The sequence below is a fragment of the Syngnathus typhle genome, linkage group LG2 (assembly GCF_033458585.1).
Source record: "Syngnathus typhle isolate RoL2023-S1 ecotype Sweden linkage group LG2, RoL_Styp_1.0, whole genome shotgun sequence".
Taxonomy (NCBI): domain Eukaryota; kingdom Metazoa; phylum Chordata; class Actinopteri; order Syngnathiformes; family Syngnathidae; genus Syngnathus; species Syngnathus typhle.
This window is the reverse complement of record NC_083739.1, coordinates 13,757,519-14,321,906: the sequence shown is the minus strand read 5'-3', so window position 1 is coordinate 14,321,906 and position 564,388 is coordinate 13,757,519. Positions and strand designations below refer to the sequence as shown.

The 564,388-nt window shown below is 42.2% G+C and overlaps 39 protein-coding genes, 4 long non-coding RNA genes and 2 other non-coding genes across 99 annotated transcripts; 14 read left to right on the top strand and 31 right to left on the bottom strand.

The window, feature by feature from the left end:
• Positions 1-34,660: 34,660 nt before the first annotated feature.
• Positions 34,661-79,361, bottom strand: skia (v-ski avian sarcoma viral oncogene homolog a). The gene is made up of 7 exons (XM_061304277.1): positions 77,954-79,361; positions 38,979-39,095; positions 38,764-38,879; positions 38,173-38,465; positions 37,749-38,071; positions 36,662-36,892; positions 34,661-35,899 (listed from the first exon to the last, which is right to left on the bottom strand). Exons 1-7 carry the CDS (start codon positions 78,860-78,862, stop codon positions 35,711-35,713), a joined length of 2,178 nt encoding a protein of 725 aa, XP_061160261.1. The 5' UTR covers positions 78,863-79,361; the 3' UTR covers positions 34,661-35,710.
• A 5,367-nt stretch (positions 79,362-84,728) lies between these two features.
• On the bottom strand, positions 84,729-118,940 carry prkcz (protein kinase C, zeta). The gene is made up of 18 exons (XM_061299732.1): positions 118,684-118,940; positions 117,228-117,349; positions 116,701-116,790; positions 116,424-116,474; positions 103,643-103,728; positions 102,749-102,880; positions 101,606-101,696; positions 101,314-101,369; positions 100,396-100,590; positions 97,978-98,075; positions 97,696-97,782; positions 95,543-95,678; positions 95,363-95,450; positions 95,129-95,248; positions 92,325-92,404; positions 91,399-91,488; positions 88,406-88,521; positions 84,729-86,548 (listed from the first exon to the last, which is right to left on the bottom strand). Exons 1-18 carry the CDS (start codon positions 118,758-118,760, stop codon positions 86,461-86,463), a joined length of 1,803 nt encoding a protein of 600 aa, XP_061155716.1. The 5' UTR covers positions 118,761-118,940; the 3' UTR covers positions 84,729-86,460.
• Positions 118,941-119,911: 971 nt separating this feature from the next.
• LOC133168250 (tumor necrosis factor receptor superfamily member 14-like) lies at positions 119,912-137,078 on the bottom strand. 3 transcript variants are annotated; one of them, XM_061299709.1, is made up of 9 exons: positions 135,808-137,078; positions 129,306-129,402; positions 127,413-127,509; positions 125,901-126,026; positions 122,632-122,787; positions 122,306-122,393; positions 122,062-122,225; positions 121,932-121,972; positions 119,912-120,424 (listed from the first exon to the last, which is right to left on the bottom strand). In XM_061299709.1, exons 2-8 carry the CDS (start codon positions 129,342-129,344, stop codon positions 121,935-121,937), a joined length of 708 nt encoding a protein of 235 aa, XP_061155693.1. In that variant the 5' UTR covers positions 129,345-129,402; positions 135,808-137,078; the 3' UTR covers positions 119,912-120,424; positions 121,932-121,934. The 3 variants fall into 3 exon arrangements, with proteins under 3 accessions (XP_061155693.1, XP_061155686.1, XP_061155676.1); XM_061299702.1 differs by having other exon boundaries at positions 119,944-120,822; XM_061299692.1 differs by having other exon boundaries at positions 119,944-121,972.
• A 147-nt stretch (positions 137,079-137,225) lies between these two features.
• On the bottom strand, positions 137,226-140,738 carry dnase1l1 (deoxyribonuclease I-like 1). Its single transcript, XM_061299677.1, has 9 exons — positions 140,583-140,738; positions 139,322-139,476; positions 139,015-139,103; positions 138,850-138,939; positions 138,660-138,772; positions 138,474-138,586; positions 138,155-138,312; positions 137,969-138,065; positions 137,226-137,822 (listed from the first exon to the last, which is right to left on the bottom strand). The coding sequence occupies exons 1-9, from the start codon at positions 140,626-140,628 to the stop codon at positions 137,712-137,714; spliced, it is 972 nt and encodes a 323-aa protein (XP_061155661.1). The 5' UTR covers positions 140,629-140,738; the 3' UTR covers positions 137,226-137,711.
• Positions 140,739-140,870: 132 nt separating this feature from the next.
• LOC133168230 (solute carrier family 46 member 2-like) lies at positions 140,871-145,620 on the bottom strand. Of its 2 annotated transcripts, none has more exons than XM_061299662.1 (6): positions 143,707-145,620; positions 143,307-143,494; positions 142,818-142,989; positions 142,590-142,712; positions 142,233-142,389; positions 140,871-141,491 (listed from the first exon to the last, which is right to left on the bottom strand). In XM_061299662.1, exons 1-6 carry the CDS (start codon positions 144,347-144,349, stop codon positions 141,368-141,370), a joined length of 1,407 nt encoding a protein of 468 aa, XP_061155646.1. In that variant the 5' UTR covers positions 144,350-145,620; the 3' UTR covers positions 140,871-141,367. The 2 variants fall into 2 exon arrangements, with proteins under 2 accessions (XP_061155646.1, XP_061155653.1); XM_061299669.1 differs by having other exon boundaries at positions 142,590-142,673.
• Positions 145,621-145,763: 143 nt separating this feature from the next.
• Positions 145,764-148,422, bottom strand: rpl10 (ribosomal protein L10). The gene is made up of 6 exons (XM_061299720.1): positions 148,294-148,422; positions 147,597-147,655; positions 146,825-146,932; positions 146,507-146,645; positions 146,273-146,435; positions 145,764-145,971 (listed from the first exon to the last, which is right to left on the bottom strand). Exons 1-6 carry the CDS (start codon positions 148,314-148,316, stop codon positions 145,816-145,818), a joined length of 648 nt encoding a protein of 215 aa, XP_061155704.1. The 5' UTR covers positions 148,317-148,422; the 3' UTR covers positions 145,764-145,815.
• On the bottom strand, positions 146,058-146,192 carry LOC133150586 (small nucleolar RNA SNORA70). Its single transcript, XR_009713803.1, has one exon. It is a non-coding gene; the product is annotated as a small nucleolar RNA SNORA70 (small nucleolar RNA).
• LOC133150585 (small nucleolar RNA SNORA70) lies at positions 147,019-147,153 on the bottom strand. Its single transcript, XR_009713802.1, has one exon. It is a non-coding gene; the product is annotated as a small nucleolar RNA SNORA70 (small nucleolar RNA).
• A 2,737-nt stretch (positions 148,423-151,159) lies between the features above and the next one.
• On the bottom strand, positions 151,160-157,641 carry LOC133168282 (uncharacterized). Its single transcript, XR_009718180.1, has 2 exons — positions 157,501-157,641; positions 151,160-151,830 (listed from the first exon to the last, which is right to left on the bottom strand). It is a non-coding gene; the product is annotated as an uncharacterized LOC133168282 (long non-coding RNA).
• A 63-nt stretch (positions 157,642-157,704) lies between these two features.
• Positions 157,705-190,098, top strand: flna (filamin A, alpha (actin binding protein 280)). Of its 3 annotated transcripts, XM_061299631.1 has the most exons (49): positions 157,705-157,847; positions 162,160-162,618; positions 169,741-169,992; positions 170,573-170,670; positions 171,478-171,625; positions 171,735-171,853; positions 171,939-172,016; positions 172,485-172,647; positions 172,722-172,922; positions 174,625-174,762; positions 174,887-175,013; positions 175,119-175,255; positions 175,337-175,533; positions 175,620-175,733; positions 175,948-176,091; positions 176,182-176,305; positions 176,422-176,582; positions 176,692-176,782; positions 177,260-177,429; positions 178,270-178,387; positions 178,574-178,686; positions 178,767-178,916; positions 178,986-179,304; positions 179,593-179,766; positions 179,867-180,029; positions 180,112-180,272; positions 180,404-180,571; positions 180,697-180,820; positions 180,887-181,043; positions 181,112-181,301; positions 182,381-182,404; positions 182,807-183,054; positions 183,294-183,368; positions 184,051-184,150; positions 184,224-184,364; positions 184,446-184,574; positions 184,689-184,862; positions 184,948-185,109; positions 185,183-185,386; positions 185,459-185,611; positions 185,701-185,823; positions 185,969-186,235; positions 186,315-186,452; positions 186,648-186,763; positions 187,902-188,034; positions 188,146-188,322; positions 188,407-188,625; positions 188,716-188,913; positions 189,021-190,098. In XM_061299631.1, the coding sequence occupies exons 2-49, from the start codon at positions 162,249-162,251 to the stop codon at positions 189,203-189,205; spliced, it is 7,635 nt and encodes a 2,544-aa protein (XP_061155615.1). In that variant the 5' UTR covers positions 157,705-157,847; positions 162,160-162,248; the 3' UTR covers positions 189,206-190,098. The 3 variants fall into 3 exon arrangements, with proteins under 3 accessions (XP_061155615.1, XP_061155633.1, XP_061155624.1); XM_061299649.1 differs by lacking the exon at positions 182,381-182,404; XM_061299640.1 differs by lacking the exon at positions 183,294-183,368.
• A 1,779-nt stretch (positions 190,099-191,877) lies between these two features.
• emd (emerin) lies at positions 191,878-194,759 on the top strand. The gene is made up of 7 exons (XM_061273195.1): positions 191,878-192,033; positions 192,164-192,243; positions 192,509-192,604; positions 193,133-193,167; positions 193,264-193,289; positions 193,826-193,891; positions 193,966-194,759. Exons 2-7 carry the CDS (start codon positions 192,165-192,167, stop codon positions 194,144-194,146), a joined length of 483 nt encoding a protein of 160 aa, XP_061129179.1. The 5' UTR covers positions 191,878-192,033; position 192,164; the 3' UTR covers positions 194,147-194,759.
• Positions 194,760-194,885: 126 nt separating this feature from the next.
• On the bottom strand, positions 194,886-196,823 carry LOC133150567 (ninjurin-1-like). The gene is made up of 4 exons (XM_061273196.1): positions 196,551-196,823; positions 195,581-195,823; positions 195,350-195,477; positions 194,886-195,264 (listed from the first exon to the last, which is right to left on the bottom strand). The coding sequence occupies exons 1-2, from the start codon at positions 196,617-196,619 to the stop codon at positions 195,581-195,583; spliced, it is 312 nt and encodes a 103-aa protein (XP_061129180.1). The 5' UTR covers positions 196,620-196,823; the 3' UTR covers positions 194,886-195,264; positions 195,350-195,477.
• A 520-nt stretch (positions 196,824-197,343) lies between these two features.
• Positions 197,344-199,950, bottom strand: LOC133150568 (ninjurin-1-like). Its single transcript, XM_061273198.1, has 4 exons — positions 199,692-199,950; positions 198,966-199,200; positions 198,727-198,862; positions 197,344-198,641 (listed from the first exon to the last, which is right to left on the bottom strand). The coding sequence occupies exons 1-4, from the start codon at positions 199,758-199,760 to the stop codon at positions 198,557-198,559; spliced, it is 525 nt and encodes a 174-aa protein (XP_061129182.1). The 5' UTR covers positions 199,761-199,950; the 3' UTR covers positions 197,344-198,556.
• A 485-nt stretch (positions 199,951-200,435) lies between these two features.
• On the top strand, positions 200,436-201,676 carry mrpl49 (mitochondrial ribosomal protein L49). Its single transcript, XM_061273194.1, has one exon. It carries the CDS (start codon positions 200,481-200,483, stop codon positions 200,988-200,990), a length of 510 nt encoding a protein of 169 aa, XP_061129178.1. The 5' UTR covers positions 200,436-200,480; the 3' UTR covers positions 200,991-201,676.
• Positions 201,379-203,775, bottom strand: haus7 (HAUS augmin-like complex, subunit 7). Of its 2 annotated transcripts, XM_061273192.1 has the most exons (9): positions 203,683-203,775; positions 203,222-203,337; positions 203,070-203,140; positions 202,817-202,878; positions 202,551-202,726; positions 202,355-202,466; positions 202,048-202,263; positions 201,874-201,982; positions 201,379-201,588 (listed from the first exon to the last, which is right to left on the bottom strand). In XM_061273192.1, exons 1-9 carry the CDS (start codon positions 203,737-203,739, stop codon positions 201,515-201,517), a joined length of 993 nt encoding a protein of 330 aa, XP_061129176.1. In that variant the 5' UTR covers positions 203,740-203,775; the 3' UTR covers positions 201,379-201,514. The 2 variants fall into 2 exon arrangements, with proteins under 2 accessions (XP_061129176.1, XP_061129175.1); XM_061273191.1 differs by having other exon boundaries at positions 202,355-202,726.
• An 82-nt stretch (positions 203,776-203,857) lies between these two features.
• Positions 203,858-206,022, top strand: las1l (LAS1 like ribosome biogenesis factor). The gene has a single exon (XM_061272590.1). The coding sequence runs from the start codon at positions 204,061-204,063 to the stop codon at positions 205,756-205,758; it is 1,698 nt and encodes a 565-aa protein (XP_061128574.1). The 5' UTR covers positions 203,858-204,060; the 3' UTR covers positions 205,759-206,022.
• An 840-nt stretch (positions 206,023-206,862) lies between these two features.
• On the top strand, positions 206,863-209,707 carry crebzf (CREB/ATF bZIP transcription factor). 3 transcript variants are annotated; one of them, XR_009713796.1, is made up of 4 exons: positions 206,863-207,209; positions 208,012-208,833; positions 209,009-209,085; positions 209,355-209,707. XR_009713796.1 is itself a non-coding variant. In XM_061273193.1 (3 exons), exons 2-3 carry the CDS (start codon positions 208,064-208,066, stop codon positions 209,016-209,018), a joined length of 780 nt encoding a protein of 259 aa, XP_061129177.1. In that variant the 5' UTR covers positions 206,865-207,052; positions 208,012-208,063; the 3' UTR covers positions 209,019-209,707. The 3 variants fall into 3 exon arrangements, 1 of the variants encoding a protein (XP_061129177.1); XR_009713795.1 differs by having other exon boundaries at positions 206,865-207,052; XM_061273193.1 differs by having other exon boundaries at positions 206,865-207,052; positions 209,009-209,707.
• A 4,727-nt stretch (positions 209,708-214,434) lies between these two features.
• Positions 214,435-245,523, bottom strand: atp2b3b (ATPase plasma membrane Ca2+ transporting 3b). Of its 2 annotated transcripts, none has more exons than XM_061272575.1 (26): positions 245,028-245,523; positions 239,765-240,571; positions 235,166-235,363; positions 234,734-234,991; positions 234,493-234,618; positions 234,289-234,414; positions 233,010-233,051; positions 232,765-232,929; positions 232,575-232,646; positions 232,352-232,494; positions 232,089-232,221; positions 231,769-231,878; positions 231,561-231,695; positions 230,901-231,007; positions 230,743-230,818; positions 229,908-230,066; positions 229,651-229,830; positions 229,333-229,420; positions 229,127-229,233; positions 228,475-228,666; positions 227,927-228,140; positions 226,956-227,167; positions 225,681-225,788; positions 225,369-225,551; positions 224,218-224,304; positions 214,435-219,130 (listed from the first exon to the last, which is right to left on the bottom strand). In XM_061272575.1, the coding sequence occupies exons 2-26, from the start codon at positions 240,015-240,017 to the stop codon at positions 218,621-218,623; spliced, it is 3,984 nt and encodes a 1,327-aa protein (XP_061128559.1). In that variant the 5' UTR covers positions 240,018-240,571; positions 245,028-245,523; the 3' UTR covers positions 214,435-218,620. The 2 variants fall into 2 exon arrangements, with proteins under 2 accessions (XP_061128559.1, XP_061128558.1); XM_061272574.1 differs by having other exon boundaries at positions 218,953-219,130; positions 224,145-224,304.
• A 3,805-nt stretch (positions 245,524-249,328) lies between these two features.
• Positions 249,329-252,029, bottom strand: ccnq (cyclin Q). The gene is made up of 5 exons (XM_061272445.1): positions 251,879-252,029; positions 251,544-251,727; positions 251,322-251,454; positions 250,972-251,190; positions 249,329-249,955 (listed from the first exon to the last, which is right to left on the bottom strand). Exons 1-5 carry the CDS (start codon positions 252,027-252,029, stop codon positions 249,866-249,868), a joined length of 777 nt encoding a protein of 258 aa, XP_061128429.1. The 3' UTR covers positions 249,329-249,865.
• Positions 252,030-252,257: 228 nt separating this feature from the next.
• On the top strand, positions 252,258-255,191 carry cfap126 (cilia and flagella associated protein 126). 4 transcript variants are annotated; one of them, XM_061272448.1, is made up of 5 exons: positions 252,258-252,697; positions 252,772-252,834; positions 253,601-253,675; positions 253,760-253,960; positions 254,641-255,191. In XM_061272448.1, the coding sequence occupies exons 1-5, from the start codon at positions 252,671-252,673 to the stop codon at positions 254,890-254,892; spliced, it is 618 nt and encodes a 205-aa protein (XP_061128432.1). In that variant the 5' UTR covers positions 252,258-252,670; the 3' UTR covers positions 254,893-255,191. The 4 variants fall into 4 exon arrangements, with proteins under 4 accessions (XP_061128432.1, XP_061128433.1, XP_061128431.1 ...); XM_061272449.1 differs by having other exon boundaries at positions 252,772-252,879; positions 254,765-255,191; XM_061272447.1 differs by having other exon boundaries at positions 252,772-252,879; positions 254,683-255,191.
• A 505-nt stretch (positions 255,192-255,696) lies between these two features.
• On the bottom strand, positions 255,697-258,206 carry LOC133145331 (alpha-1,3-mannosyl-glycoprotein 4-beta-N-acetylglucosaminyltransferase C-like). The gene is made up of 5 exons (XM_061268736.1): positions 258,066-258,206; positions 257,492-257,590; positions 257,260-257,404; positions 256,750-257,004; positions 255,697-256,673 (listed from the first exon to the last, which is right to left on the bottom strand). The coding sequence occupies exons 2-5, from the start codon at positions 257,585-257,587 to the stop codon at positions 256,213-256,215; spliced, it is 957 nt and encodes a 318-aa protein (XP_061124720.1). The 5' UTR covers positions 257,588-257,590; positions 258,066-258,206; the 3' UTR covers positions 255,697-256,212.
• LOC133145339 (uncharacterized) lies at positions 256,425-257,402 on the top strand. The gene is made up of 2 exons (XR_009710884.1): positions 256,425-256,563; positions 256,856-257,402. It is a non-coding gene; the product is annotated as an uncharacterized LOC133145339 (long non-coding RNA).
• ap4b1 (adaptor related protein complex 4 subunit beta 1) lies at positions 258,178-266,965 on the bottom strand. 6 transcript variants are annotated; one of them, XR_009710883.1, is made up of 19 exons: positions 266,856-266,965; positions 266,601-266,729; positions 266,091-266,315; positions 265,885-266,015; positions 265,570-265,717; positions 265,211-265,496; positions 265,001-265,099; positions 264,676-264,787; positions 264,413-264,496; positions 264,203-264,306; positions 263,859-264,066; positions 263,486-263,794; positions 262,905-263,021; positions 262,040-262,437; positions 260,758-260,856; positions 260,540-260,684; positions 259,842-260,096; positions 258,734-259,764; positions 258,178-258,317 (listed from the first exon to the last, which is right to left on the bottom strand). XR_009710883.1 is itself a non-coding variant. In XM_061268677.1 (18 exons), exons 2-18 carry the CDS (start codon positions 266,711-266,713, stop codon positions 258,863-258,865), a joined length of 3,735 nt encoding a protein of 1,244 aa, XP_061124661.1. In that variant the 5' UTR covers positions 266,714-266,729; positions 266,856-266,965; the 3' UTR covers positions 258,384-258,862. The 6 variants fall into 6 exon arrangements, 5 of the variants coding, with proteins under 5 accessions (XP_061124661.1, XP_061124682.1, XP_061124672.1 ...); XM_061268677.1 differs by lacking the exon at positions 258,178-258,317 and having other exon boundaries at positions 258,384-259,764; XM_061268698.1 differs by lacking the exon at positions 258,178-258,317 and having other exon boundaries at positions 258,384-259,764; positions 266,872-266,942.
• Positions 266,966-267,291: 326 nt separating this feature from the next.
• On the bottom strand, positions 267,292-270,664 carry sephs3 (selenophosphate synthetase 3). The gene is made up of 8 exons (XM_061298076.1): positions 270,261-270,664; positions 269,627-269,730; positions 269,376-269,483; positions 269,129-269,283; positions 268,954-269,044; positions 268,756-268,855; positions 268,371-268,583; positions 267,292-268,222 (listed from the first exon to the last, which is right to left on the bottom strand). The coding sequence occupies exons 1-8, from the start codon at positions 270,538-270,540 to the stop codon at positions 267,984-267,986; spliced, it is 1,290 nt and encodes a 429-aa protein (XP_061154060.1). The 5' UTR covers positions 270,541-270,664; the 3' UTR covers positions 267,292-267,983.
• Positions 270,665-271,195: 531 nt separating this feature from the next.
• Positions 271,196-279,066, bottom strand: ikbkg (inhibitor of nuclear factor kappa B kinase regulatory subunit gamma). Of its 4 annotated transcripts, none has more exons than XR_009717956.1 (14): positions 278,710-279,064; positions 278,112-278,252; positions 277,077-277,336; positions 276,774-276,848; positions 276,156-276,338; positions 275,791-275,852; positions 274,760-274,957; positions 274,537-274,689; positions 274,104-274,176; positions 273,882-274,016; positions 273,421-273,557; positions 273,203-273,279; positions 272,798-273,051; positions 271,196-272,698 (listed from the first exon to the last, which is right to left on the bottom strand). XR_009717956.1 is itself a non-coding variant. In XM_061298062.1 (13 exons), the coding sequence occupies exons 2-13, from the start codon at positions 278,248-278,250 to the stop codon at positions 272,861-272,863; spliced, it is 1,623 nt and encodes a 540-aa protein (XP_061154046.1). In that variant the 5' UTR covers positions 278,251-278,252; positions 278,710-279,066; the 3' UTR covers positions 271,196-272,860. The 4 variants fall into 4 exon arrangements, 2 of the variants coding, with proteins under 2 accessions (XP_061154046.1, XP_061154031.1); XR_009717955.1 differs by having other exon boundaries at positions 271,196-272,484; positions 272,560-273,051; positions 278,710-279,063; XM_061298062.1 differs by having other exon boundaries at positions 271,196-272,991; positions 278,710-279,066.
• Positions 279,067-279,270: 204 nt separating this feature from the next.
• On the top strand, positions 279,271-282,104 carry tmed4 (transmembrane p24 trafficking protein 4). Its single transcript, XM_061298109.1, has 5 exons — positions 279,271-279,475; positions 280,098-280,198; positions 280,410-280,535; positions 280,672-280,818; positions 280,897-282,104. The coding sequence occupies exons 1-5, from the start codon at positions 279,316-279,318 to the stop codon at positions 281,044-281,046; spliced, it is 684 nt and encodes a 227-aa protein (XP_061154093.1). The 5' UTR covers positions 279,271-279,315; the 3' UTR covers positions 281,047-282,104.
• A 588-nt stretch (positions 282,105-282,692) lies between these two features.
• On the bottom strand, positions 282,693-285,545 carry plpbp (pyridoxal phosphate binding protein). 2 transcript variants are annotated; one of them, XM_061298089.1, is made up of 8 exons: positions 285,384-285,545; positions 284,801-284,908; positions 284,700-284,735; positions 284,563-284,638; positions 284,354-284,494; positions 284,118-284,260; positions 283,887-283,985; positions 282,693-283,218 (listed from the first exon to the last, which is right to left on the bottom strand). In XM_061298089.1, exons 1-8 carry the CDS (start codon positions 285,471-285,473, stop codon positions 283,036-283,038), a joined length of 876 nt encoding a protein of 291 aa, XP_061154073.1. In that variant the 5' UTR covers positions 285,474-285,545; the 3' UTR covers positions 282,693-283,035. The 2 variants fall into 2 exon arrangements, with proteins under 2 accessions (XP_061154073.1, XP_061154081.1); XM_061298097.1 differs by having other exon boundaries at positions 285,368-285,513.
• Positions 285,546-287,048: 1,503 nt separating this feature from the next.
• Positions 287,049-290,438, bottom strand: LOC133170232 (E3 SUMO-protein ligase ZBED1-like). 3 transcript variants are annotated; one of them, XM_061302998.1, is made up of 4 exons: positions 290,185-290,438; positions 288,639-289,377; positions 288,459-288,547; positions 288,351-288,398 (listed from the first exon to the last, which is right to left on the bottom strand). In XM_061302998.1, the coding sequence occupies exons 1-3, from the start codon at positions 290,397-290,399 to the stop codon at positions 288,479-288,481; spliced, it is 1,023 nt and encodes a 340-aa protein (XP_061158982.1). In that variant the 5' UTR covers positions 290,400-290,438; the 3' UTR covers positions 288,351-288,398; positions 288,459-288,478. The 3 variants fall into 3 exon arrangements, with proteins under 3 accessions (XP_061158974.1, XP_061158966.1, XP_061158982.1); XM_061302990.1 differs by having other exon boundaries at positions 287,049-288,398; positions 288,459-289,377; XM_061302982.1 differs by having other exon boundaries at positions 287,049-289,377.
• A 496-nt stretch (positions 290,439-290,934) lies between these two features.
• On the bottom strand, positions 290,935-292,446 carry snrpg (small nuclear ribonucleoprotein polypeptide G). The gene is made up of 4 exons (XM_061303036.1): positions 292,309-292,446; positions 292,103-292,125; positions 291,516-291,640; positions 290,935-291,113 (listed from the first exon to the last, which is right to left on the bottom strand). The coding sequence occupies exons 1-4, from the start codon at positions 292,338-292,340 to the stop codon at positions 291,063-291,065; spliced, it is 231 nt and encodes a 76-aa protein (XP_061159020.1). The 5' UTR covers positions 292,341-292,446; the 3' UTR covers positions 290,935-291,062.
• Positions 292,447-292,521: 75 nt separating this feature from the next.
• On the bottom strand, positions 292,522-294,458 carry si:ch211-148l7.4 (uncharacterized protein LOC563603 homolog). The gene is made up of 2 exons (XM_061303025.1): positions 294,302-294,458; positions 292,522-294,008 (listed from the first exon to the last, which is right to left on the bottom strand). The coding sequence occupies exon 2, from the start codon at positions 293,808-293,810 to the stop codon at positions 293,169-293,171; it is 642 nt and encodes a 213-aa protein (XP_061159009.1). The 5' UTR covers positions 293,811-294,008; positions 294,302-294,458; the 3' UTR covers positions 292,522-293,168.
• Positions 294,459-294,573: 115 nt separating this feature from the next.
• Positions 294,574-301,315, bottom strand: tbc1d22b (TBC1 domain family, member 22B). The gene is made up of 14 exons (XM_061303011.1): positions 301,022-301,315; positions 300,134-300,190; positions 299,857-300,049; positions 299,460-299,580; positions 299,145-299,312; positions 299,014-299,084; positions 298,803-298,931; positions 298,594-298,659; positions 298,208-298,322; positions 297,990-298,096; positions 297,842-297,917; positions 297,568-297,695; positions 297,061-297,156; positions 294,574-296,600 (listed from the first exon to the last, which is right to left on the bottom strand). Exons 1-14 carry the CDS (start codon positions 301,075-301,077, stop codon positions 296,472-296,474), a joined length of 1,512 nt encoding a protein of 503 aa, XP_061158995.1. The 5' UTR covers positions 301,078-301,315; the 3' UTR covers positions 294,574-296,471.
• On the top strand, positions 301,239-368,481 carry LOC133170215 (myelin transcription factor 1-like). Of its 3 annotated transcripts, XM_061302950.1 has the most exons (25): positions 301,239-301,491; positions 302,091-302,181; positions 302,989-303,086; positions 344,149-344,255; positions 347,946-348,000; positions 349,263-349,293; positions 350,159-350,221; positions 350,974-351,335; positions 351,623-352,666; positions 354,065-354,199; positions 355,014-355,104; positions 355,312-355,425; positions 356,993-357,207; positions 357,901-358,088; positions 359,205-359,462; positions 360,076-360,230; positions 360,367-360,429; positions 361,405-361,473; positions 361,699-361,761; positions 362,046-362,126; positions 362,580-362,801; positions 362,934-363,025; positions 363,119-363,222; positions 363,550-363,693; positions 363,862-368,481. In XM_061302950.1, the coding sequence occupies exons 3-25, from the start codon at positions 302,993-302,995 to the stop codon at positions 364,000-364,002; spliced, it is 3,891 nt and encodes a 1,296-aa protein (XP_061158934.1). In that variant the 5' UTR covers positions 301,239-301,491; positions 302,091-302,181; positions 302,989-302,992; the 3' UTR covers positions 364,003-368,481. The 3 variants fall into 3 exon arrangements, with proteins under 3 accessions (XP_061158934.1, XP_061158943.1, XP_061158952.1); XM_061302959.1 differs by lacking the exon at positions 361,405-361,473 and having other exon boundaries at positions 301,241-301,491; XM_061302968.1 differs by lacking the exons at positions 361,405-361,473; positions 362,046-362,126 and having other exon boundaries at positions 301,241-301,491.
• A 1,508-nt stretch (positions 368,482-369,989) lies between these two features.
• On the top strand, positions 369,990-374,253 carry LOC133150121 (protein-L-isoaspartate O-methyltransferase domain-containing protein 2). Its single transcript, XM_061272433.1, has 7 exons — positions 369,990-370,335; positions 371,332-371,492; positions 371,767-371,917; positions 372,192-372,294; positions 372,409-372,580; positions 372,684-372,807; positions 373,136-374,253. The coding sequence occupies exons 2-7, from the start codon at positions 371,337-371,339 to the stop codon at positions 373,675-373,677; spliced, it is 1,248 nt and encodes a 415-aa protein (XP_061128417.1). The 5' UTR covers positions 369,990-370,335; positions 371,332-371,336; the 3' UTR covers positions 373,678-374,253.
• Positions 374,254-375,803: 1,550 nt separating this feature from the next.
• On the bottom strand, positions 375,804-380,830 carry LOC133149971 (kinesin-like protein KIF3B). Its single transcript, XM_061272217.1, has 9 exons — positions 380,674-380,830; positions 378,568-380,069; positions 378,371-378,472; positions 378,073-378,195; positions 377,882-378,000; positions 377,695-377,811; positions 377,466-377,571; positions 377,077-377,282; positions 375,804-376,989 (listed from the first exon to the last, which is right to left on the bottom strand). The coding sequence occupies exons 2-9, from the start codon at positions 379,963-379,965 to the stop codon at positions 376,884-376,886; spliced, it is 2,277 nt and encodes a 758-aa protein (XP_061128201.1). The 5' UTR covers positions 379,966-380,069; positions 380,674-380,830; the 3' UTR covers positions 375,804-376,883.
• A 1,766-nt stretch (positions 380,831-382,596) lies between these two features.
• Positions 382,597-386,738, top strand: LOC133148161 (kinesin-like protein KIF3B). Its single transcript, XM_061271379.1, has 8 exons — positions 382,597-384,135; positions 384,349-384,450; positions 384,583-384,705; positions 384,791-384,909; positions 385,018-385,134; positions 385,208-385,313; positions 385,417-385,622; positions 385,700-386,738. The coding sequence occupies exons 1-8, from the start codon at positions 382,759-382,761 to the stop codon at positions 385,797-385,799; spliced, it is 2,250 nt and encodes a 749-aa protein (XP_061127363.1). The 5' UTR covers positions 382,597-382,758; the 3' UTR covers positions 385,800-386,738.
• A 4,609-nt stretch (positions 386,739-391,347) lies between these two features.
• Positions 391,348-402,622, top strand: cd34 (CD34 molecule). The gene is made up of 8 exons (XM_061297765.1): positions 391,348-391,531; positions 398,029-398,100; positions 398,392-398,624; positions 398,701-398,778; positions 400,554-400,662; positions 400,758-400,807; positions 400,978-401,139; positions 401,347-402,622. Exons 1-8 carry the CDS (start codon positions 391,450-391,452, stop codon positions 401,533-401,535), a joined length of 975 nt encoding a protein of 324 aa, XP_061153749.1. The 5' UTR covers positions 391,348-391,449; the 3' UTR covers positions 401,536-402,622.
• Positions 399,119-406,608, bottom strand: LOC133167177 (uncharacterized). 4 transcript variants are annotated; one of them, XR_009717928.1, is made up of 6 exons: positions 405,366-405,508; positions 405,241-405,288; positions 405,115-405,165; positions 404,953-404,993; positions 401,821-401,904; positions 399,119-400,426 (listed from the first exon to the last, which is right to left on the bottom strand). It is a non-coding gene; the product is annotated as an uncharacterized LOC133167177 (long non-coding RNA). The 4 variants fall into 4 exon arrangements; XR_009717926.1 differs by having other exon boundaries at positions 399,729-400,426; positions 400,844-401,904; XR_009717927.1 differs by lacking the exon at positions 399,119-400,426 and adding an exon at positions 406,474-406,608 and having other exon boundaries at positions 401,242-401,904; positions 405,366-406,213.
• A 147-nt stretch (positions 406,609-406,755) lies between these two features.
• LOC133167188 (uncharacterized) lies at positions 406,756-412,484 on the top strand. Its single transcript, XR_009717929.1, has 2 exons — positions 406,756-407,970; positions 408,927-412,484. It is a non-coding gene; the product is annotated as an uncharacterized LOC133167188 (long non-coding RNA).
• A 293-nt stretch (positions 412,485-412,777) lies between these two features.
• LOC133167123 (C4b-binding protein alpha chain-like) lies at positions 412,778-418,791 on the bottom strand. 9 transcript variants are annotated; one of them, XM_061297752.1, is made up of 13 exons: positions 418,653-418,791; positions 417,759-417,854; positions 417,589-417,676; positions 417,328-417,516; positions 416,795-416,894; positions 416,517-416,593; positions 416,259-416,438; positions 416,008-416,187; positions 415,785-415,847; positions 415,105-415,137; positions 414,946-414,993; positions 414,598-414,682; positions 412,778-413,837 (listed from the first exon to the last, which is right to left on the bottom strand). In XM_061297752.1, the coding sequence occupies exons 3-13, from the start codon at positions 417,644-417,646 to the stop codon at positions 413,765-413,767; spliced, it is 1,086 nt and encodes a 361-aa protein (XP_061153736.1). In that variant the 5' UTR covers positions 417,647-417,676; positions 417,759-417,854; positions 418,653-418,791; the 3' UTR covers positions 412,778-413,764. The 9 variants fall into 9 exon arrangements, with proteins under 9 accessions (XP_061153736.1, XP_061153681.1, XP_061153673.1 ...); XM_061297697.1 differs by lacking the exon at positions 417,759-417,854 and having other exon boundaries at positions 412,778-413,504; positions 413,777-413,837; positions 418,653-418,748; XM_061297689.1 differs by lacking the exon at positions 417,759-417,854 and having other exon boundaries at positions 418,653-418,749.
• A 1,796-nt stretch (positions 418,792-420,587) lies between these two features.
• Positions 420,588-427,124, top strand: ptpn22 (protein tyrosine phosphatase non-receptor type 22). Of its 5 annotated transcripts, none has more exons than XM_061272552.1 (23): positions 420,588-420,798; positions 421,397-421,505; positions 421,675-421,751; positions 421,838-421,933; positions 422,272-422,310; positions 422,685-422,756; positions 422,869-422,928; positions 423,070-423,212; positions 424,216-424,282; positions 424,355-424,432; positions 424,530-424,616; positions 424,702-424,876; positions 425,060-425,155; positions 425,265-425,339; positions 425,441-425,518; positions 425,614-425,685; positions 425,813-425,949; positions 426,022-426,049; positions 426,148-426,201; positions 426,317-426,423; positions 426,489-426,519; positions 426,614-426,682; positions 426,773-427,124. In XM_061272552.1, exons 1-23 carry the CDS (start codon positions 420,697-420,699, stop codon positions 426,859-426,861), a joined length of 1,941 nt encoding a protein of 646 aa, XP_061128536.1. In that variant the 5' UTR covers positions 420,588-420,696; the 3' UTR covers positions 426,862-427,124. The 5 variants fall into 5 exon arrangements, 4 of the variants coding, with proteins under 4 accessions (XP_061128536.1, XP_061128535.1, XP_061128534.1 ...); XM_061272551.1 differs by having other exon boundaries at positions 424,985-425,155; XM_061272550.1 differs by having other exon boundaries at positions 424,702-425,155.
• A 174-nt stretch (positions 427,125-427,298) lies between these two features.
• LOC133150182 (lysine-specific demethylase 9) lies at positions 427,299-431,554 on the bottom strand. Its single transcript, XM_061272554.1, has 7 exons — positions 430,957-431,554; positions 429,686-430,305; positions 429,444-429,581; positions 429,114-429,256; positions 428,453-428,620; positions 428,263-428,371; positions 427,299-428,179 (listed from the first exon to the last, which is right to left on the bottom strand). The coding sequence occupies exons 1-7, from the start codon at positions 431,465-431,467 to the stop codon at positions 427,760-427,762; spliced, it is 2,109 nt and encodes a 702-aa protein (XP_061128538.1). The 5' UTR covers positions 431,468-431,554; the 3' UTR covers positions 427,299-427,759.
• Positions 431,555-431,967: 413 nt separating this feature from the next.
• Positions 431,968-487,614, bottom strand: magi3a (membrane associated guanylate kinase, WW and PDZ domain containing 3a). 2 transcript variants are annotated; one of them, XM_061303288.1, is made up of 21 exons: positions 486,488-487,614; positions 454,287-454,403; positions 452,304-452,423; positions 448,565-448,771; positions 447,399-447,570; positions 446,805-446,884; positions 445,919-445,976; positions 445,181-445,287; positions 443,264-443,461; positions 441,708-442,301; positions 439,905-439,936; positions 439,295-439,541; positions 438,571-438,677; positions 438,301-438,493; positions 437,827-438,039; positions 437,137-437,322; positions 436,953-437,052; positions 436,217-436,259; positions 435,954-436,091; positions 435,728-435,866; positions 431,968-434,733 (listed from the first exon to the last, which is right to left on the bottom strand). In XM_061303288.1, exons 1-21 carry the CDS (start codon positions 486,792-486,794, stop codon positions 433,817-433,819), a joined length of 4,275 nt encoding a protein of 1,424 aa, XP_061159272.1. In that variant the 5' UTR covers positions 486,795-487,614; the 3' UTR covers positions 431,968-433,816. The 2 variants fall into 2 exon arrangements, with proteins under 2 accessions (XP_061159272.1, XP_061159281.1); XM_061303297.1 differs by having other exon boundaries at positions 438,571-438,665; positions 486,488-487,613.
• A 1,544-nt stretch (positions 487,615-489,158) lies between these two features.
• tmem269 (transmembrane protein 269) lies at positions 489,159-495,944 on the bottom strand. Of its 4 annotated transcripts, none has more exons than XM_061303355.1 (7): positions 495,804-495,944; positions 495,310-495,366; positions 493,206-493,353; positions 493,010-493,107; positions 491,690-491,833; positions 491,145-491,348; positions 489,159-490,849 (listed from the first exon to the last, which is right to left on the bottom strand). In XM_061303355.1, the coding sequence occupies exons 2-7, from the start codon at positions 495,332-495,334 to the stop codon at positions 490,740-490,742; spliced, it is 729 nt and encodes a 242-aa protein (XP_061159339.1). In that variant the 5' UTR covers positions 495,335-495,366; positions 495,804-495,944; the 3' UTR covers positions 489,159-490,739. The 4 variants fall into 4 exon arrangements, with proteins under 4 accessions (XP_061159339.1, XP_061159330.1, XP_061159347.1 ...); XM_061303346.1 differs by having other exon boundaries at positions 495,658-495,872; XM_061303363.1 differs by having other exon boundaries at positions 494,759-495,870.
• Positions 493,466-500,373, bottom strand: LOC133170409 (uncharacterized). The gene is made up of 12 exons (XM_061303325.1): positions 499,399-500,373; positions 499,297-499,324; positions 499,180-499,207; positions 499,052-499,084; positions 498,817-498,988; positions 498,554-498,657; positions 498,301-498,472; positions 498,118-498,221; positions 497,724-497,907; positions 497,530-497,636; positions 497,246-497,420; positions 493,466-497,073 (listed from the first exon to the last, which is right to left on the bottom strand). Exons 2-12 carry the CDS (start codon positions 499,309-499,311, stop codon positions 496,965-496,967), a joined length of 1,203 nt encoding a protein of 400 aa, XP_061159309.1. The 5' UTR covers positions 499,312-499,324; positions 499,399-500,373; the 3' UTR covers positions 493,466-496,964.
• A 72-nt stretch (positions 500,374-500,445) lies between these two features.
• On the bottom strand, positions 500,446-561,764 carry hspg2 (heparan sulfate proteoglycan 2). 11 transcript variants are annotated; one of them, XM_061303189.1, is made up of 89 exons: positions 561,367-561,764; positions 545,289-545,418; positions 545,145-545,204; positions 540,392-540,451; positions 537,847-537,956; positions 537,698-537,756; positions 537,334-537,506; positions 537,183-537,221; positions 536,490-536,615; positions 536,206-536,400; positions 536,013-536,132; positions 535,749-535,880; positions 535,326-535,470; positions 534,860-535,017; positions 534,633-534,773; positions 534,349-534,512; positions 534,031-534,210; positions 533,748-533,944; positions 533,270-533,417; positions 533,073-533,200; positions 532,858-532,944; positions 532,701-532,759; positions 532,477-532,535; positions 532,187-532,327; positions 531,590-531,763; positions 531,119-531,298; positions 530,911-531,029; positions 530,722-530,833; positions 530,490-530,603; positions 530,184-530,311; positions 529,862-529,945; positions 525,605-525,675; positions 525,466-525,530; positions 525,233-525,373; positions 524,582-524,773; positions 524,387-524,425; positions 523,233-523,445; positions 523,075-523,128; positions 522,624-522,707; positions 521,969-522,061; positions 521,796-521,888; positions 521,473-521,703; positions 521,289-521,402; positions 521,084-521,211; positions 520,630-520,716; positions 520,405-520,463; positions 520,018-520,182; positions 519,814-519,924; positions 519,636-519,736; positions 519,305-519,485; positions 517,119-517,178; positions 515,253-515,375; positions 515,019-515,171; positions 514,749-514,909; positions 514,446-514,523; positions 513,200-513,335; positions 512,971-513,122; positions 512,695-512,830; positions 512,486-512,629; positions 512,277-512,411; positions 511,729-511,910; positions 511,461-511,656; positions 511,184-511,363; positions 510,789-511,049; positions 510,498-510,660; positions 510,046-510,143; positions 509,702-509,968; positions 509,471-509,583; positions 509,044-509,191; positions 508,843-508,959; positions 508,725-508,742; positions 507,805-507,889; positions 507,572-507,716; positions 507,393-507,495; positions 507,214-507,323; positions 507,037-507,145; positions 506,863-506,961; positions 506,548-506,769; positions 506,082-506,326; positions 505,819-505,990; positions 505,326-505,448; positions 505,034-505,090; positions 504,105-504,180; positions 503,938-504,016; positions 503,700-503,747; positions 503,405-503,475; positions 503,241-503,324; positions 502,996-503,099; positions 500,446-502,467 (listed from the first exon to the last, which is right to left on the bottom strand). In XM_061303189.1, the coding sequence occupies exons 1-89, from the start codon at positions 561,421-561,423 to the stop codon at positions 502,295-502,297; spliced, it is 11,127 nt and encodes a 3,708-aa protein (XP_061159173.1). In that variant the 5' UTR covers positions 561,424-561,764; the 3' UTR covers positions 500,446-502,294. The 11 variants fall into 11 exon arrangements, with proteins under 11 accessions (XP_061159173.1, XP_061159180.1, XP_061159198.1 ...); XM_061303196.1 differs by lacking the exon at positions 508,725-508,742; XM_061303214.1 differs by lacking the exon at positions 503,700-503,747 and having other exon boundaries at positions 561,367-561,763.
• Positions 561,765-564,388: the final 2,624 nt, after the last annotated feature.

Genomic DNA, 564,388 nt, shown 5'->3' with positions numbered 1-564,388 from the left:
CTTTGCGCCAGTAATTCCGTCTTAATGAAAGATGAAACTCTTACAGGATGCCTTTCACATTGTCTTTTTATGTTGGATGCGTCTGACAGCAAGAGAGGTGTTTCTTTTCACTTCAAATAGGATTAGAGATTAAGAGATGAAATTGCAATAGATATCACAGCTTCAATCCTGTCTGCTGGCAGACCTATGATCTCTGATTCATCTCTGAATGCATACTGATGAAAATGCATTTGTAATGCCCACAAAACTAGCTTTTCATGAACTCCATTTATTTGACAAAAAAACCACACTTGTATTGATTTGTGGCATGAAAGAGGAAAAATGATTATTTGTCATGTACACACATTTACACAAAATCTGACGTTTGAGCCATTACAGCCGTGGACACAGCAATCACACACACTTGTGGGGTGTGTGTCACAACAGCCAGGTGTCTGGCTGATGTAGTATGGCCGTGGATGGTCACTTGCCGCGTGGTCGCAAACTCTGCCAAGATGGCAGGCGTCGTGATTGGGGACTTGAACCGGGGGTCATTTTAGCCACTTGGCTGCCCGAGATGGGTGCAATTACAAACGGAAGAGTGGAAACGCTTCCTGACTGCAGCCGTTGAGTCAAGACTACACAAAGAGGGTCACGCAAAGTTCATTCATAGGTAATGGACTAATGGAAGTAGCTCCAAAGGTAAAAAACACACGTTAACAAAACGCCTCCGGGATCTCACAAGAAATACGTAAATACGATCACAGGACTGAGGCGAGGAACAAACGGTTGTACGCACAATCTGCAAGTCAAGGTTATTGGGTCAGAAGTTCTGCCAGGAAAGACAAAGAAAGAAGGCAGAGTGAGAAATGCAAGTGCAGACAAGAATGCCTCGCAGCATATAAACTGTGAAAAACACACACGCACAACCGTCAAGAGTTGCAGACGGGAAGTTCCGATTCAGCTCCGAGCGAGATTTAACAGTAGAATGGATTCATTAACTAGCGTAACGACCCGGTTGGCCAACAAACATGGTCAGGACACGACGTGCCGCAGCATCCCGCCTGAAGAGCTGGTGATTAAAAGACATCAAGAGTCCCGCTCCTCCTTTTTTCTTCTTTACAGGCAACTCAAACTGTTCAGGAGGGTAAGAGCACGAGAGCAGTGCTGTTTCCTTCATAATAGTCATCCCACCACACACACAGAGCATTTCTCGTGCCACTTGGGAGTAAGGTATCGCATCCAACAAAAATTCAGAATGTGTGTGCCAAGTTGAAAGCTGGACCCCTCTCTCCAGCTGAACCTTTCAACAGAACTTGCAGGAATAACAGACTCAACTGTCTAACAACAGTTCAATCTCAGCATCTCCTTCCTGTTCTCTTCAGAACATCTTCATGCCACATACTGTAATGTCCATCTGAAGGCTGACCATGAGGTCTAAGGAACCGGAGTGAGACGGATACCCGCCCACCCAAAGAAGTGTCCTGAATGTTGATATCGTGTGGAATTCCTTCCACACCGACATCTCGAGCTTTCTTGCTGAATATTTCCCCTCTCCCACAGCGCACAAAGACGGAGTATTTGGCAGCGAGTGTTTTCCCTGTAATCCAACAGGCTGCTTCGATGGAAGCGGAGACAAACTATGGTGGGAAAGATAAAATTGACTTCCCTGCTTTTGGCCATGGAAACGTTCCAGTGGTTCCCAGCTGTTTTAATACCAAATGATCTAATACATTGGCAATCAAAACATTGTAAGAGTTTTTAAATGATTCCCATTTGCGTTTATTTTCTTTTGTCTTACAGCAAGTTGGGACAACTTGTGTGGGACTAACACATCAACAGCTGTTGGCAGATGTACGCCATTATGAAGTCCAATATTAAATACACATACAGCTCACTTTTTGTGGAAAACTCCTATTGAAAGTTTATCAATGTTTGTCGGAAGAATTTTTTGGGTTAAACCCCCACACACACCTTACCCAACCCCAATGGATTTTAATGGCCATCAATTATATATGAATTTTTTCTATTCCCAGCCCGGTGCAGTACTTCTCCCCGGCGAGTAGTGGAGAGTAGGGGTCTGCTGTATATAAATAGTGAAAAACATCCCCTTATTATTTTATTAAATCCTCAGTCAATCAAAAATGTCCTGGTGGGGAAGACATTTTGACAAGTCACAATGTCAAACCTGTCAAATCAGTCACAGCCATGAACTCCACGCATGTAATGATGGTCACAGTCTGGTTCCACCGCTACTCAACTAAGGACAAGAAATCCCGGTCGGCTGAATTTGCTTCAACAATTCAAATTCTCACACAACCGCCTTGTTTGAGAGTCCTGTGCTAGCCCAGAGAAAACAGCTGAAGAAGACGATCCGCGTCTGCACCGTTGTTATGCATGAGGATGTGTGTGTCTGGTGTCTTGGGAGATCCAGTATTTTCCAACTTTCAGCTGTGATCATCTTTCTGCATGTCAGGCTCTCTGCAGATGTAGCACGCATGTGAAAATGGCTACGTGCATCCATTATTGAGCTATTTGGACGGTAAAACATATCAAAGTGATCCTAAAATGTCTTGTCTACTGCAAATGGAGTCATTTAAACACAGTGCCTTTAGCGCTTGTTTGAAATAGATTGTGTGTGGGGCACATATAATTGCATTGTGAGTATTTTTATTGTCACTAGTTACTTTTCCATTGATATTTGAAATATTTGTATATGTAAAAAACAGTGCAAGACCTAAAAAACTACACTTCCATCCAGTCTAGGTAGAAAAAAGCGAAACTCTCCTTCGATTTATGAATTAGATGACAAGAGCATCGGGTAGGACGTAGACCTTTGTAATTCCTATTTCTAAGTGGCTCTGTGCTTCATCACACTGTTTTAATCATCGGAAACCTTTCTGTCGTGTACCATTTAGTAAACAAGAGAGAGCAATACTTTGTATAAATGTATTTTGAAATTGGTTATATACAAATACCATATTTTCCGCACTATAAGGCGCACCGGATTATAAAGCGCACCTTCAATGAATGGCCCATTTTAAAACTTTGTCCATATATAAGATATATACATTTGCCCCGCGGGCCGGACTTTGGACACGCCTGTTGTAGTGGCTCAATAGTGGTCCATATATAAGGCGCATCTGATTATAAGGGGCACTGTCGGCTTTTGAGAAAATTGGAGGTTTTTAGGTGCCATATAATCTCTTGTGACCCTTGAAGTTGGGTCAACAGACCCAATTATCAGGTTGGTGCATTTTTGACCTTTTGACTCAAAGGGGTTTAGTTTTGACCCAAGTGTGCTAGCTGTTTCCAAAAATATTTTTTGTGTCCACGACCTATACATACTTATATACTTTGCCCATATAGACTTTCTGACCATGACGTGACAGTTTGGCTGGGAGGAAATCCAGCACTTTAAGACGACGGCTAGAAATCTCAAAGCCAAAAATGCTGCATTTAATTCATAGCTCCAACTTTGTGGTAGTTAGCAGTATTAGCCTCCATAAAGTGTCACACACTTGATTGTTTGGTGAAGTTGGAGAACCACATACACTGATTCACATGCTAATTTAATTGTAACTCAGTGTATTGGTGATCAAGTGGTGAGAATAGTCTCGAGCACACTTGGGATCAGCTCCATCTGAAAATACAGCCCATCGTGTGGCTCATACGTGTCTAGAACTTCCATATGTCTGTGGATATATATAGTCCCTATGATGCGTGGGTATGCTCCTTAATAAGGCTCCTGGGAGAGCTTCTCCCAGACTTGATTAGAGCATCAATTTGGACAGCCTGTGCTGTGAAACGTTGCCAGTGGATACAGTGTAGTTGGGTTCTTGATTGGTTTTGGCCTGGGCAACAACAGACAGGAAGTCAATAGCGTAAGCATTATCTATAACGAGCTGATGAGGTGTTCTCTTTTTGTCCTACACTAAGCCATTCACACATTTGTTCTTTCCTTTACCTCTAACAAGCCAAGAACATTCATGCAAGGTCATTTTGAAGACTGGAAAACATTTGGAGTGATTGTCACTTTGGTTTAAAAAAAAAAAAAAGCCGTAAAATAGTTGAATTATTGCGATTGTGACTGACCAAGGATCCATTCTTTCACACTCACTGGAAAAGAGAAACCGGTGGGGGAATAATTTGCCCCCTGGGCCGACGATGATGTCAATCTGGACCGCAACTAGACTTCATCACTCCATTTGGAGGCTAAAACGACACTCTCAAATGACAAACTCTTCCATCTTGCTGAAAATTGGACAAGTATATACTTGTGACGTCGCTCTTAATTCCATCATGACAATTGGCGAAAAGATACAGGACCAGCTGAGGTTTGATTTTCAATGAGCCCATCACAGCTGCCAAAAGACATTTTTAACATCGCATGCTTGCTATTTTCCATCTACTAAGTCAGCAATGGACCAGATGTACACTTCACAGCTGTCTTAAAATGCTATGCGCAAAGGTTCATCAATGACTGGCAATAAAGTGTGAATATTTCGCCCACTACTTTCAGAGAATGACACATTAACCACCTCAGATGTTTGTTATTGCGATTCACTTGCTTCGCTTGTGAAGCTCGGCAGTACAGGCAGGCCAAATAAAGCTTCACGTGGTGAAAACCTGCAGAAACCAACAGGCGCCGTCACCCAAACTCCCAAAGGATTTGCATACATCAATTCGCAGGCTTCTCATGTCTGCCGTTCAAAGAAAATGCACCCAGCAGTCTTTTCTGTCATCTCAACAATGCAAACTAACAGTGAAAAAAAAAAACATTTAAAAGAATAGTTGGGAGCTTTCGAGTGGGGATTAAAGGAGTTGTCAATAAAGTGTGATAACATTTGAAATAGTATAAGCATTCCCAATTGTAATTCTCAGCAATTACCTATTTACATTTTAAGTGACACGTATTAGATATAAAGATAACATAATTTTACTAATTTTGTTACCAAATACAAAAAACATGACTTTTTAACTGACCATTTCATTGACCTTTGGCCTGGTTTTCAATTTCATGTTTTGATCTGAACCTAATATTAAATTTTAATTATTTTTTGCGTGTGTTAAATTACAAAGTGTTAGTCTAAAAACAAATACAAACAAAATCAACAGTAATTTTTTTTAATGTTCATAAAAACATTTTGAATGCCATTTAAAAACTAAGGAACAAGAAATGAAGACCAGTCCAGGCCTGGCCCACTTTTGCCCCGCAGCATTTTTTTCCTTTTTTTTTTTTTTTTCTTCAGTTGCAGATGCAGCGTATTGTATATAAAATCAGTATTCCTCTTTCAACCAGCATTAGCTTGTGTTTATCTTCATTAAAATCTATTGCTCTCAACATGGGGTGGTGGTGCTCTAAAAAAAAAAATGCATTCATATCTAGAAGGGTACTGGGCATGGTGCCAAAATTTGGACAACCGTCGTTGAAAGCATCGTGGAATTAGTGATGATGTGCTGCTCGCGGGGAAAAATGTTATAGTGTCTGCATCCCCTAATTTAATTATCTGGCAGTGTCTGGAGTAGCTGCTGCATGTGCCGGCTGCTCTCTGCGCATCCCATTAAACATATACACTCGCACGGAACTCGCACTCACGGATCCAACGGGGAAAATTCCTAGGCCGTAGGGGATAACCATACAGAAATGACAAAGGCTCCTAAGAATGTGATCACACGCACAAACGGCGGCAAATCCCTTCTGTGCAGGTGAGACTACAGCTATGCAGATGCTCGTTCTGTCTGTCGGAAAAATAAACCCCTAATTACCATCCAATCTGTCTGTGCTTTGCTACGTTCCCTCCCCCGTCATCCATTTCTTTTTCACACTGCACTGCGGTTGTGGCGTTTGCCTCAAGGCTGGTGATTGCGGCGTTTGGCTCCTCTGAGAGTCTTCCCTTGTTATTATCCTTAAACAAGCAATTACGGCCGAGCAAAATAGAGAAGGCACACCCACAAAAAAAAAAAAAGCTCGACGCTCTATACACTGATGAATACCGAAGGTCTACCGAGCAATTTAGTCTCGGGTACATCGTCCGATTCCACGATGACCGAATGCGAGAACTCAAAAGAGCACACGCAGAGCTGACGGTTAGGAAACACATTTGACTATTTTTGCAATGGAATAGCAGTAATTTTCTTCCTGTGGATTTTGTGGTTGAGCAAATAAGCAAGCAGACAAGACCACAGGAGGGGCAACTCCAACTGTTACACTCTCCTAAATATTTCTAATCAAAACAACATATGTAGAGTATACATTACAAATATATGGCAATGTTTGTCTTACGCCGCAAAAGCTCAACCGTGTGAGGCCCCGTGGCCTCTATCTTTTCCATCAGTTGAATTTAACCTAACCTCTTTCCTTTCCGCAACAGCATGAACTTGGTTTAAAGAAATATGAAAGATAAAAATGAATTGTACACTTGGATGTCAATTGAAGAATTATCCTGTCTCAAAAATAACTCTCTCTTGCTCTCGCTCTCTTTCTCAGTTAATTAACAGAGCAAAAAGCAAAAGAAAGATGACAGATACATTTTTGTGAAGGGATCAGGGTCGAGACCATTTGTGTGTGCATGTCTGTTCAATGTCTGTGACAGACTGACAGTAACGAATAAACATCAGGAAGGAATCTTGGTTTCGCTTGGTGTAGTTGCTTCACGGCCTACGAGCTTTGTTTACTTTGCTTTTTTGGTCAATGAGCTTGAGTTTGATGGAAGGGGAAAAAAAAAGGTGCCAGCAAGTCAGTAGGAGATATGAAAGAGTGACGTCTATTCACACTGAGTTTCGAACGGGGACGTTTGAGTTGCGGCCAGTGGGGAGGAATGATGGTTGCAGGCTCAGCAACATTCTACTGCTGAGGAATTGACTGGTAAACAGATTCTATTCAAACATGGGAACAGTAGGACACAAGGAACGCTAACACGATGTTTTCTCTACGTTCCCATCAGCCACGGCAGCTCCCTCATTTAATGCCTGCTGCGCTCGCCCAAATTTTCAACGGTGGAGACAATCGGCGCTATCAAAGGCGCAAATCACTCTTTGAAATATGGCGGTGTTCTGTGCACGCAATTTGGCGAGCGTGCAATCGGGAGGCCGTTATTTGGCATCCAATTGAATCAGCCGTCCCAGAGAATAGATGACAAATAATGAGATGAATAGCACAATCGCGGACGAAGGTGGGCGCAAGTGACCACAAGCAGACATATGGATGGTTGTTTAAGTCAACATTTCAAAACAGATTAGAGAACCTTTTTTTTTAATGCTCAGTTTTGTTCTTTAGGTCACACTTTCAGGTGACCTTTTCAAAATAAAAACTTTCTCACAGAAATTACATCTGCATTTCAATACTTGAGCTATTTTGTTTTCTTTTTGTCATAGTGATCCAAGTTCATTGGTCGTTCAATTGCTTGATTCCAAATTTCTAGAAAAACTGACCGCCTCTGAGCTGTCAACATTAACGCAACGTTTAAACTTTTGGTGCAGCTGTGTTTTTGGTCGCCCAAATTAGACCCCAGGTGACTATATTTTGTTATTGTAGAACTTTCCAATGATATCGGATTTTTCATTGGCTCCCTATACACGTTAAGGCATTAAACAAATGGTAGATCATCATGTTTAAGCAAACAGAATATAAAATACATTTGGCCTTTTGCTACTCTTGAATCCGACCTGTGTTTGTATGCCCTACTATGACCCACTCTATTCACCAAATCATTGTAAAAATGACTAATTACATGCTTTATCCCCTCGGTATGTTCCAGTTTAATGTACTGTGAGGAAAAAAAGTGAAATGTAAAATGAGTCCCCCCCCACTCCAGAGAATAGCACTTGTACAGTTGAACTTGGAAAACAAATTGTTGGGGCAAATGGGAAATAAAAAATGACGTGGTTGCAAAAGCATAGGTGTACGAAGCCTGCTAAAAGTAGGGAGGGGGGATGTGGATGATTTAATAACCTACTTCATCTTGCCAAAAAAGCACTGAGTAGAGCACAGAGGACCAGAAACTCATACATGTCCACTTTTTATCATGGTGTGCTGATGAAGCTGTTCCACTCCAGTCCTGTAGGTGGCAGTATTGTACATTACAATGCAGGTGCCCACTGACCAGCGGTTGTCCCAAATCCGGTTGAAAAGATTTAACCAGCTAATTATGAGTTTTGGTCAAGTTACTGTCAGTTTTAAATTTCAGACATCTGCAGAGTAATCCTCTCCTCTCTACTTAAGTATGAGTAGCAAAAAAAAACACCCACACAAACAATGGAGTCAACTCTCAAACCTGAAATTTAAAATTGACTAGACGAACGCATTGCGCTGAAATGGCGGCCCTGTTTCTGGCCAATGAAGGGTTACACTTGCAGCGGCTGGTATGCTCACAGCAGGAAGGCAAAGGCCGGGACTGGGCCGCTTTCCAAACAGATGTTGGTTTGTTTCAGGGCTGCGGTTAAATAGTTGGATGGGTTTGCAGCACACAGGGGAAAGAGGAGGGAATAAGAACTGAGAAGATTCCAGCTGCACAGACAGGAAGAGAGCGGGCGGGCGCGCGGAGGAGGGAGCCTGTCAAAGACTCAAGATAGAGACCAACTGAGACCCATTGAGGCGGCACTAAACAAAATGGATGCTAAGCTGCGTGACCTCCAGTGCTTCATCACCATAATGCAAAGTACTACATAGACTCAAATTAATTATACTTTCAGAAAATAAAAATCCCTATACGCTTATTTCCTTTCAGTGCAAGGCAGGAATGTGTTTTTGCTGTTTGAATACGCCGCACTAGCGTATCCAATGAACCTCATGCTTGAATTTGGGTGATGAATTGAAGCAATTATGAAATTGTTTACTTGAGCACCACATTTGACAAGAGTGAGGATTTATTTTTTGCTTTTTCTTACTGTTTCGAGCTGATGTACCGTTTGTTTGTATGTATTTTTGGTGGCTTTTGTGACAGTATCTTGAGAAAGGGCGAAAGCTATTTTGCTCTGCTTGCCTTAATCAGCGCCGAATAGAAAAGAGGAGGCTGATACAGTAAAAGGTACTTCTCTTGTTTCCAATACTTTTTGGTTTTGTAGGATTACAGATGAATATATTCCTAAAAAGAACATACGGCCTCAGGGACGGTAAAAATACCCGTTTTAGATTGAATATCCTTTTGAAGTCAGGAATGGCTAGAAAGTGTGGCAAGAGGGAAAGGAAGGGGAAGCAAAAAAAAAAATTGAAGGGAAAAAAATATAGGAAGACACAGTATGGCTAGGTGAGGAAATCTGAATCCAAACTTTTTCCAAGTGCAGCTCTTGCCGAATGTTTCCTTGGCCCTCAGGGGCCCCCGATGTACTTGCAAGGCCTCTATGCTCATCACAATTCTCACTGATGTCTGGAACTATGGATAGTGGCACATAGTCTACAATCCCTGGTGACAGCAAGTACGAGACTCACCTTATTGTTATTATTTATTGACTGTTTGCATTCTGCAGGACTGCAAAGAGGTCATGATTCAGTTCCACGCTCAACAGCAAATGTAGCTTTCCTTACTGGCTTGGTCTGCTTTTGCGTGGCAGCTGGCAGACATAAGCAAGTGTAGAATCTGTCTAATGAGGGAAGGAGGTGTTTAATAGGGGGGTCTGGAGGAAGGTGTTGAGGATTGGTCTAAGAGCTCCCCTATCCAGCTGTGTTGTGCTGGAGTGCAGCTGAGATCCTGTTGTGGGGCCTGCCCCTACAAACATCCATAAAAGATAAAATGGATGCACGTATGAGATTGAGAGATAAGGAAGAGCAGAGAATTTGACACATCACGCTGATTGATATGCAACAGAGACATGCAGCCGTGAATCTAGCAGAGGTTGACTTATCTTTGAACTGCATCGCTGAGGAACCGCAGCTGAGATGAACTTTTTCACGACAGTCATTTATGAAACAGCACAAAAAAACAGTCTTGAACTCTTCTTGAAATCTTTCCATTCTCATTACTTCATGTCAAAAGCACTTGGGGCTGAAACTGAAGAACGTTTTTCTAGAGAGCAGTCGGGTTCAATACTCGCCATCTGCGCTCCAGTAACAACGGTTGCCGTCAGATCAGGAAATGAAAACAACATGCTGATGTGCGCTCTTAATGACTGTGCTTGTTGCTTACAATTGTGGTCAGAGAAAGAAGAAGCCAGGGATTATGCTCACAATCATATAATGACCAGCCAAATCAGACACATTGAGTCATTCTTCAAAACAATAGAGTTTAATTGCCAAACGTTTCCTCACTGTCTTGTGAAATCAACGTTGTAGATGGATCCTAGTGCCAATAGCAACAAGTCTTGGAAAATGTTGAACATTTGATGCAGCTTTAGGGTTAGGGTTAGGGTTAGGGTTTAATTTCTGAGTCATTCAGAAAACAATACTGCATTGACCTACCGGTCATTAATTGTGTGCACTAATTTTCCATCCATTTTTCATTTAGCAAAGTCTTCTCATGCGTAAATGCTTTTCTGCTTGCTAGGCACAGTTTGGTTTGAGAAAATGATGTTGTTTCTCTTGTGCTAAAAAAAAATAAAATGAAGAAGAAGAGAAAACAGTTTTAGGTTACAGAGTTGAGTCTGACAATATTGACTTAGACGGTCCAAGTTACCAAAAAAGTATATCTCACCGCAAAAAGAAATACGTGTGGTCCATATAAGCTATACTTTTCTCAACATTTTTTTTCTCCACAATTTAAAACAATTCCCAGATGTCTTAATGTCATGGCTGTGATATTTCCTCCATAGTGTTGGACCAATCGCGAGTCTGGCTGCCCTTCGTTAGAATGCGTCTACAAAACTACTCAGACTTTTGTCTACTAAAGCAACGGGCTTTTGTGGCACACAGACATAACACCAGACTTAAACAACCACTGGCAGCTAGGATTTTTTCCTTGGAGGGCCTCGAGGGGGCCAAGGATATCATAGGGGGTCTACAAAACATTTTTGTTTTTTCCACAAACCCCAAAAATTCTTCAGAAAGCAATCACAAGACGTTTCCTCCAAGGGACAGAGGGAAATGTGGAAAAGATTCCCGGAAAAATCGTAAAACACCCATAAGTCAATTATCTGGCCTGACACTTGGGGGGGGTCCATATTTCAGGAGGGGCAGTGCCCTCACATCCCCCTTCTAGGCTGCCACTGCAAACCCGTGTTTTACAGAGCAATCAAGTAAATGTCATCCATTTTAAAGTAAGGCTGTTATTATGCTAATTTAAAGATACCGCTTAAAGGCACTTGTAGAAATGTGCCACAGGACAACGTCAACAGTTGCCAAAAAATAATTTTGACCTTATCATCCAAAACTGTAAAACTGACAAGACTGAAAATCAGGTGGCATTTTGAAATAGTGATTCAGTTCTGGGTTCCAATCTCGTCTCAGGCCCTACTTGGACTGCCAGTCCCAAGAAAGCTGCTGAACCAAAACCAGAATTGACAGTCTACTTGTCATATTCAACTCTCACTGTCCATAACACACCAAATACTGTTTGAATGAGTACATTATGAGTGATCTATCAAAGACTTTTTGAGTTGCCCTCCTGCCTGCTCCCCTTTTCCTTCCCTTCAGATCACTTTCTTACTTCTCGAGGGGCCTTAACGTGAGCCAGTGCGGCAAGAGCTCATTAAGATGGTAAAGCTGGCATGGGCGTCGGCACTGCGCAGAGATGAAAGCTTCTTTAATGAATCACAATACTGTGACTGCACTAATTATTACCTCTACAGGCAATGAGATAAAAAAAATATATATATGATGGAGACTCCAACTCAGCTGACAAATACAAGTAGAGAAATTGCCATCAATGTCATGTGCAAGTACTGCCTGAAATCAAACGTAATTTTAGTCATGGCATTGAATATTTGAATTGGGACATTAATGTCCTAATTCTTAATAAATAATAAATTACAGAAAGAAAATTGTAGCCCGTGGGAAACAATGGTTTTGACTGACTGCTGTTTAAGTTTGCATATATGACTATTCAGCAAAAAAAAAAAAAGAATTACCGCGATACAAAATCGTGCGAACCACTCTCCCACCTGATTCCGTCAAAACTTCCAAAACAAACACGGCTGTGTAACATTTCCTCCTCCAAATTGAATCCATACAGCGCTCTGTAATGTATGTCATAGCGGAGATTATGAAATCAAGCTTGCTTGCTTGCTTAGACATAACATGTGGGTCTGTTTACATTCTTGCTGTGCAGTCAGGATACGCTGGTGTCACAACCCCCACCATGATCTATTCAGGGAGAGGAGACAGGAGAGACTTTGAGCCAGCAAAGGCAGAAGTCAGGATATGCCAAATACAGCAAGCATTCCTTCATTATGATGCTTCCACAAACAAGATAGCCTTCACTTTTTTTTTTTTTCAAGAGGCTATTTTTGGCATTACTCAAGGCTCAGGGATTTCACAAAGGGGTTCCAAGATTTCTTCCACATTAAGGCTATTTTCTGCTAGATAGCTTGGCGTGAGGAGAAAGTGTTGACACAGGTCGGCCTTTATACAATATAATGCATTGCGAAAGAGATACTGTAGCTTTAACTTGTATGCGTGGAAAATTGAGGCCTCAAAACCTTCAGCAGTGCTCGGGAAAAAGACTGGCGTCTTTCCAAGCGCTCTCAGTTTCTACGCTCCCATCGCCGAGGCTCACAGATCATGCTACACATTCCGACGGACTGCATCTGTTGGGGCACATGACCTCGTTGTTTCTGTTCGTTTTACTTTCGGCCGTGTCCTTAAGTTCTGGGTTTTGAAATGTGTCGGCAAATGTAATTAACTGTATGACTAACAATTTTTGTTTGTTATTGTCATCCGTTTTGCCATTCCACTTCCCATTTCCACACGTGTGTGTGTGTGCGTGCGTGCGTGTGTATGGGAGGACAGGTAACAGTCTCAAGATTTCATCATGGCCCCAAAATTGGAATCGACAACTTTTAATAAATATTTTTATTTGAACCGACCTTATTATGAGATAACAACAGTCGTTACCATGATTGTAACTCAAATCATTTTGAATCAATGAATGGAATGCAAAATAAAACTAAATACTACCCAGGCCCTCAAAACACCAATTTTATTTTAGTCATCTGTCATTTTATAAAATAAGAATAGCATTGCAGTTTTCAATAAAACATAATACACACACTCCACAGGGGTGTCAAACTATTTTTTTTTGCAGGCCGCATTGTAGTCATAGCTTCTTTCAGAGGGCCATTATGACTGTCAACCCAAATAAATACATGAGCACTTCATATTATATACAGTCAAAGCTAAAAAACAAACTGACAAATAACTTGTTTTCAAATCAGACAAGTAACACCTGGTCAAATATTAAAAACAAAAAGATATTATTAAAAGTGAAGACAATTTGCAATTCTAGCAATGACACAAATTTGATGATTTGTCTTTGGGGGCCACATAGAATGATGTGGCGGGCCGTATCTGGCCCTGTGATGTAGAACTTTTTCAGGCAAAAGTGGAGAAGTAGCAATACATAAACCACTCCAATGGCAGCTTTCGTCAAATATACCCCTGACTGCTGGACACTCTTCGCTTCCCTCTAAATAGACATACGCTGTGTCATTTTACGGCATTGTGAACCAAATATTGTTGTCTATGTCGCGGTACACCACCAAGTAGAACGTTCTGCAACATTTTCTTCAGATGCCTGCAAGATCGCTGATCTGAAATCAGTGGCTTGTTTCAGCCCGGCACGCCTCCCATACAAATGAGTTCCTTCTGTGAGCATGTATCCAGCCACAAGACACAAATAACTAGATGCAGCTCTCTGTAATGACATGTAGTGGACAAAAAAAGGCTACCATTATAGAGGGAGGGTGAGAAATCACTACTTTTATCTTGCCTTCTGGAGATGTTGTGCTCTTACAAAGCCTCCGGTCAGGAATTTCAAATTGTAGACGCATCTGCCAGTGGGGGAAGGGAACATATGAGAACTGAAAACATAAATACACAATCACAAGTCTTCCAGTGTCTTGTGGACGTCTCACAAGGGGGTTGGTCTTTTTTTAAAAGCTGCAATTTGGAGTGTTTATGGCAGTGTAACTACATGTGCATGAGTAGGAATGCCAGTCGAGATGCTAATTGAGACAGACTGGAAGTTCTTTCTTTTTGTGTGTTGTAGTCGTAATTCATAATATTTGTAACTGGGCCCTTTATGGGTTCTGAAGAGGAAGTGAAGAAAGTATCCTTATGGCAGTTTTGAATTCATCCATCCATTTTTCTATCTCATCCACCATTTTATTAGTCGTCCGAGGATTTTGGAAGGGAAAACATTTTATTCCTCATTGGTATAGAATATTAGAAATCCCAAAGGCTGATTAATTATTGCTACAATTTGTTCCTGTAGATCACGTTGGTGGAACAGTGGACCCTCTCTGGTTCCACATATGGTTTAAGTGAAAATGGAGGCCAGGTGAACCGAGGGCTGCGAGACATGGCAGGTAATGTAGAGTTCAACAGGAAATGGGCCTCGGGGAAATGGAAGGGCTTATTTGCTGTGTCTGCACAAGTGTGTCTGTGTTTGTAAAACGCTTGAGAAAGTGAAGTCATTCATGTTTGTGCATCGTGTTACTTTAGAAGGTGAGAAAGAAACTGCGAGAATGTTAAAGCGTGCTTCCTGCATGTCTTGACGCCTTCACTGATCATGTGTGGGTTAAATGTAGGTAATTTCATTTATTTTGGTTCTGGTGTATTATTTGCAAGTTGCCATAGACATTCGTAACAAATTCCTTCATCCAATCAGGGCTTGGTGTTGCTGCTGAAGTCTCATGAGCACATTGTATGTTGAAGTAATGCCACCTCCCCCAATTATTCATATTAATTGTTCATAAGGCATGAATCTATCTACAGAAAGCCAAGCATGCCTAGTGATACAAGATAGATATATATTTTTCCCTTCACATCTACCTTCCAGAATACATAGTAGAATAGCCTCAGGGCATCTTGTTGCAGCATATATTATAGTCACAAGATAGTAGTAATCAAATGACCTTGGCAACAGAGAGTTTCTAATGAGCCTCTCAAAGGGGTCTCCTATTGTGGGCAGGACATGTAGAAACATCCAGTCTGAGACTTTCGATGTTTGCCAAGCAATATTCCCTCCATAAGTGATATTGTACGTCACAGGTGTCAAACTCAAGGCCCGGGGGCCAGATACGGCCCGTCACATCATTTTATGTGCCCCGCGAAGACAAATTGTGCATCAAATTTGTGTGTCATTACTAGAATTGCAAATAGTCTTCACTTTTAATCATATCTTTTTTTTAATATTTGACCAGTTTTTACTCATCTGATTTGAAAACGAGTAATTTGTCAGTTTGATTTGTAGCTTTGACTGTATATAATATAAGGTGCTCATACATTGATTTGGGTTGACAGTCATAATGGCCCTCCGAAAGAAGCTATGACTACAATGCGGCCCGTGAAAAAAAAGAGTTTGACACCCCTGTTGTATGTGGTCGTAATGTCTTTCCCATCCCAAGCTTGTTGTCATCCTTAAATAAACAGGCTACAGCAAACAGGTTGTGTATTGAATTACTTTTGCTTCCATTTCAGCTTATTACAATCGTTTTTGGGTCAAATGTAACAGCATTTTATATTTTATTAGCTGACTCAGTTTCAGCTTCTCTGTTAAAAAAAAGTGTGTGGGTTTGGGAAGTTCATCCATGTGGCTATAACAAAATGTTTGGATTGGCTTGTGTGTCACAGTATGTGCTAGTTTTGTTATGTTTGACTGAAAGATCTTTGCCAAAAGCCTCTTACCTTTTGGACCACAGTGCACACAGTATTATTCTGAACTTATTGACCAGAGGGATAGTCAACACCCAAAATAATATTGTGTATACACACACACACACACGTACAAAACATCATTGTCACTGGCAAACTTTCCTTGGAATCACCAATAGAAAGAAGGACGTTAATGCAAGAGGAATACAAATACTCAGAGAATGAGAAGTGTTGCTGAGTTGGCTTGACTCCCCGGGGTGCTTAAGCATAAAGCTGTCAGCTGGAGAAAAAAAGGTTTAGCCTTTCTTCTCCTCTCGTCTCACCGCTCGTTTGCTTTAATCTGTCCTCCCGAACAAACTCGGGTCAGAACCCCTTCCTTGGAGAGCAGAAATAATACCTTCCCAGACAACTGGGATTTCTAGTCAGCAATACTCTGACATCACCTTGAGAGGCAAAAAAAATATGAACCAACTCCCTGGCCAATGTGCTCTGAGGAACACGATGAGGTTAATGAGGAAGGTGGACCCCTGCAGCACTCCGACATCTACCGAGAGCTCCATTCCTCCAGAGCTAACATCAAGGCTAAAGTCAGAACTAGTTGAATCTCAACCATAATGACCTTTAAAGTGTCTGTTTCATAGCGAGAACAATATGTCTGTGTTTGAAGTTCCAAAGGCAAAATGTCAAACATCAGCCGAGCACTGTTTTTTCTCGCTGCCTAGATGGTGACGTTAATGTGAACGGGGAGCGCTGTTGTGACACGCCGTATCAGTTGGCAGTTTTAAAAGTGCAATGATTAGGCTTTGTGTGAGTACGATATGCATTTGCGTGTGTGTTTGTGCGTTTGTACGTATGTTCAGGGTGGGGGTAATTTGTGAGTTTGTGGTGGGCTGGTTGAAAGGTTCCCTGTGGAAATAATTATCCCCACTTTAGCTCATGTGATTGGGGGTGAGGCAGGGGTGGATGAGGGCTGGTAGGATGCTGCATCTGAGAACAGCAGGCTAATTAATTACACATCAGCTTGTGGGAATATTCCGCCTAAATGCCAGTCAGGTCCCAGCGAGTCGACACACTTAACAACTCCGAGATGCGAATTCAGCAAAACATTTGCACTCACAACGACTAAAGAAGAAAAAAAGTGCATTTAGTTAGGTACCTATGAATGAAATTAGTCATTAATAATAATAATAAAAATAACAATAATAATAATCATGGACGATGCGGTAGTGACTGTGCGATGTATGCCCACCAACCTCCTGCACGGGTCCAGCAAATCCATTATGCTTCCACGAAGTAGTTCCACCCTCTCCTATGTTGAATTTAAATAAAGTCTGCTGTGTTCACTCCCACAATGGCGCAAACGTCCCTTTTCTAATTGAGCCCATCTTCGAAAATACCGAAAGAAAGCATGAAACTAGGGTCCCATCTCTTTAAGACAATAAAATGGAATGACGATAAAAATGAAAGGACGGCTGAGCTATTGAAAAAAAAAGAGAAACGCGATATCATATCATAATATTTGTATACTGTAGCTAACAAAATGTAATACATTCAATGAATGGAATAAATGTATATATAAATATTACTGTTTATTACTCATTTCATTGTTACTGTTTGGGATCTGGCCAATTCTAAAATTAGCAGTCTGAATTATGGGAGGAGATGACAATCCACTTTATACAGTATATTATGCACAATACGATGGCTGGTTTGTGAATTCCTTAATGCTGCGGATTCAGCAGTCTCATTGTTGATTCTTTTGGGGAGTTCTTTTAAGATTTTTTAATGGGACGAGTGTAATACAAACTAATGATTAAAAAAAAGAAGTGTTAATTGCTGCCTCACACCTTTCAGTCTTCCACCCACAACAAGCTGTCCTATGTTAGCAGAAGTCTCGTGTAGGTGGTCGGCTTTTTCTGTGTATGTTTGCCTCTTTTGCTAAGCAAGCCAAAGTCTGAACGGCCCCCCCTGAATGACCTCTCCTCTATTAAAATGTTGATTTTTTGGGGTAGGTGGGCTTACCCTTTAAATTTCTGCTGAGCCATCAGTGAAGGATGCAGCCATTCCCTATCTGCCACTCGTCTACTCCTCCTCCTTTTTAAAATAAGCATAGCCAGAACTTTCTTTTTCAGCAATGATAGCTACATTGTAGCAAAGTATGGCTGTCTTATCCTATGCTGTCAGCCCAACCAAATATGGGCACATTGGCCGCCAGGGCAGCGTTGTCTTTCTGCCCTGCCGTGCGGACCTTTCACACTGAGCCGAGTGCAGTGCAAAAAAGGGCAGTCTCCGCAAATTGACGAGTGCTCGATCGGCGTGGACGCCGATTGTGCTCTCCTTCATTTGTCCAAAAGGCTTCCTGCTACTCTGAGCCGCAACAGGCAGCCAACAGCAACAGCGAGACTAAAACTGTACTTGAATGCGTCTTGACATGGCAAATTACAAAGTGGCGTTGTGTCTTAGCATGCATGTTCAATCTCAGCCATGCATGTTTCAAATTGCCCAAGGTCTCGGTTATATTTATCAATGTGCGTGTGTGTCTTTGAGGTATTTGCACAGTAACTGCGTCCATAGGCATCTGAGACCACTAATTTGGAGAGGGGAAAAAAAAAATCTAATTTAGCCTTTGAGAAGTGTAAAAGGGAAAACTGGCATGGAAGAAGATGGATTGGGCACAGACGCACACCATATGCTGCTTCAGCCCTTGTTTGGTTTAACTGAGGCAACTGTATGCAGTGCTCGCAGGGCTTATCATTTTTCATCTCAAACATAAAAGATACCTCCAGTGAAGCGTGATGAGTGTGAGAGACTTACTTTTAAACACGTTCAAAGTTTGTGATATTCACTCATTATTGAGCTACACAGAGTTATGTCAAACATACACAATCCAAACTGTACGCACGCCTTCAGATACCGCTCAGAGAAACTTGTTTACAAGGGATACTGGCAGCTGGTCAGAGTCCGCAATTTGATAAAACTCAGAGACATGTTTGAGGGCGTCATCTGTTCACTCATCATTAACAGGCAATCACCACAGTTACTGATGAAAGTCAATAGTCAAGTTACAGGAGCAATTGTATTTTCATCTTACATCTTTTAATTTCCCAATGACTCAGTAATGAGCATTTTGGTGGTTTCAATTTGATAAAAATCCTTTAATAATAAATTTAAAAAGGTTTGTAAATTGTTTTCACCAAAAATTGCATTATTATTATTATTATGACCAAAAAGGCATGATATTTCGTCTTTACAGTGTGAAGAGAAATTCCTAGATTATTTATCTAACAGCAAAAGGCATTTCTGGCAAAAATGTACTGTTCGCGAGTTTCATCATCCAGATAAATACTAAATATTCAAGGAGTAGAGCGAGGTAAACGTTCTTTATTTTCATTTGATCTCTCTCAAGTTGGATGTCTACCATGAAAAGTCTTTTATGCGTCGCAACAAGATGCCTGAGGGGAAAAGCTTTTATGATTCGCCAAGTCATCACTCCCACCGTGAGAGCCATGCAATTGAATTTCACATCTCTTTTGGAGATTTCCTTTTGTCTTGCCAGCTTTTAGCCGACAATTACGCTGTGTTCTCGTTGTATTAAGAAAACCTTTCAAGTTGAAGGGCCATTTACACACAATAATAAAGCAACTCTTGACATTTCCGCAGTGCTTGATGGCATGATGCTTCTTTTTACATTTCTTTAATTGCTGATCTTTTCAACTGATCTCTTTCTCGTCAGATAAAGGAAGATGCAGATAGCTAGTAGCAAACTACGTACGAACACCAGCAATATGGACTCACAGCTCTTGGACCACCTCAGTGGCCTAGTGGTAGAGTGTCCGCCCTCAGACTGGAAGGTTGTGGCAGTGCTGCTGCTCACTGCTCCCCTGTCCCCCAGGGGATGGATCAAAATCACATGGGGATGGGTTAAATGCAGACGACAAATTTCACCACACCCAGATGTGTGTGTGACGATCATTGGGACTTTAACTTAACTTTAACTCTTTATGTGCAAGGAAGTGTTTGTACAAATGGATCATCTCAGGGTAAATGAAAAAGAATCGAGTGAAGAAATAACAAATGGAGGAGCAACTGGCTGTCTTAAGTGCCATTCAACAACCGCAATGTTGTTCGTAGTAAACCTAACTGTCGAGCTTTTTCTGTTTCGTCTTCGGGCATGACTCCAGGACTTTTTCTCTCCCGGGGGTAAAGGGGGGCTTGACCCGAGGGGGGCATCGACGAGGCTGAAAGAATAATTCATAAAAACATTTCAGAATATGAAATAAAATGCTTGAGGGCCTTAACTGGAGCCACACAGATTTCTGATGGGGCTATGCAAGAGGAGACGAAGAAAAGAAAAAGTCATATGCTGGAGTAAAAAGTGGCAATTCTTATTTTGTGTTTTTTTTTTCAAGACTCTGTTTATTCGAGCAAAACAACTGACAATATTTTAAAGAATGCAATATCTTATCTTTAAATAGGTCGACATACTTGTAACCTGTGTTTGCCCAGATAAGATTTTAGAGTGAGATTTTGAAGAGAGGGATGTTTAGTTCAATGGAGCAAAACATTTGGGAAATTGGAGTACAGTCATAGATAGTAAATAGTATGTCGCTGAATACAAAAAGTCAACTTTGCTGATCAAGTGCTACAGGACAAATTTTGCTCCCGATATGTGCCAATGTGCTGGAATACTGAGGTGTTGCAAGTTTACCGAGACTACTGCTACTGAGTGGGTAAAACAAATATGGAGCCGGACATGACCATAATAAGGCCTGTTTGAGATTCCAAAAGGAATTTGAGTAGCAGATAAAATAAAACGTGAGGCTTTCCATTCCTGACGCAGTGTGTCCATCTGCCGCCTGTGAGCATGGCAGGACTGCGACTGTCGGGCCATCTGATGGCACCGGGCCTTGCCCAGCAGGCCTTTATAACAGACGTGGCCCAGTCGTGCATTGTCTGACCCACAATTCACTGATGGTGATATCCCTTGCCAGGGAGCCATGACTGCCAAACCAAGTTTGTATACAGTAGAGAAGTCAAGAGCATAAACAGGAGCTGGATTGCCAAAATACTTTATCTAACACCATGTCTTGCTTGGCATGGGTGACTTTTAAAGGGGAAGTCAACGCCGGCATTTTCCAATTCTATGTTGTATTTGCCCCCGCAGCAAAATTTACCTCATGTAAATTGCTTGCTGACGACTGAAAATAACGTCACAGTTGCCAGGTCACAACAATGATGGCTCAGCTTCAGAAAAACGCTGAGCCATGATTGGTTGTGACCTGAGACCAGGCAACTGTGATGTCATTCTCAGTCGACAGCAAGTGGCAAAATGGCCGCCCCCTGAGAAGGATAAAAACATGTAAATTTTGCCTATTTAATTTGTATTCCACAAATGAAACATAAAACACAACACTGCTTCGACGAGTTGGCCTGCACAAAACGTATCATTACAATTTTGCGGTTGACTTCCTGACATCTTTTGTGTTTTCATAACCTCAATTCTGCTGCACGACAGAGTAACTAACAATGAAGGTTTCTGTTCTATTTTTGTTCATTCTTTTAGGACAGATTTTTATCATAGTTGTGGTATATGCTTTATAAACAAAGTTGAGTTGAGAGTTGAGCTTTACGCTCACTGGATCAGATAGAGATACTTTCACGAGTACTTGAATAACTGCAGCAATTAGAAATGTACATCCTTTACTGTTACGTGACATAATTCCAACAAACAGAAAGTTTATTGCTACCTTGAAGGTCTTTCTTAATCCGAGATAAGTATTCTTTTGTCAGTTATGCCACTTAATTCTAAGAACATTGGACACAGCCCAAGAACACTATCTGCATTTTTTCAACTATAACATACAGTGTAACTGTGTCACTTTTATCCACAAGACGCAGTGTGCAGCCTTGTGTCCTTGGCATGCAAGCCTTATGGGTACAAACTGCAAGTTTCAGTGCAAGAGTTTATACAACCATACTGTACAATGCGGTTTCCAGCCACAAACATTTTCTCTAAAAAAAAAAAAAAAAAGCAAATCTGTCTGGGCAGCCAACATGGGAAATAAGAGGCCCTCGAGTCATTCATATTTTGGAATATCAAATTAAAGTTCTTCTTTTAGCTGGCCCCATATGTTTGACTTAATCTTTTTCGAAGGAAAATGAAAGTGAATATCATCCACTGGAGAGCACACTCATCATGAGGCACGCAGCAATTCCATATGCTGTACAGCTCCAGCTAATTACACCGCTGCACTGAGGAGCACTTAAATTCCGTCAAAGATGAGCACAAAGTCAATGTAGCGAGAAACTGCACATTTTTGGGCTGGCGCAACTTTTACAGAGCACAGTTTTATCTTAGCGTGACGCTAACGGGATGTGCTTTGCTTTTCCAACCAAAAACTGACAAAAGTATTGGGGTGCACCACTTGATCAAATAATTAGTCGCAAATGAACTGGAGCTGACTTTAGGCGAGCCAGCCACATATCGACAAGATAATAACGCTTCACACTCCCATGGACAATTTAGTTTAGGCTGGCTTGCTCGCCACACCCAAAAAGCTTGTTTGAACATTTTCTATTCCAAATTAACTTCCAAATTAATGATGATAATGATGATGTTGAATTTCATATTTAAAAGTTCAAATAAATGGGTTCTTTAGAGCAGTGATGGAATATTGAGCTGACTGATTCTTTTAAGATATGACTCATATCTAATGGATCTTATGTTGACTGGAAGAGCAGGAAGAATTGGCCACTGTTGCAGTTGCTTCCCGACAGTGAGTTGAGGAATTACTATAACAATTATAATTAAATGGACAGTAATTATATTTAAAAGCAAGCAGCTTTCAAGCTCCATTATGTGCACCTCTATAAACAAAGCCCCTGACCTCATGTCATATCTGTCAGTTGTGTGCACTGCTCATCATTTGAAGTGGGCAAATGATCAAAATCACCCCAAAGCCACAGAACCAGAAGAAGCGGTTTCAAATGTCACACTGACGCAGTCAACTTGCTGGATGCCACACTGTTTTGACTTGTGACTGCATGGCTTCTAGTTATTTACCTACAGAGGCAGTTGAACCAGAGGTGACCTTTTTGACAAAGGAAATGAATGAATATGCCGCTCACATAAGCAGCCGGGGCTTAGGAGACAAATGGAAGGAGCGGAGGGATGCCAAGATAGAGAGCCTCAAGTCAAAGATAAAGAGAGTTTGACAGGCGGGGAGGGGAGGAGGAAGACAAGATGAGGGTAACATGGAGGGGAAACTTTGAACTTCACAAGGTCAACGGCTTTTATCTTTACGCCAAGCACGACGGTAGCGCTGCGCAGCTTCCAAAACACCCTCTAGTACTCCGGTCAAGCATGCAGAGATGGGGCCACGTCCCACTTTGGGAAGCGGGTCTGTTGATGCCCTGAGGCGCAGAGTCTCCTTCAGCACTTCCAGCAGACCAGGGCCCTGCATTAATCATGTGCAACGTGATCGTCCCAAGCCTCCCCGGGGATGTTGGCCCCTAAACACGCCATGACAGCGGGGGGGCCCGCCCGGCCCGGCCCGGCCCGGCCCGACGCACCTGCGCTGCTGTGTGCGCTGCCTACAAAAAAAGGGATGAGCGCAAAGCCGCAGCCCAAACATGCTGACATTGTCTAAAAATGTAACTTCGCTGCTTCCTTGTCAGTCTGATGCAAAGCCCTTGCGGTATCTAATGAAGATATTTGTCTGTGAATTTTATTTCAGTGTTCAAAGTACTGCGTAACAGCATCTAGCAAATAGAAGGCGCTCCCCTTTCTTGGCAGAGCACCTGTTTAAACAAACAGAACACATTTTTTCCTTCATTAATAAGTAATTTGCTTTTTTAAAGTTAGTTATTGAGGCATTCTACTGAAGAAGGGAGTTGGATCATTCCGAACATATTTTGATGCTGTAAGCTCCTTGGTGCTCTTTAATGGTAGCAAAATATATTATTCATTAGTATTTGGCTGTTTTTTTTAAATTTATTTATATATAATTCCTGCAAGACTACTTGGCCTTTTATTATGTCAAAGTAGTAAAAAGTTTCAGTCTGGGAATTGTGCTCGGGCTTCGAAAAGAAACCCCTCAGAAAAACTTTGTTAAAAAGACCTCAAAGAGGTGAGTAGCATCAATGAGTAAATTTTTGACTAGCATATACGTATTTACTCTTTTCGTTTAACATCCAAGACAAAAAAAGCAAAAAATTTTAAGCAGTTGGTCTACATTATTCCAATACGTTCATTAATTAAGTAAACATTGTTCATCCCGAATTTGTATTATTCATTATTATGACTGCAGGGCAAGTACTTCCAATGCTCAAATATTTTTGCGTATCCAAATTTTGTTGCGGTCCCATGCTTCCATAAAAAGGAATATATACTACTTCTATATACCTACCAAGGAAATTAAATAGTTCAAATAGTGTTAAACGGCCACTGAACCGGTCCGACAATCTCACAATTAACGTGACAGTTTCGTTCTAGTGGTGTGGGTGTGACTGCATCTCTTCACAGTGTGTCGAACATTTGATTCCAACGCCTTTGACTCAGGCTCGGTTTCTCGGTGTAGGCGGATGAGTGGAATGATCCTCCCGTCCATAACTTTTAGTCATTCCCTCATCAAGAGTCTGTTAAAAGGCACCAGAGGGCCGGCGAGTGGGTGAACCAACACGTGTCCAACTCTTTTTGAGCCGCTCACTTAACGCTCACTAAGCCTACTTACTGACTCGCTCTCTCAACCACTGATACCGCATTACGTCGCCTACGCACGGCCACAAAGAGAATGACACGTAATGCCCCAAACAATGCTACATTGCTAATTGGTCTTTGAAAAATGACAGGGAAAGAAAATGGCGGAACATGACAGTTAAAAACAGCATCCAATCATCTTTGAACTTAAATGTCACCAACCTACTTTCCAGAATGCACCCTTGGTGCATGATGAGTATCATGTTTACTTCAAATATTGAGATACCAGCGAGCAGTTTTTTTCCCCCCCTGGGGACTGAATTGAAATGAAGGCCAATGTTGCTTGATGTTGGCTTGATTTGTGAACATTATCTTAGATAAGCAGCTCCCAGGGCAGGTTTATACTGCAACTTTGTATTCAGATCTTGCTCCCCTTAGTTTCACAGTGCTTGGCAAATGTCAAAAATTAGAGCCCGCTGCCCTAAATTAACTGCATTATTGAGTTATGTACAACATTCTGAATGCTAAAGTGTAAGTGACTATTGTTATCTATATATATTATTTTAATTAATATTTTTTCAAAATATAAACATTTAGATTCAGAATTTTCCCTGACAAAGGTAATGTTAAGCCACCTTTGGGTGTTCCGAAGAGACGGATCGTGACAGTACCGCCCCTCAAGGGACGGCTCACAATGTTCCGCCATTTTTTTATTCTTTATACTTGGATATGTGAACACTGACAACGTTTACATCTCACATTGGAAGAAACAATTATTATTATCATTATTATTATTATTATTTGGGGGTTGAAGGTGTTGTGCTTCACTGATTGTAAATATTGATTGTAAATATATGCTCTTTTCCTTTTTTTTCCTCCATGTGCTTACTGCCAAATATGTTTCTGATATAGATGAACAAACCAGTCCATACATCTACTGTGTACTTTCAGTATTTAAAAATGATACGAGATGGCCTAAAGTGTCAGATGTATATGTATAGCTGTAAATAAATACTGAAATGTCATTCTCATAAATGAAGGAAATGGCTTCATCATTCCAATATTTTTGAAGAGAACGATGTTATCACCTGCGGTTTTACAAATGCTATACCTATCTCTAATCTGGATTCTATTCGTAGAGAAAATTTACCATCAGCATATCACATTGATGATGGCCGGGGGGCATAAGCTAGCCAGATAGTTAAAATCACCGGGCTTGGTTGCACTTTGGGCCGATCATATATGTACGTGTCTTCATCGAAGCACACAGACAGCCGTTTGGGATTTTATATGTAAGCCGCATCTGTACAGCACAGCATTATGAAGTCCGACTTTCCCTTTCAGAGCTGCAGCGACTAATGATCGTGGTTGCCAGAGACATATTGAATTTTCCTTCGACTGACTCGGAGGCTGCTGGTCCCTGTCCTTCAAATCCACTATGATAGGCCAGGCCTGGCCCGCCTCTGTGCTGCCTGAAGAGGTCCACTGTCACAGCCAGTGTTTAGGGAATGCCTGATGAATTCTCCTGTCGCTTTAATTATGCAGCCATTCACTCACTGACTCCTCCCGTGTGTGTGTGTGTGTCCATCCAAAACAAACAGAGGGCAGCAGTGGCAGAGATAAACATGAAGGCAACTACTGTCAAGGTTTCAATTCATTGTCATAAGACCAATGTTGTTGATTTACCAAGATGCACCCTCTTTGCGCACGTCTATTGTTGTTTTAACCTCGCTTACTCTATTATTGGTTAGTCAGGGGAATTTCTTAAACATTTTTGTGACCAGTGCTTCTCAGGTTTAAATTTCCTTAACAGAACATTTTCGAATGGTGGTAGCGGTGATGCAGTAACTCGTGCCAAAAATCGAAATGAACTTGCATGTGGTTTATTTCAAAATGATAAGTGGCACTAAAAATGATGGCTGGTTTGATGAATTTAAAATAATAAGGATATTTTAACACAAATGATTCAGCAACACAGATAGACAGGCCAGTACGCACAGGCATATTTTTCATCCTCTACATAGAAAGAATGGCTGGATGCAAAATTGACTACAATTACAGCAGCTTCCTGAGTCACTTGTCGTAGTTGTGAAACTCTTCTTTGTTTGTGTTTGCATGACTTTGTTATACTGCCCTTCGGTGGCCACCTCACAAACACCAATAGAGCGGCAAGGAATTAGCCTACTGATGATGCACAAAATGTCCAGGTTCTTTACATTCTAATATATTAGAGAGGGCTAGTTCCTTTATCGGTCACCAGAGACCATCTGCGGGTGGATGCTGGGACACATCTTTGATGAGGTTGGAGCCGACAAGATGAGACGGCCTCTCGTGCCGTGCGCAGTGGGCCGCCATCATATATGCGTAGAGTACACATCCTTTAAGTTACCATTTTTTTACTGCGCAGTGGTTTGCATGCAACCATCACGACAGCGTGGAGCTTTGCAGCAGGAGACGGCGCACGACTGGTGTAGGCGTAAGACTGAGAGGAAAAAGCGCAGGGATAAGGGGGGAGGGTGATGAAAAGAGAAGTAGGACGAGAGCGGGACGAGATGAACTGGCTGCCTTCCTCCTCCTCTTCCTCCTCCTCCTCCTCCTCCTCCCGTCTCTGACTGTCTCAGAGGAGATGGAGGAACATGAACGCAGGCCAGAATTTCCAGAAATGAAGCTATTGCTGCATCCCAACTACTCCTGCCATACTCATACTGCTCTCTTGTCATTAACATAGAACGACTCCTGCAGGGGCAGCAAGCTCTGCACAGGAGCAAGAAAAAAATAAAGAAAAAAATCAAGCATCACATATAGCAAAGCAATGCCATTGCGCGTGTTGGTTTAGATGCAGTAACGAGGGAAGGGAAAGGTGTGGTAGATGTATTGACTTTTTCAATGAAGGGAGGCAAAGGAGAGGGGGAAACATAAAAAGGCAGAGGATGGGGCTTGTTCTTCAGGGCTCTATTAAAAAATGAATCAAAGGACTACTGGCATGCCCATTGAAAAACAGAACTCAGCAGCCGGCTGAGAAACGTAGGAGCGAGGGTGACTGTGTCGCATGGATGCTCTTATGCCATGTGGAAGCCCATGAACACATGCTAATTTACCTTTCATTCACTGCCTGGGTGCGCTACACTTTCTGATGTCACTCAGAATTGTTCAATATACTTCAGAAATTGAAGTAAGCACATAAATAATCCAAAAAAGAACGCTTTTCATAGAAGTCACTGCATTTGAGGAAGGTACCATTTTGTTTTGTTTTTAATTTCTCAAGGTCAGTGACACTTAACTTTTATTGAACCAAGGAACATATTTTACATTAGAAAAATGACATAAATATGGCACCAAAAGTAAATAAACCTTCCAGTGGACATGTAGTTGTCTGTCACAATGTATCATTACCATACAAAGATACATTCTTTGTAAATTTGATAAATGATCATTTTCTAACCACAACATTTTCTGGATTAGGCTAGAATTTGCTACTATGTAGTTACGAGACAGGCGAACCTCCCTAGTTAACGGTAGTATTTAGTTATCACCAGTTTTCTGAAGCTGAGCTGTGATTGGTTGTGACCTGAGACCCGGCAACTGAGATGTCATTTTCAGTTGACAGCTAAATGGTGGCCCCCTGAGAGGAATAAAATCAGGTCAATTTTGCCTGTTCGATTCATATTCCACAAACAAAATATTAGTCAGAACCCCACGCTTCGACTAGTTGGGCTGCACAGAAAATATTACAAAGGATTTTGAGGGGTTGACTCATTTAATTTTGTCAAGCGGTTGTAAAAAATAAAATCATCTGAATTCAGATGAATTTTAAAGTAGATGTAGTCTATTTTAAAAAATGTATAAGGATTTATTTCATGAAACCACTTGACAAAATAAAATTGAGTAAATTCAACGTAACAAACTTTTCAGTCCAATACTGCTGGCTCAACAAAAATGATATGGTTCAGAATCCCAAGATCTGTTGGCTGGCTCCCGCACTGTACAGTATACCAACTGCCAAATGGACAAAAGTCTAGCATCAAAACCAATAGTAAATCTTTACAAGAATGATGTGTGTAACAATGTTCATGAGGAGTTCCAGCTTGATGGAAGTTGACAGAATGACAAGTGTAACGGGAGGCGGCACAGTGTTGATGAAGACGGCACTCCATCAAAGCGTCTTCACGCTAAACGTACAAGCTGAACTTTCACACCTTTTGAGCAAGAATTGTCCGAGGGGGCCCGCGGATGCTTCGGCTCTCTCAATCAATATTTCAGCGCGCCGAGGCGTCGCTCAGCCTCCTTCCAACCTGGAGTGCTGCCAACATGGAGTTTGGTTCCTACCAAGCGCCAGCCTACGCACACTTCCACTGGAACATTAGCAATCAGAACGCAGCATTTCGCAAAGCTTTGTTCTGCCGTGCCAGGTGCAATCATAAATAATGTGAAGGCACTGCCTGTGGCTTGATGTAGTTTGAAAAGTGGTTGTAAAATAATAATCGTTTTAAATGACTTTTTCTTCTTGAAATTGACATATGACCCTCTGAAGACAAGACCGTGCAACGACTGACTGACTATGTTGCGCAATAATAATAAATTCCTAAATAAATAAATAAATAAATAAATAAATAAATAAATAAAACATTATAAATAATAAATAAATTGACAGATTCTTTTGATCTTACTCTTCTTTTCTTGGGATAGACCAGGGTTCAGCAACCCAAAATGTTCAAAGAGCCATATTGGCACAAAAAACATACCTGTCTGGAGCCCCAAAAAGCTAAAAGCCTTTTATAATGCAACATAGACTGTCAATACATAAGTTGTATGCCTACTATTAAAATAATTATTTTAAAAAATTAAAAAAGTATCAATTTGATCATTTCTTCTTTCTGTATTTATTGTCTTTGTTTCAACACTGTGATTGACTAGTGACCTGGCCCTGTAGTGTGTACCCAGTTTGTTTTACACGTCACGCTCAGGCAGTTTATCTAGACTCAGAACAGGATTGCTGTATGATTATAAAAATGAAAGAATAAATGAGTTATTCAAGAATATGAATTGATCAGTGTCCTTAAGTATAAGGGTCATTATTTCATCGCCCCCAGCAGAATGTATTGAGTAGTGCAAGTTGTGCTGCAAGAATAAAAAAAAATTAAAAAAAAGAACAATAATAATCACAGTGTGGTATGTATATTTTTGTCATTTGCTGTTTTTTTGGTGAGAAATATTATCAGTAATTTTCTCGTGGTTTACTTATCTGACTTTCCTGCAGGCAGTGGGTTCAATTCCAACTCTGGAAGAGTCGGTGGTTGTCTGTCTTTTTATGTGCCTGGTGGAAATCCTTTTCAAAGATGAAATGTAAGATATTTTCATCAGTGTACATCAAACTCAATCAATTTTGGAAGTATGCCTGCTTCTTTGTTTATTGATCCACATACATGTGAAATTTAAACTGCTTTTCTGACAAGTAACCAGAGACCAGACAGAGTGTGAAAACATCCTGGCACATTTAAAAATGCATTTCACTTTCATACATTCTTCACTAACTGGCTATAGATTGCAGCCAAGTAAATATGTCAAAATCCAACAAGATCTGCAGAATTTGATTTGGGCTAATTAAAAATATGACTACCATGCTAGTAGCTTTGTTACCATAGTTAGTTCTTAATTGTGAATGCAGCTACATGCATACATAAATGGGTTGATCTCATTTGCAGACATAATTTTAGATGATTTAAACTTTTGGACTACTCCTTGCATTATTTTTACATTCAAGCTGCAATTATAAGGAAACTTCCAAAGTGAGGGTGTTTTTAATTTTAGTTTAATTTTGTCACTAAATAGGATCTGTTTTGAATTGTTGGGGGCAGATGTGTCCTTTAAATTAGTTCTATCCTGCACTGATCGTGCGGTTGCTTTGGATGAGCCGTATTTTTTTTTCCGACTTAAGCTTGGTGTCACTTATTAATTTGCCAGTACAGGATCAAAAACTATATCAGTTCATCATTGTATCCAGCTAACATCTTTGGATGGGAAAACCTGCTTGATGGCCAAGAGGCAGACACATCCTGCAGTGCCGACAGTGACAGCTACTGACATAATGATGTACGCAGCGGCCGCTTTGACAGGCAGCACGCTGAGATGCTGATCATTTTTGTCAAGCTGAGATGGCAAAATGCGCCAGCGACCCATAAATATTGAACCTGCCTCGTAGGGGGGCCAATGACCTGCATTGGATAATAGGGGCCTTTACAGCAAGACAAGTGTCAGTGTGCCATTTCTTTTGGGGGGGGGACTTTTTCGATGGGCGTATTAGCCTTCAGAAGTCTAGTATGAAAACCTTTTCATTGCCAATCCTAAAAATAAATAAATAAAGGAGTGCCTTGGCCTACTGCCATGCTTTTTTTTATTTCTTTTTAATCAGCAAAATAGGTACATGTGCAGACTCAAATTGTAGTAAAACATATAGAGTTCCAACACAAAAAGTCAAACAATAATAAAGATTACAAAAGTCCAACAAGCAACATCCAAATAAAATATATGAATAAAATATGTTGAAAATATGTAAACAGTCATTCTGGTACATTTAATGTTGACCCCTTACACATGAGGCTTGCTTGTTTTAATCTGTCACAAATGTGTTACCAATTTAAGAACTTTGACCTTTAACCTCATTGACCTAATAGCTTACAGTAATAAAGAAACTGTAATATTGCACACCCCTTGTTCATGACTGAGATCTGCGCAAAATATGTCACTAAAATGAAATTAATACAGTATAATTCAGTTTGATAGCTTTGTACGTCAATGATATCAATTTTTTGGGTCAAAGTCTATAAATAAAATCAATTTGGCGACCCGCCCAAGGGTGTCACAGTCAAGGCCTTGAAAAATGTGCTGAAAGGTCATAAAGAGGTGAAGGAGAAGTTTTTCTCTTGAATGGTCTAATGAAAGCGCAAATGCCGTTTTCACTTCGTTCAAAGAAGTTTTTATTTATTTTTGTTTTTATAATTGTTATCATTGAAGGGCATCCAGTAAAAAACTGTGACAATCAACTCTTGCAATTGACTTGCTGTATTGATAAGCCGACGTTGCGTTTTCTCGAGGGCGTAGTATTCCTGTAAAGTAGTGCGCTTTTTACTGTCCCAATACTTTTGTGCATGATGTTTTTACATACAACTGCAAGTCTCTTTCATACTGTATATCTGATGAGAGATACATATATAGCAGCAAATTAGAAAACATTCCATTCAGCTGTAATACTACTAATAATAATAATAAAAAAGGTTTTCATAAATTAAACATGATGTTGTAATTGAAACAGCAGGGGACACGGAGACTGAGAGATGCAGAGAGACTCCCGAGACTAATGAGCTCACTGTGGGGTGTTCTTCCTCGTGTGACTGCTGTAATTGGGTCAGTCAATAGACCTGAGCGCTGTGCTGCTGCTGCTTCTGTCTGGCGGCCCGACCCGGCCTGCTTCGCCAATGGCGGCGTACGTTTTGTGAAATGTTGTCGACTCTGTGAAACAACCTATTTGTTTTGCACCAAAAAGTTTATTAATGATCTTAGTCGTGCTCGGATTGAGTAAGTTGGAAAAGCGTGATGAATCTCATTGTCGGTATCCTCTTACCTGTCACGTCTTTTTTGCAATTTCATCAACATTCTTTGCACACATTGATCGACTGCATGGACTCTTCTTTGTGCGTGTACACTAATGAGTGTTTACATGCAGTGCTGTCGGGCTGAGTGAGTGTTAACTTGAGGACTATAGTGTATATGAAGCTCTAGTTAAGTGCTCGCATAGCTTTTTATTTTCCTTGTGTACATTAATTACAGAGTTTTCTCCAGCACAGCACGTGGCCTAAAACCATGTCGTTGGGTGAAATTTTGTTTCATCTTCAAAGCATGCAACTGACATTTGCACATAGGCATTGAGCATGTAGTTAGCTCTTGATCTGGAAGAAACACTGATCGGGCAAATGGATCGTGGATTTTTTTGAAAGGCTGGATTTCCAAGAAAACAGCTGTTGTCAACTGTACCGTGAAAAAGTATTTGTCTTCTTGGAAAAAAAATTGTATTGATCGTTGCTTTACGTTAGCGAGATGATTCTTTTCAAAAGGCTTTGCAAAAGCAAAGAAAGTGGGCCATTCTATCTGGACAAACAACTTTATTTCTGGTAATGCATCTATACACTGTACATTCAGTCACTGCAGTATATAAGCATCGCTATTTTCAAACATAATCTCATCAAGTCCTTTACTTTACAATATTGTCGGTGTCGTGCGAGAGGGGTGCTGTTGGGAAAAACGAGGGGATCACATGAGTGGGCGGAGCTTTTCGTACTGCATATGCGGCGGCATTCAACAATGGTAGAGCTTCCATTTTGCCTCTTACATCAAAAATATTTCTACAAGTTTTATATAGCATTAGCAGCAGCACAGGGCGAAAGAGATACAAGAGGATGTTGGGGGACAATCTTTAACATGACGGGGTGTGTGTGTGAGAATATATAGCTAAAAATATAAGAACTGGTGAAAAGAAATGCAATACAAAGACTACAGTAAAAAAAAATAAACAGCAAAGAATTAGATGAAAGGAATCGTCTCTTACGCACTGCATGAACTGTTTTTGAAACATTTCCAAACACAAATTTAAAAAAACAAAACAATGAAACAAGCCATCTATAGTAAGAAAAAATTTCATTTTGAAAAAAGGAAACACCATGTACATCTATTATACAATATTGTTAATGAAAAAAATATTTACATGTTGCAAATTCATATTCAAATTGTTACACTGGCAAGGATTTGTTTATTAATATGGATTGTTATTGCTCTTCTGGCAAAAAAGATCCTTTTGAAAACAAGTCCCCGTTCTTACTTTGTACGGGGAGACGGAAAGGCCTATGACAGTCGTCTCCCTTGTAGAAAAACATGCATCAAAAAAATTACACACAACTTTTTTAGGGTGTAAAAGCAACTAGAAAATGTATCAATTTGTGGGCGTGGCAGGTGCAGTGTCGTTCTCTGAGCGAGAGTTTCACTTGGACCTGAGCTCGCCTTTTTTCTACACTAATAATTTTTCTTCTCCTCAACATGCACGCACGCCTTAGGACAGCATGTCCACAAAACTCTTTTATGTACAAGCCTTTTGCAACAACTTACCAAAGCAAGTGGCTTTATCCCCCCCCCCCCCCTACCACCCCAAAAAGATCATCTATAAAAGTGTTTTGCTCATGCACATCATGGATTCCAAATGAAGAATAAAGAGCACGCACTCTTTGGGGGTTCATATTGATTGTTAAATTGCTCTCTGACTTAGGAATAAAACATGTAAACTGGTTGTACTTAAAAAAGAGCTGCTGAGAAAGGGAGAGTCTTTTTTTTTTTTAATTCCCCCACCCCTATGAAGTAGTTGTCTCCCCCCTCGCACCTTGAAGCTACTTCTTCAGCTTTCCCCTTCTGGAAACCTTACGCCAGTGTCAGGCACTTGAGGTTGTCCAGCATTGCATTTGATATATTTTTTGAATTATTATTATTTTGTTTGTTTGCTTTCTATGCACAGCTTGTTGCTTTTAGTGACCGATTACGCTTGGTAGAAAAGACAAATTGCTTCAAATTGCATATCACAATAAACTCCTCACATGAACAGTAAGTACACTGTAAATGCCCAATAGTTGACGATATGAATGGCAAGTTTTCACTTTCATGCATAAACAAAAAGTATGAGTTTTCTTTTCTTGTTTCTTGAAAAAGAAGTGAACATAACAGACACGCAATAAAATATCTCATTTCAAACATTAACAATCAAAGCAAATATAAGCATTAACATAATGTACATTCTGATTGCATTGTACCCACTGCAATGGCATCTTCCTGCCAATGTCTTTCTTTTTTCTTTTTTTTTCTTTTTAATAAAAATCCAAATATGATTGTTTTTGCAGTTTTTTTTTCCTTTTCTCTTTCGTTTTTTTTAATAAATCACCCTACTAACATACAGACTGATGACAAATTAATAGGGGGGGGGACAACAACAAAAAGTGTTGCCATGGTGCTGGGCTTGCACTGGATCGAACAAAATAGATTTTTCTCACATCCCTTCCCAGTCCAGCAAAGCAATGTTGCCACTTTCAAGGCCACAAACTATGACATCATCAAGTTCCCCCGGCCCTCCTCTTGATTTGTCAACGGTTTGTACGTTGCGGCGAGCTTGAGCGATTTTCGTCAATCAAGCAGTAACTGGTAGAGCCTTGTTTTTCTTTCGGTTTATTTACAATACTTTGCCTCGCGTAAACAGAACAATACTTAATAGAGAATGAATATAACCAACAAAATTGTATACGGTAGCATTCATGTATAAGATGATGTTTTCAAAATAAGACAAAAATTGGATTACAACGCATACAAACAGTTTGTTGTTAGGACAAAGTGCCATTCATTATTGTTAAGTCCAAAAGTCGATATATATTTACAAACCTTAATTTAATGAACATTTGTGGTTCTTCCAATACAGTTCATAAAGTTGTGATGTACGGATGAATCAAAGTCCGATAGATGCCAGCTTTCTCACTCCTCTGTATCGAGATGAGAAAAATAGGCCACGCCCACCTGTGGAATATTGCATCTGTAGTAGATTCGACACCTCTGGGCGTTGACCCCAAATGCTTCAACGCAAATATGGCTGGCTGGTGACCCACGTGAGCGACATTGGGGACAAAGACCGATGGATAGAGTTGGATCCTTCCAAAACAAGTGCGGTGCCCCTTCCACCCCGTTAAAAAACTGCGATGACATCATTTTGCAAGCGCTTGTGCTCATTGCGTGAAGACATTTGAAATAACACATGACTTGATTATGTCCTCCCTGTCAGTTGGGTTGCTTAAAAGCAAGAATTCAGAAAAAAGAAAAAAAAAAACATGACGGCACGTGCGGATAGTTCATATGTTTGTATTGTTCATCTTGGGATTTATTTGTCATAGTCTATGTAGCTTATCATGTCTTGAAAATCTTCCGTCCTCGAGGGAGCAACGTGGAGGCATTTCCCCTTTGACTAAAATATTCGGATCCATTTCCCGTCACCGACTGTCCAACCTGTCTTGAGACAGACGTAATCACTCTTGTGATCAACTTTTCAGTTCTGCAAGGATGAAGGTGAGAGTCAGAGTTCAAGTGGCGCACTTCCTCGTTGGGGGCGGGCGTGGAATTTCTCCAGATGACCGTTTTCCATTCTTGCGGGAAGTGTCTGGAATCTCTGCACCGGATGTGGGGACGGAGGGGGCGTGAGGGACTTGGCTACTGGATTACTTTTTTGACGGCGTGTCCTTGGCTGTCAAGTTTTTGTCGCTGTTGGATTTGGGCCAAAGTTGGTGCTGTAGCTCTTTGACCACCCTCTCCAAGTGCTCCCTGGCCTCCCGCTCTTGCAATAAGTCGGCTCGGAGCTGCTCGCGGTCAGCTTCGGCGTGCTGCAGCTTCATCTGGAGGTCTTCGATCTGGAAAACATCACGGGACGCAGATGAAATCACACACCAGAGCATTTCTGACAGAGAGAGCAATGATCCAATTACCGCCCCCCGTCCGTCCCCAGCAGACAAACAGACGGACGGCTCGGGCAAAGACGCAGATGAGATGAGACAGGACAGACGGCTCACATGAGACACAACAGACAGTTAAGATTGGGGAGGGATTAAACAGGCATGACAGAAAGACAAAATCAGAATAGATCAAACTCGAAAGGCACAGTGGCTCGTTGTACTACTTAGTCTTTTGCAGCATGGTATGTGCTGTAAAAAGGAAAAATAAGTTGAGTGAATTTAAATTTTTAAGTTGGGTGCTTCAAAACGTTTTGTGATGTGTGCATGTTTACTTGATATTTAATTATTTTCTGTTGCCGTGCCTTTTTCCAATAGGACAAAAGCGGGTACAGGGAGATTGGCACAACCTCCTTCTTGTTTTGTCTAATCTGCATTTCCCATGATGCCTGGGGGAAGTCGACACGTCTTCCTGTTTCCTTTCCGAGGGGGGGATGAACTTCGCTCTCTGCCTTTGAGGCGACGCCCATTTATTTTTGACCAAGGGGGAAGTGGGTTTTTTTTCCTTTTTTGCGGACCTTGAGAGGACTTTAAAACGAAAACCACGACCCACCGCAATTACTGTACAAGTGCATGTTTCATAAGCCTGCAGAGTTCCAGACATGTTTTTTTTTCTTGTGGTTAACAAGTGTTACTTAAAAAAATAAATAAAATCTGACCGACCTGTGCCGAGTATTTTGCACGCAGACGTCCGGCCTCGCAGCCTTTATCGCAAACCCTCAGCTGGCGGGCCTGCTCGAGCTCTCGCTTCAGACGGATCCGCGACTCGTTGGCTTCCTTCATCTTCTTCTCGCTCTCAGCTCTCAGGCGCTCGATTTCCTTCCTCAAATTTCGCTTGGCCTCGGTCGCCTCTCGCAATTTCTCTTTTTTTGCGACGCGCAAGAACTCCAGCTCCTGAAAAAAGACAAGTTGTTGGAGTTGTTGACATACAAAGACAATATGAGATGTGAACAAGATGTCTTGTTTTTTTTTTTTTTTAATAAAAGCGATGCCTGGCGGTTTATCCGGTGTGCTGCAGTCTCAATGTCAGTGTTTACTTTTGAAAAGTCGAGGGTTAGGGCAATGTGTAAGCTAACTGAAGAGAGATTTCCTTCCTCTAAATGACTGCGTGTGTGCGTGTGTGTTCGTAGTAAGCAAAGCCTACTCATGGGAACTTCACAGTTTGGACAAACATGTCTGTCATCAAGTTTTGTTGGTTCCAAGAAAAAGACTATCCCTATCACGCCCTAGAGTCTGCACAGGCTTTACATGGGGGCCCGACTTTCAACACTTCCCATCTCAACATCTCGTGTTGGTTCAGCTCAAGCCAGCAGGAACGCTGCTTGTTTCAAGTAAGAGCGCGCTTCATTCAGCCTGCAGCTTCTTGGCTGCTTTGACTTAGCGTGTACTTTCTCTCGCCGCCTCCTCAGAGCACGGATGGATACAAAGCGAGAGTGGAATGTCGTTGCACTGGGTTGCTCCAGACTTATTTTTGTGCCGCACATATACACACGCACACACAGACTCTTTCAACTGCATTTTCTTGTTCCCGGTCCAAGCCCAAATATAAAAATGGAAGTCTGGCCTTTCCTTCTGTAGCAACATCCGCTCAGAATGTTATCACTTGCCAACTCACGCTTTGCTTTGCAGGCAGTGATTGTCATTGGGAATGCTATTCGGCATCTTATACAAACTTTTTACCGTCGACTGAGTTAAAGTTTGATTTTAGGATTTGAAATGAGTTCTTGATTCATTTCCTGTGGAATGCTACCTGTTGAAGACTGCGTTTGGCCTGCAGGGCGGATCCCAGCTTCTCCTCTTGCTTAACCCTCATCTTAACAATCTCGTGCAGGAACTTCTCCTTTGACTCTTTGGAGTCCAGCCCATGGTCCAGCGCCTGCCGCAGGCTCTCCAACTCGGACTCCAGCCCCAGTTCTGGAGGGGGCATGGGGGCCGAGACGGGAGCAGCCACCGGAGTAACGCCCTCTGTCGTCACGTTGCAGATGGGGCCGACAACGCTGGGTGAACTCAGGTCCTTGGCTGAGCTGGATGAAGTGAACGATGGTGACGACAGGGAGGACAAGGATGATGTGACTGTTGAGAGATAGAGCGAGAGAGAGCGAGAGAGAGAGAGAGGCGAAAGGTTGACGCTTCAGTATTTGTTCTTTAGTGCTGGGACAAAGATCTTAGCTTACACTCGTCACGGCTCTCCACTTCAATCTCCACCTCTGAGTCATCCTGAGCTGGCTTGCTGGCAGTGGAGGTAAGGGAGCAAGCACCTTCAGGTGCTGGAGGCTGGAACTCCCCTGTGACTCTTCTCTTGCGTGGTCTCGAGCTGGCGTTGGCGCCCTCGCCCGGGGGTTCCCCTCCGCTCGGGTGCGACGTGCTGGGGACTGACGGGGACATCGGGCCCACCTTTCCCAGGGGCAGTGGTGTGAGGGCAACGTTGGGGGCCACAGCATTCTCCAGGCTCTTGTAGTTGTAGAAGCTAGAAGGAGCCAGACCCAAATGTTTGTGATTGATGTCAAAAAGCAGAATAAAGCAGGCTCCAAATGCAGCCCGGGCCAGATCTACAGTCATGTTACAAGCAGTATTGGCAGCACCATGCAAAGTGGGTATTAAAATAGCGCTAGTTCGTCAAATGTCTTTTCACGTTCAAGTGTGGGAGGTTGTGGTACAGTCAGAAAGAGTGCGCTCATCATTTTTCGCAAAGGGAAGGGTAGAATTTGGAAAGAAGATCCTTCTTCATGTTGTCTCCCCCCCCCCCCCCCAAATACTGGACTTACTTGTCTCTTAGCAGAGCGAGGGGGTGAATGGAGAGTCCCTTATCACCGGCAGAGATGTGCGGCGACCAGGGTCGAAAAGCTGACGGCCTCTGTCTCGGCTGAATGCAGTTGAAGCCCTGGTGGGAAAAAAAAAAATACATGAAATGTGAATTTTAGACCATTTTATGACCGACGCACAAAAGGAGGTGATTTTTCTCGTGTATAGTAAAACTGACCTTATTGGGGTTGGAGAGGGACTGGAGCCAGTCATGCTGCTTCTCCTTGTCAGCCAAAGGGGATTGTATTGGGATGTCTTCATGTTTGAGCTTTTTGACTGGAATGGGATCCGGCACCTTCAAGAAAAGAACATTGACTGCTTATTTATGATACAACGGGAAATTGGGTTTTGCTTCATTGAATCAAGAAATAGCGTTTTTGCTGCCACTTCGTATAAATGGTGAGAAATTCCATTTCCCAATGACTGTGCAAGTGTTCCCCACTTGGCACCAAATCAAGAACTGTTACATTAGAAGGTCAGTAAACTGCAAATGCACGACATTGTGCCAGAAAAACTATGTTTGTGTGTAAATAGGGATGACTGTAGAGGAGTGCCAGAGGAGGATACTGATAACTGGAAGTGCCAGTGAGGTTAAATTTAGATGTGCTATTGACTTTGGGTGACTTTGATGTTGTGGAAATACTAAAGCAAATGACACATACACTCACACACACACACAGTGGAGACGATGGTAGTGTGTCGCACAGTTATCACCCAAAACCAAACCAATCTAGCAAGGCGTGTTTGCTCATGAGTTGCCAAGAGTGAAGGCAAGAGGTGACTGGGGCACTGTGTGTGTGTGTGTGCGTGTGCGTGTGCGTGTGCGTGTGTGTGTGTGTGTGTGCGCGCGCGCTATCACACTCAGACACACCCATGCAGACAGACAAGTGAGGTTTTGTTTCTCTTTCTTCTGTTCGACTGCCTTTATGGCACTGACCTCAGCCTCTCCAAAGTGGGGCTGTCACTAGCTGCCACAAGCGCACACACTCACACACGCACACGCACACACGCACACACAAACACAGATGCAGTCTGTCTCAAAATCGATTTTTCGATGATCTTTTCAGTCAAGCAGTTTGTTGGTGACATTAAGCAAATGCAACAAAAATGTACAGACTTTTAACTTTTTTGATAGATATTATTGTTTCAGTTCCTGACCTCAGACAGGCAATAGCTTAGGGAAGTCCTGTCTGTGATTCCCAGCATTGTAGGCTAGATGTAGAGATATGGCCTACATATTAGTCGAAGCTGCAGATAAGCCTCGAATGTGGCTGACAGCACACGCCGCGGTGCGCTCTGGGCAAAGTCTGTGCCACGTGCCTGCCGTCTTCTCGTGGATTATGACTTGCCAGTTTGTCAGTGCGGCATCAAAGGTCCAGTAGGAGGAAGAGGAGGTGGAAATGTTGGCAGAATTCATGGCGCTCAATTTACGCTATAATTTACTTCAAGCTGGTCCTCTCCAAACCCAATGACGATTAGCAACATGGATGTTTATATGTGTGTGCTCTTATCAGCCCAACCCTTTTATGATATTTTGTACATTACACAAACGATACAGGATATAAGATAAGATAAGATAAGATAAGATAAGATAATCCTTTATTATTCCCTCAATGGGGAAACTCCTGTGTTTGCAGCAGTACACTTAACATATACACACACACACGCATGCGGGGAAGGGGGTAAAGATCACACTTCTCAGACGATACGTTTCCGATTAGCTACGTGTGAGTCTGCGTGAGACATGACATTTTTGCAACGTCGACTGAGCTTCAACACCTACATAACACCTTACAATGCTTGCAACGGCTTGCAAAACCCTGCCGTCTGCCATGTGGCTCTTTAAGGCAACAAAAGCTAAATGCAATAACTTCATGAAATATGTCCTGCTTGAGGAAGCAAGGCACAGTGATGCAACAGCATACAAGCTGAGAGCGGCAGCCCCTGTGTCAGCTGCCACATGGGGCCCACCGTGCAGGGGCTCCTGTGCGTGCACGTGTCTGGGCAAGTGGATGTCTCGGTGTGTGTGAGACAGGATGGGTGGGGTGATAACAGCATTCTCAGTGAGAAGTCCGTCTGCGCGTTCTGAAACCACCTGAGTTTCCGAGCACTTCCTCTGTCTGCAAAGCACAGACGTTTGCCAAAAGTTTTCATTCACTACTTTTAGTCAGTAAAGCTTTTGAAATCTGAATATTGGCACTAATTGTCCATGTAAACTCTCGCAGAATCCCCAGAAAATGGTTTTGGTTTGTAAAAATAATACATTTCCACAGATTGTGCATAAAAGATCTATATACATAGTATATATAAAACAGCAGCTGCTTAAGTCTAACCGTATAGCACATCAAATATGTAAAGAAGAAGCCACAAGAGAGGCGGGCTGCATACTAAAGGCTAACATGCTAACAACATGAGAACGTGAGTGGATGAGAGGCATTTTATTTGATCGATCACTCAGAAAAGCACCAAATTTGCTGGAACAATGCCAAAAGGCCCCGAGAAGATCTCCCTGTTTCCCCCAAAACTTGATCTGGTGAAACTCGCCTAAGGAAACTTTTCAAGTGATGACTTGGCAGACTGCTCCCGGTGTCACTTTAGAAAAGCGCCATCACAACAAATCCCACAGGCTTTTGCTACTTCTCTTTTGTGACAGACAGCTTTTTTTATGAGGTAACGCAGAAAGTCTTCTTGACACATTCTGTCAGCCAACACTCCACCCTCCCCTTTCTTGCTTCAAATTCTGCCATCGCCTTCCCTCCCACATGTAGTTGTCTGTTTGTCTGAGACTATTTCCTGTGTCATAGATTACAGGATGTCCTTGACAAACATACAAATTTCTGGTTGCCCAGGAAGCCAGCAACACCGCATTTAAAAAAAGGAAAAAAAAAAAGAACATATCTGTTTTTAAGTAGTATAGTATAAAAAGACTACAACACTCTGCCACGATGCTCTTTTAAATTGTAGTCTAACTGTAAATTCAGGGCACGCTTCAAAATTCCACTGACCGCAGTTGCCATTTCCTTAAACAGGAAACTATTCTTGCTTTGACCGCATAATGTGACTTAAGACTGGCTGACTGTAAGTGTCAAACAGTCCTTTCTGGTATGGTGCTAAACTGGTTGCCTTGCTTCACATCCCTTTTGTAGTCCCAAGTTGAAAAGTCCAGAAACCTGTTTTCTTTGCTCTTTCTTGACTCAGGAGGATGAACAGAGCCACTCCCTGCCTGTGACCTAACATTGGCCTCTGCTTGTCTTACTTACTAAAGGGGGGGGGCACGGTGTTGAAAAAAGAGGCGCTCTCTGTGTGGGGGGAATGTTGAGCGGGTCACCTCTTGGAGTCTCGGCCACATGCTGGACACATGAATTTAATATCTTCATCACAGTTATGTGAAGTGCTGTGTGAAGGCATGAATGGTTCCACCCATAAAACAAAAGAAAGAGGGAAATGCCTCAACTGTGCCCTAGCTACAATTTGGCAACTTGGTTCCACTGGCGGGGGATTTACCAAGATGAACAATGACTGTTTTCAATAAAGTCACCATAACACCACTGGCACACTACAACGTTAAGCATGATTATTATTCAAGACTGGGTTGCTTGGGCTTATTCCCGACATCAGTTTGAACTGATTTGCTGACTACGCTCAAAATGACCTCATCTAGAATTCACTTTGATAAAGGATGTACAGTTGCAAAGTTTTCTCTGCTCAGCACATAAGTAAAAAGTAGAAGTTTGTGAAACACGCTTCGTCTGGAAGGTGAACACAGTTTGTGTCAGAGCTGACTTCCAGGAAGTAAGTGCATAAAGTAAAGAGGCCGCCCGCCCGCCTGCCCGCATCCATGGTACCTGTCTCTACCACTCATCCTAACCCAATCCATCATTTATCACCAAATCCAAAGCAAACAAAAATCTTTCATGATGACAGAGCAATGTGGAAAATGACATTCCGATAACTTCACGTCTTTTTTCCTGGGTGGAACCCTAAAACCAAAATGTTCATCTTTTTCATGTTTAAACGTGTATTTCCACATCCTTTGTTCCCACTGCATTTTTATTTTACAGCGTTTTTTTTTTTTTAGCAGCCTTCACTTCCAGGAAGTGTCCGGTGAGGCTAGTCGACAAAACGGAGGAGAAATCAAAGCTGCTGCTGCCGTACGATGGGCTAAAGATTAAACATCACTAATAAAAATAAGCATGAACTGGGAGGACTGATTTTATAATCTACAACGCTGGGTTGGAGTGTTTGCTATCCACTATAACAACAACAACAACTATACAAACATTCAAGGATCCAGTGGAACAAATGAGAGGACAAGAAGCTACATCGGTCCCAAGGTCCCGAAAGGAAGGAAAGTTCAACTCTCCCGGCCACAGCAGTAAAAACAGAGAAGGAAAAAAAGGTCATAAGTGCTGGAAACAAAAAAAAGATGGAGGAAGGCAAGAGATTGTCCAGGAAGTAAGTCACACAGTTTTGCTTAGATAGCAAGACATCCAAGCAAGCAATTGTATCGTTACGTTTCTATTCAGGTCCTACCATCTATGCTTTGTTTTTTTGTTTTTTTGCTTAAGCATCATACGTTCCAATCACAAAGAAGCAGGCCCATATTTCCGCCTCTATTATGAAAGACAACATGGAAATTTTATATTAGTTAGAAGCAATGGAAGGAGAAGGAATCATGTAACGTAATAAAAGCGTGAGCGGGCATAGAAAGCCTCTTGTACCACAATCTTGGAAAGCACAGAAAGGAACACACACATAAGAGAAGAGACGGGAAGAGATTGGAAGCTTTGGAAAGAGAGCAGGGTCTCCATCTCCTCTCGCCAAATTTGCTTTGGCAACTGTTTCCGTGGGAATGGTGAGAGACTGGCTCTCCTCAGTCGAGGAAAGCGGTGGACCCGCCTACCAAGCTCCGAGGCGAAAGATAGACACGGGGAGAAGGGTTAGGGTGTAAGTAAATACAGCTGGACTTTTCCATCCCTGTTCCTTTTCCATCGCTTACCTCCAAGTGAGAAGACATGATTCCATCCACTTTGTGGCTTGAATGTTTATTTGGCAATTACACAATTACCAGTGTGTGAAATGAATACAGAAATGTTATTTGATTACTCTTGACGTCAAAGGTAACATGACACCATTAGTTCCCCGGTAGAAATATTGAATTTATTTTCACGGGACTAGCTAAAAGTTTGTATAGGCGCCATATTGTGTCTATTGTGCACTGATGTTGTTATTTCATCCCATGGGTGGACAGGAAGTGGCATCATCAAACAATTCCCATATGGGCAACACAATATAGAGAATATACCAAATCATTTCAGGTTGAGTGTTTGCAATATGAAATGTTTATGAAACAGGGTAATGTTCTCAATTATTATATTGTAATTCATTCCAGACCCAAAACTAAGTTTTACTTTTTTAAATCTGTGTATAATGCAAAAGGAAATATAGAAATGAGTGATAACACAGTATTCTATATAAAAAATAATTCAATCAATTTTTTTTTAGATGTAAGTGACTCGTTGTTTTTCTAGGAATAATGTATTTCAAAGTATATTCTTGGAAACAGTTGGCTTTTTTACAATATATTGTTGAATCAATGATGGGAATACTCCGACTTTTTATTACATGTGATGATGGTCCGTATTTATTCAAGGTCTTAATAAAAATTTTGTTGCAAGTTTTTAATCAAATCATTGAGTTGGAATTTAGTGTTACTTTTATGGTCATTGCCTATACATGTGAGAGCCATTGAAGCGAAAAGCAATTTTTTTCTTCCACATACATCCTACGTATTCCACTTGCTTTTAAAACGAATCTGTAAATCATTCACCTGATTCACGCAGTTTCGATATGAGTAATTTTTGTTTCACGCTAATTGGGAGGTGTTGATAAACCAGGATGACATTTGGCATAGAAACTGTTGAATGACAGATGGGAGGAAAAAAATTCCTTTGTTTACAGCCCTTGTAAAAGTTGGAGGAGTCTGGGGGGAGGGGGAGGTGGCGGGGGCATGTAGTGCGGAATACGCTGCTGGCTCTTAGCCTTGCATCAGTGCAAATAGCTGGCCTCCTTTTAAAAGAGGCCAGATGTGAATTATGGTTAACAAGAGGAGGAATGTGTCTGTGTATGTGCACGATGGGGGTAAACGCGCAACGCGGGGCGTAATTCTGCTTGACGTTTAACGTGCCCTAAGGTTGAGGTTGCTCGTGAAAGGGTTAAGTCGCATGGCTGAGCAAATACATAAATAGCAGTGGGGAATGTGTGTGGGCATGAACACGTTTGCCAGCTGGCAAGGAGGGAAAGGGCATGCATGCACATGCAAAGCGGCAGTTTGATTTCCAGTTACAACTTAAGTGGCACTGGATGCAACGCCGGCACCTACTCCTTCACCTCCCTCGAGACTGGAGTACATGTCATAACCCGTGAAACCCGAGGAGTATTGAGAACGACGCAAAAAAACAGATGCCATATGAACAGTGTCTGCTTGCTCCATTATACCATTGCGGACATGAACGTTCAACTGTAAAAAAAAAAAAAAAATCTACACACCCATTCAAACACATCTGGAAGAATTGGAAAATAGCCAAAAGCCGATTATCTGGTCTGGTATATTTCAGGGGGCAGTTCCACCACCGGTGTTTGTGGTGACAAATACGAAATTCCAAAACAAATGTTTACCCTTGATGATGTCACGGGAAAATAAAGCCCTGTAGTTGTTATCAGACAACAGTCAGCTTTCTGGCTGTCCATTTGACTAAAATTAGCTTAGTGAAAGGTTTATGTGGTCTAGAATTGTGTTATGTTCCAATTTAAAAACGAGTATGTTTTGTTTTTAATGGCACACTTCATGCCTGGCAATCTTCAAATAGGGCAGAGCAATGGCTGGTAATAACAGTTTGCTATTGTGAGTGCATCGTGTGTCCTTGCACTGGCAACTTGCCCCGCTTGGCTCTTCTTGTCAGAGTGGAGGATGAAGAGGATTTAAATGAGGGCGGGGGCCTGCAGTCAAATCCCTTCTCATCTTACAGGCATCATTACGCCTGCTGAAGCCTTCCTTCTCCATAGAGGGACCCCAGACAGACTGCAATTTACAGTGCACTTACACCTGTACTTTAAGGATTTCTTGTAAGTTGTGCCCTCCATTAATGTCTAGTTTTAGGTTCACAGCGGAAAAGAAAGTCTAGACCCACATGGAAACCACATTGGCTTTTCTCAGTCACACGAAGACCACCTGGTGTCAAACTACACTATGTGGGTACAAATACACTTTTGGAAAATTAGACTTGCTCATCATGCGATTAATATCGTAGCTTACCATCTGAATATTATCGTACGGTTAGGGGTGATGGTATGGGGATTCACGGATGGAATGTTTTGCTCAGACTCGGCAGATGTGAATGAATAAAGAATCAGAGTGGGTCTCGCTTGGGGTGACAAAGGTGAAAGGAAGGAGGTTGCCAGAATGTGTCCTCCACAGAGCAAAGAAGGTCAACAGCTAAGCAATATATACGGAAAAGTAAACTTTGCTGTTTATTGTACTGTATGTTTACTGCAGAGTTCAGCCCTGTATATCCGTTAGAAAGGTTACTTTTCTCGCCCAAAATGTAACACTCAACCCTCTGCATGGGTGCCGCTTATACGTTTCCTAACAACAGCAAGAGTCAACACTCAAGTCAAGGTAGAATTTCACATTCGTCTCCACTTTGCTGCATTCTTGGCGATATCTCAAGTACAAAGCCCGCCGAGCGTGGTCAGGTGTAAGGCGTAGAATCGAGAAGGATCTTGTAGGATTAGGATTGTTTGACACCGGAGGTCACAAGTGATGGTGAAGTCTCCTCCCTGCTGTTCTCAGTTGCTTAAGTGAGCAAACGTGTACTCTATCGGTCTTATGATTTTCAACATCCAAATTCCTCCCAATAGATGTGTGGCAGACGGTCTGCCATGCCTCAAACTTCACGTTCTTATGCGTACTTTGCTCATTCATAAGACGTCTTCATCACCCTCTTCCAAAATACCAAATAAACCAGAAGAAGAATAGCTTAAATAACGGTGCCAGAGTAACAATTCAATGTCCTGATAGTATAACCAACTGGTGGATGTACACAAAGCACAAAGTCTTCCAGAGATCAGATGGCTGGAGGCTGCAGCCTTTTTCCTTCCTGTCTCGGGGGAAGGATTAGTTCTGTCTGTCAGCTGTTTCAGACATCACGGCTAGCCGCGCTTCTGAGCGGGCTTCTCGTATGACAGACGCCGCCACTCAACTCAACCAGCCAGCTCGCTATATGTTGCATAGAAAGGCCCTTGTGTCCACCGATGGCTGTGTTTGTTGTGCACGGGCATTAAATGGGCCGTGCGTATTCTGACATGGCCCGCATTCGAGTTCAAAACAGAGTCAGTAGTGGTGAAGAAGAAATTGGATTCAAATCGATATTGCAATGGAATCAAATCGGTCAACTTTGGGATATAAATAATCTCGATTTATTTTTTAAAAACTTAGCGATATCAGCATACGTCATTTTGTCCATATGGCACAGCACTTAAAAAAAGCAGGCCAAAAACTATCCAGCTTCTTTTACTTTTTAATGAAAGAACTTGATGAAATTAGACTGTCCAGGAAAAATGTCACAAGCATCACATTGGAGAAACTTGTCTGTGCTTTTGATGGACCGGACGAAGGTGACAGAGATTGTCTGTCTGTACTTGTGCAATGTGTGCTGAAGTGCCAACTGGCAGAGCAGAGGCATACTGGTGCGGGTTGTTAGCGAGCACTCCAGTTGCGCCGTGATGAGAATGTTTTCGACAGCTTTTAGACACTTGGTTATAATGATGTTCTGCATGCCCTGTAGCAAGCTGGAACTTTTTTTTCCCTCGACTTCCAATCAGACCGCTGAACTTTTTTTTTTTTTACCAGCAGCCGTGCAAACTTGTAGAAACATGCTGAGCTCAGGCAAATTCAGTTTAAATGGTTTTGCATATAAAAAAAAATAAAAATTACAGCCAGTGCCAGGTTTCAACAGACGTTAATATCAGGATATACGGTACCTATATAAAAAGCTTGTTTTTCCAAATTTTCCAAAGGACGGACCATTGCAGGTCGCTGTTAATGTGCGATAAGCCGAATACGATGTTTGCTTATAATCAATTAACGGAATTACCGCATCATAAAACGGGGCTATCGGAAATCAAGAAAACAATCTCCCAATCTCTGCCGTGCCGCAACGTGATAGGTGGAAACCTTGTTAGAGTGGAGCTTGGATAAATCAATGAGCGCCAGAGGCTCCTTGAGGGCCAACAAAGAGGAGGGGCAGGTTATAGTAAATCAATTGTCGGCCAATTCATTTACATTGATAGCATCGGAATAATGGCATAGTGTAATAAAATGGTAATCACGGACTTTAACTGCAGCCATTGGTTGTTTGGCAGTCTGAGCTGCAGGGGAAATGGCAGTGGCCCACATTCTCTGCGCAACATGTGCGCGCTCATCCCCGTGCGTGGCTGGCACTACGCGCTCGGCAAAATGTGTCATTTATTTTTGTTGTGGCTTGATAAGTGAGTCGTAGTGTGGCTGAGAACAACACACGTGCTCGCATCGCACATCCACTTGATTTAATCCCAGATATGCAACCCGACGGTGAGCAGATTAAAATCTCAGCCGCTAGCCCTGTGTCAAAACAGAAAAACTTTATGGAAGAGGTGCTCAGGCAATTACGGCACAGCCTGATTAATTTCTTATGCACCAGGTTTAATTTGAACTCTGTATCACTAAATGACTCGAGTACGTTAAGCTCGGAACCCTTCTGGGTTTGTATTCCGTGAAGAAGCAATTGAAGAAATCAAGGTGGTCTGTTTTCCTGTTTTTAAATTACCAGGTAGCTCATAGGCCATAATAAGTTTTATAAATAAATACAAGTTACAAATGACATTTTTATCATGGATGTTACTTGTCTACATATAATAAAAATCTCACCATTCATTTCCATATATTGCCAATTAAAGAGCTGGAGAATTTATATTTATATAAATTATATGTATAACTTCTATATTTATATTTCCAAAGTTTCTGTAAAGCTGCATAAAATATCCGACCTCTTTCCAACGTTGAAAGCAAAAAATGGGACAACGGCGACAAGCGCTCTCCTGCTAGGATTAGCGCCCTACCTCTACCAATAAATCACACACAAATGGTGTGCCAGCCTCTCCTGGGCCAATCACCGTCCTCCTGGCAAATCATTCCGAATCGAGCTGCACGGGAAAACCTGATTCAATCGCAAGCGCTTTGTCAATGAACTATTAAGTGTGGCCACCATACGCAATATGGATTCGGAAACAAAATGAGCATAGGGAAACCGTGTCAGGCAAATGAAAGAAGGCATTATTTGGTGAAGCGTCGAAAAAAATATTGCAAGTTATAAATTTAGAGAATTGCGCGATGGTGCGAGACTGCAGTTTGAAGTCAAGCAAAGGGCAGGTTGGGAAAGGGTGAAGTTGGGGTCGTGTTGTTCTTTGCTCCTTCATGAGGGGACAACGGTGTCTGTCGCGGGAGTTCACGCCGAGGTGACGAAGCAGACCCGCATCGTAAACAAGTCTGAAGTTTATAGCCACAATTGGGATTTGTTTTTCTGTTTTCCATTCTGTCGACTAATGGCTCGTCAAGGGTGCGGCTGTGCGTGTGTGTTGCGGAAGGGGGTAGCAAAAGGGACACCGTAAAACACAAAGGGAAGGTTGTCTCACGGGGAGGTCAACTGACCACTAAAATTTCGGGTCAACCAGGGTGCAGCTTTTTAGATGGTAGCGTTTTAGGCACTATTGCTGCCATCTTCCTTTAGCTGTCAATCACATGTATATACTGCTTTGCACTGTGTCATTACTGTAAGCCCGGAAAAACAGAGCACACTTGAGGGAATAAGTCATAAAAAAGGAAAGTGGCAATGAGAAAGGGAAAATTTAACACAAACAAATGATAGGGTGCAGTGGATGTGCCTGTGTGTATGTTTGGAAGTGGCGAAGGTTACAGCTTCCACCCAGGAATAGGTCTTCATTAAAACGCTTTGGCCAAGATGAGCTCGTTGTACTGCAACCATACCCGGAAAAAGATGGATGCTTTCAAATGCCTTCCTCAGAAGCGACATGCCCCATACAGACAAACTTTGTCACTGACAGACGGCTCAGAAGTCACAATAGATTAGCTTTTAAAAAGCCCCTGGAGTGTCTGGAGCCTGCAAATATCACCATTGTCCATCTGACTGACAGTGTCCAATTAAAGGACCGTCGCGGCATTTAGTCTTTAATATGTCAGACAGGCACACAAAGTTGAGTCTCAAGTAGCAATGAGTGCACGTTAATTGTGCAGGGTATTTCTTAAGTGGTGGGGTTATGCTTGCAGGGGAACTAGAGAGGTCGGGCGAGGGTCAAGGAAGGAAGTCAGCAACGCCCGCAGGCCACTTTTTTCTAGTTGCAATAAAAAAGCAATAGCAAAGCAAGATAAGCCCGGGCCTGCCTTGTGGCTCCGGTCAAGGCAGTCCTCCGAGAAGAGAGTGAGCGGAAGCACAGAATCGGGCTGTAGTCTGGCATCGTCACCAAGGCAACCGTTGAACCTGATGCTTTTGTTAAGTGTAGACTTAACTGCTGCTACAAAGTCAAAACAAGAGGAGGGCGTAATGAACCCTCCAAAACCGATTCACTCGATAGGCTCGCAGACACATTGAAGATAAGCCACCACTGTGACCTGCTAGCTAAGAGATGCACACCGCTGTTGGTCAAAGTGACATCTATTTGTTAATGGCTTTGGCTCACTTTTCAATGTGTGCGCGTGGGCTGACTGAACACACACAAACGGAGAGCTACAGAGGCTGCAAGTGACTCACCTCAGCTGTTTCCAGACAGGCAACACGAGTCACCAAAAGTGTGAATGCGACTGCGCGCGTACGCCATCACTACGCATTGCTGTAGCTTTGTTTGCCGGCGGGCCTCTGACCAGGTCGATAAGCGACCAGTGTGCCAAAACACCTGGCACAGAATCAGCATGCGGCACTTTAAGCGGCCAAGCAGAAGATGGATAGACTGATAACAGACAAGGAAGGGACTCAAAAGACATGCGGAAACAATCTCGACAGATATGGAGTAATAAACTAAAAACTAGAGCACGTTGATTTAGGCCAAACATTCCTTTTCGCACAACTGCAGACACACACTTCCCGTCTGACAAACACATTTGTGGTCACTAATTAAGGAAATGGTAACGCGCAATATCAGACAGACGCTTGCAGCTGACCTTCCACTTAAGTAAAATTCATTCCATCAATCTGAGTGTAGTCACTACTAACATAGTTCCATTTTTCTTTAACACTTACGCAGACACACAGCATCAATCACGTTCGTGAGTACGTTAATGTACCCTATCGTTCATTCATGGACAGTAAAGTGATGAATAAGCGACAGCTCTTTTCGCGCTAAAAAGTGGTTTTCACATAAATGGAAAAGGTACGTTCACAAAGTAACTCAGGTTCAATTGATCTTTTCAAATACGTCACATACTGTACAAGTAAGTCTAGTCGAGCGTGAAATGATGTCAGCGCCGTTGTGTGTCGAGAGCAACTTTAGAATAATCTTCCGCGGCATGATTTGCATGATTGATGTGTGGACAAAGCAGCTTTTTGCAGCTTCGTCTTGACTTCAGTGCTTGAGTCATCCATCCATTTTCTGTACCGCTTAGTCCCCACGGGGGTCGCGGGTGTGCTGGAGCCTATCCCAGCGTCATCGGGCAGTAGGCGGGCAATCGCAGGGCACACAGAGACAAACAACCATTCGCACTCGCACTCACATCTAGGGACAATTTGGAATGCTCAATCAGCCTACCAACCATGTTTTTGGGATGTGGGAGGAAACCGGAGTGCTGGAGAAAACCCACCCCGGGGAGAACATGCAAACTCCACACAGGGAGGGCCGGAGGTGGAATCGAACCCGCACCCTCCTAACTGTGAGGCGGACGTGCTACCCAGTGCGCCACCGAGCCGCTTGTGCTTGAGTCAGCTTTCTGTTATGTCTTGCTGTGTGATTCCACACCCTCTGAATTCTTGGAATTGAGCCCCCCTCCCACCCCACACCCTTCACCATTACCACATTGCCTCCCCGCTCCTCATCCCTGCACACATTTTTTTCATTATTCCTTGTAGTACTCAGAAAGTCTGGCATGTTCCGTGTTTTTCTCCATAGAAACCGACATAACAGACTGACACGGCCAAGTTAAGGCTCGCCAAACAGAGACCAAATAAAATCCATCATTCGGTTGGTGTGTGCGGATGATTTAAAGAAAGAAAAAAAACTCTTGCACTTCTCGTGGGGCTCTCAAGCCATATTTTTGAACAATTCCAAGAGGACAAGCAGGGTGGGGATTTGTACAAAGTTTTGAACATAGACGTCATTCAGCAAGTCTGTTAAATGTATTGGGCGTTTTACATGCATCTGACAATGTAGAAAGAATAACATGTTGGATCATTGTATTGACATAAGGAAGTTGGAGCCAAGACTGGCTGCTTCAACTAACATGGATCTTCGAGAATTCATGGGTGTCAAACTCATTTTTGTCGCGGGCCGCATCGCAGTTTCCTTCGGAGGGCCATTAGGACTCTCAACCAAAATGTATGAACGTATCATTCGGAAACTAGGAAGAACTTCAATTTTTTAATAAGATGGATGGATGGATGGATGGATTATAATTAGGGATGCACCGAAATAAAAATTTGTCTTTGCGGGCCAAATAGAATTACACTGCGTGCCAAATTTGGCCCATGGTCCAGATTTGACACCACTGTTCTAGCTCAACTTCTTGTTCAACCAACTTTTGCATTAACAACTTCTCAACACATGCATGGAACTAATACATCCGAATCTGATCCTGTTTTTGTGACGTATTCCCCGAAAAGTTTGGATATTTGTTTTAGTTATGTAAGCCTTAGCCCCCTCCCCCCAAAAGCCTCCACACACACTGCCAGATGGAGCAAATGACGAATCTCAGACGTTTAGCGTTTCGTGGCCTTTAGATTTGGGAAGGCTGACTTCCAAGCCATTTCCTGAGACGTAAATTGTTCATTGAAGCCCACACATAGAGTATGTCTGAATCCGTGGAAAACAACTGCACGTAAAGGAAGCAACTTTGCATCATGTGATTTAACTATCATTTATTTTCTTTCTGTTGGGAAGATATGGAGTAATACAACAAACTAAGTTGCAAACTCAGTTGGGAACTTTCCAGTGTTTCTGATCTGAATCACATTCTTGGGATACCAATAGTATGTATAACCCACACATCTGGAAGGATTTCAAAATCTGTGATGGCTCAGTTCATTTGCTATAGTTAACTTTGGACAAAAACTCAATTGTACTGTTTGGTGTCAACTTTGGTGCCCTTAGGCACGACTGTTTATGATCTGTAGATGCCAAACACAAACACGCCCTGCAAGTTGACAATAGCCAGGCCAGGACAATAGGCCAGTCCAGTTAGTCGCTCTGGACACTAAAACGCACTGCCCAAGACATCTTGGAAAATCGCGGCTGGGAGAACGACAGTAAAGAATAGGGACATCGATGGTGGCAACGAGAAAAGTCGACGTGACACGCAGAGCCAGAGTGGCTCCAACAGGCAACAGTTGCCGTCCATTTTCTGCACAGAGTGAATGAACATCCTGAAATGCTTGCTTCTGTTTCTAACAACATTGACACAAGAATCAGCCTGCAGGTAATTTGGTCGTGTTTCTTTTTGAATCTCACTCTTGTCCAGATCCAGCCCCCACTCTCCATCCCTGCCTTTCCCTGCATCATGACACAGTTACATAATTGTATTTTGTTATCGATGTGACATTCCCCCACATCCTCCGCCTCCCCTGACTCTCTTCAATCTCACATTGCAGTCATCTGTTATGTCTGTGGCTGAGAAGACGAGATTCCCAGACAGACTTATCACAGTCTGTTTTGCTACCACACTGTGGAACACGCAAGTTACTTTCGTCTGTTCCTTTCCACACACACCATCAAATGGCCAATGTACAGACTGGTGTCTCCTGCTGAGAAAGTCCAGATAATATTGCACTGTTATAATCTCAGCAAAACTCTTAGTCGTCATTTCGATACACAACAAGGGACAACAAACACAAGATATCGCCTGCTTGTCTTTTTGGTTCAGTTAGATTTCCACAAGAATGCCAGGAAAGCTTCCTTGAAGAGAACACATAAAATAACACTTTGCACCAGAGAGAATTGATAGCCTATCTATATTTTGTTACGATACAAATATTTACCGTAAAAAAAACAAAAGCTAGCTTGAGCCATTGAAATATATGAAAGCTTTTTAACTTCTGACTGAATAATTGATAACCATATGCTCTTATTGATCTTGAAAATAAAGAAATGACGGGAGTCTTAGACGCTAAAGCACGCAAGTTTTGTAATTCTTGCATTTTGCTCCTTTTCTCTTCCCTGTATAACAAAAGTCACACCATTTTATCTTCCTCGTGTGAAGATGCGGCCTTTTTCACAAACACAAAGAAACTAACCAGAGGATGAAGAAGACTGGTGCTATTCTGATGTTATTGCTAAAAGGGAAGCCGTCATTTCCTTCACTTAGTCATTCTCTTTATTACTGCTCAATTCCAAGAAGTAGGAAATACATAAAAACATAAGGACAAAAAAAGGCATCGTGGGGCAAAACAGAAGAACAAAAGAAAAAGAGGAAGGCAAAGAGAGGCACAAGAAAAATAAAAAATGCATCGAGAGGTAAGGCCGGCATAAAACCGCCCCGGGGCCTAAGTGGATAGAAATGAACATCAAACTCTTCTGAGCTCAAACGCCGGCCACAAACAAGGGGCCACACATCAGGCAAAAGTTTCGATAACCTATAAAAAATACATTTAAAGAAAAAGAAAATTCACACGTCTTTGCTGCTGCTGGTGGTGCCATCACTGTTTTAAACTTCATAGAGAATAATGCAAATGGCAATGTTACTATGTGGGAAATAGATGAGTGAGCTGCAATAGCGGTGATAGTAAGAGCCCTTGGTCAATTAGTAATACAATTATCTCTTAACTTCATGCTTCATGCCGAGTTCATTAAAAATGTGTTGAGGCAATTAAGAGTTGCAATGTTTCAATCCTACAATCTACACATTCTCTTATTTTTATTCTCACCTACAATATGAATGAACAGTCAATTTGTGTCATTCGTGTCCACGTCAAGACTCTTGGGTGTTATTCGATTTTCTCAATTTGGCATTTGCTAACAGAGCTAAATAGTATCAAAGTGTGCACCCGACTTAAGCTCGGATATCGTACAGAAGACGCAGAAGACTCGTGTTGTCGAAATCTGATTTAGAATCTGCCAGACCCAACGTAGACACGCACAGACACGCGCACACACGCACACACAGCTAGTGAAAGTCAATATCATGCCTGGCTAGGGGGTACACTTGGGCAGCTGTTAGCATTTCAAAAAAGATTAGCACCAGGTTGGACTGTAAACAATGAGCTCATTCTCTGCTTGGGCGACGCACAAACACACCACATCTGTTTTGGAACAAGTCGTCTCTTATTCAAGGCCCACACCGAGGTAATCCGCGCCTCCCTTGTAAAAATCAAACTGTGAAGAAGAAGACTGCAAATTCATGTAATATATCCTGCAACACGGAATCCCATGCATGAAAGCACCGATGCTTCACTTGCAAACTAGAGGTAGGAAGACTTTTAGTCAGAGTAGATAATTGCTTCTCAGGAAATCCAAATCACTCTAATGGCAAAATTCGACTTAAACGAGTTGAGTGTGTCGAAGGCTAATATTGTGTTACACGCATTACAACGTAAAGACGCCCGCCCATCATTCCCTGTAGGACTGAGTCTGAATGACAAAGCCTTGGGGGAGTCAGTGTGGGTGAGTTGGAGACAACAAACACGTCTATAGCTAGCTACCGTATGTACGTAGGTCAGCCTTGAAGTCTCCTATAGAAGTTTGTGCAGAGTATCAGACTCAGCCAGCAATCGCATCCAGTGGACAAAGCTAAAAACTAATATGGATCTTCAACACCCCGAGAAGTGGACAATTATATTTTTGGTGTGTCTTACACAGAAGAACGGACTAAAAAAAGCATTGGCACGAGGATATCGGTGGAGTCTCCATTATGTCCATGTGGTCCGTTGGTGTGTTGGCATGAGGGTCAAAGAGGCAAGAGGAGCAGGTGGCAACTAGGTGGGCGCTTGTGCGTTGGCGGCTGGGGATTGGTGGGAGCTGCCCTTTCACAATCTACCAGCCATCTGCTTGGGCCGGTGCTCACAGAATCCCGGTGACAAAACAGGACAGGGAGATTGGTTTGCTCATAGAAAGTGGATGCTTTGAAAATGTTACACTCTGACTTGGCTTGGGCGGCTTTTACGAATCTAAACTTGAATGGTGTGGAATAAGTCAGCGGCACTCGTGTCGGGGAAACCTTTGATTCGAGCCCATCTCTTTAGCTTTAACTTGATGAAAAATACATCTGCTTTTCAGCCGGCAGCCTGGAACCAAAGCGTTGGCCCTGTTTCCATCGAGACTTTATGTCACACGCTGCCAATTAAATTTGGCAAACCAATTTATGGAATGATTACTTGTAACACTGCTCTATTTAACAGTCAAATGAGTTCTGGAATATGTTTTGGGTCTTGTGACCTAAGTGATGTAATATATCTTCGTGTGAGCGTGGAGGAAGCTTCTGTCGTCTCTGGCTTTAGCGAGGAATTTCGATCTTATGTGGAGTTTCGACAGTTTCGTTCGCCTCGGTAGCTTTTCATCTTCACATCAAAACAAGACGAATGAGGGGGTGGGATGTTCGTACGTGGTGCTAGCGACTCAATTATTAGTCTCTGCGACCTGGCTTCCTTGTTATGAAAAGGGAGACTGGCAGTAGTAAAAGAATGACTTGTAACACTGCTAATTACGAATTGGGATGTTGGCTTGCTTCGTCTCAATGAAATGAGGGGTAAAGTCACACAAGCTATTTACGAGGAAGGTCATACAAAGAGGGCATGTCAAGGGGCCAACAGCCAGAGCAGCCCCCCCTCATACACACACACATTTGACTTATATTCATTTCCTGCTGCCTTTCCATGAGTAATTTTACAGTATTGTACTCTTTTTGGCCTGGAAGTTTAATAGAGATGCTTTGGCATTGTTGTTATTATTATTATTAATTATCATTATTATTATTAAGTCTCATGGAGTTCTATAGGCCTGCTGTGTTCGTTTCCTGCGACGAGCGAATGATGGATGCAGTCTGCTCAGGAGCTCAATAATAACTTTTAGCAGTCTAGCCAGTAGGCTGGAATCCCAGACTGCAGCTGTTCCATCCTCACGCCTCTCCTCCCACCCTTTCCCTCCTTCCACTAATACCCCCCCCCCCCCCCCCCCCCTCTCTCTCGCTCACTCTCTGCGGTTGCTCAACAGTAGTGTTCAGTCCTGTTTCTCATAGTGGCAGGCACAGAGCTGCACAGCTCATCCACGCCCTCTCGCAGCTGCCGAGTTGGTGCAAACTTCCAGCTACATGGTGGAAACACACTGCTGTTTACTCTCTTGATTTGCAGTTACATCTGATCAATATTCTGGACGAATGCTATTCCAGTTTTGCACCAATAATCTGAGTGACCACGACCGCAAAGCCATTCGCCTTCATGTAAACCGCAGGCCAAAGAAAAGGGCCACAATGACCGTGGAAATATGTTCTGCCGCTTTAAACAAGCGTGAAGCAATGTGACATTGCTGGCGGTGCACCTTGTTCAGGCCTCTGCTTTTGATGTTTCATGGGGGTGGGGGGCTGCGGTCTGAGCCCTGTGGAAGAGGTCCGCCGAGTGTGCTGAAACTACTGTTTCCCATCAAAGGCTGGCTATGCTTTCCCTTTCATTTATTCACCAACAGCGATAAAGGTGACAATGGGATGCAACACAGAAAAGGATGAGCGAGGTGAGAGAGAGAGGATGGGAGGAAGAGCAACGGGAAACTGGAAAAGTCGGATGGGGTTTGTCAAAAGACTTTGTGGCGGCGGCTCGTGTCCAATCTGGCTTGCGGTAGTAGTTCTCGCCACCGCTTTCTCTTCTTTCCCCTCCTCCATTTGATTTCCCTTAGCACTCATCTCATTCTGTCTTTGCACATCCTAACCCATCCCTCCCGCATTTCCTTCTCTCTCCTTCATCCATGTCTCTCCATATCCACTTCCTTTCTGCTCACGAACCAAAGTAGAGCTAATGTGCGCTGGGCGGAGAAACCAATTAAAAATTAATGGAATCTGAGTGATGGAGAAAACTGCAAGGGCGTGCCGTGCCGTGCCGTGCCGTCCACCACATACACGCAGACATATATTGCAAACGCATGCACACACACACACGCATACACACACTATTTGGAGCGAAAGGCCACCTTAGGGAATAGACACACGTATGTAGTATATACCTGTGTGACATGTACAAGTGTGTCAGATAAGGATTTATGTGTGTGTGCATGTGTGTTTAAGGACCAAAGCTCTCGGTCTTAAAATCTGGAAACGGATTTATACTAGATCTGCCAAATTTCTGTTTTCTTAGCTTTACTTACATGTGCACTCCAAAGGCTGCACAAGGTTTTCTACATAGCTTTGGAAAGGTTTTGTTGCTTTATGTATGAACACTTGCCACTTGATGAGGCTAATAAGCATTTGAATAGCATTAAGCCATTTTTATTTGTCAATATCACGTCTTCTCTGTCAGGGTTTTTGCCTCGGAGCAGATCGTGACCTCGCTGCCCTTTTGTGGAATTGTAGTGACCATACTATAAGTCTCATTTGCATTTTGAAGAGGAGACCCGTGCAATGGCACACATAAAAAAGACCTCCCTTGACCCTTGACCTCATATCTTTCCACTGCCTTCCCCCCTCCTAGTTCTCCTCATCTTGCAAAAGATGTATTATAACCTGAAGGTGAATGACTATGGCTTTGTTGGGAAAAGGGAGCCAGCCACGACTGTTGTGTGACAAACAACCTTCCCTCTTAATTGGGATAGCTTGGCAATTCCAATGTAAATATCCATGTAGGACATGGCTGACAAACAATTTGCAAGGGGAAAATAGCATTCTTATTTATGCAAATCTCTTTACACATCATGGGAAAGTAGAGGATGCTTTGTGTACAAATTGACTCATAAGCAAGAGAGAGAATTTGTTACTGAGATTTTGGCACTTGATTGAAGGAAATGGAGAGTGCAACCGATTTTCACGGCAAGACTACATATTTCTCAATGTGCTAGGAATATTAATATGCAAGTATGATGTAGAAATGTGGCAAAAATGAAGACTAGTGCAAACGATATTTAACCTCGCAAAATTGAAGACACTCAAAGGTAACAAAAGGGCGAACGGAAGTGAAAGTTGCCGTTGACTAAACGTTCACATTGCGAGGAGGAATAAGTCTGAACGAGGCGAAACTTGCACCACTGCTGTGCGGTTACACCCTCTCCGTCGCCTGTGGCCGTCAGCTATTTTGCTTAAAGCCACATTGCTCTGTTACGGTGGTTGAAGTACCTACCGCACCCTTCCTCCCAACGCTCCAAAAACTAGCATGAAAATTTCAACGATTGTCACTTCAAACACACAATTACCAAAAAGTCTACATGTAGTGAGAGTATCTCAGCCGGACTATAAATTGCCGTGCCAGAGTGAAGTAGCATCGTGTGAAAGACAGCAGTGTCTGTGGAAGCGTGCGTAATGTGGTATCAAGGTGAAAATGGACATCTGCTGCTACATCTCACATAGTGCCGAGACTGCAGCAGTGGGAAAATGTGAGAAGACATCCCGGGCTAGCTAGAAAGTAAGGGCGAGAAGGACACTCACCTATCGATCAGCAACACCAGGAACATGCCCGAGGACCATGGAAGAAGAAGAAAAGAAAGAGGCTTGTTTAGTAGAAGCATGGAAATTGTCTGTAAGATTTAAATGTAATTATATAAATGACATTTAGGCATCTATCTATCTATCCATCTGTCTTGTGTTTCTTATCATCATTCTCGTAACCGTAAAATGGATCAGTCTCAATCAATGGTGGCTTTTATTTTTCCATCAGATCTGCCCTAATTTGTTTCTCAAGCACACCAAGTTTTAATAATAATAGACTTAGACTTAGACAGACTTTATTGTCATTTTGTAAACACTTGGTGCACACAAAACAAAATTTTGTTGCGTACAATGTAGTGATATTTCGGCTGAATAAAAAAAGTGACATTTCTATATAAATATGAAATAAGATAAGTATAAAGTGCAGCAGTGATAAAGTATGTAAACAGTGCAGGAAACAAAAACAGTATTTACAAAGTGTGCAGAGGAATGCTAAGTTAAATGTTCAACATAATAATAACGATAATAATAATTGACAACAATTATAACAGCAACAATAATAGTAAAAATAGAAATAATAATCATCATTATCATCATCATAATATTTAGGAATTAAGGGGTAGGTTCAGCAAGAGGTGGATATTTTTTCTGAAACATGATAGCTTTAAATTGCAAAAAATCAGCATCACAAATAAGTTGGGGAACACATAAAGTTATATCTTATTTCAAATTCGTTCTTGACCTATTAGAAGACAGAACTATCTGCTCCAGGTAAGCTTCAACCTGATTAATATGTTCGCCAAACATCCTCACACACTATTTATATATTTTTTTTAAACCTGTATGTACCTTTACATGCGTGAATTTCAGCGATAAATCATGCATACGGGGTGAAGGCAGCTACATGGATTAGCTGCCAACATACAGAGCACATAACGCAACTAAATCAGCCAGGCCTATCTTCTCCATGGACAGGTCACGACCTCCAGTGCAATACAGCCCGCTTCCTCGTTTTTCCAGTTTTCTTCACCGAGCCCCACCGACATCTTTCTATGCACATAGCTGAAGGCAACCAAGAGATGTTCTTTCCCTCCATCACATGACGCACCTACTAGGCAGTAAAGATGTTTTTTGTTTTTCACACTCAAAAATCTATTTTTGCTGTAGCTGTGTTTCATCAAAAGCAGTTTTACTTCCTTTTTGTGAAGGATAAACTCTTGTCCAAATATGAATTTATAAGTCTCGACAAGTAACTACCACAAGGCGCTTTAAAAATGTCAAGTGGAAAAAGTCAAGTCTATTTTTGGGAAACATTGGATGCATAATGCGTACAATTCAGAAACAATAGCAAAATGAGGGTGCTTGATGTTTTGAGGCGGCGAAATCCCTCCGTCGGTCTCACTTTCACATGGTGATTAATCACTTAAGAAGATTGTGCCCACCCCTGTTGCACCCCCCATCGCCCCTCTCTCCCTTATGCTGATGCTCATAACAGGATTGGTCTGGCTAATGTCTCTCCGCTTAACATGTTTCAGAGCCAAGCCGTGAAGTGGTACGTTTTCATTTGAAAGAGTAGATGATTGCAAAGACAAAAGACAGATGATAGTTTCTGACTTTCCCTTCCGAGGAGGGGGAGGGGGGTGGTTTGGGGGAAGCCCCCCTCCTCCATGAGCTTGGCTTTTCCCTCCACATAGCTCCCCCCCTGGGTGAGAGCAGGCTCGCAGGGGGTCTTCACTTTCTCTGCAGCTAAAGGGATTAGCCGTAATTGTGACAAAAGCACTGTCCTTAAGCTTTTTTTTTTCATTCTCTGGTAGACCGCAGACTCCAGTCATCTCCTCTGCAGGAATCTCCTTATGTCTGACTGGTCAAATTTGTTCTGCTTGGAAAGTCTCTGAATTTCTTTTGCGGGACACACGGCAGCTCGGAGGAGCCAGAAGACGGCACGCTTCAAGAAATGATGCCATCGTTATCACTGATGTGTCTTGAGGCTGAGAATGGAAGTTACTATCTGTGACCTATTAGCTGCTGGGTATGTCATATGGAGTGGCACTGAGAATACTCCAAAGTTTCCTTTCTCACTGTCTTATCTGTCATGTCTACTGAGTTTGGCTGGCTGCACGTGGAAGTGATTCCACTAGAAAGCAGCAGAGGAAGTGTCCAAAATGAAAAAGGAGCTCCAAGTTCACAAGTGCAGAGGGATGGGGGGGGTCTCTGTGTCTTATCTAATTGTAGTCTGATAGAGTACTTGCTTGCTGACAACAGTGTTTTTGTTGGTTCTGGATTTTGTTGTGTTCAGGGAGCGCTGTTTAATGTTATTTCCTTCAACTAGAACTGTTTTGTACTTGTATTTGAGGGCCCAAGCAACGCTAATGCTTTTAATCAACTCCTCACTCCACCATATTTAAATGGGCCAATCAGCTTGGCACTGGTGTTTGTTTCTAGTTTTCCATTTGTTGCCTCGTTGCGCAGGCTACCAGCTCATTACTGAATTACGTTTACACTCTCTTGAGAGGAAATAAAATTGCAAATCGTAAATGAGGAATTTGATTAGAGTTGAATGCGGCAGCCGTGTCATCCATCCACTGCAATTCCATCTTTTCTGCTACTTGAACTCAACAATTGCTGAAGGAAGGACGGAAATTATGCGCATAAACAAAACGGGAGGAAAGAAACAAAACACATGACCTCTACAAGAAAGTGTGACGTAAGGGACCAAACTAGTCGTGATCAGACCTACAGGTTCCCATTAAACAGTCTAAAAGTCAGTCTTGGTTGATTTTATGAGTGCCAGATGGCATGAGAGGGGCATGAGCTGCCTGTGAACTAGCCTCCACCCCTGTAAAACGCTGACCGCTTGACCCTGGAGCCATATAAAGCTGCAGTCTAAAACAACAAGGCTTCAAATACAAACTCTCATCAAGTCATTGGAAAAAAAAAAGTTTTGCTGGAGGATATTGTATTTTTTCTGATGTGTCTAAAAGCAGAAAAATGTGTCTGTTGGACTTGGATGTCATTCACTCCTTAATTATGCCATTGGAAAAATAAAAGGCAATTTCAAGGTGTCATAGAAAGCGGTGAACCCTCCTGACCTCACATATAGCTCCAAACCTCTCACAACGTCTTTACTGAACCACCTAGAGACACAGTGGCTCGACTGTGTTGGAAATTTGGACTGACTCAACAAACACTGTCTTGAGAAGTAATCAAGGGAGGAGCATTCAAAGGCTTCATTGCGCCAAATGTCATTTAATGACTAAAGGTCACTGCCCTTCTCGCATGTAACGGCCAAAGCGCCCCGGCCCAAGTGAGGTCATTGAGAGGTCAGGTTGAATAACACGCTGGCAGAATATTTTTTTGGCTTCACTGGCAGCCGTCACTATTTTGCTTGAGACGCTAGTGAGAGGAGTGTTTGTTCTGAAGGAGGCCAAAATATTTAAGCACGAGGAAGGAAGGACTCGTCGTATTTATATAACGGATTCCTCGCAAATGAAGAAACTGGTGTGTCCGGCTTGGCTGTTGGCAACGAAATGAGAAGGTGACAAGGTGCATCCTACACTCATGGCAAAACTAATGGAAAGGACGGGGGCAAGTGTTTTTCCATTACAGTTTGTAGCTCACGCTCGCCTAGGTCCATCCTGCTCTCCATATCCCCACTCCCCCGCCCCTCCCTCTCACATCTGGAAAGCAGGGCTGCTTTCACTGCCATTCACCATGCACTCACACCACACACACGTACACACTGACGTCATGCAGATCACTTTGCCTGATGGGAAGCATATGAGCTGAGAAAGGAACGTTGACGAAGGGGGTGTCGTCTCCACAACACAGCAGAAAGAATATAAGCTCACTTTTTCCTGGATGTTTTTTCTAATTGAGCAGCGGCTTTGAAATGTTTCAAAAACCGCATTGCAACTGTATCAGTTTGACTCGTATATTAAGCGGAATGATGGATTTCTCGTCACATGTGCTTTAAAAGCAATAGCTCTCTGCGTGTGCAATTATTTGGAGATCTCCTGTGTTGCAATTCAAAACAATATGGATGCCTTGGCTCCAGAAGGAAAATGTAATGCCTGCCTGCCTACCCACTATTTGTTGGCTCACTTTCCACCATCCCGTGCGCCAAAACGAACCCCCTGTGCTGCAAGTGTCAACATTTCAAGACGTAGTAAACACATTGTGTTTTTTAATTTATAATTTACGTTCAACTTTTTCTTGAACTTTGTGTACGTCTTGTATTGGAAACGGGTGGCACCACGCAAAAGCGGAAACGTGGCTTGCGCGTACAAAAGCCGTAAGTGCATCGCAATACAAATGGGCAGTAAACAACAGCACCCACTCGCATACCAGCGAGAACAAAACAGAAAAAGCAAGAATCGGATTAAAGCGGCGAGCAGGGAGAGGTGGCGCTGGAAATGAATTGTGTGTACTTTGCAGTTGCTATATAAGCCCCTTCGTGCTGAGGGGCGATTACCTAGTTTGCAGGCCTGGTAATCTGAAAAGCAGCTTGGGGAGAGTTTTTAAAGACGCAGCACTGGTGGCAGCCTGTCCTACCCAACCCCTCCTTTACCGGTATTGGTCGGCCGGCCTCGTAAGGTTGCCCACTTTGACGATGGTGCGAAAAGCTCACCTTTAAAAAAAGCCTCACGTGAATCTGATTTTGTTTGCTAGCGTGCACACCACCAGACCAACATTTGGGCAAAATATTTCCACTTGGTAGCTGTGCCATTATTTTTGGGTGCCGCTGACCTATATATATATAAAGAAATAATAGATATGTATTAAATAAAAAAATAAAAATATATATATTTAGTTTCCACTGTCCTGATTTTAATTCCACATTAACGGGATTTTACTGATTTTGAAGCAGCTACCTGTTGTTACCTGTCAGCTACAGTATGAACCTTAATGACCCTTACATAAGGCTCACAAACAATGCCAAAGCCGCCCTGCTATCTTTTTGTGTCCTAACCACAAGACCGAAAGGGAAGAAAGAGAGAGGGAAAGGGGGATTAGAGAGAAGGATAGAGGCCCACATCTGGGTAATTGGGGAAGACAGGCCTTGGATCATCTCTCCCAACAACAGGATCTCTGAAAGATGAAGGGGGGGGGGGGGGGGTTGGGGTTGGGATTCTTTCCTGAATGCTTGGCTGTTTGTAATGAGGCAGAGCACAGACGCAACCCAAGAACTGGACCGTAGTGCCGCTTCTTTTATTTCAAGTTTGTGTATGTGAAGCACATGGCTGTTCTTGCTTGCTTGCAAAATGAAAGATGTTTACGAATGGAGGACTTTTGCTGAAAAACAATCGCCGTCATTGGTGACTGTGTGTGGGCACGTTTTAGCATGCTGAAAAATCTACTGCCGCCGCAGATTACTGCTCCAAAACACACACACACGCACACACATGATCCTTCCACCTGCCCAGTGAAACATGAATCGTGACAGAGTATTCACGCCCTCCGCTTCATGCTGGCGTCCTTCCAGTGGCAACTTGGCAAGTTTAACTGGAGCCTCAAGACTCATTGAATATGATATTAGGGATGCACAATATACTGCAAAAATAATGGTCATCGTGATAAGGGCTCGTGCAACATGCATATCGCAGACGTGCAAGGGATTTATATTTTCATACGAGATTGCATGTTTTTGTCTGATTGACCAGTTAGAGGCAATCTCAAATGTGCATCAGGATACCGTGAAGTGTAAGCATTGTAATTGCACATCCACTACAGTAGGTGGCAGTAACCCTCTTTTTTTTTATTCTGGTAAATTGATTAACTCGTTTCTGTGGAAGCAAAAAAAAATCTATCAAAGTTATAAAAATAATATTTCTTTCTGTGTACTTATACATTTCTGTGTACTTTCATAGATAAATGGTCCGATTTATAATGGTGGTTGAGAGTTGGAAGGTTTTCTTCCTATGGGGGTGTAACAAGAAACTAATTGATAATCATTTCTCATATAACTCTATCAAGATATGATTCCAAGCATTTGTCCTCGCAGTTGGTATTATGTTGCTTTAATCTTCTGTAAAATCCTCACCATACAAATACGCCAGTCTTCTTGAGCACTAAAACACAGTGACCCTTCTTTTTGTCTCTTGCACAGCTCCTGTGAAATCGTTCATTTAGTTTCGACAAAGGTAGGCCCGGAGAGCCAGTGTTTGTGTATGCGTGTGTGCGTGTGTGGGAGCGTGAGTGGGAGCACGCGTGTGTGTGCAAAAGAGAGTGTGTTCAAGTGAAATGAGCAGCATGGGTGGTGAGTCACACTGTAATGTGGGGAGAAAGAGAGAGGGAGAAGAATGGATGAGTGAGGGGGAGAGTGGGCAAGTGAGAGTGCGTTGGATGGGTGGATGCAAAAGAGAAAGAGAGGACAGGAACAGAGAGACGCTCTGGTCAGGCACGCGATGCTCTGCTGGAATCAGGTCAGGCCCACACGAGGCCTTCGTCACCGCTCATACAGCAGAGCGCACTTCTTCGGGCTTGCTTTGCTTTTTTTTTTTCCACCACAGCTTAAAAGCTAGTCTGGCTGGGGAAAAATTAGCTCGCCAAATCCAGCCACGCTGCTAATCAGTGATCCTGACTTACAGGACGGTAAAACGATTGAAAGTGTTTTTTAATGACAATGTTTGCATGTGTTAGTAAAATCTTCACTCAAGTGTTAAACTGAGCCAACAGTCTGGGCATAAGGTGAGAAAATGTGACACTTAGTGTGAAGCTAAAAGTAGATGATACTTTTGCTCTCAGGGCCGAGACCGAGCCCCATGCTACGGCAAACATGTTGAAAGTGGATCCATGTTGGTACCTCCTGGCTCTACTCACCACAACCTTTTGACTTCAGCACAGGCTAATTGTTGGGCCAAGGCCTCTCAGGTCTTCTAACAAGAACGTGTGCTTGCTGACTGGTAACCTTAGCGCTTGCTGCTCTAATTAAAGCCACGTTCAGGATCCAACCCTTAACCCCGAGCCCTCCCCCGTCTTCGGCCTCTCGGACAGACAGTTGAGCCCGAGCTGCCGTCTCGCTTTACCGGAAATAAGAGCTGGCGGCTGGCGGGCTGTTAGGTAACCAGAGTACAGGCAATGCCTTTGGCTAGACTCATCAACATGTCACTATTTTATATTGATGGGTTCAAATTTGGATATTTTCTGAAGTGTAGAGATATAGAAATATGTTTGGACCCCTCTGGTCCAGGCCAGATAATTGATTTTAGGGGGGGGGGGGGTTTCGAGGATTTGTTTTCCACATTTTTTTTTACTCTCCGTATCGAGCTAATTTATAATGAATGTTTGTTTGCATGTTCACAAAGCTGGCAAAAGTTTGTGCGTGTTTAATGTTGCATCATTAAAATTTGGTATTGGAATTGTTTTCAACCACTAGGCTGACTTTCACCAGGCCATTTTCAAATGTCAACATTTTTGTCTCAAAAAGAATCGCTTTGCTGCAGTTGAATGAATTATACTCGAGTCGGCTCATACATTTAAGTCAGAGGTTTAGCTCGTTTTAACTTTGCAGTAGTGGTTGGCGGGTTCTATTATAAAAGACAACTTTGAATTTATCGAGTAAACACACTAACGTCGCAAATTTCCGTGGTTCATCTAGATGAACCACAGCAATAACTATTGCTGTGCATGTGCGTGTTATGTGTGTGAGTGAGTCATGTTAGCTGAGGCCCAGCCCACCAGCCAGCCAGCCAGGAAGCAGTCTTTCCCATTCTGATTTAGTCCAGGATGACTGCATTTGCTTAGCAACCACATTAGCGCTCCAATCACAGCAGCAGTGGCAGCATTTGGGATAATGCAGGGCCGGGAAGCTAGCTGTGTGCCGCGTGGAGGCAGTGCATTAGGCTCACGAGCACAAACACACTCACACTAGCCACTGGTCTCTCTCACTTAATGCTTCAGCTCTCTCCAAGCATGAAAGGAAGACAGCCAGCCAGCCAGCCAGCCAGCCTTAATGCTCGGGCTAGCCCACTTTGAGGGAGAGAGGGAGAGCGAGAGACTGTCTGGCACCTTGTAACACACTCTAAAGTCAATCCATTATCGCTTTTTCCCTGCCTCTCTCGATGCCACGGTGGCGTCTGACTATCTGCAGCATCAACGCCTAGCCCCCACCCTCCCCAATCAGCCGAATCAGACTGAAATAGAAACATCAGTGGTTTGACTGCTGGCTGCTGCGCATAGCAAAATCACAAAATATATTTTTAAGCTTGTCTCTGAAAGACCTCTTTGCTTTTTCCAAAAGGGAGTCCTGAATGGGACTTTGTTCAACACACCCTGCACGCGGCCGGCAGTCAACAATGAGGTGGCCCGTGCAATTCGCGTGCGAGGCTGTAAAGTCAAGAGTTCAGGGTGGAAACGCGTAGGTTGTTTGGTCAAGGGCAGAAAACAACATCAATGCAACAGGCCGCGCTTCCACTATCGCAGACGGCTGCGAAGGCCTCATAATGAGGCTCAAAGTTCATTAGCACAACTGTACGAAGACACACAAACATATTCCGAGTCAATAAATCCCACTCGGAGCAGTGGTAACATGCCAGATAGTGTCTGGCTGTCTCTTTATGATGGGATTTTTTGTTAATTCTAATTAAAAAAAAACTAATCGGGGAAACTACAATCGTTTATATATAAAACGTGTTGAGGTTATGAAAATACGAAACTATGAGGACTCATTTTTTCCACCCCCATTAGGAATAATTTAGAAATGTAATAAGGTTGCGTTTGGATTTAGTAAGTGAACTTGGATTAGAAATTGTTGTCCAAATGTTGTGATGAGGGAAATGAGGCAAGTCAACCACATGGGACCTTTTTACTTCACACTGAAAACTTTCTTCCTCTTTTTCCTGGTCTTATTCGTTAGGTTTTATTTGTAACCTCCCCGCATTGGACCCAGGATGAATTCAGTCAGTCCCCAGCTGCATTTTTAGAAGTGCTTGTTGTTTGTTTTGTTGTATTTCGGAGTGGTGTATATCTTTGTGAAGGCAGAGCACAAAGAGGCCCATTGGTTCAATGCTGGGAAGCCTCAAAATCAAGTTGGCTGGCCAGCACGCACTGGCCCTTTCCACTTCCAAGCCGGACGTTTTGTTCCACTGTTGAACTCTGGGAGCTGAGTAAGTGCGAAAGAGACACGTAAAGAAGGAGGGAGAGTTTTAACTCAGTAGTCCAATCACATGGTTTTGAAAGAGAAAAGGAAGGGAGAGAGGGCCTTGGAACCAGAAAGAGGTCTGCTGCTTGTCCAACTTTCTCGGATTTCGCAAGCATTTTACATCGCTCAGCTTGGCATTCGATATCATTCTCAGACTTTTACTGACTTCTTTGGGCTGGCTTTAACTCTATATAAAATTGACATCAAGAGGTCTGTGGTTTTGACGGTTCAAATTATTTTAACTTTAAAACAAATAACACCCAGAACTATTTTCATTTTAATGTGAATCATTCAGGTTTCAAAGGAAGTCATTTTATTAGTGTTATTTTTAATTGACGGGTAAAAGCGAAATAGTTATCAGCTAAAGTGTCCTTGAATAAGATTTTGAATAAACAGTACGTAGATCAAATTGAGTTGAGTTAAAGCATCAGTGTGTCAAGGGACCAAAGCGATGCTGTCAAGTTTCTCATCCTCCCTTCTAGCTTTCTCCCACCGCATCTCTTTCTCACAGCTCGCCTGGTTTCTCCTCCGTCGAAGGGAAGGCTAATGGACACATTAGCCGCCGGCTTGTCCCTCTGCGGTGATTAGGTGGCTGTGAGGTCATCCCTTCACTTCTGCCTCCATCAACATCAAAGATCTATCATTTCATTACTGCCGTAGGGAGGAAAGAAGGAAGGAGCAATGGCCGAATCACTGGCTGATCCATAAAGTCATCAATTTACCCGCAACAAATGATGGGAAGATTCATGTGGAATGAGAATTCACAAAGGGGGAGAGCAGTGACATTGTGCGCTAATGATCATTCTTTGACATTGTGTTATTTCTTTGTTGTTCATTGTCCTTACAATGAGGGATGGCGGAAAGCAAATATTTTTGGGGTTGTTTTTGCAAAATTTCTGTCCTTAACACGATGACTTTGGTCTCTGTTACTAACATGCTGGCGCACTAAGTGCTTAACTGACACAATTTTGTCCAGTTGATTGATTAAGGACACTGACAGCAAATCATTAAAACAAATATATGGAAAGTGTCTAATCCAGCTGTTGGTTTCAAAGTCCTTCTAAAAGTGTGAGCAGAGCGACTGACTGCATCGTGTGGGTGCAGTGGAGATGGTATTGATTGCTGCAGGAAGTTGAATCTGATGTTTCACGCTGCTTCCTGAGTGCCACTGACAGTGGAAGCGCTTGAGATGTGAGCAGGCCTCTGGCAGGCTTGGGGAGGCGGCGTGACACAGGGGAAGTCACCGGTTCATGAAAACAAGGAGACAGCGAGACATAACACCTCAAGATTTGTCCTTGGGCCAAGACTAAACAGCACCTCCTGGCTCGGTTTCCTCCCAGAACACCAAAGTCCCTGCGGGGAAAATGAAGCTAAATCACTGCTCTCAGAGTGGTCTCAACTCTGGTTAAAGTGCGTCTGGGCCAGATGTGACCGGATGTTTGCTGACTCGTGATTATAGCACGTGGAAACCCAGCCGCTACTTCACATAACGGGAAGAATTGTCAGCTGTGTGTTGTGATGCCAAAAGCGCTCGATGGCGTCGAGTAAACTACAAAAGTTTTCTTTTTTTCCTCTGCAGAGACATGCAGACAGAGCCTGCCATGACTGGAGCGAAGGAATTGGGGGATGGGGAAGGGAGAGGAGGGGGCTGGAAGACATGGAAGGGAGTGTAGCAGTGGTGTGGCAAGGTTCAGCTGCATCACTGACCTTTGCATGTGTGCACACACATGTGTCTATGTGCATGTGTGTTGGAAGATAATGAAACAGGGCAGACAGATGAGCCCTTTGAGAAGACTCTAGAGGTCACATGGGATAAGTCAGCTTGTCCCACACACACACACACACCAGCAGACATATATAAATGGCAGTCGGCTTTATACAAACAGATGTCCGACTGCTCAAGACGGCCTTGGCAGAGTTTCTTTGAAGGAGGATGCTGAGAATAACTTCTTTGTGCTCGCAGTGGGATGAAGGCAGTTGGTTGGTGGTTACGCAGTGTGCACATTACCTTGTCTTCGACATCTACAATTACATTAATTATACGCTACGGCCATGAAGAAGTCTATTGTTTGGTCTGGAGGAGAACTAAGCTGACTAGAGAAAATGAGGGCATGTATTTTATGGATAGGTAGAATAGAATAGGATTTTAGACAAATAAATTGGCATCTTCTGGAACCCAAGAAGGCAGGTATAGGACGAAACGGGGGAGGGGTGGGGCTGGGGATTTTATTTAACATCTGCTTAGCTGCTTTGTCGTTCAAAGCGTGGCTGAGACGTATTCATTCAAAAGATTTGTGACTAAAAAGAGGAATTCTCAGGCAGGATGATGGAAAGATGTTATCATTACCGATTGTTGTTTCCCGCACCCAAAGTTGAAAAAATGCCATCGTTAGCCCCGACAAGAAGCACCGAAAATGCGCATGCAACTGAACTGTTTGCAAAGCTACAGCTAAAGTGACTTCAGGTTGGAGGTTTTTTCTGTCCAGGCAGATTCAATGAACCGTTTATCATCAACAGACAGAATTTTACTTAAAGTTTCTGGAAGGTACTACAAAATCACTACTTTTATTAGTGTACTCATGACAAAGAAAGGCTATGATGGCTTTGTCAGCGTTCAGGACAATGTTTTAATGGATCATTAAGGCAGCTCCTGATAAATCCTGTTTAAGATTAACCCACTTATCGCAATCAAGACCATCTTGACAGAAACTGTGGGTGTGTAAAATACATGCTCCTGATTGGGGGGTTGGGGTCTTGTGAAAAGACACGACCAGCTGTAGTGTCAACAATGCGGTTGACTGCATCAATTAGATTAAACCACTTTAAAACTGCAAATCACTATTAAAAAAACTTTTGTATAACCTCCAAAATAAAGACGGTCTTTTTGTAAAGTGGTCCGACTCCATTTCATTCATTTCCTGGAAATGTTGAGGAAGTTGAAGCTTTTTTTTTTACTTTGTTTGTCTATGCAGGAAAGCATGATGCTTCCAGGAAAAGAAGCAAATAGTGAGAATGGAGGAGGGGTGAGACAAACAATGGGCAGCGGGCCATGATTGAGGTGCTTTGGGAGCCCTGCTCGCCCAGGGGTAGGGGGGCGGGTCATCACCTCTATCTGTCTAACAATCGTAGAGCCACAGCTGATACCGAACACAAAAGGGAATGAGAATAACCAGTCGGTGAGGAGATACTCGCCCAGCCCCACCAAGTTCTCTCAAAACAATACCTCCCTGAGCTCCTGGGAGTTGCCCACTCCACAGGGCTGAGTCCAAACCAGTGAGACCCACTTACTTTCAAGAAACTGCTAACATGATGGCCTCAATATTTCTTCACTAAATAAAAGCATACGCTAAAGGATAAGTGATGAACAGTATTTAAGGGACTGTCTGCCAAGCAACAACCCATCCACTTGACTTGAGGGGGATTTTGCAAAGCTGTAAGGTTGACTTGGCAGCTTTGTCCTCGAGGAATCGAGTCAGGACGGACTGAAATGAGATTAGCGTATTTTAGCATTAACTTGCTCGTACTGCATCTACCTGCCGGTTCCAAAATTAGACTCGACTGAAGAGATGCCCTTAAAAGAAAACCGCCCATCCGTGGGAGTGTTGGCCACACAGTCTGGCACGGATCACTGGATTGTGACATGACACGATGAGGGGGGATTGTTCCAGGCGGATATTGCGCTACACATTGACTGTAGTGTGTGTGTGTGTGTGTTTACGTATGTGCGCGAGTGTGCGTGGTTTGGGGGCGGGGGGGTAAGACTGCATGACTGTGGGAGACAGGCAGATGGGGATGGAAATGAGTAGGCAGTGAGCTCATGCTAATCTCCCGCTACAGCTCCAACAGCTGATCCAGGCGGCGAACACACGCACACACACACACACACACTAATAATACACTAGACTAGACTGATGCGCAATCACACAGCCAACGAGGCACGTGATGATTTAGACATGTAGATGTTCCCTCGATGTTTTTTGTTCGGTAAATACAAGACAATATTAATCAGACACACATCTACGTGCAACTTCAACATGACGTCACACTGCCAGTGAATGTTAATTTGTTGGGTAATATTTTGTGTGCGTGCATGTGACTGTGTGCCGCCGTTCAGGCAGCCATCTGCCTCGTGGGAGGAACAGCAGCACGCGATTGGTGGGCCGGGCATATAATGGAGGCAAAGGGTGAAGCGGGTCACCTCTTTATTAGGGGAGGGAAAGGTGGCGTGTTGCTGACTGCTCTTCTAAACATATGGGTGGGGGTGGGGGCAATGCTGTCAAAGGGGCTGATGCAGCAAAAAGTACCCACCGCCACACCATTGCATCTCAAAATGTCTGTGGCATTTTATGTCATTTTCACAGCCCTGCTTGAAGACTTGAAGGAATTCATTTTGAAGATGATGTGTATCGTGCCTGTCAAAGTGGCGAGCTTTGGGGGGACAGACGAATGCTGACGCACAAAAACCACCCGAGCAGGAGACAAAAGGATGATTGTTACTCGGCTAAACTAAGCAGATCTGATGCGATGCCTTTCAAGTATCAATGCTGCGCCGTCAGCCACGGTCTGGTGATACAAAAGAATTTGTTCTATGAAAAAGTTGGGGGGATTTTGAAGAGTTTAGTCAACAGACAGTATTTTGTTGCTTTGGGGGGTTTAAAGGCTTGTAAAATGGAAATTTTGGCAAAACCTACTTTTCATAAAGGCATGGCTTGTGCGCCATGTTTTTTGAGTGTTTGCAGTTGTGTCTGCAGAATGTGGCTAGAAGCTTTTTCCCTTTTTCATTATGCCCAAGAATATCCCCAAAATAACAAAAGTTGGTTAATTAATGTTCGCTTTTAGCCCAAATTAATTATATTTTATATTATTTTACACAGGATTTTTATATATCATATTTTTATATTTTATACAGTTTTGGGTTTGTTTACATGATTGATTTATTTTCGCATTACATGATCAGCTTACATTATTTTACCCATTGATACGAGTTTAATCATGTTAAGTATTTGTACGTGATTTGCCTAGATTGCATTTCAGGGTCGAAACGGCTTTACCGTGCTGAATAGTTGAGCAGACGATATGTTGTGTTGGGTAGTTGCCGCTATAGCAAGGCTTATGCGCCATGTGTGTCGATGAATATTTCAAAGAGCAACTCATTAAATAAACAAGCTGGATCTCACCGCCTACGGTAACCTATCATCAATATTGAATGCTCACCAAAAATTGACAGTGTTGTTCACAAGCCAACAGACGGACAGTCCAGTTATCAAATTGCACTATCTGACTGAGCGAGAGCTGCTTCTTCTTCCACGCAACACCTGGAGCAGGTCATGGAGTGCTTCCTTCCGTGCTGCTTTTATAATAATCCCGATGAGACGTGCTTAAGGTCCTTCGAAGATTTAAGAATAGACACGGAGCTGAATACGTTTGTTAGAAGGGGGCTGTGAATATTCTGACGAGTATTTCACCTTGTGGGAGGAAATACGTTATACCCATGCATGCTCTGAGCTTTGCGTGCGGCACATTCCAAGACAGCTCGTATGCATGGTTGCCGATAACGCTGCCTTCATGCATTACTTGGTGGGAAGCCATTTATCCTTCGTGCTGTTTAAGTCCATGGACAAATAGGCAAGTGGTAGCCTAGCTATCCCAAGTGTGCAGCTTGGTTCAAGCTCTATGACTTGTGTGTAAACCAGTCCGGATACGGACTCAAAGAAGCCAGTTTTGGATATACAGCCTGCTTCTCAAAATTCACTTCACATGTAGTGTGTTTTACTACAGTTGCTTACATGCAGCGATGCACTCAGGCAGTATCACCCTTTTGAAATAAATAAATAAATAAATAAATAAATAAATAAATAAATAAATAAATAAATAAATAAATAAAACAGATCTTTTCCTGTTCCTGTCACTTCATTTAAATTGGTCTTGAGACGTGATTGAGTTTTCAATCATCTTGGGGAATACAAAAACAACATATATGCACGGAAAAATAAATGAAGGGAAAGAAAATAAGGCATCAAATCTGCACGACGGCCAATTCAGCATTTGCAGCAGACGTTTGCAACTGTCACATTTGCTGATGGGCAGCAAAAGGAGGATGGAAATATTCCCTCTGCCGCCATTGAAATGCACAGCCACCAGCTGTTATCCTGTCCACTGCGTGGACATGGCTGGCTGTCAGCAGCCTGAGCCGGCGCTCTGCCTTGCATACGAAATAGGACGTGGATTGCTATCCCCTCTGGAAGTTCACTTCCTCTGAGCCCCCTCAGAGGCACCACTGCCCCACCTCGCCCCCGAAACAAGCGGCCTCTTTCGACATTAGCCAAATATCCTGAGGAGCACTAAACGGGTCCAAGTCTTAACATAGAAAATCCCAAATAAATAGACAAGTCAGCATACAGCATTTCAAACCATATAAAGAGTTGTATCATGTCATAAAAATTCAATAGTGCACAAATTATTCATATCATCTGAACCCTGGAAAATTGACGCAACAAAATGGCCTCTTATTTGTCGTTTGCATTCTTCCAACACAGTCGCTTTTAATGTGTTCTTTTTCGAAGCCCAGCCACGGTTGTTGATGGACCTGATGTGTATGCATCTAATCAGACGAGTTTATTCAATTTTTTTATCCAGGGATGTTGATATCTAGTGGGAGATTTGATATGTCACCTAGGTAAGGCTGCCTGTCTGTCACCGCTCAATCGGAATTCAAATACCCGCCCATTGCATTTATTTTCTGTCTATGGAACATGACAAACTATTTTAGAAGGTACAGCATCCACCCACTTAGCCAACAAGCTGGACAATTCCGTCTTGGTTACGGAATGCATTTTATTCCATTTCTATTGTAAACAGGAGCTGAACACATTGAATTACGTGCCGCTAGCTTTTATGGCACAATGTCACACAACTTAGAAATGGCCACATGTGGAACCCGATCTGGTTTTGGCTGACCAGTTCCAAAATCAAGGAAAGTCACTACATGTGTTTTGTTTTTTATTATTGATGGGTTCGCAGAGCCTAGAGAGAACCCACAAAGGAAAACTCCAAGCAGAAAGACCCCAAACCGGGATTCAAACCATAGTCAAGTATTGCTTTCCTAAGAACACGCCATTTCAAGAAATACTAAAAAGTGAACAGGTAAATCAATCATTCCCTGTCTTAAAAGACACTAAAGTAGACAGTTTCAGGGTGGCTTCACTTGTGTCACCGTCATCAGCTGACCTGTTTCCATTTGTCTCTCAAACCCAACTATCAGAAAGTAAAAACACACCCCAAAAGTCATACTTTCTTAGATTCAGACTGCTGCATGTGTGTGTCTCAAAAGGAAGCTCTTAGAGGAGTGTCTGCAAGGGAGGGGTGCGTGTGTGTGTGTGTGTGCGTGTGTGTGTGTGGCAATATCATTTCCTGCGTCTGTCTGCATTGGAGACTGCCGCCGCTGCTGTAACAGACTCATTAATATTCACAGAGGCTGTAGAGTTCCGCTGCTGACAGCACACAGATGACAGCGTTCCTCGGGAGCTAAAAAGGCATACAGCAGCATAGTCTGGCACTTTCTGCTCACACGCTCCAAGAACATTTTCAAAGTGCCTCATCTTTGCTTAAATGTGCTGACAAAGGGGAGCTCTGTTGTCGTAAGTTTAGCAATTTTCCTCAACTCCTACCCAGCATGTATTCCCTCATTAGCGTTTCTTGAAACGAGGTGCTAGGGGGGTAAAGGAGTCAGATTAAAAAGCAAATGGGCCTTTGGCATAACACTCGAGTGCCCTGTGGGCTCTTGTATAAAACTCAAAGAGGCCCTTGAAAGTGGGGTCCTTGAGGTGTGCCCACTCTAGCTTGAATGAACGTGTGTGCCAAGAGTGGCTATTCACCATGCATGGCAGGGACTCTGGCACTCTCCGGGACATGGAGGGTCTCTCGCAGTTCTCTCTCTTTTGCCATGTTACTCTGAGAGAATCTTCTGGACGGGACAAGAGACGAGACGCTCCCAAACACTCTTTGCTGACTCGGTCTGATCAAACCAAGTGTTTTGCCCCACGAGTCCACTTCGGTGGCAATCAGACCAGAGGAAAAGGTAGATAAGGGAGGGGGAAGACCAGTATGTGTGTGTATGTCAGAGGTGGGTTGCTGGCCTGGGGTAGGTGGATGTTTGGGGGAGGGGTGGGCCCGATGTTTGCTGAATGCTCCCCTTTGTTGGGATCATATTATGTTTCCACCACAATACTTCTAAACCCTGCTTCATCAACCCCATTCATGTGTAACAGTTCATGCAAATGACATCACTAGTCTTTTTTTCCTGGGGGTGGGGTGGGGGTGGGATTCCTTTATCAATCTCCCACACAAACTTCTCCCTTTCTCCTCCTACCGGCACATCACTAGTCTGATTAAAATGCATTCATCGAGTTTTACACGTCTGTCATTTTGCTCATATTTGACATTTCTCGTCAACATTGCAGTGTTGTAGTTGGAGATATAAAACAAAAATTGCCACTTATTTCAGTAAAACCAGAAAAGTGTGCTGTCACAAATCGTTTCGCATGAAATGCAACATGCACGCTCTTACACTCTTAACGAACGAAGATTGCACACACAGAAATGATACAAAGCAACGTTAAAACTGAAGTTTTCCACTGGCGTGCAGAGGAAGATGTCATTTCATCAGAAGTGGTTTCTTTCATTTCACCTCAACTAGATCTTGCGTTTACACAGTCCTTGTGAGGCATTTGTTGGTAAATGGGATTGTATTTACAGTAAGGCTCAATAAAACTGAGCCTGAGAGGTGTTTCGCCCTGCAGATAATGACTTTATTGCCACCAAAGGTGTTTTAGGGTCTTCATTGTATAGGGCGTAATTAGTAATAACATGCCAATGATGACCAAACTCATTAAAAACACACATACAAGCAATGCATTAGCTTAGTTTTCCATTTGTTTTCCAATTTGGGGGATTGTTGGGTAAAAAAAAAACACACCCATCCATTTTCTATATCCTTGTTGCTTAAATACATATTTTTGTTGACAGATTGCGCAACCTGCAGCAAGTGTCACTAAGAATGTAGGCAGACACCTTGTTAAAAAAAGATCGCAGCTTGCTTTTTTTTCTGAATGACACTTAAAGAGTAACGCCAAGTTGGCCAACGTACCCTGGACGATAGTTTCCTCTTGTACTTGTTGGCGAAATCAAACTTCTCCTTGATTTCGTCCAGGAGCTGCTCCAGGCGGCTCTTCTCCTCCTTGCCCGTGTAATCCTGGCCCAGGAGTACGTAGGCCCTCCAGTTGGCCGAGTCGAAGCCCCAGTGGCAAGTCCTGTTCTCCTGCGCCTTGTGGCTGTGCACCACGAACTTGTGCGTGGGGTACATGAGTCTGCAGTCCATGCACTGGATGCACGCTGCGTTGGGGCTGGTGTACAACTCGGGAACGAACAAGCCCTTGCACTTGCCGAAGCACTCGTGGTAGATTTTGAAGCTCCTCTCGGTGAGCTCCAGCTCCAGCGCTCCTCCGCTGCTTGCCTCCTTCTTGCAGCGAGGCGGATACGCGCCCCCGTAGATGAGCGCGTTGCACAGCCGCTCGGCGTCCGTCTTGGTGATGAGGCCGCAGGAGGGCGCCGAAAAGGGCAGGATCCCCATGACTTTGAGGATCTCCAGCTGGTCGGCGGTGCACCGGGAGCAGTAGATGTGCAGCTCGTCGCACACAGAGTTGATCTGCTGCAGGCTGAAGTCCCGCAGCACCGTGTTGAGGATCTGGGGAAGACACAGCCGCTTCTCCCCTCCGACCACGAAGCACGAGATGGTCTCTCCTTCCAGGACCGTCTCGCACCTCTCCGTGGAGCGGTCCGACGGGATGAAGAGCGGCCCGGGCATCACTGGCGGCGGCAGATGCTGCAGGACCGGCTCGGGCTCCTTCCCGTCCTTCTTGAAAAGAAGCTCATGTTGCCAGCGGGCAGAAAAGGCGGCCGGCCCCCCTAGAGAGCTCATAGAGCTGAGGTGAAACTGCTTGAGAGTTTGTTGCAGTCCCGGATGAGGCTGGAAGCTCTGCCGACTTACAGTCTCCATGTTTTCCCCGCAACTTTACCAGCGAACACCCCTCTTGTCTTCGACCCGGGACCACGAGCGTCTTGTCGCGCCTGAGACGGATAAATCCACCGCGTCCGATAATTGGCCAAAACTTTGAAGCACTTCATCAAACATTTAATTATAATAAAAGAAAAATTAAGTCCCCGTGAGCAAGTTCACGCCTGCATTCCCGTGAAGAGTGAATGAACACCGGTCAGTCGCTTTCTGAAGCGGCTCTCAGACAGTCCATGTCGGATAGAAGAATGGGTCTGGCTTTCCAAACTCCACAGAAAGTTCCCAGCGTCCAATTCCGCAGGATAAAGGGCGAAAACAAATGAAAAGCAATTGTTGAAAGTCGATATTAGTTAGATTCAAATCCAACTTAAGCGGCTCTTTCCGCTCTCAAGGACCGCTCCGACGGCCCCCGCAGTTCACTGTGACTGTATGGAGATGAGCGCTCGCTCTCTTTCTCTTCCCCCTCCTCTCTCTCTCGCTCGCTTGCTTTCTCTCTCTCTCCCAGTCTGCGTCTCTCGGTCACGCGCACGCGCTCCCCTCCCCTCCGTGTTTGTGTGTCTGGCTCAGTCATTGAATCCTAGCCAGGAATGTGAGTGACTCTGCAGGCACGGCTGTTCCAGGGACAAGCCTCCACTCCCTCGCTTTGGCCCGCAAACAGACAGCAATCTATCTGTCTCTCCGTCCATCCATCTATCCATCCATCCATCAGAATTTGAAGTGTACCTAATATACACAATAGAGAAAAATAAAGTCCATTAACTGACTTGTATCTGACCTAGTACGCTCGAAGCTTCTGTCCTTACTGTAGGCCTTGTCATGGAACGGATGGAGCAGGGCAACCGAATGCAGCTTGGACCAGGGTTAATTGAGCAAACTCAAAAGGCAAACTGACACAACTTAACAAAACAATAACTGGACTGACTGACCTGGACATGAGACAAGAAGACTACAGACGTAAAGACATGACGACGACAATGATCCGACAGGGAGTGAGGGGCAGACAGGACTTACAAACAAAACAGGTAACAAGAGGTAGGTAGGTGACTGTGGTTACATTGATTGAGGTGACACTGGAGGGGAGGGGCGACGCGAACAGAAACCATGGTAACCGGGAACGAATCGTGACAGTCCTATTCAAGTTCTATATCGGCCAGTTGTACATAATCGTGTGTAATAGAAAATGGCTAAAATAAAAATAACCTTGGGGACCATATGTGGACAAAACTGCACAAATTGCTTGATAACAGCTTTGAATTCACGTTTGGTGTCAGATTGAATATCTTACATAGAGTTAAGGAGAATGCATTTCTCTTTGCGTGTGTGCGCGTGTGTCTGCGTGCGTGCGCCTGTGCGTGTCTGCGCGCGTGCGCGTGCGTGCCTATTCTAAAAGCCAAATGCTTTTTTTTTCCCCCTCAATGTAAAAATGAGGCTACCCACTATATTGTGTGACACATCCGCATGACTGGCTGGCCAAGGGTGACTCGCGAACTCAAAGTCCTTACTTCCACTCAGTTTCTCTCCGAATGTTAATACAGGAAGTGTCAGAATGAAAGTTGGTGGCGAATAACCAAAACCAAGTGACTCAACGTGACAAGTTCAACTTCAAGGGGGAGGTACTGTAGTTGGCTGCTCTGGTGGCGCCCCCCAGCCAGGCACTGCCGTCACTGCAACTCCAGGCATGAAATCCCAATGCAAATACTAAGTAGCTAGAGAATCCTTATGAACCTCAACATCAAGGTAAAATATAATTGGTCCTACACTTTAAAAAAAAAAAAAACTGCTGTCACGTCAGCATGCTATAATTATCAGACTTTCCAAGAACTGCCTGCACAGATTACATCGTCACCATAAGCATGTAATGCTAAAGTCATTTGCAGAGACGGCAAGTGCATGTATGTGCGATGTTCTGCGCGGCACCACGGTCACCAAATAGTAAGAAGGCTCCATTGAACAGAATCAGCTTCATACAAAACCAATCGATGGAGCCATTTGTCCACCTTCCACTGCTAGTTTGAGGTCATCTTAAACGGCACGGCAATCTGCCGGTCTTTCTCAAATCATATTGCAACCCAAGGACATTGACTTCCACAACTCCATTCCTTTTATTGAAAAAGAAAACCTGTTAACAAATTCATTCTGCTCTACGCTAAAGTAGCATCGTAGCTGATATTGAAAGTGTGTATGGAATAAATAGTATGAAATAATCATATCAAAGGCAAAGTTTAATAAGACTGGGAAAAAAAGATATGCATCAAATACCTTCACAAGATTGAGTGTGTGCGTGTGTGTACAGTATATACTATATAAAAGGTATACACACAATACTCCATACAGATCTTTGGTTGTTAACATTGTGCAAGTGATCATAAAGGCGCTGGTTGGTGTATAACTATTGCCATGGTCTCCATGGCAGCAGAGCACCAAACAGCATCACGTGGGATGAATGACATCAGGTTTCTTTCCTGGCGCTGGTTGTCTTTTTCTCAGCGTAGCACGATGTACCACAGGAACAGACCACCGGTCCGCTCCACTGTTTCACTGTAAAGCTCGAAAAACAGATCAGCTCACGTCAGCTCTTCTGTAATGGTCCTTCTGGAATACCAATTTCATACAGTTCCTGGCCAAAAAAATGTGGTCACCAAATTTTAAAGTGGTAGGTGGCCCCATAACGCTGTTTTCCTTTTTGGTATTAAGCTCCTCTCTTCTTTGTTTTCTGACTCTTCTCTTTTTCTTTCCATTGCATAAGCTTAGCCAGTCTCCATTGGTCTCCATGCTGGCCAAAAGCTTAGAGGGCTCGGAAATTCCCACCACTATTTTGTCCCATTTCCACTTTATGTGTGCCCTCACAGAGGAAACAAAGTATTATGTTTCAACTGGTGTTCTTGGTGTAACCCATTGAAATGTACACAAAGAGGACATCCAAATGAAAGAGTGGTGTAATATATGCGATCATGTAAAACTCAAACACGCCTGCAATATTATTGAGAAGGACGACCACATGGTATCTATCAATGGTTAGTGTACTGAAGGTCACGGTTCTCAAGTCCCTGTAAAGTTGTTTTTCACTTGCACATTCTGTACGTAACATGAATTCCCTGGTGATAGGGCTTCTTTTTTAGGGTTAGGGTTATTGGTTGTGTCATCAGCTTTTCAAACTAGGGTTAGAGTTCCAAAATAGGGTTTTAAACGAAAGTTTGGGTTTTGTACAAGACTTTTGTTTTAGGAAGCCACATCACCAGCGCCGGATGAACAACGTCGGTGATACTTGAGCACAGAGGTTCCTCCCGTTCCTGAAGCACCTCGAGCATCCTAACAGTGTCCTGATCCCCCGGCAACTTCCGTCCAGCAGATCAAAGCCGGACCGGACATTGCCAACGTGTCGCACGAGCACAAAGAAAAGAAGGACAATGAGACAAAAAGTCAAAAAGCTCAAGAAAATTTGAAGAGTTGCCCCACGTGCCTGCTGGTCTTCTCTGAGGGGTGAGTCATTTGTGCAATACTGCCTCAAACTGCCCCACTGTTTTGTCTTTGGAGATGTCTTGCACATTTGCTTTACCAGGTTTTGAAAAGCAAACGTATTTATTTATTAATCTTAGCACACATTAATCTTGTGCTTCCTGTCCCTCCAGGGCCTCCCAGATGGACCGTGATGGCCACCTGGCTCAGTGTCTGTCAGAGATGAATGTGGACATGAGCCGGTGAGCTCCGAGCAGCCCCCGATGTGCCGAATGCATTCAGCGGGCACAAGTGATGCGTTTGCAGGCAGTCAGGAGACGTTCAAGCTTTCCCCATAATTCGGCTGCACTATGGTCATGAAAGTTTTGATGATTATTTTAGATGTTGTGTCCTATTTAATCCTTCAATGAGAAATTATTATTTTCATGCTGGAAACGGAGCTGCCAGGTATAGAATCTAAAAAAGAAATCATGATGAGCGGAAGACCTGCAGATGGCTGGGTGAATGGGGTTGCAGTTCTTTCATCAAAAGAATGTCAATTTAAAATACGAATCATTTTGTTTTGACAAAGAGCAAAGGGTCACAACGTCATGAATGTTTCAATTAAAGCAAGTTAGTGCTGGCAACCTTGAATGATATTTTGAGCTCGAAATTGGAAATAAAGCAAGGAGTATTGTACAAATTGGATTTTGTCTGTAACAGCTGAGAGAAACCGGAAGAGGAGACTTGCGTCAGTCAGTTTTAAAGCAAACATACACTCAAACGCCAATCTAAACATTCAAATTCTGAGACAACAGCATGTAAAAGAGTCAAAGGTTTACATAAAAGCAATATTATTTTGAAGTCTTACACATGTATACAAAGACGCAGAGAAGAAAAATAACAATCAAATGAGATGGCGGATGAGGAAGATAGTTGAAATATCCAAGTGCTAGCTTGCCTGTGCGTGTTTTTATTCACGGTCTTTCTAACTGCTTCATTATCGCTGCCAGCGCTATCTTTCTCTCTGCATGTCAAGGCCTGCAGCTAAATGAGAACCTTTGACTCTGGATCCACTAATTAATCCTATTATGGAGTGAATAAAATAATCAAGGGTCAGATTTCATCAACTAATTCTCAGCCAATCGAGACATTTTCCTTGTAAGTGTATTTATTTATTTTTTTTTAAAAGGGAAAATGCTAATTTAGATGTATAAATGAACTATTTGATTTGATGGAGATATACCAGAGCTGCACAACTTTGAAATCGCAACATTTTGATAAGGGTGGCGGAAGCCAACATTCCTGATTTGGTTTTTAAAATGGACAGATTCATTCATAGATGAGGTTCGAAAAAATTTACAACAGTTCATTTAATATTAAAATAATTTAATCTTTTTAATGATGAATTACAATGAATCAACTGATTATTTAATGTAAAATCAATTCAAATGCCAGTCAGTTTTAGGAACTTTTGCCCACGCCTAATTTACACATACTTGGAAGGTGCTAATAGAGAGAACTTTAGCCTCCAATGTAAAATACTGCAGCCAGTGGATGTTTTCAGGGCTTGTGAAACCTTATTTTTAATGGAACAAACAATTTGTGAATAATTAATCTGCCAGCCTATATTAATCTAATTGTAACAACAAAAGCAGTTATATAAAACATTCACACCATGTAATAGAAACGAAGAACCTTACAATTTGTCAGCAAGCGTATTAAAACCAATGACCAAAACAACAACGGCCATATCTGGAAAAAACAACTCCGAAGAATGTTTAAAAAAAACAAAAAAGAAAAACCTGCCAAACACGACTCCATCCAGTTTCTATGACATTACTGTTCAGGGTTGGAGGGCAAGCTGGAGGCGCTGCTTCACATCTGGCTCACGTGGAATCGAACAATTCCTGGCACCTGTGAACAACTGTTCCATCCCCGCCGGACCCTTGGGCTGTTCCGTGTTTTCAGTGAATTCACATGTATGTGAATAAAAGTAAGAACACAACTGTAAATAGACAGAGTGCATTTTGACTTTGAAAAAATAGAAAGTCTTGTGAAAAGATCAAATTAGCACTATCCAGAACAACGTCCAGCAAGCCAAGACCTTGTTCCAGCACAACCAGCCAGCACCGAGGTATTTACAATCGGCTGCAGTGACGGAATTGGAAACAAATTGGCACTGAAAAGCAACAAACACAATGGTTAAGAATATTTTTTTTTTTTTTTACTAAATATTGATATTGCAGATGCAAGTCAACTCAATTCTAAGGATGACTTAACAATTTTGAACTTGACACCATGGACCAAATTTTTCCAATATTTGTAAAATTCAAATAAATCAATAAGTGTCCCAGAATGGATTGCGTACATGATTAATCTGTGAAGAACGATATAGAAGAAAACAACACGCGTATATTTAAAAACAGTGACCAACAAAGGATGATTTATTCCATTGAAATAATAGTGCTGATTTCTGACACCACCAACTAAATATGTGCTAATTCTGTACCTAATGAGCACAATGACATAGCGGTGAACATTTGAAACATTATCACTCAACTACAATCTTGTACACACAAATGACCTTCTGCATTCTGTATTTGTGCTGTTGAGTGTTCAATAAACGAAGGTTGCCACAAGCTTATGGAGGGACATCTTAAGCAGGGTACACACATACTCGTTTTTAAACTCCAAAACACACCACGAGATAATCTGGCAGGAGAATTTTTTTCAAGACAACTGAGCCTTTGCTGAGAAATGCTCAAATGAAGACAGATTGTTCGTAGGTGTGTACCAAGCTTTGCAATCTAAACCAGTGATTCTTAACTGGTGGGTTGGGACCCATCATGGTTGGGTTGTGGACAGCAAGTAAAAAAAAACGATTGGGGGGGTCATAATTTGCGATTGTGAACATCACTGCAGCACATAAAAAAACAAATGCGACAAAAACAACCGTCACTAGAGTTTAAACATCGTCGGATGGAGCCCAAGCAAATGCCTTTTGTGTTTTTATAGCACAATCATCAGGACTGATCAAACTTAGCATTTAATAAAAATGCAAAATATTCACGTCGCTAAAAAAAAGTGCTAAGTGACATTTTGACATTTTGTTTAATTTTATTCATTTTTATACATGCAGTTAATCACGTGGTGCGCTTCTTTTTACAAATTAATATAATACAAAAATACAATTTTTTAAAATGATGTCAGTGGCTAGTGAAACACTTTGCAACAATAAGTTAAACGCGGGTCCCAACGATTGAGAACCACTGGTCCAAACGATGCAGCCTCTGCAACATCTCCTTGCTTGTGACACAAACTCAGATTTGCTTGTCAAATTTCCCACTCACTTCACCCTGTAATGAAATGTGCAAAGAAGGAAAATTTCTCACTAATCGATATCGGGTGGCTCAAGTCATTTCCGATGTCGGGTTTGGCAACGCTGCATGTGTGCTTCGGAATTCATTGATGCCAAAACAAAACAATTGCCTCAGTTTGCTGTGCTCTAAAAAGAACCCGGGCAAAGTACACACTACTGTATTCTGAAGTGGGTCATAAGTGCAATCAGACAGGAATTTGTTTGCTCTGTGAGGCACTTCTTAAATAAAAATAAAAAAGCAAAATTCGACTAGTTGTTATGGGCAAAACGGGGGGGCACTTGCATCAATAAAAAGGCATCGTCAAATTTGGATTGACTACCTACGTGATCGTACACAATAACTTAAATTTTCATTCATCATTATACATTCTTATTTTAAATGAGTCGACCGCACCTCCCTCCTATTGAGATTAAAAATAACATCAAATTACCAATAAAGTGTATGTCAAATGTTCAAGTCCTTCACAGAAGCTGTGGTTCATCCAGAAATGTGCGACGGAATAAAAGGATGTCAGGCACGGAACCAGCCAGTTCTTCAAAGAATTGGACACATTCTGGGGCTTGAGAGGAATGAAACGGACAGAAAGGAATAAAGAAGGCTAAGACGACATATCCGAATGGAATGGAGCCAGTTGTTCTTGCAGAACATTAGGAATCCCAGTAGTGCGGGAAGGAACATTTCCCCTTCGTCCTCAGGGTGTCTTTTGGCCGAAACGGCGGCTCGGACGCACTGGAGGAGGAGCCCAGATGGAACACCTTGACTTCTTCATACAGACTCTTCAGTGGAAAGCAGCAGTGGGTTGATGTATTCAAAGCCCTCAAACTCTGATTGGTCTATTCTCTTGATGACACTCCTGGAGAAAAGGAAGAAGAAGAGGCGTTAAAAATGACTTCGGCATTGTGACATGTTATGTTGCTGATGGAAAAATTTCCATCACATGTTAAATCAATAGCGCTCGCACAAAGCTTGACTTGGCAGATACGTGACTAAAAATCTTTGTGACTTGAGGAGCATGGAACCCAAAATCTCAACATGGTCTGTCTCAGACATGATTTGATCCTGAGTGGGCTGAATACGGCTGTGTCTATGGTTGGCTCTTTAAAACTGTTTTGATTTTGGAGGGGGGGGGGGGGGGGGCTGTGGCTACGGTTGCAATGGCAACGTACAACTAAAAACATTTCATCTTGGGGATCTTTCTGTTGGCTTCTCTGGCCAAGTTCAGTTAGGCAGTTTTTAGCTAAACTGGCATGCTGAGACTAGAGGGGGAAAACCCAATAAGTTTGTCTCTGACAACCCCATAAAATGTTTTTTTTTTTTCTTTTTCCTCTCCCAAACATGAACTCAAACACAAGAGAAAGAATGCGGTTGTCCGGACTAATCTGTGCCTTTTGCTTCCCAAGTCTGCTGCATCCATCAGCAAAAACAATCACAGGTTAATGAAGTGAAACCCCGTAACAAGTTGAGTTCAGACTGGCGGAGTAAATAGAAGGTCTCCTAGCAACACTTTCTTTCTTCATCACAAAATGTGTGTGTGCGTGTGTGCAGATGCATGTATTGGCGTTAATACCGACACGAGACACTTTTGTCCACATTGAAGACTGAGAAAAATACTTGAGAATTCCAGGAAAAGCCAGTGACAGAGGCAATTTTTTTTCTTTGCGCTTTTCAAACATCTGATATACGACAAAGTCTATGCACATGCGATGTCTTTTACATGCATGAATAATAAACCTGCCCTCCTCCTCATATTTGACGTTCCAGACTTCACTGCACTAACCCTGGCTCCACACCATCACAGCGGTGTGATGGAATGAACCTGTAACTGGATCCTGGACTTCCTCACACAAATGCAGTTGAGAGTGAGGAAGGGGGCGAGCATCCTTTCGGAGCGCACGTGCTTAGGTTTCATACATCTTGGTCATACATCTAAAACCGCACTGCAAGGTTAGTGAGTCATCACGCTCACTCGTGTCGGTAAAGTTCAACCAGCCTTGTGTTCCTATACAACACCCTGATTCAGTTCGCACAACTTGAACAAAGCGAAACCAGTGGCGCCTAGCACAATGCTACATGAATGAACCCGGGTAAGAAGCAGATTCAATAGAGCTCCTTCTGTATTCGGACTTCCACAAAAGCCAGCAAGTACCGAGGCGGGAGGAAAAAAAAAATGCTTCCCTGGGTTGTGGCTCTGGCTTGTATTTTCAAAGGCATAGAAAGTCTAAATGCCCCCCCTCCTCACCACAGCATCTTGGCAAGAGCCCCCAGCAATCCGGGCTTTTAATGTAGCAATGTAAATCTCGAACATGGAGAGTTTACCCTTCTCTATCCTGACAGTGCTTCACATTTCTTTCTTCTTGTGCCAAGCCCATCAGGATTGGAGGGAGAGAGGGGAGAGACTGGTGAGCTTTTTTGCATCACCCCCTCGTAGCGGGAGTGGGCGACATCAGCCTCTCTCCCTGGTAACAGAGAGAAGAGACGGACGGGGATGGGGAGATAAAGTGCGAGAGGCAGCGAAGAGCCAAGCGCCTTCTTTTGATGTGCCTCTCTTTTTGATGCAAGGTTGATATCTCCACTATTTGAACTGGCACAAGGAGGGATTTTCCCAAATGCATTTTGACAAGCCACAAGGTTTGTGGGAGAATGCATTTTGGACAGACGAGACAAAAGTCTTCATGAAGGTGCTGGTGACATTTGAAGAAGTGCTACTTACTCATCATCTGGTGTTAGTTGTACCGGCTCATTAGTGAATTGCGTGTCAAAATTTTCAAGGCCGTAGTCATCTGAGATTTGAGGTTTGAAGGGCGGCGTCATCTCCTTCTTTTCCAGCTGACGGGAAACAAACAACAACAAACGTACTCAATCAGACTATTCACCAGGTGCCATTGTTTAAAAAAAATGTGTACAACAAAGATATGATACAGTACCATTATACGGAAAAGCAGAATATGTACCGTAATTTTCGGACTATAAGTCGCACCGGAGTATAAGTCGCACCAGCCATAAAATGCCCCAAAAAGTGGAAAGAAAACATGTATATAAGTCGCTCCTGAGTATAAGTCGCCCCCGCCCCCACCCAAACTATGGAAAAAAAACGCGACTTATAGTCCGAAAATTACGGTAGGTGGCGGAGTTATTTGACACCAGTGATTCACCAGTGAGTTTTGTCTAGTTGGTTTACATGGTTTCGTATTATTGTCCCTTTTAATTGTAGAGCGAGGACTTTCTCTGGGAAACCGACTTAGACTGGCCCCGATAGTGGTCCCTTGCTAGCAAGTAGATGGACGGATATGCAATGTCTCCCATTAATTATGAGTTGTACTATTTTATGTATTATTTGATTCAAAATAGCGTGTTTTATATTTGTGTTTAGTTTCTTCAAGGCTATTAATTTCCCTTTCATGGTAGGCCAATTCTATGCTTAATTAGTAATAAACGTTCAAAGTGTTTGGTGAGAAAAGCTTCAAACAAACAGCAACAACAGAGACTTCTAGCCTCTTCTCACATCACCCGATGGTATGCCAAAAAGAAATGTTGACAGCCCAAACCAGAGCTCTGAGTTGAATCAAAAACTGAATATTCATAGTCGGTATTTGCATTGACTTTTAGTTCAAAGCTGTTCACACAGGCCACAGGACCAGGTTGAACGACTCTGAAGGCCAATCCGGGAACGAGGCCCAAAGTAAAGTAGGCTTCTCTTGCTGGCCTCACTTTGCATTGTCAGCACTTTAAACCCCACCCAGGTGCTGGAGCTGAGATCAGTAGAATTTGGAATAATCAATTATCTAGTCTGCCTGTTGCCTCAAGTCGGTTGGGAAAGATTCCAACTGCCTTGTAGATAAGCGGCGTCTAAAATGGATGGACGGACTGAAAATGGAACACCGCAAGGTTACAGTCATTGATTCACTATCCAAAGCAACAGATGGTTTCATTGATCAGGAAGGAGCGCGGTGATTGACGGCAATAATCGGCGCAAGGGATCAATTTCCTCGGCGCTCTTCATTGAGCTCGACACTTGTCTGGCAATAAAAAAAAGCGTGCGTTGGGAAAGGCAATGAAAGAAGGGCAGGCAGGTAAATTATATTCAAATGTGTCATCGCTTCAGAGAGTAAAGCCGCACCCTGGGGAACTGTCTGATGAATATTAATACGTGGTAACAACAGGAGCAGTGTGCCAGGCAGGCTTGTCAGGACTGGAGACAGGCTTCTAGTTTGAGGGCAGAGAGCGTCGCTACTCCACCTCTCAAAGCTTTGTCAACTTGTTTTCCCTCTGCGCTACACAAGGGCTTGCTTGCTGCACTCAGGAATCTCTCCCGCTTTGATATCCTTCCCCAGTTTGCCTTTGGTGTGTACTTCACAGCCACCGCGGCAGAGCTCATTAACACACCGATTGTTTTCTTCCTCAGCACCCGACTCACTTACGCTTAGTCCCACGAGGGACACACATTCTGCCTTGGCGCTAACATTCTAAAAGGCCAAACGAGTGATGCTTTAAATGTGGAATTGAAAATGCAGACGTACGACGCACATCAATGGAGGAAATGACTCAAGATTGTTAACTGACTTTTGCTGCCTTAATCGATTGACTCTATGAAGTCACAGTCTACATGTACTGGGTGCCCGGTTGTCCCAATTACAACATTTTCAATTCCAATGTGATACGTCACAGATGTGTCAAACTCTTTTTTGTCGCGGGCCGCATTATGTCACAGTTTTCTTCGGAGAGCCATTATGACTGTCAACGCCTTATATTATTATATAGGGTAATAAAAATGAAAATTGCTCGCATTTTTTCTATAATTAAAAGTGAAGACAATTTGTAATTTTAGTATTGACACATGTCCATGTGTCCATGTGCAATTTGTCATTGCGGGCCACATAAAATGATGTGGCGGGCCGTGTCTGGCCCCCGGACCTTGAATTTGACACCTATGTGATACCGTATGGCAGCCTTCAGAAATGGCCGACACAGTTCTTGATCAGAAACGATAGTATCGGGTTCAAGTGATAGTCGTCAAACAAAGAACAATTCTTTCGGTTCCTTCGTAGTACAGGCTCCACCCAACTGCACCATGAATACTGTGCATTGCCAAAGCTCCAGATGTATTGAGGAGATAACTACTGTCATGTTTGGCAAAGGCAAATCAGATGAGGTAATGACAGGTCTTTGCTGTTTTCGAAGCTAACTGGCATTAAAAGTGGGTGTGCAGAAGTTATTCTGTTTGTTGTTGTTGTCATATTAGTCGGAAATCATCTGACAGGTTGTACAGTCAAGCCCCAGAACAGCTGTCAGCACCTGACTGTCAGTAGGTAGGAGGAACTACCATCACTTCATCTGCCTGAAATGTATCTGAAGTGCTACAAAAACAATGTCTGATGATGTGATAACATGATAACTATGCACTCGTTTACTGTTTTGAGTGATCTACTGCCGGATGTTGGTTAAGAATCTGTTGGAGTTGAGAAGACCGCAATTCTTGATGAAACATGTTTTGTCAAAGTTTCATTTCTTTAACATTATTATGGTTACACTCACCAGATTGGTTGAATGACAAAATTATTTAAATAGTACTTTGTCAGAAAAAGCGTAGTCTGTTTACTCTGTACTTTTTTCAATGTACATATGTAATATAATGATTCATTATCTATTAAGATACTATATTTGTATTTTAAATCAATTGAAGGCCACAACTTCTGTAACACTTACCTGTTCCCAGTCTATACTGCGGAAAAATGTGTGTGACTTGATATCCGTGAAGCCTGTCTGGACCTGGCAACCCAGCCGCTCCTTCGGATCCTGTTGGAACCAAGACAGCTGTTCAAAAATGTGAACTGGAGCAAGTCCATTCTATGTCATAGCAAAAAATTCCAAACAATGTCACATCTGGATTCCCAATTTTTCCCTAAACCTAAATGGAGCCTCATATGGAAAGTAAATGAGTCTGAATGGGGAGGATAATTCATTGTTACCGACATACAGCAAATAGGTTTTGTGCAAATATTACTCAGGGTGGAAGGTATTTTTGCGGACTGTTCTAGCGATTAAATCATTCGCATCTGTGAGCGAGTACTTCTGTAAGCGGTGCAGAGCGTGTGGGTTGAAGTCCAAATAAACAACCGTCGGGAGTGTAAATGGCAATGAAGATAACCAAGTGCAAAGGTTTTGCTTACGGATCTACGTTAATCGTTTTCTGGAGTTCGGCTGCACTTACAATTAGAAAGACCTTCCACTCAATGGCCTTTTCTACTCTCAAGTAGCTCAGACTTATCCTGTGTGTTAAGATGCATTGCCCAGAGGTGCGCTCCAGTCTACTGAAAATGGATTAAAAAAATAGCTCATTTATGGAACGGTTTATAAGCTCCCGAACAACATGATTTCTTTTGGGCTTTTAACGTGGAAGTTGGCAAGGAAAGTGCAATTTCAATGAATATTATTATTATTATTCACTAGTGAGGCTCCTTATCTCATTCAGTGCCATCCCAGTTAAAATAGTTTCCATGTATATGTACTTTGTTCTTTCCTCTATACGCGAAGTTGATTTCAACCCATAAGCAAGTGCCCATGGCCACGCTCACATAAATGATGACTTGAGCAAGCAGAAGAAGCGCCGCTTTGGCAGCGGGGACTCTCACCTTGTTCAGAAACCCTTTGAGCACGCTGGCAGCTTTCACTGACAAAGACCTTGGGATGCGAATAGGCTTCTCAAGAATAACTATTGTCAAAAGAGGACAGCAATAAAACAATGGTCAGAGAAAGACAATTGTTATTGGGGGGGGATGATTCACAGTCCAAACTGCCTGTTGGTCAACATGTCAACTGCGTGGGAGTCCAAGGTAGGGAGGAGACACAGATTCCTTTCTGATGGTGGTTCTTTCCATGTTGATGGACGCTAACAGATTTAAAAGGTGAATAAGAACAACAATGATCTTGAAAACTGGAAGAGCTTTCACCTCTATATGTTGTTCTTCATTCTAATCCACAGGTGTCAAACTCAAGGCCCCGGGGGCCAGGTACGGCCCGCCACATCATTTTATGTGGCCCCCAAAGACAAATTGTGCATCAAATTTGTGTGTCATTACTAGAATTGCAAATTGTCTTCACTTTTAATCATATATATTTTTTAATATTTAAACAGTTTTTACTCATCTGATTTGAAAACGAGTTATTTGTCAGTTTGTTTTTTTAGCTTTTACTGTATGTAATATGAGGTGCTCATACATTGATTTGGGTTGACAGTCATAATGGCCCTCCGAAAGAAGCTGTGACTACAATGCGGCCGGCGAAAAAAATGTTTGACACCCCTGTTCTAAACTGTCCTTCATTTACTATACCGTACAAATTCTTGTGAATGCTAGATGTCATCAAGAATATACATTAGTTCTGTGATGTTAACTGCTAATTCTCTTCCTAGTTCCTAACATACGACTGGCAAATGATACATGACTCAGCAAATGTCTCAGCAAAAGGAGAGACAAATTCAATCCCCCCCACAATGTTTCTGCCCTTGTTTCAAAGTACAGAAATTGACTTGAAAGTTAAGTGTTTCAAATCCGAATGGATGGACAAGTACTTTGGAAGCCCGCTGATAACGTTGTGTCCCTTATGTTACGAGACGGTGAGAACTGGCAACATGTCTGACAAGTCAACACCGAGCAAATTAATCTTTGATGCGAATAGTGTGACTTTTGGGCCAAGGTAAATGTAACATTTTGGTCATAAATGAATGTGTCAATCATGTACTGCTGAGATGGTCGTTTGTTTGTTTTTTAACTAATGTTCAGATTCACTTCAATGTTATACATGCCTGTGTTGCTTTACTTCTAGTAGTTTCTTGACCTTCATTATTTATTTTTAGTTGCAGGCATCAAAATACAGTTTGAACTCAACTGGCGGCATAAACTGTTCCTCTTACGTGGTTGCTAATGATGCTCATTAGCATATCAGTTTGACTGAGATTCATTTTTCCATTATTCAAGTCTGTGCCGCACAGGCAGTACAGGTCACAGACGAGCGTATAAACAAGAAAATGACTAATATGCCAGAGGCCCATTATGTCCTGCTACAGTTTGTGTTGACGTATTTTCTTATGAGTCAAACATTTGATGGTGTTTGGGCGTCTGTCTGACGCAGGCAGGCAAACACAGCACCGATACGCAAAGCAGGACCTGGCACACGTTTGCGCTCAATGGCATATGGCTGAGCAGCTCCTATAGTGAAAGACGTGATATCCGTTCGAAGGCCTGCATCCAGGAATCTGCTGTTCTACCAGCAATCCCACTCGGAGGCCGCTATACTGGTAGCAGATGCTAGCTCCATGCTACTGACAGTCACAGCATAGACATTCTATTATTGCATCAACAAGGCTTTTGCATTATGGAGGAATTTCTGTTCTGAAAAGCCGGTAGGCGGAGGAGTGTGATGGGGGATGTGCGATATCAGTGTACCATATGGCTCTAGGAAATACAAATAAGAGAATAGAAGAGCTAATTAGATGTTTTAATTGTAGATCGACTTGCATTCATACATCTCCTGTCATTAACGCAAGTAATTGCTTTGTACAGACACGTCAGTTCAATGCTGGCTGTTGTAGTCCAAAGTCCCGACTAGGTTAGTCATGAGTCTCTTTGTCCTGAGTTTTTAATTGGTTTCAGTTAATTGGGTCTCTAGAGTGCCTTCTTCTTGTAAATTCCCAATTCTACAATGAGACCCAAAAAACAAAAAAATTAACACTTGAAAATGTTAATTCAAAAATTAAAGGCAGGACTTAATTTTTTAAGAGTTAGTTTGAGTGGAAAAATTGATCACTTCTATTTTGGGGGAAATTGATTCTATTTCAAACAATCCTGCAAACCAGGTGTCCAAGTATGGCAGGCAAATGAGCAAATGAGAAAACTAAAAGATGTCAAGTGATGTCATACAGGCCAGCTTCGATTTGAGAAACTTCAGTTCTAAAGCTAATTAACATTTGAGAGAAATAAAATTAACCCTGTTAGTGATTCCTGCATGTTAATGAGGCATGCCAGAAGCGTCTAAGCCTGCATTGGCACAGGCATAAACCCTTTGCAGCTCTGAGCTCATTTTTATCCCATTACATGAAATGTGTTTCTTCCACACTCACACTAAATATCAGTTACCCAACAAAGGCATAAATGAACCTAAATGTTTAGTTGTTGTTGTTTTTTTCCTGGCACCAAACAGCCAGAAACATCGCTTTTAGCTTACTTTGCCTCCAAGTATCTCTAACTAACAGCCCCTGAACCTAAGTAAATATTGCTGGAAGCCGGCTTAGTCAGATCTTTGCCAGGAATGAAACCGCAACGGATTACGTCTAAGTGTAAAAATAAATGTTTGAAATTCATTAGCACAATAACGTTTCGCAACACTATATTCATCTATTTCAAACTGCAAGCTAACGGCTGTGTTGCCACCAACTTACCTTGAAAGAGGTACTCCTCAGTGTTCATGTCAGGATTGTCGGTGATGATGTCAAACGGGGACCTCCCGGCCATCATCTCAAACATCAGCACGCCTAGAGCCCACCAGTCTACGCTGAAGCCTTAAGTAAAGACAGAAGTTCAACACCAACTAATAACGGATTGGACATCATCTTAGTTCGGGCTGAGAATAAGAAATAGAAATACGTAACCCGATCGTGAAGTTGCTCACTTACCATAATCTTCTCCCCTTAGGATTTCTGGCGCAATGTAGTTGGGTGTTCCGCAGAAAGTACTGGTTGTGTCACCTGGTCTGATCCCCTCCTGGAAAATAAAATGAAAACATGAGATCAGGCAGTGTGTGTAGTCATTACCGATTGAAGAATTTTATTTGATTGAATGTCGCTGTGTCTTACCTTACACATGCCATAGTCTGTGAGCTTGATGTGGCCGTCTTGGTCTAAAAGAACATTGTCCAGCTTCAGGTCTCGGTAGATGATACCTTTCTCATGCAGGAAGTTTAGAGCGATGCAGATTTCAGCAGCATAAAATCTGTTGTAGGATCATTTGAAATGGCAGAGATTGATTTGTGTTTTTTGTTTAATTGAAAAACAAAACAAAATTAAACCACTCACTAGTTGAACATTTTATGAGTTGTTTTTTTCAGCGCCAGACGTTGCATTGTGCAACTCGCTATGAATAATAATGTCTTTTTTTCCCCCGGGAATACAATCTCTATGTTGTGGTTTAATTTAGCGGACTCTCCAACGGCCTATACAATCTGCCGTGTAATTGCCACCGCTGTTGGCGTCGACAATGTTGCGATAAATCATTTGGTTTCGGCGTTCCTATGCATTTGAAATGTGTTTTTGTCTTACCTGCATAACAAGGGGGAAAAAAAGAATTAATTTGATTTATGGCTTTGGCATGACTGAAGAATTGGTCTACTTTTCTTTCCTGATACAGAATTTGGTTAGAAAACATCTAACCATTCCCTGCTTAGTTACAGTATCAATGTTATTGACACGCAATAAAAGCAGCTATCAATTTTTCCACACAAGGCAACTACCGTAATTTTCGGACTATAAGTCGCGGTTTTTTTCATAGTTTGGGTGGGGGGGCGACTTATACTCAGGAGCGACTTATATACATATATATGTTTTTTTTCACTTTTTTGGGCATTTTATGGCTGGTGCGACTTATATTCCGGTGCAATTTATAGTCCGAAAATTACGGTATGTAGATACAAGACAGGCCATCTGATTTTACGATATGAATGACATTGTGATTAACACGTTGTGCTAGCGACAAACAGCGCAACGTGGGCAGCCCATGACCCGCCACAGCGAGATAAGCTTCCATTAGGATTGGCGCGCCTTCAGTCTGAGTGCCTGTTACAAATCTCTCAATGTCAAACACTGAGCAATAGATGGCTTGACAGCAAATCCCACATTGTTCCCCCACAATTTCACTGTGACAGCCTCGATTGTACACGCGTGTTTCAGTCCCGGCATGCGGACCGATAGAAGTGGTGCGCTCTCAGCGGCACCATCCATCGCCCACAGAGCGCCATCCCCACGGCGCGGGGATACGTCAGGGGCGCCACTCATGAATATGTACAATTGTTATGAGTTATTAGCATGCTGCTTTGCATATGTACAGCCACTCTCTCCAGAATACAGATTGCGGGGTCCGATAGGGGCCCAACAGTGCCTCTCTATATTACCAAGTCTTTGATCCAGCATTTATCAGGGGCACAGTTGGAGTGCCCCACAAGTAGAAAGGCATGAATAATGGGGGGCTCATTATATTTTTTCAGAGGTGTTAAATAAAGACATTAGTTATTTGGGCGGCGCCAGTGTCTGTGAGGAACCGCTCAAGAATGATACCGAGCGGGTGTTTGCGAGAAGCTCTTAAAAGAATTTCACTATTGAGGAATATTCAAATGGAGTCAGGGTGCAAAGGCGGTGCAAATAAATTAAATGGAGGGGCATCCCAAAGGGCTGCGATCGTATGCGCCGGCAGCAACGCCTACACGCCTCTCCGCTGAAGGTTCAGAGAGGCGCTGCGCTCTCATTAGTAACATTTACAACTATATACAACATGTTGAAAATAAAGCCGCAAGAATAAAAATGCCACGAGACACAAAAAGCAATTGTACGGAAGACCTGTTCATGCTTTAGAGAATTTTTAATCAGCCAGAAAGTTTTGTCTGAGTGGATGGAAAATAGATTTTTGTTTTGTTTTACACCAACTTGTGCAGATTGGATGCTGCAGTGGAGACAAAATTGTAATGATCCTAATTATTTTGCGTGTTGTCCTGAACAAAAAAATATATTTTATGAAATTGTCTTGGAAGCTGTAAGGTCTTGGGCATTAGAAGCGGGGGTCTCTGTTCAAATCCAGTTTGTGACAAATGTGGAATGGCAACTTTTGGGAGATGCTTCCAGACTTTTGAGAAGAACACGACTAATTTAAAATGTGCATCAAGAAAGAACATTTCCAACCCTGCTCACAAGGCTGTCAAAGCTTCCTGAGGTAAATGAATGTCTCAAAATCGTGATGTTACCTCGCATGCTCTTCAGGAAGCTTTCTTTGACGTTGCATATGGAACATTAAGTCCCCACCGTTCACGTATTCAATCACAAGAAATAACCTGGAAAATTAAAAGGAGAGTTAAGGCACATGTATTACCGGAAAGAACAGCAGTAATTTTTATTTTATTTTTTTAAAGTACAGCACTTGACACTGCTTGGCTTGTCATCACACTGAACAACCAAGCATGCAACTGATCAACTAATAAATCCATTCAAATGACACATCAACTTGAAATATCGATTGAGGTTCTTACCGACTTTCTGTCTGGAAACAAGAGTGGAGGCCCACCAAGAAAGGATTTGTGGAGGCTTGCTCAAACACGTGCTTCTCGGTCTGCACCCAGTCAATATCCTGGAGAGATTGTGAATGAAAGATCATTCATCACTAAAGGATGACGTTGACATTTTCTCAATATATTTATCGAAATCTAATTGGATTCCTTTATGCAATACTGTGTAACCTTTTAAAACTCATACAAATCAGAATTCAACAAAAATTATAACTACTTAGTGCTTCATTATTTTCTACACTTGCATAACAGTTAATAATGCTACATAAAAATAGTCTCTATAGTTAAGAAAGGTTTTAGGATTTCCTAGGAACAGTTTATTTCTATTTCCGGCCTTGTTATTAATTAATCATGAATTATAGCGTTTCAGTACCGCATTACCGTTAACCATTTCCCTCTATATTGTTCCAACAAAATAGAAATTCTCAAGTGCAATAGAGCATGCCTTGATTTTTGTATTCTATCAAGTTTATTTAGCACTGGCCAATTCATATCTTTAACTGTACATGTGTGTTTTTAGCCTGCGGCATGGTTATTTTATATTTCTTCGTAAATTGTCACCCAATTGTCACCCAACCCATGAGGTTAATATTTTACGAGCGCCAACTACAGTAGGTACGTATCTCTGAAATTGACCAATGCTGGAAGAGCATATATTTCATTTATGGTGCAACAGAGACCCTAACGTTATGCTTATGATTCCAAATTCCTGGTCAGTTCTAAAGTACTTGAGGAATTTATAATTATGCTCATTACATCATACAAACGTATCCCCTATTGGTAATTTCATCGTCTTTACTACTTTGTAGTCGATTTTGTGCAAAGCCGGTTACAAACCTACTTTGATGTGCTGCAAAGATTAATAATTCAACTAATATGCGCGTGTGTGTGTGTGTATAGGGCTATGAATAAATAAAAACAAGATGTCCAATCAAACCCAGAGGCAGACATATACTATGATTCACTTTAATTGGGAAAATGTTGATATTGAAGAGATTGGTCTTGGTTGTCAAATCAAATGAGCATGAAATCATTAAATGTGTGCTCGAAAAAAAGTCCCGTGCACTGAAGAAAATATTGTGTATGAAAATGTTTTCTTTTGTGTCTGTAGTTTAAATGCAAATTCCAATTTGAGTGAATCTATACTCAATCGAATATACTAGAAAGAAACAAATAAGATGACTGTTTTTTTTTTCCAAATAGATTCCCATTTTGAATTTGAAACCCCAAAAAGCTCACATATGCTGCCATCCAACGTCTTACCGTCAACCTATTTCAGCAAGACAATGCCAAGCCACATCCTGCATAAATCAAAACAGTGTGGCTTCATTGGAAAAAAGCATGTCGAGCAACTGAAGTTGTAGATCAAGCAAGAATGAGTTTCAACAATTCGTGTCCTCACTTCCCAAACACTTACTGAATGTTGTTCAGAAGAAACATGATGAGGTTCATATGCCTCTGTTACAGCTTTCCTTAAAACGTGTTGCAGGTATCGAATGTACGTAAACATGTACGTAAATATATGCAAAAACAAACAAAAGAGCTTAGCAATTTATCAGTTTGACCATTCTTGTTTTTGCAGTGTATTTAATTGAATACAGACGGAAAGAGATGTACAAAGCCCCACACAAAGGATTATTTATTTAGGACTTTCTTAGGATTTTTTGATTCAAGTTAAATGTACTAAATGTATTTCTATATTTATCAGTGTTGTCAGAACAAATCATTATTATTGAGTTGAATCGTGTGCCGGAGGAGATAGTCGGGTAACCGTGAAGGGCTCCTTAATTGAGTTGGCCTACACCGCCACCTAGCGGCTTTGCAAAACATGATGCCAATCCACAGGAGTGAATACTTACATTTGTGTTAATATTGTGATATTTGATAGATGGATAGAAGATATAGCATTTAATGGGTGCTAACACTACCTCACATGCAAACAGCATTAATTAAGTTTGTGCTATTTTTGTACTTTGTGAAGTGAAAATTGCTCATAGAATTCAAATCTTGTCGATATGAAGTAATACGTCATTTAAATGCTTGCTCATTCACATATTTGCACAGAAGTTGCTAAAGAACATGGAATTATTGATGCAGTTAGCGGAAATAGCCGTTTATAGATTTCCACATTTTACAACTATCAGTTGAATTGAATTACAACTCAGGGCATTGTTATGTAGTCAGTTCAATGCAGTCAGTACAACAAAAACGGAATGGGGAATTAAAATAAAATAATATAGAATTAAGTAAATAATAAATAAGTAAATAAATAAAAGAATAAAATAAATAAGTAAGTAAATAAATACAATAATAAATAAATAAATACTTTATAGAATGATCCCCTTTTCCAGACAACCAAACATTTATCGATAATGGCCTCACCTCATCGTCATGAACCAGCTCCTTCTTCACCACCTTCATGGCATAAACCTGATCATTCTTCTTTAAGCGGACCAGCAGCACCTTAGCGTAACTGCCGCGCCCAATAACTCGGATCAAGTCGAAGTCTCCTAACCCCAAAACAAGGCCTTGAGACAGCTTGATACCGTCGATTCCGTCCACCACTGATTTAATGTCCTTGGGTGAAGAAGAGAGGACAAGTATGTACAATACACTCTTATTTTCAAGACACAGTACATTAACTGGTTCTTATTTGCTTATTTGTCTTTATGGTGAAATGTTTTTATCGCTTAAACTTCCAGAAAGAATGTTTCTGCAGATTTCCAAGAACCTCCACTGTTTGTAATTGTAAGTTTGGGATGATGAGCACTGGTAGAGCTTTTGTTACCCCCAAACTAAAGCCTTGCCAACCTCCTCGTGTAGGATTTGTTTTAGCGCATGGAGTCTTGTGCAAACAGTGACTTATGATACATTCACTCCTGAATGCTGTTGCTGATGTCACTGACAGTTGTTTGTCAACTTTACAATTCTCATCATGTTTGTTGTCAGCTGTTGTTGTTTTCCTTGATGTGCCCTTTCGGCATTTGTTCCAAGTAAAATGTTCTTTCTTTAGGACATTAGAAATAAATTTGCTAGGGCCAACGTTTGTGCAATGCTCATTGATTTTCTATCTTCTCTCAGCCCTACGTTTGATTTTTATTTGATTTTTTCACCCATAGGACGCTGCCTGCTCATGTTTACATGGTGAACTTCACAAGCTTAACACAGCAGAAGCAGACATTCTGCAGTATTGGCGGTTTGAGTAATCCAGAAAACACAGCAAAAAAAAAAAAAAAAGCAGAAACTGACATCACTGAGACAGTAATTTTAGGGGAAGATACTTTATAGCACGCTGCTTACCTCCACATCTGTCTCTTCAATTTTGTCCACTGTACAATTGTGTGGTAAATACAGTCCTGCAATAACAAATACAAACATGAAAAACATTTTTTGTGGCTACATATGTGATTCGCAAATTGGTTACAGGGAGTCCTTAGCTTACAACTGACAGGGTCCATTTTTTTATTCATGTAAAAACTCTTCTAGGTCAGAAAACAATCAAAGGAAAAGCAGCAAGTGCGACAGTAACCGAGTGTGCCCTTTTGTGCCGCAAGCCACCACTTTCTTTTTTTTTTGTAACCAAACATCTTACTTCCATCTCTGTCCTCTGTGTCATCTAGTGGAAGGTCCACCTCTTCACTCTTTGCATCTGAAGGGGGCTCCTGAGATGGCATAGCTGGATCCTGAACAAAAACAAAACTTTGACTAAATAGAGCCCAACCTTCAAATATGTGTATAAACATTGCCTCATGTGTTCACACTGTCAGTGTATAACTATGGAAAAATATGTTGGAGAGTCAAAAGCAATGCGTTTTGCATTTAAAGAGGTGCTTGGAACAGTCTACAGGAAGTGTAATGAATCATTACATTTAATCAGAGGCACTTAAAAAACTCACTGGCTATATGTGAGAAAGAAGTTAGAACTTGGTAAACAAAATGACATTGATCTCCTTGTCGAGATTTTCTTCAAAAGTTTCATTTGAAATCTGTTTTGGATGTTTTTGTCACAAGTTAGGTCGATTCTACACCTGGGAAATTTCTAAATTCAACTACATATCAACTACATCGCATAAAACAATCAACCTGAGAAAGAGAGTAGCCATTAAAGGAAGTTGCTGACTTCGAAAGGCTGTTAGCTTTTTGTAGATATTGAAACAGTTTAACTTGCTCTTATGTCGTCCATATTGCCTTCTGTCAGGAATTAACGATTATAAGTGAGAAAAAGTTGAATGCATTTTAAATTGTGTTGTATGTCTTTAATCCTGTGTTTTATATAAAATGAAGATGTAGAATGGAATGTGAAAAAAAAAACATTACGTTGGGGGGATTCAGAGAATTAATTTTACTGTACATTAATCAGGATACAGTATATCCACTATATATTTTTAAAAACACTTCTGGTGAGATGAGCCAACAAACAACTATTTCCGTCGAGACTGTAAATCGCTGCTTGATAGTCGTCAACTTGATGTGCCGACATAATTGAATATTACACCACTCGCCCTCGGATTGGATGGTGGCCAGTTCAGGGTGTTACACCGCCTCTCGCGTAAAAACCAGCTGGGAGTCTCCAGCTCACGCACAACCCGAGTGAGGATAAGCTTATTTGTTTTCAATGTCCCCAATACAGGATTAATACAGGAAAAGATCCCACTGCTAGCAGTTATGAAACAGAATCCGAGTGTTGTATCAAATGTACGTAGTTTCCGAGCAGATCGGCTACAAAGTGACTCACCATAAGCCTTTGGCAGGTCTGAGGGATGAGTCTGTGGCAGCGCTTATGGACCAGCAGTTTGCAGTTGATACACTTGTAGCCTTGCCCGCCAAGCCCCCATATCCTTTCGCTGCAGAGGCCACAGTAGGCTTTCTGTTTGTCACGCACAGGGCAAGAAACTGTAGCGGTTAAAAAGGACAACCACACTGTCAAACATGTATGTATTTTATTATATTTATTCATATTCCATTATTATTATCTTAATTATTATTTTAATTTCTTTCTCTCCTATTTTCGGTTGTAAATTAAGTTCATTCGTTCATTTATTTGTATTATTATTGTACATAATTAACAAGTATGAGGCAAAAAATAGATTGATTTACTGTTCCTTTGAGTCTTACAAAGCTTCAAATGCATGGTCGTGGTAGACACACATGCTGTATAATAAAATATACAAAATATAATACATAAAATCGGTTGTCACGGGCAACCGCAGTCTCCTTTTGGTCTGTTAAATAGAAGTGCAACTGTATGTCTTTTCTTTAAGGCAGGGCCAAATATAGAGGCAAAGACGACACGCCTTCCTTCCTTTATGGGATTACAGCAAAACGTCTTGAGTGCCGTCCGAGAACATCTTGGCTCAAATATGATTACATCACAGTGTATATTACGTCATCTAGCAGACAGCAGACTTCAAATAAAATTATGAAGAGAGCCCAGATGTGATTTCAGATACAAATGTGGAGTGTAAAGCTTAGACGAACTAAAACACAAAGGAGGACACTTTGAAACAGCTTGCTAAGGTATGCTGCAAATTCTATCATGGTGACAACATAATATCTAGAATATTCTCAATTTTCATAGTATCAGCATCACCATTGAATGTCAACCCCAAGAACAGTGAGAGCAACTTGCCGTGTTAAAGCGCTTGGCCTGAAAGCGGTGCCCTTTGACCTGGTAGAGTTTCCTCCATCGTCTGGCTCCTCGACGATAGATCGATTCTGGAGGAAGGACGACATGGTTAAACAGGAACGACATGATGCGACGGTGGAGAAACGTGAGGGCTGAGATGCGCCCAACGACAAGAATGAACAAGCAACAACAGTTCAGCGCTTCCTCAAAGTAGATTTTGAAAGAAAGTACAGTGTTTGGAAATTCCATCATCACACAACAGTTGTCACTTGTCTCACTTCAAACACCTCTAAAAGGTGAACTTTATTTGACCTTATCTGTGTTTTAGTACCTATATTTCTTACGTTTTCAAAATTGCTTCCATTGTAAGCGCACGGCCCTGAAAAAGCTGTTTCGGGGAAGAAACAGAAGTCTGCATGCCGTAATTTGATGGATACCAGGTAGATAGATTTTGGTAGTGTTGCATATACAAAACAATGACAAATGATCGCCAGTCCACAAAAATAATACCATGAACCAGTCCCTGACGAAGAAAAAAAGTTATGGTCTGCATAAAAAAAGACGCTGCATCTTTGTTAAGTTCCATTTCTGTATTGATTTAAATACTAAATGGATGATTACAAGTACAGTATATTGTAAATGGACTAAAAGGACATGAGGTGACCCGGTTGGTTAAACAACACACCACAAGGATTTGTCCTAGTCATTCACACGATTTATTTAAAAGCCACTTTCCACATGCCACTCACTACTAATGGATTCCAGTCTGGTTGGCTATTCTGCGGATGTCCTCCTCCACTTAATCTTTTTTTTCACATCTGTTGATAATACATGCCTCCTTAAACTTGTAAAAATGAATGTATAAAAAAAATATTACAATTCTCAGATAGTATACATATACCGTATTTTCCGCACCATAAGACGCACTTAAAAGCCCTTAATTTTCTCAAGAAACGAAGGTGCGCCTTTTAATAAGGTGCGCCTTTTGTGTGGACAAAATTCCAAACTCTGTACAGTTGTTTTGTGTGGCTTCCGTGTTATACAGACGTAATATGAAGACCCGATGAACCAATCAAAGGATATTACGTTTTACGTAGATCGGGGCGATAAACCAATCAGAAGACTGTACGTAACACGTTGAGTACGTATCTCCACCGCTATTGATAAATAAATGCTATTGTTTGTGCAAAGGAAACAGCATTAGGACCCTCTAAAATGGCATAGACAAAGAGACATGTTTACGAGGCACATTTAGAGCTTTCTGGGAAGCCAGGATCATTGCAGAAGAGCAACGTGAGGACGACGAGATGGAACTTAGCATGTTTAAAGGCGAACTTGCCCAACTGTTTAATTTCGATACAGAAGATGAGGACTTGGATGGTATGAATATCGATTAATAATTATGTGAGTACAGTAGAGTACAGTAGAATTAAGTACAACCGGACTCATTGTCTTTCTCCCCTGACGTTTTTTTTTTGTTTAACGTAAGTCTTGGTATGCATGCGCCCTATAACGTGGTGCGCCCTATGTGTGGATTCAATACAAAATAGATCCCGTAATTGAGTCTGCGGCTTTTAACCCGAAGCGCCTTATGGTGCGGAAAATACGGTACATGAAAACACAAAAGCAGAAGTATATACCACATATTTAAGTTTTGGGGGGAATTCCGAATTGCTAGTGAGATCATCCAAAGAAGGAAAAGGCTGAAGTAATGCCTTCTAAGAGCTGACCTATTACAGCATCACCTTCTTGAGCGCAAGGGACACGTTGCCCTATTTTATAGCTCTTGTCCAAACACAGTAAGAATGCCACAGAAAGAAAAAAAGTCTGACAAAATGCAAAGGAAAAAAAATACTACACCTCCAGATGCAAGGGTCAGTGCAAATGGTCCTGCCATTTTCTCTTCACAGACTTTCAAGCAGAAGAAACAGCGGCTGCGATGTCAAAACAGTACACTAGCTTATGGAAGGGGGGGCATAGCATGAGAAGAGGGTGGTACTAAGACTACTACTTTCCACAACAGGACATTTACAAGGGCTTGACCCATTTCCAGAAATTGTTTCTCTCGTTCACAAACACATGAACCCCTCCCTGATAATGATAATTGTATGGGAGGGGTAGAGTGTGTCTGTGTGTGTTGAAGAAAGACAGGAAATACCCAATTTTCTGTTATTGAGAGTAGAAGGCTACTGTGAGGGGACATTCTACGTGATACTATGCAATACCCGTCATAAATTACAGATGAGTTATTTCTGGACTCTCACTGTCCCTGCTAATCGACTCCAAAGTTAATTCTTGGGGAAGGAGCCGGAGATGGCTAGGAAAATGTCCGCCTCACCGAATTTTGGCACCGCCTGTTTGTTCATCATCCTCGGTGAAGCAGCAAATCGCCTGCTAACGAGCAAACAAATGGAGACGTAAAAACAAATAAAGTGCTTCATGCCTTCTTTCTACCAAATGACATGCAATTATACAATTCCAAATGTAATGGCAATACATGATGTACACTAGGGTTTTTTTTAACTGATATATTTTGCTGATTGTAAGTCGTTCCAATGCAAAAAAAGCAAACATCCTGCAATTAGGTAATATCCATTTGACTTGTATTGGCTGCATACTGTATGTACAAATACTTTGTGCGTGTGTGTGTCTATGCGTGCATGGATATCGATCAGTCTAGCTCTGCTAGAGTTGCCACAGGGATGAATCAACTGTTTCCATTTCAGCTCATCATCTAATAGAAAACACGTGTCCACACTCGTTAAAAGCAGTGTCATCAGTGTTTACTTGTACGGAGCCCCTGCTCACTTCCATCACAATATCCATCTGCTATTAAATGGCACCGAACCAAGCATGAAACGAAAACATCCACAGAAACCTTCTCTTAACTGTATAATACCCACGTTATAAAAATGTTAGGAATTTGTTTAGAAATGTATGCCTTTAATTAAAAAAAAATAGGCAGTCATACTCCATCATTCTCAACATACATACAATATAGACTAAATAATCATACATATAAAATATATACTGTAAATATATCCAGATATATATGGATACTTTTTAAAATAGTTTTTTAGAGGGCACTTGGTATCAAACATGGACTATAAAATAGTAAAAACCTCAACACAAGAGCAAAGATGCACTTGCTGAACACTCCCATACTGCAGTTGCACCATATTGCACACAAGATGGCACAACAGGTTCTGACAAAGTGACAATTTCACCCAAATTCAACTTAGAGGACTATTTTTAGATTCACTGCCGCATCCATTGATCAGCACACATCCTCTTAGGCAAATAGGCTCTGTTATGACACAACTCTGGAGTGTACACAAAAATGTGCTCATTGTAATGTTTCCTTTCATTTGCTACACAAAGTACAGTAGGATTGCTTTGCAGAGGAAAGAGGAAAGCAATCCAGGTGAGCCAAAATGTAATTCTATTTGGATTTTGAATGGGAAAAAAAATGCATTTTGTGACAAACAGTCCTGGAACATTTATGGCATGGCCCATAGACTCCAATGATTCATCATGATCCTGAAAAGGAAAGTGCTAAAAAAATAATAATAAATTGAGTCTTTATTGGTACAAACTTGAGGGACAAAAATTTAATCTTGATCAAGTAGTATGTCATTTTTGAGGGCAATAAAGAAACTCCGAACTGACCTTTATACACCCAAACTGAATGGATTTAAAAACAAAAACTGTATAAAGGTTTTGCTTATTTTATAAACAGGCACATGCAGAGCTGTGCTCTCCCAAGCAAACATAAGCTCGGACACATTTGTGTCTTTTTGCTTCGCCAATCTTCCACAGGGGAGGTTGAGCAAGCATTTTCTGCATTCCTTCCTGGTTACGTGGAGGCTGTTTTCTAGGATTGACCAACAGTAGTATCGCTATAACCTCTAACCTTTTTTCTTTATCATCACTAACAGGAACTCACTGTATAACCAAACAGGAGGTATCACTATCTCCTTTTCACTCTTCATGTACACTATGACAAAAAGCTGTATTATACAAAATAGGATTTATTTTTAAAGACTTCTGCAGAAACAATAACTGGGCGTCAATGCACTCCCTGGACATGGTTCACACATTTTGCCAGGCTCCCAGAGAGAAAGCACGTAAGTAAGTAAGGCTTCAAGAAACGGAATGAAATTGGTTGACTATATAACTAAAACATGTTGTATATTGAGCAGAAAAATACTGACTGGAAAATAATTAAAACAGAAATCTAGACTCATATAAAAGGTGAGGTTACCCCTAATTTTTCTATACATTTTGTATGTGTCCTCATTAGTCTAAACATGGCATTCTGGTTGATATTGCATTTGTGTAATATGGGTTCAGCAGCAAAGTTAACGTATTTTTATCCACTTCAGGGGCGGCCATTTTGCCACTTGCTGTTGACTGAAAATGACATCACATTTGGCCGGTCTCAGGTCACAACCAATCACGGCTAAACTGGTGAGCTGTGATAGGCTGTGACCTGCGACCCAGCAACTGTGATGTCATTTTCAATCGACGGCGAGTGGCAAAATGGCCGCTCCCTGAGATGGATAAAAAGAGGTGGATTTATACCATTTCATTCTTATTGCACAAACGAAACATTACAGAACATATTACAACCAAAATGTGGGCGTTTGACTTTAAAACGTCCAAATAAATATTTTAGGTCATGTACAATAAAAACTAAAAATTCTAAATAATATGCTAGAGAATTAAAGTTTCCACTTTTTCTTTGTAATAATGAATTACCCATGCGATAATATCGGTTTGCAAAATCAATTGCTATGCCTTACACTGACGTGAGGGATAGAGCTAGTCACTGGATGAGCTTCAAATAGTGAGCTGATAAACTGGTCCCCGAGAGGCTGCCACATCATGGGCAACCCATTCAGACGTGTCAGAGAGAAAAAGGACGGCCTGTGAGATAAATGAAGTGCAATCCATAAAGCTGCACACAACAAGAATTGCATAAAAGCTCTCTAATTGCCAAACAAAGAGAGTTCTTAACTATTATGTGCATAGTTTCTTTATCAGGTCACACGTACTATGACCCAAATTCAAAGAGTAAACCGCACCAGTCGCTTTAGTTAAAGCTTTACTTCCAACCCAGTTAGTAAAAATAGAAAAAGGGGTGAATGCACTGTTCAACATCTGACTCAGACATGCAAGCTGGCCAACGACAGCTAAATTCCACTCAGAGAAAACTCTGTCTAATGTTTAAATATATATCACACTTAATTAACACAATCTAGATAAAGATGAGCAACACTGTTAATTTCTCTGTATATATTTTAGTCATTTGTGCCAACCACCATCAATTTAGACTCAAACAGAAAAGAAAGATCTTGTGTGTTTGGATTCGGTGGGATTTTAGTGAAACATGTTTAATATATTAATCACAATTAGAAAGAGAGAGTGAGACTATTTTCTGACTTTCTTGTCTGGTTCAATTCATTCATATCTGCTATTTAGATGATTATCACAATTTTATTCAGAATTGATTTCTTGTTTTTTGCAATTTAACACTTGTTTAAAGGTTTATTTGAAGAATTGTTTTCTTGACAGCCATTCTGGAATCTGTGTCATCGGTATTGGATGCCCATCAGAAGGAAAGAGCTGTGATTGAATTAGTTGGTTAGTGAAGGAGAGCCGACCACTAAACATTTTCAACATGTTGCAAAATGCGTATAGGGAACCTGGAATAGGCTACAAGTATTAAAACTATAAACAGTGGAAATATCTGGTGGAGTAAGTTATTAGGTTAAATTAAATTGGACTCATTACTTTTTGGCTGCCCCTCTAATTTGATTTTGCTCCACAAGGCAATTGTGTAAACACAAAATTAACCTCAACATAAATCTAAACACAAAGAGTAATGTAAAATTCCAAGGTGTTTCTAAATATGATTCTTCTAAACACGTCTGACTGCCTCATCGCCAGTTCAGCTGTTCACAGCACAACAGCAGGCCAGCTTGTTGCCAAGCAACAGTAACATCACAAAAATTGCCTCAAAAAGCATAAAAACATGAATTACATCCCATTCGATATTCACGTTTATATTTGAGAATTATTTGTATTTGTCTTCAAGGTAATCAACTTCTAAGCACAATAATGAACATCAGGATTTACTCACTGGTTCTTCAATTCATTCGATTTTCTTCATATGCGTCTTGCATGTTCACTCACTTACACATTTTGTTTCTAGTTCACCTATGAAAACAAAACTTTAATCCAGGATTAAGCGGGAGCAGTGCCACAACAGCACTAAACAAATATAACTTGCTTTCTTTATTTGTCAAAGCAGGCATACATCTCCTGCTGGCTCGTATAACGCCAAAACATATACGCTTCAAATAGGCAGTTATTCAATAATATTAATCCAGTTGCTCTTGAACCTGACAACCGATAGAAATCCATCTTGAAAATGGACGGCATCCTCGCTATACAACAAATAGGAAGTCTTCCTACTGCTAGATACAGAGTTAAAAATTATGCTGCCACTGCTTTGAGCAGTTCAACAAATCATCTGCATGGCAACTGGATCATCCAAGCAATTAGTGGCATAGAGCCCAATCATTTGAGTGGCATTGACATTGCTTGAGCGCTGCGTGGATGTTTGCAGAGCAATGTATGTACGCAAAGCGGTTGAATTTAAAAAAAGAGGCGGAATATATAATGCACCAAAAAAAAAAAAAATCAAATGTCAACTTTTAACATCCCATTTTTACAATCTTAAAGAGTCCTACATTGGAAAGTGATAACTAGTCGTGTCCTACTTAGGAAAAGATGTCCTGGTTGTGTTTCTGTATAGCACAGCTAAAGGCCTGTTTAAAAAAAAAAAAAAAAAAACAGCGAGAGGAGTGCTGTCATAGTGTGCCTCTGTCATTTCCAAATGGTTTATTCTGGTGTATACACAAAGCACAGCGTGTTCGGGGTAGAACAATGGCTCTCTGCTGTGCCACAGTCAAAGCTTCAATAACAAAACCACTATTGACACATTCTGCTCTGTGGTGAAAGCTTTACAGGTGGCAAAATGGTCTAGGGCTCAGTCAGATAGTTGCGTCATCACTGTTCAGAAAATGCCACCACACATTCTAGTTCAGTTGTGGAGAATTCACAAACAAAGAATGTAATGCAGATTACACATCCAGTTCATTGAAATAATAAATAGTAGCAAAAAAGGTAACTTAGTAGAATCCTTTAGGAAAACTAACAGCTCTGAGAACAGATGAATACTTTAAGACCCCTAAGATAATGGTGAAATTATGAATCTTATACGGTATCTTTATCATTTCATGGTAGGGCTTGGCAGTTTACAGCTAACAGAGGCGGAAGCTGCAAAAGATAAACAAAGCAAATTGAATGAAGAGATGCTGCATGTACGCAATTCACACTGAATGCTAAAATTGAAACATATTCATCATGTGAGCCTGGGTGAGTCCAAAATTCATCCTCAAATCTAATTGACTAATGCTCTTGGTGAAACGTGGCCCTAGAATTCAGCTTTGTTGATGTGCTTCTGCTGTGATGAAACACCCAATTGTGATTACAATTGGTTACAATCTTCTATGGATTTATTTACTTTGATATACAACTACCAATTAAATAGTAAAATATATTACCTATGTGGTGCATAATTGAAAACTTTTTCAACTTTAGAGTATTGTAAAATAAAAAAAACTGATGGGGGGGGGGAACATATAACTCTATTGTCTTTCAAATATTGTCTGGCAAAATTGCGAGTTTCGGAATTCTTCAGCAGCAGTGACACAAATACGTGGGTGTGCTGCAGTGCAGCAGGGACGACTGACACCTCACAAAAACACTCTTGCTATTTCTCGAGCTGGAGAGTCTTGTAAGTTGAGTTGGTGAGTGTTATGGGCGTGGAATCTGGCTGCACGTTCATCAAGTCTCATTAGCCGTGACCACAAATGACGACTGACGTACGGCATTTCAATTGCCACCGACTGAGCAGCTCATTTGAAAGTTGAGCAATCCAGCACGGCGAGGGAATTATTCTGGAAAGGATTTTCTGCTGCTAACACCAAAAAAAAGGAATTTTGTAGGAGAACCACTTTCCCAAACCTGGAGCACTTCATTTTATGAAAGGGACCTTTATGGTGTTTTAACTAACATTGTGAGGCATCACACGCTGTAAAAGATGTTGCCCACTCGGCATCCATTGTAGCCTTGTTATTCTAGAAAGGGGATCATCTGGGTGGTCCTTTTTCAAGAGTTGTCACCCACGTCACCGGGAATCCCTTTGACGCTTATTGTGATTATGGGCGACACAAATATCTGATTTGACTTAACATGAGGGTTTTCTGTAGAAATTAAAGGCTGCTGAATTGATAGGATATGATGGAATGATATCAATAAAGCAGTATGTTATGGATGGATTGATATTCAATCTTCTCTTAATTTAAAATAATATTTATCTCAATAGGTTTGGGTATGTTCGGTGACCAGCGATTTTTCCATGCCTGAATTGAACAAAGTAAAATGGGAGGAGGGCACCAAAATGCAGGCATATCAGATTGGTGCATACAGTATTGATTCAGTTTCTCAAAAATGTTTTCAGCACATTCATATTTTCATGTAACTGAACCGAGAGAACAAGCATTGTATTGAATAAGACTAAGGTTACACATCAGAGTAAAAAATAAAAATGCTTATCTTGGGCAATATGAGGCCAAGTTGAAAAAGGTTTCCGTTTCAGAAGCTGTGAAAGGGCTTCATTCAGTCAATTAATAGTCCCTCTACAATCCTCCTCCCTCCTTGTCTGGCTTCTAGGTGTGCCTCGAATCTGCCTGACTAAAATAGGTCATCGCAGGGACACTTTGACACTTAAGCTCTGTGATGCATGAAGGATGGCCCCCCGACTCGAGGTCTGTCCTCCACCCCAATGCCTTTTCAATCACACATAAAGCGTTTGCCATTATCTGTGCGGATGTCGCTCATTGCAGGTTTCCGAACAAACAATCAGACGCTACAATTAAATAAAGTGGCGTGTGGATAAAGCCTCCTCTCTCTAATACTGGGCCATGCTGTGGCATGTCATTAAAAAGCACTTTTGACATTTGTCATTGACATTATGTTAGTTAAATCATTAACTCAACAAAAACATAACACGCCTTGAATTGGTAATAGGAGTTAATATTAGGGAGGGGCAAGTCGCAATATTAAGAACCGGCCTTATTTTAAGGTATCGGGTACTCGTAGAGGCTGACGATACTGGCCAAGGCAAAATATATATAATTAGATTTAGCCCTCCTCAGCAGTAGGTGTCACCATATTGCAGTGCTTCTCAAATAGTGGGGCGGGCCCCCCTGGGGGGGCGTAGTGCGATACCAAGGGGGGCGCGGGAACATGTTTTTCTTTTGGCTGTATTAGATTAAAGGGTAATTACACATCCACTGCAGTAGGTGGGGGTGGCGGTATCACTGGAAGAGTATTTGCTCTACAGCAGCACTTTGAATCTGTTCTGTTACAGACTAAAAAACACTGTTATTAATAAAGTTATTCTTTATTGTAAGTTGATCTTTCTTTTTTATTTATTTTTTGTTTTTCCTTTATTGTTAATAACATGGGGGGGGGCGCAAAATGTTTTCTTCTTCCTAGGGGGGGCGTCACAGGAAATAATTGAGAAGCACTGCCATATTGCAATAGTTTGGTGAATAATTTAGAAGGAAAGGTCTTTGTTCCCATTTTTTGTCATTGTGTTCTTTTTATCAAACGTACGAGAGGTACCTGTACTCTGTACTGGTGGAAAAAAAAGTCCTACCTGTAGACAATATTCTAGCCTAGAAAGTTGTTGTAAAGATGTTTTTTTTATTTCCAGGGGTTTGGTTCCAGTTTCAATCCAGTGATTAATTCCTATTATCACATTACATAATAGTGTTGCTACAGATGGCAGGTTGTGCAGGTTCTTATTATAATACTGCATTCAATAAATAGGATGCATACCTGCTTTTGTATATTTTGTTTGTCACATTTGTAACTTGTGGTTGGGTAGCTATTCCAGAAAGTGTTTTCTGCAGTATAAAATATTACTACAAGGTTAGTGTCCAGTAAGAAAAGCTGTAATGTCCTCAATAATATAATGAATAAATATTAAAGTTCATTTTCAAGCCAAACTGCAAATCAGCACCAAAATGTTTATGTTAGCTTATTTGTTATTAGCTTGTCACTGTTGCCCTTCAAAGTCAAGAGTTGCAATAGGCCAGAACCAAAAAGAGGACATTTATTATTTGGCAGTCTCAGAAACACACATAAATAAATAAATAAATAAATAAATAAATAAATAAATAAATAAATAAATAAATAAATAAATAAATAAATAAATAAATAAATAAATAAATAAATAAATAAATAAATAAATAAATAAATAAAGTACTTATTCTCTGAGCTTTTGTTGTGTCGTAAAAAAAAAAAAAAAAACTGATAACCTCAGGTCAATGAAAAAATGAAAGGTTACAGTGAGGGGAAAAACTCAACATGTTATTTCATCGGATTCATTCCGGCACTGAGAGGATAGATGGAAAAAAATTCTCTTTGTCTGGCTTTATGTGTTTTAGGGTCTCAGCTACCATCACCACTTTTTAGAATATTCAATTTATCAACCTTTTTCATATACTACATTGTTGCAAGCTTTCACTTGGCTTCCAATTCCTGAAACCACAACGTAAAAGAAAGCCACTGTGACCCTGGGAAGCAGGTCTCAAAGACAATAAATTCAAATTTGCTTTGATGCTGTATGCGCTGCACCTCCACCGCATGCATAAACAACCTGCATCTCAGCCACATTGCCGACCGACGCCAAGAATCTAAGAAAGCACATTTGAAAACCATCAAAACATTTGGAAGCATCCCAACACAATCCCAAGGCAAAGCCTCACACTGGAATCAATCTCCAAGTGTTAAGCAAGCCCAGTGATGGAAGTCCAACAAAAACAGGCATCAGCCATGCTAACAGAACTAGCAGGTGGCTGGCACATGATTCCAGCCTGCAATGCGTGACTCGGCCAAGGGTTGGATGTAGCACGCATGCTAACGACGGATGCAGAGAGAGAGGGAGAGAGAGCGATCACCCGTGCGTGCACACAGACGAGCAAGGATGGAGATGACAAACGGCTCGTTCAAATTCTCTGTCTGGTGATGGGTGGAGTGGTGCGATGAAAGAGGAGGGACGGGTTGACGGAACATACAGATGGATTGCTCACCGGTTTGTCTTCTTTCTTCCCCTCCACCTCTTTCAGCACATTCTCCAGGCTAAGGTGTCTGCATACGTGTGCGTATGTCTGCGAGGTGAACCGGTGACGCTACATCCACATCCCCTGCTGTCGCTCTCTCTGGCAAGCCCTCCCCTCTTCCCCTCAGCTTTTTTTAAAATATTTCCCACCTTGCATCCCTCATACTCATCTTTGCTTACTGCCGCTTGCGCTGACCTCAAAGCTGACAGTTCTCAAAGCAGCTTAATTCCCCTCTGATACATTGTGTCCGTTCTTCAGCATGGCCAAAAATAGAATAAAGGCTAGAAAAAGAACAATGCCTGCCTTGTGCATTAAGAGCTGCTTTGTATAAGGTATGCGGGTTCCCTCTATCGCTCAACAGCTTTTCGCTTTCTCTTGTACGCTGTGTCTCTCGCCAGCTCGTCTTGTGCGATGCTGCAGCACTGTTAGCTCCTCCCCAGAGAGACAGTGGTGCCACACAGCTGAGAGAGAGAGAGAGAGAAGGGGGGTAGCCATGGGGAGGGTGGATGGGAGTGGCTTGTGGTAGTGGTGGTAGAGTGGGGGGCTATGCCAAAGCATCTGGTGCAAGGCAGGGAAGCCTCTGGCTTAGGAGAACAAATATTCATCAGTGAGCATTATCTGTGGTAGGAATGAGCGAGTATGGAAATAGCACCAAACTTTGCTCATTATTTTTCAATTAGTATTACATGTTGTTGGGGGTACAGAGATTCTTCAGCAGGCTCCAAAATATTCGGGCCTGAAATACCGTGCACAGTGTTGTGTACAAGGAGTGTGTGTTCAAGACGTAACAACTGCACAGCAGCGTTCGTGCACTCCACTTGAGGGGGATATTTTAAATTGATTAAAGAAAAACACACATGGATTATATGGTTGTGGTCAGTTCCAAAGATACACAGATCATGGGCATGAAGTTTTCGCATCAGGCAAGCATTTTGCCACTTGCTGTCAACTGAAAATGATATCACAGTTGCCAGGTCTAGATCACAACCAACCACACCAGTTGTCTGAAGCTGAGCCGTGATTGGTTGTGGCTTGAGACCTGACAATTGTCATGTCATTTTCAGTGGACAGCAAGAGGGAAAATGGCCGCCCCCTGAGATGGATAAAAACGGTTGGATTTTCTTCTCGATTCATAATCCACAAATGCAATATTGATCAGAATCCTGTCAGGACACAAACAATATATTCATGTCGAGATTTTTTTGTGAGTTGACTTCCCCGCCTTTAAGCAAAAACTGCCGGTCAAATGTTTGGGGACACTTGCGAAAATGTTTTACTGTCCAATGAAACTAATTCAAACAGCCAATTCTTGGTTGTTGTTTTTTTTTAGAAAGAAAAGATTTACAGTGTGTCATGTAATCATAATACTCTGGAAAAAGAAGAGCTCAAATAACAAAAAGCTTCAAATTCATCTGAAATCCATGCCCTTGAGTAAACCACAGCTGTACGAACTGTGTGTTTGTATAGACCGCGTTTCCGTGAAAAAGCTCGGCTATGAAAGAGATAACTGCTTGACTCACTGTCCTCTCCGGGGCACGGCATTCCTGGTTGCTCCGGAATACTCGGGAAAACTGTGTAAAAAAGCAGAGTGAGTGAGAAAAAGTATTTTATACTTTCCTTTTCATCCACCCAACAAATGTGTGTCGAAACAATGCGGGAAATTTGGATGGATTTGATCGAAATAAGTCAAAGAATAAACAAATGACTTACATGACATAAAAACACCAGTTGATACATATTCCTGTTTTTCAAATGCGAGATTAGTCATAAGTGATGCTAAGTTTGTCGTCAATTTACCATGCAACAGCAGTCCAGATCTTTTGCTTCGATTATAAATACGAAATGCTTCCTCAAGCTCCAGCGGAGATGAGATCGTGCAAGGGTCTCCTGCAAACATTCACACGAAAAAAAAAAGGAATCAGAATCTATCTAATCTTGCTGGGTTCCAAGGTTATACTGTTTATTGTTAGCAGTCTAGCATTTGGAACGGTCAATCTACCTTCTAACAAACTATCAGGGAGCATTTTTCTTCTCCCACCCTATCATCATTTGTCTATTCTATTTCTTATTATGAAAAACTGATGATCACATCAAAATGTATACCTTAATATTTTTTGCATTCAAATTTTTTTTTTCCAATATATTTTAGTTGAGAAAAATGAATGAAAAGTGGTGCTGCAAAAATAACAAGAGCAGATCACCCATCTTGTCACACAGTCCTGACATAGTTTGCAGAAATTCACATAAAAATAAAATGCTTCCGTTAATTTGTCCCCCTGTGTGTAATGATTGGTGTGACATTGACGTATAATAGGCAAACCCACCTTCATCATCAATCCACTTGAGTGTGATGGGCTGTTGTTGGGTAAGGCTGCACATGGCTCTCACCTCCTCACAAAGCTCCACAAAAGTTAAAGTGGCAGCCAGGTCTGTGATCAACATGTCTCTGAATGCACGCACACACAAACACACACTTTTCACAAAAGGCTGAATCAATTCTTGGCATTTTAAGTTGAGTCAGACTCATACTTGAAACCGGTTGAAGCTAGCGGTAAATGGTGCACGTCTCTTTGTGTTTTGGGAGTAGCTACGATTCAAAGTAATAGAGCAGTTGCGAGAATGTGACCCTTGCCCCGGCGTTGAGCGCACTGTGTATACTCATTCCAAGGTGTGCAGCGCTCCGAGGGATTTGTCATGCGCAAAAAGAACATAACAGGTAGAGCTATCGAGTAGTTTGATCTGTGATCCCTGTGAGCCAAATATTCTTTTCATTTCCGGCCCATTAACTCTGCTTGACAGCAAGCAAGGTGGAGAATTCTAGGGTTGGCCAACCATTCAGCAACCTGAAGAACTTGAGGAGCTCATTTACAAACTCCAGATTATCAAGGCATGAGGTAACCAAATTATGGAAATATTGTGTCAAGTTTGGTTGAACTCAATCTACAGAAACCTGCTACAGTGGTCATCTTCATTCAGGTGTCAAGAAATTAATCTATAAACATTTGAAGACATTCTCAAATTGAGTCTGGTAATGGTGACATGTATTCGCACTGGGGGGGGAAAAACAATTTAAAATTCACTTAAAAAAGTCAAACCAATATTAAAACTAATTTAGAGAATAAAAATTTGATGAAAAATGACAAAGCTGCTCTAAAGTCTAACAAAAATAAATGTTATTAAAAACTAAAACTACTACCACCCGTGTGTGAACTGCAAACAGATTTAGGTCAAACTGGTTGTCAAATAATAATCTCATCAAAAGATGCACATTTGACGTGTCCTGTACACGTATTGTAATCATTCACACATATTTGCACTCCCTATATTGATCCTAGCACATTAATTGGCTCATTCGTACTTCACGTCTCCTTAGATCCACATGGAATCTCTTAAACAAATGAGGGTGTGTGTCTTTGTCAATCTTGAACTATCCACATGCATTCCTGTCATTCATGTCTTGCAATTTTTTCAGGTAGTGGTGAGCTTGAAAAGACGTTTGATCGGTGGCAAAAAACTACCCACTCCACCTAATATGATCAGTAATGCGTCCCTGAGTTTGCAGGCGACGGCAACACTGCCAATCACAAGTGAACAAGATATGAACCCAAACAAGTAGAAAACTATAAAGGTGGTGCAAAATTAACTTTCCCAATCAACAGACACTTGTTGAAACCTCATAACAGAAACTCGGCTGCAGGTGTCTCCTCATTGTTGCTGGACCGCTACATAATAGTATCAACTTTTCCACATTGCCATTATTAGTTTTGGCTTGTCACTCACCCGCAGTAATGCGCTTTAACTTTCACCGACTCCGACCCCAGGTCCGTTGCGGATCCGTTTGAGGCAATCATATGCATTGTATAGTTCTGTAATGGGCAATCTAATCGCTATCGGTTCTGAAACATCGCCCGGTAGATTGCGACGATTAATATCCGTTCTGTCCGCGACACACTGGAAAGTAAACTTCGTGTACGACTTGTAAGTTTCTTTAGTACAGATAACATTCGGAGGCGTCGAAGTCAAGTTTTCTGAAAAGAAACGCTCAAATTCTGGATTTGCGTTTCAAAATAAAATCATCTCCAAGTGATAACAATGAACACATGTATGGAGAACTTTTAATTTGAAGCGAATTTTCTCTGTTTGGTCATTAAATGGCTGGTTGAAATCGGCTTGACAGTTTCGTGCGATTCGCTATGGTTACGGCAGATAAACTCACCAGCCCTAATTTTTATGCTCCAAATAAATCCTGTTACAGGTTTTCAACAATGATTAACCCGATTCCAATAAAAATGTTGTCTCTTTGTTGAATGCCTTTCTCTGTATTTGTCATACAAATCATCATGTATGTAATACAAACGTGAATAATCTAGCTAAATATTTCTCATATTGTCGTGAAAAGGAGGTATGGTATGATAGATGATTATCAACTGACCTACCACTTTTCGACTATCAGTCCTTCGACTATCGGTCAAAGCGTACTCATGATGTTTACCATTATATTTTAATTTTTCATCAAGTGTTTTTCAATTAAAAAGCTCAAGTAATCAACTATTGATAGAGAAGATTAGCGATGTGCTGTACAGGACCAAGGTCAGTGCCAAGATGAAGTTTTGTGGCCATAGTTGTACAATTGTGAAAGCTAATTTCACCGTTTTCGTTTTTTTAACATTAGGTTGTCCTGGTCTTCCATATTTTCCCGATAAAAGGCTCTGAAAGCACTTTGAAATAAGTAAGCATTCTTATTAAAATGTCAAGACACGATTTTTATTACACAGATAATATAACAGTAATGCCATACACTACTGTGATGTCTGATCACTACTTTATAAAATTTGACATTTTAGTTTTCTGTTAAAGACAAGAGCGCAATCAAAATGACAACCGCCGTAATATTAACTCCGTAACTCACTCACTCAACTTGCATAAAAAAAATAAAAGTATCTTTCAAGTAGGAGGTTTGCGACTAAATAATATACACTCTTCGGGACAATATGTTTTATCATCATCCTCATCGTTTTTTTTTTTTTTAAATTGAGTAAATTGTTGTTTAGCATTGTTTATTGATTCAAGTCAAGTTTATTTGTATAGCCTTAAATCACAAGCAGTCTCAAAGGGCTTCACATAGACAAAAATTGACAATTATTCTCAAAGCATCCCCTTATCTTAAGCTCCCAAAACGGAAAGGAAAAACTCAAAAAAACCCTGCCAGGGGAAAAAGAGAAACCTTGAGAAGGGACCACAGATGGAAGGATCCCCCTTTCAGGATCACCAGGTTGAAATGGATGGAGAGAGGGCACGATAATACATTATATGAAAATCAATGAAAAAAAGTTAATGTCCAAGTCAGAGCGAAGGGCTCTCAATTGTCCTGGCAGTGTCTTCGAGGAGGTTCAACTGCAGTTCCCCCATCCTGAATTGGCCCATGAGAATCCAGATAGCCGCTGTCAGTTTGGGTGCCACCCAACCAGGGGAGGGGGGGGGGGGGGGGGGTAGATTTAACAAACTCCAGCCGAATCGGCCACTACAGGTTAGTTAAAGGCTATATCATAGAAATGTGTCTTTAAACGTGTCTTAAATGTGAAAAAGGCGCCAACCCATGCAGTGATTTATAGGTTCATAGAAGAACCTTGAAGTTGAGCAAATGTAATAACATATATACAATTGAAAAATGTTTAAACAATATGTAAAAAAAACATTGCTATTTTATTTATAAACAATTAGAAGCATTGGTTGATTTAAAAACAAAAAATGCACAAAAAATAATAATGTAAAAGATATAAAGAACTGTTCAATTTCACACTGATTCAACACATACACACAAACACAAAAAACATTGCTTTGGAAAACCTTAATTCAAAATTCAAGATTCAAGAATTTTTATTCACCATGTTTGAGCGGGAATAAAAATCAGCAGGATGACTTGAGGAAGAGTATCAGGAAAAACAAAACACAATGTAGGATGGATTAATTTAAATAAGCACACCATTAAGATAAATCACTGACAATCATTCTCAACATCCCCTGATCTTAACTCCCAGGAGGGCAAGGAAAAACTCAAAAACCCCTACTGGGTAAAAGTGAGAAACCTTGAGAAGAAACCACAGATGGGAGGATCCCCCTTCCAGGATGACCAGGCTGCAATGGATGCAGAGCGGGCACATAACATAATATAATATCATCCATTTTCTGTACCGTGTTGTCCCCACGGGGGTTGTGGGCGTGCTGGAGCCTATCGCAGCGGTCATCGGGCAACCCGCGCCCTCTTAACTGCGAGGCGGACAAGCTAACCAGTATGCCACCTGTCACGCCCGTGCCAGAGTGCGCTCGGCCGGCAACTTCCCTCAGCCATACCCCTTCATTACTGTAATGTCTGTCACCTTTATGTTGTCTCATGTATTTAAACTCTGATCGTGTGCTCCTCCTTGTTGGTGTCTACTGTTGTCACCTGTCTGTGCCTAGTGTTCCTGTCCTGCTCGTCTATTTACGGTCTTGAGGGGGCTCACGGTCAGTTCTGTTCCGTGTCCGAGTGGACTTCTGTTTGCCTGTCTGCTGTCCGTGAGTCTCTGTCCCATCTGTGTCTTTGTTTGCCCACTTCCCTTCCCTTCAATAAACCCTGCTCCATTCCCGATCATGACACCACCGAGCCACCTAACATAACATTAACGTAAAATAATCCAAGAATTAAAACATACAATCAACATGCTTTAACACACTATCTTGAAATGTAACCTAATTCCCAATAATTTTGGCACATATTTAGAATGGTTTCTGCTGGTACTTTTCCTAACTTTTTACAAACTTTGGCCGGCTCGTCAGTTTGCCTCGTCGTCCTGCTCTGCCGCCATTCCAGCCCTCCTTGTCTCCTTTAAACGTTTCCCAACAAACAAATGAATAACAAATGACAAGAAAACGAATCAAAGATGTTGCTGATTCTGCTGACATAAACGAACTGGGTGCGTGGCAGGAGGCTGAGATAGGCGCGGTTAGAGATGCTCTTAGAGCTCTAAGCCAATTAGCAGCAAGGATACAGATCAACATGTTTGTGTGGGCGCCGGCTCTGGTTGCATTTCTGTAAATAAATAAATAAAAATAGCCAAGGACACTTTAAATTGGTAAAACTACAGTGCCATTTTTTTTATCATAATGTTATCTACTTACCCTTTGCAGTCTGTTTCCTCCTAAAGATATAGCAACAGCCAGTAATGACAACAATTAGAGCAACTAAAAACATTACTATGCTGGCCACACGAGAATGTTTTTGCCAACATTCAGCATCTGTTGTTGCAGTTCCTGGTCTTCTGACCAATCTTTGGGAGTCGCATCTGAAACGACAAGTATATTTTTGAAAACCAATTCAAGACACATTGAATGAATCAGGACGTTGATGTGAAGCTTCACTTACTTTCTGTGTGGATGGCAAAACGTAATAGTTCCATTTGAAAACGTTTCCCCGATGCAGTCGTTACATACGGTGTCCGAAAATGGCGTTCCTGGAAATGTCAATCATGTTATAATCAAGTGCATTCTCCGGCATCTCTCCTGGCACGAGGCAAAAGGCAGCTCGCATCCTATGTACGAAATCTGATAGCTTTTGAAAAATCACCCTGCGTCTTAAGAATCATTGAGTATCGAGTGAGTTGTGACAGAAAGGTTTACAAACAAGAACACAGTACGTTCTTTTGTTTCATGAAGCTGTGGACAAGTACAAGCAGCTAGTAGGAAATGAACCTTTTTGGCTTATGTATTGCCCTGGTTGACAGTTTTTGTGTTTTCGTGCTTCAATACACCCATCCGCAACTTGGTCCACACAGTAGAAGCCGTCCAGAGGTTTGCACATTGCGTCTAAGTCCCTGGTACACTCCAATTTTATCTCTAGACCAGATCCTAAAAACACAGGTGAGCAATCCGATGTCAGAAAGGGAGAATAACACATATAACCAACTTACACAAAATGATACAATCATTGAGGTTAAAACTTGTCCAGAGCGCTGAAGTCCAAAGTACTGCATCTTTGAACAGCAGTTTTCTAAATACAATTCATTTGTATTCATTCTGTAACTGAAATACAATCCCATGTAGTATTGAGTATGTATCATTTGCTCTTTTCGCAAATTTGGCCATTTTTCTATAAATGGTACGACATTACTGTATCTTGGTTTCGATATTCTCTCGACAATGCCGTGAGATGTGACCGTATCAAACGCCGCCATTGTAGTGTATTGTATGACCCGATATCCGAGAAGTGTCACCTTAGGCCAGGGTTCGGCAATCTAGGTTCACCCCGGGCCAAATGTTTTCCTAGCATTTCATTCATGACTTGAAAAATTACATGTTTGTCAAAGAAAACCTGCTTTTGCTAATAAAAATATCTATTTAGTGACTTAATGAAGCTCACGGTCCATCTTTTTTATCTCACAGAACAATCGTTTTTGCAATAGAGTGGGAAAACTCCCAGTACTACAAGAGCTATGCTAGTGTATTGCTTTTTCGTTGCACTGCAGATGAACAGAATTGCTGTAAGGAAACAGTTCTCAAATTCTTGGAGGATACGTATTTCGAGATATTACTGTCATTATGAGACAATTGTAGCAGAGTGGTTTCCGTGATCCTACGTAGATGATTTAAAGTGACGACAAACAAGGGAAGGCCGTGGGAACCAGATGAAATCGGACGATGCAAACACAACAGGATAATCGATGTACCTAAAGATGAGTAAAAGATCTGAAGTAAGATTCAAACATAAATAAAGTGATAATAATGTTGTTGATTTTATACCACGCCGGTGAACACAATATTTTGTGCGGGCAAGGATGTTGTTTGTACCTCAGCTGCGCAGGAGAACGTGGGAGACTGGATGACAGAGACAAATACATGTAGAAAGAGAGAAGGTAAGTGAGGGGAAAAAAATGCAAGCAAATAAAAAGCAAACCAGCCTGATTATGGGAATTTTATGAATTTTGAAGTTCTAGAAATTGAAATTATGAAATTGTGAGGACAAAATCTGAAAAGTAACAAGGGAATGTAAGCAGATAAGAAACACTGTTAAATTCAACAATAGCACTTGATGTTATAAACCCTAAAGACCGACACGATTCTTCTCTCCAGAATGGATGAAGATTTCTTTACCGTCGGTATGAGGGTTAGGGTTAGGGTTAGGGTAGGTATGAGGACTCCTCCCGCTCTTCTCCACACTGGGTATGATCCGCTTCTGCCAAAAAAAAAAATGTTGTCCATTTCCACAGTACCTTTCGCGCATCCGGTGGGTTCATGTAGGGATCGGTAATTACAGCGGTAATTAAGGGTCTTTGTCCCTGGATCTTCTTCTTGACAGTGGGTTGAAGTGGACTGAGCTTGCAAACCACTTTTGCGTCTGGTTCTTTCTCCTCCTCCGAAAGAGGGGGACTGATGTTGTGCAGTTTGTGAGCTTGACCCTGCTGCTGATCACCACTCGACTTTACTAGAACAAGTGGTCGATGCGTGTACCCAGCTCCACACCTGCCAAACACTTTCTCTTGCCATGATGGATCCATCCTTAAGAGACTTTACTTCAGCCCAGCCACAGATTCATCTCTGGAGCGTTTGGCTTAGTTGGTGGAGTTCCTATAGCCATTTTTGTTCCTGGGTTTGTTATCGTGCTGTCCGCCAAATGAGTCGTGTTCCACCCTCACTCGAGCTGAATCTGAGGGTAGCTTCTTTTTTATAGTTTTTGTAGCTGTAGCAGCGTGGAACATGTGCACTACATGGTGTCGGCTTCCTCCTGCTACTAGTAGCCAGCCTGTGGCAGGCCAGGCCAATTTGGGGTCATTTCGTCATGCCAGCTGTCCTTCCAGGCTGTCGTTGCGTCTTTCATTGGTTCCCAGTTGCTCAGTTTGCAGTAGCCACTGGATGAGTCCAGAGTTTTATTCAACAGTAGGACAAGCTGTTATAGTCCTTTAAGGCTTCCACGCTGGGGGTGGGGGTCACTCCTTTCCACCAGATTTACTGACGTCAGTAGAGTGGCCTCCAATTAAGGCGGCACAGTGGAGCACTGGTTAGCACATCAACTTCGCAGTTCAAAGGGCACGGGTTCGATTCCACCTCCGGCCCTCCCTGTGTGGAGTTTACATGTTCTTCCCATGCCTGCATGGGTATTCTCCGGGCATTCCAGTTTCATTCAGCATTCCTGGCTGATACAGCATTCCAAATTGTCCCTAGGTGAGTGCGAGTGCGAATGGTTATTCGTCTCTGTGTGCCCTGCGATTGGCTAGCAACCAGTTCAGGGTGTCCCCCGCCTACTGCCCGATGACCGCTGGGCGGGCTCCAGCATGCCCACGACCCCCCGTGGGGTCAAGCGGTACAGAAAATAGATGGTTGGATTCCTTGGTGTTTCAATGACAAGCCTCAACACCTCCAGAGTGTTCATCGGCACCACCTAATATCCCAGGTATGCTCCCCTCCACACTGAATCCCCAAATGCATCTGAGAGCTCCATTCATGCTGTTCTGCATCTGATGCCAGAGTATTTGAGGATCTTTGACTCCTAGGCCTCCCCTACAGCAGCCTCCTACGGGACAGTCAGTTCAACACTGAAGACAGAGCGAAGGTGCCAGCAGGGTGACCATGTCGCCCAGTAGCTTGCATGGGGGCGATGGAGTTCTCTCTATGCCCACAGTATGTTATAATGCACACAGTGTATTATTTCTTCATGAAGAAAAGGCTATTTACTGGTTAAATCTTGGGAAAGTGTCCTTGAATATTACATGGTTGAATTGACTTGCAAACATGTCACAAGCTCTGGGTGTCTAGATTGTTTGATGCTAATGGTCATGTAGCTGCCGTAGCACCTCGTTAGCATTATTTAGCAAAATTTCTTGTGGAGCATAATGGAATAATGGAGGTAGAGCGTTGATGATTGTTTTCCAGCATCAAGAAATTCAGTCGTGCCACTAAAGGCATGACAGGCTTGTCTTCCAATCAGGATATGTTTGAGGTTGTGGAACACGTGTCATGAGGTTTACCTGCATTGCAGTTTTTGCATGGGAAGCAATTTTTGAGCCCAGTCGGGCTATCCATGTAGGTTCCGGTCACGCACGGCCGGCATGATGTGCTGCCGCGTTCGGTGCAGTCGCTCTTAACGTAACTTCCTGTTGCAAAGAACAGATGCATAGATGTCCACAAGGATAGAAAACCAAAATCACATCACAAGCCATTCACTGGAGTACCGTATTTTTCGCACCAAAATGCGCACTGGATTATATAAGGCGCACCCGCATTGAATTTTATATTTTAGAAATTATTTCATATATAGGGCGCACCGGATTAAAAGGCGCATAAAATAGAAGCTATACTGCAACAAACTGAGGTTGACTAGGGTTGCATCCACTAGCCAATAACCAATGAGCCCTCTGTAAACAATCGCGTTTCTCAAACCATCTCCTATAAAATGATCGAAACTGACTAAAGTTCGATTGAACACATTGGTACTGCTTACCTGTGTTTCCCTTCAATGTCGATCTGTAAATTTACTCAAAACATTAACAGAACAGCCTATTTTGACATGAAATAGCCTCGTGGGTATAGCAGCTATCATTATAGCATTAACCACCGGAAAACACCCATGAGCTTCAGCTCGCAGACTCCCATCAGCCTCAGCAAAGTGTCGTGGCAGCCCTCTGTAAACAATTGTGTTTCTCAAACTATCTCCTATAAAGGATGGGAACAGACTAAAGACTGATTTACCACATTGGTGCTCCTTATTTATGATTCCGTTGGATATTGATCCGTAAACGTACTCGAAAACATTAACGGAACACCCTATTTTGAAATGAAATAGCTTCGCGGGTACAACAGCTAATCAGTGACGCCCCCTGACCACGGTTGCCGTAATGCTGGGAAGCGATGCAACCTTGTAATTTACTAGTCGTACTAAACGTTTTGGCAGAGCGCTGTGTACAACCAGTATGGATCAACAAATTCATCAATTGATCCATATATAAGGCGCTCTGCATTGTAAGGCGCACTGTTTTTTTTGAGTAAGTTTTAAGTTTTTAAGTGCGCCTAATAGTGTGGAAAATACGGTATTTATTTTGTGCAGCAAAGATAACTCAAATCTTGGAGCTGCTGAGCATGCAGCTTTGCTTCAAAGGCAACGTTTTTTTTTACTCACAATTTGCAGAAAACTTTCATACATCTCTTTCGGTTACTTCAATCATCTTGGAGCTAACTCGAAATTGATATTTTATTTGATGGAACTTTATTCATCCCACAGTGGGGAAATCCACTTGTCACAGCAGTGCATATGAGTGCAAGAATAATACGAGTGCAAGAATAAAGCAAGTGCCAAAATTTCAAAAAAGGGTAAATACCAGACAAGGACAAACACAAGTGCCGCTAGTAGAGACGAAACACATTAATTGTATCAGGTGCCACGCATGTTGTAAAGTCTGACAGCAGAGTGAATGAAGGACCTGCGGAACCGTTCCTTCCTACACCGAGGGTGCAAAAGGAGCTGCTAAAGGTTGTTGTCTTACCAATTGGACACTTTGGACAACATAATTGGTCATTGAGCGGATAGAGGGTTTGATGACATTTGAGTGCATGACATCTGAAGACAATGACCAGGCTGATCTATGGAGAGACAACAGGATGCGTATTATAGCTGGAATAATAAAGAGAAAGTGCAAAAATTGCCATTTTTACACCCACTCACTATACACAGATCAGACACCCACAATTGTTTTGTTGCTTTTCTTTTCTTTTTTTTTTTATCTTACTGTCTACTGACAGAATGGACTGACCAACCCTAACCCTTCATTTCTGATTAGAATTAAATAAGAAATTATGGAAACAGAAATATTTAGTGATATCAAAAACTTTTAAATGTCATTCATGCAACGGAAACTGTGGGCCTGGAGCCATGTCGAAGCTCAACTCGAGCTTTGCAGACGAGAATTGCTGCACGGCACAATCTAATGAAATATAATAATCTAATGAACTATATAAAATAGGCTGTGTCGATAATTCTGTCTTTCTGAATGTAATAATGCCCAATTTTGAGCAGATGAAGGACATAGATTACTGAAGCCATGTCCTGCGGTCTGATGACATCATCAGCTGGGCAATGCAAAAGTCAACCACTAACAAGAGATTGCATTTGAGGAAAGAAAAAAAAAAATAGCCGCTCGCCTCGTCTCAATGCCCCCACTCGTTTCAAATGTGAAATAGCAGAGCAATCCATTCCATCCCCGTCTCAACAATACCAAGTACCTAGAACCAGTGCGCTGTCCAATCACACAAGTTGTGGCAGTGTCTTGTCTCTTGTGTAATCTGAGAAGAATTGGCCTCATTCGCACACAGCATTTACGTCCGCACAAATTTACCAATTTTTTTTTCAAAAGTCTGCATACAACATTTTATTTGTTCTTACTGTGTGAACAAATTTAACACCTCGTCAGACCATGCGTATGCAAGAATAGCGATCACCACCCCTACAAAAAAAACATCTTTTACCCCAATTGCACAATCTATTGACTTTGTTGTTATTGCTCTACTGCTGTATTTAAATATTAATAATGTATATTAATTTGTGGTTTAATTTACTGTTTTCACAGTCTTTATGGTTGTCCCATTGTTAGATGTAAGGCGCGACATGAAACTACATTTATCAAAAGCCAAAAGCTTATCCATAATGATAATAATCGAAGCTGCTAGTTTTTATTAATATTTAAAAAAAAGGAACAAATACAAAATTATATGTAGGTGACAGATGAATGTCAACAATTTTACCAGCGTTCCATTCACATATGACAGCAATTTGTGGAGTGAGATCAGGTGGTTTTCCTCATTTTTCCAATATTCTTTCATTTGTATCTACCTTCATATCAAGCTACTTTTTCTGCACCTGAGCCACAGTGCAGACATAGGGATGGTCATGAGAAGAAAATTGTCAGGAGTTATTGTGACCTGACCTTTTGTGCAGACGATGAACATAACATGTTTACCAGTCAATGAGGCCCAATGATCCGACAAGATCAGGTTTGAAAATGAAGCCAAAGATACACGAGGGGTGTCCCAAACGTTTGTGCCCTGAACAAGAGGCTGATCTTATGTTTCAATATAATACCCCTGGAGTTCAATGCATCTGTTCCATGCCTCAGCTGCAGAAGTCCGTTCTAGAACCAGGTTTGATTACACATCACGTCAGAGCAATATTTTGACATCAGTAGAAGGGGCTTTAGCATATTTAGAGGTTACCACTGTACTGTATAAACAATGAGATTCAATGAAATGAGGAAAAGTACACTTGCAGTTGTTTTTGTGTAATCTTTCAACTTATCCAATCAAAACAGCCCATGTGTTCAAATCAATCATTGATAAAGGATAGAAAAACTTGATACTAATATGAATTAGTCAATTTATCTTACCAGCACACGGTGTAGGTTCAGTTTATTTGCCAACACCATTCTGCTTCGGATGCTTTCTCCAGGTTGAAAATGTTAACTGATTTCAAATCAGATGGATCTGGAAAATGAGAAAACATTTTAAAAGTTAATAAAAGTCCCTTTTAATACCTCCTAGAAGTGAAATTGCATTAGAATCCACAGAAGACTGGCAAACTGGTGGTAACTGGAATTCAAAAGTATTTCTTTGAAATGCTACATTAGCTCTTATTTAAGCTTCCCATTTGCAGAACTGGAATGGTTGGAGTGATCATGAGGAACTTTTTTCAAACCTGCATTGTGAAATTTCTTAAGGTAGTTACATGTGCAAAGGCATTTTCAAATGCAACATCTGTATATACTTCTTTTTTAAACAAAGACATAGATGTTCAGAGAACAATACCATTATGTATTTGTAGACATTTATTTTGAAACTCGCCTTCTCACTCGCAGGACAACACACCGCCTTTGGGGGGCGCGGTGCTATTCCTGGGGGGGCGCGTGTGACCCTGGGGAACAGGCTTTTTTTTTGGCAGTACTAGAATAAAGTGTAATTGCGAATCTTCACAGCAGGGGGCAGTGGCGCTCTCATTGTTACTTCTGTGACGTTTGCGACAGTGCAACATTTTACGACTTACAAGACAAGTTAGGATAGTCACGGTGGGGAAGGGGGGGGCGCGAATAGTTTTCTTCTTGCTAGGGGGGGGGGGGGGCGTAACAGAAAATAATGACATCACAATGACGTTAAATCTGCTCATCCACTCATTATACTGGCGAATAATGTTCATTACACGCGCTTACGCTTATTTGAACACACGCAGGACAACGGTGAGTGACTCTTCTTTATATACTTACAATGAGTCCTTATCAAAACGACTGGGTATGATTTCATTTTGTGCAACTTTTGTCCGTTTCCCCCCTGTCGTTATGTGCGTCGAAGCAAGCACCATACGTTTAGAGGACAGCAGTTTAATAAACTCACACGAGGATTCAGAGGACAAAATATATCACTTGGTTGCGTTACATCCGGGGAGCGAGAGCAGCTTCTTCGTCTCAGCTACGGTAGCCGTGCGGGACATTCTTTTAGCACAATACACAATCATGCAATTATCTACATCCTCTCCTTTTAGAACATTGCCTATATAAAAAATATTATCAACTAAAAAACTGTAATATCCAAACGTGACGTGACAGTCTACAAATAAACAAGTCTGCGTAAAACTGGCAGCATAAAACTTACTGAATCAACAAATTGTTCTTCTTGGAAATGCACGAAGGTACACTTGGTAATAATAACAAGTATGTAAACAACCTTAGAGCTTAACTTTTTTCTTTCAAAACGCAACTAACAAACATGCAGTTCAATCCTTGTACTTCGGATTCGGCTTAGAAATCCGACCTGAGCGAGTCACATAAGCAGAACAATCGCGTGACACTCGGGTGGGCACGTCAGCTGGAGATGTTGTCGATTGCTCATTGGTGGAGTAGTGAGCAGATGGTTGAGAGAAGTGAGACGGTCGGGCATGTGGACTGGATAGAAGAGGGTCCGGCGGACTCGGAACCGGTGGTTGAGAGTGATGGTCAGAGTCGGCGTGCAAAGGTGGGGTTGGTTCAGCAACAGGAAGGATGTGACGGCGATTCCTCCTGTAGATGCCTCCGTTGGATTCAACGATGTAGGAGCGCGGCTCTTTGCAAGCCTGAACCACTTTCCCGAGGCGGTCATATCCCTCTGCAGTCTGTAACCGGACAATTTGTCCCCTCACAAGTGGCACCAGAGGGCAACTTGTTGCATCATAGTACTGCTTTTGAACAAGTCTTTTCCTTTGAAGCTGAGTAGAAACTTGTCCTGCATCCTTCATTGTAGGCACAAGCAGAGTGTTGTTGACAGGAAAGGTAGAACGTGTCTGGCGAGACATGAGACGCTGTGCAGGTGATCCAAGCGTGTTGTCTCGAGGAATGTTCCTGAGGTTGAGCAGGTTGAGAAAAACATCCGTTCCATCTCGGTGTGACTTTTCCATGAGCTGTTTGGCACTGCGGACGGCACGCTCGGCTAATCCATTCGACTGCGGGTATCCGGGACTGCTGGTAACGTGCGTAATGTCCCACTGTTTGGAAAAGTCGCGGAATCGTTGGCTAGTGTATTGTCTGCCATTATCAGAAATCAGTGTATGGGGTGCTCCATGAACAGAAAAATGTCTCTTAAGCTTTTTTATCACTGTAGCTGAAGACAAATCACGAAGCAGATCAATTTCGAACCATCCCGAGTAAGAGTCTACAAGGACTGAATACTGTTGACCATGCCATTCAAAAATGTCCGTTGCGACCGTAGACCATGGCAGGGTAGGGACAGGATGAGCTTTCAGCGGTTCCTTTTGCTGGTGTGGTCGTGTGCTATTGCATACAGCACAAGACAGTAGTACTTTTGTGATGTCCGTGTTCATGTTGGGCCAAAACACTGTACTTCTGGCTCTACATTTAGTTGATTCAAGGCCTGGGTGACCTCTATGCATAATTTGGATGTACTCTTGTTGCAGTGAGATTGGTATGACAGGTCTGTGTCCTTTAACAACAATACCTTCTTCCACTACCAACTCGTCTCTGTATGGAAAGTATGGGCGGACAGAGAGCGGTGCCTGACGTTCTTTGTTAGGCCATCCATTCTGGATCACATTGCTAAGAGTTTGAAGCACTTGGTCACTGGCAGTGTGTGTTCTCAGCTCTTCAAGCCTGGCTGTCGAGATAAAACTGACTGACATGACTTCAAACGAGCTGTGAGCACTAGATAATTCAGAAACTTTACCGTTTGGGGCTCTTGACAGGGTGTCGGAAAGGTACATTTGCTTGCCCTTTTTATAAACCAAGGTGATGTCAAAAGCTTGTAGACGAAGTAGCATCCTCTGCAGACGAGCTGGAGCTGTGAGGATCGGCTTCTTCAGTATAGTGACCAGAGGTTGGTGGTCTGTTTCAATGACAGTGTGCTTGCCATAGATGTAGTCCTTAAACTTAGTGCATGCAAAAACAACAGCAAGGAGTTCTTTTTCAATTTGCGCATAACGGGTTTCTGTATCTGACAATGTGCGAGATGCATACGCAATTGGCTTTCCATCTTGTAAACATGCTGCACCCAACCCATAACGGGATGCATCACATGTTAGCATCACAGGTTTCCCTACATCAAAATAAGAAAGGACAGGTGAGCTGGATAGACATGACTTCAATTCCTCAAATGCCTGTTGGTGTTGGGGGAGCCAGCACCATGCAGCGTCTTTGTGAGTGAGCTGCCTGAGTGGTGCTGCAATGTCGCTGAGATTTGGGATAAACTTCCCCAAGTAGTTCACCATGCCCAGGAATCGTTGCACAGCTAGGGCATCTTGCGGGACCGGCATCTCCGTGATGGCTTCTGTCTTCGTTGGATCGGCTTTCAGACCTTCTTTTGTGAATATGTGACCAACATAGCAGACTTGGTCGAGCCGAAACTTGCACTTTTGAGAGTTGAGTCTAAGTTTGATCTCTTGTGCACGATCCAATATTTTCTTCAGATTAGCATCATGTTCTGCAGCATCGCGACCTCCCACAATGATGTCATCGACTATGACAGCACATGGGTAACCGGCAAACAGTTGTTCCATTGAGCTTTGGAAAACTTCACTTGCTGAGTTGATGCCAAATGGCATGCGGAGAAATCGGTAGCGCCCAAAAGGTGTGCTGAATGTTGTCAACATGGATGACTTTTGATCTAGCTTTATTTGCCAAAAGGAGTTCTTGGCATCAAGCACCGAAAACAGGGTGGCACCTGACATTTTGCTGGCTACGTCTTCCACACTACGCATCGGATAGTGGGGACTCTTTAAAGCATTGTTCAAGTCTTTTGGGTTGATGCACAGTCGTATCTCTTCTTTGTCTTTCTTGTGTGCTGCTACCATCGATGAAACCCAGTCCGTGGGCTCAGAGACGGGGCAGATGACTCCTTTGCTTGTCATGTTATCAAGTTCAGCTTTAACGCGGGCCTGCATCGCCAAGGGGACACGGTGCGCTGGACGCACGACTGGCCGTACAGCTGGATCTACTACCATGGAGTAGGTGATTGGCAGTTCTCCTAATTCATCGCTGAACACATCTTTGTATTTCTCTTTGATATTTTTGACAAAGTCTGTAATAGTCTCCGTGCCGACCTGGTGGACGTGAGGGCTGAATGTGACAAGTCCGAGACGCATACATGCACGAAATCCCAAAAGTGGAATAACATCACGCTCCACGAGGAAGAAGGGTAGCGTGTGTTGCTGTTCATCCAAGTAGCATGACAGTGAGACAAGACCTGCAGTTTCGATCTTGCTGCCGCCATAAGCCACTAGATTTGTAGACTTGCCACAGGGAATAATGTTCCCCTCAGAGAGTTGTACAAACATGTCCTTAGCCATTACATTACATTTCGCTCCGGTGTCAATCTTCATTTCGATGGGTTTCCCGTGCACATGCAGAGTGACAAAGCCTTCATCTCTATTTTTCATATGTGCACTGATAGTGTCCACAGAAATTCCATCTACATAGTATGTATCATCATCAGCGGTGTATTCTTTCTCTTGCTCGACCTTCACGTGATACACTGGTCTTCTAGTGGAGCTTTTCTTTGTGAAACTCTTTCTTTCTGTGTTGTGATACGCTGGCTTTGACTTGCAGCAATCCTTGAAATGATTCATCTTTCCACATTTGTGACATTTCAAGCCAAACGCTGGACATCTATCCCTTTGCGCTGGGTGGCTGCCTCCACAATGATCACAAGTAGTGATGTTCTTTGAATCATATTGATTTGCTTTCTTATTTCTTGACCTGTACAGTCCTCTATTGGAGCTTTGTTGTAGCGCATCCACAGGGTTTACTTGCAGAGTTAATGCTTTTGTGTTTTCCTCGGTCATTTCATAAATACGGCAGATAGAAATTGCCTTAGCGAGGGTCAAGTCACTATCGCGTAGCAGAGCCTTTCTTATACTGTCGTTGTTGATGCCACACACGATTCTATCACAAATCAATTCGTCCGTGAGCTCTGCAAAGTGGCAACTCTTTGCTTTTATCTTCAAATCACTGATGAAAGATTCAATAGTCTCACCTTGCTTCTGATTTCGAGTGTGAAACTTGTGCCTTTCCATCGTCTTGTTGTGTTGTGGATTGCACATTTCTCGAAATTTTCGCTTGAGACACGTGGGGTCTTCCCGAGACTCGGCCGGGACCATAACGGCTCCATTTTCTCCTGGCGCTCTAACTTCCGCAGCGTATACAAATGAACGCTCCCGTTCAATGGCTTCTGCTCCTGCAAGGTTGAGGAGGATGTACGCTTTTGTCTTGGCAGGTTTATCCGCGTGTGCAGCCTCGATAAAAATGTCATATTCACTTTCAAAAATACGCCAATTCTCGGCAACGTCTCCTTCAAAAACAAGAGGGTCTGGCCTGCGAAATCCTTCCGCCATAGTCAGCCTTCACTTAATTCCCCTCGCACTTCGGAGCACGGCGAAGAAAAAAAACACCACTCAATACACAGAGGGCAGGTCCGAGACGTCTTCTGACACCATGTCGTTATGTGCGTCGAAGCAAGCACCATACGTTTAGAGGACAGCAGTTTAATAAACTCACACGAGGATTCAGAGGACAAAATATATCACTTGGTTGCGTTACATCCGGGGAGCGAGAGCAGCTTCTTCGTCTCAGCTACGGTAGCCGTGCGGGACATTCTTTTAGCACAATACACAATCATGCAATTATCTACACCCCCCAAAAAAAGAAAAGTGAACTCGTGTTTCTTAGCCGTGAAGGGTAACTTGCACGTTGAACTTGCTAAAGCTCATTTCTGCAGCCGTATCAACAGAACAGTGGAGAAATGTATTTAGTATTCGTCAGTAGCTATAGAAAAGCATAGTTTTTTTGAGGGCGTTCGTCAAAAAGGTTTTTGCTGTTGTAAATCAACATTAAGAAGTGTCTCGTCGTTTGATGAGAAATATGCGTGTCTCAAGTCTTGACTTAAATTATCACCAGAAAGCAACGATATAATTACGTGAGCTCTTTAATTATATTGCGCTGTCATTTTAAGGCAAATTGATAAATGCAGCAATATTAATTTGGTTTGAAAATACCCGAGTAATCAAATGGTTGGATAAATGATGATCACACTTAGGTAATATATATTTCTTGTAGCATGTAATGGTACTAAAAAGCACCCCGCTTCAACGGCAGAATGCGAATGAACTTAAAAGACATCAAATGAGAATAATCATTTCTAAAAATTAAAATTGACAAACGCAACTGTGAGTTCTTCATGTTTTTATTGTAAACAACACCGTACGCCATAGTGTCGCTCCAGCGGCAGTGGGAACAAAGTCTCACGAGGGAACCAAATCTAGCACAACAGCTGAAAACACCAGAAGACTGCATACTTCTTCGAGCAAGCTAGTAAATGAAATGCGTCAAATCGAACACACTAGTATAAGGAGTAACTTACTTGTTTTTCATCGAGATATTTCAAGTAGGCCGGAAATATTTAGGTTTCGTTATCACACGTCACAAGCCCCGCCTTAATTAACCCTTTGATTGACCCTGTTGTGGTTTTACGCTCTGATGCACTGTTGTAGTGTTGTCACTAATCGTGGGTTGCTTATTGGTTGTTTCAATAACACACGGAGGCAAGGATGCAATACGAGCCGATCTTTACTGCCTGCTCAGTCATGACGTCACCGACGCCCAATACAGACAGACCAACACAGTCGAGCACCGAATGGTCGATCCAATCTACCACATCCCTCTTTTCCAACTGAGAAGTAGCTTATCTAGTATCAGTTACCTTAACTCTTTGGTATCAACATTGATCATAACTTCGACATGCATATATCAATTACAAACAAATCATGTTTCAATAAACCAAATGGCTTTCAACAATCTTTTTTTTTTTCTTCGAACCTATAACATTTTATAACACTTCACGATAAACACAAAACATCCACACTTTTTCTCCATCTCTTTCTTTCTTAACACTGAGTAACAACATCACTTTGTCATTCAGTGTACCTGAATAAATTGAGGTGAAACCTGATAATAGTTTATTCCCAAAAATTACCAAGGCCAAGCAAAACTGTTTTCAACTCGAAAAAACTTTCAAACAAGTGTTTTTATCTGGAATACATTGTTTTATTTTTAAAGTTTTAAGATTAGCACGTTTATTTTCAGATTCAAGTTTTATATTTTCAAGTACGAGTTTTGTTTTTTCAAGTACAAAACTTTTGACACCAAATCTACCTCGATATTTTTTTTACTTTTTAAAAAAAAAAAAAAAATTACAACCTCCAAATCTCTTTGTCCTATCACGAGTGCCCACACGAATACGTGTTGATAATTCTCGAAAAGTAGAACAGAACACAACTGGTAAATTAAAGTAATCTTGTTTTGCCTCATTAATTTGAATTTAGTTATCGAGCATTGTCTTCTTTTTAATGGAGACATAAATATAAATCATGCTGTATCGAAAATAAACAAGTACATAAATCATTAAATAAAACAAAAAAAAGAATAAACAATGAGTTTTAATCTAGTTTTGGTTATAAGCAAGTATGTATTCAGTGACTCAACACTGTGTTAATATAGTGAAGGCTTGATCTTTATTTTCTATTGTAATATCTCCATATGCACATTGGAGAAATTTTGTAAATGATGCATAATTGTAATCTTGAAACCTTCATCTTGAAACCTTCATGAAAACTTGTATAATTTTTTTTTTAGTTCAGTACAAAACTTCATATGCTTCTGATTTACCTTTGCTTCTTTCCTCGTTTCCCGAGCAGGTTAACCTGATATGTTGGCGATCTGCAAACCTCTGAATCATTTCTGTGTATTTTCATGTACTCTAGCAAAACTGTGCAACCTCTGAACATTTATAAGCAATCTTGTTTATTGATTTCTATGGATATAGTGTATGGATATACAAACACAAAGCAAACATTGCTTTAAAGTGAATCCTTCCAATGTGAAAGACAACCGGTGCATAACGCACATCTTAAGCTTTACATTTAACTACTGGATTAAAAAACATTTTGAATAAAAAAGCAATTAGTGTACATTTCATGAGTAATGTGATTACAATACATCATATAAATTCTATGATTTTACTCCATACATATTTTAAGAAACTTATAAATAACACTGCTCATACCATATTACCATGAGCCTTGTTTTGACTGCTGTAAAAAGACAGTGTCACACTATTAAAGTCTGAAAGTTCCCAATCCTGCTTGGTAAATAAGAAGACAAAAAAAAAAGCTCACACTTCCGGCATTGACGTCATAGCAAGAAATCAAGAATTTCTGTGAGGTCAGACGGTTTACCGTGTTTTACCAGAAACCAACTAGGATTGATTTACCTGCTGATGAATAGAAGAAGTGAGATAATGAAGATGCTAAAGGACACTGTTGATGCGCAATTCTTCAGGAGGACTTCAATGGGGTAATGGTCACTCACCTTGAGTGCCTGAGTTGGAAAGAAAAAACACTGAACAACAAGTACAACATTTGTTGACCAGTGTAATCTTCTAGTTTGACTCAAATTTGTAGATAGTACTGTATTATGAGTGAAAAATTCACATTCAATTTAAAAACGCACAACCGGTTGGTTACCTCTTCTTCTGAGAGACGATATTCCATTTGAAAGTTAAATGGCTTTGCCGAAAAGGGTACAACCGCCTTGGCAAACGCTTCACCGTGCACAACCATTCTGAGGAGGCACAAAGGAAAGGAACGCAATTAATTACCATCATTTCATTAAAACGTGATAATTAGCATATACACTTGTAGTACATTTACCTGTCATAGGCGCAGGATGTGCTCTCTCGAACGGTGGTGTCAGTCTTCTCCGGCATCAACCACGACAGACTCTTGTCTTGGAACAAGCGTAATTTCCCGCGACTCCTCTTGGAAAGGTAGGCACAATCGGCATTGAAGTCCCCAAGAAGCATTATATTCTGTTAAATGCAGAAAATTATGGATGGATGGATGGATGGATGGATGGATGGATGGATGGATGGATGGATGGATGGATGGATGGATGGATGGATGGATGGATGGATGGATGGACGGAGGGACGGACGGACGGATGGATGGATGGATGAAAGTGACCACTTACCTCAGTTTTCCACATCCTCCTCACATGTTGCAGAACATCATAAAGTGCATCAAGCTCCCTTGAGACGTTAGCCGGACTGGTGTGTTGCGGGATGAGGACAAACTCCTTGATCGCTGAAGACACAAGTGGTGTAAGAGAACAGACACATATTTTTCAGATAATTTTTTTTTTTTCCTGGAGGCAGACCTGTCTTGGGAGCTTTGAAGCGGACCACAAACGGCTCTCTGGAGAAGGCATCAACATCTCCTGGCCTACTGTCAGGGTACTGATACTGGCCCGTCACTGACACTGTATCAGCCCTGCACACATGGCACTTGTGTGACATTTGGTACATTACACTCAGCTGTATAAAAATTGTGTTATTTGTGTTGCTCACCTGTAGACAAACACATACTGCTCCTGGTATGTTTCAGATCGGCCCAACCTCTCACTCGCCACGGCTTTATACGTATGACTACGGTCATAGCTGAAAACAGGGTCGAAATGTTGATCCAAACATCTGTGTGTATGCATAGGTGTGTGTGTGTAATGATTCAATCACTTGTTAATATGCTCGAGCAACTGGGGCAAAGCTTTTTCTTTGTTGTCTCTCACTTCCTGAAGCAGACTCACATCGCACCGCGTTATGATCTGCAAGAGGTGGTCAAAGAAATAATTGCCTTGAAGCGACACCCAGATATTACAGATATGGATAATAAGCACTTTAATCAGATGTTAAAAGCGCCTTAGACCATGATAAGGGCACCAAAGGTCAATGTCAATCTAAAATATAATGGAGTGGAGGCACCAGACTGTTCAAAACTATGAACGTCAGTGAAAGTGTAATGTGAAGCCCATGCATGGTTTACCTTAGCATACATCTGCATGACATCCTGTTTCTTGGTTTTGGATTCCCCAAAATGTTGAAGGTTGAAGGCACAGATTCTGAAATCTGAAGCGCCCTGAACGCCACACACCTTAATACAAGGAAGCAGGAGGAGAAAGAAGTGCCGCATTGTCATCGCTGGAAGAGAAACAAAGATGGTTTTGTAAGATTTAAACGTTTGTTGGTTGCATAGAAACAAATGACGATGGCAATATACAATTCCTTGGGTGTGTGCAGTAGTATGTAACTTTGCGTTAATTTTCCTTGAGCTTTACCTTCCAATGTAAAGCACCAGTATGTATTTCATCGCTTTTAAAAGGACGCAAAGTAAATAACGCCATACATGGCATGCAGCCACGCAGCTGGGGAGAACATTTCTTATCTTTGGGCACAGCACGCCTGGAAGTGCTATTTTGTTGTCTAAGTAACAGGAAACTAGATACAACGGGAAAGTTACGCAACAGTCCTAATATTGCATAACCCAATACATCATACACAAAATTAATAAGTTTGATGTCAGGGGTCACTGGAATGGACCACACTGAGAGAAACAAGGAGGGCAAAGGTTTTTCATTCAAGCCATCCATGTATTTTATCAAGACTAATATGCGTTGCGCTAATATAGCATATTTCTGCCCTTATATTGCTGAATTAAAGTAATTTTATCTTTTTTATCACATAAAATAATTTTTTTATGACTTTATTATAGATGATACAATAAATATATTAATGTTAAAAAACAGCATTTTTGTTTCATAAATAAAATGAAAAAAAATATTGGATAAGACCGTTTTTTAGAATGATTGGTAAATTGATTATAATTTATTTGCCAATAAATAATTCATTATTTACTGAAGTATTATTATCCACACTATTTTACATTTAGTCATGTCATGGTCATAGAGATGTATAGGTGTACCTAATAAAAAGGCTGCAGATTTAATACAAAGAGTTGAAGGTCAACCTTGCTAAATGAGAGTAAATTATTCCTGGTGTTTGTGCAGCAATCCAATAACACATTTTGTAAGCTTCACGTCACGTGTTCAAAAATTCTAAATCCGGCGACCTGCATGCCGCTCAGAACATTGGTGAGACAAGTTCATGCTTGAACTCAGGATTGCTGAGACTCTTTATTTGTCCCCAAATCTCTCTCACACGCACACACAATCCTAAAGCAGACATTTTCTGATCTATGTGTAACAGAATTGAGAATTTCTAATAAAAAGATGAAAATAGCAGCATACCAAGTTCGGTTGTGTTCTTCAGACGGCTTCCTCTTTTGTGAAACATGAAGCCTGCACGGCATGACGGGCGCTTTCCTGTGGGTGGGACTTCTTGCGACTTGCTGAATCTACACAACAGACATGCCACAACTTTGCTCCACGGAAAGTGGGTGTCACTTTTCCCTATAATTACATTCAGTGGGGTAATTCCTAATCAAGTGTATTCAATTGTACACTATAAAATGCTTATAGAACATGTTTATTTGAAAGAGACGTAATCATCAACTGAATGTCGCACATTAAAAAAACAATAATGCATACTGGTTAAAAAAAGCAATCAAACCAAATAAGTGAATTAGTTCGATATTGTTTATGTTAAAAATAAAACTAAGGACTTGGGTTTTGAAACCGAGGTTACAGTTCAAGTCCTGCTGTGTACAAAAAAAGAACAATAACTAATAGTCACCCATTGAGCAAGGCACCAAAGCATCTAAGCTGAATTTCCTTTTGAGGTATTGTAACTAGGACAATAAATAAAATACATTATACAGACCCATATCTATATACATACATTTTAAAACACAACCTGTATTAAAACAAGAATATTTGAAGTGCCACAATTTATTAGCTGCCACTTCCCTCATACCACTGTTTCTCTTTTAATGACATTTAAACCCATTTTAGACATCCAAGTCCAATATTAACTGGGTTGGCAGTGAATGATATTTAAACCCGGATTATAAAGTATTTTTCCAAAAGTAAATCCTTGTTCTCATTCTGTTTCCTTGTTGAACACAGGAAAGAGCCTACTTGGAAATAAGTTTGTTGTCACTGAGTTCTTTCATTTCAAATAAAAGGTCACGCTGACCGGCCTCTTCATCTGTAATGACCTGGTAGGTGCGCCCGACAGACAGTCCGCTGTCAAATATTCTGGAAGGAAAGATGTAGAAAAGAGTTATAAGCTACTGCCTTTAAAGAAGACACATGCTTGTTGACTTTAGTCCTTAAAACATTGTTCTGGAAATAGTCAGGTGTGTCTTGTGCAAACATTAGATTGTGATACTGTCATTCGTGCTCACTGCAGATAATTACCAATGTCACTAACACTTGTTTTAGGCCGGGTGGCTACAGTATTTCTGTCATCGACAGCTGCTTTCCTTGATCCACCTGTTTAACGTCAGCTACTTAGTAGGGCGGTGAATTCTTTCTACTTCGGGACATTCCAAACGTTTGTACAATACTGGGCATGGCCAAAGATTGTGCAATGGTCCTTATTAATCATCTCTCAACTCGGCAAATAGACAGCCCACTGTGTGTTTGTTTGTGTACATAAGTGTCAAACTCAAGGCCCGGGGGCCAGACATGACCCACCACATAATTTCATATGGCCCGCAAAGACAAATTGTACATCGACTTCATGTGTCAATACTAAACTAAAAATCAAGTTCAAGTTATTGCTAGCAATTTCTATTTCCATTCGTTTTAAAAATAATTGAACAGTTTTTATGATTCTGATTTTAAAGCTAATTATTCATTAGTTTGTTGTGTTGCCTATACTGTATACAATATAAGGCTTTGACAGTCATAATGGCCCTTCGAAGGAAACTATGACTATGATGCGGCCCGCGACAATAATTAATTTGACACCCCTGGTGTATGCATGCAGGCTACCTTATGGGTATGATGGCCACAATGGAGATCAAGCTGGAAAGTATCAGGACAAAGCCAGGAAACCAAGTCAAAGTCTCTTGGTAAATCTTGGCGTAGAGTAGGTTAGTTCCCGCGCTGGACATTTTTAAAGACAGCTGCAGTGAGATGAGGACTTTACCTGGGAATGAGAGAAGACACGGTGAAAGGAGTACTGTTTTAGAATAAATATTACATTATTATTCAACGATTCACTTGGGGAATCAGATTACGTCGGCGAACTCGCACAGCAATCACACTCCCATTCCCACCTATGGACCATTTTGCGCAAAACAGAGTACCTGAATAAAACCCACTCCAGGTGACAAATAAATAACTCACTGTATGAAGAACTATGCACTTGTTGAGACAGTAGAGAACAGATCAACGGAACTGGCATCAGGGAGAAGAGTGCCAGTGCCCGGGCTAGAGAGAAAGTCCTGGTGTTAATCTTTGGATCACAACCTTTGAAAATACACCAGTTATTGTTGCATAAGATGGAGAAAAAAATATATATCAATAAGATGTGTGGTTTTATTGGTGGAGTAATCATGGTCCATAATAACTTACCAATGAAGAACATGTATGCAGTGGTGGCAAAAGCCATGGGAAGCATGCTGGCGGCATTGGAGAGCAATCCGATAGTGATCAGAGAGCTATCGCTGAGCCACCTTGATAAAATTATGGAACTCAGGAAGCTTGAGAGTGTAATGAGGAAGCCAGAGGCATTCCCGTAGCTCATCTGAAGGAAGCCAGATAGGTACAAGTTTGAGCCGTGTAAACAATACCAATAATCGGGTTCAATCTGACCATTCTTTAGAAAGTTAGCATATTCCTGACTGTCTCAGAAAGATAATCAGGACAACACACCTCAGACAGAAAAATAGAACAATCTAAAAAGCATGTTCTTGAAATGTTTGAGGCAGCACATTCTAGTTTTCAATGTAATTGTGAATTTAACTCCATACATGTGCTTGCTATATGCATTCTAAATGATTTCATTTTAAGCACAAACATAAATGATGCGGCAGCAAGAGAAGTCATTCAAAATGGACTCACCTGGGTTACGTTCCAGTGAAGAGGCTCCATTAATTGAAATACAACCAGAATATTTCTGGTTGAAGAATCTACAGCATTGTAGAGGAGTCCTGACACCCACAGCAGCGCTATGTTTACGACTTTGTGCGAACGGTCACGTGCGGTGTCGTTGCTGGCTTTATTCGAGGTCCTATTATCACACAATGCTCCTACCTGCATGGAATTGTTTCATTTTATTGTCCATCATGCAATGATTGTAATTGTGTACAAAAGATAAAGCAGTAATACAATCTCAATTTATACGAGCAGTTCAAACAAATTTGTGTCGTTAACTGAAACTGAATGCCGTCATGCTGTCCAAAGTGAAATTTCCTTCATGTTGTTTTAAGGCCAATGAATGAAAGTTAAAACCAAAGACCACTTGCCTGAAGGAAGAATATCACATAAAGCATGCTGGACGCATGAAGCAGAAAACACAACAGCAAGGTGACGACACCCGGTCTCAGGGTTGGACTGGAGAAATTATACAAATGTCCTGCCGTCATGCAACCCACGAAACCAGATAGTCCACTGAGAAGTTCTGCTCTCATCAAGAGTTTGGATCGATCCTCCCCCGTGGAGCCAAGAGACAACAGAGTCATGATGCCACTCCAGAAAACAGCGGAGCCCCCACACAATCCAGTGATGATCACCTCCATCCACAAAATTTGGAGCGGCCAGTCCAACATCAGCATGAGTAACACCACAAGCCGGGATAGCATGAGGCCCAGCAGTGGGAATGTAATCAGGCTTTTCCTCCAGCCCATGTCCCCAAGCCATGCCAGAAAAAGGCCTGGAAGGATGGGAACCAGTTGACTCAAGACTCTGTAAGTCATGAAGAAGTTGGACACAGAGACCTGCCAACTTTCTTCCAAACAGGATCGGTTGGTAACCGATTGGCTTGTTGCGTTAACGTATCGTTCCTTCACTACCATCGGTAAAACAGTCAAGAAGAACGCGTTCCCCAACTGAACGGCCGTTGCTACGAGCTGAATGCTCCATACTAATGTGCGATCCCCGTGCATATCTGTGACTGAATGAGATGCGTGGTGTGAAATTCAGCTATGTCAAGCTTTGTGTAAAGTCAAATCCGCCTGTCATGTTCCAACTCTGGTTTCATCAGCGGCATAGCATATCAATCTTTTCTCTGCTTGAACAAACATTCACATACCATTAGTAAGCGCTTAGGGTAAGCACAAATGCTTCGATTTTTTTTTAGGTATCTGTATTTCTTTTATTTTGGTATGTAAATTATCACTACTATTTTGACCTGACTTGGTGAAATGGGAAACAGGTTGAAGCAATTCTACTGTATTACAGTACGGTTCTGTATTTTACTGTACTATTTATTTTTCTGACTTTTTATTCCACTAGCTACATTTGAAAATGGACATCTGTACTCTCTACTCCTTCCTTTGTCAAGTATAGGGTTGTTGTATCAACACGACAACAATGACATTAAGGAACGTGATACAAGAGAAAATAAGAACTGCCAAAGGTTCTTAGAAGCAAGACATTCCTAGTTCATGGCCTTAAGATAACTGCGTGATGTTGTTTGACAAACATGTCCCTTCACAACCATTATAACAATTAAAATCCTTTTTAACATGTGACATGTTATTACAAGATGCCCTTTTATGCATATAGTCACTGCACGGACGATCGATCATACAGATAGCAGTAAAGGCAGACAGACGTATGCTTGAAAAAACATTGCACAAACCAGTTTGCAAGAGGCAATGAAAAAAAATTACACAATCGTTTACATGTAAAACCTATATGATATATTCAATTTATCAAAATCAAGAGGTAATAGCAGCCGGAATACTGTAAGTGGGTCGTTATTGTTAAAATACAAAGGGGGAGGGGATAATTGTACTCCAATGTTGCAGATTACCATTCATTATTTTATTCTCCTATATTCTCCTATAATCAAAATGTAAGGGCAAGACATTATAGTTCATAAAATTGATAACCAATTTAATTTTGTAACAATTCTTTATGAAGGATCACGCTTATGTTTAATTTTCTTTTCAATGGGATTCAGGTTAAACTTGTGCACTGTAACTCACCCCCATAACAAGGTGTACAGCAGTTTTGAGTTATGGAATATTTGGATTAGCGTTTTAGTCAAAACTTCCCAGAAGAGATGTGAAATATATTTGTTACTAACGCCAACCTCATGTCCATGAAAGTCCTGTTTTGCTTAAAACACCAGACAATTAGTCTGCTTTCATGAAGGACTAAGGAGTACTAAACCTTGAGGTGCCTGAAATCAGAATATATTATGTTTTTACAATCCCCCTTAATACATAAAAGCTTCCTATTTTGTTTGCCATAAGTGCCTGACTTATTCCGAAACAATGTCTCAATCATTTTTCCATGTCCATAACACAACCTGTATTTGTGACCCAATAAATGAGTAATCTTGACACGTACTATATTGAAAGCCATTTTTATTGGTTGTAGTCAATGAGAGGCTACAGACACTCTAATTGGTATAGAGGGCCTTCCAGCCGGACAGAGGTCCTTTACTGGGGATGTACTTCACCCCACAGCCATCAGGAATAACACGCTTCTCAGCCATCATGTCGTCAAAGTCGCAGGCATTAAACTTGGTGAAGCCATACTTCTTGGAGATATGGATCTGAAGAGAAAAGGGAAAACATAGTAATGACGAGAAAGGGGAAAACACAGTAATGACCAAAAAGGCCCAATAGCAAAAAAAGATTGGTTTGTCTCAATGATATCTTTACAACCTCAGCACTTCCCAGCTGAGGGTATACACACACACAAAGATTTAATGTCTGCAGCCTTTGCGCACCAGAAATGCACCACAGCAAGACCAGTCGGCTTAATAAACTGCAATAATTTGTGCTAAGCGTATTGGGACGAGTTCAACATGCTCTCACGCTCCAATTGACTTTGATAAAGTGACTTCTGTATACCTTCTGGCGGCCAGGGAACTTGAACTTGGCTCTGCGCAGGGCTTCAACCACATGCTCCTTGTTCTGGGCCTTGGTGCGCACAGACATGATCACCTGACCGATGTGCACACGGGCCACAGTACCCTGGGGCTTACCAAAAGCACCACGCATTCCTGTCTGGAGCCTAAGAGCAGAAAGAGGACCATTCAGATTCGGGATTATGCAAGATCAAGAATACACCCGAACATTACTCACCTATCAGCTCCGGCACAGGACAACATTTTGTTGATGCGGATGACGTGGAAAGGATGCAGACGCATGCGGATGTGGAATCCATCTTTACCGCAGGTCTTCACCATGTACTTGTTAGCACAGATACGGGCAGCCTCCAGAGCTGCACAAATAGACAACCCAGGCGGCCTTAACTTAAGTAGTCTATGTATTTGCATATTGGTGGCTTCACACTTTTGGCCAGTCAAGTGGTGCTGCATTAAGTTTCCACACAACGCAAGAACAAATATACACTTCATAGAGGTGAAGGAAGAAAGCAAAAGCGGTCTGACCATTTCTCACCTTCTGAGGACAGCTGCTCGTACTCATCGGAGACCATATGGCCGCACAGGGGGAACTCATCCACCTTGGCCTTCTTCCTGCCCAAGTCAAAGATCCTGATCTTGGGATCTTGCAAAAAAAAAAAATATATAAAAAATAAATAGTGACTCACTGGCCCCAACGGCAGAAATCTTAACAGTCCGAATTTTCGCATAACATGTCTCAATGATTCCTTAGATACCTCAGCACTTCCCAGCTGAGGGCGTACACACACACAAAGATTTAATGTCTGCAGCCTTTGCACACCGGAAATGCACCTCAGCAAGACCAGTCGGCTTAATAAACTGCAGGGTGGGCTCTCAGATCAAGACCAACATCGATTAGAATCCAAATGTAATTTTATTCTGCATTAAAGGTCGTCCAATTTTTTTAACAAAAGCAATTAATTAATCTGCACTGCAATAAACAATCATTTGACAGTTCATTCATCTACCGCCATTTCAACAGCAGTCGTTAGCGTGCTGTTAACATTTTGACTTGTAGTCTTTAAGCCTTCACTATAACATCACAACATTTTCAAGTATGGCATGAATATCAACTGATACATTACAACAATATTGCAAACAAATCTGTAGATTATCACTTCAAAATGTTTCATGAGGCGGAGTCTAAAACTGAAGCCTATGCGATTTGAAACGTGCATTTCACTACAACGCAAGGCCCATTTTTATTTGAATAATTAATCAGCCCAAGTCGATGACATTCACGTTTAAGGTGAAGGTAACCCACTTACCAGGCACACCCCTACAGAAGCGTGACTTTGGGTAGGGTTTGTTTTTACAGTACCTATAGCTGTGGAGAAGACATTGGACAAATGAGATGGTCAACAATTATTAGTTACAAGACAACCCAAGACATTAAAATATGGGGAAAAAACACACTCGGCAAGCCTTTTAAGTCATCTTACATTATGTCCACGTGATCCCATAACTAATATCCCCAAAGCAAGGACATGAGCTGCGTAAAACGTTCTTTTAAATAGTTATAACAAGTTTGCGATGATCTATACTAAGGCTAATCAACATTAACGGAGAGAAATCAATACAGTGTAATCTAAATTAAAGTACCATAGTGATATCAAATGAAGCGGAAATACGGTTGTACATAGAAGTAAAAACGCTGATGGTAAAGTTTGAAAACTCCAATAAGCTGTAGCGTCTGACAACCGGTATGCTAGCGGAGCGCTAGCTTTGTGCAAGGCGACGCCGCCTAAATAGTTTTCTATCAAGCTAGAGTCCCGAAATGGCAAAAAGAGATGACAACAAAAAGGCTATAACGGAACAGTGCCACAGCAAATGAGGACTTGAGGAGGAAAAGGGGCCAGCAGACTTCCACAAAAAGGCCCGTAGGCAGGCGCAGTCCACATGTCGCGGGGTGGAAGCCGCTGCCATTTTACTGTGGCCTCGACACGTCAAAAATGGACAACTTACCACCGAGCTGGTCGGCGGCCCATGGTTGCAATCTGAAAAATACCAAACGATTAAGTGTTATACGCTTGATTATTGTTGCTGTGCTATGAAAAGTACCGATTTGTATCCAATATGCTCATGAGTCAAAGAAAATGCGAGGCGAACACGCACTCACCGAATGGAGGAAAGGAAGTTGAAACGACTTCCGCTTCGTCATATGCGCGGAAAGATTTGCCGATAAATGTTCTTCATGTTTTTAATAATGTCTGACACAAAAACGTCATTTCGGAACTCAATTTGATTTGAACGTTTGATTTTTTAATTTATTTTTTTTATCTTCAGCGGTAAATAAATAAGCGTCTTTTCTTGCCTCAAAGGAACTCTGGGAAATGTCGTTTTTGAAAGCAAGGGCGGTAGTTGAATTTTTTTGTGTTTTTTATTTAAAAAAAGATAGTTTTTGGTGCATTTTATATTCAAGTTGATGTGATTTCGTTTACGACACTGATCACAATTCTTGATTACAATTCTAGCTCTAGTTGGAAACAGTACCCTGGTTGAAAAGCAGAGCCCATGTTAAAAACCCTGGTTGAAAACCCTAGGCCTAATTGAAACATATTTCTTGGTAAGAATAAGGATTCAAATCCTCCCAGCAAATGGTGGGTTCGCATTTTTCTTTTAGTTTTTGTCACTTTGTTGCACTGAAAACTGACATGGGGGGAGTCAGCACAACAAAAATGAAATCAGCACCCGAAAACATTCCCTATAGTATTCAAGAGTTGGTTCAGGCTGGAGTAAAGTGCTCAGTTCCTTTGACATTATATATATGAAGTTGACCATGAAGGTACTCAAATACTTGAACTTCTGATCCAAAGTCAGACGCCTTATCCATTAGGCCACAGAGCTAAATAATAATAACAGGGCAATGATTTCTGATGATTGGTGCCTTTAGAGGCAAGTGAAGCTCAGTTGAAGGCGGTTGCAGTGTAGATTAATCAATTTTACAGTAAAATTGAATTGTAATTGACAAGTAACTTTAGCGCAGTACACAGCGAATCATATTCTAAAGGTCGTGAGTACGATCCGCACAGTTTACAGGGAGTTTGCATGGCTTTTCCCCGGATACTCGAGGATTAAAGACTTTTTGGGGGGGTTGGTTGGGTGAATGGATGAAAAATGATGGGACTTTTTCTGTAATGTCTTTCAACCTCCTCCATATTCAAATGACCAGCAGGAGGCAGTATTGTACCGTGGTATGTGAATACGTTTTTTTTTTCTTTTTTTTCTTTTGCCCCACGCTGAGGAACACTGATGTCATTTTGGAACCCTTGTTAATACAAAACATCAGAAGGAATGCAAGCAATCACAAATCTGAAATCTGCAATGAAATTACTCTACCAAACACAAATTGCTATTTCATGGAGACATTATGATTGACCATATGAAATTATCCTCAGGAATTATGATTGTCCAGATGTCACTTTGTTTGCTATTGAATTAGTGTGTGGAGCTTCTGCACATACCTGCTAATGCTCTGTAGGTGGCTAGTAAACACAAAGTAAATCAACGTTCCCTGTGGAAGAACTTTAGAACTGGATCAGTGAGTCACAGCACTTCTTTTAATCTCCATCATGGCAGCCATTGAACTTTGACTGGAATTCCTGTGAAGTCTCATGTGAAGGTCATCTATAAACCTTGGCACACAGCCATATCTTGTTTAATCCTGTTTTGTCTGAAACACTTCAGTCTTCACTGTCTGAAGGGAAAGGATGTCCTGAATCATTCAAGGTAGCAAACCCAATTTTTTTTTAACCCCAGTGAACGCTGGTTTCTGGTGACCTGCAGTGATGGGGAAACACACAGACACACACACCAGGGTGTGGCTGATAACACTTCATGTGAAAACGGAAATGTGTGCAGTTCGTGTGATCCTTCCTGGGGTGTGTTTTATTTGCAGGGGAACAATGTGAGCAGAGGGGTCAAGGTCAATTCTAGTTTACAAGAACTGGAAGGAAAATAAATTATGTGTATGTGTTCGTGTGTGTGTGTGTCTGTATGTGTGGTTGTGTGTGTGTAGGGGAGTGGCAACTATGATGTCATTTTTAGTCGACAACAAGTGGCAAAATGGCCGCCCCATGAGATGGCTATTATCGGGTGGATTTTCAGATGGGTCCACAATTTTGTGCTACACCCCAGGAGAATTCTAAAGGGGCTGGCATCCCCCTTTCCTGAACACCATGTTTAGAAAATAAAACAGGCTCAAGATGTCTTCAGGCCTGCAGTCAAAGGGAGATCAGAACAGAACAGTAGAAACAGATTGCTTGTACGACACATTTGGGAATATGTTGGGAAATGTGTTGTTCCCTAATGCCAGTGATAACACCAATATGACCACAAAAAAATATTTTGTATGATTGATGATGGGGATGAGATTGTTCAAAAAAATATTTGTTATTTTGTAATCTTGTATTAAGTTACAGATGGTGTCATGGTGAAGGTTCTTGTTGGGTGGGTTTGCATAGACCTGGACTCTCATTTATGTCCTTTGAGGGAAGTAAGGGACAGGATCTTGGTGTCAAAAGAAGCCCCCACAAGCTGTTAAAAACAAAACAAACAAACAAAGTCGAGAGACTGCAAACTCAGAGGTACGGCCAGGGAGCTGGTTAAATATTGAGGAATGGGTAAAACACAGTCTTCATTGTAAAACAAAGTTAGCATCAAATTCAGGTCAAGCACAGGTTAGGACTGTCAATCTTAAACCTGTGGGGGAGGACAAAAATGGAACATATGGAAGTCATTTGTGTCTTTATTTTTCTGTCACCCATTTGGATGACACTGTTTTTCCCCCTCAATAGAAGAAGCGCAAATGAACAAAACCCAAGCCAGGAGATGATTTTTTTTTGTTGTTTTAATGCTGAGTAAGCTTTTCTGACACAACTGTGGATACGGAAGTGTGTATTGTATTTTGCCATGGCAACCTAATGTCTACGAAAACAGACAAAGTGTCTGACGTATGCGAGTTATATGTCACGACATGTTACCACAGCAAGTGTAGAAATAGTAAAAATACCAGTAAATTGTAAATTCCCCAGAAATTCCATAACTAGGTTGCTATGATGGATTGAGATGTCGAATGTATATTGTACATGCGTATTTGTTATATTGCACAAATGACAGACAATGGAATGTGTAACTAATCCTGAATAATAGCCCGCAGATAACATGCATTTTATCAGTGATGACATCAGAGCTATTTGGACAAGATGCTTCTATGATCTTCTGCCAATTCAATGACGTCAAGTTTGTTATGAGCAGGTGATGATGGTTAAGACAAGAAAGCAAAAAGTGAAAGTCTGGCTCTCAGCAGATTAAAACTAAAACGACGTGTGGCTAAAATGCTAAATGATACTAAATACACTAAATGCAATACCTGACATGTGTTTAGTCCCACCATGTGTGTCCATGTCTCCCACTCTGCAGGTCATGTCTCTGCAGGTCTGTGCTGGGCTCAACTGTTTTAGTCATGAGATCATATGATGTCATCCCTCTTCCTGCTGAACCCTGCATGAGTGCACACAGTGAGACAGAGAGAGAGAACAACTGACAAGATTTATAGCAATATGGGTTATTGTGTGAGGAACATTTGTGACAACAGTCCATTTTCTCTCCATGCCTTCATTTTCTATTGTCTAAGTGAATAGATTGCAAATGTTAACACTAAATTTCTTCCCAATAAATTGTAAGGCTGTCAATTTATGTTTTCTCCAATCATAAATAAACAAGCAAGGTTTTCCGCACTTTAAGGCGCACCGAATTATAAAGCGCACCTTCAATGAATGCCCCATTTTAAAATGTTGTCCACATATAAGACGCACCTTCAATGAATGGCCCATTTTAAAACTTTGTCCATATACAAGTCCATACATTTGGACACGCCTGCTGTAGTGGCTCAATATTGGTCCATATATAAGGCGCACCTGATTATAAGGCGTACTGTCGGCTTTTGAGAAAATTTGAGGTTTTTAGGTGCGCCTTATAGTGCGGAAAATACGGTATTTTATATATTCTTTTACTGCACATGGCCAAAATCAACAACGACAACAACAAGAAACCAAATATTGGAAAAACTTGTTTCAAATAGCTGGAAACAGCACAGCTGATTGTGAACTAATGCACCAGTTCCTTTCAATAACAAGGACAAGCCGGTACACTCCCACTGCTGTCCACCCTGCAGAACACAAATCGAGGCGCCGCTTGGGCACTTGCTGCATTCAAACATCATTTTCAGGTTGAGAAGACAAGAATAGGCTGGACTGGCTTTCCTGCACCAGTATTACACTATTCATCGCTTTCATACAGGCCACAGCTATTTTTTTTTCAGGTGGCATGATTCAGTACATGGTAGCGCATTCTCAAAGAACATTCCAAACAATAAAAGTTATGAGAAGGCTAAACTGTGCAGCACAGTGACAGTCAACCCAGTGTGGAAAAGGTTATGAAGGTGCTGAAGAGAGTTGGCAAAACATAAACCAAAAGCCAAACAGATGATAGAAACTCTTCAAGAAGGTCAGATAGTTCAAACAAAATGATGTTTTTGATGACAATTACGGAAATGTTTAACATTTCGAGTTTGTTACTGGTTTCTTTGCAGATAAACTCACTCACAGTTCATCACATCCAGACATATTCACTTCTATTAATATTGCATGAGGTCATTATGCCTTCCCCTTCATCTGAACTTCCAGTGAATCCAGATGCTAGCCAAGACACTTGGTGTCATTTTATATTTTATCACACACTTATATAGCCTGACGAATACAAAGGTCATCTGGAAACACACACTGTCACATACATCATTGAATCACACAAGTGTGGTAATGTTTGTTTGAGGCACAGGTAGCAATTTGTCATCTTGTGTGACTTGACGCACACAAATGAATAGTCGGCGAGGTCATGATGATGTCATTGTGTCTGAAACATCAGATCTGTCTTTATAGACACGTATGAGCTGTGCCTTAGTGTACACCATTTTGCAACATGTGTGTTTTCATTGCATGGATTGACACAACAAAGGAAGCGGATTCATTGTAGAAGAATTAGAGATCGAGAGGGAGATCAGTCATTCATAGCTGCTGTCTGCATCCCTCCGCCCCCTTAAAAGGGCAAAACTACTGGAGCTCATGTCTCCATCTGCGTCTTCATCTTCAGTATTAGCTCCACAGTGAATTTAATAGTGTATGTTCCTCCCTAAGATCCAAGCTCATAACAAAATAATACCTCGCTGTCACTCTACACAAACCAGGAGCACAAAAACATTTTCCACAGTGCAATCGGTATCTCTCTGTTTGTTGACTTCGGCTTCCTCCTCAATTGGTCTTTCGCAGATCCTCTTCTTTTCTTAGTTCAACAAGACCCGACAGGGGCATGCTGGTCAAGAGGGAATTCAATACTGCTTGCTTGGGGAAAGAGCCAAAGACAAGAAAAATAAGAACACGGGGAGGCGGGGCAGGCTTGGGGGTGGGAGAGGGTGGCTGGGGCTGCTTGAAATGAATGGCGTAAAAGTGGAAGAAAGACAGGCCGAGAGAGGAAGGGAAAGCTTTCCTTAAAAGGCTGTGTTTGTAGATAGCGAAGGGCGTCTCAGTGTTTAAATGTGCTTGTGAGTGAACATTCCCAAGCTCTTCTCTAATCTATTTGTTAACAGGTGGGTGTGGGGCATCGAGATCAACACTTTTCAGAAGCCAGACGATACACAGAGACGATTACTTAAATGGATGTAAGGTGTGCATTTTGTTAAGAGAGAGTCTGCGATTGGAGTCGTCTGTCGTGTTGTCAGGTCTTCTGCTGGAGAAACACTTCAGAGATATACAAATGGATAGAATACACACACTTGTTGCTCGAGACACATTTAGGCTATTCCAAACATCAATTCGTCTTGGAAAAGCTCCAGAATTCCGTCCCTCCCAATTTGTCAACCCTCTCGTCCAATCTGCGTGATTGTCTTAATATGGCCAGGGAGTGGAAAGACACCCATGAGGGAGTCACTAAAGTAAATGTCCCCAAGATACTCGCCTCTTTTTCCAAACAAGAGTCAAGTGTTTATTTAATCTTTGAAAGGAACTTTCATTATGTGGGATTTTGACAGTTACTGGAAGGTGATTCAGTTTGGAATACTCTGCGTTCTAGATTTAGGTGCTGCATGTAAAAAAAAAAAGATTTTTCATTTTGTGTGTGTATATAGTTTAACCAAATGTTTGTTTTGTTGCTAAAATCTTAGCATGGTTTAATGCTATACAGTCAAATATATTTCATGCACTCTTAAGAGTAACTGCTGAATCATAAAGAACACAATTTGGGTTTAAATTTGGATGGTACATTCTTCTTGGTTGTTTTGCACAAAAGAACCAAATTTTTTTTCCTCAATTTTGTTGTTGCAAAACAACACCAGGTTTGGTCATATTGACCGGACTTCCTGGATCGGTCCAATTTTTAACCCAGGGTGTATGCAATACAGAATATCTGTTGCGCAGTTGTACATTTATCAGAATTCTATAGAGCTGTTAAAAAATGTGCCTATATTGTTCAACATGAGTGTTTTTGTGCTGCCGCCACCTCTCCTTGTCCTTTCCTTTGTGGTGTAGCAGAGCTCTCTGACCCAATTAGTAAACAAGAGAATCAACTTTTTTCAGTGATTCACATTGGAGATGTTAATGCAACGTCCATTATCACCCTGTGACTGGCGGATGATTGGTCCATGATGTAGTAGTTCACCATTCACCGCAAGTTAGCTGGAATTTGGCATTTAGCAGTACTGACTTCATGGGCACACATCACATGCTTCAACGATTTTTCCTTGCAACAAATTTGATCCTTAAAAAGTGTGTAAATCAACTAAATCAGGGGTGTCAAAGTCATTTTTGTCACGGGCCGCATCATAGTCACAGTTTCCTTCGGAGGGCCATTATGACTGTCAACCCAAATAAATGTATGAACGCCACATAGTAGATACAGTATGATATAAAACTGACAAATTATTCGTTTTCACATCAAACTAGTAGAAACTTTTCAAATATTTTAAAAAGCTGATTTTTAAAAGTGAAGACAATTTGCAATTTCTGTAATGACATAAATTTGCACAATTTGTCTTTGCGGGCCACAGAAAATGATGTGGCGGGCCATATAGAGTTTGACACCTGTGACTTAAACGATTGGTAACTTTTGGTAATTTTTCTCCCATTGTAAATTAAATTAGTTTCCTATATTGTAAACAGATTGTTTTTGACTGTAAATGACAATAATCGTTCGCAGCTCACTCATGGATAGCGAACCACACTCACAGGGTACTGTTGTGCACACTGACCACAGTCCAAGTTAAGACCCAAAGAGAAGATCGGAAGTTCTAGACTGTTGTGACTCAGCCCGTTGGAGACGTCAGATGCTTCAATGCGGTGAGTCATTGTGGTTACTTGCTCTATCTGTGTCTTGGGACCTTTAGTCGTCCTTGTACATTACAGTAAGCCATGTATTTTGTTGTGTTTTTGGTTTCAGGATCGTTTTCAGGATTTGTGTGATTGTGATTCCGCCATTCACATTGTGATGCCATTATGAGCAATAAAGAGCACGATTGAGGTCGAATGTACTTTTTTTTCCTCCTGTGCTGTTTCTGGGCAACGGATTTGCCTGTTTTAAGTAGCCATAAAGCTCCTTTATTTTTCACAAGTCTAAAAATGGACCGCACTTTAACGAGTAACTTTTTTCCACATTTACTCCGGTTGGTTATATGGGCTCTCGGTTTATATGTGTTGAGTGCCTTTGACTTGGAGGCAAATGGGGGGGACTGTATGAAAAACGAATTTCATGCCTAATTTGGCATGTTTATTGATTCACCCCCGAAAAGTGACATATTTGTAAAAAGCATGCGTGCACAAATGAATGTAAGTGTGTATAAGCTCAGGGAAGAATGTTGCTGCACGTCTGGCACATGTGCAGCTTCATGTATTTGTGCGCAAGACACTGAACACCAGGAAGAAAGCGGCCAAGGACCATTTTAAACAATCACCTTCATCTCTTCCAGTCAAACAACGAACCTCTTTCGTTTCCTTAACTGGCTAACAAAGACGAGTTTTGTTATGAGGCTTTCAGTCGGCGCCATACTAGTCTGTTTTTAACTAGTGACTAAAACAATTAAAAGCAGATCCTGTCTGTGATATTATTGTTGAAATGTGACGCATTGCATCCATGATTTACTCCAGACAAATCTGCACATCTTGATCCCCCATTTAAAATGCCAATAAAGGGAAAGTCATCCCCGAAATATTCTTTACAGTAATATTTTGCATGTGCCCCCAATCGTCTAAATATGGCACTTTGATTAATATTGTGTTTATGGAATATGAGTATAGCAGCAAAATTCACTCCTTTTATCCATCTCAGGGGGCGGCCATTTTGCTACTTGCTGTTGACTGAAAATGACATCCCAATTATCAGGTCTCAAGCCACACCAATCACGCCTCAGCTTCAGACAACTGGTGGCATAGGTCAGTCTTGCTACGACAACATTCTGCAGACTGTTTGCAGCCCTAATCAATCAAATCACAACCCAGCAAGAAAATACAGATTTTCTTTTAAAGCATGACCACAAATTGCATTTGTACATTTGCAACTACGTGTATGTGCAACTGTATTTGTGAGTGTAGGAGATATACTTTGCATTATGAAAGCCTTGATTGTGCATCTCGATAGAGGTCATGCACATAAGATAGATTTTTGTTATCTTTGCCATTATTATTTCCTGGAAAAAGCTACATCAGTCCAAAAAAATCTTATTGTGTGTGAGATCTGCTAATGTAACTTCTACGAACTCCACATGGATGATGTCATTGACCGCCTGGCTCACAAGCCCAACAGCAAACATCTGGCTGTAATTAATACAACACGCGCGTGCACGCGCGCTCGCGCGCTCACGCACACTAAACAGAGGTTCGAGTTTATAAATAGAAATTTTCATGGCGTTTCCAGAGATTTTTTGATGTCTTTAATCTTAATCCTCTTTCTGCTTTTATATCTGCTTTCTTCTCTTTCTTCTCCATCTCTCCTGGTGTCCTCCCTTTATTCTGTCTCCACTCCTCCTCAGCTTATGTCCTCCCACCACTGATAAATTGTATAGCAGAACATTTTTGCCTTTTGAGCGGACACTCAGCTGTGATCGAGGACAACTCGGGCACACATACTCACAAGCCGAATCTTAGCTGTACGTGCGCTGCACGAGACGATGACATCACACCTTTGATATCCTTTAGGCGCGGTCGTGACGTCACTGCTGAAAGAAGAGGCGAGTCGGGGCAGTCAGTGAGACCCCCACAGCACCGCTGATGCTTCTACTCGTCCACCAATTAAAGCACTAGCCCTCAGAAGAGAGTCCGACATCAAAGAGCGGAGAGGGACTACTTTTCCCTCCCTTCTGTCTGCAACCAGCACGAGCGTCTTAACTTTGAAAGTCCATTCCCTCCTGCTGGCAGTTCGCGTGGGGAGGACCCACGCAGGACAGCGCAGACAGACAGGCTCACCCCTGAAGAGAACATGTAAGTTTTTTTGTTTTTTTTTTAAAGACCCTTGTCAAATAAAATGGTCCGATTGCTTTGCTCGAATTCGATGTGTGCGTGTGACGCAATACCATGAAAACATTCATACGACTTTATTTAAACACCCGATTCCCGCACGCGTGCAGGTGACCCTGGATTTCAGAAATTGCGGGTAGGTCGTGCATGATCGCATGTAACTTGCCGCTGGTCCTCTGTTAGCCAGGCTTCATTTATGGCATCTCACCAAATAAGGTAATCCACGGACAGTTGATTTTCTTTCTTTTTCTTTCCTTCCAATAATCATTTTTAACCAAGCGCATTCTATGGCCATCTCCACTGGCTCAAAAATGTTCTGATTTTGAAGGTTAGGATGAAATGCAACTTATTTAAGCACACGTGAGTGAAGTGAATGCACAGTCACCACTTTTTATTGAGTAGAATTAGCCAAATTTAGGGAACTGCTGTGACATAGAGATGTATGCATGTGTTTCAAAGCACATCTTTTAAGTGCTCCCCCATACACACACTCACGCACACATTTTGATCCTGCTCAATTTGCTTGTGTTCATAACTTGAAATCTCAGACACAGGATTTTCTTTAATTTGATTCGATTGTTGGATCTAACAGTCGCAAAAGGAGCAGCAGGGTTCCATTAAGCTGTTTTTAAATGTTTTTCAAAAGTGTTTCAAGAGTATCATGCAAAAGAATGACTTATCGGTCCAGTTTACTTTGTTGTTTTTCTGCTTTTAGTTTGTATATGTTGGAGCTGATGCTGTATATCAACATTGCTTTTATTATACAGTTGATGAGCTATTTGGAGGATATTACCACTGAGATGTTAAAATGTATGCGTTGATGTTAGTAGTGGTTGCCAAGTGTGGCTGCTAATGGAGATCCAAATAAACAAGATAATGATGCATGCAATTTGCAGAGCGTAATACGACAAGTGTTATTTCTAACTGTGCCACTGATGACACCAGTGAGCCTTGATTTAATTCCAAGAGGAGCATGTCAATTAAAATGATTATATTTTGCATGTTTATTTGGCACATTGGTGCTGCGTACTGGTTAGAGAGGATTCTTTTTTTTCCTGCTCGGCCGTGTGGCTGACTGGGTGTGGTGGGCAGTGACGCCAAGCCGTTGGCATGGCCAGCTGGCAGTCAACTGCATCACAGGGGAGAGGAAGCAAGTTGAGACCGAGGTGAGGCATGCATTTCACCAGTGAGGTGTTTAATTCATTAATCACCTCTGTACAAATTCACGCCTTAGCCTTTTGAAAACTACTTGTAATCGCTTCAAAGTCCGCATTTGAAGCCTTGAACTTGACACAATGACTAGATTGTCTTTTTAAAAGGCCTTTATGTAATAATTATTCCCTTGATATCCAACAAGTCATGCCATCATGAACAAACCTGTTCCAAACAAAAGCGATTTGAGTAGCGGCCGATGACTCAAATATTTGGAAGCCTTTTTTTACAACTAGGCCCTGGAATCAGTTGGTGTGTGCTCCATCACAAGACACTTTCAATTTAGATTATGTTGTGATATGATTCATTTTCTTTAGCGGAGGACTGATTCATTATCACCATAATATATTTTTGAGTAGCTGTGGAGTTTTAAGATGCATTTATTCCTTCATTATATGTGATTAGAGAAAAGACAATTCCATTCCATTGAGCGAGTTTACGTCTTAAAGGATCAGTCATATCTAAGATAATGGTAAATGCTAGTGCCTCTGTAGCCAGCATTTATTCTCAGTAAAAGTGTATTAGCTTAAAACGTTAACTTTTGTCTGAAAGACAGTTGGAGTGCAGTACAGCATTTAGTCACTAGAGGGAGGCAAAGGTCAAATGTACCAGCAACATCTGTTCAGACATCGGGGTCGTGTTTGTTCTATTTATTAACTACCATTGGAACGATAGCTTACAATAAAGTAAACAGTTCACCTTCTCTCCGACCTCCCAAGGAGTCCCATCAGAAATTATCTAATGAAATTACGAATTTTGCTCTTATTTGCAGAGAGAGAGCGAGAGAGAGAGAAATAAAATATCCCTTTTTCATATAAAAAAGATCCCTTTTATTTGTGGCGATATTAAAGTATGGGGCTCCGGAGGACTTCCATTGGGGGTTTTATAGGATGTTTGGGGGGCATTCCTCAAATTCTCCCTTGACCAGATACACACAACCACTCACCCACATGCACACAGAGACAAAGGCAAAGCATTCTTAATGGCTGCAGGCCACACTGAGTCTGCTGCCACTGAGCTCCTTATTTAGTCAAAAGAAGCTGCAGTCGCATTGCTGCGTGTCTTTACAGTCACTACTGCCTTGTTTCTTAGTAAGGAATTCAAAGACTTTAAACTTGCGGTGTTTGAGATGTGTTCATAACCCTCTAACAGCATGAAGATTGATAAAACATGCAATTATTCACTGTCAGAGTTGGGAATATTTAAAATCACCCAAATAAATGGTTGAGCCCAAATTTATGTATCTATTAACATAACAATAGATGGATGTAAATAATTCTATTTTGACATCATAAATAAGAAAAACAAATCATGTACTTGAGCATATTCAATGGATTATTTTGTAAAACACGTAATTTGAAAATGAACAGAAAAGTAATTGGATTTTTTTTTAAATACTATAGTATTGAAAATATATAGATAAATTATTTTTGGTAATTACTGATTGCTGTTAAAATGATACCATTTGTTTGGTCTTAACCATGATTATTATTATTATTATTATTATTATTACAAAAAATAATCTGCCATCCATGTCAGTGACCTAGAGTGACACGCAGAACAATTTAATATTCCTCCACTAGGTGGCACAAGTAATATATTTAATACTAAGTGCTAAATCAAGGTTGGGGAACTGTCTTATTTGTTAAATAAGTGTCAACAATATCACATACAGAATATCTTGTGACCCATTTTGGATATCGGCCTTAAGTTTGGGAAAGTGTGCTCTATGTCATGACATCTTTGTATTAAATTACTTTAAGAGGACTCGTACATTTCATTGGTTCAGGCTCGGTATCACAGAGCGCTATGTCAAGTATCTTGTTCAATGCTAACACTGGAAAGTATTCTTATGTCCACATGATAAGATGTGAAGCTTTAACAAATTGCCCACTATGACCTGTACTACGTGTGCAAAAGAGACACCAGATGTGAAATGTATTGTGTTATTCTGACCAGATTATACTGTTGTGCCGACTTGGTGATAGTGAAAGGGGTTGGTTAAAGTTTGTCTAGACATTGTCTGACCCCCTCAGTAACATCTTTAATTGATAAGACTCCGCAGACGATGACGCCACACACATTGACAGTTCTGGCCATGCACCAATAACAGCAGTCGTAGAAAATATGCATGAACTGGGACACCAGAATAAAACCTGAAAATCAAGAAAGGCAAAATTTAAACAAATCTGCAAAATCCTAATGGTTAGGGTTACCCATGTGGTGCCCAAAAGGGCAAGAACTACAGTTGGCCTGTTCTAAAAATGTCAGCAATATGATACAGTTATAAATAGAGACAATGAAGTGTTCAAGCAACCGAACATACTTGTTTACCAATTAAGGATGGATCCAGGATGGATGCAAACTCGAGATGGAAGGAAGGCCGCAGCTGAGAACCTAAATGTGAGGCAGAGTGCATAACCACTGGTACACTGCACAGTCTTGTGATGCATACAGCATATTCATTCTGTGTAAGTGACAGTATTTTCCAATTTGCCCAAGACTATAGTGGAAGATATTGGTTATCTGAGCTAAAAATTGGAATAAAAATCTCATTTTACAAATGTGACCGTTATTCAAACTATTGTGGTTAGATACATTTTAGATTCAGTAAAAATATGATTGCAGTGCAGTTTTGTGTTGGAAAGCAGTGGTATGAGTGCAAAGTTTGTAACTTTGACCCCCTTAAAAAAAACGGATTTTTTTTTAGGAGGCGGGGCTAAACATTCCGAAAGTGCGCTATCATAAATAACAATCCATATTGTAGTGACGACAAGAACGTTTATTTCGCGGAATGTAACGCCATAAAATGAATGTCAAAAATTGGTCTTCATCTCGGTTGTGGGTGAGCTGAGTTTGTGCGAGAGGCGGGGGGCACAAATACAATGAGTTACAAAAAAAAAAGTCCGTAATGGTCGCCTGAGGCAACTTGCTTTTCGTCGGCGCACTTTCGTCCCGAAAAATTAATAGTACTATTTATTTATGTCTAACAATTACTATTATTTTGCGTGTTGTAAAAAGCCTTGTTACCAACTTTCCGTCTTGATTTGTTTCTGTCAAACAGACGAGGCCGATTGGCAGAGTGAAGGAAAAGTTGAATAGACTCCACCCAGAAACAAGGCAGCGAACCGAGAGACAGCCAACGCTATAAAAATGAGTGGTTCCCACCCCCGAATCCACCAGAGCGCCGCGCCCGCTCCCAACGCTCTCTCCACGGACAAGGACGCCGAAATGCCAGCCACGGAGAAAGACCTGGCCGAGGATGCGCCGTGGAAGAAGATCCAGGAGAACACGTTCACCCGTTGGTGTAACGAGCACCTGAAATGCGTCAACAAGCGGCTCGGCTGTTTGCAGACGGACCTCAGCGATGGGCTTCGGCTCATCGGGCTGCTGGAGGTGCTGTCCCAGAAGAAGATGTTCCGAAAGTACAACCAGAGGCCCACCTTCCGCCAGATGCAGCTGGAGAACGTGTCCGTGGCACTGGAGTTCCTGGACAAGGAGAACATCAAGCTGGTGTCCATAGGTGAGTTAAATATGACGTTTTGCGTGAACAAAAAGCATGCTAATCTGTAAAACATGTCGATCGAGGTCTCGAATGTATTCTGGTGTCCAGAAGGTAAGAAGTCGACACAATGTTCTCTGTTTATTCTCATTTCCATCGCTAATCACTTTTGATCAGGTGCTGTGATTACATTGTGTCCCATTTTACCCATGAATTCTCTGCAAAGGACAACACCGAGGTTAATCAACAATTGTGTTATGGAACTAAATGAAACTGTCATCGAGCAAGTTACATAGGCCTACAAGAAAGTGTTAACATGTTGCGTGAAAAAGCAGGCGGTTCCCCGTTTGTGCGCGTGTCTACATGGGCTCGTTCCTTGTCTCCTCCTTTCTCCACTTGCTTTGGGAGGACTGGGAAGAGGGCCCCCTGTCTTTTTGTGCTCGCCCACCTCAAATTCAAACTTTGTTGATCAGGCTATCTCAGCTGATCCCGGAGGAACCGTTTGACCGTAGAGGCCCAGTGTCACGTTGTGGGATGGGGTTCCACGGAATAAGAACTTATCTCTCCTACTGGGTGACATCACATTGAGTCAAATGGACTTTGCTTCCAGTAGCTTATCATATTGATGGCAAAACGGCAGTTTAAATTGTGGGGAAGTCGCTATGAGCTCTCTTTTGTAACATCTCTGTGCGAACACGCAAACCTTGGTGGCGCTGCAATGAATGAAGCTCAAGGAACAAGAGCACTAGTGTTTAGACCTCCATGAAGGCCAAACTACAATAACAGATGGAAGTCCATTCCTACCCAGTTTTGCGGCAGTATATGAGCGCTAGAGCAAGGCAAGACAGCTAAAATGCTGCAATGCTTTAAATGTCCAAGTTAGGCTTGTGGTTCCTTTAAGTACATAATATCCCTGTAAAGATTTCTAATTTTTATGTCACAACTGCATGTACATTGGGGTATCCGGAGATATGTTTTTGACATGAAGGTATAGCTAACTAGCTAACCTAATGCTGTATTGGTAGAAATAGGCCAAACGGTAATTAGTAAAACTCATTAATGAAACCAATGCGAATGGTGTTGCTCAAGTTTTTATATGGTGGTGGTGGGGTGGTCTTTATTCCAGATGGCAAAGTGGGTGCCATTATAGCCACACCCAAAATATCAGGACAACTCAATGAGTACCTTTGCTGTTCTCAATCTTTGCAGATTTTCAGCATTAATCTTTAAACCGGTATATTCTCATATTTAGCTTTATCACGTTAATTTAGTCATTCTCCTAACGTGACTTTCTAATGACCGTGTGAAGGTGTGCCGTTATCCACCTGCGTCAAGTGATCTGGTGGAATGAATGAAATGCTTAGAAGATATGACATTCCTTTTATTTATAGAAATTAAGGAAGTGAATTGGTGCAGAATATATTTTTAAATCAAGAGCTAGAATGAAGTCACCCATCAAATGCCAATCACAGAGAACTTTAAACTGCTCTCAATACAGTTCATTTCTGAAGATGGTAGTAAGGCACATTAGGAATCTTGTGACAGCTGAAGACAAGTTAGACATTTTATATCATGTAATGCACATTTGGATAATTACAATTTCAATCAGACACAAGTGGCGTCTCCATAGAAATGTTTAGCACACTTTCGACTTTCAATGTGCTTGCAGAATTTTTCCAGATTGCAGCAGGTGAGACTGCAATCGGAGTCATAACTTTGGATTGTCTAATTATGCCATCTGCCATGCATATTAATTTTAAAGCACCATCGCAGTATCATATTTCCCTCACCATTAATTGCACACTTTGAATAAACAGGTCATTGGTTGGTCTTTCAGGGCGTGATGCCAGCTGACTCACTCTTATCCAGCTTCTCCTTTTTTTTGACTCTTCTAATCAAAAGATGAGAGAGCAAGCCCACTTTACTCTTTTACTTCCTTCTCTGTCTGCAGAAAATGGACACACCCTTCTAGCCACCCTCACCACAATTGAGCGCAAACTGCCATCAGAACATCGCGTAATGCTTGAGGTCTCTTTCTTTTCACCGCTGTCCTAGTTTTACTCGCAATGCGTCTTTTATAGCTTTTGTTTGCCATCTCCGGCGTGTTGGTCGCGTAACACGCGACAGATGAGTCTCTTGTACCAAACCACATACAAAAAATGTCTCGAGTGAATGCGGCGCCTGTATTTTCAAGGTAGAGCTGAATAAGTGTTTATTGATCAATGAAAGTCCATGTTTGGCTTTTCCGGCTCAATCTGTGATTGTTAGCACGTACTCCGCTGAAGCTCCAACTCACCAGCTACCACCTGCTTGAGACATCCCGAGTGCATATTCCAGCTGCGTCACCACACGCACGTTTGAGTAAGCTTAATCATTCCCACTTGGCATCATCATGCTTGTGTAAGGAAGGTAGTTTATGAAGTAACCCGTAACACCAATAGACTGTCTTGGCAGATTCGGTGGTTTCTTGTCAGCAGCATATTTCAGTTTTTAATTTAAAAAATGATCTTTTTTTATTTATACTTAAGCCCTTGGTTGCCCTGAACGATAATTGACGTGATTGGGTTTGCATGTTGGATGTAAACACAAGTGTGGTGTAACTGGTTGTCCTCTTTTCTATCGCCCCGAGCTGAGAAGGCAGGTTGAGACACAGGCACGTGTGGCAACAGCTGTTTCGTAATTCTGCTGACATGGAAACGAGAAAAAGTCAATGAAATTGAGTAGCTGGGTGCTGTCAGAGGTGGCCAGGGAGGTTGCAGTGAAAATGATCAATTATTTGATCAGATTGGGAAGTTCAAATGTTGCAGCAATGAAACAGCATGTAGATAAAAAGATTACTTTGAAAAGCATACATTGAGTAAAATGTCATTTAAATTTAAAAAAAAAAAAATCTGGTATAAAAGGAAGATTGATATCTTTATTTCGAACATCCAAAACAAAAAAAACATAACACTATTATTTGTGTTATTTAAAGATAAAATGCTAATTCGTATATGGATGCTAAGAGAGCTTCCGTTTGATCCTGTCTGTTTATTTACCGGCTTTTACAGTGTCTTGTATTTTAATGAAGGTAATTGTTGGTGCAATGGACTACTAGTATAGACATTCAATGGCTAGCTAGGCGTAAGACCAGAGAGGAATGCATTTGAGTTTTGCTATTCTCGTCCAAATGGATCACTTCCTGCCAGCTCCTTATCGTTGGCATAGCTTCCTGTTTGAAGGAGGACGGGACTGGTCAAGGGGGTTGTGCACATAAGTCGAATGCGCATTCTCGTTCCATTCACTGGCATGCAGCCTATTGCATTACTTCAGCGTCGGAAACACGCCCACACGCCCCGCTCCTCATCAAACCGATTCACAGAGAAATGTCTGCTCCATAATGGAATCCAATAGATGGAAAACAAGCGGGGTACAATTCTGGAAGTGCTTTTTGAGCTCATCAATGACTTACAAATGCAAACTTGTGTGCTTGCTCAGTGTTCCCAGCTGCCTCCATGAAAAACCACTTGATTGAAGCCACATGGTAGTTATTAAAGCCTCTCGTTCATCATTTTATGCATTGCCTCCTCATCACCTTTAGCTAGTCTGCTCTTGCAGCACCATCTTGCCTTTTGCCAATGTTTTCAACAAACTCGTTTGAGCGACGCACTTCCCTGCTTGTGCAAGATTGAACACCACCCCCCCCCCAAAAAAAAATCCCACACAGCACTTTCTCTACCTTTTCTTCTTGAGGTCTTCCACCCTCTGTCTCACTTCCCCCAATCTTCCCAAAGCCCTCCTCCCTCCTCTGTAACCAGAGCTCGTGGAATGGGAGGGCCGCCAAGATCCAGTTGCTTCTGCCCTTTTAAGGCTAAAAAACCAAGAGGAACTTTTTTTCCCCCCCCCAGTCACAGGGAGTGAAGCAAGGGAGAGAGGAGGCAGGCAGGCAAGCAGGGTGGGTGGGTGAGTGACTGAGTGAGTGGTAATGGCAGAAAGGAAAATGAGGAAGTGTAGTAGATCCACTGTGGCTTGTATAAGGGAGGGAGGCAAGTGGAGGAGGAAGGCAACGGCCTGAGAGCGGGTCAAACCGTCAGCCTGCTAAATGCATTCATGTCAAGTAAAACAAGCTCATGAGACCTTTTTTAAGATTAAATAGTATCATTAAAAAGCCAACATGAAGATGAAACACAAACTTGAGAAATTTGTTTGAGAGATTGCTTCTTTCTGAAAAATTCGACCCTGCCACTTTTTGGGGATATCTGGACGGCAAGATTTGACCTTCCATCCGTTCTCTGTACCGCTTTGTCAGTATAAAGCAAGACGTGAAACTTGCTGTTAATTTTTAGCCTATTGCACTAATGGCTAGGCGGTAATTAGGCAAATCTCAGGTCGATAAGTGTGATGAGCTGTGTGCATATTTACGTTATCAGAGAATGTGGAAATGTGACAACAGCTAAAAAGTTGACCCTTTTCCTGCTCTGTTTTCATTTGTAAGTTTAGGATGTAAGCAAACGATGAGAGATCAACCATGACTTGCCGTTGTCCTCCCAAGATGGGGCTATTTTTGACAATTGTGACAGTATCTCCAAAGCGACAGCTAATGTGCGCATGCGGTAAACGGACGACACACAAAACCCGTGTAATCATTTGAAGCCAAGTTAATGTGGTAAGCTCCTACCAGCGCATGCAGAAGAACTTTAAAAGTGTTTTTTTTTTTTTGGTTGCCCCCCCTACATACCCAGCTGTTTCCGGACTAGCCATTAAGAAAGAGTGGGTGAATTTACAACCAGCCCAAGTTATTGTTTGACTTTGATGCAAGACTGCACATAAGTTGTTTTGTTCCATTGGACACGATAATAATTTCCTTGCATGGAATCAAAATTACAACAAAATGCCAGTCTGGATTTGTATGAGTAACAGTCATAAAAAGCTTTTTAAAGTCCTGCTGATGCTCTCACTGTTCTTTCCCCGGTCTGCCTCCGCCACGCCCTCTTGATCTTTTGTGATGCTTAGAGCGGGGTCTGTAGGGTCAGAGGTTGCGATGATGTCATGGCTATGACACTCAACCGGGGGCTGATGGCTGTGGAAACGCGCCATGTAGTTGAGTCATGGGAGTTTTTTGTGGAGGGCAGTGTGATACGCACATGCATGAAGGGGGTATGAATCAGCAAAGGGTGATTATGTAGCAGTCTGTATCCGTATATGGGCTCCGTCTGAACTGGTGTGGTCTGACGGGAATGCCGGCACATTCCTAGCAAGTTTAGCGGAGAGAAAGGCATGCATCAAACTTAAGGCGGATTAATAAGTTTGAGCTGGAGAATGTTGACTGCTTCTTTATCAAGGAATAAAAAGTTGGATAACACTGGATATTCTATATATATATGAACAGTTTTGGTTTCACTTTGCCACTTATTTAAACACTTAACGATTAAATATACTGTCGCCCAAAACTAAACACTGATATTATCAATATTAGGTTGAATATTTTGTGTAGCTACCGTTCTTTTCTAGCACTAGCAGGTTCACGGGTTGCCGCTTGAAGACAACTCATGATGTCACAGAGCTGGAGAATTTTGGAGACTGAGGTTTGGAGACAAGCTCAGGGCTTTAAAGGGACATTTTACAGCTTGCTTACGTCACAGAAGTCGAGTTAGCTTGTGAAGGTGGGACGCACCCATCTTTTGCCTCATCGGCATTCTCGCTGCTTGTTCTGACGCGTGGTGCACTTGAATACAAAGCATCCGTCTCACATCTCTTACAAGCCGTCGTATCTTGTTTGTTTTAATCAAGTCTTCACCACTTTGTGCTCTTTCTATCCCATCACACTTCTCGGCTTTTCTGTGTCATCACCTCTTTTCTTTCGACTACGGCAGTGAGTTGACTTTGGGTTGCTATGGTGATCCACAAATGCAGAGTTCCCATGGTGAGGGGTTACTAAAGCAGGGACTTTTTTTTTTCTTTTTGTCTGACCTGCTCTAAATCATTGAGTGTATTTTTCCACTGCTATACCTGACCTCCTGTGACACATCATGGCACGGCACATTTAGAGTGGCATTTTAATATAGACAAAGACTTTATCATTTGGACTCATGTCGACAGTCCAGAACTTCCACAAGAGTTTATCAGAGCTTAAACACGCATGCTTATGTAGACTAGCTGTCTGATTGCCATCAGTTAGGAACACAGGCTCCGCCTTTTCCTCAAGCTTGAGAACACGCTCCCGATGGCCCTCATCTTGTGCAACATGTACGTACATGCTTGTGAGTGTTACAAGCTGAATGTGTTTACATGTGGTCGTTTGCCCAAGCTAGCGCATTTTCTCCTTTCTTGACTCGTGTCTGAACACATACTGTGGACGTGCGTCAAATGTTAGGGGCAATGGGGGCCATCGTCAAAAGCTTTGGAAGTGCGTTAGGGGAAATATTGTATTGTAATGCTAGTCATTGTAGATAAGCAATCTTTTATGCATTTTAAACCATGCAACTTGTTTGATATTCTCCAACCATTTGTTAATTTCTTTTCTAATGTAACTGTATATTGGGAATGGATACTTAAATGCTTGATCCCATGGGTTTTAAGCTCCCCATCATAATGATTTGTTTATAAAAGGTATGACTGTTACTAGGAGAGGAATCAGCCATTTAATTGCGGAGATGCTGATTAGTATTCAGTTTTTAGTAGTTTGTATGTGATGTGAGCTATGGGAACTTTGTGCAACACTATAAACACTTTTCATGCAGAACTCCTCCAGGGGTTATTCCACTCACCAAAACCACTGCGAGTTCAGAGCAGTCAGAGCTGGTACCATTCCTTGAAAATATTTAGAATATCACGTTAGCAACGTGATGAGTGGCACGCCATCTTTGGGGAATTTTCTGTGGTGGGGCGTTTGCATGAGAGCATCAAACGCATCAATATCCCCCATAAATAAATTCAGGTAAACCCCCAGTCATCGAAACCATTATCGAATTTATTCCATTTCAATTTATCGATTCTTAGTCTGGTGGACTTGAAGGGGGGGGGGGGGGGGAGTTCCAGCCTAACGGAGAATTTGGACTGTTTCTTTTCATTCAATCTACTAATTACAAGGTTAAATGAATATTTTTTATCGTTACTAGTTAAACACCCATTTTGATTTAAACATGACTCTCCTTTTCCCTCTAGACTCCAAAGCCATTGTTGATGGGAATCTGAAGCTGATCCTGGGTCTGATCTGGACCTTGATCCTGCACTACTCAATCTCCATGCCAATGTGGGATGAAGAGGAGGAGGCAGATGATGGCAGACAAAAGACCCCCAAGCAGAGGTTGTTGGGATGGATTCAGAACAAACTACCCGAGCTTCCCATCATCAACTTCAACCGTGACTGGCAGACTGGCCGGGCTCTGGGGGCCTTGGTTGATAGCTGTGCTCCAGGTGACTGCTGAAGGCCTGTATATTTTACTTTAAAAGTGTTTGACACTTCAGGTTTTTGAAGCAAAGAAGTTCAGAAGAAGATTCTAGGTCGGGTCAAGGAAAGTGAATTAAAGTCTTTAATGAGCTAAAGCGAAGTGGTGGGGGAGGATATTTTGTCATATCAGTAGAGTGAGTGGGAGGTGAATAAGGGGAGGATAATTTGATATAGAGAGATAAAACACATTTTGGATTTTTGGAATTTTTAGCATACCACCACACCCTGGAGTGGCAGAATAGCTTTTTGTTTCCCTGCAAAAAGACACCCAAACAACGACACTGCTAGTTAGGCAAATATTTGACACTGTGGAAAAGAAATGACTTTTGTTTGCCTCAATTGAAGCTATTAATATTTAGCTAATTCCTTGAAACATAAAAACATTTATTCTGTTGCACAAAGTCCTGACCCGAATAATTTTGATCGTCCTAGTTATCCTCGATTAAAATATTGTACGTTACTTTCCACATGTTTGTTTTTTGTTTTTTTCATCAGTACATTAGATGCAGATTTTAAAGACTTAATTCCCTTTGCTGCTCCTTTCAGGTCTGTGTCCTGACTGGGACCAGTGGGATCAGACTAAACCAGTGGACAACGCACGTGAGGCCATGCAGCAAGCTGATGACTGGCTGGGTATACCGCAGGTAAAGTGACAAATTTCCTCTACACTACACCGGCAATGTGTTTAAACTTACAAACTAAAATACGGCGTAATTCTTCCCAAGTGTTTCCTTCCACCTGTGGAATGTGAACAATAAAACAGACTCCTTTTCATTGATTTTGGCACTAGAGTTAGGCTTGTATGGCCACGTTTGTTGGTGAAGAAATGTCTGTTTTTGAAGCTTAACAAATCGTTTTGGATTGACTCTAAAAGCTTTGGTTAATTCATACCCACACTTGTTCTGTGAATGGTGGCATAGTAAGTTTGCCTTCATTGACTTCAAATCACAATTTAGTGACAAATATTTGACATTTGTGACTTTAATTGTATGAACCGGTTGTGTGGTTTCAACACCGTCAGTCTGCATTTTGTCCTCATTCTCCCTTTCGGGTTTATCTGAGCAGAACTTAGTGCAGTTTCAAAATGCATAATTGAGCGTCTCGGGTGCTGCAGTTGCATGTGTTGCATTGTGCTGACTGGCACGGAGTTGGCAGCTGGCACAGCATCGCGTGCTCACACTTGGATGTGTGGTCAATGCTGTTTCCGCCCACCGCTATGCTTCGGCTAAGAAGAGTCTTTGGTGTCAGTCTTTTTAGGGCTGTTTCAAAAACCGACAAAGGGCATGCGTGTTTCAGTGGGTGCATTCCTTTTTTTGTTGTAAATGTTAGTAGGTTGCAGGTACTTTATAACCAAGTACAGATTTAGTAAAGCTTTCCATGTGGGCTGTGCAATCATCGCCTCACTGTTTTAATTCATGGTGAAATTTTCTCTCTTTATTTTAATCCCCAAGGTCATAACTCCTGAGGAAATCGTTGACCCCAATGTGGATGAGCATTCCGTCATGACTTACCTGTCCCAGTTCCCGAAGGCTAAACTCAAGCCTGGCGCGCCACTACGACCCAAACTCAACCCCAAGAAAGCCCGTGCTTATGGACCAGGTAGACACACACACACACACGCACAATACAGAAGCCCTACTAAACACGCCCGCACACTCATTCCCAAAACACACCTCAAGCTAACAAAGACTGCCTCTTCTCTTTGCAGGCATTGAGCCAATTGGCAATGTTGTGACGAAGAAAGCGGTCTTCACTGTGGAGACCATCAGTGCAGGAATGGGAGAAGTACTTGTTTTTGTCGAGGACCCCGCAGGACACAGAGAGGAGGTTAATAGAGGCTTGGTGTAAATAATCACATGGCATCGCTTGGTTTTGTTATGCATTTTAAAATTCTATTTACTTCTACATCCAGGCCAAAGTGACAGCCAACAATGATAAGAATCGCACCTACTCTGTCTTCTATATCCCAAAAGTCACAGGCATGCACAAGGTAAGCTATGGATTGTCATTGGAAGACAGTCAAGTGTGGGAAGTGCCAATAATTTAATTATTCACTTTGCTTAAAAAGTTGCTTCTCTTTCACCCTCCCAAACATGCTCAAATGAGGGTACTATCAAATATTTTTAGAATCGATTAGTCTATCAAATATTCCATCGATTAATCTAATACATTGATAAAATTTGATTTGCTTGAACATTTATTACAATTTTTTTTCTATGTTTGCAAATATCATATTTTAATGAAACCCAAAATATAATGACTGCTTGCAATCAGAGGATCCGGACAATTTTAAGTCAAACAATGGTTCTAAGTAATTTGAAACAATCTAAACAAATACATTTTATAGTTGATTTGCTGTCAATCAGTCCCGACCCAAGAACTTTAATGTTACCCAGAGTTCATTATTTCATCTGTATATTTTCTTTATAACTTGCTAATTTTCTCTGACAATTTGTAGGTGACAGTGTTATTTGCAGGCCAACACATCTCCAAGAGTCCCTTTGAGGTTGAGATTGGCATGGCTCAGGGAGACTCCAGCAAAGCCACTGCCCAGGGACCTGGCTTGGAGCCCATGGGCAACATTGCAAACAAGAGCACCTACTTTGATATCTACACAGCGGGTAATTGCACAACATGGCCCAAGTATCTCTTTTCCACCTTGGTTTGCCTTCCTCATGTCCCTCCCTTTGCACAGGTGCTGGTGTTGGCGAGGTGGAGGTTGTGATCATGGACCCTGCAGGAAAAAAGAACACTGTAACTTGCAATATAGAGGACAAGGGCAACAGTAGTTACCGCTGCACCTACAAACCAACCCAGGAGGGCCAACACACCATCTATGTCACCTTTGCGGGTGGTCCGATCAGCAAGAGCCCCTTCACGGTGAACATTGGTGAAGGTAAGATCACTCAAGAGAATTGTTGGCATTAACAGTCCCACAAGCTGTCAGTTACTGAAACATCTTTAAGAGTTTTCTGTGTTTTTAATGCTTTGCTGTCTCCTCCTGCCTCTGTGCTGGATCGTTCGTCCCTGGCCTCTTCTGATAGAGGCCCGGTGGCATGTGATAGAGGCCCGGTGGCATCTGTCTACTCTCAGGAGCTGCCTCTTCCTTCTGCTGTTATTTCCTGTTTCCTGGGATCTCTATTGGGTACCCAAATGTGTCGGTGTCTTTGCTTTTGTGTTGTATCGCTGTCTCTCTAAGTGGCATACTTTAAACCCATCTTAGTAAGGACCTTTTTTTTTTTTTGTGAGGGAAATTCATTCTCAAAAGATGCCTTCAAACAATAGTTTGTTTTTGCTTTTGGTGAAAGTGATATCGAGTGTTAAATCACTTAATTATGCCATAAATGGGTTATACCACCAAATGTCCTCACTAAGATGGTGATGTGCAGTTTTCAATAATAAAATGCATGCTTGCTTGCATGCGTGAAGGTTTAAGTCTGCCCATGGAGTTGAGAAAATTGCATGTCTGGTCGTGCTTCAATCTGTGGACTTGACATCTGCCTATAAGGTCCTTCAGTTTGTAACAGAGTAGAGAAGAATCCCACACCTCCATGAGGAAAGACTCTTCTCCCTTGCATGCTGCTTCGCAACAGTCATTTTGTCTTGTCGACAGTAGCCCTTGCTTTATTAAACCGTTTGAATCCTATTTGTTCCAGCTCAGTAACAGTCTGTCAGCACATTACATAACGACATTAGTCACTGTTGTGTGCGCTCCAGCCCCAAATCCCTTTCAAGCGCTTATTTCGACTCGCACTGCATATTTGACAGATTGCTGGATTAATAAAAGGTTTCTGTCTATCATGAATAATACTCTGAAATAGCATTATCATTTATATATTGGTTAGAAATTGTTCCGAATGGTAAGGGGAAGCGAGCATGTTCATTTCGTGCGGAAAGAAAAGGAAGTGTAATTGACTGCTATCTTTCTTTTTTTTTTTTCTTTTTTTTTTTTTAAGAACCGTTTTATCTTTTCCACTGCCATATAAGCCAGTTTCTTATCTTGTGGTGTTTTCCCTTGGCCCTGGAAAGCCATCCCAGATGACAGGCATTATATTGCATATTAACAGGGCAGTTGATGGATGCTGTTTAGAGCATTAAATGATGGAGCTTGAACACTTTTGCAAGGCACCATTGTCAACCAAAATAATTTTGCACTTTTTGAATATAAAGCAAGAGCATAATTATATTCTCCAAGGTATCCAGAGCACGACAACAGAGCAAGCTAAGATAAAATCTCAGTCTACCACCAACAAGTATTTACTCCTTCAAATGCCCACTCATTGTCTACGTTAGATCAACAAATTTGAAAGGATATGTGACACAAGATGGCCACAGTAGCGTGAAGGCAAGATTGGTAGGTACACGGTTCTTAATGGTTGTAGGGTAGCCAGCAAACCCTAATTTACACAAGTCTGTCTGGTACAAGATTGCCATTTGCTGGTCCTCAAAGTTTTAGCCACGCAAGAACCCGACTGCAGTAGACTGGAAAGGTTAAATGTCATGAGTACAATACATGTGCTTTCTTGACCTAGTTTGTCATCACAGATGGTTCAAACGCAGAGAGCCATCTCTTAGTGAGTGTGTTTTTCTTTCAACAGCATGCAACCCCAGCCTCTGCAAAGCCAAGGGTCGTGGTCTGCAGCCTAAGGGCTTAAGAGTCAAGGAGACGGCAGATTTTAAAGTTTACACCAGAGGAGCTGGCACTGGAGAGCTTAAAGTCACCATCAAGGGTCCCAGTGAGTTTTTCTATCAGTTTTTAATACTGCTGGGTTTCCACCATGATATCTTTTGTGTATTATTCTGTTGGTAGTTTATTAAAAAAAATAAAAAAAAAACTGGAAGATGTTTTCTTGTTTACAGAGGGACTTGAGGAACCGTGCAAGAGGAATGATTTGGGAGATGGTGTGTATGGGTTTGAATATTACCCCACTGCAACCGGCACTTACACCATCACCATCACTTGGGGAGGACAGCATATCCCTCGCAGGTACATGCTTGGACACACCAAAATGACCAACAACAAATGGAACATTTTCACCATGTGCCCAATTTTCTTTTTAAACACATACCTGTGCATATTGTCTCTTTTCAGTCCCATCGAGGTCAAGATTGGTTCTGAGGCTGGCCAGCAGAAGGTGAGGGCCTGGGGTCCCGGCCTTGAGGGCGGCGTGATAGGCAAATCTGCCGACTTTGTCGTGGAGGCTGTCGGAGACAATGTTGGCACTTTGGGTATGTTTTTTGTGCGTCTTGAAATGCTCATTACCGCTTACCTTCGGGTTGCTTTGCTTAAACTTTGAATGCTCTCTTCAGGTTTCTCTGTGGAGGGTCCATCTCAGGCCAAGATTGAATGTGACGACAAGGGCGATGGTTCGTGTGACGTGCGCTACTGGCCTACAGAGCCTGGCGAGTATGCAGTACATGTGCTCTGCAACAGTGAGGACATTCAGCATTCTCCCTTCATGGCTGAGATTGTCAACCCACCTGGCAAAGACTTCTATCCTGACAAGGTGAGCAATAACTTGGGGGACACAACACATGTAACGGTGGCCTCCCCCCCCCCCTCTACAAATGGAAGTTTTTTTTTTTTCTTCAGGTTAAAGCACATGGCCCTGGTCTTCAGAGCAGTGGGTTGGCTGTTGGCAAGCCCACTGAGTTTACGGTAGATGCCAAGCAAGGTGGAAAAGCGCCGCTGAAGATTGTTGCTCAGGTAATGTTGTCGTATAGGAATGTAAATTTCTGTTGAGTTAAGCCCAGTGTGAAAAGTCTGGGGACCATTCTTAAAGTTGTTACTAGGCTTCCATTCCCTGCTCTTGTTCCTTTTTGGGCAATAGCGCACTAAGCTAGGTGGAGATGATCTCATTTTAAATGTAAATTTTGCTGATGCATAGCCTATTACACACGAGTTTGCCTCCACTCTGCAGGATGGGGAAGGCACCCCCGTGGAAGTCCAGGTTAAAGACAATGGGAACGGCACATACGCTTGTTCTTACACACCCCGCAAACCTTTAAAACACACGGTCATGGTCTCCTGGGGGGGAGTCAACATTCCCGACAGCCCCTTTAGGGTATGTATGCTCTGACGGTTGCGCAATGTTTTGCAGTCCCCGCCCCGAAAAATGACATTTTTACATTGAATGGTCTCTTTTGAACTTCAGATGAACGTTGGGGCAGGCTGCCACCCAAACAAGGTGAAGGTATCTGGACCCGGAGTGGCCAAGACTGGTCTGAAAGCCTTTGAGCCAACATATTTTACAGTTGACTGCGCTGAGGCTGGTCAAGGTAACAATGGGATAGTTTACTAGCTCTTCAATGTTATCCCGGTGTATTAGTAGTTCAGCAAACAGATGCGCTGTTTGCAGCTACTATCATGATTTGACTTTTTCTGTTGTCCAAAGGTGACATCAGCATTGGAATCAAGTGCGCCCCTGGCATTGTGGGCAACGCAGAAGCCGACATCGACTTTGATATCATTAGGAACGATAACGATACGTTCACGGTCAAATACACGCCACCTGGGGCGGGCAGCTACACCATCATGGTTCTGTTTGCTGACCAAGTGAGTTGTATTCCCTCGTGAGGTTTTCATTCTGTCATGGAAAGGGCATTGGTACTTTTTGTATGTGAGAAGTTGTCAAGACTATCTTCCCGTCATATGTACTATTCAGGCTATTCCAATGACACCCATCAGAATCAAGGTGGATCCTGCTCATGATGCCAGTAAAGTGAAGGCAGAAGGCCCAGGACTCAGCCGCAGTGGTAAGGCTACCATTGTATTCAGATTTTCTCTTGCGGTATTTTTTATTGTCATTTTCAAACTATATTGATGTTCACCCTTTCTGCATTAGTTGTAAAAAACAATGCTTTGCAAATTGATCAAACCACCATTTTTCAGTAACTATCCAGCATCATTCAGTGTTTTGAGGTTTCACTTTCAAGGATCGCTTGCGGTTTTACCAATAGTAGTGGGAAAATGACTAACACTAAACTCCAAATTTGACCTTAGGTCTGAAATTGTTCAAGCATATTTCTCAACAACTAAAACAATTTTTATGTTCAGGGATGCAAATAATTTTGTGAAATATTTTATAAGTCATGGCTAACAACTATTCTGGGATTTTTAGAATACAGTATGTTTTTAAAAACCTTCTACTGACTAGTGGTATGGTTGAGCAATTGCGTACATTTTATGACGTCTTCAGTTCTCCACAATCAATGTTCTCTTGCCCTTTCTAGGTGTTGAATTGAACAAGCCCACTCATTTCACTGTGACCACAAAAGGAGCCGGAAAAGCCAACCTGGACTGCAACTTTGTCGGCCCCATCAAAGCAGAGGCAGTCAAGGACTTTGAAATCATTAACAACCACGACAATACCCACACTGTGAAATACACTCCTGTGCAGCAGGTAAGATGTTAACCGCATCTCCCCAGCGGTTTAAAGCTCTTAGAGTGTCTCTTAAATAATAACAGGACACATGATTGATTGATCCCAGACTTGTTCGACTTACAATACTGGTTGAATTTTGGAGGGGTGGGCTGTGTCTTGCATATGAGCCACAGCTTAGCTTTGTTTTGTGCTAAGACAAGAACACTTTACTACCCTGATTATAGACAGGGTGGCGTCTGAGAAAATGAATGTGAACTATCTAGCATGAATTGCATTTTCACTTGTGGAAGCAGCACTTCATCTGTGCATGTCCTGCATGCAGCAGACGCATTTTCGAATGCAATACTTATCTTAGCCAAAGCTCATCAGTTTGTATGTTGATCATGTGTGTTTTCTTAATCCACAAGTGTACTTTTTTTTTTTTTTTTCTCCAGCTTACTTGTCCCAATTACTCACAGCGCTATTTCTTCCAAGCCTAACATCTTCACCCTCGTTTGTGACATCAACTTCCCTCATGTCTTCCCCTCACTACGTCAATTAACCTTTTTCCTGGCAGTTCCATCCTAATCGTGCTTCTACCAATAACTCGCTCTCCTGAACATGTCCAACGCATGGAGGTCTGGTCTCAAGCATGTAACCTTGGCTGTGTGTCTGCTGATGAGCTTATTTCCAAACCTGTCATCCCTGGTCATTTCTAAAAAGCATCTCCTTTCCACGCTCGTCACTGGTGTGGACTGTGACCCTCATTGAAAGTCCTCCCCTCTCGTTTTCTCACCAACACGATGGAGTTATTTTGCAAAACCTTGTGATTGGTATTGACGCGGACCAGCTTGAATCTCAATTCCTTCCTGACATCAGGGTCCTCTGGGGCTTGCTGTGACCTATGGTGGAGATCATATACCCAAGAGCCCCTTTAATGTTGCGGTGGCGCCCTCACTGGATCTCAGCAAGATCAACGTTACGGGACTGGGGGACAGTACGTGCTTATCAGTCCTGTTCTGAACCATAGTAACAAATCAATGTTTTCTACCTGTCATACCAAACTGCTTTTCAAGCACTTTGAAAACTATATGCATGCTGCATCCTGATCAACTTGCCTAGCCCCCGCCCCCCCAACGTAAATGTCTTTTCAACGCCACGTTACTGTGCTTGTTTATTGTAGAGATGTCTGTAGGCAAGGACCAGGAGGTGACTGTGAAGTCAAAGGGTGCTGGAGGTCAGGGCAAAGTGGCGGCCAAAGTGACAGCACCATCCGGCAAGCCTGTTGCTAGCAAGGTGGGGTCCGTTGTTGCATCTATATTGATTTTGTTTTAAACACACCTTGCCGCATGTATTGATTTCTTAAATGATCTCAGGTGGAGCCTGGGTTGAGTCCAGAAACCAGTCAGGTCAAGTTCATTCCAAGGGAAGCGGGGCCATACCAGGTTGAACTGACTTACGATGGAGTGCAGATCCCTGGATCACCTTTCACGCCCATAGCTTATCCTGCCACAGACCCTTCTAAGGTAATTCTGACTGACTATGTGCACAGTTTCATGGACCAGAATCATAGAAATATTTTTATCTCCTCTCAGGTGCGCTGTTCAGGCCCAGGCTTGGAGCGTGCCAAGGTTGGGGAAACGGGAGAGTTCATTGTGGACTGTACCAACGCCGGCCCAGCTGAACTGACCATAGAGATAATTTCCGACAGTGGTACAGAGGCCGAAGTTCATATCCAGGATAACGGGGACGGCACGTACACTATCACCTACATTCCACTCTATCCTGGCTCGTACACTCTGACCATCCGCTACGGTGGCCAGGATGTGCCGAACTTCCCAGCTCGGCTCACGGTGGAGCCGGCCGTTGATGCCAGCGGAGTCCGTGTGTTTGGGCCAGGAGTGGAAGGCAAAGGTGAGACAAGTTGCGTCATTATTTGAGGTTGAGGTGAAATTACTTGACAAGGAATAAATCATGGTTTCTTTTAGAACTCTTACAGCGCCGACTACTGACATCATAGTTGTACGTTCAGAAGCAAGATGTAGCTCTTGATGAAGTGGAGCTCACAAATTAGTCACAGACAAGCATTGGTTACAGTGACGTTGTCAACATTTAAAACAAAATTATCTTCAGTGGGCTATCGGGGCATTGCGTCATTTGAGCCTGTTGAAACTCCCACCAAATTTGTTGTTTTTGTTTCAGGCATTTTTCGCGAAGCCACCACCGATTTCACAGTTGATGCTCGTGCTCTGACACTGTCTGGAGGCGACCACATCAAAACTCTGATTAGCAACCCATCGGGCAGCCGTACTGATAGCATGATCACAGACCTTGGAGATGGGATTTATAACGTCGAGTACACTCCCTATGAGGAAGGTTCGTAGAAACGTTTCATCTTAGTTAAAAAAAAGTAAAAAGAAAAAGTTGTGCCATTACAGAAACACGGGCTTCAAGATGTTCCTTGTGATTACTTTAGGTCCACACAGTGTAGAGGTTTCCTATGATGGTACGCCAGTGCCAAAAAGCCCATTCCGTGTTGCCGTCACTGAAGGTTGTGATCCGGCCAGAGTACGCGTGCATGGCCCAGGCCTGAAAAGCGGCACTACCAACAAGCCCAACAAGTTCACAGTGGAGACACGGTAAATGGGACTTTAATTGAAAGACAGTTTCACTGCTTAAGGACGTGAGAGCTCAACTGTTGTGTATACAACTTATTTACAGGGGAGCAGGCACTGGCGGTCTTGGCTTGGCAATGGAAGGTCCATCGGAGGCCAAAATGTCCTGCACTGATAACAAGGATGGCAGTTGCAGTGTTGAGTATATCCCCTACGAGCCGGGCACTTATAACCTCAATGTAACCTATGGAGGACAACCCATCAAAGGTATTCAAGTCGCTGCTTTGCCGTGCTCTGTCAGTTGTCATTCATCCGCCCACCATTGTTTAACGTACACAACTCAGTAGCGTCAGAGGAATGTTGGGCAAAATCCTTCTTGAAATGGAATGTTTTTGCAGGCAGTCCTTTCTCAGTGCCAGTCGTTGACACAGTGGACAGTTCTAAGGTGAAATGCCAAGGTCCAGGTCTTGGTGGCAATGTCAGGGCCAATATTCCACAGGCCTTTACAGTGGATGCTACCAAAGCTGGAGTGGCCCCGCTGCAGATTCGTGTGCAGGGACCCAAAGGTGTGTGACTGTTGTCATTGAATTGCAATGCTTGTTTTGTAATAATAGGCGCAATATTAAAAAGAAAACTGTCTAATAACTTAGCCCCTTTGCTCACATTGAAAATGTTTGCTTATGCACACTAGGTGTGGTGGAGCCGGCTGAAATTGTGGATAATGGTGACCAAACTCACACGGTTAACTATGTTCCCACTCGAGAGGGTCCGTATTCCATTAACGTCTTGTATGGTGATGAGGAAATCCCGCGCAGGTACCACACGTGCAAAATGTAATCATAGCGGTTTTCTATGAGACTAACTATATTTACCGTTTTCAGCCCTTATAAGGTCAAGGTGCTTCCTACCCACGACGCCAGTAAAGTGCGAGCTAGTGGGCCGGGTCTGAACACCACAGGGGTGCCCGCCTCTCTGCCTGTGGAGTTTACCATTGATGCCAAAGATGCAGGGGAAGGACTGCTGGCAGTGCAAATCACTGTAAGTGTAATGGCACGCAGAAAATGTAGTTGGAAACTGGAATCACCGTTGAATAATTTTATGTGCAGGACCCAGAAGGAAAGCCAAAGAAGGCCAACATCCGCGATAACCACGACGGAACATACTTGGTGTCTTACGTTCCGGACATGACCGGCAGATATACCATCTTGATCAAGTACGGAGGAGACGAGATCCCGTATTCACCTTATCGCATTCGGGCTCTACCCACAGGAGATGCCAGCAAATGCACAGTCACAGGTATGCGATGAGCAGCCCCCATAGTTTTGCTCTTGAACCTGCTGGTATGGGCATGCCGGAAACCTTCCTCAGATTAAGGCCTTCCAGCTCATTTGAAAAGCGGACAAGGACTTAAACGTGACCGTGAGTTGACAAACGAGCAAGTCCAACAATCTGCAGTTCACAGTGACATGGAATTAAAACCAGCTATTCAGGCCGTAGACTGGTTGGATTGAGATTTCTTGGCTGCTGTCAAGTGGTAGAAACAGTATGGGCGATTGTCCTACATGCGATTATTGATAGTTGTTTGATAGGCAAATTCTTCTTGACCCATCACAATTTTGGGACCTGTTCTCAAAACTGTTCCCACTGTGTGTTATTATTATTATTATTATTATCATTATCATCATTTAGTCAATCAATTCATGTTCCTAGTTTGGAGTTCAAATCTTTTGTCCTGTTTTTCCTTTCAGTCACAATTATTGTTCATATTTGCATGCTCCCCACCACTCATTAGCCATTTCTAAATACTTTATAAGTACTGTTTTTGTTTATCAAAGGCTAAAGAGCATGTGATCACATCAATTAGTAGTTTCCGGTGTGAAAGAAGCTGCCTTGGACCATGGATCCCTGCGACCCAGTATTTTCATCACTGGGTGACATTAATGGGAGCAGAGCCATAGTTGTTGACACAGTATTTTCATCACTGGATGACATTAATGGGAGCAGAGCCATAGTTGTTGGTTTTAAACTCTGGAGGTTTGAATTATGGGACAGTTTGGCCCGTGCTAAACTTGAGCCGATAAACATGGCTGGTTCCCAGCAGGTTTTGTTAACTGCAATTCTGTTACTGCTTCTATTTTATTTAGACAACTTTTCATGCATTTATTTTGTTTCTATTGCTGTTACACTCCTCCTTGGCTCATTTCCTGCCACACACACACACACGCACACACACACACACACTGCCACTGTTTAGTTTCTCATTTGGATTTTTAGAGCACACATTTGCCTCCAATCACCGCCACCCCTACCTGACAATCTTGTGTGTGTCACTTTTGTCTTTTGCACATCCTGCTTGTCACCGTTCCCACTATCAGTCTCAATCGGAGGTCACGGTTTAGGTAAGCCCAAGGAGCAACTTTGTATTGTAGACGAACTCATGACTTTTCGCATGGAAACACTTCAAACCTGGGCTCTAATTCTCTTCTTTTACACCTTCTACTCCCCCCTCTTATCTTTTACTGTCCATATATTTCAGCATTTCATGTGTGCAATTTGCTCACGTGCTCATTTGGATACCCTAATACTAACTTGAAACAAGTTAAGGTCGGCATGCTGAATGACGGGCTAATCAAGCTTCCAGTTCTTTATAGAAATATTAGAAATGTTGGGAAAATTATTTCTGGATTTAACATGACTAGATTTCATCTTTAACTATTCTCTTGGTGGTGAAATATGCATGCTAAATGACTACGGTGAGAGCGCCTTGGTATCGTGAACGTGACAGTTTCCCAATCCACCAGGTGCCGGGGTTGGTCCAACCATTCAGATTGGTGAACAGACGGTCATCACTGTGGACGCCAAGGCAGCCGGCAAAGGCAAAGTGACGTGCACCGTGTGCACGCCCGAGGGAGCCGAGCTAGACGTAGACGTTGTGGAAAACGAGGACGGCACTTTTGACATCTTTTACACGGCGCCACAGCCCGGCGAGTATGTCATCTGCGTCCGTTTTGGAGGAGAGCACATTCCAAACAGCCCCTTCCAAGTCACGGTGAGTACTTTTATTATATTTATGTCATCGTTGAAATTACCATATTCATAGATTCCTGTAACTTATTTGAGGGACAAGGAAAAGATGGGATCACTTCAAGAACATCTTTGAGGGATGTCCCCCTTGGTGTTAGTCTCTCCCCACAGAAATATAATCACTGGATCCCCGTGGTGTCACATTGTTTTACTTCCCTACAACCCCTTCTATTTGTTTTCCACCCAACCTCTCACCCCCACCAGGCATTGGAGGGAGCTCCATCAGACCAGCTCATGCAGCAGTGCCAACTGCCCCAGTACTACGCTCAACAGCCCTGGGTACCAAAATACTTTGTCCCAACCTTTTTCAGCATTTTTCAACAATTGAGTCCTCCTTTTTATCTCCATCGTCCCTTGTCCTACTTCCTTTCTCTGCTCTGCACCATCAAACATATCCGGCGTCAGTGTGTGCTGTGTCATTTCAGGGGTCTCACCTCTGACAGGCCTGCCTTTCTCCTTTTCCGCCATGTTCCTCCATTTCATTAACAGGGCTCCTAACATGGACAATGCAACAGAGTTGCTCAGTAACAAAGAGACACTGGTCAACACTTCCATGTTTATACTGAGTTTCTAAAGTCATTAATTGATACGGTCAAGCAATTGGCCTGGAGCTAAATATCAACAGTACGGTATCTGTTGCCCAGTGCTCTTTGACAACTTACTGAAGGGACGAATTATCTGCGTTGACAGTCTTCCATGTGGACCGGTCTTCTGAGTCATTTGGTGCTTAACTGTCCTTTTTACCTTCCAATGTTTGGTACTCATCTCATTCTCAGTTTCTGTTGGCCTCATCATCATCATAGCAATGATCAACACTGTTGATCATTTCATCGCAAATGTTTCATTCCATTTGTTTGCTTGTATTTTTTTTTGCTCGGTCGTAGACAGACCAAGACAAAGTGTAAAATGTCCACAACATCTTCATACACTGAGTATTAGACCTTTGCTCTCTGTCTCACAGGCAACCGACAGACCATTGGGAATGAATGGTCTCGACGTGACAGGGCTCAGGCCATTTGACTTGGTCATCCCGTTCACCATTCAGAAAGGAGAGATCACGGGTAGGAAAAGCAATCGCAAGGCTGACCTCTTTTTGGGAGTGTTGCTTGAATCTCATTGTGGTCTCAACTCAAGGTGAGGTCCGAATGCCATCGGGCAAGGTTGCCAAGCCCGACATCACGGACAATAAGGACGGAACTGTTACTGTCAAGTATGCGCCAATTGAGGCTGGGCTGCACGAGATGGACATTAAATATGACGGCATTCACATCCCTGGTATGACTTTTGTTTGGAGACATTGCATAACGTTGCCTTCATGAGAGCCTTGTTCTCTAATGTCTTCATTGACTTTCATAGGAAGTCCCCTGCAGTTTTATGTGGATTACATGAACAGCGGTAATGTCAGTGCCTATGGTCCTGGTCTAATCCATGGGACCGTCAACAAGCCTGCAGTCTTCACAGTCAACACTAAAGATGCAGGCGAAGGTATGTGGGGCTCATGAGAGGCATGGGAAGAATGTACAACATCCATTCCGTTCTCCTCTCCAGATCCAAACCATCCGGGTCTTTTTTTTCCTCATTTACTCTTTGTTTCTGTAGGTGGTCTGTCTCTGGCTATTGAGGGCCCATCCAAAGCGGACATCAGCTGCGTGGACAACCAGGATGGGACGTGCAGTGTGTCCTATCTGCCAGTTCTGCCAGGAGACTATAGTATCCTGGTCAAGTACAACGACAAGCATATACCTGGCAGCCCCTTTTCAGCAAAGATTACTGGTAGATCCTGAAATACTGCAGGGTCAAAGTCAAGTAGGTTGTACTTTGCAAGGGTGTGACACCACTGTCCTGTTCTCATTTCCAGGTGATGACTCAATGAGGATGTCCCATCTGAAAGTGGGATCAGCGGCTGAGATTCCGCTGGACATTGGCGATTTCGACCTGAGCCAACTGGCCGCCTCGCTCACCACACCCTCGGGTCGTGAGGAACCCTGCCTGCTCAAGATGCTGCGAAATGGCCATGTTGGTGGGTAGAACAGATGCTGCACGTTTGTGAGCTTAGAAGCTCGTCAATCTCATCATTGTTGTCTCTGTTACAGGGATTTCGTTTGTTCCAAAGGAGATTGGAGAACATTTGGTCAACATCAAGAAAAATGGTCGCCACATTCCGAGCAGCCCCATTTCTGTTATGATTAACCAGTCTGAGATCGCAGACGCCAGCCGTGTTCGTGTTAGCGGCATGGGGCTGAGTGAAGCCAGGACCTTTGAGCCTGCGGAATTCATCATCGACACCCGTGATGCAGGTACAAGCTGAAGAACTTTAAAATTAGCAGAGAAAATACTTCGAGCCTCCATCACGCATTTGGTCTGTTCAGGCTATGGTGGCCTGGGCCTGTCCATCGAAGGACCAAGTAAAGTAGACATCAACACAGAGGACCAAGAAGATGGCACATGTAAGGTCACGTACTGCCCCACTGAACCTGGGAATTACATAATCAACATCAAGTTTGCTGACCAACATGTTCCAGGTGAGAGGCAGTAGCAAGACGGACCTTAACATTAACAGTGCTCTTAAAAAGTGCTGACTTTGGCCAATTTGATGTGATTGCGTTTCCAGGTAGTGCCTTCACTGTCAAGGTTACAGGTGAGGGCAGGATGAAAGAGAGCATCACTAGGAAGAAGAGAGCAGCGTCTGTGGCTAATGTTGGTAGCCAGTGTGACCTCAGCCTCAAGATCCCAGGTGGGCAAGAGATTATTTGGCGCACCACATTCCTTACCTTACGTGCATGTATTTAATTGGTGACCAATATTTCAAAACGTGCTCATTCTGTCACGGCGTCACTGGTTTTAAATGTTTGAAACACCCCACCCGCTTGTTTCTTTAGAGATCAGCATAGCAGACATGTCTGCTCAGGTGACCAGCCCCTCTGGTCAGGTTCACCAGGCCGAAATTATGGAGGGAGAGAACAACACGTACTGCATCCGCTTCGTGCCCACCGAGACGGGTGTGCACACTGTGTGCGTGAAATACAATGGGGTGCACGTGCCCGGCAGCCCCTTCCAGTTCACTGTCGGCCCCCTCGGAGAGGGAGGGGCACATAAGGTCCGTGCCGGTGGGCCAGGCCTGGAGAGAGCGGAGGCTGGAGTGCCAGGTTGGTGTGGTTGTTTTGTAGACTGCTATTACGAGAGTTTCTGCAAAGTCAACCAAGCTTGGTTCTTTTGCGTGTGAAGCTGAATTTAGTATCTGGACGAGGGAGGCTGGAGCTGGTGGGCTCAGTATTGCTGTGGAAGGGCCGAGCAAGGCTGAAATCGCCTTTGAGGATCGCAAGGATGGCTCTAGTGGAGTGTCTTACATTGTGCAGGAACCAGGTGAGACAAGAGATGCAAGTGTTGCTGCATGTTCACACCGAATCAGTCTCCACTGTAGAGGGGGGAATTGAATTTGCAGTAAACAGTTAAAACCAATTTCAAGTCCTGAGAGGCTAAACTTGTCACCTGTGGAATAGACCTCAATGGATTGCCTTTGTATTGTAATCCTTTTTTTTGGTGTGTGTGTGTGTGTAGGAGACTATGAAGTGTCCATCCGTTTCAACGACGAGCACATCCCTGACAGTCCCTTCATCGTACCAGTGGCCTCGCCCTCAGATGACGCCCGACGCCTCACTGTTGCCAGCCTTCAGGTGAGGCTCTGAGACACGCACACATGTCCATGTGCAAGCACACGCCAGGCCGCAGCGCACTGCCCAAAATGCATCCGCTTGGAAAGTGACCTCACGGAATCTACCACTCTACTAACGATCCGGAGTGTGTAGAAGGGGAAAATGCAATAATGCACAGCTAGAATAAAATGACTCGTTGCTAAGCAGAAGTTGTGGATAAAGTAGAGCTTGTTAGATTTAGTGATGAAACTGTGACAGTTGTGTTAGAGGGGTTCTGGCCACTCATCAGCTGCTGCATTGTTGGGCAGTGCCAAGGCACCACTGGCGCAAGAAAGGACTGTGTGTGTTTCTCGTGCCTCATTCTAAAGGCTCCCAACAGCCTACCTCCTCAAAATGGAATTACGGGGCGCTAAAGGGTTAAAGAGGGTTTGAAATAGGCTGTCTCCCCCTCCCCATGCCCTTTTTCCTTTTCCTTTCGCACATGCGGTACATTATCGATAGTAGATCGCATTTCATGACTATGACGTGGAAGAGATTAACGCCGTCGACAATTAACCACAGAAAGTTCTCGTTTATGGCAGGTGTAAAAACACAATTCAGATTTCTGACTTCTTGCAGCATAATTTTCCTTTGACGCATGCTCACCCGAGGTTATTTGACCAAGGACCATCACTTTTTGTGGGCGCAACATTAGATCTAAAGTACTTTTTATTCAATTTGTTTCTAGTGAACTTGACCCGAGGACCTGAAATGAATTGAGCTGAGACCAGATTAGCTTCACTTGATTTCAGAGGGGTATAAGTGTGACTGACACACTTATGCACTAAATTATTGGTTGGGTTAGTCCGGGTAGCTGAAAATCATATAAACGCCATCACTTAGGCACCCACACGCAATACTTTTTTTCTTCCCTTTCACTTTGTGTTCAATCCTGCGTGCTTGTACTATACAGCCTCTTCTTTAACCTTCTTAGCGACCTCCAGGTAAGGTTAAAAACCAACAAAAAAAATTGGCGTGTATAAATGCGTCACAAAGAAGTCTTGGTGTATGTAAATGGGTAATTTTCATCTAACCTGATGTGACACTCTTTTATTGTCCATGTAGCGTATGTACAATGCAGAGCAACATGGATGAGTGTTGAGTGTGTTCTGTCGAGCAGGAGTCTGGCTTGAAGGTGAACCAGCCGGCATCGTTCGCAGTCAGTCTGAATGGAGCAAAGGGTGTGATTGATGCAAAGGTTCACAGCCCATCAGGAACTCTGGAGGAGTGTTGTGTTACGGAGATTGACCAAGGTAATCGCAAAAAGGCTGTTTGAACTCATTTTAGTAACTTCTGAGATGTTTTGATATTGTGGAGAATTTTGGTATCCACGCCTTCATTAAGCCTGGTTCCATCTTTTCTAGACAAGTATGCAGTCCGCTTCATCCCTCGAGAGAACGGCCTGTATTTAATTGACGTGAAGTTCAACGGAAGTCACATCCCTGGTAGTCCATTTAAGATCCGGGTTGGAGAAACTGGTCAGGCCGGAGACCCTGGGATGGTGTCTGCATATGGACTGGGCTTAGAAAGAGGCAGCACAGGTAACTTGTTGCGTGGCCTCGTGTGGGAGAAAACTGTCAGATAGAGAAATTCTTTACGCCGATCCTCTGTTATTCTTGCTACAGGAACTGCGTGTGAATTTGTGGTCAACACAAGCAACGCGGGTCCCGGGGCTTTGTCTGTAACCATTGACGGTCCTTCCAAAGTGAAGATGGACTGTGTCGAGTGCCCGGAGGGCTACAAGGTCACATACACCCCAATGGCACCCGGCAGTTATCTAATATCCATCAAGTATGGTGGACCCTACCACATTGTTGGAAGTCCCTTCAAGGCCAAGATCACTGGTGGGAGAGCCATTTATTGCTACTCTACAAATAAAGGTTGATGGACTTTTGTATGGTTAGATCATGCTGTCCCCCCCGCCCCTTGTCCAGGTTCCAAGCTTGTGTCCAGCCACAGTATGCATGAAACTTCCTCTGTCATGGTTGACCCAGTGACTCGTGCCATCAGCTCCACCCAGCAAGGTGCTCCTATCCAGTCGGATGCCAGTAAGGTGGTGGCTAAAGGCCTTGGCCTCAACAAGGCCTTTGTTGGTCAGAAGAGCAGCTTCAGTGTTGACTGCAGCAAAGCAGGTGTGTCCCAGTTTCAAACATACCCCAGCCTGCATCACTTAATGTGTAACTTGTCATTATCAACCCTTGCTAGCTTAAATTGTAACCCAATGCATCTGTTTCCACAGGTCGAAACATGCTGCTGGTTGGGGTGGACGGCCCCAAAGTTCCCTGCGAGGAGATCCTGGTAAAACATTTGGGCAACCGCCTGTATAATGTCAGCTACCAGCTCAAAGAGAAGGGAGAGTACATCCTGGTGGTCAAATGGGGGGATGATCACATTCCGGGTAGCCCCTTCCATATCGTTGTCTAAAAAAAATAAGATTGAAATTTAAAAAAAACTTGCACCACCATCAGCAACTTCTTACCACTGTTATTGTTTACAGCTTTGTTTTCCACCCATGTTATACATTTCTCTCAACTTATTTCAGTTTATTCAGACCTTTTACAAAATCATTCATCTCCCAAAGATGCAAATATATCTTTGTTTTCAGCCATTGAGTTAACCCCCCCCCCCCCCCCTCATTTCTAATAAGCAAAATCTCGGGAAGGAGACTATTGCACCTTTATTGATTGCCAACTAGCAGTTGATTGTTTAACCATGTGCTTTGCAGTTAACAAAAAATGTGGGCATGCTGTAGTGGGCATTTGGTGGTGGTTAGGATATGCCTTGTCCACTCAGTATGTTGGAGGCCCTTTTTTTTTTTTTTTCTTTCTTTTTTTTCTTTTTGATAACACAGTTGTTTTACCTGCTGATAGATAGTGTGAGCCAGTTTTAGGCACTGCTGTTCCTTAAAATTACGCACGTTAGAGTAGAGGTCTAAACATGACCTAAAAGCATAAGGTCAACAGTAGTACTCAAACACAAAGCTTGTGTCACATCCACAATACTGCTTTTTCTGTGCGGTTGATGCCGCTGCATATTCATTTCTTTGTTCAAATGCCTGCAGATTCAGAACACCGGCTTGTGTCGCAAACATGTCAAAAAGGGAAGAAACCGAAATGACGCTGGACAAATTATGTTGTGCTTCATCACAGCTTTTCAAGATGGTGACCAAAAAAAAAAGTTGCCTTTTTTTAATTTTGACCACACCCCCTCCCCTTTTAGCGCTTGCTACAAAAACTAGAATCTTGTCCAGAATAAAAAAATGCTTTTAAATGTTTGTAAGACAGTATTTTGATACACAATAAAGTTGTTGTCTAGTATTTTGAGTGTAATGACTTTTGTGTACTCTGCAAAAAAAGAATGTTGGTTTCGCTTTTATTTATGGGCTTCACTCTGTCAAAAGAAATCTAATCCAGCATTCCATTTCCCAGTTTAGGGGAAATTGAGTGGTACCTCCCTAAACTGGTCTCCCGAGCAGGAACTGCACAATCATCACCTGGGGACTTTTGCAACTATAAATACATCAGTAGTCCCTACCAGGAACTGCACAATTGTCAGCTGGGCTTCAAACATGCTAAATTTGTCACAACAAAAGCTTTATTAGATCTGGCTGCTCAAGATTGGTACAAAAAATAAAATCTAAATATGCGGAGGTCAGAACAATTTTTTGTCCTTAGGCGACTCCCAGAGGACATCAACTGGAAGTGCTTTCATGTGACAGGTTTTCATATCTGAGTTCACGCAAGCGCACATTCGCACACGCCGACGGTCCAACTAGAAGGAAAAAGTTCGGCATACAATTCGGAAAATCACCTCGACAGTTTAGTTTCGACTATTTTAGGTCTATAAATCAACGTATTTTAGGTCTATAAATCAACCTATTTTAGGTCTATAAATCAACCTATTTTAGGTCTATAAATCAACCTATTTTAGATCTATAAATAAACCTATTTTAAACGTCTACTTTAGGGCTATAAATCAACCTAAGGGTCTATAAATCAACCTAATTTAGGCGTCTATTTTAGGTCTATATATCAACCTATTTTAGATCTAAAAATCAACCTATTTTAGACGTCTATTTCTGGTTTAAAAATCAACCTATTTTAGACGTCTATTTTTGGTTTAAAAATCAACCTTTTTAGACGTCTATTTTTGGTTTAAATTTAGACGTCTTGTAAATTGAGCCAAGATCAAGATTTTGCAAATTAATAAGGGTTGGGAAACGTTGAATGACCCTACCTCGACAGTTTAGTTTTGACTATTTTAGGTCTATAAAGCAACCTATTTTAGATCTATAAATAAACCTATTTTAAACGTCTACTTTAGGGCTATAAATCAACCTAAGGGTCTATAAATCAACCTAATTTAGGCGTCTATTTTAGGTCTATATATCAACCTATTTTAGATCTAAAAATCAACCTATTTTAGACGTCTATTTCTGGTTTAAAAATCAACCTATTTTAGACGTCTATTTTTGGTTTAAAAATCAACCTTTTTAGACGTCTATTTTTGGTTTAAATTTAGACGTCTTGTAAATTGAGCCAAGATCAAGATTTTGCAAATTAATAAGGGTTGGGAAACGTTGAATGACCCTACCTCGACAGTTTAGTTTTGACTATTTTAGGTCTATAAGTCAACCTATTTTAGATCTATAAATAAACCTATTTTAAACGTCTACTTTAGGTCTATAAATCGACCTAAGGGTCTATAAATCAACCTAATTTAGGCGTCTATTTTAGGTCTATATATCAACCTATTTTAGATCTAAAAATCAACCTATTTTAGACGTCTATTTCTGGTTTAAAAATCAACCTATTTTAGACGTCTGTCATACAATAAATGTGTTTTAGTGAGGACAAAGGTGGGCTCTTAGACGGAGCTTAAACCACATTTGCACTAAAACACGCACCACATTGGCCTCCAAAAAGCCAAGCAGGACTCTCCAAATAATGATTACCACATGCTAAACACGAACAAAAGTCAGAATTTGATGTGGTCAACTATTATGAAGACATTCAATGCGATTTTACAAAATTCCGTTAGAAACCTAATGCAAATAAAATCCCAATTCGATGAAAAAAAATTCAAATTCAAATATCCATGTGGAATAGCTGTGACTGTGGACTGATTTGGCAGAGCATGTGACGTCATCGAGCTGGACACGCCCACTTCCTTCTCAGCCCAGACTCCTAACACTTTTCAGGCTCAGACGATTTTGTTTTCTCCAACGCGGGACCCATTTCCGTGATTCTAAAGTAAGTTTGAGTCTTTTTACTACAATGTTCAATTAGTCTTTTTGTTCCAATTGCCCGTCCGTGCTTATTTGCTAAACCGGACAATTTACGATTCTATCGATCGATTAATCTGGGACGTATTATTGTGCAGAATGTCTTTGGGTGACAAAAGCGATGAAGAGCTAAGCAAGATGCTGACCGACTACGGCATCAAACATGGACCTATAGTTGGTAAGAATAATAGACATTTTCATCCGAACAAAGTTAGTAATGTGCTCATTAATTACCTTTTGGAGAAATTGGCGTTTGACAAATGGTTAATTTGTTCCTTCTTATGGAGTGCAATTAAAACAAACTGGTGAATTTGACAATTGAAAAATTACTGCATTGCGTTTCTTACACTGAATATTCTGCTCGCATAATCAAGCCAAGTCATACACGGTTGTGCATCTTTTTTTGGAAGTCGGTGACATTTCACGTGCATCTGTGCCTGTAGAGTCCACTCGCAAATTGTACCTGAAGAAGCTTGAGAGGGCCATGGAACATGTGCCTGAGAAACCCTCCTCTGATAAGACTTACTACAGAGAGGAAGGTAGGATACTCCTGAAATGAGGCTCTCTCAAAATGATGACTTCACAAATCTTGACTGCTTCATGTCCAAGGCCTATTTTACCTGATAATGCTGATTCAAATTCCAAATGTGAAAAGCTTTATTGCATTCGGCCTTCTAGTTTGAAGCTATGTGTTGGTGTCTGGGTTTGACTTGTGATTTGTACCATTCATTGTAAACATCTTCTCTTAAAGGTGTCCCTGGCTAAATTTTTGCTTCCCTCAAAATCCAAGAATGATTAAGAATTATAGCACCAACGAGGTCGACGCTGAGAATTACTTTTGTTACTATGACAACATTTCAAACGCTACAGACTAAGATGACGATACCTGGGGACTCTTTTATTCATTCTTGAAAATTGTGAAATAGAATGAATATGTGTGAATGTCTGCATTAGACTTCTAAGCTGTAAACATGTTCCAAATAACACAATCGACATTTGTTCGTTGTGTTGCCGGACCACCGAGTCCAGAAACAAGTGAACTGATTTGTTTCAATATATCTTCACAGAAGAAGAGATTACGTACATCACGTACCACAGCCCGGTGAGTGAAGCAGCTTATCATTTTGTGTTTGTACCTCACTTCTATGTTTTGACATGCAGACAAGTCTTAGATTCCATCTTGCTTTTGTTTGCACAGGTCAGACATGAAGGTTATGAAGACATGTGAGTGCAGCTTTACGTACCACACAAACAGTCTTCACACAGCTATTCCATCGTGCGTGTGGGTGGGGTAATGTGAAAACCTGCCTGACCAAGTTAGCTTGAGTAATAATTAAGAATGTTAAGTATCGTAAAGTGGTGCTTCCTGGTAAGCAGAGCTTCAGTGAGCTTTGTTTGGTTAACAGCAGATCGCATTAGCTTCTGATAAATGTCAGCATGCAGCACACATACATTTCATTTTGCTAGGTAGCCAACTCGTGGGTCAAATATTAGTGTCACAGGACTCAAACAACTTGATGTGTCATAGACAAATAAAACAGAGGATCCGGCCACTTTCAAAATAAAATATTTTTCAACCGGTAGTGCTTTTAACTTTTTTTTTCCGGCATGGTACAGGTCTTGTTGGGGACCACTGACGTACAGGATACAAGAATTATTTTAAATTGTGGGAGGAAATGCATAAACATTTTCAACGTCAGTAACTTTTGTATTATGTCCTTGTCGATAAGACGGTGATTTTTTTTTTTTTTTCTACCCAGGCTAAAAAGAAGATACAACAGTGAACCATTTGAAGATGAGGAGTTAGACGGGGACATACAGAACACGTATGTCTGTAAGCTTTTCGCATAACAGTTAAATTATTTCCTATAATCGTCGTCAATACCTTCTGTGATTACAGGCCCATCCAGCGCAGCAGCAAAGCAGCCAATCGGAATGTCGTACACTCCAAGGAGGCTGTCCAATCCAGATGCAGCTTCTGTGGGGTGATAAAATTGCTACTGCTGCTAGCGGTTGTGGCAGCTGCCTACTACACTTATTGTTACATTACCAAAGATGAAAATCCTTTCAAGAGTCAATGATCAATCAATGACCACTTCTAGGATGCAATCCCTTGCGCTTTGTTTTATACGTTGTCTTTGGTTTGTATTCATTTTGTCGGCGACATGATGGTGTCATGGGAAAGAAACGTTTTTATATTTTTACAGCAAACGCCGTCCAAATCATGTCAACCCTAGCATTGTCACATTGTATTTCAATGCAAACACTAAAGTTGTCTTCTACTTGTGGGTGAATTTTGTCCTCAAGGGTGCCGTGCAAATTCAAATGATGTTACTTGTTCTGAAATTCACTACAATAATGATGTTTGTTTGTTCATCTATCTATGACAGCCATGTATAGTGACAAGCAGAATATTTAAATATTCTCGCTCGATGGCAGTAGCTACAATTAACCATGTTAACGTTGTCATTCTTCCAACCGACCAATAGGTTTGTGTCAACAGGCCCACCTTAACATTGACTAAACAAATGTGTCTAGTAAACTGAGGTCACTAGAAACAAGATCACAATTTTGGTATACTGTACTGTACTTTTGAGTCTATTTTTGTTTGATGGGGTACTGTGAGTTGTCTTTTGTAAAATGTGTCTTGCCTTAATAAAGATTACTAAGGGGGTAAAGAAACTCTAAAATATTCATATGATTATGTGACTGGTATATTCATCACTTAATTAATTAGGAGTTAGAATATTCTATACAGTGTATAGACTAGAATTGGTTTTTTTTAAGAATAAGGGGGAAAAAAAGACCACCAAAAGCATGTTTTACAAAGTGGAAGCTGTTATTGCCATAAATAAAACCACAACATGAAGTTGCCAGGTATCGTTACTTTTGTGACCAATTACAACTGAAAGATAAAACGTTGACAAAATGTATATTAATTTGACCATCTCATCTGTTGAGTCATGTCAACAAAATTCTGAGATGTCAATATTCATATAAATACAATCAGGCTGTTTATGCATAAAAATTGTGAATTATATAACATTTTGAAGCGTGACAATATAAAGCTCTATGTACATATTGAAAAACTGATTAGGTGAAAGTGGTGCAGGTTCAAAGGCCAGTCGTCATGTTGTGCTCGGAACGTTGCGGGGACATCTCAGGTGTCGCTTCAGACATTGCGCCGTATTTTGACGGCCTGAGAAGGTGGAAGTGGAATAAGGGTTCATTATTAAAGCAAGCAAGGGATGCAACTGTGTGTCGCCGTGTTTGGCGGCCTGCACCTGAAAGCGTGTCCCTCAAAGCCCAACGCCGTGATGAAGATGTTGATGAGGACCGTGAAGAACACCATAACAGTGGCCACATTGTTCATCCTGTTCAACTTGGCATGTTTACGCACGTCGTTCAGATCGTACTTCACTGTTGCCACAGAAGCAAAACAAATTAGTCATACGAAAAGAAGACTTGGGGAAAATGTCGGGGCAAAACAGGTAACGTCAAAGCGGGTCTTGCAGTTACTTGCCTATAAAAACGAGCAGAAGTCCCACGATGACTTGCAGCGTAATGGACAGACACAGGAGGACAATGAGGGGGATGTAGAAACGATACTGCGGCCCCACATAGAGAACGGTCTTCAACTGGGACGAGTTGGCCATCAGCAAGGCCACATCCAGCATGCTTTGAGCGGCACTCTTCTTGGTGGCATAGTGGTTCATGTTGATGGGCCGATACACTTTGCCTGAGGGAGATGTTACCACCTAAGGAGGACACCACAGATCTGATTCGACAAGTAGTATTCGTGCTTGCACTCATTTGGGTGAGCGTCCAAGCAAGGTTATAATGACTTTTTTGATTTCTGGTTTCAAAATGTATCCATCAATTGGTTATGTCTGTAAAATATTATTATGAGGTGATTATAAAATGAACTAGTTTTATAGTTTTACAGCTCTCTGACGGGCGACCGTGATTTTTAATGTTGCCAGCAACAAATATTTGACCTCCCTGCTCTTTTGCAAACCTCAGAGAGGTACTTGTTTGTTTGATCACTAAGCACTTGGACGCGGAGCTACAAAAGGGAGTGGCGCCCACACACACAGGGCGGTGACTCACCTGGGCAGACAACAAACCGTGATCATCGACACTTTCACGACAGCTCAAGTACTGTACGGAGGTACGGCGGTAAATAGACTATCTATTGGAATACGTGGGAAAAAATGCAAGGAAAACTTCTGTTTTGTTGCGCTTTGTTCACACATACCCACACGGGAAGAAATGCAAGGGGAAATTTCAGTTTTGTTCATCTTTGTTTACACACACTCACACGTAGGCTCAAGGCATTTTGCCATGTTTTTACAAAATCCTGTTGTACAGGTAGGTGCAACATGACACTTAAACTCAACTTTCTCTGAGTAACAACGTGCTCATTCATCAAGAAATATCAGTGGGGAAAAAAATCATTGACATTTATATATATATATATCTTACCTCTATGTCTTTGTCATTGGGTTTATTGAGAGCGACGGCCTCCCCGTTGAGTGTGTGTTCTCTATCCATATCGTCTTTCTTCTGTCCTTCTCTGTCAAGTGACTTCCTCTTGCTGTTGACGCCTGAAGTATTTCGAAAGGCAGTCTTAGGAAATTGAAAAGAAAGAGGTATTCAAATGCTGACACAGACAGGATGAGCAAGTCAAGAAGCTCCTCTGGTTACACCGGGAAGAGGGACGTTCTCAGTCTAATAAGGAAGATCACAGTGTAAAATAAATGTGGCATGTTTCAGCCCATCCTCTGAGAGCGTGACGCCGCCCCTCACCGTTACCACAGGTGTCAAAGGTGAGGCCCGGGGGCCAGATTTGGTCCGTCATATGTGGCCTGTGGTCATTCATCGATGCATCTCCATGAGAGCCATGCTGTGTCGCTCATCGTTATTAATGTCTGAATAGCTTCTAATGAGTCCAAATAAATGTGTATTAAGTGTTGAGTTGTTGAAAAAAACTAACTACCGTAATTTCCGGACTATAAGACGCACCGAACTATAAGCCGCACCAGCTAAAATTCGGGGATATTTTAGTTTTTTTTCTTATATAAGCCGCACCGGACTATAAGCCGCACGTGCACACGCGTTTTTTACAAAGAAAGACAGTACACAGAAATCCTTTTTAAAGTTTTAATAACATACTTTAACATGTCTTTCTAAACATTGCCTGTGACGCAGCAGTAGTACCGCAGCAACACGGAAGTGTGCACGCGAGTTATTAACAAAGAAAGACTGCACACAGAAAGCTTTTTTAAAGTTTTAATAACATACCTTAAGATTTCCTTCCAAACACTGCCTGTGACGCGGCAGTAATACCGCAGCAACACGGAAGTAACACAGCACTAATCGGGTTTGATTAAATAAAACATACTGGTAAAAGTCACTGAGACGCGGTGGTAACACAGCAGCAACACAGTAGCACAGCACTAACAGGGCTGATTAAAAAAACATACTAGTAAAAGTAAAATAGAGAGCTTCATCGTCTTCATATTCCTCCTGTGCACCGAAACCCTCAAAGTCTTCCTCCTCAGTGTCCGATTGGAATAGCGTTAGATATCCTTCGCCTCACACTTTCTCAGTCTCTCTTTCGTCGTCGCTTTTATGCATTTTTTTGAGTGTGATGAGGGTCTGTTCATGCTAATTTTATTCATGCACAAAGCGCTAAATTACATTAAACTAGCGAGCGACACGTATAGCTCCAGAGTAGACGGGACCACGAAATAAAGAAAAGGGTGACGCAACACAATGTCATCAACATCGACTGCCTTTAGCTTAAAAGCGGCCTCATATGCATTTCTTTTGTCCCCCATAATGACGGTTTGTGCATAAAAGCTTCCTTTCAGTAATGTCCGTCTTGACAAACTAGCACGTCTTCTTCGGCGCATTATCTCTTCTTCGTCTGTCTCACTCTTGCTTCCTGCTAGAGCGCCCCCTGGAGGCCGTAAAAATCCATGAATAGGCCACGCCGCCACTTAAGCCTCGGGGTTCAAAGTAACCTTCTGAATAAAATGCATTAAAAGTTCACGTTCATTACAACTTGTTTTTGGTGAGCAAAATGTCAGAAGAATTGAATTTAAATGCTGATTGATTGGGTTTTAATACAATGCAGATGGTCCAAACAGCGCCATTGCTTTGTGTAATCTCTGAGTCACATGGCAGAGTAAGAGAAAGGGTTTAGAGCCCTTTGACGCAGGTCACCTAGCGTGCATTCCAACTAAAGCTCATAATAGTCACAAGCAACACAGCCAGAATAAGCAGCAGCCATAGTAGTGTTTCAAAGTAGTATTTTTGTTGTTGGTTTTTTCTTCAAGATACCGCAGTGTATAAAAGTCATCACAAAACTCACGAAAAAAATCCTCAAATAAGCCACACCTGACTATAAGCCGCAGGGTTCAGAATTTTGGAAAAAAGTCGCGGCTTATAGTCCGGAAATTACGGTAGGTGAAAGCGGTGCAGGTTCAAAGGCCAGTCGTCATGTCGAGTTCAGAACGTTGCGGGGACATCTCAGGTGTCGCTTCAAACATTGCGCCGTATTTTGATGGCCTGAGAAGGTGGAAGTGGAATAAGGGTTCATTATTAAAGCAAGCAAAGGATGCGACTGTGTGTCGCCGTGTTTGGCGGCCTGCACCTGAGAGCGTGTCCCTCAAAGCCCAACGCCGTGATGAAGATGTTGATGAGCACCATGAAGAACACCATAACAGTCGCCACATTGTTCATCCTGTTCAACTTGGCATGTTTACGCACGTCGTTCAGATCGTACTTCGCTGTTGCCACAGAAGCAAAACAAATTAGTCCTACGAAAAGAAGACTTGGGAAAAATGTCGGGGCAAAACAGATAACGTCAAAGCAGGCCTTTCAGTTACTTGCCTATAAAAACGAGCAGAACCCCCACGATGACTTGCAGCGTAATGGACAGACACAGGAGGACAATGAGGGGGATGTAGAAACGATACTGCGGCCCAACATAGAGAACGGTCTTCAACTGGGACGAGTTGGCCATCAGCAAGGCCACATCCAGCATGCTTTGAGCGGCACTCTTCTTGGTGGCATAGTGGTTAATGTTGATAGCCCGATACACCTTGCCTGAGGGAGATGTTACCACCTATGGAGGACACCACAGATCTGACTCGACAAGTAGTATTCATGCTTGCACTCATTTGGGTGAGCGTCCAAGAAAGCGTATAATGGCTTTTTTGATTTCTGGTTTCAAAATGTATCCAGCAATTGGTTATGTCTTTAAAATATTATTATGAGGTGATTATAAAATGAACTGGTTTTCTGTACGGAGGTAAATAAATTATCTATTGGAATACGTGGGAAAAAATGCAAGGGAAACTTCTGTTTTGTTGCGCTTTGTTCACACATACCCACACGGGAAGAAATGCAAGGCGAAATTTCTGTTTTGTTCATCTTTGTTTATACACACTCACATGTAGGCTCAAGGCATTTTGCCATGTTTTTACAAAATCCTGTTGAACAGGTAGGTGCAACATGACACTTAAACTCGACTTTCTCTGAGTACAACGTGCTCATTCATCAAGAAATATCAGTGGGGAAAAAAATCATTGACATTTATATATATATATATCTTACCTCTATGTCTTTGTCATTGGGTTTATTGAGAGCGACGGCCTCCCCGTTGAGTGTGTGTTCTCTATCCATATCGTCTTTCTTCTGTCCTTCTCTGTCAAGTGACTTCCTCTTGCTGTTGACGCCTGAAGTATTTCGAAAGGCAGTCTTAGGAAATTGAAAAGAAAGAGGTATTCAAATGCTGACACAGACAGGATGAGCAAGTCAAGAAGCTCCTCTGGTTACACCGGGAGGAGGGACGTTCTCAGTCTAATAAGGAAGATCAGTGTAAAATAAATGTGGCACGTTTCAGCCCATCCTCTGAGAGCGTGACCCTGCCCCTCACCGTTACCACAGGTATCAAAGGTGAGGCCCGGGGGCCAGATCTGGTCCGTCATATGTGGCCTGCAAAAGAAAATTGTGTGCGTTACCATCCATGGTCCTTCCTGTACCGACATTTCATATTGTCATAAGTAATGAATAATAATGTTGAAATATTGCATGTATTTTCTTGTTACTAAACCCATTTTCAATTTGAACAATACAGAACAAAATGAAGAAAAGTAAAAGAAAAATCAAAACTAGGTGTCCATGAATTTGTTGTTTAAATGTAATGATAGGAGGAGGCTATTAACCATTTACGGTATGTGGTTTTACTCAACCCACGAAACTGGCAAAGGTTGAAATGGAACATGCCTTATTGACCCCGCTGTTTTCCACTTTTACCAGCAGGGGGCAGTGCTCTTCATTTATGAAGCAGACAACCGGAAGCTCTTGTATAACTTCCGCCCTTCAGGACAGTCCCCACTTAACATGGCGCTGTACTTTGCCTTTCGTTCGGCAGCGTTGCGTCGATCCCTTGGGTTACATAGGGGCACGCCGGGGTCTCCCAGTGTCATTGTGGGACTCAGGTTTCTATGTGCCGCAAAAGCGCCATTCCAAGAATCCACAGAGGAATATGAATTTGTCGAGCGTCTTATACCGCCCTCACGGGTCCCCACTCCGCCCAAGCACTCCGGACCGACGCCGTCTGGCTGGACCCCTCCGGCTGAGTCTCCGCCGTCACTCCCTTATATGATTCGCCGCTCCCGCATGCACAACATTCCGGTGTACACCGACGTGACGCACGGTAACCGCTTGATGACTTTGGTCCGAAAGGTGGAGGGCGACATTTGGGCTCTGGAGAAAGATGTCAAAGAGTACCTGAAGGACGTGACTGGCAAAGAATTGCCCACTCAAGTCAACGAGGTCACGATGACATTGAGGGTGAAAGGACATTTTGATAAGGAGCTGAAGGAATGGTTGATCAGTAAAGGCTTCTGAAAGAGCTTGGCAACTTGCATGAGTCCGATTCACTCGCGTGTACCACGTGACAGAAAGTGACACCAAAAAGACGCTGCTTGGACTCTGAGAACTTCATAAATGCATCATTCATCGATGCATCTCCATGAGAACCATGCTGTGTCGCTCATCGTTATTAATGTCTGAATTGCTTCTAATGAGTCCAAATAAATGTGTATTAAGTGTTGACAGTTGTACATACGCGACTGTTTAATTTCTTACGACACCGTGTACCATGTTGTTTACTTAACAATTATGCCTTCATGTATTAATAAGCACCAATCTGAGAATTAAGCATACAACATGTTACTTTTTATGTACAAAATGTGAAATTGGCCATAAGCCATTCTCAGTTTTCACACATTCAAAATTATGAACAGATGAGTAAAATGTTTTATTAATGTAGGACAATACCCAAGTACATTGAATACAGTTCCATTAAGAGAATAAAAACAATGTAATTACAAATTATTTAACATTTACAAATGAAATGGAAAAAATATTGTTCATGTATTCTTGGCTGCACTTAGGTGTGAGAGAGAAGCATTGTATCGCTCCGTTAGTTTATCCAGTTGATCATCTGAGAAACACAAAACAAGAACAAAAACCTTGATTATGGAATCTACAAAAACCCTTGATTAAAATCTCTATTAAAGAAAGCAATTAAAGTATTGTAGTTTGTTTCCATCTTGTGGCATCTTCAGGCATTTTTTTGGGAGGTCCATCCAAATAGCATTCATTGTACCGTCTCACTTTCCTGAAACATTTACTTACTGTGAAATATGGATGTTAGATGTTGACTGATAATCTTCATACCAATGAAACTAATGAAGCAATAGAAAATCAAATGCGTAAAATAACTCACATATGGTGCCCTCCCCTTGGCTCGTGCAACAACGCTTTGTCTGGAGGTGGCTCACAAACTGCTTCGCGGCCGTTGATGCTTCCGATACCTCGTTCAGCATTTCCAACTCCTGTAGAAAGTCGCATCCAAGTGAGCTCCTGATTCATCTTCAACAAATTGTGCTTGTGCTTGTACCGTGGAGAAAGCTTGCAGAAGTTCATGGACTCTCTGGAAGACCTGTGGGTCTGCGCTAAAGCGAGGTCTCTCTTTTGTGCAAAAAACTCTCAGGTGTGTCTCTTCCACGTGGCAGAACGTGGTCATCAGCTGCTGGAGGTCGCACATGGCCACATGCAGCGCACGGCAAGCAGAGGCACGGGCATTTGGCTCCTCTTTTGTTGTCAGGAACTCACACTGAGTTGAGAAGAGCAGGAATCATTTTTAAAGAACTACATTATTGACTTGTAAGTGGCAGTAGTTTTGCTAATCATCACTCAGGTCATACCTCAGACTTTAGCTGCTCCAGCATGGAGCGAGTAGATTTAATAAGGGCGGCACTGCTTTCAGCATTGTCTCTTCTTGGCTTGGTTGATTTAGCGCTTTTGCATAAAACCCTTCTGATAGAAATACAGATAGATGGGAAGCAGACGAATGACGGAAAATGCTCAAGAAGCAGGTTCTGGAGGAAGAGTGCAACATACGGGACATTTGAAAAACAGGGGTCCAGCGAAGGCGTGACAATTTGTGCAAGATTCTCATCTGTAAAAACCGTGTCGAGCAAGATCTTCATATCATGCGCAGTGGATGCACTTAAGTCTGAGACCTCAGCGATAAGATTTTCCAGGAACTGAAGCTGCTGGTGGCAACCGGCATCACCCTGGAGGAGGAAACATTAGAGGGACACAAAATACTTGGTGTACGTCAAAGGAGTACAAGGGACAAGGGTTGGCCACAAAAGTTTTCCCACCTTGATTAAGTCCAGGCTGTCTCCTCTGCACAGCATCAGGTCCTGTCCAAGTGCAGCCATCCCTGTTTAGAAAGGCAGAACACGTGAAGAAGTGCTGCTAAGGGAAACATCTATACTAATCTTCTGGGGTTGCCATTATTTTCACTTTAAATCTCCATTTTTCCCATCCACAATTTTATAAACCTGAAGATTTGCCAAATGTGAAGTACACTTTTCATCAAGCATGCAAATAATTTAAAGACCATCATATTACCGTTTGTCAGTATATCAGGATTTCGGGTTCTTAATGCATTCTCTTTCAAACTGGCCAAGTTTGGATCAATACTGGGAAGACAGAAGAGGTCATTTTAACAAATGATTACATTTACTGACGTGCATGCAACACGTATGTCATGTTTTCCCAACCTGCAGCAGACCCAAGTCAGTATGTCAGTACGAAGCTGGGAAGGAGTGCAGAGCAGCTGTAGCATGTCCTCAGACTCCTCTATGTACACACATTCCAGCAAGGGACACGGCATAGCCTCAAAAAAGACAAACACGTCTTACATTAATGACATTTGTCAGGTGTCAGAGGTATTGAAGCTGGTGTTGTTTGCTATTAGCATTTATATATCCTGGAAACGTAAATATCTGAAAACAAAGTTTGGTTGGGATCGCAGAACAAATGTAATCAAGTGCAATAGCAATGATGGGATGCAGACAGAATGGGTTTATGTAAACAAATTCCCAAGGTTCATAACAGATTCTAATCAAACCGGTAGCGTCTGAATATCCATCTTTCTATTTTGATACATCATCTGAAGAAAAGACTGAACAGAAGGTAACAAGCGACCAAAAGTACTACAATTACGAAACAAATAAGTTACCAGCAGGCGTGAATAAATGCGCCGAGCCTGCTCTGTCACGTTCGAAACAGCCGCCATGTTCTTCGTCACTGACAAGAGCGCGCATGCGCACTGGTGGAGGCGCGGCGACGCTTTTACCACGCCCCCCCCCTCCTCCTGTCTGCAGGTGGCAGCATTGAGCACAACAGTCTACAACCTACTAGAAATTTGGAAGTGTACAAAGAAGAAACTCATTTCCGAGTCGAATCGTTATCGCTCGCTAGCCGAATAAGAAACCTTTTTAACCGATTGTCACGTTTCGGTCTTGGTTTTAAAGAACATCTTAAGACTGTGGTGGAGTCTAGCGACTTGAATTTTGTGTAGCCCACAAGACCGCCGCTACCCATCTCTGCCTTCAAAATGAAGAAAAAGGTATCCGAGAAAAATCGCCATGTGGTAGCGTGGCTCAACAAAGCCGAATGGGATCAAGTACGAGAATATCTTTACTCCAAAGATTCCACTCTACAGAAGAATGCCCTTAATAGGATTTCGGCATGGAAAGCAAGGTACGCCAACAGTACTCCTGTGGCAATGGACTGCACCGCCGACTTGGTGAGGTGTCAGGTGCTGGACCGTTCCAAAAAGCTGGACTCTCATGAACTGGTTCTTCTTTATGGAACGGCCCTGGTGAGATTTACTAACCTGATCACCGAACGCCAGCAAGGAAAAATGTCCCGCTCGTTAAGGAGACTGGCCGGTAACTTGAACATCCCAGAATGGATCGTAAACATCAGGCATGAAGTCACCCATCGAAAACTCCCTGCGTTGAAAATGTGTCGGAAGGCATGCGAGGTGATTCTGGAGTGGCTCCAGCAGGAGTATTGGTCCAGACAGTTGGGAGGTGTGCCCAATGGAGACTTGGACGCACAGTCTGATGGAGAGGATGCAGAAATGGACATGAAACAGCAAGAAGACAAGCTGATTGCAAGGCAAAAAGAAATGGAAGCTTATAAGAATGCAAGGGAACTTTTGATCTCTTACGAAAAGGAGCAGTATGATGCTTGTGGGGGCGTACGTGAAGAAAAAAGGCTAGACCCTTTGGTGGATATGAGCTGGATACTCGGCGAGATAAAACATTTTTCTGTTGAGTTTGCCGACTTGCTTATTGAGGTCCTCCTGGAAGATGGCTTCCTTGTTCCAACAGCTGAACAATTGTCATCATTAGGCTGTGACACCTCAGAGAGTGACTGGTTTTGTCCCACAAGGCCCAAACTCCCTCCAACTTTCCTGCGTTTTTGGCTCCCCCTTCTGAAAACGCTTAACTCGCCCACCTTCATCCATCTCTTCCTGGAGAGACTCTTTGCTGAACTGAAGCTTCACACCTGCGAGCAGAGCAAGCACAGGATGTACTACACTTCTGGGTGGATCTCGGAAGTAATGCTCTGTAACAGCAACAAAAATGATTATCACTTTGAAACAAAGACACAGAGGAAAGCTAGGTTGAAGGACAGAATTTTTGTCAACCGCATCCAGCTGATGTGGCAGCAGCTTCTGTCCGCCTGCTTGGATGCTCCCTGTGCTAGTACGCCTTACCTGCTCCAATTAGTCTTGGAGGACATGGAGCATCCTCTTCCTCTGGAAACGCAGCAGAGGCTGATGCAACTCTGCTCCATCTACACTCAGACAGAACCTTCTGATCCAGACACAGAGCAGGAAAAGCGGCCTATTTACACACTGGAGAGTTTGCATGAGAAATTGCAACGTTCAAAGCGCCACGGCCATTCGGAACCGCTGAAGCGAACAGCAGAAGACAACAAATGGTCAGATGCTGAGGTGGAGAAAGCAAAAGTGCTCCGGGGTTCCTCGTGGCAAGTGTGCTTTGATAAAGTTTTGTGGAAAAATTTCCCTCTTGGAAAAGTCCCCGGCCAATCAGATGAGCCGTCGTGCCTGATGCTGGACAATTATTCGACGATGACCGTGTCTGACCAGCCAGCGGAGATGGAGAGCAGCACGGCGCAGAATGTCTCGGGACTTTCTGCTTCCACGAGGACAGCTGAGGGTTTTCTTTGGAGCCACAGTGACCTCAGCAAGCTCAAAACTGGACTGCAACTTTTTTGAGTCTAATGTCAAATATGCAGGCTGGTTGTTAAAAGCACGTCTTTTAGTAGATCCCAGTATTCATTATTCTTATTTAAAAATTAATGAATTCTCGACAAAACTGACACTTTCTACTGACTTTTTAAACACCCATTATCATGTAAGAAAACAGCAGTTACCTTTTCCACACCAATTAAATGCACTCGTCACCCCGACAATGTGACATGGTGGCGTGTAATTTTGTTTTTGTCTATGTGGTCAATAAAAGTTGTTGTTGGCAGTGCATTCAGATTCCTTTATTTTTTATTATTATATTTTTTTTTACAGCGCTTTTCCTCATTAGGGTCACGGGGCTGCTTTCCCAGGTAGCTTTGTGCAAAAAAAACTGCACTTGTCTCAGTGCATCTCAACAAACAAACCACTCACACAATCGAAAAACCAAAGAAGTATGTTCTTGGAAGGTGGAAGGAAACAGGATCATAATAGGGATATTCATCTTTTAAATGAAATTTGAGGGTAAGCAACAGGTGACTTAAACTTTTAAAAGCACATCAGGCCTTCAAGGTTTTACTACATAATGCTGTCGTCTAACAGCCGAATGGCAAAATTCACTCAAAATCTTATGTCTATGAAAATGTATTTTTCCTCTGCGCAGCGTTGATTGCAGATCTTCCCATCTCTATCTGTTAACAGATTACAACCTGCTGCAGATGACTCTAAACATAGTGGCTCGTTTCACTTTATTTCAAGTTATTTGTTTGGTCTCACAGTCTTGGCTACGTCATGTCAAAATTTTAATAATGTGGGTTATGCTATTGACATGAGATGAGCGCATTTCAGGTTCATACTGAAATTGTACCTGAAATCCCAATTTCTCCAACTTTTTGAAAGTACGTAAACGTAACTGGCAAAATGGAGGCCTCACGTTTGGTGTTCAAAGTCCAGTTTTATTTTTTTTACCAAATAACATCTATAATATAGGATTAGCATCACAGACATGTTTTATTGATGTATACGTACATGCATAAGGTTGAGAAGCGGTATCAGACAGTTACGTGTACAAATAAAACAAAAACACGTTTGTTTCGTGGATAACAACAAAAGCAAAAACTACATACGTCATTAAACGCAACACCGCGCCATCTTGAAAGTTGAGTTAGGAGGCCTTCCAGTTCCTGCGGAGCCTTCCCCGTGACAAGCCACCTTTTGGATGTGCGCATTGTGAACTACCGAGAAAATTATTCGAAACTGTGATATTTTCATCCACGATCACCCATCTGTATCATCGCGACTTCGTCCACGTCTGTGAAGAACGGTAAATTATCCGTCCAGATGTCGTGCGTCACCCGTGTATTTATTTAGCGCTTAAACTAGCTTTAGCAAACAAGCTCGCAAGAACGACGCGATCGGACTAGGCGACTGCTTCAAAAAAACACTTGGATAAATCGTTACTTTTCTCTTGGAACTGAAAGGTAAAACATTTTCGATTAAGCTTTGATGTTCTTTGTAATTGCTTTTATCTGCTTTGATCTGGGCCTTGCTAACATTCGTTAAATGCGCTAAAAAGTATAACGTAGGACGCAAATAAATTGCACTAACTGTATTCGTTCTGTAACGACGTTTAACAAGTAAATTTGATCAACAAAGATTTGCACCGTTAATCGGATTTTACGTGCGCTCGAGAGGTGTTTAAGGACTTTGTTTGTTTCGGCTAGTTCCGGCAGCCGTCGAGTAGTAGCCTGGGTCAAACGTTAAGCATGCGGTCGTTGAGCTCCATGTAAAATGGTGGCGCCTTAAAGCGAATGGCTCCGAACATTTGTGCTTTTGTAATTCGGCATTTCTGGACTACTGCATACAGAATAGCAACTTAAATGCCGTTAAAGTTTCGCCATCACGACGTTTTAAGTTTTGCTTGGCCGTGAGCATGCTAAAATGACGTTGTTTTGTAATGTTTACGTAACAAGCCAAAAGTCCAAACATTGTTGATTGATATTGTAATTATTTTTGTTGAACATCAAGGCTCCAGAGAAGTTTTTTTTCCTCCATTTTATTTAAGCCCATTTCTAAAATAGGTGTGTAGTATTGTACTAATGGATCCATTATAGTAAGTAGAATGGCTGACCTAGCTCACAGATTAAATATTATTCATTTGGACAGGTGTATCTAGCAAAGTATATTTTAATAGTAAGAGGCCCTGAAATCATAAATTGTTACGACTAAGTTTAAAAGTTTCTTAAATTGAAATGTAAACATCTACTCTCTTTATCTTTACAGGAATAAGTTCTGCACTTGCTGGACATTTATCAACTGTCCACGTCCAAACAAAATGATAACCAGGAGAAGAGGCAATTGCAGCACGCCACTGAAGTCCCTTGAGGTTGAAGTGAGCACTGCTGTGAAAACTATAGAAGATCATCACCCATGTCTCCCCGAGGAGTTCCAAGTTGATGACTTCAATATGAGAACGGAGTTGGATGAATTTCTGGGAATCGAAGACCTGGAATGGTCTCCTGAGGGAGAGACAACGTCGCCAGTCTTTGACCTTGAGCTTGGTCATTTTTACAGCAGCAAGAATGAAGATTCTGGTGCAGACGTATCAACCGCCTCCTCTCCAGGGAGTGGGTCATCCGCCATGAAGATGAGAAATAAGCAACGGCAAGCAAACCAAGTCAGCAACAAAAATGCAATCGCTGCTCGGATGAATCGTCTTAAAAAGAAAGAATATGTTAACAGCCTTGAAAAACAGGTGGGCATCATGTCCACGGAAAATAACACGCTCAAAACAGAAAACGCTCAACTGACCAAACGAGTGGAGGAATTGGAAGATGAGACCAGGTACCTGCGAGCTGTGCTGGCCAATGAGAGCATGTTAGCTCAGCTGTTGTCACGGCTGAGCGGTGTGAATGGCATGAAATTATCCTCCTCGCTTTTCCAGGGCGCCGACTCAAACGAGCACGACTACTCACTGCCACGGAAACGTGTGAAAGTGGAGGCCAAAGAGACATCTGGTGGCGTGTGCCTCCACGTGGACAAGAACCATGTCTCTGTGGAGTTCTGCACTAAGTGTGCAGCCAGTGCAAGTGCGGCACTTAAAATGTAGGGTCAAGTACTTACCTCTGATTTCACATATTGAGATGAGACACGGCTCTTTAAAGTGCTGACCATCTTGACGGTGGACGAAGACTGTTAACATAACCAGGACCTGCTGATAGTGCATGCGTTTGATGACATGTTGGCTCGGGTGCTCGTTGCCGCTAAACCTTGTTGACAGTTTCTTCTAGGTAATGGTTGCTTCTACCAATGAGGGATGAATGGCGCTCTGAACACCTTAACCTGCTTGACTCCATGGTAAGGATCAGAGCGGAGAGAGTTTTCCCCACTAGTGTTGAAGGCATTTTGGTCAAAGCTAATCTGTAAAAGCTACCAAAAGAAATCTTGAATGCAAGATGTATAAATGACGGTGAAGGTCCACAAAGAGTCAATTGGCTATCAGATTCCAGAAACATGGAAGAGGATTCAAATGGAATGTTTTTCCAATGAAGCTCTTTGTGAACCAGCACCATGTTACAGAAGAATCCCTTTAATATAGAGCCGCCTGTTTTTCTTTATTGCTGAAGTGGATTCTGCTGGTGGAGGTTGAAGAGACTGGACAAGCTGCTGCCACCGTGGCCATTTTTGTCTCTCTCTCTCTTTTTTTAAAGGTAGTATCGGTAAAAATGGTATTTGTCATTCTATTTGCCACATATTTCCTAGTCAAGATTTTCTTTACTGTTTTTTGCGAGCTCAATACAACTGCACTAGGAGTGTTTTTGTTGTGATAATTGAAAAATTATATCCAGAATCATCTGCTTTAGGTGATTATGTTGTCATAAGATGTAAATGTGTACATAATTTGATAATTTGAAAGTGTGCCCGTTGAGGTAATTGACCTCTGCAAGAAGATGAACAAATAAATCCTATTTTAACTGTTTCAGTTGCAGATATTTACATTGCTTTTGTGTGTATTGTTGATATTAATGCATCTCTCTTTCTCTTTCTAAACAGCAAGCTCTCTCCCGATAAAGGTCTTTCTTTTCCTCGGCATTTGGGTCAAGTCTGGTAAAGGTTCCAAGTTTAAGGCACGTGCTGAAAAAGGTCCATAGAGATAGTCTTTTACATTTCGGCCTTTTTTCCACTTGGAAAGAAATGAACAGAAATGTCCTTAAGTCGTTCATAGTTTTAATTTATGCACAGCTAGGGATGGGCATGTGACCTTTAGGTGAGAACATTTAGTCTCACGTGTACAATAAAAATCAAGCCTATAATAGCAGAATTGACAGGATTTTGTAGAATATTAAAAAAAAAAGATCAGACCAAGATAAATTATTTCAAAACGTGAAGCCCCTGTTATCTGTATAACTTGCCAACGCAATTAAGTGGAAGTAAAATCTGCACAATGATCACACACAGCTTTTGGGATTTAATCACTCATTGAAGCTCGTGTCTAAGAGTCAACACATACAGGTGCTGGCCAGTGAATTAGAATATCATCAAAAAGTTAAATTATTTCAGTAATTGCATTCAGAAAGAGAAACTTCCACATTATATTCATGCATTTCACACAGACTGAGATATTTCAAATGTTCGTTTTTTTTTTATTTTGATATTTATAAGTGACAACTAATGAAAACTTCAAATCCGGTATATCAAAAAATGTGCATATTTTTTTATTAGAAATGTTGGCCAACTGAAAAACATGAACATGAAAAGTATGAGCACTCAATACTTGATCGGGTCTTTTGCCTCAATTACTGCATTAATGTGGTGTGGCATGGAGTCGATCAGTCTGTGGCACTGCTCAGGTGTTATGAGAGCCCAGGTTGCTCTGATAGTCACCTTCAGCTCCTCTGCATTGTTGGGTCTGGTGTTTTGCAGCTTCCTCTTCACAATACCCCATAGATTTTCTATGGGGTTAAGGTCAGGCAAGTTTGCTGGCCAATCAAAGACAGGGATACCATGGTCCTTAAACCAGGTACGGGTAATTTTGGCACTGTGTGCAGGTGCCAAGTCCTGTTGGAAAGTGAAGTCTTCATCTCCATAAAATTGGTCAGCAGCAGGAAGCATGAAGTGCTCCAAAACTTCCTAGTAGACGGCGCCATTGACCTTGGACTTCAGAAAACAGTGGTCCAACACCGGCAGATGACACGGCACCCCACGCCATCACTGACCGTGAACAATATTGTTTAACTTTTTGATTTTGGCCAACATTTTTTAAAGTAGGCTTCAGTGGATTGAAACACATTTTGATTGTGTACCCACATTGTGCTATTTTGCAATTCTATTGTCCCCTTTTACTGATAATCTCCAATGGTCTGCAACCCTTTTGTGTACTATGGCTAGTGCCTGAAGATTGATGTGACTACAAAAAAAAGTCAGGAAAAGCCTACTGAAGTATGGTGGCAGCAGTGCACACTGAATTAATTTTAACATGGGTTTCCAATTGATTGGTTAGTGGTCAATTCTGAACACTGCCACACACCCTTAAAGGTGTGCCTACTTGTGCAAGTGCATTATCTCACTTTGTACACAGCACCACTTTTTTTCATTATCGTTTTACAAGTTTGGGTCACAATGTTGGAAAAGTTTTGAAATGATTTATCTTGGCCTCATGTGATAAAAACCTTTCATTTTCATCATAAACGATTTAATGGTAAGAATATAAGGAAAAATAGAATAGAAACCACATTTATCATTTGTCAATTATGTCTACTTGGTCAACAAAAGTTCAATGGTTTGTAAAAACATTTTGGGCAATAAGAGGTCAAGCGTTTATTGTAGGTCTTTCCCTGATTTGCACACATTTAGTATTTTTGCTCATTCCTCCATGCAGATCTTTTCTAGAGCAATGATGTTTTGGGGATGTTGATAGGCTTTTAAGTCCCTCCACAGAATCTCTCTGGGTTCGTGGTCTGGAATGATCAGGCCACTCCAGGATTTACTCCTCCATTGCCTGTGCGTTGAGTTCGGGATCATCGTCATGCCAGAAGACCACGCCACATTTCATCTTCAATGATGGAAGGAAGTTTGGTTCTATTATCTCCTTTGCTGGAAACAACCCCAGAGCACAATGTTGCCACAACCCCAAGCTTTACGGTCGCTATGGTCTTGGGATTGAATTCCTTCGAACATGAGTTCAATTTGTGCCAGCATTTATCTGACCTCATGGTAACCTCTTAATGTTCTAGATCATCCGTCTGTATATCAATACAACCTGAGTTGCTTTTCAAATACATTGCAAATAGGTTACCCTGGAATGCAAGGTGGAATCTCGCTGTATTTGCGAGGTCTCAAAAACACGAGAATCCATCTTTTACCCAGCACAGATTTTTCTCAAGTCAGCCACTAGTTGCACGGAAAACGCAACAAATGTGTTTTGAAGCGGACGTGTTTGCGACATGAGCAGCGAGGCCGTGGGAAATGCATCAACCAAACTGACAATGCTGGACTAATGCATGGGTGCTGCAATTCTGTAATCGCATTGATTCAAAAATAATTGAAAGAAAAGCCGCAAGGGATGCAATTTTAGCTGGAAAAGGTTTGCGTGATTTTTTTTAAACTTCCTAATTAGGATTCCAGTTTCCGCGATTGGTCAAAACCAAAATAAGGTAGGTTGCGCAAGTTGACACATCGTCCAATCAACTTGAAGTATTGTGCTCAGTTGTCCCGCCTTCCCTGAGCACGTCGCAATAGACTGGTCTGTCGTAGCTTGCCAGGTGCGCATCCCAGTTCTTTTAGGTGAACTGAATCCTTAGAATCAGTTCACTCAAAAGAGTCGTTCAACAGTCTCTCACCTGGTCGTGAACGGCAAGTTGCGTCACTGATTCGTTCGTGAACGGGAAAGTACGTCACTGACTCGTAAAGTCCATCTATCATGACGTCACAGTTCAGACAGCCAATCAGAAAGTGGGGGTGAGGGCGGGTGTGTCACTTTTCACTTTCCGTGAAGGTTTGACCATGATTTTTCCCTAATGAAGTGGCCTGTGATTAGGTACTTCAATATGTACACGACACGAGGTAAGAAAAAAAAAGAATAAAGTGTAGCGAACGATTTGGTGAACGATCCTTTTAAACAAATCTTTTGAGTGAACCGATTCTAAAGATTCAGTTCACTTAATAACGGAATGCCCATTACTAGTACAAAAAACTGCAGACGGCCTGTAGATGCCAGGCTGGTTGGAGAGATGAATTCTTACTCGGAAGGATCATGGTTCGATCCCAGGTGTGAGAATATAACAATTCGCTTTGATTGTGCAAAAACCCTTTATTTATTTTTATTTTATTTATTATTTTTGCCTCGTGTAGTGTACCTAAGTGTCCATGAGGTGTACCTAATCACAGGCCACTTCATTAGGGAAATATGGTCAAAGGTCACAGGTGTCAAGGTGTCTTTGGGGCCGCATTCCAACATGTTTTCCAGGATTCCCTCGTTAACTGCACCTGCGTGAAAAGTTTTAGCTCCTGCAGAACGTGAAATGACCAAAAACTTTTCACGCAGGTGTGTTTAACGAGGGTAACTTGGAAAACATATTGGAACGCGGCCCCTCGAGGACTAGAGGTCGACACCCCTGGTTTAAGTGAAAAGTACCACACCCGCCCTCACCCCCACTTTCTGATTGGCTGTTTGACCTGTGATGTCACTCACTCACAAATCCGTTCAGTTGGTGAACAGGAAATGCAATTCGCGACTGGTTTGTGAACAGGAAGTTACGTCATTTTCTTCTTCGTTTTGTTTTACGGCGAGGTGGCACCAGCTTCAATGCGCATTACTGACATCTACTGGTCAAAGTCATATGAACTGAAAATTCTCGTTCACTGGAAAAAAAAATCGTTCTTTTGAACGAATCGTTCACTCACGAGCCAACACTAAATCAAACGTCCCAAATGAGACCCCTTCCAACCATACTTGTTGGACATAAACGTTCGGTACAACCAAAAGAAACAAACTTATCACAAATACACAGAGAAACCACCAACAGGGTGAAGGAGGGAATCCCCAGTCAGATTAATCTCCAGGACTAACTCTAAAAAGGTTGGGACCTCTGAGGAGTTGTTTGGCGCATAAACAAAGGTTGTTTCCCCCCCTCATATATTAGGTGAATGACACCGCTCAGGCACTGGGTAGAGAGCGATAAGCATTACCATACCTGCTTGGTGCCCCTCGCCAGGGCCAAGTTCAGAATTGAAAAGTGACCATTGTCCAACACTTATGAGAGGAGTACAATCCGAGATGGGTGTTGAGATGAGCCTGACTAAACTTGACCTCAGACATCACAATACCCCCTAGCTCAGGCTCCTTACACAAGCAAAAATAAAAGTACTAAAAAATAAAATAGTCCCCAGTACTAAAAAATACTCCCCCCCCCCCCCTAGCATGGCTACTTGTCCCTTTTATAAATGTCCTTTAAATAAATGAATGATAGATGGATTTTTACAACTGTTTCCTTGGCTGCATGAGTGTACTAATCCAGTCCCAAATTTAAAAAAAAAGTTGATGAGGGACAAGCTATCATTTTTAAACAACCCAGATCTAAATGGTGACCAATTTGATGGATTGGAAAAGTAATCAATCTTACACCAACTCTGAATGTTGGGAGCTTCCTATATATTTGAAATAACGCCACACAGAATCAGTTTAAACAAACAACACAGGATCACACAGACTTGTCAAAGTTATTATTGTAGAATACTTTGATGTATTTTTTTTCTTTCATACAGACAAAAGGTGTAGGACTTAATTCCCGATAAATTATCTTAGATTTCCATACAGTTTGTCTACAGTATACAGGTGTGTTCTTCCTCATATATATAGATATTTATTCGCTTAAATAACAGGCAGGTAACTCTTTAATATATTCAATAGTCTTTGTGTGTGTTGGGGTTTTTTTTTTGGTCTTTTTTTTTCTCAGCACAATTCAGGCTGCATTTTCTGTCCACAGAACAGCTCTGCATTGTGCAAGAAGGAGGACCATCCATTCCACGCACCAAATTTACAACAGTATGTATAATGAATAATGTAAAAGCTTAAATTCTCCCCTCGGGCCGTAAAAACCTGCGGCAGATCTAAAAGAGCAGCCTCAACAATGCACACAATGGATGTATTGCACTTCTGCAGTCTCTAGCTCTGTGCCACCCTCCAGTTGTCCAGCCTCATTTTGTCCAGTGCTTTCGATCATAATAATAAAGTGACTTTTGTCTCCAGCTTATCGGCAGAGTGAGTCCCCACTACGGTCTCGAGAGACTCGAAATTATCTCGGCACCTCTGCACGCTTCAGGGGCTGCTCACTGGACAGAAAACACAGCCCGCGGAATATGCTCAGGAGAATGTGCATTGGATGTTTTCCATCAGTGGGAGCACCGGTGGAGAAAATCAGTAATCATGTCATGTACAAGTGCTTCTGTTTAGTTTTTCATCTCCTTACAAAAAGCAAACGGACTGAAAAGGAAAAGAAAAAAAACATAAAATAAAGTAACAGGAACATAGTACCTGTAAATGAAAGTTGCGTGTGTGCACTTTAGGGGTGAGCTGTACAGTTTTGATGCAGTTGTACAATTTCGAATTTGGGATAAATATATTCTTTTTCACATTCTGCTTTTGCCTTCTGGTAATCTATCTCACAACATCATAATGTAACATGGCTGGACAGATGGACAGAAATGGCCGGAACTGATTTGTCTAATTTACAACACTGTAGATTTGCTCAGCATGTTTGGTGTGCGTGTCTTTTTTTTTTTGTTTGTTTACTCTAAGAAGCACCGACAGAGCTGTGCTACGAGGCAATGAAATAGACAAGGTTAGCCTTGAACAGGTGTGTGTGTGTGTGTGTCTGTGTGTGCATGTGTGCGTGCGTGTGCGCATGAGAGAGCAAACGTGGAGAGTTCATAGCACACAGTCGTGACAGTCGTCTAAATGATTAACCTACGCATAAAGAGTGACATTAATGATACCAAAATGCATGCTTCAAAACGGACAGAGTAACACAATGCCACCACCCGGGTGAGGGCGGCGACCATAATGATGATGAGCATTCAAGAAGACAAGAGTTCTGTACAGTTACGGGTTTTTCCAAGGAGCCTTGCGCCCCTCCTGAAACAGAACTAGCAGGACACGCATATTCCCGCTCTGTTTTTGCATGTGTTAGCATCCCTGTTGCACTGCAGTTCGAATCTGGGTTACACGTGATGACATGTCAGTCAGTTGCATATTATCCGCCCTTGCCTTTTTCTGCTTGTGGGTCCAGTCAGGAAGTCAACAGGAGAACAGTGTGGGGAGGCCGGAGGACAAGGTGGTGGTGGTGACCGGAGGGAGGGAGTTAATTTGTATTGCGTTGCACTCCGAGGCAACGTGAAGTCAGCAGTTCACCCGCACGTGGGACAACACGGCATACTTGGGGGACGCGCTTGATTGGAATGTGCTTGATGCTCCACGGAAGGTCACGGAGATGAATGTGGTGGAATGCAATGTCACCGGCTCACATGGTCTTACCATCATGTATGATGTCAAATATTTGTGTGGCTCTGTTACACGCTTGAAAACAGGATTGTTTTTCACATTGTTGCCATGATCACATTGAGGAGCTTATAGGGCAAACCAAGAGCAAAGCAAATAACATGTAACTATACACATATATATATATATATATATATATATACATTATATATATATATATATACTACATAGTGTTTTATTGTGTTACAATTGACCCCAGAGCCACAAGGATGTACTAAATTTTGCTTACTCATTTCATAATGCGTGCATTTAAACTAGCCGACAGATTAGAAAGCACATCTTTCTGCGAAAGCAAAGAAGTGCTGTTGTAGCATATAAACAATTTGACTGTACAAGATCGTTTGGATCCGTTCACTTCCCTCCCTGTATCAGGCAAGCAACCATATTTGGTAACTTCGGAGTTCACAATGGACCCCAAACGCCTCACTATGAGGCAGTAAAAATGCATGATTGCAGCAGAAGAACACGGGTGATGATGACGTGTTTTACAAGTCAAGGGAGGATTAAATTGAACAACTTTAAAATAAAATAGCCCATTGGAATAAGATAATCTGAAGAAAGGAAAAGGAGAATTAAAAAGAAACTTGAGGCAGATATGGTCTAGTTTGGGGACAAATGTAACACTAACCTCCACTTAATTTGATTTTGGAGCTGTTGAAGGTCACACTATAAATTACACATTTAAAAATTGAACAAGTGGTAAAACGCCTTAGGTTTCCGCCTACTGCCGTGTTATCACGTGAAAATATTAATCTTATCATGCAACCATCACACTGTAAAAAATACAATTTGTATTTTGGGGGGACTAGAACTGTTAGAACAACTTTAAAATAGAAATAATCGACATTTATGGCAACGATGTTAGTTAGCAAGCAAATTGTTTGCTCCAACACAGCAATGGACAATGAGTGGTGTGAACTCTACCTAACCCTAACAGCAAAACTTGAAATAGTTTGTTCAACTGCCCAACTTGAAAAAACAATTTTTTGACAGCGCACCTGCTCATTTAACTTTGCTGCCTAACGATGGGAAGTTGATCAAATCAATTATGTGACAAACAATGCGCTTATTGGTTTTACATAGTAGGGTTAGGGGCTAAACCAACAATGAATTATTAGCAGTATGAATCAATCAATCAATCAATCCATCCATCTATCCATCCATCCATCCATTCATGATGGTGTTGACCCCAGACATGTGAGCAAACGCAGCTTTGAGGTGAGTGTCAGTCTTAAAGGGCCCAAAGTCTGTGCATTGTGACCTGATGCAATTTAAAGGGATAATGCTTTCCAAGCATTCAAAAAAAAAAAAGATTAGGGATAGTGAGCCAAAACAAAGTGGGGCAAAGCAAGGGAAGAGGAAATGAAGCGACTTAGCTAGGATACAGTATCGAGACAGAAGCCATACATCAGTTCATCGTATGCATGGGGCCGCTGTGCTGTACTGTATGTTTGGGTGTGTACGTCCCACACAGACAACATATCATGTGGACACGGGGCAGCATTCAAGGATTGGCGACTGGTGACAACTTCTGTATTGTCGCATCCCAATTATTAATAAAAAATAATAATATAATATATACATATGTACTGTATATATATATCTCTCTATATATATATTCATATAATTCCCCTTTACTGTTAGGTTTAAATGAAGGGTACCTGTTTGAAATGTATATCCTTTTTTTTTTTTTTTGTTCCCCAGAAGAGACAAGACAACACACATTGAAAGAGAGCAAGAGACGTGATCGGAAGGACAATGAAAAATATCATGCTGTGGGGACCAAGAGAAGAACTGAAGCAACGTGGAAAAGAATGAGCACCATATTATGTTTGAAAATGAATGACTCCAAGATGAGCATGGATGAGGAAGTTAAAGCTTCAACAATTAAATCACGAGCAAAATGAGTTGTTTGACGTTTTCGATGACAAATTGTTGAGCACGGTGGCTGTAGTGTCATGGCAGGCGAGTAGGTGGGGTCATGGCAACCGCACTCGATTAACACCAGCGGGAATGAAGGGATTGGCCCCCCTCGCTGCCGCATGATCCGGGTCTGCTGACGCTTTGAAGGACGCCCCTCTGCCTCCAAAGCCACTGTCAACGGATGGAGGGCAGGCTGAAGAGTGAGTGGAGGTCAAGGCGGAGTGAGCGGCGAGCGGTTGAGGGGGAGGGAGTGGTCGTTTGATAGAGTCAATGTTCACATGGAGTCGGCAGCCGTTGTCCTCCTCCCTCCTGTGTCACAGGTGAGACCGGATGGAAATGTCATGTGTGCGTCCTCAAGCTCTCTCCTCTGCTCCCGTTTTGACCTCAGTTCCCCTTCTCCCCGACCCACGCAAGTTATAAGGTGGTCTCCACACAGTAGAGGTGGGCGAGGTAAGGGGTTGGGGGGTTCCCCAGCCGGTCCCTGCTATGATGGTCGTTGCAGTGTTGATGGTGGTGATGATGATGAATGGTTTGGTTGCTAGGGGTGATGGTGTTGATGCTGTGATTGTTGGCGTGGGCGATCGATGAAGTGCCGCTGCTGCTGCTGCCGCTGTTGTTATTATTTCGGTTGCACTGGGTCACTGGGAGGCTATACTGGCGGTATGGACGGGTGGGACGGGTGCGGGCCGTGGGCTGGGGCTGGGTGGGAGGGGGCGGCGGCTTGCGAAGGGCCGGGTGCACGTGCTGATATCTGCTGAGTTCGGATTCGTCATCCACATCAGTGTCATCAATCAGTGGGATGTTGTGGATGAGGTCATTGATGAGGAACTCTGGGTGGGCCATGAAGTTGTGGATGGAGTTGCGGGATTCTGGTTTCTCCCGGCCCTCGTACAGCGAACTACGGAATGCTTTCACCACTCGCATCTGCCAAAAAGAAGGGGGGCAGGTGTGGGAGAAATCCACAAGAACAAAAGAAGAACAAGTCAGACGCTTAAATGGAAAAAAATCAAGGGAAACCCGCAAAGACCGGCCGGTCTCCGCCAGAAGACAGACAGACAGACAGACACAAATGGACAGGCACTCAAGGCCAGGTGGCTTTACAGTAAACATTTAATGATGATAAAAATATTATATATTATTTCTAAACTGTTGGTTAAGCTACACTTCCCTCCAAACTTACTGGAACAGTACAGCAGAAAACATTTGAGTTTTTAAAGAAATAGCTAGCGGCTTTAGCAAAACACTCGTTAAAAATAAATTTAGTGACTCGTAGCCGAGAGAAGGAAACTATCACAAAGTCGTAAACTGATGGCTGCCATGTTTGATTATCCCAATTATTAGAATCCATAGAGGTTGAATCAAAAGGCAAGTGGACTTCTTTTTTGTTCAACAATTAAAAAAAAAAAATCCTCCTCTGTTTTGTCTGGTGGAGAGCTCTTCGTGTGTATCACCTTGAATAAAGACACAGTCTGACGAATGAGTCTTCTTAAGTCCGTTTATCCGTCCACCCGTCCGTCCGTCCGACCGTCCACCTGTCCGTCCGTACAACCACCCAAACCACCCACCCAAATCCACCCAAATCCACCCAAATCCACCCAAATCCACCCAAATCCACCCAAATCCACCCAAATCCACCCATCCATCCATCCATCCATCCATCCATCCATCCATCCATCCATCCATCCATCCATCCATCCATCCATCCATCCCCCTCGCCTAACATCATTACGGCTCATTGGTGATCTATCCCAGATGACACAGGAAGGCTGGAGCTGAGATCTAAACCTTTGACCTACGAGGCAGACGTGAAGACCACGATTGCACTGCTCTAAATCTTGATGAAAATGGTTTCTAATTTGAGAAAGAACCACAATGCACCTATGACTGTGAGTTATGTACAATATGAAGACTTTGGGGTCACTCCACCAGACACAAAGCAAAAAAGTCATTTGTTGGAAAGCCCAGACAGACAAAAACAAGAAAGTCGGGTTGATTCAACCTCTGTGGATTATTACATGCCACCATCGGATTCATGGTCATCCGTCCACTTCTTCTCCTGCAGAAAAATGTATTAATGACCATCCATCTGCTTTGATTAAAAATGAATTCATAGGTCCACCTGATCTTGAGTGTTGCCAAAAGATGTTTTTTTTTTTAAAGAAAAGAAAGGTGTTTTGATATGAGTTTGCTATTGACAAACACTTATGTCAGTTCTGACACACCAGACAGACCTTGCAGCATCCACAAAGACCACAGAAGCAGCAAACATCTCACGTAATACACACCTGCCGTGCGCGTATGTGTGTGTGTGTGTGTGTGTTTGAAATACACTCGCACTGCAGCACACTGGATAGCATGCATGCACACGGGTGAGGCTGAATGCCAGGCACAGATGGAGAAGAAGCAGTAAGAGTGAGTTAGTTGAATCAAGAAATCACCAAATGGCCACGCACACGCATGCAGCAGCCCTTGTCATAGAACAGTCGGATTTTTTTTTCTTTCTCCATGTAGCGAGCTTGGCGCTCTGGACATCAGCATGCATTGGAATGTTGTGCACTGAGTTCTGAGTTCGTTTTTTTGCAAGGCTCTACACACGCAAATATCCTGCAGTCATGCAAGAAACGAGTAGCGAGCAGAGTGGAATCAGAATGATGCTGATGAGAAAGGTTACTGCTGGACATAAAAAACAAAATTCACAAGTTGCAAAAAAAAAAATATCATAATAAAGCAGACATCGCAGCAGGTTATAAGAGCATGTGATTGGTTAGATTCTTGAAAACAGGAGATGATTGGTTCCAAGTCAGAAGTGTCAGGCGTCCACAGGCAGCCGGGTCATGCTGAATCGGATCACTGTCACTCACAGTCTCGCGCTCTCGCTAACACGCGCCACAATGAGCTCCACGAGTGTATTATGCTGCGTGTGGTTTAGGCGTGCATGGAGAGAGGCATTCCGTTGCCATGGCGATCGTTCCATGCACCCTTCCCTCGAGCCCAAAGGGAGGAATAGCGGAATGAGTTGAAAGAAACGGCAAAAAGTGAATGCAAGTCTACAGACAGGCAAACGGGCAGACAGAGACTTACATAGAGACAGTTTGGCCAAAACTATCAACTGCAACAAGCGACTAAAACTTTTGGAAGGTGCACAATCGGGCAGCTCAATGGGCGTCCATGCTGCAGTTGGCCAAACTCTGAGAAGTCTCTACACATGACTCTGGCATAGGCGACAGACTGGCAGACAGACAAACTGACGGACAGACAGACAGAAAGACAGACGGAAAGACGGTCAAGCAGTAGGTTCAGTGCTTATCTGTTTTTCCAAAGAGCCTGTCAGACAGCAGAAAAACACTTCATGCAGACTGAGAAGGTTTCGCAACGTTATTTTCCCACTTTTGTCGTCGGCACTTGGTTTGTTTTCATTTTTCGTCCCCGTAGGTGGAGTAAACGTTCGAGTATATGTCGCCCACAGTGTGACCAGAGAAACCTGGAGGTCAGGGCGCTGCTGTGTTACTGCTTTTCTCAGTTTCTCTCCATCCCTCCCTCTCTTCCTTCATCCCTCCCTGACTGGCCCTCTCAGCATAGCTTGATGGAAAAACGATGATGATTAAAAGTACAAGGATAGAAGAGGCACTGGAAGGTTGAGGCTGCTGTGTGAAAAACAAAATGCCGATGAGAAGAAACTGCAACATAAAAACAGAGGGAAGCTGTGAGGTAGATGGCTGCTACATCCTTTCCACAAAAAAAAAAACTGAGCGGTACCGCCTTTTTGAGAAGAACCTTTTTCACTGAGCAACCATTCTGTTTTTATCTTTGACGCAGGGGGTGAATGCTAACGACTCCTCATAAATATCCAACCGCACGAGAAAGAATGAGAGGTGATCTCACAGTAATCTTTTTTCATCTGTACACAAAACTAGGCCAATATCAAATGAAAACAAACTGGATCCACAGGGATCACAAAGGTCCAGCACAGCTCAGGCAGATGAAAGCGCAAAAGACACACATCTTGCATCTGCGATATTAAGTCTGAGGGCTGGGGTTGCTATGGCGAGAACCCAAGTGGAGCGTGACGCAGAAGTTATCTGAACACAAGCGGCACTAAAAGGCGGCTGGATGAACGTGGTCACAAAGCTAAAAACAATGCTAGCTAGCGGCTGAGTCCGTGTTACAGCCTGCGGGCGCTGCTAGCTTTATGCTAGGCTAGCTTTATACCAGGCTAGCTCCTGTTTTGATTCAGTGGCGGAACAACACTGACAACAACTTTGTATACAAAGTGTCATAATGCAGCTGTCTATATCCCTAGCTCGCTCACTCGGGATGATAGCGCAAGATGAAGAAGAAGGCAGCGTGGGATGGCGGGAAGGTAAAAGGGCATGAGGGAAGGAGCAAGGTTGGAAAGGAGAAGCAACTGAGAAGACTGATGAGGAGACAGCACAAGCATGCACGCACACGGACAGGTCAAAAGCAGCGGCGCACACATCGCCATACACACAATGACCTTCTTACACACAGTGAGAAACACATGCACACAGACGCAACACCAGCAAGCACACACACAGACGCTCGCCGAACTGACATACAGAGAAATTAAGAGGAAACATGAAGTGGGTGGGTGGCGGTGCTACTCTTCACGGGAGATGGGGACAATGACAAAAAGGCTGGAAATCACGGATGAGGGAAATGACAAAAGAAGGAGGAACAGGGGAAAAAAAGGATGAGGAAATCTAAAGAAATCTTATCTTTTATACTACACAAGAGCCTGTATTTAGATCTGGCACAATCCAAATACATCTACAAGATAACAACTCCACTTTTAGACAAACAGAGTACATTTCACAGTCTTTATGTATACTTTGGGCAAACTGGAAACCTGTAATATCCAAAACAAAAAGAACATACAGGAAAGAGAAAGTCAAGAGCGGCATTGGAGAGAGAGAGAAAGTTAACAAACAAATGGGACAGACAGGAAGAGAAACCACAACTTTTTGGAGCGCTCAGGACGAGAGGCAAACGGGAGATGTTGAAGCTGAAAGTCGTCTTACGGAAATAATCAATCCACAACACGCTGAACAAAAGCGAGACGAGACGAAGGAGAGGAAAAAAAACAAGCTAAAAAGGAAACTCAACAAAACTTAGAATGGCAAGTTAGGCATCAGCAGCGATTTTTGGGGCTTTTATACTCGAAGGTTTACAGCTTTTGGCCAAAACTCAAATTGTAGCATGCCAAAAAAATCACTCCCACAACTCCGACACGCTTATTTTGTTTGACTCCTTTACACTGAAAGCGGGCGTTCAACACAGCAACCTGGCTTGACCTCATTGACACACAGCAAAGATCGGAAGACATGGTGCAGCAGGAGCTGTCCTTTACTCTCTGAACTTTGACCCTTCATCGATGCCAAAATCAATGAGATTGTTTGCTTTCATTTCCTTTTGGAGCGTATCATCTTCATTTATACTTAAAGGAGAAGTCAAGTCAAAAATATGTGTTCTGCATTTTGATCAATATCGTGTTTGAGGAATATGAATTGATCCAGGGGGCGGCCATTTTGTCACTTGAGGACATCATAGTAGCTAAGGGCTCAGGGTTTTTGCCTCTGAACACAGAGAGTGAAAGGCGAGCAACCCCTGCACCACACTCAACACTAAAACCAAACACACTCTGGACTGGGGCCAGACCTGGATTTGGACCAGACCAGATCAGACCAGAATTGCACAGCTGGTCAGGACCGGGTGCTGTTTGAAAGGGAGAATAAGATAAAAAGAATAGAGGATATGTTGTACACGCATGAGCAGCGGGCGAGCTGGAGTGGGGGGACGGGGGGGGGCACAACCATAGACAGTAAAATACTGCAAGTCCACGTGCCGTGCATATGTGTGAGTGTGGTTTTGTGTGTGTATGTGTATGAGAACTGTGTGCACATGCTTTCGGCGGACTCACTCCCTGGGGCTGGGCTGGTATTGGCTGTCGCGGTGGAGAGAGCTACGTGAGAGGGGGTAGATATAGTGTTTACGTCGTGGAGCTGACTTAGCACGGAGGAGCGCCTTCTCACTGCTCCCTGAAACGAGCCGCTTCGCTTGAACGTGCTCACTACCTCCATCTGCAGGACAGAGATAAAACAGTGGCACTCAGTGAAGGCGGGAGGGGGGACCAGCCGGAGTGCGGAACCCTCTTAATGAGTGTGCGTGGGCGTGCGTGTGCGTGCGTGTGTGTGCGCGTGTTACCCATTCTTCCACATAAACACACACTTGAACAGTGTTTGCATTGGGAGTTTAATATGAAACGAGTTTTCAAGGTCTTATTTTCAAGTATTTCTATTTCTTTTATTTATTTTTGTTTGTGTATGTATGTATGTATGTATGTATGTATGTATGTATGTATGTATGTATGTATGTATGTATGCATTTATTTATTTATTTATTTATTTATTTATTTATTTATTTATTTATTTATTTATTTATTTATTTATTTATTTATTTATTTATTTATTTATTTATTTATTTATTTATTTATTTATTTATTTAACAAAGCTTACAAACTACCAGTTTCTGGCCATCAAAAGTCTAATTCAAAAAACTTTTTCAGTTGTTATCATTACGTAATTTTGCATTTATTAATTCAATTCATAATATTAGCAACGCATTGGGTATATTTTTTGAAAAGTCAAAGCAAAACTAGGTAGCTCTTAAACATATTTTTTTCTTTCCTTTTTACAAGCACTATGTAAGTTAATTAAAAGTGGGAAACTATTATGTGTGCAAATATATTTTTTGACGACAACCTATATATTTTTTACTTTTGTCCTTCAGTATATTTCAGAGTCTACTTTTTTTTTCAGCTTGAATTTAAGTACAGGAGTTGAATTAGTACTTGGACTATTAGCATTGCATTTCACACAAGCTTTACTTTAGTACGGAGCATGAATATTTTGGTTACACACACACACACACACACACACACACATCCATGCCTTTGTCATGTTGCAGTGCATCTTACAAACCACCACTTTTATGTTGCGAGAGAATCAAAGACAGAGGCGAGCATAATATTGGCTGTGTTGAAGAGAAGCAGAGATTAGAGGGAAAACTCACAGTACACAGAAAAAACAATCAAGAAGCACCAAGTCTTGTGTTTTGGGTTCCAGTCTGGTCAAGCACACTTTACCTGAGTCTGTATGCGGTTGAGGCCTCGGAACCAGAGGATCTGTCCACGACGCAGCTCTCTCTCAGCACAGTCAATCTCCTCTTCATCCTCTGCAAGCTCCTCCCCTTCCTCCTCCCCGGGCTCCAGACCGAGACCCGCTTCCTTCAGGCACGGCAGCCGCTCCGACGGGACGGTGGCGATCACCTGCACATCAGATTTGTTACATTTTCCCTACACCAAGTGTGGGATGGCGCCACCTCAAGGGAATGTTCCACATAAACAGCTCCCACTTAGCAGGCATGTTTAGCCTCAACAAGCCAAAGAGGTTTTTACCTGACCCCACAGCAGCTCTCCAACTCCCACAAACAGACACCAGAGCCACTGCTCTATGTTGAGTGGAGCACAGCTGAATGGCTTCCCACCCCACTGCACAATCACAATCTGCAGCAGAGAGAGAGAGAGAGAGAGAGAGAGAGAGAGAGAGAAATAAATATATTTTCATGATAAACAGGAAATTTAAATTTCAGTTTAACAAAAACATGCATATTTTTTTAAGTTTATATACAGTATAAAATAATCAATTGGCCTCTTCCATATTCAAATTACATATCTTCAAGATATAAACATTTGAATTGATGGAATTTTCGCCCAGTGTTTTCCTTATGATTGAGTGGCGAGTGAGGCCTGCAGTTCTTTGGATGTGGTTATGAGTCATTTGGTGACAAGACATCTCACACAATGCGAATAACAGAATTTCACTGGCGGGGTGATAATGGCTTGATGTGACAAAACCGACTCGTCTCTTCAGTCAGGCAGAAAACAAAAATGGAATTTTCCCCAAAATGTTTCACAGTCCAAAACTGAGCATTTAGCAATAGCTAAATTGCGATGGTAGCAAACAGTCAATCTTTTTCTGACATGACCTTTCGCTACATGAATTGGATGTCCTCTAACTCTCTTAAATTGTTCAAATTGATGCAGCAACAAATGGCCTTCCATAGGCCCGTTAGAGGAACGCAACCTCGTCGACAGCAAAGCGTCCTCTCAATTAGATGACGAGAACCCTCTCCGAAGCACTGCATCCGTCCCTGTTATTTCACTCAACCTCTCTGGAGCCTCCTCCTGTCCACATCACTGATATTTATTCTACTCAAAATCCTACTACTCTGTCACACCCGGAATCACCGCCACCTCTCTCAGTTCTGGTTTCCCCCACGAGAGCCAATAAGCGCTCAAGTGCTTTGCTTGCTCGTCTTGTCCTCACAATATTGTATTCCTGTGTGGCACTGTCCCTCGCTATTGAATTTGGCTAAAACATATAAGACAGCAGTCCTCAAACTCTTTTAAATAATGCATCCCGACTTGCTGTGCCTCTCAGCATGATTTATTGATACGCAAACTTGTCATTATGGTGCACTTTGCAACAAGCCTACATTAAGCTTGATGTGAATAGCTTACTTGCCTATGACAAACATGAGTTAACCCTTTAATGCTCATGGAATGGTAACCTCAAATGGACGCGTTTTTGGCTCCAGTCTCAATCCCACACAATCAATTTCCAACAAACCTTAAATGGAATTATCAGAAGAAAAGGGTTCTCCAACTCACTTGTACCGCAAAGGTGCCCAGAACAATGGAGCAGAAGATTGGGTTGGAGAATATGCCGTCAAAGACGTTTCTCTCGCCGTGGATCTTCCGTGCGTTGATCTCATTGAACAGCTGCATTAGGACAAAAGTGTTGAAGATGATGGTGTAGTGCTCGGATGGGGGTGAGTGGAGCGGAGCGTTGCGGCCGCTGTCGATGTTGAAAATGCGCTCGCCTGAAAGCAGGTGAGGGAAGAGAAGGAGAGATTATGAGTAGCCTGCTGAGTTCACGAGGATGAATACAAAAGCAACCTCAAGGCAAGAAAAATGAAATGGAAAAAAATCCACTGCTAATAACGTACTCACCGTCACTGGCGGAGAGAATGCTTTATGCAATACGATATGTGTTGACCAAATAGATTTTTTGCATGCTGATTTAAAAATAATTTCTTTACTTTGTTTCCCGAGCACATCAGGTTTTGAGATATTTTCTTTTTTTTGTTTGTTTTAAGTTTGACCTATGAAAATGTGTGCATTGTGGCTTAAATAATCATTTATAGCTATGATGTTTCAGAAAAAAAGTCCACCAGTTGCTTAACCAAGCACTTAATTCATTAATACAGTATTACTAAATATATTGCAACAGTGTATTATTATTATTATTATTATTATTTTAGAAAAGCGTCATGCGGCAGAGAAAAACAAGGGCAGATTTGGAATCAGCTCAAAAAAATGTTGACTCCAATCTCTGATTCAAAAATTCCGTATGTGTAACCATCACTGGCATCAATGAATCTTCCAACGTACTCTGTTTTGAAATTTCTCATTCCTGCTCAAATCGATAAAACATCAAGAGCTCAGTAAAATTCAAAGAGCCCACATTAAAGCAATTCAAGTTTACTTGATGTTCTCTTCATGACAGGCGGCCAAATAAATGCAGAGTAAACATTATATTGAAGACACTCTCTTTGTACTTTCTGTCTGTGTGTGCCCACCTATGAAAAGCAGGGTGAAGATGATAACCAGCTGGTAAACTCCATGACCCAGGATGTTTTTCATCATGGTGAGGGAAATGAGCGGGTTGTTGCGACCATAAGGTTTCCGTAGCAACAGGGCCTCTGTAGGGGGCTCGGTGGCCAGGGCCAAAGAGGCAAAAGTGTCCATGATGAGGTTCACCCACAGCATCTGCACCGCCTTCAGAGGAGAATCCTGCGAAGTGGAGAGATGAAGCCGACTGATCACAAGCCATGTGTGGTCAACAAAATTCTTAGGCCAATTTTAAAACAGACGCAAGCACAAATACTTGGACAGGGGCGGAGCTATGTGGTAGACAGGGGAAGCCATGGCCACCCATGCTTTCTCTCTGGTCACCCCTAATTGATAAGATAATCAGTTCTGAAAATATTAGTTAGTGACAGCCCTGAAAGAGGCCGGCTTGTTTACCTTCTCTTAAATAAATTAGCAGGTAATTTTGCTAACATGATGTTAGTTAGGGCAAGCAGCTCTATTTGCAGCCCAAATAAAAGTGGATGACTCAGAGTACCTGAGTGATGCAAGCTCCAGTGAAGGCGACGATGACGGCCACGATGTTCACTGTGAGCTGGAACTGCAGGAACTTGGAAATGCTGTCGTAGACGTTTCGTCCCCACATCACCGCCTTCACGATGCTGCTGAAGTTATCGTCAGTCAAGATGATGTCAGATGCCTCTTTAGCCACGTCTGTGCCGGCGATGCCCTGACAAAGTTTGCGACGATGAGGAGGACATGCACAGAGTCACGGCATGAATCATGGGAGCGTTCAAGCATTCTAATCATTCTGGAGAGTCACTGCCTCCATGCTGTGTTGTTCCCCTCCAAGTCTGAGCAGTTGGCATGAGTAAAACTGTGGCCCAAAAAAATGCACGGCACTCCTACTAAAATTGTTAACATGTATTATTATTCATAATGGGGCATCTGAGGCAAAACTGCTTTTGTTGCTGCAAAAGCATTCAAGCACCCTAACCCTTCCTAAATGAGAAAAAAAATAAAAAATAACATATTATTTGCCAATTTGCTTTGAGGTAGTAAGCAGCATATTTGTCCAGTTTTGTTCATGATAGATACAAAAATGTTCATACGAAAATGAAACGAATGACTTTTTTTTTTATTAGTTAATAGTATAACTAGTGGAAAAATGAACCAATAATAAGAATCACCATAGCGAAGCCAACATCAGCCTTCTTCAAAGCTGGTCCGTCATTGGTTCCATCGCCTGTGACAGCAACCACCTGCCTCTGTTCTAGAACGGTACTGTCAATAATTCCTACCGAGAAAACAGATCGACCGGAGGTAAGCGTCTGCATGCCTGTGAGTGAATTTCAAAGTGTGTGTGTGTGTTTGTGTCGATCAAGCCGCAACTCACCTTTGACGAGGGTATGTTTATCTGTTGGTGAAGACCGAGCCAACACGCGCAACTTGGGCCAGATTTTATCAATTCGCTCTTGTTCAATCTGCATGCACATGGAAAAGGGCACTCAACAGACAATATCGATCACTTTCACTGGTGATTACCAATTTCCATTCTGGCAGTTTGTAGATGTGAGTGTCAATCTTAGAGGGCTGTTGAAAAAATATCATAACCCACACATGCTGCCTGGTAGTAAATTGCCATTTGTTTTGTCTTTCACATGCTTGGAAGAGCACTGATAGAAAACTGCACATGAATGAGACCCCGACTCACCTCCCCCTTCTCGTTCCTGATTCGTCGGTTGAAGTCTTTCCCCTCAAGACAAATAAAGTCATCCCCAGGGTGGATGATTCCACACTTGGCAGCAATGGCCCTGGCCGTGTTAATGTTATCACCAGTCACCATCCGCACAGTGATGCCCGCACGCTGACACTTCCGGATGGCCTCGGGTACCTTGGAAAAATTTGGTTCACACACAATAAAGTTTTAGTTACTTATGGTGCCGGCAGTCGGGTGTAGCACGTTCCTACCTCGGGTCGTACTGGATCCTCGATGCCGACCACAGTGATACAGGTCAACTCTGTCACTATTTCTGCTTCATTTTCCCAATCGGGCTCTGGATTGGCGGGCAAGTCTCGATAAGCGATGCCGATGGTCCTCAGGCCCTCACATGCCATCGGCTCGATCACCTGTTCAGTGAAATCATCATAGGAGATGGAGACAGGAAGAAAATCAAACAGCTTAAATATGTTCTTATACTGGAAACAAAATATAAGAACAGCTCCGATTGTCTTTAACGTTGATGTCTGGGGAAATTCGAAGCATTTGTGCTGGTATTCATTCTGACAACGCTGAGAGGGAAAGCCCACCATCTCCCCCGACAAGCTCAAAGAGCTGAAGAAGACAATATGATGAAGAGCTGGCATGGCATAAAACTGCCACAATGCAAGCAGGATAAATGAGCCGGAGTACACTTGTGTCAGGACAAGAGCTATTTCTCTCGTGGCGTCGGCCGAGGTCGCCGTGAGGCAGGTCAGCCCGCCTGTCATTCAAGGGAGGACTTGCTCACACTGCTGCATAATCGCATGTGTGAGTGGAGCAAATACTTGCTTGGTGCTGGTGAAGAATTTTGACCGATCTAGCAATTTGTGCTGCAAGGGGTGAGAAATGCTCATGGGTGACGGCACATTTCACAACCAGTCACGTGACGTGAGTTGGGCTAAGTTTATATGAACGGTTTCTCATTAAATATTTATTCATCTAGTTACAAAACTTGTGTGTGAAACACTTGAATGAAATCATTGGTCATGATGGTGGGAATTTAGGTACTTTTGACATTTGAGCACCGCTGCTTTAAATAACTACCTGTTTGACCATTTCATCTCTGTCCCTTGGGCGGAAACTACGAGGTTCTCCATTGGCTTCGAGGACGTAAGAACATCTGAGGAGAGAAAGATTGCATAAAGTGTAGCACAGAAGATCGACAAATATAAACCTGAGCTCTTCATTTTGCTTCCACTCACTTTTTTAGCATGATCTCAGAAGCTCCTTTGCTGTAGAGACGAAAGGAACCATCTGGCAGCTTTATCACCGTGCTCATGGATTTACGCACTGAGTTAAAGGTATACACCTGAGAGGAAATGGGAAAATAAGAATTATTTAGAATATTGTCATCAAAGCATTGGGCAGCAGCAACACCACCAAAATCTCTTCAATGATCACACTGTGTGAGTGTTAGCATACCTGAGCCTCTGAACTTTATTTATTTTTAATCAGAAGGACTTTAAATAGTGGCTTGTGTGTGCTGACTCATATTTAATATGAATTGAATGATTCATTGTGAACGTCGAGGGTGTGCAAACTTATGCAACCACATCCGTTGTTTATTTTTACTTCCCCTGTTCCAAAACACCCACCCAATCAATCTGCACAGTTCATATTATGTTCTTTTTTGATGATTTACTGTATTTCAGTCATTTTGTTTAATGTCACACGCCTCTACAGAACATCTCGTGTAATGATGTGTTTGCGCTTGTGTGACAGTAAGGTGCATTCTGAGTCACAAAGCTGACACCATTCCAGCCCTGATTCACAGTTGTGAATCATTGTGAGCAAGAAATTCAATGACCGTAGCATTTCCCGCTATGTTCGCAGATAAAGATGGTAGACATGCTCCTCCTTACTTTGTAGAGCCTCTCCTCTGGGATCTGCTCTCTGACGGGAGTATAGTCTTGTTGTAGGTCTAATACAAATCCCAGCAGGCCGCACTCCGTCTTGTTGCCCACCTGCTTCGCCAGACCTCCCTCCATATCCGGTGGCTGATAAAAGATGATCCGAAGGGAGGTAAATTCATTTTTTTTATTTTTGAAAAACAATCAGTATATGACTCACTAAGATCTTGGAGGTGTAGGCACTGTTGACTGAAATAGCATGGACTAACAGCTCCAATGTCCGCGGGCTGATCTGTCCAGGATCTGGGATCAAGCGGTGGTGCACGTCCCCTAGGCGACGACAAACATCTTAATAACAAGAAATGCATGCCAATAGATGACCGCAATACATCTCGTGGATGTTGATGAAAGAAATAGCCAGCTGGTGCTTTTGGGGAAGTTGCTCATGCTGAGATCTCAACACACAAAATGCCATTTGATTTGCATTCCAATATTGCGCCCCCTTGTGTCCAGACAGAAGATCAATTTGTCTCTACATACCTATAAAAGCCTGCACCACAGTCATTCGATTGGTGGTGAGCGTGCCTGTCTTGTCCGAGCAGATAGCTGTGGCATTACCCATCGTCTCACATGCGTCCAAATGGCGTACAAGGTTGTTGTCCTTCATCATTTTCTACACAATAAAGTAAAGAGTGAGGTCATTAATCACTTGCTACAATGAGCTAGTGGATGGATTTACTGGACCAAAACAAGAGAAACATCAGACATTTGTTCCGTAAATGTCCATTTGGGATGCAGCCTACCTTGACAGAGTACGCCAGAGAGATGGTGACAGCGAGAGGTAACCCTTCTGGGACCGCCACCACCAACACAGTGACTCCGATAATGAAAAACTTGACAAAGTATTGGATGTAGACCGGAGTGCACTCCGTCACCCAGGTGTGACCTGCAAGATGCAACGTCATGTTCAACTTGCATAGTTGAGGTCAACATGATGGTTGTGTGCTAAGATGGCCGCACGCAGACCTTCAACAACAAAGGTGTCGATGACAAAGTAGAGCACCAGAATGAGGACAGTGATTGCGGACATCACCAAACCTACGAAAGAATTACGCCTTGTTAATCAGCGTGGAAGGTTTTTCCTCCATTGTAACATTTTCATATCTGACTGTACAGTTTTGGGGGTTTAGCTTACAGACTTGAAAGTAGTCCATACCTGCTTTTCCAATTTGAACGGCAAGTTTGGTAAGCTTGCCCTGCAAGACGCTCTTCTCCTTTTTGGGTACGTTGGTCTTCTTCTTCTCTCTGTCCTCTACTTCTCCTCCCTCGGCGCTCTTTAGGGGTTGCATCTCCATGGCGACACCCCCATCCTGCTTCTTGGCTAGATCAGACGCACAAAACCAAAAATACAGTACCTTAGCAACAAAAATGTGTCCAAATCACAAAATACTAGGTTCTCACCTTTGTTCTGGTTGTTCTCCACTGCGCCGTCGGGTTGTTTCCCTGCGGAAAGCAGACGGTCAAGAATGTAGGATTTGCATTTATGTGCTGTCATCAACAGTTGCAACAATGAACACATTTTCAACCCACACGGAAAGAATATGGAAAGGGAAGAGAGACAAAGACACGGTCTTTGACGGATCATTGACATTGTCACGCCACTTTGTACTGGGGGTTGTGTTTACTTGCTAAAGGGAGCAAAAAGAGGGCAGGACGAACGACCGTGTGCTCACATACCATTGGTGACCGTGCTGTAACTCGCATCTGTGGAGATGAGCAACTGAGTATTGTCCTCTGTTTGGGGGCATTGTGCGAGGAGGGGGGGGGGGGGGGAGAAGGGTTGGAGGACACGTGAGAGAATTTGGCAAAAATCAAAAGAAAAAGTGGGGAGGATTTGTTTGCAAATGAGATTCCATTGAAAACCAAAAGACACACGTGTAAAACATGGACGATAAATCTGGATGAAAAGCGCACGCATTTCATGGGGAGGAGGTGGATCAACAATTTATGACATGACGTTGACTAAATAATACATTAGCTCCAGTAAATGACTGCTTGAATGGTTGAGGTTGCAAGGATTGCTGCCACATGTGCACTCTGCAACGTCACTTATGCTAGAATTAAAACGCATATAATTGTGAATTAAAATTTTTTTTTAAAAAATGAAACCAACCGCTGCCTCTTCATTCCAGGTTGCCACTTATCATTTCTCATTGTAACGATGCAGATAATGTCTGGAATCGTGCACTCACGCAGGCACGGCCAGCGCTACGGCGTAACGATATTATCATTAAGTGCTTCTGGAAGTATGCGAAGGCTCTGCTCGGACCGCGGGCTCAAACATATTTGAGCGCAAGACTAATGCTTCGCATCTTGACCAAGCAACACTCTTTCCAGAGTGTCTCTGGCTCCCTCCGCTCTCCGCTGCTCTTTCAATAATTGATTCAATCTGCAGCCTCTCTCTCGGATTAGGGGGGAGGCAAGCATGCAGGGGGGAGACAGTGAAAGAGGGCAAGAGTGGTGGTAAACAAGTAGGTAAGAGCGAGTAAGAGTCATAGAGAAGTGACAACGGGCAAAGAGGGAAAGAGGGAGTGGAGAGGATGTAGGCTGAATTATCCATGAGGTTAAACTGCCGTGCTTCCTGTGGATACTCTTATCTCAAATCAGTCAGTCACACACACACACAGGTGAAAGTATTCCTTCTGTGTGATTGTTTTTTTTTTCGCTCATTACCATTTACCTTTTTTTTCTTTCCCATCTTCCTCCACATCACCAGCCCCCAGCAGAGTGAAGATGATGCCCGTTTGCGAGTTGACACCGACGGCCGTCACCAGCATGCGGCCTGAGCCTTCCATCACATGTGTACCTACGTGTCCAAAGAGATTTGAATTGAGTAATTTCCAATTACCAAAATGTACCAACGATGGTCACAGTGAGAACCAACCTGAGAGCAACATGGGGTCCTTGTCCACAGACTTGCGTACATGGTCCGACTCGCCTGTGAGGGAGCTCTCGTCTATCTTCAGATCATTACCTTGAACTAAAATACCATCGGCTGGCAGCAGGTCCCCTGAAAACACACGTTTTGTTATTTTGAAGAAAGATTTCATTTGATGACATCATTACAGGAAATGAACAATGCTCACTTGACACGGTACGTATTCTGTGGTTGCCGAGCCGCTTACCATATTTGACCTGGGCCATGTCCCCCACCACCATGTCAGCCACAGGAATCTGGATGACATTTCCTTTCCGTACCACGGTGAACTTTTGTTCCTGCTCGATTCGACTCTGTAGACCCCGGAATTGCTTCTCTTTGGACCAGTCGTTGAAGGCCGTCACCAGGACGACACACGCCACAGACAGTAGAATGGCCGCACCCTCGATCCAATTGGCCTCCCCCTCGCCTTCATCCTCCGCTCCCGCCGCCACGTTGCCGCACGCTGGACAGACGGAAACACACACACACGGCTCAAAGCGGAGATTTGAGTGGTATGATGCGTTTGACCGAAACGACACATCCCCTTCAGATTATGCATGGCTGGAAATGCTAATGATGATGTCATTCCGGCCGTCATTAGAGAATCATTATGGCTTTTGTATGCCTCGTCACTTACACTCTGAATCGTCTCCGGGAGGCTGGTAAAAAGAAAGGGCGAGGGAGATGATTGCAGCAATCTCCAAAATGATGAGCGTGACATCTTGCAGGGCCTCCCACACCAGCTCAAGGAAAGTCTTGGGCTTCTTTGGGGGGATAAAGTTTTGGCCAAAGGTCTGACCACGACGCTCCAAGTCGGCTGGATCCCCGCTTAGACCTGACAGAAGGGGAAGGCAAGGCAAGTTAGGCATAAGCAGAGGAGGGCAAACACTTGCATTTCCATCACATATGTTTTTTTTGTTATTATTTTATCAAATCCTGATAGCATGGGTAGTAATTGAGACACACACAAAACCAGAAGCACCATCCCACTTTGATCCCAACGTGCTGCCAGGGGCCTAGCTGATCATTTTTGGCGCCCAACTTCCACGTCAATATATTTTATTTTAAACTCAACGCAAGAGGTCCTAGAAAGGCATTCTGGCGGACCGGCGGCAATTTCTATATTACGCTCCCAGAGCACCTGACAATTTGGTGTCAGAAACTAGACAAACCTTTTGACCAAGTGAAACCAAGTTAAAGTTGTGGCGCAGGTGGTGTAACACGATTTTAGGGAATTTGATCTAGGCACAGGAAGACAGGGAAAACAATTGCGGTGGATGTCATCATGTTTCATTCATTCAGTGTGTCTCGAAGCATCTGAATGGTTATAGCCTATAACCGAGTCCGAGTCCCCGAGTCCGAACCGAGTCCACAGCCCTGGACCCAATCTGTTCATTGATTGCATTATTGACTGGTTGTCACACACACTGTCTCTGAGTGCCCTTTTTACATCATATACAAGTAGAGACCTTGCTCTTCCTTATAAACGTACTTTGCGCGAGCCGATCTCCAGTGAGGGAGTCCGTTATGATCCGCCAAGTAAACTGGACACCTCACCTGCGCTGAATTAAAATGGAATGACAGGCGCCGCTTTGAGTGGCTGGGAATCAACTGTTCACTCCCACAACGGCGCAAACACCTGTTTCAAACTGGGCATGTCTATGAAAATACTAAATGAAAGAAAACTTGCACTGGGCATTAAAATAAGACATTTGTACTTATAGAACTATACCATTGCTAAACCCAAGCAAAACATTTTTCAATTTAAAAATCGTTGAAATCAACTCCAAGGTTGTTTTTCTTCCGCCAAAATTTGAAGTTGTTCTGCTCACCCTCCTCTCCCTTTCAAGCTCCCATCTAAGTGAGTCAGTTTCCATGGTGATCAGTACATATATCAAGTCCCGGGCTTCCTGTCTCAAACAGGTTTCTGCCTGGCAACAGGTGATGTCATTCCTCCAATGTGCAAATGTTTGGATTTTTCTTTGGGTTTGTGTAATCCATTTTTTTTTTGGACTGGCTGTTGAGGAAGGAGAACAGCAATGCGCCTGCAGTGGTTGGCTCGGAGCACTGACGCTCTTTTGTGTACGTGTGCTGTTTGCAGATATCGCGCACTTGCTGCAGCGACTGTTGCTTGTGGCCTTGAACAAATGTGCGACGATATGACACCCAACAGAGTTCAGGCCAAGGCGACGTACATAGTGAGGGAGGGAGGGAGGGGGCGGGGACAGGTGATGCTGACTAATGGTCACATAGCCCTTTTCTCTTCAATGTAGTCCATCCTCTTTTCTCTCCATCTCTCTACGTCTCATCCCTCCCTCCGCACTCATCCTCCCTGGTTGGCTCCCTTCTTTTTCCTCCCTCTCTCTATCTCCCCTTGATGTGTCCTTGACAATGCGGCAAGCTGTTCTAGCTTTCTCTCTTCTCTCCCCCATCACGCACGCACGCACGCACACATACGTGCACACACACACACACGCACACCCCCACACACACTTCTTTCTCTCCATGTTTTTTCCATAATTGCTCTTCATCCTCCTCGTGCTCTCTTGAATGTGGATCTAATGGTCTCATACTGCAGCGCTGGGTGTCCATATCAGAGTATGTGGCTTTGCATGTGTGTGCGTGTGTGTGTGTATGCTGTATTCGTTTGTATCATATTACAGATGATGTTTTGAATTATGTATATTTGCAGGGATACATTCACCATGGTGGTGATGTCTGAATGGTCTGAATTTGACGATTCCTTATAACTGGAAAACACAAGCTCACAATTTGTCTTTGCGATCGCCGCGCTTGAGATGATTATAGCTACTTCGCTCGGTGGGAGGAGGCCAAACGAAGTTTGTGTCAGCAATGATGCATGTAGCAATAGACATATGATTGCCTCCGGAAGTAGAGGATGTCCCACAAGTCAGTTCTCTTCAGGTATCATTCGGACCGACATGACATCAGCGTCTGACAGTTTAGGCTTTGCAGTTTTTGTTCTCCTTGCCCACGGCTTGCCAGTCGACACTGAAGCAGCACTGCAAAAACTGCACCTTTGCAAAAAAAAAAGAAAAGGCCTAAAATGCAGTTCAGCACTAATTTAAGAAACTTTATACCTATCCATGGCATTTTTTAATGAAACCTTACCCAACTTCAGGTTGATCAAAAGCTTCGAGTGTAAGATTATGATGCTCATTTGTCTAAATGTACACTGCAGTTGGCTCAAAGTCAGATGGGATCGGCTCCAACTCACCCCTGACCCCAATGCAGTAAAGAAAATGGACGGATGGACGGATTTATACTTTGGCTGCTTTGTCACATCAGAGGACAACAAATACAAGAAAGTGTGTTGAGGGCAACAAACGTATCTGTGTATGCGAGAGAGAAAGTGTTGACTTACAGTAAGTTACTCTGTAAGTCTCTGTTGATAATTGGATACTACAACCAAGTCAAACCAGCTCTGAATACACTCCACAGTCACATAAAGACAAATACACTGCCCAGACACAACATGATGACCACTACAAGATCTTTATCAAATATTTGCCCTGACATGCTCACTTTTGAATGACACTGTCAGAGAAGGATGTATTTATGATCATGGTTGTGGATAGCAGTGGAGTACAATTGCACTGCACCACACTGCTAATATTTTGCTTGCCTCAATTAGCTACATGACTCAAAAGTCAAAATATTGGACGCAGCTCTCAACATGATGCATCGAAGTACACTTCGACTCCATTACAAACTTACAACCACAGCAAAGGATAAACACATATAGAGAAAAAATCCGTCATTGTCAGTCAAAACCAAACATTATTGGCGGTATAATAATATGGTAGATATAAAAAGTCCACACACCCTTAAATGCAAAGTTTTTGTGATTTAAAGAAATAAGAGCAAGAAAAATCATTTTCAACCATCAATGTGACCTAAAAATATTTTAAAAAATAATCAAGTGAGACCTTATGGTTGTACAAGTCTCCACGCCCTCTTACTTCGTAACTGGGGATGTGGTTGTGTTCAGAATGAGCCAATATGAAATTTGTATTCTCATTTTTAGGAAAAACCCAATAAATGCAAAAGGTATTATCAGAACACACCAATATCAGCAACAAGAAACTACGAGATGAACATTTACGACATGGCACATAAGACAAAGTAAATGAGCCATACTTTGTCTCTATTTTAGTGTAAGCCATAAAACAACATTTCAACTATTGAACAAATGGGTCACTGAGCTGCATACCGCGAAAAGATGTTGCTGACCTCAAACTACCACACCCCTGTAAGAAAAAGTGTGTAAATGCATTCGAAATGAGCTGCAACAAAACACACACACACACACGAACACACTCACACATATACAAACACACTCAAGACTCAACCCAAACCTGCTGCAAATAATCTGTCAATATTCTGGCATTTTTGTCAAAAATAGTAGATCAATTTAGAACGCCAGCAGACAAGTTAGTCACAATCAAAATAAAGATGAACCACAAGCCTGAAAGTGCATTTTCCCACAATAATATCCTCCAACAATGGCAGATGTGAAACCCAAGCGCCAGCGCTACTTCCTAGCACTCTCACTCATCCATTTATTGATTTGGTCGATCAGCTTTCCATTAATAAAATCTCTTCATCCACTCATCAGTCAATGCACCTGGCATGTCCTTTAGGTTGGCACCAAACTCGGTTAAAGCCGCTTTCTCTAGTCTGGATTAAACTCTGTCAGTGTAATGAGGAGTTTTGACGATCTATTTCTATTTATTTACCCAAACCTGACTTTTCACACTTCTTTCAATGAATTGACATCAACAATAATTCAGAAGGGTTGTCCCAAGGTGTTGTCAAATTTTGAATCAAATACATAGGTTGACATCCACCTCGCACGTCCGCGTAGCACCGAATCTGTTTGCCCCCACCTCGATCAAATCTATCAAAATCGAATTATTCCACCTGCGCCAGCACTTAGACCTGCTTTTAGCGGGTCTATAATCAAGAATTTTTTTATTTGTTGACAAAATAAGTCATTAAAACAACGCAAGGCCTTTGCATAATGCAGCTGTAAATGTTCATTAAATCCTGACTTGTAGCACCTTGGAGGCATTGGACTTGCTGAGCTGCTTCATGTATGAAACCATCCAGCATGTCCTCAAACATCCTTCCATTCATGTCGCCATGCCATCTGTGAGCTTAGCTCTCCATTCCTGAATAGATGAACAACCATATTTGGTCCATGCCTACTCACCATCAGTAGTGTTGGACTTTAGTCTCTGGCAGAGCCCGTCTGTGTCTCCATAGCTATCCTGGATCTTCTGCAGGGCCTCGCCCCCTCTCAGCTCCATCAGCTCTCTCAGCTCCTTCAACGTGACCCCAAAGTCTCCGCCTCCACGGCTCACGTCTTCCCTTCCTCCTCCTCCTCCTCCTCCTCCCCGAGTGGCTTTGGGGTAAAACTCCACTGCGCTGTTAGCCATTTCGCCCATTGTTGCCGTTGTTGACATGACACGAGGTTGATTTGTGTTGTGTTCGTCTTTCCCCACCTCCTTCCTTGTCTGTCCTCAGCTCAGTGACCCGCTGGTGCAATTGCTGACAGCTTGTTCATGTGTTCAACAGGCCGTCTCGCTCCTTCCTTGATTTCTTATTCAAAACTCTCTAATGCATACGCTTCAATTGCCTTTTGTTGAATAAAGGGGCGCTGATTGCGTTGTTTTTCCTCTTCAGTGTCTCAGCCTGGCCTTCCGCTGTTCCTTCACTTCTCCATCACTGGAGGAGGAGGGTGAGGGGGGTGAAGAACAGTGTGCAGGAGCACTTGAGAAGCGCGGCGGTATCTGAAAAAAATCCAGCTTTCTTTGCCTTTGTCTCTCCTGTCTCCCTCCTTGCGGGTTCACAGCCAGTCCATGGACGGGCGGGTCGGCTGACGCATATGCGGGTGGGGGCAAAGGTGGTGACTGACGGGTGGAAAGCGCGGCCAAGAGCCAAAGTAAGATGATAAATCAAAGAGAGGAAGTGGGTGCAGATGTGAGGTAGGTAGACGCTACTGCCGCTCCACAGAGACCTACGAAACGAGAAGAATCAAACATGGCCATGAGTGCTCGCAATTATAGTTCTGGAGACATTTTAAGCATATGTCACATTTGGTACCTTAAAGGTACTTTACTGTCTTTACCTTTTGAATTATATTGCTAGAGAACAAGAATATTATATCATCTTTAGGTATGTTTGATACCTTTTTTTTTTTATTTCAGATCAATACCAGTAAGAATATTTACTCTTCAGTACTCCCCGATACCAAGTACCGATACCATAAATCATTTTGATACAATTTTAATGAACACAATGAATAATTGTGAACAAATAAACTTCTGTCTTTCTGACGCAAATGATGGTTCACAAATGTGTTAAACGGTCGCAGTATAGTACCACCTACTGGCAAGGAGGACTTACTCCACGTCAGAAGTATTGGTGGCTGGTATGGGCATCCTTTATGTCTTCAAAAAGGGGCCAGTGTTGTTCCAATATTGATACCTGGTATCGGTACTTGCCCATCTCTAATAATCATTAAAATACTGAGAAAATGACAACACAATACATATGATGAGTTGGAAGACATAACTATTGCCTGGTGGCTCTTAGTGCTGAGCTAGCATACATTTGGTTTAAGAGCTCGCTGCTGCACCTCATAACAACTCTGAGCAGAGCACTCAAGAGTGAAGCAAAGCAGTGAAGCTTCACAATCAACTGTTCCTCCATGGAGCACTGATTAGACACATTTAAATTTGCAAATGAAATATGTACTTGAAAATGTGGACGTCTTACATAATATGTCCATCCCACGAGGAATCAGACCCACTCAATTATTTGAAAAAAAAACCTGGCAAATACATAAAATTAGGACTCTTGGATGTCACTTATTTTCAGACAGATACCGGAACGAGTATGTAAGTCCTGTGTACTCACCGATACCGATAACAAGTAACCGATACTATTCGTACGTAACAATTTAATTAAGCTAATATGGTTTTAAAGCAGGTGACCTTCTGTGTTTTATTATCCATTAACTGTGAACCCATGGATAGCGCATCTGCCTCACAATCAGAAAATTCAGGTTTGAACCTCCAAAGGAACTTCTTTGTGTGAAGTTTGCAGATTCAGCTTGATTTCAGAGTAATAGTCCCGATAATGCTGCTTAAAGGAGCACCTGTACCTCAGGGTGTGTCCAAAAGAAGAACGCCAGTGATGCAAGCTGCTTTCGTCGAAGGAACTCTACATAATTTCCTAATTGCAGAATTCGTGTTCATGTTTCAGACCATCTCGGGAGATGATTTAATTAAAATAAATCTGACATAAACAGTGTTTTCATGCAGGCCGGGAGCTCGGGTTGCTCCCACTATCCCGAAGCCGGCTTCATCCCACATGGGCAATTAGTGAGGCTGTGTACTGTGCCGAATTGTGTCAGCATCACACATGTCACACACAGCCTATTCTGATGAGGCTATTTTACATCAGGGGAAGCAAGAAAGCTCATAATGAATTCTTTGTCTCCTCCCTCCTTTCCACTCCTCATCTTCACTGGGCTCTGTCATGCATCCCCCCCCCCCCGCCCTCCCGTTCTTTCCCTGCCCTACCATGCCGCCATACTGACGGAGAGTGTTAGCTTATGACTGAGTCACCCTGCTGCCTTCCTTCAAGTTTCCTCTCTTACGGGACCTTCTCCTCCAAATGCACATGTGCGCGTGCAAATCCGTGGCCTAGATGGCTTCCTCATTTCGTCATTTGAATTCCTCCTTTCTCCTCCTGCGACTGTCTCCCCAGCTATGCGCTTCCTGCCATTGCAATGATTTATTTACTCAGCCTGTCACACGCTTTCTTCCCAGCCTGGTCTCTTACTCACTGATTCTGTCTGATTTTATAAAGCTCACGCAAGAACGGGGCTCCTGCCGCAGCTATCCTCAACGGCATTTTTCTGCTGGGCTCATTCAGAGCTGTGACGTGTGCAATTGCACATGTGCAGCAGATGTGCACCGAGGAGTCGGAAAACATGCACAATATCATTGTTCGGTCTTCATTGTCAAATAAGCAAGGCACGCACAGCCCATGTCACTTATGCAACTGTATGCATCACAGATATACACACTCATGCCCGGAGACATCACTCTCATTACACATATGTGTCTTTGAGCGCAGCCCTTTCTAAATAAGAGAGCGTGACAGGCAAAGAGAGAGAGAGAGAGAGAGAGAGAGAGAGAGAGAGAGAGAGAGAGAGAGAGAGAGAGAGAGAGAGAGAGAGAGAGAGAGAGAGAGAGCAAGAGAAAGAGCGAGAGAGAGAGAGAGAGAGAGAGAGAGAGAGCAAGAGAAAGAGCGAGAGAGAGAGAGAGAGAGAGAGAGAGAGAGAAAAAGCGAGAGAGAGAGAAAGAGAGAGGTCTTTCCATGCAGGGCTGAGATGTGTTTGAACATGAAAACAGACACACAAAAGGTCATGCAGTTCTTCTCCCCGTCACTTCCTGTCGCGGGGTTTTATTTTGAAGGCACTCGTTGAAATATTTCAGGATATTCAACATAGGAATATTTTTTTACTTTTGTAGTTCTGTTAGGCACTAATTTGTTCTTGTTATACCAGATCGTAGTGAGGTGTGTCACCACTGGCGGAGCTTTGGGGGGGGGGGGGGGGGCACTGGCTATATTTATTTATACTTATTTTATATATACTGTATATGTTTATTTCATTTTTTAAATGATATTCTATTCATAAGTCTAAGAAATGCAGTCCACATGTTTCATGAATCATGAAAAGTTAAAGTGATAAATTTGCTGAGTTTTTTGCATGCATTCATTTGTTGTGATCCAATTTATTATGTCGTTTTTGTTTGGTAGAATCTTGTGCAGTTGTCAGTGTTTATTAAATTAAAGGGACAGTGTAGAGAATTTTTTTGGGCATCCAGTCATGAACTAATGCAATACACCGACCTAAATCCGATGCACGAGCACTACAGGTTACTACCACCCATTTCCTCAGCGAAAGTCCCAATCTGATATTATTTATTCCAATGCAGACTGATATAGTATATGACTTGTGTTTGTTAAAAAAAAAATACATAGGACCTTGAAAAAAAGAATGACGTAGTGCAATATTGACAAAAAAATGCAAGCAGATTATTTTTCAAAATCATTCATCCCTATGCAGCCGAAACATAGTTGACCGCTGAGAGAGAGGAATTGTCCTCCTGGGATTTAATTCCAGGCCAGTAGGCCCACGTATGCTCTGTGACAGTGTGTATGCGCCAGACGAGTTAATCCAGGATACGCGCACGCACATGCACACACACATGCGTGCGCACACACACATGCGTGCGCACACACACACACACACACACACATTTGAGCATTCATGAAAAACCTAATATGGGTATGTGCTTTGTTTCTTGCTACTCTTAGCTGTCATTCTTAGCTTCATAGGTAATAAAATGAACTGAAAGCTATCTGTGTACCTTGTGATACTGTATGAGATGCGTACATAAGGGGTCACACATACTTTGGTTGAACCAGTTGCCCAATCAGGCTTCGACACAGTGGCGGCATTAAGAGACGAGTTGCACTTTGAAGCAACTTGATGGTGAGAATGGTGGCTTTGATTGAGACCAAAATACATGCAGTCATAAAATTTGTAGATTAGACAGACAGACAGACAGACGGACGGTATCCCATGTCCCTCCCACGTGAGCCCCTGTTCACCTCCACTCATAGCCGCACACACAAACACAACGTACTTGCTAATGCTCTGGTTCACTGTTCTCTTGTGAGCAGCACGGGTCCAATTCAAACACAAAATGACCTTTGCTGGTCACCTTCAGACGTGCCTGAGCCTCATCCGGCTCCTCCTCATCATCATTCTGTTGCTGCCCTTCATCACGGCAACAATATCAAGCGTATACTGTGCCCACTCGCCTCCTTCAAATTCAACGACATGGGTTCAAGGTGCGCCACTAACCCGTGCCCACCTCACGGCAAGGTTACCACACTACACGGTGGCTCTGGCCGACAACCCGCTGCAGGTGCGACGCGCCGCGGGAAAAAAACCATGTGAAGGAAGGAAGGACGGACGGACGGGAGAGGACTGCCGGTGCTCACTGTGCAGCGCAGATGCCCGTGCAAATATAGAGTGCTCGCGCTCGGCGACAATACTGGACTGCAGCCCTTTATCCACCCTCCGTGGACGGATGGACATGCAACGGCGTGCAGCTCGGCAAACGCGCGCACACTCGCAGAATGTTACAGCGCTGTTTACCGGGGTATTACGGTATCCCCGACTGTATGGCTATTATAGTAGCTCCGCAAGGCCCGCGATGACACACCAGGCCCGAACGCCGTTTAAAAATGTCTTTTAGAGGGCGGAAAGCCCACGCGTGCTCTTCCACCATCAGAGCAAGAGACACGCGTGGGGTAAATAGGAGTCACGCACCCATGCAAGCACGCACGCACGCACGCACGCCAACGCGCACGGACTCGCCACTCACCGTGCAGGCCGAGCTCAAGGACATCAGCATCAGTGGGCGGGCGAGCGGGCGAATGGGCGCAGAGCCACAATCCCCAGTTAATCTTGCGTGAGCGTGGAGCGGAGAATGTCCCGGCCCGGATGAGAGAGGATGCACAGGAGGGCGGGAGGAAGATGGGTTGTAGTGGCGGAGGTGGCGGTGGAAGAGGAGGAGGACCGCGAGTGGGCTGCTGCAGCCCTACAGTCCGATGGAGGAGCGGGGATGAGACAAGCACGGTGCTGATGAATATTCCACTCCGCGCTGTCACCTGACCGTGAGTCGGTCGAGTTCTGCAGCTGACGGAGGGAGAGAGACAGAGAGGGAGAGAGATGGAGGGAGGGAGCGAGAGAAAGAGAGAGATTCACCGGGTTTACCTCTATTGCGGAGGGGGTGGGGAGGGACGGGGTGCAGTATTTGCTGGTGCTTACCGCTGGTGATGCTGGTGATGCGGCTGTTGTTGCTGGTGGTAGCGATTAAAACGACGGGGCCCAATGCGGTGAAGTAAAGAAAAGAAAAGAAGTAAAGAAAGGACGCGCTGACAGGAGATGCTCCTGCGACATCTCTGGAGGAGGAGCCCGCGCGCGCACCGGAGCCTGCTCGCAGCATCCACAGGCAGAGGAGGTGGGGGGGGGGGGGGGTTGAGGGGTGCCTACGTCACCCACGTCACCCCCTCCCTCCGCATACACTCACCTGCGTGGTGACGATAGCGGACACACCGCAGCACAGTGAAGGGTATTGCCGGTTATACCGCCATCTCAATTTAAATCAATTTCAAATGAAATCAAAAATCCACACCCACATCAAAGCGCCAGCTCCTCAAATCCTTATCCATGACTAAGTGTATTCACATAAAACAACAGTTTTTGAATCCCATTCTGAAAGGAAAAGAGATTCAATACAAACAATAGAATTGAAAGCATTTATCATGATTGAGGTTAGATTGTTAGGTTGACAGTAAGCAGCATTTAGCTGTTATGGCGCACACAATTGGAATACAGAAGTGAAGTCAGCTGCAGCTGTGGATGTTTTGGATTTCCAGTTAAAAATGGTTCTTCTTTTTTGAGGTTTTGATGAAGCCCTTTGAAAGCTAACACGTTATAGTGTCTTCATATAGAGAGGTCATTTTTGGGGTTAGCAAATTTAACAAACATTTCCACTCTAGCTATCTTCGCCACTGGAGGGAGTCCTGCTACCCACAGATTTACTATATTATGTACGTTTTGTTTAAAGGGGACATGTAACAACAATTGACCTTTCAACGTCCCAATATAAGCAGTTGAGTGTCTGGAGTGTGAATTAAAGTCTAACTTAACTTGCACCAAATTGAGCTTTTTGCTTGTATATAGCAGTTCTGACTTTTCTCCCTCTGCTCAGTTCAACCAAAGTAGGAGCCTGGGGCACTGTCCATGGTACTGGAAGTTAGCACACACACACGAGTGCTGGAAAAACAAAGAATCATGACTCCTTTCATGCATTGCACGGCCCCACCCCCACTTCCGCCACAAACAATGCACATGTATGACTAAAGTGAACTAAATAGTCAAACCGTATTACGCACTGAGGAGAAAGAGGAGACGTGTATTTATAGATATGAAGTTATAAATAGATATCCCTTCATCTGGACTGCAAACACACACACCTTGACAAAAAGCTTTGTTGCTGATTTGATCCCTCCCTTCTTTTATCATCACATCATCTCCCAGAGGCATATTAAAATATCTGAAAGACTTTCATTTCAGATGAGAACTCATCTCTTTCCATATTTCCATAAATAAGAACCCCCCCCCAAAAAAACCTTCAATACTTTTCACGTCAAGAAGGAAAGGTGGAATCTTGTGGGAATGAAAATTGCTTGTGATGGCCAAGTCACATTGTGGAAGGCAGAAAAATGTTGGTGAATGGACAACCGTCACCAACGTGGGGACATTTATGGCCTCTTAAGAGAATCTTGGACTGTGCCTCGGAAAACAAATGAAAAGGTGTGAAAATATTACAGATGGCGAACAAGTGTGATCTATCATGAAATCCTGGCTTGGCAAATCCTGTATATGTATATAAACACTAAAGCAGTAGAAATTCTGAATAAGGGTTCTCATTGGACAAATGTTCAGGGGCAGGGTGGGGGACAGGGGGGGGGGGGGGTGAGAGCAAATCGTGTATTTGCCTCAACACAGTCTTGCCCGCTTGATTTTAGTTACATAAACAGGAATGCCCTTGAAATGAACTATTTTAAGTGTCATGCCTTAGGACTTTCCACGTTTAAGGTCATGGGCACGTGTTGCAGCCAGCAGCTGGTGATTTATATAATTATTTGAATTCTTACAGTCTGCAAAGCCCAATGAAAGAGCAAGCAGAACACCCACTGACACATTTAATGTATAATATGCCAATAAATGCTGTGTCAGCACCGCATTGTCTCAAAGCAATCAGCTTGACTTTTTAGGATGGCTCTTCAAGTGCATGGCAGTTCCTTGCCACCATGTTTAAGGGCAAAAATCCATCTGCGCATCGACACGCCATCCTGTCCCTTCCGGGGCATCAGACTGCATGCGAGACTGGGTGCATCACGCAATTTGTCTTGTTTCGTCTAGTCAGCAGTCACATCATCAATAACCACAGATGGGCCAGTTCCATCATGTTGACTTGCTAGCATGCGTTTCTTTCTTACTCTTCCCATGATTGATTTGTCTATTTGTACTTTTTTGTTATATCTCAACACGTCCCGCGTGGAACCTTTTTCACATGCCCTCAAGCTCAAAGTAAGATACACTTGTTAGCAGACAGCTAGCAGCGGGCTTCGACACGCCACGCAAACACAAACTTCCCTTTGAACTCATCTTCTCGTGTCAAATGTTCTCTTCGCTTACATGGCCTAAATGCTGTCAATCCATATCACTCTTTCTTTCCATGCTCCTGCCCCACCCCCACCCCACCCAGTTCTCCTTGCCATCTGATGGTTAATTCATGGCGTCTGGCTGAACATGCTTCTTCTCCATTATTAATATAACATTAGGGAGACAAGAGGGAGGGGCGGGGGGAGAGAGAGGAAGAGGAAACAAGGAATCTGGAGAGAGGAAAGACAGTGGAATGAAGAGTGGGCAACTGGGATGGGTTGGGGAACGGCAAGGGGAGAAAGCTTTTCGTCGCCAAAAGCCACGCCAGTGGCAGAGTGACAGATGAGAAGGGAGGCAATGTGTCAGGAGCAGGAAAAGTGTGCGGCACGTGATGCTGCTGCAATGCACGCCATGTCTCCTGTCCCACAAAAGAGCTCATGTCTTTCTTTTCACACACGTCAGAAAAGGGGTCAATACAAAAAGGCATATGAGGTGATGATTTTGTTTTACTTTCTTGAAGAAAAAAAACCCCACTAAGATGAAATGAAAGCTCAGGGCAGCCCCTTGCCAGATTTCAGTGCTCAGTTCTATTTGAGCCACTGTGCATTCTGCTTAATGTGAAAGCAACATGTCCTGAAATAACCCACACACTTGACTTATTTCTCACACTTCTTTGACAGAAGTGTGCGTGTACTGCATGCCATCAATGGAGCAGCCACTGTCCTGAGTTGCATTTACATCATTTTTGAGCTAAATTGCACTTGCAAAGTAGTCTTAATGCAACATACTGTTTTTACTTGAGTATTTATTTTCAGATAAAACCCAGACGGTTGAAGACGTCCGCAAGGAAGCAAAACAATTTGGACCTGACTCCTTGAGGACACTTCTTGGCAGAAGGTTGTCCACCAAGCACTTAAGATAATGAAGAGCACCGAGCTCAGTGGTTAGATCCTGAAGGCACCAAGTTGGTTAGTCAGTACTTCAGTAGCTTTAGTTACATCCAGCTGGACCCAGCAGTGACCAGTCATTTTCATTCACGACAGCCAAGCATGCCGGAGAAGAAAAGGCACAGGCCGGATGTGGTAGCCATGTGCTCTTCTCCTTAATATGCGCTAATGATCTGGTGCTAATTAAGGATTCCTAAGTGGGGGATGTGTGGGACTTGCATAATCATTGACTCACAGCAACATGTCCCTTGTGAAACACTGGAATTGATCCTCAACGTCTCGCTGAAAATCAAGCCGTGATGGGCAGGTGCTGAAGGCATACCAGACCGCCTCCGACCGACCAACACGTTTGTGGGAGCAGAAATTCAGGACAGAAAGCTGAATGCCTTTTTGGTGACGGACAGTTGAGGGAAGAAATAAGTAAAGAAAGACACTGTGCCAAATGAGAAGAAACAAAGGTTGAGTTGGTGCTACTTGAACACAAGAACTGCTTAGTCCCAGCGATGACCACAAGAAAGAGTTTAGTGAACCCATCGAGATCTATTGCATATTTGCTTTGTGCTCTTCAATAAGAACAATGTAAACATTGATTTAAAGTAAAACAATTGCATGCAATATGCATCAAATGGATCACAAACTGTTCTGGAAGGACCTCCAGGACGGGAACTCCCTTTAAGACTTACAGTAGCTGAGCTGCCGCATCCAAATATTGCTCTCCAGAACTGTTTTTTTTCTATTGACTGACAGAGAAATAATGTAAACCAATTACAAACAACAAAGATCAACAAGAACCAGTCAAAATCAGGTAAAAAGATTCAGTCTGCTGCCACGATAAGAAATGTCAAAATTTCAGACTTCTGCAACCAGGAAGAAGGAAATGAAGATTTGTCGCCCCGCGGTGTTAAGGCGCGGTAGTGCAGTTTGTGTTTTTGCCTCAGCTCTGTCTCGTGCGCAAATCCCCACACGCATGAATGCGCTGCGCAGTTCCCCACAGAAATGACGCAGTGGCAAATTATCCACTGTCTTGCCAGCAGCGTCCTCAGATACACTTGGCCTCCATGTCGTAGAGTTGGAGAAGGTCAGAAATCACAGCATCTATGTCTGCTTTGGTCACACCATCACAAAGCACCTGCACGCAAGCACACAACTCGGGCTGAACGTGTGAACTTCAAACAACTGCGATGGAGACCTAAAAAATCTCGACTTTTTTTTTTGTTGAAGGATTTGCATTTAAATAGAGCGAGCGCCTTGCAGAGCTTCAACAATAGAGACCTGATTAATAAAACTGCTTGACAATGGAACGTTTTTAAGTGCACCGCAGTCCCGATTAATATAAGAGCATGAAGACTTTGAAGATGAACTGGAGCTGGAGAGGTGGTCAATCATCTTAAGTCCATCTTCAAATGTGGATTTTTGGAGGGGGAGAATTTATCAGGAACATCTTTCAAGAGTACAAAATGTAACCGACCTGTGCAATAACTTTCTACCATCAGTTTTGCCCAGGCCTGTTTCAAGAGTTCATCTTTAAAAATACTAATTTACTTGAACCACAATTCCGAAGAAATATTTCATTTTCTATGGGTTTCCTTTCATTTCCAGAGGGATTTTTAACACATTGTTTTGACTCTTTGGCTGTTGGTTATTTTCAAAGTTGAAACCTACTTCATTTTTACCACACAATTCCATGTCATATTTTTCATCTTGACACAGGTGGAATAGTGGTACATTTGTACGTCGTTTTTCCACTGAGAACAGTTCCGAAGTCTGTTACTAATTCTAATACACATTTTTAAATGTTCCAAATAAAGTGTGATTTGTTACAAAGGCACACACACAAATCGAAGTACAATATCTACTACATCTTGGTGAAGTCTATTTTTTTTTTATATATATATATATATATATATATATACCGTAATTTTCGGACTATAAGTCGCGGTTTTTTTTATAGTTTGGGTGGAGGGGCGACTTATACTCAGGAGCGACTTATATACATATATATGTTTTTTTCCACTTTTTTGGGCATTTTATGGCTGGTGCGACTTACACTCCGGTGCGACTTATAGTCCGAAAATTACGGTAAATGATTCAAACTAAATGAATCAAGCAACATGTAACAAACAACAATTGAGAGCCAATACACACCTGCCACCACCGTTTCTCCCCAACAGGCAGCTCCACTCCATAGGTGTTGAGAGCCAAATACAGTGTTGCTATAGCGATGTGTTGGGGCGTGTGCCGAATGCACATCGAGCCATGGTAGCAGTCTCGAAGCAATGCCCAGCAAGTCTCGGCAACGGGGCATCGAGACCAAGCGTGCCGGTTCACCAGCGACTTTATGGACGTCACGTAGTGGAGTAGGTACTAAAGAGAGGGTGAAACAGAACAAGCACTGAAGATGGCATACTATTTTCAGAGTCGCAATACAAAATGTCACACAAGGAAGATGGACACTAAGAACAGACGTTTGCTTGCTTCAGTACACGCAGACACACCTTGTGCGGATGTTCAAAGGTGACTTGGAAATTGAGCTGTCGGAGGATGAGGAGCTCACATTGCACCACACTGTCCCTTAGGTCCCAGAATTCCTTATCACATTCTAAAGGGGGGCTGTGCCTATTAAAGTACCTGGCAGGTGGGAGACAGTATTGTAGTGGGCAACTGTGACATGAATCCATCATTTCACAGTATCAGCATTTTTTTTTTTTTTTTTTTACCTGTGGCTTACGTTGATGATGTCCCGGGTCCGTATGTGCTGCTCCTCCACTTTGCCTGCCAGGTACAAGCAGCTCATGGCCACCAGGTCGGGTTCATACACACTTACGCTGACACATTCGAAAAAGTTGTGGTACAGCACGCACGCTGTAGCAACAGGCACAGAGCGCATGCCCAGCTTCACTCCTGAACAAGAAATGAAGATTCTTTGAATGGAATTTCTCACTGATGTGGTGATACATTTTCCCTCATGTGTGATGTTCTTTTTTTCTGCAGAAGGGCAGAATTGTATGCGATCCCACTGGCTATTCATTTGTCGACGAGATGAGTTGGTTACCTGCTTCCATTATGAAGCGACACAAACGAAAGTGAGTTTTCATGTCCCGAGCAATGTCTGCATCTCCACCTCCGCCAGAAGAGCTCCCTGCAGCCGGATCCAGAGGTCGATCCCGAGGGGCAGGCGAGCGAGAAGACGGACCCGGTTCCATGACTTCTGGAACATTAGCACTGCAAAAACTAAATAGCGTTCACACGAAAACAAGTTAAGTCACGTCAGTAACTGTTGTTGCCCAAAAGTGAACGCAACACTTGGCGTGACTGAATGCTTGAACAAGCTCGCACGATGCTAAAGCTAACCACCGAAGGCATGGAGAAACCGGAAGTAAATAATAGAATGTCCGGTCAAATGCTAGGCGCGGAACGCGACATCATTCACTCCCTGATCACTATGGGTTCACTTAAAAGTTCACTCTTTAAATGAAAAAAATGCTTTGTAACATTACCCCGTCATGTCAGTGCTGTCGCATAATTACAACGTATCTTGGAATTATTGAACAAGCAGTACGTGAATCTTCGCCCATAGCTCTACTTTTCAACATCCAGGATAGCAATGACGTCACGTTCAATTCAGCGGTTAATGACGTCACGTTCAATTCAGCGTTTAATACGGCATGCACGTTTGTATTTCGCTAATCGATGACGCAACACGATTCGTGACGCTTGCATTCTTCTGCTCCAAGAGATTTCTGTGGTACTTCGTCAACACTTCTCATGCGCTCCAAATAGGTCACGTGGTTGGGTTGCTATGCAACGACTCCACGCAACAAACTCAATTTAAACTGTCGCAGAAATGTCGTCCAATTTCTCAGCAAACCAGGTAATTATTGACTTTAAAAGCGAGCTTATTTGTGTTTCTCACATGATTAGTGTAAGCTTTGTTTCCATCATCAGTACAACGATGCCTTCAAGCCTCAGAGGCTGCAGAACTGGTGTCAGCCGAAGCAACCCACCAAGGTTATGACAGCACTTTTAATATGTCTGCAAACGTACCATTCAAAGGTAGCACTGTGATCATTTAATGGTGGGGTGTCCAAACTTCTTCTCAGAACCGCATACTGAAAACAATGCAAGGGCTGTGTTGATACTCAGCTTTCATTTCACATAAAACAAATCCATCAGTGTGAGTAAGGAATTAGAAATGTTCTGCATTGTTTGCAGTATACATATATTTATTAATACAGGCAATTGAACTAAAACAGCTGGAGTAGTTCACATTTTCAAGATTTTTTGGCGGCTGTCGGCCTTGCATCATTTATTTTGTGTCGTCTACTTGTATGTCTATCGTGTACTATGTCTCGTCACCGTGGGATAGAGGAAACGGAATTTCGGTTTCTTTGTGTGTCTTGACATATGAAGGGATTGACAATAAAGCAGACTTTGACTTTGATCTGACACAAATATCGAGCCTGTTCTGAGCTGCAGCAGAAGCATTCACTCAACACAGCTTTTTTACCGAGAACTTAAAACGCACACAACACAGTTGTAGCTAAAAGAAAGTGCTGTACATGAATAAAAATCGAATGTAAAACAAAGCACAATTTAAAAAAAAAAAAAAAAAACGTTCGACAGTTCTAGTGGCCCCAACTCACCTTTTTAAAAGAGAAGAAAACAAACCTCTTCTCCTGCCGTAACACTTGGTGTAGAAGGAACTGCGTCAATTGGGCTTCAACGATACATACATAGTTTGGACACCCTGGGTACAACGTGTGCATGTTTGTAGGCATCCACAGCACGGCAGGGCCGCACTACATTTATTGCAGATAACAGAGGATATCTGCTCCCTGGAAAGTCAAAGGTAAACCCTTGAAAACTTTTGTTACACATTCTTAAAGATAAAAAGTTGACATTACTTCCCTTGCCACTGTGTGTCATGCACCAGAGAGGCAGGGCCTGGCCTGACTTTAAAGGAACATGGGATCTACCTGCTCGGATACCAGCGCAGAGAATCAACCCCACCGCCCGCTCTCAAGAGGGTCTTGCAAGACTCAAGGCTTGGGGCTTGGACCCTCAACACGTAGACAAATCTGGGCCACTAAGAGGCAGCAAAAACACACGTGCCTCGCAGGATGCTAGCAAGCAGGTTTGGGATCGCACGCGCACACACACGGTTTATGCTTCTTTTACCTTCAACATAGATCAGAAAATGAACCATGATAACATTACATTTTTGCAGACAAACTGAGCTTCCTTTCAATCTGAAGTTCTAAAAAGCAAACAGTGCTTTGAAATAAGTAAAAAAGGACATAAGACGTTTTAGCCTTTCCCCCATGCAAAATACTGTGCCCACTGTTTTGTATTTTCTCACGCGCAAATACGAGCCGCGCTCAGCCACATTCCTCAAGTAAGTGGAAATGGCAAAAGAGAGGATCATAAAATTATAGTGAGCTCAAGCGTGACTGACGTCACTGTTGACTGCTAGGACTAAGCCCTCTCACCGCTAACAGGAACAATAATAGTTTTCCCAGTTTTGTGTTGCTTCTACTGTACATTGCTTAAACTACTGTGATGAATTTATTCAGTGGGCCTCATGCACTTTTAACTAGTGATGGGTAAACGAAGCTTCAAATTTGCATTATGAATCAGCTGTATTTTTTTCTTGTCCTTTATCATATAAGTCATACTTAGCAATTTAAGCCACTTCGAGGCTTCAAATTTGTTTCATGAATCAGTTGTGTTTTTTTTTCTTACTCCTCCTTTATCATATAAGTCATACTTGGCAGTGTTACTACTGTGTTATTTCATTTCCACATTGTGACCAAGTGTGACTCACTCCAGTCCATGTTGAAATCTGGTGGCGTACAGCAGGATGGTGCCGTCTCGGACTCATCGGCCCCATCTGCAGCTGAAGCCCAGCAAGCGCCTCAAAGCCGTCCCGTTTCTGCAGGCACAACTGGCAAACGGGGACAGGAGACGCAGGCAGATGAGGTATCATCTGTCAAGCTGCCTGCTGCCGACAGACAAAAGGATGGCGAAACCGTGACAAGCAGGCCGCAGAGCCAGAAGGCAATATGAGCTTCGCGGCCGGTGATAGCAGAAGGCCACCATGCAAGGCCAAATTCTGGTTCAGTGCCAGCCTTAACAACCCCAGAGGAATAAAAATAGCAAATTCATATCATCCCCTTTTCTAAACTGGGATCATTGTACTGGAAGACCAGCTCGCACTAGTGTAGAAATAGGAAATTGTAGGACCTCTCTGAAATGTGGTAGCTCTCTGGTCTCTTTATCTTAACAGCTGTTCATTTAGAATGCCTCTGAGCTGCAATCTCGAAAAAAAAATGGTTCAAATAAAATACGCAAATGTGTTGTTGTAATTTAAGTGTCCTTTTTTTTGCAGTTTAGTCACTCACATTCCAGCATTTCCAAAATTAAATAGAAATGTGCATTTTCTGTCACACCCAAGAAAAACTAGACACGCAGGCTTGCAGTCAGTATTTGTCAGGTTAAATATTATCTACGATTTAGAATTGTAGAAGGTAAAAGAAAGCTCATGCTGCGAGGCCTTCAGCGTTGACATACTTGCATGATGGAGTACGCAATCTAAACAGAACAATCCCTTGAGCACATATTGGAACTCACCCCATGACTCAACTTAATAAAACCACATGGAGCACATGAGTCACCACATCCTCACCCCCTCCATGCCTGCAAATTTAAGAATAGTGAGCGGGCAAAAACAGATCAACTACACACATAAAATCGATATTCACTTATACCAAATCGTTTCTCTTTAAACGACGAGGGGTCCACAATTTCCTACCAGTGCTACTAAGGGGCCACATAAGACTGGGCAATTCCTGAGAACATAAAAGACTTAAGTATTCAAATTTTTTTTATTTCAGTTTGTTCTTTCATTTAACAATGTAGCACATGTTGTACAATACTTTAATATATCTCATATATTTCATATACAAATATATCAAAGATTCTTTAAGTCAGTGACAAATGAACCATAAGTTTTTTTTGGACCCATTAAGCATCAGTAAAAAGCTCTGGCCATTATTATTACTATGTATTATTGTATTATTTTCTTGACAATTCTGTACTTTTTTCTTGTGGTTGCCGTGAGTACAGCTCAAGAGAGGTTGAAATCTGCTAGTCTCAAGATAAACAGGCACATTGGCTTGCATTTACATTCAATTGTGTCAAGTCAAATGTGGTGATCACACTGCGTCCTATTTCCACCTGCGCTGAGCCCAAAATATCTTTCCCCTCTGACCCAGTCTCAACAGTTATTCCTGTCACCACTCTTGGGTCTGTAAACACAACCCCAGAAGAATCTTTCCCCGGCCTCCCAGGCTAGTTTGGGAAAGTGTTTCCCGCTGGAGGATTGGATTAGACCCCCTCCTCAAAGTCCTTGTCCTTTAGTTTGTTCTCTCTCCCTTGGAATGAAGAGAAAGTCCCCATGTGCTGGAATAAGGAAGGCTTGAAAAGGATGGGCTCCTTCTGAGTCAGCAGGACTCGAAAGTGAGACATCAACCAGTCGCAAGGCATTTCTTGGTAGAAGAGGAAGAGAAAACGTGCCAGCAGAGGGAGGTGGGCCGACTTGTAGAGTTTGCCAATGTAGCCAAGGTTGGAGAACTCCAGCATTGCCCAGGTCGTCGTCTTAGCTTCTTGCTCCTCCACACGCTTTTTTACGGTTGTGAGGAAGTTCTTTGCGGAGGAGACGTCGTCCTCCAGCTGGAGGTAGTATCTGCCCACACCTGAGCTGTAGTGCATAAGAAAAGCATAATCCAGGTTCTGCTTGGAGCGGTATGATACTCTCGCAGAAGAATCATTGTAGTTCCTTTTTAGACCTGTAAGGGAGCCAAAGAGAAGCTATATAAACACAGTTGACCTGGATGATGATAGTGTAAAATGTTTGCGCTTAACCTGTAGTCGGTGGATAGTTTTCCTCAGGGACATGAATGACCAGCAGGTGACCTTGCTCTAGTGCTGATGAAAATTCTGATTTTATTTCCGTCACTGTGGTCGTCAGCCAGTTGACATCGGAATCTGCCAGCAGAACTACAACCACCATGGAGGAGTGCTCTTCAGGAGATGATCGAGAGAAGAGGGATACTAACGTGGGGATCAGATAGCTGCCCTTCTTCCTCTTCACCGACGATAGTCCAATGCATAGATGCCCTATCGGGAAGAAGAAGAGCATGTAACCTTTTAAATCACGTCATACTACATATCTGAGTTATTTCATTATATTTTACATTTAGAATCAATTTTACAGCCGGTTCATGCCCCCAACACCCTGAGTAATGGTTTAAGCCAAAATCTACATTGACATCAGCTATTGCGCAAACAATAACTGCTGTGGTATGTAAAGTGTTTGGTGGTATGTAAAGTGTTCAGTGGTCCATATTTAGACGAAATGGAAAGAAAACGTACTCATTTGAGTGACTGGTATCCCTGCAAGCAGTTGATAGGTCACATTGAGAGGCAGGTAATCTCCTTGCTCCACCCATGACTCCATACTGACCATCCTTTCTGCCTTCCATGCGATGTTCATTGGTTCCTCTGACCTGTTCGGGTCCTGCCAAGGAAAAACTCCATTCAAATATCATTAACTTTCCTGATATTTTAATCATCAGAGTGGTTCATCTTCCTTGTGTGTACTTACAGTGATGAATGAGTGTGAATAGTGCACCAAGTAGAAGCCCCCCGCAAGGAGCAGCAAGAACAACACTGCATGTTTCTTCTTTGAATGACGTCGCATTTCCTGTTGTGTACCCCAAAACAAAGAAATGTCCACAGAAAAAAAGTTAACAATCCCAAATTCCTCGCTCACAGTTCTCCAAGCCTGCTGCCGTTTATTTCTCCCTGCCACAGGAGCGCGCATGCCTTGTTTGTTTGAAAGCGAACGTCAGCACTATGATGTTTTCAATAAAGACATGAAGAACTTTATATTTTTCTAAAGGATTATTCTCATAAAGGATTATTCTCGTTTGATGTCTTTTAAGTTCATTCGAGTTCTGACCTTGAAGCGGGGTGCATTCAAAGACCAGTCGTACAGACGGAACACTCAATCAGGTGACCAAAAAGCAACAATATAATTAAGTGAGCTCTTTGCATAAACCTTGATGCAAAGAAACTCCTCTTTTTGGGTACCGTTACATGCTACAAGGAGTATATATCACAAAGGAGACTTTATACTTAATTGTGATCATCATTCATCCATCCATTTTGAGACCCACCAGAGTCGTGTCGGTAGCAAATTTCACTATGCGGTTGTTGCTGTGCAGTCATGCGTCAGCCGGGTGAAGAGCAGCGGACTGAGCCTTGGGGGGCCCTCGTGCTCAGCGTGATGCTGGCGGAGATTTTGTCACCAACACGTACCACCAGAGGCCTCTGACAAAGGAAGTCCAGTAGCCAGTTGCAGAGGTAGGTACTGAGGCCCACAATTTCCTACCAGTGCTACTAAGGGGCCACATAAGACTGTGCAATTCCTGAGAACATAAAAAACTAAGTATTCAATTTTTTCTTTTTGTTCTTTCATTTAAAAATATAGCACATGCTGTACAATACTTTAATATATTATCTCATAGATTTCATATACAAATGTATCAAACTTTCTTTCAGTCAGTGACAAATGAACCATAAGTTTTTTTGGACCCATCAAGCATCAGTAAAAAGCTCTGGCCATTATTATTACTATATATTATTATATTATTCTCTTGACAATTCTGTACTTTTTTCTTCTTGTTGCTGTGAGTACAGCTCAAGAGAGGTTGAAATCTGCTAATGTCTCAAGATAAACAGGCACATTGGCTTGCATTTACATTCAATCGTGTCAAGTCAAATCAAATATACCGAGTCAGGTGAAACAAATTGATATGAAAAAAAAATAAAGATGTCAAAATACCTTTGCACTAGCGGCTTGTTTACAAAAAAATGACAATGTCTATTTTTCTTGAGGTACTGCGCCTTCGTTTGAAGTTTTCCTTTGCTCAGTGATTGAACATCACCGCTCAGTATGGTCCAAAACACCAATTCACATTTGTGGAGGTGAGCTGGGCTTCGTTGCGATCCTGATTTTGCTAATGACGACCCAATCTTTCTGCCCAGCTGTAACTTGTATCCTCAAACACGAAGAAGCGGATCCATAGTTTTTATCTACTCCTTGCATCACAAACCAACCATTCTTCATAGATCCCAACTTATGAAAATCTTTGCACGATTTCTCCTCATTTGCAGTGGTGATCACACTGCGTCCTATTTCCACCTGCGCTGAGCCCAAAATATCTTTCCCCTCTGACCCAGTCTCAACAGTTATTCCTGTCACCACTCTTGGGTCTGTAAACACCACAGTTAAATGGTTGCCTTTCTCTGGGGTGCGACCCCAGAAGAATCCTTCCCCGGCCTCCCAGGCTAGTTTGGGAAAGTGTTTCCCGTAGGTAGACATGTCAGAGAAAACCTCCGCTGGAGGATTGGAGTAGACCCCCTCCTCAAAGTCCTTGTCCTTTAGTTTGTTCTCATTCCCTTGGAATGAAGAGAAAGTCCCCATGTGCTGGAATAAGGAAGGCTTGAAAAGGATGGGCTCCTTCTGAGTCAGCAGGACTCGAAAGTGAGACATCAACCAGTCGCAAGGCATTTCTTGGTAGAAGAGGAAGAGAAAACGTGCCAGCAGAGGGAGGTGGGCCGACTTGTAGAGTTTGCCAATGTAGCCAAGGTTGGAGAACTCCAGCATTGCCCAGGTCGTCTTCTTAGCTTCTTGCTCCTCCACGCGCTTTTTTACGGTTGTGAGGAAGTTCTTTGCGGAGGAGACGTCGTCCTCCAGCTGGAGGTAGTATCTGCCCACACCTGAGCTGTAGTGCACAAGAAAAGCGTAATCCAGGTTCTGCTTGGAGCGGAATGATACTCTCGCAGGAGAATCATTGTAGTTCCTTTTTAAACCTGTAAGGGAGCCAGAGAGAAGCTATATAAACACAGTTGACCTGGATGATGATAAGTGTAAAATGTTTGCGCTTAACCTGTAGTCGGTGGATAGTTTTCCTCAGGGACATGAATGACCAGCAGGTGACCTAGCTCTAGTGCTGATGAAAATTCCGATTTTATTTTCGTCACTGTGGTCGTCAGCCAGTTGACATCGAAATCTGCCAGCAGAACTACAACCACCATGGAGGAGCGCTCTTCGGGAGATGATCGGGAGAAGAGGGACACTAACGTGGGGATCAGATAGTTGTCCTTCTTCCTCTTCACCGACGATAGTCCAATGCATAGATACCCTATCGGGAAGAAGAAGAGCATGAACCTTTTTAAATTATGTCATACTACATATCTGAGTTATTTCATTATATTTTCCATTTAGAATCAATTTTACAGCCGTGGCCCCCACACCCTGAGTAATGTTTAAGCCAAAATCTATATTGACATCAGCTATTGTGCAAACAATAACTGCTGATCAGCATCCGTCAGACATGTTTGCTTTTAACTCCTGATTGTGTAACAGCCACAAGTGGGCAGCCAACGTCACAAGTATCTATAGCTTGAATATCAGATCGATACTCATTCCTACTTTGTAGTGTATTCAATTGAACTTGGGTTGAAAAGTATTTATAGTGGTGCCATCAAAATTAATAACACTTGATGCATTTGTATTATTGCAGTCGGTGGTGTGTAAAGTGTTCAGTGGTCTATAGTTAGACGAAATGAAAAAAAAAAAACTTACTCATTTGAGTGACTGGTATCCCTGCAAGCAGTTGATAGGTCACATTGAGAGGCAGGTAATCTCCTTGCTCCACCCATGACTCCATACTGACCATCCTTTCTGCCTTCCATGTGATGTTCATTGGTTCCTCTGACCTGTTTGGGTCCTCCATTCAAATATCATTAACTTTCCTGATATTTTAATCATCAGAGTGGTTCATCTTCCTTGTGTGTACTTACAGTGTTGAATGAGTGTGAATAGCGCACCAAGTAGAAGCCCCCCGCAAGGAGCAGCAAGAGCAACACTGCATGTTTCTTCTTTGAATGACGTCGCATTTCCTGTTGTGTACCCCAAAACAAAGAAATGTGCACGGAAAAAAAGTTTTTAAAAAAATCCCAAATCCCTCGCTCACAGTTCTCCAAGCCTGCTGCCGTTTATTATGCCGGTACACAACGCTATGTATGACACGCCGTCTGATATCATGAGCTTTCCGCGTTACTGTTTTATTCCTCAAGTTACCAGGCATTCTTCATTTTCAGATCTATTACACATACAATAGTACACATCAACCAGGACAGCTCTTGCAAATTCTTCGGGAGATGACAATCTACTCCTTCCGCAGTAATCTATTTAGGGGCGCGTTCGGAAATAGGCTACGAGCGCGCCCTGGTTGGTTCTCTCACCGTTCGGAAGCTCAGAGCGGTGTTGAAATGTGCCGTTTGGTTATTCGAAGTGCCTGCAGGCGCTTGGTGTGCTCCAGCAGTAACGTGGGGCGCCACTGGCTTGGAAACACTCGAAACACTCATTGGTTTAAAACAGGTGGCGTTCGGAGATAAACGAGAAGGGAGCGCAGTCTGCCTCGCCGAACACACCCACTCAAAGGGTCGTGCACAGGCGTCGTAGTAATTTCGGAACGCGCCCAAGGTCAGGCAGGGGCGGGCATAGCCAATGTGACGCCCCCCTCCATCCACTAATTCACCTCCGGGATGGATGTACGATATGATCAAGAGGCAAACCAGCTCTTCAAGCACCAAAAGTTATCAGTCGAGTAGAACAGTGATTAAAATAAAATTCAAACTTCATAATGACCCAATTGTTAGTTAATCATATCAGTCAATATTTCCTAAAACAAATACTGTATGAAAGATTTCCTGATTACAGGCGTAGCGAGTTGGGAGTCAATTTCTTCACATGACAATAAAGCAGACTTTGACTTTGATAATGATAGGACGGACACAAAGACGCCCGACTCGCTACGGCTGTAATCAGGAAATCTTTCATACAGTATTTGTTTTCGTGTAAAGACACCTGGAGCAAACCCGCACCGGAACAGGAAGAAAAAAAAACCACACACACTAAGCATAAACACATTCAGACTCACAACCTTTGCGTTGCACCACCCTCACCCATTGTGTTGCACATTCATTTCCTCTCTAAAGACAACGTACGCAGTACTGTGATGAGTATAGAGAGGAAACCCCTCAGAGCTTTGTCATCTTTTAGTTGCTGCTTTAGAGTCACCTTTACTTCTTCGATCTGTCCGTTGTCCTTTGCCAACTCGTTGCTGTCTCTCTTTCCCGATGAGTCTTTCTCTTCATTACGTACCCGTCTCTCTATTCCTCCTTCCACCACAGTTTTATTTGCATTCTCACCATCTATAGTGTCCTCCTGTGCATCTCCTGCCTCTTCGTTTGCCTTCCCAGTATAAAGTAACTCTCCCAGTATGAGTGTGCTGGAGGACGGGGCTTCGGTGTGCGTGTACAGGAAAACCCTCCAGGGGAGTGTGTGTGGTGGTGTGAAAGCCAGCGTCTGAATGTTGACAAGCTGCATTGCAGCCTGAAAGTTTTGAGGCGAACACTGAGTGACATTGCAACACCGGACGTGCTCTGTCATACAAACACCATCCTCTTCTTCCACACCTAGGAGCGGAAAAAAAAAAAAACATCCTGTAGGAAGGCCAACGAGAGATCCTTTCTTAATTTTTACTTATATTACTTTGTTACTAATTTTGATTTTGGTTGAATTTCATAAAATGTGAGTCACAAAAACAGAACAAATATGTATCGAGTGAAGCGCAGAGGCCCAAATGAAACAATCAGTGCACGATGAATGTTTTCTCATTCAATACAGTGCGTTCACTCCGGATCTAGGAGTAATCTTTTCAAAGCACAGAGACAGGTTTGTTTGGCCATGAAACACAAGGCGCACCTTTCATTAAAGATTGATAGAGGAATCAAGGTGAGGTGACACACAAAAGGTTGGCTCATTTGACACTAAAACCCTCACGATGATTAACTCAAGTGGTGAGAGTACGCCACTAAGTTACAGTTGTTTTTAGACAGGACAGGACAGGACAGACCGTGGCCTTTGTTGGACACCGTGTTACCTCGCAGCCACAGACGCTCAAACTCTCCTGCAGTTAAAGTAGGTAGCAGGCTGAGAGGGACGATGGCGCTGGGCGACGGGGCGTCTGCAGGCAATGGCGTGTGCTCGGTGACACCCTCTGAAACAGACGCATGGAAAGAAGCGACAACATTAAAGATTTATTCTTGGAACAATTGGAACCGTCAGCCGGGCCTAGAACTAATTGACGGCCATTGAAATGTACTGATGGGGGGAAAAAAGTAAAATAATAAACCTAATACGTTCTTTTAAAAAATGCTTATAAACATTAAATTCCACCAGACCGAGCTATTTCTATGGTCGTCATCAATTGTTCTATTCTTCATTTGTTGTGACATCAAACAACCCAAAAGTCAAACTTAAAACATGTCAGCGTTAATCCTCGTCATCCGGAGTGTCCAAAACTTTCTCTTCAAAGCAGCGGATACAGGGGTGAAAAAAAAAGGGGCAGAAGTGCAAATTTGACATTCCTACATTTGACTTAACATGCAAAAAAAAAAAAATCTGTTGTAGGCAAATCAATGCTCGGAACTTATTGCCATACATCTTCATTGTCAAACTCACCTGTCTGAACACTTTGAAGATGACATGAGTTCAGGGTTTCTGAGAGGTCAGAGATGGGGTCAAATGCTGTGTGTTGAGAGCTTCTGCTGTTTACTGAGTCTGTCTCCGAGGTGCTTTGCCAGAGAGGCTTCAGAGTGTTGAAGATGGGAGCCCAGTGGCTTACAGGTTCTGCCGGACGGCCAATAAGAACGCCAAGGGAGGGATCGGACCTCCGACCCTGGAGCACCTTGCGTGTCTCGTCAACTCCGCATTGCAAAAGGCGGTAGTAGAGAAGTGCCTGATCACGGACACACATGTCCGTCTCCTCATCTGAAAAACAGACAAAGGTCTGAAACACCGATATCTCTTCTGTTGAACACGTGCACAAACACACCAATGGCGTAATGCAGCAGCCTTCCAAGCATGTCTTGAGTTTCAGCCGGACGGCACAAAAACAGCCTCAAGGTGGCCGTCAGCAACTCCATCTTGACTGCCGGAGAGTTCTCACACCTCACTCTGTCAATGAATACCTCCAACGTGTAGGGGGCGCTGCAGACTCTATCGCCATAGGTTCCCAACAACCAGAGCAAGGCCTGCTTGCCCTGGCAGTAGGAGGCAAAACAGCGTTTCTTATTTAGCTCTCCTTTTAATGACACAGAAAATGTGAACTTTCGGGTTCAATTTCCAGATAGATATTTGCGTTTTGGGAATGAGGCAATAGTGTTGGGTCGCCCTTACCTGGCTGTCCTGCAGTATCTCCTCACACCCCTCCAGAGAAGAGCACACCGTTTCACTGCACTGAGGACACACCCAAACAAGGTCCCGCATTGTCTGCACCACAGCTGCAGAGTTGGAAAGGGGACCACAGTTGGCACGCTATAGCAGTCAGTTAAACTACATGACAGGTCAAACACAAATCTGGTGTCGCTATAGAAATGATAATATTACCAGATGTGATGTTGTCCTGTTTAAGCCCGAGCAGTCCAGTGAGAATCACTAGACATCTGTCGCTGTAGCTCCGCCCAATACGACCTGCAAATTGAAAATATAAGCGACTCAAGCAAATCCGTAACCTCGGCATAAATATCTACGGCAGCAATTGATGACAAAGAATCGATTTGGTTGACGGTGGCGGTTTGACTCGAGCAACAAAAGCAAAGTAAACAACGTCGTCCACGCCTTCATGTTATGCAAAGTGAGTGGCTGTTTACCGACAGCTGATATTGCAGCCTGGGCAGTGTCTGTGTTGACATCAGTGCAGTATTCTTTCAGTTCATCCAGTAATATTGCCACGTTGTCATCGTTCACCAACTCGACCAGTACCTGCGCACACAGCCGTACTCAGATTACTATCGCGAGAGGACTTGGCTGGCCCTGTTGATACTGCGATCAGGTTACAGATAATGCAAATGCATATTTAATATTTTGTGTGGATATTCAGATAAAGAGATAGATTTAGACCTGCTGTAGATGTTCCAAAATAGATATATTTAGACAAAGTTATCAAGAAAGAGAGAGTACAAGAGCGGGACCTACCTGCATCTTCCTCTGCTTGATAAAGGCTGGCTCAGCATAGCCGCAGAAGAAACGTTTGTAGTGGGCCCCCATCATGCCAGGGACAGACCTCAACAGCAACTGTATGAGGATCATAACACGTGTCAGACTTGATCAAATATATATTTAAAACTACAACAGCATATTGTATCCATCCAAGCACCAATTTATATTGTCCAAACACACACTCGCCTGGATGTGGCAGAGCGCGGTGAACCTGATTTCTCTGGACGCGCTCCCACACGCGGCCAGCAGTGGGCCCCGCACTCGTTCCAAGGCTGCCAGGCTGACTTTAGGCAAGGTCGAGCACAGGCTGAGGAAGAGGCCCAGCGTGGAGGCCATGACTGGCGGGTGGGGGCTGACCAAAGAGGCGTCCAGCATGGACAGGATGTCAAAGAGCTCGTCCTCAGACTGAGGTTGGTAGCGCTGGAGGATTTTAAGCACCTCGCTCTGACCCCACACGTCGCAATCCTTCAGCCTGGGTCCACACACAACAAAGAATTTGTTTACATCAGCTCTTAACACGTTTGTTATTTGAAATCTTGGTCAACCTGTTGAGGAGGTGATGAGCAATGGGTTTGTTGATAGCAACCCCTCCTTCCTCCTTAAGGATTTCCTCCAAAGCCCGAAGGCAGTTCACCATGACAACAGGATCCGTGTCCCTCAGAAGGCTGTACAACTCATTCACTACTGCTGCGTCTGTGCAAATGATTACCATAAAAGTTGGAGAAAAAAAGGGATCATTTTGTATTTGTGCATTAATGTCTTAACAATCAGATAAGATGGAAATAAATACTTCTGAAATTTAACTTAGATTTGCCTCAAGCTTAGTCTCACGGATTTTCTTTTTCATCCAAGCAACTCACCTATTTCAGAATTTGGTTGGAGATTGTGCAGTTTGGCCCAGCCGAGCACAGCGACCCGTCGCACACAAGCTGCTCTGTCCTTCAGTCCTGCTGTGAGAGGCTGTTCCACATACTCCACCAAACTGGGCAGCCTGAAACACAGACAAAAGTCAATTCTTTACATGATCAACTCATCCAGAAGGATGTCATGGGCAAACTCGAGTCACCTCAGGTTGGTCATGTTCCTTAAGGCCAGGCTGCGGACCATCGGATTTGGATCCTGACAGTCCTTCCTCAGTGTGTTGATGACCAGCAGAGACAGCTCTGGATTCAAAGAGGCGTAGGAGCACAAGAAGACATAGACCAGCTTCTTCTGGACAATGTCTACTGTGGCACATGCTTTGACCATCTCACTGAACAGGCTAGAGACATCAACACCCTGTGACATCAGCCTGAACCACAGGAGGGGGAAAAATGGGGAGGCAAGGGGGGAGGTGAATTGTTACTTTCAGTTTCCAGTCAATTAAGTCAAGTTTTCGCTACTGCACATTACTGTAGTCTGAAACCTGATGGAGTCTTTCATAGCGTTACTATTACTTCATAAAAACATGGAGCATTCTGACATTTTGAAATGTTTGCATATGTATCACATTAATATTGTTGCAAAGACTTAAACATTGTTCAACTTAAAAGATTCAAATATGCTGGTGCTTCAAGAGCCTGTACATTCCACCAACCTGATGACTTTGAGGATGACGTTCCTGTAACGCAGCTGGTCAGACTGGACGTGGGGGTTGGCCAGAGCTCTATTCAGGTCCCTCACCGTATCCTCACTGCCCAGGTATGGCATGGTGGACGCAGATAACCTGCGTGGTCACAAATCACTGTATTTCAAACACATGGCAGTCATATATTTCTCAAATTGAAGTTAAAAACTATCCGCATCGCATCACCTTTAACGTACGTACAGTATTTAATTCACTAATTCTCACCGTCAACTCTTCACACCTTGTTTTATGTTTTGTTTTCCCTTTGGACTTCCGTGTTTCTTCTTCTGTGATCTCTGTTGACGCGTCTGCCGCCCCCTGGTGGTAGGCGAATTCGGAAGGAAATGATATAATACTTTTACTATGCATTACGGTAACACGCCGGGGCTGCCAACCTGAGTGGGCTACCTTCAGAATAAAAGCTCACAAGTAATAAATGGGTGTTATGATTCGGATTTACATTTTTTTTTTTTTTAATGAAAGCTAGTAATTTCACTTATCCCAGGATCGTAACCAGGAAAGTTCATGTTGATTTAATAAATGACGTTAGATTACATTTGAATATGTATAACGCAATTAGGCGTTTCACTCTCTCCACCAATCACAAAAAGTTCCTGTTGAATGTAACGTTTTTATTTGCATGTCACAAAAACACAAGAAACAAATTGAATGTTTTCTTTATTACTGATTGTGAAAAGCAGGAAATCTAGCAACAGCTTTAGCCCTCCAGCAAACCAAGTCTGCCTCACTCTTCCAGTGACAGACATCCACTCCACCCAGCCCCTTGTCTGGGGTTTGTAAGGCAGAGTTTCATAAATTGGAAGAATGTGACTGACTTGGCGCTGGACGAGCAATCAGCTAAAAAAAAAAGCCATCTGTACCTGGCACCACTTGTCCAGACGAAGCTGCTCAAGCCTTCCTCTGGACTGTAATGTCTGAGCCAGACACAAGACGGACGCACAATCCCATTTGTGGAAGAAAATCATTCATTATACATTAATTTCATCCCCTATTCAAATCAAGCCAACAAAACACAGCGGCCCACGTCACATAAAAACAATCCATACATAAACACACAGACTTCCGCTGGATATTCATTTTCACCTGTGGATTTGTCAAGGATGATTTGGAATGTTATTTTCTTCATTTACTTATTTGGCATTCTTTCCAAATACTGAAGATGACCGTTTGTAAAAGGAGTCTGACATCGAGCTCTTAGTACAGCTCGATATCTGACAAGGTCATTTGTCCAACTACGACGGGGAGAAATGAAAGTGATGATCTGTGCTTTCCAGACGAGACGGGGAGCATCCTCGACATTCTCACACACACGCACACTCATAAACACCCGGTTTAAGACGAATTGGGCCCAGGCAAAGGGCTGGCAGAGTTGTTTTCCTGATTGGCCACTTGGCTTCCTCGTGGTGGAACCTCAATGATACGGGGCTTGTCGATGATGCGAGCGCGACGGTCTCCCTTCTCTACAATTCCAATGATCCAGGCGCCCTGACCTCCAGATCCCGAGCTTTGGCTCTTCATCTCTGAACAAAATTTAGCGGCCTGCTCTCTGGGCAGACAAACCAGCAGCCCACCTTTGAAACAGAGAAAGAGAGCGAGAGCATCATAAACGCAGTCGGAATACCTTGACCTTGCTTCATGCCTAAAGTATCTAAAGTAATATCACAATTTCAATCTTCGTGTATATTTCCTAGCAACAATAGTTACTGCCCGTGCTCCTACCGGATGTCTCGGATGATGTGCCGTGAACCAAATTGAATATGTTTCCGCATGCTTTGCTGACAGCAGTCATTTTGGCTATGATGGGGAGGTTATGGATGACGAAGGACACATCGTTGCGTTGTTGTGTTGCCAGATTGATGGCGTGCCCCAGCAAACCAAAGCCTGTCACGTCTGTTGCCGCGTGGGCCTGGAACTTGTGCATAAGACCTGCCGCTGAGGGAGAACAGAAATGTCGAGACAAGCAGGTATTCAGATTTGCCTACGCGTGCACGCACACTCACGAAATTTATATGACAACATTCTTCTATCTTTTAAAAACATTCAATTGGTCTTTTTTTGCCATCCCTCTGTTGAAAAGCAGATCATTTCAACGGCTGCCGCATACCTGTACGGTTAAGTGTTGCCATTGAAAACATAGCTTCCTGATAGGCCTCTTTCACTTCCTGCTTGGTGATGACAAGCTTGATCTTGTTCCACCGATCAGGCTGGTTAGACAAACAATTCAAGACAAGAAGATGCGTAGCCTCAGAATACTCGTAAAATGCGTCAAATCCCGTTTGACTGCGCATTGAGTAGTACCGACCTGCTCGAGCCACTGGTGAGCATTAACAGCCACTTGTGTCCCCAAAGGCTTTGTGAGGACCAAGACGTCACCTGGGACAGCACCGTCTGGCCTGGAGAAAAGAGGAAGTTATTTTGCACATGTAAGAACGATCAAACAACTGAAGAAACTTTTCCGTTGACACATTTGTGCTTACATGATAAAATCGTTGGGCTGGCAAACAACCGAGGCCACTCCCCCTACAATGATCCATGGATTGATCACCGTCTGGCCGCCTGTCACCGAAGTCCCTCCCTCCTCGGCAGCATCGCGGAATCCCCGAATCATGAGCGGCATGACGCGCTCGCGGTCCTGCGTCATATATGTATTGTGATCGCATGAGCGAGGCTTTTTAGTTTATCTCCTACAAAATTCAAGCGAGAAAACAAGTTGAGAAGTATGACCTTGTCATTCATCTTCTGGCTAACACTGAGCAGCATCAGCATGTTGTCGCACTCAGTGATGCCCATGGCGTAGAGATCACTGAGGACATTGGCACATGCAATCTTGCCCTGGAAGACAAAGGTCAAACTAATCATTTAAAGATCATAAGAATAACTAACATTCATGACTGTAGATGGCTAGAGCGGTTGTCAATAGGGATGCAGGTGAACTGGAGAAATGTGCCAACTATGCCTTGGAGGGCAATCCTCACCATCATGTAGGGATCCTCCACAAGTGGGTAAAAGAAATCTGTTGTTTGGACTAAAGACAGCCCGCCGTGCCTTAGAGGGATCACACAGCAGTCCATTCCCACTCCTGAAATTAGACAGGGCCGAGAAATATGAATTTATGTTTCACATGTTACTGTGCATGGAGCAACATTGCAAATTGTGACTTAGCCTTTTAAGGGCCAGATATGATTAGTAAGTTTCACTCAAACAATTTGTAGGCAATAACGCTACACTCAAGCCAAACGTGCACAGTGGTTATGATAATAATTTCTTAATATTTGTTATTAACGATAATATTGTGCGCCCTCTAAAGACTGACATCTGGGGACGAGTCCTGTCAAACTCCACGTAATTTAGTGAAGAAAAGAACATGATGGCGCAGAGCATGACCAGATTTTAAATTATGCTGACTCATGCTACCTTGTAAATTGTTTTTCTTTTGTTTTGTTTTTTCGCTTGCACATTTTTGACTGCATAATTTTTGGGGCTTGAACCGTGGCCAGAAACATTTTGATCCGTGACATAAGAGCACACGTTAGCTAGCCCCTTTAGCTACGCTAGCTAACAAAGTCAGGCATCGCGGTGCTAGTTTGCGCAAGATCAACGGTTTCCTACCAAGCCGAGGCCCGGCGGGCAACTGTTGCGCGAACTCAGATGCGTTGTCTCCATCTTTCCCTGGCCCGTCGGTCCGGTTTGACTCGAGTCCCGTCAGGAGTTTGAGCAGAGCCTCCTGCGGGACCTTACAGCCTCATCCTTTCAAGTCCGAGTAGGCAGTGAGACGAAAGCCTCGCTCCAAGCCGTGTTCCTCGGGGTTGAAAGGCTTGTACCCAGGGGGAAAACATCCCTCGGTTCCCATCGCTTCTGTTTGGGCAGGCGGGGAGGTTGAACCTGACATGTCGGTCTGGGGAAACCTTCAAGTTCTCAACGCGGGCGGAGATGAGACATGTAATTAGAAGGTTAAAGTTCACGATGAATGGAAGAGCGGGATGAGCGTCTAGTGTCAGCGCGCGCTAACAGGAAACGATAAAACAACTTTATATTATGTCAAAATAAAATATTAAGGTGACCGCACAACTGTTTAATGACGCTAAATTGTGCACATGGTTCCAAACGATCGGAGATAGTATAAAGAACATTGTTTTAGCGGACTCAAATATAAGCATACATGAAAGTTAACATTTTACGTGAAATAATCTCATTTTGTAGTTATCTTATTTTGAAAGCAATTCTTAATTCCCGAATTTCATTTGCTCAACCGCGTGGGTAAAATGTCAGAGCTGAGAGTAGCACAAGAGCTGTACAGAACCACAATATAGAACATTTACAATATTAATTTTGAAAACATCGTAGTCTAAACAGCCTACACACATTTTTCAATATCAGGGGCGCGCGGGCATTTAAATTATATATAATTTTAACTTATTCTGAACGAATAACAGGTCGATAATCATTAACACTACGTTTCTAATAAGCCTAGTCAAAAAATGTATCTTATATGATTGTGTTATTTTTTGTTGTTGTTTATAAGCAGCAGTTAGCAGCATCACGTGTGAGCCTAAGAACTGATTTATTTCAGAATTTATCAACAGATTAAAACAACTTCCACTTCACCAACAGAGCATCCATCATTACAGACAATAATCACAAAAACATTGACCTCAATGCGCTTACATTCAGATAATTGATAGCTACAGGGAGAAGTACACAATAAAGGTCCTCTGTGATGTAATTAACAGTATACACAGACACAGTACAAAGAGAATGGCTACTTTGTTAACCAAGAATCAAACCATCTCTAGTACAGATATGTTTTGAGGTAATGCAAACATTTATGACCAAAACATACCATATTTGAATATACACCTTAATTTAAAGCTCACTAGGTTATTCGCTCACGTTACCCTTCAGGGAGATGGGGGGGGGGGGGGGGGGGTTATTCCACTGTATATTTTAAATATCTTAGGTTCAAACAATGGATGACAATTAAAGGACATATTTAATCCCACACACATCAGCCATTCCTTTCTTAGGAATGGCTACCTCTGCAGAGTAAAGAAAAACAAAGAAAAAAGACATCAGGCACTGAGTGCAAAAGCACATCTTGTCTGCCGAGCTGCAGGCAAATAATTACATGAAAAAAATATATAGGAGGGGGAACCGGGGAGAAGCAACAAACAACACAAGAGGGGAAAAGACAGATATGAGGAATGGAAAAGCTACAGCAAAAAGTGAACGGGTGGACCAGGTCCAGAGGAATACGATGCTGCCGTTACTTTTTTCATTCACGAGAACTGTCCTGTGTTTGGCACATCTTCATTTCATCATCGTCGTTTTAAGTTTCCGTGTTAGGTTAACTTGATTTCACGTGTATTGCATTTAAATGCAAGTAAGGTGCGACTACAAAACGTTGATTCCAGCGACACATCGAGCTGGATAGGGACCACCCCCGCCTCCCGCCCCCATCTACACCGTTCAGCCATATCACTATAACTTTCAGATTAATACTGTTTGGGAGCTGAAACAGCTCCGGCGTAAACTCCGTAAAACTTCTGACAGTGTGTCACGACGGCAAACGATTAACAGCGGCCGGGTTGCCAGTACATCTGAAAGGAACTCGGCTGGATTGAAGTGCATGGACTTTGGATGCACCTTGGATCTTGGTGTTAGACAAAAATAAAAGTCACATCCCTTTGGCAGACACTCACATTCTTTACAAGGGTAATTGGCACTACTTAGTAGTAGATGCCCGTTCTGTTGTACAAATTATCGAGGGAGCGTGCCAAACTCTCCAGTTGCCCAGCAAAACTGTTCCGGCGTGAAGAGCCCCCATACTGCATGTCTAAGCAACAAAACAGGACAGTCATTTATTTAAAAAACAAAAAAAACAAAAAAAACAAAAACAGTGCTTTAGTACCTTTGTGTTCTGCAACATTGATCGACTGTTCCCTGCAAATATATCGATTACATTTAGCACCTACGATCCTGCTGTTGGGTCACTTGATGCCCTTTTCCTTCGATCCCGTGTGGTGCGTACGAGTCCCTCCTCCACAGATCTTGATTCAATCAAATAAACCGTGAGGGTAAAGTGGCGACATGCCAAAGTCTAAAATTTTAATCGATGTCAAGACTGAGAACGTTGTTATTCAGTTCACCTATCAGTGATTATAATGGTACGTCTGGTCGATTATTGAAGGGAAGATGAACTCTGTAATCTGTTACTGTATGCAGTCCATAACGTGGATTTGCAGAGTGTCCATATCTGGAGCCCGATATTGGCACTTGGGACAACATAATTCTGGCAGATCTTCAACTCCTGCTGCTCCTTGATTACCAGGCGGCCCCAATCCTGGATTACGGTACAAGGATGAAAGGGGCGCCGTGTTGAACACTCCGGCAGAAAATCCATCTGATAAGCACAAGCATTCAAAAATATTTTTGCGCTGTACTGCTACATTCTCCGTCAATGTAACAAGCCAACTTAATCACAAACGTCCCCCATGTCAAGTACAGAAAGAATGGTGTTTTTTTTTACAACATTATTAGAAGTAATAATGTACCTGGTGGAGGAGCAATGTGTGGAACTCGCGCTGGAAAGTCCTCCTGATGCCTCAACTTCATCTGCTCCATACGTGCCCTGAAACAGTATGGGTAGCTTTATGAACCCACTTAAGACATCAATCGAAGATTATGTTGCATGCACAAAAAAGCAAATGCAGATGTTTGATGTCATTTTAACCAGATTCACCAAGGAGACAAGCAAGCAAGGGGTATTTACCGGGATGAAGCTTCCTGTTTGAGCCTGTCAATCTCAGCCATGGCATGAGTCAGCTGATCCTGCAGCTCTTCTTTTTTTTGGTTTAGTTTTTCTCTCGCTTCTCGTTCTGCAAGGAAGTCTGCCTTATAGATCTCAGCCTGAACACAGTTTAAGATGGAGGAGAAGCAAGCTTTACACAGACGAAATACAAAAAAACACTCTAATTGATGAAAGTCATGTGTCAGTTGGACAGGAATGTACGACTAATGGTTTATGAACCACCACAACAACATTCAGCTGACTGATGTGTGTTCCTGCTTAACCCATGACAAAAACACTATGGCAAGTTTTGACATGGTGTACTGTGTGGGTTTGGAGCTTTTTGACCCATTTCAAACGTAAGAATAAATGTCTAACCCAACTCTATAAATAAGCACACCGTTAATCATGCCCATCGAAGAGGCCATCGACTGAACCTGTACCTGCGCGGTGAGGACAGGAACAGTCTCCAGTGAGCCCTTCTGTTGCTCTACCTCCTCCTTTAGCTTGTCAATCAGGTCTTGCTTCAAGGCCAGCGCTCTCTCTGCCTCCTCCAGGCGGCTGCACAGATCTCCTCCCTGGAAAACGTGGGTGGCACAAACATTCACATGCTAAAAGTACAGCAAGTTACATGATTAAGGGGTTTATTGTTCAATTTACTTTACCTCACTCTTGAGTATGGTATCATAGTCTCGAAAGAGACACGTGTAGGCATGCTGAAGCTGTGTCAGTTTTTTCCTAAGAGGGTAAATGAATACCAGAATTTAATTACACTTCATAACTTGCTAGCAGATTAACAACTAAACATCTCTCCCAATATTTTTGTGATTTAAGATACATTACATTTATATTCAGATAATCAAGTAGATCATTCACAGACACAGTATAATAAAATTAACCATCAGTGGAAACTCGAATTAACAGGAACCAATAGACAGTCCACTCAAAGTGCAAAGTGTGTTAGTTCCACAATTAGCTGTAATTCGCCACAGCGCCATCAACAGAACACGTGTTTTTGCATTACATTGCTCTCATACTAAATAGAATAGGCAAACAGTAGACCAATGACAACGATTTCTGAAGTGTGTGTGTGCCCACTTTTCCTCGGTGACAACATGTCTCTCTGTCTTGAGGGCTTGCTCCAAGCTCTGAATCTGCAACATAAGCTTGTCCTTGTTCACATGATGCTGATTCCTCTGCTGCTCCAGTTCGTGCTCTGCCACCTGCAGCGCTTTCACTTTACTGCCCAATCTGCACACAAGTACACCATATGAGCTCACATTCTTGTCAATCTCAAATACAACTTGGAGCGTCTGCATACTTGTCTTCCAGCATTTTTCGTTCTTGCTCGCTTTTTTCCAGGCAGCTCTGCCTCTCGTTGAGTTCTGCTAAGAGAGACGTTGCCTGAGCTTTGAGAGCCTCACAGTCCTTGTCCTTTTGTTTGAGCGTCGCCTCGGTTCTGTCACGCTGAGCGGAACTCTTCTGCAGGTTTTTCACCTTCTCCTCCAGTTCGCGATACCTATTCATTATTGAATCCTAATTAACTTAATGTTCATTTACACAAGGGAAAATAGACCAGTTAAGAATTCTAATACATGTTTGATGGAATCAAATTATGCATACATCTGAATTAGGCATAAGTATGATGACTCAGTGAGGATTCGAAAGTAAAGAAATCCCAATTTTCACAGTTTCCAAATTATTTCTCTTTTAAGAAACTCAATCTTTTGCACAGTTTGAGCAAAATATCTAGCATGAAGGTCATTCTAATCAACATTAGAATAGAGAATGAACATGTATGGAGAATGGGCATAAATAACTTTGCTCATGGAGGTTTAAGTCAAGATGTAAAAAAGGAAAACCATACTGTTGTTTGGAAATTTTATCTCTTTAAAAAAAATGGCTTGTGTCACGACCGCTTAGAAGATATGCGGTGACCAAATTAAAGACATGTTATGGTTTTGGGCCTAACTGTTCACAATGTTTGTAAAGCCACACAGACAAAAGCGGGAACAACAGCCACAGTGCAGACCAGTTAAGACATGCATTTGACCAGAAAGAAAAGCCACACAGAGCTGTGAGCTCACCTGCCCTGCGTGGCCTGAAGCTGCTCTGTGAGTTTAGCCAGACTAGAGCTGGTGCAAAGAACAAGAATGAAGGGAGAAGCAAGAAGATGTAGCAAAAATAAGACTTTGATTAATTACAAGAATAAAAACCCAACACGACAAGCACTCTTGGAAGATCCCAAGTGCGTACAAAGGTATGATTAGTTGAACAGCGCTGTTGACACACTGGACATTTTAGTCGTGTTAAACTGAAAATCTGGAAAAGAACTGTCATAAATGATCCTACCAGTCAGAGGAGTGCTGGGCTTCGCTGCGATGTTGAACAACCTCCTCTGTAGCACTGCTTGCCTGTCAAAGACATCCAAGTAAGCCTTTCGCACTAGAATCCAAACTTGATATTCTATCAGTAACTATCAGTAATAGTTTTAGGATAAGACTAATGGTAATTCATTTATTTGTACATGCAAAACTCAAGACGAAGGGGCCCGAAAAATATTTTGCGTTTGACAACACTGATTCTACTTTGTTCACAGTCATGCTTTTGGTGCAAGAAGTGCACATCATTGGGAACATGCTTTGAGCTATGGAATCAATTCATCAGCCCACCCAAGTTCACGGTGTGCAATTTGGGCCAAAGCGGATCACGGTTACCTGTACTTGGGCCAGTTTGGCCGCCAGCTGGTCAATGAAGCGACGCATTCGCTCTCTTTCCTTTTCGCCCTCGTCTCTCTGTCGCTCCAGCTCTTCATTTTTCTTTTTCAGATCTCGCATGGCTTCCTCCAGCTTTTCTTTGTGGATCTTCACTTGCAGGAAGTCATTTGCACCCGGAACGGGCTGTAGAGAGAGACATGCACTGTGACAGAATTCTGAATGAGTTGCGAGGGAGCTATTGGATGAAGATGAAGTGGATTAGAGAGGAACCATATACAAGTATCGGTGAACTTCTAATTGATAGGATAACGTGAGATAATGCCATGATAGTATCCAATCGTTTAAGGGGTCCATTCATATGAAAACTTGGCTTCCAGCAACACCAGAAATAGCCACAAAGCCCAAATGGCCTTGAGCTGGATGTGTAGCACTAATTCTTCCCCAAAAGATGGCACTGGTAGTGTAGTGCTACATGCTGATAAGGATAGTTTGCATCAACAGAGCTAACAGGGATCCATTTTGTTTTGCACTTGACACTCATATATGCTCATTAGATGGAAATTATACAAATACACTCGATCCCACAGCGCATGCTGCGGGTGTCCCTTCAACTCTTACTAAGCTACGAGGGGGAGTTGTCTGTGTGTGCTGATCTGCTTCCTCCACTGTTTTCTTTTCCCGTTGATCCAAGATCTGGAAGAAAAATGAGAGGAACTCATTGAATAAAGTTGCTTGTTTATTATAATTTTTACTGTAGCGCTTCCCTTGATGAATGTTTATTTTTTCTCTTTTGTTTATTCATGAACAAATAGGGACAGGTTGGTAATGCGGGGAAAGCCTGGGGACGTTTTTCCTACATATTTTGTCGAAGCTACTTGGTCCTCTGTTTCAATGATTCCATCATGGTGTAAAAGAACCAACCTGTGGCTGATCAAGAGGGCCATTCTTGGTTGGAAAAGAGGTTTCAGTCTGGCTGGAGCTACAACAGTGGTTGGATGAGGAGGCCGGTCCGTTCACCAGGCCTTGTAACGAGTGGTTCTCCTGTGCCAGCCTTTCCACCAGCGCCCTGGCCTCTTGGAAACGACAACTGAGAAATTCCCTATCTTCCCTTGTCTTTCTCTGCCAACCCTCCATCTCTTCACAGCGCTGACGCAAGGCGAGGTTGCTTCGCCGTAAGGCATCTAAAAGACAGCGTGATGGGAAAGGGCACAAGTTTTCAAATGGATGCACATAATGCATATTCCGTCGAGGTGACTGATCAAAACGTCAATTCTTGAGAGGTAGTTTCAAAATTAAAAAACGTAAAACCATGTACATACTCAACTATAGCTTGGCGGTACTGTCTGTGCAGCTCTGCTTAGTTTTCTTTGTCTTACAAAATCACCACAAACCACAATATCCTTGAACACAGTTTCTGCAATGCACTGTCTCGGAAATCATGAAAACTTATATAATCAAGGTGTTAAGCGCACCTAATACAATGCAACAATGAAGTATTATATTTTGTTTGTATTTTGCATCTGGTAAGGGAAGTTTGAAAACTATGATTTGTCAGGCAAGTTTTTGAACATTTGGACAACGACATTTGATAATGCCAGTCACAGTAAAATAAACAAAAATTTCATCACACAACTGTCATTGATACATTAGCACAACATAAAGTTGATGAAAAGAAAAAAAAACCCCAGCACTTCTCGACTTTCTAACGACCAAATATGTCTGGTGTAGTATAGCTCCAAGTAATTAAATGATGAAAAATATTTATCGTACATGTAACTTACTACTATTTTAAAGACCAATATTGTTGTGACATACAAAATAATAATAATAGGAATCACGTTATGTCAAAATAAAGATGCCACAGCTACGTGGGGGTTAAAGGAAAGACAAGAAAATATGGAGTTGATCCCCATCTGCCAGTACAACCTTGTTTGTTAATCAAACAGCAGTACGTACCTCTGAGCTGCTGGTTGTCTCCGAGCAACCTGGTGACCACTTCATTGGCTGCCAGCTCAGGTGGGACCCTGAGGGCCCCCCCACTATCATCTCCTGACATGTCCCACTGCAGTGGGCCATCAGGTTGGGGCTGCACCATCCCTACAAGCACATGTAAACACCCATCAATACCCAATCTCGCTCAAACAATAAATGTGTGCTAACACGCCATTTGCGTTCACCGAACCCTCCACCACACCGGACTAGTTCCCTGAACCATAACATTTGTAACGCTACCATCAGCACGGTGTCAACATGGATACAAAGAACGGCGATGAAAGAAAACATTACGTCATCCCCAAAACAGTGGAGGAAAACGCGGGACTGAGAAATATGCCTTGTTTCATTGTTACATATTTTAACATGGGGAAAAAGTCAAGTAAAATAAATAAAACTAAAGTTGTAATATTCCGATACTAATTATTCGCTGGACAGTCGTGTCGCGTACGCCTTGATCGTCATCGTGTAACGATTCCACACAGTAGTGAAACAATGTATAAACTATCAACAAAAACTTAAGCATATCTTTATAACGAAACACTGAGGCGTTTTGTGTTACCTTTTATTCTTTTCCAGTGTTGTTATCCAGATAATCAGACAGGCAGTCAGGGAGTCGCTCGCGAAAAACCTGAGAGAAACCCAGCTAGGTGGTCTATCCAGGCAGGCTAATGCTATACAGGTAGCAATTTAGCTTACACGGCTAACAGGGGGAAATGACTGCTTCGGTTTTCAGAAGCACTCGTTGACAATTCAAGAACCGGACATTAATAAAAGGGACGACCTCCAGTTAAAAATATGCTCCTATATTTTCTTCTTCTCGTAAAACGTTGTGCGTGGGACGACGTTAAAAGTAAAACACATGACAGGGCCAGTGTTGTTAGTAAAGGTGATTAATCTTTGACCCCGAGTTTTGATTCTACGGCAAAACATTTTCGGCGAACAAGAGATTTCCAAATTTGTGGGGAGGCATCTCTTTATTTGTGTATTGTGTGTAGTAGTATAACCACAATATAGAAAGAACACTGTTTTCCTTTGCTTGCTGGTTCCTGGACTTTGAGGTATGTGAAGAGACAAAACTCGGGGCAAAATTACATCTTTAGAGGAAATCCCCTTCCTTCTTCCGCATTAGGTGTCTACGTCACTTTCACACAGCTACTCTGCTCTTATGGTGGAAGAGCCTTCTTCGATCAAGATGCTTACCGCCACCACGGTTGGACTTTTGATAGTAGCTTGGATTCATCCAAGCTATGCACTCTATTTCCACATAGGAGAGACGGAGAAAAAATGTTTCATCGAGGAAATTCCAGACGAAACCATGGTGATCGGTAAGACATTGGCTTTGTCGTTCGGCAAAGCTAGCTTAAGCCATCTGGCTTGCTTTGAGCCAGTGAACGTGTTAAGATGACTGTAACAATCGTGTTGTTCCCGAATTGCGATTCTCTATTATTGCCCAGAAGATTTTTATTAATCATTCGCACCGATTCTCCATTTAAACACTTGAATGTTTCAAGGCAGATACTGGACTAATTGTGGCGACCGGTTTCGTGACATTGCGTAGGACACGTGGATTATTCACCTGCTCTTTTTTTTAAGGATGATCCACTCACTGACAGTTGACTTTTGTTTGTTTTATTATGTCAGCGTCATTAGTATTAATTATATAAATTAATGCGAGCGGCATGCCAAGAAATCAACAATAAAGAGCTCTATGTGAAAGTGTGCTCAATTCGAAGTGACTTGATTAAGTTTTCATAATAAAAATTCAACAGATGTGTTCTCGGTGGCACTTAGGTTCAGGGTCATCTTATCTTGCAATAAATATTGTTTGCTATTTTAACTGCTCAGAAAGTGCAGGAAAACTCGTTTCAATTCATGAGGGGGTTTAGTAGTCTGCAGACTGTGTTCCATGATATAATGACTTAATGAGGTGCATTTGTCTCTTTACAGGAAAGTACAGTACTCAGCTTTGGGACAAACACACCAATTCCTTCCTCCCATCCACACCGGGACTTGGAATGCATGTTGAGATCAAGGATCCTGAAACAAAGGTATGAAAAGAACATTAAATATTCAAACAAATGTTGATTATCAAGTTTAAAAAAATGCCGTTCAAAGGTAGATTTGTGAAATTTTATTTGTGAAATTAGTGACTCACTACAGCAAGCCCTGATGGGACAATCACAAATATTTAGATAATGATGGTGAGTATGTTGAGGTGTTCTACTGTATTGCAAAAATGTTCTTGTCCGATCATTTCAGGTCATCCTGTCTCGTCAGTATGGGTCAGATGGTCGGTTCACCTTCACATCTCATACACCAGGAGAGCACCAAATATGTCTGCACTCCAACTCAACCAAGATGGCGCTGTTTGCTGGAGGAAAACTGGTAGGACCCAGCTTCTGATATTTTCTCATCCAACCTCTTATTTGATTACTTTGGTTGGAATCAGCTCAAGGGTTTGGAAACTATACACAGTCTGTTAGCCTGTGCATTTCTAACTGTGACCTTCCCAATGTTGCAGAGAGTCCATCTGGATATTCAGGTTGGCGAACATACCAATAACTACCCAGAAATTGCAGCCAAGGACAAGCTGTCCGAGCTGCAGTTGCGTGCCAGACAGCTTCTTGATCAGGTCGAACAGATCCAAAAGGAACAGAATTACCAAAGGGTGAGTGATACATCGAACAAGCTGCTAGCTTGACTTTTCTTCGCTCTCCAGTGCCTAAAAGGATGTGTCTTTGCACAGTATCGAGAGGAGCGCTTCCGTATGACCAGCGAGAGCACCAACCAGCGCGTTCTCTGGTGGTCCATTGCCCAGACGCTCATTCTCATCCTCACGGGCATATGGCAGATGAAGCACCTCAAGAGCTTTTTCGAAGCTAAGAAACTGGTTTAGCCGGAGAGTGAAGACAAGCAGCGATGGGGAGCGACAGACACGACACCTATGGACAGACTTGAATGACTGGAACCAAGACTTGCCACGCAAGAATTTAGGCAGATTTTTTTGTTAAGTAGCGGCCATGAATGAAGACGGAATGTGCGAATTGAAAAAGGCAGTTGTCATTCTTTTATAAGAGAACGACATCTCAGTTGCCTTTCTTTTTTTTTTCTTTTCTTTTTTCATTGGATTGACAATACTGGGCATCATTTGGTTACGTGTAAAGCAGATTTTAAAGGATTTTTTTTTTTTGGGAAATGGCTTCTTTGGGGTTCTGTAACAAGTATACTTTTAAGAAATTTCCCTTTTTCCAGCGTCTCATTTCTGTTTGGACTTGCACTTTGAGGCAACAAGCTGCAGAGTAAGGCATTTAAACCTTGTGGAGATGTGTGAAAGACAAACAAGCCACACCCACATTCGTAAACCACTACTGGTACATAATTATTACTATCAATGTGTAAATCCGTATGCTTTGTCTGACAACAGCATTTTATTCATTTTTTCCTAAATATTTCTAAACGTCACAAACTGAAACACAAATAAGCCACACCCACATTCATCAGAAACTTCATAGTTCCGACTTTACAATTACACAATAAAAAAAAAAAAATCTGATTTTTAGAAGTGTCTCAAAGGGTTTGAGGTGTTGCAATCTTACTTTGTTCTGAGGTTATTGTCTAGAAGTTGTTTCTGTGATGTTCATGCAGTTCTGTTGTCAGAACATTCTAGCTGGTTGGTATGTGGATTTTCGGGAGGGTGAGTTTTTGTTATACTGTATCTTATTTATTTGTATGGGAATACCACAAGATCCTGTAGGTTCAGTTTACTTTTTTCCATTGATTGATGGGGAGTCATAAGGGTATGGATTCGTCAGTATGAAGTTTGAATTTTAAGTTACTGATTGCAGGTGTTTCATTGAATACGTCCAACTCCATAGGTGCGCTACAGTCAACCATAAAATGTTAAGTCATGTTGTCATCTCCTTGTGCTTAATAAAGACATTTGGGCTATAAAAAGAGTTTGAAAGCACTGCTTAACAAACATAGGTTAAAACAAATACACCAGCAACAGAGATATTTCTAAAAGTTTATTGCTCTGCTTAGGTGTCCCTAAGAGCACGATTCTAAGCACTGATTAAAGAGGAAGTCAAGTCAAACATTTCTTGCATTCTATGAGGTCCCATTTGTCTAAACAGGATTGAGATGAATATTGCCTTTGTGGAATATGAATTAAGTAACAAAATTCATCTGGTTTTATCCCTCTCGGGGAGCGGCCATTTTGCCTTGTGCTGCCGAATGAAAATGACATCACAGCGCAGGATGTCACGTTTAAATGACATAGGCACATGGAACATATAAAGACAATTTTGATTTGACTTCCTCTTTAAATGCTCGACTGTAGACATCTTTCCACCACAATATTTAAAACCATCGACAATGACAGAATCTTTTATGGTAAGACACCAACTGGTATGGTCCTAGCTTGTGAAGACAATCCCTTTACGTAGCTCCCCTTGCACCACATATCACAGCTAGCATTCCTTCTGATTTACTCAAGAGACGAATGAGTACAAAAAAACCTCAACACTAAATACACAAAAGTCATAAAGGGATGAGAGATTTATTAAGTGAAAAGTCCCGCTGCACCTGCACAATAAAACCTGGAAATAAATCCTCACCAAACTCCAGCTCGATTCGGTTTATAGAGAAAATGAAAACAGAATTTTATTCGGTTACGGTTGTCTTCTAACTTCTAGCACAGCTCGAAGGTGACAGACGGGGGTACTATACCATTTAGTGGCAAAAAATATATAGATTTTATTAAAATATGCAATAATTATGGAATCTTAACCCAATGTGTGTGTGGGAATTTTCAGCGCTCTTCTTGTTAGCACATTTTATAGTTGTATTGTTTCTCTTACAAAGGAAATTGACAACTTATTAGTGTTCAGACTGTCAGATGCTGCATTTTCTTAGCGGCTTCTTCAGACACCTGCTTGGCTGTTTTCTCCGGGCTGGGAGCCGGACTGGGGGCGGGACTGGGAATCGGAGTGTTGGCTGCGCTATTGGGATACTCCCTGTTGCCGAAGATGATGCTTCCCACCCGAACGTTAGTTGACCCAACTTCAATCTGCAATGCAACAGCGTCAAAGCTGATCAAGAGTTCACACTGAAAAACAATTCATGGTTTGTCACATAATCAATGGAAATTAGCCAAATGCTAATCACTAATATTTAGCATATCTAGTGTTGCCTATCTTGCTTCCTTTTTTTTTTTGCAAATTTCTTTTTTTGGGGGGGGCGGTCCTCATGTGAGTTTTCTAGAAACGGACCTGCATATTTTCTGCTTTCATGCCCAGATCTTCTTTCATACCATTTTTACTCTCTAACGCCATCTTGTGGCAAGCCTTGGGACTCAGGGAAAGAAGGAAAACCGCTTTGCTTTTGTGAGATAGATTTAGTAATTTAGTTGTACTTGTTTATTCAAGCACCGAGGATGCGCCGAGACTTATGATCGCGTGAAATCCTAATCCTAGTACAACTACAGTGAAAACAGATTGGTGACACTGGTCCAGTTTGTTTTCATTTTTAACATCCAGGGCAAGTTCACTTCCACGATATTCATGACATCTCCTCTTTGTTCTATGTTGTTGTCACAACCCCCACAAAGACAAAGCATATAAAGATTCGTGGAGATGAACTTTATCCCTTTTTTCCCCCCAAATTGCCCAACCTTTAGAACATTCGACCGTATAATTAAAAGAAGGAAAATAATTGTTTGTAATGGTCGTTACTCACGGCATGTTCAAAATCAGTGGACATCCCCATGCTGAGCTCCACCTCATCCAGAGGCAGCTTCAGACTGTCACAAACCTCTTGTCGCCGGCTCAGAAGCATCTGTGAGCAAGCAAACATCATTTAAGGGGCTAAAGAAGGAAACCGTAGCGACAGTTTGGCCTGTGACAAGTAAGTTTGGATGGACAAATGTATACATTTGGAAAAAAAAAGACCCTCAACAGCACAATGTACCTGAAAGTCTGGATTTGGGCCGAGGGTTAGGTCGTAGCCGTAACGTCCAATGGTCATGAGTCCTAAGAACTGCAGAGCAGAGCACTGTGACACGATGTGCTTGACGGTATTGACTGCTTCTTCTGGCGGGAGGCCGTATTTACCTACGTTTGCACATTGACGTGCACACGTATCAATTTTTCACGTATCAAAGTTTGACGATGAGTAGAATACACAGCTAACGAGTCAACACTCACTCTGTTCACCACTGGTGTTGATCTGCACCATGACCTTTAACCTCTGCGTGCTCGCTCCTCTGATACGCAGCCATGAGCTGTTGACCTTGTCTGCCAGTTTTGCAGAGTCAACCGTCTCAACCAAGAACAAATTTGGCACACCTGGGGAGAGGGAGACTTAACCAAACGCACATTTCAAAACCCAAATGCGACAGTTAGCCTTTACTCACCCAAGAGTTTGTTGACATTGTTCTTCTGTAGATGACCAATAAAATGCCACTTGATTTCTGGGCATGATTCTAAAATCTGAAATATTGGATTATTAGAGTAATACAGAAAATGTGCTCTGTAAAAGATGTCAACTCACCATAGGATCTGAAGCTTTATCCACAAGTTCATTAACCTGGTGTTGAGATACAAGCATGTAGTTGATTTATTGTCAATCAAAGGGATAAAAAAAAGACTCACATAGTTTTCTCCAAAGTTACGCTGGCCTTGGTTGTAAGCCTCCACCACCATCTCGGGAGGTTTGGTTTTGCTGACAGCGACAAGTCGAGGTGGCACAGCTGGTAGCGTCTGAGGAAAAGATAGTGTCCTAAGCAATGTACTCTTGTGATTATTGCAATATTGAAGTCTCTAAGTTTGTTTGTTTTTGGTCTATATGTGCCGACTGGCGACTAGTCCAGAGTGGAAGCAAGCACGGACGAGTTCTAAGTAAAAAGTAACATTTTGTTTTTCCATTGCGTTGCATTAGCGCATCATATCATGGTCTACTTCTATCTAATGGACTGATTGATTGGTGACAGCCAATCAGCACGATCGATAGTCACTGATGGCTAATGTCATTTTGCATAGTGATCAATGGCCTCATTCATTCAAATCAGGCGCACGACGAAATATTGAGGTGCCACCTCCACCACGCGTGGTCTTATGAGCCCCACTCGTTGACATTTGACAACCTTACATAACCGAATATGGCAACACAGCGCCACTTTCGGGAAACCACGTGAGAGCGGCGCGACCCGCTGGACTTACCCGGGCCGTAACGTACCTTGGATCGTCGGGATGCAGCCTGGTTGACCCGCTGCACCACCGACTGGAGCGCCTTGCCTACCTCCTCCGACATTGCTATTTTCCACATGACGTCGAGAGGCTGCGGCGTGCGACGTAATAGTCTACGTCTTCTGTGACGACAATTGTCTTTCAAAATAAAAGCTAGTCGGAACAGGAATCTTCTTCTATTGGTTGTCACTTGGTGGTTAGCAAACAACGTAATGGCGCGACAGCGCCGACAACTGTTCGAAAGTTTGCTCCCTGGCAAAAACTACCATCACTCTAGGACAGGGGTGGGCAAACTTTTTGACTCGCGGGCCAAACTGGGTTCTAAATTTGGACCGGAGGGCCGGACCAGGAGCAGATGGTATAGGCGTTGTGTGAAGTCATATAAGCGACCTGTAAAGGTCATTGCATAGAAGATCTTGGCCTTTAGTAGGTAGTAAAGCATGGATATTCCAAACAAGTTTTTTGAAAACAAATGCATTTATTAACAGCATTAAAAAAAATAATAATTCACTAAAAAACTGCTATCAGTGATTCTCATAAAACACGACACTGTTATTATGAATAACAATCTCCATCACTTCAGTGCCTGCAGGTCAGATTAATGAAAGATGTTTATCTTATGGGATCACATCAAACGGCAAACATACTGACCAAATATATCATCTTGAAAAATCGGTGAAAGCATACATCCAAATAAAGTAATCAAAACAGCAACACGGTGAGGGGTATCTGAAAATCAGAGCAGAGTTTTAACTCGCAAACACCTGGTAACAGAGGTGAGGAAACGGGAAACACCTCCTTAAAGTAAGCCTTAAGAACTTTACAGGTTAAGATTAGTCGCAAATAGGTGGTGCATCAATGTCCTTGAGCATCCTGCATTGTTTGAAAATGAGAATGGTCGCTAGTTTCAATCCCTGCTATGTGTACAAATCATATTCAAAATGCATTTTTTTACAATAAACTTGAGAGCCTCCCGTTCATTTTCAGTGGGAACAGTGTTGTTGGTCTCCCTTTTTTGCTAGTGCGTCATAGTCTGGAGTAAAATTTGTTGTGGCAATTCTTAGGCGAGATCCGAGGTGTTGGTCCGTTTACCTTGATCTGTGACGGGTTGATGTTGATGTGGATGAACGTCACGTCGCGTACGTCGAGCCAAATTGGCCACTCTTTTTTAAACACTCGGCACTCACTTCTTTTTTTCGGGCCACTCATTTTAATGGAAGGATTCCAGGGGAAGGTTTGTGGGTGGCTTTAGCGCAAAACTGCATCTGAAAGCTCAGTGCGCGAATTATAAGAACGCTGTCGTCAAAGCCCACGCTCTAAATTCGGGACTGATACGAATAGAGCGAGAGTGCGCCAAGTCCGTACTACTGAGTACGTACACGCACTTGTGAGTGTGCACCGAGCTTTCTGACACGGCTTCCGGTAGTAAATGCGCAGGCGAGCGCTTCGCCATCTACTGGGAAAACGCAGTCATTGCAGGCAAAATGACCAAAAAAAAAAAAGTTTAATAATACAATTTGTTCAGGGTTGGCGGGCCGGATTAAACGGTCCCGCGGGCCGGATGTGGCCCGCGGGCCGTAGTTTGCCCACCCCTGCTCTAGGAGGATGTTCATTTAGTTGTTAAATCAGTAGGGGAAAAAAATCACAATGAAACTTAAATTTTAATCCCTTTATTCAAAAACAGGACATAATTTTAGATGAATTATGATTCCGTTAATGTTTAAGCAAGAGCAAATATTTAATTATGATTCAACTCTAACATTTTTAGTCTACTTTTCTTGAGGGCAACAGAAATAAGAGAATAAGGAATTGAAATGTCCACAATTTAGGCAATTTAAAATAAAAAAGATATTGAAACTATTAATTGCTTAACAAAAATAATTATCAATTAATTTGATAATGGATTATTTATCAGCACCTCTACTACTGAATAATCTTAGAATTAAATATCTGATCAATTGAGTAACTTATGACACAATTGCATTATCAAACAACAAATGATAGAAATGAGTCGTGTTAAATAGACAAAATCAATTTATTGCTGAAAGAAAAAAAACGCAATCTATTCCAGGCTCCAAAATGAATCCCTTTTCATTCAAATTGGCCACTTGTGCATTTCATGCAAGAATGAACAAAATAGTCAGCAAAAAAACAAAATAAATAAAAGGGACATTTAACTGTACACAGAGCAAATATATATATAAATTAACAAATAGATACTAGGCCACTTGTAGTGTTAACGCGCCGTATTCACAAAACAAACTAGTTAGTGCTGTTTGTATGGGACAGAGGACAGTGACAGAGTTGCGAGCTTTTCTTGACACATTTACAAAAGTCCATGATTACAATGGAGAAAAGTCAACATATCCACATGCTCAGAACTAAGAACGGCCCTCCGTCTTGAGGCGATGTTCCCAGTAGCGAAGAATAAACGCTCCGACGGCGTCAGTGTTGCTGGAATACCCAAAAAGGACTTGGCCAGCTTTGCCAGGGTGGGATATCGAGTTGCGTTAGTTCTCCACCATAGCAGTGGATTGTCCTTCTTGGAGAGCGGAAGTTCTCCAAAGTACTGCAAGACTTCCTTCTGCACTGTGTGACTTTGCTGCTTATCCTCAACCTCCTCATCACTGTTGTCAGAGTCTGACGATGATCCCAGAATAGTGTTGGTGAACGAGCCGTCCTTTGGCGCAAAACGGCTTTCTAACGTGGCGGCGGCTTGGTTTCCACTTTCATTTGACTGTCTTTCTTCCTTTATGACCGCTAGAGCCATGGATTGGATTTGACTTTGGACCTTGAACACATCTTCAGCAGGCAGGAACTTGAGTTTTCGAAAGCGTGGGTCCAAGGCGGCAGCCAGGAGGACGGTGTTAGGAGCCTCAGGGTGAAAAGAAAACAATTTTTGCCATCTCTCCGCGATCTGTTCTATCACCTGGGCTTGGAATTCCTTTACTGAATCACTTTCAAATGTTGAACTCAGTGTTGCCTTCTTGAGGTTGTGCACCAGCTGTGGAAGAGAAGACAGAGTGACATATTGTTCCCCGTGCAGAAACTCTGTCACACTTACGAATGGCCCGAGAACTCGGGTCAGTTCCTCACTGAGGTTCCACTGCTCTTGCTTAAGATCCAGGTGGAGTTGTTTGCCATTTGGACTGACTGCAAGATCAGAAAGAGACGCAGCCACGGGCCATCTTTGTCCAAGGAGCCTGGACAGCATGTGATATGTGCCGTTCCACCTCGTACTTACATCTCGAATCAACATCAGTAGTGGCATTCCCATTTGTTTCTGCATTTCTTGAAGTTTGGCACAGGCCACCTCACTCTTCTTGAAGTGTTCGACCAAGGTTCTCGCAGAAGCCACACAATTAGCAATGGTTTGACTGTTTTTCAGTGTGCTCTGGACAACCGAGTTCAGAACGTACCCGGAGCATCTCACAGAAGCCCAGCCGTGCCTCTCCTTCAAAATGGCTGCTGCTGCAACTACAGAGGCCCCGTTGTCATGGACAACCGCCTTCACCTTTGGGAAGGGGATATGAAATTTGTCAGTGGTCTCCTCCAGCAAGTCTGCAATATCAGCAGCTGTGTGATTCTCTTTGAGAGGCCCTGTTGTTAGAGAGAAGGACTTCATCTGCCAATCTTCCCCCACAAAGTGACAGGCCACTCTGAGATAGCTCTCCGTAGCCACACTAGTCCAGACGTCTGTAGTCAATGCTACACTCTCCGTGTCCTGAAGGACCGTTTTCAGTTTCTCTGTTATTTGTTGGTGCTTCTTTTCCATCAGACTTGTGAAATGAGATCTGGCCGGCATGCTGTATTTTGGGTTGAAAGCCGAAATCATCTTTTTGAATCCCTCATCTTCCACCATGGACAGTGGGCGCATGTCAGTGACGAGCATTTTCAAAATGCTGTCTGTGAGCAAGGCGGCTTCTTCAACGGTGCATGACAGAGCTGGGCGGCCAAAGCAGTCCGGTGGCCGTTGTGATGCGCTGGGGAAAAAAAAGGATTCATATGAGTCCAATATTTTCAAATTATTAAGAGAAGTATGTCACTATGGATTATTTTCTATAATGTTTCTTCTGTATAATATAAGGCTGCAGCTATCAAATATTTTAGTAATCTACAGAATATTGCATGGATTAATCGGCTAAAAACGTAATTTTGCTTAGTTAAAGAGCATTTATAATTTGAGTCTACATCCACATTCCACAGCGCTGTCCTTTTGCAGATCGTCATTTACTAGACATAAATTTGACGTTAGTTATTATTAACAGCAACATAGGTTTCTTAGGACTAACGTTACATTAGTAACGTTAATTGCGTTACGTAGATTTGACCTCGCTCTGCAGGTGTACTGTTGTGGGTAAGATAGCACGGTTTTGCAGTGGACACATATCACGGCGTTCTCTCTGATTCTTAATTTAAAATGCTCCCACACCTTCGACATTTTTGGTCGTTTTTTCTTCCTGGTTTTCTCATAGTTTCCCATCTTATCTTCTATTTATCCCGCTCCGCAAACAAAACGTCGGTGACGTAAGCGCAGTGTGTCACATTGAAAATAATCAGTGCGAACCCATGACTTGACCTTTACAATTAAACAAACGAGTACCCGAGGCAGAGAAAAATTTCTGGATCATTTTTCGGTAATCGAGGTACTCGATGAATCGTTTCTGCCCTAAAATAATAATAATATATAATTTAATCTAACCGAACCAGGAGAGAGGGCGTGAGAAAGAATGAAAGAGATGAGCAGCATCTGTCCTGTGGCAAGCTCCGTTACGTTTGCGTTACGGTACCTTGTATCGGCGACGCTTGTTGAGCTTGAGTTGACTTTAACAGGATGTTTTCGCGTCAGATGTTGTATCATCACCGATGTGCTATTGTGAAAGGCCAGTTCTGCGTTGCAGTACACACATTGCACTTTTCTGTCTTCTTTTTTCAATTTGAAATGATCCCAAACTTTGGACATTCTTTGTCTTTTATGGGCTCGTTCCGTCTGAGACTCCGCCATCTAGCCACCTTATTTCACGGCGGATTAGTGTGCGTCTAGAATAACGGTCCGTCTGGAAAATTGTCCCTGAAGCAAAACATAACGCTCGCTGTATAGGCATGAAACGAAACCTCGATTTTCGACTTTTTTTTTTTTTATTGTAAACGAATTATGAGTTACGTCTTCCTTCCCTGTTGAACTACGTATTAACATCCACTTGATTTTTTTTTATATCCGACCCCCCCGAGTATTAGTGATTCTATTTCGTCTAATGAAGACAAATGAACTGAATTGCTCTTCTGGAATCTCAGTGAGATCTGGAGTGCATTTAAGAATAAATATTAAACACTTTCTGTGGAGCATTTCACATGTATTTTAATCGTTGTCATATTCTCTAGTAGTGATTATGCTCTCTTAAAAGGTCAATACTTTAGTCACAAAAATTTACCGTTATGTGTTTTGAGCTCAGCCTACATGCACCATAAAAAGTGTATCGTGGGCTCAAGCAGGTGACAAAGTAAACTGCGATATTTAAGACATTAACATAAGCACAGACTACAAAGAAAATTATTTATTCACAACAAAGCCATGAAACGTTTTACAATTCAAAAACAGTTGTCTTGCTTCAGTTTAACCATGTAAAAAAAAAAAAAGTATCCACACACATGCCCCTTGCAGCCAGTCTCATACTCTCTCCAAGGCCTCCAACATAATGATGCTGTTCCCTCGGATGACCTATGTTTGGGATAAAAATCACAACTGTTCAATATTTACCCTCATGATTCCTTATGAGTGTGGTTGGGTTGCTCAAGTATTTATCTTGATAGATTAGTCACAGAGTGATTATATTTGTAATTAGCTGACAGTTGCATTCAAATTGCATCTTATCACACCAGTAAGCAGATGCTTTATACAAACATCATTAGGTTCTAGCTTCACAATTAATACTAAATTCAATAAATCTTACAGGTTGTACAAGCATTCCTGGCATGCTTATGTATGATACTGCAGATTCAAACCTACATGCAATCGTAATGAGGGTATTCTGGGAACAACCTTGATTTCTTTTAACGTTCTGTCTTGATCTTTGAACAAGTACATGACAATGTACAAGAAGTAACACTGGATAGTACTGACCACCATGCCAATGATTTGCTGCTGTCCTCCTGGTCCCATTTCCAGAGTGTCATCCACCACCAGGTTCATAAACGGGTCAAACCCTCGAAGGATGCCCTGCACATGTCTGCCTCCATTTAACTTAACTAAAACACACACACAATCAAATGCATTTAGATTGAACTGCTTAAAGGAATACACTACTAATAAAATATTGTGAGGGCAGATGAAACCAAAGTTGAGTCGTTTGAGACACACAGAAAATATATATGCACTTTATCTCTAATTTGGGTGGGAATGGCACAGCATACCAACAATTCCAACTGTGAAGCAAGGCATGCGTATGCTCAGCTAAAACCGAATCTGTGGACACCTCGCTACCATCAATGGAAAAACGAATTCAGTGTCTCAAGATACTTTAAAGAATAACTTGAGGCCACCTGTCCAACAATTGAAGAGTGTTTTGCAAAATAACAATGATGCAAAACACACACGTCCAACTTCTTCCCCCATGTGTTTAATGCAAACGTGAAAATATGTAATTGTTTGGTTATAAAAAAAAAAAAAAAAAGGGGGGGGGGGTAATAACATCAATAAGGTCTACTCACGCGAAAGCTTCTTGTCCATGAACCTAAAAAAAAGAAAGCAACATTAGTTTACGTACTGAACGTACTGGATTACAAATGATCGGCTAACCTTTATCTCGCTCGATTTTAAAAGGCGCCATGGCGGCGCGGTCATTTCGGCCACATGCAAACATCCATTTATAAGACAAATGAAGCACAGAAATTGCTTTGAGCTTATTACGTCTTACTTTTTCAACTCGGGAGGGTGTGCCTTGCTCATTTTGTCTTTGTTTCTTTACCAGCAAACAGAAAGAATCGTCGCCTTTACGATTCAGAGCCGCAAGAGGAAACGTGCGCTTAACAAACGGAAGTCAATCTATTTCTTAGTTTGAGCATTATGGTCATACTGCCCTCTTTCGGATCGGCGTACACTAGCACAACTTCAAAATCTGCTGTAGGAATTTGATTCAGTCGATAAGACAGCATTTAATGAGAGCAGTTTAAATATGACTGCAGTGAAAAACAACAAACCAGTGTTCAAGGTGAAGTTTCAAAAGAGTAGAAAGAAATACTTCATAGCTGCTGATAGAAAAAATACAGTAGCTAGGAACAAAAAGGCACATTCAAAAAAAAAAAGTGGCAAGACTGAGTTTGGTTATTTTGGCATATCTTCGCCACTGCTCATTTTACTTGATTTTGTAATTGATAAAATCAGTTAGTTTGAATCACATTTTGCATGTCCCTGAAATTGCTAACCCTCTCATATCAGTGATATTGCGGCCAGAATTTAGTCTCATTAAAAAACTGATACCGTGGATAGTTGCAGTATTAATATTTACACTTGTTTCATAATTTTCATCACACGTGTACTAGGATTTTGACAAATTTCAAACTCATGATTAAAGATCAATCAATATAAAAAAACAACCTTCTGGAAAATCAGCTTTCTGAATCACATTATACATGAAGATCCACCACATTCAATTCTGACATTTGCCAAAAATATTCATAAAATCAACAAGATTACATAGTATTTTGCTGTTCTCTTCCAGCATTGTCTGCTTGGATAAAAGTTCTAGAAAGAACACACACTCCAATCCCTGTAGGCCTAATCTTCTGCTTCCTCCCTGGCTATTAGGTGCTCCTGACAATGTTCAAGGAAGGTGTCCAGTGCTGAGAAGCCCTCCTGACAGGGCACACAATGATAAACGCGCTGCCTTCTCGATGCCGGTTGCTCGAAGGTGTCCATCTCTTTCGTGCACACGCTGCACTCTCTCCTCATTGTGGAGGCGTCATGGAGCTCCACGTGTTGCCTCAGCTGCGACTGCAGAGGAAACACCTCAGTGCAGGAGGGGCACGGGAACTCTCCTTCCACTTCCACGTCGTCGTCGTCCTCCTCCTCTTCTACCTCCTTCCAGGGTCTCCCTGGACCGGCCCGTACAGTCTTGCATTGCGCAAGGCTGCCTTCAACTTCGTCTGGTGTATGCTCTGGTAATTTGGTGTTTTTGATGTTACCTGTGGGCTGACCTTTTTTCATGGCACTTAAACATGAAGTCGCAGTGTAGTGGGCATTCAGAGAGAGATGATGGAGGAAGAGCCTGCCGCATATCTTACACGGATAGGCATTTTTTCGCCTGCGCTTTCTTGCCGCCGGCTGGGTCTCGCTCACTGATGTTCTTTTCATATGCGACTTAATGTTGTGCTTCTCTTTCCTGTGCATGTAGAGTTTGGAGGTATGCCTGAAGACCATGCTGCGGGAGCACCACTTACAATTTGCTTTTTGAATGGGATTAGTGGATTTTTAACATGATCAGATCTTCTCTGAAGTTGGTCTGCTTGTGGCGCTATTTGGCCTGTGTGCAGAGGGGGAGATTGTCTGCGGGAACAGGTTTGGACTGTGGTTCTGCTGCAGTTGAACGAGCTCTTGGCGATTTTGACATCCACACACCTGATGGGAATACAAAGTCAGACACATAGGATTGGCATAGATAGCATGGTTCACGTAGCCACGGGAATAATGAGATAAATGAATAAAACCGTGCTAGCCTCTCACTTTCTCCTTCTTTGACACGTCAATATTAATCTAAATTCACAAATTGAGCAACATCGAACTATGAAGGCGAAATATACGACTTTAAAGACCGTCTGTTCACTTTGTTACTACCACTAGCGTGTAGCTAACGCTAGCGAAACATTTACATTGAGAATAAATTGTATTTTCGACAAAATGATTATCCTTACCTTAGCGCCCAAACATGCGCAGTTGCACAGCTGAGTAATACAATAGAACAGATTGTAAGATTGTAGAAAACATGGATAAATAACACGTTTTGCTTGTCGAAAGGCACGCTAACGCTACTGCAAAGTTTCAAGGGGCGTTACTATATTGGACAATATATGTAACGTCACTTACTCATATCCAATCAGCGTTTGATGCAGTACCCCATTTATGTGCCTTTTATTGGCTACACATAAATCCGAATTGATCACACAGACAACGTGACTGGCCGAAATGAAGATCAATCGTTTAATATAAACAAGTAACACTACAGCGAATACTGTAATAATTAAATTCGTCCTTTAAGGCTTAAGTAAACGTCTGCTAATTCAACAGCGCGTATTGACTCAAATAAAGATCTGGCATTGATTGAACACAAGACATTCATGAACACATTTTGATTTGGTCAGATAAAGTTGGAAAAAAATAATCATGGAATGAACAATATCTTGATGGTAGCCAATAAATGTACGTGAAAGAATAACACTCATAGCTAGGGAGTATATTTTAGCAAAAGCAAAAATAAAGAAAAACTGACAGAAAATACTGCCTAAATTATATAAATAAATAAAAAAAATTAATCTAGGTACAAAGGTTTTATGGGCCCCTGATTTAAATAAAGATTTGCAGTGAACTGACAGTGGAAAAGCTTAATGATTTCCTGAACACTAATAAAAAAAAAAATCAATAGCTGCCAGCCAGGCATCCAATGCACAACAAATTTGACATCAACACCACGAGTAAATATTTACTTGGTCAATGATTAGACGATAAAAATAATAACAATATTAAATTTTCATTTAAGAGATTAACGTACCAAACCAAATCAACATTTGCTGTTAAAATGATCTCCTGTAATAACCAAAAGTGATTAACAACCCACCAATTTACATTCATTCCAAAATCTCCTGGATTATTTAAAATGGTGGATGCAAGAACAACCTGGCCAAACAAAAACAGCAGGACTGCCGATGAAGCAATTTTGTCACACCATACTGTAAATGACAGGACTACAGTACATGACAAAGATATCATCACATATTGTGAGCGGTGCAACACTGCTTTCAAAGAACTGACTCAAGTACTTGGACTAAATGAAGTTTAAATACACACTAGTACTCTTCAGTACTATTGACTATATTACTTAATTCCCCCTTGCATCAAAAGAAGACTGGTTGTTGGCAAATATTGACTGAGAGACCAAAAATATGTAGACATGACCACAAGACCAATGATTTCTCTGTGGTTTGAAACTCCAAAAATTCAAAGCTCAGACATTTCAGTATAATACTGTCGTCTTATGTGGCTTTGGGAAGCGCATGAGTTGTTGTTTAATTACCTCAACGGAAATATTAAAAGATTCCATTTTAAAATAATGTATAACTTCAATCATAAATTAAGGCCAACTAAACAATAATTGCTAAAGCTAGATGAGCTCAATTTCCCTTCAGGCAGTTAAGAGCCCCTGAAAATCACAAGTAAAGCACATTTCAGACAAAAATGCTTTCTGACAAGGTGAAATGTAACATCAACATTACACAATTAGTCCGCTGCTTCTCTTACCTTCTGTACCTGGAAATATAATAAAGTATATAATTCCAAAACATGCTAATCTTGATTAAGAGCTTTTCTTCCTTTGATTAGCTGATTGTGCATTGCAGATAAATCTTCCGGTTTCTCATGCTCATTTTAAGTGAAATTTATCTGAAGAGTTGGGAGTTACACAAGTTTTATGTTATTTTTAAACTCTTCAGAGTGTTGAACTATTCTCAATGCTAGACGTTTAGATCCTAAATTCCTACCTCACAGCGAATATTCAGTATTTATTAAAACAATAACTTAAAAAACTCTGTAAAAAATATAAGATGTACACCATCATTGATTAAAAGGATGATATCAAACACATTCACCAGCCATCAAAATGCTCTTAAAACACATTAAACAGGGGAAACAATCAAGAGCTGCGTGAATGAATCAAGACGACAGGTGTTTGTGTGTGCTTCGATGTATACTGTAACGTCCAGTGTTGAATTGCAAAAGATTCACCGTTTTCACAGGACTGCTTTTGAGGGCTCATCGGAAGGCTCGCAGACAAATGTTCAAGCACATTATAGAAAGCTATAAAGAAGAGGCCTATCTCTTGTAGTGGCTGGGTGCATCCGCAAACATGTACTTCAGTCTGTAAGCTTCAGCCAGAAGAAGGCCAACTTCTTCGTTACCCCAGTGGATTGTGGGAAGATTCTGTAATAGTATAAGAAGGCCCTGAAGAGAAAAAGAACATCAATTTCAGGTCCAAGCAGAAAGTTCTCCTTTATGACATTGACCCAGGACAAAATAACTAACTGAAGACATTTTGGAATTGCTCATCTGGAACGCAAAACTTGTAAATGTGTGGCGTGACCCACACAACATAACACTTACAATCCAATCAATAGACGTGTTATAACATGGGAACATGCATTTTTTTCCCCAACTAATTAGAATTTTTAACAGGGTTGTGTTTGACTAGACATTTCACATCCAATGTGTTATACTTAGTTGGTTCCAAGTGAACAAGTAGAAAATTCAAGTAATCGCCAAATTGTCAGGAAGGCTCATTAATCACTGTCATTCAGAACAACGATGTCAAGCTTTACGGTTACAATAATTCATCTTTGGATCTATGGAGTATTTGAAAGTACTCAAGTAGTCTGACTGTGAAGTGGCAAAAAGATAAGCATACCTGAAAGTCAACCATGGAGAGAATTTCTCTGCGCCACTCAATGAGAAAAGCGGCACAGACATACAAGTGAAAGTGGGAGAACCCTTCTGCTTCAGCCTATGGAAAAAACAAAACAAAGAAAACAAATGAAATGCAAGCAGAAGTTATTCATGACCGTCTTAAATTTCTGTCTTTTATCATTTTTAAACAGCACTTTTTTCTCAGTGCAGTGCTGTATGAATAAAACTAATTTTGACTAAATTATTATGCACATGACATTCAAATTAAAAAGGGAATTCCTATTAAAAAAAAAAAAAAAAGCCAAAAATAAACACAAAGCTACACTGGCTGGGGCTCAAACCCATGCCAGAAAAATGACCACCCTTCAGAGATAAAGCCAAAGCATGTTTCTTCTAATATTTCATTTTCATTTGCAAGGGAAGGGGGGTGGCGCCAGAGCGCCCTCTATTGACGAGTCGCCCCTGCTACACAGGCTACTTAAATTCAGAATGACACTGAATAAGTCACCTGGTAAGTATCCCAGAGGCGGATTGTGCAGCGCAGTGGCAGCTCCCTCATCAACAGATTGTTCATCCACCGGAAAGCAAATTGTAGATATTCCACTTCATATTTTATGAAATGATTGTGAATGTCCTCTGAAGGCAGAAACACACACACACAGCTCAATTTCAACATGAATCAGCTAATAAGTGTAGTACTGAAGTTCAGGCCTAAGATTGTACAGGCTCCATTTTTTGCAGGCCTGTTTTACAGTGAAAAGGGTGGCTGATGAAGTACCTACCATCGATCCGACTGACAAGTTCCTCTAAAGCTTTGACTTTGTTCTGGATTCCCGGTTGAGCAAAGGTGTAATTGTCCTAAAACAACAGCAATTTTCACAACCAAAGCACATTTGAAGACAATGAGAAACTACCAATGCACATGCAGACCTGTATTCCGTCCAGTAGTTTGCTCATACACCAGAAGCTGTCAGCCTCAATGTTTCTCTGAATGTCCGGAGACAAAGCAGCCACTTCGAAGTTTTCCATGTCCTCCACTAGAAGAACAAACGACACCAGACTTATCTGCCATTGGAATACCATTTTTAAAGTAGAGGATGTTAAGCAGAAAACTCTGGAGATTCAGATTTTCCCCACAGGAAACTTACTGACAAACTCAGACAGGAAGACCACGAAAAAGGGCGTGACCAGATCATTAATCCCCTGGACATAACCACTGGCCGGGTGTCGGATAGCCCAGATGAAGAGGATACGCTCAAACACCTGAGAGATGACAACACTATTTGAAAAATCCCCAGTAAAAATGTGTTACAAGTTTAATTTTGTCCAATCATTTTTACATTCTAGAACCTGGGAATAGAAATGGATTTATCAAACATTTTGGGCGCATCCATGAATACTGTATTGCAATTTATCACACAGTTTATACAGAGTGGGTGTGGTCAATATCATATTAGCTCAAAATCCCTTTACGTACATATATTGAGGGGATGAAGCAAAAAGTGTTCTTTTCCTTAGTGAGCTATTTAGTTACCTCTTGCACTACAGGCTGCTGGAACAATGGAATCAGAGGGTTGGTCCTTGGAATGTCGATGTGAATCTGCCAAGAAGAAACAAACATACAGGCTTCATTCCTACAGCGAGTATAAAGGATGCACCGAAATGAAAATTCTGGGCCGAAACTGAAAAACAAGAAACCTGCGACTCAAAATGAAATTCCAACGCCGCCCCGGTGAACCGTACCTGTCGGTATGTGTCTTTGTAGTGCTCATCTGTTCTGGAGTGGTAATATTGCAGAATGAAGCCAAAGTATTCCTCTCGTTTCCTTTTGAGCACAAGGTCCCTCCGCTCCTTGTTGGCTGGCAGGTAACCCTTTTCGGGAGCAAAGAGAGGAGACGTGCTATCTCAAAACAATCTGAAAGTCAACTCATAGGCTACTTGCAATGCCGCTTACAGAGAGGAGCCGCCACGTGATTGGACGGACTTCCCTCGGTATGCCTGACCAGCTGTGCTTTCGCAGCTCCTCTGAAAGCAATCGAGAATTGCCATACACTTATTACCACACGTGCGGAGATCATGTCCTACCAAGGTCAGTGTTGGCACTAGCCAGCAGTTGCTTGAATTTGTCCAGCCGGCTCTTTTCCCGCACTGTCATGGGAGGGGCTCCTGATGCGTTCTGGTCTGAAATGCGAGCCACCAGAGGGATGACAGGTCGTACAGGGAGAGACTGCTGCTTCTGTAGTGTGGAGCGAACTGTGGAAGGTCAGAGAAGCACTGATTTGGAGGCAGCCTTTTAAATGAAATAAGAAAGCTAGCTGTCAACAGCCCCATAAGACTGAGAATCACCCGCTAAGATGCTCAGCGGTCATTCAGGTTAAAGTAAGTCAAATAATCTCCTACCTGAGGATGTCGTGAGGTGGATCTCGCTGTTCGACTTGACCACCTTGCTGTTTGCAAGCTCGTGCTCCGTGTCCTCCTCTGTTGTGTGTGAAATCCCACTTTGGGTGACACCAGCCGCATCCTGTTTTTCAATGAACGATACATCTTTATTGATAAAGCGCTTTCACAACAGCTTTCACCATAACAAAGAACCCAAGTGGAGTAACAGTAATTTAATCATTATGAATATTTTCTTAATTGTCAAATTGTACAGGAAGTAAACACTGTAAAATTCTAAATCTCAGATATGCTAGCATGTTGTTTTCCCTGTGTTCTAGTGCACATGATTCATTTTGACTACACATACACCCTGATGCCTTGATGATAAAAAAATAAAAATTTGTCATCAAGCGGCTACCTGCTTCTGGGTCAATGCAGAACGCAGTCCAGATGGAAAGGAAGAACACAGGGCGGGGCCACCGAGAAAATCCTCCTCCTCCTCATCATCATCAATGTCCCAAGCATCGTTCGTGCTCCGAGCAAACTCATGGAAGCTGGATGTCTTTTTAGACTTGAGATTGTTTAACTTTGGCTTTGTGTCTTTTGGATACCTGTATGCAAAAAAACAAAACAAAAAAAGAAATGAATTTGTTGTCGCATTTCCCGGTGGTGATTGACAGCATGAGAGCACTTACGAGCGTCGCAGCCGTGGGTCAAGAGGAGGATGCTGCGCTCCGTAAACAGGCTGCACGCTGGAGAAGACCACAAGTGACGTGAAGACATGTTCACAGTTATCACCAAAGAAAACGCCTCTGTTTGTTATTTTCTCTTTGAAGCTAATGTCAAACGTAATCCTTAAGCCTGTCACTCATTCATAATCAGCGCATCACTGCACATGGGGGCAAAAACCTGTGGTCATCTTTTGATGCAAGGATGGCAAACTGGTTGGCAAAGTGGCTGAGATGTGACAATGGCTGTGTCCGCCAAGACATGCTTAGGTTTCCACTCTTTACACCCTTTTTAGTGTTAGTGTGCATGCCAGAGTTTGAGACAAAGGCAGCAACACCCTTTTGGTGCAGGTCCTCTCTGCCTGCTTTGACACACGTGACTGACACTGGTATTTCTTTATAAGCAAAACAGTCTGCATTTAGGACAAACGAACAGACACAGAAAACACAGAGTGAAACTGCGAGACTCTCCAGGTCTGGAGATTAATAACAGCGATACAAACTATCCAGTCAGCGCTAGTTAGCCCAATGCTAGCAGTCTGCTGGTGGGCCAGTGGTGGATGACAGAAGCCGTAAGAAGGCAGAGTGGATTCTATCAACGAATGCCAGGGGCTCGTTTGAATTGATGTGGAAGCAACGTAACTCCCAAAAGGGTAGAAATAAAAACCCAAGGTGAAGGAATTTAACTACACCAGCTAAAACAGCTCATCTGCGGCACATATCCGACGTACATCCAGAACCAGTCAAAAACATGAAAGGCAACCAGTGAACGTTACATTTCGTGTCATGTCAAGTTATTCAATTCATAACAGGACATAAAACAATAAACAGAAGCTCGAGAAGGGAAAGACCTACCTTCCGGGAACCTTAGAATTTCTCCTCCAAAAATTGATCCTGTTCTCGGTGGCCATACTCTGTAAAGACAGCCGTCCCTTAGGCCGACATTGACATCGGCTCCCCGCACCAAGCAACCACGAGGAAAACCCTTCCGTCAGCCATTGACGACGACTCGGTTCCCCTCTGCCTGGGCTTGGATGGACGGTGGAAAGGAAAGCGGTTTAGTTACGAAAGTGACGATGTGGAAGATAGGAGAAGATGGAAGTCGCCATCTTGGCGCACACTGACTGAAGTCTGGCTTGTGGTTGGTGGGCGGGGCGAACAGGTGTAGCGCAGGCAGCCAATGGGAGACAGCGAGGGAGGGTCCTGGATGGCGTTATAAACACGCAGAACCAAGACACGTTATAGAAACTTTGTTGTTGTTAAACTACTTTGGTCCGCGTTCACAATGCTCACCCGCTTTCCGTGTTGTGACTTTTTACAATCAGGTAGGGATCACAAACTTTGATTAATAAAAAGTCGTAGATAAAAACAACAGTGTTTATTATTAAGTCAAGGAAATCCATTCATTGGAGAAGCTTTACAAGTAAAATCGAACATACTTTGGTTTAGAGCTGAGGAACAGTGATAAAAGCCCTTAAAATGCTACAGGAAAAACGGAAGTAGATTTATTGTAAAATAAATCACTGACCATGAATCAAAAATCTTTCTTCTGCATTTTGGACAAATACTTCTTTTTTTTTCTCCCTCCAATGCTGCGTTTAAAGCTTCAAGCCACACGAGGGCATACTTTCTTTGTTGCACCTAAAACCGCACACTGTTTACAGTAAACATTCATTTAACTGCTTTTTACGTCTTCATAGAGTAGGCAGTTTGGAAAGTAAGGTGACCATTATACCAATCGAGAATCTTTCTTTGTGCTTTGAAGTGATCTAAAAAACAGAACGAACCTGATTCAATTCAAGGCACATGAACGTTCAGGTCATTGGGTCTTATTCAAATGCAGGCAAATGGATTTTTTTTTTTTGGTTGCGTTTTTTCCACGTTGTCTTTCACGTGATCGTCTCATACAATATTTGAATTGCAGGTGCTCTTTGATGTGTGTTTGTTTAGGAAAATCACTGCAAATCCCCTTCACATACGCCAGTCGCCAACAAACACCTACGGGCTAAATACAGGTGAGCTCTATTTTTTAACTTTTTGAAATAGATCGTGAGTTTGTTTTGCTTTTGTGTAACATTCTCACAGAGAATCATTCATTTTCTGGATATGCCATGCCATAGTGATTTCCAAGTGCTGAAGAAAGAATTTGAACTTTGCCTTGAGCAGATCTTGTGACTTTTTGCTGCTGTGATAAGATGTGAAGTGGCCACTTTACAGAAAATAGATGATTGCTTTGAGGAGATGCATCAATTCGGTCACACAACAGAACAATGATGAACTCTGTGTGACCAAGAGCTTGGGGCAGAACTTTTTTTTTTCTGCATCGATGGAACTTTTTACAGCTGGACTACTTCTCTGTCATAGAAGAGGTTTATTTCTCGATAAGCGTTCACTTGAAATCTTACCTTATTTAATACTTAGTACTATTCATGTGTCTAATATGTTTGCATGATATTAAGTGTATGATGTATTTTTCCATGGCACATGCCCTAGCTGTAGTTTGTTGTGCTGAATGGCCAGCTCGGAGAGCTCTTTTTTTTTTAACGAAAAGAAAAGACACCTCTTTCAACTTCTACAACACACTGAAGAAAAGTTGCGGAAAACTTGACAAGCAGAAGTCAGGATTTACTTTGAAGTGAGCATTAGTCTGAAACTTTATAAATGCAAAGGTAAGTTTCTGTCATGCTAATAAATGTTACGCAATATGTTTCAAATGTGTTCTACAATTTTAAGATGTGCTTTATTGTTGTGAGTGAACGGACAACTCTAATCCAACGCTTAATGTACCTACCGAGAGAAATTCATTTAGGATTCTTATTTAGGCACATGGTGATGTTTGAAGTCAGCGGGTCACCAATAACTGCTCTCACACTCTTTCACTGTGACCAAGCCATGGAGGATTCTGTCTTCTATGAGAAAGGTAAGAAGCTGATGATGGATGATGGAAAGTCACTTTTCTTTGAGAGTTTAGTTTTAGAGGGGTTTTCAGTATATCTGCCTCCCTGGAAAAAGGCTTGAGATTATAAATTGAGTAATGAATGAATGAGTGATTAATGTGTTTAGTGGACCCTGTCACGGATATAAAAAAAAATATATAGACCATTGTCAGAGTGCATCACAAGTCTTCAATTTTATGGTAACTAAAAATTGGTGCTCAACACAACTTATGAGCAAAGTGAGGCAGTCAAACACTTGTGAATGAATGTCATATCGGGGTCATCCAGATGAAGCTGTGTCTCTGTGGACCAAAACTGATCACAATAGAAAAATGACTGCCAGACTACTGTCATACTATCTCACACATAATGGGGAGTCGAATTGGCTCAGTTAAATGAAGTTGGCACACTGAACGGGCATTTGTATTTCTTTCTACGACATGGATGCTTGTGTAAGTCGCAGTCACCAATGCTGCAAATCTTTTGGAAGATTTTCATGTGACGTTTAGCTGGTAAATTTGAGACACTTTCTATATACCAAATTTTCCGGACCATAAGGCGCACCGGACTATAAGGCGCACTTTCAATGAATGGCCCATTTTAAAACTATGTCCTTATATAAGGCGCACCAGACTATAAGGCGTACCATTAATGCATCATGTCAGATTTTTAATCCAAATCATATCATCATTCTCCATTTTATCTTTTTTATTTCAACTTCAGACGCAACACATTACTTTATAATCACAAAATAATGCTCCATAGTCTTTTTGATTCATGATTCATAGTCTTCGGAAAATACGGTAATAATTAGCGAGAATGACTTGCTTCTCAACAGTGTATAATCAATGTAAAAGCTATTTAACTGAAAAACAACAACATGAATAATAAATTGAAAAAACACATTTCTTATGATTACATCCCACCCCTGCAACATTTTAGTTCCTTATCCTAGACAAATGAAAACATGTTTCCCTGAGGACTCGCAATTCACTTCTGAATTATTGCAAAGAAAAGCTTCTACCTTTGATCTGCCTGCTACATCTGTACGGTTAGTTCATGAATAACACAACTCCAACTACATGGCATCCACATAAATGGGATTTAAGCCACATACCCAATGAAAAATAATGGAAAAGTGGCACCTCAGAGGAATAGCTCCATTGATTGGATGTGTAATGTAAGCCCTGACTGGCACCTGCATCTGAACATCTGCGATTTCTCTCTGATTAGACTTCAAATTGCAATTATTTTCTATATCAATAGCGCACGTTAATGAGACTTTTTTTCCCACCCCCGCCAGGGTCTCAATCGCCATGCAGCGTTCACGGTTTACTATGAAAATCTGTGCTTGTTTCTCCAGAAGGCTCACTTGATCACGGTGCTGGGCGACAGCTGCGCTACAAATCAGAGCCCATTTACTAGTGACAGAGTCATTAAAGCTTGCTCATCTCATAAAACACAATGCACATGGTCAAATACCACTCACTCCATTCACACTCATAACTCAGTCTACTGGGCACACACTCACAGATCCCATTACCGTTGCAGACAATCCCTCACAAAGTTAAACTGAGCATGCAAACTAGAATAGCCATAAGGATGATAATAATGGTAATGTCACAGAGGTAAAGATGTATATTTGGTGCAGAACAGCAGTGTGTATACGGCGTCACGCCGAGTGTACGTAATTATAGCTTTTAGATGCAGCTACACAAAACACAGGTTGGATATGGAATATCCTGTTTGTGCATGCATATACAGGGTGTCCCATTATTTTCCATACATAGGGAAAAAAAAGTATTTATATGATATGCTTTACTTGACTACCATTGTTATAAAAATGCATTTCAAAGCGTGTTCTCCACTGCTGAAAAACATCTATTACCTCAGCTGGAGTTACTGTATGCTTGTAATGACATTGGTGATGGGTTCCTTCACATGATTTATGTTTTGTATCTTTTCCTGATACACCTTGGCCTTCAAATGCCCCCTAAGATAAGAAAAAAAGAAAAAAAGCAGAATGAGATCTGGGAGGCCACGCCAACCAATCTAAGAAGCAGGAAACTGATGATCAAACCACTGAGGCATAAATACCACAGTCAGGTGGAAGTCTGACTTGGTGAAAGTAAACAGGGAAGTTAACATCCTTGTTTAGCGTGAATAAAAATAAATATTTTCCCACCACATTTTAAGATACTTCTCACCATCTAGATTTCCATCAATAAAAAATATTGGTCCACTTATTCAGGCAGCCCAAATCCCAGACCACATAATTAGGTTACTAGCAAGAATTCTTCCAAAAAATGCTGATAAACATTCAATTATCTTGTGTATAATACTTAGTATAGAACGTTAGTGGAAAATGCAATGGAGGAGGGGGGTCTCATCATATATATATATGAATCTCTAAATGCTGGACTGTGAATTTGCTTGTGTTGACCATAGTTTCAAGTTGTAATATCACCAATCAACGCTAGATGGCCGACATGTCTTATACTAAAATATGAGTCGGGCTCTTTTTTGCGGATTTGGAATCATATGCAGCAAAAATAGTACCACAATAATATTGAAATTAAAATATTGAATTTTTGTGACAAGAAAAATGCATGAATGAGTTATTTTATTGTTTGCGTCAAATCTTGTTGTGTTGGGATGGATTGTGGACTGTTTATACGCGCATGGAAAACGTACACTCAAAACGTGAAATTTATTCAGAGCACAAATGCACATATTTTTTCCCTTATTTAATGTAGCATTTTTCCCATACAACTGGTTGCGTACCCCAAGTAGCACTGATAATAAATAGTGGCTCCTCCAGCATTAAGTTGCCCAATGGAGCTCGCGCTCCATCTCGCCGAAAAATGTGGCTGCAGTTCAATGTGCAAACAGCAGATGTCACTGTTTCAAAGAATTCAGTCACTCGTCCCCCCCCCCCCCCCCACACACACACCTTAGTACATTATATTGTACTGTACTTATACATTCAATGGTTGTATTAACGTGTGTGCTTTACTTTGCAGGCAGCTACGCACCTTTAACCTGAATACATTTTTGGTGGTGTCAGTAAAAGTATTACTTTATTTATGCCATATCGAAACGACATGTTTGCTAAGCCGATTTCCATCCCGCTTGCCCTTAATTCAAGTTTCAAAAGATTTCTCATTACCCGCTCTCGGTCATCTAGTCCTCTTTGCTCATTTCTAGTCATTAGCCACAGCAGCCGTTCCACTCGTGTGTGTGTGTGTGTGCTGCACCTTGTTGACTTTAGCCTCATTAGAAGGCCAAATGAATATGACAAGTTGTGACATTAGACCACAGCTGGAACGAATGTGCCAGCCACTCACTCTTCAGCATAGCAAATTTTTCTCGCCCCGCTTTCCGCACACACATTGATTGGTTGCTCACTTATTTTACGGCCAAGGGTTTGATTTGTTTGCGGCAATATTGGAAATGTAGACGGGTATGTGTTTTGAATTGGATTGCACGCTTTGATGCTGAGATAGATTGTAAACTGTGATTTTATTAAATCCTTCATTAGGATTCATCAGCGAGATTGAATCAGAGAAAGGTCACTGTGCAGATGCACCCCCACCTCTCTCCTTTTTTTGCTCCATCTCCCCTTGTGTATACCCCCCTCCCTCCCCTCGCTCCCTTGTTTACCCCCCTGCTTCCACTTCCACACTACTGCAAAGTGGACTGCATGGCTCGCAAACATCATTTCTCTCTTGAGCTCTCTCTTCCCATGGTGGCCCTTGCCTGAAACACATTTGCGACAAAATCGGGGAAAAAATAATCATCACAGGCCTGCGAGAGAAACACAAGGTGAAAGTGACATTAGCCCCCCCCCCCCCCACTCCCCCAACAACCCCCAACAACCACAGAGGCTGGCGCCAGTGGGACGCCGGTGCCACAAATCATTTGTATACTCTCATTTCTACAAGCGGCCCGCGATGTTGCTTAATGCTTAGCGAGCAGATGACTTTCAGAAAGAGGGGAGTATTGGAAGAGATGGGGTGACGAGGAAACAGAAGGGGGGCTGATGAGCGTGAGGATGAGGGGAGGTGTGGCAATTTGCCGGCGTGAGGAGTTGGATCTGAAATTGAGGGAGAAAATGTGTGCGCCATATGTCAAGTTCCACAAAAGAGAGACAGTGTGTGCCTATACTGAGTCTACTGGCACAATTTCAGTTTCAGAATGAAGCATTTTGCGCTTGTTATTAAATAACCTTCGCCATTGTCTACACCCCTGCTATTACCCCCCCCCCCCCCCCCCCACTTCATTCCTCTCCCCCAATACACGGAAATTGCAAATGTGGTGCACATATTGTCAGCCACAGTTTGGTCATCTTTGTCTCCCTCACATGTACAAGCACACACACACACCCTTCCCCCATCCCCTGCCCAGTGTGAGACATCATGATCCTTCTGGTACACTGAATATATTCTTCATGCAGGCTGAGCATTGGTCACTGCAGGTGGACATGTGACACGCTATGAAAAGATTGTTTTTTTCACCTCCACAAACACGCACCTGAATCACCCAGGCTTGCAAAACAACCATAATCATACCTATAACCTCATACATGCATGCATACAGAGTGAAATGCCACATGCATCCCCCCCCCCGCCCCCCCTCCAATGTGCATTCAAAGGCACGCATATTTTTCACATCAACATAAATACATGCGCATACACAGACAGGATTACATACATACAAACCGACTTTGATTCCACTGGAAACGTACACATAGATCCATCGACATACAGAAGGTTGCTTTTGTGTAAATATAGAGCAGAGACACTCTGGCACAGTGACCTGCAGAGGAACCCACACACTTTGCCTGCTAGTTCCACAGGGCTTTGTGTTTTCAGGAAATCCATGAAGTATTCATGGTCCAGTCACAGGGATCTGTAAACCACTACGCAGTGTGGAAGTGCACGGCAAGCAGCTCAGTGGGACACTTGAGGTGTTAAGCAATACCGAGTGAATATTTGCGATATTTGCTTCTGCACTATTGAATTATTCATATTTTTTATTTCTTCTGTAGGTGGAGGGTCGACTTGTGTTACGTGTGTGCGTTTCTTGTTTTGTTGGCATTTGTGTGTGGGTGGGTGGGGGGTTCCTTTTCATGCTCGGCTGCCTTTGAGAAATAAGTCCTTTTTGGTCATTATCTAAATGCCGTCTGAGAGTTGACTGTCTTGAGCACGCGTACACACTCACACATCGACACACAAAGCTCAGTGTGACCCACATTTATTAGATCGAGCCCTGCAGGGCCTCCGGGGAGTTCCACGGGTGGGGTGTCCCCATCAGGGCGCATTATGACCGGCGCTTGATTCGGAGCTTTGTGACCTCTGAACTGTGGAGTTACCATCCTTAACAGGATTGGATTGATCACTAGCTACTACAACTTTTACTTCTCTTTGCCAGTTTTGGTGGGATGGCGGGATTATTAAAGGACGTTATGGGTATACGGGGCCACGGGAATCTGGGATGATAATAATCAGGGACACTTTTAAAATTCTACTGACTGAAATTGTCTGTCTTTGACAATAGAAGATGAACATTAGACGAGAGAGTTCAGCTTCATTTTGACGTGCTCTCATACGTCACTTAGGTGAAAGGATTATTTGTAACAAAATACGAAATATTTGGTTGAAAGAAAAGTTTGGAGCACACTTGTCATTCTTTTCTTTTTCTCTCACTTTGTAAAGGATATTTGTATTGTTTTTGTATTCGGGCCTGTCCTTCCTATTTTTCTTCCTAATCAGGATTTAAGTTTGCATCTTCTTGTGTAGTCGCTTCGATTTTATTCATGAAGTCTTCTGCAAACAGTAACTTGCGATAACTTCACTCCTGCCCTCTGGAGGTTCTTGCTGAAGTCAAAAAAAGTCATTTAGACTTCCCATACAGCTCTCAAAATATTTTTGTTGTCAACTGCTGTTTTTCTTGAGCTACCCATTCAACTCGTATCACATAGAGGACCAATAGTTTATTTCATTTTGAGGGCTTTCCAGTTGCGATTGATTTTCCATCTTCTCTCTGCTTTACAATTGCAGCTTCACTCTCACACACACACGCACACACACGCACACACACACACGCACACACGCACGCGCACACGCACACACACACAAACACACAATTCAGTGGGATCCACACAAAAGTGTATCAGATCCAGTTATAAATACCTAGAAATAAAAACTGAAAAGGTGATCTCTTGCATCACTAAAAAGTCAAGTCAAATCCACATGTTGTTAGTCTCCCTTAAACAAACAAACAGACAGACAGACAGACAGACCGTCGATCGATCGATCAATCAATCCTTTATGGAGTGATATACTGTGTATTGTTCCATCTCCCCATACTGTTCATTGAGAGAGCTTTTTTAAGATTTCATGGACAAAACATGCCATTTAAAGAATCGACATTTCTTCTTGGCACACCGTCCATTAGGATAAAATAGGTTTTTATTGTCATTGTTGTAGAACAATGAAAGGCAATTTAGCTGCTGGCAGTTTAGCAGCTCTTGGTTAAGCAGCTTTTTAAAAGGTACAAGCACACTAAACTCTATAGTCCATTTTATTTATAGAAAGTGCAAATTCACAACACAAATGATCTCAAGGCACTTTACACATAGAGAGCAGGTCTCAAACTACGCTCTTTACACAATAAGGAACCAACTGAAACCCGCATGTACTCAGGCCGAGGGAAGTAATTATATTTTAATTATACAGCACTATATGTACATTTCAGAAAATAACTTCAGTGTAAAAGTATATCCTTTTTCTTTGAAATAATATGTTCTGTGCAGCCCAACTAGTTGCGGTTAGTCACGGTTGCAGATGTTTTCCAAGTGATAAAGTTGATCAGTTAAAACTCTATGTTAATATCCTGGACATGTGCACTTTGCACCGACTGACATGTCACACGGATGTTGCTTTTGGTAACAGAGCTCCGCTTGTAACAAACTGCAAACTTTTCAACCAAAATAGAGAATAGGCACTTTGATAGTTGTAATTTGGGCTCTTCCTTTCTCCAAACAGGTGGGTAAAGTTTTGTGAGCTAACTCATGAACGGGATGGCTTTGAAAGCAGGGAGGGAGTGACTTTCGTAGATAGACTGAGCTCTTCATGAATAATTCTGCAGCGCTGCTTCTCACTGCTGTTGTGGTTGTTGTTGTCGGCCGTGCTCTCACTTCTGTCTGAGAGAGATGGCGGACACAGAGGTCTCTTTACACTTCACTGCCTTCTGCACTTGCTTTCATTGAGAAGCACAGGAAGCAGCCGGAAGCGAAAGAGAAGGGAAGTCATGTCTGCCTGTCGGCATAATGGCCCGTTTGTGCCCTTGCGCTGGTTTGCAGTGAGGAGGAGTAGCCGAGACAGGAAAGCAGTGAGCAACCAAACACTACTAGACGGCAAAGAAAATACCTATTAACCTTTCATTTACTAGCTGCAAAGTTAAAGCAACACACATTTGTTTCTGCTAACAAAGGCACATTGATGCAATGGTCTACACTCAAAACATTTGGTTCGACAAAAAGTACAACGCGCCTCCCGCCACCATTCTTCAAAATTTCGGAGTGGCCCTTCTCTATTTCAGAACGACCCGTTTGCACAAAATAAGGTAAGGCAAGCCCTCTTTTGCCTTTCTCATAGAGAAGGTAACTCAATGTGGTTCACATAGTTCCAAAACAACAATTATTGTTAAAATACTCTAAAATCCCTTCATTATAGGGGGGGGGGGGGGGGCGGTTAGAGAAACATAGTTTTAAACCTGAATTCAGAAGCATTTACACTTCAGACTTAGCAGACACCTTTGATCCAGTGGTGAAAGGAAACTTTGAAACTCCTTTTTTATCTATTATACCTGCTTCAAACGACAAGACAAATGGAGGGATGCTTATGTTTGTATTATTGCCAATGTTTTATGGGCAGCTTATTTTTGAGTATTTACATAACAGCTAGCTTTGACTTCTGGGCTGCACTAATTGACCTGAGATTGCTGACCCTAGAACCCTACCGATTTATTGATCATTTATAGATCAGTGATTTATAAATCATTAACATCATTTAGAAATATTTTCTACAGCTGACTGGGAGTGGGAGCCAGCGTCAAGTTTTTAGGACTGTAACAATATGGTCTGATCTCTTTGTTCTGGAGCAATGGGCACGTTTCCCCTGGATTTTCAATCCCCCTGTCTATCTTGTTAGTCTGAAGTGGAAATAGGCTGTTGCGTTTTGTTCAAGATGTCCGTCGTTGAGCAAGGAAAACAAAGATGTGGAGTAACAGTTGGTTCTTTATTTGCAAGATCTTGGGTTGTTTAATGGGGGTCAGTACACAAGGCACGTTAGCAGACGAAACAATAACGTCATACTCCAGATCAGAAGGTTTTATACTGTCCACTAGCAGGGAACAAGAGGGAAGGAAAAACATGTCCTTGTAAGGTAGACTTCTGTTCTGTTATCACCTGAATTTTCTGTGTCAATGTGTCAAGGAGAAATACTGAGCTCAGTGTGTTGTGTCAGCGTATGATAAGAGTAACTATGTAACTATATTTGTATAAAATAATGAGAATGGTCACACATTGCTGTTGCTCTCCCTTCAAGGCCGAGAAACTTTTGTCCGTACTGTAGAAACTTGATCTAATTGTCCAATTTATACTACTCATTTGATTTCCTTTACTTGATCAACATCCTCTCCCTCCCCACTCGCATCCACTTATTCCCCTCGTCTCCTGAACAATCCTCCTGCCACCCCACTTCTTCCCACCATCTCGATCTTTTCCATCTTTCTATGCACTTTGCCTTGCATCCTCTGCTGTTTCCCATAACTCTGTTTTACACTCAACCCCCATGCCCCCCCCCCTCTCTATTCTCCTCTTCGATTTCCCCGGTGGACTCTTACAGTAAACTGCCTTGCGTAATTTATATGCAGGGCCTTCTTTTTTTAAATGGATGTGGTGGAAGATAGAGGGATAGTAGAAAGATAGCACAAAAGAGGAAGGGCTTGGACGGAATCCATTTTCACAAGTATTGAAAAGACTCGGCGGCACAAAGACTACTCTAACCTGGTCCAAGATTTTCATTTTAACAGAAAATAACACATTACCTCAAATTACTCTTCAAACAATACTGGTAATAAAGAAAATCGTTAATGCTTATTTACTTCATAGCAATTTTGAGGGTAAGCCGAGTCGTTAGAAGTTGAGTATCGCGTCAACTTCAGATCGTGTGGGGACAGGAAGAGGATTCTGTAGTGGCTAAGCTAATGTGCAAATTGAAATGAATTGACTACTCAATACTTTTATCGACATAAATGGCGCTGTGTGTACGTTTGTGTGAGTCTGCCAATTTCATTGATCGCAATTTTTTATCATGACCATTCTTGAGGACTTGCTTGCTGTCTCAAGCCCATTGAGTAACAACATCCGTCCAAGGAATTTCTTGACATTGGAGTAGCATTGTTTAGCATCATGCCTTAATGTTTTATGATGCTTTCTGTTTTTTTTTGTGTGTGTGGCTTTTGTTAATGCAGTGTAACGTTAAACTAATAATAAATAATGTAACATTTAATCCTATTTTGAAAATGTGTATTGAAGTCCAATAATCAAGAAGATAAATGGGAATTTCATTCTTGTTTTTACAGGAACTATCCAGATCGTATAAAAGTTGGGAAAGCTCAATGGAATGTAATTAAAAGATGTTATGTGTAATGATGGACCACGGTTTATGTGTAGCCCCCATAAAGCAATAATAGATGAGTGAGAAAAAAAAATGCTAATTAGCAGCCATTCGACAAAGCACAAGCATCGTGTTGACCTTGATCTCAGCAAGCTCACCAGGAGGCTTGCTTTTCTGAGAAACTTGATCAAATAATAAAATGAATGGTGGCAGTATAATATATGCGCAACAATACACTCTAGTTTTCCCTCCATTTTCAATTCAATCAAATTAAATTGCATTCAGTTTAATTGGTCTGGATTCACTTCTAATCAGATACCTTTCAAAATAAAAGCATCTCCAAATCATCAGTGTATTTTTCCAGCGCTTCTCAATTGGAAGCAGCTGTCACTAAACATTTCAGCAATTTACTAAGCATGGTTAGAAAGTTCCATTACATTGACTTCCAGAAAGTGGAACAAATATTTCCCCTCGAAAATGTGACATAAGGCCGAGTGTGACTCCTCTTTGCTAGGATGTGATCAACTTTTCTATTGTGACATGGTCATTTGCAGTAGATTACATTTTTAATATGTCATCGAAATTCTGTGTTGGTTTGAATCTTGGCTGCGGCCAAAGGTTCAAATGTGAGCGTGAAGAGTTCTTTGTCTTTACGTGCCTTGCAATTAATCGACAATTCTTCCTCTCGGCCAAAGTCAGAGGCGTCACGCTAATGAGGACAAACTGTTTAGAAAATGGATGGAAATAAGTAAGGAGTGTGTTCAACTATCTTGTGTATTTCAAGTTAACACCTGCGTCACAGAGTTTTTTTTTTGTGCCTTGTTAAAGTGAGACTAATTCAGATCCTGTGTAATCAAATCGACGATAATCGTAAATAGATGCAGAGTGTCTTATAACAAACAGTAAGTTACAAGATGTGTGACTGGAAGTAGATTGAGCATAGTACTCTTACTGTAAAAATGGTAGCATCCATTTTGTATCCTTACCAATAAAAGGAACTTTAGGACTATGTCAGCAAAAATGCCTCCTAATGGCATCATTGCTTGGACATATTGGACTGATGGTATGGGGTAATTCCATTCTCCTCATGTGGGATGAGTAAGCCAGAGTTCCTGTAAGTCTGCAAAAGTGTGTGTGTGTGTGTGTGTGTTTGTGAGTGTGTGAGTGTTTTTTTAACTTCAGCCCACAGCGCTAACCACAGTTGTCCCAACATGCCATATGGCCAAACCCGACTCTGAGCCTCATCCCACTGATATCACAGTGATTGACTTTTGTAATTGGATCTCAGCTCCTACTTCTGGTCAGATTTCGGGAACACAATATGATGCAACTTTACGTCCATCGCACTTCAAATGGATTTTTGTATTAGCCAAGAAAAGTTTGATCTCAGCAGCTGATGGTGTCTTACTTTTATTCAAATTTGACTCTCTAGTGAGCTTTTTAATTTCAAATTGCTGAATGGCAGTAAACCTTTCCTTTCTTTTCATTGCGTCTTCACCCTGATTGTTCCTGCATTTTTACAACCTGTGCAAAATGACGGAAGGATTATTTCTGCTGCACTCAGAGGGCCTCTTCTCAGTGCTCTGCATTTTTATCAAGTCTTCAGACCCTTTCTTTGGCATTTTGTTGCCCATGTCAAAAGTCACTTCACCCCTGCAGAGATTTCCTCCCAGCAATCCCTGGCGTGCTAATTTTGGCTGTGCGACGGTGCATGTGCATTGTTTGAAAACAAACTGTTCGCTACTCTCTGTGTTTGTGAGATAACAACCCCTGAGCTATATAACTATACACACAAAACATACAACTGCACAAAAAGAAAAAAAAAAGTTTCAGAGTTGGACCTAACAAGAAAGAATGCATTGAGAGTTGTAAGGCTGTGACAATTGCCTTTATTGTACTTTGAGGCTGTGTAAGTGTCCCTCTTGCCTAATCTCCGGGGTATTGTCCAGAAAGAGATCACGGATTCTCAAATTCAATCAGCAGAACCATGGCTGCACTACCACCATGCTTAATTGCATCATGGAGTCAGTGATAAAGTCTGGAGTGACCTGCTGTTGCTTTCTGGAAGGCCGAGCTGCTTGTTATGGCCTTGTAGCTTTTCTCTTTTTTTTCTCATCTTAAAGTTGAAGCGGGAAAGCCACTAATGGATTTATTGTTTCGTCTCCTTTGACTCTTTCTGGGAAACGGAGCAGGGAAATCAAAGATGTTCTTGTTATTTTATTTTTTTTACTTTTTTTCCTTGAAACGATGAGTCATGACTTTGTCGTTTTATTATTAGATATTTAGGTCACCATAGCTGTATATATTTTTTGGATGTCACTTTTATCCTATTGAACTAATTTAACCAGTGGATCACTCACATAAGTGAACAAAAAAATATTTTGACACAACTCAAAGGACAGTGAATGGTCATACTGACTTTATGAAATGCAAAAAAATGTATACATTTATTTATACATTTTTTAAATCAACAAATCGATTGAGGTACCCAAGTTCAAGGTTCATCTTAGATGGAGCACGTCAGCAATCTGATGCAGATTTTCAGGTAGGATTGTCCTAGAGAACAATAAAGCAACAAGACTATTGATTTCTATTAAATAACTGACACAAGATGGATGGAGGTCATTTTACACATCCCTTATTGTATCATTGCAATTTTAACGAGTACATTTCAGTCACAATGTTATAGTTAAAGAAAATTAACAAATAATCTAAAACTCAAATTGAAATAAAACCTTGTTGTTAACATAATCAAATAAGAGTACTTTAAAAACTTTTACAGATAGATCGACACACCATATACAGTCATTTCAAAACTAATAAAAAAAATAAAAATTGAAATAACTAATACAAATTAATAAACCTGCTCTTAAGACTAATTCAAATAGAAATAGAAACCCTGTTCACAGTTTCCGACCGATGGTCTTGAAACTTATGATTGCTGTATTTTAGAGGAAGTACCATGAATATTTTTGCCCCGTTATACCCATTTAAAATGTGACAATAACTTATTTTGGTCAGCTCTTTCCTCATTCTGCATCAGATCCCTCTTGAATTAGGCTATTGATGTACAACTTTCCTTAATTTGTGTTTGGAAATGCTGCAAACAAAAAGAGCTCCTCAATCCATTGAAAAATAAAAGCGTGCAATTATGGTGGTAAGTAAAGAAGGTACCGTACGTCTTCTTTCCGACCCTGAAAGTGGTTAGTGAGCCGTCGGAGTGAGTGGCATTGGGAATTTCATATTTCATACGGAGAGCATTTTCCTCGAAGCAACTCAAGGTTGTTCAAACCAGGAGCTGTATTGATTTTGTCAGAGAGATAGGATCTGGTCTCTTCATAATCATCGATGAAGCTCTCTTAGCTATAGCATTTCAAACGGGCCAATCGAAGAGGGCGTAGCCTCATATGAAATTCATCTTTAATCCTTATGAATTATGAATTGAACTCCTGGTTTTAGGGTGGGGGTTAAAACTTCATTTACATAACCTTCCTATTGGACCAAGAGTGTTTTTTTTTTTTTGTGGTGGGCTCTTCTCTTTCTCCACATCAGAATTTGCAGCAAAAGTATTTTTTAGACAGGTGCTTCAGCCTTTAAATGGGATTCTATAGTGAGGTTGAAAAGGAGAAGATGCACACCTGTGGAAGTCATCATTCCTTCCACCCTAGCTCCTTTATATCGTCCCTCTCTCTCTTTCGCTCCCCCATGTCAACCTTTTCAAAACGTATCTATATTCTCACACCAGGCTGTAGAGGCGTGTTGTCATGTCGCTATGCTGCCTGAATGTGAAGCGCCATGTTAGAATCACAAGCAATGTGAATTTACAATCAAAACCAAGCTTCTCCTGACCAAAGTGGCGGGCCGAAGGGAAAAAGTAGAATAGGACGCGACTCCTCTGCTCCCATGCAAATGAAAAAACACAAACAAAGCCTATTCGCCAGGCGGCAGCCCGCCACTCTTGTTGTGTTTAAATCTCATTTGAGCTTTTCTTCTAAATAGCAACTGGAGATCATGTGACACTGATGAGGGGGATATTCATTACTCTGACACTAATGCTGATGATTATTATCACTGCTGATACTTATTCCTGTAATTTCATTCTCGAGGCCCTGTCATATATGTCTCACACATATATATAGTAGCTCCCATTACCCACATTCCATTTGAATTAATTGAAAACTTACAGTTACCTAAAGCCATTACTGTTGTTACGGTAGTTGTAATTGTCTTCGGAGAAGGTAGGCGACTGAAAACAGTCACACTGACCCCATTCAGGCCTCTGATTTCGAAATAATCGACACTAGTAAAGCTACAGTTTCTAACCATGACAAAATTGGCACCCATCGTATTTTTTGGGACAAAATATAAATACATTATAATAGCTTACCTTTCTATTGGTCAAAATGTTCGTTAAAACAAGGGAGACGAGATATTGGTTGTAGTGGCAGGCTTAGGATGGGATCACATGGCTGTTTGTTTCTTTCTTTACGAGAATATCTGGAACGGAGTTTATGCAAGGCCAGTGGAAAGACTGTTATGTTTCTGGCCCTTGTGTCATATAAAATAAAATAAGAGGCCTTCCCAACATGCAGTGCTTAGAAAAAGACAGATTTACTGAGACCCTTGACAATGCTGTAGCTTTAAGAAGACACCTTTATCACCCACAACTAACCACAAGCCATCCACTGTAGATTGGATTAAAAAGGGGGGCACGTAGTGCGGGCTACCCAGGATTCTTGTCACATTTCCCCAATGCAAAGATGACAAACCTGCAAAATGAATTGATGACACCATTCTTTGCTTCCCGGAGTTACAGAAACTCACTGTAGGCTTTGCGAGAATGAAGTCTGCTTCGCCATCTAATCTAAAAGTAATTATCAACTATCAGATTTCATGTCATGGACAATATTATAAATGTGTTTTTTCATCATGTCTTGCCTTTCCCAGCATTGTTTTTTTTTTTGTTTGTTATGAAGCATCAAGGACCTCGATCTCATTTTCTGCTCTGAATTACTGTTTAATGAAGGTATGGTTTTGGAGACAAGCGCGCGGGTTAATGGGTTTGTTAGTTTGTCGAGTGGCGTACGAGTCTCGTTATTGCTTCCAATGCCGTGATTAACTTGATTTTCTGGGCAAATCTATCAGAGAGCTGATGTGCTCACATGATAAAATACATGCATAATGCAATTATATGATTTAATACGTTATGACTGTAGTTTGGTATCTACTTAGAGAGAGAAAACTGGATGGCTCAAACGTGTCTAAATTGATTCCATTTAATTCAAGAAGAGAATATGATGTCGAAGCAATGACTAACGGTAGAAAATTCTTGTATTTTTGTCGACTGAAAGATTTCAACTCAAGCATTTCTCGTTGAAGTTGAAGGACGTTGTTTGTTGTATCATTTCTACAATTGAATTATTTCAACTGAAGCGAGAATATGGTCCAAAACAAGACACTCGGGGAGACATTTGAAGCAGCTTGGGGAAATATTTGAAGCATCTATTGACAAAAGTCTTCTCAACAATCCTTCTTTGTGTATAAAAAACAACATCTGAGGTGAGAAACGAGCAAAGGGGAGACTTGAATCCTTTCACTCTGTTGCTCAGGGAAAATGTGACGTCACTGTCACCAGCACGACTGTCAGCAACTGTGATGGAAGCCGCTTTCCAATGACAGTTATCTGCCGAGAGGAAACGATGATGTAGTGCTTTACTCATCTATTTCATCTTTAGATGTCTGAGAGAGGTCTCTAAACGTCGCTCTTATGGTGTCACCGTGGTGATTACCGACCACCCTTGCTTCTTTGCCAAGCTTTTCGAGCTGTCACTACAAATGTCAGATGTATCCCATGTTGCTAGTCATCAAATGAGTTGTGGGAGAGAGCACAGCTGTAGACTGCTGTCTTTAAGGTTAGCCATCTGGACTTACACCAAGTCACTGAGAGAGACAGAGAGAGAGAGTTCAAGACAAAGACAGACATAGAGAAGTACTGTACATTCCAAGATAGACAGCTAGATATAAATACCACCACAGCTAGCTGATTAGCTAGCTAGCTATTGACAGTGAGACAGATATAGAAAAGTATATTAGCATCTGTCTAGCTTGTCAGCTAGTTATTGACAGCGAGACAGATATAGAAGAGTATTTCAGCATCTGTATTACCCATCTCGAAGATTAAACTACGTTAAATTGCAATACACCAAAACCTCTTACAATGCTATTAAATGATTTGGGCTAAATAACGTACATTACAGCATATTCTCTTGTTCCCTATTATTATATAACAGATGACTGTGTTGGCTCAAGTCGGCCACAGCCGTGAGTCTAATCAGTTCACAACATGGTCATTTCCAGCACATCATTCCATCCCACCAATCCTATAAACATTGCAGGATTAGGATTTAGTATTCATGTTTGGTGTGAATGTAAGAACCTTCTGCAGACGTTCAGAGGTCAGAGCTCTAATTACGACGGGTTTGTTGATGCCTCTCTGCTAGCTACAAATTTCCACTGATAATCCTCAAACTTAAAGGTTTATTTATTTGTTCATTCCACAGATCTATTCATCATCAATAAATCCGGGGCACTTCCAGTTGATTAAGGGTCAGATGCAGAAGTACTCACAAACGAGTCGACGCTCTTTTGAATTTGTTACCGTGAGACAGCATTGTCAACCACATTTGTCCGAATGTATATTTTTGTCTGCTGTAATGGTTTTTATTACTGTGTATCAGTACCTGTTGAGAAAATGAAATTCTGCAAACGCATACTAAAAAAAACAATCTATCCATCGTTTTAAAACTAGTTCCAGCCCAGGACATATGTACCCTTCAAGTCAGTGAACACAACGTGACAACTACAACTTCGTATCTGTACTGCACACAGGCACACGCACACACACAAACACACACACACGCACACACACACACGCACACACACACACAACAAAAGCTGCAACACTGTGAGCCTGCAGCAGTCGGACTCGTTTATGACGGCTGGACATGCTGTTAATAACTTCACGACACCCTCGTCAACACGGACCCCGCAGCCTCAACACCTGCCTGGTCGGAAGTGCACGAAGGTCACATAGAGGGTGACGTGCGCCAGTTTGCACATTCACAATATTTGTCATGTCAGTATTTGCCTATGATTCAAAATTGATTCCGACACCCAAACGCTCCTCACAAATTCACGTTTTAAGCCCAGAACATCTCCTTCTTAACATGTCAACTCTCATTAGACTGCAGCAATGCGATTGACCTTGTTCGTCTTTGCAAAGGCTGCTGTGCTTTGGTGTGTGTGTGTGTGTGTTCATTCAGGGGCCGGGACCGCCTCGCCCTAATGATGCGGCTGTGAAATCAGGCCGGAGCCCAGCGCCATCTCTCATTATGGCCCTCCAAATTCATTTGCTACATTGGTTCTGCCTGCTCATGCATGCATTGCACACCGCCTGCCCACGCGCTTTTACATGTACCTGCTGTTTGTCTACATCTACTACAGAAGCCAAAACGCTTCAGCAGATATGGCTACAGACAGAAGTGCACATAGTTAATCAACTCAATATCGTTATTGATCTGTGAAATTAATCACATGGAGCCTTACCGCATATGTCCTCATTCTTCCAGAGCAACTCGAATTCTTTGTCTTCTTTTTGATGATGGCTTGTTAATCATGCCATTTTTTGGGGGGTTGTTTCTCAAAGATAGGACAACTGTAGAGTGCAGTGCGGAAACTCAAAGACCCATATAAGAATAATTTTACTCTTGGGACATAAAAACTTATAGTTGTTGACATAGGGTACACTGGAGTAACAAACACACAAAGCCAATTTTAGCCTTCAAGTACCTGCACGACCATTGTACATCTGACTGGAATGTTAATGAGGATGGTTCCACCCAAAGGAATGTCAGTGGCCGACGGAGGCCTCTCTGATCTGTATCTAAGCGACTGTTGGTTTGCATCCTAAAAGCATAAACCGCATCAAGCATCTTCTCTCATGACCTTGACAGCCAGAGTGCTCGTCCAGTTAAGGTGCGGCGTGCAGCCTTTGAACAGGAAAGACGACCGCTGAATCCCGACCCTGCTTATGATTCAGAAAGGCAAAGCCGCCTGCAGCGTAGCAATCACCGTTAATTTTACATTTAACATTCGCCAGGGATGCGTGGCCCAATGTACGACGGACGCGTAGTCGACAAATGCCGTCAGTTCTCGCCCTCTTACATGTTATCTGATCCACTATCGCATGCACACCCCTGGGTTGAAGTGTGTACTGCGTCTGCCATCGCCGCAAACAGATGGTATCATAATGACATCATTGCACACTGGGGTTATGTTCTCTGAGGCTCAGAGCGGGAGGAAGAAATTAGGAAGAGGTATTACACGAGTGTTTGTCAATTCATCTAAAAAGCACACACGCATGCACACGTCGAAAGAGCTTTTCAAAACATTTAGCTGCAGAGGGCCCTACTAAACGCCCAGTCGCCTCTTAACGAATGTCACTGCTCCCTGTTAGCCGGACTTGAAATTGTCTTCTCTCTGTCACGCTCTCTTTCATTTGCAGAGGTACAGTAGCCCTGAGCACCTGAGATTTTTTTTTTCTTTGCAAGTGTCTCTTTTCTTCCCCTTCCTCCTGTGTTCCTGAGATCTCTCATCTCACTGAGCCGGGAGAAACCTGTCACATACAACATTAGTATGCTCTTTTCATATCTGTGCCTCTTGTGACTCCCCCCTCCTCATTTTTTCTCCCCCCTCCTCACTTCCACCCCCTTCTCTTCTCCGGCAAACATAAAAATAGTTTATGCCTCTGACAAGAAAATGTCTCTAATCCTAAGGTTTGTTGGATAGTAAACAGACACAATTGGCCACTTACTATTCTGCCTGGAATTTTCTATGTGGGGTGTTTGTAGTATCCATGGCAACAAAGTAGGGTGCCCATATCCCCTTGTCACTAAGCAGAATGGGAGTGAGATGATGAAAAGAGATGATAAAACAACACACAAGAAAAGGTATAACTGCAGTTCAATAGCTGATGCACTGTATCATATATCTACACACATACATATGTATGTACGTATATATATATATATATATATATATATATATATATATATATATATATATATATATATATATATAAACAACCTCTTGGGTGAAAGGTCGTAGGAGATCAGTGCGTGTTTGTGATGGTGAAGAGGAAGTATCTTTTCCCAGAATGGATCGAATATCAACAAATGAACAAACATCAGGGATTTATTTTCAACTTGCTCTCCGGTATCACGGCTGCAATCAGCGAGCCTCGCCTTTGAATGTGGAGTGGGAGGTGAAAAATCAGATGGCAGCCTTATGTTGCGATGACATTCCCAAGTGATTTTTCCAGCTGTGCCTCTTCTCCAGGAACCGCACAGCATGCTCATTTCTGTTTCTGCTTGTTCTCTTCTTGTTTGGCTATCATCCTATTCTCTCTGCAAAGAAGATGAATGGAGGCGCAATCATCATACAGAGTGGGCAGCTTTTTAGCTCTGTTTGTGTCAATTTGCAATAACCGTGTGAAAGCAAAGGCGTCAAGGATTTGTATTGTCATATAATCATACCATGTATTTTATTCCCAACACGTTCACACGCACAATAAAATAGTAGGAAGTTAGATCGTTAATTAAACCCCTACACTACATTCAGTCCAGTAAAAAAAGAAATTGTAAGGAATTGAAAAATATTTACTGCACTGGACTAAATATTTCTGGTAGTATAAACAGTAACTAGAAACATGCCAATTTTCTGCTCATTATAGGGCATTGAAATCCAGCAAAATATGGCAAGGTCGTTAATTAATTGCTGAAATTATACTGCTGTCTGTGGGAATCATTTGGCTGAGAGGCCTAGTGAAAATAATGTGTTTTCACAAAACATGCTGCTTCACAGACGGGATGACATACAGATGACCAAAAAGCTGCTTGGTAATTACTCTTGTATTATGCTAACCGATAATGTGGATTGCTCTGTCTGGATCACCCCGCTTGACTTTTTAGAAATATCCACATTGACTGAAAATCGGAAAATAGATAAAAACATTTTATAACAAATAGCATATTATTTATGGTGCAATTTTTAATCGGATGTGAAAATATTTACATAGTATATGTTTAACAGTAGGTTCAAAGACACCAATGTTAAATCATGTGGACCACCTGCAAAATACATCTGGTGGCCCAGTACCCTCGTTTTCACCCCAAAGCTCCCCACTGATTAAAACTGTGAAGTTTCCTGCAACACAGTACAGGAATCAATAAGTGAATTAGACTCCACTTTTAGCTTCCTCTTGAGCCAGCCGGCCCCCGAACCAGCTGCCCCACATAATGAGCCTGGGGGGTGGGGGGGGGGTTTTGAGTCAGGCCGGCAGTGGGGACAAAGAAGCTTTAAGGTAGTATGATATACTGCAATGATAAACGGTACCGCTCAGGTCATAAGGCTGAAATTTAACTACAAGTGCTGCTTTGAAACTCAGCTAAGTATTCCTGTGTGAAAGATTACGCCGTTTCACTGTTTTATGAGGGATACATCCATGAAAGTAGTGGATGGAAGGTGGCCTGGCTCACAATATTCTGAGTTCTCTCACAAGGTGTTTGATGGGGTTGAGGTCAGGGCTCGGTGGATGCTCTTTCACATCAACCAGCCTTCATATACCTGGCACAAAAGAAACTTCCCCAAATTATTCCCATAGAACTGGAATAATACTAATGTAAAAAAGTAGACGTATCACTTTGTATTATAAGCCATACTTATTAACAGTGGAGCCAACCAGCACCTTGCGCTTTTTACAATTCTATTGAAATGATTGAAGCAATGATGGAAAACCTGATTCCAGCCAGTCCTCTGGCACACGTGTGTTAGTGCCATGTTGCTTCCTCGCGTTGGCAGTTGACTGGCTGTGCTTGTGCCACACTCTTAGCAGGGGTGTGATGTCATATCACACTGCCACAATGGCGCATCTGCCGTTTGATTCCCTGCCATGTTGGGCGTGTAGAAACTCGGTTGTCGCTATAGGTCAGTCGGGGTTAAAATTTATCGGTCAAAAGGAGATGCTGTACCATAATTCCATATTGTTACATTACAAATTTGTAGCATACTGCTGAACAGTGAGCAGCTTGTTTAAACCCTGCAATTGTTTTTTCTTTTTGTCTGTGTGAAAGCTTCTGTGCATTTGACGGCCTATAATTTTGCGCCGTTGCCAACTTGACGCATCGTCGGAATTGTGATTTATATTTTGAAGCGCCACCGTTTGTTTTTTTTCATCTTCATTCTCCTCCTGCACATTTTGCTTTCCTTACTGTCACATTGACTTACATTGATGTACAGTGCAAGTACGAATAAAATACACACAGGATTTATTCAGTCGCTTTATTTGTGGTTGGACTACAAACGTTATGAAATGTTTTCCAGGAAAGAAACGGTTTCCTCAAATATCGGGTTGTAAACTTTTGCCCCAGAGTACAGCCGGCAAAATATTGCTTATACATAACACCCTTGTTCTCTTTCATCATCTCAGTCAATTTACTCAGAGTGAAGAGATATAAGCCTCAGCGTGACTGACATTTCGCTAGATGCAAAATTGCTCATGATTTTCTTGTGATCTCTTGAGCAACAAATGCTAAACCTGGAGGGGAGGCGGCAGCAGTGAATAAATGCCGATGAGCCCGCAGCCAGTAGGCAGCACGCTCGTTTGTGTCGATCATTTTTCAACTACTGCAACCTTGATGTTGTTGCATGTATGAATTATATATGAAGAGATATTCTTGAAGGTGAACATTACATACATATTGTGATCATACAAGCCTCTCTTGTCACAAGTGTCAGATTTCACTTGAACTAATCTTCCAACCTTTGTTTATCTCCAGAGAAAACGTCACCGTGGATTTCATTTCAGTTCAACTCCATTGAAGTTGGAATGTTGTGTGAAATGTAAATAAAAATAAATAAAAAATATAAAATAAATAAAAAATGAATGCGATGAAGTCTTTTTCACGCTATGTTCAATTCAATACACTATAAAAATGAGAGATTTAATATTCAAATATATCCATTTTATTGTTTTCATTCTGCAAATATTCACTCATATTGAGTTACATCATCCTTACTTCGAACAACAATAGTCAATTCTAATTGGCTGAGACATTTATGTACATTATAAGCCAAGTAATTACTGTAAAAAAATAAATAAAATGGAATTATTCCAAATTAATTTGCAGCACCCTTGTTCGTTGTTAGATTACACGAGCAAACAGCAACCTTTGTTCACGTAAAACCATGGTTCACCACTTTACCTTTTCCCTGAAACGTAAATTGTGTGTGTTCAATCTTAATTGCGCACGCACAGCATGTCATTTTCAGACCATTTTTTCTTCTCTGCTCTTTCTTGTCAGTTTGTGTAAGATGGCTTTGCATGGTATGTTTGCCCTCAGTATGTGAACACACAAGATTGGGATGCAATGTCAATTCAGTGAGCTTGTGTCATGCAAGCTCACTTGGGTTTTCCAATAATTCCCGCTTATATTTATTTGTGCATGTTTGTGCATCTGCTTGTGTTTTGTATGAGGAAGCCGGTACTTATTTGACTTTTGCCAATGCTTTTTGCAAGTAAATGCATATTTTTTGTAATTTCATGTTTTTTTTTCTTTTGATAATTATGGCTACAATAATTTATCATGCTCAACTTGAAGTTGGATTGTATCTGTGTGTTTCTGTTGTACTCTGTCTCAGGGGTGGGCAACTGGCAGCCCGCTGGCCGTATGTGGGCCCGAGAACACACTCTGCGTGGCCCCTTGGCGAATCCACCCCGCTCTCCCATTTTTTTAAAAATTCATTATAGACAACAAGTACTGGTACATTTTTCGTCATTAGTATTCAGGCTTTTCAGCTTCTTAAACTTTCCATCCCTCCAGTCGTGATCCCCTTGCACATACTTGACAGACAAGAGACGAGATGTCCGGAATACCAAGTAGCTATGCATGTTCATATTAGTACACATTGTATAGCCAATGTATACACACTGACATTCACACGCGCACACACACAAATCATCTACAAGCTCCCGCCACTTACGCACAATCACACACTTCTCCACACATACATTCATTATCCAACCAGTTGTCACTCACAAACATACATTAACATTCATGCTCACACTGAGCTCCCCTCTCGGATAATCACTTGAATGCACAAACATACATACATTCACACATAAACAGATGCAAATTCCTCCTTCAATCTCACAAAGGCATATAGATATCATAAACATTACCTATTCAAACATGAAAAAAAAAAAGAATGAATCCTAAAGATACATAGGAATGCGCATATTTGCGCTAATCTCGGACACACACTGTGCTGTTTGCGTTTTTTTTTTTTGGTATCGGGTGTTCAAACACACCCATGCAAACAGACATGCATTCTGCTAAATGATTTACTTCCTCCTCCTTACTGATTCATATGAATAATACAACAAGCTCAGGGGAACTTTTTGCTTCACATAAATAAGAATTTAGATAGAAAATTACATTATTAATCTAAGACTTGTGGCCTGGTGTGCGTAAAGATTTTATATAGTCTTGCTGAAATGTCAGTTTTTACTATAGCTACGAGTTACAGTAGTTGGACTAACCACTTTTATTTATTTTTTTGTAGTTGTACTGCAGTATTTTAGTCATGATGGTGATGGTGGTCAGATCAGCAGTAGTGATGGTGATTATAGTAGCACAATAGAAAGCCCTTATGTGGAATGAGAACTGGAGCTATTAATATATATAGGGGAAAAATATTCATAATGGAAGGAGTAGTTGTAAAATTAGTTGTGAGGGCGGTAATGGATGCCACAGTACATTAATTAGCAGCTTAGGTAGCATTTGTTGTATTTACTGTAAATTGTAGTTGCAATGATAAATAGAAGTGGTTGTATCATGTAGGGGGTAACCATGTTAATGACGCTAGCTAGTATGTTGATAAAATAGTATGATAGCACAGTGGGAATCTTATTGGTCATGATGTTATAATATTAATAATAGTATCAGATGATAGGGATTTAATTAAATAATTGTAATTTAATTAACCCCACCCCCACATGCACACTTTTGGAGTGAGCATCCATCGAGATTTTGTTGCCTTATCACCGTATCACTGGGCGTTTCATCACCAAGCCTCTGAAATGCACTTCACTTCATGCAGTGATGCCGTGCACCACAAACGCAAATACCCACAAATCGACAGCTTAGCCAAATATTAACATTTTTATAACATGATGATCAGAATAATGCTTCAGAATAACGCTCATCTATGCTAACAGTGCATCTCTGATTACTTTTTTTTTTTTTGCTTTGAAATGATAGTCATTATGTGGTTGTTCTTTGGCCACCATGTCAAAGTGGGTTGCTGGCTTTGGAAATTAAACCAGCTGGAACGGTAAATCACTTGTGATTGAACTCCGTAAGAGGGTGGATGTTGTGTTAGTAGGCACCAACGGTTTCATACAGAAGTAGAATCAAGTTGGTTATGTTCACGCCCACAACGCCGCAAACTTCCATTTTTTAAAACTGGCAACACGTTTACGTACCAACACTCGGTGTGGTCGACTTCCGCACTGTTAGACAACTCACCACGCTACACTTGTGCTGGGCATCACAATAGAGACTCAGTTGTTTATTTTGTTTTTGTTAGCAAATTAGCTGGATGATGCCTCGCAAAAATGTTGTTAATAATGCAAATATTCTTAAATAATACATTTTAGAGCTGTAATTACAATACGATGCTACTGTGGTAATGATGTTCATAGCTATCTTAATATTACTAGAAGTAGTGACAAAAGTGAAAAGTAGTGGTAGCAGAACAAAGAGTAAATTGTTCTTTTTGTCTTGTGATATATAAAGGTCCTACCTCCTTATTTTTTTTTAGAGCATTTTATATTTTTTTTATATAACACTCGGGAACATGTGTTGATGTGTTTTTTCCACCTAAAATGATGTTCTCACAGCACTCAATACAACAAGTGGATACTGCCGTGAGGTGCAAATGATGTTCACAAATAGTGAGTAAAAAGCTGCAGGGAGGGGTTTTACAAGGCAAACACAAGTGCAGGCAATGTTGTTTTGTTTTCTTTTGTGATGACAATGGATGATTATGCCACTCAAAACACAAAAGACTATGACTATTTGCTGTCAAACTGAGTACGTGCAAAGAGTCCTTTCACTTGGTGACAGGTGGATTTCATTTCAAGAAAAGCGCGATTATGTAAGATTCCTCTGAAATTGCAGCGCAGGTGCACAAACCCGTGAATAAAACATCCTTTCCTCCCTCTCATCTCTAATTGGTGCTCAACAAATATTGAACTGTGCTCTGTTGTTTTGGGCTTTTTTTTTTGTGGCCTTCACGCTTTAAATCAGTCCCTTAAATTCAGCTTTCTTCCCTTTGGATGAATTAGATGAAGAAAGTCATTTGTGTATGGCCATACCAGTCAGAAACCTCTATAAAGAACCTGTCAGAGAACTATTTCTATTGATGTGCCTCATGTGAGTGCTGTCACACTTTTACGACTGTCACCCCTGTTACGACTGTCACCCCATAAAACTATCCTGATGTGTGCTAAAATGCACAAGTAGGTGAAAATGCCAGAAAGACATTAACAATTTGTCTTTCTACTGGCGCATCTGACAGTCAGCGATTCTAATGAGTGACAGGCACAACACAATAAACAGTGCTATGCTGCATACATACACACATTGTGTATTTATGCACATATATTGTGTGTGTGTGTGTACAAATAAATCAATAATTAACATTATGTAACTCGTATATATATTTATATTCACACACACCATGTTACACCACCTGCGCCACAACTTAGTCCTGCTCCCAGCTGGTCTCAAACCTACTTTCAGCCACCAAATGATCAGGTGTGTTGGGGGCATGCAAGAGAGATCCGCTGGAACAGACAGCATGTTCTCCAGGGTTGTAGGATGCCTTATTAAGCGACACAAAGCCTTTTGGCAGGTGCTCCCTCCCTGTCTTTGTCGTTCCTACTTTGTGCTGTTTATTTGTTCCCTACATAGGAAAGTGTCCTCTCTTTTGGCCCTCAGGGCAAAACAAAGAGTGCGTAATGCCCAAAAAACAGTGCTGCCACTGCACACTGGCATAGAAAGGACAGGTGGTCCTTGGATGGGAAAACGCAAAGCAACTTTTCTTCTCAGTAAAGTAGACTGACACAAAAGTTGAGCCGAAGCTGAACGCAGCTTTGCTCAGCAATTCATTTAAATGAGCGTCAAATATAGTGACTATCTCATGAATAGTGTGGATTCACTGTACATATACTGTAAAAAAAAAATTATGGAATTTAACCTTGAAGCATTTATGTTAAGTGGACTAGAGAAAAAAAATCGTACAATTTCACATCTGTACGCAAATGCCAAAAACATTTTATAAGTTTCCACCCTGTCAATAGTTTGTCCGATAGCTTCAAAACAGCTACAAAAAAACATGTATTGTAAAAAGCCCATGTATTTACTGAATTTTTTTTCAAATAATATTCATCCAAAGAAGAATGCAAAATTCAACAAAACTTTTATGAATGAGCAATGATAGTCTTCCCTTTTCATAAACAATTGAAGGATGTTGAACATTGTGAAGTGTGATTTATTTTTCAGTCATTCTGCAAATTCAAAACTAGAAAACCATGAACTGTCAGCTTGCTTAAAATAACTTACGCCTAAAACGTCCCCTTTTCTTACTAATAGGAATTTGTATTTTGAGACATCTGTCATCTTTCCAAGTTTTTGTTTGAACTCTAGTAGCCTATTTGACTAGTTGCTACGACTCTTCAGCAAATTCTAGTAAAAATCCCCACTCATAATTAACTCATGGACCAGAATAATATTTCTGGCATTAGTGCCTTGTCAATATGGACTAATACACCAAAGATCAATACTTTGTCAATATTAGTTTTTTTCCTTTGCACGTGTGTGCGTGTGTGTGTGTGTGTGTGTGTGTGTGTGTGTGTGTTTGTGTGTGCGCGTCTGTTTGTGTGTGAAGAGAGGGCTGCCTGCCAGCTGTGCAATCTGTTCAGTAATCTCAGGTCTGGTCTGTACACACACTCCACAATCTGCTCCAGTAAAAACTGTCCCCCCCCCCCCCCCCCCAACACACACACGCACATACACATACACATATATGCATACACAGTCACATCAATCATTACATGGACCATAAAGTTTTTGATTAGGTTTAAAAGCACAACATAAATGCATACATACAGCCCATTAGTGAAGTTCGGAAAAAAAGGCCACAAATGATTCTTTTCCTTTCCTTTTTTGATGTTAACGTTGTCGCTCTCAAAAATATCATAATCGCCGCCTGCGCACTTTTACTTCCCAACCCACGAACCCCCTGCTTCACAATAACTCTTATCAGCCCAATTTCCCTTTTCTCTCCCTACAGCCAATTTGAACATGACTCCCTGTTTGTTGTTTAAATGGAAGGCAGAGAAAATTGGCCACTTTTGCTGTTCAGAAACTCCTGCAGCTGCCGGTAATCATTGCTTGTATGTACTATGTGTGCGTGCCTAGTGATGTGCAGTTACCACAGTGGGGGTACATGAGGTGGGAGGCGGGGTCTGAAGTCCAGGGTCATGGCATTAAAAAAAAAAGTGCTCGTAAGAGGAAATGATAGGCCAGTCGCTGAAACTCTAGTACACACCAAACCTTTAAAAAACTGAACAGGCTTCATTACAGGCCGACATGAAGCATTCAGCACTCACGCAAGAAACTGGCCACTCGCTCCCCAAGATCAACCTTCTGTTTGAACTGGAAGAAGGCCAGGAAAGCTGTGGAGCGCGGGAGCCGAAGAGGCTTCCGCGTTGCTTTTGGGTCAAGTCTGTTTGCCTCAGGTCGGACAGACAAGAAGGGACGAGAGAGCGGCAGAGGTGATTTGAAGATGCTAAAGTTGAGCTGAAGGGAAATACAAAATGAGACAACATGAAGGTGGTAGGAGGAGAGGCAAATGAAATGGGGTGTAAAAAACAATGAGGTTTGAGGATTTGAAAGAAAGTAGAAACAATCTGATTAAAAGAGAGGGCGGGTGGAAACAAGTGGCATGTTGGGGCATGCGTGTGTGAATGGAAAATGATTGCGTCTTCCCATCTTTGTCCATTTATGTCACTTTATCAAGGCAACATCCAACTCCCTCAATCATTGCAGAAATAAATCCATTGAACGCCTCATTATCATCATCGTTATTATCTTGAACGAAATCCACAGTTTTTGACAGACCCTTTAAATGAATGTTTCTTTTTTTTTTCTTGAAGTTACAACCATCTCTGTGATCGAGGTAAACAAGCACAAAGCTGGAGCAAAAGACACAAGCATCAGTGAGCAATCTCGAGTTAGGTTACTTGGTTGCTATGGATACGCTACGTACGTATATGCACTAGCTCTTGACACATGCACTCCTTCAGCCTGACCTCTTTCAGATTGCCTTCACTATCATAACATCAGTCACCCAGCCTTGAAGCACCCCACCCCCAAAGAGCCAATGACATTTGCATACAGATGTCTTACTTGCTCGGCTAATGCATGCAGCACTTGTGAACACGTTGAACTACGTATATTGCACGCCGGCAAGCCGCAACATTATGATGTATCGTGCATAATACATGAGCCCTATTCTTTGCAATTTAAAGGTAATGCTGCCAGGCTCACTTTTGATTGCCACGGGTGAGACAGGTACTATTACTTTAGCAATATGTTTGTGATGGTGCTATGCTGGGAACTGTTCTTTCTCTGACAGTGTCAATAAAAAATGAGCAGCCTTATCTTTGGATTGCACAATATTTGATGCGGCTCTTGTGTTGCATATCATTATCGGTCGTGCCGGGATTTATAAAATATTCGTCGCGAATCTGCTTTCTTAGTAAATAGTAAACTGTTGTACGTAATATTTTTTGAATCGATTTGAAGTCATCACAGCTCCATTGATTATTTGCGGCCTTGCCGCTGTCACTCCTGTTTCCCGCCCCCTTTCCCTCGCAAGCGTTTTCTTCTCGAGCCACATGAAACAAGCCACCTACACTTTAGGACATCTGCTAAGCTGATTTTCTGGGGCTTAGCAGCACCACAGTGGTATCAAAGAGATTAGGTGAAACAACATCCAACTCGGGCTTTGTGCTGGCTTTCTCCAACTCGGTCGTCTGACTCCAGTGCGCTCTTGGCCTTGCACAAGTTTGCCATGTGTGTGCGTGGATCCGTGTTACGGTCACAGAGCTGGTGTAATACCGCTGGATTTGAAGTGTGAGCGCTTCTTTGCGAACAAAAAAATTAAACAGCATAAACACAGAGCGGCTCTGGAATATCTCCCGGCTTTTGCTTTTCAGCCAAACCAATGTTGGTGCTTGACATAATGGGAATGGCATTTTTTTCCATTTTCGATGCGCTCAACCTGCGCTCACCTGCAGTCTGTGATTATTCCATTAATTTTCCAGCAGCAGCCATTTATTTTTTTGCAGCATAAAACTTGAAAATGAGTGGTGCTTTATGAAGCAGAGTGAGTGTTTCTTTTGTATTACGCATGCATGCTGGTTAATGCTTAGTAACTATCCACACAGATAATTAAGTAGTGAAATGTAATAATGTCATTCATCCCTCTGGGTTAAGGGTTTGAATAATTGCTGCGGAGTCAGCCTTCTATGCATTATATTTGCCAGCGTGTGTGCGTGTGAGACCACGGAGACACACTTGCCTCACCGCCGATCAAGAGAGAGAGAGCTCTCCTTTATGCGTTTTTTTTTTTTTGTTTCTTCCCAACAGCTTTCACTTTTTTCTACTCGCTAACTACAGAAAAAAGAGAGGAGAGGCGCGCAAGGAGGGAGTTCGAAGGAAGAAAAGAGTGCAAGCCAAAGAGTATCGGGTGCTGCGTTAGTCTGATATTTTCCATAGTGACAGCTGGGCCCAAAAGCTCAGACCCTTTTCTTCTGGCGCACAAAGCCCATTAAGTATGCCACTCGCTCAGTGGCCCCCACAGCCTCCAAATTGCTCCAAGCTCCTCCCAAAAGTGTGGCAGTCTTTGTCATTGTAATCAGCCCTTGTTTGTGAAGTGCTTGCCCGTATTTACCAGCGCTATGGGTGCACATTTGCCCAGCCGGCTGCTGCTACTGCTGCAAGTGCAGGGAAAAGTAGAAAGACAGCTAACAAGTTGGAAGGCATGAACAATGACAGGGGGTGCAAAAGTGTAATGAAGCTCAATGGTGGAAAGTGCGGAAAGAATTTGACTCCGTGACTTTGCAATGTGACAAAGCCTCATGTGGTCACAGCGGGAGGGTGGGCGCTCTGACACCCGTCTGGACCCGTGGGCTGGAAACGTGCGAAGAGGGGCTTACTTAGTGAAGATGCTACATCGCTCCAGGCGTGGCCATGCAGATGAAGAGATCCATGATTTGGCATTCAGAAAAATGTACAGACTTGTGTACAGAGCCCTCCCATCCCGACGTCAAGGTACAGCAGGGGAGCAGACGATGTAGGGGATTGGGGCCACATGATGCCTTTTGGCGGAGCTGACCCCATTCCACTCCCCCCCCCCCTCCACACAACCCCAAAACTTCTCCTCAAGCTGTGATGGGGTAAGCAGGAAGGGAAAATGACAGGGAGGGGTGGGTCTCTGGACATGACGCTCATCCTTAGTGGCATCCAGACCAAACTTTGTCTCTTGGCTTCCTCCCGCCTTTCCTCTTTGAGTGTGCACACACATGCCTGTTAAGGATTCATAACTCCCACCAAAGAGTGACACAGTCTAATCAGTGAGTAATGAAGAGCCAGAGGCACTTTGAGCCTTCATTGTGTTAAAAGGCAGCCATGCGAGGCAGCGCTTATTTTTACGCCACAGTTGATTGCGCTAGCAAACATGCTAACATGGATGTTCAAATGAAAATCAAAAATCCAAATCTATTCCCTGTGTCTAATGGGAGCTGACAGATATGGGCAAGATCAGGCTGCACGGATGTTAGAAAGGAGGAGAGAGTCAGGTTGGGGGTAGTGGGAGGGGTGGAAAGAAAGTGCATGGGGGGGGGCGGGGCTATCTGATGTTTTAATATCCATCTGTACATGAGCGAGTGGGTGGGTGAGTTTCCGAGTGTCCAACAAAAAGCCAACGAAAAAATTGGGGGAAAAATCATGATGAAAGTTGATTTGTGACGTTCACAATACTTTGGAAGACTTGTGATGATTACATGATGTAATGTATTATGTAACTATGTCTATATAAGTCCTATTTGCTTATTTTTTTGTCTGTTGTATACTGCCAGGTCAGCATTGAGGACGAATGTGTGTGAAAGAATTTCCATTGGTCAAATAAACGTTAAATAAATACGCAAAGGAAATTAAGATGGACTAAGGCTTAAGCTTAATTAGCTCGCACGGGTCATTTTTTTTCAACAAGGTCTTGTTTCCTTCTCTAGTGTGTACGTGTGTGTATTTGCTTTAACTTTATTGTCATCGCCATCTCCAGGACAGCTGGAGGCTGTGTCAGAGTTCAGCTGCCGGCTCTACAGAAAAGAGAATAAAATGGGTGATGTGTGTGTGTGTGTGGGGGGGGGGGGGGGTGTGGGGGGGGGGGGGGGGGGGGGGGGGTCCTATGCTAAATGTGTATTCATTTGGGCGTGTTTGCGTACGGCTGAACTTGTCGGACGTGTGTGCGTGGCTGGAGAAGAGGGGTCGGGGTGAAGAGTGAAGTTAATAGGCTAATGATGGAGCTGTGATCATTAGTAAAAATACTACAGGCTATCTGCTATCCTCAGATATTTAAACAAATAAAAAAATAAATCAATGGCATGAGTGAAAAATGGCAGTCCTGCTTAATTAATAGGGACAGTTTATTTATTTATTTCCTCTAAAATAAACCCCCCTTCCCCAAATGAGATAATATAGTAAGAAGTTAAATAATAACGGCTTTCTATTTTAATGTCAATAAAATGTTGCAAATGCCTCAAGGGGAAATTGAATGATCATGGCTTTATATATTTGTGTGTAGTGCAGAACACAGACAAGCAGAGCAGATATTAGTTTGGTTTCATTTTGTAGCCGTTTTTTTTTTTTTTAGTTTAATTTTATTAAGTGTGTTATTGTGAGTTTGGTTTATCTTAGCTCATTTAGTTTTGATAATTATTACTTTTCAATTTATCTAAATCCTGCAACTAATTAAAGTATTTTGTAACTTTTTAAAGTAACATTTAGTTTGGACCTGTTCATTCTTACTTTTAGTTTTGATTTTGTTATTCATGTTGTGATGACTCCACATTTGTAAAGTTATTTTACTTAAAAAAAAAGAGCCTCTCATTTGTTCCTTAAGTTACTTTTACAATGATAGATACACTTATAATTTTTAAAATTATTTATTGCGTTGTATTGGATATAAAAACTTTATATGATATGCTCAGTTTATCTTCATGTCGTGAGTTACGTATTTCTTTCAGATGTAGAAGCAAAGATGCTGATTGCCAAACAAACAACAGATTACAAATGCACCTGCTTGGCTTTCGTCTAATGTAATTTTTCTCAACAAAGAGGGGAAAACAATCTTTTTTTTGAAGTGAATGAATGGAGATGAAATGCAACGAAGAGAAGTGTTAGATTGTGTGTTTTTGGTGCTATATCCCCCATTTCATCTTGGAGGGATGAGGATAATGGGAGCAAGCAATGGGAGAGCTCATTATCTGGCCGGCCATCTGCTATTGGGAGGGTGGAACTGTCTGTCTGTCTGCCCCCCCACCACACACATGTATACATTGTGAAAAGGCCTGGAGTTAGAGTGAAAATGTTCCTCTGACTTATCCAAATTAGCTGTACATCTGCTATATGTGTAGATCCTTGTGGTCTTAAAAGTAGAGGGCACTGGACAAAATGTGGACATAAAATAAAATATGGACATATAACGTGAGATTACACTACATTACTTTATAGACATAGATCATTAGAGTCGAGAATGTGCTATTTTTCTTCGGTGCAAATATCCAACTTGTATTTTGTTTGAGTTGAAGAACTTTCAAATATAAATGATTGGCATTTGTGGCAACAGTGTAACAAAACATGCAGGTTGTTTGCTCCAATACAATTTTCTAGGTTTTGTATACATAGACTTTAAGTTGGAGGACAATAGAAGGGACAATTAGTACTGTAAACTGATTTATTTGTTGAATATATGGGGAAACACTTTTCACCACTAATGAAACTTAAAACATACTGTTTTGACTTGTCCAAATTGAATTTGCATCCAAGTTTGATGCCTTGAAATTTTGAGTTCATCCCACTTTTTATTTTATTTTGGTTCTTTTCTCTGAAGTAATCGTCCTTGAGAGTATAAAATTCTCATAAATTGGATGTTTAGAAGTGAAAGCAAATGTTAGTCCTGGGTGTCCGTATGAATGCTTTTAAATCAGATTGCTGAGGGAGCTTAGTGCGACTGTGAGAAGTTGTCGGCCACAGCAGATGCTCTTTGTTGCAGAGCAGGCTATTGTTGAAAGCTGAGACTTGGAATGGGGGGGGGGGTGATGACGATGATGGGGGGGGGGCGTTATTCGGCCTTGGGCCAGCTCCCGGCAGTAGCGCCTCGCTATTGGCTCCCGTAGCTGTCAATCACCGTCTTCCCAACCCCCGGCCTGGCAAGTTGAAGTAAACTTTGAGCAAGTTTGTGCCGCACTAGGAAAAAGTTAGCGGCGGCACTTGAAGCTCACCACACACAACGGACAGACGGGATGGCCGCGAAGATGAAACTGTGTCGCACCTTTCTAGGTTCGTATCAATAACTTTTATTCACTTTAATCAGCGATTACTCCTCTAATTGTGCGCGCGTCAAAGTAACTCCTCCAATTTAACGGCAACTTTACGGCAGCTGATTGGATTTGCCGGCTTTTAAGTGGATAGAACACACAATTTTACTTTTTGTATAAATAAATAAATTCCTACTTTATTTATTTATTTATTTATTTATTTATTTATTTATTTATTTATTTATTTATTTATTTATTTTAATTTTATTTATTTATTTATTTTAATTTTATCTATTTTTTTATGTTTGAACGTATGTTACTGGAGAATTATATACAGTTCCTTGTCATCACTCCACTGTAAAAAGTTTAGAGTCAACAAAGGAAAATATCAGACATAGAGTTTTCAAAATAAACTTTCTTCAGAATAGTCTGCTTGTCAGGACGTGCCCAGACAAAAGAGAGTTGATCCCCTTGGGGGACCTTGTGGCTCTGGTACCATAGGGACAATGCCAAGCTGCGGGCTGATTAGAAACTTTTTTTCTGTTGTGGTCGTTGCGTTAGTCTGTCGGCTTATTCCATCTGTCGAGGGCCCATAGGGGCCTCCCGGGTCCCAACCTTACTACTCAGTCAGCTGCTGCCCATGTAATATTTATGCACAATATCGCCACCATACAACTTCATTCAAAAGTAGTAGGAGGCCTCTGTGCCATCTGCACTCACAACTCTTATGTTGTGACTCGACTTTCATTTAACACAAAGCAAGGTTACGGTGAAGTTGCAGTCCTTTTTTTACTTTCTGCCTAAAAGTAAGACACTTGCTACTAAACCGTTCGAAAATGCATTCAGCAATTAAGAATTTAGTATTTCAACCCTTTTCTACATTTTTAAGTTTAGTCAAGTTTTCCAAAAGTGTAAACAGTATTTTGCTGATAATAGTAAATATACTTTTAATTTATCAAATGTATTTATTTTATTATATTGTATTTAAAACAAAACAATATTCTGAAAATATTAGTGTTTAATTTAATCTCATACTTCTGATGGATGTTTTTCAACCCACATGACTACATTGAAGTAATACAATTAACTTCTAAATGCCACTAACTTTGATTAAAAACAAATATATGTACTTTTTCAACTTTAAACAAAAAAACACTTTAAAATATAAATAATAGTCATGTATGGCAATAATGATAGTTAGCACAACAAAGTAAGCAAGTTGTCGCTGAGTTATGCTCGGAACACAATACAAGGAACAAAAGTTCTGTAAACTCTTCTTTCTTTATTGTAAAATATGGGAAAATCAATTTTCCAACAGCAAAATCTATTTTAAAACTTATTTTGCTCTGTGCCCAACCTAAAATTGAACTAACTTTTCATTAAAATGTTGAGTTCACCAAACTTTTATCTTTACACACTTTTAATCTAAAGTGAGTGTCATAAAAGTTAAGCCGCTGTCTCAGATGTCAGCCTATCATAAAATAACATGAAACAATGATGTATACTTAGAAATTAATGCTCTATCTGATCATCAAGCCTATTGTTACACCTAATGAAAGAAAGGCAAAAGCCTTTGTCGCCTTCACAATAAACTTGTGTAAGTGATTGCGCCGCTCTGGGAGCTGTCCAAGGTACTGATCCTCACATGCAAAAACTGTTTGGAGCTCTCCACAGGCCTAAGTTGGCATCTCTTTTATGTCTGTGCAGTCCTGACTTAGTCACTTGCTCGCCAGACCTTACTTGGCACATGGCCTCCTCCCTTGTTCTGCTCAGCTGGATCAAGGCCCAGGATATTTCATAACCCCCCCCCCCATCATCCCCATCATCCCCACCCGACTTGTTTATTCGATTGTCGCCCCTGTTGTGTGAGTCCCCTCTCCTACGCAGGCAGCCACAGTCTGAAATCATACTGATGTGCCGTGCACGCCCGGTGATTGATTTCAGCTCCAATGCATAACAATGGGATTGCACAAAAAGAGCCTGCTGCAAGGAGATAAGAATTTAATAGAATTTCTGAAAGCTGAAGGTTGAGCTTTTTGAATATTCCCTGCGTGCGTGGCGTGGAGACGGCAGATAAAGAATGGCATTTGTGGGGACTATTCTCAAATGGCTTGTAATGAATGGTTGTCATTTCCACTAATGGTTTCAAAACAGCAAAGCAAAGGAAATGACTCCAAGTAACACCATTAAGAGGCTCTTTTGCTGCTTGAAGTTGCCATTTTACCTGGTGAAACTATCAAGAAATCTGTGACAGTGATCTCACTGCACGATGACCTAAAAACTCATCCTTGAGCCTGCGACATTATTATTAGGAGAGTTGGGAATGTCTTTGCAATGCTCGCTTATAAGAAACTGAATCACTGCTGAATCCTAGAAGGAAAACAAATATCACTTGAATGAAATATTGGACCGTACCACTTTCAAGGTTTCAGGGTTTCAAACATGGCCACAGCACCATAGTTAAGTGGTTTGTCTAGCTCTGACATGCTTGCTCTGACTAATGTCCTTTGTGATGACGAGACGCTTTTTGTCCATTTCAATATGTGCAAAAGGTTCAAATGCAATTTACCTAGTTTGAAATAGTCAGCTTTATTGACTCAGATGATGCCTGTGAGTGGGGGTAGAAAGTCAGCGAGAGGGGGCGTGTTCAAGTACCAGAGAGTGCGTCGTAAGGGGGGGGGGGGGCGCGCGTGTGTGTGCGTGTGTGTGTTGATGGTGGTGGTGGTGGGGTCCTCAAGCCCTGCCCATGTGATGCTCGAGGTTTTACTACATCTTCCGTGATGTCATGGCAAAGGGCGGAGGGAGGAGAATGGGGCTGATGGAGGGGAGGAGGGGATACAATGGCTCATGAGGGAAAGGTAAGTCAATATTGGGTTGTTTTTTTTTCTCGCTGACAAAGGCAAATGAAGCCATGTTTTTGCTTACAAACAAGTAACATCCTTCACGCCTCGATCCGGAGCCGTGCGCCGGTGCTGCGTGTGACCGAGGCCGCTCGCTTCCTCTCCTCATTACTTACCACATCTGGACCTTTGGACCGGGATACAGAAAAAAAAATCATTTTTTAAAACTATCACTCGGATTTTATTGTTGTCGCTTCAAGCCAACTTCTACAGCTGTTAAAACACAGAGGAGGAAGCGACGCATATTATTGATTCCAGGTAACGAACTGCCTTGCTGTTTTTATTTCGCGTATACTTTGGCGGACTTAATGAATTAATTAGTCAGCCATTCGCAGGTTTTTTTTTCCCCCTCACGCTCAAGAATTCAAACTTTCTCAAATTTGAATTGTGCAACGGGAACTATAGGCGCGTTTTAATAACACTATGCGGGACACATCGCAACTATGGCGCATCTTTCTACTTGGAGTGGATACTTCGGCAGCGTGGTTTGTGTGTCTGTGTCACCGTTTAAGTGCGTGTGTGTGCGTGCGTGTGTGTTTTCACGATAGTACTTGGACTCCACTAATGCTCTTCTAACGAACGGTGTCCTGCACTTGAGGTGTTTGTTCCTCTCTGTCCTCTAGCTTCACCTTTTACCTTTTCCACGAATAGTGCATCCGATAACTATACGCCACATCGCCGCAAAAAAACCCGAATATAATATGCTACCCATATTTGTATATTAGCCGTATTTGTGTCGTTCAAACTGCAAAGTGTGCGATCTGATGTGTGGAGTTTGGGATTAAATGCTTGCGGTTATTACGGTGCGAGAGATGGATGGATGGACGGAACGATGGAGCGTGTTAAAGAGGGAGGGGTTGGCCATTTGATCCTCTGCAGCACAAAAAAAAACCAAAAAGAAAACGGCGATGCTCTTTTCAAATGTCAGCTGTCTTTAATGGTGCGCACATTTATCCCTCGAAAAAGTCCAGATTAAAAAAATAACCACCTCTGTTTGGTAGACGCGCTGCATATTCTGTCGTGATTTTTATTTTCTTTAACGAGTGTTGTCGGATTCTCAGCCCGCGGTGCAGAATGTGGACTTGCGTTTATGTCTTTTTTTTCCCCCTTTTCTCACAATTTTCTCCTTCTCGTTGGTTTGCTTTGCTTACACGGCCGCGTAATGTGTGTTTGTGCGTGTGTGCGGAACTCGGTCTGTCAATGCACCTGCGTCCTAAAATGGAGGAAAGAGATGAGGGATGATTATGATGAAGATGATGATGATGAAGAAGCGTACTATTTTCCAGCCTATGTATCTTTGTAGTTGGCTATACACACGACTGTATTACGAATAAATATTTTATTTATTTTGCTGTTATTTAGTGTGCTTAGCATTCGTCAAGGTTATAGCAGGGTAGCATGTGGAGGGAACTCACTTTACTTAAGTCATCCAAGTATCCACATTTGAAAACTTTATTCGTTCATTCAAGGCTTGTAGTGCAGTTTTTGCAAGTGTTTTAATGTGCAATCTGTTTGGAGACATTTCAGTTGAAAAAAGTCAAAAAGGCATGCAGGGTCCCCTAGAATTGACTTGACTATTTTCCTGTTGTTTTCCTCTGCTTTCTTTTTGCTATCAAATGTAGCCTAGTTTTAAAGGATTACAGAATTAGGTTATTGGTGCCTTATGTTGTCACTGGAGACTATAGCGCTCGTATGCAACTCAGGCCAAGCTCACCTCTGTGCTTTTAGTTACCTTAATGGCAAACCTTTCCATTTATTAGCAACTGAATAGCCCGTGGCGGGGACAGCAGGTGCCGGAGGAGAGAGTGTAATAAACATGTTGGAGGAGCAGCTGGGGCCAAATTGCACCCTCGTCATTCAAAGCCTATCAGAAATCTCAGCTATACAAGCAAAGGTCAGGGTCCTGCAGGCTTTCAATGGAGAGCAAGCATTTCCAATGACAGGCTGGGAAATAATGAATTTCATGCCCTGTGTTGGAAAGGGGGGGGGGGGGGCGAAAGGAAATTTGATTAGAAAAAATGCAAAACATACAATCTTGTGACAGAAATCTGCGCTGAGCACTGCCGCTGTTTTATTTGATAAGCAGGAGCAAGACATTGGGTGTTCCTGAGATGCTGAGGTCGTGGTGGCCCTCGGGGGAAGCTTCCCCAAAAGCTGCTTCTTTGCTCTCCTCCATCGCTTTCTGTCCCATAACTGCCGGGACCTGCAGGCATCTTTCCGGATACCAGCCTTTTAACTGCTCTCTGTCGACAAAACTTAACCTCCAACTCACAGTGAGGACCTTAAAAAACACAAAAAGTATTCACATGTGGCTCTCTTTTTCCCTGTGCTTTTTTTTTTTAACCTTTCCTCAACCACAACTTTTGATTTGTGATTCCCCCTCTGCTTGGTCGACCTTCTAATCACATTGTATTGTGACTAAATCCTTCTTTACGGGAGCAGGAGTGTACAGCTGGCTTGGCCCAGTATGTACACTTAATACTGTTACAGTCAGACCATTCGGGTATTTAATCTAACTAGATTTAGGGCTCTTTGCTCCATTGTCCCAATACACTAAGTACTACCCGAGCATAAACTTTGTGTTGAGGAAATAAATTCAAACAAAACTCTACATTTTCAACAATAATAATGCCCGGTTTTGATTGACTTTGATTTTCAATTATTTTTCATTATCGTGGTTGCACCTGTTTCTATTATTTAGCCTCCTCGTGACCGAAAACAAACAAACTAGAATACTCGAATCAATACTGAGCATTATTATCATGATTAAAAATATTTGACGCATCTTTTGAGTCGGATTTCATTAGATTATGTAGTTGCACCAGATTAATTCTCATGAGTGGATATATTTGTAAAAGGGGAATGAAAAGAATGACAAGCTTTAAGATAAAGCATCTTTTCTGTATAGGATTAGATTTGTTTCAATCCATTCATTCACTGTTCATCGAAGCGTCCCTCACTTCCTCCCACATCCTTCTGATTAAACAAGACAACCCCAGCGAACGACTAATTGTCTCATGCACCTCCAACTTTTACTGTGAAATAACGAGCTGTGAGTCTTTAAGGTGCAAAGAAGCAGGATAGCATCAAATAAGGTGTGTGTTAAATATATATCTATATATGTATATGTACTATATACACCTCAGATGAAAGTATAGAAAAGCCAATTTATCTGCCTTTTTAGGATTAAATGTGGAATTTGATCGAGCGAGATCAAGAGCTTAGCAGTAGAAGGAACATTTGCTCAGCACTCAACTCGGAGAAGCGCAACTTCCACCTGAGGCGAAAAATAAAGTGCCCTAAAATGCTGTTATACGCTTTGCTTTTGGGAAGCACTCTCAGCTCCTCGGCCTCCCATTTAACAATACGGGACAGATGCTCATTTCACTTTACTTTAAAAGAAGTGCAAGGGAGGGGGGGGGGGGTGATCCTAAGGGAGACTGAAGCGTTTTCATGGATGTTCGTGTGCAGACAGCTGAGACAGAGATGCCAACCAGCACTATTGCTGTTGTCATCACTTTTGTGTCAAAGGGGGGGGGGGGGGGCAAAAGTTGATAAACAAGCATTTTGTGGAGTGCTGGCCGGGTGTTGGTGAGTTTTGCATGTAATAGACAAAGTCGGGATGAGAGCACAGGAGGGAGGGGCGGGGTCAGGACCTCTCGGTTCTTCTCCTGTTCGATTTTGGTTTGCACTTTCTGTGGACTATGGCGTCATGTACAGGGCGATAAGTGACAGTAACACGGTCAAAAAATAAGTCAGGTGTAGTAACAACTTTTTAAATTAAGCAATTCAGTTAAGTATTTGAAGTTTTGCTTTTCTGCATTTCACAGCAAAGAAATAACCTACTGGCTTTGTTGTTGCCATAAATATAATTTGTTTATTTTTAAAGGGTGTTCTAACTTAAATCACTTTTTAGCCCCGTAAAAATATTTATTTATTTGTTTGAATAGGGACAATGGACATGAATGAACGTCAATATGAAAACAAAGGTGAATATGACGGATTATAGCTACAAAGTTAGTTTTCATCTGTAGTCCGCTGGCAGGTCATTAAAAAGAAAAAATTAAGTTTTCTTTTTAATGTATATGACTGACCCATCAGTTGTGTGTTGTCCCATTTAACATACATTGGTGGATTAACTGCTCATGCCCAAAGTGATTTGTAGCATACTAGTTGAGAGTGCTTCTTTATTCATCAAATCTGGTTTTACCTTACCTCACCGTTGCAAATTAATCAACAAGACATGTGTTACAATAAGAAGAATCTAGTTGAAGTTTCTCTTGGTTGATCGGGGCAATGAAGTGAAGAGCTATTACCTAATGAAAAAAGGGGAGGAGAAAAGATTTATGGATGATTCATTATTTACTGACCATTCATCTCTTGCACACCCCTCCCCCTTTCTCTTATACATGTGCACTGAAAAGCTGCATCAAAATGCACAAATTCTATTAGTAGACTGACAGAGTCCCCAGCTGGGGCACTTAAATGTGTGTGTGTGTGTGTGTGTGTGTGTTGTTGTTCCTCGGACATAAAGCAAGCTTGAGTAGCATCACCCCACCCCCTTGAGCCTGTACAACGCCACCCCTCCTCAAACCAGCCCACTGGTATGGATCATGTCAAATATCTTGTTTTTCTATCTCAACCTCCTTCTTTCCTCTCGTCCTCACTCTAGAAAATGAGTTTCGTGGCGAGCTGGTGAACCAGCGGTGGACGCGAGGCGAGAGGACCAGCAGCCGCTGTCAGGCCTCCCTGAGACTGCAGAGCCGTCGACCAATCATGGTGAGTGACAAGGCCCTGCAGCATCCCCCCAACAACTCCCCCCCTTGACACACACCACACCCACCACCACTCAGAGTTGCCCGCACACTCCACCAACCACTTCATTCTGCTTCCTGGGCATTTCCTAACTCAGCAGGGATATCAAGAAAGGAGAGGTTGTGTGTGTGTGTGTGGGGGGGGGGGGGGGGGGGGGGCAGATGATGGCAGGTGGAAAACATAATCAAACAGCACATCAAATATCCTCAGCTCTCACGATTCAGCTTAGCTCAGTTTAGTTAAGCTCAGCGCTTTGCATCTGCTGAGTTAACTTCTAGCTACAGCGTTTTTTTTTTATTATTATACTGAAACACAATGGAAAAAAAGGACTCAAAAGGATGGCCTTGAGCTCTTCATACTTGATATCAGCAGAAACGAAAATTCCCTCCATAGCTCCCGACCTAACTTTACTGTGCTCCCAACTTGTGATGGTTTTGAGGTTATTTCATCATGCAGAAAACAGCTGCTCTCTTTTTATTTTCTCACCCAGTGCATCACAACGAAGGGCAAGGCGACACACAACAAAGAGATGGAGGGGCTGAGGGGGGAGAATGAAAGAGAGATGAGTGGGGGGTAGTAAGGACAGGGAGGAGGAGGGGAAGGGGGACTAGGCCTTTTCCCCCATGGGCCCAGTAAAAGTAGTTTCACCCCCCCCCCAATGGCTTAGGTTCACCTAAGAAGATGACGTTTATTGATTTGGTTTGATTTCTGCTGCTTGGGGGCGGTGGGGGGCTCAGGAGAAAGGGAGAGAGTTGTAACTCGCTACTCTTATCATCCCTTCTGTATGGCGCCTGTCATTAGAACTAAAGAGAAGAAGGTGTGGTTAAATCTTACACACCATCAGATTTAACAAAACAAGAAAAATCACCAACCTCCAAACTGAAAAGATTTTTTTTTTTTTGCTTCTACCAACTTAATGTCTCACATAAACGGATGAATACAAACGTGTTGTATTAGTTTTCGGTATGACACATTTCCTACCCCTCTTTGTAATTACAGAAATATAAACCATATTCATTCCTGCATTTCATTTCACTTTCCATGATTAGGATGTGAGAAATCACTTAGTGCCTCGTAATTATGCATATGTGGCTCATTAGGAGACCCCACTTAGGTTAGTAATTTGGCTCCTTGGGTAATTAAGGGCGACTAGTTTGGACTTAGTGGAGGTCTATGACGAGAGCAAGACGTGCTCAACCCTCCTCCTGCCGCTCTCCTGCTCTGTCCCGTGTGAATTACGACAGTGAAAAACCATAAAGGGGCTTACCATGTACCAATTCAACATGGAGGCCACCCGACGTGGTCAGCCCGGCCGCGAGAAGTGTGAAGCACCTCTCTAACTGGCAGCTGGTGCCCGCAAGTCATTCTTGGTGATGTCAGTCTCCAGTCATCAGTTGTCATAACTCCTTGCACCCCCCCCCCCCTCTTGTAAACCTAAAAATTAATGAAAGCGTCATTAATTTGAGCCAAGAGACGAAGGGTGACCTTCTCTCTGAAGTCATTGCCCTCAGCGAAACATTTACATAGAGCTGTCACAGTGTCGAGCAAAGCCTCCCCTACACCAAAAGCATCACACATAAAAAAAAAAAAAGTAATTGAGAATGTACAACACAGCCTGGAGGGATAAGCTGTGAATTCCACCTTGTACTTTTATTCTTCATCCTCCGCCACCATTCCACATTACATTTCACAGTTGTTGAAGTCAGTACAGTTTGTGCTGCGGGTGTCACATATTTTACGCTCGGACTCAATCTTCTCTCCTTATTCCCCTCCTACTCTCTTTTTATGCATGAGATTTGGATAATTCCGTGCACAAAGTCTGAGGGGTCGCGCTTTGGAGACAACAAGGTAAAAAAGTTTGAACGTACATTAGAAGCGGCCCCTTTCAAAGAGATTATGAAAATCAGGTGAAGGGCCGCCTTGCTGCATTTAGATCCACTCACTGTGACTTTGTGCACATACAAATTTAATGAGTTGGAATTGAGAAAAGGGACAGGAAGAAGAGAACAACTCGGATGCGCTTACCAATTTAAATGTGCGTAGCTATGGTTACGCAAACATGAAAGCGGTTTGCGCCCTTTCCTGATGACTGATCAGTATGAGCAGGAGAAAAGTGGGTGGGGTGGGGGGTGGGTTGGAAAAATAGATGACAATTTTTCTCAATTTACTTACACACGTGTGCTCTTGAAAAACAAGCATGTTCAGACAAAGACCTTCTGATACACTCATTTAATTAAATCAATAGCATTGTTTACATCTATACCCGTCCACCTACTTTGCTCTGGTCCATATACTGTTCAATTCATCTGCTTTTAAACTCCATTACCAAGGCCGGAAAATTGATTGGGTGCATACACCGACCTCGCCCATTTGGAGACACTCCATGATGCACTCTTATCATCCACTCAGCTCCCTCGTTGCAAGTGGGCTACTAAAAGAGGCGACTACTTTCTCCAGGCAGGGTACAAAGCTGCGGCTTGTTGCACAACTTCAGCACTGACAGCACCTGATCGGTGGCGGGCCGCACACAGGAAGGGAGGGACTTTTTTTTTCTGTCTGCACCTGTACCTCCGGCCTGACACGAAAGGCTCATGAATGGAGCAGGGGGACGGGGGCCCTTATGGACAACAACAGCATGCTTCATCTTCTTCTCATCCCTCTTTCTCGCCTTCTTTTCATAAGTAGTCTATGAGCAGGAAAGGGTCTTTGCCAAAAAACAGAGAGGGGGAAAAGGGGCAAAACCACTAGGAGAAACAGGGCCTTGTGTTCGAATCCTACTGCGGTGATGCCAGCTTGATGATCGAGCGAACACAAAGCAGTTAAGTGGCCGGGCAAGGAGGGGCTTAGGGTGTGCTGCGCGGGGAGCTTTAGAGGAGATAGCAAGAAGGAGAGAAAAGAGAAGGGGGAAACCTGTGCTAAAATAAATTCAAGTAATCAAAGCTAAAAGCTCCATTGTGACTAAAAAGCATCTGATAGCTTTAGAGTGCAATACTAAGGAGGTGTGGACCTTTGTGAATGTGTGTGTGTGTGCGTGCGTGCGTGTGTGTGTGCGTGTGTGTGCGTGTGTGTGTGTGCGTGTGTGATGGAGCCGCGTTAACACCTGCTCTTTTGTGGCTTAAAAGCCGAGTTAGGACTAAGCAATGCTCAGTGTTTCCTACACACTTGCACACATGCACACACACACAATTTTGCGTCATAGAAGTGCAGCTTTTTCAAGGCTGTGGGATTTTTGCCTCATTATAAGTCTTTGGGTTTTTGAAAAGCGCTCTACAAATTTAATGAATTATTACTATTATTATTATTATTATTATTATTATTATGACATTCAAAGTTACGATTGCGTCCTCTCACTAATGTGCAGCCAGCCAGGGTATTTTGTCTCCTATGTAATTCATGCACAATCTTGTTCACCATTGGAAATTACAGGTGATCATAATGGAGGGTGTGGAAAGGGAGGGATTTTTTAAATTAGCTAGTGCACCCACTCCGAAAACCCACACTTGTCTCTCTACTTATACATCCGCAGCTCCCCCATAAGCCCCCCCCTCAGTTCCCCACTACGATTTCCCAAAATTATTGCTTCTGTCATTATTTCTGCAATATTTATTGAGAAATAATTTATTCTTGTCCTCTCGCTCCCTCCCTCTCTCTCAGATGAGTGTAGAAACTGATGACAAGCGAACTCGCACTCGGTCCAAGGGAATCAGAGGTGAGCATCATTTCTCTTGTTGTTTTTAACAGTGTAAAATTTACAGATATGGGTAAGTGTAAAAATTAGCATGAAGGAAAAAACATAAAGAACCCTATTTTCTTTGTCAAGTCAAGTCAAGTCAAGTTTATTTGTATAGCCCTAAATCACAAGCAGTCTCAAAGGGCTTCACATAGACAGAAATTGACAATTATTCTCAAAGCATCCCCCTGATCTTAAGCTCAGCTTTCTAGCACAAGTCTAGCACAATCATATGGTTGGAGTTTTCTTTCTTTTGGTATGTTCGTAGATGGTAGAAAGGGGCGTTTGCGCCGTTGTGGGAGTGAACACTGCCGACTTAATTCAGCGCAGGAGAGGTGTTGCTAGCAAACCTCCACTTGCAGATGCTCGGGACCATCACATCCACCGCACATACTGTATCAGCAGAGCACAGATTTGTTTTTAGTTCGTACAGACCAAATAAATAATAAAATAATAATAACTATAGTTCCGTATCGAATGCACTTAATTGCATTTTTGCCGAGAGTAACGAGAAAGGTTTACTGCTTTTAGATGTTTACAAGCACCGTGGCTGAGCTGCAGTTGAGATTCATCGCTACTGAATGATGAAAGAAGGAGAAACTCAGAGGCTTCATACACACACATACACGCAGACACACATGTCACACTTATGGTGTCTCTGTGTAAATTGATACATACAGTATGTGGGGTATTTTTGACATGTGATTAATGCATGAGATATTGGAGCCCTGGCTCAAATCTCCGGGGTTGTATTGTTTTCTTATTTGCACCAAATGAAAATAGAATATTTTTCCAAACTCATTCTGTTGCCCAACTCCCAATCGATGGCGACAGTCATGTGTGCTGATGGGCAGCACTTTTTGATTTGTCTTTTCAAGGCAATTACTTAAAGGTGACCCTGAAAATAGTTTTTTAAAATTGTTGTTGTTATTCTGCTCTGAATTTAACTTCCATCAAAATTGCAAAGACTATTGCTGATGTCTGCATAGGATTGTCACACTCGTGTTTTCCCCCCCGTTTGTTTGTACTAAATGGTTTTTTTTTATGCTCGCCTATGTCAGACACAGTATGTATGCGAAGTGAAGAGTGTGTAGGTGCTTCCCTCAGAAGTGTGGAAGCCTCATGTGGAAGCCTCATGTGGAAGCATGTGCATTTGTTATTTATTGATCTGAATTTCTTTTAGCTGCACTAATTTTGGAACACTAACTCATGATTGTCGCCCCCCCTCCCAATTCTTTCAGTTCCTAATGAGCATGCAGGACAAGAGCTGAGGTAAGCAAACATCTTCATATTTATTTTTCCCAAAGTTGTTTTATGGGTATAGAGACTAACTGCTTCTTTGTTGAAGTGAACCTCCATATTAGTACAGTTTGATTTTTTTGACTTCTTGACTACTTGTCAACATTTGCTCAGTGCCTCAAACTGGCTATTGGTTTTCAACACTTTTGCTATTTCCTACTATGAACAAATATTAAATCCAATGTCTCAACAAAAAGGAGCTGGGACACTGCTCCTCTAGTGGCCCACCACTCATACAGCTCCATGTCCTTCCACCTCTTCCTTCCATCTACATATCTTGTTCACCCCAAACGTTGCTCCGCGCTCGGAATGCCAACAAGAAAGAAAGCACCCGGGCCTCATTATAAATGCAAAGGCAGTTTTTTTTTTTTAAACATGTGAAATTAATAATAAGGATAACTGGAGTAATAAAGGGGAATAGGTGTGATACGTTAATGAGAATTGAAATGAGCCATCCTGAGGGGTCATAGCAACCTGAATCAGAGGTGGGGGGTGTAGAGATAGGAGGGTGGTTGCGTGATGATAGTGATGATGGGGAGTGCAGAGCAAGGGAAATTACAGCAGGTCTTGGGTGATCATTATCGCTCCTGGTAACAGGATATAGGCCGGGCTTGATGTACGACACACAATATTATGTTCTCCCTGCTTGATGCCACCTGCATTCATGCATCATGTGGATACATATCAGCGAACAATTGTGTCTTTGTGCATGTGTGCTTGCTTTGCATGCCTTTGTTTTGTTTTTTAAAAAAGGGGAGTTTCCTTTCATTCTCTTTTTGCTTGATGACTACAATGCACCATGTTTTAAACATGTTTGCCCTCCATCCATCCCATCCAGCTGCCCCACCCCTGGATGCAATGGCTCGGGCCATATCAGTGGGAGATACTCACGACACAGAAGGTAGGGCAGATAACGGAAACTCTGTCTGTCCTTCTTTGTCTGTTTGTCTGTCCTGTATCATCGCTGATCCATCCCATTTTGCTTTCTCGGGAGATTTTTTTTTTTTAAGATGACATCACCAAACCAGATGTGCGAGATAAAAACAAGAGCATCTCTAGAATCAGGACACAAAATTCAGTCAGAAAAAAAAAAAGTAAAAATGTGTTGACCGGTGTTATTTGAGTACGACACCTAGCTTCTGAAGGAGCTTATATAGACTAAATTAGAGTGAAAAAGAGCACAAAGTCTCCAGCAGGTGTGAAAGTGATTTCTTCAGGTTCCATCCAGCTGCGATCCTCTTCATGTGTGACGCTCAGTCTCAAGAGAGCCGCAGAGAGCCGGCAGCTCACTGGCTTGTGATTCCTCTTTATTGTGTCGCCGACATTAGCTATCTGTTTACATGTGTAGTCATCCAGCAGGCAATTTCAAATGCACTTTGTTTATGGATCCGCCTTCAATCTCACTCGTCGTCTCCCAGGTGAGAAAAAGGGGGAGGGGGTGTTTATTGGATTTCACCCTCCGTTGCCTCCCCCGCTGCTCTCTCCATAAGTTGTTCATTAAACGTTTCAGTCAATTGGCTGAGATTGGTTGCCATATATATCTGATAGCCAGTGAGCATGGCGCCCTCCTCAGGCTTCCTACGTGTCCATTCTCCAGCACATCTTCAATCATACGCAATTGTCTTCTCGCTTTGCTTTTGTTTGTCCTGTCAGCATCCTGGGATGCCCCGTAGCCAGAAAGCGGCGGGTTGAGGAGATTGAGGCAGAGCAGGAGCAGGAACAGGAAGCGGAGCGGCCGGCATCCAAGAGGAAGTCCCACCCCCTGAAACTGGCCCTGGACGAGGGCTTCAGTGCAGAAAGTGATGCCAGCAGTGAAGCTGGAGGAGACAGCGAGAGGGATGGCGATAACAGAAGCGAGAACAAGGAGGATGAGGGCGACACGGATGACGCCGCAGAGGAAAAGAAGATTGGGGAACCCCTAACGCACGGACAGACCAACGGACAGGGTATGGACACACCGAGTCGACAACAGGAGGAAGAGGAGCGGGAAGAAGCGGCAAACCAAATGGACTTAGGTTAGTTTACGCGTACATTTACACTTTTGTCAAAATCATGCTCAACCAGGGTTACCCCGCCTCCAGTCTGAGCTCCCATGCAATCCTAATGATGATTAAAAAATAATAATATAATATTTGTCACGTCGGACATTCCTTTTTGAAGCATCACTATGCCCTTTTCAGAAGTATCCCCCCCCATTTGGTCCTCTGTAAAAGCTTCCATTCACCAGTAGTGGCACATTGACAGCATTTATTCGTATCGTATTAAATGAAACTATATTTCACATGCTTGTTTGTTTTCACAGAAGAAGAGTGTGTCATCATTGAGCCTCCTATGTCACCCGAGTGTCAATCTCCTTCTCACATTGCTGAAGAAGTGGCCAACTCTCTCCTGCACCTCGGGCGAGTCCCTGCTACGGGTAATGACAGCGATGCTCCAACTGTGGCCTCCCAGCAGCCTGTTGCTATGGAGACTGAGGGGAATATCACAGTAGCGGTTGAAAAAGTCAACGAGGAGCAGAATGGGGAAACGCCTGAGGCAGAGGAAGACGTAGTAGACAGAGGTCAAGGCATGCAAGAGGAGACGGAAGGGGCAGAGGAGGAATCGGTGGATGACCGAGGCCAGGGTGGAACTCTCGCCAAGGAGGTCCACCGTCAATCGGCAGTAGATGCAGAGGAAGAGACAGCAGAGACAGCACAACAGAAGAAGAACACACCAGAAGAGGAGGAGAAAGATGAGGTGAACCCTAATGTGCCAACTGCTGTCCGCACCATCACCAGCACCACAGCAGCTCAGGGACCACATATCAAGACTGAAGACCACAGGGTTAGTCCTCTGGAGGACTACAACACACATGAAAACTACAGTGTGACGAGGAAAAGTCCGCTCGACAACTATGACTCCCACAAAATACTTGATAACTACAAGGCCTGCCTTCCTCTAAGCTACATCTCCCACATGGCCAGTCCGCTTGAGAACTACTCACCAAATCCCAGAGGTGAAAACTTTCAAATCCACAAAGTCTCACCCTCTGTCTCGCCCGACATTATCGAGGTGCATTCTGACAAGTCGGATGAGAAAGACTTTGATGACGTGGACGGTGACGATGAACACGACGACGACGACAGCCTCTCCCAGCGCTCCACCGTCACAGATGAGTCTGAGATGTTTGACATGACCCGAGGGAACCTGGGCCTCATCGAGCAGGCCATCGCCCTCAAAGCAGAGCAGGTGAAGCCGGCTGGGCCCAGGGAGCTGCTGGGTGTGGCCGATATACAGCACCACAGATACTTCACCATGGAAGATCGGCCCAAGCACCTTGAGGTCATCCGAAAGAGCTACTTCAAAGGTAGGACAGAGTGCACAAAACAAGCAGGGCCTCATCAGCAGGTTGTACTGTATGTGATTGCGATCGAACCTGACTGATCTAAATTTAATGTTTGCATGAATGCATTGTGAACAGACAGCCTACAGTTGTTCTTTTTATTGCTGTGTATCGGGTAATACAAAGTAATACACAGTTACCGGGGCAAAGAGGTGAGAGGGAAGGCTGCGCCGCGGTGGGCGTGGGAGTCACAACCGCCAAGCAGATCCTTTCATTTGCTTAAATAGTGACCATACATTGAGCCAAGCCTCATATTTTGTGTATAAACTAGTGTTCTGACAGAGCAGTGCATCATCCAATGGAAAGGTCCCGTCCCAAATAAATCTCATTGTGTTGCATTAGCCTCATCCTAGCGAGCACTATGCTAACCAGTGCCTAGCTGAGCTTTATTGACTGACCGCTTAACAGTCAGATTTAATCCTCATTAGTCAGCCATACATTCCCAGACATAATGCTCCCGGGCGTCACACTCGTGCACTATCCATGTACTGAGATTCTGGGTGACTTCTTCTATGATTCTTGATCCTGAACTTTTACAATACACATAATCACAAGATTTGTGATACTATACCACCAAGATTGGCTATGTCAGAACCATTATTCAACTGAAGAAAATCCTCAAGAACACCATTAGCATTGTGTTACGTCCCCGCTGAACTCAACACTGTGCGATGAATGCCAAGGCCTGCTTCGGCTCGATAACCTTGCTCTGCTGCAACGAGAGACGAAGACATGAGCAGGGTTAGGTGGCACGTGAGACGGAAAGTCAAGGCTAGGCCCAAGCACAGGTAGCTTGTCTGCGCCTCGTGTATCTCAGTTGGCACGCTGCCCTCTCGTCATGCTCAGCAGTCGTGTTATTACATGCCTGCTAGTGTTGCCCTCTCCTTGGCCTCCCCCTCCCTCCTGTGGTGACGTTCTTGTACTGCTCAACCTTAATTAGGGGATGCTTGTCTCATTAACATTCAATTTGAAGGCCAGTAGAGCATCACACCACTTTCTTCTGTGACGCTTACTTCCAATCGCAAGGAAAGTAAATGATTAGTTGTTAATTGTGTGTGGCATGTTGACACTTGATTAGTTGTGCCGAAAAAGCGTAGCGTGAACCGGCCAAAAATCGAAACATGCTTACTTCATTGAAGGCAATAAAGTGTCCACAAGATAAGCTGAAGAAAAGATGCAGATGGGGCCTTTGCACAGTCAAAACAGAAAATACAGTAGTGTATGTCTGGATTTCACGCTCAGCCAAGCAGACTGTCTGATGGCATTAACTACTTGCTTTTGTCCTCATTTTTCATTCCATCCTCCTTTTTGTTGCGCCGCCCTCTTTTCTCCATCTAACCTCCGCATCATCCATCTATCTAGAGAGTGTTCGTCCAGAGAAGAGGGAGATCAAGTGTCCCACCCCGGGGTGTGACGGGACGGGTCATGTGACTGGCCTTTACCCCCACCATCGTAGCCTGTCAGGCTGCCCTCACAAGGACAGGATCCCCCCTGAAAGTGAGTTTCCTCCGAGATTAAATCAAACATACAAAGAGGGAACGCTCGAAAGCAGTTTAGTGTGATTGGAGGAATACGCAGTGCTGCAGATATGTCAACGTGGGTGATTTGTGATGGGATACTCCTCTGATAATATTAATGAACCATGTGCGGGCATGTAGGGCTAGCCCGCTAGCTACCCCATAAGTAACCAGCATGATTTTGAAAGCTCTCACGTTTGTTATTAAGAATGAATTAAATTCTGAAGCTAATGTGAGCCAAATAGTTGCCATCTGTTCCTCGAGTCACTTTTAAACCGGCCTCTAGTGGCCCCTCTTGTCATTTGCGTGGATGGCCAATCAAAACTTTGCAATGGCGACCAATTGAGCTACAGTAAATTGCGACAATTTAACCGGTTAGCGTCTCTCAAATCAACTGCCAGCGTCTCTCTCCTTGCATTGAACATGGAATTGTGCAAAATAATACAAAAATGTAACAAATGTAACTGTAATTTTATTATATTCTTTCTGTAACTAATGGAATAGAGGAAACAATAATTGTACCCTATTTAAGTAATGCCCATACATGTATTCAGCTAATAATGCCATGTGGCTGTCACCACTCTTGTAGTTATTCTGTTTTAAAAAAAAAAAAATCAGTTCTCTCCTCCGTGCCGTTGTGTGTTATAATATTGCAACACTATTTAAAACTAAAATAATATAACCACCAAATAGTGTTGGAATCCTCCTTCCTCACAAAGTCTCTTGAGTAATACGTCTAGTTGCAGAGACTTGTTTCAAAAAGGCTACGTGTCATTGTGAATATGTTTCTTCAGTTCTGGCCATGCATGAGAATGTGCTGAAGTGTCCAACTCCTGGCTGCACCGGTCAGGGCCATGTTAACAGCAACCGTAACACACACCGCAGGTAAGCATAGATAACAGCACTGCATATATGCTTACATCAGTTATTTTTTTGTTTGACGTAAACAGAGTTTTCCTCCTTTTTGTGATATGCAAGCTCATATATTTAGCAGGACAGCAGTTGTGTCAGTCCACATCAGTATGTTGCAAATTTACGTGGTCAGCATTCTCTTGCTAAACACGAATCTTTCTCCTCCTCCAACCTCTCAAGTCTTTCGGGATGTCCCATTGCAGCGGCGGAGAAGCTGTCCAAGAGCCAAGACAAGCAGCTTTCTCAGCCTGGCTGCGACCTCCTCAAAGGAAGCCCCAATGACAGAGTGCTCAGGTGTGTGGCCAATGACGTCACAACACATCATCAAACTGATCACGCAAATTGATCATTATTTGTCAAATTGCCTGGGAATGTGCTGCTATGGACTTGGTTTTATTTAAATATTTAAATACAAAGCAGTAATGCATTTTTTATATGCATATCTTTGCTGGAGGTAACATTAATTATAGGCAATCACAAGTTTATATGTAAATTAGTAGAGCAGAGCCTAGCTAGCCAATTAATTTGTAACAATATTCCATATAAGAGCTTTTATCAAAACTTTTACTCACCTTTAATTCTGTGGTTTTTAATCCTCATCGTGGCGATTATTTCCAATAATTTGCCTCTCTCTTGTCTGTTACACAACAAAACAAACACGGCGATGAACACATTGTTAAAATACATCCCTGAGTGTTTTCATCCAAACTCTCCGTTCATCTGTTCATCTCGGTGGCAATCGTGACGTCGGTTGCCGGGATCCTCGTGAGCTTAGGACCTGGCTTGTGGATAGTTGGATTCCAGAAACTCTTCAAGCATCCACTCTGGTGGTCCAATCATTAGCGCCACTGTGTTAACACGGACGTCTCTTTCTCACCGTTAATCTCCCCAGCTGCCCAGGCGCCCTCATTATGGCCAAAAGAATGATGATTAGCGCAAATGAGACATCTGTATTATGCTAAGTCCGTGCTCTTCCTCATTGGTATTTTAATTAGTAATGCATTGAAGATGCTAATTATTCAAGCTATAGGGGCATTGTTGGGGGTCACATTAAAGTCGAGTCTTCCCTTGGTGAGAAGACAGCTGAGAGGTGTGCCTTGCACGGAACTGAAGCACTCAACATTCAATCCACGTTCACGTGGAACTCATGTTAATGTACATTTAAGCAAAAAAAAAAGATCAAACCCCCCGTGATAAATGCTTCGATAAAAATGGTCTTGTTAGGCCGTGTCTTTATTTGCATTCTGTATGAGGACTTTTCTGACAGCATCACGACTTCAGGCTACGTCCGGTAGCTTATTATTAATTGGCGTGTGATGGCAGACCACTAGCTTATTATTAATTGGCATGTGATGGCAGACCACATGTGATATTGAATAGAGAGGAGGAGGAACACGGGGGGACTCGGAGATAAAGAGGGGGATGGAGGAAAAGACAGCAAAAAAAGAGGAAGGTGACCCCACCCCAATGCTACCTCCCTCTGTGTTTTGCCACTCCCCCCTTCTGTTTTCTCCTCCTCTTTACTCCCCCCTTCTGCCTCGTTGGGTTCTATCGGTGGATTTACGCCAACAGGTCTGACAAAAGCGCTGGCTCTTTAGGAAAACGAGAGGGCTTAAAGCTCATAAATTCCGTGCTGTACGACATCCAAATGTGCCCTCCGCTGATAAGAGCGCTTTTAATCCAGCAGCACTCCCACTAAGTACACTGTTGCTCCTATCTTGCCTCTCTCACTGTCTCGCTGCACCTCCCTCTCTTATTCTCTCATTTGTTTTTGTTTTTTCTGTGTTTGTGCGATCTTCTACTCCACTTCCTCCTCTCGTTAGTGTTTTACCCTGACACTCGCTCCTTGTCGTCCTCCCAGGCCCATGTGCTTCGTAAAGCAACTGGAGATGCCCCAGTTTGGTAGCTACAGGCCCAACATGGCGCCAAGCACACCTCGCGCCAACCTGGCCAAGGAGCTGGAGAAGTACTCCAAGGTGTCCTTTGATTATGCAAGCTTTGATGCTCAAGTATTCGGGAAGCGTACGCTTGCGCCAAAGATGCCCACCAGCGAAACCTCACCCAAAGCCTTCAAAAGTAAGACGCTTGGCCTGATACAAAAGCTGTATTTTTAGTTTTTAACAGTTACCATGGACACAGTGGGGGAACGGGCGGGGCATAGAAACCGCAATCAATTACATCAATTTTCATCACTTAAGGTGACAAAAATTTCAGTAAAAAAGAACCTTCGCTTTCCATCAGAATGGGCATGGAGCGCGCTTGAAGTCACACTGTTAAAAAATGTGTTGTTTGCTCAAAGTAAAAGCTAAAAGGAAATATCATACATTTTAATTGAGGGACTTAGTTTGTCGCTACACTAAGATTAATTGACAAGCACAAGCAGAGAAGAAAAAAGAAGACATTTGCTCATACCTGAATCAAGTTAAAGGTCAGATTTGTATGCACTAAGAAAATCCCCCAAATTCTTATGTTCTTTACAATGTCAATTTCATGTCCATTTTACATAATTATTTGTACTCATGTAAATGTTCTTGTTTATACTCAAGTTCATACATAATTCCAAAAAATAAAATAAATGGTGGGTGATTGGCATTTTAGATGAACAACAGTTTCTTCAATGTTGATTTCAAATAAGAATTCTACAGGGACTTTATAACGTCATATATTTATAAGCTTGGCCCTCCCCCAAATCCCATGCACGCCCCCGATTGTTACGATTATTCATAACACAAATGTCACACACTTTGATGACTTCCTTTTTTCTTGCAGGTAAGCCCTCATTCCCCAAATCGACATCGCCCAGCCTCAGCCTCCACGTTTACGGCAAACCGTCCTCCTTGGCCTACGACTACTCGCATGATGCCGAAGCCGCCCACATGGCTGCCACCGCCATCCTCAACCTGTCCACACGGTGCTGGGAGAAACCCGAGAACCTCAGCACCAAACCACAAAACAAGGTATGTCACTCGCATTTGAATCTTGTTGCGACCTACTTCTTAGGCGAGGATCAAAAATCCATTATTTACAAGGTATGTCATCATCGTAAAGATCACTCCTTTCATCTCTCCTCAAATCTCAATAATTACTCACGCATTGTAGCACGAGACACAGCAGGGCACAACTCTCTCCTTTCTCTTCTTCACGTTTGTGTCGTCCCACCAGTTGCGTATCATCAAATCGGGCGCTGAATCACAGCAACAGCGGCGGTTGAGATGCACTTGCATCACCTATCCTGTTCCCTTTCATCCTTACATCCCACACACTTCTCATGTGGCTGTTGAGTTTGGCTCACGGCCAGTTTGCTGGATTACTTTTACACCACCAGGTAGCCATTTTTTTGGGGAGTGAAGAATCTGAAGCACAGATCTCTCACCTCCCTTCATTCTTTCTTTCATTTTATTTTTAGTCCTCCCTTCTGTGCTACAGTTTTCTTCTGCACTCGGTCGATATCCTGTGATATTGTTTACCTTCTCTCAGCACGCACAAAGTGTAATTGGAATGCCTCTTTGGCCTTAAAGCATTTTTCTTTCACAGTGATTGTTTCATCATTTTTCCTTTCCATGTCTTGGTTATGGGAAGATGTCTTGGACATATATATATATATATATACATATAAATATGTGAATGTCTGACAAACTGCTGTTGTCTCAGTGTCACATGACCTGGCTTTGTATGTTGTACAATGTCTCACGTCAACAAGGACATACGTGGAACCCGAGTCCGAGCCAGCTAAAAATCAATAATGGAACAGTGAGCGTGTCAACATGGGCATTTCTGGGAACACTTCCCATTTCATCTTCTCCTCCATCCTTTATATGTTTTTTTTTGTTGGTTTTTTTTTGCCTCCGATTAGCCCACTTGCACATTGCCATTTTACAAGAAATCAAACAAAACAACACAATCTCTTCCCTTAACCAGAACTGGACACAGATCAGAAACAGACCCACTTTTGGTCACTGACTCAATATATTCAACTTATTTAAATCAAAAGAGAAGCGTTACAAAGCCAAAGTTCATTGTCACGTTGAGATTTGTTGCATAAGAATACAAGGTCACTTCTGAATATTCCCCAGGAAATGGACATTGAGGTGGATGAAAATGGTACTCTGGACCTGAGTATGAAGAAGCCCATCAAACATGAAGGCAGCCTGTCTGGCACCAGCCCGGAGGTCCGTTCCCCAGACCCTTCTTCCTCCTCGTCTTCCTCTCTGCATCACGGGGGAAGCAGTGGGATGACATCACCCAACCTTCAGAGCTACAAGCAGGAGGAGTGGGAGGGGCCTCTGGATTTTACCAAACACAACCGCCAAAGGGAGGAGGAAATGGACGAGGTCAGTATGCTGCTACTGTGCAAAAAAAAATTTGTGAAAATCTGCCAGTATTCCCTACGCCGTTGATCAAAGAGGCGTCGTTGCAACATAACGAAATCCCAGAAGAGGGATGAACAAAAAAAACTCAACTTGTTTATTTCCTGTAGCCCTTTCCTCTTTCTATTGTTCATTTATGTCACAGAAGAAGTTACTGCTCAGTTAAAACATTGCACCGAGTAACAGAGGTGGTGTGTCAGGTGCATTGCACCATCCTTTCCGTATGCTAATCCTACCGCTTTGAACTTTTTCAAAAGAAATATAAAGGGCTTGATTTTAATGGCAATACGGTGCATTGAGACAAATCCTTTTCACCCAGAAAGTTATTCAACTCAAAACAGCGGGTTCACCGTAATTAGAAAAGTTTCAAACATTTCTATAGACTCAAAATTGTACCTTTTGCACGGTAACATTTGCAGACAAATCAGGTTTTAAAATCTCACAAATTATCAAATCCTCCAAATATGTTGATAGAGAACCGTGATGGGGAAAAAAAAACGCAGCTCAAGCCACACACATCAACAAGGATGACCGAGGTAATAACTATCCTATTAAATTTGATTTCCACATTTTCCAGATGGATCACGCCGGGCAGTCATATGTGTCATCTGACCCAGAGGACAGTGACATGATGCAAGACTTAATGGAGGACAGGAAGTACCCTGGAGAAGTCACCACTCCAAATTTCAAGGTCAAGTTCCAGCCCAAGGACAGCAAGAAGGAGCTGCTTTCGTAAGTATCAAGACGATGGAGAGTCCCAGTAGGCACGCTGAGGCAGTTTCCATGTGTGCATACTGTATTGGTCTATTCTGTAAAGAGAAAAAAAATGGCAAAAGGTTTCCTTGTTTAAGTCTTGGTTTATGTCCAGATGTCCGACCCCGGGGTGTGATGGCAGTGGCCACATCACTGGCAACTATGCATCTCATCGCAGGTACGTGGAGCAAACATTTTGCTTGAAAAAAAAAATACATAAAAAACAATGGGTCACTTTTCAGTGATTCTCAAAAGTGTGGTATGAGTACCATTGGTAGTGACTGGGCACCCCCTAGTGGCACATGAAAGAATCACTGGTTGGTGTACAAATCCATTTCCATGAAATACAAATACATTAATTGTGAAAATCAAGTGACGTACATATTTGAGATGATATTTGTTGTAAAACGTTTGAGGACCCCTGAGCTAGACTTAAGAGCAAGGAACCAAGTTTAGCTAGCTGTCTGCATGGACACCACATACTGTAGAACCATTTAAAAAAAAGTGGTAAAATGCAGTTGGCAGTTTATCACTAGTATTAGTGTACTGATAGTGATTAAAGTGAACTGTATTAGCAATAAAAACTTGTATTTAAAATGGCATTTTGACATTCCAACCATAATGTTATAGAAAGAACAGAACTGCTGTGATTCATTATTATAAAACAGATACATTTCTTTGTTATGGTCATAATTGCAACGTATTTAAGATATGATTGTTACAGCAAAATACAAAGTGCACGATTTATTCCTAAGCCTATACCTCATTTTCTTAAATGGTTGAAGGCAAAAGCAGCGCTAATTAATTTGTGCCCCTGACTAACTACTTGGCATTAAGAATAACAATAAAAGTACACGAGATGCTGCCGAGACGGTGTCCACTGAATTCAAAGCACTGATTATTTGATGCTGTCGCTCCAGAGTTAGCAATGTCCGCATAACACCAAGAGGCAAAGACGGCCAGTGACACTTGGATATGCATAAGTGATTTACTCCTTGCCGCCTGTCCTCTTTTTCCTAAATGACCTTGGTATGCCTCGCAATCTTGATTCCCCTTCACTCACGTCTTTTTTCCCCTCGTACCTTCTCCTCTGTCATCATCCTCTTCTTCTGCCTGTCCTTCACTGACTCTCCTCCCCCAACCGTCCCTTCAGTCTATCTGGGTGTCCTCTCGCTGATAAGAGCCTCCGGTCCCTCATGGCAGCACACACCCCTGAACTCAAGTATGTCTGCGCTACACCTTCACTGCTACTGACACTTGCCGCCACGCAGCTTTGATTCTGCTTGTCTTTGATTGTTTGCTAATCCGAGCTTGGATGACTCTTGCTTTGATTCCAATCGCTGTCGCTGTAAATGTGCAATAGCAAGCCCTTGGAAAAAGTGTGACACGCTGTAAACCCTAGCGGCCTTCCTCTCATCGTCAATGGCAATTATTATTTTTCCGCCAGATGTCCCACCCCAGGATGTGACGGCTCAGGTCATATCACGGGAAACTACGCCTCCCATCGAAGGTAACACATCAACAACGAAAGGCTCATGCAGCCACTTGCACAGACAGACATTAACCTTGCACACACACAGTCAGTCAGTCAGAGAGGCTCAGTGACAGTTCGTGGTAGAATTAGACAGGGACCACACACACATATTACTATAATTCTATGATTTCGTCCATATCTGGCACTTTTGTGATTTGGTTGAAGAACATCTCTTTCTCTCTCTTTTTTTATCTCTAAGAAATCACTTGACCAGCCCTTTCTCGACCTTATGTTATCAACTCCATACTTTCTGTTTTCAGTCTCTCTGGGTGCCCGCGTGCCAAGAAAAGTGGAATTAAAACTCCTACCAAGGACAACCAGGAGGACTCGGAGCTTTTAAAGTTCGTAAAGAAAGCCTTAATGTCTGCTTTTAGCAAGACTTAACGTGAAATGCAATGAAGGCAGAGCAAGGAAAGTCACTGTGAATCATATGCAGAGGTAGCGACCTGTCCACGTGACTGCGTCAGTCAGGCAGGCCCTGACTCACGGGGGAAAGACATTGAGCTGCACATAGTGACTGTCAAAGTCAAGTAATGTAGAGCAGTACATAAGAAATACATGCACTTCCCGTGAGTAGCTCATTTTGCCAGTAATGTTATTGTTTGTATCGTATAATGTAAACGACTCAACTGAGGAATTTTTGGGGGGTGTGTTACTTCAGTCTTCAGTTCATGTTGTTTGATTCTTCTTATCTAACCTTTGCACCTCCTCGCTCTTTTCCCTTCAACACTTTCCCCACATCTGTCTTTCTCCCCCTCTTTTTTTTTTTCCCCCCTTCCCCTTACGATTTGCAGATGTCCAGTGCCGGGCTGTGACAGCCTTGGACACATCAGCGGGAAGTACGCCACGCATCGTAGCGCCTACGGGTGTCCGCTCGCGGCCCGCAGACAGAAGGAGGGTGTCCTGAACGGCACGCCCTTCAACTGGAAGGCCTTCAAGACTGAAGGACCCACGTGTCCAACCCCGGGATGTGACGGCTCTGGACACGCCAACGGCAGCTTCCTCACACACCGCAGGTGAGCTACACGCAAATAAACGCTACAAGTTGACCTCGGGAAAGAAAGTCTTTTGGTTTGAATTTAGATAACAACTGTCGCATTATATTCTAGCACACATGGTGGTTACTTATAAATGTGTGCGTCGTGCAGTCTCTCAGGGTGCCCCAGGGCGTTGTATGCTAAGAAAAAGGCCAAGTTTCCCACAGAGGACTATCTGAGCACCAAGTTCAGAGCCAGTGATGGTAAGATGGTTATGTGTCCCCAAAAAAAAAAATGTTTTAAGCAAATTCACTCCTATAAAGGATTTTGAGCTGATCTTATTTTTGCCCATTTAGTTTTGGACAATGACGAGGACATCAAGCAGCTCAACAAAGAGATTAATGACCTCAACGAGTCCAACAATGAAATGGAGGCAGACGTAGTCAACCTGCAAACCCAGGTGTGTGTCTCTGTTGTTTTTAAATGAGACATATTATGCTATTTCATGCTTTCCACAGTGACACATTTATATGATTGTATATTACGTTTGGCATTATGGCGGTCTCATTTCATATGATGGTGGCTATTTCTATGGTCGGTTCAGTTGAACTCCGCCTCCATGACTCGAGGTGCGTTCAGTGACGGCTCACAAAGTCAAAGAGTCTCAAAATGAACACTGATTCAATGCACCAAACACCTTACTATGTGTTGAAGGCATTTTCAGTCGACAGCAAATGGCAAAATGCGCACGTAGAATAATGACGCTAACTATATATTTGCGTTGCAGATCACTTCTATGGAAAAGAATTTGAAGAGCATCGAGCATGAGAACAAGATGATCGAGGAGCAGAACGAGGCTCTTTTCATGGAGCTGTCCGGGCTGAGCCGGGCCCTGATCCGCAGCCTGGCTAACATACGCGTGCCGCACATGGTGAGTTCTTGACCACAAATGCACACGTACCGTACACGCACAACAACATGGATGACCATGCATACGCACCTGTGCAGCCTTGAGGTCATGAGTTAGCGAAGGTCGATTCGCTGCCATTAGTTTGGCCTCAGTCTCAGTCGCGACTGGTTGTCGTTTGCGCCACAACAGGAGCCCATCACGGAGCAGAACTTCGACAGCTATGTGAGCACCCTGACCGACATGTACACCAACAAAGACTGCTTCCAGAGCCCCGAGAACAAGGCTCTACTGGAGAGCATCAACAAAGCTGTGAAGGGCATCAAAGTCTGAGACGCGCACACGCCGAAGAGCCAAGCCGCCCTAGCGAGCGTGACGGAGTCACAGGGATATTATTGAAATACATCAAATAATAGAAATCAAAAACAACACAAAGGGAATTCAGGTTATTTAAATAAACACAACCCAGGGAGCATCGATGAGCAGAAGAGGACGCGGACCAAAATCCCCACCATGCTGCTTCTGGGATCAGTGAAGATGCGAAGAGGAAAGGAATCCTTCAGGCAGGATGGCGAAGGCTACGATGAGCTACTGTATCTGAGGCGTTCAGTATGCCGTGTGGTTACTCGTATATCTCTTGTGTGCCCTGAGATAGATGTGCTTGAGGACAAGTTCACTGTTGCCCAGATGATTCTTTTTGGTTTGTTTGTTGGTTTTTGTTTCTTTATTTTGGCTTTGATCGCTCGAGGATGGCGAACTCGGGAAAGGAAGAGGAGTCGAACTTTATTTCCGTAGCATTCACTGTGGCAAGTATGTGTGTGTTCACCAGCTCTTAATAGCCCAGCGCACGCACGCACACACACACATACACGCACATACACAAACACAACTCAGCAATATGAAGCATGCACTAAAGTCATTGTGTGTTTGCTGTGCGTTATTAGCGCACCAAATGTTGATCCCGTTTTGTGAACGCAGCTGATCCAGGACCAGCTAAGCTTGTGTTCTTTCCAATGGCTGATTGATTCCAGCAGCAGATTAACAACTTTGCTTTGAAACCATTGAAAATTGGTTTTAAAAAGAAACAGAAAACAGACATGGCCGTAGTCATAGTGCGTGCACACATTTTCATTTAGTCATATCAATAGTATTTATATCAACATAGGAATTGCACTTCATTTCAATGAATAGTTTTGTGGTACAATGATTATTGTCATATATGAATTATTTAAATTTGTGTACTTAAATTGTAACTTATTGACATTTATGTTATTGAGGTTTATTTATTTGAAGCAATTTATTTATTGACTTTGTAACACAAACAGAATGCATCTTTACCGATTGATATGGAAGCGATTTGCAGATGTCTTTCATCGATATTTTGAGAATCTTTATAGATAAACGACAAGGCGTATTTTTTTTAGTACTTTTTAAAACAAATGTTTTATAACAAAAAGACACCTTTTGCATATTTTTTCTGTTTTTAATTATTTCGTCATTTTGTTTATGTTCTTTCTGGTACCGATATGTTCCGAAACACACTACTGGAAAAAAAACAAATAATTGAGAAAATATGTATTTATTATTTATTCAATATGAAAGTAATTGACTGATGGCTGTATATTTATTTTGTTATTTATGTGCGTGATGTGACCATGATGAGTCTGAGTAGTCTTAAAGATCCACCGATCCTATTGAAATAAAGACAAAAAAATCAGCACAGGTATTGTTTGATTGCGTAGATATACCAGCAGCTGATTTGACAAAGTGAAAGCAATCACGGTCGTGTTGCTATCTATTCTCTGTATTGTTTATGCCAGCTCATGTTTGCTTCTGTAAAACAAAACAAACAACAACAAAAAAAGAACAAAGAGCAAAATGTAACTGAAAAGTGACCTCCCCAAGCATTTTGTAGCAGCCAAGATCACTTACCCCAAACCTTTGTACAGTAACGTCCAATATAAGCTCACATAATGCATTCGGAAACTTTTTTTTTTCCGCTTTGATCCCAGCTCAGTCATGCATCTGTGGAGCTGTATTATCGAGGTTCATTTTCAAACACACAAAGCAAACTTTGGATGGCCTCCGTATGACAAAAATACACACCCTTGTAGCCTTACTGTAGATCTTTAATTTTGTGATGCACAAAGTGCCAGTAAAAGAAATGGGAGGAGAAAATTCTCTTTATTTCCAGGTTCTTGGCATTTTTGCAATGTTCTAATGTCTGGTCATGGGAAGACCACGGTATCAAGAGAGTGGTGATTGTTTCAGATGCCTTTATTTCTCTGCCAAGATGGCCATAAGTACACTATATATTCATTCTGTATAAATAGATATGAGAAATGCTATATATATGAATATAAACATACATATATTTTTCCAGTGTAATTGTGGACTTGAACTTCTACTCCTTATCAAAGCGTCGCTCGAGATGTGAGGGCTGTTATCAATAGGAGGCAGTTACACTAAGACCTGCTCAACTGTGGCTTTAAATACAACGCTCGCTCGAGTTGAAGGCAATTGGGAAATGTTATGTGTTACAGTATTCAAAAAAAGTGTTACCACTCTGCCCGCTTTTACTTTCTTTGTCTGTCTTTAATTCAGAGATGTGAAAAAAAAAACATCTGAATCTGGGATTGATAGTCCGTGTTTGGCTCTTTAGGTGTCATGTAAATTCCTGTAGAGTTCAAGGAAAAAACAAAAAAGGGACAATGAAAAGGGGAGGAGAAATCAACGATGATGGCTCGGAATAATGTTCTGCACATAGTGTTTGGCTACGTTTGTGCAGTTTCTGTATTGTTACTGGTAACCAACAGCTGGTCCTTTCTTTAATGTTGAAACGAGCAAGTAGGAGACTTTTGGTGTTAAATCTGCCTTCTGAATGCTCTGTCGCAGCTTTCTGTGGTGTGATCCCCGTGTGTAACTGATGTCAAAGGCATGTTGTCAGTGTGCTTCTAGCCAACGTAGAATGAAACTTCCATGTGCACTTTCTAAAGAACTGTTGAAAATGCCAGCATTTGAACCCTGTTTGGTCCAAAAACAAGCCTCCTTCTTGATTCTGTGCCCCCCCCCCTCCACCCGGCCCCCATCCCGGCCCCCTCCGATAAATAAATAAATAGATTGGCTTCTCTCCGCAGTGACACCGCAGGTCAGCAGTCAGCTGGGGCACTAAAGCAAGAAGGCGCATAGTTATGTGTGGGAGTGGGAAATTGATTTGCCAGGATACCAAGATTTCTCTTTTGAAAGCGTTTGTTGCATAAATATGAGTCCATCACTCAAAAGAATGTCAAAGCTTTTTCCTGACCTAACCCCCCCGCCCTTCTCTTGTTTCATGTCTTGTTTGGATGCATTTGCTTACCAAAATATAGCATAGTCTCTCTCTCGCTCTTGAAATGCACAAGAGTACTGTCCAAGATTGTGAATATTTTCCCAACGTATTTGATATGGCATGACCCCTTTTAAACTGCTTGGTGAAATTGTCTAGCAAGGTATGTTAATGATGCTCACTGAAAAAATGTAACATTCTCCAGAAGAAAATGTCAGCCGCAGTAGCCTAAGGGTGCTGAGTCTGTGCCCACAGATTGTATGTTTACTTATTTACATGAAATTGCCCAGAAGATGGAGTCACGAGTTGCATTATTACTGTTAGAAAAGTGGGAATGTCCTTTAAAAACAAAGCGGCCAGGGCCAACCATTTTGACCCCCCTCCCTCTCTTTTTTGAGGGTGCCAGTGTTACTTTCAGGGAAACCAGCCTGGACAAAATCCAGCAGTGAATTCAAAAGTGAAATAAGAAGTGGGATCTGCATTCTGGTTTATCTTGAGGTTCTCATCACAGTGTTGGAGCAAAATGACAAAGTTTGTGTGGCACATTTTGTTAAGCTGACTAAAACCAAAAGAGCCCCCTCCAAGCCCCAATTGCCTCCCTCCCTCCCTCCCGCTGTAGTATCAAGATGTGTGGTCTTATCATGTGTGCCTTTCTCATGCCACCCATTCAAAAATAATGGTATGTTTACACTGCTACACAGTTTGGAATGGATGTCTTTACTTGAGGGGGTGTTTTAACAAACAGTCACAAACAAGCAAACATTTTGTTCAGGCAAAAAAAAAAGAACTGTGATCTCATCTGTTGATTCAGGTACCAAACTGCACGGACAGTCGCTGTGAAGGAATAAGTAAAACAAACAAAACAAAAACATCACCCCTTGATATACTGCATCAGTGTGCAGGGCATTATTTTGAAACAAGTGGACGTCTGTACATATTTCTGTTAAGAGGAAACAGTGTTATAGTTGTTGTAATGCAGACAATTGGTTGAAAAATAGTTTCTGACAAAAGAAAATGCATCCCCAGCCAAGGCTCGTCCTGCTAGCACATTTTTACAGAGATGAGCTATTTTTACTGGTGATTTTCTAGGCATTGATATTGATATCCTTTGAAATAAGTGCAAAACTTCCAAACCTACTGTACAAGCACTTCCACTATGATAGATTGTATGGTACCTTTTGTTACTTTTGTAGGCGTGGTTGTTACTTTGCTACTGCACCATTTTATAAAGCGGGACAGGTCTTGGCTGTGTGTCCTCGGGGTATTTTGTTTTCTTTCTGGTTTTAAAATATGATTGCCTTTTTCTAATTTATTTTGAAGTAAGACACTGTAGTTTGGCCAAATTTGTGATTGTGTGTTTGTGGACTCGTGTACATGTTCCCGTGTCAGTGTTCTAACCCAGAGAAGTGATGTCTGTTATTGTGGGCGTATGAATCATTTTAAATGTTCTCTCTGAAACACGCAAATAAAGAATCATAGACAAGGAACATTCTGTCCTTTTGCTATTTTGTGTTTTGTTTGTGATCTAGTTGGTGAAAACTGAACAGGAAGAGTGTATTTATCGACACTTTACTGTAAAATAGATCCACGTGATTTGGAAAGTCAACTGGGAGCTTTTAACTCGAGGGTTGACATAAACTCGTTTAGCATTTCAATATGATCACAAGTTAATTACCAATTGTGGCTGAGATCAATTGTGCATAAGCAGTAGCCATGACAATTTTATGACTATTACTCAACAATATGGGACATCATATTGTTTTAATACAGTTGCAGTATTCATGCTGGACTGTACTGACCTCTGGTGGAAAAGCAAGTAAGTTTGCCATGCGTGGATCATTTACATAAAAGAAGACATCATTTTTCTTGCAAGGGACGAGGTCATGGTGCCCTTTCAGAGCTTGGCCTTATCTCGTACAGTCTAATCTCAAAACTGCCTCAAAGCGCTACTTCGCTGAATGAACAAAAGAAACCTCATTACATGGCCTTGATGAAAGTATAAGCAAATCAACTGTTTCATCTTTTATAACTTTCTGTGTGTTAATGGTTACTGATTATTTGACTGTTCATATTTCCAACACAACCAAGTGAAAAGTCAACAAATGTTCACTACATTTTTGTAACATTGGTTTTTGAATACTGGCACTACTGTCAAAAATAAAACAGCTATCTAAGATGTTGAGCAATTTGTCTCTCGATTCAAACAATGTGCATTTAAAAAAACAACAACAACAGTGACCAGTGTAACTACTGTACTGTTTGTGATTGGTTGCAGTCATATCACGTGGCCCGGTCCAATCGCCTTTCTACTGGAAGGGATTTTGCAGTAGCGATGTGCATTCCAGTTCTTTTAAGTGAACTGAATCTTTAAAATCAGGTCACTCAAAAGATTCGTTCAAACAAATCGTTCACCAAATTAAACCCCACTTTCACTTCAAATCATTCTGATCCGTTCAATATTTCGTACCGCGCGCGTTGGGTAAGTACAAAACAGTGTTGGTTCGTGAGTGAACGATTCGTTCAAAAAAACGATTATTTTCAGTGAACGAATCACTTCCTAAAATTTCCTTGGCAAATCCTAAATCGACATTCTGGCTTACATAGTTCACGCCAGGGGGCGCAACATGTTCACAGACGGATCCGTTGATGCCCGGGAAGGTAGTTGACCCATTGACTCGTTCGCGAACGGGAAAGTCAGGATTGCTTTCCTCACGGATCCGTTCTCGCGATGAACTGGAAATGCAAATCACTGACTCGTTCACTCACATCCGTTCAGTTGGTGAACGGGAAATGCAATTCACGGTTCATTCGTGGACATGAAGTTACGTCCTTTTCTTCTTCGTTTTGTTTTACGGCGAGGTGGCACCAGCTTCAATGCGCATTACCGACACCTACTGGTTGAAGTCATATGAAATGAAAAAAGAACAAATCACTTTAGGAAGTGATTCGTTCACTCTCGTTCACTGAAAACATTAGTTCGTTTGAACGACTCGTTCACTCGCGAGCCAACACTATTTTGCAGAGGAGGCACGGAGCATGCATTCGACAGTGTGATGTGGCAAACCTAGCCATGAAAAGAAGAAAACAAGTGGGACTACGGAAATGACGTGTGCGATTTTCCAAGACTGCTGAAGCAAAATTTCTTGGCTCTGTCTGCAAAGTCTGTGAACGTGTGCTTGCTGACTACATTCGCGTCATCGCTTGATTTACGTCTGACGTCAAAGCGTCAGCCGGCCCAATGTTTACATCCTGCAGTGGTGTGTTTTTAACTGGATCCGCGAACAAGAGGCTGGCTATTGAAGAGATCACAAGCTGAAAGGCTCCATCAGCGGCCCATTAAGGTCCGTATGGCATAACATAGTTTGTAAGCAGTTGAATGGACGTTTTCTTTGCGTCTCCATTGTTTCTCCCCTCTCCCTACTGGCGAAGACGACGACGCTGGTTCGTTTTGGCCCTCTCGTACGAACGCAGTTCTGCTGAATGATTCACTTCTAGCAATCTTGATTGTAAACAACCAGTTCGCGTCAAATTTGCAGTTAAAGTGGTGCATAATTGAGGACCAAAAAAATGGAAGCTCGCGTGGACGTATGCATTGTGATTTTTACACGTCTTTCTAGCAATCAACCTGAAAGCTCCTTGAATGGATCGACGATTTACTGATCTAATGGAAGAGCTTTGCAGGGAACTAGATCCCCTAGTAGCCTACTGACTTTATGTGATACCGCGAGACGATTTGGTCACAGCGCCGCGCCGTGCCCCCCCCCCCTTTCCCATTCCACCGATTTTTCATTAAAATAATCGACGCTAGATTTTATACAAACGGATGGCGGTGTCGCATTTCGCGTCTGCATCCATATGCGCAACCAAACGGGTCTATTCACATTCCTTATTGTGTTTTATGGCTTTGCGATCAGCCTGTGCACCCTTTTGGTCCGGAGCGCTGCTGTTGTTTTTAACACCGCTCGGTAGCACAAAGGCTTGCGTTCATTCACACCTACCCGCACTTGCGTTATGCTGCCAAAAGCAGAATATCAACCTCAAGAGGACCCGAAACCTCTAATAAACGTGTAGATTGAATGTTAGGTAAGAACATGGCTGGGGAGAATCAGTTCGTGGAGCCCAGATTTCAAAGCTAATATGGTGAAGCTGCTATGAGCTGTTTGTTCTGTTGCATGCAAATGAAATAAGTTGCCATCAGAAGTGAAGTCCAAGTGCTAATGCTTTTAAAAACCTATGCGAGATGTTTATCTTTTCTGCAAGCACCTCTGTAAAAACCTCCAAATCTAATTCCTAGATTCCTACATTGGACTCACTGAATGTGTTTCGTCACCTTTTAGGCATCATGGGTGGAGCTGTGAGTGCCGGCGAGGACAATGATGACTTGATTGACAATCTGAAAGAGGCCTACTACATCCGCTCGGACTTGGTGGAGCGGGCTTTTCGTGCCGTTGACCGCGCCGACTATTACCTCGATGAGTACAGGGAGAACGCCTACAAGGTGAGCAAAGTTGAAACGCTGCAAAAGCAAGCAAACAAAAATCAAGTGTAGTAAACATGAGAGGAGAAAGTACTGTGGTCTGACATCAATGCCCCTTAAAGTGAAGTCAGCAGAAAATTTGAGTAAAGGAGAGTCCATTCGGAACATTATCGTACTATGTAAGTTACTAGTTTGAATTAAGTGTTTACGTTTTGTGACCAGGGCCCCCGACTGCTAGATTGACATATTTGTAGTTACAAGAAAGTTGACTTGCTTCATTTTTGTTGAAATGTAGGATTTGGCTTGGCGGCATGGGAACATTCACCTGTCAGCTCCATGTATCTACTCTGAGGTGATGGAGGCTTTGGACCTCCACCCTCGCGTCTCTTTCCTAAATCTTGGCAGTGGGACGGGCTATCTCAGTACTATGGTGGGCCTCATACTGGGTAGGTGATTGACTATATTTGCCACATCTGAATGAAGCTGCATCCGTTATTGTTGTGTGAATTAGGCAGCATTTTAGAAAGAAGCAACAACCTGGACGTTTGTTTCATGAACAATTTGAGCTATGTGCAACATTTTTGGAGAAAAATAAACTCTCTTCACACAATATTTTCGATATAGAAACGGTCTTGCCATGGATGAGAGAATGTATCCATTTTTGCTTCTTTAAAAAATAAAAGTCATTACAGTACATATTGTGTGTATGAATTGTCCCAGGACCATTTGGAGTGAATCATGGGATTGAGTTGCATGCTGATGTCATCGAGTACGCCTACCAGAAGCTTGATTCCTTCATCAAAACCAGTGACAGTTTTGACAAGTGAGTGTCAAAATAGTTTTATGACACTGTCTAGACTTTAAACACTACAAATCAATTGCCATGATTGTGTTTGGCTGAAAGGTTGCTATTTACCTTTGCTTTGCCTCCAAACAGATTTGAGTTCTGCGAGCCATCTTTTGTGGTGGGCAACTGTCTGGAGATCGCTCCGGAGAGCCGTCAGTACGACAGAGTTTACTGTGGGGCCGGGGTGCAGAAGGATCACGAGAAATATGTGAAGAACCTAATTAAGGTTGGCGGGATCCTGGTCATGCCGCTTGAGGAAAAGGTTAGTGTGTGGATGTTGACCTTATGAACATAGACCACCGTCACGTTATGTGTGTGGATATACATCGGCCCACACACATATGATGAATTCCTTCTTTTTGCAGCTGACCAAGATCACCCGCACAGGACCAAACAGCTGGGAGACCAAAAAGATCATTTCGGTGTCCTTTGCTCCTCTCATTCAGCCCAAACACAACGTGAATGGCAAACCCAAGACTGTCCCACTGCGTAAGTCATGTGATCTGGTCATCAATAGAACGTGGCAATGTACAATTTCAATCGGCCTCACTAGTTGTTTCTCATGTCACTTTCATAAATCATTTCCTTCACAACCAGCTCCTAATGTCAGCAATAACACCAGATTTTGGGGGCCTAACAAAATAATTTAATTTAAATCAACTGAAGTGCTTATAGATTCAGGAAACAGGATTGTTTTTTAAATTAATAATGAAAAAAACAAAAATTCTAAGGTTTGCTCAGTAACATGTCGTACAATTGGCTAAAATGAGTTGGCTTAACTGGGCCGTCTCCTTTTACTCTTGTTTCAATTTTGCAGCAAAGTACGAGGTACGGTCATTACAGGAGCTTGCTCGTTTCTGCATCCGCCATACGCTGCGAGCGACCAGTGACGCAGGAGAATGCCAATCCCGCACCCGCGGCTCCTCGTTTAGCGTGGGTAGGGGTCTGGCTGTGGCCGGGCTCCACAAATACGGCCCTCGCTTCAAACGCCGCCGCGTGCACCGGCGTCGCTGCAACGCCCTCGTCCTGGCCACCCGCCAGGTGGTCGGCAGCGCTATGAGCCCTGCTGCGTCTTTGGACAGTAACAATAACCAGGGAGGGAGAGCGGAGGATGAGGAGGCGGGCCGGAGGGAGGTCAGGCGAGAGACCAGGGGGTGCAGGAGGGCAGCTCGAGGCTTGATGGAAGAAGAGGAGATGGTGGAGGAAGAGGTTGAAGAGGAGCAGGAGGAAGAGGAGGAGAGGGAGACGGGAGAGCTTCTCCGATTTCAGCCTCCTGTCAACGTGTTGCGAGAGAGGATCCTCAGCCTTCCGCTGCCTGAGCCTTTGAAGAGGTTCCTCTTGTACTACAGAAACAAGTGAGCAACCAGGCAGCAGAGACTTGAAGACAATCCCCAACCCCCCCCTGCAGACAGCAGGACAGCATGCCTGACATCATCTAGCCCTCGTTAATGGTAGACCAGGGGTCACCAACTGAGAGCTACTTCTTGGCTACTAATTCATGGGCCACCATTTTGAAACAAATTTTTAGAATTAACAAATGTGCTCAAATGATCTTAAATAGGTTGTGTCATAATAATCATCAATGAGGATTTGAATATCAACTCGCCACACTATTTCTATGAATCATTTCTGCAGCATTCCTAGGAAGTCATAATGTCCCATCACTGGTGAGCCAGTTTTACAAGAGCCCCCTGGGCTACCTTGGTGCTTGGGGGCTGCCCGGTTTTCGTGGGCAACATGTTGGTGATCCCTGGTGTAGACTCTATTCAACAGTCCCATCTTGTTTGATCGATGTGCAGTTTTGATTTGCTGCTGAATGTATATGATCATTTTTGTATAATGCACCAGGAATGGTGTGAATAAATGGGTTGTTGGTTTTTGTAAGTTGAGCTGTATTATTGACTGCTGTAATAAAATGGATTCGACTAAAGTAAATAGTTCCATTATTGAGGGTCAGCAACAACTGTCTATCATAAAAACATTTCTTGAAAGCAGTGATTAGTATTATGTTCGCTATTCATTTTTATGACTCATTTTCATTGCCAACATTGTGAACAATACAAAAAAAATGTCAGCAGGTAACTTTTGTATACAGTATTAGTAAAGTGAAGAGTTGCAGCAAGCTAACCTGGAAAAATGATTACATCCTCTTCACATTTATACAACAACTAGACGACAATCGATTACAGTTCCACCTCTGACTCTTAACCTGTTGGAATGTCTGGAGGAATATGAAAGAGGGAAATGCTTAACTTAGCAAACAGGGAACAGCAGTCGCCACAATGTTTTGCTTCTGACAAGCATAAACAGAATAATAACTCAAACATAGCTCAATAGTGTTTGTTTTAGCTTTAAAATATGTAACATGATGAATGTTAGTATTTATATTTAGCAAAAACATAATTTTATGAACATGCTTCAAACAGCGTTATAACCTCAGACAGGTTAATTCAGTGCTTCTCAAATAGTGGGGCGCGCCCCCCTTGGGCGCGTGTGACCCTGGGGAACAGGCTTTTTTTTTGGCAGTACTAGAATAAAGTGTAATTGCGCGTTTACTACAGCAGGGGGCAGTGGCGCTCTCATTGTTACTTCTGTCACGTTTGCGACAGTGCAACATTTTACGATTTACAAGACAAGTTAGGATAGTCACGGTGGGGAGGGGGGGGCGCGAATAGTTTTCTTCTTGCTAGGGGGGGGCGTAACAGAAAATAATTGAGAAGCACTGGTTTAAATAAAGGTTAACCTAAAAAAAAAAAAAAAAAAAAAAAGTGAACCCTGAACTTTGAACCCGCGGTGAACCCGCGGTGACCCCGCGGTGACCCCGCGGTGACCCCGTGGTGACCCCTGGGTGACCTTTGAACCCTGAACTTTCAACTCTAGTTAAAAATCGAAAATGTGCACATGACCCCATGAACTTTGAACCGACCTTTGACCCCTGGGTGAACTTTGAACCGTAAACTTTGACCTTTGACCCCTAGCTAATTACGTTTTTTTTTGTTTTTTTTAAACCGGCATAGCAGAACGATCCATGGTCTTCAGATGCCGCGCTGTCGCCATCTCCTGGTCAGTTAGTGAAATGCTTTTGCTGATGTTTTTTTTTCTCCCAATTAAAACAAATCAATTAGCCAGTTGGTTTTCTTTATTTAATATCTATTATCAGACAAAACCAAATTGTGAATCAGTCACCTAGGCTATAGCAGAACAAACAATCCATGGTCTTCAGATGCCACGCTGTCGCCATCTCCTGGTCAGCTAGTGAAATGCTTTTGCTGTTTTTTTTTCCTCTCAATTAAAACAAATCAATCAGCCAGTTGGCTTTCTTTATTTAATATCTGATATCAGACAAAACCAAATTGTGAATCAGTCACCTAGGCTATAGCAGAACAAACAATCCATGGTCTTCAGATGCCACGCTGTCGCCATCTCCTGGTCAGCTAGTGAAATGCTTTTGCTGTTTTTTTTTCCTCTCAATTAAAACAAATCAATCAGCCAGTTGGTTTTCTTTATTTAATCTCTGATATCAGACAAAACCAAATTGTGAATCAGTCACCTAGGCCAGTGCTTCTCAAATAGTGGGGGGCGCCCCCCAAGCTATTCCTGGGGGGGCGCGTGTGACCCTGGGGAACAGGCGCCCCCCAAGCTATTCCTGGGGGGGCGCGTGTGACCCTGGGGAACAGGCTTTTTTTTTGGCAGTACTAGAATAAAGTGTAATTGCGCGTTTACTACAGCAGGGGGCAGTGGCGCTCTCATTGTTACTTCTGTCACGTTTGCGACAGTGCAACATTTTACGACTTACAAGACAAGTTAGGATAGTCACGGTGGGGAGGGGGGGCGTAACAGAAAATAATTGAGAAGCACTGGGTTAATTGAATATTTATCTCATTACAATGGCACTTGTCAGTGATGAGACAAGTGTCAATTTTGTGTCGGAAAATTCTACAAAAAGTATTTGAACACAAAGTCCATGTTGACGCGCATCACAGCTTGCTGACCAATTAGTGTGTCCACTGTAAAAAGTGCATTTTTCATCATGGGGTACATGATATTGGTCATTTGGAATAATGTTGCGGTGGGAAGCTTTCAGTTTGACATTCATCACTTGCATAGAGACCACCTCCGTGCCAACCAGGATGGCTGACCCAAGTGGGCTCTTTCAGCTGGACGTCACCCATAGCGCTTGACTAACTGCGTGGAGCACAACTGGCCTCACCTCGATTCATTCTTCTGTGGAATGTGCTGAGCAAGGGATATTTGAACTCTTAGGACAAATTGCCATTTGGTTTCTTTACATTAAGAACTTTAAAGTTGGCCAAGTTCAGTAGACTGTTGCACACCGTGGCCACGAGTCCTTGTGTTGTGATGAACGTTCTTTAAATATACTCAAAGATTAAAAAGCATCTGATAGTAGCAAATAGTGGTTACAATTCATTTTTTCCCTACAAAGCAGCAGTAATGTTTCTACTTTCTTGTGTCTTTTGCAGATTTCACAATAGTGTTGCCTTGGGCAGGATAAAAAGCATTCTCCTTTGAGCTGCACAGCAGAGGTTGATAGCAGGCCGCAGCTTTCACTTGGGCACCAGCCCACGGGATTGTGGATAAATTGGAGAGGGTGGATTGTGAACATTGAATGAAGAAGTCCAAGTGTTTGATTGCTTGCCTGTTCTTGGTCGACTGAATGAAAAGAAAGCAATTTAATCAATGAAACCTCAACATGAAGGCATTTGAATGAATGAAGTGTTGTTCGTTTGTGCAACTTACGCCGATTTTGGTTTCCTGAGACTTCCACTGGCACTGGCGGGAGGTGCAAAGCTGCTATTAAATCCAGAGGCATCAACCTGAAGATCGGCCTCATTCTTCAGCGCGTCTTCCAGAGCCGCCGCTACCTTTGGTGCGATAACTGGCTGCTGATAATCTTTGGTGGTCCGCGATGGCATTTCCATGCCCAACAGAAGGATGTTCTCAGCCTGGCGGATGTGACAAAAGCAAACCGGGAACATGTCTTGGGCCAACTATGACACAATTTGAGAAATCTGTGCAAAAGTAATTTTTTGTTGGGTTACATTTCTGTATTGTGGATTCTAACGAAGCTCGTCCCCAAATATACGTGCGTTTTGAAGCAAATATTCTCATTTAACTGAACAACTTACTTTATATCTCACGTCAGGGCTATCCTTCATGGCCATCCGAGCATGGTTACTGAGAGGCCTTCGGAAACCAATGGCGGACTGCGGCCTGCTCATCATCTGATGTTCACTGCAAACAAACAAACAAACATACAATGAGACTAAACAAATATTCCCTTGTACATAATTACATTTTCTTTATTCAAGTGGACAGGCTGTTAATGTGTGCATGCTATCTAATGCGATAACTCACTCCTCAATATGTGTGATGGGCCTCATCTTCCAGTATTCATCCTCGTCGTCGAAGAAAGCCCTGTTGACTATTTTGTTCTTCTCTTCGAATGGAATGAAATTCTCAATGATCAGATGCCTACAACGCAAATAATTACACAAAGACAATGAGAAAGTAGAAGTTGCATGGGTAAGTGCAGACTTCATACTTGAGTTTAAGGTCTCTGGTGAGCTCATTCTGGGTCTGTTCCAGCTCCTGGCGCTCGTTGATGTGCGCTTCCTGGATGTCGTGGATTTCTGCCTTCACTGCCTGGAGTTTGGCAAACAACTGGAGAGAAAAACAAAGAAGCAGAGAAAGGTTGACCTGAATCATTCTTGGAATCAAAGCTGCAATGGCTACCTTTTTCAGTTTCTTGGTTTTAATGTCGACTTCCTGTTGCAAAGAACTGTACGTCTCCTTCAGCTCCAGAGTTTCCTCGTCTCGACACTCCATTTGTTGTTGCATCTCTCGCTCTTTCCGTTTCTAGAAGGAAATTAACCGACCCAGACAGAAGCTTATTCCAGATTCCACATTTTCGATTTAGCATAAAAAAGAAGATGCAGACATCATGCAACAGGACATAGGTAGCTTAAGCTTCTATCGAGACCTCACATGGTCCTTGATGGAAGCCGATAAAAGTCAAATTTATTGTTCTTACTTGTTCAGCAATTTCCTGTCTTTTCAGCTCCAGCATCTTCTGCTGCTCATTGGTATGATCTACAATGTTCTTCCCTCCAACTAAGAGTTTACTTTCCATGGCCTGGAAGAAGTAAAAAAGGGGGAAAAGAATTGTGAACTCAACCGCAACGCCTCATTACACCAGAGAATGGTTTGAATGAGTCCATGTCCGCTTACCCGAACTTTGGCTGACAACATGTCTCCTGCTTCCTGCTCTTTCTTAAGGTCTTCCATTTTCTTCTGCTTCTCTTTCAGGAGTTGAGCTTTCTCGTCAGCCACCAGGCTGTGATCCTCCATGATGGCTTTCCTCTCCCTCTCCAGCTTCTCCTGCTGCTCCCGCCAATAATCAATTTTGTTGTCGTCCACTTCGTCATCCTCTTCGCTGGCTTCTTCGTGACCGTCGCCACTGCTACAATCGCCCCTCCTTTTATGCCTCCTCTTGTTTTTCTTTCCTGTACGCCTCTCGAGTTGCGCCTTCAGTTTTGCAATCTCCTCTTGAAACTTTCTGAGCAAAGCATCTTTGGGGTCCTCATTGACACGGGGCTTATTCTTGATGTTCTTTGCCCTGTTTGAGTAGCGTAGCGTGGTTAAAGTCTCTTCCACGTTGTAAGATGCCGGGCCAATGTTGGCGACCATGACAGTGCGCGCGTTGCCTCCAAGAGAGTCCTGCAAAAGTCGGGTGAGTTTAGAATCTCTGTAAGGGATGTGGCTGCTCCTCCCGTCCACCAGAGCCGATATGACGTTCCCTAAAGCAGAAAGTGACAGGTTGATTTTTGTAGCTTCTTTCAGCCGCTCCCCCTGAGCCCCGGTCTTGGTCTGCCTTTCACTACCGGCTAGATCCACCAGATTGAGTTTGCCAACTCGGATGTGGTTCTCCCCATCCGGCCCCAGTTCACTGCATTCTACAGTGATGACAAAGATGGCGTGAGAACGGGAGCTGTGTTCGTTCATGTTGGTCGAGCCCACTGAGCGATTCTGATTGCCCACGTTCATGACATTTTCAATTTCCCGCACACTCTTGGTGACAAATGATGACAGGTCCTTAACATAAACGCCAGTGTCCGGCCTCTCTCTCAACTCCAAACGTCGAGCTTGGTCCTTGGAGAGTAAATCTCTGATTTCCTCTTGATAGATCTCCAGATACGATGCTCGCACCAGATACTGCTGATTCTGAGATCTTGAAATGTGAGTAAAGATGTGGTCAAATGAGTTGGGGATAACTCCTCTCCTTTCTGGGCTATTTCTTACACCCTCCATGGTGTATGTTTTCCCTGTGCCTGTTTGCCCATAAGCAAAGATGGTTCCGTTAAATCCTTGGAGAACGGAATCCACAAGGGGCCTAAAGGTTTCATCATATAAATCTAGTTGCTTTGAATTGGAGTCATAGACTGAATCAAATGTGAACACTTTGGGCAGTTCACCAGCAGAAGCTTCCCTGGGGTTCCGGACAATAATTTGACCAAATTTGACATCAACAGACACCACACACTCATATGTGGCTGCCAGTTCTTTCTCATTCATGGGGCGACAACGGACCACTACTTTCACTGACTCTGAACTCTTGCTTTTGGACATGATGTGGACCAGAGGATTACACACTCAGTTTGATACGCAGTTCCTTCTGTTTTTCAAGCAAGGTGTCAGGGAAACCCTACCAACAGAATCATCGACATCAGAACCTGTTGGCACAAACAACATCAGATGTTAATGACGGCCATTGCTGCAATATGTGTTGACATGGTAGCCAGCAATAAACATTGTCATTAAAAGGGTATATTTTGGTTGTGGTTCAGTTTCAACCGATTGCAATGGAAAGCCAAAGTGATGCAAAACCACAGCAATGTTGCATGCAATGACTGCGATAAATCTGGTGACAGCAGCATTTAAACAAAGCACTGATAGTTAGGGGGGGGTTATGAATTACGGGCATCTTCATAAAATAAGATCAATTAACGGTAACAACTTGCTAGCGTCATTGATCCGTAAATATTGATTCTACTAGCACGGCATGCAATTGGATCGTACTGTACGGCATCATATTAAAGTTCGTAACAATCCCTTAACTTGCCGGATCGACGAACAGACGCAAGCTAAAATTAACTACAGCCCCGCCATGAGACGACAAAATCGACCAAGCAGCAGCAAACACACAGGTAACCTAGGCTACAAGTCTTATCGCAGCTTTTTCCTTGCTGCAGAACCGAATAATCGGATACATTCACCATATCACCAAACGAATAAGAAACATTTAAGGCGTTTAGAACCTCTGCATCGGATACATACCCTTCCCCAAGTTATTTAACAAAAAAAAGTTACGTTAAAAAAAAAATGCAGCTTCGTTCCTTAGCTAATCCGATACTGTTAGCCACTGGCTCATTGCCACAATAGTCCGCGTCTGAGTTGCCACATCCGACTGCCACATCCCCCAACTGAGTGAACGTGAAAGGCAGTTTACACAGTTAGAAGTGACGGTCTACATTTAAAAAGAATTAAATATACTCCATGCATCTGATTATCTTAAAATACATTCTTATTTTTGGTAGTTTGTGAATGCTGAAAACGATTCTGTAAAAGCATCTTTTTTTGTTGTCTGGCAACCGTGGCTCGGCATATGACTATCAGATGGTTTATCTATAATAAGCAAACCATAACATAAGCAACGCGAACAAACCTAAAATTTGACTAGTAATACGCGTATTTAGTATTTAGTGGCTGTATAGTCCATTTTAGAGGGAAATTATATTTGAATGGCGAATTTAAATTGCAAAAACAAATCTAAATTGATACTGAATATGACAAATATTAGTTATATAGTGTATTGCTGTAGAATACCTACATTACTCAGATAGACTCGCGTTTATTTTCCCGGAAAATGACGTGCAGTAGACGCATTCCTCAAGAGATTAAGGAAAAGCAATCAATGGCAGAGCCACGGCTCTACAGTTTGTACTTTTCCTCCCTTTCTTCCATCCATCCATCCATCCATCCATCCTTTTTCTATTGTTCAAAACAAACTAGTGTGTAGGAGCTGCTCTAAGTTGAATCACAATTACATTACTATGAACTAGAACTACTACAAGTACTACTACTAAATTGATGAAATGACAATAAGAAAAGTGGCAAGCAGAAGCTTATCATTGAAAGAGACTAGACGTAGTCTCCTTATAGAACTATAGTTCCTGTTAGTTGTGTTGATGCTGAAATATTAGTGTTCCAATTACTTGTTGGGGGTAATAAAATAAAAACTTTACTCAAACGGGCACATACTTTATCCCCACAAGAAAAAAAAAAACATTATCTAGCTTATCTATCGTTCCTGAAGTTGGGGATTCAAACCGAAAGTGATCAGTGAATCAGCTTTTTAAATTGTACATTTTAAATGTACATTTCGCTGTAACTAAGAGTCGAAGCCCCCCCCCCCCCCCCCGTCGGTGTTGCTATAGTAACAAGTAACAACGCTGATGTCCTGACGTTTTTTTAGAAAGAAAGCCGAACGTCAGAAACGGCCGCGATAACATTTGACACGGTTGACTGGTTTCGTCAAATGAATGGCCAAATACCTATGGGGTCACGTGATAGATTGCGGACAACGTAAACCTTGTTGGGAAGGTTTATTGCCGGTTACTTTTAAAATTTTGTGCGAATAATAAACAATGACACGCAAATATAGACTAAAAGCAGTACAAGTTTACCTACACGTTCAGGTAAGTTTCAAATTTTGTGTTAGCCAAATTATTTATTAGTGCGTTGTAAAGCTCAACGCAAGATAGTGTGCATGCATCGTTTGTCTGTGTGTATGTACCGTGTGACCCATCTACTAAAAAAATCTCTCACCAAAATGTTAATTATAGGCCTTACATTTTCCAAAGTGTACTCTGGGACCATAGAAAAAGTCCAAGTAATTGGTCCCAAGTGGTAAAACCATAGAGTAAGTTTTATATGTTGAGGTCGCTTGGAATTGCTCCATTTAACACCATGAAGTTTATGGTTAAAAAAAGGCAAAATATAGAATTTGGACAAAATGTATGATATGATACACTGACTCAGTGAGCAATTTGTTGATTGTAGTGACACCAAGACCATCTTTGCTGTTTTATTATTATTATTATTATTATTAATATTATTATTATTATTATTATTATTATTATTATTATTATTATTATTATTATTATTATTATTATTATTATTATTATTATTATTATTATTATTTTAGCTTGACTGTTGCTAATAACAGTTTTTACATATGACAAGTTTTCTTTGTTTCTTCAGCAGGTTCTGATCTGTGCTTTCTGGCTGGTGAGATTTCACTAGCAGGGCATATGATACAGCTTGCTAACCTGCACGTGTTGACCATCCCCTCCGTTCAAAATGTCCACTAACTCGGAGTCTATAAAAGTAGTGGTGCGTTGTCGTCCTATGAATGAGAAAGAACGGGCGGCCACGTTTGACAGTGTGGTCTCAGTTGATGTCAAATTGAGACAAATTATTGTCAAGAACCCGAGAGACTCTTCATCTTGCAAGTCCTCAAAAGTCTTTACGTTTGATTCGGTCTACAACTGGAAGTCAAAGCAAATCGAACTCTACAATGAAAGCTTTAGGCCGCTTGTGGATTCTGTTCTCCAAGGATTTAATGGAACCATCTTTGCTTATGGACAAACCGGCACAGGGAAAACATACACCATGGAAGGTACAAGAAATGATCCAGAAAGGAGAGGAGTTATCCCCAACTCATTTGACCACATCTTCACTCACATTTCAAGATCTCAGAATCAGCAGTACCTGGTGCGAGCATCGTATCTGGAGATTTATCAAGAAGAGATCCGAGATTTACTTTCCAAGGACCAATCGCGGCAACTTGAGCTGAGAGAAAGGCCGGACATGGGTGTTTATGTGAAAAATCTGTCCTCCTTTGTCACCAGGAGTAAAGAGGAGATTGAAAATATTATGAACGTGGGCAATCAGAATCGCTCAGTGGGCTCGACCAACATGAACGAATACAGCTCCCGTTCTCACGCCATCTTTGTCATCACTGTAGAATGCAGTGAACTGGGGCCGGATGGGGAGAACCACATCCGAGTTGGCAAACTCAATCTGGTGGATTTAGCCGGTAGTGAAAGGCAGACCAAGACCGGGGCTCAGGGGGAGCGGCTGAAAGAAGCTACCAAAATCAACCTGTCACTTTCTGCCTTAGGGAATGTCATATCGGCTCTGGTGGACGGTAAGAGCAGCCACATCCCTTACAGAGATTCTAAACTCACCCGACTTTTGCAGGACTCTCTTGGAGGCAACGCTCGCACTGTCATGGTCGCCAACATTGGCCCGGCATCTTACAACGTGGAAGAGACTTTAACCACACTGCACTACTCCAGCAGAGCAAAGAACATCAAGAACACACCGTGCATCAATGAGGACCCCAAAGATGCGCAGCTCAGGAAATTTCAGGAGGAGATTGTAAGACTGAAGGCACAACTGGCCATGCGTACTGGAAGGAAAAGCAGGAGGAGAAAGAGGAGGGCTGGTGAGGATCTGGAAGGGCAGAATGCAGATGATGACGACAACGAGGACAACAAAAGGGATTATTGGCGGGAGCAGCAGGAAATGCTGGAGAGAGAGAGAAATGCCATCATGGAGGATCACAGCCTGGTGGCAGAGGAGAAAGTTCAACTACTTCAAGAGAAGGAGAAGAAAATGGCTGACCTGAAAAGGGAGCAGAAGGAGGGAGAGCTTCTGGCAACCAAAATTAAGGTAATATTCACAGATGATGTCAATTTCAGTTGACAGAATGTGACAAAATGACCGCCCCCAGAGATTGATTCCACAAAATCAACATTCATCAGAATGCCATGTTTCTTTCACAATGGAGTCAAGAGTGTATTTGATGCCAGTTATAAATTTAATATGTACCCAAATTAGTCATTTGTCACAAAAATAAAGGACACCTGTTTTTTTGCCTTGCAGACAATGGAGAGTAAACTACTTGTTGGGGGGAAGAACATTGTGGATCATACGAACGAGCAGCAGAGGATGCTGGAGTTGAAAAGACTAGAAATTGATGAACAGGTACGTATGACTACCTCACGAGTTAAAAATTCAATTCTTCCGACCTTGCATCTTCTCAGTCCAGACGTTTTCGGTCGACGTGTACACGAGCATCTCCTTTTATCAACAGAAACAACCCCTTTGTTTTTCTAGAAATCGAGAGAGCGAGAGATGCGTCAGCAGGTGGAAAGTCGAGACGAGGAGAATCTGGAGCTAAAGGAGACCTACTCTTCTCTTCAGCAGGAAGTTGACATTAAAACCAAGAAAGTGAAAAAGGTATATTAAGTTACTATATGGTTCTACTTTCTTGTTTGTGAAATCTGTGCAATTGAGGAGTCCTGCGTTTGATCTTGCCCTTCAGTTGTTTGCCAAACTGGAGGCTGTGAAGGCAGAAATCCATGACATCCAGGAGGCACACATCAGTGCGCGCCAGCAGCTAGAACAGACCCAAAATGAACTTACCCGGGACCTAAAACTCAAGTATGGACCAATTATGTTCGTCCTCATGCATACTTGGACTCGTGACGTTGCATGATGCTGAAGTCTTTTTTTCCTCATGGTCCATGTTTGATTGTTTTCTTCTTTTAGGGCTCAGATGATTGATAATTTTATTCCACCAGAAGACAAGAAGAAAGTAATCACCAGAGCTTATTTTGACGAAGAGGATGAATACTGGAAGATGAATCCCATCACACGCATTGAGCAGTAAGTCCCATGATGCAATACACAGTCTTCACTTTATCAACTGTTTAGCTTATAGCGACACATATGTGCTCAGTGATCCTCGGATGATGAACAGGCCTCAGTCTGCCATTGGATTCAGAAGACCTCTGAGTCACCATGCCCGCATGGTCATGATGCTCAGCCTTGATATGAGATACAAAGTAACTGTACTTTACACCTCTCTTTCAATCCTTATGTTTTTTCAACACAACTCAAACAAATTTCTCCCTCATGTACCTGCTTTGGCTTTTGTCACATTGTCAGGCTGAAAACATCCTCTTGCTCGAAATGGATCTCCCGTCTCGTACCACCAAAAACTACCAGCAGCCAGTAATCGCCCCAAAGGTGGTGGCAGCTTTGAAGGATGCTCTGAAGGATGAGGAGGATCTGGAAGTGGATGCATCGAGGTTTGATAGTAGCCTTTCACCTGTCGCCAGTACAAGTGGAAGCATCAGGAAACCAAAGTCTGGGTAGGTCAAAGAAACACACTCTAGTTAATTATAATAGTTAATTCATTTCACTCTTTCTCATGACTTTCATCCTTTAGTCGACCAAGATCAAGCAAGCAGTCGGCCACTCGCACTGCTTCTTGCAGTCCTCACAATCTTACAATTTACCCACAATCCCGTGGGCTGGTTCCCAAGTGAAGGTGCAATCCGCCATCAACGTTTATTTTATTTATTGCTCAAGTATGAGCGACCGAATTCAAATGTCAAGCGTGCTTTTCGTAAGCATGAATAATGTAACACACGCACAAAATATGTGATCGTATTTGAGTATTTCTTAATGTTTTCATGAAACACTTTCTATCCACTTGCCCAAGATTTTAATTTCTTAAATTGTGAAAAAAATGTGTGTGATTTTTAAATCAGAGTTTTTATTGGTTTATTGAATTTACATTGTTTATTATTATTTTATTTCACCATGTACTGCTTGCTATTGTTTTTTGGTGGTCATGTCAACTCATCATGATTTGGACTTTGTATTTCTGTTCATGGTTTGAGTTCATCCTTTTGCCACTGATTGTTTTTTTAATCGCCACAAGGGGGCAGCGTTGTGTCACGTAGACATTTTCCAAGAGGTAGGGAGTTTCAAAAGTCTGGCCTGGCCTGACATCGCCATCTCGTGTTCATTCATTTATTTTAGACTACAATCGAGAATAAGCACGCAAGAGAAGATTTAGAGCTGCAAACCACAAGCTTTATATACTTAAACGACAATGTAATGCTTTGCAAGATAGACTTATTTGTAACAAAATCTCATTTGAATTTGTCTTGCTTTGTTCTGATTCTCTGCACGTCAGCGTCAATACATCAATAGGGCCTGTGACGAAATCGCTGGAAAGGATTTATAACATCTGCGGATTGTGGTTGAGAATTCGTCACCACTTTATAACCATTTTATCTTTGAGCATGAATCACTTCAACGTGTGCAACCTCGAACTAATCAGAACCAATTTGTGTACAAAGCACTCCAAAACGATTTTATGTGACTTTGCCATCATTTGTGTCCTACGTCAGACTGGATCTTTTATGCGCAGTATTGTCTCCCTTAAGAAGGGACGTCTCTGAGGATGCAAAAGGAATTTGGGGTGTTGCTCTCTGTGTTTTAAAAACATGTCTCTGAGTCAATAAAAGAGGTTGTTTGTGGATTACTTTTTTCTCCCTCCCGTATTTAAGAAGTTGGAATGAAAGTACCGCGCTGATTTATTGTGTTGTATTTCTTTTGTGACTGTCAGAACGCCTTGAAGCACACCAAACGTGAACCAGCGAAGCAGAGATTAGAAAGAAAATCATAGACTAAGGTTGAGGCTATACGAATATCTCCAAGCAACTTGGTCCTGTGATTACTTTTGCAAGTATCCCGGAATTTAAGACCCACATGACTAATCGACTTAGTTTATGCGGTTTTATGTCAAAATTGTCATTTTTTTCCTCAATTAGTCCTTTTGGATTGGGAAAGGGTAAAACGTTTTAATTCGAGGTTTGATTCATCAACAACCAATTATTATCAATCTAATCAACTATTTTATTATTGAGTAATTGTTTCTAGCCATTGTTTATTTTCAAGTTGTCAAGATCCTCTGATTTCAGATTTTTGCAGTCCTTCATGAAAGCAGACTGCTGATCATTTGTGTTTAATCGAAATAAGACATTTGTGAACATGTGTTTTGACTTTGGAAAATAACGACAGAGCCAATAATGGAATCAAAAGTTGGTGAGCATATCGGTCAGTGATAGTGCTAAATTCTAGTTTTTTTTTTTAAACTAAACAATTGCAAATAAACCGTCGATGTGAAAACACCTTATCCCAATATACGATATACACAATCGATGTAAAAATAGTCACGTATAGTTTTAAGTATACTGTTTACATCAACGCATATTTTCTGACTTTATTTCCCCCCATATGAAACCAAACCTAATCAACCCATTTCAACAAAGCAGAGGGGTCCTTTTCACTAGGAAATAATAAGAAAAGATAACAGGATGGTTGGCGTGATCAGATTTTTCCGTACATATTCCAGATTCAACAACTCTTTCCACACACCTCCCGCAAATGCAGAGCGTGGCCACAGTGGGACACTGGCACTTCACACGGCCGCAGCTCCAGCCACAAGGTCAACGAGGAATGTAAATACATTTCCATGTTTGCCTTCCAGGGACTTGGGGTCACAGCGAGGCCTTTCTGCGTAGATGTGTCACACTGGAGGAGAAAAGCAGGAAACAGAAGAGGAACTGGATGCAGGAGTGGTGATCGATGGCTAAGTCAACAGGATGATGAGGGTGGGGAGGAGGAGGACCTCATGTAGAAGTGTATCAAACGTCTTTGTCTCTCCTTCAGTCAAATGGTCACTGAGACCCCTGCTGGGAAAACGCACATTACTCGTTAAAACTTGTCACCACATTCGACTGAATGAAATCGAGCACGATGATAATCGGACAGGAAGTTTTGTCATCGTGACATTGCAACAGAAGGGATTACTGATAGGAACATGTTCTAAATGGTTCCCATTTTAGTGGGGACAATTTTTAAAATTGTGGAAGTGCAGTTGAGAGCTGTAACATTTCTTGGTGGATAAGAATGTGGTGTGTGACCCAAACTCTCCAGGCATGATGACCCTAGGATATGGAAGGAGGAGGGAGTTACTAAGATGACCCCACCCAGATTGCCCCGAGTGAGTGAATGCAAGCTTTCCTTTTTATATATATGTACTTAGAGGTTTTTGGCATTGTGGATATTTAAATGATAGTGGTTAATGATGTGACAATAGTTGTATTGAATAAATATTGATATTGTTTTGATGTGTAGATGCCTATAAACAGAACAGGTTTGCCGTGTTGCCCAAGCTACTTGAAAAATGTAGATTCAGCTAAAACTGTAATTTCACTATTGTGGTGTACTGTAAAAGAAAACCTAATTCGAAAATCTTTGCATGCTTCTCCTATTTGATTTTTTTTCTAGATGTCAATTTTCAAAATAATTATTGAAAAAGACGATGAATGTTTTAGAGAGAAATTAAAATTAATTAGAGTAACATAAATTAGCATGAGTCAATGGCCATTCAATACATATTAAAGTAAGGTGACCTGCTCATTTTTTTAAAGGTGTTCTCAAGTGTTTTGAACAACAACAATAACAAGTCTCTTCAAATAAAATTAGGACGCAACTAGGTTTGGCGCCATCCAAGCTAGTACCGCCCAATGCACACACACAGCTTTCCCTCGGGTGCGGAACACTCGACACACAATGCAGTTTGAGGTCTGTTAAACTGAGACAAAATTATTTTGTTGGAGTGTTCACAGTTATTTGCAATGTACCATGATAAATATATATTCATTAACATCTCAAGTAGTCGTTTTATTAAGACTATACAACTTTCTGCCCTGAACTGGTTTATATTAATTTTTGATCTTTGACAGTCCAGTCCATATTTGGATGGTAGTGTTCTTCCTTCAGTCCAGTTTGCTTGAGGTCTGCTTTTCAAGTCACCTCTCATATAACAACTATAAGCATAAGTCATATTTCTTTACTGACATTATTGACGGACGAAGAAGCAGTCAAGTATAATTTTTACCTAATACTGCAGTGAGTTGTTAGCATTGGTACTACATTGAAGAAAATACCTCGTCCACAAGAAACCCCTGAATGGAATTCTTTGTACCCTCACACTCATGTTCTCCGCAAAGTATCAGCAAAGTGTTATATTTGAACTAACAAGTCAAGTTACATTCATGTTTTAGCAAAATGTAAACATTTTCAAATTACGCGTAAAGCATTTAAAATCAGGGTTTGGTTTCCAGACACCAGTTTGATGTGACTCATATGGTTGCTTTGTTAGACTCTAGGCTGTTCTTAAAAAAAGGCAGCGGGGTGTGTGGAGAAGGGGGGGGGGGGGGTCTGGCAGTGCTTCCAGATGTGGTCTGCCAGAATATCAGGAACAAAACATCTGTGCGAACATGAATGGTGAACACCCTGCACCCCGTGCCTGCAGCAGAGCTCACGTAAACATTTGTCACATGCTAGCTGCTGATGTGGCGCAATCATGCAATAAGTGTGATTCTTTATTTGTGTGCATGCATTAGCAAAGCGTGTCTATACTGCTATAGTAATTGTAACGTACACTCAATGGGTGACTCACCATAAACTGTAATTCATCTAACTGCTGTCAGTAAAATCCATGGCGAGTGTTGTGCGAGACAGTATGAGCTTTTACATGCCAAGTTTTTTTGTGCTTCTTTTTACATATGAGCGCTGAACTTTTTCTTACAGTATTTAAAAAGTGTCCACATATAAGCGGAAGCGGCCTTGAAACAAAATAAGATTCTGGGGTGTGTTCCCAACATTGCTGTCTTGTTGCTTCGGGAGCCTCATAAGCCATCACTGTCCAATGACGCCATTTGCTGAAATTTTCATTGGCTCTAAAATGACTTTTATACAAACTCTGTACGTAGTCAGCTAATGCTAACGTGTTGCCACCCAAAAATAACTTGTTTGGAAACAGGAGTTGTAGCTATTTTGTCAGGATGCATGGTGTGGTGGAAGTGATAAAAAGGTGGACCCATCTGCAGGAACAGGAGCCAGGAGATTAGACAGGAAGAACTTTTAGTGTGTAAAAACAACAACAACAGCAGCCAGCAACAAATTGTGGATGGTCACAAGTTAAAGAAAAAAAGAACAACAAAAAGAACAAGCATGTACTCCACATACCCCGCAGCAACTGATGAGAACCCAACTAGGAATGAACAAAGACTTAAATGTACTCTGACTAATTAGAGGACAAAAGGATGGTGAAAACACCAAGGAAAAAAGGAGACGACACAGCTGGTACTGAATAAGCATAAAGTACAGAAAAAGATATTTAAAAACTATTTTCCTCATTTTGTTATTACAAAAAAAAAAAATCCTCAAAATTCTACACATACTAACTTGATGTCATTTTTTTTAAATTCTTTAAAAAAATACTCATGATGTCCTTAACTTTTTGCTTCTCAATCTTTAAAAAAAAAAAACACATTGATTATTGTATAAATCATAAGACTTGGCACATTGCGATTTTGCCAACTTAGTGGTACAGGGCCGGAGCCATGTGGTGGCCATGGCCACCCATTGTCACTCTGGCCACTCCCTCACCGAGGGCAAGACATTGTCACCTGTGACTTTTCTCCAATTTTTATATGAATGCAGTATTCTTAGACACCTTGATACTAAACCACAATTAATTTAGAATTTATGCATATTTAAAGAAAAAAACATCTGGCTACGCCTGTGGTGGCACTGTAAGTTTAGTCCTGGTTGCAATATGCTGTTTTTTTCGGTGTGACTCCGAAAGCCTAAAAAGAATCCACAGGTTCTAGATCAGGGATGGGCAACTTAAATGATAGAGGTTGCCACAATTTTGCATGAACTGCCTAGCTGCTAGGATCAACCTCACCATTATTGATAAGTCCATAGTTCTACAAATGCACCACTGGGGATGTTCTGTTCTTAAAAAAATGTGAGGTTCTGACCAAACTTAATTTATGTCTGAAGCTCATCTGGGACATATACCCAATATCTCGCGGGTTCACTGGCGGAAGCAGGGACGGTTGAGCTGAGGGGAAATAGCCCAACTGAATAAGGGTGTGGACAGAGCACACAATTGTAGAAAGAGAGAGAGAGGGAGGGAGGGAGGAGGGCATATAAAGAGCGACACCACAAGGCAAACTTCATCTTCTAGTCTGTCCTGCTTCCTCAGACCTCACAGCAAACGCCCATCTCCCTGCCCCTTCGCTCACTCAGAATATCACCCCCTGCATGTGCTCCCGTCCCACTCTGACCATGTGGAGGATGAACGGCATCTCTATCGTCCTGGTGCTCTGCACAGTACTGCTATGCAGTAAGTTACTCATTACAATATTTCATTTTAAAATGTACCTTTTTGATTCTATTTACATGAATGTCACTTCCTTCTGTTTCTCTTGTCATTCACTCATGTGGATTTTGGGTTTATGTTCTCTTTATTTTGATTCACATTCTGTTGCCTTGGCGACCAACCTTAATTTGTTTAAATTGAATTCTGGATTTTGTTTTGTTTTGCTTTTGTGAGTAAGGCACTGAACCTCTAAGCAGATATGGTTTGTAACACAGCTACAGAGTGTAAAAAGGATCTACTGAAGTAGTTAAAGTGTTAGTAAGACGTTTTTTTGGGGAAACATTGTATGGTTTGTGAAGATGTTTGGCAGAATGGTGGACCCAGACACAAAGAGTCTGCTCAGGAGAATAATTATACTTTGTCTCCTGTGGTGCCCTTGCGTGCGGCGTGTGCATGCTTGCGGCATGTGTGTGAGGGGCTTAATACTAATTGCATAGTGATGACTACATGGCTTTCATGCCTCTCCAAATTTCAACGTGTCTAAGTTCAAAGACTGTGTGAAATCTGGTGTGTTCTTGACCAGTCTGCCAGAGTGATGAAAATAGCTCAGGGACAACTTTGAAGAGGAAAAAGACTACGAGATGGTTAAACATGCTGCTCGTTTGGAGAATGACTTGTACTGGCTACATCAGCCGCGTATCTGAATTCAATTTACATATACCAGTACATTCCAGCCTCCATTCTTTGCTGACGCTACCATCACACAGACCTGAAACGTTGTTGTCACTGGGCTTTATTTGGCAGCCCAGTGTGAACATGCCAATAGGCAAGCGCGTGTGACACGAAAAAAAAAAAATCAAAACAATTTATTTGGTATCAACAAGAGTGCTTCAAAGGCCGGCTTGGTGTTTGAGGTCACAGTCTAAATTGAAGTTAAGCGACTTCTTTGCCGCTAATCTGCTGCAGATCAGGAGGTTTAATTGAATCCACATTAAATTTAGTAGCGGTGATGTCATCAGCTCCTCAAGGGCGAGGCAGCTGACCAACTCATTTTGAACATCACTTTGTTGTGTTCCCAAAAAAGAAGCAGCGAGCATGCATCTCTCGGACTGACTCGACCACGAAGTACATTCAGAAAACTAAATCACACGAGAACAAACAACTCCAAGTAGCTCCACATCTTCAGTTGGCGGACATTGTAGTAAACTTGATTGCTGAGCGTGATTGTGTTTACTCACGCAAACATGACTCCAACACACAGATGGGCGGATCGCAAAACTCTCATTCCATAGTTATGCAGTTTGTAGGAGAATTGAAGGCAGTTTTGGATGATGTCATTCGACCCCTCCTTTAGCGTTACATTTTTTTAGGGGGAAAACCCAAACTGTTGAAGGATGTGGGGGTGAACCATGTTCTGCTGATCATCTTCCACAGCTCGCTCTTTTATAATGAAGTCAAGGTCGAAGGCAAGCGGTGACAATCAGTATTTGAATGAACCTCGCCGTTCCAAGATATTGGCTGAGGGTTGGGAATTTCCAAAGTGTGCAGCACATGTGATTCTTTTAGCATACCCTTGCCAGTGATCAGTATGTCCTTTGTGCTGGGAATGCGTATCATGTGACCATGCAAGATGGTGTAAGCCACGGACACTCAGATGACACAAAACTGAATGAAATTGGTAGTTGCATTGGCCTTTCAAAATGAAGCTGTACACAATAATATATAAGAGAAAATATGACTCTCAATTATGTATGTATTTATTTCTCAACGCATCTATCGTCCCATCATCATTTGATCATGACACCATCGAGTCAAATGTGAAAACGTTTTGAGTCTCAGTCAGTGAATTTCTAAAAATTATTACTATTGAATTTATGAGACCATTGCTCTTGACTAACATTCTTTTGGCTCAATTGTTTTGATTGTTAACTTTGCGTCAGATGCAGAAGGGCGTGGGTCTGTTATGTTATAAGCCTTTGCAATCTGAAGTCAGGCCAGGGGTGTGGATTTGCTTGGACCCAAAGTTCCAGCCTGATCCAGCAAAGTAATTTAACGTGGAGTCTGTGCGCCGTTAATGTGCCAATTATCCCAAAGCCATCGCTTGCGGCGAGCTAAACATGTTAAAACTCAAACCCAATAAAACAAATGGTGCCAGCCATCAGTGTCCATTCTGTTACCTCATCCGTCAGCCTTTGCAGATGTGACAATCTCCTTTGTTCATGTGATGCCAGCTCAAAACGTATTTACTATCAAAAAATAAAAATCCTCCATCACAGCCAGCTCATGGTCATTCAGGAAAAGTCTGACTTGGAGAAGTAAATCATCTAATAACAACATTTACCCAGTCAAACAAGCCTAATGAATAGCAGACTTTGCGATAAAGGTTAAACTTTCCTGTTCCAATTACTGCAGTCCCGGTGAGCCTTATTGTTCTTTGTTCCCCAAGCACCCTGCAGCACAACCACATGATTTAAGCAGTGTAAAGACAAATAGAGAGCAACACAACGTTCTCTTCTCGTGTTTCACCTCAACTTTGGGGGTACAATTTGGTGGGACAGCCAACACCATGACTGAGCTTACAGTCAGTCAGCGAAGCAACGAAAAGGAAGTCTGTCATCTCCACTTAATACTGACTGGGGCAGGGTTATCTTTGCAAAGCAAAGATGGCTTACCTCAGGGGAGGAAAGTTTTTAATGAGACTGGCCAAGCACATTTTTTTTCCCCCCAAGACGACACAAGGTGCTCAGATTGGTTACCAGCTTATAAATACTCACTGTATGACCTCCATATGTGCTTTAGAAAGTTTTTCTTCTGTAGTCCCCCCCCCTTTCCTTGTAATAGCTTGAGAGCCACAATCATATCCCCAACCTGATCCTTCCACGTTATGGGTCTGTGAGTCTTTTTACAACCTTCACCACCCCCGCCAACTTAGTTTCATGTAAGAGCAGCAGCTGGAACGGAGCAGTCCACGCACACATCTGCCGACTCTGACACAGCTGGCGTTTCCACTTTCTTGTCCTCTTACAAATTGGACAGAGGCTGGTTTTGAATTTCTGGCGATAATTTAATGAGTGAAGTATGGGGGTTGAATAATTTTATATAAAAATAAAAACACTTTACTTTCATATCTTTCTTAGGGGTTCGGGTCTGACTTTGGACTTTAGAAGCTTATTTTGGTAGAACCAAGAAAAAAAAAATTATTTGAACAAAACTGTATTGCCATGATTACAGTCAAGCGGGTCTGTAGGAACATTCTCAAATAGGAAAAATCGACACACAAATCATTTTCAAGGCCATGAAATTGTACTTATGAATATGAGTAAAGCGTTATCTGTTGCCCACACAGTTTTTGCCTCGGCAGGTCACCCCGTGGCTGTGGGAGTGCTGTGACAGACACATCCTGCCCAAGGATGTGCATGGATACATTCCAAAACCTGTTGTTAATTCCTTTCATTCATCCCCCACCACTCCCCCAACTCCAAACGGTCTTATGTTTGGTTTAAAAACACCAGGGGTGTGGACTGGGTGGAAAAGTCAACTTTTACCAACCTTCTGTCTGCGAAAAAAAGCAGTTGTCAATTCATGTATTCAAATGGTGTTTGAGTATTTAAGGAATCTTTTTTTCATAGTGTGCCAAGATGTTGGGTAGTGACGAGTTCAGTAATGGGGGTGCAATGAGCACCCTAAAAATGTGCTCTGGTATTTATTGGTTTAACCATCAGTACTCACACAGCATTTTATTAGATTATCACAAAAGTCATACTGCTGTTCATGCTAATAGGACAACTCTAGAAATGGTTTCCTATCTTGAAAAATAGTTTTTTTCTATAATAATCTTGAAAAAGATTAAATTAAAATTGTCATTTGTAGGAAACATTTTGTTCTACAAATACTTCTCAAAACTCAATTTTAATGTATGCTAGCTAACTCGTCACGATGCATGCTAGCTAAGGTTTCTCACTAATATTTTTCAAAAACCTTGTGAAAATTGTGAAATAGACCAAAAAAACCCAAAATGACATCATTTTGGTAATGTGTGATGAGCACATCTTTTTCCTTCACTTATCACTGTGACCCGTACAGGACAGTTGTTTGGCCTTGGCAGAGATCCGCTCTGAAAGATTCACATCATTTTTGGACCTTTTAGTTGCTAGGCAGACACATCAAGCAGACAACCACTTGCGGTAAAATATAATTGTTAGGAACCCCGGATTCTCATGTTGTGGTCAAACATATTGTCTTTCTGAGTAAAGCTAACCAACAATCATTTTAGAGACTGGCAGCTTTATTTGAGAGGCGAGTTCAAAACATGTAGTGGTTGCAGCCTCTAAAACGGGATGAATTACGGGTTCTATTTGATTTATCGTGTAACACAAAAACTCTTTGCTTTCTGACTGATTGGTCATTCAAAAGAGGATGTGAAGATGCTACTGTGGGTTTCACTTGATTCACCCGTTTTGGTTATTTGATACTTGAAGGAACCCAAATGAAAAGCTGACCAACATGACCTTGATGGTTATATACAATTGATTCCTGACATAGTATAGTTGAGGAAGTATTTACAGGCCGACATGGAAGGTCGTCTCAAGGGTCTTCTCTGGACATCTGGAAGCAACACGGGGTGTGGCACAGAAAAGAGAGCCAGGGCGTTGTCTCGATATTGTCTGGGTGGAGGTCAAATCCAAAATCCTTAAAGTTGCTCACGCTTCTCCCTTGTGCATGAAGTCAGAGCTTTCTCAGTTTTCTGCTGCCTCACCTTTCCCACCCCAAGTCCAAACTGCCCGACCCAATGCCCTCAGAGAGGAAGTTGGCTTTTCTCTTGACACCACGTGCAAAATGCTGATGGTGTCCCCGATAGTCTTTCAGAGCAGCCCTTTAATCGAGTGTGACAGTATTTGTTTTTGCGGGAATTTCCATGAGGTTTCCCACCCTGGATTTTGTGTGAGGGTAGTAGAAAAGAAAGGAAAATGAGTAATATCCATGTGGAAGCTAGGTTTTCTTTTTGTTTATGTGCATCTATGGAATGTCAAACAAGCTGTGATGTGTCATGGGCGTTAGCATACAAAAGTCACAGGTCACCATTATTTCAAACCTTAGTGCTTTTACTAATATTATTACTAATAGGGACAAAATAATTTTAGTGTGACATCAGCTTACACTTGAGTAACAGCAAGTATCAGCTCTTTGAAAAAGACCTTTAAACCACAAGTATCAAACTCAAGGCCCGGGGGTCAGATACGGGCCGCCACATCATTTTATGTGGCCCGCGGACAAATTCTTTCTTTACTAAAATTGCAATTGGTGGTCACTTTTAAAATTCATCTTCTTTTAAATATTTGAACAGTTTTTACTAGTCTAATTTGAGGATGTCTTTTAATTATTCACTGTTAGATTTGGTTATTTGGGATTAAAAAAAGGTATCGAGGAGCTGAAAAGTGCAGAAGGGCGTGTTTGGGAGGTAGGGCCCACACACACACACCAGGGTTGTTTAGTCCTGTTGCACTGAACCCTGCTGTATTTATCTCACTGCCACACACCATTTGGGTTAGTGTAAAAGCAAAACTCTGGTTCTCCTATGACAAATGTACCATCACTCCATTATTATTTTGTCAAGACAAAATAAAATGGTTGCATGAAAGCTTCCACACACTATCATGGGTCTTCACTGCATCCTCTCTTCTACTTATGGTTGGTGGCATGCCACATCAAAAAAGACAGGCTGGGAGCTTCACGTAGCTCGGGAAATCTGCTTCATGTTGCCAATAGTGACCATCGTGCGTGTGGTCTGCATCATACCAAGTACTGTATTCACCGGTGGAGATAGGATTTTTGTTTCCTGACAAAAGTCAATTATCTGACCTGGCTCCTGGGAGGTCGAAGCATATTTTAAGGGATGGGTGGTGCCTCCCTGCTGCCCCCTCAGCTCCACCAGTGACTGCATTTATCTTAGTAGAACATGTATATGGGTGTGAATATGAGTCTGAATGTGAATCTGTGTGTGTCGTGCCTATGATGGACTGGTGATCAGGCCAGGGGGAATCCCAGTGCTCACAATCAGATGGGATAGACTTCAGGCTTCCATGTGACAACTTGAAGGTCTGTGAGGGTAGACACAAATTACTTGCATTTTTATATGGGCTCAGTGTGGCAGTAATGATGAGAAAATAATTTGGAGAAGATAATATTTGTCCTATGGAGGGAAAAACAGCTCCTTCCACACTGTCTTTGCACCATTCAACTTAATCCCTGCGCTATTTCAAACGATGCCCAGATGAAGAACAAATAGGTTATGACCTTTTGACTGTTTGTTGACACAGGTACCAAGGTCTATACGTGTCTTTTGATTAGTTTGAGAACACTCACGCCAGAATTCTGGTTTACCACGCCACACAGATTATACCATCACTCCACATTCCACAGGCAATCCAGTGTTTACAGCAGTAACAATGTCTGAAGATTGTGCCTCAAGTTTGTCAGTCACGCCGAATTTTAAAGCTGCTGTTCTTTCTCTAAATTTGCAGATGGTGTCGTGGGCCAAGATGATCTCGTAACAGCCACACCGGCAAGCGATCCGGCCGCAGATAACAGTGACGGTAGGGGTCCGGATGTGGCAATTGTGAAACTGGAACCAATAACAAAAATCGAATGTGTCCTTTTGAAACGAATTCATATGAGCATGTTTTTGTCTTTTGCTGCTCTAATGGTTCCAGATTTCATATGGTACTGTAATGGAACCAGTAAGACCAAGTAAAGCATTATGATAACTATAAATATGAACTACTGTGCAGTTGAAATTTCAACTCACCAGTGACACTGAACAAGCAGCAAAACTAGATGGAAAAATGCATTTGCCTGCATGAATGAACTTATCCATGTTCTCTCAGTCACGACTATGGCAATGGACTCGGATGCCCAGGCAGAGACCACTGCTGCTCCAGATTCAGGCGCCGTTCCGGTGGCAGAAGGAGCCCACGATGCAGCTGCTGCAACTACGCCTTCCTCAGAGACTGCTGACAACCAAGATGGTGGCGCCTCGGGCACCACGGTTAGCACTCCTGGCGATGATGACACAGCAGTCGTGAAGTCGTACGATTCGTCTGACCGCATTACAGCAAAGGTGAACGCATATCTGAAGAGATGTGTTTAAAACTTTTGTGGACGATGTCATCTCATGTCACTTCTTGTCTCTACAGCCCATGGTAGTGTGTGTCGGGAAGGAGGACATTGACGAGAGTAAAGCTGTCAAGGCTATGGTCACCTATACTGACTGTGTGGGTACACTGCACTCATTTCTTTCCCAATACAAATTAAATAATCATTTGAGACATCAGATGAGGTTTTGCTATACATCATATCAACCCTTTTTGTTTCATGCAGGAACACTTATAAAACGGAAGCCTTTGCAAGGCATTTCTTGGAAATTTCTCAGGCATTGTAAATCATTGGCCTGAAAAAGGACTAATATTTCCTGTCTTGGTCTGGTGTCCATAAGGCAAAAGGAGGAGGTGCACGGGTGCGGTTCTTTTTTAGCTCTTAACTTTCCCTAAGCTTCTTTGAATTTAAGATTAAAATGGTTTTTTTTTGTTCATTGTTTTATTTTGTGAGGAGGAGAGAAAGCGGTCTGACTCTCATTACATGCCAACAAATGAAAAGGTCACAGCATGTGATGTCATGTTCTGGGGTGAATCTGATAAGCAGTTGATTCTTCGAAACATTCGGATGATTTATAGACAAGGCACAGGGCACATTATGAGCAAAAATAGACGTAATATTTGATCACAGGTTATTGCTTGATGCCATATGACATTTTCAATGGATTCCAGTCATATGACACAGGAAAATAATAAGCTATTCAGGATGAACGGCACTTTTCAGATGTGCATCCAGCTGCATAGACGTGAACGGTTGACCCCAATTTGGGTCTTTACTGAAACATTCTCAAGGTTGGACATGCTCAGCTGAAGAAGTCATCTGCTGCATTCAACTTAAAGCTAAACATGGACTAAGCTGCCAAAGAATGGTTTGGTCATGAAGCATGTAATAAAAGAAGAGCAGATGAATGAGTTTACTCCAGGAACTATTTCTCTAAAAAACTGTTAAACCATAAATCACAGGTGTAGAGCAACTGGTGGTCCGCGGCCCTCTAGTGGTCCGTGGCGGTAATGCAGGTGGTCCGCAAAATTGGAAAAGGAAAACAATTGTAACATTTAAAAAAATATAATAGATTTATCGTCTAGACTTTATTCATTTTCCAGCTAATTAGTATGTGAATCATCTACCCATCTAAATTATGTCAAATGTAGCTGAGATTCCCCAAATAGACATGCAGGTCCATCCTCCTTTGTTGCAAAACAAAATAATATTCCGCCAAAGCAGTGGTCCCCGAGTTGCTTCTTGGTTATATTGGTGGTCCCTTGGACAAAACCAGTTGTAACCCCCTGGTGTGGAGCATTGCATCAGTGGCTACTGCATCCTGCTGAACTTCAAATTCCTCATAAACCGAGAGTCCAGTAGGCCAAACTGAGTGCAAGAGACGCGTGATCCTCCACATGTGACACAGACAGATGGAGAAGAGCGTGGCTTCCATGGGAGTGATCACAAATTCAGCCCTCATTCATTTTTCTCCTCCATGCCTCACAAAATCTGGATTGTGCAGCTGCAGGCTCCATCCCAATTAGTTGCGAGTCGGGGTTTGCTCACAAGCGTCTCCTGGGAGCAGAGAGACGGCTGGATCACATTATAGAAAATGAAGAGCGATCCCAAGTTTTGATTGCGTGATGAGGTGATATCATCATTCAGGACTAGGCGGAGGAAAGTCAGCAAGTATTCCATACAGCTGCGGTCAACTTTTGTGACGCACAGAAGAGCCTTCGTGCTCTGAGAACATTCCGGGATTGTCTTTTGGCCTCAAAATCCACCCTGGGGAACAAATGTAAATATTTTTTAAGATATTTGCACAAACAAGGGACCTCAAAAAGTCACAGTGAAGTCTTCAACCAATATCCAAATCAGAAATTTATCTGCAATTTAATTTCTCCATTTTCAGACCGAGACGAAGCACATCCTCGAACAAAGCAAACTCCAGTGCTTCATTGAAAATTGTCATATCAAGGTCCACCAGGAGGGACATAACATACAAATGGTCAGGAGTGATGGTGGGTAACCTTTTTATGGAATGAATTAGCAGAGACTTCATTTTTGTAATTCTGCTATATGTTGGCTAAAATCTGTTTTCTCTCTCCATGTGAAGGCCAACCAGACACTCTGGTTGAAGCACTCCAGGGGGAATTGAAAGAACAGGTAAGCGAGAACAAAATGCTTGGCGATAAGACTAACCGAGACTTCATAATTGCTCCTTGGTCCCATTGTGGTTATTGGTCAACAGATTTGCCTTGCCGCTTGTGTTTCTCATTGGACACACCAAAACTATCCAAATGTCTCATATGCAATATTCCCTTCTATATTTGCAGCTGGGAGTGACAAGTTTGGAGCAACCGACGTCCTCATCCTCATCCTCATCAGGGCGCTCGGTATTCGTGGGGATTCTGATCACCGGTCTGCTGGTTGCCGCCGCCATTATTGCTGGTTACTGCAAATGTCAACGTCGAACTGGCGCCAAGGGAGTCAAATTGGTGAGTAGTTTGATGAGTGAGACTGCGGTGGCATGCGCCTCCGCCAACTTTGACAAGTGTGGTGAAGTGGAAGTTTGCATACTTAATTCATGACAAAAGCCGTTTGATATTTTAGTGGTGTCACAATTAAAGAGCCACTTATCATATTGACAATAATCTATGACCGTATGAATTTGGAATGTTTAATGTTCTTTGCTCTCTTAGCAGGCAGAGGAGGCTTATCCAGTGGATCAGGAGAACCAGGGGAACACCCTCGTGTCCGTGGCTCCGCTCAGCCCCCCGGCAGAAACCCAAGAGAAACCCAACGTGAACGGGGAGACTCCTGAACCCGCCAAGACCGAGTCTCCTCCCACCAATGGCCACTCCGCCGCCAAGACTGCAGACACTGAGATGTGAAGCCCTCTTTAACCTCACACACGCACACACACACACATACACACACAGAATTCAAAACCCAATTCAAAACCAACTATGTAGTCATCGGGACAGCCATCTCCTCCTATCTTCCCTTCTTTGGCGGGGTCCTGCAACAAGCATCAGGAAAACTAGTCGGATAATGATGAAAGTGGCAGTGGTGGATGTTAACGACGGCTCACTTCCTGACTTGTTGACGGCACTTGAGCTAGAGTTGGGAGACGAGCGCTTTCGGGCGGGGCCGGAATGCATTTTAGCATGACTCACCCTCCACCGGGTCCCGTGAGAGCCGCAGCAGCTTCACACTGCCGACACCCATCAGCCGGCGTGTTGGGCGCTCCACCCTTCCCACTTGAACATACGACACATACACACATGTGCCTCAGTCAGTGACAAAGTTTTACTCCCTTGAATTGTTGAACATGTAGATGTGTGAAAGTGTGTGAGCATCATCCCGACTCCATGCTGGCTTCTACGGCTAACTGTATGCATGCATGACTTCGTGTGATCTAGTTTCCATTCTAATGTAAACGTGTACAAAAGATATTGTTCCGCTGAAGTTCAACCTCATCATTTTTCACCACAAGTCACGTTGCCAATGTGCCTTAAGAGGCAGGTTGAAATTCACCAGATTAACTGACTGTATAAATGTCTAACTTGGCAAAGCTACTCATCAGTGTTATTTTCGATTGATTATACTGTATTGTGTCTACTATTTTTTTTCTATCAGTATTCTTATGAGCGGTGTGATGCAATTGTTTTTTTTTAATGCTATGAGCAAGTCTGTTGTTTTGTTTCAATGTGCTAGTTTTAGTTTGAAAGCTGTTGGAAAACACGAACGCCGTGGCCCATTTAACAAGGACAACAAATTACATGGTGGTGACTTTACATTTTAGTTGCAAGAGCTTCAACACAGAAGAAAACTATTGTTTTGAATGTCAAACTGGAAAACAATTTGACCCGATTTAATTATGTATCATGTTTTTACTCACATTCCAGTCTTTTTTGTTTCACAAGCAGACTTTTTAAATTAGATCAAAACAATCAAATAAATGTTTTTTTTTAATGATGTGCTTGTTTTTCTTCTCGCGCGAAGGAACTCTTCATTGAAGCTTGAAGATTGCCTGTTGCGATATGAGTAAAACTGGATGAAACATTCACTCCACACTGATTAAATTATTATTATTATTTTACATATTGATTCATCTCCTGCCAAATAATAATTATGATTCCCACAAATGAACAAACAAGAACAAAACCTCGTAAAGGCACATAGGTCACTAAGAAGTTGTCAAAGCCTAAACTTACATCAGTTCTCTAACATGCTTGGTATTTACAATCTTGAAGCCCATAGGATTACCAGTGGGTTTGTATAAATGATGACATCACACATTTGTTTAGGCGGGGGAGTGACAAACTCCACCAGCTCACTCCCCCCCCCCCCCCCACACACATACATACACACACAATATAAATATACAGTACCTCAGTCCTTAGTTTCCCAACTTGCCTTCATATACTATATACACACACACACACACTTACAAGTTTTGTTCTGCCAGTGTCGCAGGCGTCTGACTTATTTCTTTCATATCCCAAGTGAATTTCAAGTCAGCCAACTCCAACACCCTCCCACCTCACCCCAGAGCTGAACCACCAGACCGAGAAGCACGTTCGTATGAATACTGTATATGCAGATCAGACGCCCTGACATGGGACAAATTTGAAAGGTGTAAATCCCCCGTGAACATGAAAGAATGTGCAGTACATGCAACCTTGAACTGTGCAAGATGAGGCCGTCTCCAGCGGCCCGACTCCGCCCATGTCAGCGTTTGTGTCTCATTCCATTGGCTCTGCGTACTCATATTTGTGACATTACTCTCTAATGGAGTCTGGCCAAGCACTGTCTTCAAGCAGTCTGCATTTAGGGATCAATCTCTTTGTTCCCTTTGGAACAATCTGATAGAAGAGAAATATTTTCCTACAGCAGTGGAGCCATGCTCATGAATGGATGGATGAAAACAGTGGACAGAGAACCCCCCCCCCCCCCCCCCCCCCCAAATCTGCTCACTTTAAATGTTTTTTTAAAACGTCACAAAGGTCCCAGAGCTCAGTCCACCCTTCAACCTCCTCCCTGCTCATTCTTCCCTCCTACAGTCCATCCAACTCGGCCTAGCACATGTGGACTGGAATCTCAGATTATCAACAAAACTCAGCTGGTTCTTTTTTGTGTCCTGTGCCTCCTCCCGGCGTAGCAACAGCTGCCAAATACGTCATGTTTCGTTTCTGTTTGCCAAAGAAGGCCCCTTCTCAACTCCTCTACGTTAAGATAACATTAGGGGAATATAAGGTTGGAACAAGACCCTTAGGTTGGAAGGCGCGGCCGCCTTTGTGAGCCTCTTCCAGTTCATGCAAAGGCTGCACGCATGTCAGTTAGTATAAGCCTAAAACGTTGGCATTTAGGAACAAATGATTTGCAATATTAAATGAAAACCATTTGCAGTCCTGCGTTTCTTCCATCATTTCCTGTTGATGAGGAAAATGTGATCGCATAATAAAGTCTGCTTTACCCCTTTGAATCTCAATGACAACTTCTGCGTTTTGTCATTTCTTTTTTAACTTTAGGGTTCATTGCTTGTCTTTATAAATTGTTCATCAGGGAGCATGCTTTACCAAAAATGTGCCAAACTACTGATGCATGCTACACCAATATGGTATCTTATGTGACACCAAACTGACTAAATGATTAATGTGTGCACCCTGGATTAACGAGATTCAAGATTCTCTGTTGTGTAATCCTTTGCAGTATTTAATCCTGAGGGAAATTGTGTTACGAATAACAAACTGATTAAGAGTCGAAAATCCAACAACTATTTCTTTGTATCCACGGACACCAAAGTATTGATAAACAACAGAAACTCTGGGTGATATTACATCTGTTTCATGCACATCGCCGCTATTGTGCATTTCCAAACATCTGCAGGGGGAAACAATTTGGAAGGCCACGAGTCTTCATCCAGCCATTCCAAGATGTCCAACACACAGCACAATCTGGACTTCATTCAGATGGACTCACAAACATTATTATTTACAACATCTCTGCACAGCACACAATTGTATACTCACACAACAAATACGCAATGAAAAATTACAGCAACAATTTGAATTTACGAGAGATGGCTGAGTGGCTGCTGAGTGCTATGTGCTATATGAGAACCGCCAATCATCACATCTTTGGACCAAATAAGTGATTTGAGTGTCCTTTGAATATGGGGTGATCTGGGAACACAAATCTATGACACAAACTGATTAATCTCCTTCCTAAAATAAATAGATAAATGCTCCTAAACCCCACAAGCACAAGGCCTCATATTGAAGTTGAGTGTTTGCGTGTCTCACCTTCAGTTTGCAACTTTTTCATGTGCTTTTGTCACTTTTCTCTAAGTTTGAGGGGGGGGAGACACATCGGGTTAATTGATGACGCAACATTGCTCATATGGGTAATCGCGTGAATGTGAGGATGATGGATTTGTTTTTATATGCCCCGGGGTTGGTTGGTACCCAGTCCAGTCCTGCCTCTGGCCCAAAGATCACCACCCGAATAAAGGAAAACTGTAAAGAAAATGGATGTATTGATTACGAAAAACAATTCATTTACCCAGAGAAATGCTAATGAAGGAACGTAACCTTTGAACGTGAGGTTAGGGCGCTCCCTGCTGTTCATGAAGGGTCCAACTGAAAATAAATACATTTGACGCTCTCGCGTGAAAATGCAAGAATAAAATTAAATGGTTCAAATGGCTACCTCTTACATTTAGACAAAATTGTCACGGAGCGGATGGAGCAGGGCGACCAAATGCAGTTTGGACCAGGGTTTACTGAAGGGAACTCAAAAGGCAAACTGACATGACTTAACAAACAGTAAATTGACTTAGTAACCGGGACGTGAAACAAAAAGACAGCAGGACATGACGGCAGCAAGACAGTACGACAACAACAATGATCCTAAGAAGAATGACAAGCAGACAGGATTTAAATACAAAACACGAAACACGAGGCAGGTGACCGCGATTACAGTCATTGAAGCGACACAGGAGGGGAGGGGCGACGCGAGCAGAAACTATGGCAAACTAGACAGAGCAAAATTGGGGACAAGACGTGACAAAATTAGAAAATGACAAAAGTAGAATATCCAAGAGAATGATGAAAGAAACGTGCTAAACTATTATTAAGAGGAAGCAAATAATTTAAATTGTTGTTTTCCTTCATATTCCGGGGAAATAAGTTGATGTACACTTGCGCTCTCTTTGACCCAAATGGAAAGCCGGAAACGAAGCCATAGCAAAAGCGGAAGTATGTGAGGAGTACTTTCCCTTTTTCATCTTTGTGAAATCCAGCCCGCTCTTTGCCTGTTTGTAAACACATACGTCACAAGCACGTGACGAGTGCGACGCATTTCGATTCAATGTCCAATCAGAAAGCGGAGGTGTGTTCCTATGGGCGTGACCTGTTTGTGTTGCCGTGAAAATGTCGTTGCGTAGTTTATTTGACAAGCCACGGTGGCCTCAACGGCAACCGGGAGCTGGATGGGAGGTTCTGGAAGCGGTGTCGTAACTCTTGAGACGCCGTTGCGAAAGATGCGCTCTCGGTAAGTGGCCTCCTTTAAAATTAAGATTTTTATTTTTATACGTTCCGCGGTGTAATTCCAACCCAAATTCCTAAATGTAAACTTGTTCGGCCCAGAAAGCAAATGTAAAAAAAAATTACATTTACTGTTCAGTACATTCCGTTATTAATATGACGTCATTGTACTTTCACTTATGATTGAGTTCGAATGGCCCTTCTGTGTTATGAAAGCAACAACCCAAATGAGGCATGGCCTAATACGAAGTGCGTCGTAGGCAGCGTGTTTTTTCTTACCTTACCCGGAAAGCAAGGCCGATATATTGGCGCTCAGCTGTTTCCTTCAGAACGTGTGCAGGCACAGCGCGTTCCAGGTTGAGATGACGACGTGCTGGACGGATGCTTGTTGCCGGAGGATGTTGCGCACTTCTATTTACTTCACGAGTGAGAGGTTGGTGAACTGCTGCACTGCGTAGTGACTGAACTGATGCTCGACTATTATCACAATTTACTTTGGTTAATATGTTTGGAATTTAAACAACAACAACAACAGATGATATTTATCAATTGTGGCTTTTTAACGCCCCACGAGACTTTTACGATTAATTGCTGTATAAATAAATAGGACTTGACTAATTGACTCGGTTAGAAGTTACCAGATCCTGACGTTCAATATTGATTTGATTGCACTTGCGCCGTGCTTGCATTCTATTTAAATACGCAACATGAGCATGCGACAAAAGAAAGTTACTTGTCGTACAGTTAAATAGGCTTTGAGCAAATGTATGGTATGTAATGCTAGATAAAAAAAACAAGCAAAAAAAACCCACTTTAATTAATTATCCCCAGATTTAGTATGTTATCATTAATTTTGGAATTTCACAAACGATTTTAGGAATTGATTAACCAAAATGCTGCAGTGCACAGGCCCTGGATCAACTCCATCCATCCAGAGGTTTCTATGTCATACGCACTTTTTATTCCCGACGTAAACAAAGCTTTCTGGGTGTAGTTTGCTTAACGAACACCAAGGGGCGCTGTTTGCTTCAAATCGTTTACCAAGCCCAAATTTGCATGAAGGGAATCGGATCCTTTTATTTGTTTGAGCGCACCGACATTTAACACTGGGCATCAGTTTTAAAAAGAAATGCACGTGACGTCATAGCTCAATAATGACGACATAACACAGTAAAAACACAACAAAAGAAGCTATTGTATTATTAAAGCTAAACAGCAAAAGAAGGGATAGGAATAGTAATCTGACTTTATTTTTATAGCGCTTTCGCCATAACAAAGCGCTTCATAAGAACATAAGATGTAAAAATACAGTAGAAATATCACATAAACATCATATGGACTTTATAACCATCATACATATGCGTTGTTGCTTGAGAAGGTAAATATGTAGGATGATAACAACAAGACAAGCTTGTCACTATGACATTCTCTCAACATTCAACATTTAAAGTTAGCAGTAGTTGCTGACATTAAAATAAAAACACCAGAATTTACAAGTGCGTCAGAACCTGCCATTGTTTCTGGACAAGGGTCATTTTGGCTAGTTCAAGACTTTGAGGCCGCAATTTGCTGAGCTTTGAGGAAGTGAAGTGTTGAAATCCACCGCGCACTGTTTGAAATGTTTTGGAATAATAACAGGTTTTCCTCTGGAATCTGCAAAGGGAGGGGGGGGGGGGGGTGTCACTAATACTTGTTGTTTTCATTGACAGTGTTCATATTTGGGACAGGAGCCGGTGAAAGCAGATGAGACGAGGTTTGAATTTAACACAGGATGAGGTAAACAGGCATGTATGTTTGTTTGTTTTCTTTTGTTTCCTTTTGCGTATCAGTAAAATAGGCACCTTTCCAAAAGCTTGCAAAAGTGGCACTGGCACAAGACGTATATGATGAAATTCATACCATGAGAACTTTACTTCAAATCTAATGCTTTTTTTTATAGTATACATAGGATATATAATGTAAATTTAAAGTTGTATTTGGAAATTTATTTCTGTTTCAATTTCTTCTATATTGTTCAGAAGGACTAACAGAATTTTCTTTCAATGATTACACAAGACAATAATAAATACATTCGATAAGCGTCACACGGCAACATTTTCCTGTGACCGATTAGCAACATCCCACATTTAAAGGGCCCACATCTATTATTGTTGTTGCCCAAGCTGGTGATGTCCCTTTAAAAGCCGGGTGCTGTCAGGTAATGGAAGAGGCTCGGCCTTACTTTAGAGTGAAGCGTCAGAATGTGTCTCTTGCAAAGAGAGAAAAAGAGAATGAGACAATCCAATTGGGGTGGGTGGGGGGGGGGTCAAGGACAGCAAAGTCATGGAGAAGAGAGCAGGGAAATGTGCTGTTTTGGTCCCTTTAAAGATCTTATGCTCTTGCTCAGCTAGCGATTTTGTCTCAGTGTGATGGAGCAGCTAACAGTGATACAGAAGCACTGAGAATTAAATGCTGCGTCACACTCTGAAAGAGGAACGGCGCGAGCGTGCGCACGCGCGCACGCATCTGTGTGGAGTCTGATCACTTTGTGTGTATTTGTGCTGAAAGTGGCAGGCTAATTGTAGTCGGGCTGTTGTGGGCAGATGAAAATAAAGCCAGCGAGATGCTGCGAGGGAGGGAACGAGGGCAAGCGAGTCAGACACGAGAGAGAAATGGCTTTTTTTTTTTTTTTTGGATTAGTTGCTGCGTCACTTTTTTTCATGTCCGGACATAACAAAAAGCTGTGTTAACAGGAGCCCACGGTCATGGAGTTTTCCACCTGGAGTGGACGTTGTGGTTTCGGCCAGATGAGGCTTCCTCATCTTCCTTCTCCTTGGTAGTTGTGATGTGTTCTTCCCGTCACCAGCTACTAAATGTGCCTGCATGTGTGTTTGTGCGTGCTGTGTAGCTCCAGCGAGCCGGCAACACGAGTTTTAACATGGATGCTGAAGATGTACCACAATTGTTTTGATAGGATGCGGCTCCAGCTGAAATCGGGCCGACCCGAGGGTTAAACGGCACGCTCTTCTGGAAGCTACAATGGTCGAGCACGGATGTTTGATCGAGAACTGTGGGAGCATGGCTTTTTTTTTTTTTTGCCACACGATCTGGAAGGTGACTACAGTCACATCTGATCTCGTACGGCCTCAGGTGACGCCATGTTTGTTCACGCCTTCGTCGCGTGGGTGTGTCTGACAAGAAGGACAAAGTTGGTAGCGCTCGAGTGGAGAGGCGGAGGGAGTCAAGCACGGATGAAAAACCGGTCGAGGTCCCGCTCTGCAATTAGATAACAGATTGGCGTCTGTGGTCATGTGACATGTTTTCACCTCGCAGGGCTGCTGGGATTTGCTCAAATTCTTTCTAAGACGCATTTGTTCCTGCGTAGTTCGACGAGGCGGCGGTGGTGACGCAGTTCTTTCTGGGCTGGACTTCTCGTCACCTTGTTTGGCTCGCTCCCACTTCCTCTCTCTGTCTGTCTCTCTCTCTCTCTTTCTCTCTCTCTCGCTGTATCATGGAGAGGAGCAGTGGGAGGGGCTAAATGTCACATCTCAGGATGAGGGAGAGAAAGCGCTGGAGCTAAAGGGAGAAGGCAAGGGAAGCTGTTAACCCTGCTGTCCTGTTGATTCTGCTTTGGTTTCACTCCCGTTCAATTCCTAAAATCGTGGCCGCATCACACGCCGCGGTGCAAAACGGCGCTCTTGTTGGATCCGAGTCGCCATGCTGGCTTTCCGAGGTGCGTAGCGCAGCACAATTGGGTGGCTGATGGAGTTCAGCCATCGATTGATCTAGAATCACTTCTTTCAGTGAAAGGTTTTGAACTTTGAGAGACGCCTGGAGTCCAGGGGCGTAGTCAGAGAATTTTTCTCTAGGGTGGCCTGAGTGGCCATACCGTTTGCATTTTTATAACCACCTTTGGAACAGAAAAGTCGGGAGCATACCATCCACAGGAAAGGTCTCATCAAGTGCCCACGTATGCAGAATCTTGCCCAACATGCTCATAATACAAGCAGAGACAAAAGCAACATTTTGCTGGCATTCATTTATTGAATAATGCCATTTTCTTTGCCACTGCTGTACTTATAGTCTACCTTATCTCATACACTGATTCGCTCGTCATTTGTCACTGATGGCCGACAACATTTTGCATACTACAGTTAACGTCTCATTCATTCAAATCATGTCTAGGAAGCACAATGACTTAAATATTCACAATTGTAAACATTGCTTTGAACTCTGGTCTGTTTTTGCTTGTATTACAAGTATCTTGCATTATTTGATCCATCTGTGAATTGTATTTCAGTATGTCAAAAGCTTCTACTGGATGTGATGCTGGCCCTGGCCACCATGTAGCTCCGCCCTGCTAATTTATGATACTACATTTGAAACCTATTGTCTTTCAGTTTCCTTGTATCCTTGTTTAAGTCCTGACTTGAATGAGATCGAGGCAGCTGAGTTGTGTTTGCAAAGTCATTGTGGTCATACGTAACTAGAAGGGCGTAAAGTAGAGTCGACTCTCAACTTTGACTTTGAACTAGGTACGCATTTGTATAAACTGGATTCTGCCTTTGCCACGGTCCCATTTTGACCGCCGGCCTCACTACGAAGGCCTGCTGTCTCTTTAAATGTTTTATAAGCGTTACACAACAGGTCCAGTCGCACACAAACATCAAGCAGGCACAACGGAGCGTGATAGTCGTGTACAGTCAGCCAGGCGAAGAAGCCGGTCACATATACATTGTTATCTGTGCGGCAATTATGTAAACACGCATAATATAGTGTATATGACCTCGCAAACAAGTCAAAAAGAAAAAGGCTTGGCCTGTTACATCTGATGCGTGATAAGTACCCTTTTGACTTTCATCTTACTGTGAAAATAAATAGCCGATGTTTTTAGGTTGACTTGCTTTACTTCCTTTGTTTGACTTTGAGCGGTGTTTAAACCGAGAGCTATTTGAGGGAGTCGTCGCTCAACGCACACAAAATAGACAGTGCTTGTAGGCGTGTTTTCAGAAGGGATTGTTTATCAGTAGTCCTTTTAGAAAGAGGTGAGTTGATTAACATTTTGAAGCCACTCGGTGTGCTGACGATACCTGGGCTGGTCCCCCCCTTCTCTCACTATGTTATTGAGTGTGCATCATGGCTCCTGTTGCCAACATTGATTTGTACTTCCTTGTGATCGCAGAGACTGGAAAGCTTCGCTCATTCATCTTGTTGATTTGCCTTCTTGATCATCCTACGCCCCTCTGCTCTAACTTTTTATCCTGCTCTGTCGCAATTCTGGTAAAGTTGACTCCCATCGCAAATAGATGGAATCACACAGACTACCCCCCCCCCCCTAAAATGTCAGTTTCTATTTTAGATCAAAACATAATCAGGTTCAGAATTCCATCTTTTATTTTTAACATTTCAATTTGTAAATAGTAGCTGGAATTTTGAAATTATACAAATAAAACAAAGGGATTTACCTTGCCGTTCCAATACTTTTGGGCCGGACTGAAGAGTTAGATCATGGTATTATTACATTTCTTGCCACTAGTGTCCATCTGCAGCTCCCATTTAAATATGTCTGTTGAGAAAACAGCCAAAGGTGGTTAACCAAAAGCTTCAAAGTTGCACTTTCTGGTGCCTGTGGGAATTTATTTGGTTTACAAAGACCACCTCCCACTCAGAGGTTTGCTAGTTTGCTCTTTAAGTGTGTCTGATAAAGCAAATCACGAATCTTTTTTGTATTAGTTGGCTATTTTGTCATTGTTGTAATTCTTCAAGGTTCAAGAGTGACTGTTTTTACCACATTCTAGGATGTTTCTTGTCTGAAATTCCCCCCTTGGAAGCTGGCTTCAGATGGTGGCTTAGAGTATTGTCATCTATCTAGCACCATTTGAAATCAGTGTTCTTGGGGTGGGAGGTGAGTCACCTGCCAGTAAAAGTCAGCAGTGCCGGGAAAAGTTCCACTCAATCAGCATCAAGTGGCCAGTGATGTTTTGGCAGCCGGAGCCCTTTGTCCTTTTTCCAAGGTTGACCGGTTTCTTCTGGTGCTCAGAGTCTGCTCTTGTTTCTAGCACCATTTGAAATCGGTTACAGTGAAGGACGCATCTCGTCGCACCTTGAACCAATGGAAACGTCAACATTACTCTGATAACTGATTCAGACCAAGTTAGACTTCATCCACACACATTTGATGACGTGGACTTCAATATGATTGAAAACTGGATTCAGCAGTTTTAATATTCATTTAACACAAAAATGTCTGCTATTCATACAATCAATTTGAACTAATGTGTAAACAGTAATAAAATTATGTTTGCCAGTGACGTCTGTAATTTGGTTTATTGTGATAAATTGACCTCAAGAAATAAGCAGTTAACTATTAGTCCACAAGGTGGCACTGTGGTGAATAGTTATATCACCCCAGGTATGTAGCTTCTAAAATTTTAATCACATTCTGAATGTCACACTTAAAAGAATTGTGTGAATCATTGCAATTATGTATTTGCCAATAGTATTCTGCTGTTTGTTATATATTTACTGTAACTAATTCACAAGCTATATAACAAAGTCTTGACAAGTGTCAGGCCAGTTTAAAACATACGCACCAGAAACATGATGGCTATTCTTAAACTTTATTTAATTTACCTTCTAAAACATTCCAAATAGGGAAAAACCCAACAAATTGAACAGTGCTTAAAAGGTAATGTTTAACTAGTGGCAATTTACAATACATTTTTTTTCAGCCATGACAAAACTCTCATGACTGTCACACAGCAGATGCATGACAATACAAATCATAATTCACAAGTTATAAATCAAAGCTTATTTTAAATTAGAGCAAACATCAAATTTAACAGTGCGTAAAGGTAACTTTTAACTAGTGGCAATTTACAATACATTCATTTATTTATTTTTTAGCCATAAAACCTCAGGGCTGTCACACAGCAGGCTCATGACAATGCAAATCTTTGGCAGTCATAATTGCCACAACTAATACACTTGAAGTGCACGAAGACATAAATAATGAACTTTTTCCTCCTTCCATCTCAGAGATCCCATTGGGATTATTGGGGGGGGGGGGGGGGGGGTTGATCTGACACGCTTGAAGCAAAGTGCACATTTGATTTCAACTGATCATGGGAAGTCCATTTAGGCATACCTAAGATGCACTGCCTGCATTGTCAATGTAAGTGGAAAATTAGAAAAACCAAAACTCGAGCAGTGCTAACTGGAATGTGTTACTGAACTGTCATGAGCAACTAATTCGACGTCCACTCGACACGGACAGTTACAGTCCTCTTCCCATTTCTAGCAATGTTGTGCCAGCAGGAGTCCTGCCATCACTGCGAAGAACAGAACCAGGTAAATTAGACCATGTGGGGAAAAACAGCCTGCAGCCATGTGAAACAGGAACAACTGGTACATTTTAAAGTAACACAATAAGGCGGCGGGGACATCCCAAATGGTGCTGATACATTTACAATCTCATCCTTTATATTCCTATTTTGATGTGAAAGACAACCGTTTTCAGTATACTGTACAACAATTAGAAAAAAAAAAAAGAAGAAAATTGACGTATTTGGAACCAAGCTCTCAGCATCACCTAGTGTCTTACCGAGAGCACCATTCCCGCCACATCTGTGGTAGCCTCATGGTCGGAGTGGCCTTTCCGATAGCTGCAATCCAGTAATGAGCAGTCAACATAGATATGTGCATGCGCAGAAAAAATAAAAAAGGCTGGCAACTGTTGTCGGAGGGAAAAGGGCTCCCAGAGAAATATATTCATGCTCAGAGACAGAATGTAACCACAGCAGTGACCCAAGTGTCTTCAAGTGCCTCAAAAACACCAAGCTCAAATCAGAGTTTAAGTTTGCATCAAAGTGTATTACAAAACAATTGTCTCCCCGCGTACATATCGATGAATCGATCCTCTAGGCCGGGATTATAACATTTCATTGACTTTAGATATTGTATTGTTTAAAAAACATCAGCAGCTTCTATTTCATATTCAGCCTACTTCAGGTTAGAGCCATTCAGCACTTGTGTCACTAACAGAAGGGGCCCAAGTCACCCATTCTCTCTCTGATGCCCTCTATGCCCATTAAGAAAGGCACACAACACCAAAAACCTACATTAAAAAACAGTAGCTAAAAAAAGGTAAGGCAGTGAGATGAAGAGCGTAATAGCAAAAGCCTGAAATTGCACAAAAAGACCGGAGCCATAAAGTGGTTAGTCTGCATATTTGGTTATAGAAAAGAACATTCATTCATTCGTGCTTCTCCTCACGAGGGTTGCGGGCATGCTGGAGCCCATCCCAGCTGTCTTTGGGCGAGAGGCGGGGTACACCCCAAACTGGTCGCCAGCCAAATAGCACAAATAGACAAACAACCACTTACACCTGCAGATAGGTTTAGAGTCTACAAAAGGACAGTTTACCCATTTTTGCTCTTTTTGTTGAGAAATGCAAGGCATCCAAAGTAATAGCATCCAATGATAATGGCGATAGCTAATCCAATGATGACTGAGGACCAAAAAAGAAAACAAACAGGTCGGACTCAATGACCAATCCAACAAATCACAAATATATACACAGTACATCATTTGAACTGCAAAACCTCTTCCCAGTTGCAAGAATAATTATGTGAACGCTCGGGAATTACTGTACTTGGATTTCTGCATGAATTAAGCATAACATGTTTTATACTCGCAAAGTCTCAACAATATAAATATGAGTTAATACAATAACAGAATAGTGTTGTGGTTATTACAGCGATTGAAACTCACCTGCAAAAGCAATACCCAGAGACATCCCCAAATGACTACTATCACTTTCTAGAAGGCGGGGGGAAAAAAGAAGTCAGAAAGGTTTGAACCAGCAGATTACCAGAAATGTAGTCTACTCTACTTGAAGAATTTAATTCAAAAGACATTTTCTCTACTTACTGTTTTCCGTTTCAGGATCTGGTTTAGAAGAGGCTGAAATGATAAAATACAGGTTGAATCAAGATATCCCAAAAACATTATGTTGACTCAAATGTTTGGTACATGTTCAAGCCAAGGTTTGTAAATTTAAAAGAAACAATGTATGATATTTAGTGCCATTTGGCGGTGAACCAATTCATCCATCCATTTCCGAACCACTTTGTCCCCACGGGGGTCGCGGGGATGCTGGAGCCTATTCCAGCAGTCATTGGGTAGTAGGCAGGGAACACCCTGGACTGGTCGCCAGCCAATCGCAGGGCACACAGACACGAACAATCAGTTGCACTCGCACTCACACCTAGGGACAATTTGGAGTGCTCAATCAGCCTGCCAAGCGTGTTTTGGGGATGTGGGAGGAAACCCCGGAGCAAACCCACGCAGGCCCGGGGAGAACATGCAAACTCCACACAGGGTAGGCCCGGAGGTAGAATCGAACCCACACCCTCCTAACTGTGAGCCGCCTGCGGTGGACAAATAGTAACCTTAATTCAAAATGCATTCATATTGAAAAACGCAGAGAGAGAACACATGTGGCGAGATTACCACAATGTCTGCAGTTGAGGTGCAAGTTTAAAGAAAGTACAAGAAAGTTGGCCAGGAGAACAATCAGGACTGTTATTGAATCCTATTCAAACATATACCTGTTGGCGTCACTTTGGCCTTAGGGGTTGTAACCGTTGTAGTTGATTTAGGAATTTCTTTTCCTTTAGAAGCAAAGGAAAAGACATGTCGGTGCGGTAGAGCGACAATCTAACACTGAACTGAGTTAACTAAAAACACATAGTTGGTCCGACAGACTGCATTCAAGAATTTCAGTTTCAGTGTGTGATTCCTTTCACACCAAGAGGTCAGGAAAGGACTTACGCTGACAACTTGGAAGTTTCGGTAACCAGCGACTGTTGATGTCACACGTCACGGTGGGAGAGCCAACCATCTTGTATCCAGATATGCACTCAAACGTCACAGATGCCATGTGGCCGTACGGGGGTCGAGCACCTGAAACCATCTCGGCATTTACAATCTCCAGCTCAGGACAGTTAACCTCTGCGGAAAAAAGAAATCAGATTATTGATGATATTGGGAAAGGAGTGGGTGGGTACCAAAGCAACACTCACTGACACAAACAGGTGGACCAGGTTTGAATTGTCCATCATCGGAACAATCTCGATGTTTGGATCCATTGAGAACATAATCTTGGTCACAGGAGTATTGTACAACGTCTTCATACTGGTAGATTTCCTTTGGAGGGTTGAAATTGCCTTGAGCCACTTTTGGTGGAGGATCACAGGTCACCGCTGCAAGTGAAAAATGCTAACTACTAAAAACTGTCACGTGCACCAGTCTTGATAGGTGAAGAAACTCAAGTCACCTACCTATACAGTTGGGTGGGTGGTTACTCCAAGTTCCATCGGCCAAACAAGTGCGTCGAGCGGCACCAACCAATATGAAACTGTAATTATGACAACTTCAGATTAACGCAAACAAATGCCCGGCCAACCACATTTAAAAGAAACAGTCGCTTAAGCACAAGCACATAAATGACTCAAAAAAGTATCAGTCAGTATAAGCCTAATGCTTCTCTATACAATGAAACAGCAATTATTATGCAAGATAGGCCACAAAGTTTAGAATGATTTCTCATTTTTCTTACCCTCTATTACAACTGATGGATAATTGGGCACCAAACTCAATACCATTTGGATAATCAACAATCCCATTCTCTACTTCTTCTGCAGCGCCACAGGAAATAGCTAAAAAAAAAAAAAAAACAGTCAAGTATTATATTACAATAAAATATTATACTATAAGTATTATGTGATATATTATATTAGGGGTGTAAAAGGGAAAAACATTTGAATCATACAAATCGTTTTAAAGATGTGTATCTCGAATTGAACCCAGGTCACATGTTTATTGTCATAAAAAGCAATTGAGAAGTTCGGCATCACATACATACAATCTCGAAATAAGTGGTACCATATATAATTGAACTGTAATTGCACTGAATCAAATCTTTCAACTTTAAGAATAGCTTTTGAATACCATCACTTCAGATAAAATTGTCTTCTATTGAAGAGATGTGCAACCCTAATTCGGATGCAGGTTCATTACACAGGATTCTTAATAGACAAAACACTAAAATATGGTGTACGTTCATATCATTTAAAATGAATTCAAACTCACCGGTGCATTGTATGGTCACAGGACTCCACACACCATCTGTACATGTGACATATTTAACGCCCCCCGTCCACTGGTGACCCACAGCGCAGACAAGATTAGCTTTGCTCCCATCTGGAAATGTATCTTTAAGTAAGTCCTCATCGTTGAGGTTTGTGTTGCTGCCTAATGTAGGCCTGGAACAATCTTTAGCTGTAATTGCATGAAAACAAAAAATGAGAACAATGCTCATGTTGACAGTCCTCAATGCGATCTACCACTCACCTTGAGCAATCATGACAAGGCCAAGATAGCTCAAAACCAGAAACAAGGAGATGTCCATGACTGGATCAGGACCGGTATGGGCAAATATCTGGTCAAATAAAATAAGGAATGAATATTAGCACAGTATTACAACATGTTAATTCACAAAAGGATTAGGAAGAATACATTACCCGTTTTAGCAGCAAGATGTTTGATTTTTTTGTTTAACAGGGGGCTCCAATTGGGTTTGATTGAATGGAAGACCACTGTAAAAATTCCTCGCAGAACTGTTTATAAAAAAATAAAAATAAAACAGGAAACATTGCAATTTGGGTATGTCAAATCTCAGAAATGATGCGACTGAAAGATGTAATCCAGTCTTTGATTCAGAGCGATACATTCGTTGTGTAATTTTTTTAATTTGAGTAGTTAATATGATACATAAGAGTGAATCTAATAACGCGTAGAAGGAATTTCCTGACGATCATGGACAAAAAAGTACTACGTACTTGACTAAGACAAAATCTACACGACCATACAAAGGGCACGTTTGAAATTCTAAAGCTTGTGACGAAAGTGAATGCGGCGTTCCGCTCCCGTTCATTTCGGAACGCGGCCAGCATTGCGCACCATGCTGCCAGTCGATGCCCCGAGTGCGCACACTGGCAAACCGTTTTTTATGCATTCTGAATTTCCGTTCGGCAAATTTGAGCAACGCATTCAATTTCCGTATGGTCGGATGACACAATGGGCGCTGCGGTGTCATTTCCGAACGCGCCCAAAGCTATAAAACTTACTGTGACTTGCTAGCTAGAAATGCCGTGGACACTGCAGATTTAACTCTCTTATCAACCCCGAGGGAAAACGTACACAATATATTGTATATCAATATATTGGCTTAGATGTCACAGTGTGACGTAGAAATATTTCTTCGGAACTGCCTATTCAGTGTAAACTTGCATTAGTAGCCTTCAGCTAGCAAAACACCAAGTAAAATTCAGGTTTTCGGGCGGCATTCTAACGAGTTCAATATTGGTGGGAAACGCAGACAAAACTAAAGAAAGTCTGGTCAGTATTTAACTCACCCGAAGGTCACCAGTGGTCACAATCGCAAATGCGGCTTTCAAGATGGTGAATTTATCCCCCCAAGTTGTTTGACAGGAAAAGGCGTTGTAGCTATAAACATCACGTGACTCACCTGACGTCACATGATCTCTCTGAACTCTGCTACTAAGTAAGAATAAAATCGTTCCCAAAGGAAAATATTTTTGAATATATAAATTGGAATAATGCATGGTTGTGCCCCTTTAAATTCTGCCAACTTTTGCCATGCTTCTCCTAAATAAAAATCTCTAGAAGATTTGGTCTGAATAGTTTCTGATCTTTGTTCATGAATAACTTGGGTTGGTATACAGCACCCATAAAATGAGTAGGCCTATTGCTTAACACCATTGACTCACCTAAGCCAATTCATTCTAACCCAGTTTGTCACAGCCTTAACATTTTAACTACAGTAATTAGAACAGTGGTTCTTAACCTTCTTGAATGTACCGAACCCCACTAGTTTCATATGCGAAGTCACCACTAATACATGAACACCACCTTGTTAAAGAACAAAACCCTCACATTGCATGAACTCACAACAAATTACAAACCTGCAAATCGGTGTGACTTGTGCTGTTTCCTTGAGACCAGTTTAGATATGCATCATCACAAATCTACATCATAAATCAGGAGACCTCCACAGCGGTGGCTCTGCTGAACCCCTTACATCAGGGGTGGGCAATTCCGGTCTTCGAGGGCCAGTGTCCTGCATGTTTTATAGGTCTCCCTGCTGCAACACACCTGATTCAAATGATCAGGATTGCCCACCCCCGGCCTTATATGGACTCAGCGAACCCCTAGGGTTCGATGGAACCCAGGTTGAGAACCACTGAAATGGAAGGACAATATTTCTTTTTATGAATTATAATTTTAAACTAAGAGGCTAGACCAGTTCAATAAGAAACAGTAATTTGTTGGGTATTCTGCTGTCACATCTTTGATAGTTTTTAAAATGTATTTGTTTTGGTTGTTGCTAGTTCGCAAAACTGTAACCATGTTACACAGATTAAACACAAAGCCCACTCAGAGGTCAAAACTGCCATGTCATAATTTAGCTTATCTCATTCAGCAACATTTACTAGTACTGTGCTAGTGCATGGTGTCCTAATACGACTTTTTCCACTTTCAATATGATACCGATATTGCAGTCAGAGTGCTATTTGATAATACCAATATCGATTCAATATGATATCAACAGGAATTATACATATTCCAATATATTTCTTAGTCCAAACACGTTAGAAGAAACTTGATCTAGTGATAATATTCAAACAGTCAGGTATGAGAAAATATGACTCATTTATTCCAAATATTTGGGTTATATAAATTCAACCGCAAACATAAAAAGGTACTGCACGTGAATAAAAGAAATACAAAATAAAAGATCCTGAGAAATAACCTTAATAAAGTCTAATACAAACAAATGATACCTTCTGGGGTGCGATGTATCAATTCAAGTTTATATCAATACATTTTTTTTTTTTTTTTTATTATTTTTTTTTACATTAGGTATAAGGTGATGCTGCATGATATAAGACCAGGGGTGGAGCTGGGAATGGGCTGCTCTCATTAGACTGCTCATATCTTTGGATGTAGACAATCCAATACAGTTTTATTCAGCTGATCTATATTAATATTTGGTAGGGTCACCCCTCATTTGCACTATAGCGTTCAAATGTTGAATTGCAATTGTGAAGTTGAAATACATACAAAAATAGTGGATTTGTTAGCAAAGAATCCAATCACCGCTCTGATACAGGTTTCTTCAGGATCTTCAGGATCTTCATCCCAACCACCAGACTCCTCCACTCCTCTTGTGCGCCCTGAATGGATTCTCAACACTTCCCTCTGTAATACAGACTGCGCCGAGTGACGTTAGGACCCAGTGAGACAAACCCACAAAAACTGAACTTCCTTATTCTTTCACCCTAGTTCCTTAACATCAGAAGCAGTGACAGCAGGCCTTTGTGTGCTGCTCAGACCTGTGATTCAGCACCCTGACATGAAACGTGACCTGAGACCGTTATGGACCAAGAGCACATAGTCATGGAACAGCAGCAGGCCTGCTTAGTGAGGAACTTACTGGACAAATTGGAGAAACGAGACAGGGAGGACAAAGAGTTTGTGGTGAGTCAAGTGTTATAATACAGTCTTCCAATTTGGCATAGAGCAAATTTGCAAAAGTGAAGGCTATTTTTTTCGAGGCAGTGTAAGATACCACAAGTGACTTTAGGCTAACTATTGTATTGTAAAAAAAAAAAACACTGCTTCCTCCATGCTGCTCAATGACAGACCATGAACGTAAGGAAGCTAGACGACTAAGTAGCTTTGCAAAGAGTGGCCGTCACGGTGAAACTGTTGATGTCAGTGACGCGATCTGCATCTGTATCAGAATAGAACAGTAACACAGAGTGAGAGCAGACAATATAAAACCTTTTGTAGATATCAAATCAACATAAATTTTCATTGCCGACCTGCTGCCGTGACAACAAGTCACATGCCAAAGGCACAAGATGGCACACTGCCCCATCTTCCACCACTCCAATTTCCACGTTTGTTTAGTAGTAAAATGAGTCAGATATTCTGATCATGTGTGGGTGATTCACAGCATACACAGTCCACAATTGTGTTCCTACCAAATATAGAACAAAACCCAACAAGAACAGTCAGTATGTCACACCAGGTTTGTTGAAGTTAGACAATTCACCATTTTTTTCCTTTGCAGAGGTTGAGAAACCAGTCAATAAAGTATCGCGATGACAAGACTTACCCCAGCGAATCAGCTGAAACTCAGCAAAACACCAAGAAGAACCGATACAAGGACATACTTCCATGTAAGCTTCATTCAAGTAAATAACAATAAAATAAATCATATTATCTTCCCTCATTGAATCAAAACTTAAAACTATGACTTAAATCGTATTTATTCATACATCCTGGACACAGATCAATCGTAAGTGAGCAAAGTCACCATAGTTTAACATAACTGGACATCTGTCATAGTTGACCACAGCAGAGTGAAGCTCACGATGACCACCTCTCAAGATGACACGGACTACATTAATGCCAGTTTTATCAAGGTGAACCAAATATCAGTCAGAACAAAGTGTTCATATATTTCTATAAGATGTGACCTTGATATGACTTGAGCGTGTTTTGCGTGCAGGGAGTGACAGGCGGCAAGGCTTACATCGCTGCTCAGGGTCCACTCCATCACACAGTGCTGGATTTCTTGAGGATGCTTTGGGAGTATGACGTCAAAGTACGAGCCACTTCTGTGGACACAGCAAAAATACTGATTTCTTTTATCTCCAATAATGACCAGCTTTATACAATTCCTACCATTGTCATCTGGCTTACAATTTTCTATTGTTGAAAGAATTCTTGGCCATAACAGTTGTCAACATTTTTAGAGTATTTTTTATTCATTATTTTGCTAACTAACTAAGTGACTGACTACAGAACTACTGTAACTAACACACTGACTGATAAATGAGGAAATAACTAATGATGATTTTGCCTCATCTTTACTGGTGCATTTATTAAAAATACGTGATCTTTAACCTCCACCACTTTCTTTTCTGTTTTTGCTTTCTTTAGGTGATAGTAATGGCCTGCCAAGAATTTGAGATGGGAAAGGTAATAGAAGATATGAACATTTTTCTCTCTTTTTTTTTCCTATTTAACTTAAAGGGGAAGTCAAACCTCAAATTTGATTTATAATACAATGCTCTGGGCATCCCAACTAGTGGAAGTTTAGTTGAAGCAATATAAATTAAACAGGCAAAATCCACCAGTTTTTATCCATTTCAGGGGGCGGGCATTTTACTACTTTTTCAGTCGACAGCAAGTGACAAAATGGGCGCCACCTGAGATGGATCAAATATTCATGAATTTTGCAGCTTAAGGCATATTCCACAAAATACTGTGTTTAGACCAGTGAGGGGACATACTACTTATTGTATATACAATTTCGAGGTTGACTTACTATAAATAGTTTCTGTTCTTTGCAGAAAAAGTGTGAGCGTTATTGGCCACATAAGGAGGAGATATCATTTATGTGTGGGCCCTTCATCATGGAATGTGTGAGTATTCTTTCTCTGATGACTTTGCCCAACCCCTCAAAAATCTTGTTTTCATTTCTCGGGACAAAAGGTGAGGAGTAAAACTGTGGGCAATATCTTATTTTTTATATAGGATTGTGAGGAAGACAAAGGAGCTTATCTGACAAGGACATTAGGATTGACATATGACAATGTAAGTGACGATATACAATTGTCAGAACAAACAGAAGTTTTTAGCGAACACTAGATTCCTCATCTTCTCAATTTATCTTTTTTTTTTGGTGCCATGTTCCAAATAATTGTTTGCTGTCTTCCGTGGCTTAACTTTGTCCAGTGTCGCAGAACATTGAAACAATTGCACTATGTTAAGTGGCCAGACCATGGGGTGCCAGATTTTATACCTTCCATTTTGGACATGTTGGAGGAGATGCGCACCTATCAGTCCCATGATGACATCCCAATGTGCTTACACTGCAGGTCATCTTTTTCGCCATTAAAAAATCCAATGTATTTTCAATATTATGATGATTTTATTATTATTATTATTGTGTGAATGCTGAAAGGGTTGGAAAGAACGGTGATTCTATATTCTTACTTTTATTCTGGCCACTTTTATGTCCTCCCAATATTCCCACATATTACATTTAATTTACACTGTCACAATTTTAAGATAGTCCACACATTCACGACACACAGGCCATTATTTTTCTCATGCCGCATACAGTTTTTGCACAACTTCTTATTTTAAATTGAAAAATTCAAGCAACCAAACAAAAAGAGAGAATAATAAAATCATTGAAATATATTAGATTTAAAATCATAAAGAATCAGAATAACCTATGCATAATAAAGAATCAAAATATGCTATGTTCTTTCAATTCACACATTCATTCATTCACACAATTAAGATTGCTTCATTTAACGCTATTTGCGTTTGGCATTATAGTTTGACACGAATGCGACCCCAAAAATAAGCATTCCGAATGAATTGACCCTCTCACTGTGTCAAACAAAACAAAACATAATTTTCTTTTTAGTTGAAAGATTTTCTTTACAGATCGTGTGTTGCACTGCAACAGACAGGTGTGCACGTGTTCACATTGTTGCAGTGTGTCAGTTTCGTTCTTACAAAGCATGTCCCCCTCCCCAACGAAAGTGAAGACCCTCCTATTTCTTACAAACAGGAAACCAACAACCAACTCTGTTTTTCCTGTTTAATCGAGACACAAATCTATTTTGAGCATCTTTAACCTTAACTAGAATCTATCCTTGCACCGTCAACGTAAAACAACAATAAGAACAAACAAAAACTTGATTGAACTAAAAATTTCAAGGCAATAAACTCCGATAACATTTTTGAGATTTGCTATTCTGGAATTTGGTGATTCAATTTGATAGATCAAACATGTTACAAATCTATAAGAGGTTGAGTGTCACAAGTTGAGTTTTCTTAACGTCCTCGTGGCTGCTGTGGTTTCAGTGCTGGATGTGGTCGAACAGGTGTCCTTTGCGTGATCGATTATACTTGGAATCTTCTCAAGAATGGGGTAAGAAATGCCTCCGAGACATATTTAGTGAATTATTAAAGACTGATGTTTGTTTGATTGTTATTCTTTTAGATGATCACTCCAGATTTTAGTATATGTGACTTAGTTCATAGCATGAGAACCCAAAGGCCATCTGTTGTTCAAACCAAGGTAGCTTCTGTTTTTTTTCTCCTCCTTTCATTTGCAATAGCATCTACCAAACATATTTTTTATAAATTCAATTTTTTGTTATGTTGCACCACCTTAGGAACAATATGAATTAGTCTACAGCATCATCAGGTTGCTGTTTGAGAGATACCTGCAGTCCACGGATAAACAGAGCAGCAAATATGAGGTGATGGACAAATAACACAACCCTCACAAGAGATAACTTCAAAAAACTGGATTTCTGAATCGTATTTTCCTGCCACACAACCAAGGTAACAATGGGAGTGTCTACAGGGGAGCAAGATGTTGCAAGTCAGGAGCAACTCCTTAGCATCTGTGCTGAGGAAATGAAAAAGACAACGCTCACTCCAAGTCCAGAAGGTCTTTCTACAGATTGGAATAATCACCCAGACCAACCACAACCACTCCCTGGATTCCTAACTAACGGTGAGGAGGCACCTAGAACTTCACCGAAAGAGGTCCACACTAGCCAAGAAATAGCTGTGGTGGAGGACAAACCACTGGGTGACGACATTCCATCAACGAAACCTCCAGGCTCACCCACAGCAGCAGCTATCCGTCTGATGGTAGAAGACCCCTACTTTGACACTCCTCTGTCTGACCATGCAGCATCTTTCAGCAAGCGATGGACAATTTGTTCGATCGACAGCTTTTCGTCGTCTCTGAATGACCGCACCCTGCAGTCTGCTGACTCAACTTTTGCCAGTCAGTTCTTATGGATTTATTCCAAAGATATAAACATTGAAGAAACATATTTCACCGTTAGGGTTAGTTGTAACTGCTTCCCCCCCCCCCTCCTCTTTCCCAATTGAAGCTCATCCCGATGTTGACATACCTCCACCATTACCCGAACGAACCCCAGAATCCTACCAACTAGCTGCTCACACAGGTTGATATCAGCTGGCCATACATCTCCATCCATCTTCACACGATTTACTCTTATCCACAATTTAAGTCTCATCAAAAAGACCTGCTTTTCTTTTTTGCTAGTGTCTTCAGAACCTTCAAACTCCTCAGGAAGGCCAACTGTCACTATTCCACCAAACGGAGTTGCTGAGGCTGCACGAGGTGACATATGAATATAAATATAAAGATATAAGATATGGAATCATCGTCTGAAAGTCTAATAAACATCCAAAATAAACACTGTTGTGCGTCCCCAGACAGTCCCGTGACGCCGGTACCATCACTTCCAGATAGAACTCCAGAATCTTACGAGCTGGCTTGTCATCAAGGTGTCTTTTCTAACAGTATCGCCAATCATTGTCTTTACACTGACTAGCCAGAACATTATAAGCATGATATAATGACCATCACAGTATATTGTGCAACTATAAATGCTGAAATTCTCCTGTCATGCAGTTCCTGTCGCCATTCGGCTAGAGGTCACACCAGCGACAAACGTGAACAGAATTGGCACATCCTCAGAGTGGTCAGGTGTTTCTAACATGCGCTGCGATTCATTTGCGCGAGAAACAAAGCCGTGGATGAGAAGCAAGGTAAGTGTCACGTGTCGTTGCCGTCTTGCATATTGACAACACGAAACATCTATTCCTCTCCTTTACTTGTAGAGTCTGAGAGCAAAAATGCCTTTGACAGGTAAGATTGGTGTAAATATCCATGAAAGTAAAGATGTAATAAGCAGTATGGGTTGGTAGAAATGCCCATCAGGAATAGGTTTTGTTTGTTTCTTCTAGAGTCACTGCCTCCGGCACGGCTGTCGCACACTCCTGTTGCTGAAGGAGGAAGTGGTGAGTAGCTTGGGCCTTTAAAGTGGCGGCACAGCAGAAAAGTGCGTCGTCATGCACACGGTTAGAAAACCTCTGTGTAACCTCAATTTTTTCGCCGCTGCTTCTCACTTCTCAGCACAAGTTGGAGGACGGGAGGTGAAGCAAAAGGCCTCGTTGGCCGATAACGTGACGCCAGGAGATACATCAGAAAGAAGCAATGAGAACAACCCACGGCACCGAATGGTATGACATTCACAAATAAAAAAAGAAAATCGGAAATTAAACATGGATGCTTTTCACCCCTTCAGATTCGGAAATTGTTCAGAGACAAGCAGAGAAGTAAGTAATGGAAAACACAAAAATGTCCTCAGTGACGGACTAAAATATCTAAAAAAAAATATATATATACACACTAATCCCATCATATTCTCAGTAAATCCAGCGACTCCGTGTCAACTGCCATCATCTCCAAAAGGAGTCGTAACCTCACTGTTCAAATTTGGTAACCCCAGACCATCTTCTTAATCATCAAACCAATCTGTTTGGTTCATTTCAATGCAAAACCATTTGTGTTTTATTCCGCTTTCCACAGGATTTGGTAACAGGATAGGAAAACCAAAAGGACCCAGAAATTATCCACAAAGCTGGTTCCAAAAAGAGGATGTTCATCTCCCCAAGTAAAGTCCTCCAGTGACGTGTTCTTTCTTTAATGGGCTTTTTGAGACACCTAGTGGACATTTGTTGAGATTCACTTTTTTAGATTTTATCTAAAAGGGATCAGGACATTCCTTGTTAATAACCTGATGCGAATGGACTGTTTATGCCTCAGCACCAGGGGATTTTTTTTTCTTTTCTTGGATTCGTGAGGCCACAGTTCTCTCAACTCTACAGGGGTTGCATACTGGAGCACCAAACATCAATAAATCTTTTAAGTGCGGAAACTCTGAGATTGTACTTGGGGCATTTTTGATGAGCTGAGGGGTTCCAACTTGCACAAGTAGCAGCCAAGAGTGTGAAGAAACACTTAGAAAGCTTTGACGCCAACCTGGCAGCTCCACACGTGAGCAAACGAGCCAAACTGTTTGACACTATAAAGAAGTATAATAATTTCCACTGACTAGATATAAAATACACATTTATTTCGATCAATAGACAAATTAAATATTAAAGAGTTGGGTCAAAAGTATAAAACGTCCCCAAAAAATTCAAGTGCTAGTGTAAAATAAATAAAGATAAATACAGCCATCTCAAAATGCAAAAAAACCCTTACGATTCATTGTAAAATCCAATCCCAATCGTCTTCACACCTATGGACAGTTTATAGTTGTCGATTAAGATGCGTCTAATTTCAAATGCGTACCAGTAGAAAGTACCAGGAGAAAACACAAACGTGGCAAACACGAAAATGCCACACGGGAAGGCCGATGACCTCTTCTGTACTACAACACCGTGTTGCCCACAATCAAATCAAATATATTAAAATGCTCAAAATTGCCCTCATATATTTGATTTGAAGTATACAGTGTTGTTCAATGGAAGATCGTCTCATTTAAAGTAATCCCAATGGACCGGTACCAAGTCAAAGTGGAAATTGTCTTACACGGTGAGGTAAGCAAGAGGATTCCACTGACTTTAGTGGCGGCGGAAGAGGCTTTTTCGAGGGTGTGGCTGGCTTTTTTAAGACCCGTTCTTCAGTCTTGGGAAACCCACCTTGTGGTCGGACAACGGGGGTGGCAAACTTGGCCAGGCTGGACGAGATGTGGCCTGAAAAGGAGCTAAGATCGCTGGGTCTCAGCTGCTCTTTGGCCTTCTCATCCTTCTGGTAATGTTTGAGGCGGATGTGCCAGGCCAGGCTGCAGACCGCCGACACCGTTTTGAACTGGTGGATGACGTTCCGTGGAATGAAATAAATGTCGTCGTCGCAGAGCTGGGAGCGGATGTAACGGATGCCTTCTCTTCTCAACTGGTTGAGCTTGGCATCATCCAACCACTGAACACACTGTAAACATTTCACCTGATTAGACGAGCGGACCCTAAAAGCTCATGGTCGATACGGTGAATCCATCATGAAGACAAGACTACCTGAGAAACCGGAGGCTCGAACAGATCCAGCTGCAGTTGTTGCACAACCTCATTGAAGTCACCCGCATGGAAACACACAACATCTTTGGTGACACGAGGGCGATTATTCCTGGAGGCGAAGAGATCCATTTTCATAAAAAACTCCTACACACGATCAAGCACTTATTTTGACCAAAAGGTTCCTTCCCACCTTTCACCAAAGTGCACAGCTTTCAGCACTCCCACAGCAGCAGTACTTTGCCAGTCTGAGCTCTGGCCCACGTGGTCAGCATGGGCCTTGGTGCGATCCTCAAACAGAACCTCTCTGGGTTCGCTTGCTCTCGGCAGGTAGTGCAAATTTTTGATCTCATTCATGGACCTGCATGAAAACAAGCCATCGTCCAAGTTGTCCACAAGAACACTAACTAGGAGCCTTTTGCAAAGGAGTAAAGTTGTCACGGAGCGAATGGAGCAGGGCGACCAAATGCAGCTTGGATCAGGGTTTATTGAAGGGAACTCAAAAGACAAACTGACATGACTTAACAAAGAACAACTTGACTTACTGACCGGAACGAGAAACAAGAAGACAGCAGGACACGACGACAGCAAGACAGTACGACAACAATGACCCAACAGGGAGTGACCGGCAGACAGTACTTAAATACGAGACAAGTAACGAGAGGAAGGTGACTGTGATTAGTACATGGTTTGTGAGTTGACACAGGAAGGGAGGGGCGAGTACACAGAAGGACAGAAACCATGACAACCTAGACGCATAGTAACACGGCTGGGGACGAGACGTGACAAAAGTGAGGCTACATTCAAGTCTTGCTAGCACCATCAAGTTCCACGTTGAACATTGACAAGTTTACCTGCGACGTTTCAAAGTTGAACTGGACCCGTCGGCAGTTGGCACCATTTGTTCTCCGGGTCTGACCCACATTATGGGCCCGTCGTCACTCTGTGAGCGGCAGTCCAGCTTCAGACTGGAGAGGCTTCCCCACGGAAGGGTCATCTAAGTCACAGATATTACCAACATCTGTGCATCAATTTTGCCTTGGGAATGGAAACCTTGTCTCTATTTTAATATATCAGGTCAAAACATTCACTTCACAATACAAGTTGTCGACACGGTGTATCAAAACAAAAGGACTCATATTTAGCCATTACTGTCCAATGTAGATCATGTGAAATAATGGAACCTTTAGTAATGGCGATTCCTCCAACATGTCAAGGAATTCTGGGAAATAGTCTCCCACTTCCTCGTCTACGGCTCCCACCAAGCTGATTTGCCTCATGGGTCCGGCCCGGTAAGTTCCGCAACTGTATGTACGTTTGACCTGAGGAAGAAATGAATGCGACAGTCTCTTCTGCATGTAAAAATGTATTCACAGAAAGTACAAAGCACTACTGTTGCCCAGCTGTCGCTTCGATTTGGACATACCTGAGAGCGAAAGTTGTCAATTGTGGTCGTTTCAATGTCTTTCTTGCCCAGCATCTCCATTTTGACCGGCGTGTTGGGGAAGTTAAAGGCAAAGTAGTCGAGGAAATCCGGTAGGAAGGCGGCCGCACCGTGCACCACCGCTAAGGCGTACGAGGCAGCGCCGCTTTGCTTCTCGGCAAAAGCCATCCGAAGGAATTCCTGGGAGAAGCACTCCATCTGAGCTGGACTGAGGCAGGCCAGCTCGTCGGCGTAAGCGTGCAGAACCGACGCTCCGCCGTTGGCTTGCCTTTCCTCGTGCATAAAGCGACCGTAGGAGCCTGTTTGCAGGAAGGATCTGCGGATGTATTGGTCTTGATGAGATAGAAAGGGGGTGAGAGAATGGTTTGGAGGGTCTCTGCCTGGCTGGTCATGATGTTCTTGCTTGAAGTTGCCACATGAGGCCCGATCGGAGTGAAATGAACCCAGTCCCGACTCCGCGCATATTGTTTGAACAGATTTGTTGCTCATCTGCGGGATCTTTTTGCAGCTGTGCTCCTCCTCACGGTGCCTCTTTTTCTTCTTCTTTCGGATGGAGTTCTCCAGTGTCAGAGATGTCACATTGACTTTGTGGCACTTGGACTCTGCCCAGACAGGAACAGGGTGAAGTCAAGAGATGCAGGTGCAGCAATATGCTTTCACAAGGTAAATCACCACCAAAATAAATCACCACATTTTTACGAGCACGCATGGGAGGATCTATGCGGTGGCCAGGGCTGGCTTCCACCCCCTGCCCATGCACATATCTAGAAAAAAATATTTTCATACCTGTGACCGAGACCTACTCACGTAATATAGGACAGTATAAGACTTTGTATAACCCCAATTAAGACATGTCTGCCATCTAACAGTAATTGGTGGTAATAAAACTACTCCGCTGCATATTCATAGTTTGACACTCGTGGATTCACAATTTTTATTTTTTTTACTTTCTCAGTTTCTCTTCTGGGATTTTGGGGGAAAATATTAAATGTTTATCAATGGGTTCCATTTTTTTCCAGGGTAACTAATTAAATAATTAATATTAATAACGGTATTTTTTTATTTATTTTTGGTGTGTGTGTGTAGGGGGGGGGGGGGGCTTAGTTACCAATCTCAAAATTTCAAAATTTAGAAAGACAGACATCCCAAAATTTGATGGGTACCCTCCAATCCTACAAATAAATGTCGACAAACTCCAATAGACATGTGGGACCTTCACCCGAAATCATTTGGTAAACATACAAAACTCCTACCTGTATTGCTCTTTACTTCTGCAAGTCCCACCTTGGCTAAGGTGTTTTCTTTCTTAATCTTCACCTTCAAGTGACCGTCCCTCGTTGAAACTTTGCACTCTGATTGTTTTGCAAGTGTGAAAGTGAAGAGGCTAGTTGGTTGGGAAGACAAATGTCCTTGCTTGGGATGATGCTCAGGTGCCTTCCTCGGCAAAGCAGGATATAGAGAAGGAGGAGGCAGGTTCTTCTTGGCGAAATGATGCTGATGATGATGCTGATGCTGATGGCTGCTATGGCCATGCTCACCCGCGCTCAAGTTGAGAGGATGGCCGTGCAGCTGGTGCCACTTGGAGCCACGGCGCTCCTGAGGATGGAGATTCACCTTTTGGTCTTGTTCCTTTGCACGTCTCTTGTCGAATAGGTCCCTCTTCTTGCTTCTCTTCTCTTCGCGCAATGGAGCTATCGTTTTATTTTCTTCTATTCTTATGCATAATGAGTCCGCTAATGTTACCATTTTTAAAGCGTTTGACATGACATGACATAAAGCGTTTGCCGATCCTACTCTGCACGTCCGCACGGTGCGGTTCAAAGGTACAGTTTGCTTTCCTTTGCGCACGCGTCGTATGCTTTGATGCCGAAAGGCACCATGGGAGATGAAGTTCGTGTACTGCCTGCGTGCGTACACTCACGTTCGCATTTTCTGACGTCATTAAGCTTAATTCACCTTTTCTAACGTCATTAAACTTGAAACAGCACGCCCTGCCTAACTATTTAATAATTAACGGTTAATTCGTAATAAAAACAAACCGTTTCATACCATCCAGACATAAATTATTTAATAGAACAATTCAGAAGATATAGTTAAGTGTACAGTAAATCAACTGCATTGTACTTTTAGGGCAGATAGTCAGGATCATGGGGTATTATAGAAAGTATTTTGTTTGACAAAATAAAGCTTTTCTTATTCTACATGAAAATATGTCATGCCTGAACGTTTAGTACCACATTAACATAGCAACAAACACGTGCATGTTTATTCAGTAAACCTTTATTCATCAGTGCATGATCAGAATGCAAGATTATTTATTTTCACCAATTTTATATTTTTATCCTGTCAGTTCCCTTAGAAAAATAATGAAACAATTTACAGATGATAGTTTTTTTCTGCATGAAGGCAAATATTTATACAGATGCTGTACAATTTAAAAACATTTACAACTAACTGTGACGTTGAAACTTTAGATTTCGTATATGTGTTTGAGCGATACAAGGCCACAGTCTCATACATGGTAATGGAATGCACGGTAAACAGTACAGGGCTCCATCATATCAACAAACGAGAGGACAAAAAAAATGCAAGTGATGCTTCAAAGAGGTTGTTCTGTACATCCTTCGAAAGGCAGTCCGATGCTTCACATGGCAATAACAAGCGTGAGAATTCAAATGTGCGAGCTATCAGACAATAGAGTGCTCAAGAGCAGCAACATCAGTGCAGATTCGAATTCATACCAATAAAGACCATTTTAACTATATCGGCCACTTATGGACTTCCTATGATAAACTGTGTCATTTTTCTACTCCCACTCGAGTCAATCTAAAAAAAGTCCATGTTGAATCATTCACACCTTACTGAAAGGTTTCAAGTCCCGAATTCTGTGATAACAAATACTTTTTGACGATACATTGATATATTCGAATTTGAATGAGCATCTCTAAAAACAATTGTGTATATAATTGATTTCAATTCTTAAGAATTTGATTAATAAACCCTTTTTTTGACTCAAGAAATTCTGATGGGAGTAATTTTATGGCAAATAAAATGTAAGGTGAACAAAGAAAACATTTGAATGCTTTTGTGGCCATATTTTTGATGATATCCAGATATAAGCATTGTTTAAGAATGCTAAAATCAGAGCTCTCATTTTTTTTTTACAATCAAGTTCTGTTAATACCATTCATCTAAAATCTGTGTGAGTATGTCATAAACACTTTGATAAGTAATGCTCAGTAAATTGAGTCAATGCTACAGCGACATGAGAAAGCTTGCAAACACACAATAGTCACAAGACCTTAAACACAGAGCTTCTAGGTCGACCCATAGGGATCACCGAATCGTAGAAATAGAATGTATAGATTGTGCGGTTCATGCGGTTGTAAAACCTTCAGGGCTGAACCTGTTCATCGACAATTTCAACACCACATTTTCCCTTTGTGTGTGTTATCTGTGCCGATATATCCACTGCGAGCACAGGCAACATAAACAAATGCAGGCAGAGTTCGCTAGTTTACATTCGTCTCATTGCCAAAGCCAGGTTTTTTTTCCCTTGACATACGCTTGTAGTTTGAAACCGTACGTTATCGACACATTCTTTTCCTACCTTTAAGACCTGACAAGTGAAGTGACTTAGCATGTGTCTACTGACAGTTACAATTTCAATAAATTACATTATTATTAACACAGATGAAACAAACGCGATAAGCACAAGTATCCGGTCTGTTGTGTGTTCAAAAGCTGCATCAGAAAAGCCGTCAACACGTTGATAAGAGGATGAGTGTCAAAACCTCACATGCGTATGAAAGCAGTCAGCTCATCAATGAAAAACAGCAAATGACTCATCCCAATATCAGAAATACACACAAGCGACGCAGAATCAACCAGCGACAAGATTGCGCTCGTCAACCTTCACAGTGACAAAATCAGATCCTTCATCCAAGTCTCACAGTGAACAGGGAAATGCTAAAGTTTCTTTCAAACCGGAGTCTGTTATGACTAGCCCCCCCCCCAAAAAATGGATTCAAAAGCGGATCCCAGCATGCATGTGGGAACACACGTCAGGCCTGGCAAACTTGGTGCAAAGAAATCATCGTCCATGACTGCTTTCTATGTTGTCTCCACCTGGGACTGGATCTTGCTCGGACTGGGAACCTTCCAGGGACCCGGTGTGATGGGAGGCTTCTTGTTGGTGGAGGTCCCGTTGCAGCCAGGGTCCTGGATGCTACTGCTGGACCCCCTGGGGTCCTTTTTACTCCCATCTTCAGGTAACCTGTGCGACCTACTCTCCTTCTCTTTTGCACTCCTGCGGTTCAGCGTATCACCACCCGATCCTGACCGCTCCTCCCTGTGCACGTGTGACTTTTGGGCCACCGTCTCGTGTTCGGCCTTTTTGCCCTTCTTGTGGTGATCACTTTCCGTAGCGGCCCTCTCCTGCCAATGAGCAGCGGCCTCGTCCTTGTACCTTCGCCCTTCCCCGGGCGGTTGCTGGCCCGCTGGGCGGCGTGGGCTTTGCGGCTCCTCCTGGTTCTTTAAAGGCACGCCAGCGTCATGATCCCTTTTGGAGCTCTTCTTTGGGCTAGAGGAGCGGTGGTCTCGCTTCCCTTCATGCTTTCGATCCCTGATCACGTCCTCCGAGGATCCCCGCTCTGCTTTTCTGGGGCTCCGGGAGCTGTTGGCAGGGTCTGCCGCGCTTTCAGTGGCTCTCTTGGGACTGGTAGCTTTGGAGTCACCCCGGCTTGTTTTCCTGGTGTGGGTGGCAGGACTGGTGGTACGCTTGGTGGAAACCTGCTGTCCTCTTGATCTGTTAGCTTGACGCGCGTGCTCCCTCCCGGCGGCAGGCGAGCCGACTGACCGTAGCTCTGTTCTGGAGAACTCATCGAAGATGGTTACCGGGGGTGAGGATGGGGACGCTCCCGAGGTCGAGATGGAGACAGAGGATGGAGAGGTCGGAGATGATAACTGCCCATCACTTACGGAGTGTTTGGGCAAGCTTGAGGTTGGAATGGTTACGTGGTCATTTGAACCTAGGAAACAAGGGGGTAACTTGAGACAATTTATGAGCAGAAAATCAAACACATCCTTGACGGGGGTATTTTGCACATTGAAGGAAAAATAACGTCCATGCATCAGAGGTGCAATATTGTCATGATAAAAACAAAAAGCGCTCGGCTTACTGCATGATAGCTTAGTAAAACTAAATCCTGTGTTGCAACATACTAATCTTGACCCATAGGGTGCTTTGGTCACTACGATTTTGTTTCTGAGCACAGCTGTGGCTGTACACAGAGCAAACAGAAAACAAATTGTTGCTAGAAATGAAATGTGCTCAATTTCCAGGAGCAGCAAATCATAAAAAATCCTCCTTTTGCGACAAAGGGATACCATCGAACACACCCTTGCTGACCAAGGTTTGCTTTTATAAAAATAGAATAATAACAATAACACTTTCCCCCCCCCCCCCCACCTCAGAGAAAGGGGTGTGTTCAGTGGCATCCAACATAACAACTTCCTAACTCCTGCAGGTCTGTTTGTTCTTCTAGGACTCACTGCTTTGGTTTCGCCATCCAAGTTCAGAACCTGTTTACATGTGCTGTCACATGCAACCGCTCTATTCGTTTGACGGCGGGCGAGAGGAAGGCGCAGAGAGCAACACTTAAATCTGGCAGCAGATGGATCACTCGGGAAGAAGGGAGAGGAGCACAAGGTTTTACCGCGGTTATTTAGGGACAGACCAAGAAAAGCAGTGAGGCCTTTAGTGATGCTCTGGTTTCATGTAGAAGCACAGGGTGGAAGAAGAGCTCAGACCTATAAGAGGAAGAGACAAATAGAAACAGACAGACAGCCGTGCCAATGGAAAAAAAAAACAGAGAAGGCAAGTCAGATATCGGCGCGTGAGAAAGCTTGCGAGCTCAAGATATAAGAGGCGAGACAGACAGAAAGCTTGTAACGCATGCATGAGAAGAAGAAGCGTATGGTCAATGTCCAACACTTGAGATCCACGCTATGTGCGTCACTCACTGTGATCAGGAACCAAACCCTGGCCAGGTCGCAGCAACAGATGAACTTTATTGCCTCCCGCTTGGATCAGCTCGATGGCTCGAGTGTGAGTGATGCCCTGAGTGGCCTCACCATTGATCTCGACGATTTGATCGCCAACCTACCAAGCAGATTTATGCTGTTGTTGTTTTTTTCACGAGAGACTTCGGAGGGTCTATTTATTTTTATCCAAATGGCAAAAACTCACATGTATCCTTCCATCTTTAATTGCAGGCCCGTCCTCAGCCAGGCGCAGGATAAACAAGCCCATGTTGTACTCTTTACCTCCCCTCAGACTGAAGCCGAAACCCCTCTGGCTACGATCCAGCTCCACCACAAAACAGTCCTTTTGAAGAAAAATCAATTCAAAGCAATGCTAGAAATTGGGAAAATAACAAACAGCATCTCAACAGCTGAGCATCCAAATATAGAGGAGAAAGAGACCCCAAAAATTTACAAGTGCAGACTCACCTGCTTGAGGCCTGCTGTGTTGAGCGTCCCCATGTCACCATTCCTGCGCCAGAAGAAAACAAATAAAATAAACACTTGAAGCTTGGTGAAGTGAGTTTGGTTATATCAATAAACCTTTGATATATTGGTCCAAACAAATCGTTTAGTTGTGCTAGTCATTTAAAATGAACAGGAAACTGAAGGAATAAGGTCGGTCCCTTATTTTTTGGTTGTATTTATTTAAACCTTCAATTCCATAAACTGCCACCAGGGGTCAGAACAACCACACTTTAGAAACCATCAGAATTCCTCGTTATGGAATAGAAACACAAAAACCAGTTCTAATTTTATGATTACAAAACCTTCTGACCAGTGTATTCATTACACCTGTATAATATGGTGACAAAATTGTTCTGGCACCTTCCAACAGTGGAACCGTTTTGACAATTCAGTGGAGCTTGTTGCTGGAACGTTTCTGTGCTCACAAACTGCTTATATCATCAATGGCACTGCAGAGGCGCTTAATGGGTAGAATTGGAATGCTGAGCAGGTGAGGAACTGCTGCTTGGAGGATTAAAAAGTGCAGCATAAAACGGAGCCTGACTGCTCTGTAATATTTTTTTCCTGATACGCGCCACCATTCAAGCAGAGGCGGAAAGGGATTTTCTATCTTGCTGTGTGTGAGCCACAAATCACTAGCAGCACTAAGAAGATTGGACGTATTATTAATTTGTCTACAATCCCCCTCCCGTCTTACCTGTAGCCGTCTGCATAGCTGGGAGGTTGCTGGCCGACGGCTCTCGGATGCACCGATGGACTCTGCATGGCTGAGTTGGTGGTGGACGGAGGCATGCTGTCTGTACGAGCAAAGGCCACACTCAAAATGACACGCAGGAGGATCACAGCCTCGTAATAGTGCGATTAAAAACATGCCAACCCACCGTCTTCAGGGACAACAGTGAGGGTAACCGAAGTGCCGGCTTCCTTGATGAGCTGGACAATGTCGTTGTGTGACAGCGCCATGATGGACTGACCGTTCACAGCAGAGATTCGGTCGCCCACTTTCATGTGGCCCAAACGGTCAGTGGGGCTGCCTTCAATGATGCGGCCGATCTTGTGAGGTATTACTGAAACACATAATTATGCAAACAGGTGACTATCATGGTGGAGGAAGACAACTTGTATCATGATTGTGACACCATTTACATTTCTATTCCAATACTATTGATGTCTCTTAAAAACTGTTGTTTATTTTACTGGCCCAAAATAACGCATCTTTATTCTATTCAGGTAATATATTCTATATTGTAATAACTGAATGTTTCATTTACGCTTTGGCATTTATCACAAATGAAAATAATGACAAATATAAAATAAAATCTAATCAATATATACAAAATTAAATGTATCTTTACTTGACCAATTATTTACTCTTTTGACTTTAACAAAAATATTACGGCAATGCACGTACATGTATGTATATATTAGGGTCCTGGGAATAACCTGAGCTCAAGTGAACGCCTACATATGGACGTGCTATGCACTGTAATGTCACATCCAATGCCAACCTCCACTTGTCATGCTCTGCTGCTTTTTTGAATTTGCATTAAAAATGATAATGCATGTCAGACCTCCTGGAGGGGGCTTGTTCTTTGAGGTGAGGATGACAAAGCCGAAGCCTTCGTTGTCTTTGCGATGCAGAGTGACTTCAAAGGGCTCCTGTCGGGAGGGATAGGCCGCCTTCAGCGGCTCTCCTCGAAGGGTCGTCGTAGGAGAGGTGCCGACCAGAGCAGGTGCCACCTGGAGGGGCTGCTGCCAGCCCTCGTCGTCCCAGCCGCCGCCGTCTGACATATACACAGACACGTGATTAGAAACATCCGTTCTACTCACCAATTACTACAATACAAAAAGAAATTATTTGGTTGTTTGTTTGATATAAGACTGGTTGACATTTAAGGCTGGCCGAGGTCGGCATGGCAAATTGAGTCATTGCAGAATGGCAAGATGAACCAACAACAACAAAATAAACTGTGACCCAACTTTACGAAATAATTATGCAGCTATTTTACCTGTTTGGCAGATGCAATCAATGCAAGTCGACTCACCGGAATGTGTCAATTTCCTACGGATGGTTAGCATGACTTGGCCGTTGCGCGCCGCATTGGTCATGAGTTCCAGTACTTGTTTGTGCGATTTGCTTTTCACTGGCACGCCATCAATACAAAGCAGCTCATCACCCGCCCGCAGGCGCCCGTCCTTCTCAGCTGCACCCAGCGGGACAATGGCTCCGATGTAAACCTGCCGACACAACAAGACATTTGAATGCACTGAAACATTCAAATTCCAGGAATACGACAATGGAGAGTTCAACTTACCGGCTGCTCCGGCCCCTCCCCTCCAAGGACCCTGAAGCCGAAGCCTGACTCTTGGTTTCTCTTAATGTATACATCCAGGTCCTTGGAGTTTGCAGCTGCAGAAAAAGCTTTTGCATTCATTCGGAAAGACAATAAGACTGATAGAAACTCACTCCTTTCAAACAGTCATATCTAGCAAAGCATAGCGCTTCATAACCAATTATTGGTTGTTCTATTTGACTGAGGTGGGTGGTTTGAAAGACAAATTTCCCATTTAAATGACCAAACCGTAAAATAACATACGCAAGCTTTTCCTTGGCGCTTAAACAACTGCAACCTCTTTGGGATGATATCTTAATGCTGTTTTTAATTTGATTTAAAAATATACGTATATATTTTTAATAGAAGCTGGTTGTCGTCCAAGTAACGCGAGGAGAAAATGACTTGATTTGGTCCTGTAAGCGAAAATAACTTAATGTGACTTTGACATTTTGACTTTGTAACAAAAAGTGCTGTCGCAATCATATATATATATTTTCAAATAGAATAGTCTATTGATTATACCATCGTTAAATCGAATAATTGTGTAAAAGTTTATCTTACCAAACCGTTTCCCCCATTTACTGTTTATTCACTCAATTACTATCGTGGCAATTATTATCATTTAAGTTAATTAATTAGAATGTGGAAATAAAATTAAGCTTGCTGTTATCCTCACACAACGAAGAAAACGTTGCACACTTACGCTGGCTATCCAACATCGCCTTGGACTTGATGTACAGCTCCGAAGCATCTGGTTTGGGAGAAGATGAGCGGATGACGTTGGAGAGCGGATTAGGGGGCACCTCTGCAGGACCCAGCGTCTCGGGGCTGTTGTTTAGCTCGGCTCGCTGCATATGTGCGACGGGAGTATGGTGGGTGTGGTGGGGAGTCTGTTGAGGGGCAGGTTGAAATGTCGGCTGAGGAGCGGGCTGAGATGTTGCTGCCGTACACTGCAACAGAGGAATCACATTAGCCGATGTGTCAACAGCACAGGCCGCATTAACAACACGCCAAGTGCGGCTACGCATTCCGCCAGGAATCAATAAAGCAATATTAGCGAGCCTGTTGCTGCTTCAGCCACTTGCTATTTTAAGAGTGCAGCAGCACAGAGGAAACAAGCTGTTAAATAAAGTATGTGCTTTTCAACAGCTGAGCAAACAATCATGTTAAAATCGCTGTTTGCCAGAAAGCAGTATACTTTTAGGCAAATCTCAGCACTGGCGGAATAATGTACACAATGGCCGGTGCTTGCAGTGAATATATTTATGTGTTATCATTACGGACTGGACATTTGTGGTTGTGTTTCGACTTACAGGTTTCAATGATTTCACAGGTGACGTTTGACCTAGAAGCAGACAAGACATTTGGTGATGACACGATACATACTGTATTTCTATTGACTTTGTTGTGTCAGCAGCCGAGAATCAAAATGGTTGCGAATCTGCATGACTACAAAGCCCAGGTTGCCTTCTAAGAAGAAGGAATTTTGTTATTTCGAATATTGTTCAACAACTACGCATATCACGCAACTAACAAGCTACACATATATCGTGATATGAAACTGGATGCCAGCTTCCAGATAGATTTTGAACTCAATAGGACTGTTGTTCTGAGCATCTGTCTGGAAGTGTGGTGACCATGACAGGTGCCGGAGGGCTACAATTTCAAGCCACCAGTAAGAGGCAGTATTCTCCAACCGCACAATAAAAGCCCATAATACTGTAGCAGTGGTTATCAACTATTGTCATCACCGGACCTGAGCCTAGACCCACTTTTAATGACGTTAAGACCAAAAAAAGAACACACACTGCCAAAAAATAGGATGGAAATTTGCATATACAAAAAGGAACACAAGAAGAAAAATACCTCAAAGTTTGAAAACATGTCTTCAGATTAAGGTGCCACCATTCAACAAGCAACTGAAGGGAAGTTATAATATTGTCAAGTCAAATGTGAAACACATTGATGCAAAACATCAAGTCACGATGCTCCCTAGGCAAAAACGGCAGTGCATGTGGCCGCTGAATTTACATCTTTGTAGGTTGGGAGCATGGCCAAATCATAGGCTGTCTTTACGAGGGCACTTCAGGGTCGAACCCGCATAAGTGCACCTCAAAGCGCCTGCTCATTTTCCAAGTAATGATGAACCTATACGGCCATTTTCATGTCTTGTTTTTGGACAAAACTCTTCATCAGTTTTTAGCATCAAATGATCAAATACATAAACTATAGCCATGACATTTATGCTAACAGAAAGTTACTTTAAGCACAACACATGTCAACGTGAGAAATTATTTGTAGGATGCATTTATACATTTGATTTCCTGGGGACACAAATGGACCCAATTTGATTGAATGGCCCAAATAACGTTAAATATGGGATGAGGGATTCCATTGTTTGAGTGCATTGGATTTATCTAATGGTAAACAATACATTTACATTGTGATTTATAGGCACCTGCAGGCTAAAATGATCCATCCACACGGCTACGGGTGGGTGCGTGTGTTGACTTCTCTCATCTACAAACATCACAATTGATTTAATACCTCGTTAAATGCAACCGGTGGGGAACAAGCTTGCTTGTCACCAAGTGATTTACACTTGTTAAATTCTCGTTTGAAGCCAAGTCGTTTGGACACATCGCCATTTATTTTAAAAGAATCTTTTGGCCTACCCTGAGTTTTTTTTTTTAATCCTACAGGTAATTTTTTGTCTTCCAAACACAATTAATGCTTTGCTATTTCTGTTCCATTTGACAAGATCTTTACAGCTTTGGGTTACTTGGCCAATTTTAAGAAACTTTTTTTTTTTGCCTCGATCCTCGCTCAGCTGAAATTCACGTGATTGGATTACTGATTACATGATCGGATCGGGACATCTTTGAGAACATATTGCACTTCCTGAAGGCTCACTATGGCAGAGTAGCATTGATCATATGAAGTCCAAATGTGGACTGCACGATGTAAACGACCGTTTTAATATAACTATCGCTCCATTTGTGAATCAACCTGTTGTGAATCTCCAAATCATTTTCCTTGTGTAATTCATGACAATGTGAGAAGACAAACAAACTTAACTTAGTTGGTGTCCACATTTGTTTTTCTTTGTCACTCACCTCCTCGGAGCACCAGCACGTTGACTTCACTTCCTACGGGCAAGTCCTTGAGGATGTCCACCACCTGCGAGTGACTCAGCGTCTGCACGTTCTGTCTGTTCATCTCTTTGATGACATCACCCTTCAGCAGACCGCGACACCACTGCGCGTCTAGAATCATCTTCACCTTTTGGCCCAGGGGGCAGTCAGCAATAGCAAAACCAAAACCCCCAGGGCCTTTCAATAAAGGCACGCTGATGAGCTCGGGTTGAAGCAAGGTGGCATCTGCACACTCTTGGTTGTGGACATGAGGAGGGTGATGGTGGTGATGGTGCGAATGGTGGTGTTGGTGACGCCCTCCGTTAGTCATGGGCGGTACCGCAGCAGTCTGCCTGGGGAGGGTTCCGACGGGTTGCGGGTCCTGAGGTTTGGAAGCGGCCGGAGAAGAGTCCTTGGACACGTCCTCGCCGCTGCCAGAATCCTCAGGCAGCGGGTAACCACGGCACAGGACCATGTCGACATACTGGTTGATGGGGATGGATTGGAACATCTGCACCACGTCAGCATGCGTCTTCCCCAGCACACATGTCCGATTGATGTCAACAATCACGTCACCTGGAAGAGCCCAATCAAGCATGTTTCGATTTATTTGAGAGAAATGGTGAGAAGGTTCGAAAAGAGATCACAATCGCATGCGCCTGTTTGTAAAAGGAGCTTGGCTGATGAATAGCTCACAGAATAGGTCTGGAGAGCCGATTTTAAATGCTGACCGATACGCTTGTCTCAACCTTCCCACACAATCAATACACTCCCCTGACAAACACAGATCAGATTTTCCTTATCGGAGCAAGTTCTACAGCCCCTGCGCTCCACCACGGAAAGAGAGAGCCCTCGCATGTTTATGCGCTCAGGGTACATAAAGCTGCCTTAGGAATGTAAATGCTGATGCATTTAATGGACCATTATCAAAAAAGATGCCTTGGTAGAGCATTTAAGTGCGCTAAGAGAATCTTGTCTCGGATAAAATCAGTCATTTGGTAAACAGAATGTTTGATCATTTAGTTAGAGTTTTCAAGAAGGCGCATTTTGCTGAGATAACAGCTTTGCACATCTCGGTATTTTCTCTGTAAGATTTATGATGCTTTATGACCTGACTTCCAGTTCAAAGCTGTGCATGATCAAAAATAATAGCTTTAATTTCTTGACCTCTTAATGCGTTTGCGAGCATTTTAATTTGGAGGTGTTTCCAAATATTTGGCTGGTAATGTACTTCTACCTACTCAAGTAGAATGTTTTCGTTATAATCCAAAGCAATTTTGTTCAGAAGAGAAATTACCTTTGAACATGTTTCAAAGATTGGATGGAAGCTGCCAGAAAAGGAATTTCTATATTTCCTCAATTACCTTTGATCATGCATTGACAAAAACTAAAATATCTTGCACATACAGTACATACGTGTACCAAAAAAAATGAAAACTAGGTTAGCACTTGAAAGAGTCTTGTTTCTTTCTTCATCTATCCTTCAGCCTCTTTGACATGTCCACAGAGGTACCAAAGTAACATAAAGGGACCCATACCAGAGGCAATTTTCTTGTCGTGTGCAGCAGGCCCATCAGGAAGGACATTTTTGACCTGGAGAAACTCGTCTGGACGGTCGCCTCCGATAATAGTGAAGCCGAAGCCCTGGGGGCTTTTTCGAAGTGCGGTTTGATAGACGGACCCCTGCAGCTGAGATGGGTCTCGTGTGAAGCGTTGCACTCCGTGAGCAGGCTCCTCTGTCGCAGGTAGAAGAAATGTCATTTACAGAAATTGTGAATGAAGATTTGCCTCTTGCAAGTCCACAAATCTCCTAAAAGCTGTTAATGTGTCGCATATGCTTGTGTGGATGTGTCAATGTTTGTGTGATGTGAAGAAAGTGAAAAGCTTAAAACGTGCCATCTGTTTGCTTTCATGCGACAATACACTATCATAGAAGACAGCATGTCATGTTATATTAGGACAGGGGTTTTCAACTGGTTTTGTCCAAGAGACCACCATTATGACAAAGAAGCAACCCGGAATATTATTTCAGGAGGCTGAACCTATACAGGCTATTTATTTGCATCTGTATGTCTATTTTGGGAATCTCAGCGACGTTTGACATAATTCGGATGAGTAAATGACTCACAAAATTAGCTTGAAAATAAATCAAGCCTAAATAATAAATTAATTTTCGATAAAAAAAAAAGAGCGCCGCGGACCACCAGTTGAAAATCCCTGTGTTAGGACATAAAAAATAGTGATATAATAAGTTATATAGTGATAAAATAGCAATGATAAATAATATGTATAATAATAGGCATGTACATGCATCACCTCTCCTTACATTAATTTACGTGGAGTCCAACATATTGGTACGTGTGTTTGTTTTCATTTGGCTTGAATAAACATTAGTCGTTCGCTTGCACGGAGAAGCAGATGCCGATGACGTGCACGGTTAGAAACACTCGGGGCAGAGTCGTCTCTGATTTATTTGCATACTACGAACCAACGACGTCCTTTGCCAAAGATTTATACTACATAACAGCACGCCACAGTTCCACTTCTGGCTAGCGTGCGTGAGCTCAAACGAACTGACCTGTTGACAAACCGACTTCCTTCAATAAATCCGTTTGAACAAATAGTTTGCGAATAAAACAACACTAAAGGGTGATGGGGTGCGCACGGTACATGCAATTCATGTTTACATGGTGGTAATTAAGCCGTGGGCCACCGTGGGACAGTGACATCTCAGGGGGTGAAGTAATTATATAAAATGTCAGACAGGATTGTCAGGGCCGTAATTAGGATGGAGGGCGGCGCTGTCGTGCTCGCTCGCCGTTTTGTCTGATAGGTCAGATTGGCAGAACACTGTTTAGAAGCCACTTCACGCTCGTCCACAAGCTCGCTGGTTATTATTCGTTCTCATTAACAAAGGGCATGGAGGTGGAGATTGTGTATTGAAGCAGAGTTTGGCAGCACATAAATAAAAGCCGTTTCATCCACAGACTACAAAGATCCTCGGCTGCTGGAAAATACAGCGGCTACTAGAATACTAATATCCTTGTCTTTCATTTGCGCGGAAAACGTAAATATTATCCCTCGCTTGCATAACAAAACACGGCAGCGTTCACTTAGGGGAGGAAATGACGAACTGATGAAGAAAATGCAATACGGGTTTTACAAGTTACTTTTAACTGCTCTGGTTCTGCTTTCAAAGAGACTCCAGAGCCCTCAGAATTTAATATCTGTCTGCCAAAATGAGTTCCGTCGCCCAGTGCAGCTCGGCTCCATTATGCAAATTGACTATCATTGCTTCAGAGGGCAGCTGTTTATAAGCAGCCTGTCAACTCCTAACACATCTCAGCGGGAGGGACGAGATGCGCAAAGGGCAGTCAGTCAGTGATGCTACAGAAGAGAAATGCCATCATTCCACTGCTCGGTGCAATGGAGGGTGTTTCTGCTGTGTTTTTCACCTGAGGGCGTGGCCGTTGTCGAGGATGTTGCAGAGGGCGTCTCGACGCTCGCCTTCCTCTTTGCTTCAAGGACTGGATTCTCGAATTGAGTCTTCTGGTTGATATGGCTGCAGGACGACACACGTGAAATATTGCAAAGCAAAACTAACCATCCTCGTGTTTCGCAATGACAACAACCAACGTGATGGAGCCCATAATGTGTGTCAGCAAATGAAATGAAACAGGCCACACGCTTTTCCCGCACGTGCACGAAGGACCACTTTGCTATCTATTCATACTCCCTCATCACTGCAACTCATGATCACCCGGCCAGACAAAGAGGCAGAGACATGGGAGAAGCAACGCAGCCTCTCGTTGACCCTCTTGTATAAACAGAGGCCTTGATCCTCCCCCTACGCTTCTTTGTCCGCGGTAATGGGAAGCAAAATGAAACATTGATTTGTAGTCTTGATCAGAAAAGAATCTCCCCTTGTTTCCCATGCAGGGCCCCCAACACTTGAATTGTTTGTTATATTTTCCTGCTTTGAGGGGCTGTGGGAAATTGGGAGCATAGGCCGCGTCATCCGCATCGGACTCATCAGCACCTTTGCCTCTACCGCTAAATAAGTGCCATAAATCGAAGCCGCTCACCGAGTCCATTCACTATGACTCAACGAGCACATATTACGTCATCTCCTCTAACACCCCCATTTTCAACTTCCCTTTTGGATGCTTCTAATACAGGAGATGTTTACTCACTCTACGTAGTAGGTGCCATACTGGGGGTCCTCAATCCTCTCCCAGCCGTAGGGCAACTCTAGAGGGAAGCAAAACAAGAGTGAGAACTTCATGGGTCCTTGAAAAATCTTTTCACCTTGTGGATAGATTGCTTGTTTTATTCTCTGCACTTTCAAATGACAGAGGGAAGGGGGCAATTGTTACAGCTAGAAAAATAAGGGTCTTTGTTTGGGCAGGTGTGTACGTGAGCGTCATCTCAAGTTCCCGCTTCTGTGAAGCAAAAGAATCCTTGGAGGAATTGCTTTTGTGTTAAGATGGCGGCACTGATGAGCGCTCTGCGTTTACGCCACAAGCCTTTAGAGGGAGCAGATACTACACCCAGGAAGGAAATGCTGGTTCCACTCTTCAATTGCTAACTCTGCAGTGTTGCCAATTTATCAGGAAAGAAAATCGGCATCGGCTATACGGGGAGTCCGGAGAAGTTGTTAAATGATGGCTTTGTCTAATTTGCCCAATTGCATGAAAGTAAGAGTAAGCAAGTACCAAGTTGCCCAACTTGTAGAGTTTGGGAGCTACGAGGAGCCCATTAAGTAGATTGCGAGCTACTAGTGTCGTTTGCAAACGTCTTATTTTGGTGCAACATAAACAATAATCACTCTGTTTTCATGGACAACAGAAATCAGAGAATAAAAACTGTTGAGAGGCTGAAATCAGAAGATTTGTACTAGCTCGAAACGATTACTCAATTATGAAAATAGTTGTCAATTCATTTGATAATCGTTTACTTGTCAATTAATCTATTAATTTGACACCTCTACAATTCAGTGGATTGGATCGGAACATCTCTAAAGAAAAATACATTTTATTGGCAATACTGAGCAACTCAATCCGTCAAATTATGTCTCACCTCCTTCTTCGCATTTCTCAGGAGCTTTGGCCTTCTTGGCGAGTCGCGGGTCCAGCCAGGTTGTGGTTTTGCTGTTATGGCTGCACAAAGACAAAATTCCTCTTCAGGCTTTGTCAAGATCATTAAAAAGATAATGTGACGATTAAGCAATTAGTGGCACTATATTACCCAAGCTACTTGAGCATCTCTTGGAGGCTAAAAGATTTAAAGGCTCATTGAAAATAGATACACACGTACGTAGATTACGAGATCATACGGTGTACTCGGAATGCGTCGGTAATATTAAATCCGAGAATGCGTTGTGGCACAAAGAAAACAGCTAATTAAAACGATGTGGGCCAGCCAGGTAAAAAATCTTCACCACAGGGCCAATGAAAGTCAAACAACAGCTGATCCTGCAGATACTTTCACCAGACTGATACGAGGAAGTGCGACCAGAACTGACCTGGCTTATTATGATGTATAAATGACTTGGGTGAATATTTTTGGACTATGCTTCAGAGGAATTGGGCTAAGAGGAGTCAGGAGTCTGTTGGGCGTTCATGCAATGGGAGAGCAATTAGACCAAAGCCGAGCAGTGTTCGGGCTACTCACTCTATAAAATAGACCATGCCAGTCTCTGTGTAGGCCATTTCCCAGTTCTTTGGCAGGGGCTCCTGACTATCATCCTGTGCCATGGCACTCCATGCTCGCAGGTCCATGGCCGCAGCCGACTGATTGTAGCTGGGCACAGACTTCCTCCAGTCCGCCTTGTCCTTGTTGTGGTCTGTCGCGGCCCGACATGCCGCCAGGGACACCGGTACAGAGACAGAAAGGGGAAGTGGGTGGGAATATGGGTACGGGAGGTGGTAGAAGGAGAAGGAGACAGGAGGTGAGAATGTGGGAACATTTGATGTCCTTTGGGCTCCTTGCATGGTGCCCAGCTCCTGCAGAAGTTGCTCTTCCTCTGTGGTTGCATCCACCGAAAGAGGAAAGGGTCGAGAGAGAGAGGGAGAGAGAGCGAGAAATGGGGGTGGGGGGGCATGGAGAGTACACAGAGAGGAGCGTAGCAATTGCCATAGAATTTGCACGTCAGCAGTGATATGGGAGGAACTGCCTCCCGGGCAATAGCAGAGCTGACCAACGTTTCAGCCCGGGCAGGGCACAGCACGGCACGGCACGCCACGGCACGGCACGGCGACTTTGTTATGATCATGTGTGAGTATGGACCCCCTATCTGTAAGTTCTCATCTGACCACCTTCAGCGGCTCATTGATCGCTCCCTTTGCGTATCCGCTGGGATTGAATGACAAAGATAATACTTGACAAAAGCGCTTTGCTGACATTTTGCCCTCATTTATACAAGAAAACACACAGCCCCCCCCCCTTCTGTGTGCACAGTAGGCATAAATGATGTACAGTGCAGGCATATTCATTGGCTTTAAGATGCAATGCTTCTCTCCTCCATCTTTTGTTACGATAGGCTCCTACTTTCCCTCTCTGACCACCCAGAGCTACGCTGATGATGTGTATCTTGCAAAATGGGACGATCTGCTACATGCTCAATTACCTTCTCGCATTTGTCCAACCCCCCGTTTCTGCCAGCAGGTCGCACAATCTAGACAGGGCAGTAAGTGACTTGCAAATGCCTATTTACCTTGATTGGGTGTCCAAATCTGTGTCATTAGCTCACGCATGTTGCAAAGTAGTTTTATTCAAATGGAAGTCATATTTTGCTCTGTAATTTCGTGAGGGGAAATAAAGGACAATGTTTGTCTCACCAGCTTGACCGTTAACCATTGGAGGCCTTTCGTCTTCATCCTCCTCCTCTGGGGCCGCACTATCCTTCCTGTCCATCTTGCTGACTGAGGTTGTGCGCTTTCGTTGGACTTCATTGTCAAATTCCTCGTCAAACAAGACCTGGTCCACCAAGTCCGGCTGCACGGGGCTCGGCTCGGCAGGCGGTTTAGGCGTTCCATAGTAGTTACCTAGAGAAATCAAATTTGAACTGTAAAGTAACACGATTGTCACATACTAGATGATCTTGTTTAAGAAGGAACGTCTGGCACATCTCCCAAATTTTTGCCATCTAACTTTTAGAATTGCAACCTCTGGTAGGCTATGAGTTTCCGACTTGTCCTGTTTAAAGACACCTCTGCTAGGCTAAATTCTCAAAACTAAAATTGAAATAGGCTGCATTTACTGTGCACTCCCAGGCTCCCCTAATTGCAAACCTCAGAGCTTTACTGGGTTCATATTCAATTGGCATTTCATTAATGTATTCAGGACCCGAAGCATTCAATGATTTATAGATCCGAAGTAAAATTTTAAAATCACTGAAGTCTGACATAACATCACTCAATCTTCAAGTGCATTTTTTGTCTTTCTAAAGCTATGCATTACAAATCATTCTTGTGTGCATGTTATGTAAACGTTAGCCTTTTATAATTCTATTAGGCTCTGTGGGAGAAAAAAAAACAATGAAGAGATATATTGCTTATTAAAAAAGAAAGTTTTGAAAGCCTGACATCTCCCTTTTAAGTCCATCGGCCTTTTCTGTCATCCCGCCGCCCAAGGCAGTGCAGAGCTAACTGCACGGAGTGAGCGTGCACAGTGCATCAAGAGCACCACTCATTTTCATCCTTCCTCAAATATACTTTTGGAGAAGTTGGACCTCCTCACACAAGGCCACAGGAAGATAAGGGGGGGGATACGAACGAGTTCTTTACCATACTGTAAATGTAAAATGAAACAAAAAGGGGAATCCACACACAAGTGTCCTACTTGAAAAAGCACAACCATTTGAAAGTTTACTCATCTTGGTACAAATGTATTTTATGATGCTCAGCCATATAATGTGCATGAGGACACCTGCTGTCAGATGGGTACTAGGCCAATGCTACTGAGCTCATTAGTCACGATGCAAATGGTAGCTTAAGGAGATGTTTGCGGTTTGTAGAGTAGTCTAAAACCATGCACGCTCAAAAAAAAAGGGGAACTAAAGCGTCTGCAGGCTAATTGTTTCTACTAATGTGTGTAGTGTCTTTGAGGAGTTGGGGGTTTTAGAAGCTTTGTGAAATTAGCTTGAATCCCAACAGACATCTTGTTTACTTTTGTTTACTTTTCAAATGTGAATAGTTAATCATCGTGTAATTTAGGGTAAGAGTGCTCTCTAGGCGGGTGCACCCGCAAGGAATAATAAATATTAGAGGTGTGCAGGCCGAGTCACATGACTTGCCGCAAGTCACGACTTTGAGGACTTGCAACTTCTTGGCCAGAACTGACTTCTTCACAAGTCATTGTGTTTATAATTCATCATTTGTGTCATTTTTTTTCTTAATGAAAATATTTGTTACATTTCTCATTCATGCAAATCTGGCAAGAGTACAGGTAGTTCTCAACTCACAAACACAAGTTGTTCCCAGTGCCTGTAAGTCGAATTTTTTGTAAAATGAGGCACATTAAATTAAGTTTTAAAACTAAAATGATGAAATAAAAAAAATATTAAAATTTTAGAATATATACTGTATATTTTAGATGTTAAATATTTTAATGTAATTTTTATAATAATAATAATAATACATTTGATAGAGTATTGGCTCTCAGGGGGTTCGTAAAAGAAACCAAAAAAAATTGACAAACCCATAAAATTGTTCAGAAAACACTGGTGAATACTCAGTATATATTGTCTACGGCTGACGCGGGTAAATGCAGAACAAAATTTCCGTACAAATTTAAAAATGCTTCCTTGCCAGCCACAAAGACCTTCATTAATGATTGAGGATGGAGCTCCACTCTCTGTTGCAGTGCCCAGTCTCCCCAGTCTCTGATTGGGAGAGGCATATGAGGCCAAGCTTGCTTTGGCACTGTTGCGCCGTTTGGCATGAATGGCCGCTGTGGCCGAGCTTCAGTTACCTATTCCAACCCTGCATTCCTCTGTTCCCAATCACAGATCGTCTGGGGACATCTCATTAACAACACTCCCCTTGACACTTTTCTTTTTTTATTTGGCACTTGTCTATATGCTGTAAAGAGAATTCCTTTTGTTAACTCTAAGTTGTTAGCAGTTGCCAGCGCAGCACCTCGGTTCCCTCCCAACTCGGTGACTTTTGGCAGGCCGCCCGCCTTCTTTCTATCTAATAAACAGCAATGCAGCTTCGCCTCATGACTCTACAAAGTCTGCAACATAAACACTGGTCTCATTTAGAAACAGTTGTGGGCTTTGTGGAGCAGAAAAACACTGGGGTGGAAAATTACATTCCCAGTGCAGTTCATGATTGGCAGGGGAAGGATGAATTTGTGTTTGTTTTTATTAACAACAAGGATTTTATCATCTTCATTTTCTGACCAACCGTCCCTTGACAGACACACAAGCATGGACTATAATTGTCGAGTAGTTGTTGCCTCTGCTATTTAAGAAATTCAGTCATCTCCACTGCATCATTAGAGTAGCCCAGTGGCCCATGAGGTACTTAAAAAACTCTAGCCTACAATTGTTAAGTATCTACCTTTATCTTGACATTTCTTAGGCCCTTTTGGATACTGAATGTCATCCGTGATATTTTTATATTTAGGTACGAGGCAAAACAATTATTGGAAGGTACTTTTTTTTGATAGTCCCATTGTGGAAATGAAATAATAGGAAAAAGACAACATAAAAAAAAGATCGAACTCATTTTTTTTTTTTTTAAATAAAATTATACAGGATGTTTCTAGTGATCATTTTTAAGGTTCTAAAGGTAATTCTTTTTTCTGTAGTTCTGCCTTTAACAAGAAACGTTGACATTTAATGTGATTTGAAGTAGTCCGTGTTCCTACAGCTGCAATATTTTTTGTTTCTGACCATAACCATTGGGGGTTTCTGATGGACTGGAAACATCTGTTTTACCTGAAGGAATTTTGGCAAGACATACCTCTATTGTGAATAATTCATAAACTGTAAACTTTTCTGTCAATGCTGTGAGGCTCAGCAAAGGTTTTTTTTTTTGAGTCAATTATTGCTCTGCCTCTGTCCCTCTCGCATCCTTTTTTTTTTTGCTGTTTCAGATTTATATCTCAGTCACGGTATTGGCATTTAGCGACGATAATTAAACTTCTGGGAGCTTGTGAATGTCGGGGATCAATATAAGGATGCGTGTGCTGCATTATGAGGTGAGGGCAGAGCTCTATTACTCATCTTACTGACTGGTTTATGGCTTCAGGGTTGAAGGGCTGGTCACCAGGGGCCCATTTGGGACAGGGAGCGGACACTCACACACACCCCATGCATATCACCTGGCTACATATTAACTTGGCTTGTTTCACACAGCAACAACACAAGTATGATTTTACGTTCCTATGACGACCAATAGAAAAAGTAACCTGAGCGCCCATATAGAGAGGAAAACGCGAGACCATTATTTTCATTTCACCAAATTACATTTTTAGTGGGTGGTTAAAAAAGAGCGAGAGTTATTTGGTCCGGTTTCAATATTCATTTAAAAAGTCAAATTTGCTCATAATATAAATAAAATGAAATACCATCATAAGTTCCACTCTCTAGTAGCAGTCCACATTCTTCCAGGTTACGGAACTCTTCCACACTGATGAAGTTGTAGTCCACTCCAGGAACTTCCCCCTCTCTGGGTTGCCGAGTTGTACCTGCAAACAACAGCACACTTTAGAAGAACCAACCAGAAAACTAGTGGAGACGCTATGAAGTGGCTACAGGGATGTCACATCTACTCGACTTGGGATAAAACATAAGAGTATGAAAAATGTTATTCATCTTATTAGTGCCGGTGTCTGAGAACTGTGTTGTAGTTATTCAATAAATGCTGGTGGAACGTAAATATGAGGGTTTTTTTTCAAAACCCATATGGAACCTCAGTTCTAATGGGAAATGAAAATCCAAACGCATTAGAGAAGATTTGCTCCCGCTTGTCATTAAGTTTTGGGAGTTCAAAAAATATATATATGACAACAGATGCCAGCGGCTGTTAAAATGAGACAATGTTGAAGCAACTGTGACATCTCAAAATAACTTCCTCAACCTAAGACACAAGGCGGTGTTTCTGGTCCCGGAACATTGTTGCTGTTACTTTCATGAAATAACAATGCTCGCAAACTGCTGCCTCTCATTAAGAAAGTAGCACATATTGCCTTGATGATGCACTCATCTTTGAGATGCTGGAAACACATTGTTATGGAAAATACTTCACGCTTCTTAATGTGCCAACTCTGCTTAGCATCATTTGAGCTGTAATCGGGGGCTTTTACGGAGCCTCGGCCGAGTCGCTCTGCTATCTGGCTGCTTTGCACACATGAGGGAATTTAACTTTGCATTTAATGTCCCCATTCTTCATTTTCCTTCTGCACCAACATCCAGCCCTGATACCGCTGTGGGCTATCACTTCTAAAACAACTCAGTTTGCTAAAGGGGTAATGGTTTATTCTGTCTGACAGCAATAGGGAGAGGTGACAAGACCTACAAAAAAGACATTTTTCAACTCTCTTCAATTTTTATTATCCAGTCCCTCCCATGCATATGCGGTGGTTAAAGCTGGGCAAACGTCAAGAAATGTCAAATGCATAATCTTAGAGAGAGCAAAACTGATACACGTGCACAGGTTGAACTGTCAACACAATGGAAAAATATATTATATCATATAATAATATATAATAATAAATTATATTATATTATATTAATTATATTATATTAATTATATTATATTAATTATATTATATTAATTATATTATATTATATTATATTATATTATATTATATTATATTATATTATATTATATTATATTATATTATATTATATTATATTATATTATATTATATTATATTATATTATATTATATTATATTATATTATATTATATTAAATTATATCACATCACATCACATATCATATTATATGACATTACATTACATTATTTATTATTCCCTGTTAAAAACGTGACCTTTAAGGTACGCTAATTCCATCAATTCTCTTTTTCTTTGCTTCTTATCTTCCAGTGCGACACGTGTAGTGTTGATTCCACACCCATGAAGGACATACAGTCTAAAAGGTGAGATGTGGCTGGCACTGAGGATGGAGTTTGGGATTCTGCCAAGATGTGATGGATTACCTGGTGGCCGCGCACCACTGGCACTCTTCCGCTCCTGTCATCATTATGAGAGCCAAGTACAACATTTAATAAGGCTTCAGGCTGGGTGTTGAAGTAGAAAGTCATGCTTCTACGCCCTTTCGCCATGCTCCTTAGGCTCAAGCTAGATTCGACGAGCGGGCTGGACTACTGGAGTCAGAGCAGCTACAACTCATTTGAAGCAAAACCACAAGAGCAAGCCCAGGGCAAAACTTTGCTTGTTAATATCTCATTGTTGCTGGAGGTTGTCTTAATTGAACAAGTTGCCAACTCAATAAGAAGCTATGGACTGAATGTTAGAATTATTGGCAAGTATCTTGACTGGGCTACAAATATTACACATTGATAAAAGTCATTTCTCGACTACTCACAGGGAATAGTGCGCAGGTACAAGTTGTCCCTGATCACCTGCTGAAGCTTGTGATCCAGGGACCCCTTCTGGAACTGCAGACTGAGGTAGTGATGCAAATCGGCATTCAGCACCTTCCCTAGAAGAAGAAGACCATACTTCAGTACAACAAATAAGCAACATTTTTTTCCTGTAAGACAACCCTTCAGTGACGACAGAGAAAAATGAATTCAAGTTCATAAGCTTGCTTGCTGTATTGGAGTGATGAGGAACTCATATTTCATCTGAACTTTTAAACAAGTCATGCGGGCCTCCTTGTTCACTCAAACAGTCTAGTAGCTTCGCTATAGCTAAGCCAACAGACACACAGCTCACTGTTATGCAACTCTTTGGACTTTTTTACCAGAACAATGCGAGTGAGGAATTTAGGTCAAGGGAATATAAACTGGGGCTCTCAATGGACGTTGAGCATCAGAAACCACAAGCCTGCGGTCTGCATTCCCAGAAACTGAATTGGCAAAGAAATTCAAGTTAAAGCTTGAAAAAAAAGAAAAATGCAGATCCTTCCCGGGAAAACCCCTCCCAGGAAGATTTTGCTGTAATCAGTCATGACAATGGAGGTTTTACTAATTGCCACCACGGAATTGCAAAGGGGACATGCCCCATGGGGTGGACAATATCAATCCCTCAAATGCAAAAGCATGCAAATCACCTCTACTGTCTAAAGGCAAGTCCAACTCTAGTGCAGAGAACAGGGCAGTCTTTGTGGCCCGCCTGTCAGGTTGTGTTAGTGTGCTCCATCATATCTCCATAGACAGAGAGAGGCGGAGAAAAAGAGAGGGAGCGCTACCTCTGAGCTGCCCGCCCGCTAACTTACATGGCAGCATCGTTGCTGGCTTGCCAGGGTCATACTTTGAGACATGTGGGACACAATAGAAGCCTTTGTGCCTTGTCATTTGCGTATTAAACAAATACCAATGGGTTGGAGGGCTGCGCTATAGGGATGGAGAATCATTAAAAACAGAAGGAGGGGCTGCGATGAGGGGTTTTGTTGGCCGGCAGCAGAAATGATGATGCATGGGAGAGTACGATAGAAACGTGGCCTGTCTCGATCCTCCTCTCATCATTATTCTATCGCTCCATCTCTCTTTGTCGCAGCAGATAGTTATTATTCCAGCCCCGGGTGGACTGCTGCGAGATTGCTCGCGCCTCTGTTTAAGATCACCTTCAGAAATACCAATCAACTCAATCCCATCTCTGCTTCTCGGTTTTCTTACGACACTGTTAGCCTTTTAACTACTTGATTGAGCAATAAAGATAATGATGGACTGAAATTATTCTACTACGTTCTCCTTGTGTGTGTGTACTGTTTTCTGTATGAATATTTATATATTTCAAATACAGTATACCATCTAATGTGTAGAGTGCATATAGTAGTGTAAAACATAAAACCAGAATCAATGGTTTGCAAGTGCTTTTCGACTGGATACATGACAAAATATTTCATGTTGAAATTGGTAAACAATTGTTTTGTCGTTTGTTTTTCTATTACTCATTTTGAATTAGCTGGGCCATGGGCATGTGTTACAGCCCAAATTAAAGTGGTGGGATTATGTAAATTGTAAATGTAAGTATGTCAAAAAAATATTTTTATTGAGTTTCACAGTCTGTCCATTTGTATATAATCCAATACATGCAGAGATATGAATGCAACTGCATTATATTTGAACTGATAGTCAAATTATTACTGCCCCCATGAGGATAAAGATGTAGGCTCATGTAAACTTGACAAAGACAATGTTCATTAAATCAGATCTCATTCAGAAAAAAAAATACTGTGTTGGCTTTTTGCTTTGAACATAATGTGAAGAAGGAAACATTAAAGATGTGCTACGATGAGGCAAAAGTTATGAAAGTGCAACCGTGATGATTATACCGGATATCATGCCTTGTTGTGTGGTATTAAATTCAAAATACTAAAAAAAATAAAAATAAATGGATTAATTCTGTGATGAATTAAAAACCTAAATTAATCATGGGGGGGGGAATTTGGACAGATCAATGATCACACAAATAATGCAGAGAGTTGGTTAAACACTGACTGCTACTGAGCAACTAATAAAGTGCTGACTTTTGAATTTCCCTTAGATAATGATTGATGAATAAGTCGATGGGGATGTTTGAGCACATGCCTTCACTTTAGGGGGAATAAGTTAAGTTAATGCAACACAAATATAACATGAGAACAAAGTTTCACCATTTTGTTGGGGATTTACTCCCTAAACTTTCTGAATATATTTTTAAGGCAAAGCTAAAAATCACCAGCTGAGCACCTCAACTGTTGAGCATCAGTCAGAAGTAGGCCAAGTCCCACACCCATAAAAAAAATAAAGTTCAATAAGAATACACAAACTGAATAATTCATGTGCAAGAGAGAATAGTGGCGTCTAGGATATTTCAAAGACAAAAAGCTTTTCCTCAATGACAGAGGAAGCCAAGCCGACAGCGGTGGGTGTCTAATCAGGCTTTCCTTTCATTCTGCCACCTGTGGTAACAAGAATGCCGCCATTTGCACATTACCTCCTTGTTAGGCGTATTTGCGACTGCTGCAGAAAATGTCACCTCATTCTGTCTCATTGGAATCCAAAGGATGCTCTATTTCATCATTGCTAAAAAATAAATTGCATCAACAATGTGACACAGCTCTTTTCGCCTGGACCTTAAAATGGACGGAGAGACGCATCACTTGGGAGCGACCAGCACCAACTGTCTACAACCGCATTGCTGAACCAAATGTGCTTGAGGCGTTTTAAAAATGTTTACATGAGTGGAAAACTTTTCTAATTTTACCTTTGCGCTGGTTTGTACCGGCTTTTTCAGAGGTGCTATTTAAAGATGCAGAATTCAACGATCACCTTAAGTCTCAGGTTCCATAAATCACCTTGAGCTTGCTGTCTTAATCTTTCTGCATAGACTCCTCCCAGAATGGGCACAAATACAGTTCATTTTGCACGTTTGGCAGACATAATTATGGATGTTTTTGCATGCGCACACACACCAGACCAAACAATTCTGATATTTACTAGCTTGCAATCTTCCTTGGTAAACGTATGCTAGTGTCTGAAGTGACTTTCTTTTCGTCCCCTGTCAAGATTCTAATAGCAAGGTTGAGGGCCACAACGGGAGCAAGTATTAAGCAAAATAATAAGAAAAGGCAGCAATGTTTCCTTTCTGCTCAATTGTTTGTGTGTTGGGTGGAGGCCGCATGGATGTCAAATAAGAGAAGAAGCTCCATTCTGCATTCTGTATCATCCGAAGCCTTCTGTTGCTTGCAATAGCTGCTCCTTGAGAACACTCCATCTGCCTTGTCTTTCCTATTTTAAGCCAACTCCAAGCTGTTGATTTCGTAACATGTTGTAAAACGTTTCAATCAAGTTTGCGTGGTGAGGGGCCAAGGTTAATTTTGTGTTGCTGGGACAGTATGGTATAACTCCATTTTAATTCTCCTTGACCTTAGGTCAGACTATGACATTGTTATCAACTGCTTGAGATAACAAGACGAGAAAATGTTGGCTTGTGGCTCTAGAATTGATGATGGATTTTTCTGTTATGATACAATCTCTACATTCCCTATGTGGAGCATCCGTAGGATTGATTTAGGTAATTTCAGATTAATTATCAACAGTTTAGATTTGTGTCCCCGTTTCTAATTTTAATATATAACCATTCGAAGCTTACCACCTTACCATTATTTTTATGGCCAACAAGCTGTAAACATTATTTCCATTGCGACAGAACTACAGCATGCTGAACAATCTCTGCAGACGCTCAAACAGAGCACCATCGCAATTCCAACTTGCACACACACACACACACGCAAGATTTTAACGGGAAGGAGATCAAGGAGCAGAACAATGCATTGTGTCATATCCATGTGCTAGAATGTGATCTTTGCATTTGTTGACATCAGGGGATCAGAAAGAAGGCAGCCAGCGGGAAAGAAAAACTGCATCATTGAGTGAGAGATTGAAAAGTGAACTAGTTGCATGTAAAATAAAAGAACAGCAGAAAAAAAAAGTACTTGCATCGACAGTATTCTCCTACGTGCATGAAAAAGACACGACATGGAAACCAGTCTGATGGCAACATGTTTTATCAGCTAATGGATAAAGGCTAAAATGAATTTCAATGATGGTGACCACGCACGAATAGTTTTGCCGTTCTCTGAGGTGAAATGATGTTTGATTGTGCATCACCTTAAAAAGGTTACGACTACTAAGCAGCCAGTGATGCTTTAAGCGTGCGTCTTAATAATATGCACAGCTGAGCGGAGGGCTTTGTGGGAAAGCTGACCCAGGGGAATGCTTTTGCGCTTTTTTTTATGTAAGGCCCCATATGCTGCCTCTCGCACCAGCTTTCACTGACAAATATTTCATCCTAGGATTAGCGCACAGTACGACAACATTCACTTTTCAGACTGAGTTGATGATGATGATAATATCATCATTATGATCAAAATTATTATTATTATTGAACCGTTTTGTCCTCATTGGTTTGGTGCATGTGGAAAATATTTCTGACCACTCAAAAGTAGCCTTTCAGCCCTTTTGCACCACGGGTGATTGTATTACGGACACTTTTTTGCAATAATGTAGTGTAGATATAAGTTATCTCCGCAGTTGCTGACAATCCAAAGCTTGCTGTTCCTACCAGACATGATGTGATCTTGGACTTTCTCAAAAGAAGCATTTTTTATTTATTTTTTCAAGGCATTAGAAATTCACATTAATTCATACTGGGAAAGGATTACTTACTTTTCTGATGTTTGAATCACAAATCTGAAAATGTATCATTTTCAACATTGTCACTGCTTTTTAGACTTCCAATTGAGTTCATGATACAGGGTCACTTTTTTTTTTTTTTTTAATACGAGCTACACATATATGAACCTTGGCTAAGGTATGAAGAGCATGACCACATCCAGGGAAGAAACCGCCGTCACACAAAGCATCGATCCAGCAGCTGCTCATTTTAGCTTCAGATAGCATTCTATCTGTCAAATTGTGATTTTTTTTTTCCTCTCCCAATTTTACCCAACATTCTGGTTCAGTGCAATTTTTATACTACCTTGGATAGAATAGAATATAGAATAGATCTTTATTTGTCATTGTCACATGTACAACAAAATTTAAAAAGTGCCAGCCGATCTGCGCATGAGATAAAAAATAAATAGAATAAATAGAAGAAAAAACAAAAAACAATTTGGATTGTTTTTAACCCAGCATTTGTGTAAGTATAGCTACGTATTTGGCTATTTGGGTAATGGGCACATCGTATTTGGATATTGCCAGTTTATATAGTTACATCTGTTCTAGAACACAGTTAGGATCAAAGATTTTTGTTGCTCCTAATGTTTCTCATGGAAACAGATGCTTGCCCCACATTTGATTAGGAATCACGCTCCTATTCAACGATTTTTTTGGTCATGTTTTTCCTGCTAGCACAGCTCTGTGGGGTGCCTTTGATACACCAGGTGTTAAACTCATTTGCTTTTGTTGCGGTTTGGCACTATATCAGTTAAGATGGATGTCATTATATTCATGTAGAAGTGTAACTCTGCAGATATGTGTAATTGGCCTTCTCAAGTTGCATTGCAGTACAGAAGGTGGGCCTGAAAAAGAGTGCGTAGCAAAAGTGTGGCTATAGCAACAACACCTAGAGCCTGCCAGGTGAGTCATCCTCTCAAAATGATGTAGGCTGAGTTGAGGTGTCTGCCTGATGAGCTGTACGTTGTTATCGCCAGGGAGATGACTCGTTGGAGCTTCTCAAGTCTCAGTTTGATATTTGTTAGTGTGAGTAGTTCTCCTTGAGATGCGGCACAAAGAAGAGGGAGGGTGCTTGAAAGGTCTTAACCTGCCAAGAGTTAGTCATTGGATAAAATAAAACCGTTTGAAGTTAGTCTAACGAGACTGGATAGCCAAAATAATTTTGAATGGAAGAGGAATTACTTATCCCGTAAATATAAGTAAATATAAATTAAATATCGTTAATAAGGAAACTCCATTGAATTTCTTAAAGATAGAGGTATAATGCAAAACACAATTGATTAATGCTGATATTGGCAACATTTTTAAAATTATTTTAGAAACAACAGCAACGTCACAGTTTAAATAGGGTTTAGCTGAGTGACAAAGAATCTTGTTGTAACAACCAATTGTGATCTATTGGAGTTTAACGTATTGGCCATAATCTTTGCAAAACGGATGAAGAAATCCCCAGGTCATCGGAATCAAAACTAATGATTCAAGCAAGACGTTGTTTTATTGTACTCCACAAGAGAGAGACCACAGGGAGTTGTGGCCACAATAGCAAATCTCATTAACCACCAGATTCAACTGCAAAGAAATTCAAGCAACTGAGCTCCAAAAGACGCTAAATATTCCCAAACGGGATTAACAGGGGCCTGAAGGCTGCGGCTTTCACTAGTAGTGGCAGAATCTTTGACGTTTTCTGTCCTATTTATGGACGCGGTATTTATACCTCAGATCAAAACAAAGTATTCCACGAACAGCATATCTTGCGTTCTTGACACTCCTGTTCATATTCCCCCATCTTCAAGTGTTCACACTATATGTTCCCAGGAGATGTGGCTGGATGTAAATGCCGGCCATCATCGTTTGTGTAACCGAGAGCACCAGTGGATGATGTCAATCACAGCGCTTGTGTAAACCGCAGGGAATATAATTTTGCAATGTTTCTGCCGTGTCAGACCACATCTGTCAGAAAGCAGGCGGAAGCAATAGAACACGGCTACTGAAGTATGGGAATCATTTTCAATTACTGCCGTGGATTGAAGCCAAGCAGTGTGACCAGGTGGCGACTGTGATAAACTGAATGTCATGATGACAGCGCACAACCATGATAGCGCCCGGTGGTTGACCAAATATATTGTCAGCAATGGGGGGGAGCATAAACTTCATGTAGAGACACTCAAAAGCATGAATGAGGCTCACAAACCGATGCCTTCTATCTGGCTGTCCTTTCAACAATCGAGTCATGGGGAAGGTATCTACTCATTTAAACGTATTTGTGTTTTTGATAAAGTTGCAATATCTAGATCCACTGTATATCAAAAACAGTGCACGCAGCAAGCCTGAATCTTAAAATCGTCAGACCAAACAGTCGCGAATGCATTATTTTAAAGAGGATCGTTGCAGCTTTGTGTGGCTAAGCCATCCTTTATACTATATTGACATTGCCAGCTGTGAAAAGGCCACTTGTTGCAGGCTGTGGGCCAAACCGCATACTCTTGGGAAGGCCTGGTAGTGCTGTTACTCTAAGATGACATTGGAGCTGCTGCTGCTGCTGCTATCGGAGTTATTGCCGTTTTTCAGACAGCTCAGTTACCACGGGGAGGTCTAAAACTTGAGGTTCGGCTTGCAATAATTGCATCAAGTCTTTGTCACATTGACGTCACCAAAGTCGTTTGCAGGTAATAATGGAGGCTTCCATTTCTTTCTCCTGATTACACCTTTTTTGTTTTGTCAGAAGTCTATTTTAGGTCATTATTTTGCGGCATCATGCAGGATCGAGTTGTATCTTCTTTGATTTTCTTTATGAATATATGAATTCATTTTGCTGCAACCATCATGTGTCATATCATCAGTGAAGATTATTGAGCCTGTCCCAGAAGAATTCATGCAAGCCATCACCGCTATTGTGTTTCACTGATGAGCTTGTACTTTTATGTTTGGGGGGCTTTTACCAAACTATAGCTATTCTGTCACTTTCAAAAGTTGAGTTCAAACAAATCTTCTTAATTGCGATCTGAACATAAATAAAAGACAAGAAATACGAGACCAACATTTGAGTTTTTGACATCAAAATGCTTTCAGTCTTCAACATTCTTGAAAAAGCAAACTCAGGAACTCAAAGTAGTGACTTGTGCAAAAAAAAAAAAAAAAAAAAATGGGGAGGAAAGCCTTCTATCTGTTCAAAAGATGACTGATCCAAGACGTTTGATGCTGGAGTTAAAGGTCTTATGAGTCCATGTTCATGTCTGGGCTCTACTGTTTAAAATATTCATTTGATTTTCCTCTTTGCTATTGAGTAAGTCCGGGCAGACTTTGCAGTCAGTGAATTGAGTTTGGGGGGTTATGAAGGAATATTTTTGTCTAATATATTCAATCAATTTACATTTCTGTTTAAGTACAAGAAGATTGGAAAAAATACAATTTTATAATAGAGCTCTGGAGAGATGGTCAAAATAAGACTTGTGCAGTTTCTCACTAGAATGAAGTCATGGTATACGGATTCTCTTCATTCTAGGCTGCAGGTTAAAAAAGACAATGCGGTTTCTCCGATTGACAGCGAAAACAACTAAAACAGCAGCAACAGCAAGACTGCTCTTCTGCTAACCGCTGCGTGTCCGAGGGCAACACATGAGCTGAAGCAGCTTGTGATTGATGCCTCATATCTGTGCTCCCCCTATCCGCTCTTGGCACCATCGCACTGAATGTGGTGTGAAATAAACGCTGCCTCAGATTTACGATTTTCTCATGCCATTCTGAAAAATGATCAAGAGCCAAGTCGAGGTTTGTAGATGAATGAGATGGAAGAGAGAGAGAGGCAAAAAAGGGAAAACTAATTTAAGTCCGCAAGGATGAATGTTGGTTGAAGCTTGCATTGTAGGCAGTTTACAGTCAAATTGACCTGAATGAGAAAAATAATGGAGAAAAATGGAAAACTGACTTAAAGGATTGGCAGCTGAAAAAAAAACTGCCGTTTGTCTCTACACTACCACATTTGAATAATACATTAAAATCTGCCTACAAGCCTTTCTACCCAAGTAAGGTTAGTTACCGTAATTTCTGGAAGACCAGGCCACACCCAAATATAAGATGCACCAGCTAAAATTAGGGCAGAAGGCTGTTTTGTTCATACGTAAGCCGCACTGGACTATAAGCCGCAGGTGTTTTAATGTTTAATTTCCATATATAAGCACATATGCACAACTCATACAATATCATACAAATCATGGAAAGCCACACTGGACTATAAACCACAGTGTCAAAGTTTACGCAAAAAGTAGTGGCTTATAGTCTGGAAATTACGGTGGTATGTTTTCATTTTTCTGTTCAATTCTTTTGCAAACCTCTGATGTGGTTAGAAGACATTTTGTCTATTTTTACTCCGTATCTAGCCTAGACTGAACCAGACAAAATGTCATGCCTGTAAAAAGGTAATTCTTTAAACAAAACGTTATCCTGCATCACCCTTGACTCGGGAATCTTGACGATAAGAGCATGTCCAGCATGATGCATGAAAGGGCATCAGCAACTGTTGCTCTTTTTCTTTTTCAACTCGGAGGCCATCTGTGCCAGGTAACGCTCCTGTTGGTGTCATCTTTGTGCGGATAGCTCAAAACCATCACTCTGCTGGCAGACAGCCTTTCCTTGCAATTAGTTTCCCTGAGAGGTTTTTACTTTCAACCGTGCAGGAGCTCTCAGTCCATATACTTGTCACAGAGCCTTTGCTTGCGCCCATTCATCTGCTGGCCATCGCTCACAGCCATGAATTCCACTGTCCCCAGACGGAGGATCGTTGCATTAATGGGATTAAGCTCAAATGAAGAAACAAGAAATAAAAAGAAACACAAGAGGATTCTGGGGAAAGATAAGAGTGGAAAGACTGACAGATATTCCTGAGTGTGGACGACACTGTCTCTGTTGGCTCTAAATCAACGATAAAAGAAACCGTTTTGGTGAATGAAATGGTACACTTTGATTGATTAAACCAAGACAAATGGGATAAGGTTGGAAAATGAAGGACGAGTAAAGAGAAAACCTTGGCAGACAAAAGTCTCTTTGGCGGGAGGATTTTTTGTTTTTAAAGTTGTGGACATCAAAATTTATATTACCTGTGACGCTGACCTAAATACCTCAAGCATCATGTATTGAGATTGTTGAGATTTTATTTTAGATTTTATTTTCAATTGAGATTTATTATATTTACATGTTGTTCTTATTTTAGTATGTGTGTGATTGTGACTGTATGGGTTTATTTAGCACATCAAAGAAAAATGTATGTTTCTTTTAACAGACAATAAAGCTTTTTGAATTTGTTTTGGAATATATTCAAAATATCAGTTGGAATCTATAAATGGCACATCTGATATGCTTTGTCAACATAATGAGCGTTTATGTCACCAAGGCTAATTTGGACAAAATCCTTGGGGAAAAAAACGCAAGCAACGATGGGTGGAATGCAAGTGAGACACAAGACGTACCACATTTTGAAAGCGCTTAAGAACATTTGCCAACTTGGTAGATGTATGATGAACATCAACTCGATTTACACGGATTTCCTCAGGGAATTGGGGACATGCTCAGTGGGAAAAAAAAAAAAATGCGTTGGTACCAAACCTAGTTTCACATCCAGTTTTTCTGAACTTTCTCTATTGAGGCACACTCCAACCTTTATCCTTTTTCTGCCGGCTGCCCGACTTTCAAAAACCCATCAAACGCTCTTTCTGGTGACTCAGACAAGTTGTCCAATGAGCAAGCAGCACATACTGCACTGTGATGAAAACGCTATGAAGAGTGGCCATCTGTCCTGTTGGAATGAAACTGTATAGATCTAGAAAAAAAAATCTCACATGTGCTTTCATATGCAATCATTCCTATCACATACACAAATCACATCTTTAGTTCATGTGACTTTGGTTGCCTGGATTGTATTTGTGACAGAGGTCACATAAATAGTGCCCCAAAATGCATCAAGGGAATCTCTGTAATAGAATGGTCCTGATGTCTACACCTTACATTCGCATCAAACATCAACAACCATCCTTGTCAACAAGGAGCAAAAGATGAGAGAGCTATTTTTCATAGCCTATGAGACCAAAACAACTGTGAACAAGAGATTGGCCTGCCCAAAACTGGGGCAGAACATCCCGGTTGGGCCCTCACCTTTTAAGATTCAAGAAGCTTTTAGCTTCAGGCATGAGAACGCACACTCCTGATTTCGGCCAAATCAGTGAGACAAATTCAGTAAAACATAAATAAATAACAAAAGCCTCTCATGGTGCCAGTACAGACCTTAATGTGCTTTTGGAACATCCGGGCTTGGAAGCAGTTAACGCAGCATGTAAAACGCATCCATATTTATTGTTTTCTTGCCTCAGTGCTGGCACCTCTAGCCTGTTAACTTAAACAGCATGCTAAGTAAAGTGCTGATGAATAGCAGTAATTACCTCACATCATTAATCACACCTCCTTTTCTGCACTGATGGAACCCAACAGTCTGATTTGGACTCAATAAACAGCAAAGCGAGATGACCCAGCTGTGGGGGCAGTGCAATACGAGTCAGCCAAGTAGGACTTTTCCAAAAGGAGCATTCTGTTATGGTGTACAAATAGCATGAGCATCGTGACACATTTGGTCCGACACTTCAGTGCTTTGACACTTCTGTCACAGTGGAGGTGTTTGTGTTCTGCCTGAACAACTAGGCTAGGCGATGCATCTTTTTATTTTGTATGTAGAGTCTGTGCAGTGGTCGCAAATAAGAAGGGTGACAAAAGGTGGTGGGAGGCTTTGTTTTTTCTTTTTATAACATGAGAAACATTGTTATATGGATGCATGTAGTTTGGTGGATCTAATTGCAGATTTTAAACTATCAGATTTGAACAAAAGGTATTTGCAAAGGGATCAGCGCTGCTTGGCAATCAACATGAACTTATAAAGAAGCAAAGAGGAGACAAAACAAAGGGCCAGAGGAGGAGAATGTGAGCAGCATAAAAACATTTCATCATAACAACTGTAACACTGGTAATAATACTGTGTATAATTAAGAATACAAATACATATTTTAGTCACAATGATAAATGTAACTATATTGTAGGCCGGGGAGCCAGGGACACATTTAGTTTGAAAAAAACTATACAGAACGATTAGGGGATGCGATGCTACAAGAAATTAATTCGTGACAATCTATTTTTTGGCTACAGCAAAGTCAGTTTATTTATTGAGAAAATATTCTGCAATTATGCACATCGATAGATACAATGTTTTCTCATGGAGAAAGGAGCAGAGCAAAGAACAAGACACCAGAGTGCTTGTTCTTGGACAAAAAGGAAAGGTTGACCTTTTTCAAAGCCATGATCAGCTTGGATGTGACGATGGGCTGAAGGTCACAATGCAGATTTCTATTTTCTTTCACGGAGAACTGTTGCACGATAATTATGGCAAACAAGCTGATTGTTATGGAAAGATGTCGAATATGAGGTTTGTGAATTTTCCACATTCGTCCTTGGTCAAATCATTTTGGAATAGTGCTAGATTTATGTATATTGTTATTGGTCATAATAACCAAGATTTACACTCTCAGAAATGCAGAGCTTGTGTTTTTTAATTCATTGCCCCCAAATCTTAATCGCTAATAGATGACACACCGTAAAAAACGTGAATCGTGTAGTCGGCATTCTTTACTTTAGCTAACTTGGCTGCTAAACTCTAGCTCACACCATTTTCTTCTTTTGTTTGATTATTGTGTAATAAAAGTCAAACGTTTGCTGTGAGGATAAAAACAATGAACATAATGGGAAATGGGCAGCATTTGATCACCCGTTGACCACTTTTCTAAGAACTGAAAATAAAACAGTTGGATTTGAAGGGAGCTACTTGATCAAATAGTGGCTCCAGGAGAATCAGCGGTTTGCCCTGGAATGACTTAGTGACGCTAGATGCTATTGAGGTTTCTAATTCTGAAATGTTTCAACGCAACAGAAAAGCACAGCGGTTGGCAAAAAATAATATTCCTAATATGCCTTTCCTCAGCTCATGTAACCACACGCAAAACACTCATGTACTCAAACGGTGCCAAAGAGAACTCGTCAACTTCGGAGTGGCATTTAAGAAGGCTCACTTCTCCACAAAGCCACATTTCCAAGCCGCAAATTCAGCAAAGGCACTTCCTTTCCTCAGAACTTTAAACCTCACCCCTCTACTTGTGATTTCAATGACGACGGAATATTTAATATGGCCGTCACAGTCTCCTCGCTGTGGAAGTCCCATGAATGGTTTACATGTCGAGGTTACTGGCAATGGGAATGGAAATTCCGGCAACATTCCATTGGTAGAGATAGGAGAGACAAAGTATGACTAGCTATTAGCAAATAATATGTCTTAGTAAGTAAAAATGTTGGATTTACAATTTGAGCTTGTGAGTGTTTAAAAGAATTGGGAATGCAGAAGTCTGAGGTAAAATCCCCCGCAGTTTGACAACTCAATTGATGGATGAATAACAGTCAGAATAATGGTTAGATTTACGCTGTGTACAACGTTAGCGCTGTTCAGGACATGCTAAAACAATGCACAAATAAGGCCAAGTTGTCAGTGAGGCTGTAGATCAGGAAGACCTTGGCTCACAAATAATGACGCATTCCTTTAGGCAGTAAAAACTGAAAACATTTTAGAATGATTTCCAGTTGTTGTTTTCCTGTGAAGCCGTCATAAGTCATTCTAAAATTAATCTATGCACTACGTGGTTAGCATCTCTAAACCCAAATGTGGTGAGTCAGGTCCATTTTAAATCAAATTATTTCACAGGGCAACTGGTACCCTTTGTTGTTGCCTATTTTACGAGTGTAGATCTGCTAAATACCGCCACCGCATTCTTGATGCTTCCCAACAGGGAGACACACACGCCCACACACACACAGACAAACACACACACACACAATACAGCAAGCCAACCGAGCGATGCTATTGTCGCCTCTTCTCATGCATGCTGCAGAATGTCTGTGTCACAATGTCCCTTGGGTACCCTCATTTGGCATCACGTGAACATTTATGAATGCTGCCGAGCGGACGCGTTCCACTAAGATTGCCCAGTCTTTATCCAAACAGAGGCGCCAGGGCCGAAAATAAGAGGACAAACAAATTAATGAGCTTATGAGTAGTATTTGGTAAACAATCATTCATTATCTACTCTGATGAGGTTGCAAAGGGTTTTCAGTGGTGTCAGAAGATGTTCTCTCCGATCAGGGATTGTTCTGGGTATACATAAAAAAAACAAAAACGTGAGATCGATGAAAGGCATTGTTGAAAATACGTAGATTTAATGAACATTTTCAGAGACCGTCAAGCTAAACCAAATCTGGTTTCAGCCAAACAATGGAACATTTCATTCTCACCACTACAAAGAAGAGATTCCCCCAAAGAAATTCTAATCTGGTTTACTTTCAACTTCAATTCCTACAGTGGCCTAACCCTGTGCAAAGATATGATTCGTTATCGTACTTCTGACAACGGGTGTCATGGAGATCAACACAAGGGTGTGAGGTCCTTTAAAAATAGTCTTGCTGACGATATGGGCAAACTGAGAGGTGGTCAAGGAGCTTTGTTGCACTGTTCCTTGACTGGTTCAGAGGTGGGTGTAGCTGACTAAGACTAACATCGTCTATTCGTCCCACTGCCAACAAGCAGACACAAGCAGAAGGCAGGAAAAACGGATTCAAAAAGGGCCTACAATGAAAAGAGGAAACACCACAGTAGGAAGGGTCTTCACAAAAACAAATCAAATTCTGAGTATGTGCTTGGGGTAAAATCAACCATGGCGAAATGTGCTTCAGAAACAGTGATGTGTTGTTAAGGAGTAGATAAGACATGAAAAGGTCTCATTTCATTCAAGTCAGCACCTCCAGACTCCTCCTTTGTAAGATATGCCGAAACCAACGGGATACACTTGAAGCTATGAGGAGTCAGGACAGATGAAAGATGGAGCTCGGGTATTGCAGCACGTTCTGCTTACATGATTACTCATCGTTACACAAGCAAGGTCACCGGATAAGCTGCGTAGCAACCTCGAATTTACAGCCAAAAGCATTCCCACTATCGCATACATCATCTCCTCCCTTCTCCAGATTTGAAAATAAATGCAGATGTCCTCGCTCGTCAGCCCACCTCTGCAAGTGTAGTTTGCGCAACTGTACAAAGCACAAGATGTGCTCATCATTCACCCGCTCTGACACAAAATGACAGCAGAACTTAAAGTCCAAGAAGAATCTACCGAGTGGATGACTGGCCCAACCTGAGCTCATTTAATTGGTATGCAAAGACCACGCAGTGGTATGACACAGCATAGCTTCTCACGGAGGATCACTTGACTTTGTTTATGCTCTTTGAGAATGACCTTCGCTGAAAATGCCACAAGTGTCTGATGAGCCACTGTGCCAGAATGAGATAAGACACCAACAATGTTGCAATTAATGCTCCAGCTGGGGCTGATGCGAGCGGAATTTTTAGTCAATAAAAAGGGCAAGACTCGATAGCAATAGTCTGAAATGTCATACGTCAAATAAAGAGTCAATGCGGTTCAGGTCGCAGCAACAATCGTCGATCAATATCAACGAGGTGCGTTCCCTCTTCACTTCTCCACGTTTTGAAATAGTTTAAGCAGCACAGGGCAGCACAAAAATGTTACTTCTCTGGAGCATGTGGCGTTGCTGACTTAGATGGGAACAATAAAAAAAAAAAAAGGCTCAGCGCTTGTATGTCAACGCAACAAACCTCTTTGCCGCCTCTCATTCCTTCCCCAGGAGCCCGGTCGTTTATCCAAAGCCCCAGCTCCGCCCCGCTCACTAGAGAAGGGATGATATATTCTCCTGCTTACAACTTAAAACTTCATTTGTTTTCATGAGACACGTTACTTTCAATTCTTTTTTTATACATTTGCTGCTCTGATTTCCATTTTATGTCGTTTAGCCGCATTGGTAGTCTAAGAGTTAGATCTGCTCCTGCGCCTGTTATGTAAAGTGAGGGTGGTTAAGTTTGGGTGATAAACACCAGCTATAAGTGGCAAAGGAGGAGGCCTGTCACAACAACAACAAATAATGTTGCCACAAATGTGCAAAGAGTTAGTTTAGTTACTGTAATTTTTGGACTATAAGTTGCACCGGAGTATAAGTCGCACCAGCCATAAAATGCCCCAAAAAGTGAAAAAAAAACCCATATATATGTATATAAGTCGCTCCTGAGTATAAGTCTCCCCCCCACCCAAACTATGAAAAAAACGCGACCTATAGTCCAAAAATTACGGTAGTTCGAATGGATCGCAGTTGAGACGCAAAGTCAGAATGCTGAACGTAATTAACAAAGGCTGGCGCGTGAGAGTCATTGAAACCATTTCCACATGGGTGACAAAAAACATTGGCTGTATTTGGAAGCATACCATCCCTCATAAATGTTTGCTAGGCAACTATTTCATAATATTTACAGGATTGTATTACAAATGATCAATAACGAGGCCTTTGCGCCAACAGTTGGAAACAAAAGCTGGCAAAGTCGAAAAATGCGATAGTGTCTTACACAATTGGCACTTGGCAGCCGTATCATTATGACTTATGACTTCAGAAATTTCAATGGTCAGATAACATCTGATGACCTTTTTCACTAGATGTTTAAAACCCCCAACAGCTGCATTGATAAGTAAGAATACACTGTCTTATTTTATTTTTAAAAATAAACCACGGTGGTATGAATATTATCTGCTGAATCGGACTCATGACCATTTTCTATCTTTTACTATCATAAGCACTCGTCACCAAACATGGACAGAGAATCATCGGTGTGGAGAGCTGACAAGAAACTTAATTATTTCAACGTTTAATGCAGTGCTTCTCAATTATTTTCTGTTACGCCCCCCCCTAGCAAGAAGAAAACTATTCGCGCCCCCCCTCCCCACCGTGACTATCCTAACTTGTCTTGTAAATCGTAAAATGTTGCACTGTCGCAAACGTGACAGAAGTAACAATGGGAGCGCCACTGCCCCCTGCTGTAGTAAACGCGCAATTACACTTTATTCTAGTACTGCCAAAAAAAAAGCCTGTTCCCCAGGGTCACACGCGCCCCCCCAGGAATAGCACCGCGCCCCCCAAGGGGGGCGCGCCCCACTATTTGAGAAGCACTGGTTTAATGAATCCTCTGAATCATCATGTTTTCATTCTTTCCGAGTAATATTTCAGCAAAGACTTAACCATCATTCATGTCCAATTCACCTCTTGTGTGAGCGTCCTGGCGGCTTGATGACATCTTTTAGATTGAAGTGTCACAGCCAGGCTTCGTGAAGCGTGAACAAAAGCTATGTCAAATGTGTCTGCTTGTGGTCAAAAGGACAATGTCTCACAAGCGATTAATTAACAAGAATACAGCGTAATGAATTTGCTGTGGATTAGGCCAATTTCCGACAAAATGTCAGTAATCCCTGGGGTACGCGCTTTTTAAGCTGTTTGGAGGCTGCGGACACACAATCTGGTCAACATCATCTCCCATCTGTGGCTTTGCATCATTTAAATGCTGGAAGCCCCAACATGATACACAAATAGCCAACAAGAGTCGATGCATGTTTCCCATTCCCTGTGTTCCTTTGTACCATTTTTTCCCTCAACTTAACTTTATTTTTAGAGCACTTTAAAACAACCATTGCAGGCTACAAAGTGCTGCACAGGAGTAAAAATCAGTCACAGATAGTGAATATGATAAATTAATAACATACATGCAGCAGAGAGTGGAAACCATGAATGAAAACATTAAACTCTGATGCCTCCACAATGAATGGTCATCCTGTAGGTTATCTGCAGAAACGATCCGACTGATGAGGTCAGAGAAGATGCTCTCTGCTGTTAGCCCTCTCTCATCACCGGGTGCAGAGATAAGAAAGGGCAGTAGCATGGAATGATGGGTAATTGCTTCGTTTTAACTTTTCAATCCCTGACTCCTTCCTAGCTCCGTTTTCCTTCCTTCAATTATCCGTCATCGGCCTCAATCATCTCCTCTGCCTTTCTCTTACCTTTGTGTTGCAGCAACATCGGTTCAGACATTATTTAGCGTGCATTTCTCAGTAACATATTTATTTAGAATCATACCAGGCCAGGATTGTGTTAGAAATTTAGCCACATTTTATGGAGAGTTTTTTGCAGTATAGGTTGACACGAGGCATGTTGCCATCTATTGTTGTTTCTGACAGAGAACTGTGGCTGTTGCAATGGAATATAATCGTCACGACGGGCAAAAATGCATTTCACAGTAATTGTAAAGCTTGTTTATAGAAAATGTCAGGTACACTGGCGCTCCCTGTTGAGTTTGTTTCTTGTTGGATCCATCGGCGCGTTAAGTCGCTATTTAGGGATCTCATGGCAAACCACCTACGCGCCACAGCATGTGCCTGATTACAGTCGTGACAATAGATACTTTTGAAACGCAGAAGGCACTGTGGCTACCTAAGTGGAGTAGGAGGTGATGGAATAAAGGTGCGCGGGTGGTCTGGGCATGTGGGGAAAAAAAATTTGCAAAGTTGACAAAGCATGAGTGCACTGCTCCTGATTTCTTTCTAGAAGATTAAAAAAAAGTGTGGGCAAATGTAAAAAATAATATTATATATATAGTATATACGTAAATATATATTTTTTAAATTCATTTATTTATGTATTCCTTCATTCATAGAGTCCATTTATATCCTTGTTTACCCTTGTTTAAAAGTAGCTTAAATAATCAATCAAATGCATGTGGCTCTTTCATTAGCCAGCAGTGTATTTGCATTTTGCTGTTATCAAAGAGTGACTTGCAAATGAGATCCTGGTCATTAAAATACACTTGAAAAGCACCGAAAATCAATAGTGGCTTTGTTACATTCAGAATGAGCACGCAAAAAAAAAGAAAAGAAAATACACTTTCATATTTTTCCGAGTGGCTTGCAAATTTAACAATTGTTTCCATTGATAAATGACAATATTTTTCATCATTAATATTAGCTTTTTGTTCTTTCCATCACTACTGCACTTGGAAGTTTTGTATCTTAGCCTGACAAAGGTTGGAACACTTTATCCCTAGAGCAAGGACGTCTTTGGAGATGTTAAGTGGGTCCGTGGCTAAAAGAAAAAGTTGACAAAAGGCTGCCTTAAAGTACACTGTATTTAATGCTGACTCAGTAACACATGCTGAAACCGTGATCAAACACTTGGCTAAGAGAAGCACATAGTTTTGTCAAGTTGGATCGCACAGCTATGACAATGAATGGAACGCTACCACAGGACTTCTCATTGCCCTTCCCACTCATTGTTCCACTCTGTGCTCTACAGAACTTTAGAAGCCAATCCGTGCAGGGGTTTGACAGAGGACGCAGCCTGAGTAAATGCTCCAACAACCCTGAAAATTGATGTTACATAGAGAGATGATGCAACAAGCAGCTGGACCACAAAAGGTTGTTTTGCTATGAAGATACAATTTATTGACTTTTTGTCAAAATGTTTTTTAAGTGGCGATGTGGTGAAGATGAAAGTTATTATTAACTAAAATTGGTCAGAACATCACTGTGAATCATTTTCATGTTCACCAATAAAACAATGGCCCATTAAACAATATTAGAGAATATTTCTGGACTTATATCTGAAAACATTCACAGAAGAGTTTTGGTTTACATGAATGCTGCATATTTTTTAGGGGAGGAGGCTGTTGAATGGAATTGAAATTGAAACTCGCCAACGTCAGTAAATATTAACATTTGAGTAATATTGAAATGTTTGTATCAACTTCTTTACTCTAGAAAAGAGAGTTATTTATTTCTTGAAATATTCATTTTGAAGATATACTGGAAGCTTCCAACTGTATTTGTTGGTACTTTTACCAATTTGCAAGCTGCTTAACAAAAACACTTAAATGTATGTATATTAAGACAAGTTTTTAGGAATTTACTATTCAAATTTTGGGAGACATTTTTCCTTTGTACCACAAATAAATATCAGCTTCAAATATTCGTAATCAGCCTGCTTGGTTCAGTATTAACTCGGAACATATATGTCTTGCTCTATTTTCAACTTTAGGAGACTAATGAAGCCAGGTGGATTTATGACCATCTTGACAATTGATTTTCACTCACCACATTTGGATTACAGTTTACAGTCAGACTTTTGTTCTCTCAGTTAGAGAGAGAGAGTGAGAGAGAGAGAGAGAGAGAGAGAGAGAGAGAGCACATCTGGCAACTTGAAAACGCTGACTAGTCTGCAACAGTCATAAGGAGAGAATGCACTATGTAATTCTCTGAGCCTTCAGTGCCTGTGTACATCTTCGGTGAGCTTTACGAGAGGATCCGAGGTGCTGACAGACAGAAAGGGGAGAAGCAGATGGTGAGGGAGAAAACAAGACTCTGGATAAATCAAACCAGGTGACCTCCTCAGGGCCTGTGTTTGGCTGAAATTATCATTTAAAGAAAGAGTAGGTATGGTTTGTGTTATTGGTGTCATGTGACATTTAGTTTACGAGAGATTGTACATCATTCAAAAGCAATAAAGGTCTGGCTGTTAAGCTGTCACATCAAAAACTTTCAAATAAAATTCTCCAGGCACAAATAAATAATGTATAAAAGTTGGGAAAAAAAGGATAGGTACGGACGGACACAGCAGCTGAGGTCAGCAAAACTGGAATATTTCAAACCTTTGTATTTTTACCCTTTAGAAAGTCAGCAAGCGGGCAACATGAAGTGACGCAGCAATGAGGCAAGCACGACTAAAAAGGCCTTGAAAATTGGACTGACAGAGGTCTGCATGGAAGGAAAACAACATTTGGGAGGGACTATTGAGTTTTTGATTCCTTCTTGCAGCTGTCTCTTTTAACATCTACACATGAATGAAGAGCAAACAAAGCAGCAAAGAAAATCTGACCACACACACACACACACCTGTTATGGTGTGATAAAGCAAAAGTGCCGTCCATCTCTCTTTGTTGGCTGAAAGGCAGCAGGCAAATGAAGCGGTGAGATAAGAGAGCAAAACAGAGCGCAGAGAGCCTACACGCACCGTGAACGCTTGGCTTCACAAGGGGGGGCCCATCTTGAAACGGGCAGTGTGCTTGGAGGAGCGGGAAATCCCAAGTAATACACACAAGAGCATGTCTGCAGCCTTTCCTCACACACACACACTAATCCATAGTTCACTTAACAATGACTTGGCACTGTGCTCACTGAACTACAAAAAGTGTGACCATGTGCGTGTTCATAATACCTCAGCTGGGTTCCAGCAGTTGCAGCAAAAACACGCTCCCGTTGTTCCTCCGACCCCCAAGACGAGGCTCAACCAGGCACGCCGGCACCTGACTCAAGCTCAATCTGTCCCCTGACAACACGCACATACATTAATATAAATCCCTCAAGCAACCCCCCACCACCACCACCACCACATTGCAAGAACAATGGCTCCATTAGCACACCCCTCAATTCCTTCTCTAACTCCCGAGAGATATTTCTTGCTCTTGAGTAATGACTCTGCATGAATGCTAAGACTCCAGAGCATTATAAGTAGTATAAGCCTTCCTAAGGGGAGAAATTGTGCTCAGAGGTCAGTGAGATCATATTGGGCTGGGTAGAGACACTTTGTAGCAGACTTGCATTGTATTGTTCACAGCTGTTGACCTGTCAACAAACATTGGAGACCCTCCGCTTGATGCAAGTGCCATGTATCGCACCACAAAGAAAATCACGCGAGACCTGAGCCGAACCTGGAATAATAGCGCTCATCAATCCAATCAATATTGGTACAATTAGAATAAACTATTTGACATGCATGGAAATATAGACTCCTTTGTTGATATTGCACCCAATAATCTGGTACGCTTTATTTAATAAATAGAACACAGTTAAAAGCATCACTAGAGAATTGATCTTAATGAGTGTGCTGTGTATAAAATAGACTGCAAAGTGCGACGTTAATCAAAACATGATTGTTGTAACATTTTTGATGACCCATTATCTTCAATTGGCCGTAATTTAGTGATGGCATTGACGACTTCGTTTATGCCTTCTGACTAACACACACCGAGTGGCTCATTTCCTTCCAGATGGGGCGGAGGGCTTAGTTCAGACCGCCCCTCGTCTTAAGCCAAATCTTTTGCTCTTCCTCCTCAGCTCAGCGAAGAACGGCATCAGACATTCTCGTTGCAGAGCTTCCCTGCCTCTAGTATTATCTCACATTAATATGCAACTTTTCTGAAACCGCTCACCCAATGAGAAGAGAAAAATGAAGGGCCACACAGAACACAGTACGTAGAATCAGGTCCAGAAATATTTCGATTTTGTTTTTAACTATTTTGCTTTCAATCATGAGTTGGAAATAAATAATTGTGTTGAACTGAATATATCGTTCATATCAAGGTACAAACGAGAAACAAAGACATTTCATTAGCCACGCTGGAATTACAGTATAACTTCTTTTTTTTTAATCCAAAGTACCTCCTTCCATCTGCCAAATGCAAACCTAATACTCAAGGCAACTCATTATGTGACAGCAATTGAGCCACACCCGAGCAATTTGTCTTCCAAAACATTCCTCTTCTGTAATCTTTAATAAACAGTGTCATAGTTACAGTATTTATGTGTTCAAAAAGAAATCTACAAAACACCCTCCAAAAAATACATTAAGCTTAAAATATTCAAAATGTCCTGTCGGCCAAAACATCTAGCGCAAAAGCATAGCAGTGACAATCGTATCGGAACCACAAAGACTTATGGAAATTAGTACAAGCATGCAAAGTTGCAAACTGGATCAAAAATCAATATTTCACACAATAAAGAGAGAAAGATAGTCAAAGCTTTGCAGTTATCATCGACAAAATGCAAACTGACAACAATGGCTTGTATTCAGACATTCAAAATTATTCATATAATTAAGGAATGAAAACCAATTACCGTGAGAAGAAGGTGGCAGCCTATAAATATGTTCGTCGTCTATATAAATAGTTAGATTTATGATCACACATTGACAGGCACAACTTTACAAGTGAGTGATTCATGCATATGGCAAGTATAGATTTATCGTCGGGCAGCTCAGCTCAGTCGTTGCCGGAACGTATGCAAATGAGGAAACCAACAATCTGTGAAAGCGGTCAAAGCGATAGGAGGAGAAATCTGACAAATCCTCACATACACACAAAAGAAAATTATGAGTGAGGCATTAGGGTTGCTTCATTTGATCTGCTGCAGCCAGCTCGTCTTCACGATGCCGCAGTGCCGCATCGCTGGGGCTCTCTTGCAAGAGAACCCCTGTAGGGTGCGGGATCAAGGAATCAGCTAATTGGTCTCACTGCAGCGTCTTCCTCCTCGATTTTCCAACACGAGTGTGTGCACAATTTACACACACCCTGAGAGTGTCTCATCTTTTTTGTACCAAGCAGCCCTTTCCCCTTCAACTGCTCTTGCTGAGTACACCTGCAGATGAAAGTGCTCACGGCCTCTGTGTTATTTTAAACCCGACACAAGCCATGCTGGTCTTGAAAGTTTAAACGGCAGAAAGAAAATACCCATTGAACAGGTGTAAATCGATAGTGACTGGTAGCCGGGCACCACGGTGCCATATTTTCATCCATTATCCTGTCTGAGACAGCAGTGGGGTGCAAAAAGACACAGCTCTTTAAGTTAGCTGGAAGTAAACATCGTCTCTCGAGCTGGAAATACAATCCTGCCTAGAAACTCCCCCGAAACCAATAAACAAGTGTGGCGGGTTTTACGAGCATAGCGTAGAAAAACGGGCAGAGTCAGGTGAACCCGGTCCCTTTTACGGGATCGCTCACATCGATTCTTCTTCGTAAAATGGGTTTGATGGTGTTGATGTGCATGCCAGAAAGGACCCATTTTCTTTTCAAGCAGAAACAGAAGAGCGTGAAGCCTGCTCCACTTTACTCCTAATCACATCCAGAGATACATTAAGAGAGAGGAACACAAAGAAAAAATGATGGCTGCAGACGGGAAAAAAAAAAAAGTGACGCTTCTTTGGCACCTTGTCGCCTTATTTTACCCAGCAGCCAATTTTGACATTTGCAACTGAGCTGGATCATCCAATGAGTCTTAGCAGACCTTTAGGAAATCTTCAGCGTAAACATTGACTGCAAGTAAATGGATGGTTCTCTTGAAGTGTGGTCCAGGAATGTGACAAGAGAGCCTAAAATTCAACTTGTTCAAAACCAGGTCAACATGATATATGTTTTGAATCAATCCTATGATCACTGAATAAATGAAACCTTTTGTTTGCAAGAGATTGAAAATATAAAATGTAAATTTTATATTTATACATTCACTGCCTTCATGTGAGGATATTCATGGATGTCACACTTGACATGCATCTTACAAACAGGAAGTAGCACCACTCAAAATCCATTCACACACAAACAACAGTGCAAATCTCCGTCACGTTGTTTATTTTATCCCTGCAGTATGTCTCCAATCTTGGGAGCAATGAAATCCCTAAAAGGTTAGAAAATAATGATTCTCAAAGTGAGTCAGAGTTGGACTATGCAATTGGACCAGAGTTTCTGAGAACTACCCATATACAATGCAGATGAAAGCTGGAAAATTAAAGTGAAAACGTGTCAGTGTTGATTCGGAGCAAGCTTTGGGGTTTGCTTCATGCAGCATCAAGCCGAGACTGCGGCGCTGACTCGTTCGTGTCACGACTCCCGATGCTAGGCTCGCGCTGCTATTTGCTTGAGACAGAGCTGGTCATAAATTTTCATGCTGGTGCAACAGTGCTCGCTGCGGCATCGTGATAAAATGGACAATAAAGTGGGTTATACAAACAGATGGCTGGGACAAACAGGGCACTGAGGACCTGAAAAGCCTAAACAGTGCGCAATGCAATGTTTTCCAGTAATAAAGGGAAATTTCTTACAGCTACATACAAACTGCTTTGACACCCACACACACACACACACACACACACACACACACACATTTTGTTGAATGAACATAAAGATTTACAGTATAAATAAACAATCAGTAGCAGGGATGACTACAGAAAAAAAAACCTTTTCTTTTACATCATGTACTGTAAATAGCAATGTGATAAGTGGGATCAGCATGTGACTAAAGTCACAAAGAAATTTGTTTTTTTTTTGTTTGTTTTTTACATCATGTACTGTAAATAGCATTTTTAGCCCATATGAGCTTATTATTAAAACAGCTACAATTTTTTAGCTTCATCTTGAATCAAATTGAAGACAAAATTCCCCCATAGCAGGGTAATGAAAGAATCAATTGTAGCTGCGGAAATCCAATCGATGCCTAAAAATGTGCCCTTTCTTCGTAAATACTGATATTCCGGGCTTTGAAACTCGCAGCTACTCATTATCCAAAATGTCGTGCGTCATTAGGCTTTATGCCACTAAGTGAATGTACTAGAAACGAGTGATTTTGTAAGCAATACACCAGCAATATAACACATAAGCTCAATAGCTCTGGAACGTACCATTCGATTTTCAAAATTTTTGGTGCCTTGTACTCGGGTTATAATTACCTTTGTCATGCTGCTGCTAATTTGATAGAAGTATCTCTGAATGTACAGATTTTTTTTTTTTTAATGCCAGTGTGTTATGAGCAGAATATGTAATGCTGCAATTTAAGAAATTTTATAGCATTCATGAGGCCTATGGTCTTCTTTATAATGTCCTTCCTTTGGGAGATAGAATTTCTTTTTAACTAAAACCTTCAGGGATCAAACTTAAGTGATTTTACTTGAGACAAAACCTCTGGCAACACTACATCAATAACAGTATCCAGTATATTTACAAGGTCTGACTCACACCCAGATAAACAAATCAACATGGTCATTTAAAAAGTTGTTTTTTGTCATATATATATATTCATATATATATGAAAATAACCAGTGATTGATTTTTGTGTTGGAGTGTTTCTGGTTTCAGTGACAAGAAGAAAGAACATTGCAAGCTGCAAACTGGAAGTGCCTCAAAGGCAGAATGCCAGCAAGTCACTACAAAGGACAAACATTCATTCGTATGTGACTCAGAGCCGAAGTTAATAAGTCAGCGAATGCATCACTCGAAAGTCGTAGTAGTTTTTAAGTGGCAATAGTGTTGGTGTGCATGTGCGGTGATGATACCCAGTTGGTTTCATTCCTTATCTTGTTTTGACAAGAATTCAGGAGGGAAAGACACTTAATGATTGACAGGTCTCCTTTCCATTATTGCAGTTGCGAGAAGAAAAATCCTCCGCAAAGAATCCGACTGAAGCTAGCATATAAAACCGATAATACTAATATATTAAAACCAGACAATCCGAAGTGTCCGTGTTAGGACTGTTGCCAGTTTGAACACATTATTGAAGCTAAGCAATTTGCTTAGCCTCGAGTGGGCATTTTAGCCAGCCATGTCAAACGATGTCAAAGACATCTCAACTGGTGCCCAGTTTTTCATTTTACTTCATCACATTACATTCGGAAAGGTTAACATTATGCTTTGCGCCTAATAATTAAGCATCATAAATTGCGAAATGCAGACACTAAAGTGAAACCGGTTGTTGAAACCAGATAAAAGCATAGACTGGAAAACTTTTTACAACCTCAACTGCGAATCAAGCAGCAACTGGGAGATATTATTTACTGCAGCAAAACAGTGTCGTCATAATCGTGACAGCAACACACACACAAAAGACAAACGTGTGTGAGATAATAGCAGCCGAGGGACTGACGACGTAGCAGTTTCCAAGCTTCACAGCATGCGGATCTTTTAAGCTTGGCTCTTATATGGTCCGCCTTGTGCTTGACAGCTGTGAGAGGTCATGGAGGTCAACAAAATGTGTGTGTTGGTCACTTTGGTGCTTGTAAACAGACGAACCCGTCCCAGTCCAGCTCTGCTAAGGCAGTAAAGAGGAAGTCAGATAGCATGAAACTCACAATAGCGGTTTCTAAACCAGACCATGTTGCGGGCACTTTTAGATTCTGTTGTGACAAAGCACTCAAATCAACGAAATCGATATTTTTTAGGACTCTTGCTTCACGTGGGTGTAATGTAGTGATGATTAGGTATTGATCTCGAGGAATATTTTTTGATCATGTGGGATGATTAATGTTATGTTTTTCAGTCACTGGGCTTTGAAGCAATGGAGTTCAATACTTTTAACATCCCTGAATGGGATACAGAATAAAATCAATAGGGACTGTAATGGTAGAGCTTCTATTTAGCTGTAGATTGCAGTTGCATGTCAGACATTGGAAAGCAAGAAAATAATGACGCTGGTATGTATATCTGTTGACAGCAAGATTTTCTCACCTGGACTAAAAAATGATTAGAAGCAATGATCTACATTTACAATTCATATATATTGTCCATGACAATAAATTAATGTATTACAATAGTCTATTCTCTTCCATTTTGTTTTTCACATTTAGTAGCTGCTATGTGTATGTTGGATTATTTATTTATCATCTTTTAATTTTTAGGTCCAATCAGATTTCCGCCTTAATTTGTTGGCATGTCAATCTACTCTGCCCGTCACCATCAGAAAGCAATTTAAGCACATACTGTATTAGCAATGATCTTCAATTAATCTAGTTTTGAAATTGATCCCAAATGACAAGTTAGGTGCACCACAGCCTTTGCAGTTTATCCCCCATTCATGGATTAAAAACGTTTAGCCAGCAAATCACATCTGTAGGGATCTGCATATATCAATAAATGTAATAATAGACATTACTGAAATGCACATAGCAAATAGTGTAAGATGTAAAGATACTTTCAATTCCAAAATGCCTTTTTTTCTTTTCAGTTTCCTTCTGCAAAAATTCAAAACAGCCAACAGTGTGCCTCTTTGCCACCTGTTCAACCACATTCCTCTAAAGTTGCTTCCTTTTACAACCACATTGAAATTACTTTTCCCACCGTATTCATCATGTTAAATAGGAATTTAAAGTATGTCCTCGTTTAGAATTAAAATTGTACAATTTGGGATAACTTAGTTATACATACATTTTTATATACATATATTTTTTTTAAATGACTGTCTACTCCCTTAAGCTAAAGAAAACAACTTTGTTCATAAGCCAAGATTTTGTAAATAGTAAATCATTTCAATTGTTGGCTCAGAACTTAATGACAATAGGTTGTTGGTAACAACACACTGTTGGCATTGTGTAAACCAGTCTCACAATTCAAAATAACTGCATTCCACACATAGCTCTCAAACTCAGATGAATGCTCAGTCAGCCACGCAGCCCACTGTGACAGTTGAGTCATTTGTAAAAGCCCCGCAACTTAACGCAAGCAATATTTTCAACGAAGTCAACAGTACAAAGATCCTCCACTGGTTGTAACACAGTGACATCACCAGTAGCACGTCCTTCCGCATTCTTCAACCGTGACTAATAAACATGTGACCTCCTGTGTCAATTTACTCAAAGTTCTCTGGAGCTAGCCGGAGGGCTGCTTGGCTGGCGCCAAAACCTGTGGGTAATGACACTATGTGTGTATCTACTTTGAAAATAAATTCCGCACAAGCCTCACACCCACTAAAGAGCAGCAATAACCAATGAAGGGCAGGAAGCTTCTCAAATTGGTTGATTAACACCAAATGACACAAAGCGCTCAAGAGCTGAATGACAATTTAGTTGCCGACCCAGACGAGCTCATTTTCACTCTTCCCGAATGAGACATATAAATCATGTGCGAGTCAAATACACAAGTTACATGAAAAGGATCAGATGCTATGGCGGATAGGGATGAGATTGGTGCTGATGATCAATCACCTTCGAGTACGACTTGGAAGCAAAAACAAAATTGGCCATACGTTCATGAATTCTAATGGGGCCACTCAGGAACCTCAATTCCAACAAGCATGAATATATGCTTTGCATTCCTAATTATGCGGAGCTGGTTTTGTAGCTTGGGTTGGCTGAGTGATCAAAAATGTTTGTTGCAGCCTTTATATTCTTTCAACAAATCATCATAGCATGAATGTTTTTTTACAGTATTTGTCATATAGCAAACATGGCCTTTTCCATATGTTATTATTGTGGAGTCACTGAACCAAAATTGAGTTGACTCTGATCATAGCACCAGTGAAATGACAGCCAAGCATATAGCTCAGGAATGTGCTACCAATAGATATCAGAGCCGCTACTTCAGTAGAAATATTCAAGACGTAAGCTCTCGGCTTTAGTTAAACCTTGCTGTTTCCATCAACACAATGCCTATACAATTAATATTACCAACTCATTGAGTGGGGTTTATAATGAATAGACGGAGTTCCGTCACGCCTACTTTACAGGGCGATTGATGAGACGCAGACTGCAATGCTGGAAATTAGTGTACAGCAATTAGGTATGACATGCAATTCATTGAAATGTTGTCATTTTATCTTCTATCCATCTTAAAAATGTTCCCACAAGGGCCGGAGCTAGGGGGTGGCCACTTATTGAGCCCCATGTCTAGAAGTGGGTGAGAGGCACACCCCCATGCAGCAAGTCTTTACAAAAATTAAAATACATCAAATAGTGTAGGTAATCCATTAACGTGGCGCAAGCAGCAGACTCGTCTCAAAACACAAACATCTTTTTGTCCCTATGTGTGACGCTTTTAAAAAGAAAATCACGGAAACACTCCAGGCTTTCAGGGACAATTAGATTGAGACGAGTGAATGCTGTTACAAGAAATGTTGATTGATGATTAATGGCAGCATAATCGCCCCCCAGTTCTGAGATTAGTAATGATCTCCGTCATCTCGTACGTGATTCTCCTAGCTCTGCAATCCTCGGTGTGCATCACTTCCCTCAATATAGGAATATCTAACACGGGAATCCTACCGCAGCAGCAATGCCGTTTTGCTTATTGTCTCTGCTGGTGACGCCAGAAAACCAAGACACCAGATGGGCCCAACTCGAAGTGCCGTGACTGCGCATTTGGAAGAATCTCACTTCAATCAGCTGTCAAGATTACCTGCTCGCCGCAGGGCTCAGTCCTGCACCCGTCTATTGAATCATAGATCTTCATTTCCGTGACTTCTCTAGTCTGCCAATCTATGTTGCACAAAAAGGAGCAAGCTCTCACTCTGTCGCTAGCTTCCACTCATTATGGGATGACAAGAAGACTAGGGGGAGAGAAAAAAAATCTATTTTATGCCCACCTTGTTCCATTATCCCTCACAACCGTCACAGCTTCATTTGATGGTTCCGTTACCTCAAGCATCTTGGCTGGATATCATTTCAAAACATTTACACAACAGCGTCAATGATATGAATCATTTAAATTTGGCTTTTTTTTTTTCCTTGTTTGGGCTCAAATGATCCCACAAAAACACATGGGAAGCACATTGTAAGAACTTGAATCAAAATCAAATCTACTAACTTGAACAATCTTTGACTCTACGTTGGAATTTTTGACGTAGCTAGCAAGTTCTCTCGCACATGCTTCTTAGGTTAGTTCTAGACTCTAAATTGCTCGATGTGTAATGTGAGGACTGTTGGTAAATCCGCACACTAAAATGATAGCTTGCTCGGCAGCAGCTACTTCAACAAGTCTAAACCGGAGCAAATTATGTCCATCTTTAAAGTAGTCACGTCCAAAAAAGTGTGGAAAAAAAAGTTCTGGTTGCCATATTACAATAATAAAGCAATCCTCAGATTAATGGTATTGAGAGACTCATGTTCAACTGCAATAATGTCAGTTGAGAAGAGAACAAAATGTCTAAAACTCACAGAAAATGGGAAAATGAGGTGAGGCCCAACTCATTGACATCCACACACGTGTTTGAAATAAACCATTTTTAAAAAATTGCAACTACGACAACTCAAACATTTACAGAAAGTAGGACGAACACAACACGCTTTTTTGTCCGATCCCCCTTTTCCTGTACATGAGCAAAACATGCTGCGTAATTTATCCTCTCTCCCAACTTTACAACATTTCCTTCTCCACCAGGGTGCTATCATTTGAGCCACCTCATCTCAGCATCAGGCAGCCATAAATGAAAGATGAGGCTTGAATTAATCATGAGAAAAGAGACTGAGATATAAACACACAGTGGGGACCCACAGGGGGAACAGAGAAGCCCATATGAACTTGTCAAACCGGAGTTATATTGCTGATTAACCATCCCCTGTGAACACGTTGTAAGAATACAAAATGACTTAAGTGTTCTCCCTTACTGCATCATCTATGGATGTGTATTTACTGTAAGCCACTTAACGCAAGATGCTTCTGACTGCGCAACGTTTGAGTGCTTTAAGTGTCAACTCCGCCCAGATGAAGTCAAGCCACAATTCTAAAACTCTAAAAGCCTGGAGGAGTATATAGTCAGACTCCAAAACAATGCATTCAAAGCAGGTTGGGTTGATCAGCCAGCCTCCGATGTCAGTCCTAAATATCCTGAGACAACTTGTGGCAGGATTTGTAACATTACACCCAAAAAAGATAACAGTTGCATTGCGATGAAATCTTCCCATCTTCCCCAGATGAGACTTTAAAGAACCACTATCAACAGGTACGCGTGGATGTAAACACGGCAAAGCATGTGACCGTGGTTACGCCCTCAGGCACAAAGGAATGTCGGCCCAACGGGTTGGTTTGGATTTAGATTTGCCATGGTGCTACAACTTGCTTGCACAACACCGAGCAGACAAATCAGCCATTTACACATTCCTGTCGAGTGTCACAGCTATGGCCACATTGTGAAATTGTGGCAGCAAAACAGCTTGCTACTTTTTCCAGACAGTGTTGATAAAAGCGTATCAAAATATCGTTCTGTATCAATACAACAGCCCCATGATTTACGCGTGGGGTCATTTCATCAGTCTGACAGATCTTGTCTTTTCTCCGCCGTGTGGTGCAGTGAAACAAAGTTGCCAAAGCAACACCACTGACATGACAAATAGCTCACATGTACATCAACATTCAACGCTCAGTCAGTGTGTTTCCATGAAAATTGAAATGCTGTACAAGGATCACTCTTATTTTGGGTTTATATTTTTGTATCCGCCTCTACAGTAGAACATGCCTGCATCTCACTGCACGTCACTGAAGATAACGGAATGAGACTCATCTTGTATTTTGGGGGATTCATGTCCTTTCAATTCATATCAATAGGGAACTGAGTGTGGCACGGAATGAAATCAAACTCAGACGTCAAGGTTTAAACAGTGCCGCGTGAGTGCGTCTCCACGCAGCTCGGAATCATCTCAATAGCAATGTTCGTGCATGGATGCGAAGAAGATTACAAAATGAGTTCAGACAAAGGTCGGCGAGCTGATGTGGCAGTGCTGCCAGATGTAGCCTCGCTCTCTCACATGCACGCGCGTGATCGGGAGCGTACTGCAGCAAAAACAGCTGCTGAAAACATGGAAGTGACCTTTAGCTTCCGAACTCACACACACGCACACACACATCAAAAGGCGCACACACCTGGTTTGACTGTCTTCAGGCGGATGGGCTCTCGGAAGTGGCGGATGACAGCCAACGTGTCCCGGTGAGTGAGTCCGCTCACCGGGGTGCCGTTGACCTCCAGGAGCACCTCGCCGCTGCCAGGGAGTCTTCCGGCGTGACACACCATTGCCTCGGCTGCAATGTGGCCGAGATAGGGGAACTCCCCCTGCTCGGCGCCGCCACGCACCTCCACCACCGTGACCAGGTCGCCGGATCCCCCCCACGATACAGCGCACTCCTGGACTTTCGCCGACCAATGCTTCTTCTTTTTGAGCGTCTTGGACATTGTTGGATGCTCTTTTTGCAGTCCGAACACGATCGTCCTTGAAGGCGGCTGGTGGTGCTAAGACGCAGTGACGCACCGGGGAATCATTGCAGATTGTACAAGTCAAATGTCATATTCCACTTCGATGATAAGTGGTCTCTTGCACATGGAAGGTGGTCGGTCGCTCCACTGGATCACTTGCGCATCACTTCTTTGCATGCGAGGCCAACCGGCTGCGTCAGTGTCGCATAGAGACGGAAAGTGTCGTTTCGGGTACTGGGGTGTCTCAACCCCACACCCCCTTCTTGTGCACTCACGAAATACAACTGGGCCGTCGCTTTTTTTTTTTTCCTCGGTTGAACTCCAATATAACCGTGCAAAGTGCACTTAGCGAGTGCCCGGTAGTTCTCCTCGTTTCAAACGCGATCACCCCAAAAATCAGGAATTCGTCGGCCAAGTTGATGAAATTGCAGTCAAAACACGGATCACCGTATCAGCTGTTTGTTTCGCAGCTCGATCCAAACAGACTGGATATGCAACTTTACGCCGCGCACCTGTCCTTGTCTGGTGCCCTCCTCCTCCGCGGTGACATCAGCAACGCAGTCCTTGGAAACGGAAAAACATACCTGTCCCTCCTCTCAGACAAGGGAGGATTGCGCTCTTTTCTTTCCCAGGCGTTCATCCATGTGTTCAACGCTCGGCGACTGCACGACTCCTCAACATGCACTGAACATTTTGTACGAAACAAAACATTCATGGGAACACGCACGGGCCATGATCCGATTATACTTCATAACTTTTTCCCCCCCCCACCAGCCTTGTTCCGTGTAGCATTGTGATTAGAGGCTCTTCTGTCCAATCAGCAGTCAGGGGTGGGAGTCGAAGGCGAATGGTTCAACCAATGACGAGGAGAAGAAGGCGGGACTTTTGTGACATATTTTTAGGCGTTTTGTTACTCTGTGACAAACGAGGCTAAGTTGCCGCGGGGAAATGTGTATTTGCGTTTGAGTAATGACAGATAAGGTTTACACATAATCGCTGAGGAATCGGCAAAGTGACCAATAGAGTCTTGCATGACGTGTTGCAATTTTATGCCATCAGTAGCGTTTAGAGTTTATGAGCGTTCTTTTTCCTATGAAAGCCTGCCCTCTTGTGGTTACAAGTGGATATTACAATCACCGGACTTCATTGATACATTGATCAATGATGGGAAGTACTGAAATATAAATACATACGTTACTACTGATTGTGACCAATTTACGTCGTTTTTTTTGTTTTATTGGTCTCGAATCCTGGGTATTTTATCTATTTACATGTATTGTTCATTGCTCTGCTTTAATATTTTTTTTACTATCTGTACAATACTTGAAACAAAAAAAAAATATTTCAAAATACATTCTTTGCTTATACTTTGTACTACTTGCTTTGTCAAAACAGGCTTGTTTTATTGTTTTTGGTAGGGTTTGAAATTAGGGTTAGCGTTCCAATGATGGTTAGGTTTTTTAAAGTAGGCTTTAGGATGGTCACACAGAGTTTCAACGTAGGTTTAGTGTTTCAAATTAAGATTTATGTTGGTTAGTCTAATCCTGTCTGCTAATCCTCGTGGTTTTGTTTGCAGGAGTTCGTGCTATTTTAGCTAATCTTTGTCCACTATGTGAGGCAGCAAGTTTGCCCAGTGACAATTTATGACAAACGAGTGACATTATCTGCTCAGGGTCACACAAGAGCTGAACTTATCCCACTGCCAATATTAATAACAAAATCTTCTGTTTGCTGAGCTGCCATTCTTAACACCTACTTATTGGGTGCTCATTTCCTCTTCAAGTGCTCAGAGGCCTAGTGGTGGAGTGTCCGCCCTGAGACTGGAAGGTTGTGGGTTCAAACCCCGGCCGGGTCATACCAAAGACTATAAAAATGGGACCCATTGCCTCCTTGCTTGGCACTGAGCATTAAGGGTTGGAATTGGGGTGTTAGATCGCCAAATGATTCCGAGCGCGGCACCGATGCTGCTCACTGCTCCCCTCTCCCCCAGGGGGTGGATCAAAATCACATGGGGATGGGTTAAATACAGAGGACAAATTTCACCACACCCAGATGTGTGTGTGATGATCATTGGGACTTTAACTTTTAACTTTAAGTCAACCCCATTCCATCTGTGTTACTATTTGTGCATTGTGACTGATGGCAGATCCCTGTGACCTTTAACAGATCAGTATAGAAAATGAATGTACAGATATTGCCTGAGTGCATTTGGTTACAGTTCACACATTACAATACATACATTCCCATTGCGTGAATTTGCTGATACAGTGGTGTACTTTTCTGGCATTCAAATCAACGACTAGATTCTACAAGATTCTGCAGATTAATCACAATAGTCACCTATTGTATTTGGGTACTTTCTTTTTAATTATGTTTTGCAGTATCAGCCACTTCTGCAGATGGATTAAAACATGAGTTTGCAACAGTGTAACAACAGTACAACAAAAGCTATATCAATTAATAATCAGGAAAATACAATATGGTTCAGTCATTTAAAAGTTCTTGTTGAACTTTTAACTCTAAAACCTTCATGAATAAATGTGGTTATACTTGTATTTATAATCTGTACTAAATGCAATTTATTTGGTTTACAAGCATCTGTCTACAATTTAAACAATGTATTGACCAACAGCAAACAATGTTGCATGGCAAAGTGCCATATGTATATTTTACTTTTCAAATTATGTCAGACAACATCCACATAAATGTAAATAATAAATACATCTATGGAAATTCTATTGTAAAAGATTTATCTATAAAGCCATCAACAAGACAGAACAGTGTGAGTAACCCAAGTCACAACCGTTTGAGTGAATATTTTTTTTGTGTTTCAAAGGTTTCAAGAGAAAATTCAGCACGAATGAAGTTGACTGAAGCCTTCCACAAAGCAATGTGAAGGATAAACCTTGAAACTTGAATAGTGTAGTGGAATGAAGTCAGGTAGCCTGTTGCTGTTTTTTGTTTTTTTTAGCATCAAGTTTCTGATCAGTTCACTCTCTCTTCAAATGTCACTCATAATAAAAACAAATACTGAATACTGTCCAGTAGACGTCAAAGAGTGTGTCATTCGAACAATCCAGTGTGGATTTACAGTTCAGAATCCTCCTAAAACAGAGGCTACAAGAAATCTAAATTTTGCATGTCCCTAAATCACTGCTGGCAGGGGAGAAAGCAATTCACTTCCAGTAAGACAAAAAAAAAAAAAACAGATGCGAGAATGTTGACATCCGACGTTTCAATTTCGAAAAAAAACAAAACACATTGTCATATTAATCAAAACTGCCATGACTTGACTGTTGAAAAATAAAACTCTAAATAAAAACATTTACTTTATGTGTTACTTGTGTAGGCTGGGGCCGTTATGAGTGCGCAACAAATGTTCAAGTCATGCCTTCTTTCTCTAATTGGTTGTTTTACCTCGGGTGTGGTGGTTTATTACTAGCCGCAACAGAGGCACCTGACTCAGATGCTAGATTTTTTTTTTGATTTTATTTTTTAGATTTTTTGCCGTTTACGTCTGTAATAAAGATAGCTTTGATGAATGTGATTTTTCTACTTTAAGCGAACCATCTTGATGTGAATACTGTACACATCCATCAATAAAAGTGTACCTATGATGAAAATGACAGGCATCTCTCATCTTGTAAGTGGGAGAACTTGCACAATTGGTAGCTGACTAAATACTTTTTTGCCCCACTGTACATCTAAAATTTCAAAACTTTTCTTATTCACCTTGAGTGAGAACCACAAGTTACTCCCATCAGGACACAGTTGTTCTCTTCTGGATTCTTTCCCCACGATGCATCACATCCAACAATTAAAAGTAAGTGGTAGTGCTAAATACTGCAGTGTTTGTGGGAAATGAGCTTCTTGGATCCTCCATAGCAGCGAGTAGTAGTCTGGAAGTGGCCAACATTCTCGCTTTTACACTTTACTGCTCCAAAGGTATGTAGGGAACAAAATATAGGAGATACACCACAGTAGGTAGTACACACAAGGGAGGAGGAAGAACGAGCAGAGCAACATGACCACTCCTAAATTGGGAAATGAAAGGCAGGAGGTGGGGGGGGGGGGGGGGGAGATGCAAATTTTAGTTAAGAGAGGATAGTTAAGATCATACTCAAGAAAGGTATCAAGTGAATGTCAAAGCAACGGAGCACAGACTGATACAACACATTCCCCATATGCTAAATCAATTTTTTATATTTTAAACAGAGCAGTAATTCATTTGCAAAATTGTGTGTAAAAACTCCCTCCTTATTCTTATTGCACTATTTTAAGAGTTACTCACAATGCATTAAAAGGCCTTAGCAATGAGACAAAACTTACCTCCAGCATAGACAACTTTCTTCCAGGCTTGGGACTCCAACACTTGGTCGTGAGGGTAGAAGATGTGACTACTAATCATGAAGGGGATCATGGCCACAGCGATGATTCGCAGCATGGTCGTGTTGTTGCCCGACAGCAGTGAGACGCTAGCTAGGAAGCCCGAGGAGTAGATGCAGGGCAGTCCGCGATACATGAATGGGATCCCTGCAGACCAAGAAGAGCAAGTCTCAAGTGTAGGGATTCGCAAACGTGGGAGAACCTCAGCATCTTCATCTCTGCCAATGCAGCTCTCGGACTGTTAAGATCTGGCATTTAAAGTATTCCACCCTTTCTATTGCTTCTCCCAGTTGCCTTGCTCCTTCACCCGTCTTATTCCTGCGCATATATTCTGTGCAGCTAATCTTATCTGATCTCATTTCCACCTGCTCCACAATGCTATGTGCATTCCAGTCTCATCTCATCTGTCAGCCTATCCATAACATCCTCAAAAAAGAAGAGGAGCACATTTGCCCTCTCTTCTCCTTCAGATATCACATATGACTCACCACTGGAGAAGAAACAGAGGCGAATAAAAACCGAGAGGACGTAACACATGCACAGGATGTTATCCAACAGGGCAGGTGTCCTCAGGAGCAGGGATGTGGCGATCCCAAATGTCGTGAAATCTGCAAAGTCATCCAGCTTTGCACCTTGAGAGAAACAAAAGAGGGACAAAAGTGAACTGAATGAAACAATTGTTGCTATTTCTTGAACAAAATGTTCTGCGCGGTCATCCGCAATGTGGGAATTTCAGAGTCAGCGGCCATTCAGCAAACAAAATTAACCCGTGGGCTTGTCCCTTTTATCTCTCAGGAGAAGCGAGTGTGCATTTGAGCAGACGAGGAAGAGGTGAGTCGGGGCCGCAGCTGGAATGAATGAGGCGGCATTCCGAAAGCCCAGGGTCAACCATTTTAGCAATTTCAAATATGCGCGGAAAACAAAGCAATGGGATAAGATGAACAATTGAGAGGCGATGCGGTGGAATTAGTCGACCTAATCACAAAATTCATTTGACAAAATACGTGACGGGCAAAACAACATTCACCTGCAAAGTCATGCAGAAAAACACAGCAGACGAAAAGGTCCCTGACTTGCGCAGCCGACAACGGATGATGCACCTCGGAGCTATTTTGGGCTTTTGGTTATTGTGACTCGTGAGAGGTTGACTGAAGTGCTGAGCTTTTAAAATGAGAAAATTCCAAGCTTGTCGCATGTGAGGGGAAAGGTATGAAGATGCATGTTTTTTTGTGGCTCCCTAGATTCTCTCATTGTTTCCACGCCGGCGGGTATACATTCACGAGGTTGAGTATTCAAAAATGTCAAATTTGGATTGTATCTTTCATTTTACGTGCTTTGGAGTGTTTCTTTCTCAACAAGTGCAGGCTTGTTTACCGTGTATTAAACCATATTTTCACAAAAACATTCACAAAAATGCTCATAAGGCAGAAATACACCACATTAATCTCACATTTCTCCAAGGCATTGAAAAAGTGATGAACTTTCTTTCATTGAACTTGTCATACAGCACTCACATAACCAGATACGTTAACCTCAATGATTCCACCTTATAAAGAACCTTCTGTTTAAACCTGGACGTGAATGTGCATTGCATTATTCAAAAGCAATAGGCATTCTTTCTCATTGCTCCTTCTGCATTAATGACTTGGCAAAACAATCCAAATGATTCATCAGCTTAGTCTCCATTAGCAGGGAACTTTGTGTTTTGCCAAACTGAAAAGTCCAACAAAGCGCTGAGCAGAGAGCCTGGCCAATGCTCCATTTGAAGTTGATCTTTGGCAATCTATCGACGTCAACACTCCACATACCCAGGGCGGAACAGGCGCCAAGCCGCCTGGCAACAGCTCCATCTGCCAAATCCAGCAGGTACCCAATCAGAATCAGCCAACATGCTGCGTGATGCTGCCTGAACAAAAGAGGGAGCAACATGCAAGAGGATATGTGAATGTTCCAAAGAGTCCAGCAATTCATTCGATTATTATTATTGGAGATGTGCCGACTCACCCATCAAGACTGCTGAGGATGGAGGCCATGCCCATGAGCATGTTGGCAACGGAGAGGGCGTTAGCAGCATTTCTACGAGCAAACTCCTTGATCTGTAGTCCCAGGGCTTGATCACTGACAAACAACTTGTTGGTGCACTGGAAGAGACCTGCCAGCATTTTACAGCAGCAGTTAGAAGCCATCTTGGTGAACGTGGAAGACTAAAGTTAAAACCGACTATGCCGGCTGACCTTAGTGTGTTTAAACTATTTCGCCCAGGCCGAGCCGAAGCTCAGCAGTGAAAAGTAAGATTTTTTTTTTTTTTTTCTACTAGAAAATAAATGTCACGCTGTATAAAACCGAGCATCACTTAAGATGTGTGTTTATTGGGTGGACACTGACCGTACAGTATGCGTCCATTTTGGGATCACTATAACGTTTTCTTTTTTGACAAATGTGCAGTCAAACATGATCAAGTGGCTCGCCCAAAAATAGATCATGCACACGCCACTGAAAAAAAACTTGTTTGATTTTACACCAAACATGTAGGTTGCACATGATTAACACATGGGAAACAAACTTGTATTTTTCTAATACAGTTTTGAAATGGGGAAAATTATGTTAACTTATCTCATTTTAATCATGTGCAACTGTAGCATGATCAAATCCATTCCAAACTTATCCTCACAAGGGTTGCGGGTGTGTTAAAGCCTAAACCACCTGATTTTGGCGGGGTACACCTTGAACTGGTCACCGGCCAATTGCAGGGCACAAACAGACAAACGACCATTCACACCTACGGACGAATTAGAGTCTTCAATATAGGAAACCTGAGCAACGGGAGAAAACCCAAACGGGCAGGGGGGGGGGGGGGGGGGGGGACATGCAAACACACAAGAAAGCCAGAGCCCAGATTTGAACCCACGACCTGTGCAATGTGAGGTGAATGTGCTAATTGGTTGTCCACCGTGCTGACATTTAAACAAATTCAGGATTTATTTATTTTTCAGCACACACACACATACGCATGCGCATGCCCACACACACACAAACATTGAGGTAACTAAATTTAGGTAGCTACAGTGACAGTGTAAATTGCAACAACTGTATTGACACATACCAGACGTGAGATCAATTTGTCTGCTCGCGCCAATCAAAAGTGGTGACCTCGGACAATGTGGCAGCAGCTAATGGATCTAGTCTATTGACAAATGTCTGTGAAGCATCGATTTTAAAGTAGAAAAAGCTTTCCTGCGTCGGTTCAGTGTCTAATATGTCTGCTTTTTAACTTAATTTTGAAGTCGTGTTACAATGACACAAAAGTTGGTATTACTGGTTATAATAACAGCTCATCAACATCAAGTCAGCCAGATGGAACAAAAGCTGACACCAGTTTACACTGGCCAAAAGAACTGTCTTTGCCCCATAAATAAATGTTCTCAATCGATTTTCTTTTTAAAGCGCTTTCTCTCATGTCATAGTACCATCCAAGACAGTGTGCTCAGATCATGACTTCAAAATTTACAATATAGATTTAAATGTTGCATTATAGCAACCCGTATATCAAGTTTCACCCTGAATTTCGTGTGATTCCAAAGGCGGGGCAGTTCAAGAGACTCTTCATCTGAAAGAAAACAGTGAATGAGACAAGAGCACACAGCCAAGAAATAGTTTTTAACTGACAGCATGCTTTTAACTTTACTGGATTGAATTTTGGGATAAAAATGTCACATTTTGAAATACACTCGAAATAATTTCGGGCAAAGACTACAAACAGATTCAGCGAACTTTGTCTCTACATCTGAATTGCTGCGTAATGAGTGCAAATAGTCCCATGTTGCATAACCCTACTAAGTTACCTAGTAAAAAAAAGGGGGGTGCAAAAAAACAACAGGAATAATCATAATCATTTAAAAAACCGAAACCATTACATAAAGTTTACTGCAGCTAATACAACGGCAACACGCAAATGCAAGGCTATACAATTCACGGATTACATCACAAATACATGCAGATTTAATAACTCCCATCCCATTTTATTCAGTTCAACCATATCAAATCCCCAGATTGGCTAGACGAGAGCACACTAATCGAGATTAGATTCATGAATAATCACTGGACCTACCGGAAGATGGTGTCAACAGGATCATGACTTTCCCCGAATCACAGCAGCTGAAAGACACTGTGACAAGTAATAATAATATAATAAGATGGCACCAAGTATTCGACTTTTTTGCTGGACCCAAACTGTTTTTAAAATAATTCCCATCTGGCTGAACACCAACTGCGTCATTTCAACGCTTCTCCAAATATTTGCCACTCGCTGCATTTGCGCCAACCATTTTAGAATTCCACTCATGTGCAAATATAAATCATCTAAGGGGCGCGATTGCGTCACAAGCAATAGAATCCCTTTTCACTTTCAAAATGACATTTTACCTGAATGTGAGATTATCATTTTATAGCACCTTACCTGGAATGGATGCAACGGAGTAGAGAATGTAGCCACACAAATTAAGGAACTGTGCGTTTTTTTCTCTAGGTTTACCGTCAGCTTACTATTTTGTCTCCTTAGGTTGTAACTTTTTATTCTGTCAGCGGCATCAGTAGCACGTTTACCTGTCAACGTTGCAGAAGCGTCACCTACGCAGTCTTTTAAAGACCAAGGCGCAAAAAGGCTGGAATATTCCACCGGAGGTGACGCGTTCGGGGCTTCTACTCGTTTCCGTTATGCTGTCATGCTCTCCTCGGATGGTCAGCGCTCGCTGACAGAGCGTGCAAGAATGTGCGTGGAGCAGGACAAGTGCAAAACGGAATTTCACAGGTTTTAAAAGAAGAAGAAATACTGCGGTGGCTAATACAATAATTCATATGCAGGAATATATCAGGTTATATTGAATAGATTTTTGTCTCATGCCTCTGCTCAGCTCATTCCTCCCTATATTTAAAAAAAAAAAAAAAAAAGCACACAAGTAGGAATTGTTACCATGGCAGCTATAGTAGGAAGTGACGGACGTCTCTTTTTCAAAAAAAAAAAATTCTAAAGCGCGTACGATAGAATAAGAGAATTGTGTTTTTCACTTAATCAATCAACCAGAAGATCTGTTTATGAAATTTGTGCAGCAAATACATCGCCAAATTGAAATACTGCCCACGTTCACGGGAATAAAGACGTAAAGTCAACATTCTTTCAAATGGCACAATGTGCTTTTATGTTTGCTGTGAATTATCAATATATAATAGACACTTGATCCACTGACCTTTGCGCATCCATGCAGACGTGACATGGGATTTCATTTTTTTGCCACAATAACGATAAAACATAACACAAAAGGCTCATTTGTGGCCATGAAATTTATACAATGTGTGCACAAAATACTCATTTGTGGGAAAATTCCTTTCTTGCAGTATACCAAAGCGTCATGGCAACGCAATATGAATAATCCTCGCTAGGTGTCGCTAAATAGTCACACGCAGACGCAACACAGCTTGTCACAAGAACAATGTTTGATTAAATAGTTGTACTAGATTTAATTTATACCGAATAAAAAAATCATTCTCTCAAGTGTAAGACCTTTTCAAATTGTAAGTGTGCTTTAGTTTTTTCATAGATTCCAGAGTTCCAGACAGCCCCCATTCTCAGTGAATCACATCAATAAGACTGCCTTGCATTGTGGACACATTAAATATTATTGTTTGTACTAGTGACACCATTTAAAGAATCCCAAAACAAGAATTAGTGAGAGCTGATGATGTCCTTATGAATACAAGACTGCTCATTCAGGCGCAGAAATCTGGTGGGCAGGTGAATCTGACCTTATAGTCTTCACATTGTTTCTCACCAGGCTGATCATCATTCACACATGCAAAGCCTTGAGTAGCATCATACCTGTAAAAAAAAAAAAAATGTAGACAAGCAAGAACAAGTTTGGTTGGAAATTGCAATCGTACTCCTTTGATTTATCACCTCAACTATATTAGATTCTTGCACATCTCTTAAAGTTACAAATTTACTTCAGGTAGCATAAACATGAGTTTTTGTCATCGTTTGGTCTGCTCACATTTGAAATACATCACCAGTCTTGTGTGCTGGGATGCCAGATACTGTCATCGCCTCCACTGCTACAGGTTGAGCGCAGATGACTCCAGCAGTGTTCAGCCTCTGCACCTTGACGAGAGTCTCGTAATCACCACCATTGGTGGGATTATCTAGGTCGAACCAATCGGTTCTGCAAACTGTCAATAAAAAAAAAAAAGATTTGTAAAAAGTGTTATTTTTTTATCTTTGAATCTTGGCTTATAAAAACAAACATAAAAATAGACACAATAGCAAAAAAGAACTTACTCCGACAGAAATCTGAGGGACATGTCAGCAATACTTCATAATCCTCACATTGTTTACTACTCTTCTGATTCTCATTGATGCAGGCAAAGCCAAAAGTGACATCATAGCTAGAATTGGGGGGGGGGGGGGGAGCATGAGTCAAACTGAGCACTACGTTATTTGTTTTTTTGTTTAAATTCTAATAAAGGACTCACGAGAGAAAGATGTCCCCAGTGTGTTTAGAAGGCAAGCCGCTTATTGTCCTGGCCTCTATTTGGATTGGATTTTTGCAGACCTGACCGGGGTAAGTCTTCATCAGTTGATACAAGGACTCCACATCGCCCACGTCTGATTGGTCATTGTCGCTACTGAGCCATCGTGTACGGCACTCCTGAAACGCTGAGACATGAATCGATTGTGAGCATGAAGCTCATGAGTAGAACATGAAATTCAAGCCACGTTGCTACCATAACAAACTTCTATTATTAATTCCTAACTTCATTACAGTATTACAAATTGTCAGAAAAAAATGTTTTGCTGATATTATGATGTGACTTATTTTGAAGAATGTGATCTTCATTTTTTGTGTGCAGAAGAAGCATGACCTACCTTGACAGAAATCTTTAGGACATGTAAATCTGACCTTGTAGTCTTCACAGCTCTTGTCAACCTGATCTGCATTCAAACATGCGAATCCATACATAGCGTCTAGGCTGTAAATAAAAAAGATGGCGTGAAGCAAGAGATGTGCCTCTGACGTCCTTACGCTGCATCCTCTGACAATGATCTCACTTTAAAAATGTCTCTGGTGTACTGGAGGCAAAGTCTGTGGAAACGGTTTGGGCTTGAATGGCTATTGGCTGGGGGCAGATCTCTCCGGGAAACTTGCGGAGGAGGTCACTCAGGAGCTCAAAATCTCCATGCCCTTCGGGGTCGTCCAGGTCAAACCACTTTGTCTGGCACTCTGTTGGAATTAGAACCACAAAAACCCATCAAATTGTATAATTACTTCTAATTTACTTCATTGATTTTCTTCTTTACAAACCTGAACAGAACTCTCCGGAACAGGTGAACTTGACCTTATAATCTTCACATGGACTCCATGATTGCTCACTGTTGAGGCACAAAAGGCCCTCGGCTGCATTGTGGCTGCGAACAACATAATCAAATCGGAGAAGAAGTGCAGTGTTATTTTATTTTATTCTAATGATTGTAATTTGGGAGTTTAGAACGGTACTGCATCAGTAACTTGATCATTTTGAGTTTCATGTGGCCAATTCCCAAAAGGAAATATAAAAATGGTCATACGTGTGGAAGATGTTCCTTATGTGGTCAGACTTTATCCCAGAAACCGTCTGAGCCTCCATGCCTACTGGATCCGAGCAGATCCTGAGGCCATGTTTCCTTTTCAAATCAGCCAAGAGCTCCGAGTCACCTTCTCTTGAAACATCTCCATTGTCAAACCAGGTGGTCTGGCACGCTGGGGGAAACAAACCACTTTGTATTCTTTGACTTAAACTCACAATATGAACGCAGTACTTACTTTCAAGTGCATGAATGGCAGATAAGTGCAGGTCTGGAGGGAGAGAAGATGGTACATGAATTCAAATGAATATCATTAATTTATTTATTTTTTTAATGTCAACTTTCGATAATCTTTCATTTTGTTACCTGAGAGAAAGAAACAAATTGCAATACTCTGAAAACAAAACAACATTAAACATTACATTAATGTTAAAAGTGAATAGAATCAGGAAGGGGATGGTTAAAAAAATGAAATCAAGTTACCTGAAAGAAAATCATGACTGTGTGCTCGCTGGATTTTCGGAGGGAAAGAATATTAAATTATGAATAATTTGACAAGAAATAAAGAAAAAATGTTTTTCTTACATGCTTCAGCTGCCAATGAGGGACTGGATGTAACGTTCATGATTGCATCCTCTAGATTCCTCATCTGACCAATGGATTTACTCCTGTGGGATTATGTGGAGGGTGGGTGGAGTCTTATCTCAATATAACAGGGACTAATGGCTGAAGTGTGGTTGACCTTCAAGCAGGGAATGTCTTAATTTCCTATTGCTTTAGGATTATAATTGATCACAATATGTCAGGTCACAAAGGCTTGAGGCACCACCCAGTATTCAGGTGTGCCAAAGAATGGTCTGGATATAATATGAACACGGTTGTGCTGGCTTAGTAGAGTTCTGTAAATTCTTTGTTGTGGAATGTAGTAAAAACTACTTTCACCTTTCCAAATTCACCAAATTTCATCACAGTTTGTTGCCTTGAAATTTCGAGTTCATCCAACTTTTTTTCTTTGAACATTATGGAAAAAACATTTGGCCACGCTCGATGCAGGCTACTGTACCATCATCATGCCGTACCATAAAAAGCCAGAATCAACCTCAATCAGCACAATAGCATTTCGAAGGATAGTCGGCAAGATGGTCATACTTGTGAGATGTTATCTGGTCTTAGAAAACCAAACCCCTCAAAAGCTTTGTCTCTCTTATTGCCACGTGGTAACGATTTGTTGCCATGGATTTTGGTCCCTGTAATTCTCTTATGTAAGTGTTTCTTGATCATGATATTGTTATTGAAAATCGTAAATTGAGTTATTATTCTTAATTGTTACGTATCATGTTGCACTAGAAGCAGCAAGCAGTCTGGCTTCCTTTTTGAAAGTTGATCCTACGGTTGTTCAATGTTTGTCACTATTAACAATGCAAGACAATGACGTGTAAAGAGTGAACTGAATTGGGTGTAACCTGCAATCTAACCCTGAATCACATTTCCTAATATGCTTGGGGATAATATTTCCACTGTCCCAGTATCACTGGCACTTGACCTACATCATGTGGGAGCAAATACGGGGTGTCGACAGAATCCGGAAAAATACTGTAGCACCGTCCAAGTGACAAAATAAAGCCAATGATATTAGAAATAGCACGTGAATTTTGTTTTTATTTAAGAAACAAAAAGGGTAGGGGAATACCACTTCAATACTGGGTCATAAGATGTACTGCCTGTAAAATGTTATCAATTGAGCCAAGACATAAAATGTAAAAAAATTAAATAAAATAAACCTTCAAGACTAAAAGTGCACCTTTCATAATGAGAGCAATCCAATGACGGGTTCAAAAACTAAACACATCTGGCTTGACAATGTTTTCATTTAGCAACAATGTTCATATGAAAATCCAGTTTCAGAACTTAGCTTTAAAACATCCTAAACTGGACCACAGCCTGGACTCCATCCTCATATCACATATTCACATTCAAAAAAGACATGGTGTCACTTTGTTGCAATTTTAAACCAAAGTGTAGCCTGATGTTAAAAAAGAACTTTTCTGAGAGGAAATTGGGAAACCTTGAAGGAGCGATACAAGCAAAAGGTGATAACCAGAGTAAGAAAGAAAAAAACAGTGCTGTAAAATTGCAGTGGGAAAGGAGGCAAAGAATAAATATAAATGAAGCAATGCTGTATGTTATCATTGCTTCATTTATATTTATTCTTGTTCTCAGATAAACAATTTAAGCAAAAAAAAAAAAAAGAAAGAAAATTGTGTTGTGTTTATAAGGACCACAGCAACCCCAAAGAACAGGCTGACATTTGGTACTGAAGGGTGCGCCTAAAAAAAAGTCACACATTTTACCCAAGCATCACGAAAACAAACATTTCAAGGCACCGCTGGGCTAACGAGCACTTCCTGTTGAGCAACCCGCGTGGCTTTCGAAACTACATAAAAAATAGGAAACTCCATTTTTGAGATCTACTCAATCAAACAAGGCTGTGGTGCAAACACATACAATAATTTTGCTGTGAAATCAAAGAGCACACACTTGAGTAAATTCAATCTAAGCCATTGTTGTTATTCTGAACAAAAAATATGTATGTCCATCCAAATTAGTCAATCCAGATTGCCTGGTTTGTTGCAAAAAGGCAAATTGTGATGAAATGAACTGTGAAAAGGCACACGCAGCAGACTTCAGCTATCTTGTGTCAGGTAACTTTATTTTACTTGATGGTAGCCATCACCAAATATTGTTGAATTAAAAATAATAGATGTAACCACATGACTGGCATTATTTAGCACCAAGTCTTCTTTTTCTTGTAAAAAAAAAGAACTAAAACAGACACCGAAACCACAAATGCTCCAAAGGTAATGGAAAAACATGATCATTTTTTGTTGTTGTTGTCAATGACTTGAGTTGTGTACTTAAACTGCATGCGGCTGTGTGCTCCGAGCGTGTGCCCCCGTCCCCATAGTAAAACAAATGCACTCACGCCAAACACAAATGACAAAAGAAAGTCTTCGACATCATCAAGTCATAGTAGTATATTGGTGAAAACCTCTGGATAAGCGATGTTAGACGCCAGAACAACTTCTAGGAAGTGCAGTTACGGTTAGTTTGCAAGTCCCCTCCCCCCTCCCCACAATTATAATATATATTCATATGCATATAAATAAAAATTCAGTGCTGTAAAAACTTCTCCAACTCCATAGGATCTGATTTCTCATGGCTAGAACTACTGCTCAAATTATGTAAACTGCATTCTTCCAAAATAAAAAAAAAAATAAAACGGAGGAAGAGGTTGTTAATGTTTTTTTCTGATTTGTTTTGGTTTCCACACCAAGATCTTGTCCTGATTTTTGGTAGCAGCTAAGCACCAAGTTTGTGGAAGTGTGTCAGTCTCTTTGTACGAGTGCGTAAATAAAAATCACTCTACAGTCTGTGTACTGTATGTCAGTATTTGGGAGTTTGTCTTTGTGGTGTGTGCGGTCTATGACGTGCACGGCCGCACGTTGACACTGTGAGCTGCGTGGGTTTGCAGGTCGATGGTCCGGGCCTGCTCATCTTCTGGCCGGCCGTTTATCAGGGACAGGTTCCTCACGCACCCTGTCATTCCAGAGGAAAATTTCCCTGCTGTCATGGCTGCCATGTTTGGAGCTCCGCCTGTCACACAGACAATACACATACAGCCTTGAATGTCTGCTTTGAACCAATCGGCATGTGAAACATCACTTATAGGAATTACGGTAAACTCTTGTGCAATTTATCTATTTATTTATTTATTTATTGTGGGGATTTTGTTGTTTATTTAAGGATGTAATTACACTTTCGGCCACTTGGTGTTGGCACAGAATTGTGCTTTGAAAGAAGCTAAACAAGAAAGTGTCAGGCTTATTTTTTACTGAAAGGATTAGAAGATAGGCCCACTTACTGCGGAAGTCAAAGGGGTAGCCATTTTACGTTGACATTGGTACTAATGAACTTTGATTATTTATTTGCTGAAAACACTGTTTTTCTATATGAAGTGTATTTGAATGTGTTTGTATTCTTTTTAAAGTGTATTTCAAAAAATAAGTGCCATGAATGCTATAGTAACACACTTAGGGAGTATTTAAATCTATATTTATTCAATATTGTGGATTGTGGTGGTGTGGTCGAGAACAAGCTCATTATGGAGGTTCGTCCACTCACCAAGGTAAAGAGGTCCTTTTGTATTGACCATGATGCTTCTTCCCTTTGACTGTCCATGGAGCGCAGCGTCTCCATCGATTTGGATGTAACCATCTTTTCCGGCCCTGCAATGGAAGGGAAACCAACATAAATTGTATCGTCCCCTTCTCACAGGCTTGATTTGTTTGTAGTTCAATTTTTTATTTGGATTTATACATTTTGCTCAACGTTAGTTTGTTGTACATACCAAAAGAAATGGAATCTACCTGACTGCTTTGACTTTGTGCCATTCCCCGTTATTGATGGACTGCCGTGACATGATCTCTGCTTCTCCACTGCCCAACTGGTAACTGGAGATAAATAAAACATCTTTTAGACTTCAAGTCACAGCAACAGAATGAAGTATATTTACAGAACTGCAAGGTCGAACCTGAAAATAAGGTGTCCGTTGCGAATCCCAAGAGTGATAAAGTCCTTGCCTCTGCCGTGTTCCCCATGTTCCTGCAGGTCACATTGTTTAGTGTTTTAAGAGATGATGAAAACAAGCGGAGAACATTGAGAGTTTTTATCATTGCAACATTAACCTTTCATAGAAAAATTCTATTCACGTCATCATCATTGGTGACATGCAAAGATGGCTGTAACCTTCCAAGCCACGTAGTGATGTGTACATATTAGTATGAAAACAGCCAATGTGTCGACTCATGCCAGATAAGAGTGGGTACCTTTTTACTAGCATGCATCTTTCGCAAATTGAGTGTGCCATTGGTTTCCTGAAGGAAATGAAGTGGAAGTTAGAGAAGCAACATGCATTTATACAGACATAGCATTCCCACAGATGAGCCAAGAGGAGAATGCAAAAAGCAGTGCGGTATTGCTGTTGACATCAAAGTGACAAAAACGGCACATTTAATGTTAAAAGAACTACAGCCTTCTCAGAACCAGTCTTAGATCAGGACTTACGACTCCCTGCCACAAGATCAGACCCTCGGAGGAGAGTGTATTGATCTCCAATTCGATCGTCTCCGGCGTGTCAGGTGCGCTGAGGCATAAAAATATGTAAAGATAAATATAATGTTACGTTGAAAAAAAAAAATGTGAGCGTAAAAAAGTGTACACAAACATATTACCGTCTTTGCAAAATGGACTTAGGAAGGGCAATGTATCCGCCGTTGTGAAAATGAGCTGCATACTGATAGGGAGAATCTACATGCCATGGGGAAAGAAAATTACTAATCAATACAGCAATCAAATAACAGGCAAGCTTCTCATTTGTATTGTTTTGGCGCCCTCCAGTGGCAAATATTTGGAGACCTGTTGAGACAGGCTGGGTTAGACAGTGATGGAGAAGGATCACACTCGATTGAGCGGTAGAGAATATTTGTAACATTTACCACAACAAATCGTGAATAAATAAAATAAATTCATGAACAATGTGTCATGACTTCCCTTTAAAAATGTACTCAACGTAACAGGCAGTATGAACACAGTTGGCATCTGCTTTGCATGATCAAATTGACACAATTTAGTCACGGTCAGATCAGTCAGACTCAATATTCACATACTGTACTATTTGCAAATAACAACAGAGATCTGCTGTGCATTCAGAGCAAATGTCATGATCACATGACTTTTCATCTCCGACCACCAAGAATTGTGACTCCATGCAGAAAATAAAACACCCAGCACAGAGTACGTCATTCAAACAATAGTCAGTTGTTAATAGAATAGAAATGCAAACATGGAGAGCATTCAACATTTGGGTTTCAACGTTTTTTTTAGTTGTCGTCAACAGGCAGAACAATGATGTGAGTGATCATCTGAGATGAACTGACAGGACGAAAGGATCAATTAAGGGAATTTTGTGAAATTGAAATAAAAACGCAGGTCCTTTTAGTGCTTAGTACCGATTCCCCCTTCCTCGCATTCCAAAGTGAGTCCCAGTTGGAGTACAGGCGCATGTTTGGTATGTGTCAAGAGGTTATGGGGCCCCTCGACCTCAGACGGGTCCCTGTTAGTCACGGTCAGATCAGTCAGACTCAATATTCACATACTGTACCATTAGCCTCGCTAGCTTCTGAATTCCACGCGGCCTCGGGGAAGCTGGAGATGCGGCCTGTGAGCGCAGGATATACATTGTATATACAGTACGTAAAACTTGAGAGGGGAGTGGCTCAGATAAATTCAATCTAATGGCGATAACTCCCAGAATTCTTCCCAAAACCAAGGAAAGCCACCGATGCGCCACACTGGTGAATGTGAATCATTATAAACCCGACAAAAGTCTTAAACAATGACTGCGCTTCTGTTTTCAAAATGGCGGCAAAAGTACCAAATCATTCAACACTTACTTTCTTCACAGTTGAGGCCTGTGAATTCTGAGCGGCACACGCAGTGTCCGTTGACACAGCTGCCACCATTTTGGCACTCATAGTCCCGCTGGCACACGTCTTTTATGATCTCGCAACGCTCACCTGCAGAGTCACCCGACGATTAAAACATTTTGAGTATATCAAATAAAGCACTTGGAGTACCGTATTTCCTGCACTATAAGGCGCACCGGATTATAAAGCCCATTTTAAAACTTTGTCCGTATATAAGGTGCACCGGATTATAAGGTGCACCTTTAATGAACGGCCCATTTTAAAACTTTGTCCATTGATAAGATATATAGATTTGGCCCGCGGGACGGCCTTTGGACATGCTTGCTGTAGTGGCTCAATATTGGTCCATATATAAGGCGCACCGGATTATAAGGCATTGTCGGCTTTTGAGAACATTTGAGGTTTTTAGGTGCGCCTTATAGTGCGGAAAATATGGTATGTATATGATTTCAGCACGAACCTTCAAATCCATCCCTACAGAGACACTGGTACTCATACTCCGCATTGGGCATACAGTGGCCTCCATTCAAACAAGGCCGCCGATCACATGGGCTCGTATCCACGCACTTGCGGATCGCTCGACTCTCGGTAAAGCTGTAGGACAGATCCAGCTTCTTGTTGTTGATGAAGACCTAAGCAGGAAGTAGGGTTTATTTGTGGTGACATGAATGCAGAAATTGATATAGTGCAGCGGCTCTCTGATTTGGTGTGGCGAGAGCTCACCTCTCCAACGCAGCCCTCAAACATTTGGCTGATATTTGCAGGCTTTGGCAGGATTTCCAGGTTGGGGACACCTCCCAGGAACATTGGAGTGTGGATATTAAGGCCCTGGGCTTTCCCAGGAGAAATCTTCTTTTCCACTGGGCCACGGTCGACTCTGAGGTGACCGTCTCGCATGTTCCGCTCGGCCACAACTCTGTGCCATTGGCCCAAAGAGACTGGTTGTGGACTGCGAAGGATGGCCTGGCCTGAAAATCAAGATGGACACACCAACGTTCGAGTCATTCAAGCTGAGGAGATGTTGACACGATTAATTGTACAATTTAACTAGTATAAAACATAATCTTAACATCATTATTTTGGGGGAAAATATAGTCTATGAAGCTGCTTGTTTTCATTTATCTCTGAACAATGGAAAGCCTTTTTCAACCTCACTGATTAATAAGCATATTTTTCATATTGAGCATACCTGTGCCCAGTTCATATTTGAACTCGACATGTCCGTCCACCATAGAGATGGCCACAAAGTCCTCCACTTTCATCTTCTTCCCTCCGCAGAAGAACATCAGACCATCTCGCTCAATGGGTTTGAATTCCAGTTCAACTCGCAGATCATCGTGGACGTTGGTCAGCGGAGGATAGGAGATGTACGACTCTTCCCCGTCGAACAGCGGAGTGGTTACCAATTCGCCTTGGGAAGACGAGGGAGTCAATTTTGTTGTGTATTTCGAAAGACTACAAGTATAAAAAGTTCAAGCATTGACAGACGGACTTTTTGACTTACCATCCATGCATTTGTTTCCAAATTTGCCCAAGTGGCAGCGACAATCATAGCCCAGACCACTTTGGCGATTAATGCAAGTGGCATCTGGTCCACAGGCCTCTGCGAGACCCAAGTCACAAAAAGGCGTTGTGTACTCGAGTCAGTACCATCGGTCACTTGCTTGTTAGCACGTACCTGAGTGGCAGTGAAGGGACGAGTGATGCTGGCAGTTGCTGCCAGTGAATCCCCGAGGACAGCTGCACGTATACAAGCTGGTGTCCGAGTCCTGGCACCTGCCTCCGTTCTGAAGAGAAAAATGAAAACACTTAGCACAAGTGGTGGAAATTTCATGAAAGCTAGGCGGAAGCTGACCTGGCACGGGCGATTTTTGCAGGTGGGACAGTTGGTAACTCCGGTGGAACTGCGGTCCATATCCTTGAAGATGACCTCCTCACCTTGAATGACCAGCTGGCGAATGCAACCTGCACGTGTCCAAGTAATGGTGAACGTAAAAACCACACAGCTGTACCACACGGAGTTTCAATTCTTACCAACAAAACCAGTCTTGATGCCAGTAGTTTTGTCCAGAGCAGTGTAGTTGGGGTAACCACCCACGTGCAACTCCTCATTCAAATCCAAGCCCTTGAACTTTCCCTGAGAAGAGGAAAAGAGCAGCTTTGAGACACAAATTACACATGTGGAATTTTAGCACGGATGCTAGCCGGGGTACCTGCGAGCTGCCATTGACCGGCTCGCCTCCGTCCACCACGATGTAGCCCAGGGTAAGGTTGCGATACATCTCGACTGTGTGAAATTCTCCCAGTTTGACCGGGTTGGGGTCGCGGATGGTGGCCATGCCCGAACCCACGTCAAACCTACGATGACACAAAGAATGCTCTTGTTGCTGCCACCGCCTCAATCTAAGTTATTAATCGTCAAGATTAATCCATTACAAAAACTGACCTGAACTCTAAACGGCCACCGACGAGGCCGAGAGAAATGAAGTCGGCTCCTGTACTCCTCTTCTGACCGTTATATAGGATCATACCTGTGTGTATGAAAAAATAACATTAAAGAAGTCAAATATAGTAATAAAGCTGGATAAATGTTTTAATTCAAACAGAAATTGCAAAGAAAGAACACGGGAAGGTGTGAAGGGCAACAAATCAACATTTATGTATACATAATTACCACAGTGATAGACATGCAGTCATAGTGGTCAGTTGACACTCATTTGAACTGAAATGTCAATATACATATTTAATGTATTATTTAATGTTTTACTAAGGCTCTAATAAAAAGTAAATGATAAAATAAATACTTAAATAAATTGTTGATGGATATATGAGTTGAAGTGAGTTTGTGAAAAGTGATTAAATGTATTTCTTTTTTTTCAACTATATAAAGCTCATTATAGTTCATTGATAAATAACATAAAGCTTTGTTGTAAACTAAATCAAAATGAAATAATTCATTGATACACGTGTCAGTGATCTTTGGAAACTAGATGGTAAAAGCAGCATGCTGTGGTGGAAGGAAAGTGGTCCATTCCTAAGCCAATCATTTTCACATGACGAGCGTGGTGTGCAGCTCCACATGCTGGGAACACATGCTTCCGGAAAAGACAGTAACTGAACCGTAAATGCCTGCTCGGAGCATTACTGATACAGATACACAATTTGAGTTCTGTATTTCAACTGAATATCAGTTTGCTGTTGGTTCCCTGATAAAACGTGCGACAATGAGTTTGATAGGGATGACAAGAACCAAGCACCATGCATTTGTATCACTCTCAGAGCAGCAAAACTAGCTTTGAGCTTAGCGGCAAGATGTGAAAGCTGGATGCTGCATCGGTTTCTGCAGATTCAAACACTGAGACTCACCGGCGTACAATATCAGACCTGATCAAGGAGGAGAGAGGGATGTAATGACATTATACATTGGGTTATACGTTCAGTAACAATGTAAAAGCAGATTACGGATGTAACGCAACGTACTCACCATCAACATTATCGGGCCTAAAGTTGATTTTGATGTTGAAAGCCTTGTAGGCGTTTTTGATGGTGGGCAGGGTGAGATAGGACAGTGGCTCCTGGGCAAAGTACGGCATCACTCTTTCTGGAACAGGACGTCGTCTCACAGTGAGGCACAACCACATTTGGCATCGTGCCACCGTGTGACGTATAAACATCGCAAACTAACCATGAACATCCAGTTTGGTGAAGGCTTCTACTTTGCCTTGTTTGTTTGATGCTGTGCACACGTACGTCCCGGAATCGCTATGTGTGACCCGAGGAACTGTCAGCACGTTTACGTCCTGGAAGCACTTTGGGGGTAGCTCACCCTCGAGCTACAAGTGGAAGGCATAGACACACAAAGAAGGTCAATTGTAAAACCGGACGTGAAAGACAGTATCTGCTGAATGTAACCATTAAAGTAAATTGGAATCAAAATGTGTTACTTTTAACATCAAGTGATGAGTGACTTGTGGCTAACGCCTCCAAAATCAACAAAAAATGTCAATAAAAAAAACAAATGAAGAAAAAACACTAATAAAAGCAAGTAGCACTTCCACCTTTGACTACAAGTGCCTTAAGAAAAAAAATTAAAGCAACTTTATCTTTCTCACCTTGGACCATTTGATTTCAGGTACAGGATATCCGGTGGCCACGCATGGCAGAATTGCATCTGACCCAACGGTCACCTCCTTCGTTTCAGGGAGTGCAGAAATTTGAGGAAGTGCTGTGAACCAAAACAAAGCAACAAGAAAAAACAATGAGAGACCCTTCAGATAGGTTTTACTTTTCTGCCTTTAGCTCTGCCTTGCAACAAGTAACCAGACTAGCGATAATGTACTCACACTGGACATTGAGGACCACCTGCGACTGCACCGAGCCGACATCATTAGTGGCTGTGCAGCGATACTGTCCCGCGTCCGCCTCGGTCACCCGCTCAATCTTCAGCATGCCACCCATCACCACGATGTGGGTTGGCAGAGGCCCGCCCACTTTACTCCACTTGACGGTGGGCTCGGGGTCACCGACGGCGTGACATTCAAACTCCACCGAGTTCCCAATCATGACAGTCTGCACTGAGGTGCGTACATTGATCATCACCTTGGGCAGTGCTGTGGAAAAAAAGACAACACAATAAAAAACAAATATTCTTACAAAGTAGATTGATTCTTTTCTAAATGAATCCTACCTTGGACGGTCAGCCTGGCTGCGTCCTGAGCCTGACCATATATGCTGCTTGCTCTGCAGATGTAAACACCTTCATTGCTCTGCTCAATGTTTTCAATCCTGAAGAAGGGCATAAAGATAAGCTATGGCTCCTTTTCAACAGTCAACCTCAATATTTACCAAACTAAATTAGTGCACTTTATGTCCTAAGCTCATTTAATGGGTTAGGTTTAGCAATTTATTATTAATAGAAAATGTAAGTCACATAACGGAGAGAATGATCCAGGACTGAATGTTAATATAAATAGCTGTAAATAAAATTGAGCGCATACAATAAGTCAAGCTATTTAAAAACATTGGGGAACAAATGTGCTTGATTTGGTAGAAATTGCCAAATATGTCTCTGAAGTAGTAGCACTGTTGTAAGTGTGCTAATAAGGAGTCGCGTATCTTGCTATCTGCGATGTGTGTTACCTGAGCACGCCGTCCTTGACGTGGTGGTTTGGGGGAAGGCCACCTCCTTCTTTCAGCCACTCAATTGTAGTTTCCACCCCACCAGCTGCTGAGCATGTGAACTCCACAGCGCTGCCCTGAGCCTTCACCTCCACTTGTGGTGCCACACGCACTGCCAATGGCGCTACAAGGAATGGAGTAGTGTTATGTTGCTAGAAATGTGCAAATGATCAAATATTTTTGTCAGCTTTTTATGGTTGAAGCGTTGTTTTTTAAAATACCCTTTGGAGGAGAGAGGAAGTTCTAACTTACATCTGACTGCAACTTTAGCCACAACTTCACTGTGGCCAACCCTGTTGCTGGCTACACACTTGTAGCTCCCAGCATCTTCTGCTGTGGCCAGATTGATTTGGAGATCGCCGTCGCTGACCTGAGCCCTGGAGGGTAAGGCACCATCCACCTTGGACCAAATGTAGGTCAGTGGCGGAGTTCCGTGAGCTAGGCACTGCAGCCTGATCACCTCCCCAACACGCACTGCCACATCATCAGGCACAGAAGTAGCATACGGAGAGGCTGGGGAAAAGGTTTAGCATGAGTTTAAAGTGGCTTACTTTAACTGGATCATGTTGCTAGTCAATTTAAACTGAAAAACCTCATCCATAAATTTCAAACCAAACATGAACAGAAATGAAAACATTGTTTCTTACTTTCCACTTCCAATGTAACGGTTACTTCAGTCGTGCCCATGTTGTTTACAGCACTGCAGATGTATTCCCCAGAATCTTGGCGCCCCACGTTGGGCAGCACGAGATTGTTGTCCACCACTCTATGTCTCCAAGGTACAGATGACCGTAATTTGGACCATGTGATAGTTGGGACAGGGAAACCTTGGTGGGTGGAAAGTATTGTATGAATTTAGAGTTAGTGTCTTTATTCCTGTGCTTAATTTGAAGTGACACAACACAGGACAGATTGTTTGTTTACCATGGGCTTCACAGCGTAGGGTTGCTGTTTGACCTTCCACCACAATCATGAGTGGCTCGGGAACGATGACTCGGGGAACTGAGGGCAATTGAGTGCCTCCCTGAACAATGACTTCCACCCTAGTCTCGGTGATATCGTCGTTGTTGCGTGCTATGCACACGTACGTGCCACTGTCTTCTGGACGGGCCACAAGTATCTGAGCCACAGGAAAGACAAATATAAGGTCATTTTTACGGTTTAGGTGGTGATCAGGTAACAGAGACAATACCTGCATGACTGCATTGGACTCAGCAGGAGCGGGACTGCTCAACTTGATCTTACGGTTGTTGTCCAACCTGTGCCATGTGACAGAAGGGCGGGGCTCTCCTGAAGCCTGGCAATCCAGGTTGATGGGTTCACCCACCCTGATGCGCACTGGCCCAACAGGGGTGACAATGGCCACGGGGGGCTCTGATTGGACAAACATGCAAAGTCTTACAATGAGACTTACAGTGAGATAGAAGACTGTGCAAAATGATGGACAGATGGGCATGATGAAATTACATTTTGTGGAATTTGATTCTTCTCACTGTCAAATGTAGCAGAATTGGAAGATGTAAACACATGGAAGGCCATAATAGAATACATTTGGTGTGGATAAATTTTCAGCCAAGTACGTCTGAAGTAATTCTTTAACTTCATATGCAAACTTTACTTGAGGGGGGAAAAAAGTACATTAAAGTTACTTTTCCTGATGTATTGTAATTGATTAACATGCTCGTGCTGATTAAGAAATGTTATGGAGAAAATATCAAAAAGGATAAGACATTAGCTTACCTTTTACGATCAAAGACACGATAGTGTGGGTGATGCCAAACGGGTTGCTGGCCACACAGCGGTAAGCACCATGATTCATAGGTTTTGCATTTGCTATGGTAATCACAGAACCATCAGGACTAACTCTGACATTGTCTGTGGGGAAGAGGCGCAAATTAAAACCCGCTGTACCTTTTGAAACACACCAACAGAGATATTTTGGTCATTACCTGGCAGTGGTTGGTTGGCAGACAATTTCCACTCCAATCTAACAGGTTGAGCCCCGCTGTACACTTTGCACCTGAAGCTAGCCGATTCACCAACGCGCACTGCCGCCGTGTGAGGCTCAATGGCAATGATTGGACTTTGAAGACCTATAAAAAGAAAGGAGACTTGCACACATTTGCCTTCACGTAGGTAAGACGTCAAGTTAACTTACGTGAGGATGATGACGTGACCGACACGGAGACAGTGGCCCGGTGGATTTGAGATCCCGGAGTGCTCTGCACTTGACAGATGTACTCTCCCGAGTCCTCTGAGGTCGCTGACAGGATACGAAGCTGACTGCCAACAACCTGTGTGCAGAAGATGCAGTTATAATCATAATTGATCGAAAAAAATGTATATAATGATAATAAATACTTCTACATTTTTCTGAACAAACCAGTGGATTTATCGGGCAAACATGGACGTAAAGTCACGGTTAAAAATCTACCTGGTGATTGGACGATAGGCTCCCACCCGCTCTCGTCCAAGTTACTCGGGGAGGAGGATTTCCAGAGACGATACAATTGAGGTACACGTTGTGACCTTCATGGACGTCCGCTTCTGACGGCTGGATTCTAACAATTGAGGAACTTTGATCCACTGCATGAGCACAAACATACTCAGTGAAGTAGCCCACTGCCAATCAACCCCAAAATCGAAATGACAGACTATCTCACCTTTGAGTACCGAAACTTTAATGGGTGCACTGTTCGAGCCGACGCTGTTGCTGCCCACACACATGTACGTGCCTGAATCCGATACTTTTACACTTGGAATAAGCAGCGTACCGATATCCGTGCGGTCTGTGCTGGCCTATAGTCGACATACCAAGAAGCGAGTAGATTAGAATGACAAGTCACACATAATTTCTCATCATTTGATACCACAGCAGCCAGCTGATAATGCACAAATTAAGCACTAGCGGCTTACCTGGATCGAGTCCTTTGAAACAAGCACAAATATGACATTGTGACATCACTAGCTAATGAAACACAAATGCACTACTACGTGTAGGCTGGAACAGATTCTGCTACAGAGGCTCGTGCCTAATTTCTACGACACACAAATGATTGTATTAAAGGATGACAACATTGGGGCTGTTAGAACAAACTATGACACAAGATGGTCCGATTAAGGACTCTAGAAAGCCAAAGCTCACCAAGCTTGGAAAACGTATTTTTGTAAAAACTGTCTCGCCTCAAGGCTAAAAATGACATTTTATTAAAATTCCTGAAAGGAGAAGGGATGAGGAGGTGGTGGGAGGGGCAGGAGGGGATCAAGGAAGGCATTTCCGCATCTGGGGGCTATTGGGGCATAGACAAAGCTGCTTAGCTGCAGCCTGTCTGAACGTAAGCCGGCTAAAGTGAGCAGCAGCTGAGGCGGGCCCTCGCGAGGCATGTATGTGAACACACTGATGGGTTGACAAAGCCAGCCGTTTGCCAGAATATACAGAATTTCTGGTCGGTTGCACGGCAGAGTCTGGCTTCGCCTGGGAACGGCCGAAGCGAAGGAGTGGCACAACTAAACAGGCCCGAGAAGTTCGCTGTGCCCAGGAGCGACCAATGAAGAAAAATTTAGCGGCACAAAATATGCGTAAAATGCTTCCGGAGTTCACTGTATGTTTTGGACTGTTTCTAGATGATGGTGAGAGGAGGACGGTACAAAACGAAGGACAGTGGATCAGCAACAAGAAACAAAAAGCGCTACATGCAAGTACATTAGGAAGCCAATTGGATCCAGCAAGTTGGTTTGAATGTTTTTGGCATCAACTCTAAAAGACAGTGCTTGGGGAAATTAATGGTTCCTATAAAGTGTGAATCAAGGACATATTGGATCATGCACTTGGTTAACAATGTGTGAAGTAGAGGACAATGGATTTGATCTACAGACTAGGACGGACAGACAGTGGACAGATGGACAGACCTGAAGCTCCTCAACACGTCTGTGTAACACATCGACACTGTTGCTTTTAAACTGTTGGAAACCGTGAGAGGGAACGGCCTGAGCAAACGTCAGAACAAGGGGAGGTACCAAAAAACAAAAAGGGTTGGGGGAGGACACAAACACAGGGAGGAAACAAAATAGAGGTAAATGGTCAAAATGCAGAAACGGTCACGATAAGATTTCAATTGGAATCTCCTGTGCAAGAAAAGGTTTTGTGAACACACTCAATCATGTTAGCATCAATTTACTTTAGCATCGTCAGTCATCATGGTGGCATCTCACCTGGGGTGGGATTTGTCCTCCATTTTTAAGCCAGGTAAGTTTTGCAGTTGGTGATCCTGATGCACGACAGTACAACCTCAACGTATCCCCTTCATGAGCGTCAATATTTTGGGGGCTGACTTGGACTTGCGGCACTGTGCCAAGACCATTCGGGTTTGACCCTTAAAAGCAAACAACCAAGCAAAAAACATTCCACTGAAATAAGACGAAAAAACTTCGGCCCAAATTTTCTGTAGTGAGAGCACACTAATGAAGATACTGAGAACATACTTCTGACAAAGAGGGAGACCCGTGCTGTGTGCTCGCCGTGGGTGTTCAGAGCTTTGCAGGAGTACTCCCCCTCATCTGCCAGCTCCACTGCTGCGAAAGTCAACAAGTTTCCTCTAATTACTGCCCTGGGACTCATTCTGTTCCCAGGACCCCCTGTAAAAAAAAAAAAAAATCACAATTACATCCTGTCACTACACCAGTGGGAGGACAACCATTCTACTTGTGGTCACATACCGATCCATTCGAGGGCAGGATTTGGGTTGCCAGTTACTGTACAGCGAAACTCGGCCCTCTGACCTTGCTGGACGGTCAGTGTGGAAGGACTGATGGTAGCCACAGGCTGGGTCGCCTCCGCAGCTACAAAAGACAAGACAAAAGACAGTCAGAAGGACAAACCGAAGGAATCTGTGATGGAGTGCCGCGTAGGCAGTCTTGAGCTGCAGAGTTGATGAAGGAGAAGGAAAGTGGCACGAAGCCACTGGTGTGGCCTCGGAGCATATTGCTGCCCGTAGGAGTTTGGCAGGCTGCAATCCTGTAAGCCGCCAAAGTAAAAGAAAGGCTTCTTTCAGCACGACTGCAGCTGAAAGGCTGTTGGAACTATGACACTCGGATCTTAAAGACATCAAAAGTTGGGTGAGACTCCATTACACCGATGGGAATGAAAACGGATGACCTAAACAGCTTGGATTTTGAGAAGATACTTCATAGATACTTAATTTTGCCAAAGTATCCCCTTTTTTCATTGTGTTTAGGTGTGGTACCCTGAAAGACTAAAAACAGTCGTAAACTTAAAGTTGAATCCAACAATTTGTTTCAAATAACAGCTGAAATCTAAATCACAGTCATTAATCTACACTGCCTCTTAAAAAGATGAATAAATCACCTTTGGTTGGTTTCAACCAAAATAAAAATAAATAGAGGGCAAATAACCAAGGTTTTGCATTTTATGTTATTCTAGATAAATGAGTGACTCGAGAAATCATCTAACCAATTCAATATGCCCTTTTTTCTGTTTTGGTTGAATATATATTAAACACAAAGTGTAATATTTGATTTCCATGGAACCTGTTCACAAATAGGCTACATGGTACATTTAACTTAGTGATGCAAAAATGAAGCTTCAAATTTGTTTCATGAACCAGTTTCTGTATTTTTTACACCTGTAGATGGCACTCTGTTTAACATTTGGTTGAAAGTACACCAACTTGCCATTTCTTAAACCCATTTAAACCAACATTGCTAATTAGGAGTAACAGAAAAAAAAGTGGTTCATGAAGCAAATTTGAAGATTCATGTTCCCATCACTAATTTAACAACAGTATACAAAGAGGCTGTAATGGGATGTATTAAGCACAGTATGATGTTTGAAGCCCAGATGAAATCAGTTTCCCAGCTCAGCAAGTTTCTTGACAGTACGAAGGAAAGAGGAAAAAAAGAGGAAAATAGAGACATTTCCGAAGTTTGAATGTGGAGACACTGCTTCTCTTAAAAGTTATTTAATTTGTTGGCGGACCCTTGGAACAAACTTGGACATTGGAATTCAACATAAAGCAATTTTACAAATTGCAAAACTTATCAAAACTACCAAAGGGGAAAAGTATGCTTAATAGACATCGTTTTGTTTTTATTTTATTAGTATCAACATTATTTCATTTTGTACGTATATGATGTTGGCGGTATGATGGCAAAGACTTCCATCTTCTAATCGGGATCATTTTTTTGAGCTTCCTGGAATGGATCGTTTGTTCCAAGCGTCCACTATAGTCTTACATATGCCTTGGCTATGTTTGCGTTACTTTCAAATATTTTCTTCAGCTTACCAGTAAAGCCTTGCTAGCTAATTGAAAGTGCTCTCAACATTCATGAGGAGCTGTCTATAAGGCTGGATGTATCATTTTCCCTGCAGTAACAAGAGCCCCATAAACCAAAAGGAGAGAGCCAGTAATGCCCATGTACAATCCAGAACATGTGATGGACTAAAACTCAGAGTGCAGGTGATTGTACATGGGCCCTACCAGGCTAAAAGTCAACCTCTGAAAGATGAGCGCATGCAGATGCAGAGAGAAGCGAGAGGCAAGTGTTCTTCCGAAGTAGACTTACGCTTTCTGTGTCCTTCAAACATTTCATAGGCTGTGTAAAACATCTGTGTCTGTGAGGCCTCTAGAGATGGGGGAGGGAAAGGGAAGAGGGGTGGGACAGGTAAACTGATCGGTCAGTCCTTGGGGTCGTTGATCGCCCGTCTCTTCTCGAGACTTCCTTCAATGTGAGGCCAAACATGAAGATAATTGAACTCAACTGCGTCTTTGGGTCTTTGAAAAGAGCTATGCAAATTGAATGTATTATTATTATTAACTGACATCATCCCAAATGGGAAAGAGTCAGGTAGATTTTCGGAGTAAAAATAGGAAATATGCATTCAGAAAGAAAATAGGAGTCTTACAACATGCAACCGTATATGCGTACGTGTGTTTCAAGGTCCCATTTGAATTTTGTTGTTTTTTACTCATACTCACAATACAATCAAATTGAAAACTTACCTCTGACGTTTATCAAGATTCAGAGCCAACTGTGTGTTAATGCAAATTGGATCTGCCTTATCTCACAACAAAGAGGCCAATGGGTTCAATTTGTAAAATAAAATGGAATACAATAACAAATAAGACTGGCAATAGAAGACAAAACGGCGGACGTGGTTCAGGCGGTTGAGCGGGTCCTCCAGTAACCGAAGGGTTCGAATCCCGCTCTGTCACCAGCCACGCCTCCGGCAGTTCCGGCTACTTACGTGCTTTACCACCACCAGTGTGAATGTGTGAGCGCATGAATAATGTATCCACTGTGAAGCATCTTTTAGTGTCTAGAAAAGCACTCTATGAATCTGATAGATTATTATTATTATTATTATTAATATTAAAACCCTTTCTCACAATGCTTCTAAAGTCAAGACACGCAAAAATACAATTACTGAGCAAGACAATGAGATGAATATGCAGGTACGTGACATGCAGGTTAGTAGCAACAAGCCATTTGACACACAAAAAGAAACATTGTTACATTACAGCTGTTAAAAACATACAGCTTGTGGTCATTTTTTTAAATTTTATTTCTGTTCAGAATAACAGGAGCTCTGTTCTTATCATTATTGGAATCCATATTCTATTTTCCACCAAATAGTTCACAGTCACGATAAATATTACAAATTTAAACACAAATGACTTAGAATGTGGACGTTACATGTGACATATATTTTTTAAAAGAATATTAAAAACATGTTCATACAAGAAACTTTGGGTATATTTGCGAATGGTATGACATAGACAAAGCACCAGGGAGCATGAACAAACACAAAAAGCGATGCAATTAAATGTTTATGGGCTAAAATAAAGCCTATGAATACTTGTTTATAAATCTCTCTTAAAATGCTACACATGACGTGTAGTTAGTTACATTTGCCACAACAAAACGTTTCTCAAAAAATTTCAGTCAAATACGTGCCAACAACCTTGCAGATTATAACACCATAGTTGTTCTAATGGTTCTTCTTAAAATCGGAAATAACTGAATAATGTGCCATAAATGTGACTCGTGCCGCTATTCAGGAAACACTGGCTATTACATCACAAAAAGTCACCCAAGTTTTGCCAACTGGATGGCAGACAGCACCATTTGGGTCACAAGCAACCATGACCTGGATTATTTCATTCATGAAGGAATACTGGACGTCTTTGGGTTGCTCCTTAAAAAAGTCCTCTTTGATTGTCTGAGTCACTAAAGCACTTGTCGGGTATCCACATTCCTCCTCACCATTACACTACGCAGCTCTGGCAGTCAGGACACCCAGGAGCCCAAAGTTAAAAGATTCAACACCAAGCTAGTAGAATCTCAAGCCAAAGGAGTCATCCTTAAGAAAATAAACCACCACCGATTTGATCCAAGCCATATGAAAAAGTTGTCATTTTAAAACCCACAAGCTGTATCTCTGCAGATAGAGGAGGAAATTCCTTGAATCAGACAAAGTTGCACCAGCAAGAATAAAAAAATAAAATAAAAAAGAGATGGACCGGCAAATGTAATTAAAAGTGTTAAGAGCAAAAGGCAAAACTATTGGAAGTTAGCGCTGAAAGCTTATGATGTTGTTAGCCAGTAGCCAGCCCAAAGTGTTCACAGAGCACAAAAAGCGGGGAAGCATGCGCCATTTCAAGCTGAAGCAAATAGAAAGGATGGCTGGGGAGGGGGAATCAGAGCTGGTTGGATGGTGGAGGATGCTAACGGTGCCAAGGATCACAAACCTGGCACATAGAGGACGGCATTGCCCTCGTCCATAGCGTACATGTTGGAGCCGGTGCACACGTACACGCCGGCGTCCTCTGGCTGGATGTTCTGGATGGTCAGGATGCCATTGAAGTCCATTGCCCGGTTAGGAAGCTTCCCGTTACCCAGCCGGGTCCAGACCAGCGTGTAGGCCGGCGACTGCAAATAAACGCAACACTTAAAGGCACTTGCAACGGCAAAAAAATGGTAAATACATACATAAATAAAATCACATGGCATTGCATTGCTCAGATATTATTAATCTCCAAAAGCGAGTGGTGAGTTTAACAAATGACTGATCGTTATTACCTTGCTCTTTGCTGTACAGATGAAGTTTACAGTCGCTCCCACCCTGATTGTTTGAGCTTTGGGTTCCTCAACTGTCACTTCAATGGCTTTGGTTGGAACACCTGAACATTTTTGACCGAGGAACATGTCTTATACCACAGGAAGCCTCTCATGGCAGCACGAAACATACGATACACACCTGTGACGATAATTTCAGCACGGCTCCTGTTTGTGTTGCGTTGGTCGCGGCAGGTACAGATGTAAACACCGGCATCACTTGGCTGGACATTGGAGAAGTACAACTCTGCTCCTGCATACAGATGACAAATATCAATGATAGTCTCTATGAGAGTGTTGTTGATTCATAAATATCTCAATCTCATACAAGTTCAATGTGTTGTACCTTGTCTGAGTCGGTCAGCCCTGCTTGAGATGGGCTGCCCGTCCTCTCTGGACCAGTAGAAGTAGTGTGGAGAAGAAACGGACACCTGACACCGCAACGTGACTGAGCCACCCAGGGACGTCTGAATCCTGTCTGGATACACCTTCACCACCAATGAGGCTGCATCTGCAGAGAGGCCAAAGCAAACCTTTGAAGAATAGCCTCAGAGAACAGGGAAGGCCACAACAACAATAATTAAACTGTCCATAAATATCTCACTGACAAGATTCCATGAGCATCGTCATCTACCGTGTTCAAGTCTTAAATGCAATCAGATTGAATATAGTATTGTGCCTGGAGTGTGTGTATTGGATCTTTGTCGTCATTTCTCCTTTTTTGTCATCTTACCATCACGTGGACGACACTTCTGTCTCTCCTGTGGGTTGCCGACATAACCAGGAGCACAACTGTTGAGAAAATGAGTGAGATTTTTATCATTTAACAGGAGAACACAAGTACTACGTTCAACGCCACGGGAAATCCAGTTCGAGTCTGCAAAAGTTCAATCGAGTACAATGGACACTTCTTGGTTGTTAAAGAACATGTTGGTGGTGTTGGAGAAAAAAAACTTACCGCTCACAGTACTGGCCTGTGTAGCCAGGCTGACAGGCAGTACACTGGTAGCCTCCATTTCCTAGGCTCTCGCAGGTAGGAGAGAACCTTTCAAAAAAGAAAGTAGAATATAATCCACTTTGTTGTGGTAGATGTTCAATGATTAATGCATTAATTGTCAACTAATCGAGTATCATATTAATCGATAATTATTTTTGGATAATCGATTGTGTCAGATTTTGCTGTGAGTGGGTGAGCTCATTTGTGCCAATGTGTGTAACAGAACCAAATTTGGATTTTCTAAAGGAGTTACACAGATAGGAGGAAGAGGGTAGGATTTGGTTCCAAAGTCCAGGAAAATCCGAATTTCACAAGTAGCTTGAATTTGCTGTCGACATGAACATGTGAGCAGTACAAGATTCAAACTATAAATAGAAGAGGAATGTGCAGTCCGGGCTTCTATGCCAGAACTCACTGGTTGGCCGGGTCAGTGTGAGGGCAGGCACAGGGCTGGCAGTCCTCCGGTGTGCCAACAGTGGGGTCACCGAAGAAGCCGGATGCGCACTGATCACAGAGCTCACCCTGAGTGCGGTGCTGGCAGTTCTGGAAGGAACAAATATTTTGTGATGCGTGTCCATCACACCTCCTGAGACACATTTTGGAAAATTTCTGTTTCCTACTGTGCAGATGCCAGTCTCGGGGTGGCAGGAGTCTGAGTGGCCGTTGCACTCGCACAGCTCACAGTGACCCAGGTATAAGCCTCCACCGGTGCGAGTGTATCCGGGCGCACAATCCTGAAATATAGATTTCGATAATGGAGCACTCAAACAAAGTTGGTCAGGGGACTTGAAGTGAAAAATTCACCTGGCAGGAAAGACCTTGGTATCCAGGTGGGCAGCGGCACTGCTCCACCTCCAGGGCCTGTGCCAGGCCGCTGTAGTTAGGCACGGCCACTTCCATGCTGACGTCGGAGATACTGGACGAGCGCATCTCGGTGTAGTAGGACGCTCGGATCAGGATGTCATCCAGGTCAGCCAGAACCATCAACAAGTGCTCTCGTGTGGCAGGCATGCCATCAGGGCGACGCCAGTGCTCCTGGAAATGACAAACATTCCAAAATGGAGACGTGGATATATTAGTAACTCCATTTTCGGGACATCTTCTCATCTGTTTTCTGTTTTTCTCACCTCGGTGAAGACAACCTCAAATTGTTGAGTCTCTCTGCTGCCATGCTGCCTTCTCTGCCACTGTTGTCGGGCTACCAGAGTAATGTCATTCCCCTTTTGGAACAACATAAGAAGGTGTGAGAAAAGCTACATATGGCGAAACTTTGCATCCCATTAAGAAGAGGCACACTCACAATAATCTGTACATCAGCATCTTCAAGTAGAGTTCCTCTTGGACCGGCTACGTAGGAGATTGTGTATTTCAGTTTGCCACCGTATGAGCCCACCTTAAATGAACAGGAATGAACACATTTTCAGAAAATACTAGTAAATGGAAAAAAAGACAACAAAAAACCTCCACTAGACCGCTAAATAAATCAGACTTTTGAGTTTTGTTTGTAATACCATTAATGAAATCATCAAAAACAATTTGGGTAAATAACAACATTAAAGTTTTATTATTATTATTTTATTTAACATTTATTATTATTATTTTTTCTTCATAAAAACATTTGTAGGGCTGAATATCATCCTGGACATAAGGCTTCTGTGAAATAGGAAAAATACTGATAAGAAATATATATATATTTTTTTTTTATATGAGTCGAGAGATACCAAATCAGGAATAAAATTGTTAAAACCAGTTCCCCTAACTGAGGAAGAATATTGGCGATTATGTGAAAAGGAACTCTCAACAATGAGGGGAAAAAAAATTCTAACAGTGGATGCTTATGGGAAAACCAGATGACTGGGATAAGGCAAAGGGCAAAGGGATTGTGGGATGGGGGTCAAAGGGTGCTGGGAAGCCTGCAGCTGGGGGATTTGTCCCAAACTTTTCAGATACAGTACCTTATCCCCTGTGAACTGTGTGGGGAGCTGCCAGTAGAGCACATTGTCCTGGTGCAAGCTGAAACCTTTGTAGACCAGAGAGTACTGGGAGGCAAAAGGTGAGGGAAGCAAAGGAAAATGAGCTAGAGAAATGGAGAGAGGCTAGCAAGCAAATAGGAACCCTAGGAGGAGGAATGCAGAGCATACAGTTCAAGTCTTGCAAAGTCTACCTGCTCCGGGGCGATAATAAATCACCCATTGTGCCGCTGTCTGACAATAACAGCTTAAGACATCTGAGGCTGGTTTTAAACAGACGTCAGGACAGACGACAGTGGAACCAAAATGGTGCTGATTCATGATAGCACAAAGACCAAAGTTACAGTAGTTCATCTATTCCTGATTCCATTCATCTGGAAATCGGTATTTGGTCCTGAATTTTTGCTCATGGGTTAGTTAAGCTGCTGTCCTGTACCTTGCTGCCTGCTCCAGAAGCACGAGCGGCCGTCCTGCTCACTGTATTCTCGGTCTGTTGATAGACAGCCAAAACCGAGACCGAAAAGAAAAGGAGCTAGGTGATGGGGAAGCGGAGGAACTAACAACGTCACTCTCATAATCTCTGGCAGAGAGTACCTGCAGATGAGGCGATTGGCCTGGAGAGTACGATCGGGGTCTGGCTCGTCTAACTGAAGAGGAGATGCCATATGGATGAGGAGGTAAACTCAGGTTACGCAAAGAGGAAGAGGAGGAAGATGATGTCGGAAGACGCGAGGAGAGTGGAAATTGTTGAAGGGAAAAGTTTGAGAGGAGTGCCCAGACCTCATCGTCCAGCTGTCTGAGGTCACCCTGAGGGCGCATAGCCAAAGAATCCGTAACCACGCGAACACTTTAGAGTTAGCAGACCATATATAACATGACGGCAAAGAATAGTCATGCTTCATCATGCATTAAAGACAGTTTGAGAGTACACTGCACACACAAATGAATCAAACTCCAGTCAGCTCTCAATCCAACAAATACTGTTTTTATCCGTGGTCCCAATAATGTTTCCGTTTCTTTGAAGTCCTGTTGCAAGTCTGGACCCGTGATTTAGCCACATTAAAGACGGAGCTCACAAAAGACTTCCCGTTAGAAGTTCTAATCCAGATCTTCATCACCACTGCTATTCAAGGGTCAATTTTTGATCCATGTTCAAGCTGCCATGCTATTGGTACATTTTCCTCTGTCGATTTAATGGATTTTCCTCACTCCTAATCTGTTATTGAATGCATGCAGATGCACACATACTGATTGTCAACTTCCTGTATGTAAGGCAAGTTAGGGTAATTTGTGTATCAATGGTGTAAAGATGAGTTAGTGTCCTTTGTGATCTTTTTATGTTTTATATATTTATGGCAAACCAATTTGTAAGGCAAGTTGGACCTAATAACTGTTTTGCGGGTTTTAAAAGATGTTTGGTTCTAAATGGAAGCATCTTTCATAAACTGCACCTCTGGCAACTCAATCATTTTATGAATGTGGATAAACTGCAAGTTTTGATGACTTTGCTCATCACTGAACCAAACTGAGTGTTGGGAATTGCTTTCCCAACGTAAGAACGAAGTGCTTGGATGTGATGCAATCTTTCAAAATAGAGGTCAACCCTACTAAATGATCTTGCTCATCCTAAAATCATAAAATACACACAAGCAACCAGGAGTTTGGAACATACCATGCTGCTCTTTGTTTAAAGACAGCAGAGCAAATACAACCCCAAAACACTCAATGCACTGGCCCCACTTTCCTACCTCTTCTGCTCGTTTCAAACGAGTAAAAGACGAATCTTTCTATCAGTGACAAAAGCAACAAACAGAACTGAATTCATACAAAATGAATCAAATCTGATGGAGAAAAGACAGACAGCTGATGGAAGAAACTCCAAACAACCGAATGAGAGGTCTACAAGTTCCAGATGCACCACCAGAAGCTCTTTGGGTACTGACCTTGTCTCCCTGGAAGACCCCAGGAAGCTGCCAGTAGTGGGGCTCCTGTCCAAGATAGTCAAAGTTGCTGTAAGACAGCTGTGTCCCCTCAGTGGAAATCTCAACTGTAAACCCAGTGGTGATGCGGTTTGTGCGTTGACGGTTCACCAAGGCGAAACCCTGAAAGTTCCCTGGAGAAAATTTTGTTGATACCTGCAAGAGGAGGAAACACAATGGAGATTATGAGAAATACAAATGGTGGAACTGGAAAGAAAAAAGTGGACATAGTAATCAGAAGTCTTTAATTTGTGAGACTGCTTTCGTCATAAAACCAAATGCACACAAACATTTCGAAAATTGCTCCTGCGTGGCCATCGAGAGACGAGCTGCAGTTCCCAAGGTGGAAACCAAGAAGACCACAAGGGTTTATTGCTTTGCAAGGCCTCTCCCATGAGGCAACTCGCTCTTTCCACAGACATGTTTTAACTTTCCTGGGAAATGGTAGACTGGCTATTTTGATTCGAGCGTGGTGGCTTGATTCTGCCATGGCATTGATACGCAAGAATGTAAAAGGTTACTTGATTGAGAGTAAACTTTTGTTCTTCTGTGACCGCTTAATCCTGAGCCACCAGTGAAGTGGGTACTATGGCCTTATCTCAGACCGGTACTTACCAAGTCTCTGTAGTAGTTGGAACTGGTGCACTGTTGAGTGACACCCATACAGAAACATGACAGGCAGCCATCTTTGTTTTGTTGGCTAAGATGGAAAGTTCCGGACTTGCACCTGGAGCAAGATGCATCTTCAACATTCATCTAGAAGATTAAGTCAGATTTGAATAAGGATTGTGATGCAGACGACAATTTACATCCAGACAAACAAACAAACAAACAAATAAATACATTACCTTGCAGCGACAATAGCCACCAGTGCAGCCTTCACTTCCTCTTGGATCGCAGTTGTAGCAGTTACCTATAAGAGCACATCCAACTACAATCAAGACCATATTTGGGCAGGATAATATTAATCTCTGTTAAATCATGTACCGTTGACTTCATTGTTGCCGGAAACACACTTCTGTCCAAGCAATGGGTTGCCTGTGTATCCTTGTACACATCTGGATTGGAGTAAGGGAAGAAGGTGAGTGAACAAAACGGAGACTGCAGTAACTGGGAAATTCAATTCATGGATGTTTCTAACAAACAGAAAACCACTACATGATGATGAATTCTTTACAGTAGAACATTAAATGTTCTGCAGGTGAGCATGGCTCCTGTTTATAGAACAAAACCAACCAATTCAATTTGCCACAAAAAAAGCTTGCCCCAAAAGCTTTTTTTGCCTCAGAAATGCATAAAGCACAGCCCAAGACAAAAAATTTCATTCAACATATCCCGAAAGGTGATTCTGTGAAATACACTATAATGTATCATTGACCCACAAAGGAATAGAAATGAACAGAAACAAGGTCACCTATTCAGTTTCAGAACAAGATGCTGAGTGTATGAAGAAGAGACTCAGCTCAAAGTGTGACAGTTAGTAGGGCAACGTGCAATTGACCCCAGTCAGCCACTTGCAAAGTGCTACCACCAGAGGAGAGGCTGAACGAAGAAGGTTGCCTTGCGGATATCAAGCTTGACCTCACCTGTCCTATGGCAGCTCCGAAGGTCAACAGTCAACAAACTGCTTCCATGCTGGCAAACTAGTCTAACATCCGAGACACGCTGCAGATTCTCAATGTCCAGCATCAGTTGATCCGAACATTGGCCAGTATTTGCGCATAAACGTCAACTGTCAGATTACTGACATTAAAAAGAAGCTACAAAATGTCAATATTAACGTAGATGTACGTAAATATTTTTCCATGGTGGTAGTAGGTAGCGGCAGCCTTTTTCAGTGAACCACATATTTCACAACAATAATCGTAATCTTATTTCATAACAGTCCAGCAGAACACACAAAAATGGTGCCAAGCAAGTTCAGATTTCCATGAAGATCTATTTTTTTTTAATCAGAAGTCAGAATCCACACCACTCGCGGAAGACTGTAGGTAAAATCTAATAAATTATAATACAGCTATTGTCAACTGTCAATCGATAAAAATATATGTTGTGTTTAAAAGAATTCAAATTATTTGGGGACCAAATGTCGCTAATTTTGAGGTGATGAACATTTCATTTTAATTTAGCATGACACACCAAAAAATGATCTCCTTTATTAAATTTGGTAAAATCGTCCACCATAAGCACAGTCGACGGTCACACAGAACCACAAATCGTGATCGCCGCAGCCACTAATGACATCACACTCGAGACACGTGACCTTTTGAAAAACTAATAAACAAAAAGACCGGAGATAGGTGCAAAATTCGAGGTAGTCCAGTAATGCTAAACTAACATATCTCTTCATATTAGACAACCACCTTAAAAGCCACAACATGTGAAGCAAACTCACAAGCAAACATTGTCGAACAATCAAGGCCTTCATCAGGTTCCAGACAGATGCTTATTTTAATATAAATAAAAAGATTGCGAGGGGGAAAATAAAAAAGAAAAAATCAGTCAAGGCACAATCCAGCCTAGTCATCGGGGATAATCCGTATCGGGATGGCCAGCCTTCCCAGGACAACATGAAGAGATCCATCTTGGTTTATATGTCCGCCTTTCAGTAGCTTCAACAGGTCCAAAATCCCAGAGCTTGTATTTTTTTTGTTTTTTTGCTGTTTTTTCTTCACGACTTTAGGCTTGGTTTTTGTTTTAGAAGATGGCTTTTTCACTGACTTCACGACAGTTTTTGTTTGAGTCGATGGGGATTTTGTTGGTGTGCTTGACTTCATTAAGGTCCTTGTCTTTGTTCCTTTTGTCGTTGTGTTCGAATTCTTGCCATTAGTTACCGTGGATTTAGCAGGAGTCGACGTTGCTGGTAAATTCTTTTCTCGAAGAGAAGGCAACGTTGTTTTTGTTTTCTTGGTTCTGACGTTTGGTGTAAGAACCTTGACAGAATTTGTAGTTTTAAGAGTGCTGTTGCTTCCCTTTTGGGGATTTTTGTCATGTGGTTGATCAGATCTAAATGCTTTATCTCTTGCGGGGAGTGCCCTGTGAGATGGTGGCTCCAGTTGGAATTTAGTGACCGCAACCTCATCTTGACTTTTCTTCAGCCGTGCTGGATTTGATTGCGAAACATGTTGAGTTGTCACTCGTCTCCTCGCCACTGGCTTTGTTGTAGCTATGGGCTTGGTTGTAGATTGAGGTTGAGCGGCACTCTTGACAGTTCCCTTCGGCTTTGGTTTCGAATTTGAGACCTTACGTTTGGATGGAGAGGTGACAGGTTTGGCTGTGTTTTTCAGGGATTCTGCTGAGACTGTCAGTTTTTTTCTCTCTCTCCCACGTGCAGTGGTGGGTTTCCTATCAAGGAGACTCGGGGTAGGTATGCTTTGGGGTATGGTAGCTCGATGGGTAGGCGGGTTCTTTGTTAGCATTCTTTTGCTAGGAGCCTGCGGCGTTGAGTACCTCGGGGGTACAAGTACTGTGCTAAGTGAATGCAGGGGCGGCTTTTCCTGGAGTGAACGGGAAGTGTGTCTGGTACGTTTCATCTTGTTCATCTCCTGAGCCAGAGCTGTGAAGCCATCGATCAGGATTTCTAGCCTTCCTTCCAATCTGCTTAGTCGGGATTCCATGTCAGTGTAGCTCTTTTCAAGGTCAGTGACCCCTCTGGTCTTTTCCGCAGCTGACCCAAGCGCAATAAGCTCCTTGAGCTGGGAACTGAGATTACTCTGTTGATCTTCCATTCTATGAATGCTTTCCCTCATATCAAGGGTGTTGCTCTCAAGCATGCTCAGACGCTGGTTGAAGGTGTTCAGATGAATCCGGAGCAAGTGCTGAAAGCTTGAGCGTCTGCTGTCCGGGTCTGGTGTGAAGCGTGGTGGGAGTCTGGTTGCTGACTTATTGGGAGCAACGGAAAGAATGCCCATCTCAATTTTGGAAGCAGAAAGGGTTGTGCGTTGGTGAGAGGGAGTAGAAAGTGTTTTTCTGGTTGAGGAGATGGTTGGTGCTGTGGTATCGGGCCATTGGTAGTCAATTTCATCACTATCTCCACTGCCAAAAGGTGTTATCACTTTATCCACGCTGAAATTTAATACCGCTTGAGCACCACATCCCAAAGGCAGGTAGCCATCTAGCAGCTTCTCTTGGAAAGGGTCCCCACAACTGTCTGCAGATGGCATCTCTTGTCTTCATGTCAAAAGAGCACAATGAGGATTGTTGCTTGTGAAGATGGTTCAAATATTCACAGATTTTTACGATCCACCCAAGTCTCCTTGTCATCTTTGCCACCAGACCAGCAAAGATTTTTGTTCAGACAAACAGCTCTCCTCATAAATGCCTCATCTACATTTATGCTCTAGAGACCCAGAAAATGTATGTGGTGTGTGCAGAGATGGAAAGAGACAAGAGCCAAGACAGCCTTTAAATGTATGCAACTAGCAAAGCACAAAACTGAAGCAGAAGACAAAAAGTAAAAAGTACCACAAACCAATCTACAGGTTTCCTGAAGACATACAGCACTACTTGTTTTTCACCACAAAAACTACCAATGTCACCACAAAAATACACTAAAAGTCTACCCAAGAAGAAAATTGGACACAGTATGACTTGAATTCTAGATACGTATGTAGCATCGCAGGATAGAGCAGTGTTTCCCAACCTTTATTGAGCCACGGCACATAAATCTTCTAAATCCAAACCCACCAAACACAAAGGTCAAACAAAGTATGAAAACTGAAATAACCATCCCAGCTCAAGTTAGTCACAAATCTGGGCCTTATTTAAATGACCACAACGCCCTGACTTAGCATTCTGATGTGGTTAATTGTACCCTCTTCCATATAGTATAATGGACGAGGGTTTATCGTAATTATTCTCTCACTGGTATAGATGAATTCTTTTTGCTATTAATACAAAATATTTTTTTGACTAATTAAGTGAAATTGGGTCATTTTCCATGACACGTCCAATGGCCTATCACAGCACACTAAACCTGGTTGGGAATCACTGGGTAGATATTCAAACAACGGCTCCTGTCCTGCAAATGCTCAACAACTCGGGAAAAAAAAAAAGACTAAAGTAAAGCACCATCATGCGTACATCCCTTTTCTACAATTACAGCCAATGAATGCTCGTGCCAGCCCTGGTTAACTTTGCCCACATCCCACCCGGTAACCCTAAACCCAGAGCAGTGTCAAAACGACCCCTGGAAAAAGATGTAGGGAGAAAGCAGACTCAGGTAGGGCGAGGAGGGGGGTGTACCTTTCGCAACGTCTGCCAGTGTATCCAGGAAGACAACCACATGTAGGCTGACCATCAGAGTCCAAATAACAGGTTGAGGAGAATCTGTTCAAACAGTATTTCAAGTAAGGATTTTGTTATACTTAATCTACCTCGTAGAACAATGAAAAAAGGATTTGTAAGTGAGATGAACTGAACTGTATGATTGTTGGTCTGATGATAAATAAGTCCAAATCACAAATGTTTATCAGTTTGACCTTGGCCATTCTGGGAGAAATAGCTTTGAAAATCCATCTAAAGGCTTATTGCTATGACTTTCTGCACCATCACGACATTGACTCACTGGTTGCTGGATGTTGTTCCAGGACATGGGCAAGGCTGGCAGGCCTGGGCAGCTCCAGCTGCTGGGTTTCCATAGTAACCAGTCTTACAGCGTTCACACCTTGGCCCATCAGTGTTATGTTGACATTGCTATCAGACAGACACACACACAAGAAAGGTGACATTCACAAAAAAAAAGGTTTATACAGTCTGCACAGAGCTTGTTTTCACGTGTTGAGATCTGACGAGAAACTCTTATTGCATTCCAGCACAGAGACGAAAGTCAATAGTAAAAAAATAATTAGGAGAGGAAAAAGTTCAAACGTACAAGACACCTGCCGGTCTCCGGGTCACAGCCGCCGGCGTACCCATTGCAGTCACATCTCTCACAAGTGCCCAGGTAAAGACCAGAGCTGGTGCGGGTATAACCTTCATCACACTCCTGCAACACCAAAGAATAACACCCAAGGTAAGAACAAAAAAGCCAGCAACTCTCAAAAACTCCAACCGGAAAACAATTCAGCAAACAAACGTGATTGGTCGAAATGAAACTTGCTGACCTGGCAAGATGGTCCTTTGTATCCTTGCGGGCATGCACACTCTTCCACCTCAAGGGCACGTTCATTTCCAGTTGAGTGTGGAACCGCAACATCCATTTTAATGTCTGAGATACTATAAAGAACAAGTCGACATGAGGTGTGCCCATTTTGAATTTATTCTCCATGAAAATAAAAGATCCTGACATTTACCTGCTCTCTGCCATGTTGTCTGCATAGGTGGCTCTAATAAGAAAGGCGCTAACATCAGCCAGAGCCATAAGGAGATGCTCTCGTGTGCACGGTTGACCGTCAGCGCGGCGCCATGCAGACTGCCAAGATAGAAAAGGAAAAGTTCAACTGATTTTCTACTTGTGGGTCGCAGATTCAGCAATCTAGTACTTCCAAGAATGCTACAAACCTCTCTGAATGTCACAGTGACTGTTTGTGGCACACGTGGCAGAGGCTTGGATTGAGAGTAATGTTCCAGAGAGATGCCATTGCCCTGGAGAACCACATCTGGCTGACCAACAATCACCAGGGAGCGTTGCGAAGGCTCATAACGCACTGTGTAGCGTAGCTCTCCGCCATAGGCTGTCACCTGGGAACAACGTAGTGAGAAGAAAACCTCAGTATAGATATTTTGACTGATCAATGTTACAGACAAGGCAAAAAAATAGTATAGTGTTGATTTTGTGGGCGGGTAGCGAAGAGGCAGTCACGGGAACATTTTTGTAAGGTTCAAAGGATCTTTGCTCTACGGGCAGGTCCAGTCATTTTCACTGAACATGTTGAGACATGACTGAGTGTGACAGAAAGTTGAAAGCTGAGTGAAACACCTGACTGATGTTTGCTCTCCCTTTGCATGCTTTCCACTGTTGATTTATCTCACCTTATCTCCTCTGAAATTGTCAGGCAAGACCCAGTAGTAGATGCCGCTGGGAATGCTGGAAAAGGAGCGGTAGACAACTTCTGAGGAGCCACTCTGAATGATACCCTCGCTGATAGTTCTGGAGTTGCCGATGTTGGTGAGTGTGAAAAGCTGGCCGTTCACTCCTCCTCGTACCTGGGAGCACACATTACCTAAGATGGTTATTTTGAATGCTCATTGGTCACCACCCACTGGCGGAGCTAGAATTTTTCTCTCTGGTAGGTAGCCAAGAATAAATCAGGGTGTCCGCGAAATAACAAAAATACTTAAATAAATAAAAAATAAAAAGAAATTCTTCAGAAAATGCCGTTGAAGATTCATTATATGTTTTCTACGGAGGGATAGAAGAAATGTGGACATTTTCTTCTTTTTTTTAATATCCCAAATTATATTTCAGTTGGGGCCAGTGTCTCTGTGGCCCCCCCTCTAGCTCTGCCAGTGCACCACTCACCACAACCAACATTTTCCCACCTCTCCATTTAGCACCTGCAAGATTTGCTGATACAGCACGTGTGAGAAAATATGCACCCTTCCCTTTACTATTCATATCTACTGTACCTGATCTCGACTCCAAGTAGAGCTGGCACACTGTTTGGTGACGCCCATGCAGAAACAACGCAGACAACCCTCAGGGTTGTTTTCTGATAAGTGGAAGAAGCCTGGCTTGCACTCATCACACTGAGCACCTGCCACATAGTTCTGCAGCAAAAATAAAAACAGATACTTGATCAAATTCAATATATTAAGGGAAATTAGGTTCAGACGTGGAAAAAGAATGACCGAGACAACAAGAAATGGTTCTTGTCTGTACTGTTTCACTCTGCACTTAACAATCGTGCAATGTGTACCTTGCAGCTGCATGGCCTGCTGGTTGAGCTGATGCTTCCTCTGTTATCACACTTGGTTTCTGCAGGGGGGGGGGGGGGCAGTGGAAAGATGAAGACATATGGACTGGAAAGTTCACCTGGCAATGTTCCAAAAGCAGCGCATACCTGTGCCATGAGCACATTCTACTGCCAAGTCTACTACAAGGGCAAACAGAACTCTAGAAACTTTACTAAAATCCACTCACGTTGAGGAACACATTTTCCGTTTGGTAGAAGGGGATTGCCCTGGTAACCAGGAGCACATCTGAGACAAAGGAGGCGGGAGTGATATAGAATTGCCACAAATTAGGAAATGAACATTCATTCTAAAGTAATTTATACGGGCTTATTTAATGTTCTGACTTTTCACAACGTCGTCCCGTGTATCCGGGCTTGCAGGCATCACATGTCGGCTGTTGGTCAGAGTCAAGGAAGCAGGTGTCAGAGAACCTGCAATGACAAACAAAGAGCCATAGGTAACCATCTACAGTGCTGTGTTAATAAGTAGCACATGGAATGAATGAACCATTGTTCAAATATCTGAAGGAGTCAGTTTGAAAAGGATCTAGAGAGATTACCGGCGAGAGGTTTCATAGTATGGACAAGGGCAAGGCTTGCAGTCATCGGATCGGCCTCGTCTCGGGTCACCAAAGTAACTAAGGCGACACTTGTCACATTGTGGGCCTTCTGTGTTGTGCTGACAGCTCTACAGTAGAAAAAAAAAATGTAATCGACAATCATAATCGGTAGTAGGTCTGAAGTATTCAGTGTTTACCAGACAATGTCCGCTGATTGGATCGCAGGCGCTGGCATGTCCATTACAGTTACAACCGGCGCAGGTGCCCAGATAGGAGCCACCAGGGACACGCTCAAAACCAGAGGAACACATTTCACAGGACAGGCCTGTATATCCAGGGGGACATCTGGGAACCATAAATGAGATCAGCATCAAGGCTTTTCCACCAGCTGTCTCAACAAAGTACGACATGTCAATGGACATCACAAACTTTGGGATTGTTGATAGAAACAGCTGGAATAACAATAAAAGGTCAAAAATGGTCTTTTCGATTGTTTTAATAGGATAACTCCTCGGGAACCCTCGCTACTGTTTTGTTACATACTAGTCAGTTCCATTAATGTGACCAGCATCAGGACAATCATGCAATAGATTTTTGGGGTCATACCAGATTGCTTAACTTGCCCCCAAAAAATAATACACCTGTGCTATTGACAGACCAATTTGTTTCCCTTACCTGCACTCTTCAACATCCTTCGCATGACCTCGAGTGCTAAACTCCACAGTGGTGGTATCCATGACGATATCTCTGAGTGCCACGCTGACCATGTGGTTATCATAGATGGTGCGGATGCTGATGCTGTCCAAGTTGGCCAGCGTCATCATTAGCTCCTCCCGGCTTACTTGTCGTCCGTTGGAGTGTTGCCAGTTATCCTTCAAAACCATCACATTCGGGAAACCTTTACATCTAGTGATTCATTATTTGTTTTGACTTTGTACAGAATCCGCCAAGCACTTACTTCAGTGAATTTAACTTCACGTTGGTTGACCACACCGGCAGGGGTGGAACTCCCTCGGCGGTAGATAAGCCTGCGCCCATTTCCAACCAGTATTACATCCGGCTTCTCCACGGGTTCAGACAGACCACGGGCCAAAATGAAGCGGACTTTGTACTTCAGGGACCCTCCATAGGAATCGATCTAAAACGCAGCATTAGCATACTAATTTACACTCCCTTCCTCTACAATCTCAATGTTTGAGTTTGACATCAAAAGATAAATACGAGACAAATGTTTTCAGTGGAAAATGTAAATAAAAGTAGCTTTTAGAGTCTATACCTTGTTGCCAAGAAACTGGCGGGGCAAGGTCCAAAAAGACTCCAGGTTGAGAAAGCGACGCGACAAATCGACAAGCTGGAACTCTTCCGTCTCAGGGTTGATGAGGAGCTGAGTGGAAGAAAGAGGGGGACTGCCTGGCCTGGATGGGTAGGTGACATTCACACCTGAGTGTCACAAAAGAGACCGATTAATTCTCTCAGCTTTCTGCTCTCTCTGAGGTGAACATTTCTGTATTTCAGTTGTGAGTTTGAAGTTAGCATTCTTTGGATTAAATGAATCAGTACCTTTAAAGTCCTCCTCATCGGTGAAACGCAGACTGATCTGATTGCGGTAGCGTCCGGTGCTCTTGCAATTCTTGGTGAGTCCAGCACAGAAGCAAGGAACACAGCGGCCTTCCACGCTAAAGTGATTGTCTGGGCAGTTGCCTGGAAAGGTCCAGACAATTTGTTTCCTTAGCTAAATCTCATCCGTGGCTTGGAATGAAAAGCGTCATGCTCTTGCTTGAACGTACCTGGGTTAGGATTTGATGAAAGAGTTAGCACTCCATCTGGAATACCAAACACAAGACCTTTGGCGTTGATGGCCTCGCACGTGTAGGCCCCCTGATCGGCTTCCTTTACGTCACGGATGGTAAGCGTGCCATAACCGTTCTCACTGGTCATTGAGATTCTGGTATTGCATGGATACAAAAAAGATTCAGATTGAATTTCTCATTGGGTTTTCTCACAGAGATCACATAAGACTGGTTCAAACGTGGCAGTTAGTGATGATAATGATTCAAATCCAGAGTGCGATTTTCCATCTTAATTTTTATAGTGTGGATACCACCAAATTGGTGGGATGTATAATACATGAGTCCAGAGAGTCTAACATCAGTCTGTGTAAATATCCAATGGCACTGAATGAGTTAACTAAACCAAATAAGCCTGAAGTTAATCTAAAATGTACAAGTGAGTAATGGTTTTCAAGAGGCCCACCTGCCACTTGTTGGAATGTGTCCCCAATTCAACCTCCAGGTGATGATGGGTGTTGGCACGCCAACAGCCTGACAGGTAAATGTCACAGTGGCCCCCCGGGCAACTTGGATGGATTCTTCTGGCGGACTTGTCACAGATGGAGGAGCTGCAAAAGACAAACAGAACTACTTCAACTCCGTAGTTAATTTACCCACAAAGGTTGCTTGGAATTTGGTGATGCAATGAGACTCACAGATGCAAAACAAGTCACTTTTAGTTCGGTGGACAGGATGTTTCACAAAAAGCTCTGTGTTTGAGCTGACCCATGTGTAAAGAGCATGTGGATCACAGAGAATTAGTCAGCGTGTACAAAGAAGCTCAGAGCAGGACTTTAGTGCAGAATGTAGAGTACTACAGAGAAATACACAAGTGGTTGGGCCTTACTGCAGCCGTATTCATCTGAGCGGTCGGGACAGTCTGGCTCTTCGTCACACTGGTAACTAGCTGGGATGCAAGTGCGGTCGCTTAGGCATTCAAACTGCTCAGGAGCACACCGGTCATCTGGACCCTTGGTGGCTGTGGACATCATTATTAATGACATAATCAATAGTTGCGTCAGTTCAGATTGGGCAATCCTGGGTGAGTTTTCCACTCATGATCACATCACCCAGGATTCATGTCTGAACAGAGCCGGAGATGGAGACTCACGGCAGTCCAGCTCATCTGAGTTATCTTCACAGTCATTGTCTCCATCACAACGCCAGAGCTTGAGGGCGCAACGGCCGTTTCTACACTTAAACTCATTGGGTTCACATGGCGACGGAGTTCCTGTAAAGACAAGTGGATACGTGCCAAAAGCTGCCGTCAGGCTCGCATGTACATACGCGTTTGTATGACTTACCGCATTGGAATTCGTCACTTCCGTCCAAGCAGTCTCTTTCCCCGTCGCAGATGTAGTCTCGAGGGATACATTCTCCGCTCTGGCATTTTGCTTGATCCGCTCGACAGAATCCCGGAATGACGGGTGGCTGCGGAGGTTTAACTGCGGCGGTTGTGGTGGCAGGGGCAGGGGTGGTTGCAAAAGGTCGTCTTCCATCTGCAACAGATTTCCGGTTAAACTTAGCAACGGTGACAGTTTCGCACTGCATGAATCATCGGACCGCGTCACAAGCCGAAGCCACTCACCGCAATCATTCTCGTCGCTCATATCACGACAATCTGGTCGATTGTCACACAGGTATTCCATCAGGATGCAAGTCCCGTCACCACACCTGTGCTCATCCGGCATGCACGACCTGATGCCAGGGATTACTAAGAAAGATGCATATAAGAAGGAGGATTGACGTGGTGAAGGGTCAACATGCAAGGCAACTCTTTGAGGACAACCAAAGCACTACGTCATAAATAAAGCAGCCAACGGCATTACGTTCACGGCAACGCAATCAATCGATTTTTAATTTAGGGAATATTCCTTCTGTGTAACAGCGAGGCCTTTATCGGTTCTCAGCTTCTGCCAAGTCTACACTGTCGGTAGCGTTTGTTGTGGTCAAGATATTTATCAAATGTATTAGTTTGGGTGAATTACAACTAACATATAGATGCATTTTGGGTTCATCCTGAAATTACACCCCAAAACTGAATATCCTTTTGAGCACTGTCGGTCAATAGATCAATTATGCATTCTTAATGGAAGTCATGCCATGCGGATGTGCTGATTTCTTTTTCTGTGCATTTTGATTTTCCATTGGTGCTCCATGCAAAACATTCTTTTGGACCACGTGATAGATGAATTTGCACGTTTCTTCCTAAAGCCACTACACACAGCCATCCTACAGCTTCTATGGCACAGTCAGCTCATTCCCCATGCACAGTACAAACCTGGCACCGCTAAAGGTTCCACTGAGGGCAGAGGACGAACTAGAAACCAAAAGGAAACATTAACAGCCCTGCCCTATCGCTGTGGTGGATTTTAAACTCCAACCCCTTGTGAAAGACTCTGCATCTAGTGACTCCAGCACATGGTCCTTACCTTCTCCAAGCTGTCTGAACTGAAAGCCTTCCACCGATGTGACATAGGAGGCGATTGCCCCATTCTGCACGACGCTGTATAGAACACTCCGGATCTGTTCGCTATTGCTGTTGTAGTCCGAGCCCACGTCCAGTTCCACAAATACATCAGTGCCATACTCTCTGATGATCTTCCTGTAAGAGCAAGAAAGGTATGGTGAGACGATACAGTAGTTGGTGGCCTGCTGATACTGACACAGAAAAGCGCTGCACTAAAGGAATTCCTCTTTACAGTTGCAAGGATTTATGTATGTCGGACCGACAGTAGTCAGCTGCGGGGGACTCAGGTAGCCATAAAAGTTGATTTAAAGCATTGGAATGCATACTTAATGAGGACCACGCTGACTGACTGGAGACCTGGAATCCTGTTGTACTCGGACTCCAACTGTGAAGGCAAGAAAATACAAACAGAATCAGCAAAGGTTTAAATAACCCACACGGGATTTTCAAGGTTGCACAAATAATGAAGACATACAGTGTCCACCACGGCTTCGGAGATCTCATTAAAGGCTGGTGAGAAGATGTCATCCAGCTCTGGGTTGTAGACGATGGAGTCGGTGAAGTTGACAAGAGCTCTGTAATAAACTGGATTCAGAGAGAGTGAATAAGAATTTTTCAGTTAAACCAGACTAAAGTCAGCCTGACTGGCTTCTAAAACAACATTTGGAACTTCTGAGCATCATTCCATGCTTCCATAAGTGCTAAAACCCACTAAAGTTAATATGGGCCATTCCCTTAAGAAAGCTTGTGGTTAAATTTAACAACACAAACCGTCGGGGCTGCCTGAAGCTTAAACGAGTGCCACGTTCTATTTATGAGATCTATTCCCATATCTCAATTGTGGTTGGGTTTTTGCTCAAACCGCTAGCTGCGATGTAGCTACACACGGCCGTGTCCTTAAACCATAGTCTCAAATAGAACTGTGAAATTATAACATGATGGATGTGTTGACAATGTCACATTGCTGCCAACGCTTTGCTCGGAGGAGTCTGCCAACCTCAATCGGACTGCATTTGAAATTCGGGAAGGAAGTCAATATTTGAACTGTTTTCTTGCAGCCTCGTGCTACTTGCCATGCATAACGCAAAAGCTAATATTTGGAGTGCTGCCTATTTAAATTCCCATTAAGACTCTCACTTTTGCTCTACTGCCCCAACTTTGGTTCGCTCCCGTGTTTGGGTGGAGTGGGGGGTGGGGGTCACTAAAAACATGCATTGTTAATGAAAAAACGGTTTTGTTTAAATGACAGTAAATTGAGCAGTGTCTATAAAAGCGCACAACAAAGCGACAACACATTTTCTGCTGAGACGGCTCTATGCAGCAGTCCGTGAATTAGTTCTGTATTCATTCATTAAAGTTTGTTTTGATGCGTCGACAAAGAAATCTAACTGCATCAAACAGTTGGTATTTTATTCATTCAGTCTTGATCAGAATTACTGCACACTTAACATTTGTTAATTCCTTGTATATGACCTACATATATAAAAGTACTTTGCTGTAGTGTTGTTATAGTACTACTGTAGAGTGTCTTCATAACTGATAAGTTCAGGCTTGAGTGCAGCCTGGCAGGGTGCCGGCGCTCTTGATGTGCACACTGTTACTGTTGAACTGAAAGTGAATAATTGTTGAATTGCCTGAATGTGGAAACAGAAGACGGGCAACATCAAAGTTCCTCATCAAAGCGCTTCATTTGACCCACTCTAATCGCATCAATTGAGTGGGCACCCGACGCCAGGTCGGCTCCCTGCTAGCCCTGAGTTTGCTCGCGTCTATGGCCTAGTGAGTATGGTATTGCCGCCGCTTGAGATCTTTTGATGACAGTGCTCCTAACAAACCAGACCAATTCTCTGAGATGTCACTCACAGGTTCTAGTGGGGGAAATCCTCAAAAGCAGCACTACTATCAAATGTGACGAAACAGAATTTCAGTGCAGACATGGATTTTAAAAAAATGTCTGGGAAAATATATTCGTCACTCTTGATCCAAAAATGTATTTGGCGATTAAATCTACAAGCAGAACTGTGGCTGCATTGTGCCTTGGGCCCCCGCCATGCAGCGCAGAAAAGCCTACACCAAAGACAAAGACGTGATTGAGCGATGAGGCTGGCCTGGCCTTTAATGCCCAACCGCATTGGGCTTGACCTTCAACCCTCAAGCCAGTGCCTACAGCAGTGGCCCAGAACCAGCCAAGCTGGAAGAGGATAGAAGGTTCCATTCCATTTGGCATCATTTACAATTCATTTTGTAATGAAGAAAAACAAGGATACGGACATTTTAATTAGTAAGTCTACAACATAAAAAAGTCTTCCGGATAGATGGTGTCGAAGTAAAGAAGTTCCTTGTCTGACATGTTAGCTCCAGCCTTAAAATTGCACTAAAGCCCCAATCAAGTAAGAACAACAATAGAATATCGTATGACATCAATGAGCTAGCTACCAAATGACTGTACTTGGGACCTAAAACAGTGGGTCAACTCATAAGCGTCCTCAAGTGAAACAAATGTTTTATTGTGGAAACTGAGCAAGATGAAGTTGCTTAAGAGTTATCTCTCTAAGATTGGCTGGCTTTGGTCAAGCGAGATGTATTCTCTTCTGTCTCACTTTTAATTTTATTATTCTGTCAGATGCAAATTGTTCAACTTGAGTGTGTGACAGAGGTCCCAGACACTGACACTGAAAAATGTTACATTACCCTGTGAAATAGCGCATGGAAGTCTAAAATGCAGTTTTAGTGTTGACTATCCAATACGACGTGCAATTACGCAATCCCACAACAAAGACGTTTGTGCTGTCATCCTCTTGTCAGTATTACTTTCCAGAACATGCTCATCGTTTTTTTCCACTGACATTGAACAACACTGGAAAAACACAGTCACTCAACACAATCATGGTTGTTAAAGATGAGTCTTGGAATGTTTGCAGGGGTGCCTTTAGAAAAGTGTGTCATTAAGCATAGCAGACAGCAGGAAAGATTGTTTCAGGATCACACATAAAGAAGGAATTGACATTTGGAAGACTTACTTAACGCTGGCTCGACTGCGCTCTTTATGTTCACCACATAGGAAGAGTCCAACGAGTACTCTATAGTAAGCAATGTGAGGCGAGAAGCAAAGGAGCAAGAAACACGAGGAGATAAAGTGGCACACAAAAAGGGGAACCAACATGTCAAGGGTCATCCAACAAAAGCCACATATTGAGAAGGACGGTGTTAGCCAAGCAAGGGTAGGGGGGGTAGACAGTAAATGATTGAAAGTAAGAAGGAAACAAATAGAAAGTTATCATTAGATAAGATGAAGATATGTACACAGAAAAGTTTCATGAGGCAAGTACATGAAACACAACACATGACTTCAACATGTCAAATAACAGAAATCAGGCAGGCAAAAAGTGTGTCAGCGACAAAAGTGAAATTGTGACCTCATGACTTACCAAAAATGATCCCAGTTTAATTTTATATGGGGTATTCCTATAGCCTGAAATTGTTGTGTATGAAAATGCGTTTGATGGAAAAGTGGCGACGAACCTTTACTGGTTTGACATTTGACCTCCGCATGGAAACGTAAACATCTTCTGTGCAGGTCAAAAACACAATTCTACAAAGAGGGGTCACCAGCTTGTGTTTCTTTTTTGATTAGTTCGGATCATGTCAGGGGGAACAAAGGATGCTGTGAGCTTGATGAGTGACTTATCTGGAAGCAAGTCTGGTGACATGAAGGCATCAAGGACGCAAGTGCCAGAGGGCATCCCCTTAGAGAAGACAAGTCTTTGGTCCAACCCAAAGAGGATATCCTCCAAACCAGACATGCCAACACTGCCTTTCACATTTCTGTTGTCTGAGACGCACCCACGCTGATGCCGGGAGGAGCCGCTTCCTGTTTTGCCTCGCTACATGGAAATAACTGAGCCTCGCTACAATCATCATTTTGCAAAAAGTTAAGCTCTACTTGTCCTGGCACCAGTAGCTGTGTCACTTGTGATTTATGATGACTCATTTTCCACCACTTTGGATGGAGCTATAGCTTACGGCATTAAAATGTCAATGAGACCACTGCAGAAGACAGGATTCTTTGTGCAAAAAGTTTACTCTTTAAGTCCAACCCAGATTTTGGATGAATCCACTCTATAAACTGTAACACTCAAACGGTCCTTCACCTCACAATCAAGTGATTGTTTTGCATCCAGATGTTTCAACTCAAATGTGGCTTGAGTTACTTCTCTACAGTACCCTTGAGGAAAAAAGTTAGCATCAAGTCCTGTTTTGCCTTCTTCAGTCTTCATCCGACTGTTCGCTGATAATGTTTACTGGGCTAAAAAGAGTAAACAGCTTTTATGTAAAAATAACTAAGGCTTGAAATGCAGCCAGGAAACATTTGACATAAAACATGCCCTTCTCTATTTGAAGTCGCTTAAGCTCAGCCAAGCTAATGAAACGCGAAGGAGTATCCACTGCGCTCAAGGTTGAAACCCTGCTCTGATCCTGGTCAGGATGGGGGCAAGTTCAAGAGAGAGAAAGGTCATGGCTTCACATTACTTGCATTTCACACTCTGCCCTGGTTTTAGTACTATTATGGTCATTGGCTGAGTAACTCTTATTAGAAGCTCGGTTCTCCAAAATCTCTATTTGAAGTATGAGTCAATGTGCAATGACCACAGTGAACCCAAGCGCAGATTTGAAAGTGAATCTGAAACCCCCATCAAGGTTAAAGGGAGTACAGGAGTGACTAGAGGTGAGAGTGACCTTGACGAAAGAGAACCAACATCTGTTCAGGTCATCTTTGAATTTTAGGGAAACTCCCTTGACGTGTTCTTGCAGTTGCAGGATGGACACACCCACACAACCAATCATGTTCTTTTTTCACGGCTGCCATTTGGAGGTATGATCCCCAAGAGAGGAATTCTGTTCCTGATATGCACACTCCAGTTGCTGGCCAGGAAGCTGCTGATCATCTGGGAGAATTACACAAATAAGCTCTCCGAAATTGTGAAGCTGAAAACGATGACATGGAGAATTCGAATTCACGTGGACTATTTGCTTTATTGTTTTAACACATACCATCTCGGACGATTATAAAGATAAGGAAAGGTTGATGAACAAACGAACCTCATTATCTCTGTGCCATACATTACCAAATGTGATAAAAAAAAACATGTGACACAGTTGCTGTCAGTGAAACACTTAATCACTGTCCTTAGGAGGAGCGGTGGAGGTCAGTTCTCCAAGGCAACACTTGTGTTTGTAACAATAGTGTTTCATCAGCAGGTTTAATACCATCATGTGATCCTCACCAACCTAAATGCTGACCCTAAGTCGCATAATTAAACAACTGTTAGTCAAACAACAGTAACACAAGGCATGTTCTGGTGCCATAAACAAAACCAAATTATCGGATTATGATTTTAAGACAATGCTGTACTCTCAGTCCCCCCACACACACATTTGTCTTTTGCTCTCATGAGCCCCTCTGGAGGGCCCGCAGTGGCTAAACAAACAAAGAGCTTGAAAATAACCACAGCTGCCAGCACTCATCCCTCTGCATAATGACCCAACAGGCATAGAGAGCAAAGTCATATTTCGACAACTGTAACTAGAAAACTGCGGCTGTCGACGGTGTCTTGTCCACAACATGGAATCATTAGCCTCTGACCATTCACTGCAGATGTCCCCCCCACCCCCTCTACCTTTTTCCCAGCTTGACTGTTAGGCACAGATGCAGCAGCCAATGTGAAAGTTAGAACCTATTAGGAGTACACTACTTTAGATTACAATTCTTGACAGTACTGGCAAGAGTTGTACTATAAAGTAGAAGTAATTTGGTAATAGTTATTTCTAATTGGGATTAATTAACGTTGAGTGGATCGGATTTGTCAGGGTGTATTTTTTTTGGGTGGGGTTGGGTGGTGGGAGAAATTCAGAACTTGGACTGTTTGAAGAGACAACTGCTTTTGGAGCAGGCTACTTTATTTGTATACATTTGTTTACTGATTAGATTAGCACAGGCTTGACTCGAAAGAGTTGGACAACCATGCCATTCAGTCCTTCATGGTTACCAGAGGAAGTATAACCAGCTTCCTTAATGATGAGGCATTGTCTCTATTGCGTTTGATATTATTTTCTAACATCCACGATAATGGAAACATCGGTGGGAAGAACGTAACCCAAGCAGCCCCACACCCTGTTATGAATGGTAACCTTTGTTTCATTGGTCCTCTAAATGAAAAGTAGCTGACGTGCCTCTCCAATGCAGTGGGAATTTTCTGAACAGTTTAGCCTCACGAGGGTCATGGGAGCCTATCCTAGCAGTCATCAGGCACTAGGTGGGGGACTCCCTGAACTGGTTGCCCGCCAATTACAGGGCGCATATCACACTCAATACCAGGGCATATATTGACAACAATCCATTCACAGACACGCTCACTCCTACAGACAATTTGTCCTCAATTGGTCTACCATGCATGTCTTTGGAATGTGTGAGGAAACCGGAGGACCCAGAGGAAACCCACGCAGGCAAGGGGAGAACATGCAAACTCCACACAGGAAAGCCAGAGATGGGATCATAACCTGCACCTCAGTACTGTGAGGCGGACATGCTAACCAATGTCACCGTGCCACCGGACATGGAAAACAATGGCGGAATAAAAATAAAGTTAAAATAACACTGTCACGTCAACGTGCACGCCAGATGGTCAGTGCTTGTGTCAGGGATGGATGAAGCTGGGAATTCCACACCATACAAGTGAATAACACAACAGGAAACAGGAGGTCAAATGGGAACAACAGTGTCAGCATACTCTTGCATGAATGCAATATAACGGAAAGGAAGTCTTGAGTCTGAGATGCCAACCGGACAGAGACACTCAAAGCTTTCAGCATTCAACGCAGGAAGCCAAATTTCCTTCCTACCACTGTCTTTAGATCTAAATACAGCGTTCGCCTGCCTCATCCAAAACTTACGGTCAACAGCAGTGTCCTTAGTCAAGGGTCCATGTTTAATTAGTTTTAGAGAAAAGGCTAAATGGTGTAACCTGGGGCGCAATCGGATTGGATTACAACTACGACAATATATTTGTAACTGAGTTAATGAGGATCTAATGCAGAGGTGTCAAAGTCATTTTTGTTCTGGGCCACATTGTAGTCATAGGTTCCTTCAGAGGGCCATTATGACTGTCAACACCTTATATGATATATGGTATATGCTACACAACAAACTGATGAATAAGGGTTTTGAAATCAGAGACTAGAAAAAACTGTTCAAATATTTAAAAAAGATGAATATAATAACAATTGCTGGCAATATCTATTTTTTAAAAGTGAAGACAATTTGGAATTTTAGTATTGACACAATTTGTCTTCGCGGGCCACATAAAATCATCTGATGGGCCATATCAGGCCCCCGGCGGGCCTTGAGTTTGACACCAATGATCTAATGTGTCATTATTCAGTCTTATGGAATAACAAAACGAAAAATAGAAGCTGAAAAGGGCACTGCAGGCAATAGAATCTGACATATGCTCTCGTCTGTCACTACAGCATTTTTTGTTTGCCTTTGAAAGATCTTGAAGATCTTACAGTGCTGCCATCTCTATTGCTGGGCAAGAGGATGAAAGTGGATTTGTTTAGATCTCCCAGACAAAGCAAAAGCGTCTTGTTTTGACCTGACTGGCGGCTTGAAGCAGGATGTGAGCGTGTCATGGCACACATGCACAGATACACACATATGTGGGAACTCGACTAGGAGTCACACACAATACGTAGTACTAGTTTCTGCTCTCTTACTTGTGCTCTCTGAGACTGGAGGCCACGGTGCACTTCCATCATCTTCGCCACTGGGCAGATCTATTGAGACAGTCATAAAAGTTCTTCAGTTTTGAGCAGAGCGCTAAAAGCAAAATACAAAAGTGTTTAGTGGCAACTGCCAACCTCCAGATGCTTCATCAGCGACAAAGTCTTCATCGTCGCCCAGTAAGCTCGGCGCCGCCTGGACATCCTTCTGCTCCACCGAGTCATCTGGCAGAGGAACCTCTCCCCACACCTTGGAGGCCTGTGTCACCTGAGGCAAACACAGAAAGATTTATGGAGGGTGAAGTCTTCACGGAGAAAGATTTATGGAGGTTGAAGTCTTCACAGAACAGGGTTACGCCCAGTATTATGTGTGGACCCTGGAAGGGTGGAGGAAAAACAAAGGCTGCGGCAGGAAACAAAGCATTCTGACTTGTTTACTTTCAACATTTGTTATCTCTTTGAGGGTTTTTCAAGAGTTCACACGCAAATAAAAGTTCATGACCCCAGCACTTAACAATACAGATATGACCCACATATATGTCAAACAATGAATTTTCTTTGTTTCCTTGGGAGACTATAATATAACTCCACTTGTTTATTCACAACCAACCGTTCACCTTAAAATCAACAAGACAATTTAAAGTTCATCTTAGGTTGGCTGTCCTTTAAAAGCTATATTCTTTTTATTTTCACAATAACTGCCGAGTCTGTCTAAAACCTGTAAGGACATATACATCGTAATCCTCGCCAAGGTTAATGAATAAAAGGCCTTGTCTTGAATCTATCAGATGTATCTACACGATTTGAGTGAGGAGACTCAAAGTGAGCCAGACGTCCTGCTATCTGATCATCTTGATGGAGCGCAGCCCTGCTTGAGTGCTTCTGCTTTTCCCGAGCTGCTCAGACACAGGCTTAGACGTTTCGATACGACTCTGGCAGGATGACACGGTTGGCATTTACAGCTGGCACGGCCCGCCAGTTCCTATTTCCACCCAAGTCCGTCATGCTAGTTTTCCCCTTTAAATGGCTCCAGATAATAAATAACTCAATCCATCCCCTCCAAATCCTCTCTCCCCTGACTGAACACCCTTATAACAACAATGCCGGGGCATTTTCAAAAGGAAACCGCTGACTAAACAAATTCCTTTCAGTGGTGCTAACCAGTCAACCATCAGTAAGATCTTGTCGTACATCCCGCTCTTTTAACCTCGGGTATGATCTGGTTAGGCTAAATCCTGATCGAGAACCTAAAATAATGACTCTAATACTCGAATAATATTTTCACCAGTTCAAGTATTCTGGGTGAGATTTTGTGTTTTGTACAAGCTTGATTTTCACTTCCAAGGCTGCTAAAAGTTCAACAACATGACAATTACAAGTGTCTCAGACTAGAGCCGTAAATAATGATTATTTTCCAAATTCATCAAGATGACATCTATTTTTTTCCCATTAATGATGATTCATTCACTGGGTTGGTCCATGCCAAGTCAGAAAAGAAAGAAAGATGTTGATTTTTGTATAATGAAGAAAAACAAGACGCTTGCTAATGTCTTGAGAGGCTGAAATCTGACGATTTGGAAAATGTTAAGTTCAACAACGGCTCTAAACAATCACTCATCAAAATAACTGTCCATTATTGTGTCGATTGTATTTTAGATTTCCAGTTAATGGCCCAATGGTGATTTCCTACACAGCATGATAATAGCTCTTTAGGGAACTTTAAATTTCCCAGCTGTGAATAAATAAGGCTGCTGATGCAGCTGCAAGACAAACTGTGGGAAACATAAAAGGCAACGTCAATTTGTGATCAAGAATTAGCATGTGACCATAGATGGAAATAACAAACTCCAGCGTTAATGCAGGCAGTCAACAGAACCTCCCCCACACTGATCTCTTCAAGCTTCTACTTCTCCTTCTACTTCTTCTATGAGCTCTCTTTTTTATGCTCTCACTCCTTAAAAGCAAGTACCTGTGCTGAGACTCGATGTAGCAACACGCAATGGACATGAATGGAATGTAAAGCACACGCTTGACACTGAGAGAAGGCTGAGGTCCAACGTGCAGCGCCAGGCACCGGTGAGACCTGAGCCGCAGAAACTAAGCGCCCTTATTCCTGACACGTTTCCATTGTTGGCATAGTTAAGACGGTTGAAATAAATTGGCGTTCGTCAAGCTAGTTCTAAATACAGTGCCGGCAAACGACAGCCGCAGAGATTTTTCTGTGCTTGACTGTACGTGTACATTGAAGAGGATTTTCGAAGCGTGGGGCAACAGAACGGCTTTGTGGGCCTGGAATGGCGAGTGAGCTGACAAACTGCCACTCACGACACTAAAACTCCAACCTTGGGCCCCTGCTGCATGAAAGGCTTGATGAGTGAGGTCCCAAAGCGCCGTGCAGCTCTTTTGACATTTCTACAGGGTTTAATCTAAAGTGATTGCACAGGGAGGAAATGGAAAGAAGTTCTTCATTCAACAAACACTCTTTGACAGGTGCGGGGATTGTCTTCCCAGAAGGTTCCATGACTAACAGGATGGGCGCAACAAAAAAGGGGTTGGGGGGTGCATTGCAAAGACTGAAGAATGGTGGGTTTTATTCTTCACGGTCGTCTAGTCAGTCTCCCACACAACATAAAAGTCAGACTCATACTTGAGCTTTCTCACTTTTGGCCAAATTTGTTCATAGAGGACACAAAACATTTTGCAGCGGCAGTTCACATAACAGCCGTAAACTACCCATTGGAATCACAAGGTGGAAATATGCTCAATTAATCAAATTTTAATCAGATTACGATTTTGGCTCCGGATGATCTCGAAATTCATATAATCGAGAAAAAATGGTTACTTGGTGTTTCCGTTCTGAGATGTGCATTTGCAATTCAATCACTCCGCCCCTGCGTGAGTGGAGATCCAGGCCATGTTTAACAGGAGAGTTTGTTTTTTTAATTTAAACAGGTTCAATAACTACTGTTCCAAACATGTTCAATAAATGCCGTTCCAATGTAAATAATTGTCATTTCAATATTGAACAAAATAATCATGATTATGAATTTATCCATGATTGAGCAGCCCTAGGAAATTCTGAGTAACACATTTTTTAAAAAAAAAGAGAAAAAAATGGCGTGCCGGCATTCCTGAAGCATGTCGCATGTAACTGAGAAGTGTGGATGTCTGGTGTGACACCATCTTGTCAAGCTGCCTATCAATTTTTCACGGATGATTTGGCTTTTTGGCTACCGGAACAGCTGAACAATTTTTCTCATGTAGAAAAAAAAAACATTTCCATCTTAACCAGGCTGTGTAAATAGAAGTCAAGCCAGCGGAACCGACAGCACACATGGACGCTTGTTGAATGAAGCGTCCAGCCTGTGTGGACACGTCTTTGCCAAATATGGGATGGAATGATGCCCCCCCACCCCAAGAAAGCTCCAATTTAACTTGAGATTAATTCATTTCAAAAGCTTTTACTTGGGCACTTGCTCAAATGTAGACAAGACTTTAAGAGGGAACTTTATCAGGCTCAAATGTCCACCTTAGCATTTTTAGAAGCAAGCTTTTTTTTCAGGCCATTTTATTGACGTTTTAATAAGTGATACAGAGATTTGTTGCGACCGTGGGAGGCACATCATACCCAAATGTTATCAAGCCCAGTTGCCCTAGTCCTCACAAGCTGTGAACTAGAGACCTCCCAAAGACGCTAAAATTTAACACACACATGGACATGAAATGAAAGACACCAGCTGAAGAGGCACACACTTATCAGATGTCCGTTCCGGTCAAGAATGAGCACATTCAGATTTAATAGGTCTGTGGGGGCCAGGCAAGCATTTTGACTGGTAATAAAACCAACTCCTGTGAAGAGAAAAAATATGCTAATTTATGTTAAGACTCATGAGGAATAACAAGTCAAAAGAATAAAAACTCTTTTGTACTTGACATGCATAAAACATAAAAGGGTGTCAAAGTAATGTAAGATATGTAGTGAGTGTTTCCGGAAACATTTTCGAGAGCGGCTTGCGGGGAAGTTAGGGAGTCAGAGAGCAGCTCCAATTGCCCCAGACGACAGCTGGCCAGTGTGGTACGGCGACTGGCGGCCACTTGGAAGGGAAGATCAGTGCCAACGTGGCCATCTGAGGCCTGCTTATTTATAACAGAAAGATACGCCATAAAAACACTCACTGTCCCGTATACAGTAAAGAAGCGACACCACAGCGTCCGAAATTAACTTATGATGACGTAATGTGGTTAAGCGCTTTCACCCGAAGCTACATCAGCCATCTTGGATCCAGTATCATTCCAGAGCATCAGCAATGACTAACTCACAGATGCACAATTGGGGGTAAAAAGTCTCTCATCAGCCAACCTAACATCCTCCGCAAATGAGGATCTTGCATTTCCTTATAAATTGCATGTAGCCCAGCTTGGCTCGCGCTAAATTTCAAAGGAATGAGGGAAGTTACTTCAATTGGTAACAGTTTTTACATGATGTAAAAGTATGAAAATGTTGACACTGAAACTGGGAATCGTTCTTAACTTTTGGTATGTTTTAAGACCACATCAACTTGTCTGATTTTGGAGAAGAAAGCTGTCGTTGACGCACTGGTTCTCCCCCCATGGTTTTGACTCGCCCTCTTCCCTTTATTTCTCACTCTTCATTCCTGCCTCAGGACCAAATAATTGGACACCACCTGTTGACTTGGCCCCACTCATGCTGTCCAACATAATGGCAGGCCAGAACTCGCTCATGGCCCCCCTGTGTACTCCATTAGCTCATCTCTCAAGTGTATGGGAAAGTTGGCTGAATAAACCCATACTCGAGTACACAGCTTACGCAAGCCTGATTGCAAAAGGAAGTTTTTGACATCTATCAATAAAATAGAGCATGGAAAAAACTTTGTCCCTCACAGATGTATTTACCAAAGAGACGGAAAATTAAAGAATTTACTCATTCGGGTTTTAACACAAACCGCAAAAAACACTAAGTTAATTAACTAGGATTTGTGTGGTTACCATGACGATGCTTTAGGAACGCAAAAGCAACTCCAGCATGTTGAGATTTTGCTTTGTAACCCAAGATGCACTTCAAACTTCGAACATCACAACAGAACCTGCTGTTAAGCCAAGGCGCCATCTTAAGCACATCAAAGTCCGTCTCGCTTTACTTTGGAAGCTTTGCAAAGAGCAAAACAAAAAAGCAAGTCAATGAAAGTAGAGTAAGAATGAAAATATTCCCCTCAGATGTATATGTAATTTATATTTTAAAATGATGACATCAGAAAAGCCAATGGTGCACCACTTTTCATATCCTTTACTGACAACCCCCAATGGAAAGTACCTCGTGTTTTTGCGAAGCACTACAAGATGAGACAGATGAATGTGTGAGTGGGAAAGAAGAAATAATAGGCTCCCTGGAATCCATCCCTGAACCAAAAAAAAAGCATTCATACAGCCCACTAGAAAAAAATCTGCATTCATCTGATTATAAAACGTATGATATTGTGATGTATCTACTACATTCATTATGAAATCACTTCACTTGACTTATATTGCTTCCTAAAAAGCAAATCTATGATTTTACTTGACATTTTTCTTAAGATTGAGTGGCCTGTTGGGTGTAGTTGTAGGTTCTTTTGTGACCTCAAGAATGAGTCGTCGTTGCTTGAAATACATTTGGTTGGCCAACCACTCTTATTCCCACTGTAATGGCTCTCTGACCATGATTCGCTGGTGTTTGAAAGCCTTGGAAAATGCTTTGTAACCTTTTCCAGGTTGATATACATAATGTTTTCGTCAATTCGATTATTATTTTGTCTGAAATTTCTTTGGATTGGGGCATGTGTTTCTTTTTGAGATCTTGTATTCTATTTTCTCTTTGAACTATTTTAAGTGATTTCTTTATTCAGCAAAACTTTGCCACTTTTGTTACAACCTGGGTGTGGCCAATGAAATTTGCTTTTAGTTTGACCAAAACTGGTCTATTTAACCTTTTGGAAAAGCGTAATCATCTTAATTACTCTTTTGCAAAGGGTCAAATAGATTTAGACTTTCCCCCCCTTTAATAAATAAATAATCATTTAAAATATTCCTTTTCGATTTACTTTACTAATACCAAAATCTTTATTTACGCAGAACAGTTCCTCATTTGCAATGCCAACTTGGCTGCAGACAGCCGAGTAAACAAATCTGTATCATGCTTTGAGGCTTGCCACACTCAATTATAGGCCTTGATTATATATTAGCATTGACACAATGGTGAGTTATTTTGGTGGCTCTTTTTCTTGCCAGAAGTAAGATGCCACAGGGGTGGCTCCTCACATTGTGATGTCACAAAGTGAGGTCATTATCTTGGATCGGGCGGGGCTGGTTCTTGTCGAGGAAGAATTAGCAGGAATGCGTGAGTGAATAGAGGAAAACACCACTTTAGGGGTGGTTTTTTTTTGTGAGGATCTAGCATTTTAATACTTCTAATACTTGGATTGTCTTTGTGAGATATTCACATTGGCTTGATGACCTGAAACATTTCAAGTGTGGTAAATATAAAAAAAAAAGTAGAAAGTGGGATTTCTTCATGGCACTGCACGTTGCACTGGAGTTTGTCTTTGTTTGTCTTGGGTTTCATTCAAATGAAATCCCATAGGATCATGTGCCTGTTAAGAAGTGGTGACTAAGTCAATTCTTAGAGCCATGCGTATTTTGACAGGAGATCAACACAGTCAACAGAGATGGAATTCAAGAGGGATACAAAAATACTTCAGGAGCTGTGGATCTGCAGGTGCTATTTCACCCTTACACCAAATAACCTGCAGCGTGACTGACTGGATGTGCAACTGAATACAAATGGAAGAGTCAGTCCAGTGAGGCGACATCCATGTCTAAATATATTTGCAGTGGATATAGCTCATACACATTAAGTGTGCTTTCACAAACATGCAGCTCAAAAAATCAAGGTCTGGTGGCCCACCAGAGATTTAGACAAGGTCATCCACTGCTGTGATGTGCAACCCTTCCCCCACCTTCCAATCTGAGGTTGGGTTTGGACAAGCACCAATAAACAGAAGAAAGTGATGACCTGTACAACCAATTGCTGCCCACCATTTTGAATTTGTTTTTTTTTCTTGTGTCATCACATTATCCTGTTTCTGCCAAGAGGATTGCTGTAATTCCGTCCGAAATTTAAAAAATATATACTTTTTTTTTTACTCATTTTCAGCATAAGTCTGATGGTAGCATGGTGGCCACATGCCTTTGAGCCACCTTTAATCTTGACATGTGTCAGTAGCAAAGACCACCTCATGACTACAAACAGAAAATAATGGGAATCACATGCAACTATACTTTTGGACGGAGAGATGTGACCTTAAGATGGAGACTAAAAGGGGACTTCCCAGCAGATATCTCCTTTGTTTGGTGAAGGAAGCCATTTGTTCCCCCCTCAATCCTGGGATCAAGGCAAATCTTAACCATCTCCCCCCAAAAAAGTCAGTGAGCTTTACTGCTTTAACTACTATTTACCCTAAAGCAGAGCAATGTGAACATTCCTGAAGCCAATTACTGGGTTGCAGCATGTGAGAGGGGATCAGGTGCCCACTTTGTCAGCATCAAATAGTCTCTCTGGGATTGGCACACAGCCTCTCCATACGGTTTAAAACCTTTACATTCAGATGGCCTCTGTCACCCTGTGACAAAGGATCAAGAGGCGGGACACTAGCAAAACCTGGGTTTATCTTCAGGCGGCTGGATCAAGAAGACGGATCTCGGGAATCCCAGTAATGCAAAAGTGGGATTGCTCAAGTGACAAAGCACTTTTTCTTTCAGCCGGTTTGAAAACAGGAACTTTAATAGGATAAGCTTATCTGTGTTGTTACGGGCAATACTTACAGTTATTTCTTGGATTGCACATATTCTTTTTTTTTTTTTAACACCTTCAAATGCCCCTTTGGATTTATTATTCCATTAATTTGATGGAACAGGAACAGACTTTGTTTATGAATTTACAGGCAAAATCATGTTGTTAATTTTTTAACAAGATTGGACACCTGTTTAACAGTTGAATGCTCGTCTGAAGCGTTTTTTTTTTTTGCTGCCTCCATGTTTGGAAATGAGTGTACAAATCCAAGACAGCCAGAGAGTGAAAGCAGACTTTGGACGAGCAACATGGCGATATAGCTACAGTGATAATGTTGTTGCTTGGGAGATACACACTTTTGTCCAAGGTCAACAAGAGGCTCGGTGGGAGACAGCCTTGACTTTTCTGCATCATTTACTTTTATAGGAACCATTGTAGTCGAGCGCTCAGGAGTGTCGTGTTTATTTTTTACTATTTGAACCGTGAATCTTGTTTTGACCATTGACGTGACATGCTTCAAGCAATAAACAATAAAAAAAAATCCATACAAGAAATGTATGGCTGTTTTTTTTATTGACAGTGTTGACTGAGTGACTGTAGTTTATTAACTCACCTGGTGAATCATCCTGTCTAGACTTTAGGCCTGGAGCAAGAGTAGCATTTTTAATCAGACGTACTGATAAGGAGCCTTTTTTGTGTGGTTTATAAGATTTAACAAAAACAGGCGTGCAGTGTGTATGATCTCAGAAAAGAGAATATTTTAACAACAAACATTCACAAATTGTAATTAAATTCCCAGGCGGTAAATATTTAAGTCAACCAGGAATTGTCGGAATTCACAAATATGACAATAAAAATAATAATTACAATGTATGTCACCCAATGTACCAAACAAAAAATGTCATGACAGTTTTACACGTCACTTTTTACGGGTCGAAGTTAATCACGGCCATGTGTTCCCAAACAACACGACTGTGTTTGAAAGAGCTTCTTTGACGTACTTTCTTCTAGACACAGCTGTTTGAAGTAAAACACCACAGAGGAGTGAGGGGGTGGGGGGGTATTTGCACCAACTAACCGAAGGAGCCAATCAACAAAAGACGGTCCAAAAACAGAACCTTGGAAAAATGGACCTCACAGGTAAATTTCACCTGTCCTCATAACTCTAATTTGAAGGTGTGCTCACACCTCCAAAAACATCTGGAGTTGATGCACGCATACAAGAAAGGAGCAAGAAGAAGAAGAAATCTCCCCTTTCATTGGCCGCAGATGTGAGCGGTCCGTTTCCTTCTATAATAAAGCGTAATTACAGGCATGGGGACTCGGTGTGCTTGTGTGAAAACACACTGACGACAGGCGCTTGGTTAATCAGCAATGAAGCACAGAAATGTTGCTGCACATCACTCAGATCTTGAGCTTGCAGACAAGCCAGAACAAGCTCGTTAGACCTTACAGCAGGAAAAAAGTAGACAAGCCTTCAACAGCTCGAAGGCTGAACTCTCCTGAGGTCTTACTACTTGGGATTGAAAATAGGATGTCGAACAGCTGTTGTGCATGACGTCTTGTAAAAACCTGCAAGTCTCCCTAGATTATAGTTCAAGGAGCAGGATTTCAAGTTTTTGTGATGCCACACGGAAGGGGATCAGTGGTGGCAAAAAAAAAAAAAAAAGGGTGAATGTGTCCAACTTCCTGGCTGCTCTGTGTAATATAGCTTAGTCAGCAAGAATTCGACAAGATGTTGCATTAAGCCGCCATACCGCAATTGTGTCTACTTTTACACGCAATGGAATGCCGGATAATTTCATCATGACTTTTGTGTCAGTGCCATTTATATAGAACCACAACCCAGAAAATTTGCACCTTCACCCCTTTTGCTCAACATCAAAGTTACGACGGCGCAAACTACTTGCTTTTCATTTCGATGACACAACGGTTAGCTTTTCATTGCAACTGCAAGACAGTTCATAATGTTAGTGTTAGAAACTAGCCTGTGGCGTTAATAAGAAATGATTTATAATGGTCTATGAAAAGATTATCTTGATCTAATCGAAATAAATGGTCTATAAATTCCATGACAGTTTGTGAGCACTCATTTGCTAGCTTCTCACGCGGTAATAAGTCCTGATGAAGATCAAAAATTGATAGCAAGCTATAAATGATCTTGGACTGGTATTTCAAACCATGATGACACGCAGTCCAGGATTCTCTAAAATAAATGAGCAGCTCACAAGCATGATGAAATGATGAGATCCACGGCTGCGAGAGTGTTGACAAGCCGCTGGAGAGGGTTAATCAGGAACTAAACGGAAAAAATGGACATGAGCGCTCCCCCTCCGTCTATGCCGGAATATCTTGACAGTTAGCTACACCTCCTGCATGCCCATGTCTCCACCCCTCGTATCCAATACAAAGTGTCCCCCCCCCCCCCCACACACACAGGGCCTCTTGGTCTGGCAGAGTCCACTACTCACATAAATCACATAAAGACTCGGTGTCGGCAAAGCAACATTTAACTCTCCCTTTTAAAGTCTTAACTGACGGCCTTGGCCAGAGGTGTGTCCGGCATGAAGCTGACTGCAGGGAAAGCGACAACTTTACTGTCCCGATCAAAAGCATAAATCCCTGAATCACATATCACTTTTCCATGACGGTCATTCAAAGAAAATAGAGAATACATGAGTGACTTCACATTTAAGCAAAGACCGCAGTTGTGAAATATAACTAAAGAAAAGCAGCTGCTGTTCCCACAACTTGATCCTTCACTGTGGTACGGCGCAGGCCCCATTTGTCACCAGAGACTTGATTAAAAAAAAAAAAAGTAAAACTTCTCAAGTGTCTACACAGGCTGACTCATAGTCCTTCTCACAAAAGTTCAAGTACAAAACTAGCAGATGACATCACTGATTAGCAACACTAACATGCCATGTGGCCAACAGTTTATATTGAGAGAGGTCAACACAGCTTGCCCATATTCAAACGTCGGCCATCTCGTCACGTATGTCCCCGTATATGGCAGTGTGAAATTCGTCAATGCATCAAATTTATGTGTCGCTATTGCAGAACTGACAGCAACCTAAAGCAAAAGTGGAGTCAAACAAAAGCCATTACCTCAACACCGAGTCATGAACACCGAAAAAATTACTGGCTCTCGTTTTTTTTTTTTTATTATTATTTTTCATCCTGTCACATTTTTACCGACTATAGTGTTTTTGGGGGGCTTTAGCAATAAAAGTCCTGCCAGTCAGTAGAAACGTGCAGCCACGAGAGGTCAGGGGGACGTGACTCAAAATGTACACTATATGAGGCAAACTTTATTATTTTTATTGATCCCCAGAAGAGGACTGTAGAAAGATTGAGGGGGCTGCGCAACAAAGTCACAGCAGTTGGGAATCGGCACCTTTTTTTAAGTGGCAAGCAAAAAAAAAAGAAATTAGCTTCTCTATCTCCAGCCACCGAGCAACATTCGCATTGAAGACTAAATTACACTCGCTCCCTTTCTAGTCATTTACTACATATAAGGTGAAGTATTGTTTTTGTTTTCATTCCTAACAAAAAAATCTCGTGGTTAAACTTGTTGTAATGAAATTCATATCTTCATATTAATTTACCCACTGTGGGATTAATTAAATCCATTTGATCAATTGTTATCTAGATGAAACCCCAGATGATTGATTTTTGTTTGGTGGAACAAGTGGAAATGTAATCTGATGATACCATTTAATTTGGCTTCACATATGTCTTTGCTCTTTATTTAAAAAAAAAAAAAAAAAAACAACATTGAGTAGAATATTGGCCAAGTAGTTAAGCAACTGGCGTAGAATCATACAAAACGGATTGCTGCACGGATAATATGTACTTAGTGGCAGTGGCGATCAAGGTTAAGACATCTTTGCTCCCACATGGGTGAAACCATTTCAGTCTAAACCTTGGACATTTATTTGTCTGCTTTACTAATTGAGCGACCTTCAGCCTCAGACTCGCAATCTTGGAACACATGCTTGAGCCACTTTGCAGAGTCTTTATGTCTCAATGGATTTATTTGGAATAACTGAAATTGAGATGGGATAAAAGATGGAAGCCTCCTTACACTGATAGCAATCTGTGAGAGCTTGGGGAGTTTGAATGAGATCAGAATGCTTAATGGTTATAATTTCCAGAAGCTTGCAAAAGAGCTGCACCGCTAAGGGGATTTACATGCTACATTTTTCTTAAAAAAAAGTAAAAAAATTCTACCATGGCTCTTTTCGCCCAAATAAATATGTCTAAGATCATAGAAAAAACAAAATCAATGAAAATGTAAGAAGATGAGAGAGAATTTACAAATAACTAAATATTCCATTCAGGTGGGGAAAATTACATACAGGAAAGCCTGAATAAACTTTTTTCTGGGGAAGTAGGGTACTCCTGGCGGACAGATAACACCAGATTTCATTTCCTTTTCAGGAAGATGACTCAGCATGGGTCAAAGGTTTCAAAGAATCTTGGGCATCGGAACAATAGATGAGCGCAAACGTTTCGGCCCGAATGTGCTCATGCTAAATGATATTTTAGAATTGCGTCATGAGATTCATTGATTTGGTAATCGTTTTCATCTTTTCATCAATACGTTCCTGCTGTTAACCTGTTGTGAATCAATATAGGGGAATGAGGAATGACAATTGCTAGATATAAAAAAAAAACTGAGCGCGTGTTTTGAGGGAGAGTGCACAGGGTTTATTATGTCTGGTGGAACATCAGCTCAGACTCGAGAAACTGCAGCCTGGAGGACGTGTGAAGAACAGAGAGCCACTTAAGACATGTTCACCTGTATTTGCATTTTTTTTTTTTTAAATGAGACATGACGAGCTAAAACCTGCAGAAATTGACTTTGTGAATCGCTTCTGTGAATTTCAATTCATGACCCTCAAACAAAGGTCTAGCAAATGAGACATGCGGGTGGGAAGATTCACAGGTAGAGACATGTTGTACAGTAAGAGGAAGCCTCCACTGACAACAGGGTAGGATTGATCCAAGTTATAATAGGAAATACACAAAGAGCAGTGACATTCTTTTGAAAAACACAATCCTGCTTCATTTTTACAGAAAAGGGCAGCAGCTCTAATCAGGAGCATCGTCGAGTGGAGAACTCAGAAGACAACTCAGAAGACAATGCAGCAGCTCTGCCAAAGTGGCGTCACATATACTGTAGGGCTTTAGAAAAGACAATGGTGGACGACTGAAGCTTTTCAAAGGCTGCATTACACTCAATTTAGCATTTCAATGGATCTCCTGGAAGTGCATGCCTGGAAAAAGCCTGGTGGTCCCTTATGGAAGAGCAAAAAACAGGATTTGTAGGACTGAATACTCATTCCTGTGGAGTCAGAGCAAATTCCAAAGGATCGGGTTGGATTTTACAACCTAAAGCCATGCATCAAGATGAGATTTGCCACACGCAAATACTTTTTGACGATTAGCTAGTTTTATTGCTTTTTATTGCTGTTGGTGTCCACGAGTCATCTGCGACCCGACTATGAACTCTGCAGGGTTCAGTGCTCCTGCAGCTTCATAACACAGGAATGAGAATGATACTAGAAGCCAATGGGCAGATTTCAAAACCTGGCTTGTTGGAAACTGTCGTGCACACTGTTGGAGTGATTACAATAAGAAATAATTTCATGTATAGGTTAAAATAGTAAATTACTCTGAAATAAGGATCATGACTTGGATTCTAACCAATATAACTCAATATATACAACAATATAAAGGAGCAAAACCTACCAAACATATCTTATTTAATTATTTTTTATTCATGCATCTATATATTTATTTATGTATTTATTTATAAATAATGATATTCTATTATAAATTATTTATAAATTACAAATAAATAAATCAGAATTGAAATAAGGAACAGGAAATGTTTAAATAAATAAATCAGAATTGAAATAAGGAACAGGAAATGTTTAAATAAATAATAGATAAATAGATAAATGAACGAATAAATACTCAATTACTAAAATATAAAAATATTTAATAGCTTCAGCCATGGTACACTTGCTGACGGCTTGAGCATACAGACTACATATATAGTTAAAGGAAAAAAGGTGTTACTGTGTTCAGAGATGTGAATGGAAAGAGTGGGACTCTAGTGAGAATGAGAAGCGCCGGAGAGTATGTGCACACATGTCGGCACATGCACAGCTGAGGTGCAGCCTGATGAGGAGTCTGCGGTTTTGCCCTTCATGGATGCAGTGGCATGCACAAAAAGCAAGGCTTGACTATCAAAGTAGAGTTTGACATCATTAACAGTGGCCCGTTGGCTCGAGGCCACTCTGTGACTGTGTTGGGCCACCTGAAGTTTACTGTTGCTCTTCCAACTGCGCCATAACAAAATATGACTAAATCAATATGATATATTCAATATTTTGAGTTTCATCCACTTAAATCGATCAGTCAACATTGATCTGGGCAGATTTTTTTTGCATTTTATCTGAAATCCTTGGCTTGATGAAAATAAACCTATAAAAACTTGAATAGTAATTATACAGTTCAATTTTAAACTGAAGGGGAAAAATACTTTTCACAACAACTACTAAGCAAAGAGGAGAAGAAGAAAAAAAAAATCAACCTTTATTTGGCATGATCATTGAGATTTCCCAGTCTCATTTCGGGTTTAAATGAACCTTGACGAACCTCATCAGAATCATCAGAGCACATCTCCACACTGGACCGAGTCCTACTTTGATGGCGACAACAAACATCCCACAAGCGCCAGTCTGCTTGAGGAGTGGCGAGCCGCTTCAGTGCAGCCTCTTGCCACCAGCCAAGATGGCTTCTCTCCTGTGGCTATAACTCAACAATGCAATGTTTACTGAACCAAGTCTTCAAGCAATTATCCGAAGGGGTCTGCTGCGAGGGGGGGTCGGGGGGGGGGTCCCCCTTCTGTTCAAACGATGGAGTGCAGTTGGTGTTTGCACTGCTGTGCTCGCAATCCTCATCCACTCTGATTGGCAACTAACCACCAGGTAGTCTGAATCAACAAAGAGAGCACCAACTGCCTCCTCAATGAGTCGGATATTGCAGACCAAATAAATCAAGAGATTAAGTTGTCAGGTTGAAATAGTTTTATGCGGATGAGGTGGTCGGTTTACGCAGCGGAGCGAGAGAATCATTTACACCACTGGCACACATGCAAGATATACCGTCAAAGGAATTCAGGCCAGCCCACCCCCACCATTAAGTCAGGGGACACTTGTGTGACTCTAAACTTGGAGACAACACAGAGCCAACGGTGTCAGCGACCACGGGAGGGATGATACAAGCAAGTCACAGTCAAACCTAAACAAGCCAAAGTTGTTGCGTCACAGAAATCTTTGCTCGCTACTGTTGACTGCCAGCGGGACACTTGTGACACACGCCCTTGGCCATCAAGAATTTGCACTGACTTTGATTTTAGGTGTGCTGATGAGCATGACCCCAACATTCCAGCAGGCTAGGAGGAGGGCCCGTAGCAACACCAGAAGTGCTTGGTGCTTAATTGAATCATAGAACAGGGGAGCCTGCTGCTATAGTTCAAAGTCATCATAGAGGAAACAGATGCACGCGGTTCCAGATAATTCAATTAGGTTTTGGTATGTTCGGGCCTGGTGTTCAATCTAGGCTACGGTTCAAATACGGAGGCCTTTACCTGATGCTTACTAGAAGGCTGGATGGTAAAACATTTTCAGAACAATATCACGTGTAAATCCATCAGGTGTATGTCAGCTACATCCCATCGTTCAACACGCCTCGGATCAAATCAGTACGGGAGAGGCCGATATCTCAGCTGTCACAGCTCCAGGACAGTAAAACAAATATCTAAAAAATGCTTCACTAGAATCAAGGCTCTTTTATAAGAGCTCACAGATAGGTACGAGACTACTGTTAAGAAATGATGTAAAAAATTCAATCAACTAATGACAGCTCTAATGACAAATACGTAATGTAAGCAATCAATAGCACATTGTTGGATAAGTACAAAGGATTAGATTTGTTGAAATGTCTTTACGCCAGCTTTAACATGTTGGTCTTTTGCTGCAAGTGTGAGCGCCTGCTGGGTGACGCAGAGACAAGAAGGCTATGCAGGTCTGACTATGAATAGCTTGTTTCTGTGGATAAACTTAGAGCAGCTTCTCACCAGCGGACTCCTAGTTTGTCACTTTTAAAAAGGCATCCTTACATGCTGCACTGGAATCTGGAATGCAGCCCACTTAGCATGTGAGCGGCACCATTCACCAAACTGATTCATGGTATAGAAAAGCTCCACTTATGGATTTGCCTTGACCTTACAAGAGAGGGTTGTGTCTTTTAATAGGAGAGTTTCGAGGTAATAAAAGTCTCAAAGCTTATACTTACATGAACCAATTGGCATGAGAGTAACAAATATAGAAGTCCATAGGTCCAAGAGCCCATTTTCCTCCAACCCAGCCCAGGCTGCAACTGCTGGGGAAACTGGAAACAAGAAGGTCCTTCTCTCCTGCTTGCCCGCTTTACTGGAGCGACTCCTGCGCCCCGTCCGAGTGTTGCGTCCCGGGACAAAATTGAACGTCTCTTCTGCGTCCCGTGAGCCGTCGGAACTGCATCAACAGGTGCGAAACGGAGGAGTGGAGATCCGCCGCTCCGATTTGGCTTTGTGCATTCGGCGATGAGCACCAAACGAGCGCGCTGGGCTGTGCGCTTCGACACTGTGAAGTGGTTGCGGGCTGGTTGAGTGAACTCACTCTCTGCAAGTCACAGGGAAGTCCTGTGTGGGACGGAAGAGCGCACTGGAAAAGTAAAAGACGGAATGGAATTCTGGGAGCCGCTGGCTCTGGGAGAGACATTGCGCGACGCGGGGGTTTTCTTTTGGATGTTGTTTGTTGATGTTTTCAAATGTTCTATCCGGAAAGGAGTGACCGTGATACTCCAGTGACCCCTCGTTAGATCACATTGCTGTCAAAGTTTTTATTTTTTCCCATCAAAAAGCTTTTTTTTTTTTTGTCTTCACCGATTTGAATTGCAGCTAATGAAAATTTCTGGAGGAGGGTAAGCCCAAGCCAATATAGCAAGATTTTAATATCCCCTTCCTCCTCCATTTAAGATTTAACAATACAGTGGAGCCTCGGTTTTCGAACATAATCCGTTCCAGAAGGTTGTTCGAGAAGTGAATCGTTCGAATTACGAATCATATTTTCCCATTACAAATAATGGGGAAAAAAGCCCCCTCCCCCAAAAAACACCCCTTTTTAAGCACTTTTTCATTTGCGCGTTTTTGTCCAATCGCGCAACTGCAGCGCACCGCCAAACGCGCAACCGTAGCGAGTTGCCGACCGCGCAACTGCACCGCGCTGGTCGCATTATTGTGACAGAGCCGTCGCTGAGATTTAGAAAATATTTTTAAAGTCCTGCTGTACTTTCCAAAATTAAAGTGGACATCAGTGTGCAGGGAGCTTAATTTTGTCCGATTTCGCATGCAACTGCAGCGCACCGCCGAACGCGCAACCGTTGCGAGCCGCCGACCGCGCACCTGCACCGCTCGTCGCATTATCTTGACAGAGCGGTCGCTAAAATTTAGAAAATATTTTTAAATTCCTAATGTACTTTCCAAAATGTAAGTGGACCTCAGTGCGCATGGAAACTTAATTTGGTCCGATCGCGCAACCGCAGCGCGCCGGGCGCTCAGTGTCGCATTGCTTTAGGAGCGTCTTTGTGTTTTAGGATGGGTTTACTGCTCCCACTTGCATCCTTTGGAGGCATGATTAGAGTTAATATAATCCTCAGAGTAACGAGAACGTAATAACGAACGCAGTCAGTTGGTATCGGGTCCTCTCGGCTCATTTCGCGAGGTTCGACAACCGAATTTCGTCCGACATTCGAAGCAAAAAAATCTCGAATTTTTTGTTCGAATACCGATTTGTTGGAGAACCACGACGTTCGAAAACCGAGGCTCCACTGCACTTCAAAAGGAAGTGGAAGTTTTTGTTGCCCGTTGCCTGATTTTTAATTGTAAAATAACAGATCATTTTTATTCCATCATTTTATTTGTTCATTGTCATAAAAAAACAGGCAAACTGTTGCGACATCTAATAGCACAAGCCAAACAATTTGACTTCCCATTTTCTCCTCACTTCCCTGTGAACCTGGATAGTTTAGGTAATTTGTACACTCACATATCATCATATTTGCCCCTCACCACAAAGAGAGCAAGCAGTATACCAATCAGCCAGACGAGGGAGTATTTGGTATGAATCATTTTTGTTGCATTCTAATAGTTTACCACTAGATGGCGGTAAACTAAAGCAATCTACTCGCTGTCCCCAAGTAAGTGCTTTCTCCCCCATGACAACACTGCTCATGAGCATCAATAACAAACATCATGTGCTGCAAATAACCCAGTTTATTGAACTGGATCACCAAATTACCATACACAGACGTACAGCTTGCGCTCGACCTGTGCAAAAGAAATTTTGCTAACATTTCACAAATTAAATGAAAAGTCGAGCATGAAGCACCCTCTAGTCTAGTGGATGAAAATTGTACACAGAGGACCCTTTGGAAATCACAACCCGAAAAAGGGGGCCAGATATGGCCGGCCACATCATTTTATGTGGCCCGTGAAGACAAATTGTGCTTCAAATTTGCGTGTCAAGACTAGAATTGCAAATTGTCTTCGCTTTTAACATCTTTTTTTCTTTTTAATAGTTGACCAGTTTTTACTCGTCTGATTTGAAAATGAGTTATTTGTCGGTTTGTTTTGTAGCTTTTAGTGTATATAATATGGTGCTCGTACATTTATTTGGCTTGACAGTCATAATGGCCCTCCAAAAGAAGCTATGACTACAATGCGGCCCGTGAAAAAAATGAGTTTGTTTGAAAATTAACAGTGAGGATAATGAAAGATTATATATTTAAAAAAAAAAAAAAAAAGTTGCAGCTTTCTTGCCACATAAAACTTACTTTTCAGCAACAGCTTGCAGGATAGGATATGCAATCGTGTGATCTCCACCTTGACATTAAAAAACCCCCACAAACGCTGTTTGGTCAACTGGTGCGTGGCATTCTCTGCACGAGTTCAAAGGTCAAATCAGTATGTGATCCTTTCCAATGTGCTAGTAACAATATTCAACAAATCCTCCCCAAAGTATAAGAAACTAAAGGCTATCCAGCCTGGTTGAGAATGCTCGAGGTAAATGTCTGAAAAATGGGTTATATTAACAGGGCTCATTTGTAACTTTCGCCATGCATGCACAGCACCGATTTAAATATTAATAATCATTTACATAACCAAGACATGTTTATTGACCCAGCACAAACAGAGTAAGAAAGAAAAGTGTCATTTGCCCCTCTAGGCCATATGAATCAATTTCAAGGCCCGCCACATCATTGTGAGACTAAAGAC

Bases quoted from the DNA above. Each gene is read 5' to 3' on its own strand.
- skia (XM_061304277.1), bottom strand. From the start codon at position 78,862: ATGGAGACTGTAAGTCGGCAGAGCTTCCAGCCTCATCCGGGACTGCAA. The intron at 39,096-77,953 runs GTACGTTGGCCA...CTTTTCTTGAAG, and splicing joins AGAGGAAACTATCGTCCAGG to GTGCCGGATCCCATTCCAGT. The intron at 38,880-38,978 runs GTCAGTTTTACT...TTTTCCCACCAG, and splicing joins CCCTCTCCAACCCCAATAAG to GGCTTCAACTGCATTCAGCC.
- prkcz (XM_061299732.1), bottom strand. From the start codon at position 118,760: ATGCATATGATTGCCTCAAACGGATCCGCAACGGACCTGGGGTCGGAG. The intron at 100,591-101,313 runs GTAAGCAGCGTG...TCTTCACCCAAG, and splicing joins TTGAAGAGACAGATGTGGAG to GACATTAAATCAGTGGTGGA. The intron at 86,549-88,405 runs GTAAGTAGCACT...CCTTTTCTCCAG, and splicing joins CAACTAACACCAGATGATGA to GAGTGTCATCAAGAGAATAG.
- LOC133168250 (XM_061299709.1), bottom strand. From the start codon at position 129,344: ATGGTGTTGGCAAATAAACTGAACCTACACCGTGTGCTG. The intron at 127,510-129,305 runs GTAAGATAAATT...GTCTCTCCATAG, and splicing joins TGAACCTACACCGTGTGCTG to ATCAGCCTGGTCATTGTCTT. The intron at 122,788-125,900 runs GTAAACCTCATG...CTGTGTTTTTAG, and splicing joins ATGCAAAAACTGCAATGCAG to GATCTGGTCTAGAGATAAAA.
- dnase1l1 (XM_061299677.1), bottom strand. From the start codon at position 140,628: ATGTTTCACAAAAGAGGAAGCCGTCTGAAGAACACAACCGAACTTG. The intron at 139,477-140,582 runs GTATGCTGCTAT...TTTCTCTTCCAG, and splicing joins GAAGAACACAACCGAACTTG to CGATGACAATGCGGCACTTC. The intron at 138,587-138,659 runs GTCTGCCTCCAG...TTGTGTCTTCAG, and splicing joins CTTCAAAGCTCCCAAGACAG to CGATCAAGGAGTTTGTCCTC.
- LOC133168230 (XM_061299662.1), bottom strand. From the start codon at position 144,349: ATGCACGGGGATCGCACATTAGTATGGAGCATTCAGCTCGTAGCAACG. The intron at 143,495-143,706 runs GTGGTCTTTGGT...CCATGCAGGTAG, and splicing joins GATATTCTTCCTTCAGGCAA to GAGCATTGTGTGATAATAGG. The intron at 142,713-142,817 runs GTAAGTTATTAT...GTATTTTCAAAG, and splicing joins TGCATACATGTTCTTCATTG to GTTGTGATCCAAAGATTAAC.
- rpl10 (XM_061299720.1), bottom strand. From the start codon at position 148,316: ATGGGCCGCCGACCAGCTCGGTG. The intron at 146,933-147,596 runs GTAAGTGGGTTA...TTTTTTTGCAAG, and splicing joins CTTCTGTAGGGGTGTGCCTG to ATCCCAAGATCAGGATCTTT. The intron at 146,436-146,506 runs GTGAGTAATGTT...TTCTGCTCTTAG, and splicing joins TCCTGTGCCGGAGCTGATAG to GCTCCAGACAGGAATGCGTG.
- flna (XM_061299631.1), top strand. From the start codon at position 162,249: ATGAGTGGTTCCCACCCCCGAATCCACCAGAGCGCCGCGCCCGCTCCC. The intron at 176,306-176,421 runs GTAACAATGGGA...TGTTGTCCAAAG, and splicing joins CTGCGCTGAGGCTGGTCAAG to GTGACATCAGCATTGGAATC. The intron at 183,055-183,293 runs GTGAGTACTTTT...CACCCCCACCAG, and splicing joins ACAGCCCCTTCCAAGTCACG to GCATTGGAGGGAGCTCCATC.
- emd (XM_061273195.1), top strand. From the start codon at position 192,165: ATGTCTTTGGGTGACAAAAGCGATGAAGAGCTAAGCAAGATGCTGACC. The intron at 192,605-193,132 runs GTAGGATACTCC...ATATCTTCACAG, and splicing joins GACTTACTACAGAGAGGAAG to AAGAAGAGATTACGTACATC. The intron at 193,290-193,825 runs GTGAGTGCAGCT...TTTTCTACCCAG, and splicing joins CATGAAGGTTATGAAGACAT to GCTAAAAAGAAGATACAACA.
- LOC133150567 (XM_061273196.1), bottom strand. From the start codon at position 196,619: ATGGATAGAGAACACACACTCAACGGGGAGGCCGTCGCTCTCAATAAA. The intron at 195,824-196,550 runs GTAAGATATATA...TGTCCTCCTTAG, and splicing joins CCAATGACAAAGACATAGAG to GTGGTAACATCTCCCTCAGG.
- LOC133150568 (XM_061273198.1), bottom strand. From the start codon at position 199,760: ATGGATAGAGAACACACACTCAACGGGGAGGCCGTCGCTCTCAATAAA. The intron at 198,863-198,965 runs GCAAGTAACTGA...CTGTGGCAACAG, and splicing joins GGTTCTGCTCGTTTTTATAG to CGAAGTACGATCTGAACGAC. The intron at 198,642-198,726 runs GTGCAGGCCGCC...CCACCTTCTCAG, and splicing joins TTTGAGGGACACGCTCTCAG to GCCATCAAAATACGGCGCAA.
- mrpl49 (XM_061273194.1), top strand. From the start codon at position 200,481: ATGGCGCTGTACTTTGCCTTTCGTTCGGCAGCGTTGCGTCGATCCCTT.
- haus7 (XM_061273191.1), bottom strand. From the start codon at position 203,739: ATGGCGGCTGTTTCGAACGTGACAGAGCAGGCTCGGCGCATTTATTCA. The intron at 202,879-203,069 runs GTAATATGATGG...CTTTCTAAACAG, and splicing joins TCCTGATATACTGACAAACG to GGATGGCTGCACTTGGACAG. The intron at 201,589-201,873 runs GTGAGTTATTTT...TGTGTTTCTCAG, and splicing joins CCAAGGGGAGGGCACCATAT to ATGATCAACTGGATAAACTA.
- las1l (XM_061272590.1), top strand. From the start codon at position 204,061: ATGAAGAAAAAGGTATCCGAGAAAAATCGCCATGTGGTAGCGTGGCTC.
- crebzf (XM_061273193.1), top strand. From the start codon at position 208,064: ATGATAACCAGGAGAAGAGGCAATTGCAGCACGCCACTGAAGTCCCTT.
- atp2b3b (XM_061272575.1), bottom strand. From the start codon at position 240,017: ATGTCAACAACGGCAACAATGGGCGAAATGGCTAACAGCGCAGTGGAG. The intron at 227,168-227,926 runs GTGGGCACACAC...ACCTGCTTTCAG, and splicing joins CTTCACCCTGCTTTTCATAG to GCGAGCGCATTTTCAACATC. The intron at 219,131-224,217 runs GTAAACACTATA...TCTTTTTGGCAG, and splicing joins TGCTAAGTCAGCTCCACGAC to ATGCGAGTGGTGAAAGCATT.
- ccnq (XM_061272445.1), bottom strand. From the start codon at position 252,029: ATGGAACCGGGTCCGTCTTCTCGCTCGCCTGCCCCTCGGGATCGACCT. The intron at 251,191-251,321 runs GTGTGTCTGCGT...CCCTCTCTTTAG, and splicing joins CCTTTGAACATCCGCACAAG to TACCTACTCCACTACGTGAC. The intron at 249,956-250,971 runs GTGTGTATTGGC...GCTTGCGTGCAG, and splicing joins GGGAGAAACGGTGGTGGCAG to GTGCTTTGTGATGGTGTGAC.
- cfap126 (XM_061272446.1), top strand. From the start codon at position 252,671: ATGTCGTCCAATTTCTCAGCAAACCAG. The intron at 252,698-252,771 runs GTAATTATTGAC...TTCCATCATCAG, and splicing joins CCAATTTCTCAGCAAACCAG to TACAACGATGCCTTCAAGCC. The intron at 252,880-253,600 runs GTAGCACTGTGA...GCATGTTTGTAG, and splicing joins TGCAAACGTACCATTCAAAG to GCATCCACAGCACGGCAGGG.
- LOC133145331 (XM_061268736.1), bottom strand. From the start codon at position 257,587: ATGCGACGTCATTCAAAGAAGAAACATGCAGTGTTGTTCTTGCTGCTC. The intron at 257,005-257,259 runs GTACGTTTTCTT...TCTTCCCGATAG, and splicing joins GATACCAGTCACTCAAATGA to GGCATCTATGCATTGGACTA. The intron at 256,674-256,749 runs GTTAAGCGCAAA...GCTCCCTTACAG, and splicing joins AAACTATCCACCGACTACAG to GTCTAAAAAGGAACTACAAT.
- ap4b1 (XM_061268677.1), bottom strand. From the start codon at position 266,713: ATGCCATACCTGGGCAGTGAGGATACGGTGAGGGACCTGAATAGAGCT. The intron at 263,022-263,485 runs GTGAGTTTGACA...CGTCTGTTTCAG, and splicing joins TCTTCAAAGTGTTCAGACAG to AGGGTGTCACCGAGCACACG. The intron at 260,685-260,757 runs GTAAGTACACAC...ATTTGAATGGAG, and splicing joins ATTCACACTCATTCAACACT to GACCCAAACAGGTCAGAGGA.
- ikbkg (XM_061298047.1), bottom strand. From the start codon at position 278,250: ATGGTGCAGCCCCAACCTGATGGCCCACTGCAGTGGGACATGTCAGGA. The intron at 274,177-274,536 runs GTGGGCACACAC...TTACCCTCTTAG, and splicing joins CATGTTGTCACCGAGGAAAA to GAAAAAACTGACACAGCTTC. The intron at 273,558-273,881 runs GTACAGGTTCAG...AACTGTGTTCAG, and splicing joins TTCCTGTCCTCACCGCGCAG to GCTGAGATCTATAAGGCAGA.
- tmed4 (XM_061298109.1), top strand. From the start codon at position 279,316: ATGGTGGAAGAGCCTTCTTCGATCAAGATGCTTACCGCCACCACGGTT. The intron at 279,476-280,097 runs GTAAGACATTGG...GTCTCTTTACAG, and splicing joins AGACGAAACCATGGTGATCG to GAAAGTACAGTACTCAGCTT. The intron at 280,199-280,409 runs GTATGAAAAGAA...CGATCATTTCAG, and splicing joins TCAAGGATCCTGAAACAAAG to GTCATCCTGTCTCGTCAGTA.
- plpbp (XM_061298089.1), bottom strand. From the start codon at position 285,473: ATGTGGAAAATAGCAATGTCGGAGGAGGTAGGCAAGGCGCTCCAGTCG. The intron at 284,639-284,699 runs GTGAGTTGACAT...CCAATATTTCAG, and splicing joins ATAAAGCTTCAGATCCTATG to ATTTTAGAATCATGCCCAGA. The intron at 283,986-284,117 runs GTACATTGTGCT...GCTTGCTCACAG, and splicing joins GCCCAAATCCAGACTTTCAG to ATGCTTCTGAGCCGGCGACA.
- LOC133170232 (XM_061302982.1), bottom strand. From the start codon at position 290,399: ATGGCGGAGTCTCAGACGGAACGAGCCCATAAAAGACAAAGAATGTCC. The intron at 289,378-290,184 runs GTACCGTAACGC...TTTTTTCCCCAG, and splicing joins ACAAGCGTCGCCGATACAAG to CGCATCACAACGGCCACCGG.
- snrpg (XM_061303036.1), bottom strand. From the start codon at position 292,340: ATGAGCAAGGCACACCCTCCCGAGTTGAAAAA. The intron at 292,126-292,308 runs GTAAGACGTAAT...TCTTTTTTTTAG, and splicing joins CACCCTCCCGAGTTGAAAAA to GTTCATGGACAAGAAGCTTT. The intron at 291,114-291,515 runs GTCAGTACTATC...TCCCAAACATAG, and splicing joins AGCAAATCATTGGCATGGTG to GTCATCCGAGGGAACAGCAT.
- si:ch211-148l7.4 (XM_061303025.1), bottom strand. From the start codon at position 293,810: ATGGTCTTCAGGCATACCTCCAAACTCTACATGCACAGGAAAGAGAAG.
- tbc1d22b (XM_061303011.1), bottom strand. From the start codon at position 301,077: ATGGCCACCGAGAACAGGATCAATTTTTGGAGGAGAAATTCTAAGGTT. The intron at 299,313-299,459 runs GTAGGAGATTAT...GACCTTCCACAG, and splicing joins CCACCTCACGACATCCTCAG to TTCGCTCCACACTACAGAAG. The intron at 297,696-297,841 runs GTAGGTACTTCA...TTCTGCCTTCAG, and splicing joins ACTTGTCAGTCGGATCGATG to AGGACATTCACAATCATTTC.
- LOC133170215 (XM_061302950.1), top strand. From the start codon at position 302,993: ATGGTGATGTTTGAAGTCAGCGGGTCACCAATAACTGCTCTCACACTC. The intron at 344,256-347,945 runs GTGAGTGACAAG...CCTCTCTCTCAG, and splicing joins AGAGCCGTCGACCAATCATG to ATGAGTGTAGAAACTGATGA. The intron at 361,762-362,045 runs GTAACACATCAA...TTCTGTTTTCAG, and splicing joins AACTACGCCTCCCATCGAAG to TCTCTCTGGGTGCCCGCGTG.
- LOC133150121 (XM_061272433.1), top strand. From the start codon at position 371,337: ATGGGTGGAGCTGTGAGTGCCGGCGAGGACAATGATGACTTGATTGAC. The intron at 371,493-371,766 runs GTGAGCAAAGTT...GTTGAAATGTAG, and splicing joins ACAGGGAGAACGCCTACAAG to GATTTGGCTTGGCGGCATGG. The intron at 372,808-373,135 runs GTAAGTCATGTG...TCAATTTTGCAG, and splicing joins ACCCAAGACTGTCCCACTGC to CAAAGTACGAGGTACGGTCA.
- LOC133149971 (XM_061272217.1), bottom strand. From the start codon at position 379,965: ATGTCCAAAAGCAAGAGTTCAGAGTCAGTGAAAGTAGTGGTCCGTTGT. The intron at 378,001-378,072 runs GTAGCCATTGCA...TTTTCTCTCCAG, and splicing joins AAACCAAGAAACTGAAAAAG to TTGTTTGCCAAACTCCAGGC. The intron at 376,990-377,076 runs GTAAGTTGCACA...CTTTTCATTCAG, and splicing joins CTCAGGAAACCAAAATCGGC to TCGACCAAGAACAGGCAAGC.
- LOC133148161 (XM_061271379.1), top strand. From the start codon at position 382,759: ATGTCCACTAACTCGGAGTCTATAAAAGTAGTGGTGCGTTGTCGTCCT. The intron at 384,910-385,017 runs GTATGGACCAAT...TTCTTCTTTTAG, and splicing joins ACCCGGGACCTAAAACTCAA to GGCTCAGATGATTGATAATT. The intron at 385,135-385,207 runs GTAAGTCCCATG...ATATGTGCTCAG, and splicing joins CCCATCACACGCATTGAGCA to TGATCCTCGGATGATGAACA.
- cd34 (XM_061297765.1), top strand. From the start codon at position 391,450: ATGTGCTCCCGTCCCACTCTGACCATGTGGAGGATGAACGGCATCTCT. The intron at 391,532-398,028 runs GTAAGTTACTCA...CTAAATTTGCAG, and splicing joins CTGCACAGTACTGCTATGCA to ATGGTGTCGTGGGCCAAGAT. The intron at 400,808-400,977 runs GTAAGCGAGAAC...CTATATTTGCAG, and splicing joins AGGGGGAATTGAAAGAACAG to CTGGGAGTGACAAGTTTGGA.
- LOC133167123 (XM_061297752.1), bottom strand. From the start codon at position 417,646: ATGGACATCTCCTTGTTTCTGGTTTTGAGCTATCTTGGCCTTGTCATG. The intron at 416,895-417,327 runs GTGAGTTTGAAT...TTTTTTTTTTAG, and splicing joins TGTGACCATACAATGCACCG to CTATTTCCTGTGGCGCTGCA. The intron at 414,683-414,945 runs GTGAGTTTCAAT...TTTGGTCCTCAG, and splicing joins TCTGGGTATTGCTTTTGCAG to TCATCATTGGATTAGCTATC.
- ptpn22 (XM_061272550.1), top strand. From the start codon at position 420,697: ATGGACCAAGAGCACATAGTCATGGAACAGCAGCAGGCCTGCTTAGTG. The intron at 426,424-426,488 runs GTATGACATTCA...TCACCCCTTCAG, and splicing joins ACAACCCACGGCACCGAATG to ATTCGGAAATTGTTCAGAGA. The intron at 426,683-426,772 runs GTAACCCCAGAC...CGCTTTCCACAG, and splicing joins AACCTCACTGTTCAAATTTG to GATTTGGTAACAGGATAGGA.
- LOC133150182 (XM_061272554.1), bottom strand. From the start codon at position 431,467: ATGTCAAACGCTTTAAAAATGGTAACATTAGCGGACTCATTATGCATA. The intron at 429,582-429,685 runs GTATGTCCAAAT...TTTCTTCCTCAG, and splicing joins TTGACAACTTTCGCTCTCAG to GTCAAACGTACATACAGTTG. The intron at 428,621-429,113 runs GTAAACTTGTCA...GTTTTCATGCAG, and splicing joins TCAACTTTGAAACGTCGCAG to GTCCATGAATGAGATCAAAA.
- magi3a (XM_061303288.1), bottom strand. From the start codon at position 486,794: ATGTCCAAGACGCTCAAAAAGAAGAAGCATTGGTCGGCGAAAGTCCAG. The intron at 445,288-445,918 runs GTGAGTAAACAT...GTCGTCCTGCAG, and splicing joins TATGGCACCTACTACGTAGA to CCATATCAACCAGAAGACTC. The intron at 435,867-435,953 runs GTGAGTTTTTGC...TCTGCTTGGTAG, and splicing joins TTAAAGATGGAAGGATACAT to GTTGGCGATCAAATCGTCGA.
- tmem269 (XM_061303337.1), bottom strand. From the start codon at position 493,387: ATGGCTTCTAACTGCTGCTGTAAAATGCTGGCAGGTCTCTTCCAGTGC. The intron at 491,834-493,009 runs GTATGTGGAGTG...GTTTCTCTCAAG, and splicing joins TGGCGCCTGTTCCGCCCTGG to GTGCAAAGCTGGATGACTTT. The intron at 490,850-491,144 runs GTAAGTTTTGTC...TTCCCAATTTAG, and splicing joins GAAAGTTGTCTATGCTGGAG to GAGTGGTCATGTTGCTCTGC.
- LOC133170409 (XM_061303325.1), bottom strand. The intron at 498,473-498,553 runs GTTTGTAAAGAA...TAATTCCAACAG, and splicing joins TTCCGGAGAGTTCTGTTCAG to AGTGCCAGACAAAGTGGTTT. The intron at 497,074-497,245 runs GTGAGCAGACCA...TTTTTTTTACAG, and splicing joins ACTGGTGATGTATTTCAAAT to GTATGATGCTACTCAAGGCT.
- hspg2 (XM_061303189.1), bottom strand. From the start codon at position 561,423: ATGGGCTCTTGGACCTATGGACTTCTATATTTGTTACTCTCATGCCAA. The intron at 537,957-540,391 runs GTAAGTCTTCCA...CTCTGAATCCAG, and splicing joins CGCAGTCGAGCCAGCGTTAA to TTTATTACAGAGCTCTTGTC. The intron at 503,325-503,404 runs GTTCGACCTTGC...ATTTATCTCCAG, and splicing joins AACGGACACCTTATTTTCAG to TTACCAGTTGGGCAGTGGAG.